The sequence below is a fragment of the Apteryx mantelli genome, chromosome 10 (genome assembly GCF_036417845.1).
Source record: "Apteryx mantelli isolate bAptMan1 chromosome 10, bAptMan1.hap1, whole genome shotgun sequence".
NCBI lineage: Eukaryota > Metazoa > Chordata > Aves > Apterygiformes > Apterygidae > Apteryx > Apteryx mantelli.
In genome coordinates, this window is record NC_089987.1 from 15,320,978 (window position 1) to 15,895,921 (window position 574,944).

Below are 574,944 nucleotides of genomic sequence, written 5' to 3' on the forward strand. Positions count from 1 at the left end.
TTCTATGAAACCATCTGTAGTCCTATTTTTTTAGTACGATTTCTACATGGTTCAGGAGAAGAGAAATGAAGGGTTACTGTTAGTGTTCGTATAATCTTATTCCCGTCACCAAGCATACAAATGCAGTAAAACAAAGCTCTATCTTTATAAAGCACATTGACAATAAAAGCTTTGCCGCCCTGCTATAAAATCTGAAAGAATCAGATTTTTTTTTTCAAGCAAAATGCCTTTACATAATTAATTCTTTCAAGTCTATAAACATGCTTGATGACAAACAATCAAAATAGCTATCATTTTTACTGAATCAAGAGTACTAGATGGATGTTTTTCTTTTAGGGACATAAAGAAAAAGGTAGAGACTCGTTATATTTAAAGTCAGGCAGCTTGCAACAAATATTTCAATAAGGAAGTCTAGCCAGAAAAAGTCACTTGCATTGCATACCTGCACAGCCACCAGCATAGCCACCACCAGTGTGCTATTACGGGCAAGGCATGCAGTGCCGTGAAACAATGCAAATACAACGAAGATGCACGACTGGCTTCCACATTTCTTTCTGGGCAAATGGGAGTCTTGAAATCTTGAGCCTTATCAATAGCTATTTAACAATTCAAGCAAAAAGCATTAGTTTCCTTAATTACTATTATTTGTATAATCCTGATTTTCTGATCTTCCTCATGGTCAGCAGACTCTAATGGTAAATGCTGTGTGAAACAGAGAGGGAATTTTATAAAACAAAAAGGAAACCCGCAGGTTTATATTAGTTATACATGGAGACTTGCCAGACAAACTCGAGGGGCACAAAGCATCTCTCCCCCCTGCAGGCTCAGCCACACGGAAGAGGCTTTGCCCTCTAATACCTGCTCACACAGCACAGTGAGAGATGATCCATTATGGAGCATTCTTGCTACTTGCAGCAAATATTCCTTGTTAGTGTTGTCTGAGGTACAAACAGGCAAGATAAATCCAAAGGCGCCTCCTACTCAGATGCAGCTGTTCAGCTTATAACATTACTTGAATCCCACTGTGCACCCATAGGCACCTGCAAAATTATCAGTAGAATGAAGGACAGAGGGGAAGGAGACTTTAGTTGACCCATAATGAGAAGTTTTAAACGTCTGTCACAAAGTTAAGGTCAGCTTTTCTTTAAACCTCCTCCTCCTCTTCCTCCCCTTTTTGAACTGCTGGTAAAAGCACAAAAATAAAAAATGACCCAACGGATCTGACTGATTGTTTTGTCTTCAGGATGATAATACGTTCAAATACTGGCAAAAATCTTTTATTCCTTTTGCTTTGAATTACAATAGAAGGTAATTTTTATTCAGAACATTGATTTAGTGCCTAATGTTTGCATCTTGCTTCAGGAGCCAGAGGAGAGTATTCAGTTCCATTGAGAGTCTGACCCTTTTTTTTTTTCTTTTTCTTTTTTTTTTTTAAATAAAACTAAATTGCCTTGCTTCATATTGCAAATCACAGTACACCCATACTTAGACACCATAAGAAAGCGCAGTTATTATAAAAAATGGAATTGCCTATTAAATTCACTTTTTCTTTGTGAGGGACTATTGCTTATAATGACATTTTGCACTTACATACTGCTACACATGCTGCTTCATCTCCAGTACCCTTCAAATTACATCTGAAAAACCTGAAGTGTTACATGAGTAATGAAAACCAGCAAGTCCTGCAGGACTTCCATGCATTGCAGAGCTCTGTTCAGTCAGCCTGCACTGTCACTGGCAAAATAAACAGGTCAGCCACAAGACTCCATCACAGCCTGAATGTAACACGAATAAGCTTTCTGGTGGTAACTGGTCTGCCATTAGTATGTACTTGTTTCTTGTGAGTAATAACAAATAAGCATTGTGGTATGGAGTGTGTAAGCAACTGCTTCCGCTTCATTAAGAGCTGAAACGAAACAAAAATCCAGGATGGCTTTAAGATATTTTCAAGCTATCAAGTATCTCAGAGGTAGCATAGAAAAGGGATGTGAATGCTGGAGAACCAGAACTGCAAGTGACCTTGAGCTGGTGATGCCAAAGAGGCTTCTGTTCTCAAGGGGGAAAATGAGTGTTTATTCCATTTTGGCTTCAACCCCACACACACTCTCCCAGTTGTGAGAGAGCTGTCAGAAGACAAGAGAAAAATTCACATTCAGCACAAAGAATGGTTTAAGAATCTATGATGTGACAGTCGAGTTATGATTCCTCCTCATTAGCTCTGACCAAAGGAAGGAAAAAAGATGTGTCATAGGAACAAAGATGGGGTGATGGGAAAAATCAAGATCTACAGCATGTACTAAAATGACAGCCGAGGCTTATATCCTAAACAAGAAATGTCACAGAGGTTAAGACCAGCTGCTCACACAGATCATCTCATTAGATTAGTGCATCGCTTCCAACAACACAGAAGAACTGGAGAGGGCTTAAAATATGTAGGTAAATAAAAATTAACCTTTTAAAAGGTCTAAGCAAAGCCAAATCTTTCCAGAGAGTTTGGGGGCTTTGGGAGAAGTTTGCAATGGCTGCGCTGTAACAGAGTTCTAAGGAAAGAAAGAATTAAATGGGGCAAACATTAGGAGCTTACAAAAAGCAAAAGCCAGCAGATAAGCTCAAAACAACCTGGCCACGTCTGCTATATACATCTCAGGCGTAGAATTTATTAATAAATATCATTTACATATTTCCAAACCAGCTGGCAGATTTTTCAAATTATGTTGATAATTTACTTAATTCACATCTAGTTACTGCAGCTCATTAGCACACATATCTTAATTTTTCCCAACAAATGAAGTAACAGGTACCTAAACTTTTGAAAAATGAAGCCTTACCAATGAGTAATCTCTCACCACCAGCATGTCTCCTAGAAACATGAAAGATAATAAATCATCCTCACAGAGTAATGGTGCAGCAAGAGACACCAATTCTCATGACAAATGGCAAGTATTCAAATAGGCATCAGCTTTAATTTGGAGCAATAACCTCCAAGGACAGAATATGCCTTAGAGTAAATCTATCCACTCCAATAGCTGGATTTCATACTTAGAGGAGACAAAATTTTCATCTGTCATATTTGGTGGTGTACTAGGAACTGGTCCATACCTGCTTCAGAAGGCCAAGAACCCAACATTTAACTCATTACTCATGTCAGCTGTTGGTCGAAATCCACCTGTGCAGTAAAAGGGTCTATAAGGCACTATCGGTTTCCCCAAGCAACCCTGGCATGATATATTTAAATATTGCCTAGTGCACAACAGTCTGACTTTACCGTAACATCGTATCAACTAAATCTTAACAAGCGATATATACACATTTTTCTTTTTATGTTTAATGATGGAAAACTGTCGATACAGTAAGTTACAAAACACTCTCTTGCTAGCCCTCACTCCCCCCCACAGACACCTTTTTATTCCTTTTCAAACAACTGAATCTAAGTACAATGCTCCTAGGCACTGGCCCAGCTAAGGAGAGGTTAATGAATCAGGGATCATGTGTAATATTTTTAATGCATCTCTGTCAAGCAGCTGACAGCAGATAGATGAACAGATCAATTATAACATTTCATTTACATCAAAGTGATAAGATTTCTAGATAATACTGTTTACCGTTTGCCCACACAGCTTAACAAGAACCCTTAAATCCTTCCTCCAGGTTACTCTGCCTCTCAGGAGGCCAAAAAAGCACCTGTTGCCTGTTCACATTTACTTGCTTGACTCTAGAGCTTGCACTCACCACTAAGTCTGCTGTCCACAGAAGCTACCTTAAGAAGCTGGCTCAAATCTTTAATTTTCATCTTTTCCAACTATTTGTTCACTTCCCTAAACAGCTACTGAAATATTTTACCAAGAGAAAACTCAAAACAGAAGGCAGCTAATCAGTAATGTTTTCCCGGTGCAGTGGTAACACTTCACACCCCCACTCCACCGCATCTTCCCCCAAAGAGCTCTCCTCTGGAAACTGAACGCAAGTCATATCGCTGGTTCTACTTTCTTTGAAATCAGTGACATTAGATCAAATGCTGTCAGTCCCCAGTAAAGCCTGCCTGATTCAAACGGGCAGCCGCAAAAGCTGTCTTTGGATTCAAGAAGCAAACTGTTTGGCCTCTCATTTGCAAGGTGCTTTTGATTTTCACTACTATTAGGAGCTCAGCAGAGAATTCTGCAGCAGTTTTTACACCTGCCAAGAGCAGCTGTGCCTAGGTCAGTTTGCTCAGGTACAAGTAATTGCAAGTCAGTAGGCATCACACTGTAATGCAGAAGAGTAGCCTTGACTGTGCACTAAGGCCAATAAGAATAAAACCACTAAAAGCAAGTTCTTGTCAGTGAAGCGATGAGACAGGCCTCTGAATGTATATAGGAAACAGATCTGCTACATAAGAAAGGGTTATTTCTAGTCAGTCAACTTTTCAGACATAATCCAGAGTTCACTCCAAAGCACACTGAAACCAGCACAATCATTCTTGCTGACTTCAAAACTCGCTGGCTTTGAATCAGAGCCCTCATAGTAGTCTGCTTTGCCAGCAACACGTTATTGTTTCAGAAGATGGAAAGTCACCAAACTGCACTGTGCTTTGTGTTATCTTTTGTTCCCTTCCTACTTTGGAAGATCTTCTTTTCAGATCAAGTTTGAAAAATTACCATAAAAATGCACACAGAGCTGTACCAACTCGCTAATTTGTAAAAGCCATTTCCAACTTCAGCTTTCTTAATACCAGAACTGACATTTGCTTTCTAATTATACCTATCTGATTTTTTTCTTTGCTCCTCCACTCACTTTTCTGAGGTTGATAGGTGATAATACTGTGCCACTGGCTGGTCTTCTGCCCTTCATAGCTACTGACTGAGGAGTATGATCACCTGGAATGCAGTTTTGCATTGCACTAAGTGTCCATGTGTATCTCAAATTGAAAAGCAAAACACAGTTTCCTCAAATCACCATGAAGCCTTGTTTCAGAGAGACAGACTGCACTGGAATTAAGTGACTGAAGCATTCAGGTACAGCCACACGAGGGGTGAGTTCACCCACAACAGCCTCCAGCAACTCAAATATTTCCACTGGACTCCAGAGTGCCTTGGCTGCTGGCACACACCTTTGGAAACTTTTCCCAAGGACTCACAAGAACAGTTAATGCAATTGTTTCACGCCTTGTGCAATCCGGAGACTCAGTTATTGATTTCTTCTCCCCCTCATATTTCCCTCTAACAGTTGCAGCTGTGGTACAGCAAACACCAGGTTCTATGCTCAGTGCTCCTTGCTAATCATGTTTAGCACAGGAATCCAACAATGCAGGCGGTGGTGTTACAGTTCCCCACCTCCTTTTTTTTTTCTATTAAAAAGAACATTTCTTGACATTGCTATTCCCCATTAATAACCAGAGAAACATGTTAGGGAAATTACAGATCAAGCAGATTATCATCTCTCCTATAATGAAGTTTACTTTATTGCCATATTCATCTGCTGATTTAGACCTCTATGACATTTTGATTTGACGTCATTCATGAACACAGGAATACTTCATTTCAGGCTTAGTCTCAACAATGCAAGCCCTGCTTTGGAAAGGATTCAAAGAGTCTGGGTACAAAAGCTGGGTGATTTTACAAGTTCTTGCCATAATCAAGTATCCACACAGAAGCAACTCTTTCCCTTTAGGTGAAGGTTTGAAGGTCTGGTGGAAAAAAAAAAACAAAAACAAAAAAAACCACTGCATCCATTTCAGATGTGCAAAAGATCTTCAGCTAGTTTTATAATGGTTTTCAATGACTTGGAAAAAGATAAAGGAAAAATGAAAGAATGTCATCTATGGATTTTCTTAAAGAAAGAAAAAACCATACTGCATGCCAGCAGAATTGCAGAAACTAGCTAACAAGAGGCTCCCAAGCTTTCCACAGAAAGGAATGAGGGGGCACTCTAAAGTTTGTTTATTCTCTAAAGCAGTGCCTTTAAAAACATGTGGGTGTGAACCAAAAGCCTTGAGTTAGGGGGCCCCAGTGATATGCTTAAGCACAGTGATCCATTTCTCCATCTGAAGTTGATATCCCAGTATGAATATCTACTAAAATAGAAATCCAAAGCACCATTAATACTAAATGGATCTGCAGCCATTTTCACTCCCAGAATAGCAAATACTCCTTAGAGCTTTTTCAGGAGGCTTCTATCAGAGCTCAGGAAGTTTTGTTTCCCCAACTACCTTGCTACCATAAATCAACAGTCAACATACTCCAGAATATTAATTTTAAGCAGCTACATACAGAGTTCTCTACACATCTAAAGATTTACTGCATTAAATCAACTAAACCATCATTTCTGCAATTCTGCTATTACATCAGTGACAAATACATTTTAGCTGGATTGCAGAGCCAGTGGTAGTGCAATCCCAGATACTCTGAAAAGCAACAACAGACTAGAAAAACAGCACCAAGTCCTGGCACTGTAAATCAAAATCACTCAGAGACCAGCAAGCAAGTAAAGCTTGCTGGCTATATATTTTTTAGATTTCATATCAGTCGATATCAGGAGCAGTAGTCACTAAAAGGCAGTAGGGCAGTGCCAGCCATACATCTAGCAACAGTACATCAAGATCTTCTCAGTGTGAGAAATTAGGAGATTATTTGAAATGCTAGGCAGGATGCTAGAGAAGACTGCAGTAATATACTGCAAAGAGGTGAGCACCTTGAGAGCAAGTTACACCTGGCAAGAGTTTACCCATATAGCCCATGAGAACAGGGAAATACAGAGCTCCAGTAGCTCTTGTTGAGCCACAAAAGGAAGGAAAGAAACACTTTGCAAAGGTTTCTGAAACTAGTGAAGAGTGGATTTTATGAAACACTGCATTGACCATAATCCATTGAAGAGTACAACAAAACTAGCTCAGTGCCCATAGCAATGACTAGCAACCTACTACCTGGCTTAGCATCACTCTGTGATGGCCATGGTAAGAATTGCCCTGTGGAGCTGGATGACCCAGTCAGTCATTTGATAACTCGTGCCAACATTTTCTGGCCCTAAAACATATAAATCTCCTTAAGCCAAACCTATAAACAAGGAGGTGAGTCAATCAGTCATCAAAAACATAGCAAATTATATTTTTGCTATAGCAAAAGAGGTCAAGGAAGATGCAATTCAGGCTGTGGCAATTCCTAAACAGATGCTGAGATTAGCTATGACCCAGAAGCTGAAGTTCCCTACACTGGGTTCTGGGGAACTTCAGCTGAAACTGGAACAGGAACCCACCAAGAAAATGTCCAGAACAGAGCAATTTATAGAAACAGATATTTCTTCCTGCTTCTGCCTAGGCCCGTAAAATCCCAGTGAGCATACAATGACAGCACTGAGAGGGATCAGATCTCCAAAACAAGCACTCAGGAAAATACATGCTTGAAGTCAGACATATGCCTAAATAAGTTGGATGAACCAGAAGACACATGTAGTGCTCCAGCCTGAAAACCAAACTGCGGGGGCAAACAAGAAAGGGAAAGGTGAGCCACAAATATAGGAAACAGCAGAAGAACCTGCTACCTCCTGCTACCTCAATTCAGCCATCAGAGAAGGTGAAAACAAACCTGCTTTGTAATGTCAGGGACTATATATAGTTCGCTGCTCTTGTTTCTGAGATATGAAGTGTCTGAAAGCATACCCAATAGAGTATATTTAGACTGAAGGACACTATACACTGGTACAAAATTCAAATTTGAGCATATGAAACCTTTATCTGAATTCCCACAAAGCCTGGAAAAACAGTGTCAAGAGCTGAGACAGAAGGTTTTTAACCATATATTTTTCTAAAATCCCTAATCCTCAAAAACAGCATACTACTTTCACAGATTTTTTCAGTCTGCTTGCCCTTCTGCTAGCTCTCCTGAGCAGTCCACAGGTAGTCTGCCAAAAGTCTAGACCCAAGGCTTGCAGTTTCAGGGCCTCCACAGTATGCAGATTGCCCCAGAGGGATCCCAGATCTGGTCAGCTGAATAGAGGAGCAACTCCCCCGCTAAACAGGAGCCTGAACTGCAGGTGTCAAGGCCTGGTATCCACCAGGCCTATGCCAGCAGCTCTGTGCTCCAAGCATTAAATAGCTGCACAAAACAGGGGAGACAATTGTCCAGAAAGACATGAAAACAAAAGTAATTGTTGTGCAATGGAAGACAATCAGCACTGGATACACAAAGTTCAAGATGTGAACCAGGAGTACCTGAAGAGCTTCAGATAACTCTACACAGGACTCCTAGAAGAAATAAAGTATGAGTGACAAAACTGGCAAGATGCTACCCAAGAAAGTGAGGTGAAAGCATATCCCCTACCACAAATGAGAAGTGGAACATTATCATCAGGATTAGCATATGTGAAGGATTAGATAGCCTCAGATGTCTCATGAAGTGGCCATGTTCTAAAAGAAGGATCAGCTCCAGAAAGCAGGCAGAAGAGACACAGCAACCCCACCAAGGTGAAAAGGAATGATGTAGCTGAACATCAAAGCTGTTCAGCTCATGGGAAGGAAAAACTTGAAGTAAGTATAGGCAACTTGGTCTTCAAGCTTGTGTTAGAACATTTTTTTCACCACTTCTGCTAACAGAGTCCAATTAATTTTAGAAACACAGAACCTCCTCTTATTTATCAAGCATGAACAACAGGAAACACCTTCCATCATACATCTGAGCAATAACACAAATTTCTAGGCAATCTGTAAACACAGTCAGATCACTGTGTTGCCTAGTGCTAGAAGTCCTTCCATAACACAAGGATCAGCTGAGCCAGCCACTTACTTGAGTACAAGCGGCAGATCATCAAGTACTAAGCCAGAAAGAGACTACAGTCAACAAGCTGGCAAACAATAGGTTCTATGCTGCAACCACTGAAATTGGTAGTATAGGGTCATCAGCTCCTGGGACAGGCTCAAATCCAACTTTAATAAGAACTGCATACATGGTCCAAGGCACAATTTAGCCTTATATGTTTCTCTGCTGCTCATATTTTCCAAAAGCATCTTCCCCTTTATGCTGTTTCATAAATTTGAGTGAACAAAACAAAGAATAATTTTCCAAGAGATAAATACCATGAATTTGGTAAACTGGCCTGAATGATAAGATCCAATACAAGACATCCAAAACCAAGTTATTTTTTGATTCTTAGTTCACTGAGGACTCAAGAAAGCCAATAATAATTCAGACTAATTCTAGGATAGCTTTTCCCTCAAAGCATTTTCAGAAGAGATAGGTACCATTATCATCAATTTTACAGAAAAGGAAATTGAAGCACAGAATATGAGAGAATTACTCACAGTCACCCAAAAGGCCAATTACAGAGATATCAAATATTCTGAACCTCAGTACAGCATTCATGTCACAGGGAAACACTAACTCTGCGTTGCACAGAGCCAAGGAACAGAAGGCCATGTAGACAGATAACTGACAGTTTTTCTTCCCCAGACACAACAAGTCTAAAAAAAAACACTGGATCAGTTGCTTTGATGGTTTTAAAGCCACATTCTGTCAGGCCTTCCTGAAATATCTTTCATTTGCATTCCTCTTACAATGAGCAAAAAAATTCCTCAAAAATTTGTCTTAATTTTATGAACTGTCAAAAACAAAAGCAATTAAAAGAAATTCACAAGCCTGTATTTCAGGCTGTTTAATATCTTTCTTTAATAAAAAGTTGAAAAACATTAACAATTTAAACACACCATTATTTGTTCAGTGTGAAGAACAGTTGAGTAGTATATTCAATTAAGTTAGCAGACAATTTTTTTCTGCTATGTTGGCATAAATGGAAAATAAATGATGTGGCCCCAGGTGTATGACATATCTAGGCTTCTGGACAATTACAGTTTTTACATAATAAATAATATTAAAAAAACATATTGTAGTGTTGGCTGCATTAAATACTATACATTACATTAGATGAATTTAAGGCTTTAGAACAAAATACTAACCACTGAAATCAGTGGAAATTGTCATTTTATTCAACTGGGCCGAAATTTCATCTTTCATAATAACTACTATTGATTTAGTGTATTTATTCCATTAGTTATTTATGGAACTAACAAGACTGCAAATATAAACTTTTTAAGGAAGCCCATTAGAGCTATTAGTGAGCTATTTTTATACATGCTCCTTGAACATTATCACATATACTTTGCATTAAGTTTGCTCGCATTTGTTTTATGCTTCAGTCTTGATGGTAATGGTGATTTCAGCAACTCAAAGCAGCGATAAATGTGCAAAAAAATTTAAGAAAACAGAAATATTGTTTCCCCAGACTTCTTTCCACTATAGTAACTGAAACATAACCCAACAAATAGCATTGAAAAACAGTGTGGTTTGATGGGTAGCTTACGATAGTGGAAAACCAGATCCCTATTCTCTGTTCCACCAGTGATGTCTCTATGTCTCTCTCCTCCCCAGCAGTTTGTGGTCTGTTGATAGGTGGTAAGCTTTCGGAGACAGATTTGCTTTCACATCCTTCCCTTGCACAACAGGGTTCTGATCTCAGAGCTTTTAAGTACTACCATATAGCATATATTTGAGATATTCAGCACAGAGTGTTCAAGTTGACTGCACTGCTTTTACCGCAGGCCAAATTGGCAGATATATATCTTGGCTCCTCATGAAATTGCCTCTGTGTGAGCCTGATGGTGATCTTATTGAAGACACTAGAGGAGAATCACTTTGGTTGAGGTAGACACAAACTGGTTAATTCGCACAAACAGGACTATCACTATTTAAGATTTATTAGCAAAGCACTTGGGAGAAAACACTAGCAACAGTCAGTCTTAACTGATGAAGTTACCTTTTGCTTTATACTGTGGCTGTTTTTTTTGTTTGTTTTTGTTTTTCCCCTCAGAAATCTTTAGGACTTCAGAGCAGTTTCATTTACCTTAAAACTCCTAGACATATATGACATCTAATCAGTCAGTAATAACTGACCTCCACATAATTTGAATGGCAGTCTGACATCCCATTCAACAAATATTAGTTTGAACTTTGACACATTAAAACCTACATTCCAACAATAATAAATTCATCTACAAAGGAGAAGTCTGAGCTCATCATTTTAGAAGCACCTCCTTGACATCAGGTGTCTTGCAAACAGACTGCACAACTTGGCCAAAAACATCAAAAATACATAGCACTTTACAATAGGCACAGAAACCAATACTGCTCCATCCTGAAAAATTTTTACTTTCAAAATAGGCTTACAATAAAACATTCACTAAAAATGATTCCCTTACCGTAAATCTCTTTATGTAATCAGAAACACAAAATCCTCCCATGCTCAAACGAAGGGATCTGTGCAGGGAAGATTCTTGATATAAAGTTCCCATCCTTTTTGTCTTGTATGTTGGTCAGGCAGGTAGCCTGAAGCCTTTTACTGAATAAAGCTGCACAGCCTCACTGAATCTTGCTAGAATTCTGCTTGTGTGATAAACTAGGCATTTCATCTTATCTGACACTACACCAGGCATTTCAATCATTTCACTTCCTTATCAGTAGTACGAGGTTCTATCTGTATCCCAGCAGCTCACTTCCTGAATTACTGATAACAGCTACTGCAAGGCACGGAAACAACCTAATGGAAGATGACAGACAGATCTCTTAGAGTCACTAAATAGTCCCTTCTTTGCAGTTCTCTGTTATTTAGTTTATTTTGCCCAATTTAACTTTGCTTTAGTTATACTTAAGGAGTGCATGTTTGTTTCAGCCAAACACTTTAAACAGGACTGTTGAATTCTTTTTCATTTTGCCTTGTGTATAGCTGTGAATAGCTGGATGATCCAAGACAGGAAATAATTTCTGGAGAAGTAGCAGCAAATCTATTTTCAATTGTCTTCCATGCTGTACCTTCATTTCCCACTCTTTCAGTAAGCCGCGGTAGAATTAGCTTGTTTTGATTACTCCTGTGAGGAGCGTGCTACAGGTAAGCTCCCACTAACCTGAATCACAACAGGCATAGGTACATAAAGTGACAGCCACTCACTGTGGACAAATGGCTTTTGTGCAGATAGACAAGTGTCTCAGACAGCAAAATTAGGGCTTAGTATGGGTCATGTCTTCACCGATTAAACCAAAAATCTAAGTGTGTTTTACCATGGTATGAGTGTACATCAACTCTCCCCTAAAACAAACAAGCAAGCAGTGGTGATAAGATACTGTACCTTTATCATCACGATCTAAGAGATGTCAGGCCCAGCAGTGAGGGTATAGATCTGGATACCCTTCTCACAGCAAAAGAAAGTGCTTCGTTTCCACTTGGGTTTGTGCAGCAAGATAACCAATATACTGGTTTAAAAAAAAAAAAAAAAAAAGTGAGTACAGACAAAAATCAACGAATTAGAGTAAGTGAGGAACTCGCATATGGCAAAGGCCAGGGATGAGATGGTGATGCTTGTTGTGCTGGAAACATTTCTTACTGCCTGGCAAGGCATGTTTTTCAGGCCATTCAACGAAAAAAAAAAAAAGAAAAGACCAGAGGTTGGTGTACAGGATGATTTGACTGCAATTCATGGGGTGAGGTAGTTCTACCAAAAGGTTGGTAGTCTAACATCCTGGTATGAGACATAAGCAGCCTGAGGCTGGCTGAGACACTGGCCTTGAACTTCAGTAAATTTGAGCTCTGTCTCTACTGACGGACTCCTGTGCAAATTTTAACTTGATCTCCCTGCCTCGGCTTCTCTACTTGTAAAACTGAGTTGAACTCTTCCCAATTCACAGGATATTTGCAGAGCTTTAGAATCTATTATTACTATTCCCCTTTTTAAAGCCAGAACTAAACCATAAGTTCTAGGTCAAAACCACCTTAGAAGTTTAAGGCACATTACCTAGGCTGCATATAGTGGTGCAGGAAAAAGGTAGCCTTCTTAGCAGTAAGCAGCGAGACTGTTGCTGAGCCATTTTGCCTGGATGTGCAAGACAGTTGCAGGCTTTACAGCAGTAGTTTGAGGATTATTCTTTGCATACACATGGAATACTATCCTACCACTCCCAATGGGAGATGAGACTATCTACATGGGCATCAAGCACTCAAATGTGGCCTCAAGCTAACTGCCTTGTATTAAGATGCAGCTGTCTGCATTACCCAGGCCCCCATTCCAGACCCCAAGGAAACAATGAATACTGTAGCTATTCAAAAAGGAGTAAAGCTTAATATATGAGTCAGGAGATCCCTACACTTATGAAAATAGCATTTTTAATACATTTGTGACTTATTCCAATAGGTACGAATAATTGCATTGTTACTCTGGATTCCACAAAGAGATGATATTACTTAATGTGGCAGCAGAGGCGTGTAAGCACCATGCCAAGGGGGAGAGCTTGCATGACAAAGAATCCTTTAGGAAATCTGGCAAACAGTCTGGAACAAGCAATGCTCAGCCTGCAACCTTCTATTAGCAAATCTAAATACAGAACTGTAGTATAAAACAACACCTTCCTGCAGTATTTTTGTTAATTACTCCCAAGAATATAATTATTATCATGATGAGCTTCACTGGCTTTCCTTACGGGGAGAAAAAAAAAAAAGAGCAAGTTTGGAGCTTTTTTCTCCCTCATCCTCCTTTCAGATCTTATAGTGCTGTTTCTGGACTGTGCTTTCAGAAGGGTACTAAAAGCAACAAAGCAGCAGCAACAGCAGCTCTACAACATTCAGTCCGCAAACAGCCCACTTACAAAATGAAATGTATTGCTGAAGATAAACAGGCAATGGACACAACCACATTTTCTTCAGTACTACTGAAAGAACTAGTGGATTTTACGTATAAGGAAAGGCAAAATTTGGTCCTTCGCCCTAAAATACTAAGGGCTAGAGACAAAGAAAGTGGTCAGGTTCAGTACAGGCATTCTAGTATAGACTTTGTAAATGCCACCAGACAACATTTACTTATAGAATAAATGCAAAGTTGTTTCCAAAATAACGCAGATAATGCCCAACAAATGAAATCAAGATCAAGGTTAGTACTTTTACTTTTAAAAATCACTCTTTGAATCTGCTGTGCTTGGACTCCAAAACTCCTCTTTGAAAAAAAGAGCAGAGATGTTTGACAGCTCGCTCAGCACACGCAGAGTGAAGACCAACAAAAGGCAAGAAGGTAACGTTAAGAGGCTATTAAGCATTACTAACTTCTCCAGCCAGCTACTGACAGATATTTTGTAACTTCAATTCTTGCATTAAAGACAATGTAAAATGAAGGGGCTCAGCATTTTGGAAGGGGCCTCTCTCATCTCCCAGGATCAGGCTCTGAATTGGGAAGATGCTCACTGCTCTACACACACATTTTAAGGGAATTTATAACCTAAACAGCATTCCTTAGCTGAAACTTTCTGTTAGCATGGTAGTTAAGTAGAGTATCTTCTTTCCTGAAAAGAAATAAGTGGAAGTTTTAGTCCCTTGGCACACTTCTCTTACACGCTTAAGAGATACTGAGCTATCTGTATTTTAGAGCCTTTTTGTCATTAATAAGCAAGGGCAGGCAATTAACTATGCTGATGTTGCCCAACTTAAAACAGCATGCTATGCCCAAAACCTCTAACTGAAGGTTCACAGTTCCCTTCTAAAAGGGATTTCCAAATTCTGCCACCAACTTACCCTTTCATTACACTTCCATCCATGCAACAAGCTAGAACAGAATGGCAGCATATAGGAGTGTTCCCAGGGAAATGCAAACAGAAACAGCAGGCAGAGCACTGATACCAGAAATGTTTTTGTTCAAGTCCCCTTCGGTATCTGGTCAGAACTAGTATTCAGGAATTTGTGAAGACTTTGACTGATGAGGCATCTTCTACGAGCGAGCAATTCCTGGTTGTCTGTGTGCCAGCATCAGCACATTTCTAGAGCTGCTCCACTCACAATGGATTAGTATTAAAGGCCAGGTCTGAAAGCCTCCCCCACCTCATTAATATTCATTTTATACTTTAAATCCCACAAGGACTCACCCCCACAGCCAGGAGCCTTGTAAATTATATTCCATTTTTAAACTTGCAGTATTCACTCTCATTGTTTCAGAAGGAAAACACCAGCCGTGACAGTTTTAGGCAGACTGCTTTTGTTCAAAAGGATAATATCTCTTGGGCTAGATTCAGCTCTGCTTTAACTTCATTAGTCCACAAAGATTTGCACAACAATGAATTCTGCCTGTAAAGCACTAACACAAGTACAACTGTCAGCAGTTTTTTCATTCTTTCGTTATTCTGCTTTTGTTCGAACTGCCAAAGCCGATGAACACAATGTCTGCAGCTGAATAAACTCAGGAAAGCCAACTCACCTAGTGAACACTTCAAAAATAGCTAGAAGTTTGCAAGCTATTAAAACAGATTAAAAGAGACAAAGTGACTTAGTATCTACCTTGTCTCCTGGCAAACATGGGCAGATAATTTTGCATTCAAAGCACACCAGATTATATAGCAAACCCTGCTTTAATTGTCATAAGGCCCAAAGGAGAACAGATTCAAGTATTCTCTGTAAGGATGAGGGACAAGGTTTGGGAAGTGAAGCAGGAATCCTGTACTTTTGTATAGCACAGAGCCTTAGTCCATGGGGCAACCCTGCAGGCAGCAAACAAACAACTTCAGGATGCTGGGGCAGACAGCCCCTGCACCCTTCTAGTCTCCACAAGTACAAGAACATATAGCAAAAAGGAGAATAAACTGTTCCAATTTTACTTTACTCTCCTTTCCAAAGGACGTGTTCTAACACAATTTACTGCTCAGCAGCTTGCTAGTTTTTAAATGGAAAACACTGCAAAACATTGAGAAGTCACCTTCTGTGAAAATCTGAAACCCAAAGAACTTGATATCTTCTTCCAATTTCCCTAGTGCATGATAGATGATAGATTTTATCAAGCTCCCATAGGATGTGAAGTATTCTGTACTTTATCAGGAGTCATTTAATTGACACAATCCCCTTCTACTCTTGCCAGCTCTGAAGTAACCACACAGTACAGTTGGTAATTACTTCCTCTAATTTGAATGATCCATTGACTAGAAAACACATCATTTCTGTGAATAACTCATAAAGTACATGCCCAGTACCAAGACTAGTGGGACATACCTATCAAGTCAGATTTACTGGATCCTTTACTTTTGAGTTTGAAATTCAGAGGTGCTTATTTCAGACATTTTAACTTTGGCTATCTGGATTGCTGGACAGTCATATGAGAAGGGGAGAAAAAAAAGCGTCACTAACTGGCTTCATTCTAGTCCTTGGAAAGCTTCCTTGCAAGATGCTTTCTTGTTTTGAGTGATCTGTGAAAAACAAGAATGAACACTCCCAATCCCACTCCTGGTGGTGGAGGATCTTGTTCGTCTTCCACATCATGCCTGAAACAGTTTCCTAGCAGTCTGTAACCACAAGAAAAGCCCAGTGAACTCACAACCTAGGATACGGATGGGGAAGCCCCAGCAATACAGGAAAAAGAGCCTTTGGATTCCTTGCTCAAACCACCTAATTTTTAGGTAATGAGGAGCTGCCCAATTCAGAGAGTATATTCCCTCAAATTCACCCTTACCCTCCCCTTTCCTGCAAATACAGCACCTCTCCAGTTACCTCCCCTCTGTTCTCCAGACTCCTCTCTGCCTCTCCACATCTTCCTCCCAGAGATCTAACACATATGCACCGCTTTCTCCCCATGACATCCTAATCAAGATCTTCATGTGTCTCTCCTTGCTATTCTGCCCTTTTCCATTCTCCAGCTCAGTCTAGCTTAACCTCTCCTCTCCCATAATTTCAAGTCTGATCCTCTCCATTATCCATACAAAAATTTCTCTTCACGGCCCTCCCTGTTTTTAACTTGGTGGTTTTTTCCCCATCCCATTCCATGCCCCAGTCCTTTCCACACACAGCTTTCCTGCCCAATCACTCTGGTTCCTGGCCTCCTCCTCATCCCAGCAGAATGAGCCCCAATTACCCTCCTTCATTTGCTATATATGGAAACTCCACTGCAGTTATAATGCTGGCTAATAAATGAGAACTATATGCCTTGAAGCCCCAGAAATTGTTTTAAGACACTCATTAATGTCTCAGTAATAATCACACAGTAACAGCCTCCCAGTGGCCTTTTCGGTTATTCTGCTTTTGAAAATTACTGCAGTCTTAAAAAGTACAAGCTGTCAAAAATCCCTAAAAATATTACAGCCTGATCATCAAAAAAAGAAAGTGGAAGTAAACTGACAAGCACTGTCAAATGACAACTTCATCTCAGAAACAATTAATCTTATACCTCAACCCAACTGTTAGTCTCACAAAGTACCTATATATCATATTTGTGACCTTCCTGGATTCCCCATGTTTAAATAATTTGATCCTCTTGTTTTCCAGGAATGTATTTAAAATCTAGACATTCAAAATAGAATGTGTCCCCCGTTCTTTTCCACTTGCTGTCTTTTACTTTTGATATCTTTATAATTGGTAGGTGCAGGGTTCTGCTTGTTTTGTTCTCAAGCTCTTGTAACACATTTTAACAATCCAATAAAGTGTTTTAAAAAAAAATTTTACTAGGTATGTTTTCCTGTGTACGGTTGCCAGTCTTGAAATCAGAACTGAACAGTACAAAGAGTTAAAATGTTTCCTGTTCCAAACTCTGAACTCCTTTACCCTTTTTTTTCCAGATCTACATTTAGCTGCACACGCATGAGCTGTGCGTAAACGTGAGCTTCACTGTTGCTAAGTAACTGTGTGCCAGCAGATAGCACTGTGAGTGTTGTAAGCAACATCATACAAGTCGCCAAGTTCATAATTTGGTCAGTGCCAAGAAATGTAAGCTAAATATTTTGGAAGGGACTTGCTTAGATCTTTGTAAAACAAGCGTGAGCAACAGTGAAAGACAAATACACCGAGAAGTGACTAGACTTCTGAGCAACCCTGCACCCTGTGGGACCACTTCTTCCACATCAGGATAGCTATTGACCATTCTTCATAATGCAGCTATTCGTATTCAGCTGAATTAGGCTTCTCAATTTTCATTCAGCCCACTCTTCATTGCTTTGCAATACTATTTTCAAAACACTCCTAAGAGTTGTAAAGACTTCACAACATTTTAAACGTTCAGTTAAACAAAAGGATTGTTTTACAAGTATCTTCCTGGAAACTTTCATTGGATGTCAAGACCTGTCACTATAAAAAAAGTCCTAAGAATAAGTTTCAATGTTCAACTTCAAACCTGAAAACAGATTTGTCTGTTCACTTTGGTAAGGGCATCCACTCGCATAATTTAAGGGGGGGGGGGGTTGTTTGTTTTTTTTTCTTCTTTTTCAACATTAGAGAATATAACTACAGGATCAGGCTCCAAATAAAGAGCTAGCATTTGAATGCTTCTTCCAAATCAAAGAGAAAGCAGAGATACAAAACTAAACAGAAAGTTTACTGAACATTTTGCAAGGTTAGTATCAGTTTGGATAAGATGCAGTTAAGCTGTTTGAAAACACAAGTAGTAATTAATTGCAGTGCCATCTCTCCAAAGTTTAATCGAAGGCACCAACCTGCCCTAGATTTGACAAATACCAATTAATAACATTAAGTTACGAGATACTCTAGGTTATGTCTGAACAATGTCTTGTGTTCAAGACAAAACCTGCATTGCCTTTACGATACTCAGTGTACTTACACAACAGATTAAATACCTAGTGCACCTCTTGTGCATGTCACAGCAACACTAGATCTAAAGATTCATGAACTATGCTGTGAATAAACTGCATCTCTTTAGGAGGCATCATTACTTAATCTTTTAATACATCAGAATGATTTTTTTTTCCTTGCACTGCATGGTGGTCTGTAATGTATTTGAAAACTATGTTTATTGATGGAGTTTACTTTTCTGACAAACTAATTAAAAAAAAATCAATGTTGGGACACAATATCATTAATACCTTTTACTGAAAACTGGAACTGCTAGTTCACCTCTTGCTCTAGCCAATTCCCTGACCTGAGATCAAACACTCCTCTCCTGATATTTAGGTTCAAGAGCTGGGACCCAGACCACCTACACAGCAGACCCAACCATGCAGCTAATCACTACACATCCTCACAGGTGTGCACACGCACGTGCGCACGCACACACACACGCTCTGCTCAACAGCTTCTTGAAATAAAGCAACCCAGATCTTGGTCTGAAGATTTTTATTAGCAAAATATTTTAAAATATTCCAAAGCTGTTCATTCCAACACAGAACAAAAACAACTGGAACTTGGAAAGTTGCCACACTAATAATGTTTGAACTCCTACTAGCTGGAACGCTCCTTGTTCTTAACAGAGTTTTAGGGTCTTCAATACTGTTCAGGAGTAAAAATAGTATTTCTTATCCTTTGATTTCATCCTTAGGAATAAGCTATGACGGAGAAAAATAACTGCACAGGAGGAGACTAAAGGCAGTAAAGTAGTTTTTACAAGAAAGATGGAGTTCAGGTTTTATGTACAAAGCTAAGAACTACCAGGAAAAGTACCTTGTTGGGGGTGGGCAGGGGAAACAACCCAACTTTTTCCTGGGGGATATGTTGCATGATGACTCCCAAATAATCCATGAGAACCATGTTTTGAGCTTGAAATGGAACAGTTTAAGCGAAACCAGGTTTAGGTTTCTTCTGGAAGAAGAAATACATGGACTTATCAGTGTCCATTGCCTTCTGCCTAATCAATTTCTTACTTTTTACTTAGATTCCACATCTAGTTCAATAGCCAGCAGCTATAAACAAACCTTTTTAAAGTAACACCATGAAAAAACTGACACTCTTCAGCGCATTACTTTACAGACTGTTTCAGTTAATTATGAATTCAAACCAAAATAGCTACTGAAAATATGCAGTATTACTGCAGTGTCTGATCAATGAAAAACTAGGTTCCAACTAAACACAGGGGGGAAAAAAAAAAGTGTACAAAGAATGTAAAAGCATCATAAGGCAGCAAAAAATCAATCTCCTCCTATTCCACAGAAAGGAGGCTTAATCAGACATGACTGGAGGCAGCCAGCCTGTTAGAACCCTGTAACTATTAGTGAGTGGAAGTGACAGCCCAAAGAGGAGACAAAAACATGATTTGACTTACTATTAGAGCTGCCCTACCACCACTGCTACCAGAGTAGCAACCTCCAGAAAGGATATGTGACAGACATTTGGGGCAGACAGCTTGGTGTGGGGGAAGTAACATCTTAAAATGCTACATTTAGATTTGCTAGAAGATACCTGCCATTATTCATGGTGAAATAAAATACTAGGATGCCTACTAGAAGAACATCGATAGCATCATTAATACTACTCAGAAGGATAAATTGCTTTTAGACTCATCTGAAAGTGTTGGTTAAATCCGTTCACATTTGTTGTGCTGTATTTTCAGTAAGAAGACATAGGTGCAATAGGAGATCTGTAGAGTAAAACAGCTGGTGCTGAGAGCCTAACATCCACCATAGGTTAAGGCAGCAGTACACAACACTTACTCAGCCTGGTTCTGTAAATTAAGCAAACACTAGCAGTTGCAGCACATCTTCTAGATTAGTTTCTCCTGAAAGGAATCTAGTTCATGCTCCCCAAGGCCATTTCATGATGCAAACAAAAGCATGAGATGTAGAGACTATCAGAAGATTTGTTTCAAAAATACATTCCTGATTCAAACAAAATTCACATATATATACACACACAGAGATAAAGAACAGGACACCAGGAAAACCTGCATGGGTTCACACATACAGAAGAATCCTATTCTGAAAAGCAGCAATTCAGAAAGACTTAAACTAAACAGTACTTTGGTTTAAGACAGCTTTCTGGTTACACTTTTTATCACAGGTTATAAATACCTTAAAGGAAAAAAAGCAAGCACTGTGTCCCATTATGGCATAAGAAACTAAGCATCCTTGACAAGAGGAAAGGGCACAGGGCTGCTAGCTGCCTACATGAATCACAATTTCACATAAAAAAATAAAAATAAAAAAAAATCCTAAATAAAACCACTCCAAAAACCTTAGTTGGGACCTGGGCCTCATTTGAAGCAAATCTCTCAGAACTCTACTCTCCCTCACTGTAAATCCTGCCACTAGCCACAGGGTGATGCTAACCCACAAGGTATTCCCCTTCCCCTGTCCCATTTTCAACTTCTTTAATCAGTCATAACAGTATTAGAGTGAAAATAACAAGAAAATCAGCAAGATGTTTGTAAAATTTAAGAAAATTCTTACATACATATATGACTTTTGGGGGTGATGAAGAAAAGTTTTCTTAAATCACTTTTGATTACATTGTCACCTGAAAGTTAGGAGTTCTTTGGTCTTGACAGATCACTCATGGTTGCCAGTTTCCAGAGTTCAAGCGATAGGGTCCCAGAACAACTGATGAAGCCATCTGTTTTCAGTACAGAAAGCTTGTAACACCCATTAGCAGGTTTTTAAGCTCCAAAGTTAAACTTTAAGATAAGCAAGTGACATTCTAAAGAAAAACTGCAGTGAAAGTACACTGAAAGATAAAACTACTGTGCTCTTCCTAGTCTCAATAGTAAGAATACCTGAATACATATTAACTTCCCTTAGAATAAGGCTGCCATCTAGTAGTAGAATGGAGTAAATACAGCAAAACCTCAAGCCAGCATTTGAGCTGTGAACCTGCTTGGTGTTCTGACCTGCTATTACACAGCAAAATAAACACAGGAAGCACTGTTCTCCAGAAAGAGGGAACAGCAGTGGCAGAAAGAGCTTGCTAAACTGTGCTTTCTAAACAGGCAGTTTCTCCAGTACAATCCTGAACTATTCAGTTCACAACATCAATTTTATCTAGACAGATAGGTCAACATGCAGAGTTCTTAGAGTGGTATTTTTGTAATTGTAATGTACTTAAATCTTTCAAATTAATGGAAAAATTCCAGCCTAATTCACTTTTTCTGGAAGAAGCTGAATTTTCTGTGTGAAGCCTCATGCTATAAAATGCAATGGAACAGATTAAGTTACCAAACTGAACTACACAGACATTCAAAGGCATGTAGGCCCTAAAATCTTACATTGGAACTAGAGGGGAGCACAAAAAATTACATAAACAACTTCCTAAAGTATTACATATTTATTCTTGCTTCTTGGAAAATATGCAAATTCCAGGTAAGTCACAGTTACTTTAAGGACAGGCACAGCTATACTCTACAACACAGAGAATTTTACTCTCACGTAATTTAGCTGTCACTGGCTTTGTTTTACAGTTTTGTAGACCGAGATCTAATACATTTCACAACTACAATCTAACACGATTTACCAGTTTATCTGTTAATCATCTCTAACATACAATGAGTTCATGAGACACCATCTTGTTGTTGCGTATTTCATACAGTGCAAGACACATTCAAGTTCAGCCATTAAGCATGTCCCAAAAGGTTTATGTCTTAAGATACTATAGGCACAGAGCTTTTGGAGAATGCCAGTGTCCTGTATATACAGGAAAGAACAGTTTGTTTCTGACCAGTGGGAAGTCAGGCCTCTTGCTTTGCAAGATTCAGCCTGGTCCACTGGCAAAGAACCACCCTCATGCTTTCAAGACCACTTGCTTCCAGTACAGTTTTCTTTGAGAAACTTGAAGCCAGCAGGGGAAGAAAAATAGCATGACCAGAACTGGGAAAGAGCTGACAGCAGAGACCTGGGGAAGACAAGGGGAAGTAACACAGAAAGAAAACTCAAGCACAATTTCAAGATTCACTCCCAGTGAGGGGCAGGGGGGAAGGACCTTGCACTTTAGAGAGGTACGAATGTATTTTTCAGTGCTTAACAGTGAAGGGGCCACTTAAAAACATTAAGTTGAATTTTGTCACATCTAACACCACCTAACTTCAGTCCTGTGAAGATAACCTATTTTAAAGAATTTTCATTCTTTATACAGGAGCAGAAAGAAAGGGGCATCTGTAGGAATTCAACTCGGAGCACTGAGCAGACAGGATTAGTATTTCCCTTTTATCTCTTTTTTACACAATAGATCTCATTCAGGAAATGAGATCAACATAAACCTGATCACATCTTAAGTTTTCAAAATGAGAACTAGAACCATCCCTTTTGTCATTCTGACTTTAATAACTTACCATGCAAACAGCCGTTATGATGCATACTCTCTATCGTTACGAGTTACTCATTTGTCCTTACTACTGGTATCTGGCTACAGTACAGGCTACAGTTCTGGAAAGCAGAAGTTTACACGACGTAGGCAAATAGGTCTTGTGTTTGCAATTCCTCATTTACTGGAATAAAAACAAACAGATTAGCAGTTTAAGTGCATTTCCACACTCATCCCTCTCATCCAATGTCACAGAGGACCCCAAATACTCCTTAGGAGTTAAAAATTTAAAATCACTTTCAGTTTTTTCTCTTCTGCTTGCAACATTTGCATGTAATCTGTCCCTTGTGAAAACTTGTGTCCCTTAACTGAAAACTAACATAGCTCCTTCCTTTAAACTGTAAGTAATAACAGTCAGTGTTTAATAAACTGGCTTTATTAATAAAAACCTCTGCTCCCATCTAGAGATTAGTTCTGTAGCAGAACCCTATTAGGTAATTCTTACTATTAATGTAAATTCATACTGAAAAGCATTTGAGTAATATTGAAGAAAAAACAAGATATTTAGTCGCATTCCACTTCTTAGAAAAGAGTGAGCAAAAGGAGATAAAAAAATAATGTCAGATTTCATGAATGTAGTTGTCTCCCACACTTCTTCCCTCAGGATTTTACAGAATCTGAGGCTTAGAATTTTTTCTTGTTGTTCTTGCTTTTTAAAGCAAATATTAATATACAAGAGTTTTGGCTCAAGTTGCACTATATCACTTTAACAAAGACTACTTTGTTGAATGCTTTCCCCAGGTCCATTTCTACCTAAGCTGCTCATTTTTCACACTCAGGTAGACTTCTGCAAGAACAAGACCAGTGTTTACAACATTCCAACAAAGGCATTACTCCCAAGAATTAGACATTTAAAAGACAGACTACAAAAACTGAATGCGAGCAGAAACTACTACTATTGTACCCTGATCATTTGGGAATATCAAGTGAGGATATGCTAGCTGTACATGCATATCACAGATAGCAACTTTTTCTCCTTCTCCAGTAAAGGATCGACCATGGGGGAATGGGGAAGAAGTGCTTACCAGTTGGACAAGACAGACACCCAGCAACGAGTAGTTACAAAACAACTATTTGGCTCTCAAACCTCAGGAGTCTGAGCCCCAAAAGTATATATGATTTAAAAACAAAACCTCACAACCCTCTATGTACAAGGGAATCCCTTTCCAGAGAGAATTCTTAAAGTTATCAAGCAGAATAATCCCCAAAAGTGGAACTGTTTGAATTTTCTTCCAATCACAGTTACATCATATCTATTAAAACAACCATCTACACTCATCCCTAGGATGAATACCAGATTTCTAAGGAGGATTAAAACCAACACACTTTAAATATGATAAAGGTACTTAATTCCCAGTTCAATAAAATATTGGAATATCAATTTATTAAAAAGTTAGGTGAACTGTACATATGTAAACTGTAATATAGCTGAAAAATCTGAAATATACATTTTTAAAGGAAAAATCATTTATTTCTGAACGTATTTAAAATATTGCATTTCTGGCAGCAAATCTAAAAGAAGTGCTCTGGAATGGGTGCAGTCTCTCTGTGCATTCATCTAGCATTCATCTTCAAGGTGTAAAACATATCTGCTTTCTGATTTTCAGACACAATCTTGAGAACACTTTCTGACTTGTAGAGACAGAATCCGAATTCCAAGAAGAGCAGCAGAATTTTAACAGGAAATACTACGGTCCTTGTTGGTGCAGACAACTTACTTCCTGAGAGTCCATGACACCTTGGAAATATGCTAGCCATTCTGCATATAAACGCAACAGATTGTGCTTACAAGTTACAGAATAAGTCTTTGATTGATAATTTTTCTGTTTATTTCCGCCAAGGCCACTGAAAACACGAAGGCCTTTTCATCTGAAAGGTTAGCATACATGTCAACTTCTTTTTCTTGTTTCTCTGTAGAAGAAGAAAAAAGTCACTATTAAAAGCTGTTTCCATTATCCATAGCGAATGCAAGTTACACAGTAGTTAATTTATAATAGTGTGGAACGGTGCATTGGAATTGAAAAGAGAAGTTAGACAGCCAACCCTTATGTAGGAGGGAAGGAGGGAGGAAGGCACACAAATGTGCTAGAAGAGTCACTGAATTAGTCATTTGAAAGCATGACTGAATTTCTACTTTTTTTAATGACAAAGAATTAATGAGTCACTAACATTATATTGATTCCTGACACAAAACAGTATTCAGTGTTCCTCCAGGTTTTTCACAATACCTCCATGAAGTCGGACAGTTGTACTCCTACTCTATATCTAGGTAACAAAAACCCAAGAGGTTAAATATAGTGTCCACAACCAGACAGCAGATACATTGGCAGAAGTCAGGATCCCAATTCATGATCACGAATACTTTTTGCATTTTCTATACTGCAGACTTTCAGTCTTGTCCAGATATAGAGAAACGCCCACACTTCAGTGAGCAAGGGAAAGCCCCCAACTTCTCTCTGATGATGTTGGCTTATTTCAAAGCTACAGGCATGTAAAGAGCAAGCCATCAAGAAGTTCCCATACTGCAGCGCTTAAGTATACAAGATATGCTCTAGTATATAACAAAACCCAGAAAATAGTGCTTCTAAAAATATGATTTACTTTAGATCATGTCTATCTAAAATCATAGTTTAGCTAGCCACTGGTAGATGACAATTCATTAGGGGGAGGAGAAAAGAAAAAAAAACAGTTTCTTCAGCAGCTTAATTGTGGCTGTTAGCTGACGACTAGGCTTGTAGGCACTGAGAAAGCAAGAGGAACATATACATCGCTTTAAGGCTGGTGCCTAGCTGGCTACACAGCTCCATCCCTAAATCCAAGTAACATACCGCCCTGGACCAATTTACAATCTCAACATGATGCTCCCTTGACAGGCCACTCCATCTCATTAATACACACACACACACACTTTCTGACCACAGCACACTCTGGCTGACTGCTTCACCAGGACATCTAAATCAATGATGGGTAGGTAAACAACAGTCAGCACTGGTAAGTAATTGTGGTTTAATCGGCCAGCTACAAGTCATTCATCTCTGACCCAGTAAAACCTGTAGCATAATATCCAGGAATGCAGAGAAAAGCAGTGACAAAGCACAGGAAGTTCCTCTGAGACATCCTGCAAAGATATTTGCAAGGATGGACCAAGCCTCTACAGAAATGGGAAGACTGAGAACAACTCATTACATAAAAACACATGGGAAAAAAAGAACTCAGCACCTGCCTTCTCCACCTAATCACATCGCTATTCCCCCAAAGAGGCCCACACTCATAACATTTTTAGGTTAGGCTTCACATCTCATTGCCTATCTGCTCTACAGCTAAAAACACCATTTCAACAGCCTTTGTTGAAGCCCTGCATAGTCAGTGCTTATGCTAAACAACTCGGCAAAGAGAAACTGAAAAATCCTTTACCACTGTCTTTTGGTTTAATACTGATCTAGAATTTAATTCTCTTGACCCAGAAACAGAACCCTCTGTTTAAGAATTCCTTCACAACACCAATCACTTACAAACTGAGTTTCACCACAAGTCCTGCCTTGTAGTTTAAGGCAAATCAGTATCTGTATGTCCACTCACAGGTTGCTCTGCCCCTTCCCCCCCAACACCACCATTTACAAATTAGCAGCCCAGGGAGTGATTTTGAGTACAGACACTGTGCACACTAGTTATTCTGCATAAGCCTTTGCAGTTTTCATATCTGAAATCTTCCTCTTTTTTCAAACTTCCCGATTCAAACAAACCCAGCTGCCACCCGAATACGTCAGCACCTTCAGAAAAAGCATTGCTAAGCCTCTTTTCAACAACTTTTGGCTCAATAAGGGATTTTTTTTGTGATATTAGAATTTCACTATGGACATTCTCCCTAGAGGTCAAATTACACATATTTATTTCCCTCTCCCCCTCCCAGTTTCTGTTAACAGATCACAGACTTATTAGCCAAAGAAATTATACCAAGTTTCCCTTCCCTCCTCCCAAATTAACGGCTACTTCTGAGAGACATCAGCTTTGAAGAATCAATTGAAAATATTATATAATCTTTATATCAAACAGTATCAGGGATTAACACAGGTTTGCAAGTTTTATGCATTCTTAAGACAATTCCAGCCCTCAGCAATAACTAGTGAAGAGCATGCATACTGTTGACATTTTATCATACACTATTCATAGGATATCATGGTTTCTGTGGAGGCTATTAAAACCTTCCGCTTCACAGTCCTGTCTGAAAGTAGTTTTGACTCACTTCTCTATTATTAGCAAAAGACTTCCTTACAAAGGCACAGTACCATTTTTGTAAGACATAAAAAATACAAAGTCTTTTGCTAGGCAAACAAGAGGCTATTTAGATGGAAAATATTCAGTCTTTCTGGAACATGTCCCACAGCTCCCCAGATCTCCTTCCATTTGGCCCAGAGCCCTCACACTTGTCATCTATACGTAAACCCAACACGGACTCCCCTCTGCTCATCAATTTTGTATGGATTCAAAGTGTTTGGATTTGCTATCCAGCATAGTAAATTACTTGAAATGCGCACAAAGCATTAGCAAATGCATGGGTGATACTGTTGCAAGTTGTTGGGAAGGAAAGAGTTGGGTCAAGGAATTTAATTACTTCAGCTTAAGTTTGATCAGGATACTAAAACTTTTATGTCTTTATAAAGATTCACTTCTTGAAGTAGCAGGTACACTTTAACAAAATTCCAGGCCACTCTGATTATTGGGTCTCACAAGGGCAACCTCTTAGAAGAGTAAAATAACCAGTATCACTTCCTGCAGCACACAAGGTTAGGGGTGTGTTGTTTTTTGTTTGTTTTTTTTTTTGGGGGGGGGGGTGGTAATACAGTCAAGGTTGCTACCTAGATAACAAGGCAGCCTGGGAACCTGTCTTAGCTACATATCATAGTCCCACAGAGCAAAATGAAAACACGTCACAACAAGATTACAACCAAGTGTTCCTATTTTCCTCAAAATACGTTGTAGAATTTATGATTAAAAAAAAGATTAAGTGACAATTTCTGATCAGCCAAACCTGCAGGGAGAAGTCCTTATTTTCCAGGGTCATCACATCACCATGAAACACGATATAGGGAGCACTCTTTTTTGGGTCCCAGCATTCTGCCATACCCTCTTGATCTACATCAGCTTCCTCCTTCCTCCTCCCAGACATCTCCCTCTACTAAATCTGCAGTAAAAAGTTTATTTTGAAAAGCCCTTTTTCTTCCCCCATTCTTCTTAACTGTTGTTGAATCTTGCAGCTTTTCACTCTAAGGTGAGCCAGTCATGAGAGATACAAAAGAACTACTCAAAGGCACAGACATAACTGGGAACAGGCTATGCCATGCATGCAAAAGAGCATGGCACAAGCAGTGAAGCAAAGCTACAGATGTCATGGGTGTCTTTGGGAAGGAAATTTTCACTGCTGGGTAGTCTACAAACGGATGCGTTATCTGCGCTTGTGTGCTTGTGTGTAATTCAAGTATTCTCTGTCCACCTGTCATTCATCTACAAATGGATCATGCATTGCAGAAGTCTAAGAGGCACCAGGAACCAAACGTTTGACAGGTTTGCAAGCACTGTCCTCTTTTTAAATCCTCTCAGGTATAGGAGAGGAACACAAACTCTAGTGGCAAGGAAGGGGCATCCAATATACCGCAGAAAAATAAAATAGGCAAGAAAATAATATACTCAAAGTACAGCATTAAACAAATGCTTTGCACTCTGGAGCCAATTCTCAGTATTATGCAGACTGATACAAGGACTAGCAATATGAGTCACAAGAACTACATTAATCGGAGTAGAAGTATTAAAGTTGCTTAGCATGTTTTTACATAACACTATCTAGCCACAGGTTTGCCAAAAGAAGAATATTTCTAAAAGTCAGCACAAACTACTTCACACATAGTAGTTAAGCCAATTTTATAAGCCACATAAAAAAGAGAAATCAATGTTAATTTGTTTTACAGTAATTGCTTACAAAATGAGGGGTTCTCCGCTGAATTCATTTTTATAGCCAAGACAGCCATACATATATATATATATACACACACACACAAATTGTTTTTCTAAGTCTACCCAAGAACCAGAACAGTTGTCTGCACACACACAGCCTGACATAACCTGAAATAAGTCAAAGAAAGAAACATATCCTAAGCCAACTTATTCCTAACCAATAAGGTGGACTATACTGGTTAGGAGCAAATATATTACAAATGGGCATGAACCCAAGTTCTGCACCAGCTTCACAGAGAAAGTTGAGGAAAAAACAGCAATAGTCCTACGACCAGTAGGACAGACAAGAAGATGAAGGCAACCTTCTGAGATAAAAAACAAAAAACAACCAACAACCAACAAAAAAAACACTCACAAAAATACCCCACCAAGACTCCCCCAAAAAAACACCAAACCAAACCAACTGAACCAACCACCACACACTTATCCAAGGACCACATTATACCTGTACTTCCAGTTTTCTACCTCAGAGCACTGGCACAGAGTCATGTGTTGGACAAGAGGTCAAAAACAGTCAGCCTATTTTTGGGTAGGAAAACAATGTTTTCTAAATATCACTCATGCTTTCAAATTCTTGCTTTTCAAAGACTAAAAACCACGCACTACAACAGGGGGATCTTTTCTTTTGATTGCCTGGGAGGTTGCCTTCCTCTTTTTCAGAGGAAAGGAAAGAAAGTTTACTTTTATAGGGCAGCCCAAAAAGCTTGCGGGAATTTTCAGGCCGAAGCTAGACCGACACTAAAAAGTCTAAAAATGATCCAATAGGTGCATGTGGATGAAGACAATAATAATAGGAAAGCTCTGTATTCTGTGAAGTTAAATACATCCATATGCAACAATGAGGACATCAGACATCATATGTATATTCCTACCATAGTAAAACACTTGCCACCCAAAAAACATATGGAAATCAAATTTAACTCCTCTTTCTAGAGAAAAAACACACTAATTAAAAATTGGATTTTTTTTAAAATGTTTCTAATAGTAGATAAGCTTTAAGAAAGAACAGATTTATATTACAGCAGGGATACAAAAATTTGCATTTGAAACATTATGAATTAAAGAAACCCACCTTTCAACATGGATAAGAATCCATTTTTCTTCCCAAATAAATAAGGTGGCAGGGGGGAATGCATTTCTGAGTTATAGCAGCACAGGATACACTAAGGTTTCAGTAGTTTTAAGAAAAGATCTTATGAATATTTATATGAAACCTATTCCCCCACCCCCATCTGCCTTTCAGCTCTTTTAAGTCTATGCCAAGTTTTGGATTAATTATTTAGGGCTAAAATTAATACCTCCAAAACCAGAGATAGCATATGCAATGCCAATAGGCTCCTAATAAATAGGGATCATAAAGTCTTAACCACATGCTTGAAGGGCTTCAAAATCACTCTAGTGTATGTAGTAAGCCTCTTTATCTTAAGATTCAAAACAGTAACTGATCCAACACAGGATACATTACATTAAGGTGACTTGAGTGCACAGGTCACAAGGAACCTTAATCAGCAAGGAGGCGTTCTTTCCCCAAAAGTATTATTTTGTAGAAATAAGAGATAATAATTCAGGTCACAGTAGTGGCCCAAGATGTCTGCCCCCCCCCCCCCCGCTTTTTTTTTTTAAAGCTTTGGTCTCACTTAGGTTTCAAGGAGCTCAGAACAACGAACTGGATTGCCTAAAAAGGACACTAACAGACAACTTATCTTTTTTGTCTTTCTGAGACAGAGCAGTGGTACCTCAAGCAAACAAAGCAAAAACAAAACAAAAACATGCCATTAAGCACTACAATCAAATAGCTTTCATGTTACAGGTTGAAACTTGATCTGGTATCTAAAAATACTGATTCAGTTCTTTGTAATTAGCTCTCTTCAGACACTACAAACACCATAAAACCATTACACTGGCTCTTGCAGCAATCCCCAATGAAACACCATCTTCTGATATGCCATAATGAAACAAAATTGGGAGAATACAGAGATCTCATGGGAAGAGGCTTAACATACAACCCTATACTATGAAAGAAGTCACAGACCTGATACAGGCTGGTATCCTACCTTTGGGAGTGACCCACATGTGTCACTTCAGAGAAATAAAACAGCTTACACAGTTAACCAAAAGTTCATCACAAGATGGAAAAAAAACCCAAGAATACACTCCAAATTCCTACAGACAATCAGTTTATGCACAGTAGCATACAAATGGCCATTGGGTTTTTAATAAAGAGATGTCTACTACAGCTTTTTGTTCTAAGGATACGAGTTGACTATCCATGATACCCAAATACCTGTCTGAGTCTGCACAGGAAAACCAGAGGTCTCTACAGATACGAGAGTCACTCCCCCATATTAAGATATCAGGTAGCAACTGAACTAGTCTAGTTACTTAAATTACTTGAATAGTATAAAGGTTTATTGACAACATAAAGGCAAAAAAAAGAAAGAAAAAAAGAAATTTTCATACAAAAAGAAAACCCAACAAACATTTTTCTCCAATTCTCATACCTCTTTCTTCCTCATGCTTTTTGGCTGAGGCGCTCTTAGGTCTTCCTCTTCCTCTTCTGCTATGATCTGAATGGCTGTTAGACCTTGATCTCTTTCGGTTTTCTAAATCTTTATTTACTGCAGAATTTATCTTCTCTCGCTTAACTCTCTCTGTCCGTCTCCTTTTGGCCTCACTCTTGTTTTCTGCACAAATGAACAGAGATTGTATGATCTAGGATTGTTGTCATCTTTGTTGTTAACTTATTCTTAGTGCTTGCCCCACCCAACAACTTTTTCTTTAAATATCTTATCAAAAGTGGTTAGATGCCTATACCTTGAGAAAGTGACCACATCTGCACAATATCCACGCAGAAATTAAGGTGTCAGATGCAGAATGACACTCCACTTCTTGATTAGAGGTTAAATCTTTAATTACTTCAATGCACAAAACATTTTGCAACAGGAAACATTTGCTAGTATACAAGAAATGCTTAGTTTCCCATAACAAGATGTAAAAAACTATAGATAACAGCTGTCAGCACAGCCCATTGCATCCATTCCCGCTAGCCTGAAAAAAAAAAAAATCCGTTTACCATATAGGTGAACAGTAAAAATTTTCATCTAAATGTCCGTCTTCTGACATGGACATTGAAACCACTCCCACGGTCACAGAAACAAAGATGCTTATTCACTGATGCTGCCAGGAGATGCTACATTACACAGCAGACACCCTCCTCCAACACTAGCCTCAGACAAGGCCTTACTTTGCTTGATGCTGAAGAGGTATATTGTCTTCCTACACATCATAGTCGAAGAAAGAGTATTTACATTAGTCGCACTTGCAAGTTAACTATGGATTAATGAACTCGGGTATTGAAAAATAATATAGCCACCATAGCACACTACTTAATACAGGCTAGTTGCATATTCACAAGTTCATAATATCATTCTGCAATAGTTATATTGTCATAAACACTGGAACAACCTTATTTAGAACAAGCTGCAGTTACACTTGTGAACACATAGACATACATGGTCTTCATACATATCTTCCTCTGGAGGAGTTTTCCTTCTGTTTCTGCTGTGATTTATCTTGCATAGGACACAGGCTATGAACTAGACAGCAAGGTAACATGTGACTAGTGTCAATACAAAAGTGGTAGTCCCCATGTGTAAGGCTGAATTATACAAGAGCTTTGCTCTACCAGAGTGTGGCCTTTAATTTGGTAACTACTTCATCAGCTTTCAAATAAAAGAACTAGGGAGGGGGGAACAAAATTGGCCAACTCTTCAAGACAGTTCCACAGATATTGCTTGACTTCCTCCTGCTTGAAAATTCAGATATTTAACATAACTTCATATAATTCCTACCAGCACATAAGCTACAAGTACCCTCGAAACAGTGATACAGAATATCAAAGTTTCTTAGCCTCCATTTTGTAGACTTCACAGATTAAAAAAAAAAAAAAGATTTTTTTTTTTTTAAAAACATCTTCCCCGATAGACATTTGTTCCAACTAATTCCTGCTGGCACTGGAAGAACTGATAAAAAAGGAACATAAGGGAGAGTGTTAATCATGCCAGAATGCATATTCTACCAATTCCTTGGCAAACAAATCAACAACAAAAACCATGCAAGGTGGACACACAAAATGCACTATTTTTAATTTAACCATGCAGAGAAAAGCAAGATCTACCCAGTTTCAAACTAAACATACTACCAGTTTTATACACAAAGTACCATTCTGGTGTTCGTGAATAAGTACCATTCAGTATAATCTCAAAAAAAGTTTTTTGTTTTTTGTTTTTTTACTACTCTCAGAAAACCCAGTTTCAATCAGCGTGTACTCTCAAATCTGATCCCTTTGGCATCTCTAGATATTTATCTTCAAAACAGGATTTACAGAGAGCTTTCACTATAGAATTATTTTGCACAATGACCAATGTGAGCAGCTAGAGCACACACAGAATAAATGCCAACAAGTGCAAAGGAAGTACGACTGAAGACCAGCATTTTCTTCAGAATTCAAGAAAGATTAATATCTTAAAGTCTGCTATGCACACATTCAAAAGAAAATGAACTGACAAAAGTCAAAATTTACACAAAGAAGTAAAGAAGTAAAATACTGTATCTTTTGCTTCCAAGAAACAAAGGGAAAGAGCAGTCGTCTTCTTCATCTTCATAAATATTACCTGAGATGGGTGGCGATCTCTCAGCACGTTTAGCATGCAAGAGTTTTCGACTAATAAATATGTAGCCACAGGGACACGATTTACATGCAACAGGAACCTGGGAAAACAAAAAATACAAATATATTTCAAATCATTTCAAGATATCACAGAGTTCCTGTCCAATGAAGGGGAAAGAAAAAAAAGAAAAAGAACAACACACCACACCCTAGTAACTTGCCTTTGCATTCTCAGAGATACCTCTTTAAATTCTGTTTGTACTGCAAAACTATGGCCTACACTATTATACAGTTGCATTCAAATGTGGTAGAAACAGGTTCAGCTATGAATCACCCACCAAGGCTCTCCTTAATACAGTTGCTCGCAGTTAAGCTTGACGTATATAGCTGTTCTGACCACTCTGTATTAGTTATCACAGTACAAGCCCTTTTCTCCAGGCTGTCAGGAAGGGGAGGGTAGAAGTGGAAAGCAAGAATGCAAGGGTGAGTTAGAATAGTAATAGAATTTCTCTTCCAAAAAATATCCCTGGTCAAAGCAGTAAGACATTCCCACTTTTGCTTCCCCTAACTACAACAGAAAAAACAAACAACCCATGAGTTAAAACTGTCAGTACATATTGAATACATTCACCTTTAGAAATATTTGAAACGGACTCCTTTAGAGAGTAGGAGCAGCCTTAAACAGCAGGCAAAATACGGCCTGATGCAAAACAGATGTATTTGTACCAGATTCTACAACTCTGTTGCAGACAGGGCCACTGAGGTAGAAAAGGATGTAGTTAATCCAAAATGCAAATAATCCATCCACAGCTAGTCAAAAGCTGACTGCAGATTGAAGAGTCTGAGACACAACAGTGCTTCTCCTAATCAGCTGAGCAGTAAGGAACAGTAAATTACCCCAGCATAAGAAAGTTTAAAACCGTATGCGAAAATCTGGAAATGACACACTTAATGAAAAAATTACAAAATCCTTACTCAGAGCAATTAAAAAGAATAATGCTGATAAATTACAAGCCTCATTACCTTCTGAAAGATCTTGGCTGTAAGTGAATCTTTTAAAGTAGTAAGAAACACCCCATATTGCTTTGATTAGGTTTAAGACTGAAAATACAAATCAAAGCAAGCATAAACAGAGATCTGGAAGAGATTAACATAACACACATTAAAGCAAAGTCATGTTGAAGCAGGACAGCAGGAAGAGAGAAGAGGGGGAAGAAGAAGGTACATTCTCAAATGTAAGTCTTTAAGACAGGTCTCTACAGGTTTACCAATGCTCACTGAAACAAACAGGAGTAAAGAATGATGACTGTCTGCTGAATAACAGCATTTTACCAGACATACAGAAGAATAAAGTCCCAATGTTCTACTGGCTAGAAAAACAAATGCCAAACTAGTACATGAATTTGTGAAGAGGAACTCAGAAAAAACAAACTATTTTGTTTTCTGTAGCACACCTGTAACTCCTGTATTTCACTTTATGAACAGCTTACAGATAGACTTTCGATGCAATTTTTAACTAACTAGAGAATGTTTTAATTCCCTTTATAGAGACACTGACTTAATAAAAACACTCCTAATCAAGGTTTACTTAACCTTAAAACTCAGAATTTAGCAGGACTTGTGTGCATGCTTATCTCCTTATTCATATGTCAGCATAAGAGTAGCAAAGAACACTGTCTAGCAGAGAGTTCACCTGCAGTGTTCAGGTGATATAGGAGCTCCATTCTAATCCTATTTTCAACGCTAGGGTCTCTTCATTAATTATCTTTCCAGCTCAGCCTAGAAAGAAATAGGAGGTAGGAGCAGACCCAATATCATTCAGTGCGTTTACAGTGTTTAACAGAACAAGTTCTGTTCTAGTGTAACACCATTTGGCATGCGAACATGTGTGTCATTTTGGGGGATTAGGTGGGAAGGGGCTTACTTATTGAAGGATGTCCATTATCCTTTGAAGAAGACCTAGGCTATCAGGCAAACCGCAATTATACCCTGTAACGAAATTATTAAGTAAGGGCACATAGTCTTGCAAACACTATTTTACCCTGTTCAACTTTTTTTTTTTTTTTTTTTTGGGGGGGGGGGGGGGGGAGTTTCTCATAGAAGAGAGATTACCTGAAGCTAAATTAAGGAGTGGTAACTATTTCTTCTGATTGAATGCCAGTACTTCAGGCTCCCTGGTTTCCTGATGCTGTTCTTTGTTTTTGAAAACATCATCTAAATTACACTTTTTATAAGTTTAAATGACTTTTACATTTCATCTAAATGACAGCAGAAAGAGTTTAAAAGCATAAGAAGTGTTACTCAATATTACACAGCCACAAATATTGGAGTATAACTATTTCCAGGCATACCACTGGCAGCCCAAAAATCAGAAACAAACGCAAAGCCCTTGTTTACGGAAGAATTTAAGAAATGCCAGTATAGGACGCAATCACTTAAGAGTCACACAAATACTTTGGCATATTCTGCAGAGGGCTGACTACTAGCATGAGATACATGTTCTGGGGCAAATAACCTCCTCACTTTCATAGGAAGCTTTGAGGTCTAACTGTAGTAGGGCAAGGTTTTAGTTTCTTGCCCTCTCTGAAAACACTTGGCACTTGAAAACAAGGCCCTGTGAACAACCTTTGTGCCAAGGCAGGACACACACACACAGTTCCCCATTTGCCAGGGAATAGTTGCTAACATAGAAATTCTGTGCTGACATACGCATATCACCTATTTTAGCTTTAAAGTGCAGAACAAAGTGAAAGTTTTTGGCATCAGCTTAAAAAGTCTATAATATTTACTTACTTGCCCTTCCTATTGTTGGTGGTTTAACATCCACTTTAGATAAAAAAATTAATAAAAACAAAAACTTCCACATTCAACTTCTCTTCACTCATTTTAATTTCATCTTTCATCAACCAAAATACCAGAACTTGGCACATAACTTTCTTTTCCCAGAAACAGAACTTCAGTGATGAGTTTAACATGGGAGCATTTGCAGTGGTTCATCTATTGCTTAAAACATGAAAGGATACCCACACACAGCTTAATATTTCAAACTACTCCAGGATGAGTAGAAATGCTGAAAAAATAAATGCAAGTCAGAACAAATAAGCTGACTTTTTAAAACCTTAGTAAGTAAAGAAAGAGTTAAGAGGGGGGTTTTTTATACAGTTTTTAAAAAAGTGTATACCAGTAAAGTTTCAGGAATTAGTAACAGAAATTTGTTTCACATGATTAAATTTAAAAACCTCCCCACACTCTGAGCCCCACAACAGCCTTTTGCAGTGCTGTGCCACTGTCCCAGTAAGGGCGCGCTGCTGTAGCAGACTGGCCTATTTTTATTAGTAACATCGTTAGAAGTAAAAAGCCTAAATGAAGACAAGCACATAACATGGTAACAATCCAAAGCAACTGTTGTTAATGTTTAAGTGTAAATAACTCCACACTTTGTACACATAAAAAAACTGCAGCAAGGCATAAACAACCACTAGAACAACAGCTCACAAAACTATCTACAGATGTTGATCATATGGTAGAAATTGCAGTGAAGGTCTCAATTTTGCTGCTTTTAAAATACTCCATGAAAAAAAACAACGTGACTGAACAGTCTTCCGACTAGCCTTAAGCACATTAGTCATCCAAAAGACAAATTGCATCGTATAAATTACTAAGTTTATATTTTTAGTAAATTATATAGTTACTAAACAACACTAGGGTATAGAACAAACAATTCTGCATGCCACACACAAATCCTTTGCCATAACACATTTATTACACTACCCAGCAAAAGGAACACAATATTTAATCCACATCCCAAGGACAGACTGCAAAGGCAACAATTACGTACTGCATATAAACACCGGTACACAACAGAGCACAGACGATTTAATACTGTTTTTCTTCAAAACTAAACAGCTCAGCTAGCAGCTTCTCGTATTAACGTTACGAGAACATAATCTGGCGTGCCGGGAATCGAGACGCAACCGCGACTATCAGAAACCGAAAAAGAGAAGAGAGAAGGAACAACAGGAAGAGAGGCCGCAACGCGGCGGCAGCCGCTCCGGGGAGCGGGCACCGCACGAGGCGGCGGCTCCCGGGCGGCGGCGGCGGCGAAAGGTCGCTGCGCCGCACAAGGCAGAGGCGAGGCGGCCTCGGCAGCGGCCTTCGCCGGCGAGCGGTCGGCAGCGACGCGCGGGGCTCGACCCGCCCCGCGGCTGTAGCGCGGGGCTCGCCTCACGCTCCCGCCCGCTAGCGCGCTAACGGCCAGAGCCCCGCCGAGCGGCGCCGCCCGGGGGGGGGGGGGGGGGAGCCCCGCGGCCCCTGCCCCGCCCGCGCCTCCCCTCCCTCCCAGCAGCCAGACCCCGCCGGCCGACAGGGAGAGGCGCCCGCGGCGGGCACCGGCGCCTCCGCTGCGCGGGCTGCGCCCTGCCGTAACCGGCCCCCTGCCCCGCCGCGGGCTCGGCGCCGCCAGGCAGCTCCCCCGCGGGCGCCTCACCTGCTGGTCGCACTCCGGGCAGGACTTGGTGGCCATCTTCACTTTCTTGGCCCTGTTCGAGGACATGCTCGCTGCCGCCGCCGGAGCCGGAGCGCCGGCCGCGCCGCGCCGCCCCCGCCCAGCGCCGGCCGGGGAGGGAGGAAAGGAAGGAGGAGAGGGCACGGGAACGGCGCGGGGCGCGCGCCCGGCGGCCTCGCGCGGCCACCAGCAGCAAGCGCAGCCGCGCGACCTCACGCCCAGCACCCGACCCGACCCGACCCGACCCCGAGCCGCCCTCGGCGCGCGACGCCTACAAAGGAGCCGTTGCTCCGCGTCAGCGCCGCCGGGGAAGCGCCGCCCACGCCGGGAACGGCGGCGCCGGGCGCGGCGCGCGCGTGAAGAGCCGGCCCCGCCGCGGGATTGGCTGCGCGCCGCCGGGGCTGCGCGGCCGTTAGAGCCGTTCATTAACCATTCCCGCCCCCGGCGGGCGGTGGGTGTTGGTCGGTGCGTTCAGCTCTTCTCCCCTCCTCAACCATCGTGGGCTGGCAGCGGTTTCGGGTGCCCCCCCCCCCCCCAGCAGCAGCCTCTTTCACAGCGAGGGGGCGGCGGCCGGGGTCCCGGTGGCCCTTCGTCCCCCTCTCCGGGACCGCGGCACCGTTCCCCATCCGCCCTGGGGAAGGGGAAGCTTGCCCGGGCTCCCCGCAGGTGATCCCAGCATCAGTGACCTGCCGAGTCCTGCCCTGAGGTGCCTGGGCGCGGGGCTGTGAGGAAATCGGGGGGACGATGTCTTCGGAGCGGTTCAAAACTGGAAAAGGTTCCAGAAAAGCTACTTGCTTCTTAACCTCCAGGATATTTTCAGGGCCCGATGTTCCTCTAATTCGGGCTAATAATGAGTGACAGGGCAGCTACTTTAGCTCTATTCCCCTCCCAGCTAAATGTGCCCTACAAGCAGTGCTCGCAGGATGAAGTTACAATAAAACATGTACTATCCTATTTCTAACAGTCAAACAATGTGTTAAATATTATTTTCTGAATGCAATGCAGAAAAAGTGTAAGGTTGGGGATAGGGTTACTGCACTCTGAGAGACCAGTGTTTCAATTTCTAGAGTATTAAATCATGTGTCTAAAAGTTCTTATTATGTTTGCACAATGGGTATTTTTACATTAGTATATTAATTTTCCTGTCACTCCCACCTAAAAATATTATAATTTAAACTAACTGCAGTCCATGCTTCTTGTAAAATATATTTTTTAAGAAATATGGCAGTTAGAAATAGTCATTTCAACTCCGAATTTACTTCAAGAAATAGATTGCAACTTTGCGTCAACATGTGAAAGCTCTGTATTCCTCGAAAATGTTTATATGTGCGTCATTCACCTCTGGAGTAAGAAATAGAAGAAAGTGATAATGATAGTACTGACATCAACAAAAGTTTGGATGACTTTTGCCTGTACTACAAAATGTCTACTGGAGAAAAGTGTGGCAAAGTCTCAAACGTAAATTATTTTTAAGATTACTGTTTAAAACAGCCTACGGTACAGCTGCCATCAAATATTAAAGAACTGTATTGGGACTGTAATGCTTTCATATGCGTAGCAATGCATGCATCTGTAAGGCTGGCTCTGGGCCCAATATAACAGAATTTTTATTTTATGTTTGTAATTTAGACTTGAAGCCAATTTGCTGTGCCTAAGTATTGAGAAAAATCATTGGAGGAGAGACAATTTTAATGAGACCTTTGTCTATACTTCTCTTTCAGGGAAATTAATCAAAAAGCAGCTTGGAGGAAACTTTTAGAAAAGTTACTTTTACAGCTATTTAAATTTTAACACTATCTACTAGCTCATTACTGAGTTACTTTGATGCATTTGGTCAGTTCTTGGTGGAATCTAGAGAGAGTATTTATTCATCTACCAGGACAACCCAAATCATTTTTCCCCACTAGGCAAATTAGAAAGACATTTCTTCCTTCAGGCAGAAAAAGAGACTAGCACTTCTAATAGTTTCTAACAGAATAAAAACCTCCCTACTGTTTGCAGGCCTATTGATTCTAATTTTTTCTGCCCTTCCTCCTCCTTGAGACTCCGTCTCAAAGTGCTTTGTGCCCTCTCCCCCCTTCCCCTCATTCCCAGACAGAAATACCACTCCTTAGAGCTCAGCAGTCCTGTTCGCTGCCCCAGGCCCAGGTCCCCAGCAGACCAGAACACGCTCCTCTGTACTTGGGAGCATCTAGGGCTCCCCCATGTGTGTGTCGTGGCTTCTGCGTGAGTACAGAACTAGTGAATCGGCTAATTTGTCTTTTTCCTTTCCTTCCTTGTATTTATGTCTTGGAGGGTGGGGTTTGTTTCTTTTCCCTCTGTATATTGCTTTCAGTCTGTAGCATACCATTACCTGTAGAGGTCTTCCTCCAGACACGCATAAACACAAGACGTTTATTTTTTATATAAACTGGGACTGTTGCCAAAAGCACAAATGTATCCTATGCAGAATGTAGATTTCATTCGCGAATCAAGACTAAATCCACACAACCAGGACTTTGAAGGTACTTTTGGATTTTTTTTTTCTTCTGAACTGAGAAGGTCCATGATGACGGCAGAAAGACTATTTCATTTTAGTATTTCAGAGGGTCTTTGTAACAGCAGGGGGCTGTGCTGCATGTGTAACAGTATCAAGTAAAGAAGTAAATGACTATACAAGAGAACTAACAGAGATCTATTACAATATCACTCCTGCCTTTTTAGAGCAGACAAAGTAGTGACAGCTGTTCAACTATTCTAATACAACAAAAATAGTTTACTTATTGAATGCAAACAAGATAGCATTCATTGCTTAGACAATCGATTATTAAGAGTTACCAAAAAGGCATGTATTTTTCTTATTTTTCTAATTTATTTCATTAACACATTAACTCTGGAGTCTGAAAGTCCAAGACTGTTTTCCTGTGTCATTTCAGAAGTTGAATCCAGCACTGATAAAAAGCAAGAAATAAAAAATACCTTTTTAAGGATACAGGTACCTCCTCTCTTACAATCAGGGTTAACAGTAAGAGATATTTCATAAAACAGAGCCTCGTTTAAAAAGTGCTTTACACTATTTAAAATAGAAAACAAGGAAGGTATGCCATTTCTGTATATATACAGAAAGCTACGTATGAGGTTTTTCAGTGCCTGTTCTTGGCTTCTTTTCTTTCCTATTGTTACAATACAGTTCGGCTGATTGGAATGGTCTGAGATCTTAGGTTCTCCCTTCCTTCACGGGAATGGAGCATCGATGTCTACCACACTGGCTTCTTGCATACCACTGTATTTTGATGGGCAACTATAATTTTACAAATAATTAAACAAAGAAGTTATTACAATTCACATATCTAATCCACATTAGATTTGGAGAAAAGCACTTCAAAAGTTTCACTGGCCGCTACAGTAAATTCAGAAGCATTCTGCTCTCCTGCAGTAAGGAGTTCCCTGTGAGCTCTCCTGCGAGGGGCTGAAAACCCTCATACTTGCTTAGAAACTGAGGATATGCAGCATACTGAGAAATTAAGCTCCTAGTATACAGTGTGGCTTTGTGTCAGAAGGAGGTTATAAAACATATGCTGATTAAATAAATCTCTTAATCTGTATCTAATAATCTCTATCATCTATATTTAGTGGGTTTTTTATTCTTTCTACAGATACGATGGCTAGAGAAGTATTTTTATTAAGTTATAGCTAAAATACATGTGCATTCACACCAAGAACAAAATGTATTAGAGGAAAATTATAAATAATAAGACAGATTATTACTTTTGCAATGTTACCATAAATGAATTCAAGCTGCAATGTTACAATTTACAACAGGTAAGAAAAAAGAATTAAATTCAAAAATCATCACAAATTTATTACACAGACAAGCTTTAAGGCTATTTCTCTACGAGTCTGGTCTTACGGTTTTGGTAGCCACAACAGCTTGCAATACTTAATTCTTTTATTATGCTTCTCATCAGGAGATTTCAGCATACGATGTAGATATAGTTTCTTTGAGCACTCTCTGACTCCTCTCATAAGAAATTGAAGCTGTGCCTAGTAAGTACTTTGAGATCCTGTTACTCTAAACTTGGGCAAGAACAACATATAAGTGATAAAAACTTTGGCTTGTTTCTCAAAGCACAGCTAAATCTTGAGCGTTTACCAATTACAAAGCATTTTTGTTCTTCAAAAGGCTGTTGTGCATTGATGTCACTCAGTTGCAGGAAATCCACATTCCGTTCGATTTCCTGTCTCTGATTTAAGTTTTGTGCGTTAGAGCTTGCACAAAAGAAAAGGCCATGCCACCAATGTAAGTACGCCGACTGCTACCAGTGCAAAGGATCTGCTAGCCACTTCAGACGAGTAGGACATCGCAGTGACGAGCCAGCTCAGGGGGTTACCAGGGCCCCAAGCTTCCCAGGTAATCAAGGCCCACCCTTGCTTTATCGTCTCACTTCTGCTGCTGACAATGCCAGAATCACTCTTACACCCACAATCAGTGGCTACAGACAGTCTAATCAGTGTGATAGGCCCTACAAATGAAGCCCACCTCAGTAAACAACATTTTACGTATCAAGAAGTTGTGTATTTTCTATAACATTGCTGTGTTTCCCTTTGTAATGAGAAAGGAAACATTTTAATTTCTAGCTCCTGGTATTTTAATATTTTGCTATATTAGTAGTATACATTAGCAAGGGAAAAAGATTATTGGACTTTTCCACTCCACCGCTTGATTTTACTTGATTCTTAAAGCAAATGTGTCCATATACCTTGTCCGTATATTTTATAGCACTGAGTTTTATGTCTCTGAAAAGCCCCAGGGCTGATGGGAAGATCCCTCCCTAATCAAACTGGACCACAAGATACAAAATGAGTCCTATGGCCCATGACAACATGGCAATAGTGTTTCTTAATAAAGATTTATTTGCTTTGTGAAGCAAGCCAGCTCCAGATGATTTTTTAAAAGAAGCTTTTATTAAAATATTAATACTAAGATTGATTTAACGCCAGTAGCAGCTATCATTCCATATAAAAGGTTTCCAATTTTTTTTCTCACCCACCAGGCCTTTCCCAGGCCATGGAAATTTACAGGCTTTTCGGAACAGTTCACTTTCAACAAAATCATTATTTTTCACTGAAAATCTTCTAAGCAGATTTATTTTAAATGCAGTGTGTATGAAATATACTTTGCAAATGAAGTTATATTATTTTCATAGAGCACCTTTTCAATTCATTCTTATGAAGAAAATTTGATAAACTATTTTCTGTGTTTCATTTTGGCTTTGGTTTTGGGTTGTTTTTTTTTTTTGCTTATCATGAAAGAATGAGAGTTGGTAAACATTAAGATATGAAGTCACTGAACTGGCACTTTTTCCGCTGACTGCATTGAGCTTTGAGCCACATCTTAAAGGTTTATGTTTTTTTCAGTTTGAAGAATAGTAGGGATGGTAATTTCTCCAGAAATGCTCATTATATTCTGAACTATCATCAGCAGTACTCCACAGGAAACAATCATCCTCCATGACTATTCAACATAGAATACAGAAACAGTTTGCTCTTTTTGCCCAAAAAGAACATACTTTCTGTAATGTGGGTTCCATGGGTTCCATGGATTCCATATACTTAATGCCTCAGCAAAGTCCAATTCCATTTAAATGGGATTTTATTATTTAAATATATTTAACTGTGCTTTATCGTTTGCAAGATATTAAGAGTAATTTTCTAGCCAGTGCATTTATTTAAATGGAACAGCATAAAAAAATTAATGTTTAGTTACCACTCACCATTATTATGTGGTCTGAACCATGCAGCTATTCGTGATAAACAGTTTGCTGAAGGAAAATGTCATAATGGAAACATGTGACAGCAGCCACTAGTCTGTTTATCATGGCTTTTTTCTACAGCCCTCTATCTAGCTTTCTATGCATTTATGCATTTGCTGTTCTGTATCTCCAAATCCTCCCTGTCAACACGAAATTCATTGTTTTATTTTCTTATGAGTGCAAGAAAACCAACCTCTCTTTACAAATAAAAATGGAATGGAACATGGGGATCAAAGGAAAACAACACTTGGGAAGCAGTACTTGCCACCTTCTTTGGCCGCTGACACTTGTGTTTCTACGAACACGAGCATAGGACACAACTGTCTGTTGATCATACCGGTTGACCACCACAGGCAACTTGCAAAAGCCAAAGTCATTTGTGAAGGGCATGTCATGAGCTTGTAATTACGCATGCTGTCTGCAGTTCAGCTCCGGGGGCAGGGGAGAGAGAGAAAGGAAGATTTCTACAAGTAAATGCAAAAAGATACTTTATACTTAATGTCATTGCACAACATTTTACAAACATGCATTATCTAACTTCACAGCACTTTTGCTCATGAGGTAGGTTTTCTTTTCCTCATGTTGTAGGTAGATATGCTAAGCCACCGTAAGTCTGAGCAGCACGCACAAAACCACAGTGCCACTGCAATCCTGACCCTACAGAAGTCAGTGGGAGTCTTCCTGGGAACTTGGAAAGACAAGAAGAGAGGCACAATTTCATTTCAACATTGCAAGTTCATTATACACTGTTGCCTTTCCTGGAAGTATCTGTATTAAAATAACATTTCAAGATACGTTTATCATAATGAAATCAACCCATACTTTTTCTCTAACATAAACAACACTTCACATTACATTGAACATGAAAAGGCCCTTTTTCCTTATTTATTTACTATGTGTAAATAAAAGTTTCTAAACTTGGGAAATTAAGCAGACTATTGAATTTCAAGTCTGCATACATTCATGCAAATGTTTTACGATAAACATATGCTTTGGCTTGTGTGACATGCATTTCCAGACTTAGTCCAGTGCTGCAGCGCTATGTGATGCACTAACAAGCAGCACTGGGGAAGCTGCAGACGAGGCCCGAGGTCCCGCTTGGCCGGTCGGCCAGAGGCCGAAGCGGAGCCTGCACCCTCCCTTCCGCAGGGGTCACCCAGAGAGATACGGTGGCAGCGCTGACCGGAAACTTTCTGCTACACCAGCTGTTTCTGGGGGGCGGACTGGAGGCAGAAATGGTAATGTGTGCACCAAGAGCAAAGGTTAAATTTTGTTCTTCCCCTAGCAAAATTAGTGGTTCCAAATCCCTTGGACTTTGATTTTTAATGGATTAGGTAGCAATTCAACACTGATCTCTAATGAACCCTGAAACACGCACAGTCAAATCTAAATGTCTTACAAGTCTAGTTATATATACAGAATCTAAGCATCATTTTTTCAAGGATTACTATTAGAAATAAAAGTAAGTTTAACATTTCAGGTGACCTGATTAAAGATTATTGCAAAATCAGTTTTGCTTTTCTGTGGTAAATTTGACCTTGACAAGTCTTAGCACAGTTTCAAATCTTCTCTTCTGAAGTACATTTTATCAAATCTGAGGGGGAAAAAAAGCACCATGACACATGTGAATTATCAGTCAAAAAGCAAGATTCAAGACAACATTCAGCTTTCCAGATACACAACCGCTAATTTTAAAATAATGCTGTCAAAATGTACAGGCTCCAAAACTGAACATTTCAGAAGTTAAAAAGGTTTAAAGTACTTAAACATCAAAAAAAATCTCATCTGAAGGAGATGCAGACTGCACTGTCCTGAAACATGAGTTACTGAAGCTGCAAATAAAAATGTCCTTCTTGGAACTTGCATTTGCAGGATATAGTGCTCCACTGTGTCGTTTTGGGGGACACGTTTCTGAGGCGGGTAAGCAGGGCCAGACGCACTCTGCTCATTAGCCTTGACAAGCTGAGAAGCAAGCAAGAAAAAGCTTTCTATCAGTAAAATTACTAAATCTTAGAAACTGAAATTCCTGACTAAAATTAGTTTTCTCCACCATCTTAAGACAGCCCTTCAGCATAAAAAGCATCACATTTCTGTTACTTCATTAACTACATCTAGAAATGACTCCAATTCTAGAATAGCAATTATTTTTCAATTAGCACAGAACTAGAGCTAAAATACTGCACTTGAAATAGCATGAGGACTGGAACTAATTAATTATGGTACCAAAATAACACTATAGCAAGCAGAAGCTGGGTAGAAGAAATAGTAAAGACAGAAAAGGAGCCAAGATAGAATCATATGGGAGAAAACAGAAAGAAACTCAGCAAAAGGCATCTCGCTTTCTCTTCAGCAGCCAACGAAAGATACCAAAACACACAAAACAGATCCCAAGTCTTGAACCATGTAATTTAGGTGCCTAAAATAGGAACCTGATTTCCTAAATTTCCTCTCTAGCGAGTGGAGAAAGTAAAGAGGGTTCTACAATAATAATGCAGGAGCGAGCCCGGTTACAGGGCAGGCTCCTACCCCGGGAGGTAACATCAGGTCACAGGAATATTCCTGAGTGAACGACTCCTTATTCCGCACCCCGAGCAGGAACAAGGAGCCTCTTCTTCTGTGCACCCAGGGCAGAGGCAACAGGCCTTCTCCTTCCCCGCGGCCGCAGCAAGGCGGGAGCCCGCACCTCACGGCCCCTGAAGCCTGCTGCTATTGTGTTTGATGGCAGATCTCCAGTCATTCGCTAGGAAAGCAGAACTGAAACCCGAGAGATAGAAAAGACATTTTCATCATCTAGAAACAATGAGGAAACTGGGGGGGGAACCTATCTGTGTGTGGGAGGAAAGGCTCGGGAGGCCGTGCTCGCCTGGCAGGTGGCAGCACGGGAGAGGAGGCTGCTGGCCTTCAGCCTGGCCCCAGACCCACACCTGCTGCAGACCCTCCTCCCTGTCCCAGACCCTCATCCTTGCCCCAGACCCCCATCCCTGCCCCGGGCCCCCATCCCTGTCCCAGACCCTCATCCCTGCCCCAAACCCTCATCCCTGCCCCGGGCCCCCATCCCTGCCCCGGACCCTCATCCCTGCCCCAGACCCTCATCCTTGCCCCAGACCCCCATCCCTGCCCCGGGCCCCCATCCCTGTCCCAGACCCTCATCCCTGCCCCAAACCCTCATCCCTGCCCCAGACCCCCATCCCTGCCCCAAACCCTCATCCCTGCCCCGGGCCCCCATCCCTGTCCCAAACCCTCATCCCTGCCCCAGACCCCCATCCCTGCCCCAGACCCTCATCCCTGCCCCAGACCCTCATCCCTGCCCCGGACCCTCATCCCTGCCCCAGACCCTCATCCTTGCCCCAGACCCCCATCCCTGCCCCAGACCCTCATCCCTGCCCCAGACCCTCATCCTTGCCCCAGACCCCCATCCCTGCCCCGGGCCCCCATCCCTGTCCCAGACCCTCATCCCTGCCCCGGACCCTCATACCTGCCCCAGACCCCCATCCCTGCCCCAGACCCTCATCCCTGCCCCAGACCCTCATCCTTGCCCCAGACCCTCATCCCTGCCCCAGACCCTCATCCCTGCCCCAGACCCTCATCCTTGCCCCAGACCCCCATCCCTGCCCCGGGCCCCCATCCCTGTCCCAGACCCTCATCCCTGCCCCAAACCCTCATCCCTGCCCCAGACCCCCATCCCTGCCCCAGACCCCCATCCCTGCCCCAGACCCTCATCCCTGCCCCAGACTCACATCCCTGCCCCAGACCCACATCTGTGCTGCAGACCCTCCTCCCTGCCCCAGACCCTCATCCCTGCCCCAGACTCACATCCCTGCCCCAGACCCACATCTGTGCTGCAGACCCTCATCCCTGCCCCAGACCCTCCTCCCTGCCCCAGACCCTCCTCCCTGCCCCAGACACTCATCCTTGCCCCAGACCCTCATCCCTGCCCCAGACCCTCATCCCTGCCCCAGACCCCCATCCCTGCCCCAGACCCCCATCCCTGCCCCAGATCCTCATCCCTGCCCCAGACCCCCATCCCTGCCCCAGACCCTCATCCCTGCCCCAGACCCTCATCCCTGCCCCAGATCCTCCTCCCTGCCCCAGACCCTCATCCCTGCCCCAGACTCACATCCCTGCCCCAGACCCACATCTGTGCTGCAGACCCTCATCCCTGCCCCAGACCCTCCTCCCTGCCCCAGACCCTCCTCCCTGCCCCAGACACTCATCCTTGCCCCAGACCCTCATCCCTGCCCCAGACCCTCATCCTTGCCCCAGACCCACATCTGTGCTGCAGACCCTCCTCCCTGCCCCAGACCCTCCTCCCTGCCCCAGACCCTCATCCCTGCCCCAGACCCACATCTGTGCTGCAGACCCTCATCCCTGCCCCAGACCCTCCTCCCTGCCCCAGACCCTCATCCCTGCCCCGGACCCTCATCCTTGCCCCGGACCCACATCTGTGCTGCAGACCCTCATCCCTGCCCCAGACCCTCATCCCTGCCCCAGACCCTCATCCTTGCCCCAGACTCACATCTGTGCTGCAGACCCTCCTCCCTGCCCCAGACCCTCATCCCTGCCCCAGACTCACATCCCTGCCCCAGACCCTCCTCCCTGCCCCAGACCCCCATCCCTGCCCCAGACCCCCATCCCTGCCCCAGACCCTCCTCCCTGCCCCAGACCCCCATCCCTGCCCCAGACCCCCATCCCTGCCCCAGACCCTCCTCCCTGCCCCAGACCCCCATCCCTGCCCCAGACCCCCATCCCTGCCCCAGACCCCCATCCCTGCCCCAGACCCTCATCCCTGCCCCAGACCCCCATCCCTGCCCCAGACCCTCATCCCTGCCCCAGACCCCCATCCCTGCCCCAGACCCCCATCCCTGCCCCAGACCCTCATCCTTGCCCCAGACCCCCATCCCTGCCCCGGGCCCCCATCCCTGCCCCGCCGCAGGCAGCAGCAGGTGCCCCTCCGTGCGGCGCGGCGCGGCAGCCCGAGGCTGTTGTGCCAGCCGGGCAGGGGGAGGCAGCGGGGCAGCAGGGCGCTTCTCAAGCAGCAGAGCAGGGAAACAGCTCCACACAAAGGAGCTTTCTCGGCGGGCGGCGGGCGGCTGCAGGGCGAAGCGCGCCGGCCCCCTCCGCCCCCGCGGCTGCAGGCGGCGGCTCCGCGCGGCCCCGCTCCGGGGCTCGCAGCCGCGCGGCCCCCGAGCAGCCGGCTCTGCCTCTCCCCGAGGAAGCTGCACCTGGCTTCCCCCCGCCCCGCGGCAGCGGCAGCGGCAGCGGCAGCGGCAGCGGCAGCGGCAGCGGCAGCGGCAGCGGCAGCGGCGCGGGGAGGGCTGTGGGCGCCGTAGTTCCCTGCCCATCACCTGATGCTGTGGGCAGGCGCGGCCCGGGGCTGCAGGAACTACAAAACCCGCCAGGCAGCGCGACCGCGACGCCCGCGCCCGCTGGTGCAACCCGCACCTCCGCCTGCCTCGGGGCTGGGGTAGCGCCTGGCAGGGGCCGGCCGCCGGCTCCGGCTCCGGCTTCGGAGGATGGTTTCACCCGGGACTCTTCCGGAGCACCAGCACAGGCGCTTCTGCCGAGGACAGGGGTCTGCAGCGCTCGTCTGACGCAATGGTGGGATTTGTTGCTCATCTGGTGGCACCGCAGCACTGCAACATCAGTTGTATCCGTTGCAATTAAGTTTGCAGGGTCTGGACATGGGAGGATCGAGCATGTCCGTGTAACTGTGCGTGCTCTTCAGCATTTCTTTTGACCGCATCTCCTCCTCGCTCGTGTACGTTTTGCTAGCTCCCGCTTTTGATTAGCAAGTACACAAGCCCTCGGCATTCGCATCATTCATCTTTGGGAGCTAACTGGACAGACCATGCATCGATTTGTGCTGGTTGCCAAGCAAACTGCGGCGAGCCTGGGCTGCAAAGGGCCGGGGGGCTGCCGGAGCGCAAGGAGGGAGGGCACGGCGCGCTGGAGCAGCGCTGCCAAGGCCTCTGCGGTGAAGATCAGCGAGAAGGCGAGCAGGGAGAAGATCCTGACGCTGGAGTCCATGAACCCGCAAGTGAAGGCGGTGGAATATGCAGTGCGGGGCCCCATCGTCCTCAAGGCCGGGGAGATCGAGAAGGAGCTGCGGAAGGTGAGGCAGGGGCGGGGGGCCGCGCAGGGCTCCGGGCCCCGCGCAGGGCTCCGGGCCCCGCGCAGGGCTCTGGGCCAGGCTGCGGGCTCCGGGCTGGGCTCCGGGCAGGGCTCCGGGCTCCCGGCAGGGCTCCGGGCTCCTGGCAGGGCTCAGGGCTCCTTGCAGGGCTGCGGGCCGGGCTCCTGGCAGGGCTCCGGGCTCCGGGCTCCTGGCAGGGCTCCGGGCGGGGCTCCGGGCTCCGGGCTCCTGGCTGCGCTGCGGGCAGGGCTGCGGGCTGCGCCGCCGCCGCCGCCGCCGCCGCCGCGGCGCGCTGGCCCTGCCCCCGGGCACTCCTCCGCCGCCGCCGCCGCTCCTGATTGGGGCGCCGGGGGGGCTCGGCGGGGCGCCGGCCGTCGCGGGCCGCGGGCCGACGGGGCGGGCGGCGGCGCCGACGGGCGCCGGGGTTGGAGGGGGGGCGCCCGTCCCGTCCTCCCGCTGCCCCGCTCGGGGCGAGGCGCGACCGCGGGAGACCGGGGGGCGCCGCCGAAATGCCCGGGGACAAGTCGAAAACTTGGCTGCTGCGGGGAGCCGCCGGCCCCTCCGCGCCGCGGGCACCGCGGCCCTCGCGCCCCTTCGAGGGGGAGGCGGGAGAGGCGCGAAACAAAGAGAAGCGCCCGCGGGCCGCAGGTCGCCTCTTGGGCCACTGCTCGCGAGGGCGAGCAGTGCACGGCCCCCGCCGAGCGGCACCGCGCCGCCGCCGCCGCTGGACCCTTCGCTGCGGCCCGCGGGCGCTGTGCGTACGGGGGGGCGAGCGAGCAGCCGCCGCCCTCCGACGGGGCGCTCCACGCGCTGGCGGTGGCGGCCGCGACGCTGCCTCGGCGGGCGGCGGGCGGCGGGGGGCCCCTGCAAAACCGCTGCGCCGCCGGCTGCCCGCCGCGGCCCTGCGGGCTCCTCGGCCGCCTTGCCGCCTCGCCCTTCTCGAAAGCCGGCTGCGCTGACGCTTCTAGCGAGGCCGCTGGCACTGAGCTGCTCCTCATGCCTTTGCCTGCTCGAGTCCAGGTGCTCGAGGAGGAGCTCTGGGAACAGGAGCACCGACCCTCGGTAACGCCGACCCCAGGTTTCGGGGGCTAGCATGCGGGGATCAGGCTGTAAGGCCGGATCCAACAGACTCCTCAGGGGTCTGGGCCAAAATATAATAGATACAGCACAAAAAACAGTCAGTGCTTACATTTTTGTCGTTCATATTTTCCCCTTATTCCTTATATGTAAAACTTAATATTGAAAAAGAAAAAACTTGGCAATTCTGGCATGTTTCCTTGCCGGTACTGTTTTTACATCCCAGCTTCCCTGGTAAGCATGAGGACTGGCTTATTTATTTAGTTTTCTTTTTAATAAAGCATCTGGCATAATTATTTATGATTTCAAATATTGTTCCCTGCCTCCACTGCTTCTGAAAGTCTCGCTAATATGTAATCATAGATATCACAAGGCAAATTTGATTAGGCGATATGTGCAAAGTGCTTTGAATAAAAAAAAGTGCCATAGTAATGCTAAAGAGGTTTTTTTTTCACTCTTTGTGCTACCTGGTTCCCCTATTTTCAAAGGTGAAGTATGTTTTCAGCTCACTGTGTATTATGCCTCAATTACTTACATCTGACTCCATAATTATTAAAAAGTGCTTCTTTACAGAACTACACTTAAAACTTTCAGAGTGGTGATGGAGGTCTCATTTCAAACCATTTGCTTTGAATTTTGCCTTGGAACCTGTTTATAAAGGTGTCATCACCTTATCAGGCAACTAGATTCTCTAATAGGTGAATTTACCAGGAACAGAATATAAAATCTTGCAGCGTCCTCACGGAGTATGTTTGTTTTCACGTCAACATCAATGGTAGGAGATACCGCTTGGCAAAACAAACAGAACATGATCTTTCCTGACTCCTCCCAACTCCCAGGCTTCCTTCACTTACACGCTGAGTCACTGGCAGCAACAATAATCTTCTGTGCACTTCTTAAAAAATACAGGAGAAAGTCACTGCCAGTTGCTTTGTTGAAATATTGTTACAGCAATTTTGTGTCTGCTTATGTGGCACTTCCCATTTAAAAAGCTTCTTTCTTGAAACAGCCTCATGGAGTATGATCAATGGCTACCAGCACTCAGACACATGACTATCCCAGCTCGGGCTAGGATGACTGAAGCAAACAAAAATAAGTATCTGTTGGCAGGGAAGGAGGAGGTTGTTACTGAGAAAGTTGAGTACATGGATCTGCAGAGAACGCTATAAGCAACTTAAGGAAGCAGCTGAAACACTTTATTTTCTTGCTGCACCACTGAAGTTGTTCATTCCTCTATGCTGCTCTGTGAAAAATAAAATTATTCCTTCTATTTTTTAACTAGACTGCCCAGTAAAGGATACAGCTCTGAGTAGTATTTAGGATCTGAGACCCATACCTTGTAACTTAAAAGTTATGTTATCTAAATGTCTACTTTTTGGTCTAAATATGACTTCTATACAGTAGGTCAATGACACTTTTTTGCTTACTTTTAACCAAAACTGGACAGCAACTTTTTTCATCCCTCTAAACCTTAGCTCAGAGAGCGAGAGCTGAATTACCACTGCCGGCAGAATTAACACTGACAGATAAGGAGAAAAGGCTGAAGCGGTTGTCAAAGAGGGGTGATGACCCATGACACCTCGAGATCCATGATTACTCTTTGCTGACAGGAAAGGGGCTGCCCAGCAACAGCTCGGCTCTGGGGGATGGGGAAGGACCCTTGCCCAAGCCCTCAGCGCTGGGGGATGGGGAAGGACCCTTGCCCAAGCCCTCAGCGCTGGGGGATGGGGAAGGACCCTTGCCCAAGCCCTCAGCGCTGGGGGATGGGGAAGGACCCTTGCCCAAGCCCTCAGCGCTGGGGGATGGGGAAGGACCCTTGCCCAAGCCCTCAGCTCTGGGGGATGGGGAAGGACCCTTGCCCAAGCCCTCAGCGCTGGGGGATGGGGAAGGACCCTTGCCCAAGCCCTCAGCTCTGGGGGATGGGGAAGGACCCTTGCCCAAGCCCTCAGCGCTGGGGGATGGGGAAGGACCCTGCCAAGCCCTCAGCACTGGGGGATGGGGAAGGACCCTTGCCCAAGCCCTCAGCGCTGGGGGATGGGGAAGGACCCTTGCCCAAGCCCTCAGCTCTGGGGGATGGGGAAGGACCCTTGCCCAAGCCCTCAGCGCTGGGGGATGGGGAAGGACCCTGCCAAGCCCTCAGCACTGGGGGATGGGGAAGGACCCTTGCCCAAGCCCTCAGCGCTGGGGGATGGGGAAGGACCCTGCCAAGCCCTCAGCTCTGGGGGATGGGGAAGGACCCTTGCCCAAGCCCTCAGCGCTGGGGGATGGGGAAGGACCCTTGCCCAAGCCCTCAGCGCTGGGGGATGGGGAAGGACCCTTGCCCAAGCCCTCAGCGCTGGGGGATGGGGAAGGACCCTGCCAAGCCCTCAGCACTGGGGGATGGGGAAGGACCCTTGCCCAAGCCCTCAGCGCTGGGGGATGGGGAAGGACCCTGCCAAGCCCTCAGCTCTGGGGGATGGGGAAGGACCCTTGCCCAAGCCCTCAGCGCTGGGGGATGGGGAAGGACCCTTGCCCAAGCCCTCAGCGCTGGGGGATGGGGAAGGACCCTTGCCCAAGCCCTCAGCTCTGGGGGATGGGGAAGGACCCTGCCAAGCCCTCAGCTCTGGGGGATGGGGAAGGACCCTTGCCCAAGCCCTCAGCTCTGGGGGATGGGGAAGGACCCTGCCAAGCCCTCAGCACTGGGGGATGGGGAAGGACCCTTGCCCAAGCCCTAACCTTGGCCCCTGGGGCAGGACAGGGAAGCCTTGCGCTGGCTGGTGGTAGCAGGAGGTGACAGAGGCGAGGCAATTCTCCCTCTGCAAAGATGCCCCTGGGTCATTTGTTTCTATGCAAACTAACAGCAAATAAGCGCAGACATTGTCTCATCAGAGGCAGTAGAGGCCCTCCCTGTTTAAACTTGGTTCAATTTAGTTACACTTCATACTTGTGTAACTGCATATAGCTTGGTATGCAGGCTATAAAATAGCCACCTGAAGCAGTCTGCACAGTTTAAGCTTTTGCCATGTGTCTGAGTTTTGTTCTGCTGTCTCACTTTCTGAATAGCAGTTCCTCTGCCATTTTTTCTGGCATTTACTTCTTTTGCATGTTAACTGTAAATGATTCCAATAGGAGCTGTAACTCCACAATGCACATAGAAATAAGGACTAAAATGTTACTTCAGAAGTCTCTGACTGAGTAATTTAGAGGATAGTTCTTTAAAAAGTAAATAAAAACAAGGCATTAATTTCAATCTGTTATTCAATATGCCCAGGATTAGGCCGATGTAAGTGACAACTTAGAATTCTCTATTAAAGCGGAAAAAGGTGGGTTGCTCAGGGGTGCAGATGGGGCATGCTGTACTCGGCCTTCCTAAGTTTTGCTGGCCCATGGCTTGTATTCATCTAGTTGAAAAATCAAGGTTTTGATCTACATTAAGTGTTGCCAGCTGAAAATTTTTATGCAAAATTACTTATTTGAGTAAAAGCTAACAGAGTTTCTGCCTGGGGACAGAGAAGAACTGACAACTCAAGGCTTTTAACTGGAAAACAAGAAACTGAGCTGGAAATAACAGTATGATGCCTCAGAAACAATACAGTTACGACACCATTGACTCACCTCCCGTATGCAGGCCGTACTTCCAGCTACGCGCTGCAGGAGATACAGTCCACTTGGGCACTGTGGCCTACAGAAGAAAGATGGGTGTCAGAACTGTCTTCTGTGAGGATCCATACTGTTATTTCTCACTATGAGAGTCAAACAATATTGCATATGGTTCTTGTGCTAGTTTTGAATTTTAGGAGGGCTGGAAGCGCTGTACTTTGAAAGAGGGACAAGCCATGTCTACATCTCACTTCTCTAGATGGTTTCTTGATAATTGTGAAATAGCATCATGCTTCAAAAGTAATAAACTGATTTCTGTTGCACTTTCCTAATGGTAATAATCTGCAGATTCTGGCTTACTAATGTGACACAGGGAGAAAGAATCAACTCTTTCTTTCAGCCATTTCCTTGATGTTTCTGGAAACCTTTGAAGCAAGCTAGAGCACAAGCATATTTTAATAAAAATTACATAAAAATTATTGAACAAATACTTGTATAATTGACTGTTCATGCTCAGTCCTTCATAGTCTTCCTAAAATGAAAAGAATTTTTAAAAAACAATATTTAATACTTTTACTGTTTACTGTAGTAAATACAAGAAAAGTATAAGGAAAACATAAGTTCTTCTTACAATCTAATGCTTATAAGCTCAATAGAACTCAAGCAAATAAAGTCTTTTTTTCTATCACTTGTTTTTGAGACTTGCTAACAGATGGCCAACCTATTAAGTATTGACTTTAATTAAATTTCAGACTAGAAATTTCAGCCTGAAAATGAATTCTATGGAAGACTAATGTCATCTCTGGATAGAGCCCTTCTCTTTACTTACTCAGTAATAACAATCTATGTTTATCTTTACCTAGGTAGCACACATACCAAATTTGTTACTTTGCCATCATGCTAATTCTAACCTGACCTTGTTGTGGAAAGTCCCTTCCTACCTCTCACTCTGAAATCTTCTCCACTTACACTCTCCTGTTTTCCCTCTTGCCTACTTAGGTTTTACACAAGTCATTCTATGTTAAGTCAGGTTGGCTTCTAAATGCTTGCAAAGCGTCTGCATATTAAACAGCATTTAGTATCCACAAGTCAACTGATGTAACATTGGAAAGTGTAATTGGCTTAGTGTAAGTCACTGCAACATTAATTTTCTGTTCAAAACATTCAAGTTACTGAAACAGAACTGTAGGGCAGAAGGAGGCAAATGGCTGGTATGCAGAGATGCATTGGTAATATGCAGAAAGTTCCTTCAGATCAGGATAGGTGGATATTGTCTTCTACCAGTGGGTCTGGAACTATTTGCTTTTAAGGGCTATATCCAGTTTCTGGACATTGCAGTCCTTTTTATCTGAGCAGCCACTGCAGTCTGACTCCCTTTTACAATAAAGTGGTTGTCTACTCATCTCCTGTGCCTGTTTTTCATTTGCATAACTAATGGGGTCCCTGTTCCATGTAATTTGGGGTTAACTCAACTGACTTCCAGACAATCAAAAGGGCTTTCACTTCTCTACTTTTTTTTATTATTATTTCATCAGAATAACTGCTATTTATCTGTCTATACCTTAATGTCTTAATCAAATTCCTGAAATGCTGAGGTCTCTTTAGAACAAAGGATTGACATTTTTACACTAAACATGCTGCTATTCAGTTGTGTGACACCAGTGATATTTTGATTGTTTTCAATGCAAACTTTTTAGCCACAATTTTTTAAAATTCAGCATGTATTTCTTTTTTGTTTTTTCTTATTTTTCCTTCTTCCTCTCCCCAAGTTAATTTTTTTTTTGCTCACTAACTATGAAACAAACTCCAAGTCTACCTATTGTTAAAATGCCAGTAAGCTGAAAAAGAATCATTGATTTATTTAAATAAGGGAATATATTCAACTTGTAACTACTCTTTGTCCCTTTCTTCAGTCCCAGAACTGCCACTTGGCAAAATCAGCAATAAAACTTCAGGAATGGGCCTGACTGATGCAGAGATAAGTGATGCATTACAATAATTTACCACTGAGGTGGTGAACTGTATTTTGTAGTGACTAGAAGCTGTTAACCTTCAATGTCTGTTCACTGGTTCAGTGGAAATATTTATGTTCTAGTAAGTGCATGCCCACATCATGCACAGCTACTACTGTTGATAAACAAGTAGTATTCTCTGCCGGTGGGCAAAGAATTAAACTGATCTCTGAACCGTAAAACCTCAGAAAGGTGGTATGTGTAGTATGTAGAAATTTATGTTTGGGTTGAGGCCTCTGTCCCACTATAAGAATAGTGAAGTGAGAACTCCAAAATCACATAACGTACACAAATGAATTTCTTAATTCGTGTTACATTGACGCAACTGACTCTAAATCCAGTTTATTCTTCATGTCACTGGTTCACTCCCTACATTTCTCTGTTTAGATAATAAAACTACCAAAATCCCTTTTATTTAAATATCAATAATTTCAGGCTTCCTCTGCCAGAGTATTTGGGTTAAAAGATAGTATAGGTTGTTTACTAATTCTTCAGGCTTTTAAATTGAATAGTAAGATTTCTGACTTAGAATCCAAACTTAATTGTAAATGTGAGTTGACTGTGTCCCTCCAAGTTGTGGAAAGATATAACACAATTTAGACAATGACATGCAGAAATATAACTTGATATGCCAAAAAAAAAAGACACATGATTGACTGGTACACCCAGTAATGAAAGATGTTAAGCCTAATTTGCCATCCTATAATTTTCTGCTTTGAATACGTGACCGAGTGCATAGTTAGAAAGTATCTTCCAGGCAAGACCTTTTGACCTCATTAAGACAGAATGGTTGTTCCTCAATTGCCTGCACATGTTGCATAATCTCTAGTAAAAACCATGTTTTCTAACTGGGTGAAAACTACTGCAGATGAAGATGAAAAAAAATCAGTCTTAAGAATATGATTACCAAAATCATATGTTCAGAAGCACACAATCCGCAAGATCCAATTATTTGATCTTTTCTTTTTGAACATAGCAGCGAAATCTACTCCAAAACAGCCATTTTCCAATAGGTCTTCAAACTGAGAGGGTCCTAACATGTAATCTCCTCATTACTTTAATTGTCATTTACAGTCATATTAAAATGTAGGTTTTTATTCATATAGGCATATTTCTGAAGGGAAATGTACTTTGAACAGTGTATAAGAAGGCAGAAGTAACTTGAGGACAGCTCCTGTTTTGTAATCCCTGAATGAGATCTACCAATTAACGATCAGCCCCACGGATTTTCTCATCCAGTACTAGGGAGCATGAGAGGCATCACTGCCATTTCAAGTCAAAATTCAGAATTTGTCCTCTCCTTCCTCTCAGCAACAGTTCTTGTCGGCTTGAATTACACGTGCATAACACAAACTCAAAGCCTTATTCTGTGGTAGGCAGGTCAGGTTGATTTTTCTGCTGTGAGCTAGTTTAATAAAAAGATTGGAATGCTAATTCGGGCCTTCATGTCCCTATTAGTTAAGGGCCTCCGGGAAGTGTTTTCTTGGGCTTTTAGCGTGGTGGGGGGGGGGGAAGCAAGCAATCAACCTGGCTACTACAGCATGTATCTCAACTATGCTGAAATGTTTGTTTTTGCCAGCTGTCTTATTATATAGCTTGTTTGTGCAAGTCGTGGCAAAAACAGGCCTGGCTTATGCTACGGAAAGTGTTTCAGAGTGTGATGTTAAAGCCTGATAAGCCTGGAGAGGAGGCACAAGGAAATGGCAATGAAAAGGAAACAATGGGAGACAGCCACGAGTGGGCAAATGCTGAAATTCAGAAACAGCTGAAATACTGTGTTGCTCTTCTGGGTTTAAAAGCACCTTGCATTTTCATGGCCTCCTCAAGGGAACCCCTTTCAATTCTCTACCTATCACCATTCCCAAATCCAAATAACACAAGCCTGTCTACAAACTGAGGATTTTTCTTTGAAATTTGCTGAAGACTTTAGCAAATACAGCTCTATTTCAGCTTGTGCACTTCTTTGTCCTTTCTGGCCACAGTGTTACCTTGCAACTTCTCATCTTTATTAGATGCCACCATTATCAAGGGAAACCTGCAGGCCATCTAAAACTCCTAAGAGCTGAATCAGCTGCTGGCAGTACATTGCCTTCATGTTACTTCTCTGTTTGGGATATTGTACATTCTGGCATCATATCGCTTCCTTGATCAAACAATTCTCCCAACACTTCTTGCGCGGTGACCCACTCCCTGAGAGACGGCTCATCATTTCACACTGCTCTCAGCTCCTCACCTGCTGGATTTCTTGAGGCAATGGGGAATGTCTAGGGGATGAGGAAGCTTCTCCAAACCTGATTAACTACACAGAGATTTGTATTAACTGCACACCAAAGAATTCTGGTTCACATATGAAAATCCTGTAACTTCCTCCCAACTTTGTATGATGCCTAGAACACTGATACAGTTGTTAGAATATTCTTGCCTGACTTGCTTCAGGTTTCTGAGGCCTTTCATTTGGTCTCTTAAAAGACTGTAATTCCTCTGAGAAAAAGAGAATGGCAGAAGTAACTGCAAACGGAACAAATTTCCAAAGAGATGATTCCAAAACTAGGAGGAATCCTTTATGCTATTAAAATCCTTTTGGTCTCAAGAAGATGATAGCAACTGAAAAATATTTAATGAAATTTTGTATTTTCTGCTTTACATCCTAATTGGAAAGTGCAAGATGGCTGTCACATCTTCAGCTTAAAAAAACATGACTACCACAGTTAGTCCCTTTGCTAACAATTTCAAAAGAATGGCAGAAGATTGGTTTTGTTCCCAAGACCAAGATGAATCATGTTGTTAAAGACAGTGTATGGCGCCATCGAAGGCAGAAGGCTATGGGAGTGAGTGGTTGTTTTGTAGGGGTGGGGGTTGTTTTTTCTCCTTGATGTGGTTCATACGCTCTTCAGTAGACATGACTATCAATCTGGCACTTACTGCTCCAGAGCTTGTTATTAGGGTTCCTGTCCTGCAAGCTTTACCTTCCCAGATCTCTGCCTGCTTAAGAGCGCCACAGGCACAGGCCAGTTACAATCCAGTCAGTCTGCCTCCAGAACACACCTCGAAAGCCTACCCCCACATAAATTACAAATTAACTCTTTATTTATACATCTAGATACACACACACATATGTACAAGTATATATATAGAATGGGAACATCTCTATCATTAGGAGAAAGCAAAAATCCCAGTGGCCTAGCTCCTCCTGTATATTTCCTTGCTTGCCAGGGACTTAAATGGTCTCAGAGCACAGACATGTTGCTGACTTGGTCAAAGACTCCTTACTCTTCTGCAGTGAAATAAATCTTGCCTTAATGTACTTTATGGAGCACTTTTCCTGCTGTCCTAAAACCTGATGTTGAGGTTATCGATGTGACTCCCTCACGCTTCCTCATTTCATACGGATCTTTTCACAGACCTTCCGTAAAGTCTTGACATTAATCTCCCCCTGGATAGCCATGCACACCACTGCCATCACCATGGGAGAAACCCACTAATGCCAGTCCTTGTCTCAAGGACTCGGGCAGAATTCTACCTTGAACTCCTTTGCAGACTCATAGGCACTGTCTAGACTTCTCTTGATGTCAGCTTCTGATATCCTTGCTTTGAAACTTTGACTCATTATATTATTATTAACTTGTTCTTGCCTGTTATTGTTTCCTGTTCCTTCTTTCTAAAATGGTAAGATGGACCTTTTTATTCTGGAGGAATCAAAATTAAATCTGAACAACTTTTGATGTTTCTTCTTTCCACAGAAAGCCTGGAAATCAAGAAATAGAAAAAGATGAGGAGAAAACTCAGTAGCCTTAACTTTTTTTTCTCTGGATTTCACTAGGAGGGGATATAGTGAATGTTGTGAGGAGAGTTCCAAATAATTGCTGATATTAACTCATTGGCAGGGAAACCAAAAGTCCAAGTTATGTGAATCATCTCTCTTTTGAAAGACAAAATAGGGCAACAGCTGTTGCAGCTGAGATCAAGAAATACAAATTACTCAAAAAGAGTATGGACCTTTGAGCAAGCATGTGGAAACAGTGTGCACAATACAGAAAACCCAATTATCCCATCTCTACCAGAATTTTACAGTAAGATAACTGTTTGGTATGCTTTGGTGTTTTCTCTAGGGCAATTATTTTGGTAGCAAAGATAGTATAGGGTTTATGGGGCAGATGATGATTACACACTTGCACTTGAAGACCAAAGGCAGTGATGGCATAAGCACCGAGTTTGGCACTAGCAGAGATCTGGATGGTACTAATGGTATAAGCTACAACATTACTTACAGTAAACCTGACACAGACACCAAAAAGGTCTGTTACCGTTGTTCAAGGCTGTGCCACTATAAAAACTCCAAAGGTACATTAGGAAATGCAGGGTACCTTTCCGCATTTCACCAGTCAAAGAAGCAACTACTTTTGAGGTGTCCAATTTGTTTAATACAGTATATTTATATGTTTGTTTGTTTGTTTGTTTGTTTTGTTTTTAATCTGTTAAAACAGGGTATTTCTGTTCCAGCTTATTGCTGAGAAATACTATGTCTTTTTAGACTGTATCTTAACCTGGGGCAAACAAAGTACCATTCCCTATCCCTTACAAATTTATATTCTTATTGTACAAAGCTAGTGAGCCAGATTCAGTCTGCTATGAGCAGCACAAAGTACAACCAAACTCTGTGGGAATTTTTTCTTCTTTCACCCAAACTGAATTTCTTCTCATTCTATATGTCTCTTTCTTTTCCTGTGTGTTTGTAAATCAGAGTGAAAAAATTTTGTGCTATCTGTGGACCTGAGATAGTTTGAAGAGAACCTATTTCTAGGTGTTTGCTTTAGTCATAAATTGCTATACTTCAGCCTCAGGTATGTGTAATTATATCTGATATTCATATTCCTAATTCTTTATTTAAGGTTGAAATAAAACTCTTATTTAGGCACTCATTTTCATCATCAAACATGAAAGCAAATCACTTGATGGAGTCAGTGTGTCACTTTCAGTGAACCTACTTTTTTCAATTTCTGCTAAATTTAAATACATGTAAAATACTTTGGGCCTGTGGAGTCAGAGTCAGATAGTCCAATTGTCTTGACTTAATACTTACTTAATTTCAAAGGAAAAAAACAAATGCTCTCAGGTATCTGATACTCTGGACTGGATCTGTAGTGAGAATTTGAATCATATTATCTAGAATAATCTGTCAGCCACATTACACAGCTGTAAACCTCCTACCAATCCCAGCATACCTTGGAGTTTGTACCCTGGTGACTACTAATATTTTGATCATTGTAATCTTGGCCCATCTGGGTTCTGACCTGTCATTTAAGTCCAACACATAACCCATGATGGAAGACCAAAAATAAGGCAAGGCTTGCCAGCCACATATTGCATATTCAAATCAAATAATTTTCTCTAAATACATGGGCCAGGAAGGGGCTTTGTGAGTTCAGTGCACAGCCAGAACAGGTTGTTATATGTAATTCTGTACAGAAAACTAATTTGTATCATTTTCAGGTGATAGTACACATGAAAATCCTATCACTGTTAGAAGGCTCTACTGCAATCTCTCACACTTAAATATAACTTAGAAAAGCTATAAATTTGCTCTTGCCTAGCTCATCTATTCTTCTTGTAATGTTGGCCTTTACTTTCAGGTAATCTTTCTTAATTAAATCAATCATTCTTTTTCTACCTGTCAGTTCCTTAACTTTTGCCCCTATTTTGTTTTCCTTTTTAAAGAGCTGTGATTGCTAATCAACATTCTTCAACTGTTTCCCCTCTGTTCTCATGATGTATTCAGTTCCTCACAGAAAAAACAGCTGTCTCTTTAGACTTCAGAGATTAAGAAACTTTTAAGTATTCATGGGTGGTTATTTAGCACTTCTGCTGTTTACCATGCAGAACCTCAGCATGACAGGCTCTGTAAAAGATCTGTACATGTAAAAGTGGGGTCATAACATAATGAGCATTTAGTCAGAAAATAAGCAAGCAGTGAATAAACAAACTAAAAAGGATTGAAAATCTTGAGGTTTCTTTTGTTGTTGGATTTCTCAAATGTCCTCAAATCTTTTTGCCTTCTTGGCCCATCCCTCCCTCTCTCAGGTGTATCAGACAACTTGCTCTAATACTGACAATTCAAAATGACTTTCTTTCACCTTATCTACCTCACATGTGTAGTTTCCAGGCAAGTCAATCTCTCACTTGTAGCTAGCAGAAAAAAGAAAAAAAAAAACACTGTAATTTAAAAATGTGTCATAGTCTGCAGGACTTCTGGAAAGCATTTAAGATCTACTGGCAGTATTGTGTAAAAAATGCATTAAGCTTTACTAGAACATTCTAGCTGTGCTGAGGTTATGCACTGTTTGGTAATAGCTATTTAATAGATACCAAAAAAGAAGAATTCTTTTTCATCTAGTTCAGCATGAACAGTACATTGTGAATGATCTCTTTTTAGGGAATCAAAAAACCTTTTACTGAAGTAATTAAAGCCAACATTGGAGATGCACATGCAATGGGACAGAGGCCCATCACCTTCCTTCGTCAGGTAAGAATATTATAAAATATTATTTCTAGTTCTATGACATCTATAAGACACTGTGTTCAGAGACACTGACTTGCTGCAGTAGTTTGTGACTAATTTGTATTCCCCCAGCTTAGCTTTAATTAAAAGCCCTTGCTTTTTTTGATTAGATTACCAAGAAAACCTTATAATCTCAGTTTGATTTGTATATTAATATGAATGGTTCCTTAGATGAACTTAGACTTAAAATAATTCTTTCATAAAGAATGATGAGTTTTGATTTCTGAGCTGAACTCCTATGACTTGCTTGCTGCATCTCCTCTCTAGCTGTAGTAATTCTCCTTCAGAGAATTACTCCTTGCTCTTCAGATCATTCCCCATCCATCCTTCCTCCTGGCACTTCTCCTATATTATCAGCCAGCACATTCATTGTCAATAATGCAGACTTCAAAAAAGAAAGCAGTTGTGTTTAAGGAAAAAAGCAAATCCCTTTCTTAGTTTGACAGCATCCTTTAAGGTCTGCATGCAGGTGGGTGCAGCTAGTTGTACTGCTACTAGCTTCATGCATTTCACATCTGGGAAAGCTAATTTGTAGATTAACTTCTAAGAAGGAAGACAGCAACAGAATCCACCTTTTGATGTGTTATTCCTAAGCAACAAGCAAGGTTTAAAACTAATATTGCATTAGTTACTGAGCATTCCTTACACACACATGTAAAATCCTGAATATAAGAGAGTTTCAAGCCAACCTGAAGCCATATCAAACTGGGGGTTATACAAATTCAGATGATGAGATTAGAAAATTGAGCCATACAGCAAGCTTTGTTAGCAAACTGGAAAGACCAGAGCTTCTTACAAATTAATTCAGACCCAATGTTCAGATCCAATGTGCACACAGATTAATTCTTTAGTCACCTTCCCACAAGATGACAACTGCCTATCTACATTGCACTATGCAAACATAAAAATGAGACAGAGGTTAGAGCAAATTAAAGCTGATTTCAAGCAAGATTGCTAGATTCTTTTCTTTGTGTCTCATATTGCTTCATAAACTTATTTCTGCTAGGTTATGTTTCTCCTTTTGCTATGTTCTGTATCACCACTTTTTTTTTAATTAAATATTTCCCACCACATAAAATTGGTAAGAACAAGCAGTTATTTTGGGGAAGGATTATTAGAACATGCAACTAGGGCTTCAAAATATGATCGTATTTCTCAGTTCTGCTCCATACTTTAATTCTTGATCTCTTGTCAAGAAAGTGGGCTAACAATACAGAAAGAATGGAGGGCAGAGCTGTTTAGACAGTTCCTCTTCTGAATAATTAACTGTGTTTTACTGTGTTTGCACTATGCATAGCTCACTTGGACTCCAGTCTTTACCATCTGTAGTACAAATAGTTAATAGTTCTATAACTGCTTTTATCAGCAGAACTTGGAACCTGGTAAGATTTCTTCACTTCTGTAAGCACTACCCTTAAAAAAAGAAAAGAAAAAAGAAAAGAAAACCAACCCCCCTGCAAACTGTTCATCAATAATCTTTGTTTTGAATTAGCTTTTGAATCATGATCTTCATTTCCAAGGAAAGTTAACATTAATAATACCAGCTTAAAACAACCATTGAGCAGTGGCCAATTTACATAGTTTTCTTGGCAATCTAGGTAGTGGCACTGTGTACATACCCAAACCTGCTGGACAGCCCAAGTTTTCCAGAAGATGCCAAAAAGCGAGCGAGACGGATCTTGCAGGGCTGTGGAGGAAACAGCTTAGGTAAGCATCTGTTTCAGTTAATCCTATTTGTAATAGAATCAACTAAAATAGCTTTAGTATGTGCAGCGGTGAAATTTCCTAATGGTGTTTTACATGGTTACAAGTTAAATGGGAGCTGGCCTATGGCAAAATGATAGGGGGAGATTCACAGTGTGGCCTACTGATAAGAGGTGACTAATAGTACAAATTTTTGATGAGCCTTGGAATGTAAGAGGACAAGATGAAGATCGTACAGTTATGGAGCCCTCACCACAACAGTATCTAGGCATAACCATAAACAGAACGCTGAGCTTTTTTGTATTAGATAAGTGGCACAGAGTACTACATTTCCATAAATAAGCCTATTCTTTGTTATTGTTCTTATGACATCTGTTAATCCAGGACTCCGACAGATATGTCTCCTGCTAAATCAGGTGGGACTGTTCGCTATTTTATCATCTCTAGATGTTCCCTCCCTCTTTGCCAAGGAGTCTACTGTCTCTATAACCATGGTAACAACCAACAATGTATGTCCATCTCAGCTGATCCAGTTCATAGTCCTCCATCATAATTTTAAATCATCAATCAAAATATGTTTACCAGGCTATGAACTGGGGTATCTGAAACTCAGTTAGACATGTTGTTTTGTTGCCCCAGGTATGAAGGTGATAATGCCCTGCGAAGAGAAAAGCAAACAGCTGAAAGGTGGTACCTTTTTACTTTAGTCCAGATATAGTTTTAACTGAAGATGTCAAAGCCCTGTTTCTCCAAGGCAAAATAACCCTTGGAAGAACTCGGTTCTTCAACCACTGTTTCTCCAGCAGTGTATGCACACACATGCACATAAATAAATACAGGCTTTGCATACTCAATAGAGAGGAAATATAAAAGTTGTCTCCTCTCTTCTTTATCCTTGATCATCCAGCAACTGGACTGCTCACTTGTATCTGAAAAATGCTGTTAGAATTTCTACTTTAAAGAGAGTGTTGCAGCCACAGGGTATGGCAAAGAATCTGGCACACTTAATTACCCTCTTTCAGGTACAAAAAGAGGCTAACAGTGACATTTCAGAGGACATATTAGAATAACTGACATATCTCTTAATCTTTGTGATTGCAGTGCCTATTTGCATTGGCATATTTTGAGAGTAGGTGCTGTGAAACTTAATTAAAAAAAAAACCCTAAATAGTAGTTACATTAGCAGTCTTTCAGCCTTGGAATATTCCTAGCAACACAGGCTAATACAGAATATGTATTGTCTTTGCCTTTTTTTGCATTGATTTTGTTTCTACAGGTAGAACATAAAAATACAGTTACCAAAACAGAGAAGTTGCTCTAGCTCTTTGAAATCCTTTTCTAGTTTACTTTGCAGGATATCTGTAGGATTTTAAGAAAGATCTGTCTGCCAGACAAAAGGTTGCTAGAGAATGGGATGTTAAACTCCTCTTGGAGGGCCATTTGGCAGCAACTGTCCTCATTTATAGATGCTAAAAGCTATTAAAAGATAAATACCTGAAGATCTCTAAAGGTGCATTTATAACATATATGCGATGCTGTGAAAAATATTGCAGACTGTGGACAAATCTGATTTGTCTGTACAGCACATATATATGAAAAAAAGGCTGGGAAATCTGTAGTTTGGTTTTGCAATCTACAGGACATTTCAGTCCCTGTTATATACTTCTGGAACAATTAATCAACACAGAACTTGTTGGCATGTAAGAGTTACTGGGGATACACTTGTATTTTGCCTCAATCTTTCTTTGTAGTGCTTTTCCAATTCATATTACTTGCAGGGACACGATGAGCATTCTCAAAATGCTGATCTTGGTCCCATGCTTCTGGAATGAAATGAAAGGAATTCAGCCTTGGACGATATTTCAGAAAAATGTTGATCCTGTACAAAATCCCCTTTTCAGTAGAAGACCACACATTTCAAGTAATTTGCATTAGCTCAGTAGGCATGGAGAAAGCAGGCCTGAAGCAGTCTTAATATTCAAGCAAGATTATCATTCTGAATACATCCTTTTAATTTCAGTGGATAAATAGAAGTTCTGTAAGTCAGTGACTGGAGTCTAAATGATTTTTTTCCTGATATAATATGTACCAAAGAGCAACTGCCCCTCTAAATTCCCGAGAACTACAAACACTGAAGACCTTTTTCATCTGTTCCACTGGTTTACGCCTTCTCTCCACCCCTCATGTCTTCAGTATCACTAATCAGCCACTGCTCTTGGCCTCAGCTGCAGATCAGCCTCTGTATAGCACTCCATCAGATACATTTGAGGTGGGGGGATGTACAGCTGAATGGAAGTTATTTCTATCACCTTATTGATATTTTGACAACTAATTTATTGCTGTTCTCTGCATGGTCAAGAAGGGGAAATTGGCTTTCTTGGGAAAGCAGAGGTCAAAAAATGATCCCTCCATGTAGCCTTAAGTGCTGTGCCGTGTTCTAATAAAACCTTGTTTCCCCCAAATTTGGCAATCCAGCATAGAAGTGGCTTAATTACATATGTTCAACCTATTTGAAATGTTGCATCCACATCTATACTGGCCTGTGTAAGTATATTCATTGTGTTGTAAATATGAATGACTTGACCACTGGGTATAAACTAGGATAACCTTGCTTCCCAATAAACATTCTTTTGGCAAAGCCCTACTTGTAGTATCTTGCTATTCACTTGCCACATACGAATGCTCAGACATGTCCTCAGCTTCTGCTGTGTTCAAATACTCTGGGGTTCTTTTGCCATCACTTGTTTTGCCTGTGGGGTAGCTGTCATATCTTTCCAGGCAGCTGAGAAATTTGTAGCTCTTATATATAAAAACAATCTGTGCACATGCAGCCTTTTTGGATTAGGTTTAAATTTGTATTCATTTGCATTCTACACTGCAAACTGATGGGTTCTACTGAAAATTATCAAATGAGTACAAATAAGTGTAAAAGACCTGAAAATTGAATTCAGATCTTCCCTATATCCCCACTGAGTCATAAATCCTTTTAAATGTGGGTCAGGGTTTTTTTGAGGTGGTGGGAGAGATTAGTGATAAACCTGAATAAGAGCCCAGGCAAACTGTGTGATTACAACACTTCTTTTTCCCTTTCCCGCCCTCACCACTGCAACTGGAAGAAAATGTTTAGGGTTGCCAGGAACTGAACAGTAGTATCTGTGACTTCACTCTCTTGATCCTGTGCTTTACAGCAGACACAGATAATGCGGTTTCTGAAAGTCCTGCTGACACACTGTCTACACTAGAAGTTTTACCTTTCATAGCATCTTTGCTTACTGTATTTCTGAGGAAGAAGCTTGCTGCTTGGTGGGGAAGTCAAGAAAGGGTAAAAATCTCTCTATCGGCAAAGAGGAAGATACTTCCATACTAAAGTCATTACAAGACCTATGGTTTGAAACTTTGTATTTAGACTAGGTCTATCAGAATTTTTCTAGTCCTCAAAGGAGCACAATACAAAATGACAGCTTAATTTTGTTCTCCTAGTCTAACAGTAGCTTCTTAGCACTAGTCCAAGATCCATGTATAGACCCAATATACCTTTTACTCCTGTGGAGGTAAATTTTTAGGACATCAGGAAACTTTGTGCATGCAACTGTGCATTACTTACAAAGGTTCTTTGTCTTTATAAATTATGCTGCTGCAGAAATAGAGCGGATCTGTTATCAGGCTGACCACTAGCATATAACTGAGTCCTGAGAGTTAAGTCAGGTACAGTTATTCCACTCCACCCAGCAAGCAAAGAAGATCCTGCAGCTTTGCAACAGTGTTCTAAACTCAATGTACACTTGTCACTTCATTGTCCATCAGTCTTGGGCTTTGTAGCCTGAATTCATTCCTCACCTTGTCTCAGGCTTATTTTTACTCTTTATTTTTTGCACATGCTCAGCAATGGTGCACACAGGCATCTAACATCTTACTTTATTTAAGATTGCTAGTTGTGCTCTGTAAACTTCACATGAGACTTGTATATTGGGGTTACACTAGATGTTTCTGCTACAAGTAACTGAAAAGCGGTTGTGGCAAATGCTGTGGGGGAGAAGGAAGCAGTTTAAGTTTTTTTGTTTCTCAGACTGTGGGAGGAAATGGTGTTATATGCTTTTTATACTGCAGATAGAAATCTTATTTTTGTCATGGATTTTTAAAAAGTTATTTTCCTTCCTATTACACATGCTACCTCTGTTCTTTGTTCCCATTACTTAAACAGTTTACTTTTAAAGTAGGTTGCCCTTCTCAGGTAGACTCCAATGTAAACAGAGTGACTGGAAGATAGTCAAAATGGGATTGCTGTCCCATTTTGCAAAGCAGCCTTTAAATCCTTTTTACCAATCCAGTAACTTACTTTTGTATTTCAGTGATACTTACTATATTTGCCTAATCGCAAATGAATTATTTTTGCAGTTCTGTGAACAAACCACTTCCTTTTCCTACACCTTGAAAAAACCCCACCAACCCTGGGGATCCAAAGCTCTCATATATACAAACTTCATACACTACTAGCTCAGGGATTTTGCTAGCAAACAGCAAATCTTATGTGCATTGTACTCAATTATCTCATGTTCTGTATTTCACAGGATCTTACAGTGCCAGTCAAGGCATAAATTGCATCCGTGAAGATGTTGCTTCATATATTGAAAGAAGAGATGGAGGAGTTCCTGCAGATCCAGATAACATATATCTTACCACTGGGGCAAGTGATGGTATTGCTGTAAGTGTTGAAATTAAACCTGTCTCTCCTTGGTATAAACCGTAATACATTAGTTACCTAGAAAATACAGATCTCTTTTGTATCTCTGGCCTCATGAACTCCTGTGAGCTTGATCTAACAGATACTGAAGTCACATAAAGTGGATGTCCAATTATGTGGATGTCCAATTATGTGGATGTAAGACACCAGCTCAGAAATAGGCCTGTAGACACAAAGTATCTTTACATACACTAACTAGTATCTTTTGTATAGGTTGTGCAAACTACATAGGTACCTAAATATAAATTTAGGAGACTCAGACCATTCAGACTATGTCCTCAGCAGTTAAGATGCATAAGCACTGAAGCCTTGAGGGTATGAATCACTGGGAGATAGGAGAAGAGGGAACGACTTCGGAGGTGAGAAGTTACAGGAATTCTTCTAGTGAGCTGCCTGCTAATGCAGATTAATGCTGGTGAAAATCCCAAAGACTGATTTCAGTAGCCAGCTCATTTGGGAAAAACATAAATGTTTTGGCTTAAACCAAGGTTCAAAGATGGCCCTCAGTTAAGAGAGGAACAACTGTCTCTTAGATTTCTCCTTTGCACAGATGTATTTCCTGACATTGCAACAACTAGTAAGTTCTTTGCTTTTATTAAGGCAGCCTTTTATAGCTTGTTTGTAAAACATTTTAAAAATGACATCTAGTGGCAGGGTTCAGAATGACAATGTTCTGACATGAACAGCTCCGATCTCTTTAGTGAATTGGATTTCCAGAGTTTGTAATGCCAAGGGTTACACTGGCAGCTTGTCAGGAATGGCAGCATAGCATATCAAATCTGTCCCATGCTTACTTGATTTTGCCAGTGATGAAAAGCCAGCAATATATTGAATCTCATTATTTGGCATTTCCAAGGACAGAACAACTATTTATTCAAAACTTGGGGAGGGACGGTGTTAAAGACTTTTTAAATTTGCATTTAACCCTGATTACACTTTTTGGATGCTAGGTATTTTTAAACTCACGGTGGATATAAAACGATGATGCTTATAGATCATTTGCTTAGCAGCTCAGTTAGTATGTGATGAGAGGTCCACAAAGGCAAATTCTGTTCTAGAACCTGTGAGAAACTTAAAGCATATTGCTGTTACATCTGAAGTGCTATTTTTCTTTTTACACTATCAATTGGATGTTGATAAGGATGCCTGCTTAATCGCATCTGCCCTTCAGAATTCTCCCTTGATCATAAAGGCAAAAAATCTCTCCACTTACTGCACCAAATCCACTCTTTTATCTAATTCACATTAAAAAACCCTACACATGGACACAAACACACACAGAAACACCCTTTGGGCAGAGGTAAATCCTCTGGGCTGACCTCACCATAAGAATTACATTTCTGTCTGTATCTTCTGGGCAGAAGCTATATATGATACATTAGATATCCATTCTAAGATATACAGACTTGTGGTCTCTTGTCTTACTCGAAGATGAAACCATAATGCCAGTCTCTAGCTTTGTTCCCACCTGGCCACTTCTGCTCCTAATCTGAAACAGGTCTCTGTTCCAGCGGAGAACCTCCATGTGCCCCAGCTCTTATTTCTGGTTTCGTTATTGGCCTCTTGTGCTTAGCGGGATAAAAGGAGCGGAAGGTAATGAGCAACAGCCAGCTGAGGTTTCTTTGCTTACAAAGTAGAAAATCATGATCTTAATATTCCTGTTTCCAACCTTCCTTCTAGTCTTGTGCTCATAATTTCTTCCTAAATGCAGCAGTTGATCAGATGTGATCTTTAGAAGCTGTGACATGCAAAGGAATTCCACTAAACTGAGTTAGACAATTCTCAATAAGCTAGTAGCTTCACTTGAAATAAATAGATATCCTTTGATATAGGAAAATGACTGTATGCTTCCAGAATAGAAATCTACTTTAACTTGATTTTTTTTTAGGAGTGAAGATCAATAACTTTTTCTTGAGTACACTCTTAATTCTGGTGTGTGATTTTTTTTTTTAATTTTAATTCCTACTTTTTCCCCAGACAATTTTAAAGATCCTGGTCTCAGGAGGTGGGAAATCCCGAACAGGAGTGATGATCCCTATACCACAATATCCCTTATACTCAGCAGCCATATCTGAACTAGATGCTATCCAGGTGAACTACTACTTGGATGAAGAAAATTGCTGGGCACTAGATGTGAATGAACTTCGCCGTTCCTTGAATGAAGCTAAGGCATACTGCAATCCAAAAGTCCTCTGCATAATCAACCCAGGAAATCCCACAGGTCTGCAGCAGTTTTGTTAAACAGATATTTTTAAGCTACCCCTCCCCCCCCGCCTTCTTCATTCATTTGACATTGCTGGCAAATCCTAAATATATGTCAAATATGTAAAGCTGAATTCTAGAGATCAGTGCTTTAAGTGGTGCAGTATGCCATACCATTAAAAACTTATCTTCAGCATCATGAAACTACAGGGATCTGGGGAGAGAGGAGGGAGCAGGTTTACTTTGTTTGTGGGACCACAACTGGAGCCACTGCTTCCATTGAGCTTTTGCAGACTTGTGGAGTGTGGTGACCTTCGGTCTTTATCAGAGATCGTGTCTCTGACATGACCTGCAGCCTCTTGCCTCTGGGAAGCAATGACTACAGATACGCTCTGAACTCGCCGGCAACTACTCTCTCTCTTAGATGATGTTTCTTTCTGAGCAGTGGAGGTTGCTTAGTGACAAGCTAGCTCCTGCTGTCCCAAATTAGTTCAAGCACTAGGGTCACTGCTACTCTTGCACAAACTGGACTCTGCGAGGCAATATTTTGTCTTCCCACACTCAGTGGGAAGATTCCTGCCTAGCACAGAAGCAATATTCCTGCAGAAGCCCTAGGGCTCCCACAGGATTAAGTAGAACCTTAAGTTTTAAATGGTGATTTCAATGGTGTGACAAATATGGAAGGATCAGGACTCCTTTCAGTCCCCTTTAACATGCTAACAGGAAACACTTGCAGATGAGATCCACTGCTTCGACCTACTTGAGACTATGAGAACAAGTCAATTGTCAGTATATCGTTGCACTCGTCACTATAGTATTTATTAGCATTATTTTACATTGATATTAATGGCTTGGGGACAGAAGAGAAGTTAACAAAAAAACTTTAAATGAAAGTGAGGCTAAACAGCCGTAAGTGATCTCTTTGCTGCTTGTCAACTGAACTGTAGTGAACACCTATATGTATATATTCATAGCTCATTGCACTTGTGAAGAAAGGTGGCTTAGCCAATACGTCTTACTTAGCAACTGCAATGAGTTAGGAAGGCACAATGTCAGTTAGTGCAGCTTGGCTCAAACAGGAACACAGTAACTCAACTCCTTGCAAGTATTCATCCATCTTCTGAGTAAACTACATTGTGAAATAACTTGCTTTTGTTTGTTTAATCATCATGCGTGTAAGGATTTCAAATGATCAGTTAAATACACAGACTACTCTTAATGAGCTAATGAATAATTAAGGTATCTCACACCCACTTTGCTTGAGTTACTAAGTTACCTTGATCCGTAATTCCTGCAAGAATGCTCCTTACTTTCACACTGTAGTGAACTGAATTCTAAAATTCAGTGGCTCTTTTCTGAGAAAGAGGGGTATCTTATTGAACAGCTAATAGTCTAACTCAGTCTGGGCTAAGAAGATTTGTATATATTCTCTACTAACTTTGTTCCTCTTGCTTTAAAAAACAAACTATAGGACAGGTGCAAAGCAGAAAGTGCATTGAAGATGTGATACATTTTGCTTGGGAAGAGAAACTTTTTCTTCTGGCTGATGAGGTAATGGAATAGTCTCTTCTCTCAAAAGCACAGCTAAGAGTAAGTGTACGAGGTGTAATCTTTTTCCATGTGTGGCAGTGGTATTTTTTAAGTACAGGGAACAGATTCTCTGTTATCATATTAAGACACAAACAAAAATGCAAGGAGGATTAGTATGAGAGGAGGTTTGATCTGGATTTGAACTGGAGAGAAAGTATTGTTTCTTCAGCGGGGGCACAAAAAGGAAACTTGGCTGGAACTGACCTAAAAGCTTACATGATATTCAGACTACTTAAAATGAAAGAAACTGAAGGAAAATCAATTAAAAAATATAAGTAAAGGTTGAATTATATAAAGAAGTTCACTGTTCTTCCAAAGGCCAAACTATTAAGTAAACCACATGAGATAAAACGTGTCATTATAATAACTATTACTTAAAAAAGAACCTTCTGTCTTCTAAATGCTTTAAGTGTTAATACTGTTTCTTCAGTGATCTGACTCTCTAAAAGGCCATCTTTTATCCCCAGCTGGGGGAACAGAGTACATTAATGCCTTCTGACTGTTCAGGTTTACCAGGACAATGTGTACTCTGAAGGATGCCAGTTTCATTCTTTCAAAAAGATTCTGTATGAGATGGGGCCCGAGTACTACAGCAATGTTGAGCTAGCCTCTTTTCACTCCACCTCCAAGGGATACATGGGAGAGTAAGTCTGTTGTTTTCTTTTTTAATTTCACCTTCCTCATTAATCCGGTTGGATAGCCTTCTCATGTTACTGACCTGAAGGTAATCCAGGGTCCTCTATTAATTTGAACTAAAAACTATTGAGAAAAAGAAAAAAAAAAAAATTTAAAGCACAGAGTAGTTTTCAGTTGTTTTCAAATCACTGAATAGTGCAACGTTACAAGTCTATTTCAAACACCTAATGCCTCAGTCCCATGAAGCTGCAATCTTACAGGTCTAAACTAGACCTGTGATAAGGCCTCCTTTAGTCAAGTGAACAGTCCAAGAATCACTGAGAAATTTAATGTTACGAATGTTTGGGCTTGATTGTTTTTTAGGGGGGAAGAAATGGAAGGAAAAGAGTTTTCTGATTAAATGAACTCTGCTACAGCCAGATGCTCTTGTTCTGAAGAGCAAACAATCCAAGTTAATGATTAACTTAGACGTCTAACAGGGAGGCTGCATGTGCACTATTTTCTTCATATGGGATATTAGGATTTAATGGCACAGTATTTAGTTCTATCTGAAAACAACCTATATGTTAAATATTGCAAGATATCATTAATTGTCTTTCCACTTTTGCAGTTGTTTTCATTGCTTTTCCAATATTTTTATACTCCAGGTTAACTGATGTTTTCTGCTCACTCTAATCATAGATGCGGCTACAGAGGAGGTTATATGGAGGTCATTAACTTGCATCCAGAAATTAAAGGACAGCTTGTTAAGCTTCTTTCTGTTCGTCTTTGTCCTCCAGTCTCAGGACAAGCAGCAATGGATATTGTAGTGAATCCTCCAGTACCTGGAGAAGAATCTTATTCACAGTTCATAAAGGTCGGCTATAGCACGCTTGTTCTTTCGAGCATTTCCTAAACCTATGCTAAATATTGTGAACTCAAAATGTGCAGAGGCCTGACTTTTTTCTTTTCTTCTTGGAGAATCCTGTAGTAACACTAGTTTGCAGAACTATGAAGTGTATTTTAAATTAACTCAATATGACTACCTTTAAAAATATTTCTTATTCCTTTTATGGTTTGTTTAGGAGCCAAAAAAGCTAAGAGAGCATTATCAAATCAGCTTTCTTGCTGCTAAGTTTAGCTTTTTTTTAGTGTTTAACATGAAAATAGATAAGATTTGCTTTGACTAAAATCTAAGTAGGAATGTAAGTTCAAATGCAGTTAAAAAGTCAGCTTTGTTCCTAGGTATCTAATGCCTTTATATACTGAACAACATGGTATTTTGGATTAAAGTATACATATAGTTTCTCACTTGTAAAAATGGAACTGAATCTGCTTAGGAAATTACAGTACTGAGTTGGACCAAAGGTTCCATTAGCCTGCTCTCTAAAAAGATCCAAGATTGGATGCTCCAAAGAAGGAAGAATGTAAGAACAGGGCATGCAGATAGAGAGACCTCTCCAGGTTACTGTCCGTCTGTAGCACTTGTAGTTTCAGATTTCCTAAATACCCTGCCATTGTAGGCAAAAATACAGGAAACAGGGCATGATTCTTCCCAGTTTCTAGCTAATAGGACTTTTGAGGCAAAGGTTGTGCTAGTAACCTTAAAAATGCCTCATCTACTACCTTTTTATAGGTAGCTTTCATAGAAAAAACCAAAGACTGAATGTATATAGAACCCATGAAATGTTGTCTGATGTCTCCCTCCCTCCTCCCAGCTGCAAATCAAGCAGACAGGGCAACTCATTTGCTAGTAAACTGTGCTTACCTTACCTCTCAAAAGTTAGTATTTAAGATGTAGGACACCTCACTTGGAGAGTGTGTATCTGCTGTAGTATGAATTATGTTAACTTGTACTGTAAGAGGTCCCTTTTTGCATTGCTGTCTGTAAGAGTAAGACTGGATTAGGTAAAACATCATTTGTTCTAAAAGCTCAGCAGAGCTCTAAACGTGCTTAGTTCCAGGTAGGCTTCTTGAGGCATCATAGTTTTCTCTGGCAATTTTATTGCCACTTCAAATATGTCAATCTCAGCATCTTCCTTTTTAACAGGAAAAGGAGTCTGTTCTGAACAATCTTGCCAAAAAGGCCAAACTAACAGAAGACATGTTTAACAAGGTACCAGGAGTTCACTGCAATCCCCTTCAGGGAGCTATGTATGCTTTCCCACGAATCTTTATCCCTTCCAAAGCCATTGAGGAAGCAAAGGTCAGTCGGTCATTTTTTTCCCCATTTCATTTTAATCTTCACACACTTGCACCTGCCACTTTTAATGATGAATTTTTATTACAGAGAGAGTAAGCTCATGTAGTTACAAAAGCAGTACTTCATTCACTATGTATGAGCTTAAATATTACACGACCTTTACTTAAAAGGAGGGAAGCAAAAAATAACATTTCAACACATCAGTGAGGCTTCTAGGTTGAGAACATTAATCAAGGAGGTTAGTGGTCGTAAGTTTGAGTCATAGGATGGACAGGTAGCTGGACCTGTGCAAATTCCAATTTGTTGCCCCTGCCCAGGTTCGGTAAGGCAAGATGTATGATTGGGATTCGAAATGGCTGCGCATGACCGCCCCTGCAAGAGAAGCACATTCAGCAAGCAAGTGAGAGATGGAGGGAGGTTTCCTTACAGATTTTAGTTCTGTACAATACCTTTTTCATATCTGGGTCAATAAAGTATATCACGAAATGACAAGTCTTTCAGGTCCTAACTGGAGCTCTATTACCTAATGCATAACATGCATTTTTTTTAAAGGGAACTGTATCTGCATAGCAGAGGATTAAAATAAGGCTTTCTTTTTTTCCAGCTGATGATGTGATTAGGCATGTAACCTGCATGTATTGAAGAACTTCCATAGTTATTAATCAGGGGACTTTCTAGTCAGCAAGATGCTTCAGGGGAAAAATAATAACAGCCAACAGAACTGGAACACATCTCTCTTGAATTAATTTCAAATTGTCAAATGTCAGTGGCTTAGATTGTTGAATGTAAAATTCTGAGACTTTTGGCTACAAGTCAGTCAAGGAGAAAAATGAAAATATCTAAAAGCTTTGTTTTGAAGTGAATGTTTTGTGTAGGTTCTTCATCCCCATGAACTAGTGCTATTTAATTTGTAGCATGAAGTCTACCATTAGGAATTATTCTTCATTTATTTAGTGAAAAAATAAGAAACTAGAAATGCAAGAGGAGAGTTCAAGAAGAAAAGCAACCATGAAATTGTATATATTTGGAGTATTTCAACTTCATTAATTCCAAAGTTGACATCCATTCCTTAGGCTCATAAAATGGCACCTGACATGTTCTATTGCATGAAACTTCTAGAAGAGACTGGAATATGTGTTGTACCTGGAAGTGGATTTGGCCAAAGGGAAGGAAGCTACCATTTCAGGTACAGTTTCTATTTGCTAAAATCAATTGAACTGTAATAAGCTAAGTATCATCCTAGTACTTTCTCGTCTGATTAAATATAAGATTTTTTACTTAAATTTACATTGTCTCACTTTCTACTGGACATTTTCTGTGGGTCTGAAAACTAGGTAGATGATTTGTTCTGCTCGATGAGCTATTCAGGTTCTTATGTCTTCCCAGCTTGCCAACATAGTTTTCTTCTAGTTTTATACACCGACGTTTGAAATGCCTTCTCCACAAATACAAACAATAGCTTATATTCTAATCTTTAAAGTTGACTGAGGCCTCAAAAAATTTGCCCTGCTTTCTCCAGAGGGGTGAGGGGGTAGGGACGAAACCTTCTAATACCCAAACTGTGAACATAAACTCAATTGCTCTAGCTTCCAATAAGCAGCACTATATTCCAGCTGAGCCACCGATAGCTGGAATTTATCATGGAATTCAGTCTTATTGGTCTGAACCAACAGACTGGAAGTTAGCTTTAGTTACGCTAGTTCTGCAACACAGATAGCTAGGTTAGGTGGCTGGGTGCATGCTGCTCCAGGAAAAAAATGTGCATCCATCTTCTCCTACTGAATGGGTGCAAGTCCAGAAATAAGATAATACTGTACCACTGTGAGAAAATGTTTTGTTTGCATCCTATCTTTAGCTCTTGCAAACAGTCTGATAACTCAACTTGATTTTCAGATTATACTGAAGAAGGAAAAAAGAGACTAAAAAATTGCAGTTTTGGATGTTGCATTGCTTTAATGCTTCTGAATCTAGTTTTCAATTCAATATGACATTTACATTTACTCATAACTGACAGCCCTTGAAGATCACAAAACTGAGTATCAATTGGCATGACTGCCCCAAAAATGGGAACAGACTTGCTGAGATTTCTTAATGATAATCTTTTTATCACTCAACAAAAATGAATTTTTGAATTCCTGTATATTAACCAATTGAAACCAAATGCTACAGTTTAGTAATATAGTTCAATTAGATCATAAATGCAGAAAAATAAGAGAATCACATCAAAACAGATATTAAACTTAACACATTACTAGCTGACCCCAACGTAAATCAACATCTGTGGAAAGATCTCACTTTAATTTGTTCGGAAGATAATGTGTTTTTTCTTTCTTCTTCTAAAAATTATTTTTCAGAATGACCATTCTTCCTCCAGTAGAAAAGCTGAAGATCTTATTGGAGAAAGTGAAAGACTTCCACATAAAGTTTCTTGAAAAATACGCATGAAAGCGCTGTGGCTTTTTCCTCCCATCCCCTTCCCTTGAAGGCGAATGCAGAAAATGAACAAAGATGCGCTGAAAATGTGCTGTTCATCTAATTTAACTAAATTCAAAATAGATAGAACCTATCTCAGATACTGCTACAACTTATTGGACAATTAAGTTTAATGTCTGATATAGAAGACGTTACACCTTTTTTCTTTTTAAGGGGAAGGGGAGAATGTGAAGAAAGCGGTGGAAGAGTCAGTAAATGATTTTGTGCCTTGATTGGAAGTTACATTCTTGAACTTCTGGCTCAATAGGTTGGGGAAGGAAGCTGCTTATGAAAATTACTACTGTTGTGCTCTTTTACAAAACAGAAATGCTTAGAGCAATTGTTTAGCTAGGAACATGTTTGCCAACTTAAGATTCTGCTAAACAAAAATTCAAAGGCCTACGTTCTAGGTATTGTTTGGTTTCCTTTTTTTTTTTTTTTGTTAGGTAGGTAGTGTTTTCCAAATCTGATAACACATGGAGGTACAGCATGCTTATTTAAAAAAAAAAATCTTTGGTAGATGTGTTTGGATATCTTTGAACTTCTATTAAAAAAAAAAGTCCTGCCATTGCAGCATAATCTGAGTGCAATACAGAGTTTTGATCAGAGAAGGAGTGAACGTAACGTCTTCTCAAACCCTATTTTTATGTAATTGAAAAATAATGAGGAACACTAGCTCTTCTTACTCCTATGCTATTCAACGCAGATTCTGCCAGCATAAGATGAGAGCAGTGAACACTTCTTCTCCTAACAACTCCATTTGGCAAATAATAAAGCCAGTGAGTCTCCTGTTTATTCACATCTTTTACATACATGGAACCTAATAAGCTACTAACCTCAAAGCAGATATGAGTATTGTCGATCCTTTCAAATAGGGTCATATAAAATACTATTTCAAAATCACCTTATCAATGGAGAGCATTTATTCAGAACCACATGATTAGAAGACTTGGCTGGCTTAAATCCAACTTGAATTGTTAAGGACTAACAAACATTATCAGAAGAAATGCTGGAGGTGGTGTCTAATGAAAAAAAAGATGTATTTAAAAGGAAAATGTCTTGCACCTAGCATAAAGATGACAATAATACACCTCACTTAAATTTTCCACAGTCATATTGCTGGCTGAATGGTCTGAGAACTCAACTAAACCAGTTTCCTATCTAAGAGCAGAGCTGTGTTACTCTGCTACCTGTGTTAGTTTCCCTGCATAGAGAAAGAAAGTTTCAGTCTCCCTAGAGCTCGAAGTTGGATACCTTCTGCTAGGACAGATAAAGGACTGAAGGAACATAGCTTCCAGTATTCAGCCATGAAAGCATTAATATTTGTCAGGCTTAGGTTCAGCATTTTACCAAGTTTCTTCATTAAGAGTATGTCATTTAATCTATTCGCTAATTTTAAATTATTATTTAGAAGTAAACTCATTAATGTCTACTAGCACTTTGTTAGGCTTCCTCTGTAGCTGGTTCAGCATGCTATGCTGATCCATGTTACTAAAGCCAAGGGCTAGAGAATCACCATATGAATAAAAGATATGCCAATTTATTAAGATAAGAGATGTTGCCAATAATTATCCTTACAACCGCAGCTACTAGCCTATGAAGTAGCATTGGCAGTAGCTGCGCTTCTCATAGTTCCTTACTGAAGTCTGTAAGGAAGAATTTAGCAGTACTCAATCATCTGCCAGTGGACAGAGGTTCATAAATGAAAATGGCTTGCTGGTAGACAAAGTTACTGTGGAGGCTTGGAGAAAAAAAATCTACCATTATCTTTGGAGGACAACAGACTGGGAACCCTTATGTTGCTACTAACCATCGATAAATACAACCTTTTATCTGCTAGCACTTTCCACTTGGCATCCTTAATATGCACTAATAAAACAAATCCAAAAGCAAAAATGTAGTAAGAAGTCAGAATATTGATGTAAAAATAAAACTAACAGCACTTTCCTATTCTAGGAACGTGTCCAAATCAGATCTGGCTTTGGACTTGTAATGCAATGTAGATTGAAGCTAAGATCTAACAATGGGAATTAGAATATTTTTTTATATTTTTGTAACTACAGCTTTTTCATGGGGTAGTATTTGTAATCTAATATGTCAATAGATTTTATATTTGCCTTGCATTTGCACCTGATACTCCTGGCAAAAATGTAAAGGTTTACAAATTTCTAATGATACTTCACAAGTGTCAAAGGCTTTTTGTTTTAAGTCAGGACAGCAATTCTTATACTTTTAAATCAAAATTTAATGGCATAAACTGAGTTTTTTCTAAACATTCTATTATGGTGCCTTTTATGTTTCTGACATCGTAAGGGATAACACTTTGTTTTTGATGCATCACATATGGAAGGGTGGTGATTTCTATTGTCCATCCACAATATTTGTATGTTCTGTGATAAGGTAAATGTGCATTTTTGTGGAACAATCCTATAAAGCTAAGAAAAGAGGCTTATTTTCAATGTCTGAAATATTTCATTAATAACAGACAATCCTTACTTTCTAATGCATGCTTCTAGGTTTGGTTTTCCTACAGGTGCTCCTTACTATGGTACTTTAGATGTATGAGACTTCCAAATAATAAAGCACATGTTAAAAAAAGTAATAGTTCTCCATTTCCTATGTCACTGAAACAACATTTCCTGGATTGCGCTATGAGACATTTAACTTCATGTTCAAACTAGTATTTACTTTAATCCATGTATCTGACTAACTCATACTTTCCAAATCATCTAATTTATGTATTGCTCCAATTTATGGACTCGAAATTTGTCACACCTGTTATCATAAAAGTATTTCTTACCAATGCAGTATCTACAGAGATTGCCACAGGTATGTTTTATGTTCATAATTAATCACATCTATTTCTGTAAGGAGTTGTAACCAGGAGTTAACCAAGCCACATTTATTTCTTCATAGAAAGGATCAATCAGTTGGTTAAGGCAGACCAACTGAAGGGTTTGGTGAGAGGTTTGTTTGGTACTGTTGGTTGTTTCTTTTTATAAAGACTTTTTACAAGGTTTTTATGAAATTAAACTTACTGAGCAACACAATCTGTCTTCTTGCAGTGGCACCTCAGAATTCCTTCAGCGGTGTGTGTTTGATAACTCCAAAGAAAACGAAGTTTAGGGAAAGGGAAGATACTCCTGCTTCCTTAAGCGTATATGCATATGCCAGCAGCACCAAAAAAAAACAAAGTTACCTTCTTGTATCAGGTATTTGAATATTTTCTGGACAAGAAACTTACACTGCTTGTCTTTTTTTTTTTTTTAAACAAACAAGAACATGCTCTGATATAAAAGAGCTATGTTACAAACTGTCAGTCAGGTTTTCTACAGCTTTGAGTGATGTAGCGTGCCCCATCTGGTTCAGTAGATACCAACATTGTATTAAACGCACAAGAAGCTACAGAAGAAAGCTTTTCACTTTGGAGGGCTTGCCACACGAGCTGCTTACACTGCACAAAAATCCCTAGTGTCCTAAAACTTATCCCGCTTCCTCTCTATGCTGGTCCTCACTCAACAAATACAGGTTAGATCACTGATACAAAACTTAACATACTGAAGCCTCTAGTGTAGATTTTTATTTGGATGCATATAAAATAAGTCTCTACAAGGAAATCCATTTTAAGGAGATGGCTGTGAATGTTTGTGTGTGTTAAATAGTATGTATATGTAGTCTTAATAATCTAGCGCTCTGCATTATTACGTTTTTATTAAATACCGTCTTTACCTGGCTATAATTTAGACCAATTGTACCAATTTGAGTCCGGCTGACCAGGTTATTTACTTTCGCTAGCTTTAAAGCGCTGAATATTCTGTTCACTGGAGACCTGTACAGTAGCTGGACGCCGCAGCAAGCCCTTAGGCGGGCTCTTCCCAGCGGAGCAGCACGTTTCCCGACACCCCGTTACTACTCACCCGCGCCACGGCAGCGGTCGCCACCGGCCTTATCGCAGGGCCTCGAGGTCAGCGGCAGCTGCTTCGAAGCCGTTAACACAAAAACAGGAGATTTTTTTTCTTTTTTCCTGTCAGGGAGAAGCGTGTTCTGCCAGGAAAGCGCAGGTGCAGCTGCTGCTGCTGCTGCGCCGCCGCCACCCCCCCCCCCCCGGGCGCCCCAGCCGCGGCCCCGTGCCCGCCTCTGGGCCTCCCCCCCGCCGCCGAGGCCCGGACCCCCGGGCAGCTCCCTCCCCTCGGCCCCCGCGGTGACCCCGCCCCGGGCGCGAGGGGGAGGGCGAAGCCCCCGCTCTTTACAAAGGCGCCCCGGGGGCAGCGCGGCGCGGCCGCAGCCATGGCCCTGAGGCGGCCGCCGGGCGGCGGCAAGCGGCGCAGCACCGACTCGGGCGTGGAGCCCGACCGCGGGGCCCTGTCGCGGGAGAAGAGGGAGCAGCGCATCGCGCTCTTCCTCAGCGACTTCGACCAGCAGGGTAGGGCCGCGCCGGGGCCTGCGGGGGGCCGCGCCGGGATCCGCCCTCGCGGCCGCCGGTAGCTGCCGGGCGCGGAGCTGCGCCGAGGCGCCGGCGAGGGCTCGGCGGAGGCGGGGGGGGGCGCCGCCGCGCCGGGAGGGGGCGCCCTGGTCGCGGGCCGGGCCTCAGGGCACCGCCCCCCCCGGGGGGCAAAATAACGGTTATTTTGCGCCCCCCCCCATCGGTAACAAAATAACGATTCGCGTCGTTCCCCCCCCCCCCCCCCGCCAATTCAGAGCTACACGTGAGATTTGTAACTAGAGGCCCGCGTCTGCACGAAGTGGGTGATGTTGTCGTTTAAACCCCCAGGCTCCTGTGTCAGTCCGGCTCCGAAATACGTGGAGCTGGGTTAACTGGGAGCTCGCTTCGAGTCGCTCTGACTTAATCTGCCCTATGCAAGACACTATTTTAACTTTCTCTGCGATCCAGAAGTGCTTACGCTTGGAAAGACGTAGCACATGTGGCAATAAAAGCTTATTTTGCTTTTTAAAGCCAAGGAAAACATCCAGGAAATGAAGAAAGAACTTGATTCGCTTTTGCAAACAGCCGAGAAGGCATTTACAGTGGAGTTGCTGAAGATGCCAATTGCCATCAGAAAAATGAAAAGAAAAGACTTGCTTAGTAAGTGCTTGTGATCGGATGATGTCTGTGAGCAATGTAGACAGCACTGCATTTTGATGTACTCTCGACTAAAACAAGGAAACCTGTACATTCGGGGACTTTTTAAGAAAAAGATTGCTACGTCTGCTAAATGTTTTAGGCTGATGAATAGTGGTATTAAGTTGCAGATGAGCAGTAGGTGCTCTTGATCAGCTTCACTTGACCTGCGTAATGCAGGCTATAGCATTAGTAGGTAATGCTGTATGAAGTCTGTGCTTTCTTTTATTATGTATGCTCATAAGTCATCTTATTTAAAGCCTGAAGAGACAAAGACTAACTAATTTTCCTTAGTAAGCTGTTCCTGTGCTTAAAAAATCAAGCACTTCTTTCCATCGGAATCTGTTCATCCTTGCCACTGAGATTATTTTGTATTTTTCTTAATTTGAAGTCCTTTACTACTGAGCCCTAATCATGTAGTTGTTTACATATGATGATGAACAAACAGCTTTAATATTAAACCTCGTATTTATGCTGCATTTTAAGCTGTGGTGGACAGTCAGCATCAGATGTATATTCTGGTGAGAACTAATGTTTCTGGAATCCACCTTGCAGCTGAAACTTGCAGGGGCCAGACAAAGATCAAACCTAAGACTCTTGAAGAACTTGAGTTTCCGTAAGCCTTTGCTGAGTATGTATGTATTTTGATGTCTTTCTTGAAAACTTCTAGGTGTTAGCCTTGATCCATACAATATATGGCTTTTCCTTCTTTAAATTCAGGTTACATACTGTGTGACTAAGCTTCATATCCTTTTAAAGATTAAACACATGGAAATGAGCTCTTTTTTTTTAATTTATTCTTGTTATTGTCTTGTTTTGTTTGTTTGTTTTGTGGAATTCCAAAACTGACTGTCCTATACTACTTGAATCTTGTTCAAATGCTACATATACCCCAGCTAAATAGTTAAACTGTATTCCTGAATTACTTGTTCAGTTTCCTATTCCATAAGATAGGAACATATAGTTCATAATTAAGCAAGTAATAGAATATAAACAAGTTATATATTCTTGTGTTACAGATTTGCAAGGAGGGGAGGAAGTGGCTCTTGCTGCAGCAGTGGTAAGTGTGTGTTTTCAAATTTTATCACAGCTTACAGCATTAGAAATCTTCTGTCTCTACTGTAAGGATTTAAGAGAAATGTTCTTGCTTGGCTGTCTAAATACAAGATGACATGAAAAGGCTAGACAGACAGCCATGGTGCAGTTATGAACATTACCTAAAGCTTTAGGGTCATCTGCAGGCACAAATTCAGAGTTTTACTGTCTGTTCCTTTCTAGCTCTGTGTATGCTTATGAAAAATAAACTGGTATTTAGCCAATCCCACTTCTGTCACTTTGTTTTATGTCCTTTTTGGTTCACTGTCTTTCTTAGGATAACATGCATTTACTGTGCAGAATCTATTGACTTTTCCTCTTGTCTGCTAAATATTCTGTAGACTGACTGCTCTCTAGAAGACATACCAAATCCAAAACTGATGAGGACCAACAGCAAAAAAGGCAAGTCAATCTATTAATATGTAGCTTGGCTCTTAAATATTTGTCTTGTTCAGTGGTGTGGGCTGAGCATTGGCTAAGTGAATGTTAAGCCACAGAGGAATAAGAGAGGGAAAAGCATGTAACTCAAGTATAGCATACAGGTCCCCCCAGCTTTTTGTATGGAGGATCAAGAGCTATGCATTTAGGTACTTTAAAATATGTGATAAGTGTACCTGCCCTTTGGATTTATCACTGAAAAAATGGTGAGAAGAGACAGATGTAAGTGACTTGTCAGTGCCTCACAGAATAGCAGAAGAGCTAGGAATGTCATCCATATTTTCCAGTAAGTTCTGCTTTGACTTCCTGCCCATTGAGGTTTTTAAGAATACTGTTTCTCTTCATACTCCGAAATATGCAGTGAGAAGGACACTGTGACTGAGATGTAATTTAATTTTGACTGAGGGTTAAAGGGTTATCCAGTGTCTTTTAACTGTCCAGTGTGTCACAGGGGCTGTGACAAACACATACAGTTTGCTTTGAACTCAGTGCCAGGCAACTGACCATCAAATATCAAAACTGATACGTGGCTGTCAGTGGGCAAATAGCCTTCACACAAATGAGTTTGAGGGGGTGTTTATGCTCTTCGTAAGATTTTTATTTTCTTTGTCTGCCTTCTAGTTAAGGTAACAACAATTGTTGAATACGAAGATGCCAAGCATATTTCTGCAAAGAAAATATCTAAAAAAGTAAGTGTATTTCAGACAAACAACACAAGGGTTTAATCAGTTCTGACCTGCTATGAACCCTACTAGAACCATGATCAGGCAGGCCAATGGCCTGTTGTTCGTTTGAAAAATCAATTGTTTCAAATTCAACTTACTTTAAGTTAAGCAAGGCTAAACTGCATTGTAAATTAATTTCATAATAAGTTATGGTATCTGGATTTCTCTAACATGTTCACACAGACATGTAAATACCAGTATAGTCCTTTTCTCTTGAGTTGCCAATGGGTGTCTTTTCTGGATGGCTTGAGGAACCTTTTTTTTAAATACACAACTTTTTTTAATACATGCTTCTCTATATTTGGATGACTTGTGCATTCCTGTCCACATTGATCTCTAAGCCGTATATCACAGCTGTATTAATTTTATCACCTCAGTCCTTCTTTGGACTGTAGTAGCTCAGCTGGACACTGAAGTATGTGCCAAGATGACAAACCAACTGAGACACAAAGATTGTATGCGCAGTTACGGGCCTTAATTATAAGGGGGCTTATGACTTAGAAGGTTATATATTAGAAAGATTGTTGCATTCATACTGAACTTCAGTGTTAACAAACAAATCATGAATCTATATTATAAAACCCTGGTCTTGGAATGCATATTTGTAATTTTAACTACATGTAAAACTACATAAAAGGCAGCACTGTGGGACTTAACTGTTCTTTTTCAGCAGGGAATTCTTAAAATATTTTTCCCTAGAAGTATCTATGTTGTTGCCTTAAAATGTCATTTCTTTTAATTGCAAACTTGCGTATACATTTTTCAGGTATCCAAAACAAAGTCGTTGGTTTCATTGGCCTCTGGTTTAAATAGCAAACTGAACCCTCTTCCTAGGTAAGGCTGACCTTTGATAGCTTATGTAACTTACTGAACTTGCAAACACTTAGTAAAATTCTTTTTCAAATAAAGCAGCTGAGATTTGAGCCTGAAAAGAATAAATCTGATAAGATGCATTCCATAACCTGAATCAGGTGCATTGTAGTGCTGTGAACCTTGTATAAAAGCGCCATTAAGGAGCTAACATCAGTTGATAAAGATGTAGTTGTATCTCACTCACTGAGCAGTGAACAGTTCTGAGTCTAGCTTCTATGTAATTAGTTTAGTTTTCCAAACAATACTTAATGGAAGAGAGTGCATAAGGGCAATGTCTTTTGTTATTTCTTGTTAGGACTTACAAACTGTTGTGTAACTTTTCTGGCCCCTTGTATTCCCCTGATAATGACAACTCCCTCTCAGCTATACATGTTCACCAAAATACCTTAGAGTTACTTATAGTCAGGGTGGACCAAATTGAAGCCTTGCTACAAGGGGTAATGAATTCAAGACTGGTGGACATCTGCATGAGAAAGTTCTTTGGGAAGCTCCCCATCCACCTCCTGTGCCAGTGTACATGCTTGCACCCACTTGCACTTACTTTGTTACATTCAAGTTGTATTCAGAGAAATGCAAAATGCAATTGAAATTTGTATCAATATTTAATGTGCCTAAAAAACTAGAAATCTTAACCAGGTTTAATTATTTTCTTCATTTGGTTCAACAAAATCAAACTAGAGAAGGCTGCCTCGCCTGGGGAATTCTAGCTTGTCAGTCTTTGAAGGCTGCATTCTTTCAATTACACGAACCCCGGGCCAAGAGCATGCCCTTACAATATCTCCAAAACATGCGGGGAAAGTGGAGGCAAGAGGAAAGAGGGAGTTAAATTTCTGTCATCAAAAAGTTCTGTGAATTTAGTTGAAATCCAAACCTGGAAAAGGCTTGTTGTCTGGATTCAGGTTAACCTTGCAGAACAAATGTCCTTTAGAAATGATCTGGTAAAATTAATTCCTGCTGAAAAAGAAGCTTCCCAAGAGACTGCATACCCTAAGAAATTTGCAGATTTTCCTTTAGTTGTCTGCAATTCAGGTATTGCTGCCCTCTCTATTTCCTAACATAAATCATCTTTTCATCCCCTTCTTTCTGATGTTAGGTTGCAGTATATTGTGGTCTATGTCAGACAACTTCATCACCATATATACACTAGATATCTGTTGTGGAGCACTTAACATTTTCTAATTTGCCAGCTGTCTTCAACCTAGATAAAAATCTTACAGCAGAAGTAGAGGAGGAGGAAACTTAAAAAAACCCAAACAAACAAAAACAACAACAAAACCCCCCCCCAAATTTTCTCTTTTGTTAGGTCTGCTCACTCTTCTCTAAGTGTAAGTGAGGCTGTTAAGGCTCTTGCCTCTGACTGCAGTGCCACAAATTACAAAGCCATGCCAAAGGTATCTAAAAGGTAAGGTTTTTTTGGTTTGTTCTTAAGTTATTTTGTTAAATACTAAGACTGTATATATCTATATTAATACCAAGACAAGATGAATATCTTTAGTGTCTGCCACTAAATGTGGTAGCAGGGATGCCAGCCAATTACCCTTCTTTCTTTGAGTATGGGTGTATCCAAATCTTGCATTCTGAAGGGGAATGAGAACAACAGTTGTATCACAAAAGAAACTTAGGAATTCTGTATGGCATAAGGCATGTTCCATACCTCTGACAGCAGCTTCAGTATTTCTTAGTATCTTCTGCTGTAATAGAGAGATATGCTGCAAGTCTTATCTTAAGCCCTGAGGCATGAAGTTTCTTCTTTCCAAAACTATAAGTATTTACTGCTGATATTGGAGAGTGGATATTCCTGTTGCTGAGAGGTCCAAATGTCAGCTTGTTCACTGGCCTGTAACGCAGGCTTAGAAGGTTACTGCAGTGTTTCAGGGTCATAAAATATTACTAGTGGTGCTAGTAAATGCCACTGCTGCCTCCAATAATGTTAAGATGTTTGACTTCCTGTGGTCTTCTGTAAGAACTGGAAAAATTCAAACATGATTACCTTTCTATCAGGTACATTTCCTACTACCTGCATTTGCTTCATGCTTGAGAATCTCCTGCAGGGTATAGGAAGTTAACCTCAGAGAAACACTGTTCTTGTATTCTAGTGCTAGACTACAACCTGGTGTCCCAAGAACTGTACCTACCAGTAGAAGAGTTCAAGGCATGTTACTAAGAAGTAAATCAGTACCCCAAGATAAAACTCTTCCATTTGTAAACATTCCCCTGGCTGATGGACAGGTATCGATCTTTTTTACTTCTTGCACTTACAGTAGTTGTTAAACAAAAGGTGAATAGTCTGATAGTAATAGTTCTCACTATCCCTAAATGAGCTGCTGCTAAATAAAAGGGAGAGTTAAAGTTTTGCAGTATAGCATGGAGGTATATGACCTTCAGGAAAGGTGGCCATCCATGTAAAAACATTCAGAATAGTTCTTATCTTGAAACTAAGTTTCTCTTCATGTTTAGACGCTCTGTACGGCTGCTGGAGACCTCCATAACATTGATGTACAACTACTAAATCAAGATACAGTACAGCATATTCATAACTTAGTGGTAAGCTTAAAACTAGTAATTTACATAAGTATTCACAAAAGGCTTTACAGAGATTGACATCTAGTCCTAGATTTTCATGTGAGGCATTGACACAAGTTCTAAATGTGTAATTGTTCTGAGAGTAAGCCTAAATTTGTTGGCATAAGCTGGAGGAATAGGGAGTGGGAGGAACAGGGAGGGGAGAACTGCTGCACATTGATAATGCAAGAGCAAATGTGCTTACATAAGCATATAGAGTCTGGTAGTTGCCTGGGGGAGGACAGAAGCACGAACTCATCTTTCTCAATCTTTCCAATGTCTGTCCTACCATGTGAGCTAAGTGCCATTCTCTATCTCCTATTCACAAAGCCTTACAAAGATACAGCTAAGTTTCAGCTCTTGTTACAATCCCTCTATCGTTCTCTCTCCCTTGCTGAGTAAGAACTCTTGTTAATTCTCTGCTGCACTTGAAGAGTAACAGTCTTATCTTTGGTTCAGGGAAGTAAACTGTTTTGAAGCAAAATACAGTCAAACAATCTTCTAGCACATAGTGACTGTCCTAGAGACAAGCATAGCTGGGGCTGTATATGCAGCACTAGAAATCCAGTATATACCTAGACACAAATAAGTATAAATCAGTTTACAATCTTGTAGGTATTTAGACTTGAATGCAGCTGTGCAAGTTAAAGATGTGGATGCTAGCTTGTATTTTGTAACATGCACCTGCCTCTAGGTAGAGATTAAGGGTATGTTTGCTCATTGCTTGTTTTAGCAACAGCTATTCTTCTATTTCCTCTTACATGCATGTATCTGGCAGCTTGAACTAAAACACTTTCTTTCCCCTTAGAGTGAGCTGACTGTACTATGTGGAAAGGCAACAGTTAAACCAAGTTAATGGAACTTGCATAAAGGTCTGTCTCCTGACTACAGAATATTCATGACAGCTCTTGCTTGCCTCTTCTGAAGTGTTTAGAGAATTTCTGTAATGTCTTAATAAAGCTGTGTACTGCCCAATAAAAGTTTTTATATAAAGCTTACAATGTGATCTGTGTATTATTAAAAATACCTGTTATCTCTATGAAGGATACAAAAGCAATCCCACTTCTCAGACTTTATAAAATGGTTAGTTAATGTCCAAGTTCATTTCACAGTACAATGAGCAGTAATACCATGTATGTAAGGAATTAAAGTTTTTTTAAAGTTCACATCTGATAGTCTAAGCAGGGCTCTCTTACATAATTATTCATAACTACAGAACTATTTAATATCATTCTTCCATACATGTCACCTACATGACCAGAAGGGAGAGCATTGGTCTCATGCATGTTTGGTTTTCCCTGTGGCCAGCTCCTGCTGAAGTCCACATTTATAAATTCTTGAATAGCATTTTAAGCCATAAAGCTTTAGTCCTGTAGTAGCAGGTATGAATGACAAGACTGAACAAGCAGTATTATCTCCACTGTTGTCCTGTAGTGTAACATGAGAAACTGCAATATGGATAAGCATTAACTCAGAGTTCCTCTGTTAAGGAAGCTATTTGTGATAGTGTCTCTAACCCAGTTTTCCTAACGCTTGTATTCATTATCGTGTATTTTCTGAGTAACTGGTAGGAAAAGCTCTTGCCATCTTTCCAGGTACAGATGACAATCCAGCAGAGAGATACTGCTTGTGCAGCAGTAGTTCCAGAACTTGAGGATTTTTATTCCTTGGATTCTGTGCTGTGAGTAGTAGTGATTTTTGACTGACTTCACTATGCTAAATGATAGCAGGAAAAGCTGTTTCAGGGCATTTAGAAACTTAATTTAAGAATGAAATACAGATTAGTTTCTAAGCATTTTTTTATTCTGTCATGCTTACCCATGAACTTCAAATTTGATGAGACAGGTCACAAGCTTCCAATAAAGGAAAAAATTTTTCATGGCATGGAAGATAAGGCAAAACTGGTAAAGAACATGAAGCCAATACAAACTATTAAACCTACTTTATTAAAACAGGGCTTCGTCACTCAGTAATCAGAAAATGCAGGAATAAACATCTCATGGAGAAATCTATGGCCTAAAGTTAAATGTTCTATAATTATTCATGAACACTTGGTTCTGTGAATAATTTAATAGTATAGCTTGAATTAATATAGATGTTTCTCCTTAAATTGATATGACAGCATAATAAACATGCTCTCAGCTCCTACTGATTAGTGCAGGCAAATTTTTGGAAAGGGTAGAGTGGTGGGTAGAATGCTTTGGAAGATAAATGAACACCTTTATGGGTCTTGCTGCAGTTTAGGTAAGGTGGCAGTCAAACAACAGGAGGTATTTTTTGTAATATTTCTGTAATATAATTGAGGCTGCTGTAGTTAGAGTATTTGAGTTTTAACTAAATAGTCTTTTAGTCACAGAAGTAATCTCTAAAAGCTGAGAAAGTGTTTCTAGTATCCGACATGAAGGGCAAGTTCACAAGATACATTATCTAATTGTAATGAAGGCCAAGGACTCCTCAAACAACTGAAGTTATTCTTATGAATTACTATTAAGCTAGGAAGCCTACAGTATTTCTTTTAAATTTGACGATAGAGGCATATAATTCAAATGCCCCACTCCTTCACTGTCTTTGTCTTAACTTTGTACTTATATCAGCCTAAGGGTGGACTAGAAGTTTGTGGGTTAGTGAATAAAATACAGAGCCTTCTAAAGAGGATGCAAGGAGTAGTTGAACAACAGGAAAACTAAGAAATTGCTGAATATCAATTGATATTTAATATCCTTGACATGCTTAATTCTTTCTAACAGCAATCTCATTTTCTTCCACTAATTTAACTTTCCTACAGACCCATTTCCAAAAGAACATGGCCTCATTTTGTATGTTTAAAAAAAAGAACCACAACACTATCAGCACCATATGGAAAAAAAAATTCATTGTAAACATCTTGATTAGAGTACACATTTTCTTACAGGCTTTCTGTAAGTCAGCTTTAGGTCAACTCTAGTCACTGTATATGCACAAATAGATACATCTTGAAATAAGCTAGTCTCAATCCCCTGCATTTTGCTTTTCCCTTCAGCTGTTTAAAGGCAATATAAAACTTTTTTTTAAAAAGGCATTTTAACTTAAAAATGGTTCTAATTTAGTTTTGGTGAAAGCTTTTTTGTCTCCAAACATACAGAAGAACACACCCATCCTTAATACCTCCTCTGACTTAAGTGCTTAAGTTGCAGCAGTTTATTGTTTGATTTCTCCTAGCAGAATTGTATTGGCCTGGTCAAAATATTAGTAGATATAGTAAAGCTTTAAGCTTTATCAGTAAACTACTAAAGCATTAGTAGCTATGGTTTCAATATTTAACTAGCAAGAAATATACTACTAAGACTATAATTTATGGATTTACATGAATTTTTCTACACTGCAACTTTTTCAAGGGGTACCTCTTAGTAGAGCAGAATATAAGAAAAACAACTTTGAACAACTTGCTCACAAAGATGCTGCCTTCAGGAGCCTAAATTAACAGTCTGAGGACCAAAACAAAACTAGGGTAATTCACATTACACGCAGTGATCAACTTCCCCCTTCACGTCAGCATGCTATCCAAAGAATTACCGTGAACCCCCACCCCATCCCTACACCAAGAAAAATGCAATTTCAAAGTCACGAGGTAAGAGTTTGCACTGCACACCTCCCCCCCCCCCAGTGGTCAATCCTACAACCACTACCTAAAATTTTCCTGAAGCAGAAGGCAAGGATGTTGATGTTTAAGCATTACAAGACAACTGACTTTCTGGTAAAAATGAACCATCAGAAGGATCAGTATATAAGTGAGGCTTCATGAAAAGCAACAAGGATTTACTAAACAAAAGTAAAGACCTACTAGATGAAAATGCCACACAGTATAAAAAGTCAGTATTGAAATATAGGTCAAACAAGATTTATTCTTGCTTTAGCTTTGGATTCCAAAGCGAGAATGCTCAGTGATAATCTCAAATGCTGATGCTATCTGAGTACGCAGAGACCCTTGGAGCTTGTCCCTCCGGCCAGTAAACAGTGTCAACAACTATCTGAGCTACTATTAAGCAAATTACACACTTGAGGTTTGTAAAGAAAAGTAGAGGCTTCTTCTAATTTCCTCTCCTCTATGGTAAGAGGAACACCACTATGAAGAAGCAGCTGACTGACTATAAAGTTCATGCAGTTTCTCATCACTGTAACAAAAGAACTAACAAAACTTAGATAAGTAACCGTACTCCATCATTATGTAAAGCTTAGATTTTGCTTAGCTGTGATATCTTACCATTAAAAGCATGTAAAAAAGGAAACAGGACTATGGTAGAAAACTTGAGATCTTATTAAACATGAAAACATGCAAACTGCCGAAGACAGATACTAACAAAAACAGCTACACTGAGTATGTTTCCAAGCAAAAAACCTTTATCAAGGAGAATTCTAATCTCTTTACAAAGTAATGCAACCACAAGTTGCCAAGCATCATGTTCATTTTTGCAGACATAATTTAAAAATGAAAGTGTTCTTCTAGGAAGTCAGGTTAAACCAGGCTTTGATTTTCATCAAAGATTAAAAGACACCATTGTTTTGGGAGGAGAAGATTTTGATATCTTCTGACTGCACTCAGATATCCTAGTATTTTCTTCATATACAAGGAACATGGCTGCAGTCTTCCTCATGCCTGTATCTCATTTCAAGAAAAGACTACTTTGCATGCAGCACACCAAATTCTTTATCTACCCATGACCTGCTCTCAAAAAGCAGCTTCAGACTCCCTATGTTTATATAATGTCTACCCCTACATACAATCACTTGGTGCACAGGAGTAGTTAAAAACACTGGAAGAGTAAAAGTTACAAGGCAAAAGAAATATATTATACACCAACTGCTTTTATTTAATTTCAGAAACCGTTCACAAGATGGTAGAAAAAACTTACAACCACTTCTAATTTAGTCTTTCATTGTTCCCAGTCAGCTCTAAACCCATTATGTGCAAAGCCCATTTACCATGCATCTAGATGATAGATACAGGCTATGAAATTCTTTATTCTACTTGTAGCAGCTTATGCAGGTGCAGCCAAATACCAAGCCTCAGGACAAATTGTACACAAACTTTACAATGTAGAATTTGAATTTAAAATATGAAACTTAAAATCTACACAAAACTGGTAAAAATCAAGCACAGATACGAGGACAAACTTAAAACCCATGTGAAAAGGAGTCTCGTCTTCCTTTCAAGTGCTTTATTCTGCTACACAGTCAAAATGAAGATGTAAGCTTTGTGGTTAGTTTAAATTACACTCTGTAGATACTATAGACCAATTTAAAAGTTACACATACAGCAATAGATGTCCATTGGTTCATCTGGATTACTTATACAATCCAGTTGGATTGTTGAAAACAAGTCAGGCAAAAATTGAAAGAAAATCCTTGTGCAACTTTTTAGACAAATGTTTACTGATGGGCACACTGTACCCCAGGTCCATGATGGCTGCTTTCTTCATCAGAACTATCGTTATAAGCTTCACGTCTCTGGCCACCACCTGAACCACGAGTGGTATCAAATTCCTGAAGATCTACCTCTTCCGTATCACCAATTACATTGGGAAATTCTGGTCTAGCTGGCAGAAGATCTTCAAGTTCCTGCCCCAAAAAAGAAGTACATTCAGTACTGCACCTGCAACTGCTAAATACAGTGACTAGTTTCCTGCAACTTCAAGCCTTCTTCTCACAGCAGGTTCAGTTTATAACTCTTTAAGCTGATGTAAACCATAAAGTGCACACTCATTTAGAAGTATCCCAAGTATTTGTATCGACTGGAAAACGTTACTTAAAGAAAGCTAACAGCTCCACATATCAGTGCCCAAAGTACAATCAGTAAATACACAGCCACACTCTGAAAACTTATCACATGGTAGCAGTTATTGCAAGAAGATTATTCCTCCTGCCCTTAAACATCTGCACTGCTCTTAAAGGCACATTCCAGAAATTTACATTCCAACAGGTACTTTCAAGTTACATGTTCCCTATAAACAATATTAAAAGAATAATGTAATTGTACTTGCATCCAAATTTAAATACTGGAAAGCAAGCATATGGGTACAACACAAGCACTTTGTACACTGTCAAATAAGAATGCTGCATTTATGTTTGAAAGAGTACTTACTGAAAGCTTTTCTGGGCTAATCCAGTTATTTTCAGGAAACTGAACATCAAATTTAATGTAAAGATCCCCCTTCTCAAAAGGATTGCGGTACTGTGGCATTCCTTCACCTCTGACTACACGAACACAACCTGTAATTCAAAGAGAAGCAAGCTGGAAAGAGCTACTTCAGAACAAATCTTACCCTATGCAAGTCTCTCAATTTCTCCAGCCTGGGTTCAGGTAACAGAATAAGAATGGGATTAAGTGTTCAAGAACCACAAAAGCATAGTCAGAGGAGTTCTTATCAGGTCAAACTTACCTGGTTCAATTACTTTTCCAGGAGGATATTTAACCACAATTTGACGTCCATCAAGGTGCTTAAATGTGAACTGAAATCCACACAGTGCTTCAACAAGCCCTATCTTGTGCGTCATATGCAAGTCATTCCCATCCCGCTGGAACACCTACAAATAGAAATAGATGTCTTTTCTAGTACTACAATCATATTTTTGCAAAACTCACTATTTAGTGAATTCTTCTAGCAATTCATTATTACTTATTCTTAAAACTTCTCCATGTCAAAGCTAGCCAACAGCCTTTGTACAAAGTTAATCTGCTTCTGTTAACCCACATAACATGCTTGGGAAGTTTGCCCTGCATAGAAATTCTATCTAAGGCAAACCACAGTATACACTATGATGCAAGGTTCAAATTAGAAAAAAAGCTCTGTATAGCAGCAGTGCTCTCCTACCCTCAAGATCTTCCACGCAAGAAACCTATAAACAAAACTTAAGGCAGTTTGACACTAATTCCCCCGTCCCAGAGTACAAACACACCTCTTGCTTCTCAACACTTTAAATAGTAGTTGTAGGTATCTGCTTCAGCTTGCTTTATCCATAGAGCAGGGTTTAAATCAACTAGTCTACACCTGTCTTAAGGGATCCTTAAGCCATCCCAGTTAGGATTCTCAAGTAGAGTAAATCTAAGTTTTGTCCACTGGCATAACTCCAAAACATTACTTCTCCCCTGCCTTCTTTCCCACCTTGAGGAAAATTTTAAGCATACTAAAAGCTACACTGAAAGTCAGTCTAGTTTTACTCACTAGGACACAGCTACAGTATTTTTCAGAATGGCTAATACTGTAAAAACAGATGTAGTTCATTAGAAGACAGAGATGGTATCTGCCACCTGGAATTTCAGCTGTCATGCCATCTCAGACTGGTTATATGTTTGTAGACTGTTTCTCCCTTGTCATAGTCAAGATCAACTGTGATTCTGTATCAACCATATTACATATGAAGGAATAGAGGAATGTGTAAGGAGGTATATAAACACTGATTTTGCCAAACAACAATCCTCAACACCAAATTGAAGAACTTGTAGAAGTTCCTAACTTCCAGACAACAAACATTATAGCCTTACTTGGCAACCAGAATTTAAATTCATACCTAATGCTATTCTTTGAGTCACAACAGATTTCCCCACCACCACCACCACTGTTCCATTCAACATTTTTTCAATGCCTAACACCCAAACTATTTCTTTCTTCATCATAGTGATATCTGGGCTTTGTAAACAGAAGCAATCACCTCAATTCTGTCCTAAGGGAGGCTTCAGCACATCCAGTAGTTTAACATAAAGATAAAACCTTCTAATATTTAGTTCAAAAATGCATCTTATATACTCCAGAACACAATAAGCATAAGATTTAACAAGCCAGTATAAAATAATCCAGTTTTTAACATTTTGTTAAATAAATTAGTAACATCAGCATTCTGTCAGGCATGATATCCGTGTTGTAATTCCAAAACCACAGTAGCAGAGATAGAAAGCACCATCTGGGGATTCTAATAGGGGTTCCCTGCCATCTCACAAGACATTAAAAAGCAACACGCAATGTTTTATGTTAATGTCACAAGTGAAGCAGATACAAGTTAACACTGTGAACAGCTCTTAACTGTCTACATCTAGAAAAGTCACCCTGAGCTTACCTGAGAAATCTATCTTTTATTATCATGAGGAAGCAGCAGAATCTACTGTGCTTGGGCAGCAGACTTGCAAAGGTTTTTTTTGGCTCACATTTAAAAGCAATGTTACTTGCTATATATCTATTAAAAGCTATTTCATTGCCTCTCCTAGAGCTGCAACTGTATCAATTATTTTAAAATGAACAGCCATCTATATCACTTTAATATTAAAAGACTAGGATAAAAGGTATTTAAAATATAAACTCAAAAGTATTACCTCATTTTCCTTTTCTTGGAGTAAGAGAACAATATCTCCTGGTTCCACACCTGGAGCCTGATCTGCTTCTCCACTGAATGTAATTCTCTGCCCATGTTTCATGCCTTTGTCTACATGAACTTCAAGTATTTTTACTTCTTTGATCACCTTCTTCCCTTCACATTTTTTACAGCGGTCTTTTTCATTAATTACTTCACCTAAAGAAACAATTTTCAGTTCAGAGATTTTCAGATAATTGTACTCAATTCTGAAGAAAAAATGATTTTGAAGTAGACTGAAGAATACATGCAAGCAAACCAGTTATTTAGATGTTCCTTTATGCATTCCTTGCAAGAGGAAAGCCAGACTTAGTCTACTGTAGCTGGAAGAAGGGAAAGAAAAAACAGAATCCAAAAGATGCACACAAGCTTCTAAGCTGTCCTAACAAGGATTTTGAGAAGCCAGAGCGCATTAGAGCAAAACAAAAGTTTATCCCTGGCTTCTATTGTTCTTTAAGACTGAATTTGACTCCAATACTCTTACCACTCAACCCAAAAAGAAGTAAGACTCCTCCAAAAAAGCCTGCTTTTCCATTCTTTGTTATGCTGAAGGGTAACAGCTATTAGTCAAAGGGGTGAAGCTATAAACCAAACTAAAGTGTCTCCCTTCCCTTAAAAATTAGAATACGAATTTCAGACTACTGAATTTAGGAAGCTTAGTTCCACTTCTGCTAACAACAGTGAAAAAAGGACTGTTTATTGAGAGCCACATTCTGCAGTACACCAGCACAATAACAGAAGAATAAAGTACCACATATACATGCTGCCAGTAGAACAAGTCTTGCATACAAAATGGGATAAGATAGCAGGTGAAATCACAGCTTCATGCAATAGCAGTATGAATATTCTCCTATAGAAACAACCCAACATTTCCTGGCACATAAAGGATTTCACTCAAACTGAATAGTTTTTCCCATTGCCTTTAGCAAGGCACCTTTCTTTAGCAAGGTGCCTTTAGAAAAACAGTTACCCTTTCCAGCAAACTGCAAGATTATTATCCAAAATGACTTAAATTGTCTGTTCTATTTGATCTTTACTTTTCAAGTAATCTATTGCCTTTGTCCAGAACAACCAAAATATACTAGGCTAAATGCACTGTACAATTCCAGCATTTATTTCCACTCCTGCCTTAAGTGCGGCCAGCAGAAGCACTTGGTTTAAGACATTAAACTTGTCGGCTTACACAATTTTTCCGTGAAACAAAGCATAATGTCATGATGTAGCTGAAACTGCATATTTAAACTGTGAAAACGAGATATTCAAAGACAACGTTATTTGTGAAATGTTTGACTGGTCAAAAAATACAACTTTTTATAACTTCCAGGTACTGTCAAGAGTAGAATCATCCACAAAGTGACATGTTACTATGCTGCAAATTGCAAAAAAGTCCAGCAAGGAAACATCTGAAGAGCAAGGGCTGAACTTTTCCCTAAATATAATCAGTTCAGCAAAAGACACCTTCTTGGTATATGGAAGTTAAAATTCAACTTTAGTTTAGGTTATAGCTAGAAATCTATAGACCTGCTCTTAGATATTAGAAGGCTGCAAAAATACAAAGAGCTCTCAGAAAACAAAATCCTGGCTTTTACTTTAACGGACAAGTAATAGCAACGAGTAATATTCATGTCTAAATGTTTCCAAAGAACAATCCCTACTGTTTAAGCTTCCAGGCTTTCTTTCAATACATTAAACATCGTAAATTTTGCCACTGTTCTGAGCAACGTGATTTCTCCATGTTCAGACCAGATTAAGACCCAACTGACTAGCTGGAATCAGAACTCTCCCTGGATAAGATGCAATTCACTATATGACAGAACCTATGTAGCAGTTCCTCCTTGAGATTAAAGATAAATATTTAGGTCCAACCGAATGCATGTAGGAGTACAGCATAACTAGCCTACCTTCTCCATTGCAGTCAGAGCATACAGATTGCATCTGCTGAACCATTCCAGGAGCCAGCTGTCTGATCATGATACGTACACCTCTACCCCGGCAAGCACTACATTTCTGAACAGCTCCAGACTTTCCACCCTGCCTAGAATAGAAAGCACCAGTTGCACAAAAACCAAGTTTTTCAGAAACATGTGACAAAAAGACATCAACAGTAGTAGGACATGCCTAATTGCACGACCATTTTATTATTTAGGCTTCTCCTCCTTCCCTCTCCCCCCTCCCCCCGCCTTAACACTACTAACAAAGCAGTTAAGTAGTTCCAGTTCCATTAATGGTATCGTTCAAGTTGAAAGATTTTCTAGTCTGAGAACAGGCTCCAGTGAGTCAAACACTAACAAAAATCTGACATGTGAGATGCTTCATTTCACTATACATCGACAAAGCATCCAGAGAACTCAAAAAATATAAGCAAACTTACCCATTACATGCACTACAAAGGACATTCTTGCTAAGTTGTAGTTTAGTTGTCTTTCCATTATACAAATCTTCTAAAGAGACTCTACAAAATAAAGCATTTTCTCCTGGGTTATCATTTAACAACTTACTTTCCCCATGTAATTAAGATACTTCCCAAGGACAAACTATATAAAAAAAGCAAAAAACAGTGATCTTCATAAAAAACTAAAATAATCTGCTATTAGAAGACAACTTTAAAGCAGCCTTTTAGGTTTCACAAAGAGTCACTAAAAATATTCCCTCTATATGAACGCGTAGATATAACCCTCAACATAATTTCATGTAAAAGCTTTAGATTTAATCAGCAAAAAACAGATAGGACTGGCTGTGTTTCTTAATAGGAAACGAGCTGATCTAGCATTTTAGGTTTTATTACACAGTGCATCTGATTTTTCAGTTCTGTCAGACAGGTGAGAAACAAACCTCTTTCTAGACTATCCCAACAATATTGATAGCATACATACGTAAGAATACATACTGAACATTTAAATTTAACAGTCTTGGGCTTTCCACTGAAAAAAACCCAAGATAGTATTTTTTTTGCCATGTCCCCAAGGCCACTCACTTTATTCTCTACATTTGTTTATGTTTCAATTTTTTAGAAGCCTTTGAATACACTACTGAACTCCAGTAACTTTCATATATTAATAGAAGTTTCTAAACCCATTTTGTGTATAAAAGGCTTTATAAGTTAGTGGATAGAAATTTTAACATAGTGTATTTTGAGCTAGAAAATGTTGCCTGGCATCAGTGTTTACAAATAATTACAAAGACACAAAGCTAATTAATAATACAGTATGCAGTACTAGCTACTAAACTAAGTGAGCATGAAAACAAACAGATTTTGCTAAGCAAAGTTAGGCTACACCTTTCCTGTGGTTGGCAAACTTGTAAAGAACTTAGAAAGGAGATGCTCAGCAGACAAAAAACCAGCCATAATTGCAAGTGGAGACTTACAAAACATTAGATCTAATGTTCAAGCAGTTTGTTTGAAGGAAAAAAAAAAAAAAAAAGAAAGAACGAACACCACTTTTCTACTAATTATGCAGTTTGCACTTACTTCCAGCTGATACTAAGCTACAAATACAAATCAACTAAAGAAGTTTTTCCAGAGCTTTAATACCTCTGCTTTCTTAATCCATCTAATGAGTAAATACTTAGTTTTTGGATGCATTTCACATTAAAACTTTCAAACATAACTAAGCAGTAAAATTAAGGAAAACGATGTTGACAAACCAAGTTTTTTAGGCTATTAACCACGTAAGCAAAGTATTAGGTAAATCTGTAATTGTGAAAAGTAACTCAAGCTAAGTGCTGTCTGGGCTATTTGTGACACATAGATCTGAAGAGTAGGTGCAAACTGCAGAATTTCTCAACTGAGGAGTGTACCAAGAATATATAGTAAGTCAGTCAAGTACTACTGATCAGCAAAGCTAGAAAGTGAACATAAATTGCAGTATTAAGATACTCACTTGAGTGGATGCATCATATCTTCTCCTCTTCTTCTACCATTGCGACTTCTACTCTGACCACCCATGAAATTGAACAATCCACCACCAAAGATGTGGGAGAAAATATCGTCCATTCCACTGCTTCCACCACTACCTTCTCGAAGGCCCTGTTCTCCATATCTATCATACAACTCACGTTTCTCTGGATTTGACAATACTTCATAGGCAAAGCTTATTTCTTTGAACTAGAAGAGGGATAGAGTCAAAAAAGCCCATGATAATTTAGAACTTCAAGGGAACATTATGTTACTGTTTCTTGCCCAACATCAACACTTGATTAAGAAGGTATACAACAGTTTTCCACCCCCATTCATAAATACGCAAGACTTAAAAGCAGACTTGGCCTTAGTTGTGTTACCTCATTAAAAAAAACAAAAAAAACCAAAAAAACCCACATTATTGCACATATCCCACTGACTTGCTCTTCACTGTGCCTAGCACAAGGCTGTTTTCCTTCCCTCCAAGGCCCCATTTGAAGAAAATTAAGTACACAATACTGCAGTAGCCAACAGGTAAAAAGAAATGTTGCACACTAATGGCAAAGACTGCAAGACTTGTTAGCACTTAAAGCAGCTAAACAACTGGGCATCTTACGAAAAAGCACATTAACATGTTTGTCTACAAAACAAATTGGTATCATTTCATAGCCATGTTAATCCACTTCTCATCAACCATTAGAATTTCAGTTCTGTTAAGGAGACTCAGCTGAACTGAAAGGCCCAACAACCAGCAATTTTTGTTGCTATTAACACAATATATCTATTTCAGCCTTCCCACATGAGCAATTTGTTTTATGTTGTAGCAGTTTCAGTGTCTGCTTCACCCTCAAGAACCTCTGTACCTACATACTTTACATGCTAGCATACTTCTTAGAAAGATCTGGAAAACTAATTCTTTGTGTTTTTCAAACACCTATGTAAATGTCAGTTGACATCACCTTGGCAGATGAAGAGAGGCAATCTTCCCCTCAGCATTACTTTCTCAACCTGTCTGTCTCAGCACACTGCTTCATTTTGTCATGAGGTAAGTTGGGAGGTTTTGAGATTGGGAAGAGGTAGACAAGGCAGAGTTCCATCTCACACTTCTTACTATTTCTGAACAACCTGAAACAGCACGGACCCAACACCTGTATGCGGTCCCTTACATGTTATTGTAATAGCAAATTTTAAAAGTTTTTTTAAAAAAAAGATGGCTTACTTTGTCCCCTGCATTTGGATTCTTATCAGGATGGTATTCCTTGGCCAGCTTTCTGTATGCCTAGTTGAAAGAAGTACAGAATTAGTTTCAATTTTGATTAATCTGTCCTTTTTTGGGAAACTCAGTGTAGTGTCTTCTTTCTAGTAAGAAAATCCTAATAAAGCAAAGTGAGAAAATGGGCGTTTTGAAATCACTCATACATCCAAGTTATACATAAAAATATCTGATTCTACTGTATGCACAATTTACATACTCTTGGATTTAAACACAACTATACCACACAATAGCTAGAACTAATCTTTCTGCTTACCTCCATTAACTTAGGTAAAAAATTACATTGGAATATACACTATTTCATTAAAATTACTTACTCTATGTAAACCACTCAAAACCTATAATATAACGATCTAAGTTTCAACCCATTTGTGCCTCACCTCAATTTCAGCAATATATTAACAACAAAATGGCTGCCATAGCTTCTCATTCAACCCTGTCAGTCAACCCCCACAAATAATCAGTTTATTCTTCCTTATCTATCAATAAAGGAAAAATTAATTTTACTCTAAACTAAGTACATGTGTTACACATGCAGAAATACACAGACCGGTGCATCTGATGCAATTCCATTGTTCTAAAGTAGCAGAAGGAATAAATACAGCCAAGTCTCCAAAGAGAATTTTCAGGATTTTTTTTTAACTAGTACTTTGTGACTCATAGTACCATTCCCCCCCCCCAGCAGTACTTCACCTGTTCTGCTTCTAATTTGGAGGATCAAAGCAAACATAGCTGAAGAAATTTTTTATGTTAGTTATGATGGACAGTCAAAAGCTTTTTCCTACAGAGAGTTTTTGAGGGTCAAATGCTAAACTCTTCCCCCACACTTCACTCCATCCCAGCATCCCCCAACAACCACCAGGGGACAGATATTAATAAGTTAATCACATAACATAAATAGTCTTGATTTTTGTACTGTACACACCAAAAAAATGTTAGCTACAACAAACTACAAATGTGACTGCAAACAACTGAAACATTCCAGTTCTTACAGTGGATTTTTAAATAGCTCTTTTCCTGCACAATTGAGCATTTAAACTAGCTCTTTAAAACCACAGCTTTAAGAGAACTTTACAAAAAGGGCTTTATAGAGATCACAACTTTCTATTGTGTGCTGGAACAGGTAAAATTACTTTCTTGTATTTTGGTTGTTTACTCCTCTATACTGATGTATCTTGAAATACCCAGCACTTGTGCACGGAGTCAAGGGAAAAAAAAGTCAATGATAAAGAGCAACTAACGAAACAAAAATAGAACATTGATATTATAAGTCCAATATTCTAAAATACCCCCAAAAGAGTGAAGAACAAAATCAGGTCTTACTATCAGTAACAACACATAACTTTACATAAGCATATGTACTCTGTAATAAAAAATGATTTTCCTTGCATATTTTAAGGCACCTAACCAAGAGGGGGAAAAAAAAAAAGAAAACCTATTCTTATATCATTACCTAATCAGGTACAAGGAAGTTTGCATAGTGATCTTTAAAAAGAGAGACAGCTCATGTCTTTGTTTAGCAGCACAACAGTTTAGAGCAATCCTTAACACTGCCCATGGCCTAACAGCAAGTTACCATTATTAGTTAGATCCAGAATCAAGATCTATATTGGCACTGTACTGTTACTACTATTATCTTCTACTTATTTTGTTTTCTCTTTTCTATACTTTTGTATAGATTAAAGTACCAGATTAAGACATTAAGCCATCATCCAAATGATTTCTCAGTGACAATATGATACAGATGAACTTCTCTCACTGCTGCAGGTAGTTGGAAACTTTGCTATTGCAATACCTTAAACTTAACCTTGGTATGTAAGTAATACTGAGCATCACAGGTTATTTCAGCGGAAGACAACAACTGCTGCCATTTCTTCATTCTTGCAGGAGATATTTTTAACAGACTTCAGTTAAAAAAAAAAAACTACTTGATTGTGTTCAATACACAGAACTATCTTCTTATTGCATGCTTACCACCTCTAACACTATTTCAACACTGCGATTGCCTATCCCCGCACAAATTAGGCTACCACATGCATGATGGGTAAAACACAGTTGTTGGTAGCAGCACCACCCATCAGCAGAAGCAGGTCACTGCTAGTAAACTACCTAGTTAACCACCATTTACAAGTAAAAAAGGATAACAAGGTCCTTTTAGAAAACATGGTTCATACGTTAGAGAATTAAATGAAACGGAGATAATAAATTGTTACACTGACGACGAGGCTCCAAGTTTTTACCTCGTTTCTTTGTCTTACCTCGATGCTTTCAGCCTAAAAGGAATCAAATAAATGAGCAAAGTAAAACCTTAACAAGGCTTACAAGTGGCTCAGACAATGGTCCCAGTCAAAATCCACTAGTTCCTCACCAGGATTTTCCGCCCGAAAAGCCTTTCGTCACCTGCAAATATGGCTCGGGGGCGGCGAAGGGACAGGGAGCTGCGGGGGCGAGAGGCACGGAGCGCCCCGGCGGGGCCCGCGCGCAACGCGGGGCCCTGCCGGCGCCGGGCCGGGCAGCGCGGCCGGGCCCCAGCGCCGCCCCCCCCCGCCTGGGGGCCTGCCCGCGGCCCACCCCGCTCCGCTGGCGCCGGCCCGCGAGCCAGGCCCCAGCGGCCCCGCGACGCGGCCCAGCCCGGCGGGCTCAGGCGGCACCGGGCGCCTTCCCCCGCCACCGCCGGCTCCCCCCCCCACGCCGCAGGCCTCGGCCGCGCGGCCGGGCAGAGCTCCGCGCCCGCGGGCTCCCGCCGCCCCGGGCCGCCACCGCCCCCCCCCCCCGCCCCGGCGGCCCCGCGCCCGCCCCTCCCCCACGCCGCCGGTCTCCGCGGGCGCTGCCCGCCGCCCCTCCCCCGCACCTTCTTGAGCTCGTTGTCGGAGGCCCCGGGCGGCACCCCCAGGATGTCGTACAGCTTGGTGTCGGCCACGTTCGCCATGGCGGTGGCAGCGGGCGGGCGGGCGGCGCGGGCCGGAGCAGGCCGAGGGACGGCGAGGGCGAGACCGGGAGCAGGACGAAAGCCGCCGCGACGTCACGCGCAGACGCCCGCGTCACCACGCCGCGACGCGCGCAGCACGCCCGCCCCTCCTTCGGCGGCGGCGCCCCGCCCCCTCGGCCCGCTTCGGGGCCTGACCCAGTTCCGGCGCGGCGCGGCAGGGGGCGCCCGCGCGGCGGGGGGAGGGGGGCTCGCGCCGTAACCGCCGGCCGTAACCGCCGCTCGGCCGCTGAGGCGGGGGGCGCGCGACAAAGGAGACGCGGCGCCTCCCGCCCGCAGAGCGGGGGCCGCCCCCGTCTTTGCGTTTGACCCGGCGCCGCCGAGAGAGAAACGAGTGTTTTAAACCAGAGCGATATTCCCAGCTTTGCCCCGTGTCACGTTGAAGGCTGAGACTGCAGTGCTCATGTGCCTCCTTCCCTGGAGTCGCCCGCCTGGTGTCGTTCCCTGCTGTTGGAATACGTCCCTGAAGTTTATGGGGCAAGGGGTGCTGGTGGGCCAACCCGACCCCTAACCTCAGGAGCTGGTACATTTTTTTTCAGGAACACATTGCTAAGGCTTTAGTAGTTATAAATAGTGTTGTTACCCATCTGCTGCTTTATTTGTTTTGCTCTGCTTCTGCAATCTTAAAGCACCAGGCCTATCCTAACTCATTGGAGCAAAGCATACGTGAATTGCACAGAGGAGCTGAGGCCCTAACTAGGCGCAGCTTTCAGCCCGCTAATAAAAACTTGGTTGTGTTTAATTAGAGGTTTGCCTCTCGCAGCCCTGTGAGGAGAGCAGCTCCTCAGGTGCAGCCTCTCTGCGTCTGCCCCAGGTAGCCTGCGGAAGGCTCTAGAACCCATGGCAGGTGGAGCCTCTGCAATGGTGAGGGCCAAAAGTGCCTTGCTGGCTCCAGAGTTTGCTGGGAGAGGGTGCTGCCAAGGAGGAGGTGGAGGTGAGCGAGGCATGGGGAGAGTGTGGTGGGTGTGGGTTAGTGACCCAGCCTGGGAGAGGGAGCAGAAAAGGTACTTGGAAGTGGTTCATGGACCTGAGGTGTAGAAATCTGAAGAGGCTCCTTGCTCTAGGGGAGCTGATCTGAATGCTTCTTTCCTCATGGTCTGAAGGAAGGCTAGTAGGAGTGGCTCTAGTCCCTCGCCACAGCTTGTATTGGGAAATGCAGTCTGCTGGTGGCTTCTCAGTTCCTTCCCCAGCTGGAGTTTAGAGAGCCCTAAATTCCATTACTGTTTTATTCAGTCTGGTAATATCTGCCTCTGGTATTGCAGGTGTGTCAACAGTCAGGAACTTCAAAGGGAAACAAAGACTATCTTTGGAGGGAGAAAAAAGTGGCAGTAAGAGAAAAGCTATTGAGAAGACAGTCTCACAGACTGTATTTATTACTTGGGGTCATAGGCACGCAGAAAGAAAGGAAAAAACTTGAGAAGTGTGTCTCTAATGTTTTTTGGAGGCTGTACTGCCTTCAGTAACTGTGTGGTTTAACATTTGTGGTACTGTTTCATTTACCTGTGTCTTGCACTATTTGAATCTATCTTTTATTTTGGTGAGGCTGAATTCAGACTTGCTAGCTGCTCTAAGAGCTGTCTGGCATGCCTACCTGGCTTGTTTGCATTGTGTTGCCTTATAGATTGATGTACTGCTAGAGAAGACTTTCTGTCACACAGGATTTTCTTATTAGTGGGGCAATCAAGGTGGTTTGTCTGGTGTGAAGGTGTGGGGAAGGACTTCCTTGCCCTATAAATCAGACTTACAATCTTAGAAGTTAAACAGAATCAGCAGGAATGGTATCAGCAGCATTTGAAATACCATAGGATGCTATTCATCTGTGTTTTTTTGCATTTTAAAAATATCTAGAGATTGGAGAAGGTGAGCTAGCTCAAACCAATGGGGTGCCAGTCATATCTATGCCTGCAGGGATAAAGTTACCCAAGTATATGATTTGGCCCAGACTTACTTGTCCTGTGAGCTGAGTGACTCGCTTGCAACTTGAGCTGGAACATAAGCCAACAGATAGATGGATAGTGGGAATGGTAGGCGAATTTAGTGTATCAGCTTGAGCCCAAGCTAATGTGGCAGTTTAGAAACAGTCTTTGTATATCTCTTCTCCTTTGCTCAAACGTCCTTGTTACTTGGTCCCATTTTATGTGTAACATTACTTATTCTATGTAGTTGCATTTGGACTACATAGCATGTTTATATTTGGTAATGAGAAAACCCCTCAGGGATGAACCTTTAGATTTTATTTTGAAGTGGAACTAAAGAATCAGGAGCTTGGATGATTACCTTTTTGTTAAATATAAGTACAGATGAATAGTCAGGTAGAGAATTTCCTTCTCCCACATACCCCTTTAGCATCTGTTCCTGAGTTATATTGACATGACATGTTAAGCACACAAGTGATGTGTTGTGCTCACTCTTTTTTTTTTTTTTTTTTTGATTAACACTTGCATACGTTATTATCTTTGTTTTGGTTTGTGTGTCTTTTTCCATTCCTGTATTAGTTTCCTCCTTCCTGTAAAAACTTCTTCGTTTAATTTCTAACGGTATTTATATTCACACAATACAATCAAAAGCTAGTATGTTAAAACTGCAGGAGTTGCTATATGAAGGTTTTTTTTTTTTTTTTTTTGATAGACTGCACAACTGTCAGGTCTTCAAGGTATTGTTTTGGCCTTACATAAGCTGCAGCTAGCTAGTCCCTTGCTGTCCAGGGGAAGCATCCTGCCTGCCATTCTCCTGACCACAGAAACAGGCTCAAGCCTTGTGATATGGTGAGAACAACAGTCTTGGTTTGTTGTCCTGCTCCAGCTGCAGTGATCAAACCTAGGGCTGCTTGACAAGTACTCCCAGGTAGCACTGATCATATACCTGGTATACCTTATTATTCCTTTTCCCCTTTCCTGGCCCTCCTTTTTGCTGTCCTTGTACTTCCATTTCTCCAGCCCAGTCTCCTCCCAAATAAACATCCCACCCCTAATTACTTTTTTCCCATTGGTCCCAGTTTTGCTATATCCAGACCTAAATTTGGTATTTCAGATATCATTAACTAGACAATCTCAGCCTTATGTGGCATTACTGATACGGTTTCCTTGGTGCTGTTGGCCTTGTGTGACCTTATTCCCTAAAAGGTCCCTTGTAGTCCCCTTCAATTATCTGTGACATTTGTCCATTTCTACTGTAACTCCCCCTTAACCATCTGTGAGATCCAGCCATCCTCACAGCACTGTTCGTAACTTCTATCAGCATCTTACACTGTTGTTTGTCATTTCCAGAGATTTCTCGTGTCATATACAGTAGTTTTCCGCATCTTGTTCAGTTAGCTGAATGTCAGGCCAATGCCCAGTTTGTGATCCTGTCATTTGCCTGCAATCGTAACAGGGCATAGCTAAATAACTGATAGAAAATTTATCAAAATAATATATACTTTTAACTGAGCTTTTCTTTTTTGTTTTTATAAATATTTAAGTGCTATAAATTTTTTTCATTACAGAGTGGAAGTGCACATCAGCAAATAGGGGAACATCAGCAGTTAATATTGTAGCAAGCTCATAAGGCTGGTTACTGTATCAAATCTGTTGTTGGGGAGAGATTGTTAGAGGGATTTTCCTTCCAAGTTAGCAGGAAGAAGGGCTTATGGTGTTCCACATTTTTAAAAGCAAAGTTGTTCAGGCAGTTGGGTTCCACTGTGTTTTTCTATCTGAAGGGTACATGACAAATCTTTCTTGCCAATAGAGTGTCATGGGTACTATTTGGATTTTCAGACGATCTTGGTTTTTTGTAACTCAAGGAGTCTTTCCTACTGTAAATCTTTTTGCCTGCATGCAGACACTGCTGTCAAACATCACAGAGCTCCCAACAGAAGTTGTGTTAGCAACATGGGAAAAGGGCTGCTTTGAATTTCCTGCTAATTGTTCCTCACACAGAAATCTCTTTCAACAGAGTTTTCAGGGCTATGTATAGGTTGTCTTTCTGAGGATTGGGGGAGAGGGGAAGTCAGAAAATCTTCAAAGAAAATTCAGCAACTTTAACTCTTTTTTTCTTCCCAATAAGCTCTCAGTCGGCCAGCTGCCTCTGTGCTCCAGAGAAAGGTTACTTGAAAGTTTCAAAGCTACAGTTTGTCATACAGTTTCTGAGCTAAAGTTATGAAGTGCTGAGTTGGATTACCAAGCTCAGTTTGTTACAGTCCTTTAGGAAGATGAAAAGCCTTTTTTCTAAGCTCTGGAGAAAGCTCAGATGGATTGTTATTGTATTCTGTAGTAAGAGCTGGTTGAATACAGCAGAATATATATGTGCGTGCACATGCACAGACACAAGTTTCCTTCTCTCCTCTCCATTTGAGTAGCTGTTATTTGCAACCCAGATCATTAAATGCTTATCTAGTGTTAAGAAATAGGTAAAAATAAACAGCACATTTGCATTTGTATGAAGAACTTGCTTAGTACAATGGTTACAAATATATTAATGTGCTAAAATTCCAGCTTATTATTCTAAGCATAATTTTTATTATTTGACGGTTTCATTATCTTTTCTATATATATGTATTTTTTTGCCTGATGTTTCTCATCATGTGCTAAACCTGTATGCTTTGGGGGGGGGGGGATTTTTATGGTATGCAGAGCTTATTGCAATAGGGACCTGATACAAATAGGGTATATAAGTGTCAGTAGTAAGCAAAGGTGTTGTGAAGATTAGTTTGGATAAGGAGTCAAAGCATTTACTTTGAAACAAAGAAATACTTGTTTTGAAACCTTTTTTATTACCTTGTAAATAGATTCATTAAACACTTTTGAATGTTTGTGGGTAGTTTTCAGTTGGAAAATAAATTATTTTTAAGGCTTAGGTTATCCAATGAGAGAAATACCACATAGTTAACCGGCAAAGGGAGCAAAGTGTGAATACTTACAGAAATTGATTCCCAACTGAAGCATGCACTTATCAAATTTTTTGTTTAAAAAAAAAAAAATCAGTTTCAAATTTGTCATTTGTAAAACGTGTGACTTGCTCAAAGGCAGTCATGGAGGAAAAGTGAAAGCCACCCCTGTTGCAATCTCTCTTTATTATTCTTTGAATTCCTGAACAAGGCTCTGCTTCCTTCTTGTTCTAATGTAAAGATCTCTCAGTGTTACTGGGAACTGGACTAGGCAAAAAGTTTTTAATGAGATTGCCTTTGGAAAATAATGTTTCAGTTTATTAAGGTGTATAGTGTGTGTAACGACTGAGGTGCTAGAAAGATCCTTGACATGGTGAAAAATGGTCTTGACAGATATTGTTTTTAATTATCATTTTTTGTGATACAAGTGAGTTACACTTGTGTTCAGTTCTTTATATAAGGATTTTGTCTTTTTTTTTTCTAGCCTGCAGCAAATCCTGAAGTATTCCATACAAAATGAGCATTTGAGCTGTAAGTATCTGATCTTCTAATTTTACTAACTATTTCAATTTACTTGCGGTTTGAGAACTCTGTGTGTGTTACTCAAGAGGCCTGCTGGTCATGTAGATTTTTGCATTTTAATTCTGTGTAGAGTGGGAACTAAAGGCAATCTTAAGAAGAGGGTTACATTTTGTAAAGTGCATGCAAAACCACAGTTGCAGTATATCAAGGCAGATTTGCACAGGTGTCATTTTAATACAGGCATACCTCAGAGATATTGTGGGTTTGGTTCCAGACCACAGTAAAGCAAATATTGCAATAGAGAGTCACATGAATTTTTTGGTTTCCCAGTGCATATGAAAGTTATGTTTATACTATACTGTAGTCTATTAAGTGTGCAATAGCATTATGTCTAAAAAAATGTACATACCTTAATTAAAAAATACTTTATTGCTAAAAACTGCTAACCATCATCTGAGCTTCAGCGAGTTGTAATCTTTTTGCTGATGTCTTGCCTCAATGCTGATGGCTGCTGACTGATCAGGGTGGTGGTTGCTGAAGGTTGGGGTGGCTGCAGCAATTTCTTAAAATAAGACAGCAATGAAGTTTGCTGCAATTGACTCTTCCTTTCACGAAGGATTTCTCTGTAGCATGCGATGATGTTTGATAGCATTTTACCCACAATAGAACATCTTTCAAAATTGAAGTCAATCCTCTCAAACCCTGCTGCTGCTTTATCAACTAAGTTTATGTAATATTCCAAATCTTTTGTTGTCATTTCAACAATGTTCACATCATCTTCACCAGGAGTAGATTCCATCTCAAGAAACCACTTTTTCTTCATCCATAAGAAGCAACTCCTCATCTGCTAAAGTTTTATCATGAGATTGCAGCAATTCAGTCACAACTTCAGGCTCCGCTTCTAATTCTAGTTCTCTTGCTATTTCCACCACATCTGCAGTTACTTCCTCCACTGAAGTCTTGAACCCCTCAAAGTCATCCATGATGGTTGGAATCAACTTCCTCCAATCTCCTGTTAATGTTGATATTTTGACCTCCTCCCATGAATCATGAATGTTCTTAATGGCATCTAGAATGGTGAATCCTTTCCAGGAGGTTTTCAATTTACTTTGCCCGGATCCATCAGAGGAATCGCTATCTATGGCAGTTATAGCCTTACAAAATGTATTTCTTAAATAATAAGACTTGAAATTAGAAATTACATTCTGCAGCCCATGGATCAAGGAGTATGTTGTGTTAGCAGCCATGAAAACAACATTAATCTTGTTGTACATCTCCATCAGAGCTCTTGGGTGACCAGGTGCATTGTCAATGAGCAATAATATTTTGAAAGGAATCTTTTCTTCTGAGCATTAGGTCTCAACAGTGGTCTTAAAATATTCAGTAACCATGTTGTAAACAGATGTGCTGTCATCTGGGCTTTGTTGTTCCATTTATAGACCACAGACAGAGTAGATTTAGGATAATTCTTAAGGGCGCTAGGATTGTCAGAATGGTAAATGAGCATTGGCTTCAACTTAGTCACTGGCTGCATTAACCCCTGACAAGAGAGTCAGCCTGTCCTTCAAAGCTTTGAAGCCAGACATTGACTTCTCTCTAGCTGTGAAAGTCCTAGATGGCATCTTCTTCCAATATAAGGCAGTTCTGTCTACATTGAAAATCTGTTATTTAGTATAGCCATCTTCATCAATTGTCTTAGCTAGATCTGCTGGATAACTTGCTGCAGCTTCTACAACAGCGCTTGCTGCTTCACCTTGCACTTTTATGTTATGGTGATGGCTTCTCTCCTTAAACCTCCTGAACCAGCCTCTGCTAGCTTCCAACTTTTCTTCTGCAGCATCCGCACCTCTCTCAGCCTTCATAGAATTGAAGAGAGTTAGGGCCTTGCTTTGGCTTAAAGGAATGTTGTGGCTGGTTTGATCTTCAATCCAGACAACTAAAACTTTCTCCGTGTCAGCAATAAGGCTGTTTTGCTTTCTTGTCATTGGTGTGTTCACTGGAGTAGCACTTTGAATTTCCTTCAAGAACTTTTCCTTTGCATTCACAACTTGGCTGTTTGGCGCAAGAGGCCTCGTTTTTGACATGCCTTCCTCGCTAAGCTGAATCATTTCTAGCTTTTGATTTAAAGTGAGAGAGGTGCGACTCTTCCTTTCACTTGAACACTTAGAGGCCATTGTAGGGTTATTAACTGGCCTAATTTCAATAGTTTTGTGTCTCAGGGAATAGGGAGGCCCGAGGAGAGGGAAAGAGATGAGGGAATGGCCGGTCAGTGGAGCAGTCAGAACACACACAACACGTGGATTAAGTTCATTGCCTTATATGGGTGCAGTTCGTGGTGCCCCAAAACAATTACAATAGTAACATTAAAGATCACTGATCACAGATCACCATAACAGATATATTAATAATGAAAAAGTTTGAAATATTGTGAGAGTTACCAAATGTGACACAAAGACACAAAGTGAGCACATGCTGTTGGAAAAATGGCGCTGATAGACTTGCTTGACACAGGGTTGCCGCAAACCTTCAATTTGCGTGTTGTTTTTTTTTTTGGCAATATCTGTGAAGCACAATAAAACGAACTGCCTGTACTCAAAATGTGGATGCAACTAAGAACCTCGGTTATTCTTGAACTGTATACTTTTAACAATCTGTCCTATTAGGTCCTGTTTTCTGTAATATGTGCAAGCATTCTCCCTGAAGAAAAATATGCTCTTATTTATTACTTTGGTGGTTTGTTGTATCTATTCTTTAATCTAATTGAAGGCATGCTGTGAACAAACAGCTTCATTTCAAAGCAGCCTAACAAGGATATTCTCCTGTCAGATAAATATGAAGCTATTGTTACAGTATCCCTGTATCTACTTAAATTTTTCCTAAAGTATGTTGCAACTATTTTAAGATGCACTAGGCCCTCTAAATATAGAATTTATGAGAAGGTAATGACTGTGGAGTGAAACATGGTAGCTAGGTAGTGCTAAGCAGACTGTACAAAGTTTAGACAAGGATGAGAGAAAATGTTGGAGAAGGTAACAGGGGGACAAACAGCAGTTGTTTAATGTTTATTCAGCAAAGAAGACAGACTTCTGAGAGTCGTACTTCTGAAAGACCCCTGAGCAGTCTTATGGGATTTAGTTCTGTTCAGATGTAGCTAAACTACAGATGAGTAAGGCCTAGCTTTTCAGCCACAGAATTTGGCTAGTGCGCAGTGACTTTCTTTATAATGCCAGATCTATGTTACACTAGTATGGGGTGTTTGAGGGAAAGTGAGTGGGTGCGTGCGTGTGTGGGTACACTGAAGAGGAAATAAGGTAGGTGGGTGTAGGAGGCCAAGGAGAAAGGGAATTGGGGGAAGAAGAAATATACAGTCATGAGAATTCTATAGTAAAAACAATAAGGCTTCTTCAGGTAATAAACTGCTTCCGAACATGTACAAGAGTGTATACTCCTTTAGAAGAAATGATGCAATAGAATTGTAGATAACTAGCTCTTTATAATATTTTGAGGTTAGGACGTATATATAATGCAATGAAAGAAACTGCTTTCTTGATCCTTTTCTCCTTCCATAGAAGAAGACATAGCTGTTCATCAATCTAACAATAATCTATTGGTTGTGGCTGTTTTAAGAAGCCAGTCCTGCTTTTGACAGAATCTTGTCCTTGGACAAGGTACACACATTTCCAAAAACTGTTACAGAATTCCAGTTTGAGGATGGCTTGTGACCGACCATTTCCTCTATGCTTTGGGCTTATGTTTGTAATTAATCTTACTACAATGAAGAGTCAAAGTATTGCTAGAATTATAGTCAGTGCTTAGGACATGCTTAGAGAATTTATTTAGAAGCTGATGTCCAACAGCTTCTTTATATATATTTTCCATTGCATGTGCACTCTTCAGTTACGTCTTGGATAAAATAGTTAACAAGAAATAATTCATTTCAGTTATTTCCATCAGTGCAAGACTGCAAAACAAATAAGAGATGAATGCTTCAGCTTAAACTATGAGAGCATCTGTTTCCTTTTTTCCTTTGTATAGACAACATGTTGATGTCTAGAGTTGCATGTTATTTTGGAGTGATGTCATTCGATAAGTCTTATGTATGCTCTATTTTTTTTTTGTTTAGATAAATGCAGAGAATAGTCATATTTGAAGTTTTCTAGGATGAAACAGTTTTATAAGCTGGGGCAGTACTTCTTGGCCAAAGAGTGTGATTTCCAATCAGTGTACTGAAGAGCAAGTCTAAGCTCCTGTATAGATTTATTTTTTTGCATTTGCTTAACCATCCACCTCTATCTGTGATATTATTTGTTTTAATCCTAAAGGTTACTTTATAACTTTAGCTTCAGTCTTGTTCCAGTTGAAGTTAATCTCAGTTTTATTGTAGATTTCAACAGGAGTAGGAGGCTGGACTTTAACAAATGTCTGTCTAAACTTTGCCAAATTGAAACATATTTGAATAACAAACTAAAGTGAGAATAGATATTTTTTTTAGCTACCACTCTAATAATGTGAGCAGAGTAATCTGTTTTGGAATAATCTGGAAACATTAGATGTCTACCTTTCAGCTACTAACAAACTCTACAGCCTTTGGGAACAATATGTATCTTTGTGAGGAGAAATATTAGACTTTTTTTGCAGATCCTCTCTAGTATTAAAAGTTGCTTGTTCATGCATCTATTATCTTTGTTTTCTGGAAAAATGTGTTAACTTTGCATAGCCTTTCACTTGAATAATGACTCATTTTTGACCTCTTAGAAGAGGTTTGGGGAGGAGAAAGGTGAGCAAATAATCTCTTCCTGTGTTATTTAATGACCTTTTTTATAGTTCTAAAGGGGAAGAAAGGCCTGAATAGAAAATAAATGATTTGTGTTTGCAGGAAACAATAACAATATATAGGTTTCCAGACTTAGAGTCTTCAGAGATGGCTCTGATGGTTTGGTCAGATAGTTCTTGCAGAAGACTGAGAAATTTAAGATCATCAAATAGAACTTTCCACGAAGTGAAGGCTGGTTTCCCTTGTTCTCACCTAAGACTGTTTGCAGTTTTAAGCTGTAGCTCTTGGAAACTTGTCCTGATCATGTGTTTTGGTTAGTGCTGTAACAGTTAAAGCATAATAGTGATCCCTTTCATGAGATACTGTGATGTCTCCAGCTGCAGTGTAAATTGCAAATGCCACAGGAAAAGTGGTTGAAAAGGAGACAAAAGGGGAAGGCCAAGTTTTGGCTTTTATGTGTGTGCACAAACTTTTTTTCTATCTTTTAAACATCATTTTAAGTCATCTATATTATACTGGACCTGCAGCCTGGCACATAGCAAGGTACTGGAGGTTATTTACACCTCACCTCCATAAGCAGTAAGGCTGTTCTGCATCTGATCCTTGAAAAGAGAGCAACAGGAGAAAATACAGAAATGCTTAGGGCCACTTTGCTTATCTCTTCAAGCTGATAGCCATCAGTTAACTCCTGCAAATTTCCACAAACATCCTGGCTCAGTTTGCTTTAAAATAGCTGTCCCTATTTAGGCTAACACCTAAGGATATAATCCTTTTTGTTTTTTGTTTGAGCCCTGTTAAACTGGAGATATTGCAAAGTACCCCTTGTCTCCTAAAAGTCCAGGGTTCAAGAAGAGTGGACTTTTCTCAAAGCCAGAGTTCTTCCCAGGTTGCTTTCTAACCGTCTTTGATTAAACCTAAGGACAGTCTTTAATATCATGTGCCAAAAAAGACTTTGCCATCATCAGGTGATATGCTTTGTGTTACATTACATGTTTATGGCACACTGTTATGGTAAGTCTGTGTCAAAGCAGTTTAGCTCCTGTCCCTTCGTATTGCAGCAGGAAAACTTTTTTTTCTGGACCCTAGAAGTTTGGCATGTGGAGGTTGAGCAGAGGCAGACTGGCTCTGTGTGAGAGAACGTACATATTCTTAGCTCTGTGTCAGGAGATCGGGTAACGTGCTGCTGAAAATAGCGTAAGGTGACCGTTCTGTCTTTAGTTCTTAGCGCTTTCAAATAGTGGGCAGTATTACTTCCTTTCTGAATCTCGGTCAAAGTATGTAGCTCAAGGAACATTCTCATTGCCTCTTCCGATTCTCCTTAGCAAATTTCCCCAAAATGGGGAGAAAAGCCTGGTCTCTAAAGTATGTCACTCTTCTAAAACTAAGTCTAATTTTGCTGTTGTTGTTAATGTTTTAAATGCTGTATGTGTTGTGGCAGTTTGGGATGCTGCTGACCCTCTCAGAGTTATTGAATCAGTTGCCTCAGGGTCGTGGACTTCCTTATCTTCTGGATATTACTTTGTTCTTCTTTTCATATCTCTTTTGAATAAAGGAATATGTATTTTTTCCCCTTTGTCTGGATTCTTGTAACTGGTTGCAGAGAGAATGTCTGTGGGTTGAAGAGGCAGAATAAGACCATATGTGCTGTGAAATCTCCTGATTTCCCTTTAAGCGGTTGTTATTGGCCCTCCGCTAGATTTTGCCGCTAGAGGGAGCTTTTGCTTGTTGAATTGTCTTATTCCAACCTGTATGAACCCGTGCCATGCCCCTACTTAAATGTTAAAAAAAAAAAGAAAGAAAAAATATTCACTTTGTAAAATGAAAGTTTTGTTAAAATTACTCATCTGAAGTTGTCTGTCAGTTATGACAGAAATACCAACATGTTAAACTGTTTCCATAATAACTTGAAAATAGATGCTTAGGAACACAATCTGCATTTCAAAACTAAATTAAATCAGGAATAATTGCAGTAATTTTACTAAGTTTAATGGAACTTCTCTGGATTTAATCAAGTGTAAATTTGAGCAGAATATGCAGCATACTACCTGGTCAGACAGCTCTGGCAGTTGTTTATGTTATACTATGCAGGATGCATGTTTGAATATAATTCATTGCTTCCAATCTGGAGCTGGTAACAAAAATAACAGCAAGAAAAATAAGGTCATGCTCTCAAAGAAAGGAAAGAACACAACTAGAAACCAATAGGTAATATCTGAAAAGGAAAAAGAGCTTTGTGAATGGCAGACTTAAATTGAGATCAGAGGCTGACTGATTTTTTTTTTTTGGGGTATACATTTTGCTGTAAAAGTTTAGGTAACTGTTGTGTCATGAAGATTGAGTGCCAGAACTACTTTCTGTTTTATTTAATGCAAAATGTAACCATATCTCATGATTATAGCCTAAGTATAGCTAGGTCTGTGCCCTCTCTTGCTAGTGACAGCTTTGTGTGTTAAAGGCTTGTCTTCACTTTCTGATCCATCACCAAGGAAACGGGAGGAAAAGCTCACTCCTTTAAAAAGTGCAGAGGTTATCTCCTAGGGCACAAGAAATAACTTTGTGAAGAGTTCTTGAGGACTATGTCTCTTAGTTCTCTTCTACAGTTATTTTGGTGTGGAATAGTTAATTGGAAAACAATTATGAATTTGAAAACTCAAACTTTGTCTTCCTACTGGTTCACTAATCAACTGGTGAGAGAAATTTCTGTTAAGAAATATTTTGAGGAGCCTTCAATTTAACTGAGAAAATGAGCGATAACTAAGGCACTAAATGGAATACAGAGGAAGATTTCTCATGAAAAATATCAAGCCTGGTATCTAAGATACACAAGCTTGGGAATAATCCCGGGAATTCTGATTACTAGCCCAGAGGAAAAACTAATTATTTAAGATATGGAAGAGAATGCAACAAGCTCTTCCTGTAGCATTCTTGATTGTAGGAATGTAGTCTTTCATTATATAGCAATATAGCACTCTACTTATAAAGTCGAACCATTGGAGTGGGGGGAAAAACAGAAAATTCTAGAGTAAAAATCTGAGGATAAAAGAGTATGATGCAGTTTTTAAAATGCTTTTGTGTATGTGCATTAAAAAAAAAACCAGACAAATTAGCATTTTTAAAATACTTTATTGAAACCATATTTCTTATTTCCGTCCACTAAGGTTACCAGATGCTTAGGGTGGTATCTGGTGGTACCAGAAGCTTAGGGCAGTTTTGCTGTGAAAAACTTTGATTTCATGGAGTAGTTGAGGTTGGAAGGGACCTCTGGAGATCATCTGATCCAATCCCCCTGCTTGGGCAGGGTCAGCTAGACCAGGTTGCCCAGGACCATGTCTGGTCAAGTTTTGAATATCTCGTGGAGATATTGATGGAGACCCCAGAGCTTCTCTGGGCAATCTGTTCCAGCGTTCAACCACCTTCATAGGAAAGAACTGTTTTCTTATGTTCATTTTCCTTTGTTTCAGTTTGTGCCCATTGCTTCTTGTCCTGTCACTGGGCATCACTAAGAAGAGTCTGGCTCTGTTGTCTTTACACCCTCCTTGTGAGTTATTTATAAATATTGATAAGATTCCCCTCAGCCTTCTCTTCTCCAGGCTGAACAGTCCCAGCTCTCTCAGCCTCCCCTTGTTTGAGAATTGTTCCAATCCCTTAGTCATCTTTGTAGTTTTGCAGATTAGTAGGTTAGCATTACTTCAGCTGGTATAATTTCAAGGGAGCTCAGGTATTCTGGACAGACCTTTTAAAATGGAAAGTATCTCTGTCCTTAGCTCTTTTAAGAGAGTCTTCAAACTTTACTCTTTCGTCTTTCATAACCTATATGAAAAGCATAGAACTAGTGTAGTACATGAGTTGCAGATCGGCTCCTTAACTACATTCTCAGAACAGTGAAAAAGAGTTTGTTTAGCCTGTGTGCGGGAACAGGGTAGGTGCATTGCTACGTTTGTTACCTTATTAAACTTTAAAACAGTTTGGCTTTTTATACAGGGGGAAAAAATCAACTGAAAGCTATGGGCCTTTAATTCATTCAGTTCTATTAGTTAAGACCAGAAATGATTACAATTAATCAAGCTGACTTTGCTCAGTCAATGGAATTGCAGTATGTGGACTTGAAACACTGTCAATTAACTGAGCATCTGGCCTACATTGAGTGTATTGATAATCTCAGAAATAAGATTCCCTGGCAGAGATAAGGTCTTATAACAATAAATATGCTGCTTCCAGATGGTGAAATGAGTAATGAGCCCAGATGCCCTCCAGCATTGCTCCAGCTCACAAACATTTTACCTTCAGCATTGCCTTTTCCTGTCAAGTGTAGGAACCTCTGGGCAATAGTAGCTGAGTGCTCCCGACAGGAAGCATCTCGGCTAATGATGTATGACAAAGGGGGTATAGACTAACACTGCCATAGCACGTAGGAGAAGGAGAGTTCATTGCCAGCTCTGAGCTGACAGAGAAGGGCAAAGAGCCTAGCTATGGCACAGCATCAAAATGAACTAAATCAAATAAGTTTCCTCCTCCTACTGGCAAAAGCTATGTCAAAAGAAGGATGATACGACTAGAAGAGATCTATGGAGGATGGAGTTATTCTTTACAAAATGATTTAGTAATTCTTTGGAAAGAAAATGTGCTATGTTAGGCCTGAGAGACAAGGCATAAAATAAGTGATTACATAAATATCAGAGGATTTTTTTTTCTTTTTTTCTTTTTGCAAGACTTCATGCAAATATTTACAAAGTTGGATGGAGAGAAGCTGTTCTGAGCATGCCTGTATGTGCATCATACTTTTTTCATACTTTTTTTTTTTTTCCTGCTGGCTGGTCAACAATGCCCTTTTTTGTTAGTTCTAAGTCTCTGCTGAACAGAGATGAACTATTCAGCTGAACTGAGTATTGAGCATGAAGGCTGGCTTTCGCTTATGAGTTAGACTATACCAGAACCTCATTAGCTCCAGAGATAGTACTAATATATTAGCCAACTTTTCCAAGTTGAAGATGGTAATGTGGATTGCAGACTACTTTACAAGTAAGAAGATTTAGGGATTTCTAAATTCTGAGTAAGCACCTATTGCATGGGATTGGGGTGTCCTAAAGAGATTAAAAAAAAAAAAAAACATAGCAAACTTTTTTTCTGAATTAGGATCTTAAATCTAATGTCTGCTCTCCTGAATGGGTCCAGTGAGCTCCTCAGACATGTGTAGTAAGTTCCCCATCACTTCTACTCAAGTAGCATATAACTTTTTATTTTTCAGAGCAGTAGTAAAGTGGCTCAAAATAGTTAGTGAGGTAGCTTAGGGTCTGTTGTGCATCTAGCTCCACTCCATTCTCCACTCCAGCCCAATATGGCCATGGACAGTAATAGCAAGAATAATATCACATATATTTTTGTATTCTCTTACTATATTCCAGTTTTGCTTCCAGTAAAGATAAGTTTAATACTTTGAATGTTCCAACCTATACATTACTGATAAGTTTATACTGACACTATTCAAATTAAAAATGTGCTGGAAGTAACAATGGGGAAGGGAGGATTGGGCTGTTTTACATTGCCTCTGTGAGTATGAGAAAGATTCAGCAGCTAAATGATGCTTCCACTCCTGATTTCAAAGACCAACAGTCTAGTTTTGCTATCAGTTACTAAAGCAAAACTCAAGTTTAAGGTTAAGAGGTGTTGTATGTACCTACTTGAAAGCAAAAATTGGCACTTACATGTTTTACTGATTCTCATCCGGGAAGACTTAAACTTTGTAATGGACTAGGCAGCAAGTTATTTTTCCTGTTTTATGCATGTATAGGGTGAGGCAAAGAAGCAGTCTCAAGACTCTGAAGATCATACAGAAAGTCTTTATAAGAAATGCAAACCTGGTGAATACTTCCTGTTTCCAGTCCTGCTACTTTGAACACTTGCCCATATTATCTCTGTCTGAGGCAGTGAAAATAAATACATACATAAAAGCCTGCCCTCTTAGGTACTTAAGGGAAAATGAATAAATTTTGATCTATGTCATCTTTAGACACCCCTCCACCCCCCCCCCCAAAAAAAAAAAAGGCCAAAAGTAGACCTGTTGCTTCCAACAGTTTCTGGATGAACCAATCTTAAAATAACAACTAGAACTTTTTTTGCCAGTGATTTCACAGTTTTATGGTCATGATGGGCACAAATGGGTTTGTAAACCCCGAAAGAACTCTTTTTTTTTTTTTTTTATACTATAATTTTGGCGCAAGTAGGTTATACATAACTGCAAACTTAAGAGTTGGTAGTGGGGATCAAAAGCCAAAAAAGGCAGCTGCCTTTTTTGATAGGGGGAAGGTGGCTGCGGGAGGATGGGTGGAATGATGCTTCTGTACCCCCAGGAAATGGTAGCAAACAACAGGGCCGGGTGAATGGCAGTGTGAGAGACAGCCCTGGCCACTAACCCTTCTTCCTTTTCCTCTTCATCCCTTATTGCTATTCTTGCAGTATTGATTCTGGTTCTGTCACAAACTGAATTTGCCTGCAGTGGTGAAAAACCTTGAGGCAATTTGGTGTATACTTAGATTAGTAGTCAAAAGTCAATGCATGTATTTCTCAGACGCCATATAGAAATTGTTGGGCAAACGAGACATCCATCAAAATAACTAAATTATGGCAGAAGTTTCTAAAATGTGCCAGATATTTTGTGGTATATATTCTTACTTTGAACAAATGTATGTGTTAGTACACAACATCTTGCTTAAAATGCATTTAAATAACTAAAAAAACACCAAACCCTTTCAATTGCAGGAAATAATGGGAATAGCATATGCATGAATTCAAGTGTGCTGAAAATCTTAAGTAAAAATTAAAAGCTGTAGAACTACTGCAGCTGCATATTAAAACCCCACGTTAAATGGTTAAGCAAGCCATTTATGATGTGCTTATGTCCCAGAAATTAGTATTAGATAATACTAAGTTGTTAACTATTATCTGTAGATGTTAGTAATGATGAAAAGGACCTGCTTTAAAAAAAATTAATAGTGCTAGACTGAAATTCTGTGCAATTAGTCTTTTATTTCAATGCAAAAATATAAGTTGATCTTGGTAGCTTTTCAAATACCAAAAAAAAACCCAAACCAACCAAACAAAAGCCCTCAAGACCTGTAATGAGAGGGAGTGACATTATACATATCATGAACCACATACATTGTGGTGCAGGAAACTGCCTTGGTAATTATCAGAGCAACATTGCAGAAGTGCACAAATAAAATAGATTCTAAATAATTTCTACTTCTCCTTCACATAAATCTAAACCATAATTTTATATCGTCTTTTACACATGTAATACAAAAACTAGCTAATGTCAAAACAATAAGTATTAAGAAATTAATTAGATAAGATTTCATGTAATTTGAAGTAGGTTATTAGCATGTTGATTCTTCTCCACCTTCATTTCATATTAGACTAACAATGGATACGCATCAGAGAAGTCTTATGGGTGTTTCTGGCATCCAAAACCCTACTGCTGTTGTTGTTGTTTTTGGTAATTAATAGCTTTTAGAGGCCCAAATCAAATGCTGAATCCTTTCTTTTTTTTCTTTTCCCAAGGAAAATTTGGAAAAAAGCAAATAAGATGGTTCTAGAACTTTTTTTTTTCTCGCAACAAAGAAAGAAATACAAGATGTTGGGTGGTGGTCTTGACGGAAATCAGTTCTCCTAGGTCAGAATGATTCTACTGATAATTTGTTGGGATATTTACTTATTGTGAAGTATTTATTATTTTTTGCATGTGAGTGCTGAAAAATGCTTCAAAAATAAGCGTTTTGAGCCCTCTCTCTATATATACATATATATATATTTTTTAGAAATCTTGTATTTCATATAAATATCCAGGTGCAATTGTGTACCTGCTTTGTATGTATCATGCAGACTCCTCTTGAGTGAACTCATAGCCATCATATTCATTTTTAGTTTACAAGTATCTGAAGAAATTAAAACTACAGAAACTATGATGATATTTACTTTTCCTTGAATGTCATATTTTCTTTTAAATGCTATGCAATAACCTTTCTTTCACTGTAGTTTGCTTTGTATGTTAAGGCAAACTTGATCCCTGAGCAGAAAGTTGACACAAGAGTTACATGCCTCTTAAATTCTATGTAAACTGTGGCTGGTTCATGGGATTTATACTGATATTTTGCAAAAAGTTGAACTTCACCTTTAAGACCTGATGGTGGCATTCTTAATTTGAAATCAGTAGGTTGCTTGTGAGGCGAGACACTGCTTAATTAGAGTTGAATCAAGCTTCAAATTATTTCATATGAAGTCTGTTGAGATTTTTTGAATAATAATTGCAAACAATAATATCATTTTTCTCATTGTCATAAGACTTTGCTCTCAATATCCATTATCTCATATCATACATATCTCATATCTTCCCTTCAGCTAGGTAGGTATCATCTTTATGTCCAAGGCTGTTACCATACTGGATCAGACTAGCATTTTATCTAGCCCCATGTCCTGTTTTGACAGGGGATCAGCACTGGATGCCTATAAAAGAAGTGCAAGCAACGCCTCAACAAAAATGTGTGTCCTTAAAGGCCAAGTTTAAATATATAAAATTTGGGGGATTTAATTAAATTTTGAAATGCAAGGTTTTATATACTTCCATAGACAAGAGAAAATGTTGATGGGCCTTCCTACAGTCCTGTTCTACAGTTCTGATACAGATTGTGCTAGGATTGACCTAGTAGTTTCCAATAGCTACTTTTGTTTTTGGTCACTGGTTGTATCTCTGCCTCTGTTTCAGTAATGCACATCAGTATTTATAGATAGCCTGAAACTGTTTGTGTTTTTTTCTGATTCTTGGATCCTTTATACGATCAATGTTTCTGTCGTCAGTGTTGTCTCATGAGTCTGACTGAAAAACTAAGCATCCATTCGAATGGAACTTCTCTCTTCCTGGAACAAAGGGAAGGGGAAAATTGGAGGAAGGGGGAAATTGGAAAATTTCAATTATTCTTGAAATATATTTAAACAAAGGGTTGTCTGTCATCTGTTGATATTCTCTGTCATGATGATAAGATCATATTCCACTGCAATCTGCTTCAGAGCCTGACTTGCTGAAAACACTGTGTTCTGTTAATTCCTGTCAACGTAGTTCAGCTTTGATCTTGGTAAAAGCAAGTTATCGCTGCCAGTGCATTCTTATGGTTGAAGTCAAGGAAAATGTCTCTTGTATTCAAAGTTGCAATGCCCCAAATCCTGTGTAATTACTTTGCCCACCCTGTTTAGGCTCCTAAAAATTATTAGGCATCTTTAGGAGACCCATAAAGGGTAAGTAATTATTCAGCTGATGTACTATAACTGTAATAGACTACTTTGCATAGGAGTGGAGCTACAGCACTTTGTCCAGTTGAATTTCAGCAAGTTGAAGAGGCTTGGAATAGGCACAGTAGAGTGGGCAACAGATCAGAGAAAGTGATAGCGTATGTTGCAACCTTGTGCATATACAAAAATAAATTATCTGACTTTATCCAATCTTGACTTGCTTTTAAGTAGCTGTTTTTGGTAGAAAAGTTCTGATTTTTACTTGCTGTGTGAGGGTTTCTAATCTTTATATATCAAGACACAAGTGTATTACGGGTCAGAGTTAAAGGATTTGGCACTCTGTTCTTATGAATATAGACCACTTCTGGAAATGCTTAAGGAGCTCCTCAATTCCCATCTGTGCTTGTACAGTGATAAAACAGAACATTTTATTTCTGCTGTCGTACTTGTTTTTTTTTGGGGGGGGAGGGGAGGAGGTTGTTTTCATTTTTGTTTTAGTTCTTGGACCCAGTGCCAGAATTTAGCCCCAAACTGTATCTGTATTAATTCTAGCTAGAAAGAATCCATAACAATGTTTTAGTTCATTTAAAGACTCCAAGTAGCAGAATAATATCTGTCATTTTATTGGACTTGTATTATTCAGTGCAGAAAATAAATGCTGTCTTCTCCCTTAAAAAGCTAGGACAATGAATCATGTTACTGAGGAGAAAGCATAGTTAGCGTGCTACCTCTTGGATCCTCAAGGAATGTACAGGAACTTCTCGGCAATTTCTCTTTCCTCAACCAAGCACTAATATAAACATTGGAAGAAAGGAGCATGGTTCTCTTATGCTCCAATTATCCTCCCTGGAAGCCTCAGGAAACACCAAAGGAAAGAACCTGTAGCTCTACTGAAATGTCGAGCACTGAGAACTGAGGAAGAGTATGAAAGTAGAGTACCTATAGTAGTTTTGCAAGCAAGAAATTTAATTAGGACCAGATTTTTCAAAAGTTTAGACCTGTGCCTGTATATATAATATAGGTACACTTACATGTCTTATGTGTTTCATTATATGCAAAAGTGTGTTTAATTGGTTTCATAAAAACTAACCAGTGATGGTTACTACATTGGTAAATTTGGACAAACATGGGACTACTGTTTATGAGTATTTTCAAAAAGAATTATTTGAAAAAATAACTGAATCTATGCTTCTGAGGATGCTATTGAAATAGTATTTATGTTAAGGCTGTGCAATAGTACTGATCTAACATGGTTTAAAATACAAACAATCTTGCAATATTCCTCACTCAATATTATTTCAGAGCAACCTCATTAGTTCCTTTCTAACCTTTACCTATAACTTGGATCTGAGATGATGTCCCAGAAGGCTTGGTGGCTAATATATCTCTAATTTAAAAAGATTCCTTTGGTGGTTCAGGCCTTTTTATGTTCTTGCTTTGAGCGATCCTAGTGTCATATGGACCCAACACAGCACACTTTCAGTTGAAAGCTAGCTTTAAAAATGTTAAGTCTGCATCCTTTATTTACCTGAGGAATTTCCTCTAGGAAATGAAAGACAGTAGCACTTCCCTTCATCTATCCATTAACAGATTTCTCATGATGATCATTAATGTGCCTGTACCCTGGTGATTTACTATTTGGAAAGGACAGAAGTCTCTTAAGTCACCAAGATATCCTAACCATTCTTCTCACTTCTGCCTGTTTACTGTGGAGAAAAATGTTTGACTGATTCACATTGCTTAGTTATAAGGCTCAATTTGTAAAACTGGCAGCCTCAGCCTCCAAGAGTTCCAGGTCAGGTATAATATAGGTTATGCAGATCAAGATTGAAATACATGAGCAGAATTTGCTGATGAAGCTTATACAGCCCCCATCGGCATTTTGCCTGCTATGAAAATGTTACTAGTTTAGTGCTAAACTTCTCCCACAGATTTTATAGCTGAGTAACTAAAAATTACAATAAAGGAAAAATCATCCTCTAACTTTCGATTTAAAAAATTAACAAAGAAACTGCATCAGTGACTTGCATCTGTAGCCTTTTGAGGCTGTATGACAGTGCAGTACAAGAACTAGTTTTCTAAGAAATTCTGCTGAAATCCAGTGTTGGTGAGCACAGGAATAATTTCAGACTAGAAATAAAATATATTCAGATGCTTATTCATAGTTTATAAATCTATATTGTCTTGACAGCCTTCTCTAAATGCTTCAAATTCAGCTTTCTGGAAGCAACTGCATCATGGGAACAGCAAGATCCAGGTCTTTTGTTTCACTAGATCTTTAAAAAAAAAAAAAAAAAAAAGTGATACTAAACTGAAAACTACTTGCAAAGGGTCACATCATTTAGGTCTAAGATATCTTTAGATAAATATTACAATTACCTTTCAGTATATTTGTTTTCTGTCTCTTCCAAATCTGAATACACATCCTGTAGGAGGAAAACAGCTTGACCCAGAATCTGCAATGCGTTATATTTTTATAGTGCTCTCAATCACTGTACTGGGCTGCTAGGTCAACTCAGAAAGATGAGCCAGAACGGGCTGTTGTGAGCTTACTTCACAGTGCTGGCTTTTCTCACTGTATACTTCTGAGCAGCTTGCACTAGCAGCGTTGCTGTATACGGACCTTGATAACTGTCACATCCTTCCTGAGTCTGTCTGTTCCAAATCTTTAAAGAGTATTTTTCCAGCAAGCCTATAAATTCTAGATCCCCCTTTCTCTTCTGTCGGGGGTGGAGGGGAAAGAAGGGAAAGGAGACAAACAAACAAACAAAAAAAACCCACTTGCTGATAAGCTGTTTACTGTCACATGCTTTGTTAGTTCAGTTTCTTTTTCTTATCTCAGTATAGTCTGTAGCTTATCTATAAATGTCCAATCAAAAAAAAAAAAAGGAAAGAAAAATGAGACAAATAGCAATAGGACTGTTTTGTTTGTTTTTCCTTTAAGGCATCTTATGTACTTTGGGGTTGCTAGTGCTTAGGATATGTTGTTGTTTCACAGTGCAAAACTTGAACAGATGTGTGCTTTGCCAAACAAAGAAGGAAATATTCAGCTTCATCTCTAAAGCCTATGTTTGCTGGTTTGCTGAGAAGAGTAGCATGAGGCAGTTCTGTTTTGTCTGGGCTGTCTGGTAGTGTAATTTTCAAAATAGTAGGTGTGCAGAATGTTTTATTGTAACTATACTACAACAGTTTTGGTAAAATTTACTGGAAATAACTCCTAGTAGTCCATATCTTGTTTTCATTTAATCCAGTATAGCTTAGAGGAATTCAATTATTTTTATGTAAAAAGTAGACTCTGATTTAGGATCCAGCTTTATGGGAGGAAAATTTGCAAGGTGGAGGGGAGGCAGATGGTGCCTGATATTCATTTCGCTGAACTATTTATATAGTTTCTGTAACTTGTGTACTGAATTAAAATAGCAGGAGACCCAGCAATGTTTACAATTGGAGCTTTTAGTTTTTGTGCCATTTAGCAGTAGCAGTTAATGTTACATTGATCATGCATGGGGGCCACTTTAATTGACGAATTATAAATCCCAGGGGGAAATAGCAAATTGATATGACAAAACCAGTCATATGAGTAAACCATCACTATGATGCTATTCAGAATGATAGCAGTAATGTGACTGTTTGCTTGGAGACAAAGAGAAAAGTGAAACAAGGTGATATGGGCCCCCAAAGCCTGCTGACAAGGGAAAGAGCCTAGTTCCATGTCATTCTTCCTTCTGTTCTCTACAGAAGCTCTCTCTTACTAGGTTTTCCAGAAGTTGGCAGGTATGGGTGAAGGGTTTTTTGTTGTTTATTTAGTACCTTTTTATCTTTTAATTCTTTTAGCTTCTGCCTAAAGGAACTGCATGATTCCATGATCCTGGGGAAAGAAATGATCAGGTTCTTAGAGGAGACATCTTTTCTTTATGGAGATGGAGGCGGTCTCTAGAATTACTCTGTAGAATCTCTCACTTTCAGGGATAAGATGTTGGGATAGTGGAAAAACCTTTAAGCTATGAAGCTCACCTGTCGGGATCTCTCCATACAGTTTACCACTAATAGGTAAAGCAGAGGGCAGTGTCATAGCAGGTTTGCTGTTCCCAACAGTCTCTGCATTAAGCAGCTACCTACTTCGCCTATGCCTAGAGCTAGCTCTGCCCTTTGGTTAAACATACATTGATTTTTATGAACATCTGAAAATAAGTGTTTCATTTATTATAAAAAACATACTTACTTTTAATATGTAGTTGTTGCTCTTGTGAATAGCTTCATCAAAGGCAATAGACTGCTTACACAAGTAACTCCTTAGCTATACAAGTCATAATATATCCCTTATCTCTTGTCGGGCAGTTGGTATCCTCAATTGAAAAGTGCTATAGAAACTTAATTATGGTACTTACTACTTAATAGAAGCATTATTATACTGTGTTGTACTTGACTCTTCTGTCACTAGCAATAAGTGTAGAAGAATGGCTTGAGAATGATTAAAGGATTTTTTAGATTCAATATGCTTTCTAGATTTCTCTTTTAAAAAAAAATCCTCAAATCTTTGCAATAGTAAAACATTTAAAAATCTATTATATACTAGTTTGTTCATCTGTCCTCTTGATATTTGCTTTGAAATTCTATTGTCAAGCTCTGTTTTGATAGGATAGGGGACCATCTATAGAGTTTAGAATTTCTATTCTAATCTTTTTCCTGTAAGAGCAAAAATGTACGTGTAACCTTCTGAGCTTCCCATCCTGCCATGGTTCAGGATGAACAACAGTGGAATTTGCAGCCTTTCATCATCTCTTCTTCTTACTTTTTTTATCTGCTTTCATAGCCACAAGGTATAAATGAAATCTGTTTCCATTTTCTCTAATTTTCTGCTTAGTGTCCATCAAAGCAAGCTTTTCTCGGAGGCTTTAAATAATCCATTACTGTGATTTTCTTTTTCTTTCTTTTTTTCCCCCTCAGAATGTTATGGGTTTTGTTTCATCAGGGAATGGACTATGTGTTTTTGTTCAGTACTCTAACTCCATACCTGCAAATTGCCTTCTTGCTGGAATTGCTGCTTTTCTTCCTACCTGGAGGATGACTGGTCACTAGATATATAGACGATCTTTTCCTGGCTCATAACGTAACAGTTCCAAATCAGTGGGACATTCAGGCTTGTTCCAGTCAGCCTGCCCTTTGCCATGTGGACAATCGTATAGCGCATGGGTCGGTAACGACGTGCACAGTCCTGGGCTGAGTGCTACCTGAAGGGGAATCTATTATATGGAAGCAATGACACATGGCTGTCACATAATAGTTTGTATGAAGTAGTTATAATGAAGTATTTCACTCCAGAGTAAACATCTTTGCAGAGAGTACGCTCCTGTGTGGTCAGTATTAGGTACAGGATGGGAGGGGAAGGAACAAGATGGTGTGCTGTGGAAAGATCCCAATTAGTATTTGGGAACTAGGGTTTCACGTGTAGTAAATGTTAGGTATACTTAGTAGCCACCTAATTTTGCCAAGTGTTCTCAGGCCTTAGTTACTTTGACCTGAGACAAGCTGAATCTAAACATAAGTGGAAAAACAAGCTAAATAGACCCAAGTCAGCAAAGTATACCTGACATTTATGCAGGTATTTTAATAGTCAACACTTGCTGGCATTCTCTATGACCATTCCAAATTTTCTGGAATTGTGTTGATTTAAATTGAATTAAAATTCACAGTTAATGCAAAGCCTGGATCTTTGATGATGCTTTAGAGAAGGTGAGGTTGTTATTCTTTTAGGATATATTTTTTTTCTTCTTCAAAACTTCCTGCCCTTCCTTAGCCCTTCTCTGTTTTCTTGCTTTTCTGAAAGACAAAGGAAACACAAGTCACCTTTTATTGGGCTTTTCTGCTCCAGAAAAAGTGATCTTATTACTGTTATCCTCCTTTTTGTGCTAGAACAGTTTAATCTGTCTTGTTACTACATTTTCCTTGGTATTTCTGTGATCTTCCTCATTAAAAGTGCGGGGGACTGTGCCTGAAAACAGATTACACCGGTGTACTCTTGGCCTGGAAAGGGTAGTATAAACAGTAGTTTGTTTAGAAATGTTTACTACAGAAGAACATCACCTGAATAAACTCCTTGTTCATATATGGCCAAAAAGCTACCATCAGCATAATACCTATAGCAATAATAATTCCAGTCTTATGGTTGTAGGCAACTTGAAAAGGTCTTGCGCTGTGTACTACATGTATTTATAACTGTGTGTAGATAATTACTTCTTATTTTTTAATCCAAATATGATTCACTTATTTAAAAAAACAAATAACTAATTTTTCATATTTCAGGACCTGGGTAAAACAGAAGGCAGAGATAACTTAGAAAAGATATAATAACTGTGTGGTCAGGATCCTGCTAATGTTAAAAATACCTTAAAACTATTGTAAAGAAATTCTGTTTACCTCCTGACTGTTTTGGTTGTTCATCTTGGACAGTTTAAAATATAGTTTTAAAGAGGTGTGTTAATTTCCTTCCCCGTTGACCTTTTGTTTCTCTAAGCTGTAAATTTGCTGTCTGGGCTACTTAAGTGTCTGGGTTACTTAAGTGTCACGCCTTATATCATGAAAGGGACATCAAAGTGAGATTTCTGATTTTCTGCTCTCTTTGTGGCATATAATTGTTTTACAGCAAAACTACTGAGAGTAGTGGCCAGTGATAGCATGGAGTAGTCACATATATCAGTTGGAAGATGGTTAATTTAGGTAACTTGCTGGGTTTTGTATGTTGATCTATTCCGTTTTTGTCTTTTCTTCCCTTTACTTTAGGTAAAGCAGTTATTTGTATGTATTTTTGTTACTTGCTTTGTTGTTGTTATTATTGTGTTGTTTTCCTATGCTGAAGAAGTAATGCTGGCAAGTCACCACAATCATATTTCAGAGGAGAATAAAATGAGGAAAAATGCAGTTTCTTTCCAGCGATGTGCATGCTGTTTCAGAAGCACAATATAGTCTGAAGTTGAAGAGTTTACTATCGGTAAAGTTCAGAGCTGTCAGTTAACATTTTAACACTACATTCATAAAGGGATAATTATATTTTTTCTTATGAAACTAACCCTCTGCTTCAATGTTTGGTAAATCTAGCACCTGATGTTTGGCTTCAAGTTAAGAATGGAGCGTAAAACACCACTTGGCATGATTTTTGTGACTAGAGTACTAGAAGACTACAATTAGTTTCTCAGAGATCAAGAATGAGACTCTGCAAATTACTAGATTTGGGATTGAGATCACTTGATCTCAAATGACTATACCAAGATAACACAGTGAAGAGTGGTAGAGTTGAGAAGAAAATCCATGACTCCTGACAGAAAAGTTAGTACTCTGTTTCTTTTGAGCCTTGATTGTATCAGTATTCCTTTTCAGGCAGAATTATTTTGTGATTTGATAGTATTACGGTTGTGTGCATAGAACTGCAGTCTAGTCACAGACAAAAATCAATTTGCACTTTCTGAAATGGTTGAATTTGAAAGGCATATACATAAATGTGTTTTTTGGTGTTTATAATTTACTCATCGTCTTTATTAATTATTTTCTGGAGTCCACTAATATAATGGGTATAGGAATGGGTACTTGGCTGATGAGATTCTTCTTCCACCTTGATGCTATGAATTAGTATCAATTATTTCTAGAACATCACACTACTGCAAATAACCTTTTCGTGTCTGTTCTTTATTTATTTGGCCCTCAATGTGCTTTGATTCGCATTAGTGGAGGAACATATACCTTTCATTTGTATGCTTACTAGGATGCAAAGAGAGTTCTGCTGTTACTTAGACTGCTGTAAGCTGTGACCTTCGTTGAGTTTAATGAAATAAATGAACTGTACAACTTCTGTAAATGAAATAAGTTTTTATTTTTCCTCTGTTTGCACTCAATCTTGTTAGTAGAATGAAAAATTTAGATACAGTAAATAACTATTTTCCCGTCTCTGGACGTGGAACCAATCATTAATGTAATTGTAAAGGGTACATTGCATGCTCTTTTTCTTGATTCATTTCTGCCTTGGCCCTCTGACTTAGTCTGAAGCATACATTGATTTAGGAATTTGGTGAACTACTGTCTAATGAAAGAATTTTCTAAATGCCTGTGTTTTTGGAGGAATGTGATTGAAGCGTGATCCCTTCTTCCAACGTCAGAACTTAGAGGAATATTTTATGTCCTCTTTCCCTCTATATGTTGTGTATCCAGCTTAAAATATTACTCTTCCCAAAAATTCATTTAAAAGTCACTTTTTTGTGTTTTTTTTTTTTTAAGTAATTTCTATGATGTTTCAAAGTCTTTCACGTAAATGGATTAAAAAAATGAATCCATGTTAAGAAAAAGTTGTGACGGTAATGTACCCTAATTTATTTCCTGTGAAGATTGATTTTATGGGTACTCAGGCTGACCTTTCTAATCAACTGTTTGAACTTCTTTCATATCTGGATATACATACCTTATCATTCTTTAATGCTGATAATAAGCTGCCAATAAAACAGGAACTTACCTCCTTTGTTAGTTTTTCCTAGTGTCCTCCTTTCTCTCCTATATACACATTTTATTTATTTATTTTTAGATTGCTCAAGATACAAACACAGATAGAATTTCAAGTTGTTTGTGTAGATTCTTCAAGGGTTGCTGGATATCTGTTTAGCAGATTGACTCCCTTATTTGCTATAGATTTTCATAGTTTAGTATATCAAATAATTGGTGCAGGAACCTAATATCCCCATCCTTTCTGATGGTCATTTGAGTGCAAGGCTGGATTGTTAATTGCATGAAGATATAGAAAAGCAGTCTCCGAGCTTTTGAGGGACAAGATAGCAAGTAGTTTTACGGTCAACAGGTTTAATGGATGTTATACTGTAGAAGAATTCAGAGAACTGTCAAACTTTGGCAGCATATTGAGTCTGAGGTTTGTTTTGTTATAACTTGAGTTACCAGTGAAATGAAACTCTATGAACATGTTACATTTGTTTAGATGTGCTATGTGTAGACATTACTGGAAGCAGGGTCCCATTTGATGGGGAAATAGGTTTAACTTTTTTAAAATGTTTGCTGTTGTAACAGGCTAAAGGGAACAATACTCTTAAAGAAGAATCAGACTTGTCTGTACTTATGAGGATTTTTTCCACTAGAAACAAAGATCTTGGGCTTTGATCTCTTTTATGTACCATCAGGATCTGAAGTGATGTGATATCCCTGCAGTATACTGTTACAGAGTGAAAACTTTCAGTAGCGTCAGTACAGGAAAATTAGTTCATTAGTTGGGTGCTAAACTTCACTGGTGATAAATGAAACAAATGTTGCTATAGAACAGTGTATTGTTTCAATAATGCTGTTGCTTTTTGAGCTCTAGCAAAAGAAGCCTATTGTTTCCAATTTTCAGCTTTATATTGGTGTTAGAGAGACATATGAGTAATGTCTTGGGTTATATATACAACTGAATTTTTTACTCCTTTCTAGACTGTCATTGTGTGGTATCTGTTCAGATACTTTTGTAACTTAACCTTTTTTTTCTTTTTCTGTCCTCCTAGCTTTTCTCCTGTTGAAATGGTTCTTGACAAAGATTTTCTTTCAAAGTCCTTTAAAAAATAGCAAAAATAAGCACAAGATCAGATGTGGCATTCTGCTTATATAGTTTGGCTGCTGGGGACAGAGAGAAGCTGGTATAATTTAATTTGCTAAATGGTCTTTCAGTTCTAGGATTCTAGACATTAGCCATTAATATTCATACAAAGTCTTCCTTAAAAAAATCAATAAGCACATCTGACCTTAATAACAGGGTTTTGTTGGTAATCAATACAATCATTAGCATAACATATTACTCTTCAGAATCGCACTCTGGATATTTGAAGCTGTCTGGAAATCTTTGAACTTGAGGTAGATCAGTGCTGAAAAACATTTCAGTATGTTCAATGTTGCTAATGCCTAGCTATTGTTCATAGAAGATCCACGTCTGGTTCCTTAGGAGATCGTATATTTTTTTTTGATGGTCCAGTGTATACAAAAATTATCATACAGTACCTAAATATTATTGCTATAACATTATGTATGATAATTAACAACTTATATCTGCTGCTATAAATAATTATGTTTCAGAGACAAATGAGAGTCGGAGCTAGCATGGAAGATGCAGGATTGATTCATCCTCATAGTTAAGAAAATGTCCAGTCTTTCATATATTTATTTTCCCTAGTATCTGCTTTCAATACTTTTAACTGGTTTTAAACACAGATCAATTCAGTAACAATTAGTTAGGAGCAACACTGGTACCACAGAATGGTGGAGGTTGGAAGGGACCTCTGGAGATGATCTAGTCCAACCCCTCTGCTCAAGCAGGGTCACCTAGAGCACACTGCCCAGGACCCTGTCTACATGACTTTTGAATATCTCCAGGGGTGGAGACTGCACAACCTCTCTGGGCAACCTGTTCCAGTGTTCAACCAGCCTCACAGTAAAAAAAAGTGGCTGCTTGTGTTGAAGTGGAATTTCCTGTGTTTCAGTTTGTGCCTGTTGCCTCTTGTCCTGTCACAGGGCATCACTGAGGAAAGTCTGGCCCCATTCTCTTGACACCCTCCCTTCAGGTATTTATACACATTGATAAGCTCTTCCCCTTCAGATTTCTCTTCAGGCTGAACAGGCCCAGCTCTCACAGCCTTTTCTCGTATGAGAGATGCTCCAGTCCCCTAATCATCTTAGAAGCCCTTTGCTGGACTCTCTTCAGTAGCTCTGTCTCGTATTGGGGAGCCCAGAACTGGACACAATACTCCAGATGCAGCCTCCCCAGGGCTGAGTAGAGGGAGAGGATCGCCTCCCTCCACCTGCTGGCAATGCTCTTCCTAATGTAACCCAGGATACCATTGGCCTTCTTGGCCACAAGGGCATGTTGCTGACTCATTGTCAACTTGTCCACCAGGACCCCCAGGTCCTTCTCTGCAGAGCTGCTTTCCAGCAGGTCAGCGCCCAGCCTGTACTGGTGCACGGGGTTGTTTCTCCCTAGGTGCAGGACTCTGCCCTTCCCTTTACTGAACTTCATGAGGTTCCTCTCTGCCCATCTCTCCAGCCTATCAAGGTCCCTTTGAAGGGCAACAGAGCCCTCTGGGGTATCAGCCATTCCTCCCAGTTTTGTATTATCAGCAAACTTGTTGAGGTGCACTCTGTCCCTTCATCCAGGTCATTGAAGAATACGTTGAATAATACTGGACCCAGTCTTGACCCCTAAAGGACACTGCTAGCTACAGGCCTCCAACTAGACTTTGTGCCACTGATCACAACCCTCTGAGTTCTACCATACAGCCAGTTCTCAGTCCACCACACTGTCTGCTCCTCTAACCCATACTTTATCAGCTTGCCTATGAGGATGTTATGGGAAACAGTGTCAAAACCCTTTCTGAAGTCAAGGTAGACAACATCCACTGCTCTCCCCTCATCTACTCAGCCAGTCTCTCCATCACAGAAGTCTATCAGCTTGGTTAATCATGGTATGGATGTGGTCAAAATCAAACTCATTACCTTAACCTGAAAGGCAAAGATCTTAGCAAACTGATAAAGATAGGTCCACTACAGCTATTAATCTTTTTGGAAAATCTTTTTGGTGTCTTAATAGTTACTTGTTTTTCCTCCTTTGCTACAAATGTGCTAATATTGATTATATGAGTAGTTTGTTGTCTATTTCCTCATGCTTGTCTGATGGGGCCTTCGTGTTTTTTGACTCGGCAGTACTTCTGCCTGAGGCTACTGCCATACTGCAGGCTCACAAAAAGTAATGCTAAAACAGTGCACAAAACAGATGGACACTATTCTCCTGGAGATGCCATGACATGATTTAGACAGGATAGTGATAATTTTTAAAATCACTTTTGCACAATAGTGGAAAGACCTTTCTTGGAAAATGGCATTTCTTAAATCATCAAAGGCAGTTAGCTTTGTTTTCTGTGCTGTAATTTACCTGCATGGTAGCATTATCTCAGTATGCCGCACAGTCTGCTGCGTCCGTATAGTTTAAGAAACGGCAATTGATATGATACAGAATCTGTTTTTGAAAAACTGGTTTGTCTTTTCTGGTTATCACTGTCTTAAGTATGAAAAAGAGTGAATGCACTTCAGGAAGCCATAGACACAAAACTAAGTAAGACACAGTACACAAAAGTTGTTATGTGACTCTGTTTTAATGGTCTTTGGAAGGAAATCCAAATGGGCCATTTTATTCTGTTTATCTCCAGTGTCTTTTTTTTAATTTAACTTGCATATGTATATAAATATTAAAATATATACATATATATGTAGTCTTAGCAAAACATACTTTCAGTTCCTTCTGTCTAACCTGTGATAACCGTATGATTCAAGATGGAAGCTTTTAATTACTTTTGTGGCCCCTGGAAATATGGATCACACCAGTTATAAAAGGTGCTTAAAGAGGTAGTGAAAGTCAATGAGAATGTTTCAGCTGGAGTAATTAAGTGACTCTGAGTTATAAGAGAAATTTGTGGTAGAAGGATAAATAATACTCAATATTTCTTTAAGGGCTAGTCTTTCACCTTCTTTACACAATGCTTGTCCTGAATAAATACATTGATTTTATAGTTCTGTCCATGGGGGCATTCTTTCCCCCTTCTTCCATTTGTGTGGCAGTGTTTAATTTTGTCCATCTTCCTTCTAGCCACAGTATTTCAACTATAGTATTTCTATACCTAAAAATAGTAACTTCTCTAAATACGGACTTGTGTGCCAGAGTTTCCCAAAGGTGGGCTGCTGTTTTAATGTGATGATAGAATCATTTTCTGTAACTGTTCTCCTTTTCCCTCATGACTGTTTTCGTACAGTATTTTCTTTAAGTAGCAAGATCTAGATGTTAGATGGCTCATGGTGAGCCAGCTTGTTCAAACGCTGAGTCAGATACAGTGGCCTGCTGTTTGTCTTCACTGTACGGCAAGTCAGAGTTTGTGTGTTTCACTTCTGAAAGCACAGGCCTTTTGCATCAGTCAGACAATTTGTAACAGACGTAATGCATGGATAAGAATTAATAACGAACTTGTTTTATTCTATGTAGCACTCCATTTATACTTTGACCATCTGTTCTTGCAAGAGTGTAAACAACATATGGTTTTCAAACACAACAATTCTGATGCAAGTCAGAGGGAGTTTCAAAAATCAACTTTATTTCTGTTACACTTTTTAGGTAACAAATGCATTGTATTCTATCAGTGACATAGAACTGTATGTTTTGATAGAGGAACTAACTATGCAAATATTCATTTTTAGTGAAAAATATCAGGCTTTCATTTTTCTCTTGTTCCTTTAGAGTTACATTTCTGGCAATAACAAATTTTGGCCATCTTGTTTTATCAAATAGATTAAAGCTTTCTTGTAGATTGTTTTAAATTTTTCTTTCATGTAAACTTGATCCTCAGATGAAGGGTACAATGTACTTGCAGACTCTTAATATTGTTAGCAGTACGATATTGCCATTTTTGTAATAAAGTAACATTAATATCAAACTTGGAAGGTGAAGGAATAAGAATCTCACAGATATTAACTACTGACTTTTCATTACATCTTCAGCACATTCCATGCTCTTTCTTTTATAATTATTTATCTCAATTAAGTTTTTTTCCTTAACTTGAAGAGGTATTACTGATCTTGAATATAAAATATATGAGTATTTTAAATATTTAGAAGTAAGCTAATAACACTTTCTGGAAGTTGCTTAATTTGTGATGGGGCAAGGGAATGTTTTTGAAAACTGTACAGATTGTTCTTTTCAGGCAGCTCTAAGAACAAGGAGACATCCCAAAGGGAAGACTAGGAGGCAGCATGCTTCAGATGATGAAAACATGCCATGGAGATTCCTGGCTGTATCTTCTACCACACTGTGACTTGCCCTTTTAAGAAGGGCAGAATACTCTGTGTGGCTGGTTTGGTTGAATAAAGGGTGAAAGACAGATAGGAAATGAAATCCTACCTTCACTCACGTGTTGCTGTCTGTTTGGCAAGTTGTTGTTTTGAAGAAGCAACTTAGTAGCAATCTTTAAACAACTCTGTGCTCAAGTATTCCTATTTTACATATCCCTTGTCTTTGCTGCACAACAGAAGCATAACTTCCCCCCACCCCATAACTCGCAGCATCTCCCTCCTTTCTCCCTCTCCTGCCAAAATAGTCTGAATTTAAAATTCAGAGATGAAAATAATTGGTTTCTTTCTGCTTTCAGCTGTGCCAAACTAGATCGTAAGGAATTACACTTATGGCAGCATATCTGAAAATGCAAGTTAATTCAAAGTTTTTTTTACAAATGCTTTAATAGCAAAACAACTTAGTTTATGCAATGTTCACCATCTCCTCCGGAGAAGATACCATTTTAATGGTGAAAGCAGTGCTGTATGAGATTTTCTGTTTTGCAGGCTTAAAAAATGAACAGCTTCATTCTCCGTAACTTTTTTTTTCTCTTAACTGTAGACAAGAGATTACGGTGTTTTGAACTGGTACTAGGAGGTTTCAGAGTAGCTATAATGATTATTCAAAAGTTTCACAATTAGCTGCAGATATTTGAATCTACATTTTGCTTCTGAACTGACCCGTGGATGACCTTGGCATTCATCTAACACACATATCTCTCTTTGCAAATGTAAATTGTTAATGTTTGAATGGTTCTCACCACTCCTGTATAACTCTGATATTATTACTCTTACTTTGCAGGTAAAATATAAAATCTGAGATGTAAAATAATTTCCCCCTCACTGGAGAAAGCTTTATTGGAAGATGCAGGATTTAGACCTAGAAGCAGTTGACTGACTTGTTTTCAGTCCTGCTTTCCTTGTTAGTAAGGCATGAATTACAGATTATGGAAAGAAGAGTGTGGAGATAAAAGGAGTGGGGAAGAGGTGATAGATGATTACTCAGGAATTAAAATTGCTCAACAGGACTAGAAGCTGTTAGTAGCAAGACAGAGGGAGATCAGACAGTTTGCTTTTTATAACTGAATAGGGGAGACATTCCCTCGGAAATACTTGGTGAATAATGATGCAACAACTGTTGAGGAGTCTATGGAATTTGCTTGAGGCTAAAGATGCTAATATTTGATCAATTCGAGCAGTGAAAAAATTAGAAAGGTATGTTTCTTATTACGATGGATTTTTTTTTTAATCAATTTGAAATTAAGTAGATAGAAGGACCTTTTCTTCCCTGTGTTTTGGTCTGTTCGTATCGCCCTGCATATATTGATTTGCTGTCCTAACTCTTTTGTTTTTTGATCTCTTCAGGAGGATTGTTAAATAAAAAATTGGAAAATTCTTAGTCATTTGTTTTCATTCTGAATCTTTTTGCAGGTAGAGTGCTTTTATGGAGACAGTTTAATTCTCTGACCATCAGCTTGCCTATTAGTAAAGTACATAAAATATTAGTTACTTTATTGAAGCACTTTGAGAGGTAGTTGCTGAATAGTACTCTACAAATGCAAGATTATTACCAAGAACAAACTCTCAGTAGTGCAGTAGGTAGATATCTCACATAACAGAGGAAATGATAAGGATGACTCTGAGGTTTCAAGTGGTCTTTGTGAATATCTGGGCAACAATTTTTTTTTTTTTTTTTTTTTTTTACAACACTCCCAAATTTGTCGGTCTAATATTACTGAGTTACAGTTTTCAGTAACAAAAGCAACAAAAAGGATTTTTATATGACAATATCTGCCAGAGACTATTTTATGTGGTATCATATGGTCATTTTAATGGGATTTTGAACAGTTTCCTTTATCTTGGGATAAAATAGCTAAATAGCTATCCTGATGGCTCTAAAATAAATTGCTTATGACTGTTTGCTAAATTTAATTTTTATTAAGTATAGATATTGAAAAAGAATCATTAGCTGTGTGAATGTAGTGTCATTCCTGTGGACAAGCTGAGAATATAAGAGTATGTAATGGCAATTTTTTTTTTTAAAGGCTGTGGCATACTGTACTTCTGAAATAAAATGTATTTTATTACTCAAATCATACCACATTCTGTATTGCTTTACTGCTCTTTGTGAAATTTTCCTACACAGATAAGTAGAAGCATTTGGCTAACTGATTGCCTGTGTTTTTTGGCCCGAGAATTGCATTTGTTGTTCAGTAAGCTAGGAAGATGCTTTGAATGTTTTTTGTGGTTGTAGTAGACTGTGTGGGGGAGTTATCAGTCACGGTCCAGGACCCTCTGTATTATGCACTGCATGCAACGGAATGAAATGTTTGTCTTTTAATATTATTTACCTTTTGAGAGAGAGGAGGATTGAGATGGTGCTCATGGAATCAGCGTCCTCCTGAAGTAGCCGGAGCATGTGGCCGGTTTGCCTGCCCGTGTGATCAGCAGCTCTCGTTACTGAGCCTTATGCCGCTGGCGTAGGACTCTGTGTGGCACAGTAGGTGGTGGATCCAGGGAATGAGGAGGAGGAGGGAGAGGCGCCATTTAGCTGCACCGAATTTGGAGCAATTCAGATCCATCCTTTGATTAGATTTACTTTGGCACACTTCATTGGGTGCTAGAGGACATAGGCCCAATTTCCGAAGAAAGTCAGTTATAGTTACTGATTTGCTTAAAATGAATTGAGGTCAGTTGGGACAGCTTTTAATTTTAACTGTGTCCGTAGCCTGTATGTTCAGTTATAGGAACTGTGAAGCTTTTGGGTAGCAAGTTGCTCTAACAGGGCCAGTAAATGCTTAAACAATAAGTGTGTGTACTCATGTCAGATTAATCTGTAGAGGGTTGCAAAAGATTATTTCTGTGTCTGATGTATATGCACACATGTATATGCACACATGTATATGCATCATCGATTCATGTGTGGCATTCCATTCAGCTTTTAAAAAAAGAAAAGATGTAAAAACACATCATGGTTTGGAATGGTTGCTAAATTGATGCAGCTTTTAGTATAGCTGTGTCTTTTTCACTGTGTGGTGGTTTCCAAGCTGAACGTTACTTTGAACACTGCAGAGAAACATCTGTCCCTCTTATGAACAGAGAGAAAGAATAAAGTATAGATTAACAAAGACAGAAAAAGTTATTTATTTGGGAGTATCTTTAACTGATTGGTAGGTGATCAAGCAGTACAGCATTAGTGAGGTGAAACTTGTTTACTTGTATCTTGGAATAAATGGGCTCAATAGAATAAATAATTGCAGATATATTAAGTTTCTTGTTGTTTATGATAAGGTCTATATTAGATATCGTTGATGAGGAAAAACTATTAGGAGTAGGATTTCAAAGGATACTCCTGGAAACAGTGAGCAGTCTTCTGTCTCAGCTAAAAAACCAAAAGCAAAAAATTAGCACTAAATCATGTTAATATTTAAAGAAAATATCTATACCAGAATTTAAGAATATAATGTTTCTCAGGTCAAATCTGTTTTCAGTTACAACTCCATGTCTAAAAAGAGTATGTTACACATAACACATTTTTTCCCAAGCTAACCCTCCTCCTTTCTTCTGTCTGTCTCTACAAGAGATAGCTATTTATTTTATGACACAGGAGGTTTGCCCATTGGAAGCTAAAGGTGCATTTTGTCATAAAGAAGCTTCTGCAGGCTTATCCATTGTTTTTTTTTACATGCCTTAAATGTATTTAATGTAAAGTATGATCATGTTCTAAAGAACTCTCATGCTTCTTAAAAAAAAAAAAAAAAAAAAAAAAAAAGCTCTTCTGTGTTCTAGCAAATGCAGTCAGCAGCAGCTACTCAGCCTTAAAAATTATAAGGGAATCCAAATATTTGTAATTCAGTAGTAATAATAATTAGAAATTAGACCAATTAATTTATCTGAAAAAAACATTCTCTTTACCTGCCAGGTTTGTGGGTGCTTGGCATCTTGCCTAGCATCAGAAGGTTTCTGTATTAAGCTTCTCTGTGATAAAAATTGAATTGAAGTAAGATATCGCAGTTTATAATCAGATGTCATAAGGTGTAGTGCTATATTGGACAATATAGCTAACATTCCATCGTGGGGAAAATGGAGAAAAATAACTATATTTTACTGTTTTATTTTACTATCTTGGAAGGATTGGCTAGCCAGAGAGCTAGATGTAGACAGGATTGACTCGTAACTGTGTGAACCCCAGAAGATTTGCAGAAAATTCTGCTTCAAAAACCACGGATGTTGTGGCAGCTCTATTGCTTTTTGTGCTCTCCCTTTCTCTGATATTGTAGCTTACTGTGCAGGCTCTTGACTTAGGGTTGCTGATCCACTGTGGGTGTAGTGGACTTTATACGACATCCTAAAACTTTGACTCTTGGCTGAGAGGGAGTAAAGCCATATTTTTCTTTCCTGGATATGTGATGCTGTGTACGTCTCCTAAGGCTGGCCCAGGGCCCACAGGCAAGATTGCCATTCACTTAAAATATTTTACTGTCACTACTCTTAAGTGCTTCCATGATTAAAGAAAATAAGGTAGCTTCATGCTTAGGCAACCAGAAGACTAGTTATTACTTTTCAAATATCAGCAGACCATTTCTTTTGCTTTGAGATAGGCTTGACTTACTGCCAATTCCTTCAACCATTCTAAATTGTTCTTTGTAACTCAGGCAGGCAACTAAACAATCTGCATTGTCTTGAAAATTTACATAAATAATTTTCCATGGTGCTGTAAGTCTCGCGTGACTGTTCCATACATCAGTATTTTTGGGGTAATATCAGCTTTGTGTAGTCATTCCATAAGGATAAGCCATGACCCCCAGTTCTGATTCAAGTAAAACTGATTTCAGTGATGTATTTTTCCCTGGGTGGTTCTTGTTTGATCACACTGGATATTTTTTGGTTTGTTTGTTTGTTTTTTAAATGATGGGTAACCTTTTCAGGAATAGAAAATTAATCTAGAAATACCTGCTGTACTCTTTCTACTTCTCATTAATTTTCCACTAAATCTTGAGGGCTGCTTGTTGGCTTGAACTCCCTGACCACTGCTGTTGCTATAGAGCAGTTAGTTGCCTTTATTTGTGTTCCTAAGGGGACAAAAGAATACCAAAAAAGAAGTGGTTTCAGGCTTCAGTTTCTCTGTTTGAGCATTAGTATTCACCAACTGTACTGCGGTAGTGTTATAGCGGCTGCTGAAATGTCATTAAATCCTGATGTTACATATCTGGCAGCTTGTCTTAATGTAAGCTAGTCAGTGAACATACATTATGCAGCTATTGATAGTTTTCTACATTTATATTAAAAATAGGTATTTCCTAAGTTTAAGCACAATAATACAAAATTTAATCTACCTAGTATTTATTATAGTTCTTTGACCAAAATATGCACCTGCTTGCTTTAGAAAGTGTTTTATTTTCTGATGCTAATACTGCAAGGAAAGTTGGAATTACAACATATAAAATAACTTCTCATTCTAACAATTGGTAAGAAACATGTCATGTTTGGATTCTACTAGTTCAAGTGAAGGATGTGTTGCTCATATGCTAATGTCTGTCCTCATTCCTACTCTGATCTGCAAACTGCAGTACAGTAAGGCCGTCCAAGCTTGCAGCCTTAATTATTAGTTCTGGGTCTTAACAGAAAAAAAATAGTTTTCTGTTATTTCTGCCTTCTCTCGAACAGATTAAATGCTTATTTTTTGTATTCAAATTTATCAAAACAGACTTAAATGCAGAAATGTCTAGGAGATTATTTAACCTTAGGAGACAGAGAGAGCTTTAAAAATTACCCATATATGAGATTACCTTAAGTATCCAGTACCTTTTGATTTATTTTTCTCTACACTTGAGTTTTACATAGATGTTTTGTGCGGTTCTTGTATATTCCAGAATTCCCTTCGCAGTCAAGACTAAATGTTAATGATGACAAAAGATAAAATGGCCTATGCAGATTCATATCCCTCTGGTAAGTGCAAAGCAAACAGAACATCTTCATTCTACTAGGTGTCTTTGTTTTTCATTACAACAGAAAAATTAAAATGACTTGGCTTCACCTCAAGCCTTCAATTGCGCTGTCGGGTTATTAAATATACAGTGGAAGAGCCAGTAATGAGTAGTATTGCTTATATACCTTGTCTGTTTGTTCTCTATAAACAGAAGATTCATTACCATGTTTTAAGAGACTTGGGTTTTATTGACTTTTCTTTCTAAGAACCTTTTTTATTCTCATAATAGCTTTCAAGAGTATTTTCCTGCTTTTTTCACCCCCATTAATCACTGAATCATCTTTTTATATAATAATCAGCAGCAATTGAGACTGCCATCCAGTCAGCTCAGTGCTAACAGCTGTCATCTTCCAAATTATTTAGGGGTATTGAAGGTGTTTACTGAAGTGAGGGAACCTAACATATTGCTTAAATAGAATTGCATAGTTTATCACCTTGAGATTAATTTGATTTAATTCAATAGGGAGTTGAGCATTGCATTAGAAAGTACAATGTCCAGTGGGTAGGATTTTATTGTCTCCCATTTTGTATTTAAAACACAGAATAATTTTATTTTCAACTTCTCTCCTGTTTCTGCAAATACTATTTGAACTTCTGTACAATTTGGTGTGCTTTCCCAGTGGAACTGAAAGGAAGCTCAAGCTCTGGATTGTTGTATTATTCACAGGCTAATGTGGTATATATTGAAGACAAGCGTTATGAGCAAACTAAGTGTGATAACTAGGGGCAAACTAAACCCATTTTCTGTAATAAAAACCATATGGCCTTTTAATTCTGATATTATTTCCCCATAAAATACTAGAGAATTGAAGTACTCTGTTCCAGTTCAGCCATATTCATTTGGGGTTAAGGAGGTATGTTATCACTTATTACTTTTATTTAAGAGAACAAAGCATCTTGTGGGGTACTAATCCTGGGAGCTTTGGGGTTTCCTTGTACTCTCTTATTTTTCAAGTGAAAAATAAGTTGCAGTATAAACCCTGAAATGAACACAATGCTTGAATTCTGAAAAGCTGTTGTTCAATGATAAATATTCCAGATATTTTTTTTCTCCCTAAATATATCTGGAAGGAAAAAAGAAGCAACTTTTGTGTGGGTGATAGTGTGCTTTGAGGCTAATTATAAGATGCAAGTAAGAAGATTATATTTCTGTATATAAATTAATAATACAATAAAATAAGATTTAAAACTTCACAGATCCTATTAAATCTATGTTTGGGAGGAGAGGAAGTAGAAGTGCAGAAAAACTGTGCCTCCATTAAGCACACTGGCAGCACTGACAGCTCTTGCTGCTCAGAAGGTATGATTCAGATTTCAAAATAGCAAATCACTTTTGAATTTTGAGGTGTATAGGTATTAAGCATCTATTATTTGGTTTATTGTAACACTTTATTTTTTTCTGGACAGAATTTTACATATAAACTGTGTGGGTTTCTTCGTTATAAAAGGTATTACCATAAATTACATGATGGTAATGGCAAGACATACAAAGACATCAAGTCCTTACTTTGTTTCTCCCTAGGCTTGGCTCTGTACGAACAGACAGGCTTATGAAAATTAAGCTGTTTTATCTGGTATATGGTGGATTATCTTCAATAGCTAGATAAGAGGGAACAAGTTGAGAATTCCCAAATGACTGTTGTTGGTAATGATCTATGAAGCAGATAGAAAACAGATTTTTGTTAAGCTGATTCTGCAAAATGGAGTGTAGCAAAGGAACTTGAATGTGAAAATACCCTGGCAGGTCCATGGTGACACAGAATCACATATTGGAGCATAGCGACATGTGTTTTATTTGTGTATTCATAGGAGGGATTTATCCTATACAGAAATGGTTACCACTGGAAATTACAAGAACAGAATTTGTGGAGGTATCAGCTGTTATTGCTAAATTGAGTTAGGTGCTATAAATTACTAATTTCCAAAACATAAGTCAACTCAACTATGAAAGGCTTTTAATTTTAAAATCCTTTCTTGCTTTAGAATTAATGTACATTTGTAACAGTATGATCTCAAATAATACAAAATCAGCTTATCTTGACATAGATTTGGAATCTTGTTGTGACAAGCATTCTGCAGAACTTTTGAACAACCATAACAAACTTTGAAACAAGGGCATGTCAAAATGGGTTTGACTGAATTTTACTTTGAACAGTGACTGACAGTACAGGAAGATCAAAGTTTAGATACGTGTTTCCATATGGCCATATGAATTGAAATTGTTCCATTTGAAGTAGTAATTTATTCTTGGCATCTCAGATATAGTTGTCAAGTATTATGTGCACATATTTGTTATGACTTGTGCTGTTGATAGCCTTTTAGATAAAGGATTATACTTAAACAGTTTAGGAGCAATTTAAGTGTTATCACTATTGAATGGTAAGCTATATAATCTTTTTTATTTAAGGACTAAATTGATTTGGAAAGTAAGGAAAGGTTTTTTAAGCCAGCAGGAAATCTGCTAGTACACAGCATTCTCTGTATTGTTAAAAAAAAAAAAAAAAAAAAAAAAAAAAATTGCTAAAAATTCTATGAAGTGTATACATGCCAAGCACCTTTTCTTGTAAGTCAATGATAGCTCTTTCCATAACCATTCTTTGTCTTTATTTAGTATAGAAAGTAATGTTTATGTGTCATTATAATTTGTATTCAATATGAAGGTTATGTCTTCCATACCAGACAAGAGCATTTTGTGCTCTTTAAGTACAAGTTAATATTTCTGTGATCACTGAAACATTTCAGAGGCAGTAACAGAGTTAAGTCTGAGTTTCCAATATCACCATTAATCATTTTGGTTAAATGCTGATATCACCTTGCAAATTTTAAATAAAATACTGGATTCTTTTGCTGAAAATGGCAGCTTTCTGCACTCTGAGTGATACCAAGCAGTCCACCCAGTTACTTTTTTTTCTTTAGTGAAGGGGATTTCGTTCTTCTGGAAGAGGAAGTATGGCTCTAATAGTTAACCATTCTTTTCTTAAAGCACAGTTAAATAACTGAACCTAACATGAGGATGAGCTGTGTAGACATTTCATATTATTGACATGCATATTATTCATGTTATTTATCATGTAAACTAAACAAGTTTTCCTTTCAGATTTTTTGGGTTCAGTGTTAATTTTATTCTACTTGTAATAAACTAGCACAGATATTCAGTTTTCCTGCCCTTAATATATAAATAAATAAATAAATATATATATATATATATGGCTGTAGAAATCATAATTTCCTTTGGTTTCCCCCTCTCGGATCTGGTCAAGTGTGTATTATTGCCACAGTACAGTTTGGGTATGCTATTACTGAAACACTAGGGAAAAACACCCTCCAGGAGTGTTCGCTCTGTATTGGAAAGTGGGAGCAGGTATTATAGTACAGATACTCCTGTCTAGTTGTCTATGCTATAAACAATAACAAAAAATAACTAGAAAGAACATGAGGAAGGGGAGAAAATGCATCTGGTAGAGAGCTTGATTTGGTGATATTGGAAAAAGCTATGTACAAAAGATGTCTCTGGTTATGAGAGCTGACCTAGCTGCCTTGGGGTACCTAAAAAGTAGGTGTGTTCTGACCATGCCATACAAAGCAACTGAGACTGAAATATTATTCAGGCTGCTTGCAGAATTTCATCATTAGTGCTGTTCCCCTTTTCTCCAGACTTGCACTTTGCAGGCTTGCTGTTTGTGTTATTGTTATTGGTTCAAAGCCAATATAATTTAGGGACAAATAGGGACCAAAATACTTTTAGCACGTGGACAAATAGAAAGAAAACTTATTTATGGAATCATAGTACTTATGAGTTAATTGTATGGACAAGAACTACCTATGTAAAACCACAGATTTCTTGGTGAAAGAATCTGGAACTGTTAATAGTTTGTCGCAAATAACATTCTGTGCCATATAGTTCATAATGAGGAATTTATTACTGACATCAATGAGAAGTGGAATCTGTCAAGAAATGTTTTCATTATTTAAAATTTTTCAAGTCAGAATTAATTTAAAGTTTTGAAGATTCATCTTTTGCATGAAGTGTATGTAAAAAAACATGCCTACTTCACTCTTTCAAAATGAAATACATTCTGTGACCAGCACAAAAACTGACACCAGGATACACTCTTAAGGGCCTGATCAATGGGGTTCTGATTAAGTTCTTTCTAGACATCAGACAGGCTTAATAATTTTGAAGTTAGGAAGCACTGAGAATTTTCAGTGCTGACCAATTGTTTGTCCCCCCTGCCCCTCTTTCGCGTGTGCGCTCTCTTTTGTGCGCACTCTTTTGCTTTTTTTTTTAACTTAATTATATTCTAAGCCTGGTGTAAGATTTTTTTTTTAATCATTCTAATGAAAATCAGCAATTATAGCTGTTGTTCATATTTTCCTGTAAAGAAAAGATGTTTCAGTTGCTAGGATCATATATTAAGATACACTTTTTGTACTATAATCATCACAACAAAAATATTTCACAGTAACTATGATTTTACGTACCTTTGTAAGTAAAGGATGTGAACAGTGATTGCAAGCTGGTAGGTCATGTTTAGTGAAAATATTTCCTGTAAATGAAATTTCAAAATAAACCCAAACAAAGCAGGGAGTAAAAGGTAGGCTAATGTAGAAGTCATCTTAAAAGTATTCTTGGCAAATTGCAATGTGCATAGCAGTCACTGCATGTTATTCAGAGCTGCTAATATGGACACTGAAACAAGCCTGCTGTACAGGTGCTAGATTTTGATTTAATAAATAGTCTGTACAGTATCAAACTATATAAAAAGTCTAAAAATCACAATGAGAATTATTATATTTAAAAATTGTTCTATATTGTAAAAATGTTAAAATTAGGTTAAAACCACCATTAAAAAAGGTATGAAATGTACAATTTTGCAAGTGGAAACAAGGGGCTCAAGAAGGCTGCCATAAAGGCAAATACAAGTTGCTTTGTGATTTCTCCTTGTGTCCAGTATCTTCATATACTTTGGTGATCCCACAGACCTCTGAGCCGTTCTCTTCATGCAAGTAGGACATGAGCTCAAAGTATCTATCACTGATTTCAGTAGAGAAGAGTGGCTCCTTAAGGAGTACAAGGCTATTTTAAGAGACAAATACACAGTACAGTCGTCTTATGTAAATACTTGGAAAAAAACAGGAACAATATTGTTTTCTAACTAAAGAGCTGTGAAATCAGTGGAGTCACAAGGGTATATAATATATGGTAGAATCTTTTAACATCATAAGCCTCCTGGAAACAAAACATTTGTTTCTGTAAAAGTTTGTATCTAGAATACCATTTGAGAACTTAGTTGAGTTTTAACCGCAAGCTGCAAAGATTATATATTCCCAAAGGTACTAAAATCAATATAACTCAGATAAAATATTGCTAAAAGGCAGTAATCCTTTACACTTATTTCTCACAAAACATTGAGTGAGGAACCAGTAATTAAAGGCAATATAAATGGCAGACAAGGTGAAACAGATCGCTGGAACATAATTCTTGAGTGTTAACTGGCACTTAACACAATAACTCTACCTTCAATTTGACAAATACAATAAGACACCTATGTTGACATACACGTGGTGCACTTAACCTCTTTTATTTATGTAAGTAACTGAGGTGTTAAAATTGTCTTGAAAAGCAGACATCAAAGGAAGAAAAAAAGCTAGGAAGAGGCAGGTAGTAGTCATTGCTTTTAGTGACCAATGATTGGTGGTTATTTTTTTCCGATATCCGTAACTAATAATTTCCATGCAAAGCCTCTGTTTTGTTGCTCAACTGGATAGGTAGCTTGGGAAGATTGGAGGGAGTCCACTGTTTTTCAACAATAATTAGTTATGAAGACTTTTCTAAATGAAATACAGTAAGCTAAAAGTGTGTGTATCTCACACGCTGCATATGGTACACTTTTAATATATACACTGTCATTATATACACAAGCATCCTGTATGTACACTGTTATCACCCTCATTAGGAAGTTAAAAGTCAATAGACAATGAACCTTGTGCAGTATCTTCTCTTCCTCTAACATAGATTTCACAGGGAATCTCTTCCATAACCCTGTCTTCTATGACTTGCTCAGGGCAGTCATGCGCTTGTTTGAAAGTGTAACTACTTTTCTTGAATGTGCTATTAAATGTTTTCATTGGCTGAGGTTGCGCAAAATCATTGCGGAAGGGAAGTTCCATGGAGCTGAGGTTTGTCCTGCTTTGTTTTATATTAGAGGCCTGAGAGCCACAGTGGTGGTCATGAATGCATCTAGAAGCTGTTGAAGAGCGTCTCATTTTCTGATAGTTTTCAAGTTCTTCTGATAAATCTGCCAAATCTGCAGAAATTTCTTTGTCCCTTAGTGAAAATAGTTCATAATGTGGAGGATCAAATACTTCTTGGAAACCAGTTTTATTGAAAGCATTCTTGCAAGCCATAACCTTTTTGCGAGGTTGCTTTACTTGCACTAGAATTGAAATGATAAGAAGAACTAAAACTATCCCTGATGTGATGCCAATGATTGTTCCATGAGTTCTGGTGATTTGTTCAAACAATCCAGTCTTTTTCTTTTCTGCAAAGAAAATGGGGATTAATATAAAGTTTTTATTATTATTCACTTTTTTGGATAATGTATTAAAGCAAATCAAACTATATTCTGATCACCATGTGGGTGCTATATTATTAGTGAATAATGACTTCATGGCACTGGAGACTACAATTGTATGTCACTGAGATTTGTCATGTTGGATCTGTGCTTTTGTTCAGCAGGTCTAATTCCCTGTCTTTATTAATAGCTACTATATGATAATTCAGGTGACAGCAGAACTCTGTGGCTAGCACATGCTGACTCCATTAGGATGCAGCTCCATTTCTGAACCTATACAAATTCAGTTCACGTTCTAAGATCCTTGGTTTAAAGAGGATTTTGTACAGCTGCAGATGCTGCTTCCTTGTCACAATTTGGTGCTATTGGTAATATCCACATTGACAGTGGATGGAAACCTAGAGTTAAAATTATCTTTTTCTTTTTTTAAAAGTAAGATACAATAACAGCAATGATGTAAAACTGACTATGCTATTTGTTTTCACTCTGGAAAATTAATGACAGTGTCTGTTGCATAACTCCGTTACGCCTATTTCAGGGCAGGGAAGTTCCGATCCATTCCGACTGTAACAGTCCAGTAATCAAGTCAGTTGGGAAAAACCAAACCCAACCAACCCAAATCCTGTGGCACTGCTGGGTAGCACTTCTTATGAAAACACACAAGATGGCAGCATCAGATTAAGATGGTTTCACATACTTAAAACACCTATTTGAAGACAAATTTTTCCAGTTTTCTGTTTTGTAAAAGTACTTGTTCTAGGTGACTAAAAGAATTCTACACTAACAGAATCTAAAATAATCACTAGGAAAAAAAGCATTTAAGAGTAAAAATGTAGTTGCCTAAATGTTACATGCTGTTTTCAGATATTTGGCTTCTAACATCTGGAACTGTGTGTCAGGCACCTAAGTACACGACACAGTGCATGACGAGAGTTAGATACCATGGTATGCTATCCAAACCAAGGCCGTACACCATGGTACGCTATCCAAACCAAGCCGTATACTAAACAGTTCCAAGGAATTGGCCAATAAGAAATAAGGGTGGTGAAGTCTGAAATACTGCTCCACTTCAGAGTTTAGACTCTTTACTCTGACTTACGTTTATAGCTTTAATGTGAAAGATGACTGCACCCCTTGGCTTTTCTAGCTTAGAACTTAATGTTAGCATACTTTTGTGGGAAATACAGGTTTCAGTCCTATGTCAGTTCTCTCATCTGCTCCTAGATTTCTTAGTTCTTGGAAGATGTTCTCATCAAAAGCTGTTATGCAAAAGGTGAAGTCTTTATTTTCTTAAAAGAAATTGGACGCTACTGCTATGTTTTTTTTTCTTTTTTTCTTTTTAAGCCTCACTGGGCTTAGGCATAAGGTAGGTGTCAACATGCTCAGATTGTAGGCAGTTGCGGATATGGACAAAATGACAACTTTAGGTGCCTGAAGTATTAGGGCACAACTGAGAAGCTTACACAAATGCAGAAGCTGAGAAAATTGTTGATTTAGTTGCATCAGTCTCCCTTCAGTCTACCTTGGATAGCAAGATGGATCCAGTTTTCAGCAGTCTTTTAATTGTCTGCTGTATAAGTATTAAAGCAGAATTTAGACTTCATCTAACATAAAACATGGTAGATCATTCAGCACTAGGCACATCAATTTACAAATATTGAGAAGGACACTTTTTTCACACTGTTATATAGTCTTTATGGAATTCATTTTTGAAATGCTGCAGCAGGTTAGTGAATTGCAGATTCTAGGCAAGATTTCAAAAACACTCGTAGAGATAGGAAATGGAAGTTACACCAAAGAGGGAACATATTGAATATTATCAAAACTGAGAATTGCTTAGAGGAAACTTTCTGTTGTATTGAAGACTCGGGGGTCACTGATCAGTTTTGTTAACTGGAAAGTTTGCATAATATACCTTGCATTAGGGTATCTATTAGAAATGTGTGAAAATTTTTTTTTCTTGATAATGTTTTCCCAAAATACAATTTTAAATACGGCTTATGAACAGAGAAATGAAACAAATCTTTTAGTAAATAAATGTAAACTCTCTGGTTTTGACCCCTTCTTCAGTTAAGAAGAATTTCTCTTTGAAATTGAGCTAATATTTTAATTAAACTTTCCAGAGTTGTTTTGTTTTCAGATCTATTTATGCTGTTGTATTTGTCACAAAACAAATTCAAAATTGTGGGTTTTTTTTTTGTTTTCCAACTCTGAAAATTCAGTTATTGTTGCAACACAGGTAAATACATTTTTATTCTATGTGGTCTAGTAAAATGACAATTTCTTCAAATCATGAGAATTTTCCCTACTAAAGCTGAGATTGCAACAGTCCTACTGTAGTTGTGATGGTTTCAACAAGACTACTCCCCTGCCGCATTCTAGAAGCAGTGATTTACATGTGTGTCTGTTTTCCGTAAGTGATAATGACTTCCTACTTTGCTAACAATCCCTCCTTCCTCCCAGTTCCTCTACTACCATATGCAGCAGTTGCATTAACTCTCAGATGGTCTAAATGATTAACAAGTTAAAAGCAAAATAAATGCTTTAAAACTGTATTTAGTTTTGAAGATTGCTGCTTATATTTCAGACCTGAAAAAAGGCCTTTTGTGCATGAAGGCTTGTCTCTCTCTTTCCAGCTGTATCACTTTATCTAATAAAAGATATTACCTGTCCCTACAAACCTTGCTTCATTTAAATTTTAGGAATGGGTAGGATGCAACCTGGCAAATACTAAATTCTATTTCTTATTAAGGTAATGTCCTTTTAAAATGGAAAGAATATTTTGAAGAGGAAGAAAGGTTTTAACTATAAAGCAGTAGGATCAATCTTCACTATGCTCATATACCTCCTGAGTTTAAATTAAAAATTTGAAACACCTTCCTGAGATTAATAGTACAGCTGTCTTCAGGATATTTTGGGCAAAGACCTTTCATGATTTTTTTGAAAGGCAAACTGACCATCCTGGATCATAAAGGTTACACTTTGCTTTGTATTCACCTCTGCAGTGATTTTCATCCCAAGGGTATGCACAGTTTTGAATGCCATTGCAGACTAAAGAATTATTGATGCACATGTTGCTATGGCAGAAGTAAGTGCTGCCTGAGCAGGGAGCTGCAGAAAAGAAGAGGAAGACAATATTAGGAATTTCCAAAACTCACACATTGCCCCCAAATAGTAAATTCCTATTATATTCTTTAACATCCATATTCATTCTTTATCTCTTTACAGTTTAAACACAATGACTTTTCCCGCATATCACTTATTATTGGGTAGTTTACTCTATGTTCATTTGGTTGCTTTCAGATGTATTATCAATGCTGCAAACAAAATCTTCATGCTCAAACTGGGTAGCAGAAAGAGACAGTCACCCACCACAGATAATGGAGGAAGGCTTTAATACTTGCCTTTAAAAACAAAATACTTAAAAATCACAAGCTCCCCATCAATTATATATTTATTCAATCTGCTGTGCATCTGCTGTGTAGATGGCATAGCTGGTTCTGAAGCAGTTCCTAGAGCCCAGTAATATATTAAGGCAAATCAGATTTCAGCTTGCACAGAACTGTGTTTCAGTAATTGCAAGAGATTTTGGTAACTGGAGGCATACAAGTCATTCCTGCTTGTGAATCAAAGCTCTTAGATCCTCCTATTAGAGCTAATGCAGGAACTGAGAGAGAGCACAGTTTAGCTTTTTATCTAGCTAGCTATAGTTAGAAATTTGAAGAAATAAATTAACTAGAAAGTTCCTCTAAAGAAGATTTTATGCATCCATGAATGTTCTTCACATTAAAAAATATAAAAATATCTCTTCAGGATGTTGTATAATATACACAGTGAATTCTTTATGGCTTCAGAACATCGGACAAGAAGTTGGTGTTCCCTTTCTCTGGTTCAGTAATGTGATATTTTTATCACAGAAATGTCTGTTATTAGTGGAGTCAGTTATACATTAAATAGCATAGATGTATGATAGACACTCTACTATTTGGTTCCAAACCTTTGGCCTCTTGGCATGCACTGGGAAAAAATATCTAGGTAGTTCTTCCCTCAATTTGGAAAGAATGTGCAAGCTTTGCTTTATAAATAATGGTCCAATTTATCTTTTATATAGAATAGCTTAAAAAGGATATGTATGTAACAGGCTACAATGTCTATTGAAAATACTTTTTACTGTGAGATAAAGTAAGATGTATGAAAGTGGTGTCCAGAATGGCTGATAAGGATCCATGTGTATTTGCTAATGTTTCAGTATGGACCCATATCGAGTTGCACGGCTTTTGGAATAGCGGATGAAGAATTATGATGCAAGATGCATTCTCTTCCTTATTTCCCTGTATAGGGGAACCTTTTCATGCTTGTATCTTTTTGAATGATGCATTCTGCTGCTGCTTCTCCATCCACCATCACGGTTTATGTTCCTGTGTAGTCTCTTTAATGGCTTATGTTCACATGTTCATAAAGATGGGACACATGGACTTCATTTTCTGTTATTTGTTATTTGGAGAGTAGAGTCTCTCTAACAGTCCCAGTGTTTGACTGGGTGCAGTCCCCAAGTCTTCAAGGACAGAACCAGACTTTTCTTGTAACTTCCTAAGACTGGTACAATGTTCAGTGTTGTTAATATCTAGCATTATTCATGTATTGAATCAAGCCAAAAATCAAATACATTGATTTTTAACACTGCTGTTAGCTGAATTACTTTGTCAAATCTGCAAGCAGCACCAGGTATGTGTGAAGTGACTGTCATGCACAGTTAGTTCATTTATGTAAATCTTTTCAGAAATATTGATTGTTTTCATGGTTGGCTTCATATAATTATGAATAGCTTAATGATCTGAAAGGAAGATAAGCATGGATTCACTCTTTTCAGTTAGAATATTTGCTTAGCACTAGATTGTTTAAAAATACATTAAACTTATTTTTCAGACCCATACTTTTGAATTACCCTATGAGAAAAGGAAAAGATAGTATGTCAAGTTAGAAGATAAGTAAGAACAACCACATACCTCTACAGACTTTCTTTTGGCAATGACTTTTGAGTTGCTTTAAAATCTTAAATTTGAAAAGTTATCTAACCTTAGGAGTAGTCATCGTTTCAGCCTCTTATATGCGAAAAAAATAAAAAATCAATATTTATAAAATAAATCAATAATTCCTCTGGCAAAATTCATAGCATTTTCTGACTGAAAGCTTAAATAACTTGCACTATTGCAAATGCTCATAATTATATTGAAAAATAAAAAGTACTGGAAAAGCAATTAGAAGTTTGACAAGCAAGCAGTGCTTAAAAGTGGTAGTTACTGAAAATCACAGTATGAAAAATTTACTAAACCCTATTTTAGTTTACTGAACCCTATTTTTATTGTTTAACCTATTTTAGGTTAATCTGTTTAACCTATTTTATGTTAAACTATAGATCAGTTTTGGAAGGATGTAATTGTTTCTTACTATCATGTACATAAAATAAGCAACACAATATTTTTCTTAAAAATCGCTGCCACTTTCGAAAGATTATTTTACAGAAGGTAATTTTTATCCTGTGTTAAACTTTACTGTTTTACAGAACAGAATATAAAATCTACCTTGTACCTGTAACTTGAACTTTTCTGCAAGGTGGTGACCAGGATCTTTTTCAGGACTGGCTACAGACATGTTAGTACTGTCAAAAGAGTTATTTCTTTAAAGCCAAACCTGTACTATTTATTCTACAAGCAAAAGTTACTGAAAACTTAACCTTTAGCACAACTGTAGTTTTGATTTCCTGAAGTTAGATGGCAGATAGGTTTTATTCAGCTCTACCAATGTATTGCAGATCTGCTCTGCAGTTCCAAACTTTGTCTACCTCTGTGCTGACGATGCCACTTCTCGGTTTTGTGGTTCTGCAATGTGGATGCTGTAGCCCTTTTTAAATACGGGAGGCAGCAAAATTCAATTAAGTTCTGAGAGAAAGTTCTCAGGAGAAAATCTCACAAAAAGCATGCTTTCAAGAAGCGTCACAATTTACAATGAGATGAATGACCATCTAGCCCTGCTCTTAGTATAGCCTGCTTAGTAAACTTGAGCTTAACTGCCTCAACCATGGCTGTCCAACATAGCTGGGCTTCGTTGAGGGAGTGCATGTGAGAATACTATTTTTAGAGCAACAACGCATTGGAGGAGGAGGTAGCAGCAGTGGGTGCTGTTCCAGATCTGAAGCTTGAGGGTAGGGCTGTGGACAGGAAGAAGATCCAAAGTCTACAGGGTTACATTTTCTAGCCTTCTGAACCTTGAGTGTGGGCTGAGAAGAGCCTGGGGTGGTGTCTGGCAGGGAAGTGGAAGCTGGGTGCTAGTGGGAGAAGGCATTGAGTCCTGTTGCTCTCTTTCAAGTAAATCTGTGCTTGTTTGTAGAACTCTTTGTGAGAAGAACTTTGCCTAAGACTGTATTATTATTGAATTCAGGTGAAAAATAATCCTTTTTAACAGAGAAGGAAAACCTTTCTTCAGAAACAGTGCTTATAACTATACCAAAGCAAGTATTTGATTTACCTACCTGTATGTGAAGGAAACAGAAACAACACTTTTTTGGTGTGTTCCTGCTGCATAATATACAGCTGCTGCTTTTCCTTAAATGCCTGAAGTACCCTGATACCAGGAGAAATAGGTACTTTAAAATCTACTTACGATCCACGAATGAAGTGAACAGCATTCTGAATCTGCTTAGTCTACTGCCTTCATCTGCCCACATGCGTACCACGCCTGTCCCCGTCTGCAGCACCACATCGTTTGCTACAGTGCTGCAAAACTTGGCCTTCAGGTTTTCAATAGAGCTACTTCCATCATATACAGCAACAAAGTTTCTTTTGCATTCATTCGAATGCTCCATTTGATAGTCCAAAAATCGCAAATAAATCTGTTAGAAAAGAGAAAGGAACATCTCCAGGAAAAGTAATACACAGAAGGAAATTTTCTTTCTTAGCTTATTGGCAAATCTTGAATAAGATGTTCCGTCCCCTTATACCTATTGTGAACTGGGAGTTGCACATGTTTTTAAAATTACATTAAAATGCATTAAAAATGTAATGTCAGTATTGGATATCACTTGGAATTTGTCTTAAGTGTCTCTGTGTATTTCACTTCTCCCCACTCCCCCAAACAATTTTTAGTTAACAATGTGCTCTGATGTATTCCCTTTCCCTCCGCAAGAAAATTGAAAAGCAACACACTGTTGCTGAATAAAGCTCTAAGCAACTCTGCTAAATGTAGTCTATTATTCTAGAAGGAATACAAGAAACCCATAAATATGCTGACAGAATTCGTACTAGTATTTTGAACTGTTCTCTTACCTTTCTTTTTAATTCATAAAAACAGTGTGAAAAATACTAGAAGGAATCTAGTCAGAAAAGCTCTGACGTAAAATAAGGAAATTAAAATTTGTAGTTTCAGGCTGGAGGCTAATTACTGAACTGTAGCAGTGTTATGGAAGACATAAAACATGAAAACACGAATAATATGGATAAAAATGGAAGCAGGAGAATGAGTAAACTGGCTATTTAGAAAGAGTTAATAAGTTATTTAAGCCAATCTTAGATCTTCCAAAAGTAGATTATAACCCAGGCGAAGGCATGTATGTATATGGAAGATCATTATATGTAGCAAGAAAATTAGAAGCCTAAGGTGGCACTTGAAGAGTTAGCAAAAAATTTATCTGGCTGGATCAGTCATGAAAGAAACTGTAATTCAGTTAGAACTTATACATTGGAAGATTGTAGGGCTTTTAAATTCCTTATATGTTTGTATCGGAATTCTCAAAATTCCGGTGCAAGCTGATGAGGTTTGTAACTGAGCCACCAAAGTATGCTGAAAAGTCCATCCTTAAACTTTAAAAATTCCTTTTGAAGATATCCATTTTGCATCAGGAAGACTCTGTCCATGTGGAGGCTGAGGTCTCCTAATCCGTGGGAGAGGAGGTCCTAATCCATGAGGTCTCCAGCACATTCTTCAGATGTGCCTGAGTCTTGACTGTACGGGTTTTAAGTACAGTTTATAATTACCTCTGTGGCTGATACGATGAATGCTAACGAGCTTTTCCACAGTGCAGTTTTTCATGCGTTTTGCCTAATGGCAATAATTGCAAATTCCTGTTGAGTTTGTGAAGAAGGGAAGACAGGGTGCACAAACACCATGCTTATTACTGCTATATTACCTATTCTTCTGCCCTTTTGCTGTATCTCATTTTTAATCTCAGCTAGTGCCAAAGCCTTTTAAAACTGAATTTTAAAGATTTCACTAAAACAAAAACAACACCTTTGTGTGGAAAAAACCAATCCCTCCCCACCATACACCTAACAGGCGCTATTAAAAATACAGTAAAAGACTGGTAACACCCGTACACTCTGGCTCTTCCTTTTCTCCCAGTGTTTTCCAGAGGCTAGCACTTTCTTCCCTTGCGCATGCTGTGAGAAGGTGCAGCCTGTGCCATATTATCTCATGCTTCATCTCACTCTGTTTTGTGAAAATAGTACTTTGTTATATGTAAGTATTTTCCCTTGTGACTTTGCGTGTGTGTTCAGCATCACAATCTGCAAAGTGTTATTCAGTAAATACGTTTCTTCTGCCACTGTCTTTGTCAGATTTACTGGCAGAAATTCTCGGCTGTGCTGAGAACCTGTCTGCCATTGACATCATGTCTCACGGATGGGGGGGTGAGCTGCGGGTGCTAGTATTTGGTCTGAAACGTGTTATTTTTCATTTAAGAATTGCCTTTATATATCTGCTGTGGAATTACAATGGAAGCTAAAAATAAATTAGCACACTTTTAATAGATCTATTCTGTGTATGAAAATAAAAGAAAAATTCCATTAAAAGGGCTCAGCTCAGCAAAAGCTCCTTGTGGTTAGCGTGCCAGGCAAGTAGATCTTGTCAAGGCTTCAGATGCCCAGAGAGGATAAGATATAAAAGGGCTTCACTCTTGGATTATATTGATTAAACTATTCTAATAATTTTATGAAGCCTGGAGGTAATTTATTAAATTTCTATTATGCAGACTTTTAAAAGTCCTTTCATTGCTGCAGTTGTGTCAGTTCTACAATTTTATTGTTATTATAAAATAAAATTGAAGAAATTAAGAATTTTCTATGTTGATTTTTCTCATGAGACTGCACCGTATTTTATTATCATAATTCTGCCAGAATTGAAGTTTGAGAAACCACTGTCTGAATACCAAGAGTTATTTTTCTGTAATGTTTCAACTCAATAATTTAGGATGATGATCTAATCTCAAGACTGACCCAACTACAACTCTGCCTTCTGGCAACATTCAATAATTTATTAAAATACTTAAGAGTAAGACCCAGTGCACTCAAGTGCAAATGTAGAGAGAAAATTGTTTTATTATTGTTTTTGGAAGAACTGCTGCTATTACTTAGTCTAGTATAGTGCTCTTGGGAGTTGAGTCGCTTCCTCAAAGGCTCAGATACATTAATACAGTTTTAGTTTCTCTCTTGTCCTGTCGTCTTATTAATATCATTTAGGTTGCTGTTTTAGTACTAATTTGGAAGTTGGAAAATAAGACTGGTTAGTTAACCCTTAGGACTATGCAAGAAACCATAGAATATGTTTGTGATCTTGGCAGACAATGCTACTTAAAATATTTTTTGATTTTATGTACATGTGGTACATTCAAACAGTGGTATTCACTTTAACACACACACTTAGAAGCAAAATTACAAATGAGTGTGCTACTGGGAAAAAAAATTATGTATTCTTCACTGCAACTGATAAGTAATTAACAAGTATGTGATTCTGCAACATCACATAGGTCCTCTTTCTGAAAGCAGGCTAAAGCTATTATATTTTGGAATTACGAATAGGACTTTATCCTTCTTTCTGCCCAACAATAATGCTCAAGCTGTTTATAATGAGCATAAGATAGTGTTGTTTTCTTAAGCAGACTATAGTTCTGCAAGGCCAGTCATAAATGTTAGGTAGTTAAGTATCTAATACTGATTTTTAGCTCTAACATCTAATATGCCCCTTTAGGGCTTGGGCAGAAAAGTTCTAGCAAATTTTATTATGGCACTTTAAGATTACATGATACTACAGCAAAGTCGGAAGGCAAGGAGTGCCAGTGCCTCAGCCATTTCCAGGTAAAGCCCTTCATTTTATCTCAGATTGCTGATGAAAATAGGTTTTAGCTAAGGTGCCAGATTGTGAATAAGACTGGGTGAGGAGCAGCTATGTCTTCTGTTGACTTTGAACAGAACCAAATTCCCAGTAGAACCACTGGCAGCAAAATTTTAAACCATGGCAGCAAGATTTGCTGGAGTTTATCAGTCTTCAGCCAGCATTTTTGCCTGCACTTTTCCCATAAAATAGGCCAAGTCAAAGGCCCTTGAAAAATGTTGCCTAAGCAGTTTTCAGATTTATTTTATATTTTAAATTTCAAATATTAGGAAGAAAACAGTTGTGGACTTGCTGTATAAGTTTAATTTCAGAAACTATCATCTATCTGGATTTCCTAAGCCACTGATACATAGTTCATTTCAGTGAAAGTGAGACATTATGCAAATCACAGTTAATGACTTATTACCTGTTACTAATGACTTGGAAGCCCATTATACACTGAATTATATGAATGAAACCCACCTTAGCATTTGGAGTGGCCTTAATTGTCCATATGCAGTCAACTGCTTGTCCTGGCTTTGTTTTTTCTTCTTGTTCTACTTGACTGGAACGTACTATTCCGTCAGCTCCTGAGAGCTCAAATTGGCAGTCTAGAGAGAACATATACCTTGCTGTCAAATGCAATATGATATTAATTCAAAATTTCTTATATAAAAAAATTGGTACTGTAATACTAGACCTGGAATGGGATTTAAAATACCTCCCAGGTAAGTGAAGTCAGGATCTGTAATAGAAAGAAGTCATGAATCACAAGGGCTATTAATGCTTGAGAATAACTTCAAGGTTTTGTATAATCTGAAGATGATTTTTTTATTATGTCACAGTAGAAATTGCCAGAAAGTTTACTGAATCAATTGGAGGGTACAGAGACATAATTTTTTTAGCTGATGCATCATTCCACAATAATTGACCATATCTGAATAAGGTAGTTCAATAGTGACAGCTGAGATGTCCAGCATAGCACCAGAAAGTATTATTCAGTATTTTGTTGCTGTATCATTCTACGTTCTGATATGTAACTGTGCCAGTTTCCACTGAAGTCACTGGAGCTCCACAGGAGTACAGCGGGTCTTTCTGTGCGCAACATTTTGATCTGATTGCTGTCTGTCTAGCTGTGTACAATTTGAACTGGAGTAGTTTAGTGGTGCAGTAGAATATATTAACATTTTGGAATTGCTAATTGCTATTAATAATGAATATAAAGAAAGGCAGTTCAGTACCAAAGACTGTATTTTTCTCTCAGGTACCCATGCCTCTTTCATTAGCACAATTCTAGACGTTTTTTATGAAAGCAGAATTTAGCCTTGGTTGTTCATCTAATCTTGTCTTCATGCAACATCTATATATACAATACATATCTGCATATACTACTAGTGAGTTAAAAATATACGTTTTCACAATGTTTAAATGATGGTGCTTGACTTCACTGAGACTAGGTTTTGGCTAAAAGTGGGTCTGTAATGGGCTTGGATGTCCAAGGTTACTGTTTCAATGATCAAGTTAGTGTTTCCTTACAAACCACCATGCAAACTCAAAAGATACGGGCACACACAGGTGTGGCACAGAAAATCACCACGTTTTGGGACATTATAGTATCTATATATGTGTGAAATGTTAGTCTGTTCAAAGAAGGAACTAGTTCATACGAAAGTGTATGCCCATTTTGGACAAAATCTTTTTCCAAATGGAATATCCAGAATTTGGCTCTTTCTGTAATCCTCTAAATGTTTTTCTGTATAGGGAGTTTATCACTTCCACTAAAATGCAAAAATCCTGAGCTTAAGACTCTAGAGTTAAGAAAATGCCTTCTTTACCCTCCTCTGTTTTAGCTACCTGTAGTGACATCTATGATTACTGTCTGCAAAATTCTGCAAGAGATTTTCAACCTTCTTTGTGAACTGAATGCCAAGTGTTTAAAAGTGGGGGGTGTGTGCATGTCTCCCTCCATTTTCACAATCCCAAAATATTTTACTGTACTTTGTGCAAATGTGGAGGAAGGAAAGAAAAAATATCCATCCTTCAGTTCCTACAATCTATTGTGAAAATAACATACATTTTAAATGTATATTTAAAGCCTCAGCCTGGGACTAGGCTAAGTCAGCTTTGAAAGTGATGCTAATGAAATGCCTTTAGAAATGGACTTAGCAAAATGCAGAAGTACTGTCCCTTTGGAAACATTTTAGCACAGTATTCCCCGTGGACTGGTCACAATGTTAATCTGAACAGTTTCCAAGTTTCAATCCCTAGCAGGGTATACAGTTCTATAAGCAGTAGTATATAATTACATATAGTGTTTTCATGTGCTCTAGGAGTAAAGACAGTTGGGTAAAGAGGAAATAAAAATGTTATGCCAGTGTATACATTTATAGTAGTAGTAATAGCTGACAATTCTATATTGTCTTTTGTCCCAAAGGACAATAAAATGTTCATAACTACACAAGTACAGTACCTATGAAGTATAGCAATCAAGCATTGCACAAGGAGATCAAATCAAATTGTCTTGTAAAAAGAATGCCCTGCTAGTTTTAAGTGGCCCCACAGAGCAGATGTAGTTTTTGTCTGTCTAAAGTCATTGTCAGCATTTTATACTCTCCTTCATGTCCTGTAAACTACACAGTACTTTGTCTGAACAAAGAACAAATCTGTGGTCTGAGGGAATCTAGTTATATTAATAGCTGAGGCTTAGACTATATAGATATTTCCTCTGGCTTTTCAGACTGGAGATTTAAATTTTTTTTATCCGGCTGAAAGTGCTAGTGTAGATTGGCTTCAGGTGTTTTTGTCATCATGTCTTATTCCTAGAAGACAGGCTGTTGAAAATGCCAGCTACTAGTCTACATAAATGCTCCTTCTGTTTCCACCAGTGATGGAACAGGTATGAACAAGATCAACTGACTTCTTCACTAGAAAAGTATAGGCCTATAATTCCCTTTGCTCAATCTTCCAAAGTTGTTTTAGTTGAGTATATCGTAGGATTAGCAGGACTGAGACACCTCTAACTATCACATTGTCACTTTGACTTCAGAAGCACTTATGACAGCTCTAGACTGCCAGCGTAAACAAAGTTCAATGGGAGCAGATGGTCATTAATTCAATCAGAATTTTAGACATACTTACCTGGTATAAATGAGTACTTTGCTTGAAATCCCTTTCCTTCCAGCTCCTCATCAGAAGTAAACTTGATCCACATAAATCTCCCTGTTGATCTAATTAGTGAAGGACTTTTCAGACCACAGTAACGATCAATGAGAGGGGAGAAACCAAAAGGTCCGTCTCGAACCTCCAGATGATCAAACCGGCATTCAAATGAGGGTTCTATATAATAAGGTTCATCAAAGGTCAACTCAATTCTTTGTCGTGGAGCAGCTAGACATAAAAAAAATGAGCAAAATATTAAATGGAGATATATAAAACACATATGAAGATATGACATAATGGAGAGAACCTCAGAAATAGATAAAAAAAGAGATACTGGACACTTCTTAAAATAAATCCGTCAGTCTGCCATAAAAACTCAGATATACTGAAATAAAAATTCAAAAACTATGATTGTGTAGAAGATACTGTTCCATAAAACTTTATGAAGTTTTTTTGTTTGATCTTTCTTGAAAAGTTAAGCATTTAGAAACTGCATAAACTTAAAGCAGCAAAAGTATTCAAAACAAGTATTCAAAAGTATTCAAACAAGTTTTAATATTAAAGTACAACAAAATCAGTGTTCTGTGGAAGCAAAGTACAAAAAGAGAGAACAAAACATTAAGAGATGCAGAAAAGAATGGAAAAGAAAAAGATACCAAGAACAACTCACTGATATATTTCCTAAAATTAAGCCAAATATGGAGATCCATTGGCCCATGTAGAAGGAGACATATTTTATTAGACTGTTCAGAAAAGTGTAATGCTTCATATATATTATCAATATGCAGGTGATTTTAAATGTTGATAGGTCTGAACCAGTAACAGCCTAACATCAGAATTTGGATTAGCCCCCTAAATCCTGATGAAGTGCAGCTATGGCTACTTTTTGACCTGACTTTTGCATCTGTAGATTTGTAGACTGCATCCCAGTTTGGAACTGGGACTTTATATTGTATGCATAAGTTCAGTGGTTTTTGTTCTTGTCATCCATTATGCTGTATCAGCTTTCAGATATTAATTGGTACAGTTAAAGAATCAAATGTTGTCAGGTTCTTCTGGATGCAAAAAGGATTTATTTATACATCTCTAGACTGTTTAGATGTGATGCCATACTCGTATATAAGTTAGAGAAACAAATTTGTGCCTGCTAATTTGCACATACTGGCAGTGGTCTGCAGGAAGGACCACATCTTAGCTAGGCACTGTGGAGTGCACTTGTCTCAGTGAGGTCCTCTCAATGCTTCTGTATACCGACTGTGAAGATAAAGGCATGGAAACTGATTCTGTGCCCTATGGAAACTGCCTTGCACAAAGGAGGTCCAGCAATGGATCTGGTATGTCCCAACGCTGAAGTTGGATGGGATATCTGCTCTACTGTGCATTCAGTTACAGGGAAGATGCAAAACTCTAGAAATGCATGCATACAAACAAAAATGATGGCCTCTATTAACCGGTACTAGACTGCACAAGTAAAACCTCACTGACATGTTGCTTGCAATATTTTAATTAATTGATATGAATCTGATGAAAAAGCTGACTTTTTTAGCTGTGTTTTTAGCTTTTTGTGCTTTTAGTGTTTTTAGCTGACTTCAGTGGTTTTCTGGATGCATCTTAATAAGAGAAAGAAATAATTAGTGTCCTAAGCCTTGCAGTCTTTATCCAGGATACTCCCATTAGAATGTGTTTTTTCTTGTTAATGAATTTTTTTGTTCCTGTCACATAACTTTAGTAGTGACCTCAGTAGTGCTAACAAACCTGTGTATTTTTAGTAAAGTGCTATGGTGCCAGTCAGATGTGTCTTTTTTTATTAATAAAAGACAGCATAAAGGTTTTCTGCCTGTGAGATGGCCCTAGAACAATACAATATGTTCTGGTAAATGCTGAAGATGGTCTTCAGCCATCTTTTGCAGTTTATTATCAGCAACATTGAAAGTGGTAGTAAGATAACAATTAAGCTACAATTTGTATCTCATTAGTTCTGTGCCTTCATAGATTAGAGTGGATCTGATGCTGCTCTTACTAGATATGAGACATGTCTTATTCCATACTGTTAATTCCTGAATGCTTGCATTTTCTATTCATTTGTTGTCATTACTTTGGAGAGCAAGTTCAACTTCTTTCTCAACAAAATGACTGCAGAACTGATTATGTTACCAATATGGCTATAGGTTACTTGACAATACAGTAAAATGACACAGTCTTAACAGTTCAGCGTTATCCATTTGACAGTAAGATTACAGCACAGCAAAATAGAAATGGAGCCTGTACCTTCTAAGATATAGATACACTCTTGATTTGGTGGGTACATGTTAGGGTAATTTGGCGAAGCAAAGTGTCCTCCATTACTTGTCCGTACCCAATTATCACACTGGGTAGGAGGAATGCGGTTCACTCCAATATTTTGCCCACCTTAAGGGAAAAAAAATCATGATTAAATGTCTCCTGCAAGCATGCGAATTTGATTTTGCAAAGAAAAACACTTATTTAGAGCAATAGTCTATAAAAGGAGAAAGGTATTTGTTTTGGTTGAAAAACCTCTTACTGCATATGCCAATTTTTAATATTTAGCTAGCAAAATCTTCTTTTGTTTAATTTAGCAATGTGTTATATCCTGAAGAAATCACAGTTTTGGAGTATGAGATCTGTACAGTAATCCTTAGGAAGGGAGGAGAGGAAGTAATTTTTACCCAAATGAGTTTAATTCTTGATTCTCTTGTTTCTAAGTCAAATAGTCACAGTGGCTGGCAATATAGCAGCACTGTTTTATGGCCTGCTTCTTTTCCATCCCTATGCAAATATAATGCAAAATATTTGTAAGCATTTACTAGTTCTGGCCCTGATACCACAGTATACTGAAGTACATGACCCTTAGGCTGGGTATTTATTTACAGTAATTTGTTAGAATACTGAATGCTTATAATACATAACAGAATGCTTATAATATGTAAATACATGAAATACAGCAATGGCAATTAATGAAGTAAAATTACTAGCTGTAGATAGATTGCACTGGTAGCTAAGGGTCTCGTTTAAGATCAAAGCTCTCTTCCAGATGTACAAAGAAAATATGATCCTTGGCTGAGACTATGTAGCTTAATAAGCTAGTGTGCCTCACTGGACCATTCGTAGGAGCTTTGTTAGTCCAGGTTTCCTTATCTATGGAGAAAGAGCTTGGGAACAGTGTGATCTCTCTGACATTCTTGTAAAGTATCTTTGCATTTTCTCTTTGATATCTGCAGAACTGGAGAGAATGAGACACAAGCTATTTCATTTCCGCTAGATTTTCCTAAATCTCACAGAGGGTGCTCTCATAATGTTATTTATACTTATGCAATTTTTCCCTGGAGACCTTTGAGAAGGGAGACCATGCTGAAATGGGTCTTAGCTGCCTCTGGTAGGTTCCATCGCCTTTCACTGGAATCTTGGCAGCCTTTGGTTTATGGGAGTGAAACCTTAGTCTCTCCTCCAGAAACTGATAAAGAAAATTCTGTAGGTGTGAGTTTCTCTCCTATGCATGGATTGTTCCCACCTATGAGAAAATAAGGTTTGCAAAACTGTTGCCTTCCTCTTTCGGGAGGCGTTGGCTTCAAAAACGTTTGTGGGTGGACTGTTTGAAAAGCTCGTTGTCAGATACAGAAAAGTGGTGTTTCTTCCCATCTTTAAGGTCTAAAACCTTAGAATTTTAACTGGGTGAGTGAACTTCCATGTTCTTTGTGACTTGAAGGCCTGGTCAATTGGAAAAAATGCAGTAAATAAGGGGGAAAATGGAAAATACTGAGATTCATTTTTTTAATTGAAGAGCTATTAGTACCTGAATGCAAATACCTTCTTTGACTTATTTTGCTTAATTCAAAATTATAAAACTCTTACATTTTTTGAAAGAAAATCATCAACCCGAATCTGTACCTTGTGTCTTCTGTGCAACGGCAATCCCTTCCACTACAAGAATTGTTACCAGCAACACTGATGAGAAAAGTTGGACAGGAAAAACATCAGTAATCAAACAAAAATTAGAGACCATCTTCTGAAGCCCTGATTCATGCAAATCCCAGTATCACTAAAAAAAAAAAAAAAAAATCAGAATATACAAAAATAATTAATGTATTACTTTTAAAGTTCAGCTTTAGGACACCAGTGCAGTTCAAGTGCAATGTAGGTACTTTTTCCACATTCCTTAAGAAAGTGTTTATGAGAATAGCAATTTATTGTTTGAAGGGACTTCAAGAATCTTTTCTAGAATATCTATCAACTGATAAGCATTTTATAACATTAAATGGAATCTACCTTCTGTATAATTTTTATATCCTGAAACAAGATGTTTGACTGCTGTAGTGAACCATATTTATAATAAAACTCCACATGCATAACGTGCATACAGAAGACTTCTGTAGCTCATAAGAAGTAATCAGGACCACAGGAGGCACTGCACGGTCTTATCCCTAAAGGGATTTCAGAATCATTGTAGAATTGTCCTTGCAAGACTGATTACAGTGATGCTGTCACAATACCAGTGATTTATGCAAATGTTGCGGTAGTAGAAAACACACAGATTAGAAGAGATTCTAATGCTGGAGAGCCGTACTCTGGGCAGTGACAACAGTTAGGATGTTGACAGCCTTTGCACACTGTTGCAAGCACTCTGCTTTGCTGGTGTGCTGTTAGTCTCACATGTTGGTACATGCTGTCACTTTTTAGATTTGAATTGTAAAATTATTCTACCTGCTGAAGATTCTCTTTTATACTCTTTCCCCCAACCCTCTTTCTTCTTCTCTCCCTGCCTTCTCTCCCTCCATTCTCTGTTAGTCTAACACCTTTACCAGAAAAAGATAAAGAACAGAATAAGAGTGTACACAGATAAATATAGTATATGGGAGAAGAATCATTATAGCTTTGTAAATGGAAATCATGTTCTGAAGACCTACCAGAATTCTCTGAAAGAGTCAGCAAGTATGAGGCTAAGAAAAATGTGGTTGATATAGTTTATTTGGATTTCCAAAAGGCTTTTGACAAGAACAATCACCAAAAGCTCTTAAAAAAATAACCACCTATGAGATAAGAGGGGAGATCTTGGTATGGATGAAATGGATTAAGAAATAAGAAAGAGAGGCCAAGAGTAAATGGTCAGGTCTCCAGACAGTGGGAAGTCACCAGGGGAGTTACACAGGAATGTGTGTTGTTCAGTGTATTCATAAATGGACTGGAAAAGGGGGTGAATACTGAGGTGAGAGAATTAATTGATGGTACTGTGTTATTTAAGATAGTAAAAACAAGGGCTGACCATGAAGAATGACTGAGTGTAATGGTCATTAAAATGGTAGGTGAAGTTCAGCATAGGTAAATATAAAGTGAGGCACTGGGGAAAACTTTAACTTCACACATAAGATGGGCTCTGAGCTGACCATTATGACTCAGGATTGGGTTTTTAGGATTCTGATATGTAGTTCATGAAAGCATCAGCTCAAAAAAGCAGTCCAAAAACCAAATCATTTGTTAGGGATTGCCAGGAAGGGAATAGAGAATGAAACAGAGTATATAACTATGCCACTGTTCAAATCTATGGTTTGCTTCCATCTTGAATATATCTACAATTCTGTACCCATATCTTAGAGAAGATATAGCAGAACTGAAAAAGGTCCAGTTAAAGGCAATACAGCTTCCATGTGAGGGATGATTAAGTAGGCTAGGACTCTTCAGTCTGGACAGAAGCTGACTGAGGGAAGATATGAGACAAGTTATAAAATCACAAGTGTCATGGAGATGGTGAATAGAGAGCAACTAGTTGTTGCCTCTTCCAAGAGGGCGAAAACCAGGGGCTATCAGATAAGCTAGCAGGTGGCATGTTCAAAGTAAACTAAGATTTTTTTTTATGCACATACTTCATAATACATACTTAAGCTGGAGAATTCTGTTTAAAAAACCTACTGAACAATAAGTTGTTGGAAGTCTAGGATGGTATTTAGGGAAAATATCATGATACATTTGCTCATTTTTTATACCCTTCCTGAGATATCTACTTTTACATATCTGTGAAAGACAAGATACTGGGCTAAATGGACCTGTGATTTGACCTGGTATGGCCTCTCCTACTAAGTCAAACAGGCATGGCCTTACTACTGTTGAATAAGGATTTCAGCAGGAACTTTATTGTCATATTCAAGAGGTTCATGTTATTTTCCTATTTTTTTCCCTCTCATTGATCAGGCATTTTAGTAGCTCAGGCTGAAATGGTATTTTCTCTGTCTGTGATTTTCCCTGCATTGCTGTTAGACTTTCAGCCCTTTAGAGAGTGCAGGAGTGTGCATGCACTGACTGTGAACTATGGTGATCTTGAATTCATAGAGATGCTACTGTAATGTTGGCATAGATATATTATCTTGTGGAAGGAGGGAAAGAACAAAAATCTGTCCCTGAATAGGTCAGTCTAGCACTTCTGTTCTATTAGGTATGTTTCTGCTGCCCTTTCTTCTCTCTACCCATATTAAAACAGACTGCATATGGTTATGAGACCTTCCTCACCAACTACTTTTTCCCTTGTGAGACAAGTACACAACTGTGGGTGTTCCAAAATACTATATGAATCTGGTAAGAGTTACATTCCTAGAAGCATATTTGATTTTTATGAATGGATTATCTGATAGTAGGTCAGATTTAGCTAGTTCTGCAATTTCCATCTAGGCAATATATATGTATATTCTTTAGCATTAATCTACAGAAGAAATACTTCCTAACTGTCATTATCCAAATGCAAAGGATCAGTGGTTAATCACTGCTGACTCACGCTAGATTGAAAATTGATTACTCAGAGGAAACTGTCTAGTACTCATTACTCGTCTTCAAGTTATGGATGGTCTCTAGTTATTTAAGCAAAATAAGCTAAAATTCCATCTTTATCAACATATGCTTGACATTAACTTGCAGAGATTGAATCTTTAGTATTTTGTATTATAAATGCTACAATTTCAAAAGAATTTTCAGTTTATTTTTTCAGACCCTTTGTTTAAACTGCAAAATTCAAGGACCTAAATTTAAGTGCATTAAATTATAATGCATTTATATTCTTGAGATTGCTTGTTCCTAACAAGGAATCTGATAGTGGCTATAAAGTTGTCTTTGAATTTCCTCTGTTCTTTCCTATGCTAGTTTTGAAGCAACGCTTTAAAGTTGGCTTTTATCACTGAAGTAAATGCAGTTCCACAATCCCATGTAATCCCATGTGTCAGTATGTTCTTCTATTAATTAATCTTACCTAAAGATGTGTTATACCCAGCCTCTATTTTGCAAGGACATAACAATCTCAAACCAATTTACACCACTTTATAATTTGTTGTACTGTTTTCCACAATGAGAAATGAGCATTGTCTTTTTTTCTTAAACAAAGCAAAGAAGCACAGAAACCCTGTATAAGGAAAATAAATATTTTCATGACTAACAACATTGACACAGCTAGTCACCATCAAATACCAGTGAAAAATTTGTATTTTAGTACAGCTATCTACTATGGCTAGCTGTTAGGTATACCTTTTTTTTTTCATCTTAAAAATATCAGTAGGCATCTATGTTTATTTCAATGATTTTGTTCTCTTCTACAGATAGACAGCATCAGAATAGATATTCAGTTACACTATCCAGTGACTTCCCTTTTTGAAATGATGCAGATACAGAAACAAGCCTCCTAAAAGGACTTTAAAAAATCTGATTGGTTTTCACTAAAGCCTATGCCGTTTCTATAAATAGTCCAGAGCTGTGTATAGCTGTGCAAGTGCAAAAGAACAGCATGGATATGCAAGCAATTACAGCAGATAAATGGGCTGAATATTTGTCTTACTGTCTTGCTTTTGTCATGTTATATGGATGAGTGGGTATAAGTATGGACCACCTTCTCTTTGTCCCCCTGCCCTTTCTGTCCTCTTCATTTTTAACCTCTTCCATCTCTTGTCTTTCTAGCAATGCCTGTCCTTCCCATGCTCTCAAAGATCCTTAAGATGTATTCAAAGCAACCCAGGTACTAAATGTTTAAGAGCTTTCCTTAACCATTGCTTTTATCCCTGGTAATAGTAAAATGAAGAAAAGAGGTGTCTCGATGATTAATATTCTGTATGTGGGCTGTCCTTATCTCTGTGGCATTGCTACCGAAAAGGTGGAGAGAGAACTTACATCTGTTCTTTGTGAGAGTGCTGAGCTAGCATTGCCTTAAACTGGGTGCATTTACATAACACAGTACAATATGGGATAGCAAATAGGAGCTTTTTGGTTGAAAATGAAGCCTGTCAATATTCAGGATGAAAGGAAAAGAAAGAAAGAAGAATTAGCTAAGATATTTTTAACCCTTCTGGACTGCTTCCATCAGCCTATCTTTTGTGTACGTTTTAAAAACAGCATAGAATCATTTGTGTCCTAAATCCATACCACTCCCTGGAAAAAAAAAATTCAAATCTCAAAGACTAATTTGGACCATATAAAGTCAGTACAAGGAAGGAAGATGTCTAAAGACACACATGCTGCAGGATGGTGCAGTGGACAGCTAGTGCTGAACTAGTGTCCTGGTATAGCATGTGGGGACACAGACACGGCAACTAGAACAGATACGAGGAGATACTGAGCTCCTTGAGTGGAAGTTTTGTAGCACTTTTAGATGGACCAGTAATGCTGATCCTGTTATTTCTGTTAAACTGAATTTCATATTGTTATAATGCACTTGAACTTGCAATGGGACACAGTAATCTTCTGCTGCTTTTTTTTTTCTTTTTTTCTTTTTGTTTAAGCCTGTTTGATATTACTGTGATGACATGATTGCTCTTCAGTGTGTATGAAAAAAATCTAGATTAGGTTCATATTCTACTGTGATACAGGACACAGAAGGAGCAAGTGTCTAAAAATGCCATTTGAATGTGGCTTGCTAATGTAAGCAGAAAAGAGCACAATGCAGGATTGCCTGACTAAGTTGAATATTAAAGAGATAGAAGGGTGGTTTTGTTTTGTTTTTAATGGAGGAGTGTGGTGAGAATTCTAGTGGAGGATACTGAAATATGGGAGACTGACCTCATAAACTTGCAGACATTTAGTTGTACAGATAATAGAGGTTAGTGCTTCTCCAAGTTACCTTAGCATCTACTTCATGATATCTAAACTGTAGAAGAGTGATCATTAAGCAAACAGCAGCATAGCCACTGAGGCAGACAAACTAAGAGGGGCTTTTTCATTCATTAATCTGGTATTTGCTACAGACTTTTATTCCATGAAGTATGGTGCATAATTTTTTACTACCATTTAGAGATCTGATAGTTTTTATCTGTGTGAAGATTAATTAGAAATTAAAAAAGCTGCAAGCTTCTGTCTCTGTTTTTTAAAGAACATTTTTCCTTTTCTCCATTCTTTGCATGAAATATTTTAGATCACATAGCCTGCAGACACCTGTATAAATTTTTAAGGGTGAAGACACTAACTATATTGCAAGTCATTATTACTACTCAGTTGTTGCAATAGGCTTATGGAATAATATAAAAGAATCACCTGAACCAGTGTAATAAAACATGCATTGTTTGTGGGATTCAAGATTTTATTTGCTGGCATTTCTTAAAATTCTCTAAAATGAATGTAAGACAAAAAATATTTTTCAATTTGTTTATTGAAGTATAAAGAGAGAGATTCACAAATGACTGGCTCCTATTTCTCTTTAAAAATGAGAGTAATGTAGATAGTTTGTCTTTTATAGTAAAAGGGTGCTCAGCCAACATTAAGAAATCAGTGTTTTGCTTAGAAAAAACAGGTGCTTTAGGCTGCAAATTTGACATATGCTTGTACTTTCTGGCAAGATGCATTCTTCAGATTTCATGGGCTACAGTTCTGCTCTCAGCTCTGTATGGTATGTCTTTCCTCTGCTTTTTCTGCATGCTCTAGGGATCTTCACATACAGAGAAAACAGACTCAATTTGCTGAGTGGCTCTGAGAGCGGTGTCTGACTTCAGTGATGACAAGGCGGAATCTATGCAAGCAGGGAAGCAAGTTGGAAGCAGTCACGCAGAACTGAGGAAAAAGTGAAAAAATGCCACCAGTTCTTAGAATAAAAATAATTTAGAGTATTACACATTCTTAGGACACTGGTAGTCAGACTCCTAGGGATAAAGATGACAGGCGTTGCTCAAAGCAGGGTTCACTGTTAAATCGCTGTGCTGTACTCCCTGGATCAGGCAGCACCTTGTATACATACAGTCCAAATAGACAGTAATTGGCAACGCACAGATCATGCGTGTTATAAAATCTAGCCACAATGCTTCCTGCTTTCTGGTAGATGCAGCCTAGAATAATGCTTGATCTTAATTATATACCATTTTTTGCCTTATGGGAATGAATCCTTTTCTATATACTGTTCTTAAACCTAGCTCCTAATTTGCCCCATGTGCTAAAATTAATGTTAGTTTCAGTAACAGCTAATAGCAGTATCACAGCATATACATCCAATGATTTTTCACGTCTAAACTTCAATTTTAGCTATTAAGGTGGTGAAGACATTTGTGATACTATATCCCTTCATATTCTCTGGCCGAAAGTATTTGTGTTTTACTTGCTTTTAAGGACTCTGATCAAGTCTAGGGTCCCATGATGTTAGATGCTGCACAGATTCAAAATAATTGACAGATCTTGTTGTGAAAAACTTTTGTAATTTAGATAGACAAGGTAGAGTGCAGGAAGGAAAACAGAAGTCACTGGATTTTATATAATTCTAAGTGGATGGTCACCTCCTTTGCTTTCAGAAAGCTAATTAAGTGCATTTCTGATTCAAACCATTTTTAGCTCAAACAGATGAACTGTAAAGTCCAGGAAAATGAGATTTTTCTCTCTTCCCAGCATTTGGTGACATTTACAAGTTGATAAAAGGAATATTGGATTGCGTCTGTTACTGCTTTTTTTGGGGCAAACAATTTTATTGCTGAGGATGAAAACACAGCAGTTTTTGAATCCCACATGTTCTTATAGGCTGTGTATGTTCCCTAATTTCTTGTGGCCTCAAAAGGACATTTGCAAATTGTGAAAATGAGTATCACAGAACAGTTAAGTTGGCTGCCTAGAACTTAAGCTATTAACAGCTCCAGTGATTTCCATATTTTGTTTTTTTAAAGATACTGGAATATGCTGCAGGATTGCAACAGAGAGAGATGAAGGTGTGCATCAGGGAAGACATGTTTTAGCTGTTCGTAAGGAAGTATTACCCAGAGCATGCTAATGGAGCTGCCAACCCATTTTTAATCCTCCTCTCAAAAGCTTGATAGCAGAAGTGGGCTTCATCAGCTATTAACAGAGACTCTAGCACCTCTCTGAGATCCAAATCTTGTTAGGCATTTAGCATGCCAGCAGGATGTCTGAATGCACTCAGGTCTATGCTCAGATATAACAGTTTCATCTCACCCCAGCTGTTTCCAGTAGGGATTTCTCTCTTTAAGATTGCCAAAGAAACAAACTGGGAGTCTGTATTTCTTAAGAGAAATCAGGTCAACTGATTCAAGAAGTAAATGCAGTTCTCCCACTTTCCTTTGATCAAAATCATCTGCAGAGCAATTCATGCTTGGACAGATCTGTGACAGTCCCCTCCAGGTTTTCTCAAAACATTTAACATTACTGGTCCCTTCCTCCATTAGAAATATATAAGCAGTTATGGGTTGCTTTATTTTTCCATTTTTTCCACATCCTGTTACTTATAATCCATTTCTGGGTATGTCTGCCAGCAAAACTTCTGCCAGAAGAATAACATCGTTCAGTTTTAAAATAGCAGCTTTCCTTTGTATATGGAAGTGGTGGTTTTTATTTTTGTTTTTTTCCCATCTCCAAGCCATGTGCAGCAAGAGACTGCTAAGAAGGCTGCATGGGCAAACCATGTTGATGAGGGGGTCAAAAAATGAGTCAAAATATATATACTGAGCTAAAGGTCAGATGATTTCCCTGTAATGGACAGGACTGATCCTGCTGTACATGACTGTTCTGTGAGTACCTCTTTCCCAGGGATTACTTATTCCTACAACACTTCTGGATAGTGATACTTTTGACTTAGAAGTAGATCAGATTGTAGCAAACTTCATCATCTCTTAATTTCTTTATTATCAATAGAGTCTATTTTTCAGGGGAAAGCTTTTCGGGGAAGTCTGTCATGGAATAAATCTTAGGAGTACTGCTGTCATCTTCTGTCATGTCTGAGAGCAATTTGCCTAAAGAGTATAAATGATTTTTTTTTTCTAGTTCCTCACTCTGTCCCTTGAAAAGAGACTGTTCATGGCTTTTATTGTATGCTAAAAAAGGATGTTTTGTGATAGGCACTGTTAATGTATTGGCAGCCTCTTCCTATTGCATAGCGGATCTGCTTTGTAATACCAGAAAACGGAGTGAAGCACAGAGAGGATTATATAAATGAGGAAATTTTTTATGAAAAGTTAGTTGCTAATTATTGTTGAAAAACTTACACTCCCTGTAGCCTAATCACCTGCAGTAGCAGTTGTCAGTCACATATCAAGACAGGTAGCAAGCTGTGTAATTTGTCCAAGACTGTAAGTGCTTAATTAATTAAAAAACAAATTGGAGTATACGAGGCAGAAAAGCAGCAAGCTTTTTTGCAGTGCTAGAACCTCAGCTGTGTCCAAGACACTGTAAGTAAGCATTTGCTTCAGTCCAGATGAGCATGTCCACCACCACATGTGGAACTTGGTATGTGAGTAAATAACCCATACAAGAACTGTTTGCTACAGCTGCAGATGTTTAATAGCTCTCTGCCACCATCCCTGCAACAAATCGTATTGTAAATTTCCGACAGGTTCATAAATGATGAATAGCCTATAAAGTTTGATTTTTGGGGGGTAATTTTTCCGTTTAATCTCTCTTCATGAAATAAACCTTAGGGAAGACACAGAAAATCTTCTTCATTAGATAGGGATAAATAATTCAATAGCTCCTTTAGTTTCAATCCAATGTTATTCTGTACTCTGACTACAATTATATACCTGATTTATACACTGACCTTTTCTATTAATATCAATATATTTAGAACCAACTTGTTCTGTAAAAATTTTAGCAGTATGGTTAAGTGTGTCTTAGGAAAAATACAGAGTTAATGTTTCTGAAGTTAAGCTACTCTGGGAGTGGTACATTTTGGATATTAAGTTTGTATATTCATTAATAGCAAGTGCATAATGCACAGCAACCAAATACTTTCCTTGTTTATAACAGCAGCTTTTTTGGAAGCTATTCTACAGTTACTTGAGTTACTTCTGCTTAATTCAGTGCAAGCTGTTTGGTGCTTAGCATTTTTGAGTGCTGCAGAAAAGGTCGTAAGTAGTGCCTAGTTTTAAGTAAAAATAAAGAAATTCTGGCTTACACTTGATACTGCCTTCACTAGGGCCACTGTAGCTTCTATAGACAGTACCTTGCTTTTGGTTTCAGTGGAAAAATCATGAAATCATGAACACATTTTTAAATTATATATTTCTCTGCTTATTTTCAGCTTCTTGGGCCATTTTTACACCTTTTCATTTTGGAAACATGAGGCTGTAATTTCTAGCTTTTATGTGGAAGGAAGCATTACTTCCTAACACTACTTGTTTGTGAGAAATTAGCTGTTAAAATCATGCCAAAATGCAAATAAGGGGGCTGAGCAGACTGGCAGGAAGTTAATCATAGTAGTTCACATTCTTGCAACCTGCCAGATTTGGAAATAATTCTGTACCTCATTGGAAGGCTGTGGATGGCAATTTTCCGGGGTAGCAGTATTTTGTTTTAGTATTGGCTGTCTGTTGAAGTATCTGGACAGAAACCACAGAATTCTCTTTTTGGCTTTTTATGTTAATCCAAGATAATAACTGAAATAGTCCGAAACTAATGTACAGTCAGGATTTGATTTTAGGATTTGAATTCTTTTTTTCTTTTCTTTTTTTTAACCAAGTAATTGCACATGGGAAGGAAAGAGGGAGCAGAGTTAAAGAACGGGAACAAGGTTTTAGCCAACGCATTTGGCGGAATAAGAGATATGGTGAAATACAGACGTAGTTAGTTCCAAAGCATAACAAAAACATGGCTTTATTAAGAAAGGGTCTGTTTTTCCTTCTGATGAAGTACAAGGTTATAGTGTCTTACTGTTGTAGAGCTGCTTGCATTTTGCAAGCTGTGCTAGGATTACAGAAAAATGATTCTAGTGGTGTTTAAAATCTCATTGAGAACTGAAGTTGGGAAGCAAAGGCTTTGCCTTTAAAAGGCAAAACCACAGTAGTTTGTATATACTACTAAGAAAGCAGGTCAGCATTGGCTGGGCTCCACTTCAACAAAACCTGCAGTAGTATTGCAACCTCAGCGCTGTCGTGGTCCACCATCGCTTCCACTCAGCACTGCTGTCCGCTGGATCTGGATGGGAGCAGGTAATCAATGTAAGATGGGCATCAGTACATAATGTGAGACTTTTAAAAGTTTTTGCTTACCACTACGGACAGAGGCAATAATAATCATATTAAGATGTTTATTTAAATAAGCCCTTATTACTGATAGCTGAGGAAGAACAAGATAAGAAATGTGAATTATCACAAACCGAATATGATGGGCCTGCTTCTGCCCTGGGGTATACAGTCCAAAAATATAATCTCTGTGGATGCTAGAAATGTATATATACATGTCATGTTAAGAACAGGAGATTAAATTGTTTCTAAATATTATTAAAAGGAGCATTATTTTTCACAATATATTGAGGTTGATGGTTCTTTATATATGGGCAAATAGAACTCTCCAATAATTTCAATCCAAAGCTATTCGTAAGGAGAAAAAAAAAATACCACCACTATAGGTAAAGTTTCCATAAAGAATTTAAGAAGCTTGCAGTATGCAACTTGTAAAATACGGAAGCTTACTTTGACTGTTCCTCTGAATCATTTTCTTTTAGGGTTAAATCTATGTGCCTATTTATAGGAATCCTTTTTCTTCTTTGTGATTAGATGTAATAATCTGACTATATAAAGACTTGTAGTGAAGAGGAGATAAAAGGGAGTGAATGATGCTAAATAACGACAGGTTGTTTCTGTAGTCATGGCAAGTGATGCATTTAGCATACTAACAGCTATTGACTAATGGTTCTGTGTGATTTATATGTTATAAATCATAAAAAACTTCCTTTAGGAGGACTTTTCTTTTTAACTGGACCATCTGTAGTGTGTTTATAAAAGACTGGGGTGAGGTCTGTTCAGGAGAGCCTCTATAATCAAATTTTTAGGAATCACATACTTCGGAAGTGCAGTTAAATATGCACATGTAGAAAGTAATGAAGCAGAAATGTCAGTTGTGTTTTATGGTGGTTTAGGATATTTAACTGTGTTACTTGAAGAGAAGTGAGAAAAATCTAAATGCTGCCCCAAGTAAACCTTATCTTCCTACATTGTCTAGAAAGAGTAGAAGGTTAATACCTACATGTAGACATTTATTGACAGTCAGTATCTTCTTTTAATTATTATTTAATTTATTTAAACCCTCAAGACATCTGTCCTTCAGGATGAGAACATGGGATTGATTATATGGGCTGTGGAAACACTCTGGATTTAAAACAGACTTCTTCACAACTTTCGTACTGGGGGAGGACATAGCAGAAACAGTTCTCCACTCTGCAGTATGCCTTTACGGCTTAAATAATGCGAGCAGACATTCAAAAATTTCCTGATGGAGTAGTTTAATAAAAATGCCTGATGGTTCAAGTCTGCTATTGCTAGAGAAGCTAGAGAATGCTAGAAACCATCTCTGAGGCACAAGGTTACCTGCCACATCTGGCTTTATTTTATAAAAGAAAACCTGCTCGCGTTGCGGAGCCGCGTAACTACTAGCGCGGACAAAGGGAGCCTGGGCTGCGGAGCCCCCCCCGCCCGCTCCCCTCGCACCCCGGAGAAGTTGGAAGCAAGATGTAAAAGCCCCAGAGGAAGCAGCAGAGGTGAAGGACCAGGCGAGCAGGAGCTCGGGGGCAGCAGGGCAGGCACGGCACTTATTCCGTAAAAACCTTGCTGAAACCAGAGCGCGCTCCCGGTCCCGGCAGCGCCCGCCTCGGCCCGCCGCAGCGCTGCGCGGGGGCGGCCGCCGCGCCGCCCTCTGCCCCGAGCCCGCCCGCGCCGGGAGCGCAGCGGCGAGCGCGGCGCCCGCTCCTGCCGCCCGGCCGCGACGCGCGGCGGCAGGTGCCCCGGGAGCGGCGGGGCGGCCGCCCCCGCGCGGCCTCCTGCCCCGCGCCCCCGCACAAAGTTTCCGCTGGCGGCGGGGGCGGCGCGCGGCAGCCGAAGGGCCGGGGGCGCCCCGGGGGGTACCGCGGTCCCTCCCCGGCGGGGCCCCGCGGAGGGCGCCGCGCCGCCCGGCGGCTCCTACCTTCCAGCACCGAGCAGAGTCTGTGCAGGGCCATTGTCTCCCGGCGGCGCCCCCGCGGCGGCGGCGAGTCAGCGGCGCTCCATGGCCGCGTCCCGGCGCGGCGGCGGCGGCGGCCCCCCGCGAGGGCGCTGTGGCCCGCGGCTACGGCTCGGCCGGCCCCCGCCCGCCCGCGGCCATGCCCGGCGCCCCCGCGCGGGGCGCGCTCAGCCGGAGCCGCCCGAGCCCGGAGCCTCCGCCGCCGCGCTCAGTCCCATGGAGCGCGGGGCGCGGCGGGCTCCGTCGGGGCGAGCCTGCCCGCGGGGCGGGCGCTGCCCCCGAGGCGGTCTGAGCGCCGCCCGGCAGCTCCCAGCCCGACTGGAGCGGCTGCCGCTAAATGAAGCTCATTTAAGATGAGAGGGGTGTTTGCATGGATGAGCCGCTTCTACGCATGTGCCCGCCCCCCACGGAGCCCCGCGAGCCGCCGCAGCCGGCGGGGCCGCTCCGCTCCGCTCCGCTCCTCTCCTCCCCTCCCCTCTCCTCCCGCGCGGCCGGGCACCGAGCGGGGGCGGCGGCGGCGGGGCAGCGGCCGTGCTCGCCCCGTGCCTGCGGGGCGCCCGCAGCGGCCTGGGCGCCGCGCCTCTGCCCCCCTCCGCGCCCGGGCGCCCTGCCCGCCCTTCGCTGGGATTTCCGCGTCTGCGGAGCGGGGCCCGGCGGTGCTGCCGCCGGCAGCGCGTCGCCCGCGCGCAGCGCCCAGGCAGGAGCGGGCGAGCCCTCTGCCGGCCCGCGGCCCCGGCATCCCGGCTGCCCGCCTTTGTGCGGGAGGCAGGCGCTGGCGGCGCGGGCTGAGGGCGGCAGAGCCCTGCTTCCTCTTCCCGTCCCCCCGTGCCCTGCTCGCGGCACCGGGCCCGCGCGGCTCCCGCCCTGCCCGGCCGCCGGCCTCGCTCCACGGTGCCGCCTGCGGCGCCGGCGCCGCGGAGAGCCCATCACGCGCTATTGTGCGGCTGCTGGCTGACAAGAGTGACAGCTACAATGGAGCTATTACTTTACAAGAAGTTAATAAAAAGGCGCACTTAGCCTGCTGCCTGCCCTGGCTCCTCTGCCTCTGGTTAGCCATCACATCGGGTTAGCTTGAGAGGGGAGACGGCACCTAGGGAAAGGGCCGGAGGCGGAGGCAAGCGGGGGTCGCGGGGAAGGGGCGGCTGTAACGCCGGGCGGGGGGAGCCCCGGCCAGCGGAGCCGCCCGCGCCCCCCGCCCGCCCGGCCAGCTGCGGGCTGCGGAGCTGTACACGGGTGTGCAACGGCGAGAGCCGCTGCGGCCCCGCCGCGGAAGCGGCTGTGCCGAGAGGCTGCGCGTGAAATTACCGCGAGGCGTGTAAATCCGGATAAGATTTTTTCAAATCTCGCCTAAGCAGCAGGGGCTGAAGCGTCTCGGCGTGTTTCACGCGCGGTGCCTTTTCCCTAGGCTCGCCGGTGGGCGAGGCGGGGAGCTTTCGCTCGGGACCCCGAAGTGGGGCAGCGAGGGGCTGCTTCGGGGCTGGTGCGGGGCGGGTGGCAAGGCGCCCGCCCGCCGCAGCGCCCGCCACCGCGGCTTCCCGCCTGCCTTCCGCGGCCGCGCAGCGCGGTGGCAGCCTCAGCCTCCGGCACCTCCCTGCGCTCAATCCTGCCCCGCTCCCGGAGTTCAGGCACTTTATGGAAGCCGCTCGATAGAGCCGATAAATCTAGCGAACTGCCCGTGAAGAAGGAGGTGGATAAGCGCACGGCCGGAGCAGCGGGGCCGCTCGGCTCGCCGCAGGCTGGTTTCCTTGCGGTATTGCGCCGGTGGTTTGAATTAGTCAGTCTTCCTGCGGTGCTCAAAGGTCGGCATATCCTGGTAGAAAAGGTCATTCTCTTGCCTCAGATTATCGTTAAATGTTTCAGTCTCTTCGGGTCGGCGTGACCGGCAGCTCGGGCGAGTTCCGCGCGGAGCGGGCGGCGGCGGCGGCGCGGCCGCTGCGGGAGCTGGGGGAGAGGGCCGCCGCTTGCCCGGGCCTTGCAGGGCCGGTTCCGTGCCGTGAGGAGTGTGAAGCTCCGTGCTCTGGCAGAATCCCCAATTACATAATTATATTATTCCGCTTACTCGAGCTGTCCTTTCAATTTCAAACAGGGATGATGCAGTCCAAGGGGGTCCGCGAGTTTTTCAATGAATTGTTTAGTAGCTGCTGCATTCCAGCAGTGGCTAAAGCGATTTCTCTATGTTCACCCCTCAAACGTATGCTTTTTAAAGTGGTATGCTAAATGTTACACTATACAGTGAAAATTCCTGTATTAAAAAGTCTTCCTTCAGTGGATCTGCTTTGTATTTTTTTCTGACTTTACTAACAAAAATGTGTTTACTATAGTAATTCTAGAAAATATCTAACAGACTAATAATTTATACTGTATTTGTGCATCATCCACAGGTTTTTTTATTCTCTCTGCAGTACCTAAGTACAAAATCAAAATCCAATTATGCTCTTGTACAGATTGTTAGGAGACAGGGTTTTTTTTTTTTTTGGAATGCACAGTGTAGCCAAAGGCAGAATTTGGCTCAGATACTTTATCGCTTATGATGAAGACATAAGAAATGAGGAAACTAGCCTGATTCTTAGATCTCAAATTCAGTTTGCATTCAAGAAAATGATTTGTTGTCAATTGTCTCACAACAAAGAAAGATGAGAAAAAAATAGTACTCTCTCTTGTGTTTGATGCAAGTTGGTAGTAATTGCAGACAACCAAAGCTGCTACAGTTAATTACATCGAAACATTGAACTTCCAGTTTGGTATTGGAAGGATGGACAGAGCGGTTCCACCCTTGGGAATGTGCAGTACGTTTTCCACCCTGTCCATTTGCCAGGGTCATGTCAAACTGTCAGTGTGCGAGATGTGGGTGGTAGCATCAACTTACGGATTTGGGCCATATTCTGCTATCACTTACTGCTGCTTCCGGAGAGGTTTCTTATGTGGCCATTCCTGTTGCTTTGTCTTGAGAGTTCTTGTGACAGGTGATGCTTTAAAATATTTTTTCATAACCTAGTGATAGGTCTGAAGAAACTTTCACTTCCCATGTTCTGAGCCTGGAGAATGCTACTTTCTGCGGAAGAAACGCTATGCCGTTAGCTCAAGCTGGTATTGCACTTGAGTTAATTAAACTTGAGCGTGGGAGTTAACAAAGGTTGAAGACAAGTTTTGGACAGCTAGTTGTGTATGGTTCTGCTGCTCCACTGGGCTGTCATGCTTATTTCTGAATGTGAGTAGGTCACTGAAATCAATAGGACCGCTCATTTTGGTACTGTTAAATACCTGCATTAATGCTTAATGAATGAGTCAGTTGAACAGCTGGAACAGTTGCTCTGCTGCACTAGAAGGCTTGCTTGCCTTTGTAAGAACTGATTTTGCCTCTTTCCAACAGTTCTTCCTTAAAACTTTTTTCAGTTTTGCTGTTCTCCTGGAAGTTTTAATTTTATTACTGAAAGCATTTGCTAATCCTGAGAAGCAGATTGTACATCACAGCAGCCTTAGACCAGCAGTCAGTTTTTGACTACATGTGAGATTATTTGCTTATTATTTTCAAAAATCTAGGTGCCAGTAATGAGTAATTATGAAAAGAGGTTAGGACTAATGTGTAAATGTTCTGTTACCTGGGTTTGTCAACAGGATTAGGAGCATTGGATAAATCTTAATGATATACAGTTTCTAATTATAAAATGATGGAAAATGCAAGTGCCTCTCCGTGTGGTAATATAATGTGGAAGCCTACAGAAATACGTATAATTGACTTTGTTATTTACTACTGAGTTAAGAAGAACACTGCCAGCTTTTTAATAGTCATGAAGAATACTGATAGTCTTCAGAAAGCTTACTGTGGACTTCAGTATTTGCTAGGCAATATGATTAGACCTGTGGATTAGACAGAGAATGTATCTAGAAACTTATTTGGCTTAGGTCATGAAATTCAGGAATTTCAAAACAAGGTTAGTATGTATTTTACAAGTTTAATGGAGCGTATCATAGACAGGATCACACTGTTCACTGAAGACAAGGAATTCACTATAAAATAGTGCTGCGTGGTTGATATTTTCAAAGGGACACCTGAGGCTGATATTACTACAGCCTCACCAAAAACAGCCTGTTGCCATGATGAAAAGGATAGAGAATAATGGATAATATAGGGCTTCTGGACCAGTACAGCAATATTTCAGATTTAAGATGTCTACAGCTGTTGATTTCTTGACATCTTTTTAAGTCTTTGATCAGAAAATTTACTCATCCCTATTGAATGTTTGAGTGACAGATATTTTGGTGAAATGAATAGTGCTAGTACAATTTATTTGCAGTGTTTAAGATTATTTTAAGCGTAATCTTATTTTCTGGATTTTTAAAATAATTCTTTTGCTATTAAAACCTTTAAAGCTGGCATGGTTAATCCTTTTACATTGTTTTAACAAAGTTGAGCTCTGATGAGTACAGACAAATGTAGTAGAAATGTATGGATGGACTTCTCCTGGTCTATTTAAGTGCCATTCATTTAAATGTAGAATAAAAGTCCTGAACTGACTTGGTGCATTTATAGTGATTAGTCTGCAATTAATTGTAGTAAATCTTTGTAGCTGCCTGTGAAGAAAAATGGCCTCACCATAGCAGGGATATCATACTACATAGAGTGTGTCTACTGATCCAGAGCAAGAAAGTTCTTCTGTTGGGGGTAGGATTATAGTGCATTAATGATAAATCTGTGAGGATGATTCAGTCTTAAATTTTCACATGGAAAATGAGAACAAAGCAAGCTGATATTTCAACAGCCATCTGTCTGCTGGCATGTCAACAGTATCTTTATATAGGTGAGATTTCACACGAAAGCAGCCTTCCAATAGCATTTCTCACCAGGGCTGCATTATGGTGATGTGTTTTGAAAATTTATGTAGCTAGAATTATTTCTCACTTCACAGTTACTGTGTAGAGCACCTGGAACTACACTTTCTAATTGATGTTGCTTTCTTAAACTCACTGGTAGAAGGGTGACAATCTTAACGAAACATATTTTTGATGCCTATGCTATAGTCTGACATTAAACCTTTGACAAGAGGTTTAACAATATTCAATGCCTTAAACTATTCAAAAATAGTGTGCATATATTGCTGTAAGCCAAGTTATACGAGTAGTTAGATCCTGTGGTAAACTTTATTGTAAGCAAGCTATTGCAGCTCTAATAACATATTGTGTACAAAGTGATTCAATGATGCATTACCAAACACACCAAACACCTTAAAACAAAACATACTGAATTGTTTTGTTAACTTGACGACAGCTTAAATGTCAGCATGAGCATATTTCATTGCTAATTGTTTTTCCAAAAAACATAAGGAGGCTAATCTATGTTCATTTTACTGTGATAGAGGAGTGCTACAGATGATTTTGCAGCCATAGTGGCATTATGCAGTTAGCCTTATTCTCCAACCATCTGAAAAAAACAGAAGACACATTACATTGTGCTTCCTCTTAACTATGAAGGCCCTTATTACTTTTGCTGCCTGGAGAGAATTCTATTAATGGGCTTAAAAAGTACAATAGCATTTAGGGTTTATCTAAAAATCAACCTTTTCATGCCAGGAAGGCAAAGGAAAGGGAAATAATAAAGGTGTGTGTTAAGGAAATACGATATCCTGAATAGTAGCAGTAAATGTAATACGAAAGTCTCCCTTCTTGGAATATGATCAGTTCATATTTGAAATATCTAGTATAAACTTCATAACTTAGTAGTCTGTTTAACAGGATTTTTCTGATTCTTGTCTTGGTGCTGCTATATGAATGGGTCACTGTTAAGCATTGCTATGGTAACAAATTATTTGAACTGTGATTCAGAGTGGACATAGTCATTTCAGCTTTCTATCTGCTCCCCTTTCCTGTTGCTGTATTGACACGCAAATGCTGTGTTAGAAGCTAATGGGCAATTCAGCAGGTTACAGGACAAATTCCAGCCCCGAGGAGATAGCGGCAATCTATGCAGTGGGTAAGACCAACAGGTTGTAGTCTGGTGAGAAAGCATGCTCTAGTTTAGTAAACAGTATTTATTAGGAATGCAAGTTGACAGATTTAAAAGCACAATAAATCATGTAAACTCATATCACTAAGGATATAGGAAAAGCTATTAAATAAAAGCATGATCATTTATAGAGAGTGTTCCAGGATCCAAATTACGTTGTAGCAATTGCAACATTATCACCCTCTTAAATACAGAGGGTTAAACTTCTCTTTGTATGTAATTATCACAGTCGTCTGGTGAAATTCAGGTATAGTAGCCTACAGAGATTATGTATGCTGCTTATTCTGAAAGTCCTATTATGTTCTGCATTTAATCTTTGTATATCTCATCCGTTAGTAATGAATTTTAGGGAGTCTATCCTAATTCTCCTACTCCAAATTTTTTTCTTTTAAATTCTGAAAAAAAGAAAACAACCCCCCACACCTTTCTTAGAAGTAAATAGAAAAAAATTATACTTTCATTGATAATGACTTTAGGCCTTTCTAAAATAAATGCGGTTACAGTTTAATTATAAAAGCAGTTTGTATAATGCTGATCCATTTTTATGAATTTAATTTTTTAATGAATCTTCTCTCTAGACTAATACACATTAATACTACATTTATCCCATGATGAGTTATTGAGCTAGCATTAATGCTGCAGGTTTGTTTTAGTTCTCAGGTTCCTAAATTCTTTAACTACTGCACATATAGATTTAAATAAAGAAAAACAGAGAGTACGTTAGAGCACCATTTAGTACAACCAGAATAATTACTGGATAAAGTCTCCTCTGAGAAATTGCTCAAGCTTAATATTCAGAATGCAGTTTACGTTGCAAGAACGTATAAATGACAAGACCAATTCAAATGGTACAAAGTGTTCTGCTCGCTGAAATGCTAAACTTTATTTACACAGCTTCCTTTCCATCAAATAGTACTGAAGAATGGGTGGTATGTAAACAGTGGAGGACATGCAATATGATCCCTTTACTACGAAAAATAAATTTACAGTTTCTGTTAAATAAAGACCTAATGCTAATATATACAGTTTGTTTACTGAAAGGCCTTGTGAGACATTCAGGTCTGATTTTAATACTTTCCAAATAAATACGAAGTAATGCAACATTTACAAATAGCATACCAGCACTATTCTCATAGTAATCATTCTACAGATCAGAATTCAGTATTTCAATTAAGCAAATGAGCAGCAGCTTCTTCATAAATATTAAGGCATGTCACATAGCATCAAAATGGAACCGATGAGCTTCCTGTCGCTTCTCTCTGTCATCTGCTTTCTGAAAAATAAAAAACAAACACTTTATGGGATCTAAAGCACTACTGTTACAGAAATGAGCTGTCAAATGTCAGAGAATGGCTGATTTTTTCCAAGTCACTCATTTGAAAAAAGGTAAAAATTGTAGTAAAAGCCTCAATAATTACCTTTTAAATGATGGCAGTTTGTAATAGCAATAAAGTACTCAAAATTGGCTTCTGCTGCTAATGCTCAGCTCTTTTAGTATTAATGATCCATTATTTTCTATTATTCTAATAATGCTTTTTTAAAGCAATATTGCAGAAACAAAGAATGTTTCCTAGTGTGCAATTATTTAGTCTGCATTACAAATATGAGATGAAATGACTCTGGATTAACCATAAATGTTCTTATCTATATTACAATTAAAATATTTTCTTTTTTTAAATTTCCGTTAAATCCAAATTTAGACAAAGATAAAATTGTTCAACCAACAATTAGCAGCACCAAGTAAGGCTAAAAATGGAGTGTTCCATGTTTTTGTTTGTATTAAAGAAATGTGAGGCAGTATATAATTTCCCTGTTTATTTATTCAGAACACACACTGATCTGCTCAAAGAGTAGTTTGGCTGGTACTTGGAAAAAAGAAGCATATTTAAATTGTACCTATGTTTCATGTAGTGTGTAAAATGTCATCCTCTCCCATGTGCCTCTTATACTTTAAAGCAGTAACAGAGTATGGAAGCACTTATTTTCAAACACATCATGAACTTTTCTAGGACCCAGCGTTTGCCTTATGACAGATAATCCAAGTACAAACCCTAGCATGAGAGAACTTAGCAAAAAAGATTTAAATGCTATTTCAGCTTGCTTACACCGAACAATTTTTTTGATGAATGAGTAAAATGAAGAAAAGCCTTTACAGTATGCTGTTGTATCTGAGTTGATAAATACGAATGACAGTTTTGGTAGAAATCAGTGCATGTGTTCTGCCATGGAAGTTTGTCATCTGCTCTGGCTCAATACCAAAGATTTCCTCATCATACGACATTTTCGTATGACAGATATTCCATTGGGTTCATTGTATGGATTTTACTGCATTTTGTGGCAGCAGCAGAGCTGTCAGTGCAGTTCAAGATGTATCAGCCTGACTTTTTGGCAGGGACTTTATCAACATCAGTAGTATTTTTAATGCCAAAAATGGGGCAGGAAGAAGGGAGCGGCATACTCTTTCCTCCACTGAACTGCTTGTCATGTTCCACAAAATTTTGTAGAATCACCTAGCGGCGGTTTTTATTGTTTCTTATATGCTTCCTGAAAAAAATTACAACTTCGAATTTGACAGCAACTGATCCCTCAAAACTTCCATAGAAGTATTATTGTCAAAGCATAGCGTTCATATGACACAAAGCAGAGCAAAAAGAATCAGAATTCAGGAACGCTAAGGGCCTGGTTAATGTAGCGGACTCCGTTTTTGAGAAATGAATAATGGTGTGAATTCTTCCTCAATTCGTCTTTCATTGGTCATACCAAAACTAAAAACCAGTAACTGAGATTGGAGAGCCAGTCTTTTTTTTTTAATGGATTCAAAATCTCCAAGGAATATGACAGAGCAACATACTACCCTTAAATACTACAGTTATTATTTAAACAATAAAGTAGTTGGCTGGCAGATGACTGCGTAAGAACAACTGTAGACAAAGGGCTTCTCCTACTACTTATCATCTGACGAGGACAAAGTACATGATTTATTTTAACTGGTGAATAAAACACTGCAGCTTACAGACAGATAAATCCTCTGGGGGAAAAGCAGAGATTGTAACTGCCAGTACATTTCCCCTTTCTTTTGCTATCGGTACTCTAGAGATCTGTAAAGGAAAACAGGATTTAGGCAGAGCAATATTTTGATGAGAGGGCTACTGAAACGGGCAATAAACCAAGCATAAGCTTAGAAACAAGGAACTCCTGAGTTTAACTCCAGTCATGCCAGTGATGTGCAATACAGCCTTGGTCAAGATTGTTTTTTGTTCTGTTCCTCAACCATCTCTTCTGTAAACTGGGAAGGTAAAAACCAACAGGAAGGCACTGAAAAATTATAAGAATTAACAAATGTTTATACAGTACTTTGAAAATATATGTAATTTGTCCAAACATTTATGCCAAATTTGAACAGGATGCAGCTGTCAGAAGTCAGTTTACAACATAACCAATACCACTTCATTCATACGTACTTAATGGGTCTTCAAATGGCTCAGAAAGCACTCACTCTGGGCTGAGTGCTTCTTTACATTAAAATATATGAATTATTGTATGAGGAATTGTTTTAAATATTGACATTAATCTCCATTTCTCCAGCTGGAACTGTCTGGAGTTAATCCTTCTCCAACTCAAAGTCCAAATATTTTTTCTGATACTCTTGTTGCATAAGATGGGTTGGAGGCGGCAGTAAACCCAGCCAGTGCATCCTGCTAGCTACCACGTAACAACGCTTTCCTGGGCCAGCAGGACCTCTAAAGGGCAGTCACCATACACTTTGCATTTCCTTCTTTTGCCTGTTTAATTCCCAACTTTACTGTTATTTGGAAAAATTATTTAACATTTTGAAAAGTGGGGAATGACAGACAAGTAATATTTTAATATGAAGCATGTGCAAAACCTATCTGAATGTTTAACAAGGTCATTTTATTTCCACACATACAAAATAACAAACAGTTCTACCATGTCAAAATGTGCAGTAATTTTATTTGACAGCTAAGATTATGGTTTGGGTATGTAGTTGCATTTATTGGCATTCTTGCCACTTGGAAATGATTGCGAACTGAGCATAGTTAGGAAAAATAGCAACGCATTTCTTTTGTGACATGAAAGGCCCCTTTCAAAATGCTTCTTCAAATCAATGAATATCTTTACACTGCATGTATAATTCAGACACACAGAGCAAAGCAGCCAATATGTGCACAACTGACTCCCTATACGGTCATGAATGCTAATGTCACTGCAATCAGCAAAGACAGAGGCAGAAAAAGAGATGTTTTTCCTTATTTTTAGACTATCAGGAGAACTCAAGATAAATAAGTTGAGTTTATGTTGCACTTTCCGAATATAGTACTCCTTAAAACTCTACAAAATAGAAAGCTTAGATATGAACCAAAAATTCACATTTAATTGGGAATAACGGCTTAGTGGCAAACACTTGTCCCATTAATAGCTGTTATTAGCCATTGATCCTTAGCTGTTGATTCCCCCCCGCACCCTTTTTTTTGTTAGGTATCTTAGTGTTTAAATAAAAACATGCTAATTTTTAAGCTTGCAATAAATATTGAATTAATAATAATCATCTTCTGGGAATTAATGCAGTCTGATGTGTCAGAAATTATACAGGAGAAAACTACTCAAAATAACAATATACAAGACTATGTAAAATATTAGGAAATGTTAAATAGTATAGAAAACCAGAAAAAATCCAGTTAATTAAACTTACCTTTTCTTGCCAGTGTAATATGCCAATTATTGCCAGGATAAAAACGCAGACACCAATTAAGGCTATTGCTGTTAGCAGCACAATGTTACTTGGGGTCAGATACAGTTTGGCACTCCAGCTATACAGAAGAGCAAAATCCAAGGAAACATTAATACTCTTCATTAGGAAGCAGTAAATAGTTTTAATTTATAAAAACAAAAAGAACCTGCTAACACAAGATGGGCTATGACAGTCCACAGAAACTAGTGACTGTAATTGGAGACTGGAGCTTAATGGTGTTTACTTAGAAATACATGGCTTAATATAATTATTTTCAGGTAAGGCCATGTCTAAATTTAGTTTCCGTTGAACTACCCGGGAGAGCTATGGCTGTCCTCAGGGACTGACTTTTTCTCATTAGATTTATCCTTTTTTCCCCTGGTGGAACAAAATAAAATGCATAAGAGAAACTTCTACAAAACTGCCTGGGGCTTGGGGAGATGGAGAAGCAGGGTGAAATAACGCAGTACGATGGGTTATTTATTTCCTCCACAGAAGGAGCTCACCTTGGACAGGCTCACGGGGAGCAGCTGGTTTCTGCCAGGCTGAAGTTCACCCAGGCACAACTGAAGTTGTAGGCAATGGAACTAGTTGCCTATGGCAGGAGAAAGCTGGAGGACAGCAAAGTCACAGGGCTGCTTCTGGCAGCCTTCCTGGAGCACGACGCTCAGCATCTCCCTTGCTGGACTCCAGACTGCCTCCAGGGAAGGCTGGCGGCAGGAGGCTCCGTGCTGAGGCAGCAGCGAGGCCTCGCAGAGGACTGCTCAGCCCTGCCTTGCTGCCCAACCAAGTCGCATCTCTGAGCACCCCTGGACAAGGAGCCCTCAAAGCTCCCTGGGCGCTGAGCACCTAGCAGGCAAGACGTCTGTCCTCCAAGCACTCCATTTTATAATTTAACCAGGCGGCATGTGATGTGTCTGCATCGTACTACACTCCACACCGCCAGAGTTTGTAACTAGCCAAGGAAATCTGTGCAACCTCGTACATCAAGTAGCCAACAAGAGAGGGCTGGGAGGGAATCAGCTGTTCTGTACTGCATCTCCCTGTCCATCGCGGAGAACAGACTCTGCACCCAGCAGGCAAAGGGTGAAGGACACAGGACCCAAGAAAGCAGGGGTGCTTATGTGCAGTGTGTAATCTGCAGCTGGGCTCCGGCCAGCACCATAGTTACGGCAGATACGTTTCTGAAGGGAGAGGCACTCTTTCTCATCACCGTCTCCTACAAGAATTATTTAATTGAGGGAGGGGGGAGACAGGAGGAAAAAAAAAATCTCCATTTCCTACTCACAGCCCACAGCATTTTGCCAGCTCTTTCAAACATGGTATTCCACTAGCAAATTTTTTCTTTATCTACAAATTTTAATTTCTCTTAGACTGTAAAGAGGCTTGGTGTTGAAGCTAAACTAGCTGTTTGTACATAAATGCTGTATTGAACACACTATAGTTTCAGTAATGATTTCTTATTAAGTGTTAGCCTCCATTCTTTTTCTTCCTTTTTGGGTCAAAAGACTTGATCCTTGTAATCAATGGGATGATACAGGTTTCTACTGAAAACAACAGAACTTACAGTACTCAATCTTCTGGAAAGAGGCTGAACATTTCACAGAAGTAAAGTGTAGAATTTGATCTGTTTTAATAGTATATCTATCTCAGGAAACAACACCTCTATGTTAAAAGAAATTATAAGGAATTTGAGAAATGTTTATTGTGAAATCTGATTTCTTTTGGGGGAATCTATCCTCCACTATTCTACAGTGTCCATAAACTTCCTCAGTGGAAAAGCAAAAATAGTTTAAGGATAAAAAGATCAAGAAAAATTTCTGTATAACACATACCTCTAAATACCTCAAGACTGTGACTTTAAATTTTCTTCATCTGGCAGATCTCATTCCTGTGGTTGTTAATTAGCAACTTAAGTGGCACATCACTTCTCAGTTCTTATTTGTTCTAGAGTAAAATTAACTGCCGAAACTGATGCTGAAATCATTTCTGCATGATAAATGCAACTGACCTCACTAGTAGATCAAGCGGCAAAAAGCAGCTGGAATATGTGACTAATGTTTTCTCTAATAGCAAAAAAAGAAACATGCTGACTTTCAGGGATGGACGTTTTAATTACAAAATGAATTCAGTGTTGAAGCTCTTGCGTGGGTAACCCTTTCACCTTTACTTAAAGAAAAACATTCATACCTGTGGCAACAGATACTATGCTTGGAAGGGCTGAATTGAAGCTTTTTTTTTTTTAAATGAAACTAGACACAAATTGCATGTTTGGTGTAACAAAAATGCCTACTTCAACCATTACTGTGCTTGCCATTTATCAGAAAGAAGACTGGTAAATCTAGCAAATATATTTTTATTTACAGGATTGGAGCTGCTAATAGATTTTGAATGGTTATGGGAACTATATAAGAGCCTATATAAATACTTCAAAAGTATCCTGCCTATTCACTGAAGCAACTCCATCTACAGAATTGACCCTCCTCTTGGTTGTTTTTAAATTTACTTTCCCTACACATGTATTTTTTTAAACCTATACATGATGCCTAAACTCTGCATTAATAATGTAATTTTGTGACATGCACTTCAAAATGATGAAATTACCTTCGAGGAACATTATGAGGATATGGAATGACTATAAGCTGAGAGTTCGGTATGATAGCTGTCCATTCCTGTTTTCTTATGGACTGAAAGGAAAAGAAAGGCTGTGTCAATTCCTTACAAGTCAACATACTTTAAAGCAAAGTATCTGAAATCCTCTGTTGAAACATAGAACAGGAGAAACAAAAAAGCTAAAATTACCCTCTCCTCTTTTTTTTTTTTTAAATAAGTGATTATTCCCTTACATTTATAGGTATCTCTTATCCTGAAAGCTCCAAAGCACTTTTAAAAACAAATAAAAGTAAAAATCAAAACAAGTATTGCTGACATGAAATATAGCATCTACTTAAAAAGTACAAAGCAGCAACATTACAGGGAAGGAAGAAAAGAACTGATTCTACAAAGGAATTTTATGCAGGCAAAGCAATTATCCAAATCAAAATTTGACTACAACACTAATGTGAATACCCCTCTTTTTAAAGTAGTACCATGAAACCTTTAAAGATTGCAAATGGTCAGGACCCTACTTCTGCGTTTTGCCTGACGCTTGGATAATCATGGTGATCTCCCCTGCCCACCATATTGATCATGGTTTTATCACTGTGTGAATTTACAGGCCAGCCAGACCAACTCCAGGGAAATCTTACAGCTGACACCATAATAACTGGACTGTCAAATCTCATACACGTTTACCCTATAAACAAGCACTATATACCTGTGCTAACATTTATAGATAACTTCAGTGATCTTTTGGTCTTGTTGTTCACTTCAGAGCTTGCATTCCACCCAAAAGTGGGCACACCGGGTTTTTTTGTGTTTGGTTGTATTTTTTGTTTGTTTTGTTTTGGCAAACTTTTCTGTACTCAAACTTACTACTTTGAGATTCTTCTGAAAAGAAGTGTCCTTAACAGTATGTCTATCCCAACTTTATTAGGAAAGGTAACAACATAAGTAATAGCTTAACAATGTTAAATCTCAACAAACCTTTTCTCCCGAAGGACGAGGAATGCCAACATACAAATGGTCGAGGAAATTAGCGCTGCGTCCCAAGCCTAGCACGTTGTACGGCAACTGGAGAGCAAAATGTGCTGACTGGCTAAGCTGCCCAGCTGAAATTAAATTAGAAAAGAAGCTTCAGCAAGTAATTTGAAAAAGGCTTTCTATACAAACAGACATTTCAGGGTCAAAAATAAAAATGTTCAGGAAATTTTAACTACACCATATGATTATTTAATTCTTAATGGTAAATCCCACATTGCCAAACTACTTGTGCGCACTCAACTTGGAGAATAGCTTAAATGCTTTAGATTTCTGGATAAGATAATTCTTCTGAGCGCTATTTCTATGTTAAACTGAAACTCTGCTGTTTGTTACAAGTTGAGAAGAAATGAGCTATCCACACTAATTTTGATTTGGCCAGCGCTGAGTCTCTTGTTCCATTGATTTACAAACTCAGATTCAATGTGAAGGCTCACTTTTATTCTTATCTGTAGTAATCAGTAACTACTGGCTATTCATGTGTCAAAAAATTAGGTAAATAAATGCTCATGAGCAAATTCTGAAATAATAAATTGATTTAATGGCAACAGGATTACAGCAGTTGCAAGTTAGGTCCTAGTGAGAGCATATAATTATAAAGAACTGAAGGAGAGACTGTAGGGGCAAAAATAACATTTTCTTTTGTTACTTAAAAGGGCAGTAAGGAAACAAGATAAAAGCGTTCTTAGCTATCTACAGATTCACTAACATCCTAGGTCTGATGTGGCTGATTATTCCATTTAAGTAAAAATCTTGTAATCTTTTCATTTCCTGCAAACTGATTCAGATCCTATGGGGATTCTTTGTTCATTTCCTAAAAAGCCTCTTAGTGATCTGGCTCCAGAGAAGGAACGATAGCATCACCTCATAAGCACCTCAGTGAATTCAGCCCTTCACCAGACTAACAGAAATAAGTTCAAGGGATCCTTGACAACAAAATTGGGTTTACATGATCAATCGAAACAGTTTTTCACAAAGATATGAGGTCAGGATTTTTTGAGTGCAAGATTTTTGCACAGCTTTGACAGCTGATGCACAATTTCAGGCATAACCTAAGTTAAGCAACAAAACATAACAGAATGTGAATTGTAGAACAGGAATTCAAATGTTGTAATGCTACTGTAGAAAGCCATAGACAGAATTATGTGCATGAGAAGTCTGCCCAAAGAGATGGGAGTGATTTAATACAGTACCTTAAATCGGACACATACAGAAGAGAGGCACAGGGAGAGAGCGGGAGTGTTTTGAATCCTGATTCTAAACAAAGATACCACCTTTAGCTCAGAGAGACACCGAGGTACACATCACTGGAAGCCGAGGGAGTGTATGCCAGCAACTATCACTCTATACTATCTTTGTTCTCTTGCAGGCATTTGCCAGACTCAGATCAGTCTAAATGGACTTCAGATGGCACCTTACATGCCTTTTCCTCTACTCTTATTTAGAACTGAACATTCATCATATTAGATAGAGATCAGCTGAAGTCACAACCAAAAGATGTGTACTTACAAGCTCTCATTTGGACATCTCAGGAGAAAACACATTTTCAATTGTCATATAGGCAAAATAATTGCTTGTTGCAACTCCAGTGGTTTCAATAGGTATTTATATGGGAGTATTATATTATAATGTAATGCATAAACTATCAAGGAGATCAGTCTTTTTAGCTGATCAATTTATAGCGTGGTGTGCTAGACACTGGTACTCCAAGAGGATGCTTCCCTACAGTTTAGCAGAGGAAGATCCATTTCTGTGCTGTTAAAAACCAAACTAAACCAACCAAAGAATAACATCAAGTTTATCACGTTACTTTTGGGAAACATTAAAGAGATTTAAATAAGCTAAGACATTTTGCATTTCCTGAGATTATATTTACAGCCAACTCCTTTCTGCCTTTCCATACTTGAGTTTCTTCCAAGGCTGGAATTCTGAAACGCAGAACTGGATGATGATAATTTTGTACTGCTATACAGTGATGATTACTTCATGGTTCTGCTTCCCTGAATTATGCCCCTGTGCACCTCCCGCTCCCGCCCCAGCCCTGGTTATTAGGAAGAAGCTTCCCATATGCTGTCAGGCTCCTCTGTTATCACAATAAGAGACCGTCCTGCTGGATGTGCAGCAGCAGCTGCCTATATGAATACTGGTTTCAAGACTTACAATAGGGTCGAAGGAGGGGATGAAAAAAGAGCACCCTGTTGTTGGTCTCCAGCTCTCTACCTCACATTGTCGGGTACACTGAGGGCGGCCTAAGGAGAAGCATCCCGTCATCAGGGTGCTCCAGGAGAACCTGCTGTCACGAAGTTACGTGCACCGTTGCTGCTGGGGAACAAGCACCGATTATTACTAGCCTACTAGGACTTAATGCAAACTTAACACTAACGATTCTAAGAATTTTAAGAATGCTAACCAGTATAACAGGTAACATTCTCCAGTGGAATCTAATTTTCAAGTTGATAATAGAAAATATGGCATCATTACAGGCAACGTACAATATGTACAAAAGGGCAGTAAGTAGCTACTCTGATGCATTTACAAGGTTTTCTATGGTGGTCATATACATACATTTTATTTGTGGTTGTTCCCTTTTTCCATTTTAAGGGAGAAGAGGGATTTCTTTCAGTTCATCTGCAAACTCCGCTGCAGTTTACCGTACTTCCTATTTGAGAACTATATTGTTGTAGCAACTAAACATGATATCTGCATTCAGTGATACAACTTCACACAAGGCAAACTGCAGATAACATGCATCACAGAAAATTATATGGAACATCACAGAAAATTATAAAGGAACCTGAGAATGAAAAGTGTCTTTGCATTTCAATATGCCATTAGCCTAGATGGCTGTGTTGCCTAAAATTTAAGTTTTAACAGGTTAGATGAAAAGTTCAGGCATAAAGTGCTGTTTTCAAACAGGCCTCAACCTCATGGGGTAAATATTCTGTGTTACAGTAGTTTTACAGCTGTGATTATGCTGTTTAAAAAGGAAGATAAATCTGAATTAATTTCACTTAGATGAGATGTGAAACATCAATCTGATTAGAGTTAACTTTTTAATCAAGCTAAAATACTATTTATAAAAAACCCCCCAATAACTGTCACTAAAAATTAGGCATACTGTAGATTTAGTTTTACCCCCTGCAAAACCATGTAATGAGCAAGATGACATGGAAACATTTAAATAGGACTTGCACTTCCAGTCCTCTGCTGTGACACTAAGAACACTGCATACATTGTTCGGGGAATTCCTAGATTATGGAATCCATGTCAGAAAGCATTAACTGAGAAGCTTTTCTCTTTGAGAATAGGGATTTTTCCAATAAGCTAAGGTGATGGTATAGCACTTTTGAATCTGTCCTTGCTTTGTCACAGACTTCCTGCATGATCTTGGCTAAATTCCTTAATCTCTGTGTCACAATTTTCAATTCTAAAATGGGAATAGCTATCTCATAGGCATCTGATTAGAGTAAGCACATAATATTTTAAGGCACTGACAAGACAAGACAAGACTTTACCAGGGCAAAGGAAGTAATAAGGAACAAAGATAAGTTTACTAAACTTGACTCAGAAACAAAAACAAAAAAACAAGGTATGTATTAATTGATCATGCTATAACATAATAGAGGATTTAGTTTAAAAACTGTTTCACTAAAGCTGAATTCTGAAAGACTGAGTGCTGGTGTAATGCATTTCCCACTGAAAAGCATTTAGAATGACTTTTGAGTGAGATATTTAGGATTATGAGGAGACTGTAATTGAGATCTTCCTTTTTTCTTTCCTCATACAAATGAAATGATACACCATTTCAACAACTAAATTAAAGGAAATAAAAGAAAATGTCATACACTGTGTGCAGTCAGCCTTAAAGAGATTAGAGAGTCAGATACTGTAGCCAGAATTCTTAAAAGCACTGAATAATTTCATGGCTACTAACACTAGCTCTTATGCCTACTAAGATAAGGATAATGAAATCTTATGCTTCAGAATGTAAATGGATCATTTGCAAAGGTTAAAAAGGAACGTTTTCTTCTACATAGCAGGCAGAAAATGCATAAATACATTTTGATTTTTTATTTGCCTTTAAAATTGAGAGAGATTAGCTAAACAGGAATGGGGATGACTGCATGGAGAAGGTTCTAGTTTACCTTAAAGCTGACTGACTACAAATATGAGAGGTCTTTGAGACTGTATTTTATACTTTGTTCCACTTACATATACCATATAAATTCTGCAAGAGTTTGATGGTTACTTACATGTTCTACTTAGAATTGCAAACAATTAATTTAAAACGACAAGTGTGCATCTGAGAAAGAGATGTAGAAACTTTCAACAAAGATTAAAAACAAAAAAACTACTGTTAAAAGTTTATTCTGTTATATTTGAAGTTCTGCCACTGATAATTCATTTACTTATGAAAATATTTCAAATTTAATTTAAATAGCACCCTAGAAATTTGCTTAGTTGTAAAACTATTGTAAATACGTTTCCACTTTTTCCAAGAATATAAGAAAATATCATTCAATCTTCAAGCAGGAAGGCAGGACTTGATACTTATACTAAGATTGTTCATTAAACTTTTGGAAGTCTGAGTAAGCAACACTGAGAAAATGCCTTTTGCTTCACATGTATTTCAGTATCTTTACCATATTGCCATGATTTTGTTTTAGCTTCAGCACTATTATTTTTAACAAGTAAAAGACAAAGTATTAAAAAAACAAACAAACCAAACCTCTCCTGTTCATGCTGTATCTTATTATTTTTAGACTACTTAAAAGATTATTCAACACTGAAATCTAAATTTTCATATTGCGAATGCAATATGCCTTTCTCCTGTGTGTGTCCTTATTAAAAAAATATTATTTGTAAGCACCCAAATATCATGAGCCATGAACTTACCGTAAAGCGTTAGTATTTATATTTTTGTTTTAAACCATGTCAATTAAGTTACTGCTTCAAAAAGCTTGGACAGAGTAAAAAAAACCCAACACTAAGACATGGTTTCAATGGTTTCAGCCTGCCAGAGACCAAATTTTAAAGAAAAAGCTAATGATGTTGAGCAGCTCAACCTTAGAAAATTTTGCATGGTCTGATATTCAGAAATCATTCTGAACATAATTTTATCTATCTATCTATCTCCTTATTTTTGAAGTCTGCATACAAAATTTGAAGCAATCCATATCATTAACCTTTTGAAAGTCTTGTCTGAAAAACAGAATGATGTGTCCTCTGTGACACATGCAGTACTTGCTCTTTTAGTATATCTAAATTAAGACATTTCCCTTCTGTTTCCATTATACTGATGTATACTTACTAAAAGCCTAAGAGTAACCAACTATGCCCTGGGTTAAATTGCAATATCCTAAAACAGATTATTTCAGGGTGAGTACACCTAAGCAGCATAAGAAGTGCTTAAATGAAACCGATTTAACTTCATGAAAGAAAGGTGACTGCATTTACATTTAGTAGCAATGTTTTTTATTGTTTCTTTAAACAGAACTGATACTGTGTGATATTGGATTTCTGAACCAGTCTAGTTGAACCTACATAAATATATTCACAATACTGATATTGTTCAGCTGTAGTTTAAATAAACTTATTTTATGGAATAACAGAGCAAAATGCGTGAAAACACTATACGTATTTGAAGGACTATAAGAAACTCTGATTTCAAACCTGTCGTCTCCTTAAGCATCACTCTTCTAATTTTTTATTAAGTTTTTCTCAACAAAATATCGTTTTCTTTTAAGTAGTCTGTTAAAGCCATTGAGATTAACTTAAAATACAGTAATAACATCTAGACTTTCGAAATTCCCCAAATATTCATACATCAGAGGACTGAATAAGACCCAAATGTATTTTCATAAATGAAAGTGTCATAACCATCTAAGATTATTTCTTCTGGATGCTATATTTTCCCATAATTGCAAAATGATGCATTTATCATAAGCTGTGATATAGTTAACCAAAATAGTAACTGAAGATATTTGTGAACTATGACTCAACCTGTCAAAAAAAAAAAAAAATCTAACAAAGAGTTAGAAAATAGAACAAAGAGTTGCTTTGTTTTAGACATATATTCTTTTTACCTGTTGACAATGTAGATGACTTTTCTGGTAAAAATACAAGTCATGACATAAAACAGAGTCTCTGAGTTGTAGCCTGTAGTCCCAGACCTGCACCTAAACTTTCTTGTACTATTATCTACCTTTATATTTAGGTCAACACAAGAATGCCTGCTTTCTTGGGAGATTGCACCTTGAAAAACTGAAGGTTTTTCCAAAAACCAACATGCAGTAGTTGCACAAACTGCTCCATAGCTGTGAACAACAAGCATGTGGCTGGAAGAAGACAAAGCCAGTTCAAGAGCTGTGCAAAATTTCACAGTGAACATACCTCACTTAAGCTGCATAGGTTGAAATACTACAATGATATTTACTGCTCTAAAGCCACTGCTGCATTGCACAGCGAAGCGTTTCTCCATCTTTTGAAGCTGGCAGCTCCTTAGTTTAATTGAAAATATGCCAGAATGACTTACTACAGAAGAAAGGGAAATATTAGCGATAATAATGAGATACCCACCAAATTTGCATGAAAAATTTACAAAGCAGCTTTCAGAAAAAAAATCCAAACTTGAAAGCTTATAGACAGTTGGGGAATTTGATTTTCTTGGCTTTAGTTGAAAGCTTTACTTCAGTTCCCTTATCGCTGCCTTTGGAGCTGTAGCCCACTGGTGGGTGAAAAAAATACCGGAGAAAGAGCTCTCTTTGTAGTTAAAATTATGCAGCGGCAACTTCAGCTTTATAAGGACGTGTTGCTTCTCCCTCTTCTGACTTAGCTGTTTGCCTTTTTTCATTAGTCCACACAGTAGGAGATTCTGGATGGATGCAGTACACAACTTCACCTCACAACTTCATCTGCAATTCCTTTTTCTGGAGTTCCAGAAATAATTGGAAAAAGTGGGTTGAATATACATATTTGCAACACAGATGATAGCTAATATTTGCAGTACTGCTAACACTCTTGTGATACTTTTCTTCTAAAAGCTGAAACTCCCAAACTGATATAGTTAGATGAGAATATATGTTTTTATTAAGAATAACTTTACACTCACAATTGCAGAAGTAAAACTAGAAAGTCCAACCACTTAAACAATAAAAAGATCATATTGCTAATATTCCAACCACTTGCATAGAGGAAAAATGTCTAATTTATAATCCCTGAATATTTAAAGATTGGGAATATTGCCTGCAACATTAGAAGTTCAAGTGAAGTTTTCTAAGCAAAGAAGGAGTTATATAGAAAAACATACTAGCAGAGTGTGCCCACTTGTAGCAACCAAAAAATCCCTCCTAGCAGAATTCAGCTATTCAATTATTAAATGATTCCAGCTTCTTCTATGAACACGATCTTCCTTCTGCCTGGCGCAAGTCTGCATATTGAATCCTGCAGTGTCAAGTGACCACCAAAATGAAGCTTTACTTTGCTGCTGTCTGGTACACACCACAATGTTTCTGTTTCAAGTCATTACTAAAATAGCTGCTAGACATTTGTGTTCGCCTCACAAACCAATTTTATTAAACAGCATGAGAACTCAATGCAAAAACAAAGAAGAGTAAGCAAATTTCTGTGATCTAGAAGAGCACAGCTTAACAGCATGTGAAGGCTCATTCTGCCATGGAAGGTTTAAAACAAAGCAAAGCAAAACCAGCAAAACAAGAGCTCTGAAATGAGGACTGCAAAACTATCTTACAAATAATCCTGAGCTGGGACTGAAGGCAGCATTTTTTAAAAAGAGAAACGACCTATTGGTAAGGACTTGAAGTGGCTTTTCATATCCTTTGCTATTTGTCAAATTGGATCTGGGCTTCAATAAGGCAGCGATCGCTGCTAATGAGTCCCATGTACATGAATCAATGAAGTGCTTCCTGTGCAAAATAGGACTTAAAGTTTATCTCTGCAATAATCCATGAAGTCAGATTAATGGGAAGTCTCTCCTAGAATTCAGGATGGCTATTTCCAAGAGGGTGTATCAGAGGCGGCACAGTACATGGGCAAAGAGGTCCTTGGAAATAAAGTTTTGGTGTGTATATCTGGTATTATTCTCTATTTTGTAATGGTGGATAGTGAACGGACCAATGAATATGCCCTTGAGGAACAACACATTTAGAAGTTGGTAACTTTAAAATAATAAATCATAGAATCAGGGCATATAAAAAAGAAAAGCTAGTAGGTTTGGATACAGTTTGTCAACTCTACAGGATGTACTGCGTAACAAACTAAATCTATGTTTGGACTTCAGTCATACAGCTGACTAAACACATCATAGCTTGATCCATATGAACTGAACCCATTCATATGATAATACTACACCTAGGTATGGAAATTGATCTTTCGCTAAAGCAGAATTATTTATTGGCCTGTTGTCCCTGGCCCACAGAATTAATATTTTTGGTAGACACGTGCTTCAATTATGACCCTATTTATTTCAAACTCTAATTGTAAAGCCAAACACAAGCCCATCAGCAGATTTTAACTTTGAGAGAGAAAACTAAAATGTCTGTAACAGAGGCTGAAATACAGAAGATGTTCTCCCATTTTAAGAAGAAGTGAAAACATTAAACAATATAATCTGAAGCTCTAGCTGGGAGGATTTTTGCCTCGACTGCCCGGCTAGTCGACACACTTGTGTCGGCCAGTACTGCTGAGGTTACGGCAGCTCATAGCTGCCACTCTCATCCTGCAGGGTAAAGGTGCACACAGACAGACTTCAGGGCTAGGAACCCTACAAAGAGAAAGCGGAAGAGGGAGAAAGCAAGCAGGAAAACAGAAAGTAAAGAGGGTAAAAAGATCGAGATGGCTAAAGGTAGCCTGATGTTCATGATATGAAATCTCCAGAGCAGCATCCAGCCCTTGACTTGTTCAACCCTTGACTAGACAATGTTCCAATAAGAAATTTAACATTCCTCTCTTGTGCTGGTGCTGTAATATGAAACAGTTCTTGGGCAGTTTCTGAAAATATTCTAAAAATTAACAGCTGCTCCGTATTAAATTTCAAGTAACTGATCTTATTTGCGTTCCTCTGGAACCACAAGGATGTTAATTATGAGAAAATCAGTTTGTGTTACTGGTAATAAAATAAATGAAGCCAAACATATCAAGTAGGTAATCATCTTTTCAAGAAAGCACAAAGACAATCATTATTGGGATTTCCACTACAGCTTGCAAAAATGACATGCCTACATTTTACTCAAGCTCTGAACTATTACATAGAGCAGTATAGATGTAATCTACAGTAATTCGAGCCTTACCTAACTTGTGTAAGTCATTAAGCAAAATTATATTTAATAACAAAGATTAGGGATATTTCATTACCACAGATGATTTTTTAGGATGCAGACATTCATTAAAAAAACCTTGCATTTGGTTAGCTTTACTAAATTCATCTCATCTATTCCTCTGCCCCCCCAAACAAATTCAATTTACTCTATGCTCAACTTCAGTATTGTGTTGTAATTTATGCTGTCGCATTGTTGCTTACAGTTCCAGCATTCAGCTCAAAAACACCATGTTAGAATAATATATCAGAAATTACTTAGTAGCTAATAAAAACATGGAAGTGCAGATGTAGAGCTGAAAATCTAGGATAACACTCATACTTTAATGTGGAGTCTCCTTAAAAGTAACAAGTTCAAAAGAAGAAATGGGGAATGGAGAAGGCAGAAAGTGGGGAACAGATCAGAAAGCCCGAATGAAATTTGAATTTGCCTACTTTTCCCAGATTTACCCCAGAACCTGATCTGATCTCAAGCATAAAATGTCTTCAATATAGAAAGAACTGTTGCAACTGAATTCCTCTCAGAGAGAGGAGGTCTGCAGAGATATAACCACAGATGTAAGACCGACCCACGTTTTTCAATTCTAATGCTCATTTTGGCAATTGCTATTCCTTGTGGCTAATTTAACAATATTTCTTGTTGTAAGATTACAAGTGAATTGAGCAACGTAAGAATAAAAGCACCATATATGTCCTAATTGTTATTCTGCTATCTTTTAACAACATAGTGAAATGTTAACAGTAGAAAGAATAATTCCAGCAATGTTTAAAAAACCCTTTCAATTATGTAAATTCCCCGTAGTTAAGACTCGGCAGCTCAAAGAACCTTACAACGAAGTAGCTAAGGACAGACGCGTGGGCACTATTATTTTACTCTTTGCCCGAGTACTGCATACACGAAAGATACCATAGTCACAGAACTGAAACCCTCCGGAACAAGGAGCAGCGGGAATAGCGTGGTGGATGGTTCTTTAAGTACCATGTGATTCACTTTAGCCCAGGGATGGAAGGATACCTTCAGTTAACTGCATGATTTGGTTTCTGTGGTCCAGTTAATAATTTTTCCAATGCTAAGATCAGTGGTAAAGATGACAAATAGCATCAGTTAACTTGAAAGTGTGATGAGAATTGTTTTCATTAGGGGAAGAAAAAAACCAAACCAGTGCTGTTCCTCATGTTATTCTTTGGGAGATTATATAAAAAAAAAGTAATTAGAAACTATCAATCAATCAGATTTTTTTAATATATATTTTTATATATATTTATGTATATAGATATCTCTTTGGATATAACTGTTCCTTGATATTAAATAAGGAATGCAAATAAGTTATTGAAAATCAGTTTGAAAAGGTATATTGAGGCCATGCTTTTAAAAGCTTGATGTAGTAAAGGTATTTTGTAGGTTTATATGTGGCCCAAAAATGCAAGAGCATGGATTTTAAAAAAAGCATGATTTTACCAACTCATATCAATCATTTAATTTTGGTGCTAAAGACCACAAGCCCTATAAAGGCAGGGCTGGTGAACGTCAGGCTTGCCTGCAGCTAGCAGAACGGCGTGTGCGGTGAGCCGTACGATCGAAACAGAGCTCAGCTTAGGGAAATTCTAAACAAGCCCCGCTGCTAGGACTACGTTTCTGAAGAGATACGGACACAGCTGTTGCGGGCAGAAATACAACGTGTTGTGCTTGGAGTTTTGTTTCTACAGTCAGCTTGTTTCAAAGCTTGACTTGATAAGTAACATGTAGGTTAACTTCTCTTGTTTTTCCATTTTTTTTCCCTTTTTTTTAAAAATTAAGAATTAATCTAAAACATTTTAGCATTTTCAAAACACTTAATGGAAGATCTAATTACTAGACAAATAGTTAATTAAAAAAAATCTTGAATACTACAAAAGCCCTAAACGTCACTTAAAATAATTTAAAAACATTCTGTGTTCCAGTTTGGTACCGTCAGCCAGGATATATATATAAACATGTTGCTTGAGGTGTTTCTTGATTGTTACATCAGAATCATATTCCTTTTGACCATGTCTTTCAAGATAATAACCTGTAGGTCAGTAATTCTAGTTAGGAAAGCATTTACTGAATTTTACAAGTAGGACTTGTACAAGAAGAAAATGTAGTTATAAACTTAATATAATAGCTTGAGAAAATATGACTTTGAAAAGTTCTTGGCTGAATTATACAGACTCAAAAAAATCTATTAACATATTGTATTTGAGAAACTGATCAAAGAGCGTATTAGAAAATTCCCTGTAGCAATACTGCTAGGGTCACAAATGCACTTGGAATTCATTACTGTTATTTCATAATGCCAAAGCTGAGAAGGAAATTCATCATGACTGGGCTCCGTTAGGTTTTTGTTATTGTAAGTACGGCAGCAGTGAGGATGAATGTTACTACAACAGTATTAAATCATGCTAGATAACTGTTTCTCAGAGTAAAAACTGCAATCCTAAAAGTACCTTCCTCCCCCCTCCCCAAAAGACTCCTCCCCAAAAGATAAATGTTTTAAAGAAAAATATACTTGTTCTTGTTCCTGGAAGAGGGAAATGAAAGACAACAATATTAAGAAGATGATACATAAAATTAATAGGTACAAATATTAAGCTTGTTTTATTCCCCACACATACAGGGAATTTGTGAGCAATGTGTATTCTTCCATGACAGAGGAGTCAGTAGAGGCAAGAACATCTTTATTTTACCAGCTTAGGAGTAAAAGCCAAAGGGTCAAGTATACACAAAACAAACTCATCTAAGTTTGCAATCCCCTAGTCCCACAAGATAGGGTTTAGAATCAGTTTATAGTGCTGTGAATTAACCTTTTAATAGATGTTCTGAGCCTGAGGCCTTCCAAATCCAATAGAAACATATAATTATTCTGCCATCTTCTCATTAAAACCATGTCAATTTATAAAATCAAGTTTATTTACAGAAGTGACATATAATAAATCATCCAGGTAGGTCAAGTTTCAGTCCGCTACAGTTATAGTTTATGGTATGCTAAATATAAAATGTTTTTATAATTAATTATATAGGTTCTAGCAGCTGTTAGACATGATTTTATAAATGTTTAGGATGAGCTCACTTAAAATATCAGATTTCTAAGTTTGAGATTGTTAACTACAAATAAGTAGTAGTGAAAAACTGCCCTGACTAGATAAACAACATATCCAAATGAGTATAATTAGATCTAAGGAACTGTTATGTTGTAGTATATTTGATTTATAGCAGTTTTATAGCACTCTCCTAAAGGAGCATGGTCAGTTTGATGGTTTTACTAATGTTTTTCTTTACTCAGGAAATAAACTTTTTTGTTACTTAGGCAGTTAGAGTTATTTACCAGTACTCCTCATTCTCTGATAATAAAGTTGTGTGTAGGTATCTATTCCCAGTCACATGGCTAAAGGAATTATGAATCTGTGCTTTCACGAGGTTAACTCTATTTGCATTGGTGTGCCAAATTTTAGGCAGGCCTGCATTAATTCCCCGTGAGCCTGAAGAAGTAAATAGATTACACTGTTTTAAACGTGTTGATTTCCTCATTTAGCTGTATGCTCACCGAACAAGTACACTGGACTAGCTTTTAGTGGCAGGCTGGAAAGAAATTTTGTAATCCAGAGATGATACTATTTTCAAGGAACTTGGATAGTAGCTCTGGAGAAGATGGCTTATCAAGAGGTCCACACCCCGAGCAGACAGCCCTGAGGAGCACAGCCGGTGCAGTCATCAAGATGTAGCTTAGTTAACAGCAGGAGGGAGAGAGAAGTAAACTACAGTCTGTCTTTTTTATTGCAGAAATTTGTAAAAGAAAAGAGTTTTTATACTCTTTACTGAGATACTAAGTGCTTTCCAAATTGTTTACACTTTTGTCGTTGTGAATAACAACATTCATATGTCTTTTTAAAAAGGAATGAGTACAATAAAACTGCTTGTATTTAACGGTATATGTCTTAACAGTATCTGTCAGAAACTCAACTCTAAAGCCAATACACAACATGGAAGCTAAACCAGGATTAAAACTAAGACACCCAGACATCAAGAAGAACAGAAGAGAAAAGATAAGTCACTCCAGTGTGGAATAAAGACAGATGGACAACACGATATGAATCTGTAGAAACCTGAGGCAAAATGCCTTAAGAAACAAGATGTAAGCTGTGAAACTAAAGAAGTCCGGGTTCTCATGGATAGGAATCCTGCACCTCTCTGCAAGCAGCCCAGCTTCCTTTACGGCACCTGCAACACCCTTCACCTCATCTTCCAGCCGCCCTCAGCCCCTCCGCAGCACCCCAGGCTTTCCTCCCGGCCCCTCACTGCCGCGGGGGAAGGACGCGGCAGGTACGGCTCGCGCCGCGCTGCCCGCGGGCTGGCCCTATGGGCAGCCGGAGGACAAAACACCCCAAATAACTGTTCCTCTCCAAGTAAAGTCTTTTTCTCAGGGAATTCTGTCTGGAGTCATGGACCATCTGTCTCTGGAGTGAGTTCTGCCTTTTACCCAACTGCTGGTATTTACAGAATTGGTAGAGTCTTATTGGAGACATTTTAGGCTTCAGTTAAAATTGGCTTAAGTAGACCACTGAATTCAGTTGTAACTAGGGACTACAAATACCCCAAAAAGCAGCACACTGAAGGAAGTTTCATGTCCATAAGAAACCAGGCTTTCTGTGGGCACGGAGAGAGATCCTCTATAAGCTTTTACCAGTATTTTCTGCTATGGTGAACAAGATAAGCTATACTGCGACTTGGCTCCGACAAACTCACAAGCCTTCATCGTGATAACCGACAATAATGAGAGAGGCAAGTTGCCAGCCAGGCAGTGCTGGCCCCGCAAGCGCAGGGCTCTGCTACGCTGCACGGCCAGACTAACACAAAACTAGAATTTCTGAACTCATCATGCGGCCCTAAATGTTTCTGACCGAGTACGCACGCTCATCTTAAATTCAGCTCAGGAAGAAAACCCTTGAGAGCAATGAAGTTGAGGGCAAAACTGGCAGGACCGCTAATTTTTTAAAATGAATTCCTACAACAAATTGAAAAAATACTCCACATTTTCATATTAGCATGAATTATTAGTTTGGTTAAAAATGTAAGCTAAAACTTTCAAGCTTATTTGCCTAAAGTTAGGCACCTAAACCCATATTTAAACATGTATGAATACAGAAGTACATATCAGGATATGTTTTTTGAAGTTATCTGGTACATATTTCTGGACATCTTTATTTTTCCTTTATCTTTTCTGAGGTTGGATAAACAGTTCTGAGCACAACATTCAAGATGAGAGCATATCACTGATTTAGAACTTAACACATCAGCATGTTTTCCCCTAACTTAATACTATTGTTTTAAATAAATGCTATAATTAGCATTATATACGGTATATAATTAGCATTAAATTGCTCTAATACAGCTATTAAGTCTGTAAAAAGGTATACAGTTTTCCCAGTGAACTATGCCAGGGCTTTTTTTTTTTTCTTTTTATAGTGAGTTTAATTTGGACCTAGAAGTAAGACTTACATGATAGATGCAGAAAACTGCCATATTGTGAAGGAGGAGGAAAGGGGGCAACTTAACAATGTGCATACTCTGAATGTATTTCGGCTTGGGAGTTTGGGAATTTTGGCTAAGTGACAGGGGGTCCATTATGAGAGCATGGTAATAAGACTAATAGTCATAACAAGTTACACCAATAGACCATTTAGTTCAGTAATCTGTGTCTTCTAGGAGCCAACAGTAGATACAGAGGAAGGGAGCATCAAAATCAGAGTCTTATTCCAGCACTAGGCACTGTCTGGACTGTGGCCTAATGGATTATTCTTTTTTGAATCCACCTACTTAGTTTTTGGACTCATGTAAACTACGGCATCCACAATATTTTGTGCAATTAAATTTCTTGTTAAGCTACAGGCTGCAAGAAGAACTGCTTCCTTCCAGTGGTTTTGACCCTGTCACCCCTGATTTTATTTGATACCTTGTAGTTGTTGTATTATGAGAAAGGACATACATCCACTCCCTCTATCTTCTTCATGCTACTTATGATTTTACAGACTTCAGTATTACTGAAGTTCAGTAAGCTTGCTAGATGAAATGAATAACTCCAGAAAAAGACATCCTTGCATGCATGATAAGTGAGCTATCATAATTAACACGTTTAGTGACTGCTATTTTGATCCTTTTTCATGTAGCTACAAGATTCCAGTTAGATATTTCAAGCCTACTATTGTTTCTTCATACATAATTGCTACGGAACTTGTAGAAAAAGTCCACTGCTAGAAGCTCATGTGGTTTCATGAGCTGATGACACTGTACCCAATGATTTTTTAGACTGGGTGAGATATAGCAACTGTTTAAAAACACTTTGCATGGGACAGAAGAAAGGAAGAAAGAATACAGTTGCAATATTTATAATAAATATGCAATCTGGAAAATAAGAATGGGAAGTTGCTTTTTTTTCCCCCCCTTGTAATCTGGAAACACTGTTCAAAGCAACCAGTCCCATTTTACTCTGTAGATTTCTTTCCATCTCTCTCTAAGCTGCCGAGAAGTATTTAAAGACCATGCCATGTGTATTCTTACTATGAAGTTATCTTACCTGACCCATTTTTCAGGTATCCATTTGCATCTACAGTTGTGTACATGATATAAGGACCAGGCTGATTAACACCAAAAGGCTACAAGGAAAAAAAAAGAAAAAAATTGGCAAAATTTTATATTTATTTCTTCGATTTTACAAACAGACAGAGCTATACTAATAAAACAGTAAACCAAAGAGAAACTTTCATAGATTAATAATTTCCTAAGTATATGGATAATTCTGAAATCGAAATTATTTTGGTTGTAGCATTACGCAAAAATTAATTTTCATAATAAGGCTAATCTGTTGGCTAAGTTATGTTACTTAGTTCTTTTCTGAATACTCTTTAATACACCAATAAAAAGCTCTCTAAAACAGAGCTGCTTTCAGGACAGGAAATAATAAAAAAAAGAATACAACCCCCCCCCCCCCCCAAACCAAAAACCCATGCTCCTAACACCTAAATACTTTAAAATGTCAGCATTAGCTTGAGGAAAAAACATAGGCAAAATACACACAGTGTATTTTCCCAACACTTAATGTTATTTTTGGAAGGAGAAAACAAAGACTATGAAGAGCCCCAAGGCTCACTTGCTCTCTCTCTCTCTATCTCCCAAAAAAAAAAAAACAAAAAAACCAACAAAAAAAACCAACACACAACAGACAGATGTTCAACTCTTAAAAAAGGTGTATTTAAGATATTAGGGGAACCGATCTAAACCAATCTAAAGTGTCTTTAAAAGTGATTTCAAGTTTATTTCAAGGCCATACCACAACAGCGGGTTTGCAATTCAGAGTCGAACCAAACTTTCTGGCCCTGTCCTTCATGCGTCCAGAGCTCTCATGCCTTTAGCATCCTGCTCTCCTGCAGCGCTCTGGCAGAGCCCGTCGCGCCTGGGTAGCGGATCCGCTGATTCAGTTTTGACGGATAAAGGGAAATTTACTTTCTTTTTGTCAGGCATGAAATTAATTGTTACTCAGGAAGAAAGTGACACTTTTCAGTCCCACTGCAAAGGTTTAAGGTTTCCTAAGGAGTTATAAGAAAAAACTAAAAATTCAAAGAAGCTGTAACTGCCTGTTTTAAAAAAGTAGAAATCATTCAATATTTGCTGAGACTGTACTGTTTTTATGGCCTTTTTGAATCTGAAAATACATACAAAAATTCAAACCTGTGTTACCATTATTTAGCACTGTTTTATTTAATGAAAGTGATTGAATAAAGAACTTCTTGTCAAATGGCAATATCTATTCTAAATAATTTCTTTTGAGGGAGAAAACATGTTTAACCAAAGTACGATTATGGGAGGGGGGGGGAATCAAAGGGAGTTGTGGATTACTGAGCAATGAACCATAACAAATTTACGTAAGGAAGATTGAGGGAAGGAAACAACAACAAACCCCCCACAAGTATCTCGTATGGTGGGAGGGGAAGGGAAGCAGTTAGAAGAAAAGATTTTCAAGAAAGTTTTATTTTTCCATGTTGATATGAGGGCATCCAATCCAGAAAAAGATCTTTCACATCAGTTGCAGAAATGACACTAAAAAGAAGAGATGATGACACATTTCACACTATACTTCAGAAAAATGGTAATTTGTAAACCATAGAAGTGATGATGAGATGCAAGATCAAAGCCGGGAACATAATAATGGCCAGAATGGAAGGTAAGGAGACAGCAAAGACGATGTTAATGCAGATCCATGAAAGATGAATAAATGAGGTGAAATTTTGGATTTTTTTTTTTTTTGCCAACTGGCTGTATTCTGACAAACATACATCCTGACACTTTCTGACAGTCTCACTTACAGAGAAGGCAGTAATATTTCAATGATTTTGATAATGAAGTGCTCACCAGCATCTGTTGTGAAAGTTTACTTTTTTTCCTTTGAAACCTTCTCTTTAGTTTTCCAGTTAAGCTAATAATATCATCAAACCTGCTTATAATATCAAAAATGAAACCTTATGTCTTAAAATAGGCTTGAAGAAAAAGTTGGTCCCATTTGAAACAGTTTTTGCATTTCCAAATCAAAATGAAATTTCATACGGTAGCAGAGCTGAAGTGCAATTACTAGTTTTGATTTCTCTAAATTCTTCTTTTAGGCCAACTTTTACTGTGAACAGAGTAAGTTGTTAACTGATGGCTTGGTGGGTGGGCCGAGGGATCTGGAGATAATTCCAATAACCACATTTATATGTGGTTAATCTGCAGAATCATCAGAATTAAGTCTCTCTCCCTTTCCCTTCCTGCACCCACCTCCTGTGCATTGCTGTGTGCTCTGGGCCGCCCAGAAGCGGTGACCCGGCAGCCTGTGGCTGAATCCGCCACACTGGTTTGGCCTGGCCTTTGCGACGGCCCAGAGCAGACGTGGCCGGCTGGGCAGTGGGCGCTCTGGTGGGTTTACACAGGTCCTTCTAGTAGCTGGTGCATCGCGGCCCCTGTGATGCTAGGTACAAGATGTTGCTGCGGGATCAGTCCATTGGTTTCATCTCTGAGCAGGCAGCTAGAAGACGATTGGGGCTTCAGACTGCGCCGAACGGGGCCGTGCCTGGTTTGGGCGACACGTTCCTCCAGGAGGAGCTGTCTCAGTTACATGGACAGCTCTCAGTATAACTGGGCCCCAGCCTGCTTTGAAGCTAAATAGCAATGTGAAGTTATAGTTATACTTACTGTTATTTTCCGAGGGCAGTCATTAGAACAGAGGCCACTGAGAACTGTGGAAAAACAAAAATTTAGTTTACAGTGTTTACATTAACAAGCCATTTTTCAAGTACTACCTCTGAAATCTATTCAAGTTTATTAAGTGTCACGTAGCCATTAAAATACATACAAAAATTACTACTATATGACTTATGTTAATGTATAAAAGAATTCCTAATGTCTTTGAAGTATACTGTTTTGTTGAAAACAATCAGCTACTCGCTGTTTTATCACACCTATTTGGTTAACCAGCTTCAAAAGGGGAGATTTGCCAGTTAAAAAAATCCAAATGAAAACATATGTTAGAAATAGTGCACCACACTTTATTCATTATCCTTCATTTCTATCAATGAATAAATACTTGGTAGAGATTCAACTTCACTGTTTTAATTGGTAAAAAGGTTAGTAATGGCTTTTTCTTATATATAAGTTATAGTTCTAAAAGTTGATTTAAAGCAATTTTTAAAAGTTGTAATAAACTGTGAAAAAATCCCATTATCTATTTATTCTACAAATTCTAAAGTATTATAAGCAGATGTGTATAATGGTGCTTAACACATACTGCCTATAACAGTTGTTTAATTACATGTTTTAAAACTTAGTTTGAAAAACCAGTTACATTACAGAAATCTGTTAAATGCTTATTTGTAATCAGCTAAATGAGGGACAATGAAAACCATCTATTCCATAACCCAGAACACCCTGTCACATTAAATGTTAAAATTAAAACATCAGTACTAAAATGCCTAAAAAAGGGGGGGGGGGCAAAAAATACTAACGTGTCATTCTGATGCAATGTCTTACAACACTCAGACATCGAATGCCAACAGTCGGGTTGAGCAGCAGCCCCAGCGAAAGCCACAAGAAGGGAAAAAACCCCAACCTGGGAAAGCAGGCTTTATAGAGCAACAGTGACGAATGGACATCACCGCGGCACGAGGTGCCAGCGCTGCGGCCGAGGGCTGAGTGCCGGGCCAGGCCGCGGCAGCTCACCCGGCAGCTGCTAAAGCCACTGCTGCAAAGGCTCTTGTAAGAGTCCACGGAGGTTCAGGTACCCAGCGGTGCACGGAGGATGTTGGCAGGGCAATATTCTCAGCAGAGGTCGCTCCCTACTCGAGTCACAGGTAGCACTCTTCCAGTGAAGGAACGTTGCTAACGTTTTCTGTGCAAATCTTAATAATCGCCATGATTCCCTGTTCTCATTTTTGTTTACAATTTAAAAATGTTGAGACTTCCAAATACAGAAAAATCTACTATTTTTATAAAGTCCAAAAAAGGATCAAAAATATCTGGACAGGTAAGATAAAGGGGTGACAAAGCACAATTTGAAGACTATGTTGGTATCTACAGATAGAATTTTTGAGCTACAAACTATATTTTATACATTAGACAGGTGTACATGCCACTGGACATAGACTCTTCCCATTTTAATGCAGAACCGTACACTGCAATTTACTGCTCCATTTCAGTACTGGAACAAATATTCTGATCAAGTACATTTGACATTAGTTGTAATGAGCAAAACTGCTCTCATTGTCCATATGCCAAATAAATGGCAATGCATTTAATGACACACCAACTGGCAGAAAGCATTTTTTGTTAGAAATGCTCTCCCCCTTATTACAGTAAAAAATGTTTTTAGACCACTCATTAATTCCCATTTTCTGGGGCTTCTATATATGTAAAAATACTCAAACCCTGAAAGGGTGCCAAAAAAAAGTTTGCTCTGATTTTTAAGTTATATGTATACTGAGTGAATGAAAAAACATGTTGCAAATTGCTCCTTTCCCTATCAATATATCACACAATTATCACTCTAATACAGCTTTGTAAAGTATAGGTTTTTTTCTAGAAGGTTTTCAGCATGCTCATGTGAATTACACTACCCAAATACAATAACAGAATTATTTAAAAGGAGGCTTCCATCAGCATGACACACTATTACAGTCTATTAAGGTAAGAATAAAGCCCTGACTAAGGAGAAAGTAATAAATGCACCAGCCCCCAGTAGCAGCTGCAGTTCTGTTACAACGTGCACAGTATCAGTGTAAGAAGGATTACGTGCATATAACTAACATGAAAGCAAATACAATTTTTCCAAGGTGAACATCCAGTTGTTCTTGTTTATTTTTTTCCTCATGAGCTCACTTAGAGTTATTACCTCTCAAACTCAAGGAAGACAGACAGGCAAAGAGCTCTCAAGTTCAATACCTTTGCAGTCTGTCAGAACACGGTAGGGCAAGTTCAAGGCCTAATTACTCTCAATCACAAATATCGAAATCTAACTCTAGCCTTGTAAACCAAGGCTCTAATTGATTCCCACACCCGTGCCATATTAATTGCCATTACAAGCTTTTATGGTAAGATGTGTTTTGTGCCATGCGGTGTTTTAGGGCTGCAAACAACAAACTGACTCACACATGGAAACAAACTGGCTCTGGGAACAGATCATGGAGAATAAGCAAAATACGCAGCACGCAAAAGGGCACTGAAATGAAACCAGCCTGTTTTGCACTAGATGACATTTCCAGATGATTAGGACAAGAATCACAGTAAGTGGGCTTGAGATGACAGACGTATTGGGAACTGACAGAAGTCTCTGCCAGAAAGAAAATACTGCAACCACTCACGGTGCAGATGAAAGCAAGTGCACTTGGCTGTTGTTTCTTGCCTCTCTTTCTGAAAATAGGCAAGAGAAAAAGGCAGCCATTGTGGACAAACAAAACATTTTCATTCAAGTCCATATTGCTGAAATTTCTTCTGGTTTCTTTTGGTATAATCATAGCGTGTGTGTAAGCATGATTATATTTTTCTCTGATTAGGGATTAATGAGCTAATCTTCCTCCAAACCCAAATATTATCAAACATGAAAAATCAAAAATGTAAAAGTTGAAAGACAGGTACACATAGATATAATAGCATTTTTATATTGACAACATTATCTGCATTTATCTCCTCACATAATATGTTGTACAGAAGATTCACAGAATCATATCAGGGTTTGAAGGGACCTCAAGAGATCATCTAGTTCAACCCTTTCTCTCAAAAATAATTACAAATACTACATCATTTCTTAACCTATTTGTAAGAATTTCTAACATTGGTAACTCTGCAGCTTCCCCAGAAAATTTACGTTAGTACTTCATAATCCATCATTTAAGATATTATTCTTACTATTTACCCTGTGTAATTTAACTTTGTTACTTTCTTTCCTATCCTGCACGGACATGCAAAACACGTCCTCCATCTTTGCAGAAACTCATCGTGTCCTGAGGACTTGGATCTTCCTTACATTTCTCTTTTAGGCTGAATAACTCAGTTCCATTGCTCTTTCCTTGTAGCTCACATTTTTAGACACTTGATAATTCTCATTTTTCCTTCAGAAGCCAGCTGAGAGATGAGTTTTTGAGACCTAACATCTGTCTTTGGAGTTTTGCTAGGATGCTGACGGGGGGAAGGAAAGCTCCAGCATGAAAGGAAAGATTTAAATTGCCTCTAGTTGACAGTGAAAGACTCCACGCCTTCTTGTAAAGTCAAAAACACCCAGAGACAATGAACACTTATTTAAAAAGACCTGGTGGTCAAAACTGACATTAAAAACAGCTAGAATATTGAAAATAGTTGGCAGAATTACTTTGAATTTAAGTAAGTACACTAAAATAAAACTCCAGAAAAAGCTTTGAAAACAAAAATGACTTTGAAAACAGACATGTTGCATAATGTTGCAGACTTCTGCAATCCCTAATGTTTTCCTTGCTATGTTTTTTCTTTTCTAGCATTATCATACACAGAATATTATGGTGTTATCATGCATAGAAAGTCAAATATTCACATTCCTCTCAAAGTCCTATTTTGACTTGATTTTATGGTGATCACTTACCAATAACTTTAACAAAATAGGCATCTGCTTCAAAGTTATTTTTTAATGTATGTATAGTGAAGTCTTTATTGAAGCCTTTGCTTAATACAATGATATCCAAGATGCCCTGAGGGAGAGAAAGAGGAAAAAAAATTAGAATGCAGGTTTACTCTAAATAACATCTAAATCCAGCAAACAAATTCTCCTAGATTAAAGAAAATAGCGTGTGTGGCAAAGCTCGCACCTCTACTACTAATCCGACTACCTTTCAAGGGATAGTAATCTATGGCCATTTCCGACAGAGCGCTCCACCCGCGGCTAAACGGGACAACGCACCAGGTCCAATTCCTTGCTGAAGAGGGCAGCTCAGGAGGGGCGAACGAAGGTGGCCACGCTTTGCTTCCCACGCGGGACGTGCTGCTGCCGGCTGCCACCTCCCAGGAAGCCTCTCGTGCACGACCAGGAATCCCCCAGGTGCCGGCACCACCTGCCCCGCGCGCTGCGGCCGGCGCTGCTGCAAGGTGGCCGCGCACCGCTGCTCCTGCACTGGCAGCAGCCCCTGGCCACAGCAAGAGAGAGGCTGCTTACTGCAGGAAAGAGCTGAACTTACATCTTCGTATATGTCAAAGAAGGTTGCTACCACCGCGTCCTTGATTTGATTTAGATCCGAGAGCTCCCAATAAACTTTAAACATACGACGTACACTCTTGCAGCTCACGTTATTGCATGGGACATTTTCTAGTAAAAATGCTTGCTGATTGCTGTAAAACATACATGTAAAACAACAGATAACATTATTCCCTTTAAGAGGTCTAAGTAATAGGCATTACAAAAATATTGTAATAAATAATTTGAGCCTACTGAAGTTAAGTATCATATAAACAAAGCTAGCAGCCACCAGATACTTTAAATCCATGAGCACTTACATTAACTTTGCAGGCAGAATTACAGCCAGTATGTAACGCTTGATTTAAACCAATGAATACGCTAAATAAATGGGTCCAAATCAGCAGGAATCATTTCATTAACCATCTACTCAAAAGACACAACATATTCTTACTTTATTCTGGGACAAGTGCATTTATCTGCCATTTTCTTAATCCCTCCATGGTGCCTCAGCTTAAATACTACCTAAAAAGTGACAGTGCATTTTCATTATTTTATGACAATCTCTCCCCACATAATCTCCATTAATAAATTCTCTTACACATGATTTTTTTCTTGCACAAATTTAAGGTTAAACCAAATCTCGATCAGTATGTTTTTCCACTGTTTCAAAGCAAAAAAATATCTACCACCGCAGCAAAAATAAGACACGACAAACCAAATTACATGTTTGCTGACGTATAACAAACAGACAGGGAGAAAGGCTCTGCTACTGAAACAAGAAACCAACCGAGCACCAGCTCTAACGTAGCAAAAATCCCCCTTCTAAAGAAGGTAATTAATAGGCGCCTGCGGGTCAGTGGGAGACCCAGACGAGTGGCGCAGGATGCAGCTGCACAGCTTGAGGGCTCCTCGCATCACACATCGTCCCTGAAACCGTACAATCTCCCCTCTCACCAGAACCCTGAAAACCTTCCGGACTTCACCGATGGGGAGTCGGACGCCTTGGCAGGTCTCCGCTGCTGAGCTGGGAGCGCGCTCGGACTCACGGCTGCCGCGGCGAGGACGGCCCGCGTCCGCCCTCGCTTCCCGGGCCGGCCGGGGAGCCCGCGCGCGCAGCCCCGCTCCTGGTGCTGCCGAAGCGCGTCGGGACCAGCGGCAACCATCAGCGCCCTTCTGCATCACGACCTTGAACACACCGGCCTTGCGCAGGGTAACAACAAGCTGTTTTTCCGTATCTTTACGGCCTCTGAGGCTTCCAGGATGGAGTCCCCCCGCCGCCACCACCACACACGCACTGAAGTGACTCCAGCATTTCTCTTGAGGAAAGCTTCTGGGTTTAGGTCTATGTTTCTGTGGTATATCTCAGATAATTTGCTGCTAATAAGAACTGTATCCCACGCTATTCATACTTCTGCTGCATCCATCTGAGAAAGAGTTGGAGAAGGGCACAACACTACCCGAGAAAACCCCCCTTTCTGACGCTCCAGTAAATCAGTTTGCCTTTCCACTGCCGAGGCGACAGTGGAGAAATAAGGTAGGAGTTTGCTCTGTGTAAAACGCGTCAAAAGTAAAAAGGGATGTTTTGACACTTCCTTCAAAACCTTATAATCACACTTCTTGAGCTTCTGTGCAAAATATACAAATGAGGCCTTTATTTTCCTCCTATGTTCTATATTTGATTGAAAGTTTTATAACGACCCACTTTTACTGTTTCACTGTTAGAAGCAGCAATATATTGAATTAATGTCCAGCCAAAAGCAAATTAAGCAATCTACAATATTTAAGACATTTTATTATCAAAATCTGAGAACATATAACCATAACTCAAAATTATTAAATGTTCCCATTCAATTTATGTATTTTATGTATTATACTAGTATCATTAAACAACTACGAGGTAAGGTGACAATTTGAGCTAAGCACATTGTTTCAATTTCTCTTCTTCATCATGTCATACACCACTTGCATTTTTTTTTAAACTTGGAGGAAATTTTAGACAGATGCTTTCTTTAATTTCATTTTTTTTAATAGCTAGAAAAGACTACATGCTAATTATTTACAAAACACTTGATTTTCAAGTTCACATTATACTGTACATAAAAATTACAATTCAAGTCTAAACTATAAGCCTTATGGATGGTTAGACACAAGAAGATTATTTACTACAGTAATTTTTTAATTTCCTTTCCTTGGTAGCGTGCATTTATTGACTTTCAAAACATCACAGAATGGACAAACAATAGCATAACATCAACTGCATCATGAGAAAAGAGGGAGATACTAATAAAAGTGGTAAACACCACTTTTCTTCACCCTTCTGCATCAACAAAAGAAACACAAGACAGGCAACAAGAAAAAAAAACACAAAACAAACCCAACACTAAGCCCTAAATAGATGCTGAAGACTGAGAAGCGTACAATAGGAGAGCTATCTGGTAGAGGGAAGGGGGGAAAAATAAAATAAAATAAAATAAAATAAAATAAAATAAAATAAAATAAAATAAATTGACGGAGGTAGCGTCTGCTGTGACAGAGCAGCAGAGTTCTGCAGAACCCCTAACGAGAACAGGGCTGGAAGTCTGCTAGCGTGCACCATCTGCTTGGAAAAGTCATTTCACCGGGAAACTTCATTTCATACTAATACTGATTGGTATCCAGAGAGTCCTTTCTGAAACAGCAATACAAACTTGCCTGTAAAATTAACAGCTCAAAAGTTGTGCTATAAATGTTAACCATACCTACAAACACATACACATAGGTTTAACTTCACCACCGTGAAAAGTCATATAAAGTTTAAAAGCTGCTTAAGAGTCAGTGTTATTCCTTACAATAACAAAATCAAGAATTTGCAGGGTAGCAAACATAAAAATAATGAATTCCTAAAGTGAAAGAAAACTATTACTATTGGTGAGAAATATGAGCTGAAACAAGGTTTAAGCTTGAACTGCAATATTAAGCTCTTTTTAGAGAAGAGTTTCGAAGTGGAACTTACACAAATGCAGCACCGGGCGGGAAGCACGTAGCTTTGTTCTTCCAGCTCACATGCTGGCTGCATTAGCTTTATAATTTAAAGCGGAGCCTTTTCTCCTCCCAGTTCCAGAAGTAATTCCCTGGCATGTATTTTATTGATGGCTTTGAATTATTTTAAATTCTGTACAGCACTCAATTCCTTTCATTTCCTCTAAAAGCATCTTTGGAAAGCACAATTAGGAGCATCAGGATCTTATTAGGCATGTGGCTTCGAAACAAGTGCTGTAGCCTGAGAGGATAACGCAGGTGTGTCCCCCACCATCGTCCTGTTCCCCCTTTTAAAAATGAACAGTATTTATAGTAAGAAACTAACTTACAACCTTGTCTTCAACTCTCTAGTTATTCATATGCAATTCTTCATTTTCTCACATTCCTGGCCTAATCTTGCTAGCTTATTCAAAATTTTGAAAGATATATCCTGATGTTAGCATGTGAATTGGTTAATTTGCTAATTTGTTAGCATTAGTCAGCTAACGCTGTTGAAATATCAGTTGTTTCTGCTGAAAACATGTTTCTACTACTACATTTACTCATGTGCAAAGATTTCCTCCTTCTCTTTGACTCAAAATGAGTAAACATGACTTTTTTCCTCATGTATTCAGACCATTATTTGTTGATATACAAGATAATTTATACATATTCATAACCATGTCCTTATCTGCAACACTCGGAAATAATTTCTGAATAATTAAATAGCTTAAAAAAAAAAAAAAAGGCACTCACACCGCAACTTCTAAATAGAGGGAAAAAGTGCTAATTTGGGGGGTGGGGATCGGTCTTCAGGTTTACCCCCAAAATACATGCACATAAAATACAAGGTACTTGTAGCCTTCCAGACATACCTGTATATAAGCAGCTTTAGTGTTTTAAAATGCCACCTTGTTTTTAAGGTGAGCTACGTTCAAGTTGCACTGAAAACTGCAGCTATCCTGACTGGCTGTCTGGGCGCAAAAACTTAGTCTTTCCATGTGCACAGTCAAGCGATTCCCACTTGACTTGATACAAAATAAAAACCAAACCAAACACTGGAATAAAATATTAGTAAAAGATTTCAGACTTTGCTTACACGAACAAGGAAAACTAATGGAAAACAGACACCGAAGACATCTGGAGGTGCAGAGCAAGCCTTGGCAGCTTTGGGGCATTGCACGCCTCTGGCCACCGCTGCGGGGGCTCCGCGAGAGGCGTCCCCCCGGCGGGCACCCCTCGGCAGGGGGGCAGCGCCTCGCTCCAGGGCAGGCTGCGGCGCCGCGGCCCGGAGCCTCGCTGCTGCAGAAGGAGAAGCTATCCGCCCTTGGCCTCGTTGGCCCTTCGCTTCCTTCAGGGAAAACACTCCAGAGGTTTGGATTTGGCCTACAAGCTGCCAGTTGAGTCCTTACATTATTTATGGCTTTAACTCACATGTGTCACCAGAATCAGAATATCCACCTCCATGTTTTATTTCTGCTTCATCCTACAATTACCAACAGCAAGTCTGTGACCTTCCTATGATTTTGAACGACGTTGTGAAGGTTCACACCATCCAAACAAATCTACCTGTAACAATGAAAATCTACACAGATAGCCTTAAAAACGGCAAAACCGTGTCCCTGGAAGGTTCTCGGAAAACGCATGAAGACAGGCTACATTACAATGATAACAGATTAAATCAATGTTCACGTGTTACACAAATGTGTGGCAGTCGATATAAAACAATTTAGCTGAAATAGCGAGAAGAGGCTGAGCGATGCAAGTCCACGAGGCAAAAGAACTCGGGACGCAGAGCAGCACGTCACCCGCAACGTGCCACGCGTGGCACTATCAGTATTGCAGTACTCGCACCGATCCGCACACAGTGGCACTCATCTGCGTGCCATCTGCACGACTTTATCCCAAGGAACTTCTTAGTAACGCTCAAGAAAGCGTAGAGTTATTTCCTGGCCTGGAACCTTCTGACCGTAGGCTGTATGTGCAGCAAAGCTAAACTTATAAGGCTGCATTGCTACAAGCAAAGCTTAAAGCCAAAGAAACAGTGAAGATATATTTACCTGAGTTTTATTTTAACATACTGCTTTGTGATTAGAATTAAATATTTACTGCTTAATTTCATACATCTTATATTCTGTCAGTTTTCTGTCATTTAATTTACAGTGACTGCTGGAACAGCTAAATGACTAGTATCTCGCTGCAGACATTCAGGATCATTGAATTGGCCTCTGTCTTTTAGATTTGCTCAATCAGAGGTTGCTTCTCAGTCCTAAAATTTTAAAGAAGCCCTTTATCCAACCTGCCTTATGACAAATCACGAGTAACAATGACTTAGGAAGAAATAATTCTGCCAAATAAAAATAATTTCAAGTGGAGCTGTGCAAAGGATTAAAACATATATATTATTTTAAAACTAAGTGTGAATACCATGAAAACTGGTATTTTCTCAAAGTATATTATACTCCAAGTTTTTCATTCTGTTGCTCATATTCAGTTCTTGTTGAGCTCCAACTTTCAGTCTTTACTGTCGCTTGTCACCAGTGTCAGAAAGGTACTATATTTCAAAGTATACTGTTACTTTATTTGACTAGTCTAAGCATTCGTTCTGAACAAAAACCTCACTGAAAACATACTTCCTTAGATTACGTTTGCAATACCAGATGGCAATTACTGGCATCTAATCTGGAAAAGAAGTGGTTAAGCAAAACTTATTTCATCCGAACAGGTGGCAAAAAGATAGGCAAAAAGTGTATAGACTCATATGCAGTACTTACACTTTTCAATGTTACCACCGTCTACTTAAAACCAAAGTGCGAAAAATGAATACATTTAGATAAGATAGTAAGCAGAGATGAACCAAAAACTAACTACTGATAAAATTCCTTTAGCTATTATTATTCTACATACTTACAAAATTTCTAATTCAGTCATAACTAGAGGGAAGAAAAATTCATATACTTATGTAGCCAGAAGAAAAATCTGTGGACTGGCATTCTAATATGCAGGTTTTGACTTAAGTCAGAAGTTAAAAGAATTCATAATAGGTAGATACACATGTAGGAATACACTGAGAATTTAGTGTCTTCACTTATTAGTATTTATAGTCTGGATTCAAACCCACCACACTTGCAAGTACAAGTGAGATTCCTTTTGTGGTTGTTGTTGTTAATAAGGAATTCATCCATGCTCTCAGTATATTTCAAGCTTTTAATCAAAATTAACAGGACATGGCAGGAGATTAAACAGTCTGGTATTAATGCAGTTATAAGAATATATTATATAAGAATATAATTCATCATTTCTCTAACTTATTCACCTGAAAGGACAGTAGACCAAAGTCATTCTTAAAATAATCTACTTCAGTGTCTTGTAGGGAGTTTTAAAAACTTGATCTGAGAACATTTCCAACATTATGTTAAAAGCATATAATTGATTTTAATTGTATTCTTCCATTATCATAGATCAGTATATTTTCAGATGAATAAAATGCTTTCTGCCTCCTTTAAGTTAGAGATAGCAATTAGAAGCTAGACTTCCTAGCCTTTAGCACAGATTGAGGCCAAGAGTGCACAAAAATGCTTTTGTCATCTAATCACAGTAATCAATCACTGAAATTAGATCTGTAGATGTAGTATGAAAAGCTTCAGAGAAGGAAATAAATAGCTTGATCCAGAAGTGCTTAAAATCAGTTAAATAAGGTTTTCATTTTTATTTGCTCTAATCTAAGAAGGGCTTTTAATTTAATTTCCACACTGTTTTAATTCTCTGGACTCTATGACCCAGTTACAGATTTTAAAGAGAAGTATTTGCTTAAGTCTCTCAGAAACAATGATTTAATATTACTGTGAAAGTGACATTTGAAAGTAGGTGCTAAAAATGTGATTTTCATTCCCATCCAAAAGTACTAGGAGTCTGTTTACATTACTTTTCTACAAATAATACTAGAAAAATACAGCGTTAACATGCAATGTATTTCTTAACTCTTAGTTTAGATCCTCTTTTCCCCCCTGCCCCCCTAGGCTTCTTCAGCTCTCTGAATTCCCCTTTTACAGCCTGTCAAATCATATGGCAGCACTTTCAGGCCTTATGACTGGCTACGTATAACTTTGAAATCAAGCTTCCAAATAAGTTTAAAACACATCCAATTGAACAAACAATTTCAGAAGTAAGGAGAATTAAAACACATGTATCACAGTAATTCATTGCAACAAGAGGTAGGTAACTTTCTAGGCTTTTTTAGGAGTAAGTATTTATAAACCATATAAAGCCTTTAGATATTATTACATTGTCATAATTATATACCAACCAGAGGAGAGAGGCCCCTAATAATTTTGAAGGATAAAATAACTTAAAAAAAAAAAATCTGAAGTCCATACACCTATGTGTATGGACTTCATAAATAAAGTCCTAAAGTGTCCTAGCCATCAGGATACAGACATAGAAGACAGCCTACAGTAGAGCTGAAAACACAGGATTTGTGGGCTTAAGTACAAACAAAGAGAACAATTTTGTAATTTAGATGTTATAGTATTTCAGTGGAAAAGGAAAGACCTTGGTTCTAGTCTGCTCTCCAGACTATTTACAGTCTTTATTCAAGGCCTGCTGAACAGAAGATGCAAACAAACTTCCAGCAGAGAAAAGAGGCTACCAAGTACAAAAGCCTGACATTTAAGGCCTGAGTGCTCCAGCTTCACCTATGCAAGTTCTGGGCAGCAGCAGCATCTCCTCCTTCTCCTCCGCTGTATTTGAATAAAAGCGGCTGCTGGGCTAGTTCTGCGAAAGCTCAGAGGTGCAGTGGCAGAGCTCAGCTGCTCACCGCCTTGCCTCTGAATCACAACATCGCGTAGGCAGAATGCAAACATGTAGCTCTCCAAACTGGGTCATTTTTTGGGGTATGTATCAGTATCTAAAGAATTCCTTAACCCCAGAATGTCCATGAGTGACTCAGGTGTTGGCAACCACTAGAGGATCTGGATTGATTTCTTGGATGTAAGCATCTAAATTCTGTCTATATACTGTTTTAAGCACCAAAGTGAGCTCTTCAGTTCTTATCCTCACTGAGTATTAATTCCAACCATGAACTTGCACCCAAGTTCATTTGAAATACCACAGAGATGGCAGATAGCAGACACTAAATCAACCGGTATAAAAGACTTGACTTATTTTGCCCTGTAGGACACTGTGCAATTGTTCATTATTGATCCCAGTAAGAAAGGCACTCAGACTCCATAAGGTATTGATTAAAATACCTTTTATTGGAGATAACATAAGAAGGAAAAAGGGAATAGCACAGATAATCTCATGTCCCTTCAGATGTTGGGAACCCCGAGTTGCACAGCATCAGACTGACCTCTAGTCCAGCCTCGGAATGGTGTGCAGATCCTACCCGTTCTGCAGGTCACCAGCATTATGGTCTTTAGAGCTCTTAAAGGATTTTCTTAGAAGTAAACCAATTCTATTCATCATTTTTACTGCCAAGCAAAAGTTCACATGAGAACATGCAGCTTCAGTTCAAGAAAAAGACAAGGTGGCGTAATAACCAGGGCAACGTAGGAGCTGCCTTACGGGCTTCTCCTTTATGATTAGCAGGCTAAGTTCATCCTGTGGCCAAGCAGTATGTGCAGAACAGCACAGCACAGGCCTGCGCCTAATCCAGTCACCTGTTACGTGATGTATAATACACCTTGATGTATAATAGTATACATGCCCTCCCCTGCCTAACACCAGGCTGGGGCAAGACAAAGTGCAGGGAAGACAAACCATGAAGAAAAGGAGGAGAAAAATTACACTATGAAATGTTTATTTCCCTTCTAAGTTGTTGAACACTATGGCATCTATTCCAGTGACAGCATGCGTAATTCCTGGCTGCGACCTAGATAACAGATTTTGAGTAGGTCAGTGATTGTAGAGATGCAGTGAGATTAAGACAGCAAATTTAATAAGCTAAAGTTGGAAGAACTGTCTTCAGACATAGTCACCATAGGCTTTACTGCAGGTGCTCCCTAAAAGAGAATCTCCTCCCCTGTATCTTGCAAAAATACAAACTCTTTGCCATTGACACAAACATCCCTTTTTAATATATGCTAGAAGTCACAAAGACAAAAAGGCCAAATTGATTTCCAGAAACATCCATGAGCACAACCTAATTTTACTGTCTCAGCTACAGTAAATCATGAACGATTATGAACCACTTAATACCAGGTGAATCTCAGCTACTGGATGTGAACTGGACATCCATTCCTGTGAAAGTCACAGAACAAACTGGCTGAGTTATGTTTTGAGCACTTAAGCATACGTGACATCAGATAACCATTTCTAAAACTCAAGATTTCATCTTTGAATGGCCGATTGCTTCACCTTCCATAGAAGGAAGTAACTGGCAAGACTGCTCAAAAACTTTCAGAAATTCCAGCTCATCAAGACCAAAATGTAGCAGCACTGACAGGTGCTGCCATTTTCTTCTGATGACAAGAAAGCAGATGAAATATCTAGATGAATGAATAAAAAGGAGAAAACAAAGAAAGGTAATGAAAAGTCCACAAAGTATCTTCACTAGACACCTTGAAACCAAGATGAAATCAGGAAAAGAACAAACATATGGGGTATTCACACAGCAAGGAACCCAAGAAATGTACAGTCACCAGAAAAAGAAATGGATTTCATCAAGGTACAGTTCAATAGTGCAGTATAAATAGAACTGAGTTGGAGGCACTCAAAAGAAAGAAAAAAAACCCTATTTCATAGGCAAGAAAAAAGTTGGATAAAAACAGAAAACTGAACAATTGCAAATAAAAAAAAAAGAAGGAAAAGTATTGAAAACAAAAAAGGAAAATAAAGCTGAAAAGAGAAGAAACCAATAGTTGTGACATGGACAATATACAGAATAAAACATTTTAAACTTCTACACCTAAAGTGAAGTAATGGCAAGGAGAGCCTTTGAACACAGTATATGCATACCTGTGGTAAACTTTACATGCACCAAAAAAAAATGAATTCACTACTCAGTGCTAACTAAAAAAAACTGAGTAGCTGGTAAAGCATGTGTCACAGCATCTCATGAGTAGGAGAAAATACCATATTATAGAAATGCAAGGTAAGGAAAAAATCGTAGGTATTCACAAATAACCTGTGTGCATTCCTGAAGTTTTTCTTATATTGTCCCATGCAGAACTGTTATCCCAGTTTAAAGCTAATATTTTTTCAGGAGAAAAGTTTATTCAATTACAGTTGGACAATATAAAATCACTGGTTGGTTGGGAAAGGGAGAATCAGCTCCTGTGGTCAAGAAGAGAAGCCCAAAATGGTACTTCATACTCCTCTAGGCAATTCTCCACCAGGAATCACAGTCTGAGCCTATATAATTATGCATTCTGAATATACCATTTAAATGCATAGCTTTTTAAAAGAAAAACATTTAGCAGGGATCAAAGACCTTGTTCACTTGACAAAGATGAGCAAGATACTCTAAAATTAGTAATTTGTATGACTGATGCTTGAATATCCATTTGATAGTCTTTATTTATAGATTTATATATACTCTACCTTCCAGATGTGTTCTTTAGTATAGCAAGAGCATCTGGGTAGCCATCCATATTGTAATCTCCAATGTGAAGTGTAATCGGAAATGAATCTGCTGTTGAAGATCTGTCATTTTCATATGGTACAAAGCCCCAGAGTGTGTCTTTATTTCTGAAGTCTTGCAAGACTGGAATCCACTGTAAAAGAAAACAAAAAGAACAGCTAGGTAAGGAAATTAATTTATCAAAAGTATCCAACTCTATTTAAAACAGCTGACTATTCTATGCTGCATCAGGATTCCTAATCATTTACAAACTTCCGAAGAGGACGTAACTTTAAAAAATAAGGATTATTTCCTAATTATGTCATCAAATGAAAAATCTCATTTGCAGTCTTTCCTATGCAGTAAGTTTTTCCAGAACAGAACGAATAGATAGGGTTATAAGAATAAAGCACTTGTGTTCTGGAGTATGTTCAGTGTATGGTTATTCCAGAACAGCTTCACTGAAATTCACATTGCCTGGAGTCTGTATTAATTTTTAAGTGTAGGCAAACCCGAACTATCAGGCCTTGAGCTCCTGAGTCCCTTTGCTTTTCTTGGAATTGCAAGCAACAGGAGGCATTAAAGGCCTGGAGGAGAAGTTGTGATGCACCCTCATTAAACCTGTGGACAACACCAGAGTGGGGGGTGCAATCAGTATGCTTGGGGACAGGACCGCCATTCAGACGGGACCTAGAAAGGCAAAAATAGGCAAACAGAAACCTCATAAAATTCAGCAATGACAAATGCAAAGTCTCGCGCTTGGGAGTAAACCTCTGCAATGGTACAGCCTGGAGACTGACCAGCTGGGGAGCAGCTCTACTAAGAAGGATCTGGGGGGTCCTGCCGGCCAGTAGGCTAAACCTGAGTCAGTGTGCGCCCTGGCAGCAATGAAAGCTAGCAGCGCACTGCACTGTATCTGCTGGCAATGCTCCTGCTCATTGAGGCAAGTGATTATTCCTCTTTATTCTGCTCGTTAGTCTGCATCTGGATACCTTGTCCAGTTTTGGGTCCCACAATACAAGAAAGATGTCAATAAGCCCAAGTGAGTCCAGCGGAGGGTCCCTGAGATGGTCAGGCTGTTGCTTATGAACTACAAGGAGAGGCTGAGGGATACAGAAGAGGAGAGAACAGAAGGCTTGGGTGGGACCTAATAGCAGCCTTCTACTACCCTAAGGAAGTAACCGAGAAGACAGAGCCAGGGTCTCTACTCAGACAGGTATAATGCACGGCAGAAGAACAAGGGACCATGGTCACAGATTGGAACAAGGAATGTTCCAACTGTATAAAGGGAAAAAAAATCGCTATGAGGGTAATTAAGCACTGGGAGAGGGGCCCAGAGAGATTGCAGAATACCTATCCTTGAAGGTTTTCAAAATCCTTAACAACAAAACCCCAAACAACATGGTCTGAATTCAGTGTTGACTTTGCTTAAAGCGGGAAATTGGACCTCCTGAGATCCTTTTCAACTTGAATGATTCTATGATTTATGGATATTTAGAAGTTCAAGAGCTTCAGCCTCTACCCTCCAAATCCCCACCCAGCAGCACAAGATACTGAACTGCTAGATAAGAAGTGAATATTCCAGTATTAATTTGAAAGTATAAAGGAAGTGCAGAGTGTAATTTCTCCAGGACAAGAAATAAAATGTATCTGCACTTACTTTCCACAGAGTGCTGCAGAGGTGCTAAATAGGAATTTATCTTAATTAAAATCAAACTAATTTCACAAGTTGGTATGAAGCTGAAGTATCAGGGTTAACATTTCAATGCTACAGACAAATTCAGTGGCATTTTTAAAGCCAGAGGTAATTTTATCTATCAACTAGCAGACAATGCCTTCAAAAGGACTGACGGGTGCCGTCCTAAAGGATTGCTATCACCAACCTCAACAGCACTTAACACCGTCTTAAATGTCTCTCATCCAAGCCTTAATTTAGCTATTTCAGGAATGAGAATAAGATCCTTGCACAAAGCAGGTAACACAGCTCCTGATTATAAATTACACTGCATTTCATTTGCAGCCCAGTAAAACCTCTTCCCTAGAATACAGGGTTACTCTTTACATCTCTCCAGAAGTTCAAAAGGACTATGAAGCTGACTATCAAAGAGAGAGTTTTTTGTTGTGGGAGTGCTTGACAGCATCATTTCTTGATGTGGAGAGACCCTCACTTAACACAATCCAGTAATCAACAACATTCCTGCCAGGGGGCAATTGTGTGTGACACTTTGACTGGTCCCTTGAGATTGCATACAACCACGTACCTGTTACAGCAGCCTGCAGAATTATTGAAAATGCGCACTAAGGTCAACCCTGTCTGGATATCACAGACAGCTTAGAAGTCTGGAGCAGCTCTGCCAGGCACTGCATGGCCTGCATGCCTGCTTGTATAAATTACAACAGTTGAGCCGCTAAGATGATCTACAACACTAATGATGATTATCTAATGCCTGAAAATCCAAAGCTGAAATTAAACATACTTCATCATTTTATTTTTCAACATCTTAATGCCTACTGTTAGCTGCCAAAGGCTTGAAAAAAATCTAAGGAAAAAAATGGGAAGTAAGAAATAGGTTCTTGATCTGACAGAAATTTTTCAAAGGGATAGATTTCCTAGCAATTATTTGTCAGTCAGAAGACAAACACTCTTATTGCAAAATACTGTAATTCTGAAAAACACTGGATTCAGAACCATGAAGTTTTTACTTTACATAGTATCATTCACACAAAGAGTCATTGCAATAATATCCAATTATATCCATCATATATTTTCTAAATGTTCCCATATATGGTAACATAGTTTTAAAGAAACTAAATTTAAAATGAATTTTTAGGAGTAAATCCAAATTTTCATGCCGTTTTTACTCTACGCAAAGAATGATTCATAAAACCAATCTTGCAACTGAGAGGTCTGCAGTGAAATGCAGACATACAAACAATAGGGAGCAAAATGGAACCATTGCCTGTTGCTCCTAAGCATCATCCCGGTGCACTCTACAAAGCAAAATTTATGTCGTACTGAACCAGTTGTGGGACTTCATATAAAGACAGTTACAGAACATTTCAAAACAGCACTCTTCTCTTATCTGTGACCAGAACACACTCTGGTATCATCTATAATTTACTCTGACAGTTTAAGTTCACAAAGTAATCCATGTTTTCAGGGAAACTTACTCTGTTTATTTCTATTATAAATAGTGGTATTATGCAATGTAGAGCATGCAAGATTAATTGTTCATGTGCCTCAGGACATATATTTCAGTACAGAAGGCAAAAAATGAAAATATCTTTGTCAATATTACAAATCTGCTATTTCTTTTGTATTTGATAACCCAGACAATTACTTTAAGCTTCATGTTTGCTGCTACTATTTTAATAGGAAAAGGACAAAAATGTTTTTTGTTTTCTTTTACTGTAAGATACAAATAGGTGGATATAATGAGGACACACAAAACTATTTGGGGTCTTCTGATCATATGATTTCTGTTACCTAGTTCAGATGAAAAAGACTGTAAAATGGAACGAGTATACCTAAAAGAAGTTTGAATGAACACACACAATTCAGAGAAATCTCCCAAAATTACTTCTTCACTTCCTCTGTTAATTTCCATTACATAGCATCAGTAATATCATTAAATATTTATTCCTACAAATATTTTTACTTATTTTTTACTTTAAAGATTTTGTAGGCTAAAATAACAAGAATATTTTTCTTGGAGAGTTTGCAGTTTCATTCTCAACACTTCAAGCATCTTCCCCAGCAGGCAGCAGAGCGGGTGCCCTTGCACCTTGTGACAGCGCAGCATCTTTTTAATTTTGCCAAAGATTTCAGGTACTCGAAAAAATTTTAAAACCAGTTGCACTAGCCCCACTTACCTCAACCGAGGCTCATTTCTCTCAGGGTCCACACCCTTACCCCCTCAGGAAAGGCGGCTCCCCTGCTCTACGGCCTGTTAGCAGGTCTTTGAATCAAAACTCAGGGACTAACACACCTCCGGAGCTTTGAACTATGGCCCGAAACCCAGGAAGCGCGACGACCGCGCCAGGCAGCTGCCCGCTCTCCGGCGCCTAACGGAGGCGGGGAGCAGGCTGGGAGCCAGACGGCATTTGGAAGCGGGTGGCCTGCTCTTGCCCAACACCCTTTCTGGCAATGCCGGGGTGTCCAGTCCTTCCTAACACAAGCACTAGCACATCCTAAAGACAGACGACCGTCAAGAGTGGCCTGAAAACTGGCCACAGCCACAGGAGGCCTTAGCCCTGCGCGACCTCTCTCTACTGCACACGCACGTCACAGCTGAGCTGCACGTGAAGAATAAATGCAGTCGTTTCAGGATGTGTTAAGTTGTCAGGGCATACGAAGGTCACCTGAATTCCATATATAGTTGAGTAGCTACCATCTCATAAAAATAAGCCTAGTAGATTACATTACACCATATGATGGATGCTCAAAGCCCAAAAGAAGAGGGCTCCCAATATTGCTTTAACAACAAAGAAAAGAGTAACCAAAGGAAGAAAAATCATATTTTTTTGATGCTGGAATATGGCTAACAGTCACATATCTGTTCTGAGAAAGACTAACAACCCAGAGATGATGAGAGGATCTTGCAGAATATGGGACTTATGAAAATTACAGCAACAGCAATTTCCCCCCCGCTCCCTTTTTAAGATGTTATAGAGGCATTAGGAAAACCTGCTTGCAGTGACCAACTACAGCAGCTCATCAGTGCTGCCAGATGCATCGCTAGCCTAGCGAACGATGCCCCAGAGACCCGCGGTTTGCTGTAGGACGCGCTGCCCGGTTCTGCGCATCTAGACTTCCTAGACCTGCAAGAGGAATGCAGCGGAACTGCAGCCTTCCTGCTGTCAAGGCAGGCTGTAAGGACTGTCAAGCACACGCAGAAACTCTCAGATGAAGAGACCAAAGTGATGCTGTTTACCTCAGGAAGCAAATGGAAGAAAAACCATACTTAATATTAGAAAGAATTAAAAGAAGATTAGCCATCTCTAAGAATATCACAATATCCAGAGTTGCTACAGTAAACGTTACCAGGGACTTTAAAACAAGACTTGGGGAGAACTCAAGATCAGAATCTAGATGAAATCTAAACCAGCTGGCAGATTAGTTCATAGCTATTGCAGGACACCTCAAATTTCCTTAAATTCACCTAACACTAGCCACAACCAGAAACAGCATATGGGATTCTATTTCAGGTCTGATGGCAGTTCTTCTGTTGCTATGGAAACATTCACTTTTTTTTAAAGTTTTAGTAGGACTGTATCTCCTTAAATCACTCACATGTTCTTCTTTGGCCTTTACTTTGGCCTCATCATCCAAAGAAAGAAAACAGCTGAGACTAATTTCTAATACCTATAAAAATTAAATCATTAAATAAATCAAAACCTATGCTGAAAGAAGTTAATCCTTGAAATAATTCTCTTAGATCTGCTTGGCTTTCAAGTAACCAGCCAACTGTGCCAAAGATATCATAAAAAGTAAATATACTGCAGACTGACAGACATCAAACAAAACGAGATCCCATCAGAACAACAAATCCAAAGCTTGCCAACATATATCCATAACTGACATCCCCCCAAAGCCTCTCCTCCGAGCAATTGTTCAGAACTACAAATTCTATACATGCACATGCCCAGTCGTTAGGCATTTCATGCCCATGCACCATACACCATCATGCAACTGCGTTAACTGTTGTTCATTTGGTTTCACCCGCCAAAAAAAATACCTCTGCACCAAAAACTGAACAGAGATAATGGATATATAACATCAACAACTTTTTCTGTATTGGACTTCCAATCTCTCAATTTCCTGCACATTTTGTCTAAATATCTAGCTGTTCCACAAGGGATACCATCGCCTGGCTGAAACACACTGCGCCCACAATTGCTCATTATTTCTTCCTTCAAATTGTTAAACTGATTAAATGAACACAGAAACTGGTTGCAGCCTGTTTTCACATGAAGTTTATCATCTCTCATGAAGATTAACTTGTTTAATCAAAACTCAGAAGTTAGGTAATTTGATTTCACAGACGATCAAATTAAATGAAATAAAAACACAGCACTTTCAAATGAATATGGGCAGTGAGGACTCTGAGTCTCCTGAAGGAAGGTTCTTTCTCTCTGAAGGAAATGTACAACATGCAGAAGAAACTGCAGAGACACGAATGAAGAAATTGCTATTTTCCACTATCTCAGAATGGAAAAGATAAATGCTTTACAAGAAACAACTCCATCTCTTTTAGACCAGTCTAAGAGTAGAAGAGAAGAATGTGCTAGATATAATCCTTGAAAAAGGTAAGGCCAGAATAAGTGAATGCAATTTGATATTGTCATTTTTAATTTGCTTTGAAAATGACTTTTAAAAAGTCATTCTAAAAATATGCAGGGAAAATTGTTTTAAAGTTTCTAGGTGACTCAATACTTTTAAATATGTTCTTCTAGCAGAATGAGAATCTTTTAGATTGTGCACTTTTAAAAATAAGATGCTAACATTGGCCAGCTGATTTTTAATTCATTAAATGTCATTATCTTGGAAATTATTATAAAATTAAAATTACACACTGAAGTTGCTAAGCAGATGAACTAAATATAGTAATGAGAATATCAAAAGTGGTATGTTAAAAATCTAATGAGCTAGTAATTCAATAGTTAACCTCTATCAACACATGACATAATGAAGGAACAGAAAAACTGTCTACATACAATGTCACTTCAAAACAGGTTAAAATAAAAGACTTGTCTTTGGCAACACAGTGATATCTGCCAATTGACCCACACCATCCTCTACTGTTACCACATTGCTTCTTCTAGAAGCATGTCATGAACAACAGACAGTGTAGCTTGTCTTTAGCCCAATGCCAATCACCCACTACTCTTAAATAACAGCTTTGTATCTTACAGTGGTCCATGAGGTTCGTGCGTGGTTGATTTTCATAATGAATTTACTTTCACTGAGAACTGATTTGAGTAGAAAAACGCAGATGTCTTTCACTTCATATATTATCAACAGTAAGGAATTAAATTTAGAGCTTTAATAAATGGACAATTGTCTTAAGACGTAAGAGCACTCATGCTAAGTTCTTCCCCATTTACTCAAAAGAGAGATGTAAGCAGCAAATTACAGTGAGATAATGAACAAGAGACACTCAACAAAAGTCATTGTTCCCCCCTTTGACCAGAAAGTAACGTAAATATCATAAATTAAGCATCTATTTACTTTACATAAAGTCCATGACATATAAACCAAACCCTATCATAACACTGTGTATCCAGCAATACTATAATACATTCCTTGTGAACAAGGAATAGAGGCAATCAATGTGAAAATCAACATGCCCAGGAAAATACGTATTTATAAAAATAGAGGCTGAAAGAGACATATCACCAGATCTAGTGTTACTTACTCTTTCTTCCACTGATGGCATATTCCACCCTACTCATATTGCCCTAACTTCCTGGTAACTGTGTGCTTTGCTTTCCACTACAGAGTGATTTTTCTTGCTACTAGAGAAGTATGCTATACCCTGTGCTCTAGAAATCTGACTCTCTAAAACAAAAGATCTTCACCATAAATGTGGTCTGCAGACCCTTATAACAAGCACCTTACCAAAGTATGTACTGTTCCTTGGACATATAATAATTTTACCCATAAATTCTGAAATATAGATCAGATAGAATTCTATTTATGCTGAAATCTCTACTTTTAATTTGTCACTAAAGGAATAACCAATAATGCACAAGAAGATTAGAAAAATGTATGGTATACATTACAGATTTTTGTAAGTATACTACAGTGGGTGCAACTGTCTGTTATACGCAATGGCTTTTTAGATCACCTTTAGCTTTAGGTTTGAATTGCTGAATATGAATTTATTAAAACATTTATTAAAACACCAAACAGCTCTTAGGTTAACTTGTTTTAAAGTGCAACTTCATAATAATGCAGGGCACTATAAATACTTAAATAGATCAGCATATGCTTAAAATACATGAGTATCTACTAGTCTATTTCATAAATTACCACTGTGTCTCTCAAAACAAGTAGAAGTTTCTTCAACAAAAGATGGTAAAGTAGTTTAATTGAAGTCCAATTCTGAAGATACATACTATAAGTTAGTCTTTGTATACCTGGTTGGAAATACAGCCCTATAGTTAAAAACATTTTTTAAACATGAAATGCTTAAAAATGGTATTTGAGCCCAGAAACTTGGTACTTGGAAAACGTATTTAACTAATAACTATCAAAGGTATAGCAAAAACGGGGGGTGAGATGTGTGGGCTAGTCAACCTTGAATTTTTTTTTTTTTTTAATTTTTTACTATAAGACAGCTCCCTAATTTAAACTAAGTCAAAAGAAGCTTATTTGTATTCACTAAATCTGTTTCCAGCTCTTCATCACAAACTTATTTTTGATCTAGTGCTAGGACAGCTATGCTGCTTAAAATGCAACATTTTGCATTGCAAGAAAAAGACTTATTGGAAGTGTCCATAGTTTTCTCAAGTATAATTATTGACTGTACAGAATCCTATATATTTAACTTTTTCCACCAAAAACAATTTAGATAGATCTAAAGAAAAACTCTCTTACAGTCTATCATTACAGGTGAGAAAGTTTATTTTTCACCGCCATCCTGAAAAATCATTTTCCTTTCTCATATTGTTTCTGATCCTATGTAAACATGGTATTTTCCTTTACCTTTACAATTCCAAACTCAAAATACCTGATCCATTCCTAGCTTAGATAAGTAGATGGCACTTTTCTGACATTTAGGATCTTCACAGACCGGTAATAAATGTTCACTTTGTCCATCCCCATCTGTCAAAGAGAAAAACAACTGTCAGCTTGATATCTGCAAAATCAGAAATCCTGTTTGCTAAAGACAAATTGTTTTTAAAATGAGAAAAATTAGACCAAGAAAACTAGACCTTTTAAAACTCTTTCACCTTTGTAATCTCTCCTCTAACTTGGGTCATTTGTTTGAAGATCATCTTTGTTAAAGTATTTTCATTTTGACCCATAATATAGACAAAGTTTTAAATTTTATATTTGATAATAAAGTAATATATTTACAAGAACAAGTACTTAGTAATTTGTTCATTCACCATGCTTTCCTGGAAAGCGAATTACTTTTTACATAAATCTACTTCCACAAATCTACCACACAAACTAATTTAATTTTTTTAACTAGTTTTAAACTCCTGTGCTGTCAGCAGGGCATTAAGGACAGTCATGAGTTCACATGTAATACGTTAATCTATATTAAAGGTAACACTGGAAAGTTCAAGAATGAAACAGCTATTCAATCCCAGGCCTATAGAATTAGGCAAATCCGAGTAATTTACAGGTTTTCAAAAATGTTCTTCTAGCACCTTTAATCCATGTATTTCCAAAACCTTTAGTACTGGCATTCATTTTACATGTTTAAACAAGCAACCTCTCCTTGCATCCACAATTCCGTCACACAAGGAACACAGAAGGGAACAGCCATCCATCCATCCATCCATCCACCCACCCACCGCTCATGGTCTGTTCTGGGAGAAATGCCCAGGTTCACATTTTGACCCTGCAGCACCGCCGAGCATATCCGAAAGTCAGCTGCTGCTGGAGTCAGCTCCAGCTTCTGCTGGAGATAAGCTACCCCCAGTTCCCTTGCATGGGCTGCAGAGGAAGACCAGGCAAGCACCTGCATGCGGACAGCCAAAGAGAAGCTAGAGCTGCTGCAGCGCTGCAGCCACTAACGCAAGGCCTGGTTACCATGGCAGATACCTCAGACTGCACTTGCTGGAGAGATGCTATGCCCTAGCCCAGGAGAATTTCAGGGAATCTGCTTTTCCAGGTTATGAAACCAAGGCTCAGACTGTAAGACAAAATTCACCCTTTCAAATTGCCCCTCAGTTTACACAGTTCTGAGCAGCTTCATATTAATATTCTGAGCGGATTTTGTAAACTTGCTTGACAGTCTCCTCAGTTAAAATGCAAAAACTACATCTTCCACCACAGTCACTGAATCCCTTATTCATTCCCCAAAATACTACTGACCACAGCCTCAACGTTTTACCATACTTCACCTACACGATAAGAAATGTTTTCTCGGTCTGCCAAACTGTATTTCTACGAAGCTGAACTTCTTTCTAGGCACAGGGCACACATGTCTGTGTCTAATGAAGCTGCCTAGGTCCCAGTTAGCTTCCGCAACTGACGGGAGATCAGTTGTGAGGCTTTCTCACCCCCAGCACACAAGTAACAGTCAGTACTGAGGGGGGGAAGTGTCGGTGAGGAAGCTGGGAAACAGAAAGCAGGGTTAGAAGGAGGGAGGGAGCAACAAATACATCAGACATCCCCAAATGTCTCCAGACTGTCACCTTTACTGACTCCCTACATGCCATCTGCCGCACGAAGCATCTCACCTCACAGGTGAGCCCTTCCCAAATTATCCGAGCAGCTCTGTTATCAAGTATAACCAAGTTCGGATGCTGAGTAGCCTGGGCGGCAGGAACCAGTAAGGAGAGGGGCCGGGAAGTTTCCGCCGGCCACAGAAATGAACTAAGCAGCGGGGCAAACCGGCGGCTCAGAATTTAGCACCAACTTTTGAAGCTGTTTGTTTCCTTTCTGCATCATTTGGGCAGAACAATTAAAACAGGTTACTCAGTTTCATTTTTTGCTTACAAGCACTAGAATAAAAGTATTTAGACTGCAGGCTGTTTCTAAACTTAAAATGCGGGAACTGTTTAATTTGCAAATTATAAACTATGGAAATATTGAAGGCATTGCTAGAACAGAATTAGAGTTGCAGAAATGTAGGCGTTCTGTGAAATATAAAATTTAAATTAAGGCATAATCTTCTAATCACATTTCTTCAGAAATTTCAGCCTAAAGTCATTTTAGAAGGTTTTCAATAAATGATGAGGACAAAGAACCTTCAAATATTAACTCTTCTCTTGCTCTTGGTTAGTTATAAAGGGATAACAACAAGGTTGTTCTCATTTTAAATTAAGCTGTAGAGCAGAGGAGAATATAAAATGTTTGATTCTACTTAAATTGCCAACATTCATCTTGGTAAGGAGATAACTCAATTTGTTAGTCTTGGTAATTAATGCTCAGTAACGCTGCATGTATTGACAAGACCAACCTAAGTAGCTTTGAAGAATAATGAAGCCATAGGGCAGGAAAAAGGATGGAACCTTCACATAATTAGACAAGGAGCCACCACGTAAGAACGATTTTACTGTTCTGGTTAAATGGCATACACTGTAAAAGTAAGATTTGATTAAAACATTTATTTCAGTACAATCAAAGAATGAGCAGAAGGTAATATACATTAACATAAATATTTTTGCCCCTGCAACTAAAAATGATATGATACATACTTCATATTAGAAGTGCACAGTTTCCCTGCTTCCTTTGACAAGAATCTACAGGTCAGTTTTAGGTAATTTTTGTCACAGGCTCATGTTTTTAGGTGCATTTTCTCTTCAATTCTGTGCAACATATATTTAAGAATCCAATTGTTAAAAAATAAATTAGTAAGATATAACTGTAACTGTTATGTTATAGCATACTTGTAAGAAAAAAAGTTTATTTGTAAAAATAATATCCCTAAAAGGCCCCCAAGAATCCTGAAGACATAAGGAGTCTGAGGGGCTTTCCTCAAGCTCACCTAGATCTCAACTGGTTCCTGCATTCACCCTCCAAATTTTTTTTTAATAGAGTTGTAGATATCCACTTACGAATATTGGAAATTTTTTACATACTGTTCAGCAGAATTTAAAAAGACTACAGAGAAACAAGGTACAGCCCTACTACTGCAATAAGTTAATATAATCTTATTTGTCTTAAGCATAGAAGGCTGACAAAATTTTAAGCTGTTTATACATTACTGTAAATTCCAATTCCTTAAAACAGTTAATACTTCAATTAATATTTTAATAAAATCTATGTTATATGGCTCTACAACAACATGGCTTTACAGTACAACATTTGTATTTTAAAGTGATAAAGGCTATGGGGGCTCCACTAATGGTGACCACATGGTAGCTGATTGAGGATGCTGAGCTGCCCCAAATCACTTGCCTCTGCTCTCTTTCTAAGCGCAAGGCCGACCAGCTGAGGCAGCTCTAGAATGGGCCACTGCAGAACCTGTTCCGTATCAGGGTGGGCATGCGGGAAAAAGTGGAAACACAGGAGCAGGGAAGGGCATGGATAGGGCTGGACCACTGAAATGTTGATTTAGAAGCATTTAACACGTGGAACTGCCGTCCCAATTGAGAGACAGGGAAAACTACCAACTTCAAAGGTGAGTATCAGAAAGCAGAATCTAACTAAAAGCACTTCCTTTAAAACTTCTTTTAGCGGCTCCTAACTAACTGTATAGTTTTCAATGCATTTTATGTTCACTTAAAAAAAAATTGAAGTTAATGCTGCTTTTGATGCTGTACCTGTTCTATACATAAATTACTCTCTGACATTATTACTTACTTGTCATGTTGGATGATTAAAGTACAGCTGTGTGTATTTTATCTATTATGTGCTTAACACATAAAAAGATTATTTTTGAGAATTATGCATTTATTTGCATATCACTCAGAGCTTATATACTGTAAATGAGAATTTGGGCAATTACTGTTGAATCCCACAGTGATGAAGAACAACACAGTAAAAGAAAGCTGGAGCAACTGGAAGCATCTAACGTTCCAACATCTAATATTTACGATATACGTGATAATAAGCACTTCATAAATCTACCCCACTGAAGAACTTCATAATTGCTACATTTGTCATCTAAAAGAAAAGACTGGGTACATTTCTTGTACTGTAGAATAGGCAAAGAAAATGCTAAATGTAAAAGGCAGGAAGTGAAGCACCAACAACGAAAATGCAGTTGCAAATAGGATATCGGTGAAACGAGAATGTGTTTTGAGGTGTAGTACAGTAGTTCAGGACCAACACACAAGTAGTTAAATACTGTATCACAGAAGAGCAGCAATCAAAAGAAGGAAAACCCCAAATTCTTCATCTTTATCATACTATTATCTCTTATTTCTTTTCTGGTTTCTATGCTTTATATCTAATACATGTCTTAAGATGTACAGATCCTTCTTTTACTGTTGAGGTTTTTACTTGATCAGAAGAAAATTTCTGAAGCAAATTAAAGATCATCAAAAATGACAACATATTTTACTAATCAACTATAGCAGTTATCATTTTGACAAAAATAAAAAGGAATAAGGATAAAACTCACTAAGAATATGTGGAATATTTAAATGCCAATCTTACATGTACAAACCTCATAAAAACCCCCAAACAAATAACTCCTCAAAAAATAGCCCTAAGCACAAGGCTAGAGCAGAATCCATTTCATTATTCAGTTTTGATATCATCATTTACACTATCCTGATTTGTAATAACTAGAAACCCAATGTTTCCTGCATTTCTGAAGCCTTTTCAAAGGTACTATGTGAAGCCAACAGACTGACACAGCAGCTTTTCCACATTCGGGGGGAAAAAAAAATTATTGTTAATCTCCTATCTTGAAGTGCCAGTTGCAATACAAACTTTTGGTGCAACCCTTTGTACAGATCTTGAAGGCCGCACAACAAAACCCAGCACTGCTCACGAAAAGGCTCATTCTCACTAACAACTAACTTACTGTGGACCTACAATGCTAACTCTGACTTTCTAGTTTTCCTCTCATCTTCATGCTTGGTTTAGTTTTCAATTTAAATAAATATCCTTTAACTTTTAACTCTAACTTTAAATTTAAATTCCTGCACAAAGAAAGAGGAAGCCAGAAATGAAAAAGGAGTATCACTAGTACATTTACTCCAGCTCAATTTGGCTTCCATAGGTGACAAAACATGGACGTGAAGCTCTGCTGGGCTTACTAATGAATACTACGTCGGTGACAACCATGGGATGAACTCATCAGACCAGCCGAAATAAGCTGTACTAGTTTCAAATTATTTAAAAAATATACTTTGCATAACATTGCTTTAATAATGCACTTCAACCTAGGTCTAGCTAAACTTGACATCCATGCGAAAAACTGTTGTACATAAATAGAAATTTCCCTATTTACACAAGAGACTTACTAAGATTTAAACACAAGTACATATTTTCTGGATGATTTTGCAAAACCGTATTAACTGTTTGTTAAAAGTGCAGGTAGTTTGTACGCATTTTTGAATGGTTCTGTGGCTCATACAATTTTACTCTCCGTCTGAATGTCCTCAGGTGAAATGTCTTCATTTTGTCAAACAAACAGCACTGAACTACCATACAAGCATAAATTTGTTATACAGTTTCATCCTAACACAACTAGTGACTAAGGGAATCAGATTTTGGAACCAGTCATGACATCTATTTCTGAAGACCATCTGTTATCCTGACTCAGCTCCTAGGGTCTACTAGTCTATCTTTCTATTATAGTACAGATTTTAAACAATCTCTGTTCAAATTGGTGGAGATCTCAGTTAGCCTTACTTCTAATTTCAATAACATTTTGTAGTACTAGATGTGGTTAAACACACTCCGGACTCAAAATGTTCTTTTTTAATACTTCTCAATTTAGAGCAAGCTCAATGTACAAATAAAAGCTCAACTGTTATGTATCATGTTCCCAACACATGATTCTGGCTTGAATGTGACACTAAAAAATTATATTATTAATTAAAGTTCAAGTTTTATAGGCAGTAGAAAAGGAGGGGAAAAAGAACAGTTTTACATACTCATCAGTTGCAAATTTGTACTTATGTCAAAATGTGTAGAGATAAAATTAGCAATCTTAGGTAATCTAGAAATCATATGAGAATGATTACCACTGCCTATTCACTGTATTTCAAAGAAAACTCATAGACACAAAGCCTTTCCAACATTTAACCCATGCCTATATACTGCTACAAATCCAATCCCAAACCAGAGTAAGCCAGAAGATCCCTGGGAGCAAAACTCACATGGAGGGTCTGTATGAGAAAAGATTACTTGCAGCTGAAGTTTTAAATTTCATTATGAATATTCACACTTGCAAAAAAGAAGTTCAGACCTTTTCAATCTATTCTAAAAGTAATTTTGAGAGGAGAAAAAAAAGTAAAAAGCTTTTAAATTAGATTAACAACAACATACTTTTATTAAAATGTGTTATACACTCAAAATGCAGTATTAGTGTGCAGTAACGTAAGTCTATACTTTAAAACAAAAGCACAAATAGTAGTTGGTTACTCCAAGAGATTTATTGATCCCTAAGTCCTAGCAGCTCACTAAATTGCACATCTACATGGAGGTGTGTTGCTGTCTCCTAATTCACAGCGGTGACACTGGGGTTTGTGTAGTTTCAGTTCTGACAGCTAACAAATTACTGCAGCAGGTCCGTTAGCTTTTCCCCTTTCTCTTTGAATCAACCGTATGATCCTCCCAGACTGGCACAGACCCTTTGTGATGGGGGGGGGGGGAAGGAACTCTGTCAATTCTATCACCTACATCTCTCCATAATTTAAGAAAATTTATATATACAGGTTGAATAGACAAATAAGCAGCAGGTCCTAAAATGGAGAAGAGACAAGATACAATCCTCCACTACCAACTGATTTTTTCTTCTTAAGAAAAAAAGAGCGCTAATGAACTATGAAGTTATTTCTCACTTTAAGGGGGAGGGAGAGAACATTCAAGAACTTACATAAGATACTATCTCATTTTTAAGTAGAGCTTGGCTGTTAACATATCTGACAACTTTGCAGCATCTTTCTCATCTCTCATCTTTAAAATGGGTATTCCTACATAACAAATATTACTTAACCTTTGAACTGCAGAAATACTTGCTACCATGCTACACTGGTATAAATTCGGAGGAGACACTTCGCTCTCAAGAACTTTATAAAGGAACAGTTGAAGAAAGAATTCAGCCCCAAATGACAGAGAGCCTTACAGAACCATGTACAGTACTATATTAATTGCACATACCTGTGCAATGGACTTTTCAACCTGGGCTTTGAAAGGAAGTAGAAACCTGTGGAAATCATCTGATCACTCAACTCAAACTGCTTTGTAATACAGTAAGACAGACTTGCAGTTAGGAAGGGCAAAACAGCTTCTGGTATGTATACGTTGAAATTTTTCTACTTCAAACAGCTATTTAACTAAAGCTATTACTGCAATAATCTTACTTCCGCTCCTTTAAAGACAAAATTGAATAACCCCCCCTTTTTTTTGGGGGGGGGGAATAATAGACTGATTATTACCACTTATTCCAGTTGTGTTAAATAAAAAGCATTTTTTCTGGCAGATACAAATAAGCTAACTATGCAGGCTAAGACAGTGAGAAGAGTCTAGCTTGCATAATTCAGAACTTGATGCTACCTAAAAGCAACACATTTTTGACCCCCTGAGGTCCGTCTGCCCTGAGCGCCTGCTGTCCTCTCTTGAGCGTACAGATGCTAGCCTAGCCCTGCTCCCTCTCGTTACAGACCCTTCATCAGAGCAATCAGCGCAGGTCCTCGCAAAAAGGTGTGTGTGGCGGGGAAATCTTCAAAAGATTTTGATAGATAGAAAAGACAGTACAAAGCCAAGATGTTTTTCTCTGCTGTTGATGATTTAAAGTCCAAGTAAGCATAAAGCATCTCTGCTTAACACGACACATCCTCACGCAGCTTTATATGCTTTTTGTTACACCGTGCATGCAGTTTGCTCACATCCCTCACTCACTACTTTGCACAGTTCTCATCTTCCTTCATCATGAGCCTTTCATTTAAAGTTCTAAAGAACAGTAGTAAATTAAGGAGGCAAAAGCCCTGCCAGAGTAGTGTTCAAAACAGTACCTTCTGGGGCAGGCAAAAAGACAACCAGTACAACTGAGCTTGATATTCAAACAAAATAAGGGCTCATTTGAAAGCTGATTATCTTAAATTTGTCTTCTGAAGTAGTAAAATGATTAGAATTCTTTTGTTACACTCTGCCTTTAGGTGTTCAAGGAGATGGTCATGACAGTGATAATTATCATAAATTACTAAGATAATTATGCATTATAAAAAGAATCAATGTCAGCTGCTTTTAGAAAATGTGAATCACAACTTCAAAAAAACAGATGTAAAGAGCTTTTACGTATGACTCAAAGTTCTATGGACATTTTAAGAAACCCTCACAACACTCTCCTTCACAGCAGATCAATCCTGCTTTTAAGTCTGTCTATACCCTTCCAAAGAATCCATATTAACACCTCCACTGCAAGAAAATCGCTTCAGCATAGCTTGCCAGCAAACTGCACAAGCAGGCTTGCAGGCCGCATCTGGGCTTCTATCTTAAACGGAAAGAAGACTTTAGCAAAGAGTATTTACTGGAATCCAAGCAGGAAAAAGAGATGAGATTCAATACAAAACGAGAAGCCCCCCTGCACACCAAACAAGTGGTGCTGAAATTGCTGTTGTAGTTAAAGCTGAAAAGTTCCAACTATCTCGTATTGTTAAAACAGCAGCCACGAAGCCTGACTGAACAGCTTGGAATTATTATCTAATGTTATACATTTAGAGATCTTATATGGCATCAAACCTTGCTAATCAAACCTTGCTAATAAACAGGGGGTGCTCTTCTTTTTTCTTCTTTTTCTTGAAAAAAGAAAGCCACTTACACTACTAAATTTTTGGTTAGGGAACTTTTATTACATTAACCATAAACATTATCGACGAAAAATTCAATGCTGAGGAGATTAAACTGTTCAAAAAGTAAAGAATAAGCAAGTGGCATGCATACCACCATCCTGAATTTACTATTGGAAAGAAAGCAGAGGAATCCTTAATGCACAAGCTCCTTTGACAGAAGCCCCTATTAAGTGAGATCAACTCTTTCCAGGAGACATGAACAGTTGTCAGAAACATAAAAAATGTAGCTTGGCAAAATTTGGGAAACTCTCCCCTCCTGCCCCAGAAATGGACACTGTTTTGGAACTACATTTAAAACTAAGTGGACAAAAATATTATATTGTATCCAGGTCATAACAGAGACTGGGAGAGAAAAATTGACAGCATCATTGCTTGTGTTAGAAGCACAGAAAATTACTGAAGAACACTGAGTAAGTCATGTCACCTAAGGCTGTAACTCCAGCCCGTCTCATATCACACAGCAATCTCACGGGTGTCAGGACACGCATGTACAGGGACAACCAAGCTGCTCCAACATATTTTACTCTTGAAAAATCAGACAAATTAACCCCAACTATGCATTTATTATATTATTTATTATTTGCCTTGTGTAGATTCACAGAAAACAACTCTGTGTTCTAGCAAAAAATAACTCTCAGGTTTTCAGTACCACCATCGGTACAATTGTACCCAGGAACAATTTGGTGGGAAGGGGATGGTGGGAGAAGCATGTGGGTGGGAAGAAGCATGTGATTTCCGTGGATGTCATAGCAGGAAGGATGGCTTAAGGATCACGAAATGAGGTATTTTAAATAGCAAAAGAAGCAATATGAAATGATGGTATAAAAGACATCTTACTATATGGCTATATGATAGAAAAGGACAGTCAGGATGGGATGTACAGAAAAAGAATCTGCTGAAAGTGTCAAAGGTGAATTTGAAAGAATTTGAGGCAGCTTTACTCAAAAGTTTCCCAGAAGGACTTTACACAATTGCTTCCACTTACATCTGTCCTATTCTCGGACCTGTACCATAACTGCCAAAATGAATGATTAAGCTATTAGGGGCAGTCGCATGGGGTGGAGTCTGTAGAGCGATCAATAAGCAATAATCTTTTTCTACAAAAGAACTGACAAAAGTGATAGAAATTTAAAAAATATGACTAATATAAAAATGACAGGTATCACTGAACTGTATCCCTGGCTAGCAATTAACCAATAGGACAGATATATCCTTTAAGCACACTTTCTGCAGTGCATCATGGACTCAAATCACAAGTGGCAATTAACTTGGAACGTCTCTATACACTACTGTTTCAGATTAACCGAAGCGTATCTGTCACTAAAACAGCTTTTTCCTTCTCTAAGGTCGCGGAGTTCTTTAATAACATCAAGCTTTTATATTGTTTTATCCAAGCTGATCACAGTGAGAGGAGTTCTCCTCACACGCAGAGGGCTTCAAACACAGAAGTATTGTCTTCCTGCACCTTAAGGTTCTTGAAGAGTCCCTCTGCTGACTATAGGGGCACTCGCGTATTTTCACAATGCAGTGCTCAAAGGACAATTGCTTTGTAAAGAGATTATTTACGGAGATGCATTATTAAAAGCTTGCCTTTCACACATACCTACTACATTTGAGGATATGAGATTCTGAAGAGAAGGAAAAAATTAATGAAAATTCGGATGATAAAAGAAGTTCAGATACAAAACTAAAAGCTACAAAATTGAAACACAACTCTGCAGGCAGAAAAACAGTGGATTTAAGATATTGTCAGCTGCAGAATAATCAAAATTACTTTAAACAAGAATCTTTCACCAAAATGCATTTTGCACAGTACAGTGAATGGCTTTAAAGACAAAGGTTAGGCACTCTCAGGTATCCTGTTCAAACATAACCAACTAGCAATAAGGATCTACCTTTTCTTTCTATGAGAAAAATGACAATTTCTACCATTTGCCATATAAGCAGTTAACATACATGAAAGTAATTCCTTGGTAGGAGGAAGAACAAGGGAGATTATCTTAGAATTATTAGTTGGATAACTGGATTTTAAACATGAGAAAATTTTGAATTCAGGTCTCTAAAAGACTTGAGCAGAATTTAAATAATCCCAGTCCAGGCCGTGTCAAAAAGTAAATAACTTTGCATTGTACGAGCAAACACAGACTTAACAATTAGAGTTGATCACACAGATGGAGACCCAGTAGCAGCTAAGAAAACAAACAACGAGTAAAAATTAAAGAACCAAGGCGGAGTTGGCTAAATGCTACCCTGAGAAAGTGAGAGTCCTGTCATATTTACTTACAAGGACACTATCAACAGTATAAGCTGGTTTAATTTGGACAAACTATTTATCTTTGGTTCTCTTTACATACAAGCTGCAACAAATTTCATAGCCTAAACTAAGCAAAACTAGTGACTGATGAATCAAATATTTCAATTTTTAGATCAGATATGACAGGGGATAATTTATAAATCTCTGCTAAATCAACTGCATAGTTCAGAATCAGTTGTAACACTAATTTTCAGTAAAAATGAATTCTTGCTATGTGGACAGCACAATATTCTATGCTAATTGCTTCTAGGACACTCCCCTAAAGATGTATTTTGTTAATCTTCAATGCAGTAAGAAACATTTTTCTGGTCTGGGTGTCCAAAACACAGTTCACATGCACCTTGCTATTCAAAAATAATTGGTCATATTCAAGCGTGCTCCACTGAAATCCTTAGCTTTCTTTAACGAATACAAAATTTTAAACTATTTCAAATGACAAATTATTAAAACTATCCCTAAATGTAATTAATTATCAGAACTCCATCCAATATCTACGATTTCCTCTAAAGTCAGTACAAGTAGATCTTACAAAAAGCCTCTGCTAGTATACAGACAACAACAACGGAGGATTAATCATTTTTGCTATAGCAACCACAGCTCTGCAATTACCATAGTGACATGAGAAGAATAGAAAAAAGTAATAATGAAAAGCTCCTACCAGTTTGGAGCAATGTGTCAGCCAAATAAGTGCAGAATTCTCTAGTGCATAACTCTGTTCACCTTAATCAATTGAATTGTCATTTATAATAAATATGTCACAAAGCATTTCTGACTTATTTTAAAAAGGGCAATACAACTTTGCCAATTGTTTTCTGTCCTTTGGCCAGGTATAAACCATTGCCATCATTTAACAGATGAGAGGGCTACTTATTTTAGAGGGTATGATTTTGACAAAGCTTAAGGTCAACTACATTTCCATAAATATATCAATATATTTTTTCCATGGAAAATTATGCAAATATATATGTTTATGTATTTATGTGTGTATATATATGTGTATATGGAAATCTTGTAGCACTTAGAGATATATATAGGTATACACACACACACACACACACACACTTGCATATCTTTTTCATGAAAAAAGTACATCTTTATTATTTGAATAGTTTAGGAACACTTGGTGCTAAGGTTACACTAACAACTGTGATAATTTCTTGTAAATCACCTAACTGTTGTTTTCAGCTCCACTCACCTAAATAATTTCTACCCAATAGCTTTTGTTCAGCCTGCTTGGTTTAAGAAAGGGAAGCTTGCCCCAAATGAGTTACCTCTAGATGTTCTCAGTTCAGGTCTTATTCAAAGCTTCCTCCCTCTTTTCTAATGACAACTAACCATTTACTGCTGGAAAGGGTCCTTCAAACAAAATATTTGAAAGCAGAAAATAACGTCGGGCAAAGTCACCTTTTGAAACAAAACATGTTTTGCTAATGTGTTTGTGTCATCAGTAAATCAGGATCTTGGACTGCAAAAGTGCAACCGTGCACAAACTGAGATGAGTCCGCAGGTGAGGAACGAGGCATTGCAAGCGATACCCCCCCAGCGCACACCTCGGCCCGACGGAGCGGCAGTCGGGCGTGCACAAGGTTAAGTGGCAAGGGGGGGAAGCCCAGAGCAGAGGGAGAGAGGAAATCCTGTCAGATCTTTAGGGGACAGCAAAAGCCATCAGGCACGAGGTACAGAAAACACCAAGAGAGAAAGGGGAGGAAAAGAGAGGCAGGTTTGGTTGCGACTCTGTACCAGGCGTGTTCTGCTCACAGCAGCCGTACCTCTGCGCCAGCAGCGAAGGTGCTTGCTGCGCACAGAGCACTGAGAGCTAGGGCATTTTCTGCCTAGTGCACAATATCCGCTTGGCAAGAGCTACTTAGGTAAAGGGCAGTGCAACTTTTTAACGTATCTCTTTTTACGTTCTCATTGCGCCATTTGATTCTTTTTGCAGTGAAACTTCTTTCAAGCCACGTTTTGGAAAGCACTATTACTTTTTAAAATTACAACCTATCTTACCTTAAGATTTCCTTTGACTTATGACAATTATTACTTCATAACTTCTGAAACAAGGAAAACTGAAAAAATAGATGTTCAAGTCTGACAAGCAGAACCTATACAATAAATGTCTATCTTTTGAAGTATCTAAATACATACAGACATAGCACAGTCGGTAAAAGTAATTATTCTGATACTGTGCTAGGAATGTGAGATTTTGCCTCTTTATTGTTAGATTGGTGTAGAATAAAAATCACTAAATGAAAACTAAGAGAACTCAGCTAAGATCCTCCTTTGCATTAAAACTTTTTTCCTCCCATTGATTATTGTATGGGCATTCTTACAGAGAGCTATTTAGGAGGCGGTAGGGCTTCTTTGGGCCAGGGCAGCTAGTATTTGACTTCCTTCAAAAACTGCACTTTACAAAGAACATGCATTTTAAAATTATATCCCTTGATTTCTTGTACATATTATTTTAGCACTTTATTCACTTCAATATTCTCAAAAACTTTGTTGAATGAGAAAATAACCATTGATTCTCTTGATTATTGTAAAACTAGTGCTGGGAAGATGAAGAAAAAACTGATGCACTACTCAATTTCTTACCCACTGTTATAGCAAAAGAAAGACGAATTAGATATTAAAAATCATACAGTACTCAAGTAGTAGGTTTCAAATCAAAGTTACAAACTTTCTTCTGTAATTGTCAGAGTAAACTTTGTTCCTCTACGGAAAATTTATATTTATAGCATTCTTTTTACATGTTTAGGAAAATTAAAATATGGATCAGGAACTTAAGATGGGAAGATGAAGGCAATCGTAAAGCCTGATTCAAAACAAGGCTCAAATTAAAAAAAAAAAAAAAAGCCCCCAAAGTGCCTCCACTCCACGTTTTCTTTATTAAAGCCAGAAATTTCTTTACATCTATCTTCCTTCATCAAAACGATTCCAGCATGGATGCAGCAGTTCACAACCAATACAAAGCTTCTGTCACATTTGTTCCTTCAGACCTAATTATAGATGCTAATTCTTTCCCTTATCTTCCACATACAGAGATTCAAACCTCTCTACCAATTATCTTCTCTTGCCAAGACGGCAGTCTATAAGCCATCATATCCAATCCTTACTTGAAAGTTCAGGAAGAACAATTTAAAATCTTCTTCCCTCATTTTTCCTGCAATTAAAGACTCTGCTGTAGGAAAGCAAATCTACTCCCAATATGCATGGTTTCAATTAAAGAACTCTACTTCCAGAAACAGAGATATAAGGTAACTGCTCCACTCTTCCCATACAAACCTCCAGTTCTGCAGCTAAACAGATGACAAGCCATATGAGAGAATCGTTTTCCAACATAAAGGACAAGAAACACTGATTCTTAAATATTTATATCTAATATTTGAAATGTGTCTTCTGTGTTTCAAAGCCATCTTTTAAGCACTTTGTAAATTTGAGTCCGTGCATCAAATTTCTTTACCCTTAATTTCTGCATGCTAATTAGAACTGACTAAAGGACATTACTGCATTTAGCCATAAAAAGATCTTAAAAAATAAATTATCCTTGTAAAATTTACCTATGTCCCAAGAAGGCATGATTTCATACCCCCCAAAAGGCTTGCATCTGTTTGTCTTCCCTAATGATTTTGGAAACATCAGCTCACATCAGCCTAGTTTGAAAGAGGCAGAGCTGTTTCAAGAACAGTATTTCTACAGGTTTCATGAAAATCTACATAGTGAGAGATATCTCTAACTATGTGTCCCCTTGAGGGGAAGGTGGGCAGGTAGACCATAACCCACTTTCCAGCCTTCACTGTGGAGCAACTTGACTGATCTGGATTCATCTGTGAAAGATAAAGATGACCGTGAGAAGGTAATTGTTCAGGAAGAGGGAGCAAGACCCTCATGCTGTAAGATTTATGTTGGGTATTCACTCTCACAGATGGAGTGGCTGAGGTCTTTCAGGATATCCCATTTCCAAAAAGCCAGCTGCTGAAAAGCCAGCATTGCCTCCCATTGATGATACCGATGATTCTCGGCCTGTCTATCCTCTTTGCCATACACACTGTCCCCCTGCATTTATTTGTCCCTGCACGCATTCCCTCCCATTATAGTAACTCCTATTAGAAAGACTGCTCCGCTCTCGCCTCGCTCTGAGGCTCCATCTACGCGGCCACTGTTAGCTAGCGGAGCAGGGTACGGAGCGGCCGCCGAAGGAACTCGGAAACGAGGGCTAGCGAAGCGGCAGGGGCTGCTGTCGTAGCCTGGGCTGCACCAAAGCGCGGGTACCGCACCGCTGCATCGCTGCGCTGTCGCACGCACCACTGGAAGCTTCCGACTCTCCTCAGAACACCTGAACGCATTTTTTGTTTTGACTTCACACACACACACACACACACACACACACACACACAAAAGGAACTGCTTCAAATTTTTATCTTCCTCCTCCATAATTTGAATAATTTGCAGTTGTGCATTACTTAGCCATTACTATGTAAGCTCTGAGTTTTCCATCAGTGAGATGAACGTATTTCTTTAAAACGTGCTCATAAAAATATTCCTTTAGGAATGCCATTCAATTTATTCACATTTTTCAAAATTTTAACTTTTATTTAGTGTTTGAACAGTTCCAATTTTTCTTTGCAAAGCTATTCCAGGGTTTATTAAAATTCCATTAATTATGATAAATGTTTAGAAATATGTATCATTTGGGCTCATTAGCTACCTAACACAGAGATGAAAAAATCCTACATAAAGATTGCTTGTCACATTGCCATCTTTAAAATAAAATCTGATATATACTTAGTATACCTATTAACACACATTATTCAGAACATCAGCTTGGAAAATGGTTACTAAATCCCCAATACATTAAAAAATGTTTTAAATTGCAAAAAAAAGGAAGTGTTCTTTATATTTGTAGCTAGTTTAAACAGTAATTAACCTCCCAACTTTGAAGGATTTTACAAAACATGTTAAATATTTCATGGAAGAATCTAACCATCTTTCAACTTCTACCTTACTTCATTTACTCTAGATCTCTGAACCCATCCATAGCTGCTATAAAGGAGACTAATGCAAGTCACCTGTTCAGCAGAGGTGTTCTTTAGCTAAAGGTCAGCCAACAGCTTTGCTCCAAGTGCTAAGAATATGCTTAAGCGGCAGCATAGAACAACAGAACCAGATACTAATACGGAGTCTGACTCTAATAAATGTCACAGTTCTTAAAATCCAACTGATGTAACAAGGCTACCATTTGACAGTGTTTGAAGGAAGACTCAGTCTGACAATTAACAAGTGTGATGTATAAATATCATAAATTAGTCATTTAAGAAGTCATCTACTTTCAACGGGATCAGCAGAATCAGCCTTGTAGCACTTTTACTCGGGTGGCAAAATTCTTATTTTAGTACACAGGAAAAAACGGATTTTTTGGACTAGAAAACCACTGTTTCCTTTTGTCCATGAAATGACACACACATTGATCAGCCATAACTGACTGAAAAAGTACATTATAATAGACAAATCTAGGCTGTCACTAACACTCGCTAAAAAAAAAAAAAAAAGATTTACATATAAATTAAGTTTTTCTTCTGTCCCAAAGCTTTCCAGAATTTTCAATTAAAACCATTAACATTTTACCATGTTGCACGAATCTTTATACAAGTCATTTTAATTCATTTACACTTTGGCCTTATTAATTGGGGCAAATGAAGAATTTATGAACATTGACTCAATATTTTCTGAAAAAATTGTTTTAGGAAAACCATTGTACACTAAATGCAGGTTTGTTTGTTTAGGGAAAAAAGGATCATGAAAAAAGAAAGTACTTATATGTCTGACAAAAATAGGTTTGACATTGTACTATGCCTCAAAGCAACTGTAAATGTCCTCAAATGTGGCACTCAAAAACTAGACATATGTGATACAGGATTCACTGGAATAGACAAAATTGAATTAAGTTGAACTTATTAATAAATTATTCCCAGATATTTCAAGATCTACACTCAAGTAGATCTAATAATAATAAAAAAAAAGGAAGGGAGGGAGAGAGGGGGAGAGAGTGAGAGAGACAGAATAGCTTTATAACTAAATATTTTTTTTCTTTGTTCTTTGATTTAGAATAGCTAACCAAATTAATAAAGAGAAACACTCAGGCTGCAAGTAGTTTAGGAAAATAAAACTCACCAAAATCTGCAAACACGGACTGTCCAACAACCTGCATACCTTCAGGTTTTTCCTTACTTTTTCCAGTTCTAGAGAAGTTCCCATCCTATCAACAGGAAAAAAATGATAGAAAAACTGAACTGTAGACAAAGTGATAAAGTTTGACTTTTGAACTACAGATAATAAGTATCAATAAAAAGGGCTTAAGTAGATAATAAAGAGACATTCCAACTATGGAAAAAATGCACTATTTGAAAATTGGGACTGAACTGTTGGACTCTAATCTTTCATGGAATCCTATGGAAGTCTACTAGTAATCATATTCAGATACAAATATCCACATATTTTGCTCTGTTATTAGGAAGAGATTGGGTTATTTCAGCAGCATAACTTAAATCATAATTAATGATTATGAATACTAACATTTTATATATAATGACATGTAATTTTATATAGGTATCACTACATACATATGTATGTATATATAAATACATACATATACGCACACGTTAAAAACAGATTCTGATTTTACTTTTCCATTTGGAAATAACTTGATTTTACATTAGGTCTGCTTTAGGTCTCGTTCTAATTAAAAGCTAGGCCTGCAAAAGACATAATATTCCAGTATTTCATCAGAAAGATGAACAGGAGTGCAGGATCCTTGTTTATCATAGAAAGGGACCGCAACTGTGAAACAAATCCATTTAAGTTACGTTTCTTAACCAAATAAGATGACTCAAGGCCCACTTTTCTCGTCACTGCAATCAGCTCATATAAAATCCTAAGCACACAAGAATACATTAAAGCCATTATAAGTTATGAAATGAAGAAACAGTCAGCAATCTATTAACTGACTTTTAGCCTGTGTGCTTTGTAAGTCACAAGTAACAACAGAGCGTTCTTGTTTACGTGCCAACTACTGACTTTTTTCATTCTTGCATTTGAATCCTCATACATATGCATGTTGAAGGAAAGTGGGTCATCGGCTACCACTGGTGAGGCAGATCCACAGGTGGCTATAGATGGACATGTCACAGGATGCCAGCAGTCATTAGAGGTATGTTCAGCCTGTTATCCACCAACTTTATCTGTGCTGAACTTGGCAGGAGCCACAGTGGCTCATTTCACAATCTTACCTTTCCCTAACGTTTGAGAGCAGTTCTTCCTCACTCTATATGCTTTTAGTGATTCTACCTAAAAGCACTCAGGTTTTTTTAACCCCCTATCTCTTCTTCTACATTTAGCTTCTAAGGCTAATGCAGTCATCCAAGAACTTGGCTCCCCTTTCCTTGCAGGGCATCTTTGCAATATATTCCTACCAACATCTGCAACATACTCCTGTACTCCTGCCATTCCCCCATCGCAGCATTCTGCTGACGAGAACACATGCTCCCAATTGAGTACAATGATAATCCTGAGATTTTGAATATTTGTTAATGGCAAAGGGACATAAAAATCAGTAGTTTTGAGTTCATTCTTACCTTCTCATATAGAATTCAGCTTTCCCTTTAACTGAAATTCTATGAATAGCCTCCCCAAAGAGCGTGTTTCTCAGGAACAATCAGACTTCAGTCAGACATATGACACTATTTTCTGGATTATCTATAATTACCCATATTGCTTGCTCATGTCATATTCAGTTTGTAGACTTCAGTGCTGTTGAAGATGTGTCTTTGGAAACAGATTTTCCCTGAATGTTTGACTACGTATTTTTTCCTTGGCATATAAATTATAACGGACTTAGTTGGGAGGAGGAAAAAAAAAAAAAAAAAAAAAAAGGAGAGAGCCTCAACTGTAGTGTCTCGGGCAATATTTACAGACAAGTTTCAAAGAGGCATATAAATGGAAAACACAAAGCTTCAACAGTACACCTCTTGATGCAACACCTCTTTTTCATGCTCAATATGTCTGTTCTAAAATAGCTAATTTTTTAAATGAATTAATAAGCCATATTGCTGCAGAAACATATTTACCACTTTAGAAGAAAATGGTGTATTTGGTTATAAGTTCCAAAAGAATTATCTGACTGCAGGCTTGAGCTCGTAATCTTTATTCGTGCAAATCATCTCCATGCAGTAAAGAAGACTAGGCCCTGTGCTCAATTGACCAGAAGAAAAGGATATCATAAAGGTAAATATTTTAGAAGCATTTTATAGTACATCAGTGAAGGCAATTACTTTGCCTAGCTTTGTAGAGAGATTTAATAGCTTTTAATAGACCAATGGAGGTCTTTTAAGATTGATATGTGTATACCAGAGAATTCTAAAATATATTTAAGAGACGTATTTTTCTGGGCTGAATGATTCCAAAGCATAGGATTCATTCTTTCTAAAGAAAGAATTAATCTATGTATACTAACTGTATTAGGTAGGAATATATTCAGAATGTACAAATTTGGAAAATCCAAAATTTGTAGGAAAATTTAAAAAAAACTACAGGAGAGAGGATAAATGCCTTGTGTAGTTGCTACCACTGAATTGCTCAATAATGAAATTCCTCAAAGTAAAAAATTGTTCATTTTTAAGTCTGTATAAATCCTAAAAATACAGAATTTATGACCAACTGCTTTATTTATTTATTTACTTTATTTATTCTTTTAAATCTCTAGCACAGCTCTCATTACTGTTGGATAAAAAGTTCTATTTGAAGACCACCTGGCAGCTGGGAAACAAAAAAGCTGTTTTTTGTTTTGTTTTTGTTTTGTTTTTTACATTTCCAGCTCAGCAGCTGGCTGATGAATGCCATGCTGACACAGGCAGGACTATATTCCCAGTTCTACACTGATTCATTGTGACATGATGGATAAACTTCCAGGTAAATATAGCCTCAAAAATCCATTTCTCAGCTAATAAGAAACACAACATTAATCATAATCTATTAAAACAAAAAGGCAAACTTTAACATATGCACATGCTAAGATTCTTAACTATAGTCCTTTTGGATAGCAAACTTAGTATAAAGGATGCACTTAGTTTTAAATTAACTTACATTACTATCTGGTATTATCTGGCATAAACAATGAGATTCTTCACTGATCCTGGACATTTCTAAAGGTTAATTAATACAACAGCACAACTGAAAAAAACCCAAAAAACTAAAAATCAAAAAACAACAAAACCCCCCTCATTATTTCTGGTTCCAGATACCATCCAGCCATCTTTGAAGGTGTAGCTGATTGCTACACTCTGGCATGAAACTTTCGAGCAGTTTTCGAGCAGAAACTTTCAGTAAGAAGATGGCTACCTCAATTTTTTTGTTTAGTGTTTTAATAATTTCTTGAGTTGTATTTGGGTAATGTAGAACTCCCAGGAGGTTCCCAACCATAACTACAATAAATAGTCTGAAGGCCAGAAGTGAGATTTTTAAACCTCTGTCCCACAAAATCTTACTCAAGACCTGAAGTCACAGTTCTGAAAAAACTTACTCAAAGAAATCAAGTCTTTGACACACAACAAGAATAAAAATCTGGTCAGTCTTTTCTTCATAAACCATCATGCTAACTAAGTGTCAGTAATCTCTTAAAACATCTGATGACATATCATGAGTTCTGTTAATGTGTTATGAAGGTTGGCTGATTGGTGTGCTTGGTAGTCATGCTAAAAAACCTGCAGAGGAATATACACTGAGTAAATAATCTCCTCCAGTGATATTCTGCAGACTGAATGCAATAGTGCAGTTAGTGTCTCAACATCATTTCCACTCATTCCTAAACCCAGGCATGCCAGATAGCCTCTTATGTTTTTTAAGATATGATGTGTTAACAGAACGGTTACTTCATTTTTCCCCTTACCTTATTTACCCATGTCTCAAACTGAATGTTTTGGGAATCTGATAATGTAGTAAGGAACAAATCTGCAAAGACAAACATAAGAGAAATAAAATATTTAACATTAGATTACATCAAATATTTAACTCACTCTATAACGATACTATATTATATAATTCTTATATAAAATATACATATTGCATATTTCATAACTTAAATTTATATTCCAGTTATGTTTTGGATGCATAAGTATTAAACAAGTAAGATTTTAAAAAATCTATTTTCATCCCTTGTACTCTTCTGTATAAATGCACATACCTTCTGCATTTGTATTGGTTATATATGTCAGCCTCACATGCACTAATACGTGTTGGAATGTTATATAGGCACACTGAAGACATTTCTTAATGGTAAAGATAGAAACAGATCTCGAGCCTAAAAAGTATATGCCATTACATTTTTAGCAAGTTAAAATTAAAAACAGGTAACAAAAACAACAAAACGAAAAACCCCGCCAGGCATCCTTTTTCTAGGTTTTGGATATACAGATTTAAGCAACAGATATACTGTTGACAGGAGGAGAAAAGAAGATGGAGGAATATTTCAAGCTTCCTTTACCACAGAATTCTCTTAACAGCCAAACGGTCCAAAGGAGTGCCTCAGAGGCTTTACCAGACAATGCTGTTTAAAGAGGAGCTTATACTTTTCATTATCCTTTAGGAAAACACCCAAATAAGGAAAAGGGGAGGAAAAGGGTTTATAAAAGGAGTAAAAAAATCCCTGAAGAATAAAGTTTAGTGCGCAGAAAATCTGTAAGAAAATTATCCTTTTAGATTTAAGCACTCATCTGCTTTTTCATTGTCTTCTTCCCCCCAGTTTAAAACATCATTATTTGAGTTAGAACACAATCCTTATTCTGTGGGCAAAAAAAAAAGATTTTTTTAAAACTGAATATTAATGCCTTACCCCGAGGTGGTATGCTGAATAAGCAGGTGGAGTGCCGTACAGGGAATTTCGAGTGACACACGAAGGGGTATTTCTGCTTACAGATTCCTACCCCCACCCCCAAACCTGAAAACTGTACTAATTAGTTTTATTCCCCCAAATACCTGAAATGTATACTAAGAAAGCATACAGCATACAATCTTCAATATCTGCATAACGGACACTATTTTTATTCTTATTATTTACATGCACAACTACAATTTAAGATTTTTTTTTAGAAAGCAATAAAGATGTTTTTTAAAACAAATATACCAAGGATTCACAGCCAGGGGCCATATGGCTACAATGGTAATTTGAACTACAGCACACATGTGAAAAGCCTTAGCATGATAATGTGCTTCATTGGAATTTTTATTAATCCTTCGGCATTTTTTGAGGAAGGAGTCAGAACTCAGGTATATCTCATGTATTCTAAGTATAACATAGATGTACCCTAGAAAACATTTATAAACTTCCAATTTTTAACTTGGCATGCAGAAGGAAGTTTGTGTGGTATTGCTGATAACCACTAGATATAAACCAGAAAATATTAAAAATCTAATACAAGAAAAAGAAAGAAACATGGTAACAATGGAAGCTTTAACTCACTTTGTTGAAAACTGAAATGCCACTAAATCTTTGAAAAGAGTTTTTCAGGTTCAAATAAGAATTTCAAGTAGGCTCTAGTACATCCATGTTGTAGTTAGTACTGGAATTTGCAATTTGTTACGGGCTAAGGCGTATACAGGTCATGTCACAACAGGCGCTTTAAGCATTATATGCAACTACGCAGCAAATGACTAGTATTTGATTGGTAAATCTTGTAAGCCGCCTGACCTTTCCTAAGCTTTAGCAGACATTTTGGTTGGCACTGGACCTGTTTCCCCCCGCTTCCCTGGCTCAGTTTCGCGCAGTGCAGCCGTGACCTCCCGCCTTTAACTGCTAAACCCACCTCCCTGCCCGGCCCCCGGTGCAAGGCGCCATCTCGGGGAGCACTGACCTGCCATTCCCACCCGTAATACTATGCTTATACATGTCTGATGACCCTATCCCAGAATTAGACGAAATGGAATAGCTGCCAACACAAGACACAACCCACCTAGGGCTCTGATGCTGGAAATCCAGCTCTAGCCAGTTGGTTGTTACTAGGGCAAAGAAATGCATCAAGTTTTACACACCACAGTTATGCTTCTAGGGCAGAAAAATCCAAATACAAAAGAAAGTTGCGAGTGAGTTATGTTGAGGATGTTATGAAGTCCATAGCTCTACAAGTCACTTACTTAAGTTTAAAACTATGTTCTTTAAAAATAAAAATACCAGAAACATAGCAGCATCATCCCCAACAGTGATTTAGCATGTAGTGGAATTCCATTTAATGATCATTCTTAATTTTAAAACCTTTTCTAATGGAGCATGCTGTAACTTCGCAGTTAAAAAAAAAACAAAAAACAAAAAACAACACACAACCCCTCCCCCCCTTTTCTTCAATAGGAGAATGTGGCACTGTGTATAATATCCTTACAGAAGATCATTTAAAATGGAGAGAAATAAACATCCTTAACTTATTGGAAGCCATATAAACACTACTAAAAATTAAAGTATCCATAAGTAGCAATATAGTTTGGTTTTTGTTTTTTGGGTTTTTTTTGAGCTTTACAGAGTAAATGCCTGGGATTATAGCTCCTCAGAGAACATAATGGTTATCTTCTGACTGTACTTGCAAAATACTCCAGACTGTAGCTCTACCTAAGCCAACCAACAGGCCACAGGCAGTCAGCTGCTGACTGTGACCAGGGAACGACAACAGCTAAGTAAACTGCAAAGCATACTAACCCTAACCTTGAGACACAGCTGCTTCCAGCTCACCCTAATGTCAGTAAAAGACTTTCAGCAGAGCACTAACAAGTATGCCGTGTTACACATATACATGGGATTTGTGAAAGCATGTAACAAAAGGAAAGAAGTTTGCAATGAGTTTTTCTTACACATTAAAAAAATTCATTTTTTCCTTTCTCAGTCTGATGCAGATTACACCAATTGTTCCCCCCCCCCAATTTAAACTGACGCCATAATAAGCATGTAGAAATATTCAGAAATATGACTGCGCTGGCAACTGCAATAACAGGAAGGCAAGGAACAGTAGGCATATAAAATCTCAGATATTAGGACCAGAATCAAAAGTAGCTTTAAAATAAACATTAAACACTGGGCGGGGGAAATGGGAGAAGAGAGCCACAGTGGCTGGGACGTCACTCAGCTTAGTAACAAAAACAATGAATACATTTAGCTATCTGCTGCGTGGGAGGAATAAATCAAGACACTAAATGCAAGTCAAACTACAAAGAGCTAATACAAAGGCAATAATTTAAGACATCTAAAATGTTTACTATGTTAAAAAAAAAAAAAAGGAGGTGCTTACAGATTTAAAGTCTTTGTTCAACCACTGTACAAATCAGGCATTGCAATGTGAACATGCTTGTTTCATATTTTGAAACTAGGAAGACAGAGCTACGTTTTCAGAGGAGGCAACCTAAAGTATGTTTCTTGGGCTTGCAGGAGATCTGTGCTGAATAATGCCCTCTACGGCAACTTAAAGCTGACTGAATTCAGCAACATACTCGTATCTCACCAAACACTCTCCCACCCCCCCTTAAAAAAAGACCCCAAAACAGTTCTCGACAGTTAATGACTTTCTCTCCCTTCAATATCCTTCTCTGTCTCTCCTTTTTCCTAACTTGAGGCATATACATTACGTTCAATCAAGAGCACAGACGTGCCGAAAACAGCTCCAAGCCTAGCACTGCATGTCACCAGTGCAGTGCGATGCTACGGCAGGCAAAGATAGCAACTTTCACTGAAGAAACAGTACAGACGAACTAGTGCCATGCTGTTCCTAAGGTACTGCAATGAGCCATGATTTCCCATAGGACAAATTGATACAGGAACAGCAACACATCCTGTAGTTCCACAATCAGTTGAACCAATTCAAATGATATTTTAATGATAGTTGTCCTCCTCTTTTTTTTATCCTTAAGCCTTGTTATATACAACATGTCTCAAATTCTGATGCATGTTTTCATTAGTGAATCCTCTCCCCTTGTACTGAATCAAGAAATCAAATGCTTAATATTTAAAAGTAATTTTCCTTTTTGAAAAAGAGTGAGAGAATTCAAAGCAAACAAAAGAACATTTATTTACAGCAAAAGCAGTGTAAAAATACCTCATACAATGTAATTTGTAAAGTTATTTGTCTAAGGATATGCTGCCATGTTGCCTCTGGCAGGCAGTTCTGGTAGCAATTTCAGCTGTAGAAAACAAAAACCGTTTGCACACAGATCTGTAAGTTTAAAAAGCAGAGATAAGGTACTGAGTGCTGGATAATATGCTCTGTTCAAATGCTGATGGACCTGATGACAGCACAACCCGAGATATTTACAACCTGAGTTTATACACTTAAACAACCCTGAGCTCAAGGAACTTCAGCCCTTACAAAATACACTAGTGATATTATGGAGACTTTTAGTGGACAACAGGTACATAAATGGATACGAAAAGTAATAGTAAGGGATGTACCTTCTAATGACCCAATTACAACAACTGTAGATTCCGGAGAAATCCCATGGAAATGGACCAGAGCAGGAAAAATCAGCCTGGCCACTTTCTAAATAGCCTGCTTCTACTGCCGCTGCCAGGGGAAGGGTGTTGCTGGATGGACCACTAGACTAAGCCTGTAGGGCATTTTTTATGCTCTCAGTTTGTGACAACATGGAAAAAGATGAGTAAAATCCGTGACAGCTGGGTTGGGGCAAGGATCTCATGTCAGATTCCAGCAGACTTCCCCAAACGTGCCCCTATAGCCTAACTGAGTGGCTAGAATTAAGAAACACATTACTGTCTGAGAGGGAACATTTTGCCTAAACAGATGCAAAATCAAGTGTGTTCAAGTTTAAATATACTTTGCTATTTTTGATTTAACAAGCAGTGATTAACATGAAAACAATATAAATGATAGGAAAGTTCATATACAAAATTCAACAGCCTGTGAATGAGATAAAGAATCAAGGCGTTTCCCCAGTATTTTAGATCCACAGAACTGAAAAACAACCTAAATATAAACCAAACACCTATTACAGAAGACAACTGACATGCTGTGACACAAAAAAAGCACTGTATTAGCATTTTAGTCACAGCCTTACTTTCCCTAAAAAACGAGTTGGTGAGAAAATTTGGCTATTCTTTAATTTAATTGGCGCAGTGATAAAATACTGCTGGCCAATCTCTACTACTTCTCATCAACAAATATATATCCTGAAGAACACCACATTCATTCTTATGAAAACAGAAATGGAGATTATTAGAAATTTACGTTTCAGCTTGAAAAAGGGTATAATATTCCAGTACTGTGCTACAAGCTTCCAGTAACCTCAAAACATGTTACAGAGGAACCATCATAGTTCCATCCATCTTTCTTTGATGGGATCAGCTAATTTTGATATGCTAGCAGCATACGGCCCTGTGAAGACTGAAAAACTTGCCCAGAAAGCTACCTAAAACTTGAGCAGCTAGCCTACGCTGGGTTTAGTGACATTATGGCTACATTACATCAACACCAAAGCCAGCCCAGATACATCCACCTACACTGAAATAATATTCTGAGTACAGCGCAGCTATGTCCAAATCAGCTAGTTCCATTTCTGACCATTTCTGTGTAATACATCTAATGGAAAGCTATGCAACTACCAAGCTAGTTTTTGGTGACCCATCTCAGGCACCAGAAGCACGCCATTCTTCCATGGGGCCTCAGAAACCAGACACGCAGAGCGAGGACGCACCACTGCTAATTACCTACCGAGAGTCGGACACATGCAGCTGTGACAGGTAGCAGGCATGACAAAGGAACGCTACAGCAAAGACTGATTAAAATGCAGCACACCATTCAAATGCCTCCAGAATGAAAGCATTTCTACTCTTCCTGCAATCCCTAGCTTCTTACACCATGCATCTCACAATTTTTGGTGCAGATGCAGGAAGAATCATATAGACAGTTTTTCGCTAAACAGCCCTACTCCCAATAGCAGGTCCAGCCCCCACCCTTATCCCACAATATTCTTCACACAGACAATCCCAGGCTTATGCAGCTACGCTTCTCTTATCCCACACACTCCTAGATCCTCCTCTGGTGACTTCTAATCCATCTGTTAACATCTTCTTCTTGCAGCAATTCACCCAGTGTTTCTCGCCCTCTCCTTCTAAATTCCCTACCTTCAGCCCAGATTTTTTCCCACCTACTGATGTCTATTCCTCCTCCTTTGTATGTGCCACCTCTACCTTTGCTCCCTGTGCTCAGTTAAGTGGCCAAACACCAGCAATAGTCTAGAGCTGCAAAGGAAGGGAAGGCTATGTGAATCCCTGGCTGTGGTATGCTCAATATACATAGATATTTTAGAAAGGCAGTACTAGCAATTAAGGAAAAAAAACAGTTGATACTTCTAAAACATATTTCAAACTGGCTAAATTTGGAGGGGCTTAATATTAGAACAGCAAAAGCCTGTTCAGAAAGATCTTCCTGTCTTTCAGAGAGGATGTTTCAAATCCTTGCTCCAAAGAAAACAAGCACTAGGTTATTAAGGAAAAAAAAAAAAGTTAAAGTACTAAACCAGCTCCACTTCCACTTCAGTTTGTGAAAATTGCTAAGCAAGTATAACTGAAGGTTAGAAAAAGTTCAACCTGGAGGAAGAAGGATAGCCTAGAAGACTTCAGCCCAACTGCAGAGCTTCAGATGATCTTACTAGGGTAGATAGTATTACCAACGCCACTTCCAGCATTCCTTTCTCTTATTAGTACCGCTAGGAAATAAAGAGAAAGCATAACTATACAGATTCTGCTCTATGTTCGCTTCTGAATATCCTCGCATTTTCCTTCACTTTTGAATGTTGCAAAAAACAGTACTATTTATAGATTGAGTGTTCATTTCACTAATGACTGATTTGACCTTTCTGTTTAATGTCAGAGGGCTTTACTTCAGAATCAAAACCTTCAGCATCTCTGGTCATCTTCAGAACCACCAGGTCACAAGCAATACTCTTTTAAGTTACAGCTTGACTTCACGTTTACTTCAGAACTTTAAGATAATAAAAATAAAAAAAGAAATAAAAATGCCTTTTTTAAAAAACACTATCAAAATGCAAGAATAGGAATGTGAGCTTCCATCTTATAAAAGATATTAACCAAATAGAATATACATTTGTAAACTTCAAATGTATAAAAAATTCCTCATTTTTGTGGGAGAGCAGGTATATTAGTACATATATTTAATGAACGTTCAGTTAGAAGTTACTTGCAGGTATGGATGTGTCTACTTGTATGTATCAGCATATGGAAATAACATGCTGAACTAAAAATCCGCTTCTCCATAGATTTAAGAGTCTGACTGAATGGGTAAACTGTCAGCTCTATTAAAATCATTCAATGCCATACAGCATAAAGACTAACAAGCAAGATTATTTCCTCTATTTCCATTACAGATGGACTCATTTTTAGGGGAATCCCACCCTGAGGGTATTTAAAAATATAAAAAAGAAGAAAAAGAATTACTTACTTTTCAGTCACTCCAAGTAATTTTGGTATGCACAAGCTTAATTTTATACAACAGCATTATAACTGCAGTCAGTTTTATTTCCTTACTACATCATTTTTTCCATTTTTGCTTCTATTAATAAATTTTGTGCTTCTGTTCATAAAGTTTTCACTCAGGTATAGCAGCCTTCCATTATTTGTTATTCAGATTTGTTTGGTGATTAGTTTGAGTGGGGGGTTTTTTGGCCAGCAATTAATTTGTTGCAAAATAGTTGTCATTCAGACTGTACAAATAACATGCCTGGCTAAAATAATTCAGCTTTTACAATATAGATATGAGGACAAGCACCAACACTAATGAATTTGCAATTAACTTCTCATGAATTTTTAGTACTATTCACATAACAAGTTTGGGAACCATTCCATCCAGTAACCTCATCTTCTGAAATATTTAAGCAAAATGAAAGGACTTCATACATTCCAAACAAGCTAATTCGTTTTTGCGAATTTTTAAGAAATGTGTTTATAATATAAGAGGTTGTGAATGACTTTTCCATGAGCGCCAGTACTAAAGCTTTTCAAATGGATCTTTCAAAATTTAATAATATTTATCAGAACTATGTAGTAAAGCAGATTATAAACAACTATAAACAACATAATTAGGACATTTAAAACTCTGTTCATTATTAAGAGTGACTATAGAAAAAAAATCTGTATGTATTAATTCACAAGGATCATTTAAATGGGAAAGCTTTAAATTAGTTTTATGGAGAACATTTATGTTTCTGATTATGCAAATCAGGTGGGACTATTCTGGGTTTTAGCATTTAAAACGTGACATATTTCACAGAGGAAATTCTGTTTATTTTCAGAATAAAGCCAACAATATATTTTTCAAGCAACAGAAGATAACCACTCAGCGTTAAGAGTATTTTCAGAACCCTTTTTCACATTCAGTGCTTCCTAGGCAAAATGCTATTTGGGGCAGAACCAATTTTCCTCCTGCCTATAAAAATTATTGATTCCCATAAAAATGTATTAACAACCCATATCTCCTTAATGGTAATTAGGATATAGACCATGCCTCTTTGTAAAGCATACTGGCATCCTCAAACATAACAAAGTCTGAGCATAACCCAAATTGTGTTTTGAACCACAACATAACTGTACTGGTACTAACCAGTTCAGAGTGGGGCTCACTTCCTAAATATACTTCTAAATTCCTAAGTTTCTGATTTAAAACCATTATACAACTCTTGCATTAGACAACAGCAGACCTCTCACCACAGTTACCTTACCCTGCCCTCACTATTTTGTTACTGAATGAATATACTAGTTTCCAAGTTAGGCTTCTCAAACTAAACTCATTTTCCATTTCCGATTTCATACTCAGCTCTCAGGAATCACAGGTGCATCATTTGCAGGTAAGAATGGAAAAGTCACTAAGACAGGTCACTTGTCTCAAAGATGTTAAAGCAACCTGGTTTCATCTACAGTTGATCCATTCTCCCCCACCTCCCCAATTCTCAAATGTAAACATTTCACTTAGCAAAAAGGTCAGAAATTCAACAAAACCCAAAATGATTTAGCAAGTACATTGGTTCTTTTATCACTCTGGAAAATCTGCCAGCTTTAGTGTCATCCATAAAGCTTATTATCATGTACTGTACACATTCTTTCTGTTGTAATGACCAAAAATACATTTGGTAAATAAAAAAACCAACATTCAGACCAAGAATTTAGTATGGAACAGCAATCTGCTCTGATATTACTGTATTTTCTTTCAGCTACCTTTTTGACAAGCTGCACACGTTTCCGAGTAATATTCCTAAAAGGTAAGTATGCAAATGGCCTGCACCGTTAGGCATGCCACACTAGGGTAGGGACTTCTCAGCCCTGAAGAGGTAAAATGGAAGCTGCACGCTTGCACTTGCACAGGTAGTGTGTTGATACAGAAGTCATACTGCCTTTAAGCTAATTTACTGTATGTCCGAAGAAACCGGTTACGACCCAAAAATGCCTTGCTATATTAGCATTTCTAAATCTATTTCACTGACTGGTTGGATCCTCTTGAAGTCTTACTGGATTCCTTCAAGACCTTCTATACTGAATCTGCCTGTTCCTAGGTAATTCTTTTTATCAGTGAATCACCACAGTATTTTTCCAGGATTTTTCCCCCCATGCATAGGTTTGGCCTTCCAGGACGAAGAGGTGCTATCTAGTACCCAATCTTATTCCTGAGGTGAGCTTAATTAACAAAGTTCAACAGACGCATGAATGTTTACTGCAACTACATAAATAGACAAAGTTTTGCTTCCCTGAGTCTATCATCTAAATTGATGCAAGAAAGTACTCCTCTTTGCCAGAATGCTGACAAAGCCATGACGAGATGGATTTGCTTCAGAAGGAGACAGCATTTGTAAATCAGGACCCAAGTCTGAGGGGGATAAGACTGAGGTAAGAGACATACCTCTGCTGCGATAGCCACTTTTTCTGCAAGGCAAAAATGAAGGCATCTTCACCCTCTTCACTCAGAAAAGACAATTTTGGGCCTAGATACTTCCTGCAGTATCTTGGAAAATAGAGACCCTCCTGTAGACCATTCGTTTTCGGAGGGGGGGGGGAAGGGGAGCTCTACTTTTCTTCAGTTGCTTTGCAAACCTGTGTTGCAGAACGGAACAGCAGAAGCGAGGCAGAGACAATGAACACATCAGGCATTTGACTTCTTCCAGCCCAGGAAAGAAATGGTACCCCATAAGAAACCGAACTTCCATCTAAATTTTCTGTTTTGGATAGGGGAAAAAAGAAATTCCTCAGTGGGCATAGCAGCATCCCTAATTAATGCCACCTTGTGTAACCGGTGTTCAGAGAGAGGAGGACAACAGTCGCCTGCTGTCAGCCCCACAGCTGGCCGCAGCCCTGCTCCCACTGCGCTGCGCGCTGGCCTAACGCCTCAGCCCAGGTCCTGTCATCTCTGCCTTTTCCCACAGTTAACTTGTACTGGCTTTACAGTCTCAGTTAGAAAGTGGCCAGTCTTTATTCTTTAGAGGGATAATCACACACTGAAATGTCATTAAAAGATATGGAATTCAAAAAGTGCATATTTTGGGGGTTAGATAAAAAAGGGTTAAAAGTAAATTCCACCAGTAAGCACGCCAGTGGCTTGGCTGTAATGATATATTCCTATAAAATTATAAAGTAGAAATTGATTAGATTGATATGCAGAAGATAGCGTTAAAAGACAGCATGCACTGACTTTCAATTTCTTAAATACTGCATCAGTCCTTTGAAAAACCAGAAATATAAAGTTACCTGATAACAGTTTTAGTCAGCACTGAATTCCATTATTGCACATAAATGACAGCAGAGCAATTACAACCACCCTGACATCTTCTGAAGATTTTTTTTGCCTTTTTTTAAACTTCAGGACACATTGCTTTTTTCCCCCACTCTGTATGTGGTATCAAAATTGATGGGTTCACCACAAAACCTGCAGTACTCAGAAATAATGCTTATAAAAAGTAAATCCCTTTGGTACACCTAAACAGTAGGAAAACCTGCAACCTTGAAAAAAAATTTTTTTTTTGATAATAAAATTATGGCAGTGAGGTAAGAGTCAAAACTGTTTTTTAAATAAATATGATTCCCAGTGCCAAAGCCTTATCCTCATACACAGAAGTCACTGCCATGAAACATTTTATTTTTCTTTTTTTTGCAGCTGTTCTATTAGCCAATTTCAATCATTCCAATTAGACTTTACTGTGAAGTTACTTAGAAACAGTCCTACTTATGCAAATAGTCCAGCATGCATGTTCCCTTATCTTTTGGAAAACATTTGTCAGGCCTCGGCTGCACTCATGTCTGTTTGGAATACAAGTATGGGAATATGGCAAGTCAGGTTAAGAGCAACACTGAACTTTCAAAAGGCTTGAGCCATGCTGCTCTACCACTGGACATCTAGTAAGCATGTTGCTGAAAAAGTAGCAGAAATGGTAAAACAGAACATGTTAGATCAGAAATACTATGTGTACTAGAATTACAGAATACGACAGATTACTGTCGTCTTTTCTGAAATCTTTAAGGAAAAAATTATGTTTATTTAGATATGCTAGTGTTGTTCAATAAGTCATCCTTAGAAAACATTTTTACCGTCTTTCCTATGCGACCTCCCTCCTTCTATTTCAAGAAAAGCTGATGTGAAAGGTAGAGCTTCCATTCCCCCCCCCCCCCCCCCCCCGCCCCAAAGGCATAGCACAATGCAAGCAGAAGACGTGCTTGCACCATACTTCACAGGAGAACTGCTTTGGAGGCAGTAAAGTACCATGCATGTAGGAATGCATTTTCATACATTTGAGCACTACAACAGCCACTTGCTAACAGCTGATTTTGTATCAATGAATGGGGAGGATGTGAACAGTTACCTATCATAATCTGGTCAATTAATTTAAGTGAACTTTACTTTTAAATGCATTTGTTTTTTTAGCTAGAAATGAAAGGAGTTAAATTGTTTATCGTTTAAAGAAAAATCCAAAGTGAAACACTAAAAAGAAATGCTTTATATCGTTCCTCAAAGCCTTAATCACAGATGAATAAATTCAACTATACAGTAACATATCTACTATTCCCAGTGCTGAAGTTCAAAGTTATTAAAAGCACTAAGAAACAAGCTTGTTAGTGACTGCAGCTTCTTATAGAGACTGATCAAAGAGAGTAATTTAAAAACTAACAGGGCTTGGGTTAATTCTTGCACCAGATGTCCAGTCTACAGAGCTTAGTGAGATTTGTTTAGAGTTACTTAATACGAAATAATATCATTCATCTCTTTAAAGGAAATTTAGTCTTGGTACTAGTCTTCAATCCTCTATCTAAGCCTAACTCAGAAGCTGAAAAAGTCATTGGCTTCTTTGTTCAGTAAAGGTGCTACACCAATCTCTAGCATATCATTAAAAGTTTCAAAAGCAAAAGACTTTGAGACACTTCATTTTGGCAATTTTAAAATTACATTTGGTAAGCAGATAGCATAGGTGATGTGATCTTTTAGAAAGGTTAGGCAAACCTTGAGATAAAACAGGTGTTTCTTTTCTCTAGAGAGCCCTATTCATTCTTTATCTCTCTTCATGAGAAAAGTTATGAGTGAGAAAGTGGTAATGGCAAAAAGCAGAGCAATCTCAGCAGCCTGAGGCGGAGATGCAGTTAATTTAACCAGGTAGTACTTGGAAAGAGCAGGGACTTCTTGTGTTCCTGTGCAGTGTTCAAAATCAAGTGGACGAATGTAGATAAAAAAAGGAGATCACTTTACACAACATTTGTAGTGAGAGAGAACAGATTTGTAAATAGCAAAAAACCAACCAACCAAACCAAACACCCCTCTCCCCTCCCCCCAAAACAGATACAGGTTGAGCTTCTCCAAAATATATTCCGTGTAACTTGTAGAATGCATTTTTGTCTCCGTTATTCGCTGTAAACTCTCAGGTAAGCTCTCTTATCCGAGCTTAAAACAGGTAAGAAATTAGAAGCTGTACTATTCAAGGAATGAAATAGTGAGATGGCATTACTGAATGTTTGTCTTGGGGGAGAAGAGGGAGGCCAAAAGAATGACAGCAATTTGACTCTAGAATGAAGAAAGTATATAAATATTTTTGAAGTGCCACCCAGGATAAATAAGTTATAAAAGGCCAGATAATTTGTTTGCAAACATAACAAATCTGGTTGTTTTAATACAGAATTTTGGTTATATTTTGATGAATACAGCATCTGGTTATTTTAACACAGAATCTATTATGTAAAATAAGCTTTGATGTTAATATATTTGTAGAGAGAGGTTACCAGTTTCCATCAAGAGCCAACACCAAAAATATAATCTAATTAGGTAAAAGCCTGACATTAAGCATAACGGTGTCTTCAGAATCAAGGTTTAACTGATTACAACTCAAAAATCACCTGGGAACTGAATGATTAGCTATCAAGAAGAAAACAATCTACATTTATGGGTGTAAACTAAGATGTAGGACTCAAAAAGAAAACACATTGTAAATGTTCTGGGACATTAGGTTTCTAGATTCCCAAAGCAAAACAACATAAGAGAATTTAACCATCAGAAAACAGTAAAGAGATTAGCAATTAGTTTATAGCAAGCTGTTACTGACTAATGATTTTTCCAAAAACAAATTTATGAATTTTCTTTCACTGTATGTGAACAGCTCTAGAAATATTTGCAATTACACACACAGCGTGCCAGTGTTTTAACTGCCAGACAGGTTACAAAAGCAGTACTTCCAAACTTTGGAATCGCATAACTGAATAAGGCATGGAATATTTTAATATATTAAATATTTTTCATAGCATTCAAGGATACATCTGCCACTAAGAAAGAAGTTACGGTATGATTCACAGTCCAAGGCAGTTTGTCTCATGCATATGAATGCATTTAAATATTTGCAGGGCATGGCCTGATTTTTTTTTTTTTGGTAGAATAAAAACTTGAAGTGTATACAAATTTATTGCTTATTAATAATTCTTTTGTTACAGTAATTAGGGATTTGAATTCTGGCTTAGGAAGTCAGCCTTAGCCCTAACTGAACATTTTACACTTTAAGATGTTTTAATTAGAAATATTCAAATTACAGAACTAGAAAAAAAAAAATGTAGCGAGATAATTGCTATTCTAAATGCTTCAATTTTAGATGAAGCACTCTAAAACATGATAAATTTAAACTTCATTTTGGTCCAAAGTATTTCTCTGAAAATGCTGACTGTGGCAGCAAATATCAACAATGGCATAGATAAAATATGGTAGTCTATCGTCTAGCTTGGAACAGATGATCTGTATTGATACGCAAATCTACATCCTTTCTGTGTGGTCTTCACCAAGTTCTTTTATCTTTCTCTGCCTCAGTTTCCAGCTATAACATCCTTTTTCCACCTTTCCTCTCAGTATTTCAACTGCAAAATCTTCAGTGTAACAATGGTGTTCGGAACAGTGTTTACTTAATAGAACAGTATCGTCGCCAGCTCCTGACTAACATGCTTGATATGCATTTCTGACAAACGTTAAGTTCCTATTTACTTTGAATTGAGTGGATTGACGCAGTGAAGTTACTTTTTACCTCCTTTACTATCAGCTGAAAGAGTCGAATCTTGTTGAAGCACTACTTTTAAGTTGCGTGATGTAAATTTTTTGGATTGAGCATATGACTTTTTGAGACTGGTTTCTCCCTTGAGGAATGTGCTTTGGAGATGCTCACCTAGGCGGTCATGCTCTATAACGTACATCTAACGTTAGGGGCATTCAGACAGGCTATTATTAGCTTCAAGATTGTTTCCTTAAGCTAGCTGTTAATCACATTTATCATTAGTTTCTATTATGTATTACTAAACACATCTCACATCCATGAAAGATGATGCATACCCTCATCTTTCAGTCTACCTCAGTGCAGGTAGACACAGTGACATCGGTGTAGGACAGAATTCTGATCTCAGATGACTAGGTATCAAGTTTAGACCCTCTGCAAATAAGTAGTGGATACCTGAATAACACTGTACTATTCAGGTGTGAAGGACAACATATGACTATATCTAATATTTTTAAATATAGCCACTATCTCATACATTTAGATATATAAAAAGCAGCAATTACACATACATATCATTTCTTGCTTGAAATGATTGCTGAAGTCAGTAAGATTTGGCATATCAAATTGATCCAGAGGAATAACAACAAAACCTCATTTTTAGATGTTATACCTTTCAGTGTTGAGAAGCCATTAAGGTTCATATTTAAAAATACAGTTAATTTCACTTTTTTAAATCCAAAGTAATATTCTATTTTTTGTGAAAGTAAAAGAAACAGGAAAAATCTTTAACGAACTGCTGAAGAAGAATTTAACTACAACATTTAAATGCACGTCCAAATATACCCAACAAAAGACAGCAGAACTGAATATTTCTATCTGAGGTTCAGTGATGCCTTCACTGTTTTTCATTTCTAATAGGTAGAACATTTCTCAATAAGCATAAAACCCTTGCATGTCAATTTAACAGAGCACGCCACATTACCAAAGTGCATGACTTATTGAAGTCCAGGCATTTGAAATATGACTATGAGATAAATTAATGCTACAATAACTTCTTCTACTGCTTAGGGAATATGGGTTATGTAACATTAAAAATTCATGTTGCTTTTTGAGAATGTGTAAATCTATGTGCTTTCAGCTGTAAGCATCATCTACCAAATACATTAAAATTAAATTGTATACTATACATACTATTTAACAAAAAGGGCGTTCTTTAACATTAACAAAATGCTAAAAATTTTTAAAAAGCTGTTAATGAAGACTTACAGTGGAAATGAGTGGCTATATAGCAAAACAAAGCAAGCAAGCAAGCTACAGTTACATAAAACTTTTAGGAAGTTTCTCCCAGAAAGAAATATTAGAAGTTAATCATTTCGGATGACCTGAGAATTGGAGGAAGACTCAAACTAAACATGATAACCAGAAATGTTAGTTCTTGTAACTCTGCCAGTCTCGTGATACTTAGCATTTCTCTTAGCATGCCCACTCTTAAACTGCTTAGGAATCTCAACAAGCATAAAAAGAATACACTTTTATGGTTGTTGTGAGCAGACAGGAAATATAAATCATGAAGAGCCCATAATCAAAGAACACACCCAATTCATTATTTTAAAAAGTACTCAAGATCTCAGGAGCCTGACCAGTTTTCTGAATAGCTGAATATATTCAGAATAGAGCCCTGATTATATACTTTTAACCTTTGCCCTTATAAACGTGGTTGTACAGAAACAAATACAGTTATAAGCCTAAAACTGGGTTAAGCAAAATGCAACCATTTTTTATTATTAATTATTGGACCATTCAAACAACTGATAATTTACAGACAGATATTTTCCTGTTGGAAAAGGAATAAGTAAAATCAGTTTGGGATTATCACTCCTATTTGTGATGGTACTATGTGCAACAGCAAAAAGTACTATTGAAAACATCTTGTCCCTTGCTATAGATAGCTTAGCTCAGAGATCTAAGACTGGTAAGTACTTTTACTAATGTTATTGTTCAGTCCTGAACAAAAATATACATAGTACAGCAGTCCGTAGCTATGGAACACAATGGTATAAAACTCAGCTGTTTTCCTGTAACTGGCAGATGTATTAGCATTAAAATAAATCGCTTTGCCTACACTGCGTACAAGAAAGCCAACAATAGCCACCTTTGCAAAGACTATTAAAAAAGGTGAAAGTTTTCTGGGGAAAAAAAAGAAGGTTCATTATTTGTACTGCCCCACCTTCTACAGGCAAATACTATTTTCCTAGTTTCTAGTGATGCTTTGGAGCAAGACATGCTGTATGATAGCATTTAAGATAAGACCAGTATAATATCAAATGGAACAAGGCACCAAAAGAAGCGGAAAATTCTTCATCCACTGATACATTTTAATCAATACTGACCGCTTTCTGGGAAGCTTTACTTTAGCCTAGAGGTAAATGGTTTAAATTCAAGAACGTTTATACGAAAGAGCAAAATGATTGGAGCATCTATCATACAAGGAGAGGCTAAGAGTGCTGGGGTTGTTTAACCTCGAGAAGGGCTTGAAGAGAGGCTTATCAATGTGTATAAACACCTGATGGGAAGGAATAAAGAAGACGGATTTAAACTCTTCTCAGTGGTGCCCCGTGACAGGATGAGAAGCAATGGGCACAAACTGATATACAGAAATTTCCACCTAAACTTAAGAAAAAACTTTATCACTCTGAGGGTGGTCAAACATTGGAACAGGTTGCCCAGAGAGGTTGTGGAATATCTGTGCTTGGGACAATACACGCTTAATGCATGTACACTAGACGCTTAAAAATGTTGTATTTACTTTATCCTCATCCACAAAGCACACATACACCCTTCAATAACAATTGCATACTCTTGCAAATTTTTATATGAATTATGTAGAGTTCCTGCCTAACTCAAAATTGCTTACTGAATTAAAAATTATAAGCAGCTGAGATTTCTACATGGTGACGTTTATTTAAAAACAGCAGCAGCATTACTAACTGAAACAATGTAGTTTAAATCTCTCCGAGAAAGATTAGTATCATCTTTGTTCTGGTTAGTGGATTTTTGGATTTATAACGTCCTTACACAGTTAGCCTTTCATGAAGCATTGTTAGATTAAAAACATCTTTATGAACATGCTCTCATATAATGCAATCATAACAATTCAACTTCATTTCACCCAGAGCAGGAGAAGCGTGCCAATTAAAAGCACTGCTTTGAGGGCTTAATTTCTTGGCAGGTTGAAAACAGGTTAGGCTATAGCCTAGCAAAAAGATTCTGAGCCCAGAGAGGATTTTTTTTCTTATGTCAAGCATACTTTAAATCTCCTAAGCTGTTTATAATGATACAGTTGCCAAAAATAGTCTAGCTAAAAATCACTGAATTGGCTGCATCTGTTACAGAATAGAGAGCCTTAAAACACTGTGGAATACTAGAAAATGGTCTTAAAAAGAAAGAAAAAGATGGGGTATTTTAAAGGTTTGTTTTTTTAATCTGTTAATCTGTTGGGAAAAAAACCCAAGTGTATCCATTTTAGGTGCAACTATATCTTAATATTCATGAATAGTGGCATTGACCATGAGTAAATACTGAATTTTTCACAGTATCAAAAAAAATACCATAGTATCACCAAACATCATGATATTAAGTCTTTTGGACAACAGGATTTCAATATGCAGAGTGTTCTCCTGCTTCCTCATCAATGCCTCCTTCCTAAATGATATGATTTACATGTGGACCAGGACCTGTCCTTAATGAGGTTCTGCTCCCCCTTCAAGAACTGTAGTGCAGGTTAATACCAAGTCACAAGGCTCCTCTCATCTTCATCAGCTTTACCTGAACTATCCAGTAAATTATAGACATCCACTTACTGCGTAAAGAAATAACACAATGTGGACCACACTCCTCCCTTAGCTGGGGCAACGCTGCCTTACAACACCAGCAATGCTAAGGAGGAATACAGATAACAGGAAAAACATCTAGCTATCTTTTTCAAAGTCTATCCAGACTGCACAGAGCGAGACATAGGGCTGGTGGTGTGCATACGACAGCAATATCAGCACCTTATTTTGGTACTGTTTGGCAAAATCACAATATTACCATTATTATATAGATAATTACTTTTTTTTTTAATGGCAGCTGACTACTTCTATGAGTCACTTGCTAAACTCTGTACAGACTAACACAAATTACATGAGACTGTGAGAAAATTAAACAGACATTTGTTGGAAGAAGAACAATGAAACTCAAAGTGCAATTTCATGCTTGGTTAAAGGCAGGCTAAAACTGCTGCTGCTGAAAGAGGAGTCTACCTTTCCTCTGTGCTTACAATGGCCTGGCAATCTTGAAGCTGCATGGTGAGTTGGATCAGCTTAATAAGCCAAGTGAAAATGAGTTCACTTCCGCAACACGTCCCCCCACAACTATGCACTTGTTGAGCAACTGCTATAGCTGACGTGAGGGAACTGACATAAGTGTGCAGACAGGGCCAGAGGCTTGGTGGCTTTTTGTTTTGGCAGCTGGGCAGTCTTGTATTAACATCTATCAGTCATGAAATATCAGATATCACTGATATGTACATGTAAGGTAGTATTTTTCAGCAACATATGCCTTGCTCACAGTTGGTCCAGATTTCACGACAGCAAAAGTCAACTTCCAATTCCCATCTTGAAAGCAGTAAGTTATTTTGAAGAAAACAATTCTATAGTAATATTTTTTCAGTTTCCTTCTCAGGATGGATTATTTTCCTTGAAATTTTCCTTAGGATGTCAGTCTAATGTAAACAACAGATTTCAGCCTGAGGAATTACATTTTTGCTGTTACAAGCAAATAAAAATCATGACCTTTGTATAGGGAGTGGTGGGAGCTTTTATATTGTGTGGATCTACTTTAATAGAGGAATTTCCATACAATACCAGTGCTAACCGTAACTCTTTGGACATTCTATAGATTAACTATCTCTCATAAAGAGATTTAAGCACCCTCCCCAAAATTGTTCCTATTATTTGATCAATTTCTGATTATCTACATACACAGCTTAGAGTACCTACCTTTATCTGTGAGTTTAAATTTCAATATATTAATCTTAAAAAGTTACCTTGAATGCACATCTACTCTGCCCATTCCCCTAAAACAAAATTCCAAAGGATTATACAGCTAAGTGTTTTAGAATTGGTTATTACATGACACTGATTATGGTGAGCAATCATGTATTTAATTTTCCAGTTTGAATCTCCATTTGACAGCTTCATGCAGCAACTTGCTGAAACTGAAAATTAAGGTTTGATTATGCACTAGAACAATCAACTTAATCTCTAACATTTAAAAGCAAATGAATTAAATAAACCTACAGACTCTTCCTTCTCTCAATTCCATGCTACTATATGAGAAAGAAATAAACTTTCCAAAATTACCATATAGGAATTAACGTATATAATGTATCTAGCAGAAGACACAGAATTCATTTACTGCGTGAAAAAACAAAGTTTAGCATAATATTTAAATATACTTTGAGGTATAAACTGTGTATATAAGTGATAAACATATTCATTATGGTAACCAAGGCTAAATTGCATTGCATGTTACATCAAAAAAAGAATACAGTTTATCCATCATAAGAAAAGTTGTTTCCCATATTTGTGTCTGTTAAACACTGACTTATAAATTGGTTATAGGATTGCTCATTTAGTAATGAAAGGATAAGAACAGAAGTCTCACATGTAATTTACTCAATCATTGGTAAAATAAACTACAACAAAATGGAATGAATAAAGTCATATTGAAGTCTTTATGAAACAAATCATGAGTGAAGTCCACTGTTGTAAAAACCCTTTTGAATGAAACATCAACTTTCAGAATCATGATGAAGAAAATGCACTATCTGCATCTGCTTCAGCTGCAAAATCTGAATACTACAGTATAGCATCACTAAAAAATAGGAAATGCAGCTTTGATGGTGAACACAAAATTATTCAGAACAAACATTAGTTTCGATTAAATTATCATCAAGTAGGAGACGTTATTAGCTTATTCAATCTGGCAGTCATTTTCAAAAAAACTGAGAACAATTCAAATTGTAGATACTGATTAAAGTTCAAAGTAGTTAAGTCATTTAATTAATGAACACAATGTTGTAGAACCAATTTTTGAAAAAAACTATCATATTGAAATTGGCTAAAATATTAGAATGACTTACCAGCAGTAAAGTCATTATTCAGATCTATAAATGCGTGAGAGTGCGGTATATACATTTTACTTCGAGTGTCCAGTGCAGGATGCCATGAAAAGTTCCTACAAGACAGAAAGATAAAGCAATGCATCTCATCAGTGCTTAGGGAACACTTAGGTTAACCATGATAATACATGCTTATTAAAAAAAAAAGGGGGGTGGTGGTGGTGGTATTTCAATTTATTTGAAATAAAATTGAGCACAAATCATGTTCTTCTAAAGCAAAGTTAAAATTAGTGTGTAGTTCACAATATACTGAGTCACTAAACTAACTGTTTGAAAGGTTTTGCAAAGGATGATCTGCATGAAAGAGACTTCAGCTGGTTTCTGTTAACTGTCTGAAGCAACTTTTTTGTACACAAAAATGTATAACCACCCACAGGAGACCAAAGTTTAGTGCCTGGACTTAGTGCCCCTTTACCCAAGCAGGTTTATTGCTACTACTTTTTTGAAATCTATTTTAAGATTAATAAAGATGAATAAAAATGGATGTAATCACATGCTGTGTAAAGTAGCTGACGGACTTTAAGTCACAAAGAAACGAACAACCCCCCCCACCGCCTCGGACTATATAGACTCTGTGATTCGCCAGACGGGTGATAGAAGTTTTACATATGCTCCTGCATCCAGCTAGAAGTTCTGCCTAAGAATCCATAAAAATTAGCAAGCCTTCACCATATTTTCCTGAAAATTTGAAAACTGTTTAAAGTTACATATATTATCAAAGGAATTATTACTATCACAAAGTGTTATGAATGTAGTATTGACTATAATATTTCAGAGACCATCATAACATTCTACAAACCTCAACAGTGAGAACAGAGAACATGTAAACCTTTTGTCAATTCAAGATACGCTATATGCCTTTCAGTAACTTCACTCAAGTCACAACCTCTGATGTTCTTCAGATTCAGTTTTTATTAAAAAAAAGTAGTAGTTACATATTTACCAGTTGTATGGAAAGTCTTAATAAGTCATTATCAAATTTTGACAATTTAATTAAAAATATAGTGAAATGCTATTGTGCCTCTAACCAAAAGTCGTATATGGCGTTTTTATTTCAATCTCAGAAATGGGTATGGGACACAAAAAAGGATTGTTTCCATAAACCAAAAATGTCTTATTATCATAGAGCAATAGTTCAAAATATCATGCAACTCTAACTGCTGGTCATAATTAGCACAACAGTAACACATTAATCACACCTGACATTTAGTTGCTTGTAATCATGGGTTTAGTCATAAGTAAACACAAATATATACTTCCCATGTTTGTCAGCTGAATATGTAGTTTAAAGACATCTAGAAATTTTATCATAGATCCCTTTCTAATGCAGTAGTTTCCAGACATGATTTGGTTTAAACACAACTATGCTTCAGCAATTTCTTTGGAAAATAGCTATATTTATTTACCAATATATGGACATTCAGAATGATGATATTAATGCTGAAAAATGCTTAAAAACTGAATATAAAGTGTGCTTTTCCTCTCAGTTATCAGAGACATGGCATGCTGAGCCTTGTGACAGACAGCCCTTCTTACTCTAACCGTTTTGAGAAAGCTCAGTAAGATGCTGAAGCACACTAGTTGGACTACTTTTCTAACAGTGCCCAACACTGCTCTCAATTAAAGGAATAAGTGCTAATAAAGCAACTGATACAAGCCGCAAGTCCATTTCCTAGTTCAGAGTACTTTAAAACAACGAACCAACCAACAAACTTTTATTATTTTATTTATTTATTTACAAGATATATATAAAAAAATCTGGATATCATTCTCTCAGACCAATAGTACATTTTAGCTCACTGATTTACTCCGACAGCTAGGGACAGCATTCCCTATGCTCATTTCCATCGTAATATTCACTCACAGGCCTGTAACATTTGTCCTTGCTATCCCCTTTTGAATGCTGTTTATGAAAATCTCATTTTCCAAGACATCTACATGAAAAAAGGGACAACTGTCAACCTTACAAAATGCTATATTGCAAGTTACGTGAAAGAAGTTGAAACCATCCTAGTTACATACATAATTTGTGGAAAAGATTGCAAAACACTGAAGCAACGTTACATACATGGAACTTGTCCAGAAAAGTTCTACAATGAGAACCTGCCACAAAAGCTCAGTTTTAAATTCTAATTACATAGTTCAGATCTATATAAAAGCCACCAATGCATTACCCCATCCAAAGAGCACAACAGCGAGCCAGAGCAAGCAACAAAGTTTCCAGAGGTAAGTTAAACAGCATCATTTCTAATTAATGAGGCAGCTCAAAAGAGGAAGATCTGTATTTATCATAAGCAGCTTTTGAATTCAAAGAAATAAATACTTCCTTAAAAAAAAGAAAGAAAAGAAAAGAAAAAAAAGTAGCAGTGCTTCCATCCTCTAGCTGCAGCCAGGAAGGGGAGCTTTCCAAGATAAGGATATTAGGTTGCGACAATCTCTCCAGAATAAGCATGCCAAATCGTCTGTTAGTGCTGGAGCACAATGGAGGATTCAAACTGAGAAACTTGTGGTTTCCTAGTTGCCTAATTTGAGGGAAAGATTACCTGTTTGCTTGTGTTGTTAAAGTACATAACTTCTTCATTCACTTTTTTTTTTTTTAATTTCTTTTTCACTTGTGCAAATTTGGAACTGATCACTTTCTTCAGTCTCTAGCTGGGTTACTCAAAAGAAATTTCATTCTCAAGTGATGAACACTATTTGTCAATAGTGAATAAAAAACAATCCAGTGCATAGCAACACGTCATGTAAGAGAGAATATGGAAAGATCCAAATAAATAGCTGACTCCTAAGTTATCCATTTTGAAAACTTCTTCCATAAAGCACTTGCAAGACAATGTGAAGTTACTCAACAGAGCTGGATTAACAGTAATGGAAAATCGGAGATAAAGAGAAGAAAGTGCTTGTCAAATAACGCAGACTCTTTCTAGCCTGGAACGGCAAAGAGCTGCGTCTGGTGTATGATGTTTCAAACTGCGAAATTTGCCACTTCTGAAGCAAACTGGGAATCAATTTGAGGGCACTGAAGTTTACTGAGATACAGTAAGATAGGATGCAGAACACAGTGCAGAACAAACCGATTCAAGACTAAATGGAGAAGATCCTTCTTGGTATCCAGGAAAAGAGATAATGTATAAGCAATTAGACTAGAGATCACCTTGCATCCAGATGCAGGTAGTCTCTCAAGTGTTAACATATAAAGGCTGGATCCAAACCAGAGAGAGATCCTGTTCTAGACTTGGATCAACTGTACACCACCTGGTGTGTTGTTGCAGAAAGATGCATATTAATTTAGGGAGGTGAAGACAGAGTATGTTTTCAGAATCAGAAAGCAGAGAAAAGTTCTCCCAGTTGTCAGAAATCCTTTTATTTTCATTTATTAACTTGTTGTTTGTGACAGAAACAAATCTGCATATAGGCAGCCATTAAGGAAAACTAAAGTGCAAAAATCATTTCTGTACACTGCTGTTTGCTGATAATGTAGTTTATTTTCAACTACTATTAAAACATCTACATTCATTCACGTGTTTCTGTTCTAAAGGGACTGAACATCTAGAAAATCTCTTCTAGCAGCACATTTGAATATGAGAAATTCACTTCAAAAATTGTAGTGGTTGAATCACCAGGTATGTTATTTTCAGAAATCTTAGACAATACATTCAGAAAACCTCAATATACACTAGACAGACCTAAGTAGGACAATGATATTATTGTGATATTACATTCCCACCCTTGGGAATGACTTATTTTATTCCAGTATTATATACATATTACACATACATTATAAAAACCTATGTATTACATATGAGTTACGGATAATAAGTACTTCGTATTTTATGGTCTGCAGAAACAAGCATCAATTACCTCCAAGAAATCATAACTAAGCCTTAAAACTTGAACAGAAGTCACATTATCTTAAAGAAAAAATGAAGCATTCCCTATAGAATTCTATGGGTGCATTTCTGAAGAAAACCAAGAAAATTAAAGCTACTAGTATAAATTAAAATATTTTAACTTAAAAATGGAAAAATGTTCTTCTAATCAGATGAAATAAAGTTATTTTCCACACACAATACATTGCTTATCTTGTTGCCTATAATACTCAGCCTTATTTTGAGCTATAATCAATAAGTTTATTTGTATCGACATGCTACTAAAAAGATTTCTTCAATAAAAATGAAACAAAGCCCCCCAAAACTTTTGTCTTTATCTTAAAAAGTTGATAAAAATCTTCAATATATGATCACTGCAAGGTTACTGTTATTTTCAGGAACACCCAAGAGGAATCTGCAGGCTCTGTTCCATAAGCTATAGATTTAAATAAAAGCAATCATGATAAAATTAAAGTACAGAATAATGACAAAAGACATATTGCCAAGAAAGGTATAAGAGCTTCCAATTATATATTTAAATGATTTAAAAATAATTGTAACATTATTTTCCCTACTCACTTCCAAATGATCTCTGGGGAAAGGAAAATACACTTGTTGTGAAGGAACAATTATAAAGGAAAATATCCAATTAGGAACAAAAGGTAAAGATTTTTTAAACTTACTGTATCAAACTGGTACTGAATGATAGAAAAAGACACTCCCCCCCCCCCCCAAAAGCCTTAAATAAGCATTTTTTAAGGGCCATGGAGATGCAAGCTAGGAAGCCAATGCACTGTTGTCATAGAAACACAGTAATCATCTGATTGACTTCTCCCGTACTAACGGACCTCTTTTGACACGATTGCTAAAAAAAAGCTACGTGGAAATGCAAAGACTTCATAACACACTCTCTCTTTTAAAATAAATGTAAGTATTGATTACATAAACCCTAAGCAGCTGTCACATCAACATCTGGGTTGCTCCTGAAACATGGCATCGCAAGTTTCCACATTAACGTTAACAAATAACATTCAAGACAATGCTTTCAATTTCCATTTAAAAGCTTCAAAATACTAAGTTAGAAGACTCAAACTTCTCTAGAATCATTTCACACAGAAAATTACTACACAGGAAACAGCTAATTTAAAGGTACAATCCTGCAAAATAACATGTCTTCAGTTCCTAATTTTCCCAATTATTTATTTTATGATCAGCCAAAAGAAAATGTTTCAAGAAGTCAAAAGAGCAGATATCATATTATCAGAAAACTAAGAACGTGATATTAATTTTTTTACAGTTATTACCCAACTTGCAATTGTGTTCCAACTCCCGAATCTTTTGGATACTTCCTTCTTTCTGTGCACTCTTACTAGAATTCTCTTTCTTTTTTAATTTGCACTACAGGAATAAAAACCACAGAGAAAACACAGCTTGATTGTTCAATAGCTAGCTAAAAACATCTAACATAAAAAATTATTTCCTTCAGCCCTGGGGAGAAACCACGTTAAAAATCTTTTTAATAGTTTAGTTACAAATGCAAAAAAAGCCGTTGGCTGAAATCAGCCAATCTTTGAACATTACACTATAATATCTATCTCATAACTGTGATATGAGTTGCACTAAATCTCTTTAGAAAACTAAACATAATATGTAATACAAGTTTCAGCATTTTGTGAGATTAAATTATAAAAGTTACTTTCATTGGTCATGTAGACACTTTTTAATATTGACATGTTGCTGTATTTTCCTTGTTATATGTTCTCCATTAGCAAAGAAATCACTATTTTTCCCCAAGTTGATGCCTTTTCTATTTCTTTAATCTGTTAGAATTTTCATACAACATGCTCCCAGCAGAATTTCTTCTGAAATCAAAAGGTAGAGGAAAAAAAAAACAATTGCAAGACCCTAAAATAACACTGATAAATCCAGGAAAATAAGCATTTAAAAGCTTCAGTAAAGCAAAAAAAAAAAAAAAAGACGCAATGACCATACTAAGCTCGTTGAAATTCTAACGATAAAAGTAAACTGGCTAGTCTAATGCTTTACCACTTTCATTTTATGGAAAACATAATTTTAAAGCACACTGCTTGTTGAGATTAATTATTTGGCCATCAAGAGAAATTAGGTAATAAAGTACAAAGGAGAATTTCTTGACACACTTTTATGATGCACAAGAAATCTGTATTTTTAAGATATGTGAAAAACAAAAGGTGAATCCTTTGACACATTGATAACTGATTCCCTCTGTGCTCGTCTGTATCTTCCTTCTTGCAACCCCAGATCACTGGAAACATAGATGCTTACCCTACTCTTATTCCTCCTTTTCAATACTTATTTATCAAGCTTAATGTTTTGTTTCTGCTCATATCTTAAAACATTACTCAGAAGTGTTGGTAGGGCCTATAAGATTTTTGAAACTTTAGTTTCTTAAGTACATCTCCACTAAACTTCTGTCCTCTATGCTGCCTGTTACTTCCAGTATCCATTACTGGATCATGTTAATAATGTAGTTTCCTTTTCATTCTTTAGTTTGCACCTTAAAAAGAGAACAGAAATTTCTTTCTAGTTCTGAGCACATTCTTTGCTAATTGAGAGACAGAACCTTTAAATAGGGAATAATTTCGAATTCAAGTATCCGTCTTTTGAGACTTCTTTCCTTTTTCAATGATGCCCAAAACCTCAGCATTATCAATCAGGTTCTTCCTTACAAAAATTGGAAAGTTAGTGTATTCCAAGTTCAGTTTGGCAAGACAGGAAAAGAGTACAGAGACGTATTTTTAGTTGTGTAAACAAAGCGTCATCCTATTCAAGAAAAAAATGTTCACTAATTCAGAATCATACCAAAATACATCCTTGATGACACAGTCGTAAGAGCTGTCACAAGCTAAAGCTTTCTTTTTGTCAGATTACAAGTCTGCAAAACAGTATCAGGAAAACTGAATAGCATGTGAACTGTCCTTCTTTAGGATCACTTCATGTTTGAAGTATCCATTAGTGTTTTTGACAAATAGCTGTCTATTTTCAAAAGACAGATTTGAAGTTCTTTGTATCTTGCCCAGTCTTTGAGATATTTCACTGCATTTTTGGTTTGATTTTAGAGATTAGTCCCTCCAAGTGGATAGAGATCCATTCTTCTGTTGTGCTTTGATTTCAGCATCCATACTCAAAGCAGTTAAACACAAATAATCCTTTGTATAGTTCTTACTAACCATTATAACCACTATCCCATTAAAAAAAAAAAAAGGTTAATATTTTTTATCCCAGCATTTACTAGCCAGTCCCATACTAGAAACCCCAAGGCTAGCAAGAATTTTAATCATAAAATCTAGCCCACTGTTACTGCAAGCAATCAGGTCACATAAAACTCCAGTCAATTTTTATCTGCTGAAGAGCCACTCCTTAATACAAAATACGTGATGCAGAGAATACCATTTGCATGCAAACTTAAAATTGTACCTGATTTTATTTTATTTTTTACACAAAACTCTTTACAACTCTCCCCCTACATTAGCATACCAAAGATTCTCCTTAATATACATGTTAATACCCTTACATTTTATACATTCCATGCTTTTGCTTTTCCATGTCATCCAACCTTCCTATTACAACTCATTTCCTGGATAAATGAAAAATGAAATTATTTGTAAGTTTACCCAAAACTCTCTTTAAACTGAGTATTTCCCTTTTGCCATCCCTTATATTGGAAGACCTGTTCCAGTACTTCTCTCTTCCAATCATCAGCCTTATACTTCCTGTTTGACTGAATGTAGCTGAAATTCTACAGACTTTACTTAAAAACTTTGGTTTACTTTTTTGCACAACACTTAGTATAACAGAACTCCAAATACAGATTGTAATAATAAATACCATGGTGTACTAACAAAGGAGATGATAACTGCTCCCAGAAACAGATTTCTCATATCAAATAACAGTTTTTTGTTTTCTCAGCTGTCATGGAATTTTTACTTCCCTATAAAAGAATGCTGCAGAAGTTAGATGCAGAGTGTCACATAATGTTTAAAGATACATATGAAAAAAGAGGAAAAACATCATGTTTTTGCACAGTTTCAATTAAACACGACAGTCTTATGCCTCTTTAATAACAATAGAAGTGGATGTACAAAGAATCAGTAAGTTATTGAAATTCATGCTAATAAATAAACCCTTGGCTTACCCGCCTATCAGTATCTGTGGCTTATCTGAATCGCTTGTGACACCAAAGACATCAGGAATCAAATCACCATTGAAGCTGAAAATGGAAAACAAATTCAATATAACCTCATCTGTTACAGGAGTCAAAACTGAACGTTCTTAAGTCACCCTATATATTTGGTTAGCATTTTCCCTCCAAGCACCAAAGAATTTTCAGCTGTGCATTCTTTTCTGAGCTTTGGCTCTTGTCTGGGTGGTTAGTAGCATGCTTCTTTGAATATCTTAAATTATGCTATGTATTTGATTTCTCAGCTGTGTTCACCAGTTTATGTTACCTAACAAGAAAAATACTTGATGTTATTTTGCTTCAAGATTCTTTCAGATTTAAGAATGAAAAGCTGATCAAAAAACTTCTCTTAGTCAAATCTCTTGCCTCCTCTACCCTTCCAACACAGAGAAGCTCATTTCCAGGCTTTCTCCAATTGCCAGAATCTCAAATAGTTCTTGTTTACATACACCCTAAGTGACAAGAGTTTGATGAATAAGGTTGGAAATTCATCATCAGTGGAACTTGAGGAAGGCTTAGCAGTGTAACCAACAAAGCAGAATTGCAGCCTACCTGACACTGCATGTAAGGTGTAAGTAAAAATTGAAATCACAATACAAACTGCTTACAGGGAATAATTTTTGTTTTGCACAAAATCAGAAAAATTAAATGGTTCTTTCTCTGCCTAAAACACTGAGCACTGAAATTAAAAAAATTAAAAGCTCATTCTGTTACTGTTGCCAGGATGGTATAATATACCGTATTTGTAAAGATGACTGAAACACTTTCTCACGTTCTGTTAGACCAATTGATGTTACCTCTACTCACAAACCACTCCCTTCTTAAAAGATGATAAAAGACAATATGGAGTGTTTCAGATTTTAGTGTTAAAATATATTTATCTAAGATGCTCTTAGTCACTGTTACAAATGTTTTTTCTAAAGAGGTAGAATATACTTACTCCATTATTAGAGGCTCATCATAAAAAGTCTTATTTAACACATTTTTATGGTTAAAATCTGAAAACAAAAAACATTCGATTAAACTACCAATATTTTATGACATTTACATACTAAGCTTAAACATAAATCTTCTTCTATTAATTTACCACTATTAATTTGAAGATCAAAAATCAGCAACCATTGAGCATAAATAAATAAATGACTTCCTGAGGTTCTGTGTAAATTTAAGCTTTTAATTTTGGATAGGAAAGGTGAGTCACAGTTCAAAGTCTGAAGCTTCTCTCTCCACTACCTAAGACTACAACAAAATTTTCCAAATAGATCTTAATGAAAACTATTTCTATGTATGACTGCAGTCATAGACATAATACAAGTCTGAACTAGCTGCGATGAAGACACTCTCAGAATATTTTTGTAATATTGTACATGAAACCTCTGTTTACCATTTTGTCACCGTAAAAGACATTTCTAACCATACATACCGTGTGCTTGAAATAAGAATTAGAAGTAGACTACCTAAATGGGAAATGAGAATTTTAAATTGTAATCAGATAATCTTCTCTTGGACCTCACTTTTACTTGTGGCCCAAACTCCTTGCCACATCATCCCAGTTCCCTTCATCTCTTACATACTAAGTTTGACTTCTTTCCAGCCTCCACATTTGTATGTCAGTGCCTTCCTCTTGATTTGTCATACTTTCATTATCCAACTGAGCATCACATACCTTCACATTAACCTTACTACATACTAACCATTTTCTGAATTTTAAGCTCTGACTCCTTTCTAAGTCCTCTGAAAATATTCCATATATTCATTTGTGCCTCTCAACATTCCTTTATTCAGAAGCAAGAGAGCATAAATTCACTTAAATCCTCCATATTCTTTCCAATACTACAGCTACTATTCTTTTAATGTTTGATCCAATGCATTTTCCCAGGTTGCTTGCTTCCCATCTGAATAAAACCAGAAGTAATGGTATCTGAGGCCATCACTTGCCTCATCTATAACTATTTTATACCATTGTTGTTTATAATAGTGACTAAAACAGTGACTAAAACAGTGACTAAAGTTTTTATGAACTTAAGAGGATCCTCTTTCACTGTCCTTCTTCAAACTCTAAACCCTGTCTGAAACCCTTTCCTAGCAAAGTCAACAGAAAACAGAAGAGACTTCAAGAAGTCACACAGTCCACAACTCCACCCTCGGATAGAATCAGCTATACCTTGAACACTGCTGAGAGGTATTTTTCTAAAGTTCTTGAAAATTTTCAAGGATGGAGACTGCAACCTACCCCAAAAACTTATTTCAGTGCATCACTGCCTCTAATGTTTTTGGTTTAACAGCTATAAGAGTATTAGATTGATGTTGATAAGTTTAGGTATGACATTTTGAAAATTTATAAATTAAACTTTACACCAGGTTCTCAGCACACACTAAATTAAGATGAGATGGTATTTTCTGATGATCTTTGTGAAGCTGACATGAAAATAATGAGGAAGCCACAAGAAGTAGCTCTTCTGTCAGTAGGCTATTCCTACTCTGTAATATCATTTGGTTATGTCTATTGCATGATATAAAAGCAAGTTTTAGCTCTGTTTTCTTACATTAACTATACTGAATATAGTTTTACAGCAAAATGAGTATGAAGCTGCATAGCTGCTAACCATTACTTCAGTTATAGAAATAATCACCACAGTCAAATGAGTTATAACTTTTTGAAAATACTTTGTATTAAAAGTCTAATAATCTTATTAATAAGCAGTCTCAACAACTTACCTAACGTTTGGTTGTGCCCCCAGAAAATAAACACTGAAAGTTCATCTTTGCCATGATTTTGAGTCCGGGTAGTCAGGAGGACATCCATTTGTGAATCACCATCATAATCTCCAGGAACTACACTGGTTATTACGCTTGGAGGTCTAAAATTAAAACATTGCAAATAACTGTACAAATGTGTGAGTGAAAATTGAAAGAGTTTGTGTTTTCAAAGGTTTGTCTTCTCTTCCCAATCATTATTAGTTGGCACAATACGGTATTTTCCTTCATCAACTTGCTTTTTTTAGTCATCTATTGTAAAAATGCAGTAAGTTTAAATTGCACTCAAGTATTCTGTGGAATTCTGTCTTTCTCCAAGGAAGGATGACATTTTTAACCCTACACTTCAGCTAACAGACATTCTTCAGCCATATCTCATTTTTAATGCCTTGTAGACTTTATTAAACCCCTACATATGTCTCAGAACCAGCCCTCAAAAACCATGTTTCAGAAAATAGGGTCTTTCAGTTGGATTCCAAGAGCTTAGACTTCATGTTTTATGGTCTTGCAGCAGAAGTCAGATAGATAGGTGAACCCTTCTGAAGACACAGTCATCTCCTCCCATCTTCTGCCACACCTTACCACTTCTCCCTAAATTTTTTTTTTTCCTCGTATTTTTTGCTTGGTTAATCTTATACAGAAGATATCCTACTTAGATTTTCTGCCTTATGTGCAAAAACATGGATCTTTCCATTGAGTATTTCTAATTTAAGGATTAATTAATTCCATTTCTTAATTCCAATTCTTAATTCCATTCAGAGTTTTCTAATTCAGTGCATTTCTAATGCACTAAACAAAATAAATTAGCTACTTCCAAGGTAGGTCTGCATAAGAAAAAAGATAAATTCACAGAAGATGAAACTGAGATATAACAGCAATTTAACTTTTAAGGGACATCACACTACCAGTAAGCATTATTAATATGCAACAGCATACCCTGTAATGGTTAAACTATACATACCACACGCATGCACACACACACAGATTTTTTATATTTATTTAAAATTTATGCTTTTTTTTAACTGCATTTAAACTTTAAAAAGGTACACATCTCTACTCCAGAAACACTAGAACATCATTTTCCGTACCTATTTCTAAAGCAGTTTTTGGTTGTACTCCAACAGTAACTACAGAAACTACAAGAATTTTCCTGAAAACGTATCTTGGAATGGAGGCTAATGCTACCTTTCAAGAAGATTTATCCTATGATATAGGCATTAGTTGGCTTTACTAGGAAATAAAGTCAGCTGCAAGAAGTTTCCAAGATATGGGTATTCTTAGCATTAATTAGAGGACTTAAACAAAGTGGGGTAGAAGAGGGTATGAAGTCATGCCTACTAGTTAACTATATGAATGACAAAACTCCTCTCCACAAATTCTGTCATATAATCCAGAAGTCTAAACAAAGCAAAACAAAATGTATCAGGCAACAAATCAGGAAACTTCCTGGTCAAAGAATTTGAGCTCTAAGAGCAAGCTGAACCACAGAGCCAAACAGGTAAAAACAACAGAAACAATTCTAGTCACGTTCCCATTGACTGCAAAGATGCACTTTCAGCAAAAATTACCACTTACATTGTTTTATCAGTGAATACTTACTTTATTGATAAACTAACTCTGGGCTTGAAGTATGGTTCCTTTTGGTCTGCCAAAAAGATAAGCAATTTATTTCCTGTAAAAGCAAATAAGACTTAATGAATAATCCTTAAAGATGAAGATCATAAATGGGTTATCTATAAAAACAATATTGAGAAAGCTATGCTGTTAACAGTCACTTCTCACAATAGCAGAAACCTTCAAAGACTTCCCCACACAACCGCTTCTTCCTCCTTCAAAAGGAAGCAGAAGGAGTGCTTCTTCAGAACAACATTATAAATCTAAATGAATCTTAAAGACTTGCTAAAGTCAAGAAGCTTCTCTGGGCCTTAGTGTTAGACTTTTCTCCTTCCTATTGTTACCACATCTGTTAAAACAAAATTTTCTATAACGAATTAGAAAATACTATATGTGGAAAAGTAGCAGGTATCAGTTCTATACAAATAACTAAAGTTTAAAAGCTCCAAGTTTTACAATATTGACTCAGACATAGGAGGATCTAATAACTGCTTTCCCAAGTCTGCTGACAGAAGCACCTTAAGTGAAACTCACAAAAGCAACCCACCTCCCTGAAGCATTTCCTCATGTAGAGGCAATGGTATATGCTCATTTCATGTAATTATTTCAGGAAGATCTGAATAAAAGCCCACATATTCTGTTACACAATGAGTTGAAATCTCAGGAACAAAAAAATCGGTAAACTGAACTTTACAATGTATTTTCATTCAGTAAAGCACAATTCATACGCACTTACTTCTGAAGCAAAACCATAGCTCACAGCTTAAAAAAAAATGAAAAAAAATTTTTTTTCTTTTATGTATCCTTGATTATTTTTGTTTTTTGCACTCTCCAAACAACTCAGCTGAAGCTTCCTGAACTGTAAGAACTAGGTTACCTCATTGAAAATAATTCTATAATCTGAGCTACCACAGTGTATTTGAGGAGCATCATTCTGCGGCAAATTCCATAGCTGTGGAACAGAAAAATACAAACTTTCTTGCTATGAAAAGAAGGTAACTGCCATGAGCTTATTTGCAAAGGAGAATATGCCAGCAATGAGTATATGAAAACAAACCCTTTCACAATAGTAAGGCAACTAGTGCAGCCCCATCTGACAAGCTAATAAAGCCAGAGCTACGCTACGCATTCATAGATGATTGAAAAAGTTGGCACACAGTAAGGTGAAGAAACCTGCTGGCTGGCTAAGTTTCTCACAACAAAGATGTAGGTCACCTACTGACATTGACCTGTCTTTTTATCATCTACCCTGTAAAGCAATGATCACGAGGAAGGAGCAAATCTATCACAATTTGCACAGATCTTACACAGATCAAGTTCCAGAAAGTCAATTATACCACTCAGAAATGAGATCTTCTGGTCACTGTAGACAGATCAATGAAAATTTCAGCTCAGTGCTCATCAGTAGTCCAAATAAACAGAATAATGGGAATTAATCGAAGAACAGAAAACAAAACTACTATGCCACTACATAAATCCATTCAAATATATCTTAAACTGCTGTTTGCAGTTCTGGTCCTCTCACCTCAAAACAAAAAAGTGCTAAGGAGGATGATAAAGATGGAACAGCTTGCATATAAACAACAATTAAACAGATAAGAAATCTGCAGTCTGAAAATCTGAGTGAGGACAGAGAAGTTTCTAACATTGCCCAGTGAAATGGAGAAGGTGAATAGTGGAACAATCGCTCACTGCCCTGCACTGTCGGAAGACGCAACACAACTAGAAGGTGATAGGTTAAAGAGGCAAACAGCATGAGTTTCCCCAGTTGTCATACACAAAACAGGTAAACTTATACACCATTTCATTTATCCTCATATTACTGCAGTGTAGTTTCAAAAATGATTAAACCCAGAGCCCATTGGTAATTCTGAACTGTTTTTGCATCAAGATACTTACGGATCAAGGTTACCTCTAAAGTTTTGCTAGTTTACCCTCTTTTATAAAGCTGTAAGTGCAAATTGAAAGACAAGGCCTTTAGCTTATTTCACAACCACAAAGTTAACCTTAAAGAAAACATTTCTTGTCCTATGTAAAACCATACTTTAGTGCAAACTGAAAATATTTCTTTCCATACAGAAATTCTCTCAGGAATAAAACAAATGACAATTTTGATCTTTAAAATATTTTTATTCAGTATTCTCACCGTCAGTAATGCTGCAAACTGGGGCTCAAATACAAACGTTAAACGTTATACTTTAAAACATAAAACAAAAGACAAGAGACTAATAATTCCCAGCCAAAAAAAAGTCTTTCCCTACCCAAGAAATGAGAAACAAATATCTAACAAGAATCTGTGGCTTTTCAAGAATATATTGTAATCAGGAGAGGCAGAAACACAAACGCACATCAGATGAAAGCTCAGTCGCTGATATACTACATTGACGTTTATAGCCGTAAGCCTACATTGCCCGCTCCGTAAGCCTACGACACGCAGCCAGGAAAAACACTTCGCCCACAGGTGCTCGGGGCCCCGGGAAGGCGAACGGCCGCCGCACTCGGGCGGCCCCGGCCCCCTGCCCCGGCGCCGCCTCAGGGCGCGCCGCACTCACCGCCGCGCAGCACGAACAGGTCCGTCTGCTTGTCCGAATTGAAGTCGCCGAAGGCCGCCAGCGTCCCGTAGGCCTCGGTCCCAAACAGCTGAGCGGTGACATTCTGCAGGGCCCCGCCGGCCCTCACCAGGGCCAGGAGGAAGCACAGCCCGAGCGCGCAGCGGCGGCGGCTCCCCATCCTCCAGCGGCGGCGGCCCACCTCCCCGCCGCGGCCACCCCCACCGGCATCACTTACGGCAGCGCACGGGCGGGCCCGTCACACTATCCATCTCGCTTCCGGGACTGACCCGGCGGCTTTACGACAACAGCGTGACGGGCTGAGCGAACGTGTTTACGGCTGGCTCGAGTAACAGGTGGAACGCGCGGCCGGGCTCGCTCCGCGCAGCGCCGGTGAGGCGGTGGCCGCTGCCCTGCTCCGAGCGCAGCGGCGGGAGCCGCAGGTCCTCCTGGGGATGGCGGCGGCTGCGGCGGCGGCCCATATGGCCGATGTGAGCTGGAGGATGCTGGAGCTGCGGGCCCGCTCTAAGCGTTCAGGTCTGACCTCTCGGCTTGCCTGAGGAGGGGCGCGGGGGCTCCCTCTCCTTCCGTCCTGCGCCTCTCCCCGCTAACTGCCCCCGCGCCCGCTTTCCCTCCTCTCCCGCTGCGCGTCCTCCCCCCCCCCCCCCGACTCTTGCCCGGGTTCCTCCCTGTGGCTGTTTTCGCTCCCTCCCCGCAGCTTCGCATGTCAGTCACCGCCGGCCCCGGCGGGGCCCTGCCGGCCGCTCGCGCCCCGCCTCGCACCTGTTGCCGGCGCGCGCGGGGCCGTTGGGCGCTCCCCAACCGTCCTGGGGGCGCGCTGGGCAGCGGCGCGCGGCCAGGGCGGGCCGGGGCCGGGCGCCCGGGGACCGCGGCGGCCTGGCTCCTCCCGCGGCCGCGGGGCAGGCTGCCGCTGTCGTCTTTCTGCAGCGGCTTCAAGAGAAAGTCTGATCTCCTGCCGGTACTGGGCTATAGTGCAGCGCTTTAAAATGAGCGGCTTTAGCGAATGAGTGTCCTTCATGAGACAAAGTTTCAAATTCTTTAGCGGCGTTATGTGGCAGCGCTGTGTGAAGGTGGCTGTTATAGGTAGCATTGCTGTAGTTTTTATAAAGCTCTTGAACAGATTAAGTATTTTGAAATTGCAGGCATTTTTACACAAAAGTACCAGCTCTTGCCTGTTTTTCATTGGATAATCCTCTTTCTATTTTTTACTTTATTTTCTTAAGCCTGAAGATTTCTTATTCTGATTTTTAGACTCCTTGGCAGCTAGATTCTGGCCTCAGAGGAAAGGGTGGTGTTTACTCAGTTGACTTGAATTTCCAAAGTTAAAAAACCTTGTGATTTTTATTCTATTTTCTTTTTACAAAATCTAATATTAGTAGGGCTTTTGTTGTTAACATTCTAATGGGGACAGTTTTCCAAATGATCCTTGTAGTGTTTTATTGTCCTTGACCATAATTTCCTTATTTGCATATTTCATTGGTCCTATTGCAGTGATGACTAGTCAGAGAGCCTGAAAAGTGGAAGTAAAAAGAAAATACTGTAGACTACTAAGGGGAAGGCTTTCATAGTGAAAATTGGTTGATAGATGACTGCTCTAATGTGTACGATTTGAAAAGTTGCACTTGTGTATAATACTACTTTGTGAAATGCCATTATGAGGACTATCCAATAAATGGATTGTTATGTTGTGGCCCATTTTGATTATACGGTACTGTTATCTGAAAACTAATTGATCACTGTCCACAGAGCTTTGCAAAATAAGGTCTGGATCCTGCATGTTAGGAGTATGTGAATTCTGAGTCACAAGACAGTAGGCTAACTTTGGGATTTCCTTGCAGAATCAGGCCCTTGACTGTAGGAAGGCATTCAGATGATTTTAAAACATTTGACTTTTTCTTAGCTGCTGCTGCCTTGTACCTTTTTGTTAAATGCAGAAGAAGTTACCTCTATGATAAAAGTAGATTATCATAGTTCACTTTCTTCTTTTCCTATCCATACAATTTATTATCATTTAAATAGTAACTGAAGAAATTTACTTACAGAAAACATTTATTTACTGAAGGAATAAAAATGATTTTGGTTGAAATGCTGTTCCAATAAATAAGCTTGTTTAAAAAATAAATTTTGCATATGACTTTGCAGGTAATGCTCTTATCTAAAAATGAAAATTGTATTTTTGTTTCTCAAGTTTACTCTTGCATCTTTATAAGTATGTCAAAATTTGTATAGTTTCAGAGCTTTTTTTATTTCCTTACTGGTGTACTGTTAAAAGCAGCCCTGGTTGGCAGTGTTATTGAAAGTGACTGAAACTCCAACATACTGTTCAAACTGGCTGAGTTCTCTGCTCAAGAGTCCCAGTTTACCTGAAGACTGTGATACTGTCTAGTAAGCATGGAGTATATACTCATACTCATGTATGAAATGCATGAGTGATTCATGTTTTACAATAGATGGTAAAGTATTACTTCAGACCCTATCCTGTAAGTGGTAATGCGTATCATGATGTTTATATATATTAAAATATGAATTACCTCTTTGCTAATAAAAAGTTTTATTGATTTTTTTTCACCCTTTCCTTGAACAACAAAATGTTTCATTCATTATAACTGTGATAATTATCACTTGGGAGCGTATTATAAAAAAAAAAAAGGTTCAGTAGTTGGCCGATTTGCAGGCCTTGAAATTTCAGCTATTTTGAAGGGCTTTAAAGATTTGGAACGGGTTGTCGTTATAGTTATGAACAATATTTTCTGATTTTACTTTCCAAACTGGAAGATGTTCTACCTCCAATAAATGAGGTACTCGGTACCATAATCAATGCATATTAGTGCAAAAAAATCTTAATGTAAATTATCTATGAGGTAAAAGGAATACTATGCTTAAAGAGAATTTTAGCTCCCCATTTCTACTATTTCTTAGCACTTTATATGTATTAATTAGATAATATTTTTATTTAATCCTGAGGTAGAATATATCAAATAGACTTCATCCTGCACCTGCTGACTTCAGTAGCAAATTTCCAGTTACACTCTGATATAATGTCCAAAAGGTGGACTTTGTATAGATTATGCCATTTTACTTGGGTAAGATTTAGTAATGTAATGAAACTTTACTATTCTCTATGTTGTGCACTGCCTTATGTTAATAACTCCACTAACATTGCTTTCACTTAATTTAATGCTGATTGCCTTTAACATTTACTAAACAGTTTTGAAAATTGCTGTAGTTTAGCCTGAGCCGTTTGTGATTAGCTGCACCAATTTGAAATGGCCAATTTGGATGATGACAGAACCTTCTCTGCGCATGCCTTTTTGAGATATGGTAAGTGTGTAGTTTTGTGTTTTGTTTTTGTTTGTGGCTATTTTACTCTTTAAAAAATAATTGTTGTTTTGTGTTTCATGTGGTGTTTTAGTTTTGTGCTAACCATTTTTTAGAACTGCACAGCAGAATTTAAATAAAAATGTGAACTCTTACAGTGAAAATTTTCCAAAATTGAAATCTACCTAAGTTGAAATCCACCTTTCAAATTTTCCTGTTTTGCTTATGTTTTCTTATTTTTTTACAAGTATCTCTCAGTATAACAAACTCATTACTTAATAATCTCTGAATTGAAAATTCTTCTTTAAGATGATGATCATGTGAAAGGTGCTCTAAGAATAATGTTTAAATTTAATCCCTAAAATAAAACCCAACATGACTTCATTAAAGAAAAAAAGTAACACTCCCAACAAGTCAGTCATTGTCCTAAAGCTTGTCTTTTGGAAATTAAATGGAAACAAAATAAAGGCCTCCCCCCCTGCTGCTGGCACAACTTCTATTTGATATAACGGAAGCTAGACTGTATGAAGTTATCAAGACCATTACTGTTGTGATTTAGCTCAATGTACTTTGAAGAGAGTTTGACTGCAACAAACTGTCCATGTGATGCTGATCCGGGAAAAGTCTGTGTAGTGCTTGCTTAGTTTGTGACGAAACACATAAGCAGTAGAAGTTTTAGTGAGAGTTACCAAATAAGAGGATTTCAGCTGTCCCTTGCAACAGTAAGGTCACTTGGACTATTTGCTATGCCTGTGACGTTTCTGTTCTGCCTCTCTAATGTCAAAGGACCTTCAATGTGTTGACATTATATTGAAAAATACTGTACTTTTCTCATTATTATATTGATACTTGATGTTTGTCTTCTTGGTAATGATGCAAAATAAACATTTTTAGTAGTTTAAGAGCTATTGTTTTGAATTTTCAGGTTGGCAAATGACAACATAAAACACTGATTGCCTTGAATATCTTGAATGGTTTCCTGCCTTGCTTGTAGTGTTTACCAGGCTAACGTGGTAGAATTTGGCATTTTGGTGTATTTTGCTTGTGCGAAGCCCCCATGTGCTGGTGTAACAATCAATATTTTATTTACAGTGTTCAGTAACTTTTGTGTGTTTATAAATTATTAGTTGCTGTGAACTCTGAAATCAGTAATTTGTATTAAGTACAATGGGCTAAAAAGAGAAATCAGATGATTAGGAAATAGACAAACTACAAAATAAATCAGTATTTTTTTTCATTGTCATGAAATTCTAAATGGGTTATATGCATACTCAAAACCACAGTTTTTCATAATAAATGATTGTTAAAAAGTTTTGTCACTTTAAAACTATAAACTATTTAAATAAAATCATTACAAGACTTTACTTGTTTATACCTGTGCTGTTATCGTTCCTCAGCCTAGGTAAAACTTCATCTCTTCTGTTTATTCCTGTCATTTCGGATAAAGAGAAATAGCTTCCCCCCCCCCCCCCCCCCCAAGAAACTTTGTCATAGAATTATAGAACAGTTCAGATTGGAAGGGACCTTAGGAGGTCATCTACTCCAGCCTCTTGCTCAAAGCAGGGTCTTGTGTGTAGTGATTAAAAAAAAAAAAAAAAAAAAAAAAAAAAAAAAACCAGCAGCACAGTTGCTGTATCTTAAGTTCATGGAATCCTAGAACTCAGGTAGTTACATACATTAGAAATGAATTTTCCTTCAAATGGAAGATAAACTAATTTCCTGCTTTGTCCTTGGCACGGACTTGAAATGAGTTCTCATAAGTGCAAGTACATAACTTGTGTCATCCTAGTTTCCAGTAGTATGGTCTGGATATCTGCAAAGTCAGCACACGAGCGTATGGGATTCCAATAGTTTCTTCAAACATAGTTTCAGACTGGAACTGTAAGGTTGTTTACCAGTTACTAACAGTATTAGAAAATACACCTGTTAACTGGTTAGTGCAGTAATTGATATATCTGGCAGCTTTTATTGTGTGGGGGGGAAAAATCCAGATAATTTTTTTTCTGAAAATTGCTGCAAAAACTGGCTTGATGTTTTTCTTAAACTTTTGAAAATTATTTTCTGGTATCTCCTTGCTCAACTACATGGATTGGGTAGTTAACAGATTCAATTCAGACTTGAAAACAGGTATATTTCATGTCAGACAACTATTAGAATAAACTGTACTGTATCTAACAACTTTGCTCTTCAGTACTTCATTAAATCTCACCTTAAGAGAGTTTGCAAGAGGAGTCTGGAGGAAAAGGAGAAGTGATGTTGGGAGGATATGATCCAACTGTCTTAATTTCATTTCTTAAAGTGTGTAGTGTAAAGAAATAAAGTCCTCTTTGGTCCCAGTGATTTCTGCAATGCAAAAGTGATGTTTTAGCTGTTCCTTTTGTAAATTGTTTTTGCTTGCCCATACTTGTTTTGGGCAATGAAAATTACTGTGGTCTGAGATCCAGAATTTTTTCGTGTCTCAAGTCTTGGATTACATCCAGAAACTACTGCTGCATTAAAGGACTGTGATAAGTTTGGATGTCTTATGCTGTACATCAAATCTAGAAAGAAATCTGCTATTCTCAGCTTTCTTTGTTTGGTGTGTGCTTATTTCAGTTACGCAAGTGGACATTTACATTTATTCTTCTGGCATGTGAAATGTTGGAAATAAAATTCTTGTCTTTTTGCTTCTCTTTGCTTGTGATTAAATTTTATATTGATCTTTAATTCTGAATTTTATGAAATTAGAATAATCAATGGATGGTGAAATGTGCAAATCTGTATCCATAGACTACATCCAGAATTCCATTCTGATGCCTATTTTTCTATATCATCTGCAATTTCTGCCATCTTCAAGGGATGTGTTGGTGTTCAAAACTTCTGAAAATCTGAATTTGGGAGCAGGGTTTCAAAATGTTGGCCATAGCTTTTAAATATAAATATCTAGGTAGTTTATAGTTTTTCCCCAGAGAGAAATTAAAGCTAACCTTGAATACAACTGGAATAAAAAGTGGGTGGGAAAGTTCTTTGTCAGGAGGACATCAGTATTCTCAATCTCCAAAAGTGGTATATGCAGAAGTATTTACATTGCTAATAGCTTATCTCTGAGAACTTCCCATAGTTTCCTTCACTATTACGCTCTGCTTAGAGGACATCATTAAATTGTTATTTTTTTCTGAAATTGTTGTAAAATTGGGTTTCATCTGCTGGTTAATAGTTTCTTATTATTGTCTGCTAAGTCTTAAATATCTTGTCTGAATTTTACTCTAGTTTTACATTAGTAATTGATATCTCTGTTATCAATTACTGTGCTGTTCTAGATCTCTTCCTTTTCGCTGAATCTTGCAAAGGAAGTGACCACCCTTTTTAGCAATTCTTCAACTTGAGGAATGGTGAAATCATATTATTCGGGAACTTGTAAGCCATTTCTGAAATGGAAGGGGATTTATTTTTTCACTTTTTCATTCAAAATGTGGATGTAGTGTGTTGTTTAGTCAATGCAATATCTGAAGAAAAACAGAAATTTAATTGGAGTTGGGGTGAGGATTTTGAGTGTTTTCTTACGAGATGTAAAAGTCTTGATGCAGGAAGCAGCACTTTGATTTCCTATCTATTAGTATTTTTAACAGTTTTGAAGTAGTTATTGACCTGCAGGAGTCTGCCTCTGACGTAAGAAAGTAACGGGAATATTTCACTCTTTGTGGAAGAAAGTTTGAACTATCATGTACCCTATTCAAATTTTGTATACAGTTGTATGTAGATGTGCAACTGAAAGAATATTAAATTGACAATTTTTTTATCCTAATCCTCACATATTTACTTTTTTGGCTTAAAACCCCCCCACCTAATATGGTTACAATAAAATAAGGTTTTTATGACAAATAGTAGTTGAAATACATGTCCTTGTTCTGTTGATTCTAAATGCTAACATAAAAGCTGAGGACTCAAGTATACTATTAGCAGTGTGACATTCTTTTACCTTTAAGTGTTGCAGAGACTGGTTGTCATCTTGGATTTAAAAAAAAAGAAGAAGAAGAAAAAGATGTTTATTTACAATACTGAAGTATTGCATTATATTTATATAGATCAGCAAGAATCTTTTTGGACTGTCCCAAAAATACGTATTTCACCATTGCATGTGCTCACGTATTTAACTCTTGACAACAGTATTGCTTTGAATGGGAATGACATGATATATTTTTGTATGATACTGTCACCATCTACAAAAAATATACATATTTTTTCAATCAAATCAATAAAAATATATTGATTTGTTTAAAAAAATTAGGTTTAAAACCATATTTTCTAACTTTGCCAAGTATATTTCATTGCTTTCTCCTTCTTAATATCTGAAAGCAAGTCTCTATCAATTTCAAAGATCTCCCATAAATTTATGTTAAGTGTAGATTGTCATAGATTATAATAGCAGTGTTGTGAAATGGACTGTACTGTTCAGTCCATGGTGGCAGCTCCAGACATCTTATCTAAGTGGTCAGTAGTAATGATGTGCATAAAGTTGAGAAATGTACCTTCTAAAATATTGGGGTTGATGGCAGTGCTTTGTATTTACATTTTCCACTAATTTTAAGTACTTTATGCCAGTAATAAGTCCCATAATTAATCTGCTTAGTTTGTGGCAAAACTAGTCATTCAAATATTTTTTCCTCTTCAAACTTAAAAAATAATAATAAAAAAGGCCTAAAAATTTTTCCATTGTGTCTTGTTCTCTACCTACCAGGTTAGAAATGTATAGGATTCTATTCTATCTTGTTTTTAGTGGTGTTTTTTTTTGTTTTGTTTTGTTTTTTTGTTTTTTAGTTTTAAAATCTGTTTGTAAATATGTATTTGAGAATAGCTTTGCATCGTGTGTTATTGTGGCAGAGAAATAAACTGTTAAATAGGTTTCTTTGGAAAAGAGAACAGTTGCTTTCAGATATGTGTGTCCTCCCAGATTAGGCTTTTTCAGCCATCCTGAAAATATTTATATATGGCTTCCATAGGGTTATGGTCTCACTACAAAATGACACAGAAGCAGCAGCAAGCTTTGTTTGTCCTGTCTATTTGTTGCCTTTGATTAGATTGTGATACTAATTAAACATAATTTACTGCAGGACTTGTCCAGCGGAATGCTGTAGACATCCAAGCAAAACATATAGTGTAGTTACCAATGAGGAGTTCATGAAGAGTATGTGGAAAACTCTTAATTTTTAGTATTCCTTTAAACAAGTTCTCCTACATGTACTTTTTAAGGAATAAAACTCTTCACTTTTTGTCAGTTTTCTTGAACTTTGAGTTCACTTCATCTTTCTGTTTCATCAACAGTTTAGTGTGGCTGTTTCAGATTATTTCAGCGGGTAGTTTCAAACAGCTAAACAAATACAACTTGTAGATGGTGGTGCTCTGACACTTTCATGGTTTTTTTATTCTGTTGAGTCTTCTTTCTGCCTGAGGTTGAAATCTTCATTGCTTTGAAATAGAAGCCAAATATATGTTTTTTGTTCATGATAACTTTATTTTGTTTCTCTGTTGGCCAGAGAGGGTCACAGATTTTCTGGTAAGTATGTTAAAACTGAATTTTATTTTGGAAACTTCTGACGTGTGTGTGTGTGTGTGTGCGCGCGCGCGAATACTCAGTGCTCTTATTGGTGCAGTTGCTAGGGTTAACAGTTTGCAAGAAACAGACATTCCAAACATGCACAGTGCAATGTGCTGTATATACTTTATATAATTAACAAATCAAAGAGTTAGAATCTTTATTCTGCTTTTGAAAATCTAATAAGTAAATATAATATATAAATTTACTATGTTTTATGCAAATAAGTCGCTGACCGAAGATTTTTTCCTGTGCGTGTTTTGTTCCACTTTAACTCAATCACCTGTAGACAATTAGAACTGCTGCAGGTGAGTGTTTTGTGCTTTTGAAAGACAACTGAATTAGTAGTCTAACAATATAAATTGTGGATCTTCTAAAGGACAGAAATTCTTAGGCAAAAAGAAGCAGTAAAAACAATACTGCTTCGAAAAAGTAATTTAAATTGGTTTCAGAATGTTGGTTTTTAAAAAGAAGGTATGAGATACGGTATATATAACATCAAAAAATTCTTTTTCCATTACAGAACAACTTTGTTCCTTTTAGCTTGGTTTCTTAGGAAACTAAGTTAGTGGACTGTCCATACTTCCCTCTCAGGCCCTTTACCCACCCTTCATGCTTCTTGTACCTTGCTATTGTAGTAGTAGACTTTATAGTACAAGACTGTAGTGGAAGCTACCTGCGAAGTGTGTTGTTAAACATTACCAGAAAATCTGCACAGGACAGAGCCACAAGAGTCTGCTCAAGTAGGGGTGGGTTTTTTTGGGGTTTCTTTTGGTGGGAAGAAAGGGTTTTTTTTGTTTGTTTTTGGTTTTTTTTTTTAACTGCTACTATTGCAAAGCAAAAGTAATACTAGTTTGGGTGTATGGTCTGTTTGTTTTATTTATTTGAGCCCTTAGAGGGGCAAAGAAGCATTTTCCAGTCTCTCCACCAGAGGATTTGATTAATAAAGCCTCTGACACCACTCCACGCACGTTCATTTTCTTTGAGTGAGAGTCCTGTGTGTAGACAATCTCCTGTCTAATGATTGGATAGGCACTGGGAATACAGAAGAAGGAACTTGAATTGGAGCACTCTGCTGCATCCTGCCAGAACGGCTTGGCTGTCTGGAACTTCCTTGGCAGTTCATTTCCCTGAGCTTTTCAGAAGGGACAGCATGTAGTCTGGAATGGAAAGAGGAAATTTTCATTCTTCCTGTAATCTTATCTAATGACTCTGTGGGAGATCTTGCCATCCAGAACACTGAATAAAGTCAAACTGATTTACAGAAGGAGAACATCATGTAACTCTTAAATTAAAAATCGGAAATTAACATTTACATCAGTAATTTTAAAGAAATTATGTGTTTCTAACAGGCAGCTCATTTCAGCTACTGGGAAAACAGACTTTTCAGGTGCAAATAGCAAAGTAATCAGTATGTGGGACACTGAGAAAGAAGGATGTGGTTTTGATAGCATTGTATTTGTCTGGAGTATTGGTAATTTGGGGCTGTATCAGTTGGGTGGGTTAATTAATCAAGCTTTGGTAGTATTAGAGAACAAGCTAACTTTTTTTGTGTGTTTAAAGACATGAATTCGGCTTTTGGTGGTAGTGCATGAAATTGTCTGTCTTCAAACAATTAACCTGTATGCTTATGTAGCATTTGATGTAGCTAAATACCTGCAGGCATTGGAGATCCAGATGGAGGTCTCGTTTGCATGGACAGATAAGATGGAAAGACTATGTATAGAAATGTTATATTCTTTGAGATTATAGAAAGATTATAAGATTTTTTTGTTTGAATTGGAATTAGATAAAATGTGCTTTTGTATAGCATAAACATGAAGAAATCATATTACAGTAATCTTTAGCAGTAACAGAAATTGTGAAACTAATTCTGATCTTTTTTTTTTCTTTTGTTTCTTTTTTTAGGTTCAATTTATGAGCCACTTAAAAGTATTGACCTTCTAAGACCAGAGGGGGAAAGTCTATGGGATAAATTAGATCATTATTATAGAATTGGTAGGTAAACTTTAAGAATTGTTCCTACCGTGGAAGGTGTTCAGTGTAAATTAGTAAAATATTTATGTGTATGGATATGACAGAATTAGCTTTGTTTCAGCAAAGTATTTGTAGTCTTTAATAAGGATTTTTATTTTCTTTTCTAAAAAGTGCAGGGATCCATCATTACAATTCCTCATAAGTTTCCTGTGATAATATAATGCATGTGTATGGATAGTTCATACATTGCTTGAAAAATCTTGATCTGTAAATAGTGTTCAAAATTATCAGCTGCTAAGTGCTTTCTCAAATGGTAAGAATGGATTCTGAGATGCACCTGAAGGTCTTGGATGGGGAGGGTTAAGGTGATCTGCTGACAGTTTTTAATGCTTTAACTAACCCAAATATGAATTGTAATTGATATTTACATGTTAAATGTAATTCATCCGTTATTCCTTGTCCACCCTTTGCAGTAGTAAACTTTGACTTTTCCTGCTTGAGGATAGTTTCCTAAATTCCTGCTGGGAGTTTGAAAGGCACAAGAAACAATGGATCGAATTACATCTTTTGCTGGATATTAGAAGTGTGTATTGGAAGTCCAATCTAGCTGTTAGACTGAATTTAGAATTCTTTTGGATTAAACAGTGATAAAATTATAGCCTATTATTATGCTGTTATCATATAAAACAGAGAGAAATTTTAAATGGAAAAAAACGTTCTTGCAGTGTGTGTAACCGTTCGACAGGTAATGAGTGAGAATTCCAGGTTATTCACTGAAACATGCGAGGCAGCTTTAGGCTTATTTACATGTTTGGAAATTTGTTTCAATTTATTTGTACTTGCAATGTCCTTAGGCACTTTCATTTTTACCTTACTGCAGACTAAGCAAACTGCATAGAGCATAGCTTTCTCCTCTCTAGAGTTCCATGTCTTTTTTTTTTTTTTTTTTTTTTTTTTTTTTAGACAAGCTTACTCTTATACCTTCCTAATGTATGTACTGTCTTGTTTAGGACCTTTTTAAATTTTGAGCTGCATCTGTTCATTTTGGATGGGGGTAGGAGAAGAGGAGAAAAAAAGATTTCTATCATTTAGATGAGCAGGGCCACTCGCAGGTTAATCCTCATACTACTTTTTGATTCTCCTAGGAGACCCCTCCAACTGAAATATTAGATATGGGATAGAACATATCCCATCTATATTGTAGCAATGAACTGTTAGTTATGAGGTTATCCATATAGTTGTTTCTGAATTGTTGAATAGAAGAGCTCAAAGTATCTAGGATAGATAATTAAATATACCTGTTCCAATATTGTCATGTTGTTTTGTTGTGTTATTTTTAAGGTCTCTTAAAATCTGTCCAGCCTGGTCTTGTAGCTATTGCAAAGACCTGAAGTTAGTAGAAATTATGTATGTATATGAAGGCTTAAGGCTACAGTTATGAAAACATTAGCCTTGTTTAAAAAATAGAAAAAGTACTGTTCCCAATTTAATTTGGGCTGTGATTGCTAGAAGTATACATATTATACTTTTGCACAGTAGAATATGAATTTCTTTCACTGCTCAGTGATGGTAACTATTCATCTGTGTTGTCTGTATTATTCTGTGTTGAGCAGAAGCAACACTGCCAATATTAACTACTTAAGTAAATGAAGATCTTATTCTATACATTACTGTAAATATCGTGGAAAATTTTTGCAGCTTTAGTTTCTTGTTGAGTTATAATGTAGATTTATTCCTTTCAGATGCATTGCATCTGCGTATTGAAGGTATGTTATTAAAGTTTCTGAGTTTCATAGGAAATAACAGAAAATTTTAGGTCCTGATCACATTCTGAAGCTCATATTTGTTAATTGCACAAGTATATTTAAAAAAAAAATGGTTTATATCAACAAACCTGAAATGTGAACCAAACTTCTAAGCTGTCCAAATAATTGTTTAGCTACTAGCTGTTTCCTAATTTTGAATTGGCACCAGGTCTGTTTACAAAGGTTAAAAAAAAAAAATCTACTGTAAGTAATTTTGAGAATTTCTTTTGGCATAAAACCACTGCTATAAAAGTCACATTCTTTTTGAAATTGTCATTACTTTTGGTGTGTCTCCAGATCACTGGAGGATAAATGCCATGGCATGAGAATCTCTACCATCTGATATCTGGAATCCAGCCAAGACTACAGGAAGTTATTGACTTGAAAATTGAAAAGCTGAAGTTATTGAAAAATGTTTATGTATCTTTAAGTATAAGTTACTGAACTACATTGAAGAGATTCTGTACTGAGTGGATTGTACTATAGTAATAGAGCCATAGAAATTGTTTTGAATATTTACTTTTGGGGAGAAAAAAGTTTCAATGTGACTGACAAAATAAGCCAACATGGAAAAAAAATACTTTTTGTATCTTCTGGCTTCAGTTTTACCTTTTGCATTCTCTAACAGGTTATTCACATTTCGATTTCTCTCTGAAAAGCTACGTAGAAACCAAAAGAAACATAAATGTTATTAATACTACCTTTTTTCACTTTTGCAGTTAAGTCAACGTTGCTACTCTACCAAAGCCCAACCACAGGTCTATTTCCTACAAAGACGTATGGGGATAACCGAAAGGCAAAAGTGCAAGACAGTCTTTACTGTGCTGCATGTGCCTGGGCATTAGCCCTTGCTTACAGGTGAATAATGTCTAAATTCACATCTCTGCCACATTACTTTCTGTTATGCAATATCCTGGGAATGTTTTAAGAGACAAAGCTTTATCAAAAATAGCTTTGTAAACCTGTAGAGATGGTACACATTTCTGAATCTCATTAAAAATATTTGCATAGTTGCTAAACTAAAAATGTCACTCCACTTCCCATAAGTAAACAGATGTTTTCATATAATTTCATTGGAACCAATATTCTGAAACAGTGGAATTAACCCAAGCTTTAAAAAATAAAGGTTATTGCAGCAAACTGTACTCGAGGAATACTCCTGCTCTTTGTAAATGTAGAAGGAGGGTTGAGAGCAGAAACTGATGTTACAGGTGGTAACAATCGGAGTACTCACAGGAGATAGAATCCTTGAACACTAAGAAATAAAGATTTGGGAAATAACAGGACTATGCTTGGTAGGAACTAAGAGCTTGAGACTGCCCAAACAAAAAGATATTTGTTTGGGTTTTGTCGTATGTTGACTTACTAAGGTTTTTTCCTTTTTCCTGTTGCCTCCCTTCCACTCCATTTGTCCATAATTCCACTCTAATTATGTGTGTGTTCATTTCTTAGCCCTAGTGTATTAACTGTTAAGTGGTACAGACTCATCAAGATCTACGGGTTTAGTTATACTTGCATTAGTATTCTAATTATCAGTCTATATTCTTTTCTAATTTTTTAGGTTCACTTTCTGTAAGAATTCCTGTAGCTTGTTGTTAATGTGTGATGCTAGTTTGTTTTCTATGGCTACATTTACAATAACAAGTAATTTGGCTCAGTAGGAATGCATCAGTGACTTTAATCAGTTGGTCCTGAGGCCCCTATTCCTACACCATGTGCATTTTGAAGGTTTTACTTCAGACTGGGTATAGTCTAGCTTCCGAGACCAAACATTCCCCCCTCCCACCCGCCATTCCCTGCCCCGCCATTCCCTGCCCCGCCATTCCCTGCCCCGCCATTCCCTGCCCCGCCATTCCCTGCCCCGCCATTCCCTGCCCCGCCATTCCCTGCCCCGCCATTCCCTGCCCCGCCATTCCCTGCCCCGCCATTCCCTGCCCCGCCATTCCCTGCCCCGCCATTCCCTGCCCCGCCATTCCCTGCCCCATGCATATAATTCAGAGCTGTTCAAAGGACTAATCATTAATTTCGACCTTTTGTTAGAAGACTGCAGGAGTTAGAGAGATTAGAGCACATTCCTTGTAGTTTAGTTTATTCCAAGAGGAATCTATTTTGTGGGCACTGAAGCTGCTTTGTGTATCAAACCAACAGGTGATAAGTGGGGATGATTAGGGGATTCCCTTCAAAGTTGCAGTGCTGGTTCAGACTAAAATGCTAACTAATACAGGCACAGCCTACCTTGAAATTCGGATCCGAATCAGAGTTTTCAGTATGCTCTGTCAGTGTCTATAACTTTTCTTTGCTTACAGTTCTTTCTTCACTGCTTACTATTATTACAGATTTGATTCAGTTAAAATATTTAGTGTTTTAAAGTTGTTGCTTTTTCCTGATGACAGAATCATGGAATCAGTGAAAATAAGTGGATTTCTATTTTATTTTACATATTTAATGTCCTCTGCATTTGCTTTCTTAAATGAGTTTTACATTTAATAACTTAATGACATTCCATTTCTTAAGTTTCCATGTTTTGATGGTAGAACAAAAATCTGCAAAAACATAACGATTCAAAATGTTACCAAAAATATGTAAGTTATAGGTATAAGTTGTTAAACTTTCTGTGGAACTAGGGAATTTGGTTGGATGAAGTTTAGGGCTTGTAAAATACAACGAGGTTCACAACTCACGTTGCAATGACTTACTGTTCTTTTCCAGAACTCTTTAGTATGACTGACTTGATGGGAAAAGTATAGTACCAGTTCTACTTAGACTTTAAAAAATTGTGTTTGTTAGCCATTTTTTAAGCAATGGTAGTCTTTTCAAAATGTATCCTGTGGTTTTAATCCTGATAATGGTAAATATTTTTTACATTACTCTGAAATTGATCACCTGTGAAGGATTTTACGAAGTTTCCATTCCTAAATGGTTTGCTTGCATTGTAATCTTAGTAAGATTATTATTTACACAGTAGCAGCAATCTTAACACCCAGACTAAACTACCAGATATTTTGGAATATTGTTATTTCTGACAATACAAAAGAAGTGGGAAGAAAAAAAAATTTGTATTTGTTCCTAAGCAAAAGTTTTTTTCACAGCTTTATAGGAGGTCTTAGTTTTCATCATTTTGGTTTCCTTTCATCTGCTTGATAGTTAAGTTGATGGCCCCTTGATTTCTGTGATGTTATCTTCTCAAGGTGTTAAGCAGTAGCTTTTGATAAGAAAATGGATAGGCTTGACAAACAATGCTCCAATAGATTTAATTTAAATTTTTTACTGTATCAACTGTTAGTTCTTTTTGTTCTTTTTCATTGCTGTCTCATTGGAGAAGTAGGTTAGGAATTTGTGCAGTTTAGTAAGACTTTAAGAATCTTTGGAGAGTTACTTCCCATAGTATTTTATTCATAAGTCCTTCTGCTTTAGGCATAATTAGTATGTAAATTGCTTTTCAGGGTTTAGAATTCCTTCTCTTTTTTCCTTGCTTTTTCCCACTTCCACTCTCACCCAAAAAAATACAGTAAAGGTGGCGATAATTCAAATCCAGTGTTTTTAAGAAAGAAGACCGACATGCAAATATTGGGTAATTTACTCTCATGTAGTGAGTTAGTAATCACTTTCTTTGACAAAATTCTAGTATATTTTGCAGAAGGAGAGCCAGAAATAGTAGGTGGGGCTACCGCTGAAGATGATCTGTTTAGTGGGCAAAAAGTTTAGCGTTTCTTTTCTGTCTCTACTTACTGCTTTAGATTCTATACCTTTGAAACTAATGTGAAAAAACCCCAGTTATTAAAAATTGTTGGACTTCTAAGACATTTTGTTTCAAAATGAGGCTTTTTGAAAGAGAAGACATGCTTAGAGGGATCTTTTTTGTAATTACTGGTCTGCACTTACTTCCAAAGATAATAAACAAAACCCAAACTTTTAGCCATTTAACACCAATTTAGGGTTTGGCATTAATTAATTTAGGATTTGACAGTATCTTGAAGGTACTGTGTGTGATATTTTAGTGAATTTCAAAATTTTGAGAAATTAAGATTCAGAATATGTGAATGTTACTTTCATTTCATTGTATTGAAATCTTTACATCTTTTAATTCTTTCTGTGCATTGGAATAAAAGCATTTAAACAGAAAAATTTTAGGAGGAAGAATAAAAAGTGAAGAGGTGATTTTTCTGAAGCCTCGTGGAAAAGAGCGTGGGACAGCTTTGCCTGAGTTACATAGTCTTTAATTCCCATTATTTAGAATCATACCAGATGGTAAGAAATCTTGCATTTGAAGGAAGGGAAAAGTGGCATGATAAATAGTTTGTGTGTTACTTCTGCTTATGCTCAAAACAGGGTCCCACACTAGTTGCTGCACAACCAATTTGCTTTGATAGGCAAAGGTCAAAGATTTAAATATATGGCTAAAATCAGAAGTGAGCCAAGGCACAGGACTCACTGTGGAAGTCTGCATTATCTTCTGTATGCAGATTACTATGCCTGACTTAAACCAGTGCTGGTGTTCACTTTTATAAAGGCTGCATTCCTTGAGAGCACATTAAGAAAATAAATGCTGCTTTTGAAAGTAGAAGAGAGAAAAACCTAGGTTTTTGCACATGAGAAAGCTCTGAAGTTTCAGCATTTCTTACTGCTCTTTGAAGTTATAATAATGTTGAGAATAAATCCTACCAGTCCAAAACAAAAACAAAAAACAAAAAACAAACCCCAAAACAAAAAAGACTCATTTTGTATTATCTGGTTTCATTCATTTTTTTGCTTGTTTGAACCTTATAATTGAAGGTAAGTGCATTTCATGTATCTAAGATTACCATTTAAATAGTATGATTTTTTGGATGTGCTATGATTTTTAAAGTTATTGCTGACTCTTTGATTTACAATTTAGGTAGCAGAACCTCAGTATAAACTCCTAACATGTTTGGGGGGTAGTTTGCATGAAAGCAATGATCAGGTTTGTTTACTATATATTTCTATATTGTTAAAATAATTTTGGTTTAGGCATTGCTTTTAATATATATTTAGTAATGTAATAGCTGTGAATATTGTTTGATTTTTATGGTATGAAAATATTGAGGTACCTGGAAATGTGTTTCTGAATACGCACGGTAGCTATCATTCAGACTCTTGTATGCACAGCTGTAGCCTATCAACATCAGGAAAGTATGCTTGGTTATGAATGGCAGATATTTTGTAGAATAAAAGAGAAATTATCTTCATGTTTTGGATTTCTTGAGGAAAACAAAATGGCTTGTTATAATAGCTTCAAGGTTTTTTTTTCCATTTTTAATTTCGAAATAGAAATGTTTGTGCAAGTTGCAACATAAACTGAAAAACTTTTTTTAATCAAAGAAGTTTGGGTAGGGCTATAAATACATTGGTATGAATGCGGGTACCACTATATAACATTGTTAGTTAAATACTTAATATTCCAAAGCACTAATGTGACCTTTAATTTTTTCCTAATGCATTTCCTAATGCATTTCCAATTTGTTTTATGAGTTATCTCTCTTACCCAGGCGTATTGATGATGACAAGGGAAGGACACATGAACTGGAGCATTCTGCTATAAAATGTATGAGAGGAATTCTCTACTGCTACATGCGACAGGCTGATAAGGTAAAACACTGTAGTGTGGACACAAGCACTCAGTTCTAAAGGATTAATTAAAACTGTAAAAACTAACTTCTTCTAAATATAGATAAAATACAATAGCGGAATGCACTATTACAGTGTGGCTTAGCTAAGAACTGCTGCTTCATTTTATCAGGCTTCAGCGTTGTTTTAAGGTATAAAAGACATAAAGCCTTTTACAAAATGAATAAGCTGCAGGGCAGACTTCAAACTTAATTGCAGAAGTAACTCAAAGAAAGTATTTATCACATTTAAACATCAGTCCATTAATGATATACTTTTGATGTCTTTTTGTTGTTGTTGTTAATGTTTAAATGGAAAGATATTTGTTTTAACTAAGGATGAAGTGTTTTCTTTATGCTGTTGACTTGGTTATTGCGTCTGAGGTCATTCTCCCTACTGGGTGATCATTCCGATGATTTTGCTTGGTTTCTTTAGTAGCAGCTTTCCACTCTCCTTTGACTTAATGATGTAAATTCAGAAAGGCAGCAATACCAAATTGAATGAGGAAAGAGGGTAAACTCTTGTGAGTATACACTGAATATTCTTTAAACTTAAGTGATTTTTTTATCTATGAGTAGTGTTTTTAAATTGTTGAATCATGTTCCACTTAGTCTATTTTTTGTATATGCAATCTCATCAGATAAAAGAAACTAAGGAGTGTAGGAGAGTTAAAGGTGTGTTCTGTCATTTTAAAATTTGCATATCTGAAATGTCTAGCTTGAACCATAACAGCATATTGGAATGTAAAATTAAAAGTAATGGGGGGGCAAAAGGCAAAAGCTTTTCCCTATTTACCCTGGATATTTGGCAAAATTTTGTACACTGTCAGCTTTGTTTTGTTTGATGTCTAGCTGTGTTTCATGTTGTGTAAACTAGAACGTAACTCTGTCAACCTCAGACAAGTTCTTTGGGTCGATCTTGCATTCTCTTGTGAGGGCTTTGTGGAAGGTGTGCATGCATAACAAGAGCAGAGGTGTTCCTTTTCCCTCTCCTCCCCCCACCCCTCCTTTTGGTTCCAAGATGGTGTTCTTAACCCTGTTAAGAACTGGAGCTGGAAGGAGTAGCAGTGCAATTTTGTGTGGTCCTTTTGCCCTCTACATTTCTAAACATACAAATCTCAGGGAGTAATAGAAGTAGGGTATCAAGGAACTGCTTTCATTTCATATACCTCTGCGCAGAACTGAGTAATAGATAAAGCCTGGGGGCAAAACCCCCTTATTTTTCTCTGCATTGATAAGTCGTCTTCTAGATTCAGGTAAAAGTCAGGGTTTAGTGAAAGCCTGGAGATGTGGAACACAACAGAAATGCTTCCTTTTTTGATGTAGCTTTTTGGACCCGGGGATGAGCAAAGCTCCAAGAGACTTAACTGCTATTGTTGTTTCTTTCTCAATATAAAGTGCTAGGTGAAAGTATAAAATAAAGTGAAAGAAGAATAGAAAATATTCTTGTGGAGGTGTCCACTATCATTTGCTTGAAGAATCCAGAGCACATTCCTTGACTAATAGAACTTAAATAGTTAAAAATGTGTGAAAATGTGATATATATATATATATATATATTTTTTTTAATAATACTCCATCTAAAAACTTGCAAGGTTTTGTGTTGTTTGGTGTATTTTTTTTTATTTTTTCCCTGCCCAGCTAGTCAGTTTCTGAGAAACAAATTTGAAGATGTGCTTTTAATCAAGTATACAAAGTTACTGAACAAGATGAAGTGAAACTGTTAAAAATTATCAAGATTATGAGCAGTTATCCTGAAGAAGCAAAGATTTGTTTCATAAATGTAGTCATTTGCTTACCCTTAAGTGTTTTTCTTGTTTGTTTGTTTTTTGTTTTATGTTGTGCTCGTTTCTAAAAGGCAACTCTTGTCTTGGTATCAGGGGATAGAAGTGTAAAGGGAGACTGTGTTCTTTTATAATCGCTTTTATGTTTAAGATCTGCAACTAGCTTTGTGATTTTGTAGATTTTTTTAACACTGCTTGTATTTTTATCAAATAGTTATATATCTTCTAAAAGATAAGACATAAAAAGGAGAAAGCGAGGCTATTTCATTAATAGTTTATCCTTTTTAACTTCCTTTAGACACTGGAATGACTGAATTATATTCTTTCTTCATTAACAAGTGTAGTATATTATGAAAGTGCAACATCAGAAAAAAAAAACCTGTATTAAATGTTAGATGTTATGGAAAAGTAGGTTTTATTAGTACGTTGATGGGAGGATCTATATCAGACCTATATTTTTGCCTTCCCAGGCCTAGTGCTCCTGGTTGTTATCAACAAAGATCTGTTCAAATGTTAATCATCAGTAAAAGTGCATATGTCTTGGAATTTTTTCATAGTGAAAAGATATACTATCAGTGTTGGTAGTTATCATAACCTAAAACATCTTCAGATTACAACATTGGATAGGTTTTTGAAGACTAATCTAACATGTAATATGTAGTCAAAGTAGCTTCTTTAATTATTTTTATTTGGCTTTTCCTTATCAAAATTCAGATTTGGTGCATTAATTTTGTACAGTGGTTAGCAGTAATTCTGCAGATAGTTAGATATCTATACTGTATTCCATGTGATTATTTTAAAAGTTTCATGTCACAGACTTATTTCTATTTTTAAAAATCATTTTCCTGTTACCACATAGTTCACATCATTCTAGGCACACGAACTCAAAAGTTATGTTTGTAGGCATATGGTATCAATAATAAGCAAATTGGGTGTATTGCCAGAGCTGTTTTTGCCAAAATTTTTCTAAACTTTTTTAGTCTGTTTCTTCATTGTCTCATATCTGGACCTAAATTGGTCTTGTTACAGTGGAGCTGTTGTTTTTCCCTTTGACATGCAGCGGTTTGTTTTGGGGATGTTCAGCGCAGATGTGAATAATAAACATTAAATTAATACAGATGTCATACTGTTGATATATTGGTTGTCATTTTTCACCTTGATTACTGTAAATGCTTGTCTCTTCCTGCAGTGCAGTAATACGCAGTCTGAGGTACCTAACAGATGTGATTCAAATTGGACTTTATTCTTAGAGACTGTGTATGGGCTGACCAATGTAGAAGGAAGATATATAATTCATTTTATTGGGGAAAAAAATGCTAAAATACTGAGATGTGACTTGAATAGATGATTCTGTGACAAAAATTGCAATTGTTACCTTCTACTGCTATTGAACATATGAGTTGTAACCTAAAATGTGTTGAGTATGTTCACTGACTAGTCACGGTAACTCCACAGAATAGTATTGACTTACTGTCTTGCACCTGAATCATACCTATGTATGATTCATTGGTGGAGAAGAATGTCTTATGAAGATAGCAGCGCTGAAAACGTCACGAAACTCGGACGATGTGTTGGTAATGACTGCTAAACAAATGTAACCATTGCCTGAAGGAGCTGACAATTGTTAACGTTGCTGTAGTTTTGATCAAGTAATACTGCCAGAAGATGAGGGTGACTAAATATCTATAGCTATCTGTTAGGGATTTTTTTTTTCCTACCAAGAAAAAAGAGTTTAAATAGATCGGCTGAATATTCTTTAAGTACCTGTAAAATACACATTTTGATAAATATCAAATTTTTTAAGTTTCATGTAGCTTGGTGCTCATATCAGGAAACTTTCAAATATCTGAGTTATATAGTGAATTTGTGATTGCCAAATATATTCAAATTATTGACTTTGGTTTTGTGTTTTGCCTTTAATTCACCTTTAGGTTCAGCGGTTTAAGCAAGACCCCAAGCCATCTGAATGTCTTCATTCTGTTTTCAGTGCACAGACTGGAGATGAGGTCTTCTCCTGTGAGGAATATGGTCATCTTCAGGTAAAGTAAGCGTGTGTGTGTGTGTCAGTGTAAATGAGAGTTCAGATGGTTTTCAGATAATGTTGTATCTGTTTTTTCATGATGCAGTCTTCTCAAAAGTTGTTAGATTTGTGAAAAGTTGATAAATTGAGATTCCTTCTGTATCTTTTGGTGAAAAGGACAGACTGCTTTAAAATTGACTGTGTGGTACATCTTGGTCAGAAGATACTGAAATAGCTGTGGGGAGGTGTGTGTTTATTTTAAAGTTGCTTCTTCTTGAGCCTAACAAGTGGCTGTCATTAAATAATCCTGGCAGAAAAAGTTGAAGCAGTCAGTAAAGTGAAAGATTCAGTGTAATCTTATACTGGAAACTGTATTTCTTATTTATGTACCCAGCTTAGTTTTCTGGAAGTCTGAGCAATTTTATTTCATAGGAAAAATTTAAGGTACACTGCCAGCATCTTTGTCTAGCTGTTAATTTGCTGTTCACTATTAGATGCAGTGTTTCCTAATAAAATTCATGATATGACTCTTCTGTTTATTGGTTGTTTTTTTCTTTCGTTTGCCAAAGCATTGATTTGCCCTTGTGATAAAAGAAAGATTCTAGCCTTTTATTCATTTTCAAAAAATTGTGTAGATCGCTATTTTCAGAAGATTGGATTTATTTTATTTTATTTTATTTTTTAAACCTTCAGCCCCTTCTTTGCACTCATTTGCCCCTTCTTTGCATTCTGTCTTTTTGCATTCCATAACCTGACATACTCCTTTAGTTTTGGAATTGCTTGTGAGATAATCAGAAGTGACAGTAGGTTGATAATTATTTAATTTCATGGTGCCAATGGCACCAGAATAGTTCTGCTGTATAGGATAAATGTGTTGGATTTAGAAAATGTATGTTGTGAGGAAAAATGACTTGTGGAATTATCCTAAGTTTTCACTTTTGGATTTCTGAGTGAAACTTCCTGAACATGCACACCGTATTATATCCACAGGGAAGCAAAAATTTGGGGATCTGAGGAGCATGGTTTGATAGTTCTAAGTCTCTATCTCATGGCAACTCGGTCCCTCCTGGAAATGTGAATGCAAATTCCCTTCTGTCACCACACATCTCCAGAAATAGAGGGTTTTTAGCCATGTGAAGATAACAGACAGCAGCATAACTGAAGCAGCTGAGTTGGGAAGAAAGGAATATATTGGCTAGTCGGCCAGCCATTATTGCTGTACTTAGCTCTTTTCAGTCTGTATTAAGAAATTGGAGTCAGTGGTTTTTTAAAATGCTAGGGTGTTTGGAATCTGGACATTATTCTTTAACTGCTATATTTCAAATAAAAATCCATTTTCGTTCTAGATGATTTCTCTGAATTTCACATATTGAGATTGTGGTTTTGTAGCTCATTGAAGCGAGTTATTATAAACTTTCTTTATTGAGGTCATACAAATTCTCAATTGCATAAAAATGTTGTGCAACAGAAACACTTTTTCTTTGATTCGTTAATAGTCTGACAAGATACTCATCTGTGCAACTGTTGAAGTAATAACTGTTAATAAATACCATGTACAAAAGAAAATTTTTTTTTATAACTATAATCATAGTCTGAATGTTATAATTATTCTTCTACCAGGTGATTTATCTCAATAGTCCAGTTAGGGATCAAGGGGTCTGTTTTTTAGATAAGCCTTTAATACGCTACTTCTCTTTTGGTGCTCTACTTGCTAATAAATTGTTATATATATGAATTTGAGATAGCTTGTGACTAGAGTGATTTCATATGGGTCAATGCGGTATTCTTAAACAAAATCTTTTTAATACCATTGTTTCAAATACTTTAAAGAATGATGCTGTAGAAGAAGTTGTAGAAGAGAATGCTTGCTTGTAGCACTTCTGTCTATCAGTTGTTTCCACATCACTGCCTCTAGGTTATTATTATAGTAGGATAATATTTCTGAAGAACCAAAACTAATTCTGTGTTATCATGGGACCATCTTTATTACTGAGTAACTTTACATTTAACTTGTCTGTTTATTTGACTCCAATAAGCTTAAATTTAATTATAGTTTATTTTCTGTCTTTAATTACATCAGATAAATGCTGTGTCATTATTTCTCCTCTATTTGGTTGAGATGATCTCTTCGGGGCTGCAGATTATCTACAACACGGATGAGGTACTAATTGTTTTCTGATGTTAAAACACATGCTTTATTAAGGGTTTTTTTTTTCCAATGGTTTTATTTAATTACTAACTCTAAAATGATTTTTTTTCTAGAAATACACTGGAAATGTTTTCCACTTTTAATAGCAGTCAGTAAAGATAAATGGAATGGATGGATAGTGAAATAAATGAATAGGTAATAAAGTGTTAGATATGTGAAGAGCAAATTTAACAGGACATTGAAAACTTTTACAGTTCCCTGCTATGTTTGAAAGGTACAAGGTCAAGATTTTAAAGGTCTGTTGGGACAGTTAACTTCTAGTTCTGTTATTCTGAGTTTTCACCTTATTTCAAATCCATCAGTCAATGCATACTGTCCTGTGGAATTTCATCAGTATGAATAAATAGAGTATTTTCTGGAAAGCTTGAAGGACTTTCTTCAAATACATGTGAACCTTTCGGTATTAGGAAATTCTGTCATATCTTGTTTTGGCAATATAGCTATATATATATATATATATATATATATATATATACACACAAACCTTTCTTCATGATATTAACATCTACCTTTCTAATCTAAGTGTGGGTTACATGTGCCTGAATAACTCTTCTGGAAGTGTTAGAGAGTACATAAATATATTGCCTTCTAGTTATCTTAAATGCTCTGTATGGAATCATCTCTTAGTTGGTTATTGCTTTGCCAGAATTCCTGGTTATCTTCATTATTTAGTATGAATGTACCCAGAAAGTAGGTTTGCTTGTCACAAAGATTAGACTGAGTGTATTTTTTAAAAATGTATTTTTGTTATTGGCCTGATGATTAAACTTTCAATAAAGTGCAATTTTTTATTTAGAATATTAATGGTAAATATTGATTATTATTTTTATATACTTCATTTTATTAGTGCTTAATCATACTTCATTTATTTAGTGAGGGTCTAGACTTACTTTTTGGATGGTAAACACTGCCAGGAATTTAAGATATACAACGTGAGTTAGTTAGTAAGTAAAATGTTGGCATGTTGCTTGAGAGTGGTGTAGTTTCTTTTATGTCCTGACAATGTCACATAGAATGTTTTAATGGACTAGAAAACAATCAATCCTGTTTGATAAATATATAAATATATATGTGACTTAATGTCTAGACAGGCATAATTAGAATAGCTTAGCTATTGTAGTACCGCTAATCATTTTATGAGTATAAAAATACTATAGAATTAATCTGTAGGTCATTTTTGCAACACAGTTCACCTTCAAAATAGTAATGTGTGTTTTATTAATAAAGTGAAAGATGAGTCACAAACTCGCATTTCTTTATTTTAGGATGACAGTGAAATCAAATACTGAAAGAAGACCTGTACAATCCTCCCCCCACACCTTTCTTTTTTTTAATTATCTGATCTATGGACTGTGGAGATTTCTTGAAAAGAAGCTAGAAAAGTAGAATCCAGGACTTATAATTCATGAATGTATAAAATTCTAGCTACCAAAACCCACAGAAAACACTGCTTTCAACATAAAAAATATCCTGTATGATGTTGCCTATAGCAATAACAATTGTGATGCAGTGTCAGTCCAGCCTTATGCTGGCCAACTCTGAATAGATCTTGGGGTTTTTTTTTTACGTTTGGAAGGGAAATCTCTTCTTTTTACACTTCTTTTCCCCCAAATGAAATAAGTTTATTCACCTGTGTTGAATAAAACTGATTAGCCATTACATATGACAGGAGATTCACTGGGGGAAGGGAGTGTAATTCAATTGGAAATATGTTTCTTGCCTATGAAACAGCAAATTAATGTTATCAAGTGTGGCATTTTGAAGTATTATTTGAGGAAGAATTAGATAAAAAGAAGAAAATGGCTGCTTAAGCGTGAAGACTTGGTTTTTGTGTAAGGCTTAGTATTTGATGCTGTAAACAAAAAAGAATTTTGAGAATTTGGAATATTAAAACCTAAAACTATCAGTTTTAGAGCAAGAGATTTCTTTTGGTAGTCATGTGAAATAGTAAACAGCTAAGCTACAGGTTGCTGAAAGAAAGACAGGGAAAAATTGCTTTTTGGATTGTGGGAATGTAGGCACGGATGAATTTGAACATTCTGAGGCCTGGCCATGTTAGTATAAAACCAAAGCAGCCAGGAGTAGCATCAGTACCATGTACTGTACTGGCAAAATCTTTGCAATGTTAGAATAACCAGAGTACCTGAAAAGGCGAGCACCGTTATTTCCCTTCCCCTTTCCCTTCCCTTGGCTAAGCATCCCTCTGCAAGAATGCTACATGCAGCAGTTAACTTGCTCATTTTTGATGGGGAAAGGCTCCGTGCAACCTGCCATGAATCAAACTATAAATTCTCACCCACTTTCTTTTCTCCCAAGTCTCTTTTTTTTCCTTTGTGAAAGTAATAGCTTTCTGCTGCTGGATCTAGAGTGTTCAAATTCTAATGACATAATGATGAGTCATGACAAGGAGATGGTTACATAACTTTTTTACCTTTTTCTCCAAAATAAAGTAATATGTTATTTAGAGGAAGTAACTTTAATTTCCTGAGTCCTTTTATACTTTAAGTTTATTCCACTTTAATGTTGATTTCTAATGCTCCTTTAATTTGGCCTTGTTCTTATGCAGTATTATACAGCGCCATTTCTTAATGGTATGTTGTGTTTGCATCATTGTGATTTAGATTAATTATATTATGAAACTAAGCATATATTATTTTCAATGTAGGCTATATGCTTTAACAAAATGATTTTGTTAGAATGACAGCTGCTGCCTAATTAATACACAGAAAGACTGTAATCTGTTATTTAGTGTAGAAGACCTTAATGTTTGGTACAGTTGTTGAGACAATTTCCTATAGATCTGTGGCTATTTTGCTGCATCCATGCCAGTGGCAAGGACAAAGAAATAGTTTCTTAAGCTGAAGATTTCTTTCATAACACTTAATTTTAATAGTTTTGACTGACATATGCTGATAAATGCTATATTGCTGAGATACTTAAAACTGAAATTTGTCATTTATTTATTTTTTAAATCCACATCCATGATCTTATTGCTGTTATTTGCCCATATCTTGGGCAAATTGGACTTTTTTTTCCTTAATGGCAGCCTGGATTCTAAGTAGAAAATGCAGTTCTTCTGAATGGCAAATTATGTTTTTCATTGTGAAAAAACTATCAATAGTGGGACTATATCTCCTATTGAAGCTCTTGAGGATGATTTCCTTGTCCTACTTTTTCTTCTGTGCTCAAATCTTGAATGTGATAAACAGTGGTGGCCAGCAGGATCTTTTAGTATTTGCTTCAGTTGGGAAATATTCTTGTTAGACATTAGGTGTGTAGTTATGCCATTATTAGCAAGCATATAGTCTGTATTTTGTACATATAATTCACTGGTGCGAATGTTCATGATAGATCCTACTAAGGAAGGCACTCAGACTCTGTAAGTTATTGATTAAAATACAATTTATTGGAGGTAACACAAGAAGGAAGATGGGAATAGCATAGATAATCCCTTCAAATGCTGGTAATCCCATTGTAAAGCATTGGACTGACTTCTAGTCCAGGCATGGCATGCTGCACATACCCCTTCTGTGCAGAAGTTCACCAGCATTATGGTCTGTAGAGCTCTTACAGGATTTTCTTAGAAGTAAACAATTCTATTCATTTCTATTGCCAAGCAAAAGGATGTTCGCATGAGAAAGTCCTGCTTCACTTTAAGATAAAGACAAGGACACGCAGGTGGCATAATCACCGTTGCCAAGTAGGAGCTGCCTACTGGCTCATCCATTATAATTAACCAGGTGATACGTATAGCACAGCACAGGCATGTGCCTACTCAGGTCAACTGTTATTTGGATCACTAACTCCTTGGTGTACAATAATCTTCTGGTTACGACTACTACGATATGTAAATAATTTCTCTATGTATTTAATATATCTGCACTTAGTTGTTTGCACAATTAATAAAAATTTCTCATTTAAAGATACAGAAAATTGCATTTTTATCTAATTATGAAGTGTTAACAAGTTTCTTTATCATGACAAGAAAATAAACGTACTAAAATCTCCTGATTTCTTTAAAAATCAAGCTATTTAAAACATCTAATAGCATTTTTTCCATTACAACAAATGTTAGAAAGCAGAACAGATCTAATTTTCTTTAAGCACACTTGTCCTGTGACCATTTTGGAGTGCTTCATTTATTTTGCATTTAGAAAGTTCGTTTGTAGAGGATAAACTGTATATTGAGTGCTGTAAAGCAGCTCATTCCTACTCTGTCCCCTTCTGAAATAAAGTTGCTTCGATTAGTGGTCAGAGGGCTGAACAACTTTAGGTGAAAGTATGATTTCTGTTTCCCTAGAGACATTAACAAGCCTAGTCAAAAATTAATTCAAAAGTTTTATGGCCATTTTCAAATTATTTCAATTTTGATGCCAAATAGGTGGTAGAACATGTAAGAGCTTGAAGTTTTTTATGTTAACATATCTAAGTAAGGTGTTGAAAAATCTGGTTCTATACATTATAATCTTTCTGATAAGATTATGAGTGCCTAAGTAGGCACTCCAATGCTCCAAGACTCTTTAGCAAGAGAAAAAGCTAATTTTTACGAGGTAGCAAATTTTCTTACACCCTCAAATTCAACTGCTTTTGAAAGAAATAGAAATTTCAGGTGAAGACAGAGGATATTAAGATTTACCTTTTTTTGTTGTTGTTTCTGATCTTATCAGTTACATTTGTACTGTAGAAGTGATCCATCTGTCTGATTCAAACTCTGCCAACTATGGAGATACAGTGCTGCAAAAAAATGTAATTTCCTCTCCTTTTCCACTTCTTTGTTTATGCTAATGTGGAAGAAAAAAAGGGAGAAAGAGAATGACCAAAACTTCATCTTCCATTTTGTGGGATTCCATTGCATTCTCCTGTCAGTTGTATTTTTACCTTGTCTTTCTATTGTCATATGAATTTCTGACCTATAATTAAATAAGACCAGTCAATACCTTTATTTTTTATCTCTACTTGAGGAATTAATATTCTAGCATAAGTAAATAATATTCTAGCATAAGTAAACATTACTTTTTGGTCTTTTTTAAATCAAACTGATTAACTATCAGTTATGTTGGGTACTGGCAGATGTCCCTCTGAATATGATGGTCATATTGACCAATTCTTCTGTATCCTCAAATCAATTCAGATATTCTCCAGGAGAGATTTACAATCTCACCTTGGACTTGCAGGATTTTAACATGTCAAATCTATATAAAAAACAGAGATGCCTTTTTATCCTGATGTGTTATTGTATATGGAGATGGTTGCAGTGTATGATTTTTAGGAAATAAACCTTGAATCTGATAGATTGTCCCAGATGAAAATGTGGAAGTGATTTGTCCATCTGTTTTTTTTTGTCCATCTTAAGAATATTATTTTAGATAGCAAAAGAGAAAGGAAACATCCTCTGTTATTTTGATGCTTTTTTTTTTCTCTGCCATGTTCATTGAACAACAGACTGCTTAGCAGAAATAGAAATGATGACTTAGAGATGGCCTAATGCTTTCTAAGTTTAAGTGGGATGGAAAAAAAATATATTTCACTGGAAAGAAATGTTCAACTTTATGTTTGGGTAGCAGATGCCACATCCACTATGCTACCAATGCCACCTTGCTGTGTATTACCTAAACACACAGGAAAAGTGGATGACTTTTCACTTCTCAGAGAAACAGTAACATTATGGAAACAGTATGTTTTTGATTCATAAAATACATGCATTAACAGGTGTGACAAAAGTGGCAGACTTGATGATCGGAGTTGTAATAGACAACAGTAAATGACTGCTGAAAATGTTTGTGGTGAAGGAAAGGTTTGTGTATCAGGAGCAATCAAATACTATCGAAACACTAAAGGTTTTGCTCAAAAGCAGGGAGCAACTGTTATAATGCATGTGATTCTTTGCATTTGTCAAATCAGGACTTGCCAGTAGATGGGATAAGATCAAGAATATTTTCTGTTGCTTGAATTAGTACTAGCGGCTTTTAAATCTACCGCATTTCCTCAGCAGGCACTTACAAGACACTGCCTGTCACTCCAGATTTATTGGTCCAAAAAAGAGAGTGAATGGATCATCTCAGCCCAAGGTCTCTTTACCTTACATTGGAGATAGCTGACTTTTAATGGATCTAGAGCTTGCTGCTGTTTGCTCACATACTCTGTTAGCAGAAATACACAGAGCTGTTTAAAGAAGAAATGGAAGTCATTATGTCTAGCTGAGGTTCTTTGCTAGGACTGAGTACTTTCATGTTTCCTACTTGAGTTACCCTGTTTTTCAGCATATTAAAAATAGATCTAAGGGCACAGCATGAAAGAACTGAAAAAGCCATAAAGCACGTTCCCCCTTTCTTAATTGTTTGACCCTAAAATTTTCAGAAATGATGAAGAGAATAGCAATGGCCTGAGAGAGTACTGCAATGGGCACTGTCAATTAAAGTCCTTCCACATCAGTTGTTCCTAACTAGTAGTTCCAGGCAGTAGTAGTCAGTGATGCACTTCACACACTTCTCTATTTAAAAAAAAAACAAAAAACAAAAAAACCACAACATTTTCATGTCAATGCTCCATCAATTCCATTCATATTTAAAATAACACATAAGACTTCATTGATTGCCATAGTATATTTTTGTAGATTAAACACAAATGCATATGTTTTTTGAAACCTGTGCTGAAATGCCTTCAGTTCTCTCTTGCTCCTGTTATGAATTGCATGACTTATTTAGTGGCTTTCCTTTCCTAGAGAGTGAATTTTAAACTAGTGCTAGTACAGTAGAAGATGCTGACAGATGGCTGATGTTTGGCAGGCTGTCCACATGAATGTGTCTGTACACAGAACTCAGGGCTCAGGAGGGAGGAAATCATTGTATACAAGGTTGCTTATTGTCAGTCGTGGCAACTGTCAATGAGTTATCCTCTAGTTCCATCTGTTTGCAGTTGAAAAATTAATTTAATCCCATCTTTGCATCCATAGCAAAGAGAGCAGCATATGATTATGCAAATGAATGAGCTTGATTGCAGTATCTACATATAAAATAGAATAACATTAGTATTTTCTTTCATCCATGCTGCATGCATATTCTTTATTACACTTTGCTCTATACATGCTTGATACCTGGATAAATAAGCTTAACACAGACAATCCATAATTTCTGTAAGAATGTTTTGGTACCAGCTTGTTTGTTGCGTTTACATATCCGTGATGTGAATGATTGTTTTGTGAAGATTTCATTTGGCAACATTTTTTTTCCTCTTTTCCTCCCCTCCCCTTGCTAAATGCTTCCTTTTTCTGTAAATCTGCTTTTTGGAAATCCTTAGTTAGTCTTGTAAAATAACTGTAATTGACATCCCTTGCCCCCATATGTTCTGAACACCATCACTGGTAGAAGTATATAACCGTGCTGATGACTTTTTTATGTGGTACTCTTTGCTGCTTCACCTAGCTAATGCTTCTAAATTTCAGTTAAGGAGAGAGGTAGGAAAATTCACACTCTCAATCATTGGGTATTCAAGGCTCATTCAAACAAAGGTCATTTTAATACAACCAAACACTAAATTATAGGGAAGAATAGTACTGGGCATATCTACAGAGTGGGACAGTCTGTTTCCTTGAAACTGGTAGCTCTGAAAAGATTTGGTGTACAAATAACATGAGCACCCTATTGTGAAACTGTGGCAAAAACATCTGATATGAAATAGAATGGCAATAGAATATCTGAACTTGGGAGCATTATACTCTGAAAACAATTTCAGATGGAAGTCATAGTTCTGATGGCTGAAAAAACATCTTTGTCTTTCTGAAAACATGAGTAGAAGAAATTATGCTTTAATTTTCCTTCAGTCAATTTTCTTTCTTTCTCATAGGTGTCCTTCATTCAAAATCTTGTGTTTTGTGTGGAAAGATCCTATCGTGTACCCGACTTTGGTGTCTGGGAAAGAGGAAATAAATACAACAATGGCAGTCCAGAGCTGCATTCAAGGTAAGTGAGAGAACCTAATGCTTTCAGTCAAAGCAATTAAATGATATGAGTAAGAATTCATGTAGTGAGTTTAAAAAAAAAAAAAACAAACCACTGTTTGAACTTTTACTGAAAAAATATCTGGTGTGAAAGTAAGGGCTCATTAAAGTGACTAAATTAAAGTTCTCTAAAGACTACAAGGTGTATTTTTGGAAAATTTGAAGCATAATTTCATCATCAAGTGCATGCTGAAGTAACCACATAGATGCCTAGCTATTTGAGTATTCAAATTCCAATAATTATGTGCAGCTGCATGTGTATGATTCTGAAATTTGTGTGCATAACAGTTCAGACAGTGAAGGTATGTGCAGTAGATTGGTTTCACAAAAATGTTTAGGAATTTCCTGATACAAGTAGACATTGAATCATGAGCCTAGGTTTTCTCATCTCCACTGTGCTGGGAGGAAGATTCTGGACACTGGAGGATAACCTAGTGCACAAGATCTTTTTCAAGTTCTTCAGGCTCTCCAAGTAACTGGGAGTTTTGATCCCTGTCCTATAAGGCAGGAATGTTTTTAACATTTTAGTATTAGAGTTCACTTCAATGAAATTGCTTATGTGCTGGCTATCTTGACAGTTCAAATCTGTAATCTAACCACTTGCTTTTTCTAAAATTACTATTGTCTTCCTGACTTTGACTTCTGAGGTTTAATCATAGAATTGGCTGTAGCTTCAATATCTTAAGATTTTTAAGATATCATTGATCATCATAATTGTCATGGGCTTGCAAATAATATATCTATGCTGCTTACAGTCTTTGGAGATGTTGCCAAATGAATCTGTGTTCCCATTTTAGTATGAAATAATTTTATTTAGTTCATATACAGGCATTTATTTTAAGCTGTATGTATAGTGACTTGTCATTGCAGCAAAACAATTAATTTAGGTATTTTTTTAAAGGCTTTTGTAGAGTTTTTTTTACAACCAGGAGAATTCAAAACTTCAAGAGATTGTTCTCTTTTATTAGCTTGTTCTTTTTTCCCCTCCCACATCTGTTAAACTGTCAATTGCCAGACTACGTGAGCATTCACCTAGAGAATCATATACCCCCTTCCACCTTTTGCCTTGTACAAATTACCAAAAGGAACAGTGAAACTCCTTGTCTCCTATTGTTTGCAGCATTCCTTTTATTCAATATGTGAGATTCCTCCAAGGAGAACTGAACATCTTTTAAACAGATGGAAATGTGCTGCTTGTTTTTCCTTAATATAGACTGACAATTACAGGGTTTTTTTTTTCTAAGGGTGAAGTTTTATGAGATGGACTGAGCCAATCTAACAGAACACTGAGCTGGCGCAGAAGGAAGTACAGAGCTCTACCCTAATTTAAGTAGTAGACTTCTTTGGTCATCAGAAATGGTCATTGCCCCTATTTATCTTTCCTTGTGTGCGTGTTGATACTCTGTTTCACAAAAGGAAGCCAGTAAACACTTTAATTCATTAAAATCAAGAGGAAATGGAAGAAAAATATGTATTGAAAGATGCATTTAGATACTGTGCAGGAAAGCCCTGGGTATACTGAAATACTTTCTATCCTTTGTTATGTTACTACTCTAGTATATCTGCCTAAGAGAGCTATAAAAATAATTCAATAAGTGATTATAATGCTAATTAAGGTTAGTCACAAATGATATGTGTGTTTCTCCAGTGATTATGAGCTGAGAAGCAGTCACGTGTGTTTCAGTATCACTAGCACTGGACTCCCAGCACTAAACTCACGCTGTAGGTCTACATTTAGTGTGTGCTGGCTTTCAGAGTTAAAAGTTAATTCTTACCTTCTTTATTTGAAATAAGGTGAGGGTTTTTTTTACTGTATAATATGAAGTACCTACCATAACTGCAAACTCTGGCCTGTTAGATGCAGGTGTTTTAAGTATTTACACAATCTTGGTATTCTCTCTTAGTGTAGTTCAAAACACTTCTAATAAATGATAGTGAAACACTCTGTGGACCAGGTCTTCATTGATGTATGTAAATTGTTGTTTTTTCCTGGTTCAAAGGCAAGATTTGTAACAGCTTTTATTCTAGTGTGATCCCCTTCCCAAATGGCTGAACTTCTGAAAAATTAAGTTGTCCAGTAACCATTAGATCAAGCTGCTCTCCAGGCATCTCTGAGTACCTCTGCAAAATGTCTTTGACATCTCCCATATGTACTGTGGGAGTAATGTTGTTTCTGAAGTGCAGCATCTTCATATTCCAAATCTAGGAGACTTCAGAGCCTTGATCTTGCTCTATTTTGTAGTGTAGATAGTATGCTGCTGTAGTGTTGTCCTTATTCTGGCTATTTTGTAAAACTTGCTTTGTTTTATCTAGTTGTTCTCTTTATTTTTATTTTATTTGCATACTTTGTCATGACTCAAATTCCAGTTCAACTGTACAACTTATGGATGGAGGCAGGAAACTGAATGGGAGGAGGATGTAAGGATGTATAAAGATCCTTAAGGATTTTGCTTTAAGATGGTTTTTTTTATTAGCAATTGGTAAGAATATACAAATTTTAGTATTTGCCCACAGGTATTTTACCAAGAGGGTAATTTAAAGCTATAGGTAATTATGAATGACATTTTAGTGGATTTACTAATGCTTTTAGTAATCCAGAAGTACAACTTCTTTAGGTTAAACATAACTCTAAGCTCCCTCTGTCCCAAATGTGGATCTAGACAGATGTGGACCTGGCAACTAGAAAGAAGCTAATGTTACACTTAGAAAGACAAGAAGGAGAACTCGTGGAACTCTAAGTCAGTTTGTCTTACTTCAGTCCCTGAAAAGATGATGAAACACTTCTTGAAATCCATTTCCAAACCTGTTAAGAGCTAGAAGGTAATCAGTAATAGTTAATGTGGACTTAATAACAACAGGTCATGCTTAGCCAACCTAGTTCCTTTCTATGGTGAAATGGCTGCGTCTGTGGACACAGGGGGTGTAGTTGGTGTAGTAAGCCTTTAGTAAGGCTGTTAATGCCAACTGTATTATCATTTTCATTTGAAAGCTGTCAAAATATGTGGTGGATGAATAGACTGTTTAAAGAGTTGAGAATTGGCTGGACTGGCCCAAACAGTAATAATCAATGGTTTGATAGCCAGTTAATGGCTGCTAATAACCAGAGTATTCAGGGGGCTCTTCTGAGGCCAATATTGTTCAGTATCATTATCAAAGGCCGGTATGATGAGAGAGGAAGTACTATGTGGACAAGACTAAACAGGGGGGGAGGCTGACATGCCAGACTTGAGGGACCTGGAGAAATGAGGGTTCAGCTAGAAGTAGTTCAACAGGAAGTGCAAAGTTCTGCATGTGCAATGATACATGAGGGTAAGGTAAGGTAAGATTGCACCTGGAGAGGTTCAGAGTGGACACTAGGAAAAACCTTTTCATTTGGGGGGCAGTGGAACACCAGAGAAGGTTCTCAGAAAAATTATGAAACTTGCATTTTTGGAAGTTTTTGAGACTTGTTTAGATGAGGCCATGGTGTACTTGAATCAGTCTTGGCTATAGCCTCGCTTCAAGTGAGAGCTGAAGTTGAGCTAGATGAGTTCCCAAGGTCCCCTTCAACCAACGTTTCTATCCTCTTTTAGAGGAGTATTTAAAGAGTGTTTGGGTTAGTCATGGTTTTGGGGCCATCTCCAAATAAGCATTTTTTCTGGAAATACAGTCAAGTCAGTCAGGTTCATACAGCGTATTCATTGTGGGTTGCTGATTGGAGGAAGGATTGTTTTCATTAAAATACATTTTGCCTTTAATTCATGTTTTTTAAATACTCTGTTTCTTACATTAATAAATTGTAAGGTAGAATGTAGCATGAGAGGAGTATAATGTTTAATATAAAAGCTCCTTCATATTGTCTGTCTCTGAACTTGTCCAACAGGAAGACATTAATCAGTCGGAATCAAACAAGTGTCTGAAGTGTGATTATGGTTTTGAAGTGTCTTATATTGTGTAATTGTTTAATTTTTTGAAGGCAAATTACAGCTGTTCTCAGACATTTGTAACAGAGCTTCCTCCTATCAGTTACAAATGAAACATTTAATAATCTAAGTAGTATTCGTGTGTCTGGTGAAGGGAACACTTGATATGCCATTGTAATTTGAAGAAATATTACATGATAAGGGAAAAGACAGCAGTATTTTAATGCTGAGATGTTTATATTTTTATTTGCAAGCAGTATTTGTGAGAGTCCTGAAGTTTTTAGGGGCTTTAAATACACAGACATAGAAAAATAATGATTGATCACAGTAAGTATTATTCTTATCCCAGAATAATGTCTGAGCATGTAAAATAGAAATGATTCCAAGGATATTCCATCCATATTTCCCTTCTTCATGTTTTGCAGCGACATCATATTTTCTAGATAAGGTAGTTTTATTTTATCTGAATATCAGTGATGACTGCTGTTGTGCAGCTATTACTTCTCTATCAGTTCTCAGTAATTTTTCATTTTCACTCTGAAAATACCTGACTGTGGGTATAAGAAGTGTTATAGATTACAGAAGAATTAAGGTTAGTACATAGCCCCTATTTGCAGCTTTCTGACAATTTGGTGGTTATAAATGTTTAGTTCTGGGTGTTGCAACTATTTTTCAATACCATGATACTTCATCATACATGGAAGTTGGGTATTATTAGTGCTTATTTTCTGAATATTTTTTTCTAACCCCTCAAAGTGTTGCTTCATTAATTATTTTTAAAAATAAAATAGGGCTTTCAGATTCAGAAAGTATATGTTCCTAACCATTCTTAATTTTAGTTTTTCCCCTAATGGTCTGGGGGCCACATATTCTTAAGGATGCTTTAATTTCTTAGCATCATGAATATCTCTGTGACAAGGTTGTTCTATTATCTGGGCATATAAGTCCTCTGATAACTATTTTCTTTCATTCCTTATTTGGCAATATTATGTAGTATTTATCCCAAACCAAATGACAGAAAAAGGGAAAGTTTCTTTTTTAGAGGAAAGCAAGTAGAAACTTCTAACTAGTTTAACAATATTATAGGGAAATACTGTACTAATAAAGAAACCAGAACCAGAAATCAGTTACATCAGTTGGTATCTTCTGTTTTCCCCTAGACTTTCCCATTCTTATACTTTCGGCTTTTTGAGTGTCTATATATAGCAGTGTAGCTGTTAATGAGAGTTTGTTCTTTTTTTGGTTTGCTTTTTTTCATGTTTCTGTATTGTGCCCAGTTGCACAGTGGTTGCATCTAAATGGTTCTGTTATGTGAGGGCAGTGGCATCAACTTTCTCTCTGTTATTTGGAAAGGCTTTATAGGAAGATAAAACTTTCAATTCTTCTTTCCACTGATTTTTATCCTGGTAAGGTTGAAGACTTTCTTCCTGCAGTGCTGATATATATCCTTATACTTTTGTTCTGTCACTTCAATTTACCCTTATGGTCTTTTTAACTCTGTCTCAATCTTTTGTCATGACAGCCTGTTTCATTCTACTTTGATTTCTTTTCCGATCTTTTACCATATTTCCACAGCTCTGATAACTTTTTAAAAATCGACAAGGTAGTCATCTATATTTCACTACTTTCCTGTTGTTCTGCTGTCTTCCTCTTCTGTTGTCTCTTTTATCATCCTTTTCTGACTAAAAATATCCTAATTGAATTGTAAGCTGCTTGGGAAGATGAGCTGCTATGTAATGGAATGGAGAGTTAAGTACAAAGATGAAATTTGATTTTAAAGGGGAAGCTTGGAAGCTGGGGCAGACACTTAGGAGTTACACATAGGGCGGCAACAAAGTCAATAAATTGCTGTTGTAGCCTATATAGAAATGAAGCTGAGAGAGAGCAGTGCATTGGCCGTAGGCAGTGTGGTTAAAAGGAGACAAAGGCATAACGTAAGGTTTTAGTTTTATGAATAAAGTTGGAAGAATTATATTCAGCTTCATTTTGATTGATGTTAGAAATCTGTATTACCAGTCCATCTAAGAGAATGTAAAAGGTTTTCATTTTATTACCTGGACTTCTATAGTTTGTCTAGTTCCTATACTTTTATGTGACCACTTAGTAAGCAGTCTGTCTGAAGTGCTTTCTGTAGTTTGAATGTCTGTATTCCATAGTAAACTGTCAGAAAACTGGTAGCATTAAATATTACTTCTTAAAACACTAGCACTGTTGGATATTAGCTAGTTTAATATTTTACTTTTTGATGCCCTGTGAGCTTAACGTCTGGAATTTTGGAGTGGATGTACAAAAATTTAACACTTTATGTTAATGCTTTAGCTCATTATTATTCCAGTTGAGTGGACACATTTGAAGTTGGTCTATCTGTAATTGTATGTTATTTAAAAGTGTAATTCAAAATTTCATGCTCTGTCATACTTCAAATTTTATATAAACCTGTCAAATGCATGTAGGTTTCTATTAGCTTATTTTAGGATTTTCTTTAAAAAAAAAAAAAAAAAGTGTGTGTGAGTGTTGAGAGAGAATGCTGATTCTCCCTTTTCTTAAAAATGGTTGCACTGAAAGTCTAAGAGTATATTTTTTTAATGAAACAGCCTTTTAAGTCTTCTAGCATATATTTTTGTGTGTACTGTATAATTTTAGTATTCAGTAACTATAGTATATAATTTAACAGCTAAATTTTTAATATATACTGGTTAGTGATTTTAGTATCTATGGGTAGTGCTTTTACATTTTAAAACATGAGCTTGCTAATTTAAAAGCTTGTCAGCAGTATTTCTTTGTGGTAGATACTAGTCATGTAGTAAGTGAAGTAAAAGACCTATATGGCTGACATCAGAAATTTCTCCATTTTTGAATCCAAATTAATGTGTTCTTTTATTATATTGAAAACTAGTCAGAAATTAGTCTCTTAAGTTTAATGCTCAAGAGCTGACTACAGAAATTGTGCTGAAGTAAATCCTCTGTTAATACACTATTAGCAAGACCTTGAAATACATAATGCCAGATGTCCAGTAGCAAGGTGAGAGCAGAAGTGCTTTTTCCAGATGGTCTCTGACATTTGAAGACAAAGAAAAATGCTCGAAAGGATTAAAAAAACCACAACCTTGCTGCATCATCATTTTATTAATATAGAGGTTAAGCATAAAATATTAATCAAGAAAAGATCATAGCTCTGAAAGAGTTGTCAAATATATGTTAAATTTTAGTCTGTGCTTGAATTATGATAATTCTTTTTTCTTCTTCCTCCTCCTCAGCTCCGTGGGGCTGGCAAAAGCAGCTTTGGAAGCAATTAATGGCTTCAATCTCTTTGGCAAGCAGGTAATAAAAATGTTTTCTTTCTCTCGTTCCATACCAGTAATGGTTTACACTCTAGGTCAGCGGTTATTTTAGAAATACGTTTCACAGTGTGTTCAATTCCAGCTTAAAAAATTAGATTGCAAACTGATTGCTCCTGTTTCAGGAACAGAAATTAAGTCTGATAAAAATCGTTACTGTCCTTACTATCAAGTATTACTCTTCTTCCTTTTAAATTAAAAAAATAATAATAATTACAGCTTTTTCAGAAAAGGGGCTTGTGTGCCAGAAAAGATTGTCTTTTACAATTCTACCAGCTGACATAATATAATATGCCTCTCCATACAAACTTTGCCTCACTTCTATCTTCATGTGGCTTTTGATCAAGACTTTAAACAAGTTACATGTTCATCACCCCACTGCTATTTTATCAGCTTTAAATTTCAAGTATGTTGCATACTGGTGAAATCTTCTTTTGCTGTCTTTTCACATGGCTTGGATTTTTCTTTTCTGATACAGTAAAATCAGTCAAAAAGGAAACCCTTTTCTTAGTGACTTGTGTTCCCCTTCTAAAGTCTCAAACTTTACATGGATTTTTTTTTCAGGTGTTTTACCCATGGTAGTCTATAGCTAAAATAAAAGAATACTATTCTGAATTAATGGTCTAGAGAATGTACAAATGGAAGAGATATGTCACTCTCTAGCTATCAGTGTTATTAATGAATGGGAAAAAAGGTAGGAGTGCAGCTGAACAGAAAGTTCAATAGTGTCAAGTGTGTGCAGAAATAGTCATAAACCTGCTGGTGAGGATTGCCTGTAAATTGTCTGGAAGGAAGGATAAGTTGGTCAAGCCACAGAGTGGTGAGCTGAGTACACTAAGTGAAGCCTTCCATATTACACAGTCTCCTTGGAAGCTTTCATTCTTCTTGCCTTGTACTTGGTGTACCCTGGTCACATACCCAACTGCCTGCATTTCATAAAAAATAAATGTTAATTGATAAAACATGCTAGGTTTGCAATACCTCTTCTAGGGTTGAGTAACATCCAAAACTTGATTTAAAGAAATGCGACACTTCTACATCAGTAGCTTATTTTTGTTCTTTGGTATTTTTTTCTGCAGCGAAGCAGTTGTTCAGTAGCAGTATGTGATCCTTGTAGGTTTTAATAATTTTATATTGTGACCTTGATCTGAAGTATTGCTTATATATTTTTTGAGTAAAACTTCCATATATTCTTGATGGCTTCAAGGTTAGGGTTTTTCTTTTTTCTTTTTCTGTAATATCTGTGCTCTCCTTTTGTCTTGGAACTCAGATGGAGCTGAACTTGAGATTGTGATACTTGTATATTTCAAATATTCATCTTTAACAAACTTAGCAAAATTAATTGTTTTGTCATAAAGAAAATAGGGCACAGGAGAGAAGCTGGTAAAAGGGAAAACAGCAAACAGAAGAATGCTGGTGTTCTGTGTGTGAGCTAGTGATATATAGTGATAATATACTAAATTAATTGAAATCTTTCTGTTCAGCATATTAAATTAAAGGATCTGAGAGCTATTTAGTGTTGTTCAGCTCCTACTTGCATGTTAGTGTTGCCACGCCTTAGAGAATTTCTTGTACAGTCAAACTGGTGCTTGTGCAGCAGAACTGTGGTTAGAGAAATCTACAGTAAATTGGGCTGTGTTTCCATTTCCTTGGGCTGATTAATATCAAAATCTGCATGTAACTGGACAGATCCCTAGGTCTATGGTAAAGGTGTGACTGGGAGACAAAAAGTCAAAATTATATTCTAAGTTTGCTTCTGTACTGTTTGATTATTAAAGCATGCTTAGTTATTTGTGTTTCCATTTTCTGATCTGTAAACTAGAATGTATGGATCAGAGCAGTCATATAAAGTAACAATTAGTATTTCCATAGGATTAATTCAGATCTCTTTAACTGAAAAATAAAATGTAAGCCTTATATATTGTTTGCTCTTTTGCAGAAATTTTGCAGTTGTGCAAAGTGCGTGGACATATAGCTGTGCTCTGTTTACTGGTGAAATATGTAGTGCAGAAATGTGTATTGCTGTACAGACATGTGACTTGTAAATAATACTGTGTTTCATCGTAAGCATCTTTCTAGAAACTACAATTAAATTCAAAAGTCTGGTCCATGTTTTAGTCTAGATTAATAAGACATACTATGTTAATGCTTGCTGCTAAAGAAAAGGTAGAAGTGTTTTGTAAGCTAATTTGTGTGTTCAGTCTTGTACTGTTAAAAACAATAGGAAGTTTGTTCTTGACTTCCATAGTGTAAGTATGCCTTGGAAACTCAAAATAAAAATTAATCTTACACAACCCCTTATGAACATAACCTTAATGATATGAATCTTCTGGTTTTTGGTGGGGGGAGGGAAGACATTGCTGCATAAGACACTTTTGGATTTTTTTTTTTGGTAATATCTGTAAGCTTGTAACTAGAATCTTAAAATTTTAGTGTTCTGTGCAACCTCATCTCTATGAGATGGCTTTCTTTGCATCTTGTGTCACTTTAGCACGCTGAGAAGACTCATATCAATGTGCCACTAGGATGGTTGCTTTCCAGATGCAATTCCACACTTTTTTTCATTCCTCATGGACAAACCAGTCACTTTATTTATATGACCTTTTTAAGCCTGGAATCATATTCACCAGCTATCACTTCCCTATTTAAATGCTTTTGTTCAACCAGAATCTTTTTATTTGTGAGTGCACTTTACTGGAGTCACCATTGCTGCACTTCAACTAGTGATATTACTTTAGTGTTCTCTGCATCTCTTGGAACCACCTGAAAGCTCCTGGACCTGGAGAAATTCAGGAAGCCTTTGAGAAGAACCATCATAATGTAGGTGTGTATGAAGTCATGGTTTGAAGGATAGCTGAGGCTGTTAGCCTGAAAAGCAAGCATGGGTATTTGTTTGCAGACTGAAAACCCTTTGAAGATAGAATTTTTCTTTCTTTAAAGGAAGTATACAGTTTGAAGTTTTTCTTCTTTTTTGCTGGTTTCAGACATATATGTGACTTCTCTTTGGAAAGAAAGCTGTCATGTGTAAAGGAAGTAATGCTACTCAGCTCTTTGTTACTGCTACGTTTTGTTCTAACTGATAAGTGGTTACTGATCATGTTAGATCTATTATTTTTATTCCATTTCAAAGTAAAAATAAATTTGTTTAAACTACTACTGGAAAAAGTCATGTGCTTGATACCAGACCAGTTGATCTTTCACATTCAAGCTCTTGTTTCAGAACAGAGTTGTGTGAAAATCTGAAAATAGTTTTAAGAACTTGTTTTTAATGAGCAAAACTACTTATAGTTTATTCTTATAAAAACTAAGCTGTTTTAACTCAAACTTTTCAAAGCTATTCAGCTGCCTAGGATAAAAAATGTAGGTTACAACTTGTTTTAGAGCATGAGCAACTGACATAAAAGTATGATTTATTAAACAACCTTATCTACTGACAAAAGGCTGTAACGCTTGCTATTATTAGACCCTTTGTCTTTTCTGATGGCATAAAAAGGGAGATCTTCCTCAGTGAGGTTTTTTAACTCTTAAGATTTTGGCATCCGTTATGATTTTTGTGGATATCTGTTTGTGTGTGTGCAGATACACACACATACACACACAGATATACACACGAACAGATATGCACAAAAAACATAATGGATGCCAAAATCTTAAGAGTACGTGTGTGTGTACACACACACACACACACACACACACAAATTTTTTTCATATCTGTATACCTATCTGTTTACCAGTGCTGTGGGACAATAGAATGGTTCCTTTTTGCTTAAAAGCCTCTGAAACTTTAGAATACATTCTCAAGGAAATATTGATGATTGCTTTGCTTATATGTGCAGAGAAGTATGAAAGTGCCCTATATAGATACACAAATGTACCGTTTGGAAAGACTTAGACCTTTGGTCTATTTTTGGATTAGTGTACTTTTATTTTAGAAGCACGGATGTTATGGGTTAAGAACTAGAAGCTAGCAACGATCTTAAATAATGATCAACTATTAAATAAATATTGTCAGTATTTCAGAAGAAAACCTGTTCATTAATGATCTTTACCTTCCAAAAAAATCTCAAGCACCGGTAACTTAGGCTGCTGTTTCTTTTTAAATCATATTTTACTAAGTTCTGAAATGGCTAAATAAATTGCTGAAGCAAAACCAGTTTAAATGCTTTTAGAGTTTATTTCCAAGAGATTTTGCATAAACAGAAACCATTTTGACCTTAAGTCATGCTGCAGCAGAGTCAGTCTTTGTGCTCATCTCCAGCTGTGCTCCAATTTCTTTCAAGAAATCCTGCTGAGCACCTCAAGAGGACTTTGTCTGCACCTGCAACTGCACTAGTGCAACCCACAAAATCATCACTGGGAACAAAAGAAAATGCTAAGCCTTTCTAGTCAGATTTTTCCACTCACACTGTGGATGCTGGAAGAGACTAATAAATACAAATATGTAGGACTGCACCTGTGCCCTCATGCATGCATGTATGTTATACGTCTTTGAGTAGATCATGTTAGGGAGGTTTTCCTGGGCATTTGTGCATGCACCCACAGAGGACACAAAATGAAGTTTACAAATTGGTCATTGATAATCACATTAAACTGATGCTTTTTCTTCCCTCCAAATACAAGAATTCTAAAAGCATTAAAAAAGAACATATAAGAAGTCATGCTACTTTTTGTGCTATAACAGAACCCTTCTTAATTTGTGTTCAAATATTTCTAAAGTGTCCTTTGCTATGCTTTCTAGCTGCCAGATACAATGAGGAACAATTACGAATGTTCTCTTGAAAAATTATTAGCTTTTAATTTCTTCTGGATTTTACCTGCTTTAATGTAAAGAGGAGTGTGCACATGCACATAAATGCATGTTTCTTTTTAATGCTGTTTGTTTTCATCTTCATTATACCAGAAGTATTTCATAAAAAGTGGGGGTTAAAAGCATAAAAATGTAGTCAGGGTATAACCCTAATGCTCCCTCAGTAAAAGAAGGTTTATTTACACATTAAGAGAATTTTTAATAGATAAATTGCCTTAGTGTTCCACCTGTACTTGATCTTCCCTAACTTGCATTTAACTCAGATGTGCTAAATATACTGAATGTGTGCAGATGCTGCAAAGAAAGTAATAATTGATTATCCCAAAGTTCCAGTAATTTCCTGTGACTGCTGCTTCTAGCTGCTGGTGTCCAAACTGCTGCTAAATGCAGGAGCTGATAGATGTGCTCATTACGAGCTCCATATTTAGATGGTTGGCCCTCGTGCAACAGAAGTATTACACAGTCCAACTCAGAGCTTCAGGGAAGGAGTTTCAGATGTGCGGGAGGGAGGAGGGGGTGTAGACAGAGCTGCGCTGGAATGTGCTGAAAGCAGCTGGGCAGAGAGGCTGGTGTTGAGGTGGCAAGCCTGAGGAGTGGTGATCAAGGGTTACTTAACATAGGCAGCCTTCATCCTCGCATTTTCTACGTCTCGACTGTTGACTTGGCAATGATAACGACCATTTAACATTTATTTTTCAATGAGAAATAGGTCAAGAATTCTCATTCCCTTTTTTGTTTTTGTGTTTTCACATAATCTTTGTGATATTTGCGTTACTATTGCTATTATGTCTGATGTTAATGCACCAATTAAATATTTAAAAATTAAGATCAACCTTAATAGCAACTCCAGATGCAACAGATTATATAACCTTAAAAAGAAGTTAAAAATAATTACTAGAGTGACTAACAGATAAGAATTTTCTTCAGTTAGGACAGCACTTGGCTCTTAATTTAGTTTCTCCTTATTTTGCTTTAATATCCTATGCTAGACTTAATTTTTTTTTCCCAAATGTATTGTGTATCTCTGAAACAAGAGTTTTAAATCTTTATGAAGTGGTTAATACATATGACTTCAGTAGAAGCATTCTATTATAATCCTTAGTTGTGAGTTGATCATAGATCAATCCTGAATTCCTTGTATCATTATAACTTCTGCTGGTGTTGGTGGGATTTGGATATGGAAGAGTTATAAAAGGGGGCCATCTGTGTTTCAGTTTAGTTTTACTAAGTAGTTTGGAATCATTACTACTAAAAATACTAAAACTTGTTATTTTATTTTTTTTGTGGGCTTAAAATGGTTAACCCAAACTTCTGGTTTTAGTTTGTAGTAATACCTCATTAAATGAATCATCATCCAGATGTAGCTTGGAGTAAATTTGAATGCTAATTAGCTGAGAATTCCTAACTACTGTAAGAATTCTGTTTTATCCACAATGCCTTTAAAAAAACCTGCGTATCAGCAAAAACTATATAACAGAACTTTATGCCAATGTTTGGATAATGCACTTGGTAAAAATGGAAAGTCCAGGAAGATGCATATGTGCACTGAAAAAGGCACTGTTAGTGACAAAACGACCACTGTTTCAAGTTTGACCTAGTCATAGTAATTAAAATTATTTGTATATGAGCTATATTTTCTATATTAGTTTGTGAAAATAATTATTTCTAAAAAAAATCAATGTCTCTGTAATGGTGTCCGTACTACAGAACTTTACAATCTTTAGAGAAGTGAAAAATCATTAATTTATGAATTAGGATGCATGTGGCTTTGCGAAATGCAAATTATGATTTGAAAAAGAAATGAAAAAATGTATTTGAAAGCCCAAAGAATTCTTGACTGCAGCACAAATTTTGAAACTGCTCCTTCACGCATGTAGAGAGATTGTGTTCACTGTGTATAAAAGCATTTAGAGATTTGTGAGCAGTCTGAATCTGGATTAAGAAGAAAGTAGAATAGTCAATCATGAAAAGAAAAGTGATTGTTTACATATGTTATTATTCAGTATATATGCTAGAATGATTAGGAGAACGGAGAGATTATTTTTGCATGGGGAAGAGGAGGAGAATGTGTTTTGTTTAGCCTAGCAAAGCAAAAGCTGAGTTTTTGTGTTATGACTATGTATATAATAAGAGTGGAGGTAAACGCTAAGGCAGAAAAAAGCTATTTTGTTTGGAAACCCAAATGAATAGATGCTAGTGCTGCCATAAAAAGAAGGGTGGTTAGCTATTTTTTTGGAAATGTAGGTGGAAATTCAAGTTCCTAATCATTAGACCAGATGTGTTCTGGAACAGTATTCTTAAGAGAATAGTATACTGAAGAAAATGATGGCTTTTTAGGAGAAAGGTGGTAAATTAATGAAAATTATTTATATGGTATGGTAACTATGATATTAAAGGAACAAGCTCAGTGTTGGATGTATTTTTCAGTGTGATTGTGATATAATTCAGTATCATTTACAAAGTATATGAAGGTATCCATTCTTTAGTGAATGGGATTGTTTTGCTGGCAATCATGGGTTTCCAAGAAATTGCCTACTGCTAACACTTTTTAAATGTGGATTCTTTTTAAAGCTTAAACAGTGTCTCAGCTATGGGAATTTTTTCTGAGTGTTTCAGGAAGTGTCAAAAAGCCAACTGAGCCATATAGTGTAAAATTAAAGAATGTTACTAGGAAATGAGGTTTGCCAAGGAGTAGGTGTTGATAACATTGATCTTTCTAGAGCAATGACTTTCAAAGTTTTAAACTGTATCAGTGTTCTAAAATTTTCTGTAGATGGTATGTCTGCTTGCCTAAAAATTGGGGTTTTAACTTACTTCCCGAGATTCCCCCCCCTCAGAACGCTTAGATGGTAGTCCATAGATTCCCAGAAGTGAATGCACTGAGAGCTGAAAGTCATAGTTGTAATGAATGCCTGTGGGACAGGTTTTCAATAAAATGTTTTCTGGCTGGATCATCAGTTTCCTCTTTAAAGACTGGATTTTGGTCATCACTATAGCAAGTTGCTGAGATATCACACCCTCCCTCTCCCCCTCCCTTGCTGGTAGTGTGTGTGCACTGGAAAGGGCACCACTAGTGCCAAAATGACCATTGCTTCAAGTTTGACCTAGTTATAGTAATTTCAATTATTTGTGTGTGAGCTGTATTTTCTATATTAGTGTCTATATTAGTTTTCTATATTAGTTTCTCTATTAGCGACAAGTGGGTAGTACTTAGAGCAGTAGCTTAGCTTTTAGAAAGGCTTAGAGACTGGAGCTGGAGGGGTCTTTTTATTCAGTCTGTGATGAGTATAAAAACAAAATCATTTTACATATTTGTTTTTATATAAAATATGCTTGCAAATCATATACTGGATTTTTGAGGTTAAACTTCATATAAAGCTGTAGTAAAGCAGTGAAAATAGACTGCCTAAATGCATGCCAGCTATTTAAAACTGGAGTTCAGTTGCTTACCGGAGATGGATCAGAAACAAAGACTTTTAGTCTTTCAAGACTTTCTTCTGCTTGAACTCCTATAAGAGAATCTGGAAAATGGTAAATGATACCATCCAATTTTATGTAAAGACCAACATTGTTACCCTTCACATACTTTTTGCAAATTTTTAATTTTTCTGAGAAGCGAGTTAGGTATGCGTGTTATGAGGTGTAATATAGTGGCTGAAAAGCAAGACATTTTTGCTTGCTATGGATGTCCTTTTCCAAAGTGATACCTTAGGTGAATATCCAATTATTTGTATTCTGACTTGTAATGAAATATTCAACATTACCATTTGGAACTGTTCCGACAGACAGAGGGAGAGACAACTACTGTTTTGTTCTTAATGCAGTCAGCAGTCCCTGCTGTTCAAGAAATAATGGAAGAGTTTATAGCTTGAATGAGTGATATGATTCATAATTGACAAAAAGACCTGAAGTTTTTATTATCTGAAATTCTTCTCTCACTTTTTAAAATCTTTTGGCTTTACTTTAAATTTAAATGTTTTCAACTTAGTATTGTGGTTCTTTTTCTGGTTAAAATTGTCAGCTACCAGGCTTCTACAACTTAACCTAAATAAAACAAAGATCAGTTAGTTTCACCAGGATCTACTGATCTTTCTTCCCTTCCCCTTAAGTTAATTTTATGTTCTGTTTACAGGGCTGCTCTTGGTCTGTCATATTTGTGGATTTTGATGCCCATAACCGTAACAGACAGACTCTGTGTTCGTTGCTACCCAGGGAGTCAAGGTCTCATGTAAGTACTTAAATGGAATTCACCTCAACAGAGTGTGAAGAAAATAAATTGATATGAACATAATTCTTAGCTTTATGATAGCCATTATATTCTGTTTATTAAAGATAGGAATTTGTTGGGAAGGTGTTAGATTTTTTGCTTCTTAAGCATCACTGTGGTGTAGATGCTTCTCTGAAATGGAATTACTATGGAATAAAATACTTAGGTCAGAATGGCAACCTATTGGTAGCTTTCTAAATCATTTAAAAATAAAACTAAAATAATAATATTCTGCAATAAATTAAGTAGAGTTTGCAGTCTTCTTGGTGACTGTCTTGTCTTCAGCCTAATGGCTGAGTTTCCATTATAAACTCAGTGTCTGTGTTTTTGAAACATTATATTTCTTCAAACTTTAATTTGTTCTTTTATGTAGGAAAAAGGCTTTAAGATTGGCTCTTTATAAATTGCCAAATATGGAGGATTTCTTCATATTATAATACTATTATTACAAATAAGTGTTTATCAGTGAGTAAATTTTAGTGACATAAATACAGATTTATCAAAAAGATTTTCTATTTAGTATTAGCCTCAAAAGGTAATTTTGATTTTTGAAAGTCAGTAAATTAAAACGAGTGATAATAGAGTGCTACTGTGTTTTTGTTCATTCTGGGATCTGATAGCATTTTGCACATGAAACAGACTATTAATCTTCAACATTAATAGTGTACTCATTTTACAGAAGAATTATAGCAGAGTTATAATACTGGATAATTAAAATAAAAGGCACTGTCAGCTACTTCTTTATAGTCTAATGTTCTTTTAGATGTCTTTTGCTATTTATTATTTGTTAGAGATTTGAAATATTCCAGCAGAAGCTGGATTGATAAATTACTTTATAATGCTCTAGAAGCAATCTTGGAATCCTTTTTCTTTTCTTTTTATGGGCTAGTATCATTGATTTTGGCAAGAATGCGTAATTGAAATGGTTGTGTTTCTTTGCTGTCTCAGCAGAAAGAAAAAATGCCATGTGATGTCAGAATGAGAACTTAAGACTCATTTTTTGTGTTTCTGTAAGCATACCTGTAGCGGTGATGCACTAGTTAAGTTTTTCTTGTGCTTTTAGTTCGTGATAATTTCATGTGATCACCTTAATGTAAATTGGATAGGATTGTTTCTTACAGTACCTGAAGAAAATTTTTGAAAAAAGTTCTAGAAATGGTGCTTTAATCATGTTACTTCTCAATACTGCACCTTTATAAAATAAGTGTAATGATTCTTCCCAAGCACAGGATACCTGTATGTTAGTGTTTTATAGGAATAACCTGCAGGATATTTTCAACTTCTAAAAACACAAAGTTCTGGAGTATATTCATTTACCAATGTAGATTATCAACTATAAAGTAGGTTAGATTTTGAGTCAAATGAGTTTGTTCTCTTTTAAATAATATTTCTGAATTTTTGGTTTGTTCTTTATTCTTACACATTTTTATAATTATTTTTAGAAGTTTTATTTTGCACACTATTTTAATATATCAGTACTGCAATTTTGATAAAGATAAAATCATATTCCAACTGTATATATTGTTGAATGAGTTACACAGTCTTTGTATCAAATAATTTCAGAGATTTATTTAAATGTGTTATTTTCCCCTCTTCTTCTTTAGAATACTGATGCAGCTCTTCTGCCTTGTCTTAGTTATCCTGCATTTGCTTTGGATGATGAGGCTTTGCTCGGTCAGACACTAGATAAAATTGTTAGAAAATTAAAAGGAAAATATGGGTTTAAAAGATTTCTGAGGGATGGATACAGAACAGCTCTGGAGGACAAAACACGGCGCTATTATAAACCAGCAGAAATTAAGGTAAAGGAATACCTGGCCTATATAAAGACAGAGTTTGTTTTTTTTTAAATGTTTAGGCAGTATTTACACTTGAAAAAATAAAATAAAATAGTATAAATTAAAAAAAATAGAATAAGAACAAGCAAAACCACTTTTTGGAATATTGAATTGCGCAGTGATTCTTAATCCCTTCTAATGAAGGAGATGCATTTTGTAATTTGGCATGTGCAGTTTTGAGAGATTGCTAAGTCAGCAAGTTGGTTGTTGATTTGTTTTGTAATGAATGTGCTTCCATTTACATTTAGGGTACAGTTGATTTCACATAACAAATAGGGAAGTTATTTATCATTTTATTTAATTTCACAGCTGACTACAATCTGAGTGTATAGAAAATAATTTTGCTTTTGACCACAGTGTTTCTCAGTAAAGGTTAGATAAATGAAAAAAAATTCCCCTCCCCCCCCCCAAATAGTTTCTCTGGGGAAAATAAAATGTGGATGATAGAACTATTCTGTTTGAGAACAGGCTGTAGCTGTGTAAAGGCACAGTGAAACTGCCTTTAGCAAGGCAGAAGCTGTAAACTAAAGGAAAAGCTACTGTACTAAAATATTTTTTAACATTCATGTTTTTTGTTGCTCTGAAATGGTTCAGTAGGATTTGCAAATGCATTTCTTTAAACCTAAATATTGAAATGTCTGATTATTTTTCTTCTTCTTAGCTTTTTGATGGCATTGAGTGTGAATTCCCTCTGTTTTTTATTTTCATGATAATTGATGGTAAGTATGGCTTTACATTCCTGCTCTATAAAGGCATTTCAGAGATGGGCCCTTAAAGGAAAAATATAAAACAGTTTTGCTGTCCTGCAAGAATAAACCGTAATTCAGTGATACTAAATATGTGACTCGGAGTTCTGCCTCATGAGGAAAAAAAAAAAAGAGAGAGAGAAAAAAACCACGTATTTCAGCATTTTTAGTGTGAACTCTGTTTTAAAAATATGATTCAATATGTATTTTTCTAATGTTTAAATCAGTGACACAAGCTCCTGCATTGACTTTTAAGACTTAAAACCTTGCAAAGGATATCGGAACTTCACAGCACGTGAGAGAAGTGGAATTAGAGTCACTGAGAGAGAGCGTATTGACCGACTGGATGTTGCAGCTGACCTTTTCAAGTTGGATGTTCTGTGGCAAATGAAACAGTTTAGAAGAGAAGAAATCCAGGCATAAAGACGCTATGACCAAGTTCCTCTTTGAAATGCCAGTGTTTCCAGGCTAAATTTTTCCATGTAGCCAGTTTGTCTACCTACAAACTTTGTCTTGACAATAGGAGACACCAAAAAAGTTCATGGGGAGATTTCAGGATGGAAGCTAAATTCACATAGAAAGAAAGTCTGAATAAGAAAATGAGCAGGGGTTACAGTCATCAGAAAGATTTGTCTTCGGCTTTGTAAATGGATGAAATTCTGGCTGGAGTTTATAACATTTGTTTTCTCTCTTCAATGTGTGAAATAGATTTCGATGCACCAACTTCACTTGAAAAATATCTGCATAGACTCTCATGTGCCCATCCATAACAAATTAAAATATCTCATTTGAACATGTAATGAGGAGTGATACCCAAAATCCAGGAGAGAGGCACAGATATTTTAGGCTGCCCACTTGCAGTTTTGGAAAGAGCAAAAAAGATGATAATCTTTTACTGTTAGCAGAAGAATAAAGAAGACATTTTCTCTTGTTTTTTTTGTATTATAAAGAAAAAGTACAAATTACACATCTCACAAATATTGTCCTATTTTTTTGTCTACCATAATCTCATGAAATAGAAAATTCCTTTAGTAGATTTTGTGCATGTGTATGTGTTTAGATTAGACAGTAAGCTGTGCTTTTTCCTTTTATAAGGTGTACTGTCATGAATAAGTTGAAACATTCTGTGTTTCTGAGGGCAGTAAGGCTGTGTATGCTCTTTGCTATAATACAGGAAAAAATAATATTCGGTTTATATATGCAAAAATTATTCTGAGTTGTTTGTGAATCTGTGGTATTAAACTCATGCAGTGTTAAAATTATATAAGCTTAATAGGCACATTAAAATTGTCCATAAGAAACAAAGTAGAGCAACATTTACATATTATGCAAAATTTTTGCAGTACTTTGTAGTTGTAAAATAAAGAAAACTGGTGATTGTAACATGAACTAAAAGACATGAAGTAAACGAGCATGTTCAGTTTTTTTGTTTAAAAACTTGTAAGTAAAAATCCTTTTTAATCTTGAAAAGGCAGTATGCTAATCCAAATGGAAATATATATATATTGCAGTGTGTGTGTATAGGCTTATTTTAAAATATATATATACACACACATACACACACACACACATATACTGCAAAAATATATATATTTTTTTGTATATGTGTATATATATATATTTTTAAATAAGCTTTGGAGAAATTTCAATCTCCAAATCCACAAACTTCGTTAATACATAATGTTCAGTACATGCAGAGGTACAGAGAGACTTACAAAACCACAAAAAGACAATGAAATAGGAGGAGTAAATTACATTTGAATGTCATTAAAATAAAAACACTGGAAAAAACTCAAGCTCCTACATTGTAAATAGTGGTTCTGCTGAAAGCCTCTTTGCCCATCCTACACACATGCAGAGTAGGGAGGAAAGGATTTTCAGCAAATGTATACTAAAGTACTGAATATCTAAGCAACTCCTGGTAACTGGATTTTATTTCTCTATAACAGTGGGACAGGGCTCCATTAAATAAGGACGGAGAGAGTCCGGTAAATCATAGTCTGTAACAACCCAGTTTTGCTCACGTGAGCAAAATTTCTTTCTTTGTTTCCTTTTTGAAAGAATAGCAGAACATACTCCAGTAGCTTTATATGTGCAGTTACTCTTTTAGAGTACAAAATAATAATCTCATCAATTTTTCTGTTCTGTCAGTGACAGCTTTCTAATATTTTTAGATATGAAGAATAAAAACAATTCTGGCAACTATATACTACAGAATTAGTTATGTATTTTCTATTAGTACTGACAAGAACTCTCTGTTATTCCATATGGGTCATGATCATTATTACCCAACACATCTTTGCTAGATGATTCTTAATATAAAACAATTGTATTTTCACATAAATGCATTTCTTTACCCTCTACAATATCTGACAACAAGAATAATTAAAAAATAAAGGCAGTCAGAATATCGCTGTTATGTCACGACTGTGCTCATGTGTTGACATAGTTCCAATGGGTCACTTAAACATATCTATTATTATTATAAAATATGACTATTTTTTGGATTATATATATTTGGATAATATTTTTGATAGTTTTTTTTTTAACTTCTCTTTATGAATCTGGAGAAATATGGTAATTTTTAAGGATAAGGTAATAAAAGGAATATTACAGCTCATTTGAATAATATGGGAGTATGTGGTAATTGAAAAGGAAAACCAGGTAAAGAAATGAGATGCACAAGAGTGAAAGGTGTGTGATGAAAAGTTTTCATCTAACTTGTTTCCCTTTAAATATTTAAAAGTGTTTCTCTTAAAAAAACTCAGTGTAATATGTCAAGTTGTGGGTTTTTTCCTCAATGAACAAAAATGCTTTTGCTTTTTGATATATTCTTTCATAGACAAGCTTGTATGAATTGGACCCTGGTCATGTTATAATATTCATCAGATAAATTTTGGGGACTACTAAATTGTACCAGAAAAATATTAAGATACTGGTACATCCCAAACTTAACAATTTCTTCCCCAAAGCAGCATCATACAGAGATGACTGTTCCATTTAACATCTTGTGATGTGTTAGCTGTTCTGAACCACTGTAATGATTAAGATATAATATCTATGTAACTTATCAATGTAGAGATTCCATCTACAAATCTCTGAAGGGGAATTTTTGGTTTTACTCCTTCAAATTCCTTTCATATTTATTGGGAGTTCTAGGCAACTCATTTTTAGATCACTTTGAAACTCTGTCATAAGATTTCGAACCAGCCTAACAAAGACTGCGTGTCTTCACACTGACACGTAAGCTTCTTCATTCTGTGATAGTTAAAGGAGTTATTTAGAGGTAGTAAGCTGGTCCACTCCTGAGCCTCTGTAAGTTCAAAGCTTTCCTATGCAGTGTAACTTGCCATTGATTTCAGTTTAAGCTGATAAAACAGTGGCTGATTCTTGATCCATGTGAGGTTTAGCCATAGGAGTAACTAAAGAGTTACAGTTTCATCTTCTACTTTTCATGGACTATTTAGTGTGTAGGCCCTGCCCCATGCACTCTGCCCCATGCAGAGATTTTTTTTTTCCCCTCTTTTACAAACATTGAGTTCATAGAACAATTTCCTCTTCCATTAAATGAATTACTTTTCTGGTTATTTTTAGGAGTTTTTAGAGGAAATCCTGCTCAAGTAAAGGAATATCAGGATCTTCTGGATCCTTTGCTTCAACATACATCTGAAGGTATTATCTGATAATCACTCTTTTAAAACAGTGTGGTTTTTTTGTTTTAGCTAAAATGTTTGAAATGCTGACACTTTTATTAATGTATATTGCAGTTAAAGCAAAAGAGAAATAATAGCATTATCAGTATGTGGCTTGAGGGCAAAATACTAATATGAAACTAATTTGTTCTGTGTAGATACATTGCACCATAAAAGTGTGATAATAACAGTAATTTTATTATTTGGAAAAATGATGCTGATATAAATGTAAAATTTACACTGTACCCTGTTGTTCCTCCTCACTCCCCCTGTGTTTCATTATTTACAAAGTTCACTTTGACTTTGCAGGAGAGAATTAACTACCAACAGTCAGATATTTTCAGGATTCCACTTGGATATGGTTGCGAATTAGTTGCATCATTCATTGACTCTTGACTTCACAACATCTGCAAAATAATTTATTATAACTCATATGAAAGTTACCTGTTTAGAGCAGTGGAAGTGGCAGCTTTTGAGAATTAATATAAACATTCTCTTACATAGATTTTTGTATGCTGCAATTTTGGTGGAACTGCAGGTAATAGCCTACAAGTGCATCCATCCAGAATTCAGTTTAAGAAAAAGACCACAAGTTTGAGGGGAGGGAGGGATACAAAAATGGTCTGTGAACACAACAGCTTTCAATACCCTGGCAATCCAACTTCAAAACATCCTTGAGTATTGTGTTTTGTTAGTAATAATCGCCTGTTCTTGGCATCTTTTTGTGGGTTTTGTGGTATCATCTTTGCTTTACATAAACAGATGCAAAATATTTTAGTCTTAGCTGTTTTTGAAACTTAGAATACTTGTTGAAGTGAGCCGGTCTGTGAGAAATATAAACATTTCCTTATCAAATTTTCACTGCATAGCAAATTTTCTGACCTTGCTGATCATTTCTCTGTTCTGATTTTTAATGAATACGTGAAGTACCATGGACGCTAAATTAGTCTTGTGGTTCCCCTTGTTGAACTGTCATCATGAATGCTTCATCTTAAAACTTCTGGGTGTGTTCTGATACCTCACCTACTTGTATATTTTATCTTTATTACCTACTTGTATATTTTATCTTTATTATCTCTCACTTTTTTTTTTCTCAGCTTCTTGCTAGTAATTTATTTAGTTTTCTTGATCTAAGCAAATAGCCACTTCAACTTTATCTTGTTTATCACCTGTTTTTTACATAAATAAATTAAAAATTAAAGTAATATTAAGACATAATTTATTTTTATAGAAAGCATATCAATTTGTTTTTCTATTACATATAATTAGATTGTTTCAAAATTGCAATGCAGTGTTTAACTGTATTGCATACTTGCAAAAAATTGTAATTTTCATTTAATTAAATGTTAGGCTACTTTTTTTTTTTTTTTTTAATTTCAAAACATTGTCTAATACTGGCCATTAAAATGTGGGGGACCCCCCACCAAGTGTTCACTTTAATGCAACTTTGATTTCTCTTGGTTATGGTTTCCTATCTGTACTACATTTTGCTGTCAGTAAAAAAATTTTTTTTTTTTTTTTTTTTTTTTTTTTTTTTTTTTGCATGATAAGGCACTATGCTGATAGTGTGTGAGATTTAGGAAAAGATTTTGTGGAAATGTTTGGTGAAAAATAAAGTACTATTTGGCATAGCCCTTGGTTTACTACACTGATGGTGGTTTTGAGAGATAACAATGAATGACAATTCAGGACGTAGTTTTTCCTGTTTTCAATCCATTTCAGTTTTGTAAGGGAAATACAATCATATAATGAAGGAAGTGGAATATGATTTATTTACTTAATGTATTTATTTTAAAACTTCATAGGGTGTCCTGTTGTTCCCAAGTATTATTATGTGCCAGCTGATTTTGTTGAACTGGAAAAGAAAAACCCTGGCAGCCAGAAACGATTTCCTAGTAACAGTGGACGCGACGGAAAGCTTTTCTTGTGGGGACAGGCACTTTACATCATTGCAAAGCTCCTGGGTAAGAAGCTGAATTCAAACTATCAGGTTTTGACTTGTCAGATGTGAAGGATATCTGTCTTGCTAATGTTTTTCTTGAATATGAACGAAAATGTTGGCTTAAGTTTTGATGGACTGTGGGTAGCATATATGTCCTCTGCCTTTGTTCATGTGTGATAGGCAAAAAATGCTTTTTATTCTTCTTCTTTGATGTTAGATTTTCATGCTGCGTGCAGCACACTCTGAAATATTCACTAGAATATTTTGTGGAATCTTCAAAATGCTCTCAATATGATAGGCTTCTCATTTGCTGTTTCTTTTCATGGCTTTCCCTCTTATTTCCTTGTCTCCTTGAGAAAATATATTAACATGATGCTTACTCTGGATTAACTGTCTCTGTATCACCTGTACCTGTACAGTGATTTTTACAAATGGTCTCTAGCATTTAGTTTAGATTTTTTATAGCTTTAAGCAAGATAAGTTGCAATTCTGAACAACTGCAATCTCAGATAAAAGCGATAGTGTTTTCTTTAGTCTGTGATGTTTTTACCCTTCCTTTAAAATAGAAGAGGCTGGATGAGCATTTGGAGATGCATTCTGAAGGTTGGCCGTTACAGTTTATGGTGAACTTCAATCACAAACTTTTATTCTTACTTGAGAGGATTCAAAGATTAGTGCAAAACAGTTGTTAAAATCTTCTAATGATCCACAGGGTTTTCATAATATTTCTTGTGGGAGAAAGATCAGTCCTTTATTCTAAATACTCAGTGATCAGTAGATTGCGTTCTAAATATGTTTTTCTCTGAACACAGCATAAGGGAAGCAGGCTGTTGGCAGTAAAAATGAAAAAGATTGAAGGGGAGTTTAAAAATTCAAGACTTGGACGGAACTCTGGTTGTATCTTTAGGTATGGAAGGGCGGAGTCAGTCCAGTGTTCTGTGCAGTTGGCTTCACTGTGTTCCTTCCATAGTACATTCAATTTTTTGCCAGTACTGTAATTAAATGCACCAGCCAATCTCATCTTTAATCAAAAATATTTTGATCTAACCCTTTATAATTAGCCAAATAACCCTCAAAAGTGTTCTCTTACAGTACAGACTACTGTAGTACAGTATTCCCACTGTACTAATTCAGCTAGTATTCGTCCTATATTAGTATTTGCGTACTTCCATACCTGAGGAATGTTGGCTAAATAAATCATATTTATTGTTTGCCAAATACTGTTAGACTAACCTAAGTTGTTTTGTTTCCATTCTTTGCTAAACACTTTTTTTGTTAATCATGCTAAATTGCTTTTTGAAATGTTGTCATTAGTATCTGTTTCCACTTGCTTTATCATTTTTTAGCTTTCTGGTGTATTCTCTACTTTTTCTTCCTTCCCTTACTGCTCTCCAGTATTTTTTCCTTCTTCTCTCATACTTGCTGCCAATAGAGGTTGGAAATTTTATCACAAAGCTAATTCTGTTCACCAGTGATGATTATAAAATATCAGGAACTCCATCTATTCATACCAATTTACAGTTGATACATTTAATTGTGCTCCTTTCTAGGAGCTATTTGCAAACCTGCCTGAATAATGGTGGTCTTGTTGGAACTCTGTGCGTGTGTGTGTGTTATTTTGCTTGGTGGTAGTGGCTAATTAACTGGAAGCTTGACTCCCAACACTTTCATTTCTGGAAAGGAAAGGTGCTAGCTCTCCTTTTCATCATCCATTCCAGAAATTGTTGGGCTTGCCTCAGGAGTAGCAATCAATTTATCTTTTCTCAGCCTCGGCAGGTACACAACATAACCTCTTTAGATCCTTCTCCTGTCTGTGGGACTAGTGTCTGCCTGTTGCTGTTCAAATTTCTCTAAAAGCAGGCAGCAACATGAGGCTGAGTCAATTCTTACACATCTCATCGCCTCCCACAGAGATACAAAAAGTAGTATTAAAGTTGAAATTTAAACTCTGAACCACAGAGGCAGTGAAAGTGTCTGCCTACAGCAGTGGGAACTCGCCACATGCGTAAACTATGATTGTGTGTAGAAGGTTGCCTATGCAATTTAAATAGATGCTACTTTTTGCTTGTTTTATAACAAAAAGCATGCATTTTGAAGACAGTGGTGCAATTTCTCAAAGGCAATTTATATGTCTGGTTGAGAAGGTTTGTCAAGCCCTCATGATAGACACCTTTTCAGAACATGGGAAAGTAGTATCGGGGCAGTAGGTATTCATCTGCTTAACACAGCTGGAAAGTTGCTGTTACTTTAATCTTTCATTTAGTGGCTCCCTTTTATCTGTCTGGTGCTTTTCCTCATAATTCTTATATCCTGTTTTGTGGATTCAGTGCTGCCTAGAACTAGGTTACAGGTTTGTAGCAATACTTTTTTAGAGCATAGATACAAATGGATTAAATTTTGTCAGCTTTTGCTGATACAAATAATGAGTTAACAAAGAAAACTCTGCTTTTTTTTGGATTCCAATAAACTTGTGTTTGTGATAATGGGGATGAGAATTTACTGAAATTCTTCCTTTAAATACAGTTGTAAATATTGAAAATTACCTGAAATGTCATATTACTCTACTTGTATAATTACTTTCATGAAGAAATGATTTTGGCTGCATATTTTAATTACTGAGCAGTGTAAGTCAATGTAAAAAACAGTGGAAAAACAGCAACAATTCTGGACACAGCTCTTACTTTTAAGATCTATGAGACAAAAAGGCCATTGATTTTGCAATAATTTGGTTAATTTCTTTTATAGCATCAACATTACTGTAAATAATTTAAGTAACCTAAGTGCCTTTAGACAACATCAGAAGTCTGCTTCTGTGCACTGGAGCTCAGGTCAATGTCTTCTTTAAAATATGTTTTTGTAACTCATGCGCCAATATGCTAATAAATTGTATGTGGTAATTTTTCAATATCCAGATTTTTTTCCCCCCTTTTTTTAAAATAACCACCTGAACATACACTGACTCTGCAGAACGTTTCCTGGGAGGAAGCGTGGTGCTGGAGGGAACGGCATGAGCAGCGGGCTGAGGCTGGGAGCAGAGCGCGGCGCGGCGCGGCGGGGCCTGCTCCTGCCGGGAGGCAGGCTGCTTCCCCTCGGCAGAAGGCCCCGGCCGGGAGGGCGCCGCAGGCGCTAGCGGCTGCGGCTCGCTGGCGCGGCTCCCGGGAACAGTCGGCTCCCTCTTGTCTTTATTCGGTGAACTGCCCAGCCAGCATGTCCTTTGTCATCTGCCCCTGCGTTTTCTTGCCATTGCACTGTCTCTTCTACTCTCTGTGCTTTTAAAACACTGCCAAGCCTTAGCCGGATCGTGTTTGACTTTATAAACTGCGTAAACCCAGTCTTAAGCTACTGCACAGTGTAGTGTTCAGGAGCATTTTCCTTATCAAAGCAGTAGATGGTTTGGTGTTCTGTTGCAGCTGAATTTAGCTAATGCCATCATCAGTTATTTGTCTTTTGGACTAACAGCTCATTTCCCATTGTAATTGTTGACTTATTTATAGGAGACATGAAAATGCGCTGTGGCCTCCTTTATAGCAAAAATCAAAGAAAGATTGGGCTGTTTCATGCAAAATGAGATTTTGATGGGAAAATGCTTATTTAAAGGGTGTAATAGCTCACAGTGGATTATGAACCTTTATTCAAGGCATTTGTTGAAACTTTTTAATAGTCTACTTTTACTGGAGTACTTGACTTCCTTTCAGGAGAGTAAAAGTTTTTCCACTTAACATTTTCTACACGGAGTCTTTTTAAGTTTCAAGAATATCTAATTATTCTTCAAAATTTCTTCTTGAGCTATCGTCATTGATACTTAGCTACAATTTTGTCCCTTTTAGGATTATAGACATATGATGACCTTGAGACAAAGGTTGTATGTGCTTCAGAGCTAAACAAATATTTGATTGTTGAATTTCTAGTCAAAGCTTTAGAATAATTCCATAATTGTGGGCTGAGGGCTTTTTTCGTGTCTTGTGTGTGTTGTGGAGTATATTGTCTGTATATGTTCTTTTGCACATTTCTCTAGAAAAAATAAAGCATTTTTTAAAATATACTACATTGTTATAATTGGCTGTAGCAAGAATGATACTTAAGAGATATTAGTTTTAAAATTTATGTAATTTTGCAGGTTGTTCTTTTAGTCTGTAAATTATATTGATCTGAAACAAAGATTATAGCAGAACTGACTACATAAAATACATTTGCATGCATCCTTCTTAGAAACTGTGGAAAGTACTCAAGTCATTCTGTATTTTTGTTATGATTTACTTTCAGCTGACAAGTTAGTAAGTCCTAAAGATATTGACCCTATAGGACGTTACGTACCTCCACAGGATCAGCGGAATGTTAGCATGAGATTCTCAAATCAGGTAAGTATAAGCTTAGTTTAAGTCAATTTAAAACCTAATAAAATGTACTTACTGAAAAATTATCATCAATGTGTTTTTGTATATTAGAATTAAAGTGCTAAGAAAATATTAAATTCCTGTACACTTTCTTAATTGATGGAGGATTCTATAAGGAAGATTATAGTAAGGTACAATAAAAATGATAAATTAAACATAAGTTTAAATAGGTGCTAATAGATAAGTATATTTCTTTGAGTTGTAAGACATTTTAGGAAGGCAAGAAAGAACCTGTTGTTTTTAATCCTTCAAATTAGTTACCACTTAAATGTGGAATTTTCCAAATTTTATAAATATTTTTCTATGATGAGCTCCTAAGATCTACAAGGGTGAGTTGCTTTTTGGTATGTATGGTACATACATATGTGTTCCTCTGTTTGGCTTACATGCACAGCAGGAATGAATGCTCAAGGATGGGGAGTGTTTGGAATCTTTTAATTCAAATTTCCAGTAGGTAGAATAACAACACAGAATCATGGTCCATAGGTAGGTAACCTCTTTTATTGCAGAGGTAGGAACCCTATGGATGAAAATCTGTAACTAAAAGATGTTTTTTCAGCCGTTTAATTTCTCGGTATAAGAAATATATATTGGAAAAGTTCCTCTTTTAGCACGGTGCATTTATTAGTGAAGCATAAAATATGGTGTATTTATCTTAAAATCTTCCAAGATCAGAAGTGAACAAATGTCTTTTGAGACATTTGGGTTTTTGTTCTTGTTCTATCCAAATGCTGCTTAAAACCTCTATGTTTTCTACCGTTTGCTGTTACCACGGTAATCCAAATGCCTGGGTACTGTCTGATTACCTATGAATGAGACTTGCCATTGTTCACACAGCAGCACTTCTGCTCTGCTAACATGAGATAATGAAAGCTCAGAGACTTCATTTCCCAGTTCCTGTTGTTTGTTCGTACATCATGGGATTATGAATGCTACAGAAATTGTACAGCATATGTACTTTTAAGAATGCCATTAGAAAAAGTTATCCTGTACTGAGTGAGAGTGTTGCAGCCCATCCAAATTTTGGTCAGATAATTAGCAGAAATCATCTCTTGACAGAATTTGAAGCTTGTAAAATCATTCAAGGTCTTCATTTCCCCACATAGCCTGTTCTTTTTTTTTTTTTTTTTTTGATTCTTGAAACCATTAGCATCTAAGATTCCCCAGATAAACACTCTAAAGAAGCTAATGAAGGTTTGTTCCAAAGATGCTGCATGACTCATCAGGAAATCTGTTAGTAGAAGGGCATTACTACTTTCTGAGGGTATCCTCTATAGGATAGGGAATTTTCAGACCTTCAGAGAGAAGTAGCCTCTACCTTGACAACTTCCCAAAATACGTAGTAAATAGTAACATATTTTCTCATATCTTATTCCTTTTTGGTTTGTTTATGGGTCAGTAAAGAATTTATTAAGTGATAAGTAGTCATCCTGCAAAATTCAGCAATATAGTAGGGATTCTAAAGGCTAAACAATATTGAAAGAATTGAAAATGATAACTTAAACAGATTCATTTTGATGTTTTGCTTCATCTCCAACAAATCTAGCTCTGGCCACTTTAAAAAATAAAAATAAAAGGGAGATCAGCATGGATGGTTTTATTCTCATGTGCTCATACAGTCCTTCTGTTCTTTCAGTGCTCAACAGTTGTCTGAGCTAGATATTTGAATGTATAATTGTGCTTCTCACAGGCAGTCTGGTAGAACTGATGCTTGTTAGTCTTTCCTTTTAAAAGCCTTTAGTTGCTTCAGTTTGCTAAAATTTTGGCTGAAATTTTCCATAGTTGGGATCAGTAATAAGAATGTTTCTGTTGTTGTCAGCATTCGAAAGACAGAGGACCTTTCAAGAGTGGTTCTTGAGTGTATTACTGATGGGCAAGACTTGTTGGCTTGTCTCTGGGTTTCTCGCTTTCAAATAAAGATTTAAGGGGTTTCTTCCATAAAAATCGGTATGGAGATCTCACTTAGATCAAGGATGCTCAGCAATTCCTGTTATTATGGATATCCTTCTGTGCACAAGAGGATCTGAGATGGATTGTCAGTTGTTCAGTATCCGAAGTGTGAAACAGTAAACAAATGAAGGGTCAAGAAGGGGGTGTGAGGTTGCCAAGGCCAGCCTTCCTAGCCATGGTACTCCTTTGCTGTAAGAGACTGATGCATACTTTTCTTTGGTATATAAAAGATGAAACTCTCCAAAAGATACTGCGTGTACTTCCCAAGGTGGGTTAGAAAGAAGAGAGGCACTTCGGAATTAGGGGGAGTTTGATAACTGTGTCATAAGGTCTTTGCCATTGTAACCTGTGAGCAGTGCTGTACAGAAACTGTAGCTGGAACGGTTTGTGTCCCTGGGATACTAACCAGGAGGCTGGGCGATTCCTGTGGGAATGTTTGTACTGAAACAGTTAGTATGTTGTACTATTAGATTAGTATCAGGGCAGAATGTTTGCTGTTACTGGTTTTAATTCAAGTTTGTCATAATTCAGAGGAGATTTTTTCAGCAAGGTTCAAAAGTGAAAGGCAGATGCGTATATGTATCAATGTGAGGTGTGTTTTATCAGCAAATCTGTCTCTTGCAGTTGAAGTCAGTAAACTTCAACAAGTTTCAGCTGACTGTCTTGACCTTGCCTTTTTTTATCCACATTTTACATTTGCTTAAACAGTTCATCTGAATATTTGATTATGCCATTTTATCTAATTGAGTTAATTTATGCAAAATCCATGTTAAGCATTTGCTTTGAAGTGCTAGGAAATGGACTAAAAATAAAATATGAAATGAGAACACCACGCATATTAGTTAATTATGTCTTCAGACATCAAAACCAGTTTCTTCCCTTTTAATGCTGTCTTCTCTTTCCCATATAGCTAAAGAGTTATTCAATTAAATAGAAAGGAAAAGCATTTCTGCTTTTATAAATTTCATTCCTGTAAGCAGTAAGCCTGGAAATGTAAAAATTTCAGATGCTTGTATATATAAATTTTGTTGATGTACAGTGTTTTGGAAGGCAGTGTACCAAAAAGAAGGCTCTTTATTTGTATTTAAAGCTGTATGCAATGACCTAGGTCCAGAAAACTGCTGAAGAAATTTTTCTCAGATAAATGCATTTTCCGTATAGGTAAATTCTGATATTTTGGTGGCACTGAATGTAATCTCTATAAATACTTGCCATTGAAAAACATGATTAATGGATTTATATGGCTTCACCACTTCAAAAATGTTTGATGCCCATATCATCATGTAGATTTAAGCAAGCAGTGAAAACTATTTAAAATATCCAAACACTAGTTTTCTTATTGTTTTGAAGTACCAGTGAAGAATACTCTAGAATGAAGTGACTATAGACCTACAAAGGCAAAAATGCTATGAAACCTACAATTACTGGCAAGTAAGTTTTCCTTCTCTAAAAATTACCTCTGCAGAAACGTCACTTCAGGCAGATTCACAAATAATATGAAAGAGATGGATTCTTAGGTAATTTGCTTCAAATCAGTTCTTTCATCTTAAAGTTTTATTTGGACCATAATCTTAAGGTAGTCCTGAGTGCAAATGAAACTCTTTGAAGGAATTTAAAGATTTCAGACATATTCTTTCTTAAGCATGAGACACTTTCTGCAACTATTGACTTCTAAATCATCACCGACACTTCTAGATGTAAATAAGGAGAAAAAAATCTTACACCCATCACTATTGTTTTTGTCTACCTATCCTTCTCCCATGGACCTCTTCATGATATCTACTTTTTTCAATTTATTTTATTACTTCGAATCTTGTCTCCTGTTGCTCTTTTCTCAGAATTTAGTAGTGTTGACCGAGCAGCTTTGTGCAGAAATATGTCATTAGCTACAAAGAAATTCTTTACTGTATCCTTTTATAGCTGTAAAGCCTGTTGTTTTGCTGTACTCTACTGCCCATTCAAGCTGCAGAGTATAAAGCATGGGATGAATACATACACACATGTGCTTGTAGCTTCACCTGGAGAAAGTCTGTTGGGAAAGTGTAACTACACTGATCATCAAAGTCCACTCTCTTAGTTCAGTTTTCTTAATATTACCTCTTTAAACTTATTCGTTCATCAGTTAGTCTCATTTCACCTTAGTCAAAAAAGAAATTTTAGGTGCTACCTTCTAGTCTCCTATTTTTCAGTAAATCCCTTTGAAAATTGGCAGCATTGATGTTCTTGCAGCTTTTTAAGACTTTGGAGTTTTTACAATCACTACTGAGGCATATTATCATACAAGAACGTAAGGGTGTTTATGTAGCTACATGCTGCAGCTACTAGCTCTGCACAAAGAAAACTAAAAGTAAATAGTGACATTACAGACTTGTAGAGATTACTAGAAAACTGACATTCACTCAGAATTTGTTCTGAAATGGATTTTATTTTCATTTGTATGTTAAAAAACATTGCGATAATGCATTCAATAAGTCAGTAAATAGAACCAAATTTTTTTTGTTGACCAGCTGTTAATCTTTTGGAAACATATTTTATCTTTACAAAAAATAGGGTTTGTTTACATTTTTAGGACACTTATACTTAATACATAGATTTATGTACTTGAGCCACACTAAAATGTTGCTGAATCAATAATGAATACCGAGGAGGCACTTTTGCTGGTTTCGGTTGCATAGTAAGTGCTCTACACTGCCTTTTATCTTGTGCCAAAATACAGAGCTGCGTTTCTCATTTGTTTTTCTGAACATGATTTTAATTTTAGAAGGCACTAAGCTGAGAATGCTGTTTCTAATGTTCTAATACTCTTTGCAGAATTGCTAATACAGTGAAAAGTATGGGATGCTGCTTAGGTAGCATGACCGATCTGTGAAACCTAATGAACACAAATTACTGATCTGGTGATCTGAAAGCAAAATTCTGTTAAATCCTTGAGAGCAAGGTGTTTCGCTGTCCTGAAGAGGCTGTATTTTACCATTTGCTGCATGCAGACTTTTGTCTCTGAAGGTCCGTTGTTCCTCTGTGTCAGGCACACAGAAATGTCTGAATGAATGACTTCAAGGGTTGTTTGGAAAGGAGTTTTATCAAGATTTAATGAATTAACTCTCAGTAGAATGAAAGCTATATTATGCATTCTAAAACTTGCAAAATCTGGTAATAGAGAACAGTTTCATTTCCTATAGAAAACTGTGCGATCAAATGAGCAGTATAGACAAGATGTTAATGGCTGCTAATACTAAAATATTCATTTAGTCAGTCAGTCTCTTTATACATACGTGTGTGTGTGTGTGTATATATATATATACACACAAACATATTTTTATATATAAAAAATCCTAATATATATATATTCTCTCCATATATATGTGTGTGTGTGTGAATTATAATATATAGGAATATATTATATATTATATCTAAATAAAGAAACGTTTTCTCTGCTAAATTAATGCCCCCAAATATTTTATATTTCAGCTTTCAGGAAGAGGTCTGTGTATATTCTATGTTCCATCTTGAGGAAAAAGTCAGTGTGGCGCAGGACCAGGATTCTCTTTGCTAGTTTTAGACTGTGTTCCAAACCACAAAGAAGTCTAATGGCAATCAAAGAGGTTCTCCTTTGCACTAGTAATTTGCTTTGTAATGCTAATGGTCAGTAGCATTTCTTGTTGAATCCCATTCATGAGTTAAAGAAAATGGAGTCATCCATGCTCCAATTACTTTACTAAAAGATGATAATGCAGGGCATTCTCTTTCACAGGGGATAACTCTTTAGAAATAGATTCTGCACAAGGGCTTATTTTATTATCCCTTTGTAATATCTCTGTAACCACAAGAGATGATACTGTAACACAATTTCAGGTGAAATTCTCTATTCTGGAGAATTTAGTATATAAGCAGGCCTGTATAATAACAGTAACATTTGAAAAATGTAGGTCTTTTTTCTTTTGGGGTTTTTTTGTTTTGCTTTTCACTGGAATATCTGAAAGCTAATTTATTGCTGTCTTGTATTTAATTTTATTTTCAACAAAAAATTATAACCTTACTAAATTGGCAGAGTAATTTATCTTCTGAGTTAACCTGAAATGCATGCATAGATTTACAGTTAATTAATGAAATTCTCTGACTGCATGCAATGACTATATTCTTTTTAATGTTTCTGCTTTGAAGACTGAGTAGTCATTCATGAGGACTTCACTTAACTCACTGGAAATGGAGGTTAATGCCCGCTAATGATTTTGGAAAGAGAACAGGCAAAATGATAGACTGTTTTTTCTTTTATTTCAGGAAAGTGGATAACTTATGTAAAGAAGCAGGTCAAATTACTAAATGTAATTCTTAAGATTTTCAACTACCTAACTTACTTTAGGATTAGATTGTGTCTAATTTTGACAATTTAAACAGATGTATGATGTTGGATGATTTGTTTTGTACTATTAATATGAGGCATATTCTTGCTTTCATTTGTCTTAATACAGTTGTCCACCACAGTTAACACAGTTTTAAAATTGTTAAATCTTATTTTAGAGTTTGAGGCACACTGGTGTCATTTCTGTTGCATTAAAACAGTCTGGTGTGCTAGCAGCCTTGACCATAAACCATTTATCAGTATTTACATGCTTCCAGAGGTGTTTTTCAACAATTAGGTTGTAGGTCATAGCAGCAGGGCTGATTATATGGGTTCTGAATTTCTCATCTTGCTCCATATGCCTGGAAGGCCCAGTAGGTACCATTTTAGTCGGTGCTCTGATGTTGTGCCCACTTTCTCACATGTTCAGAATGAATGGATTTTTTTCGGAGTTCTGAGGTTTCCTGGGAATATATGCAGAAAGGCATACGGCGATAGCATCTGTCCACTGAGACTGCAGCAAAAGGCCAGTACCGAGCTGCTTTGTCTTCTAGTGCCAGGACTGGAGTCAGGGTTTTTCCCCCTTCTGCCTGCCTCTGACAGTTTATAACCTTGTTATAAAATAGGGTTTTTGGAGAGGAAGAATAAAAGGTCTGTCTTGTAATTTTGTCTCCTGAGAACGCTGGGATGTATTTATCATTTGCGCAGCATGGAGAACATAGTTTAAGCAGATCCTTTTCCCTGCTACCCAATGTGAAAAAGTAAGGCAGAAGGGGGAGCCTGGCGTGGGGGCGCAGTCTGTTGCAATGTCTTGGGGAGATGGTGATTGATGTTGTGTAAAGAGCTGCTTAGTTTGGGGTGTTGGATAAACATGAATCTGAACACATTTAAAGGGAACTTTTAACAACAACATCCAGATTTGTTTAGTGGAGTGTTTAGGAATTTAATGTTTTCTCTCTATCGCTCTCTGTGTCTCTCTCTGTCTCTCTCCCTCTCTTTTATATACATATGTATATATGCATGTGTGTGTGTATATATATATATATATAGCTAATGTTGTGTGTCACTGTCATTTTTAAAAAAGGGTGATGTACCTTTTTCATAAATCTTGTATCTATTTTTTTTGATTTGTGTTTTTTCTAGATCACTAACTATTTACCATCTTACCATTTTCCACAATAATTTTTTCAAACTCTATTTTTCACACAACCAGGTCTTCTAGAATAAAAATGATGAAGCAGCAAGTCATGTAGAAAAAGATTGCAGTAGCTATTGATAAATTATTTCAAGTGCATCATTCCATGAAATCCAGTGTATAGTAAATAGATTTAAATGAGAAATGAAGGAATTGGCAATTTATTAAACTATTTTTGGCCTGGGTATTATTCTGTAGTTGTGAATATTCAAATTTATAGCTAAAAATTGTTTTACCCGTAGTTTAGAGCACAAGAATCCAGTTATGCAAATGATGTGGAGAGTAAGTCATATGGAAACAGGGAATTTTTTCTAGAACCTAATGTTTTTTCCCTAATCATCATGGACTTATCACTGTCATGAATAACCCTTGAGGATTTTTGTCTAGACTTTCATTTCAAGAAGCCTTTTTATGAATCTCAGCTTCTGAAATGGTAAAAATAGAACTGTGAGGAAACTCCATAAAACCAGTTGAAGAATTCTAATTTTGAGGTGAAATTCATGGTTTCTGCTCTCTTAAATACTTTTGTTTAGTCAGTAGAAAATTTTTTGCTTTTCTTTGGGGCTAATCTCTTAAAATCAGACTTTGTGTTGTGTCAATTGTGCTGCAGATGCATTTGCTTAAGTAGTGTAGAAGCTCCTGTAGAACCACCACTTACTGGCTCCCGTAAATGAGTCATGTCATTGAATGTGTGTGCGAGAGGCACTAGTATTTGTTTTGAGACAAGGACTTGCCTCCGTGGAGGTCCAGAACACACAGTTTTATGTTCCGAATGCAACACAGTCCCACTCAGTTTGTCTTTGTGACACAGTGATAATTAAGTTGGGCCTTAAATTGAAGATCAGTCCCAAGTTGGATCATGGACTGTCTATAAATGGCTACAGTGTCGGAGAATGCTCTCGCATTTTCTGCAGTCATTGCTTTTTGTTTTAAAAATGTAATATCTGTTAATGTCACTTAGCTTCTGCCTTCTTATCTAGTCTCCCTTTGTACACATTGTAATACTTCTGTCAAAAACTTAATTCATATGGCAAAAAACCTGAGGATCTTTAGTTGAAGTGTAGTACTAATGTATTTGGGGGGGGAAATGTCATCAAGAATTTCTTCTGCAAATCCATAAGATTTAATTTGATATCAAGGGTCACAACTGCCTGAACAACTAGATGTTCGCTGTGAATGTTTTTGTTCTAAATCAATCTATCCATATATCTATACAGAATATGTATTTTTATGTAATCAATTGATGGAAGATTTATTTAATTTTTGTTATTCACATTTTGGTAGTTTCTAGTTGTAATTATTTAAGGGGGTTGGTTTGGTTTTGAGGTGAATCAATAACATTACAAAAAACATTTTAGGAATGAAGATGCGTTCTCTTCTTAGTTTTTTAGTTAATGAACAACACAGAAGAAATGAATAGAGAATAAATCAGACATCTCATTTTTAGCTGCTGGTGAAAGGAAATGTTAACTACCATTTCAAGACCCAAGGAGTTCAGTCACTAATTTCACTCAACATATTGGAATAATTCTTATTTGTGTAACTTTCCTATACAAAATGCTGTTATTTATTTCAAACATGAAGTACCGAAATGATACAATGAAATGCTGTTATCTCTTGTAAAATGTAATATAACTTTTGTAAAACTGTAAATAGTAGCTGTCTGATCAACATATTTCTGATTAAAGGGTTGAAATCATCAGTTACCCAACAGCTGAGTTATTTCGCTCTTTACAAAAAAGTATATCAAAAAGCTATGTCATATCAGGTCTAAAGGGAATATAATGATTGTATAACTTCTAAAATTTTGCAGGCATGTGAAGCAAAATATTTTTCTAACATTACCATTTATTCAAATTAAAAATAAATTAAACAGTGAAGATGATTACCAGAAGTCTATTTATCATTAATTCTCCACAATGCATTTTTCAAAGTATTATTGACAGTACAGTCTTTCAATGATTTTGAGTTACCAGTTTTAGTTCCGTGGTGTTCTTTCAGTTTGCTTACGCAGTGAAGCTGATGGGTGGGCAGAGAGAAAAAACAATGCAGCCGGTGATGTTTGTCATATTCATGAAAGGTTTAAGTATTCATAATATTGTGTCTAACAATAAATATTTGGTTAATAATGCTAATCAATATTTGTTGTTTATTTTCTAGGGTCCTTTAGAAAATGATTTGGTGGTACATGTGGCTCTGATAGCAGAAAGTCAGCGGTAGGTATTTACTTTTATTGAGAACATTTACTTTAAGGAAATGTTGAGTAATAGACATCTTAAATTTGATAAAGATATCCAAGGAAGCATGGAAGAAAATATGGATGCTCGTGTATCTGCTACCAGGATAACTGTTAAAACTAAGATTATTCTGTGATAAAATTTGTCATTGTTTTGTTTGTAGCCTACAAGTTTTTCTGAACACATATGGAATCCAAACTCAGACACCCCAGCAAGTGGAACCAATTCAGATATGGGCTCAAAAAGAACTTGTCAAAGTAAGGAATTCTGCATTAAAAATTATTTATATATCTATCCATATGTTTCTTTGTAACTAAGGGAATTTATCTCAAGCTATTACAGTTGCATCTCTTTAGGTTTATCTACCTATTTGTGTTATTCTAATTTATTTATTTATTTATTTATTTCAAGAGATACTAAAACTGGTCAGTTACACATACCTAAGCTAGAGCCTTCAACAAAACACGGAAGCCTAGAAGTTGTGTGTTACCTGATTAGGCTTATTACCTGAGTAATTTGCAAAGAATAATGAATGAATAATGAATGAATAATAAAATTTTAAGAATATTAATAGACTAAGCTTGATTGAGAAACACAAGCAAATGAGCAACAGTCGAAGAAATGTACTTAAGACAGCAGGCATAACCCATCATATACTTTCATAGTTAAACACCTATAAAATCTCTTTTGTATTTGTTTTTTTTCCAGAAGTCCAATGTGATAGTTGAATATATCCAGCAAGTTTGGAATTAAACCCTTCTTTGTTTACCCTTTTGACTCAGCTCATTTCAAAATCTGGAATCAAAAATTACTGGGATGAAGGAGAATTTCAGACTCCCCTTCATCCCCTGTGAAGACTTCAGATTTTCTTTTTTCCATGCAGGCAAGCAGCAGTCTAATGGAGTACCAGATCCTTTCACTTCAAAGGCTGGTTCCTTTAGCCTTTGCCGGCACTGAGCTTCACTGACGATGCCAGCTCAGATGTGTTTTGTGAAGCACCTGTCATCCCCACGTGAAGCCAGTAGTCAAAGATGAATGAAACCTACAGGATACACTAGTTCATCTCAGCATTCCCTTAGCACTGCCATGGCCTCTTTTGGTTCAGCCATTTTGTCTAATTTAGTTATAGCACTTTGGCACTCTTACCTTGAGCTAGCCATTGCTGTTTGTTCTGGAAATGCATTTAAAGCAAAAAGGCTTTGACAAATACTGCTTTGAATGATAAATGTGTCCACCCAATGATTACTGGGTGCCTGTTTACTTCTTTATCTCTATTATGCCTGGTCCATACCTCTCAGTAAACCCTTAACGAGAATCCCATGAGCCTGTAAACAAGTCTTAACAAGCTGCAGGAAACTCTTGGGCAAGTAAGGTGACCCAGTATCATGGCTGCACGCTTGAGTACTTACACACAGAAGAAGGGAATATCCTTGTTTATATTCAGCCTTGTTCACTCCTTAGCCTGTTTTGCATGCCAGTTTTCTTGATAATATATTCCAAAATGTATTCTCTCTGACTGTATTGGTCCTGAAATTCTGTACCTGAAAATTTTGATTTAACAGATAGATTTACTGTAGAAGTATATGTTGTCTCTCTCAGTCATCCCTCATTTCTCTGGTGTCCCTGACAAAAAGGTGAGACCTTCCTTAAATTGTATTTATTATTACTTATTATGCTCAATTACATTCCCAGCTATGACAATTGCTGCCTTAGGATTTCTTTTTCAAAAGCTGGTGAAACATCTGGCAATTCTGTCATTTTCTTTATGGTCATGACAGGTAGGTACACTTGCCAGGCAAAAGTTACTTTTAGAAAATCTTGAAGCTATTAAGCTGCCTGGTGCACATCCTTTTCCTGCTGGACTTCCAGAAAAGACTATGTGATAGCTGTAAAGTTGAAATAATTAATGTGTTTTAGGAATGAGAATGAGAAATGACGTTTGATCTCTGTCTCTGTCTCCCCCCCCCCCCCCTTTTTAATAATGGGAAAAAAAAGCTGGTAGTACCTGTCAGCCTTGGTGGGGAGGTAAAGCTAATACTTCAGATCTGTGATAGCAGCTGGTGTGTTTCGGGGGCACACTGAACTTCAGAGTGACTTCTGTAGTTTTGGGAAGAGGGGGGTTGATCTTTATGCAGAGAAGGGTTCTCAATCTTTGCTATTCCAGTGCTGCCACTTAACTAGTTAGAAACTTGTGAACTAGTCTAGTGGTATATGGTAATAATTTAAAGCTCCAAATTTCAAAGCAGTTGTGTCTAAAGAATAGTATTCTATTTTTCTTAAGAAAATATTATATATTTTATGGTCTAGCAGAATAAAGGCCCTGTTAGTGTTAAATTATAATGTCTGATACCATTCATGTGATCTCCATTATTTATTACAAAAAGGGGTTTAACATGGTTTTGATTTTTATTATGTATAGGTGGATTATTTAAAATTGTTAATGGTTTGATGTCTCCATTCTTTTCCATTTGACTATGGTTACTCAGAGTGGGTGAACTAGTGATGTAGGAAAGGTTTATTTATTTATTTATTTTTCTTAAATAATTCATAGCATTAATGTGGAGACATAGGCAATACCAGGAAGGCCCCAAGCTGATAAGAGTAAAATGATAGAGTATCATATTTGTTCAAATGTTCAGTTTCATTTGCTTTTGAATTATCTTCCTGTAATATAAAGAAAGAAAGAATGAGGTGAGGAAAATGTTTTGAATTTTAGTTTAGAAAATTATGGTAAGAGTTAAGTTTTAGTAATAGTGGGTTTCTCACCTAAAACAGCCCAAATAAGGAAAAAAAAAATGCAGCTTTCAGTCTGGTTTAACTGATACATTTATACTCTCTTGCCTGCAGCTTAGTTGTCAGTTTCCATATTATGGTTTTATTCTGATACACTGTAATCAATGAAGACTGTTTCTTAGTATGCAAGTCTTACACCATCAGTTGAAGTAACACTAGACATGCATAATACAACTCAGATAAGTAAGAATTAAGCAATGAATAATGACATACTCCCTTTTGCTTGTGGTGTTAGTGCATTAATTTTGCATGCCTTTATTAAAATTAGAATAAAAATCTTTAAATATATCCTATATTACTATTTTGCCTTTATATCCCCATAGGAAAAGTGTTACAGAAGGCAAAATCGACCAGACAGCATATGCAAATAATAGTTTTTAAAAGTTTTTAAAAATTCAGTGAAGAATTTGAAGGTTTTAAAATATTATATAGAATAGCAAAATAATAGTTGTAAGAAGCTAAAAGTAATGCCTAAGATAGGAAACAGCAACTTTTAATATTTAACTTCATTATAGAGTAACCAGTATAGTTACGTTTAAGACATACCTAGAAATTTCTAGATACTAATTTGGTCTGAATTGGCTCTTCTGTAATAATAGGTTTTCTCACTACAGAGTGAAGTTCAGTTTTGAAACTTCCTGCAGATAAGGAGGACTTTATGTGGTGCTTTGCACAAGCCAGAAGTTGCACCCATGTAAACTAAGTATAACATCAGGATCTGACCCAGCGCTGCTGGTTACCGTTCAGTGAAGACAACACTCTTTTAGTGTAAACCAGCGTTAACTGTACTTTCCCTGTCATGAGCAACAAGTTTTCCCAAAGTTGTTATTAAAAGGAAGGAGGGGGAGCTGTAAACACCATACTTCTGCAGCAGCTTATTGGGCTGCTGGAAGTGATGTGAATTGCATGGGATTGAATGGCTGTCGGGGAACAGTCTGTTTGTATCTTTTCTTGCATCTTGTGTTTCTTGCTTCAATTAAGTAGCTGTTTTCTCTTTGCTGTAAGTATACCCATTTTTATCCAAGTAATTAAATGTAGTCCTTGAACTATAAATGCACTAAGTATAGTGTTCTTTCACTATATTGACTTGTTATGTGGATGTATGTTTAAAAAAAAGCTACAGAAAGATCCTATTTTATGAATCTCATTTTCTGGTTAAAGCAGAATGCACACAAATTCCTATTTGAGACACAGTAGGCATGTAAGAAGATCTTATGTCTAGGTTTTCCTTAGTTTTCGTGACTCTTTTTCACAGGCTTACTTCCATTTGGGCGTCAATGACAAATTGGGATTATCTGGAAGACCAGACAGGCCTATAGGATGCCTTGGAACATCAAAGGTTGTTGCAAGAAATTATTATCTTACCTTTATTAATATACATGTCAGATAGACATGGGTTTAGCCTCTGAACTTGAAAAACTATTTTAAATAGAATTTAAATGTAATTTTATTTTATGCACAAATCTTAATTTAAAGTCCTTATAATGTATTTTGTAAACCTGTTAAGAATACACATGCTCTATCTTACTATTATACTAGGACATATCTGTCCTAGACATCCAATTACAGTAACACTTGGCCAAAACAGCCTATAGGATGATGAAGTGTACTGCTTTAACTAAATTAGAAGGTAGGTCAGTATACCTTATAAATACCAGAGTACCTAAAATCAGAGATGTAGGTTTTATTTTTAGTGGTCTTTTTTTATTAAACTGTTCGACATTTATTGTTTCTTTGATAGTTCCAAAAGACTTTTTTCCCTGGCTACTTTAATGCTTCAAATATTTTAAAGAAAAGATTAATGGAAGCTTTATCTCCCAACAGATTTATCGAATACTAGGAAAGACTGTAGTTTGCTACTCGATCATTTTTGATCTAAGTGATTTCTACATGTCTCAGGATGTTATGATGTTGATTGATGACATTAAGGTATTTATCTAACTTTTCATTTGAAAAAGTAACAAAAATAGTCTATAGAAGAATAAACTGTACAGTTTGATTAAAATATAAGACTAAAAGGGAATGCTGTATAGTGTGTATTTTTTTAATATGTAAATTCATGAATTTATGCTGGAGAGAATATTAAGATGAATATCCTGCTAGCCCAGTATGATTGAATATCTGTATCTGACAAAGAATTTACTCAGAAGTGATTGGGAATGCTGGAGTACAGCAAACATCCTTGTTTCTTTGGGAAAACAGATGTTCTTGGTGGGAAAAGGTATGACACTGGTCTTTTTAAGGGATCTATTAAAGCCTTAGATGGAGGAAATATAATTCAGCTTTGCACAAATATTAAAAATTGCCTTCCTTCCCCAACTCTAGGGAAGGCAGCAGTGCAAAGCTCACTTGCTAAATCCCCTGTGCTTGAGCAGCTATTTCCAGTGCATAGAAAGTTGCACTGGTTATTTCATGCTAGTGGTCATGATTCAAGATCCAGATTCCCATGCATATTTAATAGGTCGTTACATGTAGTTCAGTACATCTTACTGTCTGTGATCGGTGTATACAGTAGGAGTATTCTCAGAAAATTTGTCAATAAGCAAGCTTGAAAGCAACTTACATTCTTCAGAAAAAATCTGTTAATGGTTTGATTATTAGTTAAGGTTTTTGTAACCTTCTGGGTTTTTAAGCAGTGCTGTTATTTTAAGACAAAAATTGTTTTAATAAGTTGTACTGTGTATTCTGATATGTTGCACCTGTGTATTTTTTTTATTGTCTAACATATATTTCTTACCTAGAATGCACTGCAGTTCATTAAGCAGTATTGGAAAATGCATGGTCGCCCACTGTTCGTTGTACTTATCCGTGAAGACAATATAAGGTAAAGAGAGAGAGAGGAAAGCATCATTTGTAGTGTGACTTTTACCTAATTACAAGATTAATGGAGTTCTGTTTAAAATTTTAGAGGGAGCAGATTCAGTCCAATATTAGATATGTTGGCAGCCTTTAGAAAGGGAATTGTTGGAGGAGTGAAAGTTCATGTTGACAGAGTACAGGTATGTGGGTTTTTTTTGTTTTTCCCTGAATGTTGTGTTCATATCTCCTATTATTAGTACATATATTCTCATTAGTATTGTTTTAAATATTTTATTTAGTATCATAAAATTCAAATCAATAACCAAGATATTTAGCAGTTTTCATTTTATCTCAAAAGAAACATGAGCTTATTAGTCTTCTAAAATTGCTAATCTTCATAGAGGATTTTCAGAAGGGAGGAAGCTTTTTCTTTCTTCAGCATTCATCCATCCTGTGAATTTACCACCAAAAGATAAATCCACGATGTCAAGCATTGAGGGATTTCTTTTGATTAGAATATCACTGAGGAAAAAAGGTGTTTCAAATATATTAAAATTCTTTCTTGAAAGAAGTGGGATCTAGTTTTAACGTATTTGCTGTCTGAATTAATCTTAAAGCAGGAACGTTATCCCATTAAAATGCAAAAATTACTGTTTGAGTCAGGTGCTGTGTTTAAATTAGATATTTATATGTGCTAATCCATTTTAACTCACACCTGTTGAAGAACCCCTCTTTGTAAGAGAGACCAAAGACAGTTATGATTCCTTGTATCCTAGAAAATCATGAATCTGTAAAAGAGCTGGCTCATTTGTAAATTAAATACTCATAGCTATAATGATTAAATATATCCCTGTAACGTTTTAAGTATTTATATATTTATATTAGTCGCATGTTGGCCATGCAGTCTCCTGTTAGCATTTACTTTTCCTATAGCAATGCCGTTGCCATCCACCAACACCTTGCATTTAAAAACAAAACAAAAAACTGTAGACAATTTGACTGCAATAACTTTATTACCTTGCATTTGATCAAACTGATGTATTATCAGGCAAGAAATTTCCCAATCTACATAATGTGTCCTTATTTTAAAAGCTACATTGTTACAGTCCTGAGGAAATAAACTTCCTCTTGCATACTCAGTGACTTTCTGCAAAAGTCAAGTAATTTTTCAAGAAATTAGTTAGTAGTTTTAAAGTATTTAAGATATTGACAGTCATTGGTCTTTGCTGCATTTCTTATCCATTAAGAATGGTAAGTAGAAAAACTCCAAACACTTACTAGACTTTAAGGTACCTTTAAAAAAAAAAAAAAAAGCTCTAGTTGTGATGCTTTAAATTTGTACTGTGAGGTTTCATCTGTTGCCTATAGTCATGACTTCTTGTTGAAAAATGTTAGGCAGAGACGTAGTTAAGTGATCTAATGCCTTGCTGCTCTTAGTAAGAGATGGTCATATTCCCTGTTCTGTATGGGTCTGGCAAGCACCAGAGCCAGCGGAGGAACCATGTCTGCAGGAGTGAAAGGGAGGGAAGGGAGGATGGCTGCTGGCCTGGCTCAGACCGTCTTCAGGGGCCAGACCATAAGGTCACAGTTATTTGATTTACTCCATTGATGACAGGTCCAGCATAGGAGATTTCTGCCTTTCCAGGTTTGTCTTCTCTGGTCATGGCTGCTGCTTCAGTTCTACTGATGAAATTGTGTCTAACCATGCTAGGGACCAGAACTACAAAATGATGTTTGAAAGCAAAGCAAAACTAGATTTGGATTAATGTTCCTGGACAGCAGTTAATATGAAGAGCTGGTACCTTTTATTTATTTATTTATTAACCATGGTTAAACCATGGGCAGAAATCACTTCCGGTGGATCTGCCCTTGCAAGAATCATTAGTGTAACTGGGCCCTAGTAAGACTTTATTAAGTGCAGTTACATACTTGGTCAAACACCCTGAAGATTTCTTACGTAATTTATAAAAAAAAACCACTGTGCTTTTTCCAGAAATAAATTCTTACTGCAGCCATAAAAACAATGTGCTAACTTCCCCATATGTCAGTACAACATGTATAATTAAGTGTATTGCAGCATATTAATTATTAATATCAAGATTTAGTTCCTATTTTGGCATTAAACTAAGAATATGAAAATGGTTTGGCTTAGATAGAAAATGTCTTCAGTCTCTTATTTTTTCTCAACTTCCCTTTTTCTTTTGCAGCTTTCCAAAGCCATGCCCTCTTTCTTTTATCCTTTTTATATGTAAATGGTAGATGTTAGTGATCAACATATTTATTGGTGAAATATAGTAGGTTTTTTCCATCAGTTTAGAAATAATCTCTCAATTTCACTGCACAGTTGTCGCATTTTGGAAATGGTCCCTTTCATTATGGGGGAAAGCGTTGGGGCAAGAACAAAGGATATGTCTAACTTCTGTGGTGTTTTCTTAAATAATTCATCTATTGTAACAGAATATATATTGAATCTTTGTGAAATATGTTCACCTGCTTCATTTAGATGCCTATCTGTAAATGTGCGTAGAGAGAGAACACTTACGTATCAAATTGGGTGAATCTCTCTTTTCTTGTAAAATGTACACAAAATGTAATTTCATTTAAAAATGTGCATGTTGTGTAAGCTGTATAAGGCATCTAGTTTTTTTCAGTTTTCACCTTTACTGTTTCCATCATCATCATGAGTTCAAGTGGATATGCGAGTCAAAGGATAAATGACATGAGCAATAAAAGCAAAGCAGTTTTTATTTTCAGTCAGCTCATAGTTAATATTTTACTGCGAACTTTTGTACAGTGAAAATGGAATTCAAAAGTTCCCAGTGCATGCATCAAATTTTGTTTAGCTAATGAGAACTATCAAAAACATTCTTTAAAAAAATGCTTTAGTACAACATACCTTTTCTTCTAGAAGCATATACATAGGAGATTCATAAAAATTCGGAGTGAATGATAGGTATGTAATATTTTGGGGTCTGAGGTATTTGTAAGCTGCACTTGATGCGTAAACTTTAGCAAGCATGTTCAGATTAAGGAATTACTACAGACTAGGAAATGCTTTTACGCTGTGTTTTTTTGTGAAACGTCACTGAGATTTATAGGTGAACTAGCCTCTCAGAGATACCTGAATAAATGAGAATTATGGTCCAAAACACAGGTATCGTGCAAGATTTTGAGGAATGTGAATCTTGTGGTCTCAGATGTTTTCCCCAGACCTGTGGTTTTTTTGGTATTTTTTTTTTTTTTTTTTTTAATTGGGGTGAGGGATAGATATTGGGTGATAAAGCTGTATATAGCAAGCAGAACAGTAGCAGAACCCCAGAAAAAAGACAGTAGCCCTGAGAGATTTCTGCTGTCTTAAGTGAGACCTTAAGAAAGAGCTGAAAGAGGAAAAAAAATTGTGAAAGTGTAAAGATATGTGGAACTGTAGATAAAGAAACTACTTCCCTAATGGAAACCACCAGCAACATAGTGAGAATTTGGCTCTCAGATCAAATGACAACTATATACTTATATAAATCTATGGATTTTTTTTCAATTTTAATTGTTAATTTTTAATTTCAGACATTAATATCTGGAGCAGTTGTTGAACAACTTGACTTCCTAAGAATCACTGAAACAGAAGAGTAAGGCTATGTGTAAATAACAATGATGAACTATTTGATAATTATAATGTTTTCTGAACTGTGAAGAAATTAAATACTTATTTTTCAGGACTCCTGTATTTAAGAGCTTGGAGGAGTTGGATCTTCCAAAACATTCAAAAGTCAAGAGACAGTCTAGTACTCCAAATGTTTCTGAACTTGAGCAGCAACCAGATGTAAATATTAATGACTGGAAAAACAAGTCAACATATGAGATTCTGCAGAAACTGAGTGTAAGAAAACTTGATAAAAAATACACTATAATTTAACACTCATGAGATGATAAATGATGTGCTGGTATTCTTCACAGCAGCCTACTGATATCAACATGATTACTGTCATGGCTTAATGTCAGTGATCTTTGTGTGTCTAGAGTCCTTTCAAATATAACTAATAATATATAATGTCTGATATTCTTCATCCCCAGGGAATCCTCCTCTTGATAGTCCTTAACTCAACATCATAGAACCGATCCTTCATGCTCTAACTATTGGCTTCCGTTTTTCCCAGCTATCCAAATCTTCCTCTGGTAATACATGACTGTCTAAAAGGGCAGCAATTTGTCATGTGTCATATGAATAAATATTTTATTTCTAGACTAAATTCGAAAAAAACCCTTCAGCAGTAGGTATTCATTATGATAGACTGACTTTTTAATAATACTGAGGAAGTGGTATTTTTCCTGTATCTAGAAGATGACTACCAGTGACTGTTTCTAGTTCAAGTATACTAGTTCAGTAGGAACACACAAACTATTCTATGTGGTTCTCTATGCCAGCATAAGCATCTGTGCTGTAAATGACAGAAGCCAAGAGCAGAAAACCAGGAAATATTTTTGAGGCCAAATTATTGCAACTTAGTATGAACCTAGAGCAGTCTCTGCAATAAGCAGTGAAAAGGATAGGGGATACATAGGGTATTAAATAGTTGTGATGAAGAAACCTTTCCCCTTAAAAATGAAATTTATAGAATTAGCTTAAAAAAAAAAAGCCATCTGGTTTAATTTGAAATTTGTAATAGCTCTGCTGTCTTTGCTTCATTAAAAATCTGAAGGTTGGGGTTTTGGGTTTTGTTTTCTTAGGATTGCAATTGCCTAGCAAGTCAAGCATTACTCTTGAATATATTGCTCAAAAGGGAAGGACCGTATTTTATCACCAAGGAAGGTAAGAGCTACTTTCATTTGACTATTCTGAATATTTCAGGAAGCAGCTGTCTGTGTAGTTCTAATGAACATGAATAATAGCCATGCATGCAAGCAGTTATATAGCTATTTTCTTCACCATTAAAGCAATTTCTACTTTAAATGGGATATGCACATTCATAGAGTGGAGAGGAATGAGCTGCTAAATGTATGTACTCTTTTAGATTGTTTGTATGCAGCTTCTGTGCCTGGTTGTAATTCTGAAAACGTACATATTTAAAAAAAAAAAAAAAGTGCATATGAACTTGTATATTAAACTGAAACTCAAGACCAGTTTATGTCTGTGACAGACTGAAATGTATGAAGCTTTATACTGATTATTTCTTAATTTTATGTAATCTGATTTTATATCAATGTATCTGTAAAGTTTGTTCTGCTTTAATTCCATATTATAGATCTAGTAGAGTGTAGGTTTTAAATTCATGTAAGATTATCCAGAATATCCTGCTAGGCTTGTTGCTTATGTGCTGCAAGTTTTTTGTTTGTTTGTTTTTTTCCCAGACTGTTGTTTGTTTAGATGCCTTTGCTTCCTCTCAGAAAGAGAAGAATGTTAAGATCAAATAATATTTCTTCTTTTGGTTATTTCTCAAGCAGTGCAATGTACCACTTCATGTTATGGATCCCTGCTTCATAATTTTGACAGGGGACAGCTGGTACTTGTGATGAAGAGTTGTCATGTTGACATAAATAGACATTATATTAGTATTGCTATATTAAAAAGGTCTTGGAAAACAATGTAAAGTGGAGCAAACATCACTATTTCAACAATGCATTGTATATTGGCCAATCTGAATCCAAAGTCTTGGTCAGCATCTGAACATTAGGCATGTTTAGCCTTTTAGGCAGGCTTTGCACCTCTGTTATCTGTACTGTTGTTGGACTTGAGCCATAGCATCTTTCTTCAGTCATCTGCAGATTGCATCCTTCCTTGCTCTGGAAACAACTTGAAGCAAACTTCCTACGCTGCATAAGCAACCAACATACAGCCACTTTTGACCATTAGATTGTGATGATGAAGAAAAAACCCACTTGACAGTGTTTAGGCTGAATACTGTTGTGCCTCTGACTGTTTAGAGTTAACACATACAAGGTCTTTTTGTGCTATCCAAGATGAAACAGTAGGTGGTGATAACCTTTTTAATATGCACCTTGCATTAAACAGTCTGAGTCACTGACTAAAGTTCCTGTCCTTCTGCGACTGGAGATTACTGAAACTGACATTAAATAATCACACTGTCAATAAAAAATAAACCTAAAAATAAAAGCTGAAGGACCTTGGTTATTCCAGCTGACAGGCACAAGGCTTCATATCCTTAGGCTATGATTTTTGTGAGTTCAACTTTCACTATTGATATTGTAGATGAAGTTCACCAGTGAGTGACTAGTATGAAAAACACTGCCTTTCCACCTGGGAATTTAAATCTAGATGCTAACTCAAACCTAAGTAATGGAATGTTTATCACCATTTTTGCTTTCAACATAATAGTCCCCACTTGAACCCTGCACAGTTGAATAGATACCACTGTAGCAGGTTGAGCCGCTCCTCTTCAAGCCCATCCCTTTTGCTGTCTTTTAAAATAACCATCAGTCTATGACTTGAAACACGGGTTCATTCCTTGGCTTTCTACCACGTCTGAATGCAAGCTCTGCCTATTACTCCTGTATGGAAATAGGACCATGTGTCATAACTTCCAAAGCTTTGTCAGGATTTGTTTTCCACTATTTTTCCCTTCCTTTTGAAAATTCAAACCAATGTCTAGAAGCTTAAGTACAAATACAGAACTTCGTCCTGAATGTGGAGACTTACTTCATAAGGACCCAAAACCTTTCAATGAATTACTGTTCACCTTAGCTAACAACCTCTCATATCCCCTGCCAAGACATAGCAGTAAAAGCAGATCAACAACATACCCCCCTGCCTTGGAGTCCTACTTGTCCCTGAGCATCTTGTCCTGAGCATTTTGTCTCAGTACAACATCTTTGAGTAACAAAGATCCTTCTGTACCTCAAGGCTTCTTCTCTGAAACTCAGACTGTTTGCTGTGATGTAGAAGCAGTGCTCTTCTCATTTCCTATGCTCTCTTTTTTAGGTCATGTCCGTATAGCACCAGGCTAGTTTAATACATAACACTTTACAAAATGTTCACTTCACTTTTGGCACACAGAAAATCAGGTTGGGGTGGGGGGGAGTGGTAAATCAATAATGCTTATTATCTGTCAAATATTCCCTGTACTTTGCAGCAGTGATAATGAACCTAGCTGGAGTAGTGCACTAATGCACCCGAGTATCAAAGTTAGCTCACAGAGTAACTTGGGTATCTTTTGTGAGCACCCTGTTGTGGTTATTCAGAGCAGAACTGCAAGGCAGTGAAAGATCCCCTCTTTTGTGCTCTCCCAGCTTCCTGTAAATTGAATGCCTCATATCTCATGCAATTAATCAGGTCATCTACTATTCATATATAAAGTTGAAAAGCAGAGAAGTTTTGGATGTCAGCTATTAAAAATTTTGCCCAAACACAGCATCACTTGAATGAACTACACTGTCAAGCACAAAACTCTCCTGTTGCTTCCTGTGGATTTTAGCTCAACAGAGGCAAGACAGCAGAACTATCTACATCCCATATCCAAAAAATAATGTGCAGTTTGATGAAGGTAATGAGATGCACCTTATAGGTCAAATCTGTGCATAGATTAATTTTCCCAGTTTATCACAATAATAGTTGATATGTTAAGTCTCTTTACAGCGTAAGCAGCAAATTTAGGTGTAATCTGGGTTGGCTTGTGGTATAACAACACACAATTGGATGACAGGGGACTGAATTGCATCTAAATTTTAGATGTTAAACACTATGTAAGTGCTTTGCTAAAGCTGATTCAGAATTAACTGATCAAATTTACCTTATTACTATTAAATAAAAATCTGTGCATCTTTTTGTGCTTTTTTTTTTAATATGCATTTAGGTACTGTTGCTGAGCATATTGAAAGAATCTACAGGCGAGCTGGCAGCAAAAAACTGTGGTCTGTATACAGTTATCATCATGTTCCTTGTTTTACACCAAGTATTTTTTTTTTTCCCCTATATGTCAACCAGATCCTTACATATTAAAAAGGGAAAAAAAGGACAACTTTACTTACAAAATTGTCTTGTTTTAGTGCAGCTGAATATCTCATCCTTGCTTTGAAAAAAAGTATTTTCTTAGTATTATCTTTTTGAACGTAAAACAGCAATAAGCTAGTTTTGTACTGAGTGTTATTGCAGAAGTACAGTTCTAGTTAAATTCAAATAAAGAAAAAAATGTGAAATTTTTTTTTATTTCTTGCAGGTCATGGTAAAATAGTATCAATAGCTTTATATAGTAAGGCTGGTGATCAAATATAAACTACGTTGATAAACTTATGCAATTATTTGCTTATTACCCTGAAATAATTTGGTTTGACCCTGACTTTGTCAAAATAACTTCAAAAGACTTCAGCAAGTGGGCTGGTATTTACGTATTGTTTATTAATCTCTTTGCCCTGACGCTCAGTAGAAATTTCATTTATTATCAAAGAAATGATGTGAGCCTGTCCTGAAATCTGTTCTCTTGCTCTTTAAGCACTACTAACAGATGAGTCCGTAAATTTACAAACTGTTTTTCATTTTAGTCTGTTCATACAGTTAAGTGGACCTTTGTCAATGCAGTAGATGCTTTCCTTGCTGCCAGTTTTAATAAATAAAAACCAAGAGCATTTTTAGAAACAAAATATGTAAACTGTTTTTCATTTCTCTTCCCCAATTGCCATGTGACACACGTAGGTTGGTGTTGCGCTACAGTGCTGCATTTGTACAGAAATTTTCTTCTTCTATAACCTCACATATTACTACTATACTGGTACATGGGAAACAGGTAAAGTGCCCAGAGGTCTGAAATGGAGCTCCATGAGATTTTTTCTGGCTTACTTGCATTATGATGGTATCAGCTAATGCATTTTTGAAATGCTTTGCTCTTGATCTTAAAAAGTGCACAGCAGCTTTCACAGGAATCAACATCAATTGGTTGATGTATTTACTAACATTATAAAATATTACAACTTGTTCATTAGCTCTGTTGATACATGATTTTTTGCAGCTACAAAGCCCATGCTAGAAAAGCCTCAATACAGGTCTACTGAGTTTCTATTTTGTCAGGAAAATATTATTAAAAATAATTTTTTTAAACATTACCATTTCTTCATCTATCCAGCTGTTTCTGAAAGTTACAGCTAGTTTTAAAACTAGCAGTTTACATGATTCTCTTCTTTTCATCCTATACATGTGAATTATTGCCTTGATGTGGAAAAAACAAAACAAAGCCTTAGTGTTACTTTTTTTTTTTAATCTTTCTAGCTCTTTTTTTTTTTAATTGTCTTAAAAAGTACCAAGGGTATCTGGCAAAATGATGAAATGTCACAAAACAACAGCTGACATCTTTGACTTGTCTGTTCTCAAGACGATGCCAGAGAAGAGAACAAGAAGCTTTTTTATGAAGTTTGTAGTTTAATGACTTCTAACTAAATTTATTTTTAATCTATTAATCTATATTTGGACTAGAGACTAATGAAAATCCAGAGAATACTATATAAAATCGGATCTGAAGTCCACATTATAAATAATGTATGCATTTATCAAGTTAATTTGGGGATCTCTCAGTGTGGTTCAAAATTATATATGAATTCATTAAACTAACTTTTGATATGTAGTGGGACTGCTCTGTTTTCTGCCCTCAGGTCTGTTGTGCGCTTCGCAGCAAGTCTTTTAGGTAAACTAGTGGACAGCCTTGCACCATCTATTACTAATGTTTTAGTTCAGGGCAAGCAGGTAAGTATTTACTTTTCAGAAATGTATTAAGGAATGATAATAGAGAAAATAAATTAATGGGCTTTTTCATTTTGAAGACCTTTATGATGCTTTTTTTTAGAAGTACGGAATAACTTAAAAATCCTTACTGAGGAAGAAAAATCCAGAGGAAATAAAGATACTATAAGTAGTACTTACATATGCTGAGGGTTAATTAATTTACTTTAATGACATAGAGCAATATTAAGCAGACAGTTCGGTGAACAATCTGGGTGAGAAGGGGAAAAAGCACATTTTACATAACTCCTTAGACTTTTATTCCCCTTTCTTTCAAGAAGGGAGATGGATTCAAGTAGTAAAGTTTATCTTTTAAGGATCAGTTAATGAAGATACAGCCACTCTTTCTGTAATTGAGCATAATAAGACAGATGGGTGCCAGGTGATTTTTCACAAGGAATAACCAGTTAAACAAAAAGTCCTTCAAAATTCTAGTTTTCTGCCCCAAAGTTTAATTATCAGTGTTTCTTTCTTTCCTAAGCAGGACTTTTTTTATTAATTTTTTTATTTTAATTTCATAAAGAGCTGTTTCCAAGCAACAGTAGTTGAATATTATGTGTTTTTATAGTAAAGCATGTATATGTGTCTGTTTATCTATATGCAATGCTATTATGACAGATCTGTTCTTACCTTACTCCAGACTGAGCTCTGGGTGCATGCTTCTGGTGCTGCATAGCTATAGAGGAAGCTGCATGTGCATGCAGCATAACTGTTGGTGCTTATTTTCAAGTTTTTAATCTAACTTGCTTTCATCAATTCCTTTTTATCTCTATAAGATATTATTAGATGGGAAGAATTCATGTTGCTGTTTCACTGACAGTAGATTAAAAACAGATTAGAATCTTTTTTTTTTGTACTTAACCAACCCAGTATCAGAAATCCATTCCATGTTTTTAAAATGAGGGTTATAACTTCTGGGATGCTATTAGAAATAAGAAAACAAAAATATGAACTTAATTCTGAATTTTAAATGAGCTGCATAGCTGAAATGTCAGAAATGAGAGAATATCTAAAACTGGTGTACACTCATGATGATACAGCCTGTTTTAAAATCCAAGCAGTAATCTTGTACAGTTATTCTTATTTGGAATATATTTTTCCAAAATTACTGTTATCTTTAGTGAACTTTGTTTTAATAGCATCCAACTAACAGTATTAACAATCATCAGTCACTGAAAGCAGATTAATTTTGCATTGTGAAATTTTAGCAAGAGCAGAGTTCATTAAGTATAATTTCTGCATTATTTCCAGTGTGCTTTTGTTCCTGTCCAAATCTTCTGAATTGTTTCCAAAATACTGCAGGTGACGCTTGGAGCTTTTGGCCAAGAGGAAGAAGTTATTTCCAATCCCTTATCCCCAGGAGTGATTAAGAACATCATCTATGAAAAGTGTAATTTACAAGATGAAAGAGAAGCTGTAGTTCAGCAGGAACTTGTGATACACATTGGCTGGATCATCTCAAATTCACCTGAACTCTTCAGTGGCATGCTGAAGATACGGGTCGGGTCAGTAAAGGATCTATTGTTGTTCTTATTACTTGTACTGCAACAGAACTTACATGCATCAACTGAGATTGCTGCTCCATTGCAGTAATGGTTTATATAAGATGATTCAACAAAATTTGTCTACTTCAATTTTGTATTTTTAGTAAGCAGGCTTAAAATTATTGTGCCAAAACTGGGTACACAACTAACCTCAATCAACAGTGTAAAGTGCAGGAATGGCAGTCTAACAATACCCGAAGCTTCCTTACAGCAAACACTGTAAACTGTAGTACTTTTTTCAAAGTTCACTCCCTATCACGTTAGTGCCTCAAAACCAGAAACACTGTAGTGGGGTCTCACAGATACATTTTGTACAGCACATGGGCTAGTGCAAGCGTGCAGCCCCCCCGATCGCCTTGTCCTGCCAGCAGCCACGAGGCAGAATGTTCTGCCTGGCTCACCTAGCGGCCAAGGAGGCAGCAACCAGCCAGCTCATCGGAGAACTTGTAGCTCCACAAAAGCCACAATGAGTAAGTCTCTATCAGTGATGTAATGAGTTGGAGGAGTTCTATTTTAGATGAAAGTTGGCCTCAGACCCATACCTGCAGCAATGAAGTGTGCACTCATGCACGCACGTTGCTCCTGGTGCTGAGAGGTTCCCTTCCAGCAGTAGATATGCTGTATGTTGGGGTGCCACCTACAGTTTCCCATTTGCACAGTGGATGCAGTTTGCTCTCTGTGTATGTGCAGCAAGGCAGTCTCTACAAAAATCTACTTTTCATCACTTACTAAGTACAGATGTGCAGTGCGTGCCTAGGGCTGGTAACCAGCAGGAATTTCATTACTGGTAAATGTGGTGTGGACATACAGTCCTAGAACCATAATGGATCACACCAACTCAAACACTGGTTCTTTCTTCTTTATGCTGCCCCATAGGTAGTGTAGATGTGGGCAGGGTGTGCTGCAGCCTGCCCACCTAGCAGGCAGGTTAGAGGGACATGGCTGGAGGCTGGGGATGTACTGTACAGGCATGCAGGGATGAAACAAGAGGTAGAGAACAGCCAGAGCTCTTACTGTTAGAGACTCTCAGGACTTGGGGAAGAAGGAGGGAAAAATGCAGCCTGGGATTAAGGCTCTTGGGTTGAACCTTTAAAAACTCTTTGCTCCTTTGAGCAGACATCTATGTAATGTAGTTTTTGGGCAAATAGGTAAACAAGAGAGACTGCATAAATGTGATAATCTAGGAAAGAGGCAGCATGAATTTGATTTCCTTTTGAAATCACACAATCCTCCTCCAAGTCAAGATACACTACTAGTTCTGTTCTCTAGTTTCTAACAACGGTAAGCTCATGATGTTGCATTGTCTAATTCAATTTTAAAAGTCCATCAACTACAAGCAACAAATCTCTTGAAAGCAGGGTTTCAAGGTACTTAAACTATTTGTTTTCAGTGTTTCAGTACAATAGCCTGCCTTGCCATTAGCTTGTTCTTTTGCAGTGTTGTCTGTAATGGGCATTTTGGCTAACAAAAGCTTTCTGCAGTTCAAATCTATGTGCCATTACAATTTTCCGAAAAATACTTTGAGGCACCAAGGTATACTTCTGATATTTAATGAATCTGAATAGCTGGTATCTGGCGAGAACATTATTCAAGAGCAGTTCTCTACACAAAAATACTTATATGCCATGGTAAATAAGACCTGATGTGTCCTGTAAGTTGATCTTACTAAAAATGTCTTTTTGCTCTTAAAACAAACAAAACTGAATAGTTTCCCTACACAATATTATGGACATACACAACACCTGCAACCTGCAAATAATCTGTGTTTGAATGTTATCATAGTCCATGATATCTGCATCTATGCTGCTATCTACAGTAATCATTCTGTCACATTTAGAAAGAGACGTGTTTGAATAAACACCTCTTTGAAGAGGTGAGTTGCTACTGAGTGAACTTTATAGAATTGCAGCCAGCATGCTTTATAATTATTTCTTAACCTTTGATTACAGATTTTCAGATACAGGTCTTCATACCCAGAATGGAAAATGCTCTAGACCCAAACTGAACTTTAAAGTGTTCCATCTTGAACGTTTTTTGATAGGGAAAATGCAGCATTTCAGCACTGGAGATAGATATCAACAGTCTTTTCCCTAGCACATAATATTGATGCTTGCACTTTAGCAATATGTTTGAATCATTCTAAAAATGGTAACAAAACCATCTTGCATCACCTCTATGTACTACATACAAACTGCAGCTATATCTATCCTTTACCATTTAAATATTCTTTCTGTGTCCTCTACAGATCCACATTACTCCTTCCCCCTCCCCTTCCTGATTCTCTTTAAATATATTTTTTTGCCAGTTTTTCTTTTATTCTTCCAAGGTTAATTGTAGACACTGTTTACTTTATTTCAGTGTTATCACCCATTCCAGTGAGCAAAATTAACCTCACAGAAACAGAATTCCAATTTGATGATGATTTGATTTAGTGTCTTGTTACTGATTTGTTTTCAGGCTTTCATGTTGAAATAGATCAAGTTCCTGACAGACCTATTACTGTAAAAGCCTCCAATCAAGTGGCTTCTGCCTACCTCTCTCATCTGTCAGAGTTCAGTAGGAGGTCCACTTTTCATTTTGCTAGACTATCTCATAAGCCACTGCAAACAGAAAATACTAGTGAATAACTTGCACACAGATGCAGTTGAGTCATCAAAGAAAAATGAACTTATTCCTAAACCAGTATTTTGTTTGTTAATCTTGGTAAAACGATAAGGCCCTTGTTCACACAGTAAAATGAATAAAAGGTAATATACTTTACATAATGTAGTATTCCCGTGTTGCCTAATAGTCTCCTATATCTTGCATCGTTTGTTGAATGGTCCTAGAAGTCTCAAGTGTACAGCAATATTGGACCAGTCTGCCTGACATCTCAGAAGTCTGTGAAGTTACAAGAATCCTTCAGAAATAAAAACTATGATTTGACTTACACAAACAAAAAAATCTTTACCTTGTAGGCTAAATAATCAAATACCTGTGGAATCTGGCTATACTAGTGATGAGGTGAATCTCTTAGGAATACTGTATAAATGTTTTTCCATGACTTGCATCTTCTCTCTCATAAATGGAATAAGGCTTTTTGACATATGCCAAATGATGTGATCAAGTGTAGTATAATGGACAGTTTAAAGATGCAAGTTAGTTTTTTTCCCTTTTGACAGTAATACCTACTTGGACTGAGGCAATAGAGATGGTAAAGGAATGAGCTACATGTTCAGTTATCATGCTTCTTTAGATGTATTATTTCATCTTTGATATTATATTAGAGGCTGCAGCCCTCACTGTTTCTATATTATGTACAGAAGTTTCCCTTCAATAATTTGCAACGTTCTGCCTCTCTAATACCTAAGGCTGAATACTGTAGAGAACTTCACTGTTTCCATAATTTTTTAATCAAATCCTTTCAAAATGGAATAGCAAATGAAAGAAAAATGTGATAAACTGCAGAATGGAATTTCAAAGGCTAAAACTATAAATAAACCCTAAAGTCTTTTAAAATGTAAAATCATCTAATTTTTGTAGTTTTTAAACTCATCAGCAAAATGCATATACTATCAGCATAATTTTGAGTAGGAATTTTAACATCAAAAGGCAGGTGAATGTTTGTCGTAATGTATGTGCGAGATGTAGGGGAATATGTGCTCAAATATATCTTCCCTTTGAACAGCATGCTTTGCAACCCCTTTCTTAAAAACTACACAGTATTAATTTCAGTTTATATTATAATGCAAACAAATGCTAAATCTGAGTATATTCCATAACACAGTAAGAACAATAGAGTATTTGTTTGATACTTCATGCATCTCCTGACAGCCAGATAATACACAAGCAGGATCATCTGGAATTCTCAAGAGGTATTTTACTAGGCCGTTTTTTTCATCTTAGGAGACTGTTTTTAGCTAATGAGTGTTTTCCTCCTTTTACTTCAGATGGATTATCCATGCTATGAAGTATGAATTAAAAATCCGTGCTGGGGATATGCCAGCCAAGGATTTATACCAGATGTCCCCCAGTGAAGTCAAGCAGCTTCTGCTGGATATTCTTCAACCACAGCAGCAGGGGAGGTAATGAGACGAGTGGGTTTGTGGTACCTGTTGTCATTCATAATAGACTGTTCATGTAATTTGCATTTCTAAAATACTTTGTATACATCTTAAATCACTAGGTATCTGTGATGAGTAGTATCACTAATAATATCTATCTATATCAATAATATCAGTAATATCAATAATAATTCTCTTATTTAAGGAGAGGTAGTAGAGAGGTACTAGTACTTTCAGCTGTGTCCAGATTTTACAATTGTTTTTTTACATTGCAGCTTACTTTTTCACCTTTATCTTACCTACACTACCTTTATAGTAGTAATCTGTATACTTTGACAGTAATGTGAAGCATCATGTTCCTTGATGTGGGAAAATGAGCCAAAAATTACTCAACACTATCCACTTAAGTAATTTGTACCAGTAAGAACAGTTTGTCTGCTGTTCAGTGCCCTCTTTCTTCTAGCTTATTATATGATTTAAATACAGACTTTTTCCAGGGTACTCGAGACATAGCTAAGCTAGCTGAAACTTGTAATCTTTTCTCCAAGCTGTAACAGTGTCAAAAAGCTGCCAAAAAGAGCATTCATTGTGGTGTATAAATGTGAAAGACAAAAGTTAAAGTTACAGTATCTCCACTTACCATACTAGCTGTATTAATGAAATTAAACTCAAAAGTTCTCCTATAAATTTTACTTCTAGTTAGATTAAGCTTTGGTACCGGTACTGCTGATAATTTCTGTGGTGCTTCTTGAGTGAATAGATGATGGCATCTAAAACCTTGTTCCTCAACAGAGAGGAGACATACCACATTTCATACTGCTTATGTACCTTCAATTAAAACCACTTGTTTTAATTTTTTTTCATTCTGTAATGACAGAGAAACAAGCTGTTTAACTTGGTGTCTGCTGCTTCTTACCCAGTTGGTATGATGTAGAATCTCTAGATCCAATTCACTATATACTCTATGAGCATTTTCCCCAGGCTTTTCAAAGTGTCTTCACTGTGGTTAGTGATGCTCACTGTTTAGTTACTGTTTCTACTCGTGTTGATGTTGATATTCTTCCTTTAAAATCTTTAGCAGAACAACTTTGACTTCTCTTTGCAGCATTTTTCATTAAATATTATGCTATTTAGGAAACATTATGGTCAATCACAGTATACAATTCAAGTACTACCCTTCATTAGGGATCTTACCTCTGTTGTCACAATCCATTCTGCTTCTGATTCCTTTGATGTATATGTTAGCTGGGTCAGCACGGAGTGCTCTGGTTGACTTGCTGAGGATGAATATTCTTTTGGGGGGTATGAGTATGAAAGCTAGACAGCATATCCTTCAAAATTGCTTATGCTTTAACTTCCTCTTATTGTACAGTATTGCTAGCTCATTTTTCCTTACCCACTCATGACTTATTTTTGGAAGTTCTCTTTGTGATAGGAATACGGAACACTGTTTTCCTCCATTATCCTTCTGTAACAGTTTACTTCTGTTGGGATTTCTAGAAAATTCTCAACTACTGTGATCCCATATATCACTGCTAACTAATTTGTTATGCATGAAGGGCCAGTGGTATATGCACCTTCCTTCTAGTCTCCCCAGAAATAACCCTCCCTCCAAATCTTCATCCAGAGTAAGATTTTTGCACTTTTCCTACCTCTTACACAGAGCTCCAGGATATGCTACTGTATATATCCTGTGGAGTGCAGACTTCCACAGACAGTCTTTTTGACTTATCTGTATAGGTCACAAGTTTGCAAGCAGCCTTCTTGAAACGGAGCATTGTTCTTTTAATGCTCTGAACACTTATAATACTCAGTTTTTCTCAAACAGTGTACAGGACTGTCTACCTTACCATAGTAATTTAGATAGGTCAGACTATATCTGACATTTTCAAGCACTTCTTTTATGTATTAAGAAAACAAATTTTTATTTCTATCATGATTTCTTGTTTTTCTATTTTTATGAATGTTTCCTTGCCCTAGGATCTGTCTAAGGACAGACCTGTGTAGAGATTAGTGGGCAGTTAATTGTTTCACTGTGAAGTTATTTATGAGATACTCTTCCTTAATTTGTCATGTTAATCCAAAAGTTACACAGAAAATCACCGCAAAGATCAAGCCACTATGCAGCATTTTAAAGTAATTAGAGGTCAGTAATAAGTCAGTGACAACTATTGTATCAAAAGCGCTTTAAAATTTTCACTTAAAGCTTTTTTTTTTTTTTGGTTCTCATAAGGCATATCCAATTATCTAGAGCTCAAACCTGTTCAGAGGATGCACCACTTACTGATACTCTCAGGTTTTTTTAAAACAGTCTTTGCTTGATCTTCTAGTGTAGTTGGGAAAGCATATGATAAAACTCAACTTCCAGCAACTAAATGCACATTGTTTTGAGGAATGGTCTGAGTTGGATTTCTCCTTTCTGGTCCCCTGTGCCTCAGATCTCAGCGGGTGTTTATTCACCGTTTCTCCACCCTTTAAGAGAAAGGGTATTCATTGTCAGGTCCTTTTGTTATTCCATCTGGCCTACTGGCATCTGCATAAATCAACAAACAAGTAATTTTATTTTGAAAACGTCAAGATCATGGAGCAGTACATACAAACAGATGATAAATAAACAACAAAAATACTAGTGCTAAATTTCATTTGAGCAAGGTTGGCAAAAGTTCTGCAGAAAAGGAAGGTAATATTGAGAATAAAGCGCACACGCACACACACACTCTCTTTCCATCAGTTTTTTCAAAGCTTCAGTTTAGAAAAAACACTTTATATAGAATTTCCTAAATTTACAGGTCATTTTTATTCCTGCACCCCTCAAAAAAAAAGACTACTTAATGTCAATCCTGTTAAAATGCTTTTTTCTAACCTGGTATTTAAATTGAACAGTAGGTGTTTCTAATCCACTACAAATTTTGTATTTTGTAGACGCAGAATTTCACTGAGTTATATTTATATAATCATTTTGAATACTGTAGTATGATAAAATAAATCTTAATATTATAGTGAATACTAATTGTTTTTTTGCAGTGTGTACAAATTTTGCTGTCATAGGTACCAAACTGTGTTACTAAATATGCAGGCGACTTCCGTTTTATACATGCATTAGTTTATGGTGACTTCATCAACTAGACATGAATTCAACCTGTTACTGCTATTGTACCGCACTGAATAGATTTCATAGTTAATTCTTTTACTGCAGTTACATAAGGCACAAACGCATACAGGAATAACATTCTAACCTCTACAGCCCGAGCATCTTGATTTTGTTCTCTTTGGAGCCTAACTTATTAGGAAGCAAAACATATACTGCAGATGCATCATCGATAGGTACTTGCTGTCACTGCTTACCCTGCTGGCTTGCACCACAGAACACTGCTTGGTTCTGTATCTGGAACAGCCTGTTTTTTCTTCAAGCTCACAATTTTCTTTGTCCGCAGAAACTGGCTTAACAGGCGTCAGATAGATGGTTCTCTCAATCGAACTCCTGCTGGATTCTACGACAGGGTGTGGCAGATCTTGGAAAGGACCCCGAATGGTTTAATAGTTGCAGGAAAATTTTTACCACAGGTAAAACATGCAGAGATACACAGTTATTTCTGCTCTGCCTTATTTATGGTAAATTATTTTTCCGTTAATATCCATTATATGCCCTAATACATTACTTCAGCTTAATTGGTTCCTTTTCTGATACTTAAAAAAAATTATTTTCAAGTTTTCTGTTCAGTTCTGTGTTAAATACAGTTATAATAGAATGGAGGTCACTTACTCCTATCAAAACACAGTTGTAAGAGTATAAGACCAGAAGGCCCTCTCCAAGTCATGGAGTTCAGAGCTGTGCTATCGTGGACTCTGAAATCTGCTTCCTTTTTGATCCTACAGCGGTCGTATTTCTTAGTTGTATATTATTTATTCAGCAAGTAAATAGGCTCTGTCTGAGTGTGCTTCTGATGTAACGCAAATTGTTTTTCAGTAAGATTATTATTTGTTTTCCAGCAACCGACCTTATCGGATATGACGATGTATGAAATGAATTTTTCCCTTCTAGTTGAAGATATGCTGCAAAGCATTGACCAGCCGGAATACAGACAAATTATTGTGGAGGTCTGTGGCCTACAATGAGGGAAATTTTATAAGTATGACTTTTGTTACAGCTTAAAAAAAAAGCAACTGAGGCTCAAATACTTCAAGAAATAGTATTTAAAATATAAACACTTGCTTCAGTGCTTTCTCCATAGATTTTGTTTGATTAAGCAGGTTCCTGTTAACCTGCTCAGAACACACACTTAGGTGTTTCAAGTTCCTGCCCTTTAGCTGGTAGGTCAAATATTAATGACAGTGCAAATACAATTAGATCACAGGAGGTGAAAACAAGTAAAAAGAGTAATTCCAAAAAAGCTTTCCATAAAGGCCCTAGCCCATGCCTCTTCCTAACACTTTTCTATGTGTAAGGAGAAAACTGCTCTAAAACATCAGTTTGCCCTGTGACAGATTCTTCTTTCCCATTTTGCTGAGGCTGTCTAGAAAGTCCCTTTATGTTACTGAAACAAGTAACTGCCAGTCCCCTTATGTTCGGGGAATTCAAAACCATCTCAATTCTGGCTAATGACTAATGGCTGTGCTGCTTGCTGGAACAGCCCCAATTTTTGCTAAAAGGTAAGAGTTATCAAAGATGAAGATGACCAATATAGACGACTCTACTACATGTTTCTAGTCACTATGAAAAGTCAATTATATTGTTCATCTTCCTATTTTAAGCCCCCTTTAAGATATAAGGAATCTAAATTCTCTTAAAGTGGGACTTTTTGTGTCTACTTATTTTATTTTCTGTAAACTGAGATAGTACAGAGGTTCAGTGTTTGCTCCTTTTCACCCCTTCCTTTGGCTGAGCAACTAGCATTTGTACAGCCATAGAGAGAACTAAATAAACTGGAAAATAACTTCCTGACTCCCAACAAAGTTAGATGCTGATGTCATCAACCACTTGCTCACTGTCCTTAAATAGGCAGTCCCCAGAAATTGTAACCTTTCATAAAAGCCTGCTTTTTCAGTGATTCTTTTATCAAAGTCAGAATTCTATTATCTGTACACTATTACCAGGGCCATTATTAAATTGCTTCCTGCTTAAATCAAGCATATGCAGTTATTCACAGTGCTTTTTATGTAGCCTAAATTTTAACAAATCAAATTTAAGGTCTTACAGTCTTTTTCTCCCCCGTTCTAGTTGTTGATGGTTATATCTGTTATTTTGGAGAGAAACCCTGAGCTAGGGTTCCATGATAAAGTGGACTTGGATGAAGTGGTAAAAGAAGCATTTCATGACTTTCAGAGAGATCAGAACAGGCCAAAGGGAGCTGAAATACAAGTGAGTAAAATACTGCTGTCTTACAGAATTTACCATTCTTCTTGAAGTGGGTTATAATTGTTAATTCTGTGAAGTTCAGAATAAAAAGCTAACTGATAGGAGTTCAGAACACAAATAATAAATGAATATACATAAGAGCTGCATAACAAGAAGCCTGTGCAGAGCCTATAAGCAGAGGTAGAACATGCATTTATTGTATTTGCTGAGTTGTGAATTCAAACCAGTGTGGTAAGGAGACCACTCACAATACTACCTGGCTCTAAAATGAGTGTCTGGGTAAAGCTGAGGTAGCTTGAATATTCATTAAAAACAGAAAGAGTTGATTGCAGGGGGGAACTAGAGCAGAGAAGAATTGAGAACAATGAAAATTTGTAAGAAAGAAAAAACTTAAGTTCAGCAAGTTAAGTGTGAAATTAGGACCTTAAGCACAAAGATATTCAGAAAAACTTAGTAACCAAAAAACTCCTCTGGCCAGTACTTTCTGTAAGAACTTTAAATGCAAACCTGAAAGTATTCTTAGGGGGGTTTTTTTTGTGTGTGTGTGTGTGTGTGTGTGTGCTAGAGTTCTGTTTGTGACCTAGAAAGCTTTTAATCTCTGAGGTTTAAAAACAAAATGAATGAAACAATGATTAAGTAGCTTTTAAGATTTACTTCACTATATATGATTTTAGGTTTTAGTCTTCAAGGACCTCTAAGTATTCTCAGCTTTGGTGCCTTGAAGCTCTGGAAATCTGTAATAAAGCCAGGTTTTTGGGGCGGTTGAAGTAGGAAATGCGAGTAAAGCAGTAGGATGAGTCCTTCTGCTACTGAGGAGGATCTTACTGGCACAGTCTGGCAGTGCACTGCACATGATATATTCAGAGACAGCAACACTAGCTCTGAATAATGCATCAATTCATAGACACTATAATCATAGAATAGACATTATTAGATTAGTGATAGTGGCGTACCATACTAATATGCAACAACACTTCCTGTAGTTGTATTTAGCTCATTTGTAAGATGAGGAAGGATGTGCTCCTCAAGTATTCTTTCTTAAGTTTTAAGGTTCACTTTCTTGCCACTACGTTTTTGTAATGAGATTTGAAAGAAATCCAGATATCCAGCCCTAACAACACATCACTGTGTGGGAGATTCTTGTTTTCAAAAGGATACAATTTTCTTTAAGTTATGACCCTTTTGGCCTGCCCATTTCAGAGGATAATGATTCTGTGATTGAGCCATAGCAGAACTAGATGTGTGTCATCCACACAAGTGGCTATTAAGCGCCAGTATGCACAGTATATGCTACCGATTTCAGAGACAAGGTGGCCTTGTAGCTATAAACTGAAAGAAAAATCCCACACAAAGACCTATTTTTACTGGTGCTGTCCTAGCCTCCATGTAAGTGATGGATTTTTATTTTTCCTAAGCCCAGCTCTTACAAAGGGAAAAGCTTTCCTTGATGACACTATCTAGGCAACAATGTTTTCTTAAGTCTTCCTGTGGTGATTTTGTTTTGCTGTTTGGTGAGAGCAGCAAATACTACATGTGAATGAACAGAAGCAGTTCTACAAAAAAACAGTACAGAAATCCTACCTTAAATCCTAGTTAGAATGATACTTTTTGTCTTTTAAAAAGAGGAATCCCAATTCAGAGTTGTAAATAGTACATTTAAGATAGGAGCTTGAATTTCAAACAACAACATGCATTTAAAGTTTTAGCAGGCCATGATTTTGGAATCTGGTTCTCCTTTATTCCTAGGTATCTGCCCCCGGCAGTTAATTGTAGCCTGTTTAGCATTGTCCTGATGTTCTTCTGTCTCAACTTTTCCTAACAAACTCTGCAAAAACAAAAACACCACCTTTCTGAACTACATTTTTCCATTAAACTGACTTGTAAATATTTTGAACTTTGTTATTTCCTTATTAACATGTTGTAATAAATGTCAAAAATGTTTGCTCCAGTAATTTCAAACACTCCCTAAAACAGCAAAGTTTAATATTTACATCATACAGTCTCTGCCCTTGATTTAATAAAGTAATTGGGAAGTAACCAATTATCTGAATTAAATATTTGAACCTTTATGATAATAGCCAATATATAATTTGAGAACAAGCAGATGTCATAGCATCACTAACTGAGCAAAACAGTTGTTTGGTGAAGGAAGCTTGCTTTGTTATCTTATCTGATTAATGAAATAAGTTGATTTGCTACCTGTGATTTGGTTTCTTGGGTTTGGTGGGTTTGTTTTGTTTGGAAATAGATCTTTAGTCAATATGTCTACATGTGGTACCGAAGGACCTGCCCATACAATCATATTACGGTAGCACAGTAAGTTACCACATGGCAATCATCCATCTGCACGTTCTAGGAGAGCACTTGTTCTCTCTCACCCAATGCATTTTACAAATATTAAGACGACACCTGTGCAGCACTGGAAAACTCGGGTAAAGGAATATATGCAATGTTTTCTAATCTGATTTTCACATACGTTCGGGTAAGTACATTCTGAAGTTTTCTGAAAATCAAGCAGAACTATACCACACCTTTAGAGTCTGAAAAACACATTTGTATTTCTAACTTGTCTGTAATTTACCTCCTCTTAACCTTTGTCTGCCTTATATAATCAACACTAATGGAAACATTTTTTTTCCTCTCCTGTAGGATGACATGACTGCATTTTACAACACTCACCCAGTAGGAAAGAAGGGAACGTGCAGTTACTTGAGTAAGGCTGTGATCACTTTATTGCTGGAAGGGGAAATGAAACCAAGCCATGATGATCCATGTACCATTAGCTAAAGCTTGAAACACAGCACAGGAATTGTTGCTTTATTTAGTGTTTTATGTATTTTGCATGCAATATTAAAATCCCGTTTTGAAGAGCAACCCTGGCTAGTAATACAATTGCATACCATCCTTCGCTGAAAGGAGTGCCATTAAAGACACTAAGTGCCTCCTAATTTTTCTTTCTCAACTATGATACTCAGAGCACATGTAGCTAGTCTTGTGTTATTTGATTAAATTGAATGGGATTGTATTTATGATCTTAAATTATACATTTAACATCTTTGGTAGCTTAGAGATAAATGCAGTACAAGATGTCTTTATACCTCTACGTATTTGTAATTACAAAAAAGTTACTGTTAATTCTAAATGAAATTCAGAAATTATCTTGAAGGTCTATAATTAACTAATGTTTAATACACCTAGAAGTGTGGAAGTCTGAAACCTAGACTGTTGTTTGGTATGGACTCTAGAGAGAAAACAGAGGTGAACGTTCAGTTACTCCTCCAATATTTTCTGTAACAGTTCCATTGATAGCATACATAAGCTGTTTTGGGTTTAGTTTGTCAGTGTATAACTTGCTATGTGGGTCTCACCCTCATAGAATGACTTTATCTCTAGCAATAAATATCACTGCAGTTTCACAGTTGTTTAAACATTTATAAGTTAACAAGGGAAATATACAGTAACAAGATAAAAATGTATGTAAAAAAGGGGGGGGCAAGCAAGCTGTATTTAAAATTAACATCAAGGCAATGAAGAAAAAATTTGTATTAAATAAGCTATCAAGGCATGAAAGAATTCAAGATACATTCATTTATCTCCGAAATGTGTGAAAGCAGTGTATGCTAAATGCTTTATTTTGGTAAAGGTAATAAAAAGCAAATGCTTGTAAAAACTGTCAATAAAAATGTTTTTAGAGTTACACACCAAGGCTCTCATTGACTTTACAGACAATCTTTAATGTGTTACTGGATGAACCCAATGGAACAGATCATTAAAATGCCTGTTTTATTTTATCAGAGCAAAATATATTCAAGCTTTAGAATTGACCCTTAACCATTCTGATAATAAAAGCAATAGTGACCGACTACAACTCAACCTTCGATAACTTGTTTCCATAATGATATTAAATGCATGTTGTTTAACTTAGTCATAGATAGAGGGCAAAATTAATGTCAAAAGTGATGGAATGAAGCTGGGCAACAGGGGTAGTTGAAAAAGCTTAGACAGTTGTCATAGTCAGTGCTTCCCTGGTATGCAGAACTTGCCCAGAAATCAGAATCAATCCTTCTCAAACCAACGTGGTAAAAGCATTGTTTCTGAAGGAGAATTTTAAGCCACTATAGAATCTCTTGCCAAATGGTGCAGAGAATGAATAAGGTTGGAAAACCTAACTTCTGGCTAATAGTTAAAACAGTAGTCCTAAGGGTCTTCCTTGCTGTAATATATTTATCATTCAAAGGGTTGCAGAGATACAGGAGTAAAACAGAAAAAAAAAAATCAGAAGAAACACCAATAGTTACTCACTGTTGGGTGCATACTGTAGTGTAAGTAGGGTGTTGTCCGAGAGACTGCAGCATTGCTCCAGCTCCAACTCCAGCAAGAGGCTACAATTAAATAGCAGACTCAGTTGGCAGCGGTTCTAAATACTGAACAGGCCACTAGTTTTAAAAGCAATCCAACAATTCTTTCTTTTTTAGTTCAGTATTGCATTAAGAGTTATCAAGTGCAACAAATTCTGCTTGCTCTTATTTTTTTATGTTGCTTGCAGATCTCTGGATGATTATGGATCAGTTATTAAATAATTAACAAGCATGTCTGGTTCCAGTGTTTTTAAAATACTCTTTAAAACTGCATTTTTGCCACATTAACACAGAACAGTAACTCTGGTCCACAAACTGTAAATCCTACTGAAAAGAAACAATTCTTTTAATACAAAATCTACAAATGACTTCAGGCGCACTGGCATCTCACTAGAACAGTGGCACTGCTTACTTTTGCAGTGGTTATGGTTTAAGAGGTAAACTGCACATTAGTTCTTCAAATAGCAGGAGGATAGCTGCTTTGCATTTTTACATCACTCACTTAACCCTAATTCTCAATGTTTTTCTTATGGTCTTACTCTTTTAGTACCTTTAGTTACTAGTTTGTCTCAACCTTGCCAATTTTAATCTGAACTGTACAACTGTACAAACTTGGAATGAAAATCTATACAAAAGGTTTCTGTTTTCCATTATAGCCTTCAACACTTGGTTTATGAGAAATTACCATGATCACAATTTCAACTCCTACAAAATAAGGATAGGTTCCTCGACTAGAAGAGGGGAAAAAATAGCAAAATCCAGCAGAATCTGTATTCTTTTGAAAGGGGTCTTATGTTTGGAAGGACAGCATTTATCTTTCCAGTGTCTCTGAAGCAGGAAAAAGAAAAGAGCTTCATAAAAATGGCTCCAACATAGCATGCTAGTTAAATTACGGTTTTAAAAGACAACACAAGACAGTTGCAAAAAACTAAAATTTCTGCAGTTTTTACTACTTTATAAAAAGAGCTATGTTGAAAAGCTGTTTTTGTAAGCACAGTAGTATAACTACATCTTAGACCTAAAACTGCCTTTTTGTATGAGAGATTAAGTTGTCATCATTCCTCCTCTCCGCAAGAGTATCATCTGGCATGTGGAAACTACAAAGCATGAATTGTATTTCTTGTTCTGCTCAGAGAACAATTATTGTCTAGTAACCAGTTGACAAGGGTAGTCTGGAAAGATTTACAATATTAGCAGAGTTTGAACAAAACTTCAAGTATCCAGATAAATCTCTTCATATTAAAAAAAAAAAAGCCTTGAAGAATCACACAATTTTCTCCTTACGTAAGTTTTCCAATTCATATTTTGGTTAAATTGGAAAGGCCACAAAATTATTTCTAGTAAGGCATCAAAGAGGGAGAAGGCTTCTCTCCAGTCCCATCCAACTATATGTTTTGGGGAAGAAAAAATTCTCAATTAACCTAAACAAAAAGTACAATAATATAAGTAGAATGTGTCCATTAGCCTTCAGTCTGACATATCTCACATTATGCAAGACTCGGACTGTTCCCAGGAAGGAATGCAGCAATGGGAATAACCATTATTCTGAGGCCCAGATATTACTGACTACCTTAGTCCATCACTTCTTCCCCTGATTATCAGGATTAGCCTGAGAAGAATGTTTAAAGTCAAAGTGGCTTACCTTTTAGCTACTATAATCCTATTATCCTGTTCTGTCAGTTGGGAAGAGAGATTTCTCATTTTTCTCATGTATAAGTACATACAACAGAACTACTACCTTAAATATATCCTTGTATAAATGGAACAGAGTGAGGCAAGCAACTCTCTCTTGCTCTCTTTCCCCTTACAAATTTTAAGTATTTTACTGAACAGCATCATGCTTGATTGTTTTCCACCCAGTTCAATTCACAGCATTTAAGACAGAAGGAAGCTACTGGATCCACTATTCTGGCTGCTGAGTACGCCTGGCCATTAAATTTCACTCAGTTACTCCTGAACAGAGTGAGCTCAGAAGCAGATCTAATGGAAAGCCAGAGTAACCGGAGTCTGTGCTCACCCTCTTCATCTCTCCTCATTCTTTCCAAGCAGGCTCAAGTAGCCTCTGCGCATCCTAGCAGCTTGTTTCACTCATTACAGCCAGGCCCGTGTCTCTCCTCTGTCACGAAGACCTGGGTTGCTACATCAGCTCAGGAAGCACTGAAGAAGGGGCAAAAAATGCTAGCACTGTACTTGCCGAGTGTGCATGCAAGAATGAATGGGGTAGGGGGGGTGCACACAGGGTACATTTTTCACATATGCTTGCATCTCATCTTAAATACATTTGACTGGAAAAACAAAAAGCTTCTGTGAATTGGTCCTGGATGGAGTCAGCTCTAAGGCTGAAAGAGGCAGAGAGTGGAAGGTGAGACAGTGGAAGAAATGAGATCTTTCTAGGCTCAAGTCATCTGCATTTTGCTGCTCTCATCTCATGAAAACAAGTCTTAGCATGTCAATCAGTCGCAACAGTCACATGTTGACAAATTAAGCAGAGCTTACGCTCTGTTAAGATCTGGTATACTGCAAGCTAAAACGGGGATTTATAAGAAAGTTCTAAATTTGGTACCACTTGACTACCCGAGAATAGCAGAAAACAGCTGATACGAGTTAATTTGGCATGTAGTTCAGCTTGCAGTACTTTCTAAGACTATGTATTTGTAACTATCATGCTTTAATAACTAAAAACTGCCCAAACCAGCCAACTGTCCAAAATGCTAATTTGCTGTTATGTTTCTACATGATGTTACACAGCGATCAAAAAGAGTGGCTAAGCTGATTTTTGGGAAATTTGTTCGTAAGCAATCTCTCCACATGCTATCCATCTCCTCAACTGTTAAATAAGTATAACAGTATTTAATAGTATTTTTCTCTGTGAAAGTTCAACGCCGTAATTATTAAGGCAGTTGTTTCTTGAAAGGAGCTGTCAGGTTTTGTAACAATATGATTCACATAAGTCCACCCAGTCTTTAGTACCTCTGTCAGCCACTGGCAGGCAACACAGATTGTGCCAAAGATACATACAAACTTAGAGGAAACTTTCTCTTTTTCCAGCACATTTTTATTGCTAATACAGCAGAGTTTGCTTTCACAGGTGCAGATATGCACCTTTCCCTAAACTTAAAAAGCAAATTACATTATTATAGCTCATTAAAACCTTAATCTTTGTAAATCAATAACTCATCTTTAACTCACAGTACTTTATTTTCTACTTCTGGTCTTGCACTTTCTTTGCCAACATTATATCAGCTCACAATGTTAGATAAACAAGCTTTTTCCCCCTCCATTTTTCAAATTCTATCTGTTTTTAGACGGATTTGTTTGTCATATAGGAATGCAGTCATCTGATCACCTCTACCTGGTGAGTCCAAATTACAGTAAAATTTATTTTTATCAGTTACTAAAAGCATGATTTGTCATAGTAAGTTCTCTTACTTACTTTTTTCTAGTCCATAAGAATCCTGCACCTCTGTAGTATTAACACTGACAACTCCTTAGGTGGTGATCCACATCTTCTATCTATTATGAGTACTTCCCAACTGTGTCATACACAAATTTAGTAAGCATGCATCTTCCTTAGCAATGCAAATAGTAAATGGGATTGATCCCAAGATGAGTCCTGAGAAACAGCTCTGGCTGTCTTGTCTCTTTGCTTGACACCTTCCCTTTTTAACTAACCTCTTACAGTCTCACCTTATCGAGGCTCCTTATTCTCATCATGAAACAACAACAGTAAATCTTCTGAGCTTTCTCAACTATGCTAGCAAATTGCTTTCCCTTCTTTCTTGAAGGGAAAACTCATCCAGAAACTACATTTCCACCTTTCATTTTTAAGCACCTTCCCATTAAAAAGACTACAATTACTGCAATCACTACTGTTTGCCACTTCCTCCCATGCTTACCATTACTAAAATAGAGCTGCCCTTTAAGACAAAATGCAGTGCTTAAATGATAAGCCAACTCATTTCAGAGATGAAATGAGAAACTGAGTTGATATATTTGAATTTATCATCTGTTCCAAAGATGGTTTCTTCCCTTTACATCTGTATCACAGCAAAAAACAAGGGAAGTGGCAGTCTGAGCACACTTTCCTCCCCAAAAGGTCAGCATGCTATGGAAGATTTCTTCTGAACAGTGTGTCTGCAAATTTACTCCAAACCAAACACATATCTCTTTTCTACTCTTATTTCACATCTCCCTCCAACTTAATTATTTACCCTAAAGCTTCACTGTCTTCTTTCCCAAAAGCATAATCTGGCATAGCTGAAATCTGGCATATTCTAGAAAGAAATTCAGCCAGTTTAAATACAAGGTATACACTCAAGATTATATTGACATGGATATGACAATTCAGTTATACAAATTATAGGTCTGCAATTGTTATAAATCTGATGGTATCAAAAATGAGACTCTGTAACATGCAATCTTTCATTTATTCTAATTAAAATGTGGTAAGACAATGCCTCCATGCCACTACAACTGATTACAAGCCTGAAGATAGCGGGGATCAGGTCCCAAGTTTATAAAAGTTGTGAAAGCTGGGAAGTCAATGCATCTAAACACATACAAAGTATGGGAACTTAGTGTTCTGTGTACGTATGGATATTATGAACACATCACCTCCTACTGACACCATAATCAAAGTTTTTACTCCAGGAATACCAGTAATGTTCTGCCAGTCTATAACTGGCATAAGAAAATAGGCCAGGCTGTGTATTTTTAAAATCTTCCTTCTGTGGGACCTACTGAGAATAACCTATTTCAGAGTATTCTCAGCCAAAATATCTCCTCACAGAGTTTCCTGGTTAAACCCACCAGGGTTCTTTGCCCGTACTGGATCATTTTAAACCTTAGTTTCATCAGTCTGTGCTGAATGGAAATGTCTATTTTATAACTGAATTGTCTACAGTTTTTCCCCTGAGAAGCTGATGGTCAGTGACCTGGCTGCATGACAGCATTAAGTTAACCAAAGTGCTCCTCAGTCAAAGTAAAGGCTAGGAATATTTTCCTTAGCAAGTATGTTAAAATAACATTGTTTTGGGGTGATGTGTTTCAAGTTTGTACCTTCTGTTTCTTTCTCCACATCTGACTATTTTCACTTCTCAGTTGTGCCAACTCAACCTATTTAGTTTTAAAATATTCTCATGGATGTTGAAATGTCAAAGCAAATTAAATCTTCTAAAAGCAGACTGCTTCACTCTGCTGTCAGGTGTTTGTCAGTTATCAAACAGCACGTACAGTGACAGCCTCCGGAGCCTGTGGAATCCATACAGACTTTGTCTGGGCTACAGTCATCTCAGGTGGAAATGAATCACAGCTCCAGAGATGAAAATTCATTTCAGTTTTTCTTTAGAAGGCCTTAATGATTAACAGGCATTTATTAATAAAGCATACATCAAAAATAATGGAGAATGATTCATCCTACATAACAAGGAGGGTTTCCTGTGCAAGCTCTCAGTATTCCTCCTACCACTAGTTTACAGACCCCTAGACTGAAGGTCTTATTGTTTCAAAAGCTTTTCCTTCACCAATGAGTACAAACAAGTTACTAAACTACTTTTATTTCCTACTCTTTGCTCCCTTCCCACTATAAAGCATCTCTCACCTGCAGGTATATATGTTTTATTTGTTTTTCCTTTCATATTGTCAGTTTTTATGAGTGGGAAAATATTCTGTATGGATGAAAGAACATAAAAAGTGGATTTGTACAAGCTCCCAGAAGCCTGCTGTTTAACCAGCTCTATAGTTTCTAGTTTGTAAATATTCCTCCAGACAGGAGAGGAGGCAATTCTCAGAAAATGACGGGCAGACCTAGAGGCAGATACACCTTGAAGTACCTTCTCACAATCATATTTCTCCTATTTTTCTACCTGTTCTAACCCCCCACTTAATCCATCAGTTTTTTCATTCTTTCTTCTTTAACACAGTCAGCATGGAATTCATCAACTTCCCCCTTCCTCACTTTCCACATCAGCTTTTCTCCTCACCCTCCCTATACTCCCACACTTTCGGTGCAGGTGTGCACGTGGAAAGAAGAGAGAAAGGGAGCCCTGCCCCATTTCCTTGCACCACCAGCCTACCAGTACGAACCAAAGAGCAGCGGACAATCCAGTGATGACAGCACCTTCCATCAGAGGCATACCTGAGCAGATAACACCACAAAAAACATGCAGAGTGCCCTTAGCCTAATCGTCTATTTTACTTTATGAGCAATAATTGAGCTATTCTGACCTATCTGCTTGCATTTTGGAGATCTTGGCCACTCAGCATTTGACACCACTGAGAGAAGAGAAACCTCAGTGAGAATCAAGAGGGCAGCAGAAAATAAATGGTAAACCAGGTAGTTTTTAAACAGCCATAGTTCAAGTAATGGCTGGTAAATATTTCACAAACTTGGTCCTGATTTCTTGCAAAACATTCTGACTCAGGGAGACAAGGGAAGAGGTGAATTCAGGGGCTGGGGATTAATGGCTGGAGATGGAATGATCAATGCAGCCTCCTGTGTACTCACAGGAGCTACTGTCAGTAGAGCTGCTGCAGCCATTAAGGAAAGAAGAAGTTCCAAAGTGTTCAATATTGGTTCACACCATTCAATTCTCTTATTACAAACTTTCACAGCTTTCCAAAACTTGAAAAAACATTCTGCTTCCCAGAGGTAGTATGAACCATTCAAACAATGGAAAAACTGGGATAGACACAGTTCAAAATAAAGCTACTCAGTAAAAGCAGGTTGTTTTAAAACTCCATTTTTTCCAGTCAAATTTCTCTACCAACCACCCTTCAGAGTGAGAACAAAAAAATCCAGCTAAGTAAACCACAGAAAGCTTTCCATTTTCCTCTGCTGTTAGAAAGAGGGGGAATATTAGCCTTTCAGTTAGAACACCTGATGTAATTGCACATAACACCCATAACCCCCCCCCCCCAACAATCACCTTCGATTTTGCCAAAACCATTGACTTCACACTGTGGATTACTGTGACAGTTAACAGGTGTCACGTTCACAGTACATCAGATATTTCAAACTGCTCTATTCCTTGAGAGAATTCAAAAGTCAAGAAGCTGATGTAATTCAAAGCTTTCATGACATTTTTGCTGTTAACTTTGTTGCTTTCCTTTGTGCAAATTTCAGTCTTATTTCACCCACACCACTTTGTGAAGCTGCTAAAGAACCTATCCTTTATATTTAAAAGAAACAGACAACCAGATTAATAATAAAGAAAATCTCTGAGAAATTCTCCTCAATACTTGCTAATCGCCCACAGCAGAAAATGTAGTAAGAGATCCTGGTTTAAAAGGGCTTTCATTGGAATAATCCCAAAATATATAACGTGCTGCTATGAAAATGCAGAGGGCTGGGGGATTTTTGTTAATGACATTTCCTAAGCGAGTTCTGTCAGCATGCAGCATATTTGGTAACAGCAAGCTTAGGATCAGTATGATAATACCATTGGAGAGCTGCCATTCTGCTTTTGTTATTTGGGTCTCCCGTCACACTTTTATTTTCGCTGCAAAGTAAGTACTTTCATACTCATTATACATTGAGTTCCTGCCCTGGACATTACTGAAGCAATGCTACACAGTGTGCAGGTTCTGTCTCATTTAATATCTATATGTCTGTTACAGTTTTCAGGAAAGTCTACCTGCTTGACCAATGGCAGCATTAAAACTTTTCCACTTCTGTAATACCGCTTCTCTGCTACATACAGTATTAACCCAGAAGTAAGTCTTAATCTTTATTTGGAAAAGAGAATTAATTACAAATACCAATAAGTCAACCTTTGTTCTAGATCATGGTTCATGTTTTTTTTTCTGCCATCCTTACTTTTTCTTCCCTGATAGCAATGACTCACATTTCAAGTCCTGATTCAAAACCCTTTTAAACCTATATAAAATCGGCAACAATTACAATTGGGCCTTACTCAATAAAACTAAGTTAATGTATCTGAACAGGGCAAGTCCCACGGGATGAAGTTAAAACATGGTCTAAATGCTTAAGATAAATAAAAATCACAGCATCCTGACTTTCCATCTTCAATAGAGCAAGTAATCTTAAGATTACTTACTTGAACCAAGACAGCCTATATCTTACAGACAAAATCTTCATTTTGATAACTGTATCATGAATTGGATTGTGCAGACAATCAGTAACCATGTTCTCAGCCGTATTCTCAACATCTGCTGCGACTAACTCAACCTCGTAGCTTCACTGAATTTTCTTCCAAATAACTCATATAAGACATTTTTGTCTCATTTCCTACTACCCACAGTAACTATTATGAGATCTTCAAGAGAAGAGTGAAATGCACTTTTAATTAAAACCATAACCTCGTGCTCACTGCAATAAATGGAAGCTTCCCATTCATGTCACTGGGTATTGGGCTTACTCCTTATGTAGCTGTAAACTCTTTAGATCAGAGACTAATTTCTTACCACTACTCTTGACCTAGCACACATGGATCATGACTCTGCTATAAAAAGAGCTATTTTCTCTTTTTCCTTCAAAGAGTTGAGAAACACTCATAGGCAACATTTATCTCTACAATTATTTTAAAAGAACAAAATTTAATTTAACCACCAGAGTCTAGGAGTATAATTTTCTATTATAAATGAAAATGATAAGGCAAGCCTAATATAAGAGTAATAGAGTTAAATAACCTACCATTAGTAAATGCAATGAAAAATGACAATACCTATTTATCATTAGACCACAACAGAAGTGCAAATAAGGTATTACAATATTAATAATATATCACTGGAAGATACATATTTAACAAAAAGTATATCAATACAGTCAGAGCATTTACCTAGAAGAGTCTTTATATGGTAGTTCATAAGAGGAAAAAATAAATCTACTAAAAGAAGTGGGAGTGGCGGGGCAGTCAGATGCCTAAAATTTAAATTAAGAAATTATAGAGGTGCAATTAACTCCACTGAAGCCTGTGCATCTCATCCAAAAATCAATCAAGAAAACTGCTTGACTGGATTTTTATATAATTATGATCCACAAAATCCCTGCCAAACATATTCTCTTTTCTAGAAGTATGACAGTCTTTTAAACTTCCCCTAATGAACAAAGACTTGTAGCACGGGAAGACAAAATTAAGCAGAAAAGACCATCTATGCTCTGAAATAAGCACAGAACAACATTGTGAAACACTGCTGAGAGCTCAAAGGAAACATGCTGGCTTGTATAAACTGTTCTTCCCCGCTTCTGCTCCTTTCGCACAGAAATAGGAGAGGAGTTGTGGGTTGTGCGAGTGTGGGGAGACGGCAGGAGGGACGCATGGCTGTGCTTTAGAGAGAACATAGAGCATTTCCTTGGGGGTTTGTGTTTGGTGAGCTTTTTCATGGAGGGAGGGGGGAGTTGTGCCCCATCTCCCTCATAAACAGCGGGCTAAAGCACATGGGAATGCGATAAGGAAGTTGTATTTTCTTCATTTACTTATGTAACACTGATGTTGGTAACTACAAAAGATGGAAAGGTATTTTTTTCTACCTGAAGAAGTTTTTCGCTTGGGGCATTAGCTACAGTTGAAGGAAAAAAATGTAGAAACTCAAGGTGTAAAGAACAGAAAAATCTATTAGTGGTGGGTGAAATTTTCTCCTGAACCAGGAGGAGACTCCTAAAAATGTTTGTAAGAATTCTTTACAGAAGCATTCTTTAAAAGAGCACATTTCACCATGGGGTGGTGGTGGGGGTGTTTAAAAAACCACTTCCCTGTCTTCACCTACATACACACAGGATAATTTTTGACTTGATCTGAAATAAAAAATACTTGTAGACAGCACTTAGTCTCTTATTTCATAAACACTGACACTCTAAGGCTAAAGAGATGCTATTTGGAATAGATGTTTCCTGCTAGTGCCAGACAGCCAGGACTAACCTCAGCTAAGCCTGACTTCTATGGGTGAATGACATGAAGCTTGGCACTTTCAAAATGAAATAGCTAGTATTTTAGTGATGAAGTCAATCAGAGGGAAAAATGGTGACACCCCATATAGGAAGAAAGAACAATAAAATATTTTAGAACCATTTCTTATTCAACTTACCCACTAGTGAAACAATAAAGATACCTGAGGCTCTATGCCTAAGCACACCAAGAAACCTACACAGAAGGTACAAGTAGGTGTAGGCAGAGAGGAGGTCAGATTGTTTTACATCTGCACAAAACAACAGGCCTAAAACTTGTGTATTACTCCAACCTGGTAGGAATTTATAACTTGCTAAAAAGCAACTTCCATGAAAATTATTGATAAAAAAATCTCTCATTTTCTACCACATCACTGAGAAGTGATGAAACTCAGACAGTGCATGCACATCCCCTCTGGGTTATGTTCCAGAAGCTAAAACATAGTGTCTGATTGAATGGGAAAGGGAAGAAATGTGAACCATGTCTTTTTAACTTGGTTGTCTAAGTTGGAAAGAAGCATCTCAAGCTCCTGGTCTGCTTATGGAAGGAAGTATAGCAGTAAGTGATCTTGACAACAGGGTTGTCAATTAGCCATACCAACAGAACCTGAAATTACTGGGATTGCTTGTGTACAAGTCACCTAGCTGCACTTCAGTCTCTCATAGGAGGTGACTAAGCTGACTTGTATGAAAGCAAAACCCACAATTTTCTGTGTCCCTGTGATAGACAGCACGTATTTAGTTAGATATGCTACATAGCTGAATTGAGCATTTCCTGAAGACAAATTGTGCTGCAATATTTGTAAAGTAAACATTAATGACTTGCTCAGAGATTTTAGCACAATCTTTTTAGCTACAGTTTTTACATACTTCTATTCTGTAACATATGATATAATATAAAAATAAAACAGAAGGAAAATGTTAACAGAGAATCTCATATACTTTGAAATGTATCTAACACTGTTGCTAGGACATAAAAGTATACAAGTAAGAAGCAGCAAACCCATCCCTCAACAGTGCAGAAACGAGGCATTTAGGGTCCATAAGGTCTTCATGCAATGCCTCCAGATTGCCGGGTACCTAGCTAACTAGATCCAAATTTTTTTTCTCTGTTAAGTTAACATGTCTTTCCCCATTAAAAAAAAAGCAGTTTCAGTATTATTTTCAGTATGAGGAGCTTCTGGGGTTTAAATAAGAGTCAAATGCATGAATACTTGAAATGGTTTAGTCTTACTTTTGGTTATTTTACCCTGCATTTTATTTTCACTGAACAACACAGCATCAAAAATGGGCAGTTCAACAAGCTCTTAGCTGTGAAATTCCATCTGCCTGTATTCATCAGAAGTATTTATTTTATTCTTTTCACCTGGGAATTTTGATGGAAAAGCATCATTAACAAACTTCTAACTCTTTATTATTATTATTATTATTAGTGTCACCATGCATCTACAGAAGCCTTAAAAAAGGGTGCATTCTCCGTGTCTAGCACTATACAAACTGCTTTCCCTTCCTTCCCCCTTCTTAAGGAGCTAGCAAGATCTAAGCATAAAACAAGAGACAACAGACAGATAGAGACAGTCAGGCAAAGTTACACAAGAAAACCACGATGTCATGTGGGTGAGAGTAAATGCTGTAATCCCTGCAAGCAGCAGGCACAGAAAATCCATTTAAAAAGCTGCCTCCTGGCCTCCTTACTATCTCAGAGCACATCTACAAGATATGATGGTAAAGATATCGGTGAACACTCTCACCTCATCATCACTTCTGCTCCCACTGCTATTATCAGCGGCTGAACTGCACTAGAGGTCTTTGGCTGACAAAGTCCTAAATGGGTAGAAGCAACACCTCAAACATAACATAAAAACCCTCTAATGTTGGAGCTTGGAAGATAGTACAGGCCTGTCTTTTATCTTAATACCATTATAACAAATGACTAGTGTGCTTCTGGGAACAAAGGGCCTTTTATCTCCACAGTCCTTTGTCTTTTTTATTTTTTTTAATACTCAAGCTTTTTATTTTATAAAAAGACTTCAGTCCTATCCCTGTTACTTTTGCTATCAATACCATGGTTCCTGTTTAAATTAATGATAGCAGGACACAAGTTCTGTGGGATTTACTCAGATTCCCAGAGCAACATTCAAGAACAACGTGAAACCTCTTGACCAATGTGATCAGAGCTATGCAAAAGGTCGGCAATGAAGATTTACACTGGGCAGACAAAATGTCGGTTTGCTGGCAAGAAATCAGTGAATCACTAAAGGAATGATTGACCCTATTTGTATTCCAGAGACAGATAAAAAGAAGATTTATTAAAACTAGTGATTTTCATCTCAAAGGTCTCATCACAAACCTAATGAAACTACAGCTGTTATAAAATCATTCTAAAAATCAACCAGTTTCAAGGGGATGAGACAAACCTACAAATTTTACCTGCTAACTTTTGTTTAAAAACAAAAGTTCACTTGAATTTGGGTTCAGAAGTCATTAATTACAGTTTCACAATGGTCATCGAAGAAGCTGAATTAAGAATTATTTGCTGATGATGTATTCAAAACATGTAACAAATATTTGTGAAAGCTTCTCTTAGCTCAACTCTCCTTATAAAACCTGAAACACCTGGTGAAAGATTAGAGATTATAGTTGGCATAAATGTAGAAGACATGTGAAAGTGCTAAGGCCCTCAGACTTTCCACAAGCTAAGCGCTCATTTTTTCTGCGACTTAATTGCTTCCATAACGCTTTTTTACCTGTAGGTCACAGAGTATATTATACAAGTAGAGACACGTTTTTACATTTGACTGTATAGGTAGTCTAAAACATGTACATTCAGGGCTCGAATTTTATTTTTACAACTTTTTTTTTTTTTAATTTGATGATGCTCACTAGTCTCTCTAATGTTCTGCTCTAGATTTACTTTGGATTATGGCACTTCAGTAGTGACACTGGCAATGTCAATACTAGTGATACTTATCCTTGTACTCCAAAACTCCTTTAGAGTACATACACTAGACCTTTCTATATCAATGATAAATGAAGCATATGCCTAGGAAATGTGCTAAAAATATATTAATTTTAACTTTTACTTTTTTGATGACTCTTATGGAAGGGAAGAAAAGAATTTTCTACTTAGCACTAGACTTACAATTATTAAAACACATCTCAAATTCCAAGGGCATCCTGCACATGAAAAAATCAGTATATTTCCAGGAATACTTTCAATGTCCATTTCCAGGAGAACTATACACTTTTTACATGAGCCCAATGCCATTTGCGTCAATCATTTACATTTTACGGCTTTCATTTGAGGCACTGAAGTCATAGTGACAAAAATACTCTCAATTCCTCTAAGAAGCCAACTTTGATATTTCTTCATGTTCCCTAGTATCTAAGTTTGCTTTGCAGCAAAACTTCAGCCAAGCAGTTTCAGAGTTTACAGGTATTTTACATTAATGAATTCATTTTTCATTCCACCAGGCAGACAGCGGCAGAGCCATCACAATTATGGACAAGATTGACTATTAGAAGAAAGCCCCCTAGAGCAAGTGAATAGCACACTACACTTTAAATCAAATGAGCAGCTATTAACATCAGTTGTATACAATTTATAATGTGGTGTTCTGCTGCCTTGCCAAATTCCCCAGGAGTAAGATAAGAATTTCAACTTATTTTGTTAACTAATTCTAAAAAGGGAAGTGTTCTTAAGATATGAAGCCTTGAATCAAAATGCAGAGAAGAAAAAAAAAAAAAAAAGAACAAAATGCAAGTGGCATTTTTTTCATGCAAAACAAATGTCAATACTTAAAACCAAAAATGATCAAAATATTTTCAAACTATACTCAGGTAGCATTTTGGCTATGAAAAACAGCAATAACGTGGAAATGCCAAATATTGACGTTTTAGTCAGATTTAATGCAGTCATTCCTAGCTATGTTTTTGCTTGCACAGAAATCTTCTGACTTCATTTAGCATTTAAGTGAGGAATGAACAAACACAAAGAAAGAGGATTTTGGCACAACCTCTTTTTCATGAGTAAGTATGAACACTATACACTAACATATACACTAACATATACACTAACCAATCACTACTAATGCTGTTACCTGGAAAGGTAACATGCATTACAAGGTAGAAAAAACCCCATGTATTTAGAGGGGTGCAATCTCCATCAACCCTTGGGTGGCTACACTGAATTTCTGGAGTCCCTCAAACTGTTAGATCCCATCTAGCATCCAGCACACAATGAGGCTTTTGTTTGTTTGTTTGTTTTTTAGAAGCAGGGGGTTAGTAGTGGCAAATTCTAGTGCTTAACACCATCTGATATCCATCTGAAACTAGTGAATCAGACTGCATACTTGGTAGGTAGAGAAAGCAACAGCAAACCACATGCTCAACTGGATAGAAATTTAATGCCTATAGAGTAGATTCGTTCAGCAATAAGAAGAAACTCTATACTAAAATCCTCATCTCTACTTTTCCTCCCTTCTGACCTCAGTCTACCCAATTTCACCTGTTTCAGGGGTGAAATAAGAATCTTTCTTCTCATGTTCTCTGTTGCTTTCCTCTTGTGATTCCACAATCATTAATACCAGGTTTGTATACTGCTGGATTAATCACCAACAAGTTTAATACAGGTCAAGCATAAGTACACAACATTTCTATTTTATGGGCCACAGTACGTACTACAGAGTTTATGTTTACCCTACACTGACTGTGTGACAAGAGTTAACACGTCATCTGGCATAAAGTGGCATAGATAGTACTTGATATAGCATAAAGGCAACAGGCACAAAGTGAACCTATTAATACATGCACAAATCACACAAAATTTAAACTAGCAGGACAGGTTTTACAGATTCTTTTTCAATTATGATAAGACATTTCTGTCACAGCATAAGATGCACTCAGATCACTAAATGTGGCATTATTTCCAACGCATCAAGCACAAACTTCTTACTTTAAATACTATCTATAGTTACATAATTGAAAAAGTTTTTCCTTTGCTCTGGTGATGATACCAGTCTTGATCACCAGATTCTCCTCTGCTCTGTCAAGTTTTATTATACTGCTCTTGAAAAGTGCGGAAGCTCCTACTCAAAGCAGAAAGCCACTTGGAAAAAAGTGAGATTCCCTATAACAAAAAGACTACCTTGCAACAAACTGCATTTGGTGCCTAAGAACCACACTCACCTTAGGATTCCCTCCCCCACTCCCCTTTCTATTTTCCACAGCTATCCTATTCCTGCTGTTCTCTTTGAGAGATCATGAGATACTGTGTCATTATCTACATATCTGTAAATCATTTATTTTTATGCTATATATGGTATTCAGCTTTGCCCCTGAACACTAATGCAAGACAAAAGCATTAACAGTTATGAAATGGAGAAACAGGGATATTATGTAGGACTTTTATGTAATTTTACTCTCACTGACGTTAATCTTCAGTCCCATTATTTTACATATTCTCAGAGCCCAAACACTCTTTTACAGCACTTCTAATAAACAGTGAGACTATGATATTCTCAGTGCAATTTTGAGAATTTTTCTTTCTCCAACATGCCTAAAGACAAAAAAAAAAGAAATGTATGGAGTAGTTCTAAAAAAACCTAAAAGATCTCTGAAGACTGCTAAAGAAGCCAAGCACATATCCTGTCCCACTTAAAGCTACGGCACAAGCTTTTCAAAAGTTACCACCTCTCCAGGTCCGTTCAGAAGGAAATACACCCCGCTGTGACAGCTGCTATCCACAGAACGTGGATTCCACTCAGCAGACAGCCCCAGGGCTTTGGCAGCAAACCGTTTCTAGGCCTCACTCCTGATGGCAGGAGATTATTACCTCAAACTCTTTTGGGGCGTTTGTTCAGATGAACAACATCATATAAAATACTGAAGAGGTAGTCCATTCATTCCCTACTAAGCAACTTATCTGTAACTAAAACTGAACTAGAAAGAGAGACCTGGTTTATGTCAGATATTAAACAACCCAGCATATCCCATACTTTGGAAAAAGCTTGTTTTTTTTCCATACGATTAGCACTCAAGCTTAAAACAAAAAATACTCCAAATGACTAAACCATTATCAGATAAATAATGCTGATAACTTCTCAAAATAGAAAAAACTCATCCATGTGTGAGAGACTAGAGTAACCATAGCTAATCTTATTCTCATATGTTCTACATAACCTTCTTAAAACACTTACTGCCATTATTTGCTACTAAATCAATAGTTAATCTCTGAATTGAATGTATATATAAGAAATGCTAAATCAGTTTGTGTAGAGAGAAATTGATTTTTGTTTTCACTTTTTAGATGCAACCGTCCCTCCTTCACTGGGTTTTTATTTCTTCAAGGGCAACTGTTACTAGAGAAACTTCTAACAGCTGTAACTCATATTATAGCAACTAGGCCTAACACTTACTGTGTGTCTAAATCCTAAGATTAACCAAATCGTGGTGCTGATAATTACAGGAACCTGCAACTGCACAGATAGTGAACTGCACTCATCTACTTAGGGTCTGTGCCCATGCTTTTATCTCTGCCTCCAGAGGAATTTAACATCAGTGATGTGTCCCATTGATGCTTCCTGTCGGTTTGTAGGCCAGAAGACTTACCTGTGTTGACAGAATCAGAGGATACTTTTTAAGCTTTTATTGTATAAGCAGTCTGTAGGGTAGCTATCACTGAATATTATTGCTATGGCCTTGTTTCCATGCCTGATTTTATTCCACCCAAGGCAGGAACATAAAAAACAGCCTCAAAAGACTATACATGAACCACTGGTACAATGCTGAAAAGGATTAGTTACTGTATTCACATGAATCCATCAAGACTATAGTAAATTAGCCAGTCTCATTTTGACAGTCAGTGGTTTTCTGATCTCTGTTTGGGAGAACCTGAAGTATGGCTAGGATTTTTTCTTCTCCCACAAGAAGGAACTGACAAGTTAACTACACACTTAGCACCTAAAAAAAAAGTTGCATTTCTAGTTGTAATAAATAATCTCTCACTTTAAAGCACAGATGCTTTACAGCAAATATGCAAGAGTCCTTTGCTCAACAACCCCCAGAAGTGTCTTGAGTAGGTTACTGTGGCTCTTGTTAATGGGCAGAAAGACATCTGCTTAACTAGCATGTTACAGAGGCCGAAATCCCTCCCAGCGTATACTTTGTATCTTAATTTTCCATTCCACGCATGAACACAAGTAATTGGAGTAACTAAATCTTCGGTACTATAGATTGGCACAGCTTCTTGAGAGTTATTTTCTTTTAGATATTCAAATACATAATTGTGAGACCTTAGCCTCAAAAGTTACTTTTTCAGCAAACCGCAATTACATCAAAAAAATTGATAGCAAGAGATATAAGAACATGAAAACAAGCAAAATTTTGATTTGATTTCTCTTTGAACCAATTTCTGAAACCCTCCTATTATGCAGATTTTGTCATGTTGATCTTTCTGTCTTTCAGTGGTGTTGGTCAAAGCCAAGAGAGAAAGCCCACTAACTCTCATAAAATTAATCAAGTTCTCTTCACAATGTAAGCTTTTAGACCCACTCCTGCCAGCTTCCATATCAATTACAGGACTTCAGATGAGCTTTGGTTCAAGCCTCAAGTGACAGAATGAAGTGACTGCTATGGATAAATTTTTTCTTAGCACCACTTGGGCTCCAGTACTGCTGAAGTATTCATTATTTTAGATCAGATTAATAATGTGCTTGTAAGAACTGATTTTGATCAAAGTAAAAATTAAATGGAGTATGCATCACTTCCCGACAGAAGGGGAAAATTTTGCTTGATCTGTAGAACGACTCATACAAACAGAAGCTAGACTAACACCAACTACTGCTGGCAATTCAATGCAATCATCTTTTTGACCACTCCCAATACAGAATACACCAAAAATCCTATGTAATTGCCCATCACTAAGACTAAGGAAGCACTCACATCATTTAAAGATGGACTCTTATGCAAAGCCAACACATTTGTTTTGAGGCTAAAGGGACTAGAGACTGGCTACTAGTGCTGGCCAACTTGCTGCTCATTCCCTTGCACATGATGGCCACACATCCCTGAAGGGGCTGGGACTCTGTAGACATGGGTGTACCATGTATTTATGAAAAGTTTTATAATGCACAGATGTATCTTGAACCCTTTATGTTAAACATCCCATTGCAGGCAAAAGAATTATTTACATGACTACAGTATCAAGGCAGAGCAGACTCTCTAATTTGCTTTAAATGCTTTTATTTTGGAATGTTTTGTCAGGAAAAAATTCCTTGTACATTACTGGATATGAGTAAGAGAGGTTAAGAGATGGCTGGAAAGCAAGTGCTGTAGGGTAAATTGGCACATCCCCTTTCATATAAAGGACAATGTCACTTCCCATAACTACAGTGCAACTTGCATGTGGAAACAGATAAACCCTAAAAAAACCCAGCAGCTGTTTAATAATTTTAATACAACCTACCTAAAAATGGATAAAGGATAGGTAATAATTAGGCTTGGGATGTCAGCTGTCTCCTTTAGTCTATTAGATTAATTAGTATTTATTTTGTATCCAAATGACCTGCCAGACTGGAATCCAGCTCTGCTATGCACTTTACCAAACTTCAATAATAGACAACTGTAGCTTCAAAAAAATCACAGTTCTGTTTGCTCAAGGATGCAACATGTTAATATGTCACATAAGACATAGATAAAATGGAAGGCAAAGATAAATAAATAATTAGTTACATAACTTCACTATCATGCAGTGGTTCCTCTTCCTTTCAAATCATTTTAATGTTTTCTGTTGTTGTTTTGAAATAAAATCAGCTATACCTTAACTGACAATTATACAATCACTAAGGTGATTTACAGCAATGTCAAGAGATTGAAAACATGTATTTGCACTGGCCTCAAACTGGATTTACCTTTAATTTGCTTCCCTCTCCCCCCCAAAGAAACTGCATTTTTGCATACCCTTAAGCTGATAACTGTAAATATTTCAGTTTTATAAAAAATGAGTTCTTGAGCTCCCAAATCATACCATTTTATATGCAATACTTAAGTTAGATATCAAAACATTTGGCTTCCTACAGTGACAGGCACAAACCCAACCTAAATGCCTATGTCTCAGATTAGTGGCAACCCTGTCATACAACCCAAGCAGTTCTCGCCCCTGCTGGGATGAGCCATCATTTAGCACACTCTTAAAGCTGTATCTATATTAAACTATATTGTTCCAGCGAATCTTCACAATGTGGTATTACTTACATAAAAAATCTCATGCCATCAGCATTGGACTGGCTCACTGATCCCATTTCACACTTATTGACCACTGCACCTTCATATTAGGCATTTGCATTGCAGTACAGTATCTCAGCATAGGCTAGAGATGGAAGACACAGATGATCTGAACAATGAATCATTGTCACGACATGCCAGGCAGCTGCACCGTGTATGACTGGTCTAGGATTAACACACTGATCTCATGTACTGGATCAAAAAAAGTCTAAAGCTGGCAAAAGATAATGCAGTGGTTAGTTCTTTCTGAGCATCAACTACTAGGCCAAGTCAAGTTGCTCCTTCATCTTTTGAAGGCTTCTCCACCAGACCTCATGTTAAAGAGAGTCCTACTGTTTTTGTGTTACATACTCCCATGGAACATGCTATTTGAGATCTCAGCAGAGTCTGTGCAAATGCAGACAAATGCTATGCAAAGCTTACTGCAAAATCAGGCTGTGCCTGGAGAGATGTAATATAAAGCATATAGTATGAACCTAATAGTTTCAGAAGGTGTCTCAATATAAAGCCTTTAAATTCAGCTGAGCAGCAAAAAAGGAAAAACTCACAAAGCAGGAAATACACCTCTCCACTTGTCTATTTCAGAAAACAAATAGGAATGCAAAAAGCCACACCACAATCATGGCTATACTAAGTGTCACAATAAAATTATCATCAGAGCAGTTGGAGAGATTTTAGAGCACCTCCTCTAGTGCCAAAGTGTGTTAATTTTTATTTCAAAGCTCACACATACCATGTGAACGATAATTTAACCTTTTAATATTCATTATTCATTCAGAAGATATTTTTAGCCCATGTGGAGAATATGTTCACTGCATCTCTATTTTTATTTCTCTGCTAATGCTTTTATAATAATTGATAATGCTCTGACAGAAGATGAAATGCCATCTCTGGAAAGAAAAAATACCACTTCAGTATAATACAAGAAATCTTTCACTTTTCCTTGTACTCATGAGCAAGTTGTGCTGTATGTAAATCACAGGTGAGACACAGAAGGTATATACTGCAAATGCCACTGTAGGCTTCTAACAAAAGCCAGAACCCCATCCCTAGCCTTCTGCTGGAAAGAGCTTTTTCAGAGGATCTTTGCACCACTGGGAAGGGCTTCACTAAAGACAATTAGGGTCAGTGTGAGACAGGGATGCAAAGACCCATGAAGACATCATTGAAGGACTTGGGTCTTCTTTCAATTTTTGCTCAAGACTGGTATATTTATCGTGTAGGAAATTATTCACATCCCATACATATATGACTGGTAAAATTCCTGAATCAGCACTTCAAATTCTACAGCAGTTTTAGAAAAACAATTCCTATATTCATTTCACTGACAAGATGTGGTACGTTTCATTTGCATCTCAGGCAGGAATCTAATAAGGTAAGAAAACTGCTTTATTCAGAGCTTCTTACCAGAAGATTTTTAATCAATTGTAGATTGCAGAAAAATAACCTTGTAGATAAAGGCAACTCCTTGTACTGCCTCAGTGACAAATCACTTTCAGTGCAAAATTTCAAGATACAATACACTTAGATATTCAAAATGTCCACAGAAGTCAAACGGCCAATCAAAGAGTCAAACAACCCCGATACAATTCCTACAAAGTTTGGACCTCAGAGCCTACATACTGCAGGTACTTGCAGAATCCAGACCTTCCTACAAGTTTAGGTAGAAGACCTGCCCTTTAATGCGCAAGTCCACTACAGACTATACATGATAAATACATAATGCATTTTAAAATACTATGTCACAAAACTGGCATGAAGTTACAATCAATACATTAGCTTTACTACATTACTACTAAACCTAGTTCTACTACAAAACATGCACATAATCAACTGCCACCTTGTCAGCAAGTGAGGGTGCTTTGTCCAGGATTTGCAAATATATTGAATACTAGCTTGATGCTCTTCTCTATTATATTAACACTAAAGTTTCCATCAGCTTCCGTGTGAGGAAGGATGAAACAACTCCGTAGACATCACTCAAATTCTTTTTCTGGGGCTGCCACTGACTTCTGTGACCACGGGCAAGTCACTTCTCTGTATCTTGTTCTATCCAGTTGTAAATGGGGTTTTAGAATTATCTATTTGAGGCTGTGGCTCAAACATATAGTTTGTTAAATAACTGCTTTCAGAGAGATGGAAAACACAACTACTTTAGATTTACCATTTCTTTTACATAATCTTACAGCAAATCTCAAATACTCAAGCCTCTAGATACTACATTTGAAAAACAGCCTGTGAAGCTCTGTACTGACAGACCTAGATAACGTTTTTGAAGAGAACATTCTAACAACTCCGCAGCTGGCTGGCATCCCCCCTTCGGTTTCCATGGATACAACCATTAGGTCACTACAAAGCAACCAGCTGAAATTCTGAAATGAGTATTATTTCAAATCACCCTCTCTCATGAACATCCTGGATGGCCACAGACATGTTAGAAATCTTGACATTCTTGGATTGAAAGCCCACCTACAGCTGCAACACTGCTAAAGCAAAGGTTACATCAGAGAAGAAAATAAAACCTTTTCCTTTTTTGTTTTAGGTAACATTTACAGGAAAAAAAGTTCTTCCTGTTACATAGTTACATAGCCTTTTTCATGAAAACAAAATCAGAGAAGGGGTATTTGCTTTTAGAACAATTATAAAAGGCGCTTTCCAAATATACCATCTTTGCTTGTTTTTGGAGATCCCAAAATGTGATACTCCCTCACCTAAATTCTGAATCAAGCTAAAACATTTTATTAAACAAAGAATATTGGCCAGAACGCCCCTTCTCCCCTCCCCTCCCCAAAAAAAAGACATTAGCATCACCTTTATCAGAAGCTTAAGGAGCAAACTTTACAATACACATACCTATATGACTCACTGGGAAATACTCAATCCACTGAAGCCAGTACTAAGAATAAGCAAGAATGGCTGCAAGTGGGTAACTTTTAAAGATGGAAGGCAGAACACAAATCTCAAAGAAGAGAAGGGTAAGGGAGAAAAACTTCAGTACAAGCTTTGTCAGCTGTCATCTCTTTTGATATGTACTAGGAAATCTCACTTAAACATCTCATTATGCTTTCTGTACCATTGTATAAGCAAACCTAATGCCTTCTATATTTGACAAGGAAACAAGCCATATAATTCAACCTTCCCAAAGATGTAGGAAAATATGACTAAATGCAAGGAAGGAAGGTTTGGATTCCCTTCTCATCAGACACTATTTTCACAGAGATTAATAAATGCTGCAAGGCTTGCCAGGAGAGATTTCTGTGCTAATTTCTTCTATAATTTATTTGAAACTACAAACAACTTCCTCTCAGGAATTTGATATTAATTATTAATTTCTCTGAGAAGAGCTGATGTGCTCACAAGATCCTTCATGACAGGAGTGTTATTAATTCTTTCATGGTTTAAGAGAGTTTGTAATTCAGAACTTCAAAGCCTATACTCAGTATCCAGCCAAAACCAAGGTTCTAATGAACTCTTAAAATGAAAGCTGTAATAAGTTGTGAATCTTAAAATCTTAAGTAAATTTCCTTCTTAATATATGAAATGGATAATTTAGTATAATAGTACTTCTGATTTCCCAGACTTTTCCCAATTGAATGGTTAGTAACACATAGACTAATCACTCCTCCTGCATGATGCTGTGAGAATTCTACAAAACACTGGTTTTGGTCCCTGTTTTCTCCCCCTGCATCTTACTTTGGGGTAAACTCCCCTGCAGATACAAATTCAACTACCACCTCTATGCTGAAAATTGGGTAAACTACCTTTCAGTTCCAGACCTGTCTCCTTCTCTCCAAGCTTAATTATCAGCCCATATCCTTAACTTTTTTTTCTTGATCGCTATAAGCAACTCCCCATTCTTTCCTATCACTCAGGCTCACAAATTGGGCATCATCTTTGTCTTGGACTTTTTATGAAGACAGTACGCATGGATCTTTGCAAAATGTAGATATGGCTTAGATACAAGAGCCTAGCAAAAACACTTGTCCAGCTCTTTAGCATTTACTATGACTTTCTGACTTTCACATGTATAAAGCTGCACACTCAGAATATTTCTGCAGAGCTAATTTTCTTAATCTGCCTCTTAGATTATATCTGTCTTTCACAGGCTGACAACAGTTAGCCTGGTAACAAGCTGATCAATATCATCTCATTGTTCCTTTAAATTCCCTGGTCTCTCCCTTTTTTGTTCCTCATCTTGTACTTCAATTCCAAGCTCTTAGGGTAAGGATCACCTTTATGTTTTTCCTGGCATAATAATTCATAACTAGGGCTCTGAACACCACACTAATAAAATACTGCATATTTCTTTATTTAGGAAGTAGTAGAAGTTAAAGTTCTTGATGGTTTGATGGGCTAACAGGCAACATATGCTGCACTAAAGAGCATACAGAAGTAACAACTTCCATGAAATGAACAAAAGCAATCCCCTCTCCCTTCACCCAGATTTTAAAGGAAGCTACAAAAGAGGAGTTAAAGGAGCTGACACATTCTATATAATAATTAAGAAGGAAGTAGAGAAATGGGAAATCCTAGTTCTGCAGTGACAAAAAGGTTCAAACATAATTTGCATTTAGAGAATAAAGACTGTTTCCCTCCAAAATGGCTTTCCCTATATTCATAGTTAAAGGAAGTTAGCAAGTATCAGCAAAAGGAAAAAATATATAGAGGACTATGGGATACAAGAAAAAAAACAAATGGAAAAGGACACAGCTTCATCAGGACAACTACATTTTCTTGTCCTGTCCGTGTAGTTTAACCAGGAGAATATATATCTCTCCTTTTCTTTTTATAAAGGAGGAGAGACCAAGGCCACAGAAAGAGAAGAAATCTAAACAAGGGGCTATAAATATTAGTCTAACAGACAACTACTAATTTTTCAAGGCTTTCCTTAAAGTTTGCTGCTACGTTTCTAGCGTCAATACTACATAAGTGGAGGGAGAGGTAGAGGGAGCCACTCTTTATACATATTCATTGGAAGTCTGCATGGCAAGGTTTAAAAAAAACAAGACAGACATTAATGTGGAGAGTGTCAATAATTCAAGAAGAGAAGGGTTGAAGTTAAATGATTTAAAGACTGAACTAGCATCACACTATTCCAGGGAAGCAGCATTTATTTCTGTAAAACCATATACCTTTCCCTGCATAATCCTGCCACACTATATGTTACTAGCCTGTTGTCACTGTAGAGCTTACAATTATAGATTGCTGGGGATACCTAGAAGCACATAAGGATAATTTATCTATCTTGGCATGCTAGATTAGAAAATATCCAGGCTACATCAGTTCGATATATGGGAGATTCAAAGCTTAAGTCATGAAAAATTTGCTTGTTTACTACTTCTTCCAGAGAGGATTTTTCATATTGCATAATACAGAAAGTTAAAGGAGGAAAGGAAAAGCTAGTCAGCAACAGCACTTCCTCATAGAGCACACTGCACGTGGACACAGAGATGGTGCTTCTCCAGTGCTAACTATGTGACCCAGCAGCGAAATGGGCTTCCACCGCTATAAAGAACAGCTTGAGAGTGTGCATTGCATTTGTTCCTTTTTCGATACATGAACGTGCAAGAATTGTCTTAATACCTGATGTGATTTGGACCTTTTTCCCCAAGCACAGCTGGCCTCTCCAGGAAGTAATTAATTTCCTAAACAGAGGCAATCACAGCTTGGAAAACTATACTCCAAAGAAAATAAACCCATCCTCAGCCCCGGATTTGATGCATCCTATATGGCAGAATACTCTGGTTACCCTTCCAGGTTCCCATTTTCTCTGATACAGAACAATTCACTCATGAGTTTGGCCATTTCCTGATAATGGGAAAAATTTTAGGGGAATTAGCCAGGGATTAAAATTATTTTTTTATTTCATAGCTTTTTTCAGTATCAGAGGCAAAACCATATACCAATGCTGTTCTATGATTTTGGAGACTAATATTTTACACAGATCACATCTAAGTACTAGCAGGCACAAGAGCACAAGAGGTGCAATTATCCTGGAAAGATTCTCCTGATCCAAGATACTTAAGGAATTCCAGTCTATTTAGTACTGAAGCCTACATCTGACATCAAAATGTTTCTCTTAGATAAATGTTACAGTGGAATCATTTTCAAAGACACATACTACTTCTGAAAGCTTTATCTTAGCGTGTTCCCAAAGCACAAAGCGACAACGATGCTCACAAAGTTTCAAGATTTCGGAAGAGAAGATAAAAAGTTGATGGCAAAATCATACAATGAGCTTATGCTCTTCTGTCTTTAAAAAACACCTGCAAACCCCCCACAACACTATACTCTGGAACACAAAAAATCATTAAAATTGAAATGAACTTCGGGGGCCAAAACAATTGAACATAAAGCTCCATGAAAGTACACTAATTAGTTTCCATTATCTTACAATACTTTTTCTTGAATTGGAATGCTAAGGCCATTAAGGCATTAGTACTGGTTCTTTGAACAAGTTCTACATGTATTTAAACATTTGTTTTTATAGAGCTTAGGGAGATAACATTTACATTTTTGTTTCATTTTCTGTTTTCCTCTTCTCAGGTTTGCTTTGTGAAATTTCTGCAATACAGTTATTTTAATGCACAGACAACTAGAAGTTATTTTTACACATATTCTCAATGAAATCCACTGAGAATCGAAAGTGCTCTGGTGTCACAATTTCTATGAAAATATCTTTAGTTACATAGTCTTCAGTGGAAGCACAGTCAGGTACCCAATAAAAGCATTTAGAAAAATCTACCAGGAATATCTAGACTAGCACATTTCATAAGTAAATTGAAAGGCATTTTGGGAGGAGAAAAAAGGCTCTTTTAAAAGTGTTTGTGTATGGGAGATAGCATATTTGGTGACAAGCAGGAGAAAGAAAGATGAAAATGAGAATACTATAAACTAGCTAGGACTGACTATCCCATGACAAGTTTACTCTTTGCTGTTACAAAAATTACATGTTGGAATGACATTTAGGTTGGGAAGAATGAACAAAGAAAGCTATGATATTCTTAGCACTATGCAATCATGTTAGAGGACAGGATCTCATGCTACTATTCCCCCATCCACCCCCCACTTCCCATGGCTGAGCTCCAACGGCACTCCAAAAAGCAGTAATTCTGAAGAAGGGATAAACACCCACTGGCAAGTTGCAGCAGCCCTCCCTTTCGTTTGCTGCCTTCTGCAAATTCCATTCTTAAGCAGCTGACTGACTCCAGCAAGGTTTGGAGATCCCAAGTGTTGAATTTACATCAGCACACTCCACAAGATGGCACAGTGCCTGTGAATTAGGTAGATTTAGGCCAGTTTGCAAGATGCTGGCACATGTTTCCAAAACTGGATACACACCAAGATCACTTGCACATCTAAGGATTGTTTACATCTGCATGCACAATCAGCTTGTGCTGTAGCAGAGCCAGATTTATTATGGCACAATGAAACAGGTCATGGACAAGAGAACAAGGCACACAAATTTATTTAGAAAATTATTCAGCAATAGAACCCAACATTCCACAAACAATTAGCTCCAGGACAATGTCCCCAAGGATTCTCCTGTGCTGTTAAGTTACTAGCTGGTCATACCTTCAAAATGTCAAATTATTGGTTTTACTCCCTGCTTTATTCCAGCTGCAGAAGGCCCCTGATTCTGGAAGTGTGTAAACAAACTTTATTTATGGATGCTTCACAAATATTCCTGTTAAAGCAAAAAACACTACTACAATAAAGATCCTTGATGGGCACCCATTTCTTGGAGTCTCTCTAACTGTGGTCTTTTAAAATTAAGTGAAGTTAAAGCTGATTCATGAAAGATATATAATCAATGACCCCACCAATAATAATTTTATATTTCTCTTTACATGTGCTATTCCTGAGAAGCAAGATGGACATCAAGGCAAAAATAGCTGCTGACTCTGCAGATGCCCATGTGATTTAAAACTGCTCTGTACAATCCACACATCACTGTTACAGGGAGAAAGGCAAGTGGTTTCCAACACGCAAGTGGGTTTCAGTTCATTCTTGCTACGGTTTAGCTATCTTCAGCATGAGTGGCATGGATTTTGGCTCATTCCATCATTAAGATTAACAAGTGAGATCTACACCACCACCAGATAAAAGGTATAAATAAAATCAAATTTCTCTGTTTTCACAATTGACAAAGACTTCATACAGTGCCTAAAGAGGTTAGCTGTTTCGCCAAAGCCAGTTAACAATATATATATTTAAGTAGCTTGAATAAGCACTTTGTTTACTTACTGGTTTATCATTCTTCTGTGTGGGCAATGAGTTAATGGAAGTTAAGAGATCTCAAATCTACAGATTGGAAATACGTGAAGTTTTGCATCATTACAGAGAAGATAGTGATGGAGAATGAAATCGGTATTATCACAAAGTATGGAGGCACAGAAGTATTTTTCACTAGTAAATGGGCATAACAATAAATGAGTAAAAAAGCATATATTTTGAGGATGGAATAAACTAAGCGAGGAAAAAACCTGCCACACTGAACCAAACAAAATAAAAGACAAACCCCCATACACAAAAACTAGCATTCACTCAGTGAAGTTATTTTTAGGTTTCAGAAGAAAAACAGCACCAGAAATCTCTTTCCATTATTAAACTTTTATTCTCTCCTTGTTATTTGCTATATATAGTTGATAAAAGCAAGTGAAGATTGGTGGCCAGAGTAACAGGTTAGTTTTCTGAAAAGGAAAAAAAAGGCAGGGTGGAGATACCATGCAACTGTAAAGAGAGAACAATAATCTGGAAGAAAAAAGCCACAAGACAAGTGATGCACTACATGCACACAGCATACTCTCTATCTTTATTACATAGTCAACATTATCTTCTCATTTAAACAGGCATCTTTAATATCTTCGTAGAGTAAGAGAAACTTCCTGAAGACTGACAAAGACGGTATCTGTGTTAAAAACAACTAAAACAAACAAGACAGTAATAATTCAAATCTGTAAACACGTGAGCTTGATCTCTCATAGACAGAATACTTAATTTCAAAAAACTTCTTATGGATGTAGTGAAAGAACAGCTGAAAAGTGTAGCTTGATTATGAATAGTAACATGGATTAAAGCAAAAGACAAAACAATTAACATGCTGCAGCACTGAACCATGTCTCAACCTCCAAATCTGCTCATGTTTGATTGCAGAGATTAAAAATGGCCCAAACTGTAGCAACTGTTATGCTGCATATTAAGCCACAACTGTCAAATTATGATTTTTAAAACACAGAAAGCACACATTTTAAGAAACAACCCATTTTTGTGATCTGTAACTTGCAGCATCCACTACTACCAACTCAATTTACTACAGACTGTAAACAGACTTACTTGCTTTACACTGAAATAATGTCATTAAAAAAAGGCTTTTTTATTATTGATTGTGACATAATATGCAATAAAGACAACTCCCAACTGGCCAAAGTGTTTAACCCTTGAGCAAAGGAAAAAGGTAGAGGAAAGTGGGCTGCCACAACTGTACGAGATATGCACATACTAGTTTTTGGAGGATTAGCAGGAATGTGTGTACTTGCCATATTTGCAGTATGCACAACGTCTTCCAACTAATTTGGAGATTTGAGCACAGTGTAGAGTGGGAACACTTTTCTTTACAGTTGCACTTCTGCCTGCCTTCTGGGACTAACTGCAACATCCCAGTAGCTGCTTCATGCCCCAAGCTGGTCTGTCTTTCTCTCTCACCAAGTACAGAATCGACCTTGAAAGGAGAGTAGCCTAGTACCTCCAGGAAAGAATTCCACATAAAGGACAGTCAGAGGGAGCCATTAAATTTCCACAGAAGAGATGGAGGGAGAAAAATCCTACTTCATCTCATTTAATAGGATCATTATTGGATCCATCTGATGCCTCCTTTTCCCCCACCTTTCATTTTTAGCCTCAGGTCTCACCTGTTCTTAGGCAGATCTGTCTCTCTACAAACACATCCATAAATCATATGTGGATAGAAACTTCAGAGTGGTGCATCAAGAAAAAGCAGGTGCCTTGGAATTACAAGCTCATACTCTCCCTCCCAAGGGAAATTCATGAAAATGCCACCCAGAAGCAGATGAAACTTGCACAATGCTCTTTGCAGAATATACCAAAACAGGTAAGCCATATGAAAGAATGAGATACTGATTAGAAAACCAGCTGCATCAAATGAGAATTTCTCAGGCTGACAAGGAATTGTTTTAGTACATCATAAACAAGCTTCAGGTCAAATTCAGTTCATAAATACAATGACCTTCAAGATAGCATTTTTCTACAGTGGTTCTGGAAAAAAAATTAAATCTCATTTAATAGATGTAGAATTGAGAGCACAATAAAGAAAAACACAGTAAAGATTTAAAAGGTTTGGGTTACACTAAAACATTTATGTTTCAAAAATAGCTATTGAACAAAAACTAGGAAATGTGGTATTTGACATGCAGTAGACTCTAGAAGACTAATGGTATGTATGCATGAAACAAAACACAGCCAGGATATTAAAGGACATTAGAAAAAAGTAAAATAAACAACTAAGTTGTTTCTATGGCTGCATTTGTTGACAATATTTTGCATAGAAGATGAAATTGTAGCATAAGATTTTAAAAGCAGCACTAGGTCAGAAGAAACATCTAAGCCCTAAGTAAAGTTTTCTGGATTCATTGTTTTTTAATTCTAAACTAACATGACTTAAAAGGTCAAATAATAGTAAAAAGGGAAAAGATAATTACGTGACCAAATTTTTAGAAGTGACTTGCTGGTGGACACGCTATCTCAAACATCACTCTCAAGAATATCATCCAAAAAAGCTGTTCCACTTGGAGGGTACATTATTGGAGGGTACATTATATAACTTACAGAGCCCCAGTTCTAGAAGTGCAACTTACAGAAGTAGCAGTTTACTACAGTGTTTCAAAGTTATGACTAACCAAGAAACAATTGCTAAACATTGATAAACTAGAATTAAACAAAAACTTAGGGCAAGCTAGTCCATTCAAAAGGCAATAAATGGAATAAACTTAGGAAATAAGTTTATAAGGGAGATGATTTACAAGTACAGAAGATAAAAAGATTTCCTCTTCAGAAGTGAAAAACAGTAACCTAGATTTAAGCAAAATGCCCCCCAAATGTGCTAGCATGTCAGACACTACCTTCTCTAATGCTTTTATGACTGTTAGATAAAAGTGGCAGTATCTTAGAGGGAAGCTAGCTGAAGAGGTGTCTTGTAGACTTACAGCCCTTCTACACCGAAAACTTCTGCTGCTCTAACTGCATGAGTACAGTTAGAACAAAAAAACAAACAGTTGTCTTAATCTCTCTCTATCCTCTGAAATGGGTGCAGTAACACTGGTGTAAAAAGTCCCATACCAGCATAGCTTGTGTACAATAGTATCTGGTCTTAGCAGAATAAATTTGGTTACGCTGTTCTCTGTGACCAAGTTACCATTCTGAATGAGTTATTCCAACCATGCCAAACACAATGGTTTAATTTAGCCCGTCTGAATTGGTAAGTAGAATGTATTATGAGCATGTCTGTGGTCAGTTATTGTGAAATAATTAATTGGCAGTACCTTGTTAGGCCGATATTTCTCGATCACTGTGGATTATGCGACCATGCTCTCTACATGATAAATGAGGTGTCCCTCAAATCAACAGAAATGTAGCAGTTTGTTTTTTTCTTTTAAAATCCACTCCCAACCAAAATATGTATATTGGTAAGACTGCCTTAGAGATGTAAGTAGGAGGCAAATAGAAACTCTCTAACACCACTGGAACAGAATACTGTATCTTTACTTGCATTGAGTAGTACTTGATGTTAAGAGCAGAAAAATAGTTCTGCTGACTTCCGCAGAGCTATTTCCATATTAAGAGCCTCCTCTGCATCAAGGAGAATATCAAAATGCTTTGTGAGATTTTACATTCATTCTTTTCCAGGTTTGAGGCAGCTTTAGATTTTTTTTCCCAGTTGATGTATAATGTCAATTTGCATCACTCATGTGCCGTTATGTAACAGAATGGGACTGACATGATCCAAACTGACTTGACAGGACCTGACCTGTAATCTGTGAAATCTGAAAAAGTACTTTTTGTATGTTACAGTATGTTACAGTTACATAAAACACTTTTTAAAGCAGCTTCGCTTTCAATACTTAAAGAAGAACTATTCAATATAATATTTCATTGACCCCTCAGTTCTCTAAGCAGTCCAATTCCTTCACCTTCATGGTCATTCCCATACACTGGGGTGTGCACATTTCGTACCAGTTTTGCTGACGTTTTTGTTCTACATGTTACTTCATGCTTTCTCCAAGGCAGAGTATCTATCAATACACATCAACAGCACCAATCGAAGAAGTGGAATTTAGTTAAGAACTCATTTATATCTCTCTTACTCTATTGTGACCAACTATTTAGACATCAGTGTCATAATGAACAGAATAGAAAAGCGTATTAGTTTTGAAAGCAAAACAAGCCAATAGTTTTTCCCAAGTCATGTGTGCCTGCATTTACAGTTAATGTGATTATAGTCATGAAATTCACACAAAAGCAACTAAACACTTACCCCAGATGCAAAACATGCACGCAACGTTTTGACTAGCATTTTCGTCTCTACACATTACCAGAGAGCCATTAATCTGTCATGAACTTCCACTGGTGATGGTGAAGCTGACCATTTCAGCAGTCAGTAAACTATGACACAAACCAGCTCTGGCATTGAAGATAAAGTACCAGGTAATTTCATGATAAAAATACAAAGATTCAACAGGATTATTTCTCTGTAGATTCATTACACTTTAAGATTCTGGTGGGTCAATTTCATCTGATTTAGTGAGCTGATCTAGCTCCTCAGGCTTAATGCCAAAACCAACACAAAGTAGGAGGCGGCATTATTCTTCCTGTCAGCAAGTCACCCAATCAGTTTAGACGATCTGTGACACTTCATTCAAAGCATGAGGTTGCCTAAAATTCAGTAAGCAACTTAACAGCTTGTCCCCACTGAAATGGGCAAGTACTATTTTGCTCTACTGCCCTGTTAAGCATTTTTATTTTGCGCAAGTTCACAGCACTCTCAGCTCTCCACACACCAACTTAATGTGATAACCCAGCAAAAATCCCTAATCACGGACTCATGGAAGGGTCCAACAAACACCTCCACCAGGCCTGGTGTAAGACCGAGTATGTGACTGCATAGCCACAAGCAGTAGAGGAGGGAGATGAAGAGAAGCATCCCCTTTTCTTGTAGCAACAAGTCATTTGATTGGGTCAGCCATCTATGAAATTGCCACCTTAGCTGTGGCTTTGATCTGTTGCTGGATTTAATTCATTACCTTGCTAAACAGGCACTTATTCCAGCACAACAGATGAAATATGGAGCCAAGGGAAGGGAAAAGAGACCTCTCTGGATGGCAACACTGACTTACACTGTGCGTTAAGCTACTGCCTTATGAGCAGACAGGTATGAAACTCAATCACTCAAGATAATCTTCATAAAGAGTAAGAATAATTAAGAGGAAAGTATCAAAGACAAGAAAACATGGTTAAATGGGAAATGAGTAGTAGAAAAGAAATGATGTATTAACAACTAGATACCAAAGAAAAATTAAAAGGGGAAACTTGAGCAAAAATTACATTTAAAAAATGAACAATTATTGGCAGACACACTATCTAAAAAATTCCAAATGACCATGTTTCTCTGCAACTCTCAGATATAGTCCCAAATCCACACTATTTAAAAATACATTAGTGTGACATACTGAATGTGTCAAAGCAGTGCATTTCGTAGGACTCACAGTGAAAAATCATTTTTAAAAGTGAGTAACAATACTTCTTTCAACTTCATACACATGATAAATTTAATGGCTCTGCCATCCATCTATTCTTGTGCAATATGGCTCATTGATATGTCTCAGTATGTTCCATTTACAATTGTAGTCAGTCCACAGAGATCAGCTTTTCATGTTTAGTTCCTGTCATGTTTTTCTTATTCTTGACATGAATCATAAAACCCCATCTAACTTCTAGCCTCATTGCATCAAAAAGTAATCTTTGATCTTACTCCAGTGGGCTTCTCTTGCTATTGAAATATTTGATGCTAACACACTTTTTGCATGGCAATGTTCTCCAAAATCCTCTTGAACACCTAATAAGGTGCAACTGAATTGATTGTTGTGGTAGAACATAGGTAGTATGATATTTGAGCAAACTGTTCAGTAAACACAGATCTGTTGAACATGGGTGTTACAATACTCAATTCACAAAGATGTTTTGATATCAATCCGCAAAATCCAGTAATCTAGGAATCTACACCCAGAGCACTGCTTACATGACACAGGAAACTGCTTCTGGCATCTTCTCCCTGTGGTTTAGCTGCTCTTGGCATACTGCTTCCACATGTGGTCAGAACCCTTTTGCTATCTATGATATGAAAGCGCAAATCTTTGAGTTTTACGTTGCTTTAATATTTCTTCACTTTTCATGACAAAGTTTCAGTAAATTGTATAGACTACAGCAACCACAGAGCTATTTGGTAAAACATGACAATGGAGGGGAAATCCCACAAGCCTTTTTGCTCAATCCCAAAACCCAAATTGGCCTTCAGTTTAAAACCAGAAAAGAACAGCTGGAAAGACCGAACACTGTTTTCAGACCTTTTCAAGTTATTTAGGCACAGATCCTCAAGGAAAAAACAACAGGAATTAGGTGTAGAAGCACCATTTTCAAAGTGATGTAGACTTCTATTATTCACATCTTTGTAGATATTCAGTCTCCCAAATTAAGTGATTTTGAAAATGTGATGCATCAACATAGTCTACTTAATTTCTGTACTTCATAGATGCATGATACAACTAAAATAGACTGTCTTCTCTTCTGAGTGTGTCTTTCCTACATATCAGTGAAAGCTCTAAAAAATGATTCCCTTGTATTCACCTTAGATTTTTGGCAGCATCCCAAATGACTTTGTAAGAAAAGCATTCAGCACCAGAGTGACCAGTAAGTGGGTAACAGCTGGTCCAGAAATACTCTGCTTCCTCTGAAACTACACTATTGATGGAGGGTGGAAATACATTGCAAGAAACTACTATTTAGTGAAGGCTAACATTATTACATCTCCAGCCTATGCAACAGAGACTTTTTCCTAAAGTTCTTGTTCTCCCTAGGTGTAATTCTATACCATATGGCAGTCATGGTTCATAAGAACAGGAAGTTTTATACAGTCCGTCTAAGCTCTTATAAATGTTCCCTTATCCAAGAAGTATATTATGAACAGAATGGACAACAATATACTCAGCTGGTAAAACACTCATCTACAGTCTTGTTATCAAATTTTATTCAACCCAACAGATATCTTACCCCACCACATCATTATAATATTGGCGGAGAAGGTACAAGCTTAGCAACATTCTAAAAAGGCTGCCACATTCAGGATCCTTTCCTGTCACCAATGCACTAATTCTCAGTACAATGAGCACAAATGAGAGTTATCCTTCTCTTAGGTGGAACTTTTAAGTCCTGCTTTACTGATGCACTATGTTATAGAATACTGGATACAAATTAAGCATCTGTGAATCAATTCAGGTGCAAAAGAAAAGACTTCCAATACTGCTCTAGATCCCCAAGTCATGTCTTCAAGATTAAAATAGATTTTTGTTTAGTATTTAGTTTCATACCCCTCCGCACTTCTGGTGTTTATGAAATTCCTGTACTTCCAGATCAAAATAAAGGGGAGATGTCAAACAGCTCAGAAAAGAGGTATATTTTCCCTTAACAACCAGCCAGTTTGGCAGATTCAAGAGCACCAACTCTGAAACAGAATTTTTAAATAACTTCTGAAACTGTTCTCATTGCAGCAATTTTATGTGATGGATACATTTTTATACCAACTAATTTCCCTACTTCTCTCAGGCACTGGGGAAAGGTCTTAAAAAAAGGAGAGGCTTTAAAATCCGAGGATTATAGCTTCGGTTTCATTCTGAGAAACTGCAGAACAGAACCTCTGAATATGATGTTTTCAGGAGGAACACTCAAAACAACCATCACTCCCGAACACAGTACATACCCTCTCCCTTCATCTTCTTATTGCCTCAGATTAACACAGTCCTCATTTAACAAAAAATACTTCTGAAGGTGCTAAGGGACTGCATACCATCAAGATACTATTACAGATAGAATTTAAGTGCACGGTGCAGATCAGAAAAACTGAAAATAAACGTCACAAAAGCAATGCGGATCACAGTGCACAAATGATTAAATAAGATTAGCTCCTAAAACACGAGCATTTTCTCAAATCCTTGTTTCACGATTTTATTTTTGTATTCTTACCACTATTACTTCAAAGTAAGAAAATCAAACAGTTGGCTTGTGTGGCTGAGAAGCAAATTTGAAATTACATTACTGAATTTTATTATACAGTTAAAAATTACGCTATGCACATGAGCATAACTTACTGATATCTTGATACAGCATTTCAGCTCTATTAGTAGTATTAGCATGAAATCTGACTAACGCTTTATACATAATAGGTCTGAAGTTAATGGAAGGATTTCTCTCGACTAAAATGGGCTTTGAGTCACATCCATTCTTCCTTGGGAGGTGCTGTAGAGGTGTTACATCTGAGTATAGGGAACTTGAAGGGGCTTCCTAGAAATAAGGTGGTTCTCTTCTAAACATGTTGCAATAAAAGAACTGTTTAAAGATCCCTTTAAAAGCTGCTGCTGCATTTCTTCCCTCATTTTTGCAACTTAGAAAGCTAAAATGAGTAGTCAAATAACCTCTTAGATAAATAGAAACACCAAAGTTGAAAACCAAAACATATCAATAACAGTGTTTAGCCTGAAAAAAATCATTTTTCAAAGATTAATTTGACCTTCATTTTACTGCACCACACTTATCCTTCACTTTGCAAAGTTCTTAAATCAGGGTATTTATTACCAAGTAATATCCTTCTTTTAAGACATCTTTTCTCCTCTGAGCCTAAAGCAATACTATGTACATGCATGCAGAAAGGAAAATGGACATTTTCTCTCCACAATAGAGAAGCTATGGATTTTATTTTTAATCTTCCAAAGAGGACCCACTGCAGAGAGGCCCCCAGAGCTAGCATGCAAATCTTCTTAAAATGCATCTGAAGGTAAAGATACCATTATTAATGTTAATATGCTTGCAGAGAGCTAAACAGATTTTTTAAAATAAAGGTTTGTTCCCTCATGAAAAGCTTAAGTTGTTCAAATAAAACATGATGAAAGTAAATTTGTATATACTTCCATTTTTTAAAAGACAATAATATTGTAAATTGATTAAAAGCTTATTGATCATCAGTAGCGTACATATTAACATTTTTATTACATCAATTTAGCGAAATATTATTATTTCATGGATTCTGCACATATAGTTTAAAGACACATCTAGACAGATTTTGAAAGCTTCAGTTGGAATACGAAGGGGTCAAATGCCTTCGGCAAAATGACCGGGAAACGGGTCCACTTAGACTTGCACATAGTTTGCATTAAAAGACAATTTGTTATTCGTCATCGTTCCTTAAGTCATCATAATTCTGGACTGGTATTACACAGCCAGAGGACACTCAAGCTTAGAAATCACTTCTTATGCAGTACTCTGGCAAGCAATTGTTCCAAATGTGACAGGACAGAAGAATTATTTTTATTTCTGGAGTAGATAAATGACAAAATATAGGTTACAGCAATACCAGATGGGCAAATCTAGCCTGGAGGCATTATAACTAAAGGTAAGAGGCTATAGAGTTTGAACAAACTTGTATCACTTGAATTATTTGTATCTCAACGTGGAGCACAAACAAAGCAGTGAGTGACAGCAAGCAAGAGAAGCAGGGCTTATAAAGGCAGAACTGAACTAAGATCACTAAATTAATTTCAGACAACTGCATTTTGCCACATATTTAGACCTGGTAAACTGAAAGAGAAAAGGAAATTATCCTGTTAATAATTCCTTCAACTATTTCACCTCCCAACAGCAAAAATGCAGTAAAAGTGTGTACTGACATTGATAGCTCACACAAAGTTAATTAAAGCATCAGGAAATAAAACTCCAAAATTAGTCCTGAAAAAGCTGCAGGTGCCAAACTACTATTCACAGACTAAGGGGATGGAATATTTTAGAATTCAAGATTAACATACATCATCTACAAAAAGATAAGAGGAGAAACATGCAGCTAACTCAAAAAATACTCAGCAAAATGATAACTGTAACATACATCTTCATAGCTTTGTTAACCTTTTCATGGCACTCCAGCAGAGGTAACACGACACTAGTAGAAGCCACCAAACCTACAGAGCTAGAAGCTTTCCTAAAGTTACAAGGTGTTCTCTCCTGTTTTATTGCTTGACTCTTTCTACAGTATTATTCCTAGCTATCACTTAAAAATTTGTGCAGTATTTTAGAAAAATGTCTCCACCTTTCCAGGTCACAGGAACAGAAGAACAGTCAGCCAAATAAACACCTGCAGCACATTGGGTTCTTTTGTTTCTTTTCCCTATCTGCATTCATCTGGAAAGCTATAGATTGCACTCTAATCAGTACCTTTCATGAAAACTTGCTCTTCTGCAGCTGTTTTTTAGGAAGTGGCAGCCATGTACATTATACACATTGTAAGATACAATCTTACATATGCATAACATTTTCTTAAAATTTAGATGCTTGGGGGTTTTTTAAACTAGGATCACAAGCTAATGCAAGAAAGACACAGCCAGCAACAGACAAGTTTGCACACTCAGAGATGGAAGGCATAGATCTGCCCTGCCCAAGAATATTTACTACGGATAAATATTGCCATAGGTATGTGGCTGTATGAAGCAGTTTAACCGCTGGCCAATAACTAGTCAATCTGGCATTGGAAAGTTGATGCAAACAGAGATAAAACAATAATTCAGAGGTTTGATTCCCCAAAATGAGAATTCCCACTGATTAGGATATCATAGCAGGCCTTTCCAACCCTCCTGGAACCATCAGCATCATACATGTCCTTGTTTTTTGCTGTAGAAGAGGGATAAACATCTCCACAACACATGTAGGTACAATTCCTGCAAATTAAAGATGCTTTAGTAACTGCTTTTGGGGATTTAAGACCACAACATCAAGGCACTTAAAAGTCAGGCCTGCTGAACTACAGAGAACTTAGGACAACACCTCTGTCAACTGTGTCTTGAAAGAGTTTACTCCATTGCGTATCTTGTATTGCTCTGTTCCTGAAGGTATGCTTAAGTGTGGCAGTACCTTTATGAAACAATCCAATGACAGCCTGAGCAAATGCAGTATGACTAATATACATCTGAATGATTGAAAATAAAATGGAGTTACTTACAGAATCATTTAATTATAGCACACACTGTTACATGTACATGTACAACTTCTGTGAGAACAAGATGGGTGTGTACAGGTTATGAAGAAGTAAAGGCAGCAGAATCAAACCAATAAAACAGCAGGTATGACTAACTTCATCTATGACTAACTTCAGCAGGGCATACTAGAGTCACCTCTGGGTCCTCTTTTCTCCTTCTCAAAGACTTCTCTCCAGCCATGGGGAAATTCTGAACAAAAAACCCAAGAGTAAACATAACAGCGTGAAAGCTCAGAAAAGGGTTCATTTTGCCTCCTTCAGAAGAGTAGGTATTTCGTATCATTCCCATCATGAAACCTAAAGGAAAAAGGAATCAACCCCCACAGGTGGTTACAAATGCTCTGTCCCATTTACAACATACGTTTGACAGAACAGTCACCCATACCAGAGATGAGGGAAATTTGGGATGCTCAGCAGAAGAAACATAAAGACAATCTACTTTATGAGAAGCTTAGCAATGCAGAGTTCCTGCCAAGGGCATCAAAATCATCACTGCCCACACATAAGAAAAATTATAAGTGGCCTCCACGTGCCAAATGTTATATAACACTTCCTCTGTTTAAATTAATCCCCCACCTTATATGACCATACTGTTTTGCACTCTCCATCCTCTACACAAGTAAGAAGAGAGTCCTTACCCAGTTAGGAGGCTAATTCTTCTGCTCCATTTCCTCCCTTAACTCCCATGCTGTAACAGAAGAAGCTCTGACCAGCTGCATCTCAGCTCTCCATGAGTATCCACTTTATTTCATTGGAAACTGCTGCTCAGAAGAGGGTATTTGAGAAAGTTCAAAATCATCAGCTGTCAGTTACCTCAGAAAGTTCACAAGCAATGCAAAGCTTTGTACTCTTCAGAGCCAGAATTCTAGTACTTTACCAAGCAGTAAATAATACCCCAGGGATTTGATTTGGATTGGTTTGATCAATCCTTTAAGAAGTAGTTGGCTAGGTATCTTATTAAATCTCTACTGTTTTTGGATCTTTGATGAAAAAGCTTAAGTCCTGCCTGCATCACCCAGAAACTAAATAAGCTATATGGCATTAGCTTAAGGCCAGGAGGCCACAATGCAGGCAGGAAAACCAGACAGAAACTTAAAAAACTCAAACATATACAAATACTAGAACAGACATGAAACAGTCACATGTGAGCACACATCACATGCTCAAGTGCAATATTTAGAGTGGAAAATTTTATAGCAGAAACAGGTAAAGGAACTTAGACATGATATATACTCCACAACAGGAATTTTTGGAATGACCTCAGGAGATGCAAAATAACCCAGAAATTCTCAACTAAAATCCTCAAATCATTGCTAATTCAAGCTTTGCCAGAGCTCTAATTTAACATACCATCTGACAAGCAAACTAATAACTTGCAAGTATAAATATGAGTTATTCTTAAAGGGAACATTCAGGTATAGCTTGCCCTAAATGAGCCATTAGGATGCACAGTCCAACCTACCACTTAAAATTACTGAGAAAAGAAAGTAATATCCTTCCACTATCACTTAATATTTTCTCCGCCTCAGAGAAAAATAAAAAACTGTATTACTAGATAATTCAGAGAACACCAGATTTTTTTCCCCATTTATGCATCCTTACCATGCCTTTATGATTAGCTTTATTGACAAGGAAAGGTATAATTTTCACCATTATTATTTCCAATTACAATCTCACTGATGAAGGAACTGATCAGTGAAGTGTGATCTTCCTCCTCCTCATGTGAAAACAAAGGTTTGGTGAAAGCGAACAATTCTGAACACAGTCTTTCACTTCAGAAACACAGACAGCTCCATGCTTTCAAAAATGTAAATCTAAAGCTGGTTCTCTACCAAGTTACAGATTCTTTCACTCTCCCTGTTGCAATCACATAGTCGCCACCTTTTGGTCTCTTTGTAGTCTCAAGTTAAAGAGCAAGCTGATGTCTTTTCAAGTTGTTACTCACCAGATGGTAAGTGGTTACACAGAAGTCTGCAGCTCTTATCAGTAAACTACTTATAACACAGTACAAGCTACTCCACTGGCATGGTGATACCAGCCTCCTTTGACTTTGTTGAGAGTAAGGGTCAGAAGTCCTTAGTTGTTACTAGCAGATGAACTACTAAGCACACTGGCTGTATAAAGACTGACTACTCTGATTAATCATTAAGAAAGAACATATTCTGGAGGTCAGGAACACTTCATTTTTGTTTGTTTTCACATTACAAAGTAAAGTTTTCATCCTTAGTTTCACTCAATTCTATTTGCTTTAATGGAACTGCATACTCAGACCCAGTGATGGTGACAACTACATTCATCCCTATCATTAGTGGTAGTCTCTATAAAAATGAAAAGAAATGCAAAAGATTGAATTGTATCTTTTTTAGATTAAAACTGACACCTATAAACTGATGCAGTAATTTTTATAAATCCTTGGGACAAAAAAGTGAAACAGCTGCTCTAGATTTCCTGAACTGATCATTTATATATGCAAGCAACAAAAGTTAGAAAGCTTGTTTCTGTGGCATCCCTGTTATAGGAGAAAGGTAGCATTCTTAAACAAAATTTAATGGTGCACTTCCAGATGTGTAACAACTTTGTCCACCCCACTATCCTCCTCAGAAGAACCTCAATCCCCCTAAGTGATGTAATATTTCTGTTAATACTGTAATATTTATTATGCAGTACTTCTACTAATTTGTTCCCTGAAATATGACAATCATCTGTATTATTTATATTCTGAAAGCCTCAACTACCTAGAGTCCAGGATTCAAAACCTGCTATGCAAAGTACAAAAAGGAATTCCACTGCTGAAACAAAAATCATTTCTGGCAGTCTTGTCTTCAGAGATTCCAATTAAAAATTCAAAAGGAATACCTTGTGATAACTATCAGTACCATTTTCCTTCCAACACTTACTGAAATGAAAAAGTCACATACTCAGGATCTATGGACACAGCATGGCAGTAGCATCGTTTTAGAAATAAGAACATATTGTCTGTCATGGAGAAACAGGCAGTTTTGGAGGTTCACTAAATCCAAACTATCTAGCTTCATACTGAAGTCAAATCAATAGTACTTTATCCTTGGAAGAGGCAGGCAGGTGAACAATTAACCATGTTGTTCTCCCTCCCTTTTGATGAGGCATCACCAGTTTCTCACTGGTCTGTAAAAAACATTTACTCTCCCAACATACGTGGCAGCAATGATGTTTCAAACAAGGTATACCCATTTGTGGACTTCCAATTCTGTATCAGAAAAACTGATTCAAGTTATCTCATTATTATCATATTGCAGAAATAGTTCAATTAAATTAAAACAAGTATCCTTGCCTCAGCCCAATCTGAATCATCAGATATGAAAAATGAGATTTTAAAATTCATCTGACTGAGGAGGACTTTTTTTTTTTTTTTTAAACCCTCTACACAAACTCTGTGACTGAATATAAGATGCCACTGCTTTCTTCAAATAAGAATGGCCAGGGCTTCTGTGAATGGCCATTGGCATGACTTCAGTGTGCTTCTACCATGCTTACTGATCATGTATATTAGATTTAGGTGGAAAAGCAGCTAGTTTAAGTATACTTATCAATATTAGGAGTGACACAAGCACCAAAAGATCCTCCATGCTGAAAGCAGCTCTAGACACTCACAGAAGCAGTGCTTTGAGTTGCATATCAAACTTCATTGTATGCACTCTTAAACTTAGGTGCTTACATTCTGTCTAAAGCTCATTTTCCACCTGCATCTCTTGTGTCTTTAAGTCAAAGCACTTACAGGTATGGTTGTAAAAACCAATGCTGGCTGTAAACACTAATAGAAACACAGAAAAGAACAATGGAATTAGAAAAAATGAAATAATCATTCTGCCTCACAGAAAAAACAAAATATTCCAGGAAAAATGGAACAAGTGCTGTGATGCAACTTTTAACCTTTTATTAGCTTGCTATGTTCTAAATAGAGGTACAGACATTATAGCATTTTTTGGAAGTCCATGTTCTTATTTTGTATCTGTGTTACATATTATTTGCACTATTTATACAATCTGTATTGTCAACAGTTCTGTTTAATAAACATAAAAAAAATCCTGGCTATCAAGAATGCAAGGAGGGGTGGACTCAGGGGGTGTAATCTAATACCAATATTAAATTCTTTGGGGTGTTAGCAATTGCTGTCACTCTTATTTGTTTAGGACAAAATCCACATGCTGGAGACAAAGTGTCATTATTTTTTTTTCAGGTCGCACTTAATTTCCATGGCTAATTCCTAAAGCCAAATCAGCTACTCTATTAAGGTAGCTCAAGTGGAAAAATAAATTGTTTACAAGTAAGCAAAAGAAAATCATAGTTCAGTTAGCTCACAGAAGGGTTTCTGGAGTGTTGCTTCACACATTCAAACTGTTCATTATAACACTTACCTCATTCCCTCTTTTTATTTTCTAGAGAATGCTAACATTTTTCCTTAAAGATCCAGTTACAACAACCGCTACATTTACTTGTTTGTATATCATCTGACTACCAAACATAAAATCTCTTCTTTATTTAAAAAAGCCAAATATCATAATCTCTTCAACACACCATTTCAAAATTTTATACAGATGAGAAGAAATTCCTCCTAGTCTATTTAATGAGCACTTTCAAATAATACTAACCTATTTCTGCCTTCACAAATACTTGATGTGAGAATTTTATGGACTCCATAGTCTGAAATAACTTTCTCAACTTTGAATTACTAATTATTTAAATGCAATTTGTCTGGAACAGGTTGGTTTCATTATCTTAAGCTGAGACATGCATCACAGGCTGCAAGTGGTAGGTCTTGAATTTAAAACCTTTTTCCCAATTGAAAGGTTCCTTCACCGTAATCTAAAGCACAGCAGGCATACTTTATATCCAAATAACTTGAATCACCCTGGGAAAAATGTAATGAGGGCTTCCTCACATGAATTAGAGATCTGAAGTCTAGCAAATTCAGAACAAGCATTTTGGCATTTTCTATCCTAGACTGCCGGTAGCACTTTCCAGTACTACAGCTGCTCACCTAAGCAAAAAACAAATTCACAATCCACTCTTTGGAACTCATTTAGTTCCCTTCTGTGTAAAACCATTCATCCAAGAATTGTCAGAAAAAGCTTTATGTCTGTTAAAATCCAAAATTTCACAAAAAGAACAGTACAGAAGATAAAGAATGAGTACAGAACTAGGTAAGAATAAAACAAATTGCAAGTGGAAGGTAAAACCTTCAAATGGAAAAAGAGAAAGATACTCTTCCCCCCCCCCACTGAAATTATGCTGGCCAAAGAAATAATTACTAATACTGAAGACAGAAAAGCTATTTACTTTGCAGGATGCTCTTCCAATATTTGCATCATATCAACAATTATTCAAAACATCTGTTTAAAACAGATGTTTTTATTTTACATAGTTTGACTTTAAAAACCTTGCTTGCACCATAATCCACATTTATTTCTCCTAAATTGAAGAGATTAGCTGTGAAGCAAGGTATTACTCATAAGCGAGGGAATTAGAATCTCTGTCTTTATTTGTTGAAGAGGCAACAGATTCAATAGTTCCAAATACTTTTAATAGGGCAGGTTCTTCTCCCACCCTGACTGATTTGAAACAAAAAAAATACGGATATTGCACTAGCTGATTACCTGAAGCATTTAAAAACGGCTACCATTGATCTTTCCATGATTGTAACTTCTTTGCATCTCATAACTATTAGTCACACCATTTTTGAGTAAAGTTTCAGCCCTCTTGCAAAACTATTTTTCCCCTCAAAAGTTATTCTTTCTTCCCCTCCTCCAGACTCTCTGTGACTTTTCCCTTCTGCTCTCCCAAGACAGCTGTACTTCTCATCTTTCCCTTTTGGTGGGCAGTGTATTACTGCATAAGGCTTTTCAGATTTGCAGGCAAGATTTGACCAGAATTCATAAATGAACACACACAAAATGATAGTTGGATTCGCAAAGTTATATAGCTCTTGCAGTAACTAGCTCTTACATGCAATCAGCTCAGAATGGCCAGATTCGCTATGTACAACATGGAAGGAGTCAGGAGTCCAAGAGCAGTACTTTCCGAAGCCATCAAGTTGAGCAGGTGTTTCTTAGACTAGCCAGTACTGCTAGTGTAGTCAATGCAGTTGTTTGCATAATTGGAGACAATCACGCCATGATGAGATATGTTCCATGCTCCTTAAGAGTTGCTTGTGCATCAGTATGCCAGCAACACCGAGCACACACAGCACTGATCTCCCATAATGACTTTTTCCTACAAGTCCCTTGGAAGGAATAATTTGAGAAATAAAACAAAATAATGTTCAAAGTCAAGTCAGTTTGCTATAGCCTGGAGGGGACCCTATTTAGTGATTCTATAGGACTGTGAAGTGTATCTGAATACATTGCTTCAAAGTCTTTTTCTGATTGAGAGTACATTCACAAAATAAACAGTAAATTTAAAGATTTGTAGTATGCTATGTTTTGCCTACATTTTTGATTTTGTCAGCACAGAACTTGTGCTTAACTTATAAAAAGGGGGAAAAAAACAAGATTTTTAACTATTCAAGAGATTATGTTGTTGCTGGAATCACACATTGAGCTAAGTGAGACTATAACTATTGATATGCAAAAAAAAAAAAAAAAAATCAAGTAGCCCCTTCCCCTTCTACTAGCAGGAATAATTTTCATTTTATTGCAACTAAAATATTGCTCCCAATTCCTACAGCTTTCTATACAATACCTTGTACAAACAATCTAGTGAAATTTAAATATTTATACATCAAAAAAAAATCAGCTTATCATCAGGACAAGTAAAATAGCCCGTCTGTATGCAGCAATAACAATATCAGCTAGGCATATACTGTAGCTAGGCAATCTCAGCAGCTCAGGCAGAAGCTGGGCTCCCACTGGGCTTAGAGAAAGGAAGGCGCTTGGAGGTTCGGATATTACCACAGGCAAAACTGATGAGCCTGGCTGTGCGTAGGACTGTTTGCATGGGCAGGTAACTGGAGGTTGAAAGGGCTGGGGCAAGCACAGATAGAGCCTGAATGTCTGAGAAACTGGAAAGCAACTCCTTACAGAGCGTTTTCTGCCCCGTGCTCAGAACCAGGCTATGACACAGCTGGCTACAGGTTAAGTGGCATTTGGCAGCCCTGCTAAAACTTGCTCGGATTGATTCAAGAGCTTCAAACCCATGTTTCTGCTACATCAGTTTTCATCTGACTTTTCCATCCCTCACTGTTTCAACATGCAATCAAATACTCCACTTGCACATATACCTTAGTCAATTAAAATGCAAAGAGCCCCTTAAATACATAATTGGTCACTTCTGCATTCAACTATCTGACTGCCATCAGGCACACAATAGGACATTGCTCTTAAACATGCACATCCTATAAAATATTTCAGTAATATTTCCATAAAGTATTTCTAAATTCATTACAGTTGCTTCAAGTAGGGTAAGTGGAAACCTCCTGTTTCCACTCCAACCACACCGCAGAGCAGCGACCTCCAAAAGCACCATAATTCCTGTTCCTCTTCTCGAGCAAGAGCCGAGCACAACCAGGGCACGAGAACGGCCCCACAAGGCCTATCGCTTTGCTTGTTTTTAAAGAAGGCCATGGTAAGAGAGGCTTCTTTGAAGGAAGGGCAGAGCTAGCGGGGTACCAGGAGCCCTGCCCGAGCTGGGCGGGAAGGCGTGAGGTGCAGCTGGGAAACCGCCGGTCGCCCTCCATTTTGCAAGGGGCAGCTCCGGGCTGCGGCGAGCCCGAGGGCCGTACCTTGGGGGGGACGGAGGGAGGGAGCCCTCCTGCCGGCGCAGAGGAGATTCCTCCTGCAGCACTTGTCGCTCCAGCCCTCTTCGCCAGGAAGCCGCTTTGCTGGCCGCACGCTCCCGGCCGCCGTGAGAGGGAGAGGCTCCCGGCCGGCGGGAGAGGCTCCCCGCCGGCTGCTCCCGCCTGAGGGGAGAGGGAGGGGCCGCCGCACCTGCCGCTCCCGCCTCAGCGGAGGGAGGGGCCGCCGCACCTGCCTGAGGGGAGAGGGAGGGGCCGCCGCACCTGCCGCTCCCGCCTCAGCGGAGGGAGGGGCCGCCGCACCTGCCTGAGGGGAGAGGGAGGGGCCGCCGCACCTGCCGCTCCCGCCTGAGGGGAGAGGGAGGGGCCGAGGCTGCCGCACCTGCTGCTGCGGCCTCAAGGAGGGCGAGGGGCCGCCGCTCCTGGCTCGCCCCTCTGGGGGCACGAGGGAGGTGCCCAGGCTGCGCTGAGGGAGCGGTACGAGAAGCCCCCGCGTTCTTGCGCGCGCCCATGTGCTTTGGCTGCTGTTCATTCTGTCCTTTTCCAGGCAGTGGCGCGTTTTGAGGGGCTGCTTCGGGGGAAGGTCTAGGGGTGAGAAAACAGGAGCAGCCCTGTTCGAGGCGGCTTTGTTTCAGTCCCTTGGTTTGTGGGGTTTTTTTAGGAGCTCGGGTCTAGAAGAGAACAAGGAACCTATGGAGGTCTCCTGCGGCTGCCCTGTGGAGAGGAGGAAAAGGAGTTCCTGCCTCTGCCCTGAGGAAGAGTGCGGTGACGAGAGGGAAGGAGAAGATGGAGGTGGGTGCTGAGCTGGCAGAGAGGAGGGGCGGTTAGAGGCAGAGGCAGTGTGCAGGCTGAGGGCATGGCCTTTAGTCGGGGGTCAGGCAAGAGAAAACGGGCTCGCGGGGCCCCGAATCGCCTTCCCCTGGAGCTGCGGGGCCCGGGGCCTGTGATACGCACGTGTACCCTGGGGGAAGTAGCAGCTTTAAAAGACAGGGGAAAAAAATATATATATATATATCTACATAAAAAGAAAATATAAGAACACTAATGCTGTACAACAGATGCTGTCTCCAGGATGTTCTGATTCCACAAAAAGGAGTTAAATGTTTGCATTTGCTGCTTTGTAGACTTCAGGAAAGGGCTTAACATGTTTCATCTAAAGGATATAAGCATCCTGCTGAAAGGGGCTTTGCGTTCTTTAAATTAAACATGAATTTCAGTGACTTGCTCCGTCAAAGTAACATTTTTCAAAATTAATTATTATACCTTTTGGCCAGCTTGTTCCTAGGCACTGCTTGCCAGAACTCTTCGTGAATGCCAACAGTAAATTTTTCTTAGCCAAAAGTGTCTATATGGTTCTTTACTGTCAGCTGTTATGTATATAACATTATTTACTTCACAATTAGAATAATACAGAGATTACAAAGCTGCAAAGCAGCAGAAGAGAGCAAACTGGAAACAAGTATGTCACATTATTCAGGATCGAATTCAAACCATAGTATGGGTGATTCTAATATATTGTAATTTTGGACCAAGAATGGGCTAGCTCTAACACTTTAATAATTCTAAATGGTCTATAAAAGCCTGTAATTTAAACTATTTAAACTTGCTTGTGCGTGTTATCATTCAAAACCAAGGAAATTATGCTAATAAGATTATTGTTATATTAAAAATGGTGCTAATTTGGAACTTCTAAGAATATAAACGTACAGCTCATAAATGTTGTGTTCTCATTAGTCACGCAGTAGAACATGACACAAAGTATTTCGTCTTTGTTAGAAACAAAACAGCTTGAGTGAACAATAGATTGCACATCTTTTCATTGGGGGAGGGGATGTACTTGTCAGCAAAATAAAGTGTATCATGTGAAAATATTAGTGACTAAAAGTAAAAAGTGAAAGCTGTTGCCCATGGAAGGAAAAGGAAAAGAAATGTGACTCTCAGCTATATTTGTTGGAAACAAATTTAATGTTCCCTGCTATATAGAAAAGCCTGGTTTTAATATGAATTAAATTCACTAGTGTGGAAATGATGCAAGCACATGCTTTGTCATCTCAAAGAGGAATTAATTGATTTCCAGTGCTAAAAAATTACATGACTATGTTATTTGAAGGAATAAAAAATGAACTATAGCTACTAGGTCATAGTGAAAAAGGTGCTGAATAGCTGCTGCAGAAACCATAACTTGAAAGGACATGCCCATGTTTGCTGCCAATACCTGAAAACTAGCTTATTCTTCAAGGGGTCATTGTTTTTAAATTTTGTTTTGTAGGGGATGTTTCAGTATCAAGAAATGACCCACAAAATAATGTTCATTTTATTTTTATGATCAGTATTGTAGCAAAACCTTTCATAAATATGTTTTGATTTATGGGAAAAAAGGAACAGTTTGGGGGAAGTGTGTTTAGTTTTTAAAATTATTTTTATAAACAAAATTCATTTTTCATTTTCTTTCATTTTCTAGACATGCTTTCTGTGCTCATATTGCTCATATGCTCGTATTACTCTACAAGCTGTTTAGAATCTTATTTCAGTATTTACTATTTTTACCTTGTAAGAAGACTAATTGGAAAGAGTTTTATATATCTCTATAGCTCTTTTATTTCTTCCTAAATGTTTTTGTGGAAAAAGAAGGGCTGCTCAAGAACTCTTTTGAAGTCCATACATTAAGAGAAGGACGTGCCAAATAAGACAGGATAGACTTTCTTTATTTTTCCTTAATAGGTGGCATACCCCTCTTAATTGCAGTCATTGCAAAATAAGAGACAATTCTAAGAGGGGAAACATATTGTTAGACAAAAGTCGTTATCCAAATGACGTCCCTCAGTGATTGAATGCCTTCTGGAGACTTGATATGAGGCTGTGCAAGGCTTCTGCTGTGGTTGAGAAAAAGGATGTTTGATCAGATCCCAAAACCAAAAGGTAGTTTTCGGTTAAACTCAAAGAAAATAGTTTGGATATTTTTCTATAATGCTGTATGTCTGTTAACAAATATATGCTAAATATTTTCATAACATTGTAAGCAAGATAAGCAGAATTTGCTTTTGTTTCGTCCCAGGCCACTTGTAATAAGTGTTTATCCTCACAGAACACACCAAAATTAGCATTGTCTTTCAAGAAAGAGTTGCCAAGTGTACTTGTACAACCACTACATCCTCACCTGCCCTGTCACTAGGCGGGTATCGATATCCAGGTATTAGGGTATCCATAGGTTGACTTGGAGTGTCAGCTTTTCACATCTTTAAGTGTTACTTCTAATACAGGAGTTCTGTGCTGAGACTTTAGGTGGTTTATCTTTGAGAAAAGCGAAGTAAAGGAAGAGAAGGTACAAATGTCCTTTATTTATGGATGAGTCGTTAATTTAATTTTCATTAATATTTGGTAGGGAAGAGTCTCTGAAATGTTCTTCCTCTTGTTAAAATCTCATATGAACAAATACAATTTGGAATATTTGATAATTTGAAAAAGGATACTGTAATTAATGTTTCTTACTCTGATTTAGCTATGCTTAACTTTGTAATGGTTCTACAATAAGACACCTTGAAAAAATGTGTTATATAATTAAAGGGTGCAAAACTGCTTTTGAACTTTTGAAAAAGAATGGGAATGTGCTTTATTTTGTATTTAAAACTGATTTCCCATATGGGCACAGCGAAAGCTCACATAAACATAGCATTTGGTATTCTGAAAGCACATCAGTGATGGCATACACTTTGAAAACATTTGATGCATCTGCTGTGCCAAATGATGGATTTTTACTGTGTGGATACAGCTGTTTTAACTTGTGTTTCTTGATACCCTTTGTTTTGGTAGAATGCTGCTTGCCATTAATTCTTGAGCTGTGATTTTTGGTTTCTGTTGCTTTTTCTTCAGGCATTCATTCCTATCAGATGTTACCCATTCTCACCTCACAATGACATCAAGTGGGAGAAATCAAGCACTCTGTAGGAACTGAGTTTGTAATACATGTAATCCTGGTTAACAAATTAAAGGTCATTCTCAACAAAAGGTTCAATGTGAGTGTTAAACTTTCTTTCTGCCTTCGGTAAAAGAATTTTCCCAATATGGGAGATCATATACTGCTAGATTATATGCACTTTATGCAGATTATTCATTCGGGGACTAATAAAATTAGAAGGAAAACTTTCAAAGACTTGAGGACATTATATGCACTACATGAAATTAAAATATAACATGGCAGTTGCTTATTTTATTCAGTGGCATACCAACAGTATTGTGAAGTTCCATTTGGCCTCTACTAAAGAAAAAAGTTTTCTGCTCTGTCATCCCAAATTAGGAGTTTAGATGTGACCCTTTTGGCTCCAGGAGAGCTTGGGTTACAGTGTGTTTGTCCAAAGAGTGATTTATTACACAAAATACGCATCAGATCTGGGCATCCGATTTGGGCATAAGATCTGGAATAATCAAATGATTACCTCATTGATCAGCAGCTTACTGTGTCTGGTGGCTGAGCTGCCTTCGGGTAATTGGGGACCATGGGATTCTATTCTTTCAGGCTCCTTGCTGCAGTTCGGGGAAATCCAAGGATGCTGGCTTGTCTGTTTTTTTGCATAAAACTTCCATTACGTAGTGAGTGAATGTCCTGACTCCCTTTAGCTATCTATTTAATGAAGTAGTAATCTTGTTAAATACAGGATTATAGAAGCTATATAATAAGCTATAGCAAATTTGAAAAACAATCTAACCATTAAACTCATGCAATACTTTCCATTCAAATGAGAAGAGCTCATTATTGAAAAAGGTTTTTTTCCCATGTTTTGACAGATGAAAATTTATATTGCTTTCCTATTTATATAGGCTTCCCTCCCAGCTTTTCCAGCTTCAGGTAGTCAATTGCCAAAGCAGATGTTTGGGACAGTAAAACTGAGGTCTGGGCCTATAGTTTCTAGCCTCATCTGTTTTGCTTGCCTTACTCACTTGTTTTGATTTAAACAGAGTCCTGTCAATAATTCAGTCCTGATCTGTGTTTTATTTTATAACTCATCTTAATATGATTGAACAGTGCAAACAAACCAGGGAAGCCATGATGATGATTTCAGTACTTTTTTTTTAATGTCAGATTGCTTTTTCTGCCTAAACATTTAATGAGTATTACATAGAAATGAGGATCTTGTGATTTTTCACATTTTTCAGTTGTTCCCAAAATAATCTTATTATTTCTAAATAGTCTTACTTGTATTTCATAAATAGAGAAATACTATGAAATAACACATCTTAGCCAAAACTTACTGATCACTTCAGTCTTCAGTAATTTCAAATATATTTGGAGAAATTTGGGTGTGATCAAGCTGTGTTTAAAATGTTAGTTCTTCATGGGACAAAGAAAGATGATTGTAATTAGATTCCCTAAAAAGACTTTAACTCAAACTAACAGTATTTGCCTTGCAGAATTCTTAGAACACTGCTCAGTGCTCAAATAATGTGAGTGGGGTACGCTGTACTGCCTATACCAGATAAGGAGGTGGAATCAGTGCATGTGATGCACAATGGACTTTAACTATGGAGTCACAAGTAACATCTGCATGAAATCAGAATTCAAAGCTGTTATTTGTGCAGAAGACTATTTTGGATACTGTGAATGGGAAAACAGTTCAATGAAAAGGAAGTCTTACTGTCATGTGTAACTACTATTGATATCATTTCAATTACAGTGCAGAGAATAAGGAATCCAATCTGAGATTGTTCTATGTCTCTGTTTAATCCTGTGGTACAGTTTGAATCTTCAGAGCTCTGTAGAAGGTAGTATCTAGGGATGATGAAATGAATAGGAAGCGTCAGCCTTAATTATGAATTTTCATGCCTTTGTGAATGTAATTTTTTTGTAGTTTGTGATTGCTGCTACTCTTATATCTGTAATGAAAACTATATACATTAGACAGACATAAGTACTGAGGAAAAGGGCACTTAACACAGTTTATAATTGTCTCATTCAAGTTCTTTGTTTGAAGGCGTTTTGTCAAAACAGCTAGAAAGCTGAAGAAGGAATGCATCTGAGCTGAAGTGATGTACTATGCATGTTGATTACAGTTAACAAAGTTTGTGGCGAGCATACATTAAATGGACCTGCTGCTGAAAATGATATTATATGAACCATTTTTGTCAGTAACTGTATACTTGAATTCTATTGAGCTGTTTCTTTGATGTATGAAGAATGGCATTCTTAGTGTTTTACTGTATGAAGCACGTTATCCTGAGAAGATAAAGTGCTCTTAGGGTTGAGGGTTTTTTTGTTGCTTTGTTTTGTTTTTGTGGAAGTAGACCTAATCACTTTGTTGCAACTACTGCTGTTTCATTTATAGCCTTTATGTTGTGAGTTTACACAGGGAGCTAATGGAATAATGTATTTAGTGCCTGGCAGTAAAGCTGAAGTCTAAATTGTCAAAGATAAAGCTTTTAATATCAGGGTGACAGCCAAAATAGATTTACTGAAAAGCTGGCTGGTCTGCCCAGGTGTCCAAAACAAGCTTCTACAAATATGACTATGGCAGCTGAGGTATAATTTGTGACTGGCCTAGTTGTGCTAATGAAAGCTGCTTGCTATACATTCATACTACCAAAAATGTAGTTGTGATGATGTGGTAAATACAGCTCTCTTGTATCTGTGTTAAATGATTGATACAGAGATGAAGATGTGATGTTATAATGTGAGCAAGGCCCAAGAATTTGAATACAGGAAGCTATATTATTAACTAGTCTATGTTAATATTTTTGAAATATATTCTGATTTTTTTTTTTCTCTACTGAGATATATGTGCTTTAGGCATTACTGCAATCCTATTTGCAACAGAATTGCAAAGAGAAAAAATATCTTGTTTCTGTGAATGGGACCAGATTTCCTCCTCTTTGGTCTGATATTCATCATTGACATTGAGGCAAGTTCTGTGTAACTCCAGCAGTGCTCTTTAAGCCAGGTTAAGATGAAAATATGGTTATCATTTTGCCTTGAGCTTTCATTAATGAATTATTAAATAAATTAAAAATATATATATTTTAAATCCATTATTAGAGAGAATTTATGAATCCAAGCAAATGTTACCATTCTAACCAAACAAATAGTCAAGCTAGAATTTTAACTATACAAATTGCAGGTGTATTTGTACTCCGGCTCCTTATACCAGAAGTACTGGAGAAGATAAGATTCTGGTCTATGCTTTAACTGTGTAGATGGACCTGCTTTGGGATTTTCACATTGTGGAAAAGATGGGTATAATTTTAAGACTGTTCATCTACATCCTCCTGCCTCCATGACAGTGGTATATTAAGGTAATTGGATCATTCTCTTTTTTTTTTTTGGTAACAGAATTCTTGCCTCCTAGAGTGACTCTTTGGTGCTAAGATCAGCAAGCACACTTACAATAGTATGGCAATACTCTGCCACCTGTCTTTGGCATGTTTTCAGTCAGGAGCAAGGAATCTTGCAGACAGGCATTCTTGGGTGCGCTAGGAGAGCACACACAGACTTGGTGCAAAATACCTGGTGTGTTGTCTAGGCATGTTGTCTAGTTCACAGCACTAACTGTTCCATGTTAGAAACATCCTTACTGAATAACAAGGGCATTATCAATACAAAATCCTGACTTATCTTACTGAGTTAGCATCATTATAGTTCAAAATTTCCTTCATTATAATGTTATATATTACAGAAGAATACACTGTTCCCTAAAAAACAAACAAGCACATAGGCCTTTTTGTGGTTTTAATAATCCTAATCTTTTTGTTTTCCATTCCATTAGTTATTCTAATGTGGCTAGAAATGCAGTTGGAAAGAATTGCCCCGAATGGTATTGAAAATGTGTCTGGAAATTAGAATCTGTATTTTCAAACACAAACTGCATACAAAACAGGATAATTCAAGAAACCAAGCTCTACTTATAACACATGCTCAATTAAAAAATATCTGAACATATGCAGTCTTTTAAGAATTTCTAAAAAAAATAATAATAATTTGCTTGCATCCAGTATATATAATTATTAGAAAATAGTACAGAAGCCTTAAATCTTTGAGAAATAATTTTCCAAGCCTAATTCCAGGAAAAATCTTAATATGAAGATGATACCTAATAGAATTCTGTCAATTCCAGTGATAAGTGATAATTTAAGACACAGCTCCTTGTGCATTTAGTATGCAGAAAAACATTTACTCTGTTTTGTTAAAAGATCAGCATCTAAACAAGCAGTGTCTGTAATAGTTATCAGTTTCCTTTAAGCAAATTTCTCTGTACATATAAATTCTCCAGAACTTGTGTACAGCTGCAGTGCTGAAGAAAGGTTTTTTCAGGAGAAAAACGTGTTTGTGTTTTCAAGTTGCTTCTTCTACCATATTAAATTAAGCTTGATTATGATTGCAGAATGCATTAGATTAACACATGCATTTATTTTATCTTCATTACAGTGTAAAACCAATAGAGCTTAATCCAGTGCCTGAGCATGCTATAGGAGTTTGAGTTAGTTTCCAAGTTCAGTCTTGCCATTGCTCTCTTTATTCTGGTTGCATTATTCCAGGTGTGATTTTTTTTTGGCCCATTAGATATTCTAACTTCATTTTCTTACATAAAACATACCTTTGACCTACGCCTTCTCATAATTCCAGCATTGCTAATCTTGTAAAGAAGATAAAAAGGCCAGTAGTGTCATATTTTTAAAGAACACACTTAAAAGCTGCCTTTCAAACCTAAACACCAGAACACAGTACTCCTTTCCAGATTATGCTGTGTGGCTGTTCAGATTATGTGAGAAACTTAGGTTAACCCACATCTTTTTAAGAATGAATTGCAATACTCTTGGATATTATAGTTCTGTAATAGTGCATAGTGTTTTGCCAATGTGGACATATATCCTTTGTCCATCTGAGTTTTCTTTGGTACATGTAGATGGGAAAGATGAATGAAAAGGTGGCACTAAGCTAACAGGAGAGCCTTTCACTCTGCTGTTCTTAAGGCTTTTCAGATTTTTACTGAATTTCGGGATTGTCTAGATTAGCCTAAACTTTGGTGGGGGAAATGTCCATGTATGACATAACATGGCTATCTTTTTACCTCATCTTAAATGTTTCCTATATTAAGTACAGTCAGAACAGGTAGTGTGAAACTGCTTTATGCTACAGTTTTTGCACATCAGGATGATGACTTGTTAGGGCGGTTTTGTGCTGTGTGGGTGGCATAATATCTTTATTTCACAATTTCTGGCTACTGCTTGCCACATGCCTGCGACATGAACTCATTATTTCAGAAATCCTATCAACATCGGATAGAAATTTGATAACTTTTTCCCATACATAAATACAAACCAAGAGACAAAAGTGTAAAGGTTGGATAGCTGAGCAAGTACACCTGTGGCCTACATAGTTTCTCTATACACTGTGTAAAATATCATTTAAAAAAGCTTACTGAAAAGCTATAATGTTGACTTGTAGATATCTATGGGACCTGCTCCTGAGCAAGAAGGTTAAAAAGGGCAAAAAAATGAAGGTGCTTCCTTGAAAATTTAGTAATAAGCAGTAAAGATTGGTGTCATTAACAAGAATATGGCATTCTGGTACTGACTGAGAGGTTAACAGAGAATGGAAATGGGCTGTGAAAAATCTTGAAAGTGATGATATAAGACATCTTTCAGGTCTAGCAGTTCCTTATTTTATCCTACTGTACCTATTTATCATTTAAATGTATTTGCATATGAATAAAGTTATAATTTAGAAGTCGGTATTGAAACCTAATTTTTCTAGTTTATTAAATATTCACGAAACCATTTTTTCTAGTGGATCTTTATAAAAACACTGCAAGATATAAATACTGATATCGTATAACTGTCCCTGTCAGTTAGTGTTGATACCATGTCAGAACTGCCAATCAGCACATACTCAAACTCCTCTATTTTTCAGAGTCTGCTAGCATATTTGAAACTCGGCTTTCAAGACCAAGGTATTGTGACACAGAAATCTCTTGACATTGTGGGTTGTTTTTTTAAAAAAAAAATATTTTAATGTGCTTTTAAACAACCCTTCCTTCCTCAATGTCTTCAGGTGATTTAAATCTTGCCTCATTCTAAAATCTGATTTAAAACTACTTACCATCTGAGACAAAAGTCTTGATAGTACTTGTCCTGCATTTCCAAAACTGCTAGAACTTGCACAAGGACTAGTAGGCAGTCAGGAACAGGAGAGTGAAGAATCAGCATTTTTGTAGACCAGATGATCTTTGACGTAAGTTGATGGTAGAACTGCATCTCAAGTCATGAACAATTTTTACTGTTTGTTTAGAGTTTTTAATTCTAATAAAATAACTTTGTTCCATCACTAATTTGTGAATATGGTTATGTTTACAATGAAGAGAGAGGGAAAGTAAATGTGATGTCCAACATATTTTTAGAAAGTAAACTAAGAGCCATGAGGCTCAAGAATAAAAACATTTAATGGGTGCCAAGTTCCTCTGATCCTTAAGAGATGATGTATTTCATTAACATTGTGTGTCGATCTTTTCTGTATCTGATTCCTGTCTGAGTTTCTGTTGTATTTGAATGCATCATTTGTTAGCTTTAAGTTGACCTTTTCATTGTGAAATTAACCCTACATAGTCAGGCATCTTATATTTCTAGGGATAAACTGGAAAAGTGGGAACAAGTCAGCACTCTGTATTCTCTATTGTTTGAGAGCTGGACTCCAAGCTTAGATGTGAAGAGGCAAACTAGAGAGGGAGCGGGAGTGGGAGGCAAATGCAGAAAGAAAATGGAGGAGGAGCGTAAGGTAAGGGGTGGAGCAGGTCCAAGTCGTCAGGACTGGTTGAGTGAAACATTTTTTTTGAACAGCAGTGAAAAAGTCAAATGCCTCTCTTTCTAGGAATTTATAAAACTAACATTTCTCTGATGTCTGGCTACCACAATGACTATTGTATTTACATATTTTCAATTTGCACTTGTAGATAGATATTCTGAACTTTACTGGTATGTGAATGAACAGTATGCTGTCCAAACAGAGAAGCTGCTAGTGATGCAGGGAACAGGTTCTGTGATGGATGCTAAAGAGCAAAATGGAAATGGTGCTTGTCTGGGTTTTCTTGTGCAATTATGACTACTTCTGCTCAGTAAAGTGGTATGAAGAATTGATGAATTTGACAGTTTAATATTGTTATTACAACTCCTAGCTGCAAAATAATTGAATTTCAGGGTATTTTAATGTTTGAAAATGGTAATCCATGAAAAGATGAACATATCTTAAAGCCGAAATTTCATCTGTGATGCTAAAAGCCCTTCTATCTATGAAGCAAAGCTTAATGCATGCTGAATTTCAAGGAGTTTCCTCATTTCTTGTGGAATAAGGAGAAGTACTAATGGCTTCTGGTTGTCTCTGACCTTTCTATCTGATATGGAGATGTATTGTACTGATATTGCTGCTCTTAGACTGAACTGTAGCAATAGGTTAATATCTGAACTCTACGTGAAGGCAAAGTTTTGGGTTATCTGAGAAATCTTCCTTTTTGCCATTAGCTTCCAGGGAGTGAACATAAACTTTGAATTTATGAGAACAAATACTGACAAGGTAGAGAGCATAAAAACTGGAAGTGTGTAAGAAAGTTCAGCTCAATCTTAAATGCTAAGTAGGGTCTATAGTAACTGTCTTTCTCTTACTATGTTACAGATCATGAGTAACCCGATGAAGTAAATAGCTATTGTGTAAATGTGAGCATTGGGAACTAGATATTGCACACTGATGTGTCTGAATCTCTGTAGTTCCCCCGAACTTTAGCTCATTTTGAAGCCGGAGCCATCTTTTGTGTTCTGTCTTTTCTCAGCCTGTTCTTTTACATCATGTATCTTTAACCCCCAGTTTCCCCATCTACAGTCTTTCTAGGTATGGTTATTATTTCAGAGTTTTAATTCAAAAATATACGTGTATGAAAACATCAGTCATACACTGTAAAGGTCCTGAGAGAATATGAACAAAATATATTGGACGCTGAAGGCTGTCTGTGTTCAGAAGAGCCTCTGATTCGTAAAGCTGATGCCTCAGGGGACTGCTGTAAATTTTTGATTTAGTCTAACTGTAGTGTTTTATGCAATTCATATTTAACACGAAAGGGGCATTTCCTTCACAGGGATGTAAATGATAATCTTTCATTTATTCCCCCAACCCCCATCGTTCTGTGAAAAAACTTTAAAAATTCAAACTTTACAGTTTAATTTCAGCATGCTTTCAAGGAAAGAAAGGAAGTTACATATATTAACTTTGTTTTCTGTTTTGTTCCCCCCACCACCCCCACAAGAAATTGAATTAATTCCAAGAAAACTGAAAGTCTGTGTGGTGTGTGGGTTTTTCTTATTTATTTATTTTTATAGCAAAGAGTCTCAAACACACAATCTTATTATTGAAAATAGGATAGCTGGGCAAGTATTTAAGACTGAGTAGCTATATAAGCTAGTCTGCTGAGCTGCTGGGGAACTTTGATCTTTAGGAAATATCAGCATCAGAATTTTAAAGCAGTGTTTGGTGTATCTTGTTTTTTGTTCTCGTAAGGAAAAGGGCTTATGGAGAAAGAAAAAAGGGAAACTTTATTAAATAAAACCTGAATCTTTTTCCTGTTACAGAGGTTAAAGCATTCTAAACACAATTAGATCACTTGTGAATATGTACTATGGTAATCTTTAATTGATGATCACACAACTGGCTCTCCTTTGCCCTCTCTTTGCCATGCTCAAAGAGTGGATTGCTGCCTTATCACCTCACTTTGAGACTGTTCTACAAAGCACAATGTAGCTAGAAGTTGTCAGATAGCTGTAAGAAATGAATTAATGTGGACACTTCTGCAAAATGTCTGAACCATTTCTTAGTGCCATTTTCCCCAAAATTTCAGCCGATGAGATGTTCAGAGTTTTAGCTGAAGTGGTGAATGTCTGAAAATAGGACTTTCTTATTGCTCTTTGGCAGCCTTCACTGAAGATGTCACTATGAGTATTGCTTATTAGACTAGATCTGTGTTGTGTTTTAGCCATGCAAATAGACCAAAAAGTAGTCTGCTCCCAACAGCTGAGGATTGTTCAGTTTTCACAAATGGAATGCATTTTTTTCCTACCCTTCTACATGTATAAGAATAGCATGACAAATTACTTCGGTCTTGCCTTTCACAGAGAGAATCCACATGCCTTTGTGAGTTAGTAAAGGTTATGGCATCACCCAATGCTTCCACTCTAAACTAGAACCACCATAAAGCATTTCCTGGCATAACCACACCAGTGTTGCAGTGGATAAAATTCTGGGAAATGGAGATTCTAAGCTGGTGCCCTGATTTTCTGTCATTGCCTTTTTCCTATGACCTGATTATTTGTAAAAAATGTGATAGTTACTAAGAGAATCACAAGGGCAAAAAAATCTATTATAAAAACAGTAATAAAAAGAAGCAACCATTTCATTAGCTTTTGTCTTTTTAATATTTCCTATAAAAGTCCACTGAACTTCATGAATGTTTTCTATACATCTTTGTCCTGCTTTCCAGAATGCTGCTTTTCCAACCTGGATGAAAACAATGTAGTTCCCTTCAGTATGCTATTCACAACTTAGGAAAGAAATAAAAAGAAATGTAGTCTGAGAACTTATTTTTCTTTATGATTTGGGCATCTTCCTCCACAGCAAGTCAGAAAAATGAAGCTGAAAAGACGGATCATATTAAATTATTAAAAGGACTCTAAACTGTTGTTATGGTAGCAGAACACTTATGTTTTCTTAAATGATTACACAGACTAAAATCCTAAGGGAGGGGAAAAATGAGGGAGAAGGCAGAAAAGTCCCAGAGAAGCTTATAGAATTTTTTTTAAATGTCTTCCAAAGATTTAAAAAAAAAAAAAGGATTATCCCTCTCTGAAGAGGGGTCAGATTGCAAAATCTATTTGACCATGTTTCCTATCTTTTGTTTATGGGATAGAATATAAGAAAACAACTTAAGTGTTATTGTGAGCTTCTGTGGAAAAGATTGTTCTTTTTTCCACTTCAAATACTAATGTAAGGATTTAATATTTTTGAAGAGGTCTCTTAAATGTTTTTATATTTATATTTATTAATAAGGGAAAAAATATACAGCTTAATGACCCATTGGATACTGCTGCTTTGTCTAGTTAAAGCTGCTAGTTCACACAAATCTCTTTCAGTTTCATTTCTATGAGACTAAGATTTTTCACTTAATTTCTATTATGTACTTGTTAGGTTTAAGTTCTAGGTGTATATTGAGGAAACTTTTCTATGTGAGATCTTCAACAATCCTTGTCATGTATATGGCATATCTTCTATTATTTTGTATTAGTATTGATGTTGTTTTTAGTATTGCTACATTTTTCTAGAATAGAATAGCCCTTATATTGACATCATTTTATCTGAAAGAATTCCAGATTTTTTGTGAATTCTGAAAACGTATCCTTCCACTGAAATGCAAAGGTAGAATATGGGAGCTTATTAGCAATACACAGCTGCATTTCATGAGTTTAGGATATAAAGAACTCTGAGTTGCTTGAAATTGTTGAGAACATAATTAGGTGGGCAAAAAAACTTTCCCTAATGAAGTATAGCAGCCCTGTTCAGGGCAGAATGTGTGTATAAATCCTATTGAAATGGCCATGAAAACTGTATTAATGGGGGATGAATTGTAAGTACTGTACAATCTAGAACTTCCCATTAAATACAGTCTCAGTAAATAGACAACTATAATCTTAAACCTTGAAAAATAAAATTGGAATGACCTAAAACTTTGAATTTATGGGTGGTCTCATCTGAACAAAGAAAATCATAGTTAAATATCATCAGTTTTGCTTTGCAAAACGATTGCTTTTCCTTTGACTGAAGGCAGAGCAAAAGATTTTCAGAGGCACAAATAAAAGTTAATTCCCTTGCACTAGGAGCTGACCACTTGCAATTGATGCTTATGTCTTTTGAAATTTTTCTTCTATAGTCACAGGAATTCGTTATTTCTTCATTTATTGTAACTCATTAAAATACTTAATCTGAAATTATGTGGCTTTAATTTGATGGCATTGCATTTGGGTGGTCAGATACAGCATAGGATTAGAGAGCTAAAGATCTGTTTCTTTTTTGAAATAAATTGAATTGTTAGAAAATGCTGAACCACCAGACTCTGCATCGCTGTCCTTCTGCATGATCTATTGCACTGCAACATCTGTTTACAATACGCTACCAAGACTAACTCCTGTCTGTAGGAGCCGGATCTTGTTTCTGCTGAGGTTGACAGGTGAATCTACCACTGATGTTAGGAGAGATTTACTCTTTGTAAAGTACTGTTTACAAGTAAATTAAAAAGATGAGGATGGGAGAATGAGATGAGCATATTGAAGCAGTGAAAACACACAGTAGACTAAGCATACCTTTAGAATTAAAATACAACTTTTTGAGAAAAAAATATAGTCAAAATTAGATGTGGGTCATTCCAGGCTGTTGGACTGCAATAAAGTCACAGGTTGTCTCAGTTTTCAGGTTGCTCATGCAGCTGGATTGATGTGTCCCATTGATCGTGCATGCAACATCAAAAATCTTAAGGAAAAGGTCTTGATTTTGAGGATATGAAAGACTGGCAGCAGTGAGGAGATAAGATTTGTATAGGGTAACTAGAATATAGTTCGACATGTAACTCAAGAAATTGAATAATGGCTGGAAAGCAATTTTCCATGATAAGACAGACATTTTGACAGAAAATTGTAAAAAGCACACCTGTTAAACATTAATAAATGAACTCTGTACTTCTGAAACTGCTTTACTGAAGGTGAGTAAGCCTAGAGATTAAATTCTGTTAACTTGCTATGTTGCTTTACTGATGAGTTTTGAATTTTAGCACAAGTTAAACAATACTTTTCTCTGTACCATCAGGATTTTACTGAGCTGAGTCATCTTGGAAGTCTCAGTACATTTCTGTGATCACTTTTTAAAGCAGCTGCGCTGCAGCATATTGTAAAGGAAACGAATTTAGTGATGGTTCTTTTTTCTTTAAGATTTATTTCATTTTTGAGGTTATTTCCTGAAAGATTAAAAATAATTTCAACCATAGATGGTATTACTGGATGTTTGTATAATAGTTTTGTTTTACAGACCACGAGCAAAATATCAGAGTGAGGTAGCATGGAAATATGATTTTGATTTTTAGCCTTCACAAAACACAGGGAGCCTTTTTCTTCTCTCCCTCTTACACTCCCCCCACCCCTCAATTTAAGTGACCTGGCCCCAGGGGAATCCCCAAAACACATAAAGCCAGTTCTGTGTCTCATCCATCCAGCCACAGACACTTGCTGATAAGTAGGCCTGTGTCATTCAGCACATAAAGCGTCCTTAAACGTTAGCAGAGCTTGTGCAAGAACTAATCTGCAGATTGCTCTGGCAATACAAGGAAGGATCAGGGAAGGAATATTGAAGCCTAAATAAACCTTGCATACAAAGGATGTGTCATAAATTTGGTAGTTGTTCTTGTTTTGAGAAAGGTAAGGGGTTTCATTCCTGTTGTTGGGTAAATGTCTTTCCCATGTCTATATAAGACTGAGCTGAGCATCTAGTTGCATGCTAGCTAAAGGCATAAAGGCATTAATCCTTTTCCTTTTTTTAAGCAACATGAGATTTAAAGTTTGAAATCATAATTATTTGAAATAATACACCTTATAAACATTTTTAGATGTGTAAATTTTGGGTTGGTTGCTTTTTTTTTTCCACAGAGTATTTGCTACTTGATTTTTACTGTGTGCATGGCTGTTACATTTTTATTTATTCCCGGTATGGATTGTCTGACTTGCCTGAATGTGAGCAGTACTAGAGAAATTGTTTAAGGAGAGTACCTCAAAGTGAAAGAGGCTGAAGATAAACCTAGGAAATTCTATGATCCTTAAAATGCTTTCCTGGTATCCAGTAAGGCTTGTCATGTAAGTGGGAAACTTTCCTTGAAGTACTTGTCTTCCTTTCCTAGTTGTCTAGCTAACATAGTGGCAGTTGCACAAAAGAAAATTGAATGCAGAGCCTTGTTTCAAGTATGTAGGTAAGCAGGGATGGCTGAGTGGACTGTCCCTTGTACAACTGACTTCACTCAACAAAGTGAGAGTTCAGTCGTTCTTTCATGTGTACTCCGCTTTAGGCATAAAAAGCCCATGGGTATATCAATGTTCCCAAATAGTGTCTTTAATGGGATATTGGATATTCATTATTGAAGAATCTAATTCTCAATTCAGCCTGTCAGAAAGGGGCTTAGCTTCACTGACAACAAAATCTTATATGGATCTTACCACTTGTTTGCTCTCCTCAAGTCCTCAGTACCAAATACTGTCACATATGGGCAAAAATGTGACACCTGAAATGGTTCTTCTGTGTGGGTACCTCCAAATTGCTTCTGGTTTGTAGCACTGAACAAAAATTAACTTTGCCTGATGAGAAGAGCTCCTTGAAATGGAAACTAGTAGGGAGAAATGAAAAAGTGAGATTCATAGAGCGGAAGGGAGTGGCAAAAAGATGAGCATTGAGTGCATATGAGAAAATATGGAAGAGAGAGTGGTAGGAAGAGGTGACAAAATAACAAAGGTGGGCGGGAAGTCCTTCAGAGCTATTTAATGAAAAAATGGGGAAAAAAGACTGACAGAAAAGTTAGTTGTATCAGTAGCTGTGTTTGGAAAGTATAATAGCACTGCTTAGCTGGGGAAGGAGGGAAGGAATTGAACTGAATTCATTGTCTTAATGATAAACTTAGCAGATGTGCAAAAATGAATGTGTAATAAATTGTGCTTCATTTCTTCCAAAGACAGCAGTTTCATGAAATGTAAGTGTTCTGCATTTTCTCCATCTGTTTCTTCTACCAAAATAAATGTATTTCCTCTCTCTTCCTCGCTCCTCCTCCAAAATATTATTTAATTTGAATATAATCTAAACTTGAAGGAAATTGTCCTTTCTGTAAGATCTCAGTCAAAGCTTTTTCATTGCAGGGAAGCCATACCAGTATAGAAATGTAACCAAAAAGTTTAGACAGATACAGTTGCACCATGATGGATTGTCAAAGCATAGTATATAATTTGGTAACACAAAACTTGATTTTTGGCCAGTTTGAGTTGCTTTTAAGAGAGTAAGCTTTGGTTTCGTACGTGATCGCTCTCAAAAACAGCATATTTTCTAAAGCACAGGCAGGATTTGTAGCTTTGCTCACACAACTAACTGTTTGATGATATCACTAGTTAGTAGTTTATAGAAGCACACTGAGCATCTGATAACTGTAGAAATAAAGTTTTTTCTTTGTGCTATATTTGTGTTTTGAAGTATAACAATGAATTGCATCTTCAAGTTTAAAAAAAAAGCTATATTATTATAATTTACCCTTGAGATTATGCTTGGTTTCCTTTCACATCTGTCTGTTTATAGAACTCTGTATTTAGCCCGTCCCTCTGCACTAATTTGGTGTCAGAAAAAACTGTTTCAGACCCTACATTTTTAGATACTAGTGTAATTACAAGTGTAATTAGTATTTTGGTTGTTCATTTTTTCATTATAGCCATACCTGGAGGCACATATGGAATCAGATCTATTCTTTGATTGCTCCAAGTACGTGTATTTTGTGCTAAGAATCATTGAAAATGTCCAGAAAATTTCCTTGAGCAGTTCATACAAGGACAGGCTGGATGAGATTTATGCAAAGAGTTTAAGAAATTCAAGTAGCAAAAGTAGATGTGGTTCTTAGTAATGATCAGTACTAAGATTCATTGAATCCTTAAAATGGGCTCTATGTTCTCTGTGCATCTCCTCTGTAGAGGATACACAGACTTTTACATTCTCTGAAAGATGCAGCCATCCTAAGATCCCATGCAGAGATGTATCTGTGTTTTTTTTAAGTTTCCTCTTAATGACAAAAAAAACCACCCTGACTAGTTCATTTTCACAGCCTTCTTGCATGAAGGAAAGCAATAGCATTGAATGACTGTGCATTTTCATTAAGTAACTACATTGCCCATGACAGCATTCTTTAGAAGTGTGATCAAATCTGAATTTTTACATGTTATAGGCTGACTGTAACATTTCCAGAGCTGTCTGTTTTTTTCATATACATGTTCTCATGGTTTTCTAGAGATCTCAAGGTGGGGGAAAAAAAACATGGGTAAAGTGTGCAGTCTAGCATGCTTATTGAGAGTGACAATGACCTATGAAAAGAGCAAGAATCTAGGTCTGAATTTAAGAGGACTTGAATTAGTTCTGTGGAGGAGACTATGTAAACTTTTAGGAATTTTCTGTATGCTAGTTGGAGTCAATTCCACCCCTAACTTTTGTGTATTTTGGTTAGGTGTCCAAGGATGAGCTTTTCACCTTAGGCTCACTTTAGAGTCAGAAGGTTCCCTGCATAAGGTAATTCATCCTGTGCTAAGATGGATGTCTAAAATAGCTTCTGAAGATAACTCGTCTGAGCTGCTTATTTCTCTCCTCTGACTGTAAGAGAAGCCTCAGGTTAATAGTTGTAAAGTGTATGCCTAGCTTACAGACACTTAAAATATAGATGAAGTTAATTTCCTGATATCACAAGTTTTTCTTAACACTGGTGTTAGAGAATATCGGACTGAAGCTGTCTAGAATTAATTGCTTAGCATAACTTGCTTAGCATTATTAGGCTAAATTTGCTGAAGCCTTAGGTCTCAGGCTGTGAACTTTTACTTAGATAAGTAAAAGGGGGCCCCAGAGCCGGTTCAAGCTGGAGAGAGAAAGAAGTTAGACAGAAAGCAGGAGTAGCCAACCTTGAAGATAAGAAGCAGCCTGCCTAGAGACAATGAAGGGGCCCAAGGAAGAAGGGGAAGAACCCAGACCTAACTATCACTATTGGTCCAAACTATCGCTTAAGGGGTGGGGAAGTTAGATTGTAAGGGTATAATTGCCCAGGGATTTCTTTGTTTGGGGTCCCTCTTCAGAGGCACCCAGCTCGAGCTGTAATTACTGCATGTGTATCATTAAATTTTATTTCTCTTCAATCTGACTTTGAACTTCTGCCTCAGCAGGAACCTAGGGTTGGACTCTGTTATGGAGGCTGGCGAGCCTGATTTTCCATAACACTGGAAAAAGTTTTGCCATCATTTGTTTTTATTCGCAACACATGACTTGAAATATTGATGCTCCTCCTGTGTCAGAGAAATCTTGTTTAAAAGCCATTGAATAGTAATGATTGTTCTGAAGCTTACATGATAATTGTAATTCTTGATGTTTAATGATGAATGATTTTTGAATAAATCTTTTTTTAGATAGACTCTCATTTGGTTTTTAATTCTATTTCATGAAAAAGTCATCAACCTGAGATGTTTGACTATGTTTTATTTATATTGCATTTGGTTATGAAACTGATGGTTTGTATCAGCTTCAGTGGGGACTATGTTCAAAACTTATAACTCCTTTCTTCCTACAGATATATGTTCTGCCTTTCAGTGATGTTGTTTTCAACCATCTACTGTTCAGAAAGCATTGTGGTACGCAGAGTTCATTTAGAAAGCCTGTTGTATCATTCATCTCAAACACTCCTATAGCTCTCTAAAGCAACTAAATTAAGCCCCATTTTCAGGGGGAAAAAAATGCAAATTCTTTACTGAGTAGTCTGCTTTCTTTGGGTCTTTCCTAGGCTCTTTTATTAGAGTTAGCTACCAAAAGATTTAATTCTTTCACAACAATCCTTCATTTTCCAAAGGGGAACTGTTTGTTTAAAAACCTCTTTGCATTCTCTTCATCACAGCCTACAGCTCTTATGCACGCCCCTAGCTGTTGTGTTTTGTGCTGGAGTAACACTCTGACAGACTACATCTGCATCAATGAAGGTGCAAAGAACTTCAGAGGTGAGCTTGCCATTTTGTTTTTTAATACGTTCCTCAGTGCATCTTAACCAGCTTAGTAGCAGTGGAGCACAGTAAGAGAAGAATAGTACTAGTCACTTAATTGAAGGAAAAGTTAAGCTAATATAAACTTTCAAAAACTTTAGAAACTTAAGCTCATGGTGCAGGTAGAAATACAGTAACAGAGGACCTTGCCAAATTTATTGCACAGAGATAATGTGTGATTGCCTACACAAGGAGCAGGTACATCTGTCTGTATGCAGTGCGGAAATGCTTTACAAAAGTCCTGCCTCCACTGTTGGTAGCCCCTGTGCTTCAAGGGAAGAAGTTCCAGGGAAGGAGGGTGTTTTGCTGGGAAAGAATTTTCATCTCTTAGGTGAGACCTACCCTGCAGCATATATCATGACATCATTTTCCTCCAGGTATACCACTGCAGCGAAGGGGATCTTTAGGGATAGGAAGAAGCAAGTGGTGGTAATGGGAGATTCTTTTATTAGATGCACAAATAGCTGGATTTTTGATAGATCAGAGGGCCACACAGAAACTTGCCTGCCCATTGCAAAGGTGGCAAACCTCATGAGATGCTTACATACGAGTGCAGAGGAGGAGGCAGTTGTGGTCCATTTTGGTACGAGTTACAAAGGAAAGTGCAGAAAGGCTTTGCGAGGCTGCGTTCAGGCTGCCAGGTAGGAGGTTGGAGTCGGGACCTCTGTGGTAGTATCAGCTGAAATAGCAGCAGCCCCGCATGCAAGACCTGGGATCCCTGGAGGCATTACACTTAAGATAGGATCATGACTTGTGCCAAGGCTTTGCACTAAAGCTACTTTCAATGACATTTATTTAATGTGAGAATGTTTGTCTCAGCTACATGCATGCACATGTATTCATCATGAAATCCTGATGCACCTGCCACTGCTGTCATGATCTCGTGGGTGAGCTAGGTCCTTCTAAAGAAGGAGAGAGGTAGGAGACCTATTTAATACAACATATGGACAGAATATAAATGTTAAAGGACCCTCCTTTGAGTCATGGTAAAACAAGCAGACACATTCTTTTCCTTGCAATACTGTATAATCAGTATCCTTAATTCATATTTTTTTAAAAAGGAAAATCTGCTTTTCTTATGTTTTTCCAGTCCGAAGAATCACACAATCACCAAAGTGGTGAAAGAACCATGCAGGGGAGGGCAGTGGGAGAGAGGAAAATTATGATCTCTTAAAATGATTACATTCAAATTGGATCATTTGTAAGAAATTCCGTATGGCTTCACGAAGCATTGTGGGCTGATGGATAGCTAAAAGAGGCAATAAAAGAAAAATGGTCTAAACAGGGTAATTTGTACATTTTTTTTCCTGGCTGCTAAAGCCAATTTACTATCCCATGTTTCAAAAAATTGCAGCAACCTGAAGCTGACAACTTATTATATATAAACAGAAAAGTGACATTGTGAACTTGTCAAAGGCAAGTGATTGTATCTTAATCTTTCTAAATAAAATTTTCCTGATGATCAATAGATTAGATGACACCTGAAAAGTCTGCTAGCCTATGTTTTACATAGAAATCTTTAAATTTTAATGGAGAAAAATGGGAAAATAAAAGTAGAAAGGAATTTTTGTCCCTTATGTTTATACTACATGACATATTGATCAACTTGATAGGCAGAAGTAAATATATGCATTGTTTTAATAGCTTCATCTAACCCATCTCTGTAATGTTTCTTGCTTGAATTAGTCCTCCTACACTATATGGGGTTACTAGGTCTATCCTCTTTCCTCTCCAGTTTAATTTAAGGTACAGCAGTATGAGTACGTAGGGCTAATATATCTGAATATCAGTCAGGAATCCAGATGAACACTCTCACTTCCTGAAATCAATACTATGGGGGACTGGTAAATATAAATATTGGGAAGGATCTCTGAACAATAACTGGTGTCTGGAAAAATGAGCATAAAGGACATTTTCAAAAATAACTTCACTTAGATATAAAAGAAGGTATCTTGTATGTAGTTATGTAAGGAGAGGTTTCATGACTATAAACAACTCTGACCTTTTAAAAAAAAAATAGTAAGTAAAATATACTGCTTTTTATAGGTAGGACATATAGATGCTGCTCTTAGTTTCTTGTTGTAGTTTATAAATCTAGGACCACTGAGCTGTGTGCTTTTTTTTTTTTTATTTCATTTTGAACAAGAAGAATGTAACCCAGTAATCTAGCAAGACATCCTATGCTTTTTTAGTTTTAGGAACTATACTGTGCTTTTTAAAAGCTATTCTGATTAGGTTTTATGCTTAGTTGCATCTGTTTTTTAATAGAGTTCATAATACCTTATATTCAGCCTGTAAATTTGAGAGTCTCAAGGAAATGTATACAAAAGAACAAAGACAAATTGTATTCAGTGGAGTATTACGCTTTGTTGCTAGGCTAATGAAAAGCAAGTCTTACTTGAAATTTCAGTCTGTTTTGTCTTTTTCCTTTTAGAATGGCAATTCAACTTCAAGTCAAATATTTCTATACCTACATAACATTTATCTTCCTAGAAGACCTTGCAAACTTCTTACAATCATATGCATTAGACTATAAAATGTTTAATAAAGAACAGTGCATTATAGCATCTGACAGTGTGGCTATTCAAGTGAGCTTGTGTCCTTACCTAGATGTGGCACTCCTGTGGCCTCCAGTTATTGTGTATGGGTCTTTACTGTGTTTAGATGCATAATACCTGTATACGGAAGAAAATACCGTCGTCTCTATTCTACAGAGAGCAAAGCAGATAAATAATTTGCCCAAGGTCATTCAAAGATTTTATGGATCAGAAAAAACAGGATTCCCAAGTTTTAGGATTGTGCTCTTACTGCTGGGTTAGTTTTCTTATTACTAAAGCATGCTGAAGCGAGATTCCTTGAGTTACCAGAAATACTTTGAACCTGAAATTCAGTAGCATCTGCTGGTTGAGAAAAATGTCATAATTTATGTCAAAATCAATACCGCAGTTGTAAGCTTATTTAACACTTGGATCCTGTTTCTACAAATGTGTTTGTAAAGTGAGGCCTCTCAATACACTGAACAATACCAGTGATTTCAGTGGGACTTCTACACTGCTAACTAGATTTCTGAGCTGGCTCTCCCAGGCTGCCTAACACAGTCTAGGAAAGCTTCTAGGACCTCCACGCTTGGCATAGGCTATATAGCAGGACTCCTGCAGACAAATGAATGAGCTTCTCTTCAGTTTCGCTAGAAGCTGCCCATTGATGTTCAGATGCGTGCCAAAACACTTGATTAGGTAAAACTGTACAGAGAAATAAATGGAAGACCGTGAGAGCAGCCAGAAGCACAGTAGTAACAGAATTTGTGCTGTAAGGTCAGCAAGTTAGAAACAGAAAAATTGTATGTTATGGAGGTAGGTTTCATACCACAACTCTTGGGAAGGGAGTTATTAAAAGGATGTGTGTTCAGTGACCAGAAATGACTAAGAATTGCCCAGTTCTTCTCATTGCTCATAAGAGATTCTGTCATTGCTTTTCTGTTCCTCCAAAAGCAGTGCAAAGCACACTAAAAAGTCTGGTGTCCATATTCACACATTCCTTACGTGTTTCCTGCAAGTGTGTAGCTGTTTCCCTTCTTCCTCAGATTTCTTTACTACTTATTGTGTAGTACTTGCTGTACTTACTGCTGTTGTGAGTACTGCTGATTGCAAAAGACAGATTTAACTGCCAGAATCGTATTGCAGCATATATAACTTGTCACTTCAGTGACAGCTTCAGCGCTCTTTTTACTGGAAGTTTAATTTATATGGATTTAATTTATAGGAATCTAGTTGAAAAAATTGCCTTTTAGAGAGAAAAAGCCTGAAAGTCACTGAAAAAAAAGAAATTGTTCAAAGCATTGGAGATCAAAAGTTTTTAACTTTAGAAAGAAATGGAGATGTATTAAGAGTATATTTATAACAGAAGTGTGTATATATTGTTCTTGAATTAAATGAACTGGACGAAGACAATAGACAAAATTTCTTCCACTGAATTCACTACATTGAAATTGTAATGAGGTCAGAGGTTTAGCTGGTGCTTTATTAAGCAAGGTACGTGGCCCTAGCTCATGGAATTCAAAAATTATAGAAATTTCGTGTGATAATCTATTAAATGTTTTAGTTCCATTTTAATAACGTGGCTGTAAGGAACCCAGAACTAAAATCAGGCCTCACGTTTTGATTTGTGGCAAATGAAAGGAGGAAGTGAAAAATATGACCTTCACTGTGTCCTTCTCCTACAAGAGAGAGGAATGGTGATTCCCTTTCTGCCAAAAGTGACAGAAGAGCACCTGTGCCAAGAGGAGTGTTTCTGTTGCTTCTAAGAGGTAATTGTGCCTTCTTGTAGAAGTCTGCTTTGGGTTAGAACTTTTTTATGCTGGGTGAGGCAGTTTGTTCCAGGTCAGGCAGTTCCTGGACTCAGCTATAGAACATGAGGAACTCCTCTGACTGTGGAACAAGTTTGGTACCTTTCCCCAAGTACCCAAAAATGTTCCTTGTGGCTTCATTTCTCAAGTGCTGAGAAGGAAGAGGGAAAAGGACAAGGAGAGGGGGAGAACAGGACTGTAAACAGTCACAGATTTCTTAGTAAAATCATTCTTAAGCTGCTGTGGAGCCACAATATATTTTGTTCCAAAATGATCTAGTATGATGGATATTTTAAGGGGTGCTTTGTCTCACAGTGCAAGACAGCCTAGGTAATTTTTTATAAGAATTTATAAACAGTATTGAGGATAACTTTGACTTTAACCCATTTTCACTCTTTTGCCCTTCACTACTACCTTTTTTTTTTCCTGAAGCAATTTAAAAATCTGTCTTACGGCAACTGTCAAACAATCCGTCTTCTGGACATAATGTCTGTTCTTGCAAAACAAACAAAAAGAAAAAAAACCCAACCACCTCCTATCAATGCATGACTTACCAACTCACGTGCTAAGGGACATTGCTGATGTCACCACAGAGGACAACAATACCTATTCAAATTGTTTGTCTTTTAAGCTTTTCACTGTAGATCCATCAGCAATATCTTTCTGTGCATTCATTTAAAAACTCAATTTTCCACTGGCTTTGCAGTATATGTTTAGAATGATCTTTGATAGTTCCATTTCTGCTGCAATGCTGATTGTCCTTTACCTTTGTACTTGGATTTGTCTTACCTTTTTTTTCTTTAGAATACTAACTTGTAACTTTGTTTTTAGAGGAGGCCAGATGTTTGCATTTGCATAGGTTTCTTTTAGTGAGTCAGCTGCATCAGTGAAAACCTTTCTGTTTAAAGGCAAAAAAGAGTAAGATGCTCCATAGCAGAACAGTAATATAGTTCTCTTTAAGTTAGTAGAACTTAGTATCAGCTCATATTTAGTGAGAAGAGGAATCTTAGATTTTATGGCATACTTCAAAGATTTAAGTTCAAAAAATTCTGTATGCTTAAGGAGAACAAATCTGGTAATATTGGGAGAGTCGTGCCAGTCCTCTATAAGGGAAGTAACTCAGCAATCAAAAATGAAAAAGCAAACCTCAGGTTTTATTTAGTCTAAACAGAAAGCCCTGTTATCTAAACATAGGCACAGAATGTAGAAATAATTAATGTAAAAGTCAAATGAGATCTTCATTTGTGTAAATCAGCATGGATCAAGTTAATAGAACTATCTTGATCCATTCCAGCTGGGTAGATTTTCTTATTCCCGGAAGTGGCGGACACCTTCTTATTAAAAATGTGCATAAGGATCAACTCTTAAGTACTTGTCATTTCTATAGAGTCTAATAAGAATGAAATAAACCTTTTGTATCAGAAAAAGATATTTGATTTTATTAAAAAGGAAACATATTAGAATGTTATATGTGTGTTGAATGCAGCAAAAAATACTATAGCATATTGGTGGGGGGGGGGGGAGATAGCCAGTAGAGTACTTCTTCATACATGCGTAGAAAGAAACATAATCGAGTATCCCAGAGTTCAAAAAAGGCGTTATTGACATTTTCTGTTCAGATCTGGCTATAGGTATTTGTGGGGGTTTTGTTTGTTTTTTGTTTTTGCTTTTTTTATAGATTAGATTTGTGTATTTGTATATAGCTAAATTAATTTAAGAAATTTCAAAAGAAATGCTTTATCATCTGCACTTATTCTGTAAAATGAAATAGCTTTTTTGATTTTACTGCTTTTCATCAGTCGAAAAGGGCAATATTTTAACAAAATATGCACAGAATGAGCCTTATCATGCATGAAATATCTCATTTACCAACTTTAGAAGACTTTTTTTTTCCTTGTAGAAAATGAGTGTTTTCATTGCAGTGCACTTTACTGTCAGAAATTATGATACTGTTCACTGGGTACTTGTTTTTTGTAACCTTTCTTTTCAAGTGGCCTGTATAGTTTATTATTTCAATGAAAAATTCAAGATGTCAAGGCATAAAGACAAATGTCACTTGTTTAGCTAATGTCAGATGTTAGAGAGGTAACTGAAACAAATTCATTGAAACTGTATTGTAAGTGGCTTCTCTCTTGGTTTCCAAAGAGCAAAGTGTACTGTAAGAGTCAGGTTTTGTAGCTTCAGTTTCTCTTGATAAAGATTCTAATTAGTGTTATGATAATTAGATACAGATGGTTTGCAGGTGGGCGAATGCCAGTCTTTATCTTTTCCAAATTGCTCAGTGTGTTACCTGCTTCTCAAAATAAAGAAACTGTATAGGGCCATGACCAAAAGCCTGTTGATAGAACTGAAAGACTCCACTTGACTTCACTGGCATTTAGAATAGAGCGTGAATTCCAGTGTTCTTTTGGTAGCACTGTCTACCTTGCAGAGTGAGTTATGTTATAGTGCATCTTCAGAACTGTAGGAAAACACTATCTTGAGGAAAATGCTCTCTGAGATGAGTAATGCTTATAATCTTGCCCTAATTAAGGACCATACCTATGGTTCCCTTTATTTATGTAAGGAATGTTATTACCTTGTCCTAAACTTCTGTTGGTTTCAGAATACTGGAAATCCCAGATGTCAGATACAACTCTAGTACTAAATACAGAATAATGCTAAGTATGTAGTGTGAAATGGTGATAATTAAATGTGTTAAAAGGTATTTACAGGGCATCGGATCACTTTATGCTTACTTTCAAATGAAGATTCTAGGAATAAGAAGGAGAGTAACAGCATGAACCATTCTTACAATTGCACTCAAAATGTCATCCTTTTAGGCAGAAAATGATATTTAAGTGTTGTAGTTAGAATACATAAAGAAAGTGAGTTCAAATCATGAGCCAGATTATATCTCTGTTAATTCAGTAGAAAGCTCACTTTAAAAATTAGAATTAAATGAGTGAACAAACAGTGAATGAATGAACAATGAATTAAATTCACATTGATAGAAAATTTCTGTAAATAACTTTTTTCCAAGTTTAGTATATATATTTTTAATAAGCATAGAAATATAAAATGTTACAAAATAGCTACAGGAAGCAGTTGAACTAGTTCCAAAGTGAACTTCTAAAGCAAGTGAAATCAATCTGTAGGAAGGGGGCACTTTACAGAATGACAGAAAACTTAAAGGGAATGAGTATTTCTGAATAAAAACTGTGTGGTTGACTGTATAAATCACAGGTGAGATATAAACATTATATTAATTTCCTTTTTGCTTTGGAAGACTGATCTCATTTGAAGAAGCGTTGCGGTTAGAAGAACTTTCTCTTAACCTTGCAATTTTTACTATATGTACTCAGTAGGAAACTGGTATTTGAATTCATTATTATTATTATTTATTTCCATAATTAGCTAGAATGTGCATTTGTGCAAACTAAAACTAAAAGCTTCTTAAAAACATTATGCCTAAAATTTGGTGTAATATTGAGAATAATATACCTGACATATAGCAATTAATTATATAACAGGAATTCAGAAGAACTGATCCTGCAAACCCAAGGTAGAGTAGGTAGAAAGCAGGCTGCCAACTCTCCCTCAAAAAACTTTCAGAAAACACCTTTTTAATCCTAGTATACTAGATAAAACATTGATTGCCTAAATAACCACCTCAGCCTATGGGTCAGCTCTACTCTTTGACTTTAACGTAGCAGAGAGATAATTGATTGGAAAAGCATGCTCACTCCTTTGATTTTTATGCAAGTGTAACTGCAGACTAGAACTTGTTCAAAGTACATGCATGTATTTGAGAACCGTTGTTCTTTTTACTGTTTTTGATATCTTCCCTTTTTCCTCTGCTACTCAATTTTGCAGAAAAACTTTCTCCCCTACCTATTCTCTTCTTTTCACAAGCTAGTAACTTAGTCTAAAGTGCATGAGGGATTACAGAGAAAATTACCCTCTTTAGCATGGTTTCCCATACAAATGGGAGTTGTTTATACAGTGCATCTTTTAGATACTAAAATCTATGACTTTCTTTTACTAATTTGGCTTTTTCATGTGAAGGTGGTGGCAGAACTGTGATGAGATGATTTGCACTGTCTGTGGACAAGAGAAAAAGAGAAATCTATTATTGTAAGTCCTTGTCTAATTTCCCAAGACAAAATATTTTGTAATTTAGTTGTGTTCTGTACAAAGAAAGTGTATTTTAATATCTTGTTTATCAGAAATCACTTTATGAACAAGTTGCTTTGAGAAAGAATTGCTGCATTTCTGGTATTCTGGCTAACAGGGCCTCATTGCTCTGGAAAATTTGAACCCTGCCCACATGTACATCCAAGCTTCTATTCAGGGCATCTCTCAGATGTGCCAGAAAAGAAGTTTCCAGTTATAAAATAGCATTTTAAAAGCTTATTTCATTTAAAAAAAAAAAAAAAAAAAAGTTAATCAGCTTAAGCTTTACAATATTGATTTATGTGGCTTGTCTTGTATCTTTTGGTAGCTGAGACTATTACTACCTGGGAGGCAGCATTAGGCAGAATTCATTAGTGTAAGGGCCAATTTAGCATTGCCTTTTAACTTCAGTGGTTGTGTCATTTCTTGTGTGTGATGGCAGGACTCATTTCTTTGGCAGTGAAATGACTCCATGGTACCAGCAATGAGCATAAACCAAACTTCTCACTTTAAATGATTGTTAAATACCTGTGAAATGATTAAGTGCTTCCAATATCCTATAAAGACATAGGATGTTGAAGATTTGTCTCCTTGTTCTTGCCCTTAAGAACTGCAGTATAGAACAACCCGTAAACATCCTCACCAGAACATAAATGCTAAGAATGCAGCTCAAGAAATATATTTTACTACATCTGCTGAGGTTATAGAGATATTTATTAGCACACCATGATCTGTTGATGCTTACAGATGAGCATTTGAGAAACACTTTGCAGTTATAATTGGTTTATATGCAGTTATAATTTTGAGTTCTGTTTCCCTCTGCTAAGCTGTTGTTACTTTCTTTGTCTTCCCAAATTGTATTTGAAAGAGTGAACCCCCACAGGCAGGTACTATTTCTTTTCTTGTTCTTCTAAGGCCACTTGTTATTGTCTGTTGTTTAATATGTGAGCATGCTGAGCATGGAGTTTGTCTAAACTGAAATTGCCTTGCTTCTGATGCTTTATATTTTTCATATTTTAAAGTCTTTTTATCCTTGTTTATGGTTTTAAGTGGGTACATGAGAGACCATACTCTTATTTTGTCTTTATTACACGTTTGAAATGGCAAAACTCTCTTGTCACAGGATAGACTTATCCAAGGAGAGTCTTGCCCCGAGATAATACTCTTGCCACAGGATAACATCTTAACAGATGGACTTCTCATTAGATATTCATATCACATCCACCAGGACTGTCACCTTTGGATCAAGAATGAGATTCAATCCTGGCTGCAGATAATTACTTCCTCACTAGTCAGAACCTGGAGATCAAAGATCAGCAGTCAAAACTTGTCAGATGCTTTTCCTTTTATATTCTTCCTTCCCCCCTCTTCCTGTTGCAGGTACCTAGAAAATACTTAAATGCAGTTCCATTTATACAATTTCATATAAAATCAAACATATTAAAATTTCAGAAGCTTAGATAATGTCATATATTATTACAATCTAAATAATAGGGAATGGTGTCAATGTTAGGAGACTTTCATCTAGTTCCTCACTTTACCATGAACTTTCACTTGTATGAAACTTCTTTTCCTTTGTTCATCCTGTCAAAAGAAATTCTTTGTGCTTGAATTAGATGCATACCTATCATGCAGCATTGCTGTGACCACAATTTAATAGAGCTCTGCCCAGGCTAGCTAGCTTGGGGTGTATCTGTCTGTCTCACTGTAAGTACTACAGCCAGAAACTCGGTGTGAGCTAATTGAATATTTATTCAGCTTCTTGACAGAATTTGCAGCTTGCATCACATTGACTGATGCTGCAGTTAGGTTGCTACTGGTGTCTAAGCAGCCCAGTTTAAAGCTAGCTCAAGTAGACTGGTCCTGCAAAGTAATTGCAGAAAACAGAGTTGCCCTCACCCACTTAAACATTCCACTTGCAAAGCTTTTGACTTATCACTGTTTTAAGTCTAGACCTTGCTTATTATGGTGCACTTAATAAATAGGAGTGATATCTCAAGCCTTTAATAAAGATTCAGTATTCCCTTGTGTAGAGCAAATGTCAAGTTACATTGTGGGTTTGTCTGCAACAGCTTTGAAAGGACAACTCCTTCAATCCTTGGTACAGACAAAATTAATACAAGCCCCTAATAGGAGATGTGATTATTACTTGCAATACAATGTAATATTGGTTGTTCTTCTGTGTATATTATTGCTAGTTTTTCTGAAGTTTATTTTTGTTCCTCCAAGCCAATTCTTATTTTCTATTGTCATACGTTATTTTCAATCTGCTTTCCCCCTGCAACACAGAGGATATTTAGTTCGTCAAATACTTATGATATAGATGTTACTCAGGGTAAAAGAGTTAGTCTAAAGTAACTGCCTTTAAAGCATTCTACGTAATGTTATAAGACAATCCAAGGAGACACCATTATCCCTGGAGAACGTGGAAGCTTAAAAATAAGCATTAATTTGGCAGGAGTTATAACCTAATTTATTTTATCCTGTACTAAATTTAATTGTGCAGCTGGCTGATCAGCTGTGGCCTGATTACGCCTGAGAGGCACAGTACTGTGTGATGGACCGCATTTCCATCTTTTCCTTGACTCCCTGCCTCTCTTTCAGGATGCTTTGCTCCCGAGGGACACCGGGAGAGAGGCATTCTTTTCTGTTGGAGTCCATGTGCCTTCTGTTGGGCTCCCACACAGGAACTAGACATTATTAGGGGATCTAACACAGTAATGTTAAGAAACCTTTAAGCCTACTAATTAGACATGCCCCGAGTGTGAAACAGTCAAACTTGGGGTTCTGGCCACCTCCGGGGAGCAGGCAGATACAGAAACTGGAGTTTTGTCACTTCATTATCACCCAGTGCACTGAATAGGAAAACTCTGTTGATGTCACTAAGTTGCTATAGCAACACAGTTCTTGCTTATCTCTGTTTCTCTGGTAACAATCCCTACTTTCTGCTGTATTCACCCTCTCCTTGCTATAAAATTCCTTCGTTGGGGTTTATATATTCACAGCTCACATCAGGTCATTCCTTAGATTCAGACTCAGTGTCTCCCTTGTACAGAAGACTATGGGACTTCTGCCATTTCACATTAATTTTGATAGTCTTTGAAACTGGAGTAGGAAAACAAGCCATTCTGGAGGTTATAGGGAGGTGTGGCAAATAGCTCTTAGAAGTGAGATTTCATTCTATAGGGTCTAGGATTCATTTAGGAAATACCTGGCTTGAAGTCAGAGACCTGGAGGTCTTTGGGAGAGTTTAATGCCTGGATTCCAATTGTAAGCTCTCCTTCAGAAATATTGGATAAACTTATAGCCTGAAGTCGTAAGAGTACTTAAGGAGAGCAGCCAGAAGTGGTGCCGTATGGGCTGGGATTCTGTGATGAGTTCCAGTATGCCTAATGCATTTAGAATCAATGACAAGATAATGAAGTTTATTTAGAAATTAGAATCACAGTATATTTTAGGTTGGAAAGGACCTCTGGAGATCATCTAATCAAACCCTCTGCTCAAAGGAGGTCTTAATTAGATCAGGTTGCTCAGAAAGCCATCCTGTCAAGTCTTGAACGCCTCCAAAGATGAAGATTCTACCACTCCGGGCAACCTGTTCCTGTATTTGACCTCATGGTGGTTTTTTTTTGCTTGTTTGTTTGTTTTTAAAGTTCCTCACCATATACTTAGAAGGAATAGACTGTGTTTTTCCAAGTTTCATTACAGAATTAGAAACTTCAGAGAAACTAGTTAAGTGCAGGCTGAATATTTCTTATTGATAAAAATTTGTTGTTTTATGTTTTTTAGATATTCCCGCAGTTCTTATCTCTTTCTGTCTATTACTGGCTTGTCACCACTAATATTGGATGAGATGAGTATGATATGTTTTCATCCAGCTGCAAAAGCTATTTCATTTTATGTTCCAACCAGTCTAAGCTCATCTGAAGGCAGCTTCTTGTATCTCATTCTAAATATTGCTCTGTTCAGGAAAGGTGCTTGGCACTGTTCTATAGGGCAGTTGCTGAGGAAGCATTAAAACTATGGTCCTAGGGTTGTTTTGTTTTGTTTTTTTCCTACAGCCCTTTTCCCAAACTTACCCCCTGCCCAGAGGGCTTAGCAGATGAAGCAGGGCAGCTGAGTCTGTCAGGTTGAGTATCCTAAGTTTAGTGCATACCAAAGAAAATAGACTCCATGACTGTCACATATGTAAGAACAAAGATCTGAACAGAAACGGAGGAGGTACTGCACAGTATGAAATGTTAACTGAAGATTTGACTTCAAAGAAAGCATAAGATTAGATCAGGGAGAGTGGCCTCTGGTTTCCAGGGTTTCTGTTTTCTTTTAAAAAGTTCTAACTCTTGCTTATTGCATTTTATGACCCTTGTGTGTTAACTATTGTTCTTAAGAGGAGATGAGATGGGAAGGGATATAGTAGCTGAAAAGCAATCAGAATTTACAGCTCTGGGTAGCAGTCTTGACTGTTTCTCCATAAAAAATATTTCAACAAATTGCCAACACTTTTCCTGATCAGAGATCACTATTCATAATGCAACAGATAAGTGACTTCAGGCTTGGCAGCCTAGTGATCAGCAGCTAGTACATAATGATATTTGCGGTTTGATGTGTATCTGCTCTGTCACATCAGCAATCAGTAGTCACTCCATGTCTGTTTGGTTCCTTGCCTTGCAGCAACAGTTCTGAATGTGAAAAACTCTTACAAGAGAACCAAATGAATAGATCACAACTCTACCTCTTTCATTTGTGCCATGTGGGATTAAAAGTTGTAGCTGAGAATTTAAACTATAACTTAAAATCTACATTTAAAATTGTGCATTCTAATGAATTATATTTGTTGTCAGAAACTTCTGAATTATTTATTCAAACAATGAATTTTGTGTTTTGCTGCTCCAATTAGCTAAAGAAGAGTATGCTCTGGCTACTTGTCCTTCCTCATTTGGTTTCCCCCGCTGTTCCTCTCATGTATGATAACAGATTTCCTAACAATGTAGTACTATCTCAGCAAGATTTTACTTTGTGGTATGTTGTTTTCAGAGGCCAATTAAAATGGCAATATTGTATTCTCATGCTCAAGGAGCATTTCACAGAGACTATGGAATCAGGACTAACTACTGCTTTTGGTAGGTGAATTCATTATAACAAGAGATCCTATTCCATCAATTAGTATGGTTGGAGTTGTATTTCTGTAGCTATAATTAGATAATAAAGTGTTACTTAATTGTTGCAGTGTTATGTTGCTTTTAATTTCTGCATGCCTTCCAGTCTATCAGGGCATCAAATACAAAGTGTTCATAATGTTTTGAGATTTGTAATACTAAAGCAAATTCGTTGTCATGTGAGTAATATGATAGTTCTTTTGCTCTTCAGTATTCACACCATATTTTGCATGGCCTCTGAATATCTTTGTGCACCATTTGTGCCTCTCTATATTCCAATGTCATAAATTGCGTTGGTATTTGTTTTTTGTGAAGAAAATTGTAGATGGACATTTTGGAAAGCATTTCTGCCATCTAACTGGTGACTGTTAAGTTAGCTGAGTAGTTTTCACAGACTTGCTTTATAGCTACTGTAGAAGATGGAGAAGGTCCTCTGGTGATTAAGAACAGTAAAGCTAGGCCTTGGTTCAGGTTTCCTCTTTAGAAGATCCTCAGTCTCCATGAATACAGGAGTTTAGGGAGATTAGCCAGTCAAATTAATTGCCTAAAGTAGTGTGGTGGGAGTATTTTCCTTTCATATTGCGTGTAAGGCCTAAAAAAAGCTTATTTTAGCAGTGAAAACGGCCTCAGGGCTGCAGATGAGATCTTTGGTGAGAGAAAATAGAGGTGTGGAATATGAGGACTGTCTGGGAATAGAGCGAGTGGCGAGTGATTTATGTGAGTCTTGCTTATTGTCCATGGACACAATTTGTGAGTGTTCTTCTGAATGCATATTCTGGCTATCTGGATTTGAAGACTCTGTTCCTCAAGGCTGAGGAATTGCGTTCCATGATTCTTTTTTCATTCTTTTCTTGTTTTGTCCAGCTGTTGGCTAGAGACAGATAAATTTTTAGTTACTATTTGTATAAATACAGCCAAATTACAATGTCTGCTAATGCTGTGGTGAGTCAGCAGGATGGCACTTTACAGCTACTGTGTATTTTAGACCGTATCATGCTACTTCTGTTACTTCAGTCTGTGGCTAATATAAGCAAAATCAGAACATAGTATTGAAAGAAAATGTGTCGTGCAATGCCACTTTTATTTTGCAACACTGGAAGTTGAGACACTTACGTTGTGGCCTCTCCCTTATGGAGTTTGTATATCTGGTATTTAAATGCTTGGATGAGACGGGATATAGGAATTATTTGTTTGCACATCAAACCTTGTAAAAGAGAAAATTAAAAAAGCAAAAGAAGGAAAGTTACCATTTATAAATAGCAAGAGATTGTCAAGAAATGGTTCAAATAAGTAAGAGCAGCTGATGAAAATATGCATTTCTTCAGATGGTCAGAATAGCTAGAATGTAAAAGCAAGTTGTAAATGCTTTCCAAAGTCACGGGATAAAATCCTGAATGCTTTGAAGTCGATGGTCAAAGATGTTCTTTAAGGTTTGTCTGTAAACACAAACTTTTTTTTCATCAGCACGATTATTCTAAAAGAGAGTATTTCCAATAAATAGGAAGACCTTAGAATAACATGATTCTAATCCTTATTACACCTTCCTACTCTGTTCCATTAGTATGAATGCAAATAATATGGAATGGTCTATTTAGATGATTTTGAATGACTCTTCAAGAATAATTTCCTGTGTTTGTGCTTCTAGTCAGCTCTTCATTGATTAGGTTAATTTGAGAGATCAATAAAGGCATTAATCAAGAGCACCCTACCTAAAATTGCTTTGGATTAGCTGTATAAGTAGTCCTAATTTATGACCGCTCTCATATCTCCATACAGTGGTGCAAAGCCAGAATGGTGCAATGTAAATTGGCTCAAACATCTTTTCTTATGGAATTTCTGGATACCTTTTGAGTATTCTCCTATATACAATGGCATATCTACCAAAATGGGCCAGATTTAACTGATTATTAATCTGTTATTGACTTGACATTGTTTCTGTAATCTCAGTTTTGGAAAGTCCGTTGTTAAAAATGTTTCGTTGTCCTCATCCTGCAGCATATTTCAAGTTAACAGATACCAAGTTTGGTTTGAAATCTTGTTGGGCTTTTTAAACTTGTTTTAATTATTTTCACATAGTCTCAAAAACTTGCTCTGCAGTCTTGTTTTTTACAGGCACATGTCCAAATTTGTCAAGAAAAATAGCTTTTATTTATTGGAAATAGATGTTCTGCATTTTCTGTGGGGTTAGTCTAAATGTATGTGTGCACACAAATGCACAGTGAGCTCGAATATATTAGAAGTGGTGCTCATACTGTCAATGCACTAGCTATTGTGCAGCATGTGTGGCTTGGCACGTCAGTAGTGTGTAACACGTGCATAAGTACAGCACATTTAATTCTGTGTGTGCTGCAATACAAGAACCTTAGGTATGCACTCTTGTGTCATAACTGTATTCATTTGGATTGGGACTCCATCTGCTGTTTGAGGGAGAGAGCTGATGCACAGCCGCATTTATTTCCATAGAAATCTGCACAGGGAGCAAGAAGACATATTTGTGAATCTATAAGACTGGGACCAAGGCTTGGACGATCTAAATAAGAGGATGAACAGCGCTGAAGAGAGTGTGTGTGATGTTCAAAATATGTTAACAGTTCAAGTTGAGTCTTTGTTTTAATTAACTCTTAACCAAAAGAGTTAACCAAAAGATGGAGGTTTTCAGGAGCACTCCGTTCATCCTTTTTTGGTTTCTGTTGAAATGAAGCACAGTTTATCACTGATTTCATTTGTAGCAGTTGGACTCTGTTCTTTGGAAAATAACAAAAGAATGGTTAGGTATGTGAAGAAAAGTAGGAAACCCAAATATACTGTGTAAATATCCCCATATCAGTTGCTAACAAATACTCTAGTAAAGGATCTTACAGGAAATTATTTGGGGGCCAAGCTAAAGCTAGTTCTATCATTTTTTGCTTTTCTGAGCCTGTTTATGTAGTGCTGACCCACAATGCCCATTTTGTATTACTGCAGTGTTTTTTCAGCTTCTACATAGAATGTTTTAACAGCATTGATTTATAAATATGTCAATAATGTATTCTTTATAGCATAACAAATGTTACAGTGACTCTACTTTGCCTTCTTTGATAGGCTCTTCACCTTTCTAAAGTATTATTATGCCCTCCTTCTTTAGATAATACATTTTTATAAGTAGCTTGGCAAACTTTGTAGTAATCTCTAGTGGTTCAGTGTAACAGCAGCCATATGGAACTATAATTTCAAAGTCCCACAGTTCTCATTTAGTTTTATGCTATGTTGGATTACATGTCAAAGTTGTCTTCATGCCATCTGTAAGATTTCTTGCATTCTGAATAGTTTTATTATAGTTTTATTGTAGTTCTTTGTATTTAGAGATTCATTCTTTCTATCAGTTATGAACAGCTGATTTCTTAAAGATCCTGTACAGCTTAATTTTTCCCATATCTCTGGTCATGCAGACTGGGTTCTGGGATTTCCTGAAAAATCAGTGAATCTAAAGATGAGTTAACATACACGTAACTGCGTGCAGTAAAAAGCAGTAATTTAGTCAGTTTAGCTTCGGCACGGAGTGCTGTTTTGCTTATTTACAGTGCTGTTTTGCTTATTTACCATTGTGTCTTGCTGTAGCACAGTAGTACAAGAGAAAATCCCTTCCCTTTCAGGTGTAATTGCTTGGCCTTTCTCATTGCAAAAGTCTCCTGAGGGCACTATTTAATAGACTGTCACAATGACCATGCTTGAAAGAGGAGAAACGTGAGGAGAAAAGGTGAATAATCCTTAAGTAAATAAAAGGAGTTAACTGCCTTAAATATTGTTGTTGGGTGCCAAAAGAGAAAGCTTTTCAGAGCTGAACAGGTGGCATCTGTTGCTTCTGTAACTCTCAGTTTTGTCTTACACAGTTTTTTTTGTTTTGCACAAGTGCCCATGGTCACCGACTGAAGTGGCTCACTGCCTTTGGTCCCACCATTGTGTGTGCAAATTTATTATTGTGGGCAGTGAGATCAGGTAAAAGTTTTCAGACTGAATCTTGCCTATAGAACTGCTACAGAATGTGTAATCATTTAGAAATGGAAAAGTAAAAAAAAACAAAACAAAATTGCAAGTGGCTGTTTATCAGATCTCTTAGTGGGAAGTGTTGTGTCTTAAAACAGTTTGTGAGAAGTTCTGAATTGTGAGCAGGTGCATCACAGTGAGAGATAGCACAGTTACTGTGACTGTCCCATTCAATGAACCTGTAACTCTTCAAAGTGAGAACATAGTTGAACATCTGTTTCTATGCAGTTTAAGTCATTGGCCTTTCTTGTGTTTCTGTCAGAAAGCACAGTTTTGAAGGTAGGTTTTGTCACATAGACCAGTTCCTGCTGCACTTGCTCAGCACAAGTGGACACTGAACATCTGCTAGCTAGAGTGATTTGGGTCACTTTCAACTCTAACGTGATGTGGTACACTGAGTGGCCTCTTATTTGTTTTCTTTCTAATAAGCTCATTATTTACCTGTGATAAAAGGAGAAACAAGTCTTAGTTGTACAAAGCCTTTTTTATATGCACAGCTTTGTTTGTTTTTTCCCTTGCATGAAATGCATCTTGTGTTGCTTAGTATCATCACAAGTTCTGTACTGGGCCATGAAATCATGGAAAGATCTGGTCTTTGTCCTATGGGCTTCTGTTATTCTCAGATCACGCAGGAAGTTTGGGAAAAGCAGGGGCTTGAGTTCAGAGCTGCTTTAAGCATTAGGGTGGGCTTGCCAGCTCCAGGAAGGAAGAAGCTTGTGAGAGGATGGGAAGAACACTGACAACACTTGCACTGAGACCTTTAAGCATGAGGGCTTCATCGGTGCCCGGTAGTTTTTCTCATGGTTATCCTCTCCTCTGCTGATTTCTTCCTGTCTCCTATCCTTTTCCTTGTAGTTTCTTCCCTCGCTCCATCTGTCCATCCTACTTTGAATTCAGAGTGGAACAGGTGCAGAAAAGAGATATGATGATGATCACAGGAATGGAGAGCTTTACTTTCTGAGAGGAGATTAAAAGCATAGGTTTTGTTTAGCTTCACAAAATGAAGGCAGAGAGGGAATAAATTAGTTTTCATTATAAGCCACAGCAAGGAGCAATAAACAGCAGGAAGGGAGAAGACCTATTTAAGCCAAAGGATTGTGCTTGCACAAGAACAAATGAGGCTGAATATATTTGGTCTGGAAATCAGAAAGTTTCTAGCCCTCTGAGAGCTGCCTTCTGATAGCAGGAATGAGTGCAAACAACCTATCAAATTTTATGATATAGCCATAGAAGGGACTATTTTGAGGGGACTGCATTGTGTAAGGCCCCTTTTGATTCTTGATGCATACTCAAAACTCTTTTGCCCTCTCCTTTTTCATTTGCCCTTCCTTCAAATGTATGCCTTTATCTTCTATTTTCTTTCTTTTTCACGAGCCTTCCCTCATCAAAGCACAGGTCGAATATATGCAAGACTTTTTACTGTAAAGTAGAATTTTATAACATATACATGTTTGCATGCATATTGCCTCACTGGGGAATCTTGCTGGGTAAGCTTTTAAAAATTCTTTTCTTATTTGCCGACAGATCAACCTTCCATCTTTAGTCTGTTGGACCTTGATGATACTGTTGATTTTTGTCATGTCCAGTGTTGTTGTTCTGAGCGTTGTTTTTTGGGTGGTTTTTTTTGTTTGTTTAAATCTACAGGTCTTTTGCTTGCTTGTCTGCTATAAGTTAAAGGCACTACTTTAAATCATATTTGTAAGATGAATATCAATTGGTTATGCTGGGTGGCTGTTTATCTATTGCAGCATTATTCAATATTGGATGTTCCACAGGGATTCAGTCAGGATCTCTTGCTGCTTAACATCTACTTCATGCTACCTTCAGGGAAGTGTATTTATAGACATATGCGGAGGCAATGTTAGGCCCTGATATGGATAATAAATACCGCCATTGGTTTGTAAATTGGCAAAACAGAATAGTGTGTGATTGCCACAAGGAGAGGCTGCTTGCCTACTACCAAAATTAGATAAGACTACCAACATAGTTTATAAAGCTAGTGAAATTACATGCATTAGAGTTTTGATACCTGGAGGCACCTAAGTCTGCGTATATTCCCTAATTCTAAGATCAATAATCTTTATCTTGGGTACTCTTCCTGAACTGAAACTTTGTTCTAGAAATGGATGAAAGATGCCTTGTAATGAAAAGTTAGGCATGTGCACTAGATGTCCATAGTGCTTCCACCACTTAAATGGATTTTCTTTGTGGTTAATGTTTTTTTATATATATGCACACGAATATGCGCACGAATAGTCAGGTGAATCAGGTGAATGAACTTAAGCTGTAATGTACTCTGGTGGATTTTTCTGTGCCTCACTATATTGCAGTCTGGCTTCAGCTGCATCTTTACCATAGCTTTTTTTTGTGTTTTTTTTCATTTGTAAAAACTTACTGTGTTTTGGAGAAGTTGTGTCTGAGAAGTTGTAACAGAGCAAGCAAGGCATTCTATTAATGTTGGATGACTAACCAAGTGAAACTAGGAGTTTGCTGCCATAAGATTACTGATGGTTTTCAGTGACATTTTGCTCAAAGTTAGAACGTGAATTTATCTTAGAAGCCTGCAGCACAAAAGCCTGGGTAGAAAAGATATCAAACGCTTTTTTAAAACAAGAAGGATATCCTAGCAAGAGAGGGCATTCTACCTTCAGAACAAGGCAGTGGTCAGCAAAACCCAAAGTTGTCTGGCCTATGTAAATCGGACAGAGTAATGAGACAGACAGTGAGAAGGCAGGACAAACAGAATAATGAGGTCACTTACAGAGCTTGTACCAAAAGTTTTTTTTACAGACCCCACTAGACGAAGTCCTATGCAACCTAGTCTGAATTAAATGTTTTTCCTGTTTTGAGCAGAATGTTGAACTTAGGTGACATACTAATGTCCCCTCCAACCTGAATGATTCCAGAAGTGTATGATTTGGGGTGATGATGAAAGGATTCTTGTCCAGAAAGGTCATGCAAATATAGTAACTGTAGAACAATAAAGCAGGGAAAGGATGCAAGGTATATAGTCATAAGTCTTTGGGATGCAGGGAATCTTTTCAGGGAAAATAACCCTTTTCCCACTGCTGAAAAGATGTGGCTGCCTTTCAACTGTTAGTTTAATCTCAGACCTCTCTGAGAAGCTTACTCGTGACTTTTTCACCTTTTGTTGGGATTACCGCAGCACTTTGCCTCCTCCTATAACAAGTTGCTTGATTATTAAGATTTTAGTTGTGCAGAATTCTGTGTCAAGGTAGTGGGTCATGCATGACTGCTCAGGCATGTTTCTCTAATATCTGTCTCAGTTAGCTATGAAACAATTGATTTTAAAACTATTTTATTGACTTGAAATTCTCACCACAGTCTAACTCTTAGTATGCTGTGGATTTAATTACATGATAGATTCTAAATCCTTGTTGTTGGTGGGTACCAGATTATTTCAAATTACAGCTACTTGAGGATGTTCTTTAGATGATAGAGTTTTCTACCATCTACCCCACAGGCCTGATAGCTCTGTATCTCCTCATGAAATATAATTTGAAGATACTTCTTTACTGTTGACTGTGTCTGTTCTTTAGGTTGTTCAGCTCAACCCATAATCACAAAATATATTCACTAGTTATGGCAAAATGCACCGTCATTGCCTGGAAAAAAACAGCTGACCTAAGAAAATCAACTCAGGTTTTTAGAGAAGTAGCCATACTGAATACTCTAGTTACCAAAATTTGGGGTAACTGGCAGTGATTACCTTGCTGATTTGTTAAGTTGTTGGTAAAAGAAGGGAACCTGTATAGCTTGGTCCAGTGTACTCCAGCACAGAAAGGCTAACCCCTTCTCAGTACGGAGATAGGGATCTCAGGGTGGATCAATATTAAAAAAGTTTCTCTGAAAAAGTGCTGATTTGAAAACTGGGATTTTGGAAATGAGCAAATCCCTAATGAAAGCTAGTAACAGCAGGATAAAAAAAATTGCAGAACCTACTTGGAGACCATTGGAAAAGAAGCTAATGAACCAAGGAGAATATAAGTTGAATCTGTCTGGCTTCCATAAACACTTTCTTCCTGGAAAAAAGAAGTCTTTAATTAAGTTAAAGAAGTTAAGTTAAAGTTAGTTAAATTAAAGAGTTAAGAAGCGAGGAACAGGCAGAACTTGTAGAATTGGATTAGAAGTGAAATAGGTCTAAAGCACTGATAAAATAATGACATCCCTCTCTTTTTTAAGTCCCACTTTGCTCTCTGTTCTCTCACTATTCATTCACTGCTCTGTGGCAGTTGGGTGGTTCTGATCTGCTGGGTCTGGCGACGTTAATCCTGACCCTAGGAAGGCACCTCAGTTCTTAAAGGCAAGTATGCTAGCAGTGAGAGAACTGAAGAGCCACCTGGGGAGAAGGACAGGTGTATGTGTTTTTTCATGTGTATTCTGCTTCTATTCTGATCTCACCATAATAAGTATATTTTGGCTGTATGTCTGTTGATGGGTTACAATGGGCAAGTTCCCTAAAACAAAGCTAACTTGGGATTTTTCACTATAACGTATCTGTATACGGGAAGAGGAGAGATTTTTATAGATATGAAATGTCTATGGAAAAGTGTTGGATTTTTTTTCTGCCTCTTGATATCATCAACATGCTTTATTTTGTAACTTCTCTCTCCCAAGAACTAAAAAAATTGAAGCAAAACACTGGCAGAATTATTAAAGCATGTTATTACCTCAGAATTTTGGTTTAGCCATCTATCAGTTTGAGAATCCCCCCCCACCCCTTACTGGCTCAGCTAGGCAGAGGAAGATCTTTTGCTCTCAGATTTCTGTAGTTTAGAAAAGCCATATACATTCAGAGGTACCTAAATGCAGATTAGGTACAAAACCAAACTGAAGCTCTAAAAGAGCTTTTTCTTTTTTCTTTCCTTTTTTTTTTTGTTTTTGCTTTAAAAAAACAGGGCTGGCAGAGAAAATCCACCAGCAATCTTCTGTTAAGAGAATAATGAAGTCTGCAGTCTTGATGATTTTAATGCTACTCTGTACTGTAAGACATACTACCGTGTTGACCAAAACATTAGGTTTTGGTTCTGACCCTCAGAATTGTAAGAACCTTTTTAATGTTTCCTTTTCTCTGGCCTTGGATTGGTTAACTGTCTGTCAGACCTCCAAACTATTGGTAAAAATACCTGCAATTCACATGCCTGCATGAACCTGCTGGCTAAATGCATTATAAATTCATAGCTGTCATTACTGTTCACTGTTATTTTCTTCTGTGATACAGACCAGTTCCTGTGGCTGCGTTATAATGTGTGACCTCAGGGGTTCCCTACCTTTTTACATTTTATAAGATTTCATTTCTTTTTTATGCTTTCCTCTGCTCTAGAAATTATATTCACAGTACCTTTGAATCTTGTTTTGCTTCCTTTTTAGGCTATTATCATCAATGTTGCTGTCTAAAATCTCACCTGCAGCAGTATTTTTATATCTGTTTACTAAGCTCATGTAATTCTTCATATTTTTTCCTCTGAACAAACGCTTCGTACTCATTGCAAAACCAAGGAACTAACTTACACCTTGATCAACTCAAAAAAGAAATGCCCGAGGCAGTGCAAAAAAAGATATCTTTCATGAGGTTGAAAGTCAGCTTCACAAAGGAATTTGATGTTAGTTTACTGTGTAATCTTTATATGTCTGCACCATGACACAGTGCAAAACACATTAAGGATATAAAATAAATATATCAAAGTGAATCTGTAATAGATTTAAATCTTATTAGGAAACAGGAAATTCTCCTGTTGTGCATATGGATATTAGAACAGAGAAACATACACATAGCTTTTTTTTTAAATTAAATGCTCACTTAAAGATTTACATTCATCTTGTCACCTACATAAATGTTGATTATTCCTCTACTACCTTGTGTGGAAAACCTAATGAAATTAATGAAGATTCATTGTTTTGAGAAGGTGGCAACATCAGGGTTTTTTTAATAATAATCCGAGGAAAGCGAATGATCATTAAGCTGTTGTATGTTACCCTTTTAAAGTAAAGCATCGGAGTAATAAGGCGTGAATATTTATGCATTATGTATCTTCTAACTCCCTTGAGACTTGCTAAATGTCTTCCAGATCCTTACTACTACTTCCAATGCTTTGGTTTTTTTCTCATTCCTGTCCTGTCATGCATTCTATAAACACTTGCCCATGCCTGTGGAAATGGCTAAATTGTTGGAAAAGCAAAGAAAAGCTTGGAGAGTTGTACTGCAGGTACTTTTACCTCTTCTGGTTATTTTACCCAAAATTCCTTTTATTCACTTTTTCCTGCAGAATTCTGAGTGCTTCTAAAAATATAGAAAGCCTGCATGTTTCTGCAACAAATTATTTTAGAAGAATTAAACCTGAAAGGCTTTAATGTGGATAGGTAAATATTAATGCACTGATAGTGACTCTTTGCTTTCTTCATATGTACATTGCAGAAGTGCAGAAAGTAGAGGGCCTCCCATATTTCACACTATGTTCCAAAACCATACCTCCTTTTACAAAGTAAGTATGAGAGTTTCCTAGTGCTTTTAAACCAAAAATATGTGCTTTGATCAAATGCTGCAGTGAAGGAGATTAAAACAGCACATTGTTCATGAAGACAGGCTTGCAGCAAGGCTTTGGAAAGGCATACAGCACTGCCTTTGAGCTATCAAGCACTGCTATGTGTCAGTTCTTTGAGCTGCTCTTTTAAGAGTGCTTAAGTGACTGAGGTAAGGCAAATCCATGGAAGGCATCATCTTGGCTGGTTGAAGTCATAGCTGTTGGGGTTCCGTTGACTGCAGCCCCTTATCAATAACTATTTCTGATAGTCCAGAGGTTATTACAGTGGCTGTACCGGATGAATTCTAGGGGAATCCCCTCTGTAAAGCTTGTTTTGCATGTGATGTTACTGCTGGATATTTGATAGTAAGTGATTATATACATTAGATTTCATAAAAAAGAAAGCAATTGCATGTTAATGATGTAACCATTCTAACAACTTTGCTAACAGCTGTCATGTCTTCTCTGGAGATATTTAAAACCCACCTGGACGCAATCCTGTGCAACGTGCTCTAGGTGACCCTGCTTGAGCAGGGGAGTTGGACTAGATGATCTCCAGAGGTCCCTGCTAACCTCAACCATTCTGTGCGATTTTGTGATATGGTACAGAGTTTATATGAGCACTCCTTATTACAACAGTTTTAGCTCTCTCCTCAGCATTTTCTTTTCACCTTGAAAAGCCTAAGCTCAGTAGCTTTCTGTGGGAGGAGGGACTCATTCAACTCTCGGAAAGCCCTGACTGAACAGTTCTTTTTGATCAAAAAGCAGTAGTCAAAACTTTCCACATTGTCACAAGAAGTTTATAACCAAGTTGTGTTGTATTTTTTAGTTTTATTAATGAGGTGAGAGGAATTGACATCAAGGGCTGGCATTAGCTCAGATCACCAGTAGCTGGAATGAGTGCGAAGCCACTCTCGGTCTACATAATAGAACTGTAAGCATTTTGCTTTTTGCTGTTTGCTATTTCAAGTCATGTTACTGATTTTATTTAGCTTATCAGTAAAATGTAGCAGAAACTGAATATTACTTCTTATGGTATAGAATACATTGCTCCCAACGGACAAGTAAAGTTTTGTGAAAAGCTTGATGTGAATTCAAAAGCTTGAATTCAGTTCTGAAATGAATCAGTACATGAAACTTTTATCAACAAATTATTGATAAAAATGTCTTAAATGCAGAAATGGTGGAGTGAGAACAGATGTTATTGGCTTCTCTGAAGATATCTCTCACATACATACATTTATGTATGTATATAAAAGTTATAAATACATATTGTGTGTGTGTGTGTGTGTGTATATATATATAGTCTCCATTTGGAGATGTGACTGTCCCAGTGAGCATGAAGCACAAAAAAGATTTAAATAAACTTTCAGATAAGCAGTGCAGCAAAAGGTGGAGTATGCTTTTTCCTTATAGATTGGTTAGGATGTTTCTAGGTTACCAAATGTTCATTGGTATTTCTAGGACATGAGAATTGTAGAGCAGCACTCGTTGTATCATGTGATACACAGAAAGTGTCTGACTAAAATATTTATTCAGAAAAGACAGAGATGTAATTGGATATGATTTTAAATAAAGGAATTGCCACACAATTACCCTAATTACCTGATAAGCTGACAAAAAAAATCTTAGTGCCTGTTCTGCAGAGAGGTTTCCATTGACATTTTATTTAGTGATTCTGCTTGTGTACCGGAAAAGATCTGAAAGCCTGAAAAGCATGCCGTTTGATTAATTACGTTATTATTATTTCTAACTCAGCAGCTCTAGCAATCTTAGAGCTGGTTGGTGAATGTGACATCATCCTAGTTTCACTAAGAGAATGTCAATGACATGTCAGTAGTCATAGTATCTTGGGTGTACTTGCTAATGGGTTGCACCAGATTTCAGAAGCTCCATGTCTGGGGCAGACCCTATGCATGTCTTCTCACAGGGAGTGAGTGGATCATGTGTCTTTCCAAATGGTCCAATTCCAGGCAAAACTGGCTCTGTCATAAATCTGTCATGGATCTGTTAAAAATTAACTGAATTTGAGTTACTTCGAGTGAACCTACTGGCATCAGTGAAGCAAAATTTCTCATCAGAGCTGCTTTGCTGACACACTTCATACCGGGGTTCCCATCTGCGTGTGTTCTGTTATTGTGGATGTGACACTTTTGCAGTGCAAGGACCCTTCAGATACGTGATTATGTTTTGTGGAGGCGTCAGTTCTGCACAACAGCATTACAACGAGAGCAAGGAAGAATGATATGAAATAGAGATAGGAAAATAGTATACGTGCCATTACAAATGTGCCTCAAAATACCGATGTTTCAAATTTAAACATTTGCCATGCCACTCAGCTATTGTTTTGTGGGTCTCTGCAGGTATTGCTACCTCTGAGGGATTTGTTGAGGCACTCGAAGTAACTCAGGGTAATTCTTGAGGGTTTGTCTTCTGCACTGCTGGCATTTAAGTAAGTGATTACCATCTTGTGCAGTATGTTCCTACTGGTCAGAAACATATATTGGGTGACTGTGACTTCATGGAAATTCCTAATCTGGCTGAATGCCACGTCATCTTCTAAATTTTAGTGGAGGCTCCGCTGTAAGGAACAAGAGGGGCTTGGGTTGCTGTTTGCCTGCAGTGTGAAAGCCCCACCATCACCCCACCAAACTATTGTGCTTTGTCGTATAAAAACCATTGTTCCTGCTGTGTCTTTCTATGCCAAATGTTCCCTCTGGTTGGGCACGCAGGCTGTAACTACCTTGTCAGAATTGTATCAAAGCAAATGAGCTGTGACACTGCTTGCCTATTTTTAAATAAGCTTAATGTCATCCACCTAATGAAATGCTAAAGCATACTGTGCCTGTGGGAAATGGCAGGGTTTCCATGGAAGAGTAGTTAGGAAGGTGGGGTTTTTTTGTTGTTGTTTTTTGTTTTTAAACAAAGTGTTTCCAAATGTTGTAGTTAGCAGCTGCTTTTTAACTTAAGCCAAGCCAGAGTTGCTATTTTAGTTAGGTTGGGTGGCAATGAGAACCTTGGAAAGTTAGGTATCGACTATGCTAAATGTGTTAACCACAATTAGGGATCGCTTCTGAAAATGTAAGCATGGAACTGGTTGTCGTACATCAAAATACTGGTTCCGGCCTTTGTAATGAGAGTGTATGTCTGTGCTGTGGATAGTAGGTTAATGACTATATGAAGATTTGAAGATCATCACTATTTCTATGTAACTCTTGTTTTCTAGATTTCAATGGCATTCCATTGAAAAGAATATTGATATTTAATTGAGAGAAACTCTGATTTCTCTACAGTTTAATGCTGGCCCCACTGTCCTGATATTTCTGACTTCTGTACTGAAGTCTCATTTTTTGGCTGCTCCAGATGATCTCTTTATTCCTCTACACGTTTGGCAAGTGCTTATTCTGTTTTTACCTTTTTTCATTAATCTTTTTACTTTATTTGAATGTCTACTGATAATCTGTCATAGAGCATCTCCTCAGTTTTCTGCTGAATACAGAAATAATGAAGGCTTGGTATCTCACTGGGTTTGAAGGACTACTTTTTGGCTGTAGTTGATGCAGCTGACTCTGACATGCAGGTGATCAGTATGTAATGCCATCATAGAGAGGATTTTCTGAGCACTTTCCGGAAGGTGAGACGATCATCATAATTATGTGCAGATTGTATTTATGCTGGATGCATATCTTGTTTTGTGATTGTCTTGTCCTGAGTCATAATGCCTCAATTGGCAGTGATTTATCTCTGTAGAGGAAAAAGGTGCAAAATGTTGATGTTGCATCAGTAATTGCCCTCAAATTTCTTTACTTCACAAAAAAAAAAAAAAACCAACACATTGCAGTTAAAAAAATAGGTAGTTTGATAATATTTTGATTTCTGAATATTTTGACCTAATAGGTGCCCCTTTTAAAGATTCATGGTAGAAGTTACAAGAGCGATAACAAATTCTCCAATGTGCACAAATATTTAAACTTCTAATAGTCATATATGAAATATATTATAAGTGAATAAATCAAAGTGTATAAAAAGGATACGACTTTGCAGGTCTCCCAGAGTGTCAGGTCAGAGCTTGGAATAGAACCTGTTTCTTCCATATCCCCATTTTGAGGATAAGACCATAAAACATAGTTTTGCAGAGTTACAGAAAAACAGGAAAAATGAGTGATATGGGAAAGGAAGCATAGAGAACCCAGCCTTTTTTGTGGGCTAGCATAAGCTAAATTACTTAATGATAAGGAATTATCCTTAAGTAAGAGACTGCAATCTCACTAAATTCAACATTGCAGGGCCATTAAGTGACCAGTGTTAGAGCTCTGGGATAAAGAGTTTGAAGTGTTTGTAATCAGCTAAAATAATCTGGTTATGAGTGGGTTGAAGGTTGAATGTAGTGCAGGAGGAGCTGCATGCCAGAGTCTGTCATGGAAATTGGCCATGACAAGAATGCCATGAGCAGAAATAGAAACAATCCCTTGGAATGATCAAGTCAACAGTAACAGCCTGTTCTCATTGATTGCTTATGACTGGAGAAATTTTCCAAACAGCATTAGGCCTTCAGATAGGTATTTTCATATTGCCTTTCTTGGATGATATGCAGTAATGAAAGCTGTGTTGTGATAATTATCAAGTCTAAGATCAGGGGTCTTTTATATGTTGTGCATATAAGAGCCGATTTTTAAAAATTGCTGTGTGAAAAAGCATTGAGAATTGCACATGTGACTTGCATTCCTGCCAGCCGCACTTGTATGCACTATTTAGGCAGCTGCATGAAATAGTTAATGCGGAGTCTTTGGTCCATGGAAATTAGACATGCATTTTAAAAATCAGGACCTTGATGTGCTGTTTGTCTCAGTCTAAATACGCTATTGCTCTCTTGCTGGTCCTACAGCTAGATGGAAAGCTTCATTGCAGCTACATTGCTGCAGCTTTGTGTAATGAGCTATGAAGCAGATGCCAGGATGAACAGTGAAAATGCAACAGGTCAAGGCATGAGCTGATAATCACACTTCTCAGCTCATTGGCACCTTTCATCCAAGAGGCCCAAAGCATTTCAAATGTTAGTTTATCTTGATAATGTTTGTGTGAGCTGCCAGTGCTGTAGTATTTCTGTATTTTATAGGGAAACAAACAAAGGAAAGAGAGGCTACCGAAGTCACCTAGCAAGCTGTTGACCAAGTTGGAAATAACTCAAGAGGTTTTTTTGCTCCTACTTTTCTTTAAGAACTAGCCCAGTAGTTTCCAGCATGTGTGCAGAGACTGTGGAAGAAAGGAGTATTTGTGCCATACTTCAGAATAGACTGTAACTGGTAAACAAGAAAACCTCTATATTCCTCTTAGGCTTTAATTCACTTGATAGGACACTGTTTTTCTGTCAGAACATATGTAGATGTCTACAAGTTGAGAAGGGTTGAAAAACTGCACACAGCTATCTCCAAAGATAGTCTGGCAGAGCTAGTCTTGATGGAAGACAGTAGAGATTTTGGAACAAATAGTGCAACTAGCAGAAGCAGGGTATGAGGTATATAGCAAATCCGAGAAGATATATGAATAATGAGAACTGTCATAAGGAGAGCAGTGGAGCACTGGAAGAGCTGTTTTCTCTGTTTTAGCAAGAGGTGTGAATTCATAATTAGAACATCTGTGGAAGCTGTTGCCTTTACCTATTAACATCTGGAAGTGCTTTTCTCTTGAGTCCTCCCTGCCTAACCTCCAACTTCTGGTAACTCTTGGATTCAGGAAGCTTAAACTTCACAATAGAGAAAAGCAAGTAAATGAAAAGAATTAAATGGGAGAAAAGGACTGATTTGGCAGGCTCAGACATGCTCAGATATGTTTTTTTTTTTTTTTTTCTTTTCCCCAGCTTTGGAAATAAAGCAACTTCTTTGGTTGTAGGAATCAAACAGGAGAAGAGGCAAGCACAGGTATCTGTTGTTTTGTTTGCATAAAGACCTAATTTAAAGTGTTCTCTGTGTGTTTTAAGATGAAAATGTGAAACTTGAATAGATCAAGTATGTTGATAGATGATAAAAGTGTTTGAGATGTCTGGGCAAAATATCAATTGGTTTTTGCATTAAATGTTTTTTAATGGAATTATTGGTAGAGGTGAATTTAGTAGTTGGAGGAGATCTTGTTATCATTTACTGTTAATTAAGAAATAATAAGATATCTTATTCACTGTGACAGTCTATTTCAATGCTATATTTATTCTTTCTCATTACATCTTATCTTTGAAGATAGTACTGATAGTTGAAGGCAAGCAAAATAGGCCAGTGGCATAAAGAATGGAGTGTTAACAAAAGCTTAATTTAAACTCTGGGGAGAACTAAATTCAGACAGTCCTGAGTTTTGGAAGGAATAGAAGAACTTGTATTTAAGAGAAAATGAGAATATAAAGAAACAGTTGCCCTTTATCTTCTTTGAACCAGTTCTCATTACTGCATATTTCTAGCATGTATGTTCAGAATGAGCAACTATGACAATGTAAGTTATTGCCTTTAGACTCTTCAACCCATTGCTTCATTTGTATACCTGATTTATAGATAAATTCTTAACTGTTAAATAACCACTAAATTTACTGCAGTTAAATTAGCAGTGAAAATGGTCTTTTACATGTTCCTTTTTTTGGTTGTTTAGTGGCCAGCTGGCTTTTTAAAGTAATTACAGGAGGTTACATGTTATGCTTTGTGTTTACTTCCAAAGAAAGCATCTAAAGAAGCATAAACTTGCATACACTGATTTAATGGAAAATTCTTCAGAACAGTACTAATATTCACTTTTTTATAACCTTATTCAATCATAACCAGTTTTTGATCTTCAGGAACCACATACTCATATGTTTGCCAGGCTTGAGGTTTCAGGAGTTTTCTGTAGCAGCTTTCTCCAAAGGACAGTACTTTTTCTGTCTATCTTCTTTCTCCCATATCTTTTGCATTAAATATGGAGCTTTGATCCCCATTTTTGAAAATATCAAAAAACATGGAACATTGTGAAATGTAGAGAGCTTTGTCATATAAATGAATTATTTGGGAACTTTTAAGTGTGAGGAAAGACAAAGATTTGTAACACAGAGTTTCTGCATCTCTAAATTTAGCAGATGCTTCTGGCATCCATCCTAATAATACTTTCGATGTAGAGAGAAGCAGGTATGTTCCTCAGCCACTTATATATTGAATGGCCTATTCAGTTGGCAAGACTGTTAATCTTGTATTTATTTTCTCTGTATGCTATATTTGGCAAGACGTTGAACATCACAGCTGTGGTGGAGGTAGGCTTTCAACATTTTTCACCTAGCCAGTGATTATCCCACCGTACTGGTATACTGGTAACCTGAGTACTTCAGTGTTCCTATGGCAGGAGCATTCTGTTGGTGTAGAAATATTAACTGCTGTCTTTGCAAAGCACTCATAGGGTAGCAAAAACTATACTTTGTATCACTGTAGTATAAGCAACCACATGAACAAAACACACTGCCAGAATGTACACTCAGTCTTCACAGTTCTTAGTAACATAGCTAGACTGACGGAAATCTGCAGTGTAAAATTGGCCTCTCATCCAAAAAGAAAGGTGTGGATAAATAAAGCAGCAGAATGTCATGAGATCTATTAAAAACTATGTAAACATGCTTTTGAGATATAGAAGCTTGAAATATCGCACCTAAATTAGGAGATAGTACTTTAGCAGCATATCACAGGTAATTACACTTCACGCTTTATTTCACACTTTACTAATATTTATTGCATGTGTTTATAACATACCTATCACTGTAATATCTGTCACAGTTCACCTCAGAATGCTTCAGAAACATCTATTAATTAAGCCTCATAAATCCCAATGAGATAGGTAAGTACTTGGAGTGGTTTTGTAGATGCTACCACAGGCAGTGTGCTAGTCAAATCCTATGAAAGTGCAGTTAAATAACTTTGTGTTGATTGTATGGGACCTTTACATTGAGTCCTCTTTTTGTACAAAGTTTACCTTCCTCCGTAGATTTGCTGTATATGGGGGAATGTATGGCAGTAGGAGAAACTAGTGATTAAAAAGGGTAGGCAATCAATGGATACAGCTGCTGATCCAGCAGTTGAGGAGGTTTCTAAACTGAAGGCTACAGAAGCTGCTACACAATCTCCTGCCTCTGCGTTGTGTTCCGTGACCCAGTAAATAACGTTGGTCTCACTTGTCGGTTTCTTGACCAGAAGTATTTTTGTTCATTTAGATACTACTTTGGTAAAAGAATTATGATGTGATTACAAATTGTGTTTTACTAGAGTTGGAGTTTCAATCCTAAAGCGGCTTTTTGCCCCTTATCCTATGCTAGAGATAAAGTCATTATTTCAGGGAGGCAAAAGACGCATTCACTATGAAGACAAAAAAAATTGTGATGCCCTTTTTGTATGGATTCAAAGATCACCTACTGACTGAGGTGCAATTAAATTCTTTTGTACCCACTGTCAAGGCAATTTTTCAGAAGTAGAAACAGTCCTTAGTAATGTACCTTGCAAGATATTCTGTAGTTGGATTGGAAATATGAGTACACCAAGATTATGAAATTGTTTTTATTCTAAGCATCCATAATTTTTCCTTGCCAGTGTCGATCAAATCTTCAGATAGGATTTATTTTACTCAGAAAACAGGTAAGAAAGGGGTAAAGAGATGACAGAAGAGTATTGGAAAAAAACAGACAGTTCCTCTAAAAGAAAGAAAACCTGCAAAACTTCATAATGGAATGGTGGCAGTTTCTTCCTGCAGGGAAGGAGGTCAGTAGACTTGCTCTTTACATAGTTACTGGTTTCCTTGAAGAGTACCTGTATGTTTTTATTATTGGTTTATTTTGATACCACTGACAGTGCAACTTCTCTTTCTGTATTGTGGCAATTACTTGGGGAAGGTCTCATCGAAAAGCTGGAATATACAGCAGCAGCTTGGGGAGAAGAGCAGAACCATGGAACATAGCTGTATGTGAGGGTGGATGGTGAAGTTGAAGACAACATCTTTGCTGGCATCATGCCTTGTTCACAAGTCAAGTGTTCTCTGTCCTATGCTTAAAAAAAAGCTGCATGAAGCTGTATATAATTTTAAGAACTCTAGTAATTCCTCAGGATTTTAAGCAAAACCTACATTTGGGGATTTTTTTGGTCTGAGCTGAAATCCTTTCATTCTGTAAATGCATATCTGTATTTAAACATAGTGTCTTCTCAAGTACAAACAAGCATTATTTCATTAAATTGTAATAAAAAACCTTCATGCTGAAGTATTTGATTTCAAGCCTGTTGAAATCAATGGAAAGGACTCCAACTTTAATTTACTTTAGTAAATTTGTTTAATGGAGATGAAATTATGAAGTGAACCTGTTCAACAATTCTATTTTTCCAAAAGGGAGAAGTTCTGCTCCTTCTTCGCAAACAGAGACTACACTCATTACCTGCCTCAGGTTCTTTCATCCCTGCTTTGTGCTGCCTCTGGCACTGTTTGGAAATCCTTCCGTGAGCTCGTTTAGCTCGCTAATCTGCTGAAGACTAACACTGCAAAGAAAAAGGGGACAGTAATCAATTGGATTGGTGGGTTAGGTTTTTGTTCAGCAAAGCTGTTGCATGCTGGATCTGGCTCCAGAAGGAGCCAGCCAAACAGTTCAGCCACCATTGGGTGAGGAAGGAGTGAGGCTTTCCTATTTTGGTGTTAATGAGCCCTTGGGCAGATTCTGCTTCTCATGTAGTTTTTACTTAGGAAAAAGAGGGCTTTGAAGTTTAAGCAGGGCCTGGAATCTAACCCGTTCTGTTTCTCATCATTAAGTGGTCTAACCACTAGATCATATTCAGGCTCACTCATCCTTCTCTTTCTTTCTCTGTGGCTCAGGAAATCTTTAACACTACTCCTCTTTGGTTTCTGATGATTTCTTAGAAGGTGAGGGAATTGATTTAAATTTCCGAAGATGTCCTTAGAATATTTTTGCATAAATTTATATGCACAATAGCATGTGTTTGGGTTATGACTGCACTATTAAAGATACTACTTACTCTCCTCTTATATACACACCAATAAATATCTTAATCAGTAAACTCTGACAAAATGTATATTTGATCCCATGGTTTTAACTGGTATAAATTGGTTAACTTATCTGAATTCTTGATAACTACCTGCTAGCCAGTTTGGAAATGTACCTATCTGAAGGTGAAAATGCAGCTATATATTTGGCAAAGTGAAAAAGAATAGAATAGGAAGGTACCTCTTTTCCCTTCTGTAAGCAGTTTCTCTTCTCCTTTGTAACCAAAGGCTAACACAAGCCTGCAGTTCTTTTCTAGATACAGAATTATTTCTAATGGATTTTTCCTGCTAAACTTGAGATGTGATTTCTTATGCCAGAATCAAGAATGTGTATTCTTTTTTAGCTAACCTGTTAGAATACCTTCCCCCCCCCCCCCGCTTACTCTTTTAAGGGATATCAAATATAAACCCAGCTTTTCAGTCCCCTGACAATTAATCAGGATTGTTCTAATCCACCCTAAAGCAAACCATTAAGAAATAGGCGGGGGGTGGGGGAAGGAGTGTTAATTGAAATAACATACGCTTTGTAAATAACCTTATTTTGAACCTAATTCTTGTATCTAATTTAGTCCACTTCTGCAGAAGCTCTTTTCCTATGAAGACAATCCCTAAAATACAAAACATTCAATATTAACATAACTTTGTATTATTAAAGAGCGTAGGGGCGTTTTGTTCCAAAATCAGGTTGGAGTACAATTAAGGCTAGACTGAGCACTTTAGAGAACATCAACCTGTTATAGTTTAATTGCAAACCTTCCCATGAAGCATTATGTCAGTCAAGGTATGTGTGTAGAAGGTATCTGAAAGCAGATGCTGGTTGCTCTGCCTGTCCTCCAAAGTACACAGGTGCAATCTGGAATTGTGCAACAATGTTTAACATAGTGCTGGTTCTGAGTTTTGTAGGAAGCCTTGCTGAGCTGGAGCTTAGGACTTGGCTAAAACAGCAAGACAATTTCTGCCTGGCACAGAGCCTGGGCAGAACTGCTGATTTCCTTTCTCTTTGCTCAACTCACTGTTGTGTAGGGTTGAAGACTGATAGAACAGGGTCCTCTTACTGTCTTCTGATTCATTAGCTAGTTTCTTATGAATTATAAACAAAGTTTTGTTTTCAGAACATACATGTTGGACCTTTTGACAGTCATTTGGGTTTCATGTTTCTCCTGTTTGTGCCATGTATCTGAAACACTTTGCCATTACAAAGGAAGAAATGTCAGGACATTTTTTTTTAAGTGAGATATAAAACTTTCTTACTTGCTTTCACCTTTGTTTTGTTTAGTATGTGATTAGCTCGAATTGACTCTTATTGAGTTCTCTGAGCATCAACAGAAACAATTGCTTTTTTTTTTAATTGCAACCTGTTCATTGCATTTAAAAATTAGTGACTCATAAACTGATGGAAATTTGTCCTGTGGTCCTGCTGTTTTATTCAAATTGGTGCTACTGATGGTCTGCTTTTAAAATGGTACAATGTATTGTGCAAAATGTTAGCCCTGAAATTTCCCAGTAAGCTAGTCTGAAGGGTGTTATTCTCTAGCCTATAAGATAAAATGCAAATAGAGTTGGTGTTGCATAAATTTCCATTATTGTCTGTATGCAAAATATTGCAGGTAGCTGATAAAGTATTCACTAGAGTTTTCCATCTTTTTTGGCCTGTGACATATACAGTTTCCTCTCAGAGTGGTGTGTTTTATGGCAAAAGAATTTGAGCACTTCAAAGTTTTTATTTAATCTTAGCTACTCATTGTGGGAAAATATAGCTTTTGAGACTTCCACATTTTATATGTTCATTGGTTATACAGTAGTGTTCTGTACAGCTTGAACACAGCTTCAGAAGCCGTAAAAGGATTTCACCCTCTAGTATCTCACTGGGTATTGTTATCTTATGTACTGTCTCACTTATCTTTCTTAACGTCTTGCTTATCTTGGTATCTTGCTTAGTATCTGTTGTATCACACCTAACACTAGATGTGTTCTGCTACTCAAATTCATATTAAATCAAGAATTCTTGTTTGGTTCACTTAAAATCGTGTTCAGTGCCCTTATGAAGGAAACACAAATATCAAAGCTTTTAGTAAAACACATTGTTAGGAAGATAAAAAATGTACATATGAAGCACACTGTTTTTTTGTAAAAGCTTCTGAATTTGTAATTATCTTCTACTGAGATGCATTCTCCATCACTTCCATAAAAGCTAATGAGAGCTTAGCTTTTAAAAGGAGAAATCTCAAGAGATTGGAGAAGATCTTTAAAAGGTAGAGATTTAATTCACAGAATTCCTGTTTTGAACACATTTAATAGTCAAACCCCAGAAGTTTTACAGTAAAAAACTCTTCTCCATAAGATGCATGAACACATTTTGTCCTTTTGGAGTTTGGAGTTGCTGAGGTCTGAAAGAGACAAAATTATTCTTAAAAGATTACTTAGAACATAAAAAATATTCTCTTTTCTATTGTAAAAGAACCACATGGATTTTTATTTTTACTGTCTATATTGAAACATATGCACAATATTTCTTTCATTATCCACTACAAGGTGGGTGTATTTTATACACCTTTGGGCCAAAATATAATTAATCTTGTGGGTGCCAGCAGCAGTAACACACTGGACTAACACCTATTGTGGATATTGTGAGAGAAGGTAGACAAACTGAAAACCCATAAAGGAAATAAGGAGAAGAATATTAAACAGAGATGAGGAATGGATGAAATGTAAAGAAGTAATAAATGATAGATGCTGAAAAATGCCAGGAGATTCAAAGAAAGAAAAAAAAAAAACAGGAAGAAAGAGCTGTAAAGGCAAAAATACAAGTAATAAAGCAAATTTTGAGTTTGGGTTCTTTATATAATCATTGAGTTGATATTTGATGTCAGATATTTCAACAAAAAGAAAAGGAACATTTCTTCACTGTTTGTTAAATTAAAAGCTTTAGGAAAAAGAACTCTTTAACAGTAGTTGTAAATTTTAGATCACACTTGTTCTCTAGGACGATAACATGTATTTTCAAATTCTGACCTTGCTACCTTAATTCCTAAAAGAAAATCAGAAATGTCAGTTTTACAGAATAGCTGTAAAATTGCTGAATTGTTCTTACTGATACAATCAGTAATGGTTATGTCATGTATTTTGTTTGCTTCAGTGACAATTTCAATTGAGTCAATACTTTTTTGTTAATTTAGGAAGAGCAACTAATTTCACTGAACAGAGCAAGAGCTGCATTAAGTATTTCAGACCTTCCCTGAAAAGAAAGCTTGCTTGCTTGCTTTCAGTGAATATTTGGTTGCTGAAATCTGAACTAGCTGATAAAACTGTACTGGTAAAATCTGAAGTTAAATTACTGCATTGGTTAAGAAAATAATTTAGCTACAAATTTGACAATAATGCCATAATGTTATACATCCTTTGGACAGATTTGATTTATTATTGTAATAATAAATGAATATGATCTAGTAGTTTTCTGTCTAATTTCACTGCTGTTTTGGGATAAGGGGAAAATAAGCATCTTCCCAGAAAACATACATTGCAGTATTCCAGGAAATAAACCATTTATTTATAATGGTAACGATTCAGAGCATTTAAAAAGGCTTCAAAACATTACTTAGTAAAAAGGCATTTTGTAGATGTACATGGTTCAAAAGCATATTTACATGGGTAATGACTATGATTGGGCTAGGATTTTGATGCATGTGGTGAATCTGCGCTGCATTTATGGGTGGATAATGTGTGTATGCAGTTGCTTTTTATTCTGGAGTTCGAACTGGTAACCCTCTTGATTAACTAAATCTGTATGACCTTAGATTTTCTATCATAAAGCTGTTTTGTTGTTTTTGTATCACAGCAATAGTTAGAAATATTTCAGATATTGGTCTTCCTCCCTTTTTTAAAGAAGCCCAGTAACTTTCACCAGTGTTTGCAGTGCTCAGAAATGCAATTACAAAATTGTATCAGGAAAGGTTTTAGAAGTCAGTTTTTGCTTTGATATTGTGGGACTGAGTTTGTCAAGAGAAAGATTCTATTCCCCCAAATTCTTATTTACTTTTCATAACCTGTGTTCTTAAAAACAAAAACAAAATAAAACAAAATAAAAACTGAGTGGCATGTGTAGCATCAGTTAGGAAAGGTACCCTCCCAACTAACACACTGGTGTTTCCCAAGCCTGTTCTATTTAAAGTTCAGCCTTTGTGTGTGTTCAGTGAAGGGCTTTGTCCTGAATTAATTTGCACATGTTTTTCGCACCAAAAGTCACTGTGAGTTGAGGATGGGGTGTGAAAGGAGCGCAAGATCAGTTTGCCCCTCCACTTCTGATGAGCGTTAAATATAAACTAGAGGATGTTGCCATTGCCAATTAAGAGCTAGATGGAGAGCTCCAATCCTATTCACCTATGGAAGACTGTTGAAAACTCAATTTAATTGCCAGTCAGTCTCCAGTAACAGAGGCAATTTTGAAATAGAGGAGCTGGGAATGATGCTAAAGAAGTTGTTATTTTTTAAAAGTCTTTGGTAAACAGATTTCATTGAAAAAATGAAAGAATGCAGCTAAAGAACAAATCTTCATTTGTATACCTCTTGTCAACTGTCAGGTTAGTGAGCTGCTTTGGTAACAGCTCTGAGAATTCTTTCTCTTCCTGTTGCTTTGAAAGGGCTTTACTGTGTTAAGCTAACTTCTTAAATTCATCTTACGCTTTTTAAAAATATGGTTGTGTTGTCTTCCATGTCAACTTTTAGTTTAAATTGTCTTTGCGGTGGGTATATAAAAGTAACTGCTAACAGTTTCATTGCTTTTGTTCCTCTTTTTCAAGAACACAAGAATAACTGCTCCTGGACCTGCAGTTGTCACTGTTGGACCCTGTTTCTTGACTGTGATTCATTCTATCCCTTCCCCCTGTTCTTCCTATGGGAAATAAGTCTTACTTTCAGTGTATATCCATCATTCTTCTTTTAGAACAAAGAACTGAAGAAATAATTGTACTTCAGGCAGTGTGTTGAGACAGCAAAAATTCATTGCAGATGAACAGGAATTTCAGTCATACATTTGCTTGCAAACAAACTTGGATTCCATTTTACCCTTTTCAACTTTCAGATTCATGCAAGTAGTATTTTGTCTTTCCCTCCACTAAACAGAATTATATTTAAAAGTGAAGACTGTAGTGGGAAAAGGCCATGTTTTCCTTTGTAAGTTGCATATATGTCCAGAATCCTTTCTCCATCAAATTGCTGTCCTTATCGTTTATCTGACTGCCTCTTCTCAGTTCTGAAGTTGTTGGGCTTTTTCTATGGCTTGATTAGGTTGTAAGTTCTTCAGAGCATGGACAGTTTAACTTCCTGCACCTCGTACATTTGTGTTGCTACATAAGGGCTATACTATGACTAGCTTCCTTGCTGGAGGACAAGAAGGGAATACAGTTAGAAGATGCAAGAAGTCTCTGGCACAGGAACTAGCAGGTAAGATGATGGTGATGAAAGGACCACAGTTTATCCATGCAGTCTGTATTCAGAGTCACAGAGGGCCCTTCAGTGTATTACAATCCATTTAATTGCAAAGAAGATCAGTCTCAGATTTTTCCCTAGACTCTCTAGAATGTCTGTGCATATGCATGAAGGCTAGTTGAAATACCTTTCAATTTACTCTGTCCTGTGTAGTGACTGTGGATGAAAAAGGACACTTCACTGGTTGTAGTGATCAGTGTTCCTTGGTTGGTAGCTTTATGATTCTGCAATTACTCGAGACCATGCTTCAATATTATAAAACTGAATATGAATTCTTAGTTATTATTTCTCTTACTGGTACTATTTTTAGTGCAGTGATTGAGTTACTGACAAACAACCTTTGGATCTCAATAGACAGCAGACTTTCTTTAAGGTTTGCTGTTTGTAATAGAAGACATGCAATGTTCAAAAAATGCCTAAATGTTATACAGAAACATTGAAGAGACTGTTAAGTTCTCAAGAAGCAAACTGGGTGATCATTGCCTGATCTCTTTCCCTTACGCCTAGCTTGGTTCTGCCTGTGTGCATCTAGTACTTAATGGATGTATGGGAATTACATGAATACACTTGCAGGCAAAATTTGGACCCTCTATATTTCTCATTTCTCTTCTTCAGTATGTTTCATGAATGTTACCAATGATAATGGCTATGTTCTGAGAGTTGCTTGTATTTTTGTCTCTTGGCTTTGTATTCCTGAAAGGCTGGAGAAAGTTGAAGTAGTGTATATAGTATTGAAATGACAACCTAATGAAAATTATAGCCAATAAATATTTATGGTATGTTCTAGGAGAATGTATCTCCAAGATAATTGCTTTTTTGATAAGACTAATTTGAGACTCGTATTGGAGAGGGAGCTAAAAGTTACATGGAAAGGTAATTCTTAGCCATTTTTTTGCTCTTCTGATCCTGGAACAACTTCATACCAATCAGACACCAAAGGATGAAGAGACTTTCACTGATTGTTAGTAACTCCATTTGGCTGTTGCAAATGTTCAAAATTTCTATAGCTCAAGATTAGTACAGCTACACTTGTATGCCAGCTGAAAGGGGAGTATTAGAGGTACCTTTGTACCAATTGTGGATCTCCTTGTGCTAGGCTGAGACAACCTGTGTAAATGGCCCTGGAAAAACATGTTTTTTTCTTTTATTGTTGCTGTTGCCTGTTGTGATTGTAAATCAAGAAAGAAGCCACCTAAGTAGAATACATTACAATATTTTGATTATTTTTCAGTGATACAATATTTTAAAGCTATAAAATAACATCAGGAAAACTAGAACTACAAATATCTTTCTCTTTAATTGTGTGAAGAGATGCTTCACTGCCTCAAAGAGAAACAGAAAAACCCATTCGGCAACGTTTATGCAGTCTTCCACTGTGCGTCCATATTTGGTGGTCATAAGCTTAATGTGTCTGTGAAAAAGTAATCAGCGTGGAGGATTCCGTGGTGTGTGTTTTTTTTTTTTTTTTTTTTTTTTTACTGGTTTTTGTTTTAAAGTGCACTTTATAGGCAAAGCTCTATGACCCTGGCAAAATTTTCCATAGAGTAGAAAAGTGAGTTTGACAGTGTGTGTTCTAACTGAAGCATACAGCATTTCAAAAATCAATCATTTCTGCTTTAGAAGGACTCTGTTTCTTCATTCTTTCTACACAATAAAATCTAACTGATCTATTCTGATTTGTAATGCTACTTACATGTGTATATTTGCTTTCTCTTACAATTTTCCTAGGCAGATTTACAAACAGGAGTTCTGTTTGCTGCTATACCATCTCAGCCTCTGAAAAAGCATGGAAACTTGAACATGCGTGCAAGCAACTCTTGTACTTAGCAGCATAGGCTGCAAATTTTAGTGCAGTCAGGATTCTTTGCTTCATCATGCTTTAAATAAAATCTTGAGGAACAAGATGTCTCCTACTTCTTGTAGGTTAATACCATCCTAAAAATATAAAGTTGGAGGAGATCTTATGCTGTTATTTGCTTTTAGACAGCATGCATATACCCATACTTTCTCTGACAGATGCTTAAGCAAGCTGTTTTTTTAACAATCCAACAGTGAAGAAGGATGAGGAAGCTTTGGACGAATCATTTAATTGACCAGAGTCTTAACTTCCCCATTTGCAGTCAGCTAGCTATCTTTGGTGTAGTTAATAATTTAGTAGAGTGAATACAGTAATAATTGAAAGAGGGGTTGTCATACCCACATTGGTCTCACATTCTACTTTCTTCCATAAAGACCTTCGTAATAATCAGGTTATATCCAAATCATCTAAATCCAGGTCGTTCCAAACCTCAGGGAACCATAGTAAATTTTGGTGTTTCTAACCAAGATGCATCTTTGGAACCTTTTGTTCATTCTGTCATCTTTCACTCTTCATCTGTAACTCCAGAATCATTTTTTTGCTCAGCTGTCCTCTTATTTTTCTGTGTATAAATCTACCTATCTCTGCCTCTGTGTATTTTTCATGCTAAGTAATATCTTGAAAGTGGTCTTCTACTAAAAATGAATGGTTGTGTTTTTTCTCCTCCAGCCTTGGCTGTTTTAAAATTATCATTTATGGCTTCTTCCAACTCATCATCTGCACCCTAGCCTAACTATCTCCAGCATTGCTATTGTTTCCCCATTCGTTTTTGGATACAGTTCAAAAATTATACTCCTTATGATTGCCTTATTCCAGTCTAACCTACACATTCCCTCCCTGTCTCTTCATTTCTTTCTGTATTTCTCTCTGAGCTTTCTCTTCTAGTCTCTCACATCATCCTCTTTATCTGTGCCTATCATTTACCAGCAGTGTTGCAAAAGGGAAGATAAGTCTTTATGCACCTCTCTATTACTGTATTTTTTCATCTTTGAATGTCTAATCTGAAAATTAATGCTATAGGATCATGGCTTCATGCTAGGAAGACCTTAGAATTCAGTCTTATTTATTTTGGATCATGATCCTGTCTGATCCTTTGGACACATCATATAGCAGCTCTGCTCTGCTTCTTTGTAAAATATTTACTGTTAACTTAGCTCCAAAGCATATAATGTGGACTGTGGTGTTTCATTACTTTGGGTTGGCTGCTTTGAAAATGATGCTTATAACTAATTATCACAAACTAGATTCTGCTATACATGTTCACAGTGAGTAGAGCTTTACTTTACATATAATCACATAAGCAGACTTCTAATATAATATGGCATGGTGTACAGACTAAGGGCAACACTGTCAGGAATAAATTGTAAAGCTCAAGAGATCTGGTTTGACTACTCCTAATGGCAAAGTGTCTGATTTTTAAATACAGTTTTCTGAGAGTATTTTCATATTATATTTTCAATGTTATGTTGGATTTCAATGATGGATTGTTAAATTTCATGCAAAAATATAATGAGCTATGTGTTAAGTAAATGATTTTTCTGTGGTTAGGGTTGATCAGTGAGGAAAGTCTGGAGGGAGGGGGATGAATTTACTTGGTGTGATTAAAAACAGTAACCAGGCGATTCTTTTGGCAACAGTGATGTGGGACACATCATTTGAAACTAACCTCGGGCTGTTACTTATTGCAGCTTTTCAACAGAAAAAGGAAGATTAGGGGAAACAGCTCCTGTAAATTGCATGCCTTTTTACAGAGTTTTTACCTTCTCCAAACGATCCTCTTGCTACTGCCTCCAGCTAGGCAGCTTCTGAGATGTGCACTGACTTAATGGAGGTCAAAATAATTTTAAAAGGAAAAAACAATTTTAACAAGAGATCTGCCTCATAGTATGTTATTTAACTTGAGCTAAAATCAACATTTCTGAGTGCCGAAGAGCTGGCCTTTCCTATCAGAAATGAACAGCATCAGGGCTTGGCAGGAGCATTTTATTTGAGTTGTCCCATCACATCATTAATTCATTTGGAATTCACTGTGCTTCACTAAGATAACAGTGATCATAATAATTTCACCCAGTAATAATGTAGAGGGCTTATAGATTTTCAAATCCTCCCAAAACATGGACTAAGTACTTGTAGAGATGGTAGCTCCTTAACCAAAGTTCAACTGCTGACAATAAGAATTTTATATGTATTCTTCTGCCTAAGGGTAATAAGCATGAGTTCATCTGTCTTTGTGTGTTCTTGGCAAGATAAAAGTGTAAAACACCTTTGTCTCTCTTTGCCTGACCTTTTCTTTTGCCAGTGGAGCACAAGAAAACCATCTTTTATATGCTTTCTGGAATGTTACGGATACAATGCCACTGAAGAACTGGAATCACATTTAATGGATATAAAATGCCTGCAGCCCTAAGTGTTTCCTATTTCATACAGTTTGCACAATTTTGATTTTTGATCATTTGGTCAAAAGAGCAGAGAGTGAAGGATTTACAAAATTGTAGGATTTCTGAATTTTAGGTGTTCAAATATTAATTTGTTAGAGTATTAAATGACAAGGCTTTGTATTAGTATATAATTTTAAATCTGAAAATCTCAGCCATCTAGAGCTGGATGAAATTACTTGCCTTATATCTGTTAATGGTGTCAGTGTAAAAAACCACAGATGTCTCCTGTATCTCTACTACATGCTCTCTTCCATGCTTTTATTGTGTATTCATCATACACTTAAAGACAAATTCTGGAAAATATGGGTAAGCAAGGTGAATATCTTAAGTTACAGTCGGCAGCTGCAGATGACTTTCAGTGAGAATTCTAAGCTGTTTTCCTTATTTGTTACATGAGCTTTTGAAGGGTCCCCAATAAATTATCCAATAAGCTCATTGCTATTCCATTTTCTTCATCATGGTCTTGCACTCAGAATGCAGCACCCCTCTACCTCCTCCTACCCGCCCCCCAAAAAAGGAGAAAGCTCGTAAACCTCAGGTCACAGTACATGGTGAAGGGGAAATACAGACAGTTTCAATTGTGGGCACCAGTGAAGTTGCTAAAATGGATGAGGTTGGTCATGACAAAATCCCTCTGTTTTATAGATGTGATTTTGATTTGCGTAAGGGGAACCTGAGACCAGACAAATTGTTCTGTCAAAGATTCAGAGTAGAATACTTGAAAGGGGAGGCTTGCGCGTTGTGTCATCAAACTGCTGGGTGGGAGGCAGTGTGGAAAATATGCAAGGAGGTCATCCTTCTAGAGCTTTTGTATAAAAAAGCTCCAAAGCTCTTTCCAGGAGTTTTCCTCCCCAAATGGGGTGGAGCTACCCCTTCAATATCATGAAGAGGGGGGAATAAAATAATAGATCTGTCTGCATCCACAGCCATATGGTTCCTATTTCCATAGGCTCAGCAACTTCAGTCGAATGTTAGCAAGACATGTTATATCTCCGTTGCATATCAGATAGCTGTTCAGGTGTTACCACTTGTAAGTTCGTTTTAGAAGCTTAAAATGAGACAAAAATGTGGTAACAATGTGTCTGAAAACTATTTGCTTCAGTTTTAGATGAAGTCCTGGATTAAATGCATGTGGGAGGGTTTGTGCACAGCTCATTCTCTTGCTGCAGAAGCCAGTGGGGATGCTTGTGGGGTAATTTAAGGACAAATATGGATAAACAAATTAATTGAGAAGCAATAGCAGTGACCTAGCTTTTGCCTTCAGTAAGATATTGTCATGCACCTCTGATAGACAAAGCTACCCTAGCAGTGATTTAGCTGGCTGTTGAATCACTTTCCTTCTGGAAGGTTGTACAGAGACAGTATAGGTGTATTATGCTACTGCTGCTCCCAGGAGATGATGCAGGAAAGTGTCCCAGATCTCTGTATGTGGATAATTATTAGCTGAAATAATAGTTCTTTGCAGTCCCGAGGAAGCTGGTGTGAGAGTGTCTTTTGGACTTTCCTAATTTGCTCAGAGATTATGGTGGGCTAGAAACCAGCTGAAGGCCTGAAACAGTTGCCTGACGATTTTGAAGTTTTTTGAGTTCTTGCCTGATAAGAATTTGTAGCTATGTATCTTCTTGAGAGAGCGTGGATGAAGAAACACAAATCAGTTACACAGGTGGACTTAAGCTCCTTGAAGCTCTATTCAGAAAACACTCTAGGACTGGCTTCCAGAAACAAACACTCCAGACAGTTAATATCAACCATGCTTCCACCTTTACAGGATTTGATTATGACTTTTTATTTTTTTAATCTAAAGTTGTGTCTGTGCTATGGGGTTACTGGTGTATTAGAGCCCGCAGAACCTCTAATGGATTCGTCATCTCAGCAAAGTTGCAATTTATACTGCTATAGTGAAACAGATCAGTGGAAGCTCACTTTCACTAATACGTAAATGTATGAGCGTTAGGGGCTTGTGCTAGCACAGCTACTCCGTGGAGGAAAGCATCTAGTTGACACAATGTAGATTTGTGATGGCTTAGTTCAGATTTGGAGAGGGAAGGGAAGGTTTCTTGTTTTTGCTGTTGCTTTTGAGGCTCTAGCCAGGTGCCTTGGATACTAACCCCAAAGCATTTGGTTGACATCTTAAAGCTTCCTATATAGATGTACAATTACTATAACTATACAGTTTTGGTAGAATATACTTCCCTCACATAGCATTACTATTTGCATGCCTAGCTTTATAAAATGAAATGTTAGTCTTCATTTTTGAAGCTGTTGTGCATTTCAAGTGAATAAATTGAGTTTGGTTGTGTTCTGCACTGTGCTCCGCTCATTTCTGTAAAGTAGCAAGGATGTGAGTTTCCATAAAAAGGAGTTACACTGTGTCCTATTTAATATTCCTGCTGTTAGTGCTACTTTTGCTTTCTCCTGATGCTAGGCTGGTTGCAATCACTTCGACAGTTTCTTTTCCTCATCCCAAAATGTAGTCCTAAAATAAACTGGTGACGTGCACAAGCTCTTCTGGAGCCAACAAACTGTAATGTGACTTTAGATTGAGTAACAGTGGACAGACTACTTATATTTGCAACTCTGGAGCACCGCAGTGGGATTACATTTAGAAGATATACAAAGCATTTGAATTTTAACTCCCATGAAAATGCAAGGTGAGGCAAGAGCCACTGCAAAAATACTGAAAAAGTTTTGGGGTAAAAAAAGCTTGGTTGCTAAATTGCAAGGTGATTTTGGGCCAACTGCTTCTCTCTGTGTTTTGTTTTGCTTCCTACCCTTTCTCTCTCTCTGTTTTAGCCTGTAGCTCTGTGAACAAGAGCAGTCCCTTTATAATGCCCAGCCTGCCATGGTGCCACCTCAGCCAAGGTCTAGGTTGCTCCATTTTGTACAAATTAAAGCAGATTTGGGGGAGCTGGCGCAGGCTAGAGATGATTTGGGGTTGTGAAATTCGGATCTGGATTTAGAGCTCTACTAACCAAATATTAAAAAGGCTTTTCTCATTTTATGGTATGTTTTCTTTTGTTTTGTTTCCATGCACTGTGTACACAGTAAGGTGTAATTTGAGTTCCAGAGAGCATACACTGTAAATGCAGAGCCTGTGAAATTCTCGTTTACATCTTACTTCAAATACCTGATATTCTGTGCATCCCAGTTTGGGGCTCAGATTTAGGTTATGGCCAGTAATTTAAAACCATAATGGTGAAACTTAGAGCTTTATATTTGAACAGGAGAAGAGTCTCCCAGTGAACACAGAGATTTTATGGGTGAGGGTAAACAAAAAGAAAGTAGTGTCTCATGGTTTCATGGTAATTCCAAATTAATTGTGTCTGTTCTCTTTTATGAAAAATACTTTTTTTGTTTATGGAGAGGTAGGTGCTTTCTCTGATGTGATTATTGGGAGAGATGATTTTGCTCTCAGTGCCAAATCTGGAGCTCGATTTTCAGATGCTGATGATTGCATGTGGAAAAATCACTTATCTAGCATTTTACTATATAATTTGTCTGGGACAAGTGTGTGAAGATACTTCTTCAGAAAAGAATTAATTCTTATTTATTCATGTCAGGAAGACGATAAGAGACATTTGATTCTTTTTTTTTTTTTTTTTTTTTTACCCCAGAGCAAAATGTCACATTACCAACTCTCTCTGTCAGTTCTTTATTCTTTTTCATGTAGATTTGTCAAACCTTCTGGTTAAGCAAGGAAATTTTTTTTTTTTTAATATACATTGGATTCTAATGGGAGATTTTGTGATGAAAGAATGAAAAAACTGGAATCACATTGTAGGACTTCAGTGGAATTTATATAAAGATTGGGATTGGCAAGAGATAAACTAGACTACTTACTGCTTTTAATAATGTATTATCTCTGAAAATGTTGATCAAATAATTTTTTTAGTAAAAAAAATAATAACCTCAGTGCACATAAGATTGCTAATTCCTTTAAAATCTTGAAATTGAATTTAAAAGTAAAGCTTTTCAGCATATTTTTAGATGATGTAAAATAAATAGTGTTGGAGCAAAGTCAGGTTTCATGTTATCATTCATAGCTTCTCATGAAACATCTGTCACATCTCAGACTAAAAGAGAGACCAGTGGAAACAGCTTCATGCTAAACCTGGGATAAAAGGTAAAAGGAGGCTGTCTTGCTAAGGAAATGGAGTAGAAAATAAATACTGAAACTACGTATTTATGTCATGAAATGATCACTGTTTTTTCATAGTTCTGAATGTTCCATTTCCTCTAACCAGAGCAGCACCTAGTGGCTGAAAAAACAGAAAACTTTCTCTGGAAATAGAGTGATCTACTGGTGGTTAGCTGGGGGGTCAGGATCAGGGCGGGGGAGAGGTACTTTCTGATCACGTGTGGAATAATTCTGTAGCAAGGACTGTAGGGTTGCTATGGCTCGGTTGAGTGCTACAGTAATTTGCATAACATTTTCTGCTGAGAGATCTCAAATGTTTTAGATTACCAACGCCCACATAAGCCATACAGAATCTTCAGCTCTAAGAATCTCAGAACATACTGGGACAAACTCAATGCACCCGATAAGCACTTTGATTTCATGGATATAAAAATAAAGTTGCAGATGCTTTGACATGTTTTAGGATTTATATCTATTCTGTGTAAAAAGATTAGGTTGAAAAGAGGTGTTTAAATATTAAATAATATTTAAGGTTTGTATGCTGTCTTTGACCTTGGCAAAATATAAGCAGCAGCTGTGTTTATAGTTTGAAACCAGTATTCACTTCAATCCTGGAATACCTTCCTTTTCCCATTCAGTTGAGGTGACATTAATTTGTCTGTTTATCTAGATGCTATGTTTGTTCATATTAAAGAGAAACATTTTGCAAACTCTTAGATTTCAGTTCTGCACTGGGGTATAGTCACTATGCATCTCCCACAAGCTCAGGATTTAGGCAGATGCAGTGGGGAGAGTTGGAAAATGTCATGCATATCCTATTCCTGTATTTGCTGCTTTTATCTCATATGATATAGCCTTATGTGCTTGAGGTTGTAGACAGCCCCACAGATTTTAGTGAAACAACTTACAAGAGTGAAGTGCCTGCAAGACCATTTCAATCTGTTTTTACCTTGGAAGCGTCTAGCACTTTAGCAAGAGGAGGGCTAAGAACAGATTTTTCAAAAGAGCTCAGAAAAATAATGAACTCTGTTTAGAAACCTGGCATTGAGCATCACAATGGGAGCTGCTGGGTGCCGAGTTAGTTGTGAAAGTTTAACTTCTTCAAATGTTAAAAAGGGAACTGAGGATTTTTTTTTCCCTCTTTTAATTGATTCCAGTTGTGTATATGCAAACATGAATGTCAGTGGTTTTGAAAATCTGGCCATATGCGGAAAAGCTAGAGTCAAGACAGTCTTTTGGGGGTGCTTTACGTTCCTGTTTGAAATTAATTTGCTAATGAAATGTAGTCTAATAGATTGGCTATAAGGAAAAATTGAGTGTACCCATATGAATTTCTTTCTTCAGCCAACTGTGGTTTGTTAAGGGTCTGTGACACTGGCTCTTTGATTTTGAAGGTTTACCCAATTATCTTGCTGCGTAGCATAAAGCAGTAACCTGTTATTTAGACTTCTTTTTGAGGATTTTTGAGTAGTGGAACTATAACTCCTGATCTGCACTTAATTGACACTGAAGATGTTCACATTTATTCAAATAGAACTAAACACTAAGATGTGTAATTTTGATGCCAATTAGTCTAGTCAAGTAAAATTAGCTAATAAAAGACTGTATTTAACTGGTGGAAGAAATGAATATTTATGAAACAAAACAAAAAATTTCTCACTATTCCAGCCCCGTAGAACATACAATGCTATTGCAAATGTAAAAAGGTGCTAAACAGCAGTGAAGTTTTACATACGTGGACTCTTAGAGAAAACATGAGTAAGGCAACAAGCCTGCACTGTAAAATGACGGGAGCAGGTTGTCTTAAGGACCAGTGGCTAGCTGTCGGTTCTAGCTGAAGAGAGGTATGGTGATCTCTGTAAAAGCCCAGGAAGGTGGAGCAGGTATGGTTGTCAATTTTGGTTATAAGCAGAAGGAAACTGAAGAACAGCATCTCCTTGCTAGAACTCTAGGAGAGACTAGAAAGTGCGGAGTGGCTGTGTTAGCTGTTTTGTCGTGAGAAGTTGCCTAAAAAGTAGCTTTGGGGGGTCTCAGCCTGCAGGAATTGCATAAGGAGGCTGAAGTGTGGAGAGTGATGATCCACAGGAAAGCAGAGGACTAAGGATTTTTTCCCTGAAGTGTTGTAATCAGTTAAGCAGCGAAGTGGGAATTCATCTGATATGTTGTAGAATTAGCAACAGCCCAAAGCCACGATGGGGGTACTACTGGATATGTGAAAATACATACTGAATTTACTGGGAACACTAAACCAGAAGAGAAGCAACAAGCCTGTAGACAACTGTCTCCAACGCTCTTTGGTCTGTGATTGTTCTCCAGTTCTTGTGGACCAACTAGTGCTGAAGGCAGTCCCTTGGAGCACCCTCCCTTCTTGTCACTGCAGCCCTCTTCCTTCAAAGACCTCTTGGCCAGTAGTGTTCTCTATTCCTGCTAAGAGGAGTGTTAGCTGCAACTCTGGATCTTTTTTTTTCATCAGCTTTCAAAGTTGTGAAAAAGTAAAGCAAGGTGTTCCTTTTCCTGACAGCAGGTTTTCATCTTCATATTCTTCTTGGATAGCAATCAAGCAGACAAGGGGACTCGTACAAAGTTCTCTCTGGAGCTTTCAATATTCTGAATATTTGGGGCTTGCAGTTAAGTCAGTCTGGTCTGTGCTGTTCGTCAAGTTCTAGACATGCGGAAACTAAGGCAGGGACCTGACTTGATCGTTGTTACATAACTTGATAGAGAAATCCATCTGTTCATGTAAGTAGGGCTCAAATCTATAAATGGCAAATGCTGTCAATCAGTAATATTTTTATATAGTATCTGCATGTGATCTGGTCACACCACTTGGCATACGTACAAGAGGTTTCTAGCATTTATGTTCACCTTTTGGGGAGCTGATTTGTATTTGAGGAATGATCTTGTTTTTGAGGTTGGACTTTCCCTATCATAGCTGTTAATGGATTGATAAAATTAATGCATAAATTACATGTACCATATCTTTCAGATTATTAGTATGATAATTGCACCAAAAATAAAACTACAGTGTTAAAGTGAAGGTATTTAAACAATATTGCTGACTTTTGAAATCTCATAGAACTATGTACATCTAAAAAGACTGCCTCCATAGCCTTGTAATAATCCAGAGACAAATTTGAAAAAGATGCAGCTTAATTAAAAAAAGCATGGTTCTTTGTGCAATCTCTATCCCGTGCATACCACCTCCTGTTCAGCTTCCAGCAACAGTGATTTGCTTGTACAGTATCTGTATCAACTACAAATGGTGCAGCCTTAATGAATCTATGAGTCCTTTGCCGTTTGCTGGAGATGGCTGTACTATGCACACTGCCCCCAGCCATGCCCCCAGGGAAAAGCCAGGCTCTGTTTCGGACTGCAGCACTATATGTCAGGAGAAGATTTGAGATTTTGAGTGGAGAGGGCCCCCGATTTGAAGCAGGCTGTTCCAGCTACATCTGCTTAGGCTCAGAACTTGAAAAGAGGCTGAATAGCCCTGAGGGAGGATAAGCAAAAGGCAGAAGAGGAGAAGCGATAATGGTTCTTTTTATGTGGAGTTTACAGGCTGCACAGCTGCATGAAGGGAATAGAATTGAAGGCTTTGCTGGTCTGTGTGTGTCAGTTTGGTTGAACAAATGTCCTGTAAATAAATCAGAAATTCCAGAGAGCCTTTATTAAACCTGGGCCTCCTGTGAGCTCGCTTGTAGCTGTTCAGACCCTGATTATTATCTTCTGATGGAGACTTGGCTGGCAGTTCATGTATCCCTACCAGAAAGGAAACAGGACAAATATTGGCACTTGGAAGCATTAAGTGGATTTGAAGCCATCTGTAGTGAATTCTGATTTGATTAAACGATTGCTGTATTTAGGCAGCTTGTGATATATAATTTTGATCCTGTATAATTCATGCAGTTTAAGGAAAATACTATATATCAGTTTATGACCAGTGGTACAGTAACATCTTTCAGTGTGATTAAACTGTGAAATTATGTGCAATGTTAGTTTGGAGTTTGGTTTGAAGCTTCAGATATCTGGGACGATCAGATTTCTTACTCAGCTAAATTCATATTTTTATCCAAAGAGAACAAGAGAAAAAGTATGCATGGGATGGCATGGGTGAAGCAGACTGTTGCTGTCACTTTTCTGCTACAGATGGTCTATATGGTGGTTATAGAACAGAGCTTGCTCAAAATGTGTATGAGGTCTGCAGAATATGAAATGCAAAATGCAGTTGTAAGGGGGAAAAGTTCTTGGTCCCCTCTGGACTTTAATCAAATAAACTGTAGTGATCCTGCTTATTGGCATAATTCAAAATGTGTTGGGTATCAGAACTCTGGAAGGGACAGAGGAGAGAAAGATGGGTGCTTCCTGACAGCGATGAACATGCAGTATGATGAACAGGGTTCTGCTTAAGGTTGTTATTGCTTCCGATGCACCGCAGATCTTTTGTAGGAAAGGTTAAGTTGCCTCTACATGAGACTATTGATGACAGTTATGAACTTTCATATGGCGGCCATTAAATAAAATTGTCTTTACTGGAACTGGGTTAGAAGATGGAGACTAAGGCTGTATTTTGAAGGACCAGGAAGCAGGCCAGCCTAAGCTGCATGTGCACTTCAGCAGGTTGAAACCGTGTAAGGCCTGATAGCAACTGAGAGGTGAGCTTAGGGAACATGTAAAGGAGAAGTGATAATGAAAAACTGGTTTGCTTATTGGCTGTTTGGATTGATATAAGGAAAAATGACTCACTGATTATTGGCAAAGTTACTCTAGGGAACACTTACCTTTTTATTAAGATATTAGCATAACTTTTCAAGTGAAAAAGTGTGACAAGCATTAATTATGTTTTTGAGGTCATTTGTCATAAGAAGCTATTGATAATTTGAACTCAGCTATTAGCTTTTTATGGACAACATCTCATAGCTAGTCATGCAAATGACATCACTGCAGCGACATACATTACACTCGTGCTGAACTGAATACCTTGCAGATGCTTTTGGACCCCAAAACTGAGTTAATTGGAGGAAATGGCTGGCCTACACAGAGATCTGAGTTTGTGCTTTCACTGTTTGGATTAATATTTTTCTGTGTATTAATTATTATGGAATAATTATCTTAAATTTCTCTGTTCATAAGTGTACTAATCTTCTATGACATGTCAAAATCTGAAACTTCTACATGATTTAAATTTAGTTTGGGGGAATAATCCCTTTTGTGATTTCTAGCTTCTCCCCTAATAAAAATCTACAATGGGTTTCTTCTTTTCACCCAGGTGCCTATACTTTAAGATTTCCTGGAAAGCTGAAACATTTAAGTGTGTGGCTGAGTTGGAACTCATGAATTAGTAATGATGTTTAGGTCTATTTCACTGTGTATAAAGAGAATTCTGCTTTGCATTAATCACATTCTTAAATGGAGAAGGCACTTTCTGGTCTAATCAATAACTTTTCCTGTTATAAAATACAGAGATAAGTGACTTGTTCAAAATTAGTGTGTCATTAAGAACAGGATCTATAACTCTGGCTCCCAAATTTATCTGCTGGACCATGCTTTCCTTTTCATTGCTCACATATGCTGTCTTTTACAGTATGGCTTGATTTTCATGTTAGTGTTTTAGTATACTGGAAACAGTTGAATCATGTTTAATATAGGTCTGATCAGTCTTTCCTTGCTCCTCAACTGTGGTGAAAAACATCTTAAAAACCACATTGGTAGAAAACCGTAAATTTAGGGTAATCGTTAACTTCATGAGAGATTTTAGAAATTACTTTTGTTGATCAGCTGATTGACAGTAACGAGGGCTTTTATACTTTAATTTAAAGCTTTCCACTTTGCATTTGCTAGTATTCTTGCTTTTTATCTGGAATTTTTGTCAAAAAGTAGTTTTTAAAAATCACAGGAAAGATAAAGGTATGTAAAAGGCTTGTCTGACATGATATGTTTAAAATGTGGAGCATACAGAAATACTGCATGGACTTTGTCAGTGAATTAGATGCGCTAATATATTTGCTGACAATTTCTGCCTCAGTGAGCAGAAACCAAAAGACTGCCCATGTTATCATAATGCCAGATAGTATTTTCTATGACTAATGTAAAACGCTTTATATGTCAATACATGGCTCATTAAAAAATCTTTTAAATTGTGTATTGTATTTTCTGCACTGTGAACAGTTGAATGATGAAACACTGTTCTTTAGAAAACATCTGTGTTTTTCTTTTAATTATGCCTAAGCTTTTATAGCAGCACATAATTGGAGACATAATTTTGCAGGCTGTGTTATTTTGGGGTTAATTTATAACATCCGAGTGCTTGGCCACCTTACAGCTTCTGCAGATTGGGTAGTTGGACAATTAAGTGCTGTAAAGTATGCCTGCAGTTATCTGTAGCCAGAAAATAAGGTGCAAAGTTGATGCCAGTGTTCAGGTCCTTTTCAAATTCAGAGATAGAATATTAGCATGAGATTTTTACACGTATAGATTGAAGCAATTGATGTGGAGTATCAGTTATGTAGGCTTTGGAAATAGCTTGCTCTACCAGCAGCAGTACAGGTATGGGGAGCAAGAAAATCTTCTCTGAGGTTGTGATCCTGCAGCAACATAAACTGATCCAACTTGGTTAGCTTGGTCCCATCCTGTCCTCTGGCTGTGGCATTTGTGCGGCCAGCACGTGAGGGGGTTTAAGGATCTGAACTAGCAAAAAATTCACCCTACAAAAAATTTAGTTTTCTACCAACTCAGCAAACTGATGCAGCTCTCCAGGAGATCAAATGACTGCTAGAGCTGGCATGGGTGGAAGGAGAGTGCTGCAGTACACCTGTGGTTAGGGGAAGCACCAGGGCATATCAGCCCTAGCTTTATTCAAACAAATCTGAATATCTTTTAGAAATCAGAAACCGTACTTTTCTTTACTTGCGTACAATTATTTGCAATATGCATTGTGTTGTGAACTAATAAAATGTTTAACTTGCTACTTTTTGTCATTAGAGATCCCAAATAATCTTGCATACTTCAAAGAGATGTTTTCATCCATTATTGGACTACTATTATATATGGAATGAAATTGAAGAATATTTAGTAGTAATTGAAGAATATTTAGCAGTATGCAATAACAAGGGAGATGTACTGTCACTGTTATCAGCGCAGTCATCTTAAAAAGTATGTAAGTTTTAATTGTATCAACCATATTGTAGTTGCATTCCACTTCAGCAATTAATACAAATCAGAATTCAATTTTGGCCATAAAAACTACCCAAAAGTTGTTTTTCAGATAACAGCCCATTAGTTTTGAGAATATTTTTGAAAGCTCAGTGTTAATTTATGCTGTTTTTTTTCTCAGACTTTAATGTATCTTCAAAGTATGTAACTGAAAAAATAATACTGCAGCTCTGAAAAATGTCTTAAATATGAAAAAATATAAGTGATAAGAGTTGGAAGATGTTTTTCTTATTTCTAGAGAGAGGAAAATATAGTAATAAATTTTCAGGTCCAAATGTCTGTGCACAGGCATGTAAAATTATTAGATATTCTCCTGATACAGAATCAGAGACTAAAATGTCCTTGCAGGAGAATGAGTGCTGATATTTGAGGCCCTGAAAGAAATATCAGAGGAATGCATACAATGCAGAAAGACAAATTTGGTGAAGCTATGTAGGAAGATGCTTTTTTAAACATACTTCATCCATAAACAGCAAGTGAGAATAAATTGAAAAGCGTACTCTAGAGTGGATAAACATCTTATTTTTTCCAGTTAGTAATGATTAATAAATCACGTGTGATAAATAGTTTGGTTATCTTTACAAAGCATGACATTAAACCGTATTTAATTTTTTGGATCAATAAGCTACTGCATTTTGAAAAGAACTTGAAAGTTTAAATCTTCACATGCTAAAGAAATACCAAAAGCTTCCAACATTTTCCCTTACAGTTTTATTTGAAACCCTTTGAAATTGTCCTGAACGCTGTAGTCTTTTGATCTTGTGTTTCTTTTCAGAGGCAGGTACAATGCTGAACTCTTTTGGATGGTGGAACATCCTGGTGTCAAAGAATGTCCCTTTTCTGTGGGCTACTGTAAGCCACATGCTAATGTGCAACTCCACATGTCACAACTTGGATGACATAAGGCATTCAGCTAGCATTAATAATAGCTAATTCTTGGTCTTTTTAGCTGATGTGACTGACAAACTTATTCTGTTACATGACTGTCAGCTATATCACAATGTTAAAGGATCGTCTTTCTGGGACTTGAGGAGATCTGAAGTGTCATTTATATTCAGTATCACTCGTGCATTTCCCCTGATCATACAGCCAAATGCCAAAGGCTTCTATGAGGCTAGTTTGTTTGCTGCTGCCAAGAGTGATGCAAAAGCAGAATTAGGGTTTTTTACAAGATCTTTTGGCTTGCCAAACTCAGCTACCTGCAAGTTAGAAGAAAATGATTAAGCATAAGTATCAGTGTTTCTCTGTTCTGCTCCCTATAATGCTAATTTGGGTGAGGGTATAGGACACAAAATACAACACAGAAATCTAAGTAGGAATTTCCTGTAGGTTTCTGATTCTAAACCAGATTGAGAGAAAAATTCTTGATACTCTGAATGTAAATTATCATTCTTGTGGTGATTCATAACTAGATAGAATTCTGCTGGTTAACAGATATAGCTGAAAATAAAACTCAATATCCATGTTTCTATTTTTAGAAGGCATTTTGTAAACTAGCACAACTCAGGAGGGAAGTTATATGGTCAGAGGACTTCAGAATTCTGGTTGATTAGCAGCTGATACACTGCTCCCATGACCATTATTAGTGGGCATAATCCTGAGAGGACATCTCAGGAAAAAACCTTTCATTGTATAGAAGTACATAGATGCCTTTAGAGGCTAGTTTGAGCAATAGTGGAAGCAACATAGAATTCATCTGAAGACTTAGACAAATTAGCCCTTTCTGAGCTCCATCTCCTCCTTCCAAAGTAGCTGTGCTGACCACTGTGCTATGGAGTCATTGTAGGTGACTTCCTCTGGTAAATAAATGAACTATTTCATGTAAAGGGAAAGAACATCAGTAATGAGTCTGAAAGTGTGCTTCCCATGCAATACCACTGTTCTCTAAAGATGAGAGGGGACCATACTGAAGTTTCTCAAATGTTTAATGGGGAGAAATATGCAGGATGTAAAAGCAATTTGAGGTGAGTTTAAATTATGGGAAGAAATAGTGAAAGTGTACATAAGGAGAAGTTTCCACATCAGATATGTGGAAAAGTTCACTAGCTATAGCAATGGTCCTTCTTCAGAGATTTTATATTTGACTGCGCACAGTCCTGGTAAACGTACCATAAGGAGTAAGTGGACAGTGGCAGTGCATGGGATTTGATGACTTAACAGGCTTATTTCCTTTGTAATTGGTTTAATTCCATACCTTTCCGTTGCTCATCACCAGAATGTTGTCACATTCCATAACTGTGTCTACGCGATGTGCGATGGTTAAGACTGTACAGTCCTTAAAGGCTTCTCTGATTGTGCACTGAATTAGCACATCTGTTTTGGAATCGATAGAAGCTGTGGCTTCATCAAGAAGTATGATCTGGTGAAAGAAAAACCCTTCAAGCATTCAATGTGGTAGCAATTTAGTGCCAAATATGAAGTCACATGATGTTTTCATACAAGAACAGAGAGAAATGTATATTGAAAACTAGGTAACTATCTTCAATTGCTTGTTATTTATAGTTCATCTAGAACAAGAGAATACATAATTAATTCACATGACCTGGGCTTAAGATTTTCTCAAGTTTCAAAGAATTTATCAGCTGTAATATTAGTAGTCCCAGACATTTAGCATGCATATAACAATTTTCAGGATTGGGCCCAAACAGAAATCTTTTCATCCTTTAAACACCAAAGGTACTTAACATGAGTATTGAACATTTGAATTAAAAAAAAAAAAAAAGGGGGAACAAAAAATAAGTTTCAGTCAAATTGATCTTGCATATAAACCAGTCATGTAAATGACAGACGAATAATAGGTTATTTTTAGGTTCCTTTTTCCCTTTTCTTTTTTAGGAATTTTTAGGCAAAACATACTGGGTGTAGTACATGAGTATTCTTCTTTATATATATCTAATATAACAATCACTTCAGTTACTTACTTTTGAATTTCGAAGCAGTGCTCTTGCCATGCAAAGGAGCTGCCGTTCCCCCACAGAGAAATTCCCTCCGTTTTCAACAACGACTGCTTGCAAGTTTCCTGGGAGTTTTAATATCTAGAGCACATTAAAAAAATGACAAGACTTCATACATTCTTTATGCTGGTTGTGCTCCATTGCACATTTGTCTGATTTTATAATTAGTTGTGTGTCATGAATTTCTGGCAATGTTGTACAGTATAAAATTGAAAGGAGGAAACAATGAAGTAAGCACATTTTAGTTATAGTATACTCACACAAGTGAAATACACATTCATTATTATTGTTACAGCCTTCATGAAGAATTATATGCAGTAATAGTCAATAAAAATGAATTTCGATTCATTTTAGTATTTTTATCAGAAAATAAACTATAACTGAAAACCCAAAATACATACAGTATCTTTCATAAATGTTCTTTCAAGTGCTTGCCAGATCTGATCATCTGTACAGTTACTGAAAGGATCTAAATTATATCTGAAAGAGGAAGAAACAGTCTTTAAAAGAGGCAAAACACAAGATAATAGAGCCAAATAACTATCAAGCAATTATTTTTAAATATTTGAGTGGTCAAATAACTTATCTGTATGCATTTTATTTTAATTTTTATTATAGAGTATTTTCATTGTTTTTTTGTCTACTTCAAATTTTTCTGCACTTGGGTACTTAGGGAGCCCAAGAGAAAGAAAAGCCCTGTTTTCCCAGTGTCTAGATAATAGCATTTGGGGACTCACTACTGTTCTAAAGAGAGAGCTATATTTTTATAAAGTATATTAGCTTCCTTCAAGCAATCATTGATGCTGCACATCTTATGTAATTGCTCCTTACCTCACTTCTGACTCTGGTCACATTAAAGCTTTTGTTATATTTACCTTTCTGTTAAATTATTTTTGTGAAAAGGATGGTATATCAGGGTAGCTTGGTGAACAAGTTGAGTAAAGTATTCCAAGACTACATAACGTGAAAGATGGCACTGACAGTCTTGCGAAAGAAAATGAAGTGGGCCCTAAGATTGGGTGGAGAGGAGTTAAAAGGAACGGGAATGGAGACTGGGCAAAAGCTGTCAGCGTTCATTATGTGCCGAAGATGCTGTTACTCTGCGTTTTGAAGATAAGTAAAAGAGAAGGTGTGCACAGTCCGAAACCACTGTAGTAACTTAAAAGTGGAGATGCTAGGGCTGAAATGAAAGGCCAGAGATGATGTTTGTGAGTAACATTTCAGATGGACTGGTAGGGTGGAAGGAGAGTGGGATCATCTATTGCAATGGGGAAAGAAGGAGCTAGAAAAGGTTTAAGAAGAACTCAGCTTGAAGTAACAGCTCTTCAACCCGGTATGTTGTACAAGGTGGCGACACATGTCCTACTGAAAAGGGAGAATTTTAAAAAATGGTTTCACTTACCCCTAGTTAAAAAGTTACTTTACTATAAAAAATGGGTTATTTCAAATACTTTGAAATAGTTTGTACTTTATATAGTTCTATTCTCAAAAATCTAGTTCACTGAGGATGTCTGGGTAAATGAATGTGAAATTTGGGTTTAGTTTCCAGCTTTGTTTCAGACTGTATAAATTTGAGGCATAATCTTGACCAAGATCTGTCTCCATTTCCTATTTCTATTGAGTATTAGTACTTTCTTTCTTCTACTTAGTGTTTGTTTGGATTGTTTGCAGTGTACAGTCTTCATCTTAGAAACCTAAAATGGAATTTGGATCTCACTGTTAGTGGAATTAGTAGTAGTAACAAAACAGTGCTGAGATCTCAGGGCTTTAAGCCCCTATAATAGCAGTGTGAGTTTTAAAATACACTAAAATACTGTATTATCATTTTTTGTTTTACTATGGAAAAATTGTGAATGTATAATTGTAACAACAGCTACCTTACTGTACCTATGAACAGAACGGGATCTTGAGGAATAACTGAAAGTTTTGTTCTTAGGTCGTGCAAACTAATTGTACAAATGTCCACGTTGTCTATTAGGATAGTGCCAGCAGTGGGTTCTACTAGTCGAAACAGTGCCACTCCTAGGGAAGATTTGCCTGTAGGAAATAAAACATGGAATGATTTTTTTTTTTTTTTTAAACGATTATCTAAAGTGGATACTGCCCAGATCTGGAAGGTTTTTCACTGACTGAGCTCTGATGGAATATCTTTCCCCATCCCACAAATAAAATACAGTATAATGGGCATGACTGGAAAATGTTAAAAGTTGTGTGTCTGTGCCATCCTATCATTATGCCACATCCATCATTTGGAGTGTGTGAGAGGAGTATGTGATTTTAAGGTGCGCAAAATTTGTTCATTTTCCTTACTTGTTCATTCTGGGCTCTCTGAACATGTTAAAAAGTGTACCAGTAATATTAAAATTGCTTTTTAATAAGGGCATTCTTTGAAATTTTGCTGAAAGCCACTTAAGGTTTTTAATCTTCAGAAAGGATCATTAGTATATTAGATGAACAATGTAAAAATTGAACCTACACAGTTAATTCTCCTGATATAAGACAACTTACAAAATTAATGTACAGCAGGCCATATGAGCAATAGGCAATTTGACATGCGCAATAAAGAATTTAGAAATGTCCATGAAAATTCACAAGTTGATAAACTTTTTATTAACTAAAGATGATAAAATCTGATTTAACCTATGATGTTTATTGAACTGTGAATGGATAAACCAATATCCGTGAGTTGGGAAAATAGTTTTCATTATTTGCTGAACTGACAACTTTCTTTGCAGTTTGTGCGTAATTAAAGGGGAGGCTTCAAGACTGCCCTCCCTCTCTGCAGGATCTATTTACATGGCACAATGAGATGTTGCATAATGATACCAAAGTTAGATCCCAGTGTGTGAGAGATTAGAAGTCGTACTGCCATGTTCCCATGCTGTTTCACATGCACTAAGAATCCATGTTTCTCAGTGTCGTTTGTTAACATGTATGGAGTACACTACACTGGCGTTGCTGTTTTATTCGGGGTAACTTCTTTACAATTGTCTTGGAATGTCATTGTACAGCCCTGCAGTATGTAGTGCAGAAATTTTCAATGTATGGATTATTAAAGAGTGTGACTTAGTGGTAGAGGTGGATCTTCATAGTATAAAAGCAGTTTTTAGATAAATCTATTTAGAAACAATAGTCTTTGAGAAATATGACATTAGGTGGCACAAGAAAACACAAATCTGACAAAAAGAAAAATAAAAATCTGCATCTTACCAGAGCCTGTTCTTCCAACAATACCAATTGTTTCTTGACCGTTAAATTTAATATTTAGGCCTGTGAGAACCAAAGGACTGTTTTCTCTGTATTTCATTTGATAATTTTTAAATATAATTTCTCCATGACTCGGCCAACCTTTGGGAGATTTCAGTGATTCCGAATGTTTTGGAGCCTCAGGAACACGCGTCTCAGGAATGGGGAGGGGAAAAAAGGTAGAATACTTAATATATCCACTTTAATAGTACTGTTATTTTTTAACAGAGTTCATAATATTTATATAAGTTGTGGTCTTTCTACCACATTTATAGGTAGCTCTTACCAGGACATACTGCATTATCTGTTCAACTGAAGTAAATTTAGCATCTGTCTCTGTTCCTGTCCTTACACATACTTGGAGAAGTCCGCTCAGCTATAATTTAAACAGAAAAAATTTTTGGTATAACTGTTGGAAAATCACCTCTTGTTCATTTTTATCTATAATAGCTCTGTTGAGGAGAGAAAATTGAACAATCAAAGTAAAAGGATGCTTAAGAGAGTGAAGCAGTACAAAAGCTTATCAACAACAGAGTTCAGTAATAGACCCTGAGGCAAATTCCAAGCTATTACAACTGCCTGTGGAGACTGCCAAGCTGCAGGAGCTAGAAAAATATCTTTCACAGTTTGATGAGAAATCCTGTGTTTTTCCTAGCCTCAGTTCTTACTGTTAGGAGATGTTCCAGAATCAATAAAATGCATTAGATAGTATATTTACTGTGAAATTTTAACTAAATATGTATTTTTAACAACATTAATAATCCAGCAGCAATGTTCTTATAGTGTATTTATTCCTCTTCCATTAATTTTAAGTAAATATTTGAGTTTTAAATATAAATAAAAGTAATGGACTGAGGTGAAAAAAGGCTAAGGTGAAGAAAAAAAGCTTTTTGCATCTCAGGGTTTTATTATGATTGGAAATACTTAAGTAGCTGCACTGCAAGCGGCAAAATAGTTTAAAAAAAAAAGGTGTAGCTTAAGACTGTAAAGTGGGGATGCTTTTAAGACAAAAATAACTTTTGCTTTTATTTCTTTATGAAGAAAGCAATTCTAATTCCTTTTTGTGCCCATGAAGCAAACTGTGATTCATTTTCTCCTATGCATTCTAAACAAAACTAAGTTATATTTCCATATGCTAAACACCTATGCGAAGAACAATTACTTATTTTTGTGTTTAATAGTACACAAAGACCGTAATGACAACTGGGACATACTTTGCTAAATTTGAAGAAAGTACAGTCTTGGCTTTGCCCATAATGAAATAGTTTCAATTTCATTTAAAAAAGATATTACAATTGAGTTTAGCAAGCTATAATGGTGAATTTGTGTGAAATGAAATACATATTCAGTAACAATGAAATATACATTAGCTACATGTACAACTTGTTGTACAAAAGCTCTTTCTAAAGTATTGACTTTTATCTCTCGCCTCCTTTTTCATTGCTTTAGCTTGACATGCTTGCAGAATACTGTCTGATTATAAATAGGATAGAATATGGCCCAAGAGAATATAATTCTTGAACTGTATTGTATAAACATTGGCTAACATAAGAAAATTACATGTAGTATTGTAATTTAACAAGATTAACCTACAAATAATTTGTTTCACCTGGATGATATAGGATAATGTCAAGCCTTTTGATGCAGCACTTATGGAAGGAGGGCTCAGAACAACAAATAGAGCCACGATCAAAGTCACAAAACTCATGAGGATATCCATTCTAACTGCAAACCAGCGTAATGCACAATTGAATAACAGAAAATGTTTGGCATTTTCATTATTTAACTTTTTAAACCTGTAATGAAGGCAAAAATGAACATTCAGTTTTACATAGATAGGTTTTAACATAAATGAAAGTTTCATGCCAAGAGATGAAGTAGTTTTTTTTTTTTTTTTTTTAACTATAAGCTTCATGAATGCTTTTACTCGTAATATTATGCAAGCACAGCTGCCTAAAGTAGGCATGCCCACGATTATTACAGATTTATGAAGAGTCAGTTTACACTGCAACATTTTCCAAGGCAAGTACTATAATTCTGAGGAGAATCCTGCAGGTCAGGCATTCTCTCCGCTCTGCTACCATATGATGAAGATGCTTGGATCAGTGCTTGTCACTTTGGGAATATACTTCATAACAGGTGCTCTGTTTCCAGCTCCCAAACCTTCCCATATTAGTTTAATAGAGGATCATTCTTCTTGGGTGTACTCAATCTTCTGTCTCTTTACAAAACAAAACCAGTTTAAACAAATCCCCTGTGATCCATTCTCTAATCTATGCTGGGCCAGTGGGCTCTGGACCTGCCTTCCTCCTCTCTTTGAGACAGTTGGCTTCCCTGAGGAGACATGCAGCGGTAAAACCCCTTTGTGCCCAAATGTAGGGACGGCACCTGTAAGACAAGTAAGATGAAGGGGAAGGGCTGGACCTCCATTCTTGCTACCTGTGTCACGTCACACTAACACTGGGCCATGTGAGGAGGCATGTCTCAAACTGGACACAGTTTGAGAAGGACAGCTCCTGCCCCAGGGCTAGGGAGTACAGGAATCATTCTGCATTCCTGTTGGCTGTGCAGCAAGGAGCATCATAGCGTCTCCCTGGCTTTGGAGGAGGGAGAGAGAAATGGCAATGGTGGGGAGCAGCTGTGAATGTGTGAGTTGCCAGAGGAGACAAAAATGGGAAGGATGGGGGCTACTGCTGTTAGATATGGATCTGTAGTAACCAGTAGCCCTGAGAAATTTAAAAAAGTGTTTCCCCTAAGAAGCCCTGGTGGAACTAAAGAAAGCAAGGAGTTGTGGTGGGCTAGATCACTGATCACCCACTACATGTCTAAAGTAAGAGTAATTTACAAGTGATATTCCTTTTTGCGACTCTGTGGACCATAAAATAAGAATGGCTAAGAGAACTTCCAGGATTTTGTCACCTCTAGACAATGGAGCTATTGTCCAGTTTGTGACAGTGAAAATCAAGCCTGCAGGTTTTGTTCTTTTTCTGTGTAAGTCTCTATTGCTTTATGAACCCATTAGTGAGAGTCATTGAACCTTATCTCTTTAAAAGGGTCTTAGAGATTGCTTAAAACTCAAAAGTAAAAGCATATGCTGTTTTTGAAAATTGTCACAGTGAGATTGGATGTTTAATGTTTTTTGTACGGTTCTGTTGAGATTCTGTAGTGGAAACCGGTAGTATCCCTGTGGCTGCCCATTTTCTAAATATAAAAATCTACAGGATCTTTGCAGCTTGTGTAGCATGATACCTTTGGTAAGACCCTTCTTTTATCACCTTGTCATGGTTTCATCAAGGTCACAGGGGATACCAGCCTACAGTATCCACGGTCAATTGAATCTGAAGGCAGTGTTACCTATTTAAATCAGAGCCAAAGTAAAACAAAGAATATTTAGTTGTATTCTATTTATCTTACTGGTTGATATAGCTGTCTTTTTTGTCATAAGCATGAATTACACTGAGACCTTGCACAGAAGAAGTTGTATGAGACGACAGGGGTGATCTGCTGATATTTTCCATTCTTTTTAGTTGTTGGATAGTTCTCTGAAAAATTCTGTAACACAACAGAAACACAGTGTACATGTTTTATATGCCAGCAAAACCTGTGGGTGTAAATCATAGCTAATAATTTGATAATGACACTGCTGCATGCAAGTGATTTGAACTGAAACTTTTCAATGCCTGTACAATGACAGCTCTTGGATTTGTGCTCTATAATTGTCTGTATCTCCCAAGAATGCTTAACTATGCTACAGTCTCTGCTTTGCTTTTTCTTATCAACTGACTTCTACTTTCAATTTAGAGAAAATTGAGACTATAACCTTATCTCTTACTTCTAGGTTTTAAAAAATTTTGCACCCTCAGAAGCCAATAAGAAAATAGTCCCTGTATTTCCTGTGTAGAGGACAGCCTACTGGCTTGCACTTTCAACAAAGAAATAGTTTAGGTATCTATCTATCTATAGATATTTATATTAGCTTAAAACACCTGTAAAAGCTAGAGGTATTTGAATGGTAGCTACCATTATTTGAATCAGTACCCTTCAAGTTATCTCAAGTCACTAGTTTGTTGAAAACTCTGACCGCACTTGCCATTTCATACCTTGTTTCTCCTCAGGTCTTCCATGAAGTTTGTAGTATGGAAGAATGCTGCTAATGCACTTTCAGTCCTCAGAATCCCCTGTCATATTTCAGTCCTCATAATGCATTAGTAATGAAGGAATACAAGATACTTGCCCAGAAAGTATTTTGTTTCATTTCGCTACAGATGTATTATGAATAATGAAATCTGACAACACATTTTAAAAATTGAGAGACTATAATGTCTTGCATATTTCTGTGTGCATACAAGAAAATCAATGAAAAATACTGTAATAGTATATTGTCGAAAGGGGAGAGAAGCTTGAGGAAAAGCAACACACCTAATCAAACATCTGTCTTTCACAAGAATTGGAAACTCTGGGGCAGTGGTTGAATGTGAGAAAGTGTCTTTGAATTATGATAATTCCTGCATTGCTGGATGCTGCCTATCATGTGCTACAGCATTGAATTCCAGCTGCTTCATTATGCCACTCCTGCTAACCTGGCCTATTTCTGGGTCTTTGATAGCTATAGGGCACTGGGTGAAGAGACAGTAGTGGATGACGTCTCACTCTGTAATCTCCCTCTGGACAGATAAAGAGACTTTTGTCTATTAGCAGAAGATAGTTTAACCAAAGACTGAATGTAGTCATTTATATAAAAAGCAGAAAATAATTGACAGCTTGCCATTTTCTGCCTGATGTGCTTGCTCTTTAAGATACTTGGTTCTATAGTTCTCAGCTTCTGATAAGCCTTTACAAAAGAATCTGAAGCTTAATAATAAAATACAAAAGCACACACTAAATTTCTACAGGTCAAAAAATAATTCAAATCACTTAAAATACTTTGAAAGAATAGTACATCAACTTACTTAAAAAGAAGAACAAAAATAATAGCTATGATAGCAACTGCAATTAGAAGAAAAGGAAAAACAAGGGCTATTATGACTAGAATAAAGAAGACCATAAAAAACTGCTGCAAAAAATTCTCAGCGTGAAATGGAAGGCTCACATCCAATTCATCCATATTATTAGAAAAAAGGTTCATTAGCCTGCCAGTGGGAGTTGTATCAAAGAAACTCATTGGACTCTGCAAGATCTGTGGATAAAGGGAAAGAGCAGAATCAGATGGTAGTCTCTTTTACTGTATTTAGAATTTACATAGTGAGCTTTAATCTTGGCTAAGATTAAAATTATAGGAGTAGCAAACAGAATTTTATTATAGCTTTTATAACATCAGTGTTTATAAAGCAGCCTTTGAAAGTAAAGTAAAGCTTTTGAAAGTAAAATAAACACGACTTAAAGCCTTTTTCTTTTTGCTTTTGTAAGTAAAAACAAAATAAATGCATGAGAGTCAGGATATCAAGGACTTAATGATTTCAGAGCATAATCATACTACCTCCACTCAGCTGTTCTGCGACTTGTACCGGAAAAATAGTGCCTTTATGTTTTAGCAAATTAGAAGTGCTATGTTCCCTGTATAGATCCAGGTTGACAGAATACTAGTTTCTATTTACAGAGAGTTTTTCACTGTAGAGGGTTTAGACATTTTGTGAATATTCATTATTAAGACGTTTTTATAGGTAGTATTTTTATAATAACAGAAAACCTGATCTGAAGGCTTGGATTCATCTAATGTGTCTCAGATAGCTATAATGCAGATTTCTGCATCTGAGCCAGTTACCTAAACTCTCTTTATGGTCACTGGTGAAAAATACACACTTTTAGAGATTTGTTCATCTGAAATGTTTCAGGTATTTTATCTCAGAACAGCATGAATCTCATTTTAGAAGTTTCTCTTTCTCTCCATTGACTGTGAAAGAAGTCTAGATAAAATAAATTAATATTAAATAAGTATTCTTTACTAAATATAAATGGAAAAGTAGTTGCTTTACCTTACAAAATAAACTATCATGTAGTGTAGAAGAAGCCTTTAATGTTGTCTTTGTAAAAACAAACCCTTTAACGATGCTTAGTATGATCATGGTCACCATGCTAATTCCATAGATTAAGCGAAAAAAGTGCATTGTAGGGTTATCTGAGGTGCTTGCCAGCACAGAAGTGCCTTTTGCTTCATTATCCAAAAATTGGTAGTTTTCCTTTAAAACAAAAAGAAACAAAACGATGGTTTAAACCTTAGATCTTTGCTGATACAATGATAAACAGCTATCTAGCTCATAGGAGTGGAGGAAGACAAGGCACCTAAAATAGAAAGTACCTCCTCTTCTCTGCTTTCTCCTGAAAATTCTTTTGTGTCTGAAGGAAAAATATGGGATTTTCATGCACAGTAAATTTCTTGATACAGCTCTCTTATCAGACAGATGTCATTTTTTATTGTAGAGTGTTTTTAAGATTTTGTCAATTTTAAAGTTCATTAAGTTTTTGTAATAATTTTGCAGATGTATTAGCTCAGTACTCTATAAAGCTTTACAGTGTTCAGTTCCACCATTTAAGAACTGTGTTTTGACCTATATTTAAGTTATCTTCTTTTAATTGACTTTCCATTTGATTTGGCTGTTGATTTTTCCATTTTCATCCATATTAAATGCTTAAAGACTTTTCTTTAGGGTTCTGAATAGCCTGGTTATTTGTGCTATTTCCTCCACTAAACAGAGATGTTTCACAGACAGTATAAAGTTAACAGTTATAGGGGATAATCTTTTTGAGCCTTTTAAGATATATCTGAGCTCCTTGTTGTTGTAACAAGTTTCAGATGGCTGTAATGTATTTCGGATTGCTAGATATCTCTTCTTCCAGGAATAATATTTTTACAGCTTCATGCACTCCCATTGTATCTGTCAAATTATATGAATACCTTGAATTCAGAATTTTGCATAGGGTAAGCTGCAGGTGTTTTCTAAAACCCACCCTTGTTCAGTTCAAAACAGGGACAGTTGTCAGAGTTCTTACTGTGATTCTTGGGGAAAAAAGGGTCAAATGGCTGCAAAGAAGTGAATGGAATATTTTTAGGAGCATTTTAATTCCTCCTTTCTGGATATAGTAACAATCAAGGTAGGAAGAAGAAAAAGATAAAGTAAGGAGAAACACTGAATCTATCCAAAGAGCCTGACAAAGGCATCCATCTATAACAACATTTTTAGTCTGTTATTAAATAAAACAAGTATGTTATTAAAAATATCTTTTACTTTTTTCTGCTTATGGTTAATTTGCATTTCTGTTTCATCCTTTTAGGAGGAAAACAGATGAAGCTGAGAATTTTGTTTTATAGTTCTAATAACAGTAGACTGACATTAATATTGTTAGGGGTTACAAACACAGGATATTGAAATTTTATTCCTAAGTTGTTTTCATGTATATTAATATAAAGTTGGTGAAAGTTTTGTAGGAAACCTACATTTGGGGATGAAGTGAGCTGACAACATTTATTTTGTAAGCTTTTAATCAGTAACAGGGAGAATGTTTGTAGCACTAGGTAAGGTTATGTTTTGTGCTTGCCTTACTTGCTTTCTGCTGCTCCTCTCAGTAGCTAAGTAACTTCTTAAAGCATTTTTCAGTAGTATTTAGAAAAGGGGAAGGGGAAGTCAGTGGACTATCCCGGTCTAAGAGCTGGCTATATGATGCCTTTCAGAAATATAGTCAACTGATTTGCCCAAGCATTTCTTTAATAATCTCTTACGTGGTGGTGGTGAGGGGGGTGCATTTTAGTACGAAGTCACTCTTAATTCATGATAGCCATCTGAAATCTGATTGCGTTCTGTTCAAATCAGTACACTGATTACAGATCAGTGCATGAGTCCTGTCTACAGTCTAGTGTGGGAAAGTGCAGAGACATAAATAATTTACACAGCTTTGAACTCCTGAAAAGCATGTCCCTATATGCTAGTCAGTCAACTTTATTCTGTACTGCAGAAATTAAAGAAAAAAAATGTCAGTGACATTTTAGTTATATGAATCAGTGGGCAGGAGAGAGATGAGAAATGAAATCCTATGCTTTGGGGAATACAAAAGGAGGATTCCAAAGGAACCTGTAACTGTGGGAAATGTATGAGTGTCCAAGGCGGTTATTGTATAAATACAGTTCTGAAAGGATGATACAGATTGAGTCTGTGGAGACCACAGGAAAACAGGAATGGCACATTGGAAGGGAGGGAGAAATACTGAAGAAAGCAGGGATATAATACATTTACTTGGAGAGAGCAAAGTAGTTGTAGTAATATAAGCTAAGTTCATGTATAATAATAACGTAATGATAATAAATAATGGATAATAACATAAACACTGATTAAATGTAAACAGTGAGCACTGTGTAAACAGTATTAACAGCCCAGGACACTTTAAGAACAACTTCAGAAAGATCCCAGGAGAAGAGGGTGGCTCTGAAAGGGAGGCACAAGAGGTTGACAAAGACCATAAAAGAGGGATGTGCAATTACTGAGATGGAGAGAAATTAAGATTAATAAAAGATTAATCTGCAGTTGTAGCTGAAAAAAAGGAACAGTGCAAATGCCCTAATTCTGTAATACTAAGTATGTTACAAATATAAATAAAATAAAATAGATTTGATCTTTATTGCTCATATTGCTCAAATATGTTTATAACCATCCCTCTAAGAATCAGAAATTAACCATAAAATTATTACACTTGTGCACATACCTCTGAGTCTTGCTCTACCCAGAAACTCAGCCACCAGTTACTGAAGGCTGAAGAGCCGATCATCAGCATGAAAAGGAGCACTATGAAGGAAGATAATGTGAAACCTAGAAATGGAACATAGCACCAAATTGATGGAGTAGAAGAAATTTAACACATGATATTTGTATAATCTGCTGGATAGCTTTTCAGCAGAGATGTTATTACTTAACTCTTACCTGTTTTTCCTTCCTTATACGTGTAGAACTTCCATTTACAAAAATGGGAATGGGGAGAATAATTGTATAATTCTTTTTTGCTTAGTGACATTAATTTAAATTCTGCCCAAATAAAATCTTAATAAAAACATCAAAACTTAGTTTGTATACAGGGGAATATCTAACTTGGCATTTATCAGAAGCATGCCAAAGGAGCAGACTCTTTGGTCGTTGCTCATGTTAAACAAAATTTTTCATGTGAATATACATCTCATGCATGATATACTCTTTCTGAGTGACTTTTCATTAAAGTAATGACTGAGAGAAAATATTTTTGTGAGCATATTATGAGAAATGACAGGACGTTGCACAAAAGTCCTGAATCTTTCTAAAAGAGCCAGTGTTCAGTCAGCAATACACACTGGGCCCAAATCCAACAGAGATTCTCAAAATTGATAATGCACCTGTAAAAATTTGTTAGATGGGTCTCAGTCCTCTTTTTAGAGTGCTCAAGATCAACAGAATAATATCATATGGATAAAGAGCACATATGCCATTAAATAACAAAATATTTGTAAATGATTCTAGTTTGCAATTGCCTTTAAACATGATCTCATATCTGAATACCCTGGAAATATATCTATCATATCTGAGTTTCACTGCTGACTTCTTACTATAATGCACTTGATCAATACCAAGATGTTCCAGGTTTTGATAAGATCTTAGTGAGAACCAAATGTAGCTGCTTAATTTTCACTCTGGCTGTGCAGTGTCTGATTTTTCTATATTTTTTTCGATGATTTTTTTTGTTAAAAGATTTTTCTTTAAAGAGGAGAAGGAGGAAGCAGTCTGTCTTTCTAGTTTATACATCTTTCAAAAGTTTGTAATTTTTTTTTTGAAAAATATATTCTTTAATGTAGTATGGTTGTCACATTCTAATAAAAATTAAAGCAGGTATCTTTAGCTGAAACAAAGAACAACTCAATTTGATACTGTGCACGTAAAAGGTTTGGATGAAAGGAGTAGAACAGAGACCTAGTGAACCCTATTTTTAAAAATGCAATTGTACATTGAAAAGTGAAAATTTAATAGAACACTATTTGCCTAAGGTACCTCCAGAAGCTTTAATGTAAGCATGATAGGTTTTCCATGTCACCGAATCTTCCTGTTTTTCCTCTTCTTGAACAAGTTGGTTTATAGGAGCTGCAATACAAAGAGAAAGTTCTTCTTTGTAGGACTCGATGTGGTCATTTTTGAACCAATGTCAGCCAACATTAAGCATGTTTTTAGCACAATAACCAGAAAAAAGAATCTTTGTGTTAGTTGTTTCATAAGAACATCTGTCAAATATACCCATTCATTCATAGAATCTGTGCTTTTGCTAAATGCTGCTATATGGTAAATAGCCTTTCTGGTTTTGTAATGGTTATTAAATGACTAAAGATTGTGATAAATTACGTGTATTTACTAAGAATGGTGAGTAGCTTTTAAGTCTGCATACAAAACTCTGTTGATATTCCATTTCTCCTCCTCATCCCTGACAAAATAAAATATCAATAGAAAGGAATGCAAAACCCAAGTTTTGTTCCAAGTAAGAGCAGTTATAAACCTATTTTCCCCCTTAGTGTTTCTGAATTGAAGTAGGAGGGCAGAATTTTTATAGCTAAGAAGTGATTTGTCTTCTGTGAAATGACCCTTCAAGCTAGAAAAAAATAACTGTGGGATGGCGTGATAGATATCTTCAAAAGCATGAGCGAAATGAGGAGAGTGGGTAGGAATTCAGTGTTCAGTACTTTCCAGTACAATAACTGGGGTGCCTGAGATGAAGCAAACCAAGCAAAAGGAGATGGTTCTTCAGGCCATATGCAGTAAATCTGTAGAAATTGTTGTGGATGTTTTACATGGGTTCATATATAGGCTGGACAAGTTCACAAGGAAGAAATCCATTCAAGATTACTAAATATTCAGAAACTACAATTGGTTCAGGAAGGCTCTGATTTGAAAATAGTTGAAAGTTGGGATATATCAAGAGAAGTACAATGTATGCTTGCCGTATTGTCATTCTTTGCTAGGCATCCGCTTCTGGCGGATGTTGGAGACAAGGTACCAGGCTAGAAGGACTTTTGATCTAACCCAAAATAGCCAATTTTGCATATTGGTACTAATTGTACTTTCAAAGTGTCCTCTGTTTATTTCTACTGCAAAATTTCCCGCTCCATGTTTCTAATCATGGATGTATTTGATTAAGGGAACCATACTCTCCCCTCTCCGTTCATGTTTTGTGTTGAACAGGACCTGTTAACATTCTCCAAGGGTGTTTACCAGTTCAAGCCCTGCAATTTATATAAGCAGAGACAAAGTTCATTTGTCAATCTTGATGGAGATTATGATCTCCAAGTTGCTCAGATGACTGAGAAACTTAAATTGTGTAACTTCAGTGCCCCCCCCCCCCCAAAAAAAAAAAATAGTAGGAGTTTGAAGGATTTTAATTTTGGAATTAGGTAACTTATGTGGCTTTTATGTTTTTAAACACTACTTAAGCTAACCCATAAACCAAGACAGGGAAAAAGTAGTAAGACAGTATCTGTTCTGAGAAGTTTATAATTAACGTGGGCTGAGTAGACTAAGGAGGAGATACAAGCTGTGCTGGGTGAAGGGCATGTTTTGAAGGGCTCAGTTCCTTTAATTTCTAACATTTGCATACTTTCAGCTTCAAACTGAGTTTGTTTAAAAACAGTGATCTGGAAAAAACCTGGAGTAAAGTGTTTCTGTGCAGCATACCTGCATTGCTTCTCTCTTGGGGTTCTTTCCTTGGTGCCTTATTTCCCTCCTCAGACATATCAAAAACTACAGATATGAAACAATAATTGATTAAATAGCCTTTTTGTACAGCATATCAACAATTCAAATTTTAGTGTATTTTACCGTAATTTTCAGCTCCTTCATGAGAACTTCCTGAGATGTCATTTTTGTCTTGCGTTTCTATAAGTGACTCAATAAAAATGTGTTTTGGCTTCTGAAAGATAGGATGAATGTGCGTATGAAACTTGAAATACCATATTCTGAAGCATGGGAATAGTGGTGTATATTTAATATGAAAGGGTAACTGTTACCTTTGCTTGCTCCATATGAAGATTTTCAATCAGCTGAGCATAGTGTCCGTTTTTCTGTATTAAATTTTTGTGAGTTCCACTTTCACATATTTTTCCATCTTCTAATAAAATTACTTCATCACAGAATTCTAAATACTGTGTTTTTATAAATGTAAAGTTAATTCTGTAAGTATTGCAATTGCATGGAAATAAATGCAAATATCTAGTACTTGTAAATGGAATGATGAAAATTAGCAGTTTTCATTTCAAAGCTCAGAAAATTTCTGCAGTTTGGTGATCTTTGCTACCGTCATGTAAATGTCTATGCTCTTATCTGTGCTTCACAACTATATGCATTAAAAAACTGTTTTTAACCAGCTTTCTGATATAACCAGTTTCATTGTAAAGATTCAGCCTAAATGTTGAAAACAGAGTAGACCAAAACACGTCTGTCCTTCTAACCAACATGTTCTTGCTCTTCCATTAGATTGTGCTTAATAAACCATGAAGGCAGTTGAGAGAAAGAATTACAGAGAAGCTATTCTCACTCTGCTTTCCTAGTGCTTATTCTGTACAGAACTTGGTTTAGTACAGCCAAGTGATACCAGCTATAGCTGCAAGGTCTCGACATTTCTCTTAGACTGCCAAAACGGAAGCACGGTTTCATGCCACTCTTCCATGTGTTTTGCCCTCCACCAATCTGCTCTGTCAGATTCTGGAAGGGGTAACGAAGCAAGCTGGCTGCTGTTTGTCCTGCAGGGCCAAAGCTGTCCTTAGGCAGATAGGAGAAATTCCAGGTGTAATTGTGAACTTAAATATCTGTGCTTCAACGAGATACTGAGAAAGTTGAGATTCTGGTGTGGTGCTGGCGTGAGGGGTTCAGCTGTAAGTGGCTCAGCACTGGGGGCCTGTCTGAACACAAGTCTTGTTCTGCCTGTCCACTCAGGTTGCAAGTTTGAGTCCAGGATCGTGTTGGGAACAAAAGGAGAATCGGATCAAGCTAGTGTATAAGTGAAAAGGAAAACAGCTGTCAGCAAAGGCAATGAGTTTTAAACCTTTGCTTAAATTGCTTTGGAATGATCAGTGGAAGGAACCCACGTAGGAAATGGTACTAGTAAATACGTGCTCTCATTTTGAGATGTGGTTTTGCCTTGCTGATACAACTGAATTATTTGGTTTTCAAAAAATGTAGTTGCTTTCCATTTAATGATTTACCTTTCAAAGCATTTGTATTCTCTAAAAAGCACTTAAAGACATTTACACATCTGCTAACTGTCTTTCATGGCCATCTGTTTTATTTCACCATTTCCTGAAAGGCACTTGCTCTTAAAAAAAAAAAAAAAAAAAAAAAAAAAAATTTCCAGTTCTTATGGCTGAAAAGAAAACTTTGAAAACAAATGAAACAAATGTAAAGCACTTACTTGCGTATATTGTTTTAAGAACTATTACTATTTTATGAAAATACTTATACACTTTTTATACCACAATATTCATAAGTGAAAGAAAGTTGAACTCATTTCTTTGTTTACCTGTAGCTGATGAGTTACCAACAGTATTGTTTTTCCTTTAAGGGCCTCTTTTATGCATCGTTCAAAAATATGCTTTCCAACGTGTGCATCAACTGCTGATAGGGGATCATCCAACAAATAAATATCTCTGTTGGCATAAACAGCACGTGCTAAGCTGATCCTTTGCTTCTGGCCACCAGAAAGGTTGAGACCTCTTTCTCCTATCTTTAAATAGGAAGAGACAACTACATAAATTAGAGGACAGACACTCATGCAAAACACAGTATTATAGACGATAGCTCTGCATTTATAATTGCAATTGGTCCAGGATCTCCATTCACTGTAAGGCTGTGTTTTCAATCAGGTGAGGATTTACTTATCTAGAATAGTTTTAGCTTTCCATTGAGCAGATGCATCACATCTCTCTCAAACTTTGTGAGGCTTGATTCTGTGACTCGTGTGTGTGTGTTACTGTGTTGCAGTTGTTGGCTTTCACACGTTCATAAGAGCTCTGTCACCTGTCTCTCGATCTTTGATAATTTCAGTAATATTGTGGTTATAAGAAAGGATTCCTTCACAGAGAGATAGGCATAACCTGATTGACATGTCCCTGAACCTTATGGGAATCTGTAGCAAATTTAGACCTTAATTTCATGTCTTTCTAGTTACTTCAGTTATTGCATCTTTTGAGTCCAGGAGTCACTAAAATGAAGAATTGTAGCAGAATGTCTCTTCAGTGTAGTGAGATCTTGAAAAAAAGAGTGAACCTGTCTAAAGCTACTAATGGACTATCTTAACAGTGAAAAAGGTGGTATGGGATCTTTTGTGTATAGTAGTACCTTCCATTTAAAATTATTTCAACACATTCTACAAACTGGTTATTACTCGGGCAAACTGCTGCATGTTTACTAATACTTTGCACGTAGTTCTTAATCTGTTTTAGCTGGAGCATGTGAGTTTTCTTGTAGTTTTCAAAATGTTTCAGAGGATCAGTACTTCTCACAGAGATGGTCACCAAAGAAGTGGTAAAAGGAAAATGGACAGAAAGAAATTGGGTAGAAGGATTCTTCATATCGGTCCCCCCAAATCTAGCAGTTTTCTGGATTCAGTACAGCATTTGATCCAAATCTTTCTGAAGCATTTCAACTTGTGTCTTGCCCAAAATGGAAATAAGAATTCAGCATGCAATCAACAGTTTCCCACAAGGGACACCTAAAGAAATTAGACTCCCTCAAAGGGGAGTCAAAAGGGGTGGAAAATGATGTAACTTGTTTAGATATCTTTCCTGCTGACAGCTACTTCTCTAGCCAGTGGAAAGAAAAGACCTTTCACAGAGCAGGTCAGATCAGTAACTGACCTATTATAAGCTGACAGATAATGTCTCCAGTGCTGAAACTCATTTTCATTCCACCACAGTTTCTGAAAGAAAAAGATGAAATCTCAAGGGGAACAAAGTGATTACGTAACAGGGTGCTACTATCTTGTTACCTAATTTTGGGACTGATCATGTTAGTATTTGCTGTGATTATGAGAAGCAATGATATCATTTGAAATTCATGTGGGTTGAGTAGTTAAATTAGCTTAATCAGTCATAGTATAATTTTCTACTGTAAAATTTTTCATCTGTGCTTTGAATCCTTAAATGTAGACCAAGGATTAGTCACTTAAAATTGCAGCTAACTTCAAAACATTTGAGATTCTTACATACATGAACAGAAAAACAAAAGGGCAAAATTCATTAGTTAATTCACCATTTGGAAAGAACAATCCCAACATTCAGTAACAGACTCTTAGCAGGTGTAATGTGGTATAGCTTCATGCACTTCAGTTTATGCCCGCTGAGACACTGGCCCTTGTTAGCTGACCGTAAATGCCTGACACACAGTAACCAAGCAAATCCATGGAAATGCTGGAACAGCAGAAGGGAAACGATCATCCTCCTGAGTCTGCTAACAAGAGCTTCTTGTTATAAAGACACCAGTGAACTTCTCTCTATTATCATTACTCAGTTTTACCATTTTTGTTTCTTTGTGAGGATGTGATGTAACTTTATTCACAAAGGTGTAAGAAAAATCTTAAAAGCTATCCTTGTTTCACTTTTATTCCTTCTTCCTCTTTCTTAAATGGCAGTATAATTGCTTATATTTTAGTATGTATAGTAGTACTTACTTCAGTCATATCTCCATGAGGAAGAATTTCCATATCTGACCCTAGGCTGCATACATTGACTGCATAATTGTATCTGAAAGTAAAAGTTCAGCATTTTTTATTTCTCATCATCTGAATAAAACCTTGGGCATTTTTATTAATTATTGCATCTGTGTTCCAAAAGTGTTCTGAACTGTACAGGTATATGGCTGAGTCCTTCATCTAGCTCTCTTGTTTCCACTGTGTAAAGTTGCAGCTGTACCATGCTGTCAGACCTGTGCTATTGTGTCTTTAATTCTTACTATGATGTTCTTTATGAGAAGATATACATTGCTGCACTTTCTAGCTTACGTTTTAGGCAAGGATCACTGCATCTGAAATTCTGACCTCGCTTACAAGCCAGCAACTTACTGACTTGACATGAGATTTCATTTAGGATTTCTCGGACTTGACTGATAACGTATTATCAGTATGCTTATTATTTTGTTAAGCTAAGCCCTGGATCTGATTCTAATTAACACTAAGAACTTCTAACTCTGCTCTGGAATTGTAAAAATCCATAAAATATGAGCTGTGGGAGGTAGAAATTTAAGGAAATGAGTCTCTGTCACTGCACAATGGAGTATCCTAGATAGCTTTAAAGACGGATGTAGTTGAGCTGCGTGACCTATAACCCCCACAATTTCACTTTGTTTCAGAACCCAAGCTAATAAGTGCGCGATGCCACCTGACTGGTGGGTGTCCTAGCCAACTCAACGCTGTGTTGAGGGGGGTTTCACTGTGCCCCTCTGGGTCCTCTTTCTCCTTTGGATTTACATCCATGAGCACTCCTGGAGTGGACATTTAAGCAAATTACATCCTTTCTTAGGGAAAAAAACACCCTCATCCTGGTGTTTGGAACAATGAAGAGTAGATTTCTTAATGGCCAAGACTTTTTTGGAATATGATAGCATCAGGGATAAGTATTAGGAAAGCAAATGGAAACTTGCAGGTTTTAAGACATCTGTGCAAAAGTATCCTACATGTAAAATACCATGATTGTACAGTATTAGTTAATAATTTGAGAACTCATTTTGAATTTTTTAGGATGTTTGTTGTTTAGCTGATGGCAAATTTAACGCAGTTGTCTTCTCTCTGACTTGTATGCTGTTGCATTTGAAGTTTGAACACTGCTACATAGCAGTAGGAATAAGGTGTGATACTTAATTTTTGTGAATGCAAGACCAGAAGACTGAAAATATCCAGTATTCTATTAATTGATTGCTTTAGATGTATAAAAACAATTTAAATTAACTGATAAACATTATCACTTGGTTTGCAAAGTTCAAGTTCCATGTATGGAAATGTTTGGAAACCTACATCCTTTATCATGTTGAGACTGAGAGTATCAAAGATAAAATGCTGCCTTTGAGAGTGTGACATACATCTCTTTCTAGTGGTGACTTGAGAGTTAGCATCGTGGGAAATTGTATTAGGTGTTAATGGCTACAGCATGAATCCAAAGGTTCAGCACATGGAAAAACTAAAATGCATTTAGCTTCTCCTGGTGTATTAAAAATATGACCATAATATGCCTGTTCTTCCAGCAGTGAAGATGGAACAAATGCGTGAACCACAATAAAGGATATTGTGGAAGTCGATTATCAGCTTCAGCTTTCCTCAGCCTGTGGGGCTGACTAACGTATGTTCAGATATTTGTTCTGATTATGTATTTTAAAACATGCAAAAAATATAGCCACAGAGTCATGCATACGTAATGGCTTTTTAAGCCTAATTGTCAGAAATTGTCAGTTGTAGAGATATTGGTAGTCTGGCATTTACCTTTGCTCATTGTATTCTTCTCCAAATAATATATTTTCTCTTACATTTCCATGAAATATAAAGGCTTGCTGTGATACATAAGCTAATGTTCCATCAACAGCTACTGTCCCATCACAGAGGTTCATCTGAAACATCAGTTTTGTACTTAAGAAAATGTTTTCTATTGTTTTATGATTAATCCTATAACCTGACTTGAAATATTGGAGAATTAGTAGATAAAGCTATTTTACACTGATCTTGCTTGAATTTAAGTACCTTGCAGTATAAACAACAGAAATTTTAAAAGACACTAAAGAAGACCCTGAACTTATATAGGGAATTTAGTGAAAAATGTTTGCAACCATTCCTCTTAGGCTGTAGTTTGCAGCTTTTGCTAGCCTAGGGCAAGTAACAGTCTGCAGGCCGTATCGTTTGGCTCTCCTTTCTCTCTATTTGCTCTTTGGTCTTCTATGGCCTTTTTTTTTTTTTTTTTTTGGTAATAGCCTGAGAAGTGCAGGAACATGAGTGCTGTAGAAGATTTTAAGCATCAGTAACTGTAATAATTATTAATATTATGTACTAATACTGCTAATAAGTAGTGTTAATTATTGCTTTGCGAATTCTTTCCTGTGTCTCCTCTTTGAATATTTTTTCCTGTACAGAATATATGAGGATCAATTAGGATCTCTACTCCAAAATTTCATATGAAAAATCCTCAGTAGTTAAAATCAAAGTATCCTCTGGTAGCTTCAGGTTTATTTTACAGATTTATAACAGAATTCTGGTTTTGTACCTTTCCCAGTGGAATTCTCAGGTGACCAGACTTTCAGGCTCCTAAATGAGCCAATAAACCCAGGTAACACAGAATATTTTGGAAATATTTCAATATTTTAATAATATATTTAATATTTTAATATGCAACATTTTAACAGTTTCCTGAAATAAAAAGTTGTTAGGTTTTTCATTCTATCCTAATTTGAGAATTCTTTTTTAATTACAAAAACTCAGATGGAAATTATTGATGCTTTCCCCAGCCTGATCTTGCAGTAAGAGCTCAGATCTTGTGAAGGGCAGGTTATTTAGACTCTGTAGACTTGGGTATTTAATTTTAGATTAGGTTTTAATGATAAAATCCACTTAATATGTTTTTTAAACTTTACTGAGAATTTCACATCATTCTTACTATTTTGAGTTTGGTTACTTTTTGTGCTCACATACAGCTGTTTCAATTCTGTATGTGTCTTTCGCATAAGGAAAATGAAAGGAAAACATTATAGTGACGTACATACCTGTCCTAAAATAGCAGATATTATTGCGCTCTTTCCACTTCCAACGTTTCCACAAATACCCACAATCTTTCCCTAAAAAGAGGCATATTCTGAAAATGGCTAAGCTGCATTTATAAAATAATTCCCATCCTATCTTTATACCCCCAAAGACAAAGTTTAAAATGTTTTAAGTAGTTCAACAAAAACTTTAAAAAAATAAACTGAATATATTGAGACACTTGAATTAATGCAATGACGTGAGTCTTTTTGAAGTCTGCTTTTGTGTGGAGTACATAGCATAAGAACATGATATTTCATTGAGATAACTGTTTAAAATTTCTTTTTATGTCCACAGTTGTAATTTGTAAAAAGCAAACCTGCTACTTAACTTGACCAGTCATATTCTGTCCATGCACAGCATCTGGAAAAATAGGACCTTGATCCAGACAGAGTCTCCAAGTTTCTATTATTAGCAAATAATAATACTTACATATTGTTATTCCTATTAAGTACATCAGAGAGAAATCCTTAGGGAAAAGAGCTGAAAGAAATGCAGGGATGGGAAAGGCCAGTCAAATTTTATGACCTGTTATTTTTTAGAGCAATGAAAGGCAGTGGTTCTGGGTGGTGAGCCAGAAGACTAAATCCGTGTGGGTTATTGTGTTAGTATAATTTCTTTAAGATGTACCTACTTTCTTCACAGTAAAGCTTAAGTGCTGCAAAATGGTAGTTGTGCCGTTCTCTCTTCCCATCTCTCTAGGTAATATCTGAGATGGTGGCTCCAAGTCTTGTTTTGCTTGATTTTTATGGACACTCTTTGTGTTCATAATGTCATCTCTATAATATTTAATATTTAATATGTCAACATCATCAGTACAGAAAGTTGTTTTCCCTGCAGTGGGAAGAATATGTTACATGTACTGCAGCAGAATAGTGTGTCAAGATGATCCTTAAGAGATTTTCATTCTCAGCTTCAATAATTTATATAATTTCAATATATATTTTAGCTTTTTGATGCCATAGTTCACTTAGTTTAGCTTAATTAATCTGATAAGAAAACTTCATCTTACATATTAATCGCAGCGTCCATTGATAAAGCCTTCCTGTTTGTGGAGCACCATCATATAAGTATTTAGAGAATGTAAAAATATTAGAAGGGCCAAATCTGTGTTGTTCAGGAGCTTAGACATTGAAATAATTTCTATATAACAGAAATAAGTTTGTCTGTAATTTTTAGAAATCTCTCTTCTAGTCAGTGTCTCCAGTCAATTGATAGGCCTGATTGTGCTCTGTCAGATAAGGCATTTTTCTAATAGTTATATTAGGGGAAATAAAGTAGAAGAAATTCAGTCAATTGTCTTACAAAAAGTTAGAGGAAATCCAGAATTTTCAGTTGTGTGTAATAAACTTTACCTGTAATGTAGTATAGTATATGAATTATATAGGAATATGTGTGTGCATGAGTATAGAGGTGTATTTTTAAAATTGATGGTATTCAGTAAAAACAATTACTAATTGATCAATGTGTTTGTGCATTTGTAGATACATATGTAATTTGCATGAATATGTCAGAAACACATTTCCAAAAATGTGTGAATAGTATGCACTACATATTTTCCTTTTGAGTGTATACCCACTGTGTTATCATAAAAATAAAAGTCATAATGTAATGATAAATTGTAGCCGTCACACTGTAGAGATATATGTACACATAGATTTCTATATGCATGTGTGTAAATAGAGTCACATGCTGCTTTGACAGTTGCTTAACACTTGATTTAATGGTTGTTTTTAGCTTAACTCACCACTTTAAGATACATTTTTAAAGCTTGCTAGTTACCCATGTATTTTTAAATGAAAGCTGATTGTTTTAGTTTTTCCTAAGGCTTCACGTCATTAAAATTTTGTTCCTACAGCACCTCACCCAGTGACACCTTGGCCCTACTCTTAGTCCATGCCCTGTACTGAGATGCTACAGCAATACTAATGATAATAATTAATCATAAGTAATCTATCGAGAAGATGATGAGAGCTTCCTGTTTGGTAAATATTTTTAAATTTAATTTCATTTTCAGTTGTTCATTCTTTGGAATGAGATGCAAAAAAAAAAGTGCAGTTTTCCTTTAGCTTTTTAATATCAAAGCATCATTATGGTGCTTATTACAAAAAAACACCTAATTTGGGAAGTAGGTCTCCAAAACTCTTGACCTGAAGTAACCTATAATGTAAAAAAACTGTCAAATATATTAAAACCAGGATGTACCTTCAGTCTTTCTAGAGAAACCTTAGCTTCTGCTGCTGCTTTCACTGAGAATGGTAAGATTGCAATTGAGAACTTCATTACATTAAGCATAGCAATCACACTAAAAACCTGTAAAGGAAAAAGAGAAAATAGCTTGCTATTTCCAATAAACATTGAAAAGAAAGTTGTATTTGCGTTTTACAATATAGTGAGGAAGGATAAGTATATACTGTTCATTTGTGCCTTCTATTTAAATAAATGCATCCTGAGTGGTTAAATCTAGCCCAACCATTTATCTTTCCAAGGCCCTTATGAATATCTGAATAGCATTAGTCCCTTCATGGAGATTTTTGGAATGTTACTATATGATGATTCATATTCCCTGAGGCAAATTCTTCCTTGGTTTAACATCCCTGAATTTGGTTAGGTTAGATGAGGCAAGTAGTTGGTCCATTAACAATAACTCTTTCTGCCAGCCAATTCTTTGCCCATTTTATTATATTTGCAGTGAAGCTATGTTTTTTTTACCTTGCCCACAAGCTGCCTGTGTGATGTCTTATCAAAGATTTCACCGAAATACAAGTAAATCATGCACAATGCCCTGCTTTCCTTAGTATTCTCTGTCATTCCTTTAAATAAATCAATCGGGTTTATTCCTGGTGTTGGCAAGCATTTAGCTGCTACTGACATCGAAGTGAGACCTCATTTCTTCCCTATTAAATGAATTTAGGGTTTTTCTAGGACTGGAATCAGATTTACTGATTTGTTATTGATGGCCTCTCCTCAAAGAACTTTCTTCCAGTTTTCATACATTCTCGTCTGTGTAATTCATATGATTAAAAAAATGTATTATCATTTTTGCATGGTTCTGAGTTATTTCCCTAAGTAATCTTGGATGGATGTAATCTTTTAAGAGCAGATGGCTGATACATTTTGTTTTCCAGGGATAGATCAATATGGGAAAAATATAAGGCCAACATTTTCAGCAATATTTATGAGGTGCCAAATTGGAAATATTTTCAAGAAATTGATTTTTGAAAGGTTTTGTGTTCCATACCTTTTGAAAATCAATCCCTTCTAATGATATCCCAGATTGGGCAGCCCCAGAGCACTAGTTACATTTGAAAGTGGATCTGTCAAAATTACTGTTAGAAAAAATTGATCTGGATTATGAATAAGTGTAGTTCAGGCGTGACAGAACTTCAGGAAGCAGTCAGAATTGCAGTCCTACACAAATATTAAATCTCTTCCATGGGTTTAACTGAAATTCACGTTGTGTCATTTTTCCCATGACATATCAGATATTATATGCTCTCTTCTGAATTAAATAAAATCTTTCTGGTTCTTCTTTGTTTCTGTAACTTTTTTTTCATATAAATCCTCACTCATATATTGGAGTTACTATTTTTTTCAGTTAAACTCCCTATACATTGTTGGTTTTTTTTCTATTAGAATGTCCTTCATTGCTTCAATGTTCTGTCTGGTTTCTGATTTCTAAAGGGAATGAATATTTGCTGTTTGCAGAATAGAATATTGCACTGATCAGAGCTGAAGCCTGTGAAGAACCAGTGGATGATGAATGATCCCAAATGTACAGGTCTTTTTTTGTTTTTAAAAAAATATTTTAAATTCTTCAAAAAAACCATTTATCTTCATTTAGAATGTGCTGCAATTAGTAATCACCTTCATTTATCAACTACACATTTATCTTGCAGTATTTAACAGTAGTCACTCATGCTTAGTGGCTGCATGCAAGCTGCACAGGAAAGTAATTAAGCCACATTTATTTTAGAGCTATCCTTTAGTAAAAATCCCAAGGATAAGTGCATGAATTGAAAAGGCTGTAGTAAAAACAAAGCAAAAGAACACTCTAAGGTAAAAAAGCTAAAAAGCAAATGTCTGTTAAAAAAAGAAACAAGAAATCGTACAACTGATGCAGTTAGTTCTTGCTTTAAGATGGTATGTAAAGTAAATGTCAGGACAGTAGCCAGTGCTGATACAATAGGCGTCAGAGCAGAATTTACACTCTGTACATATGCTGCTTTTTCCAGTAGCTTCTTTTCCATATTTCTTGTACCTGTGAAATACAAAATTTTTTAAATATTGTAATATGAACAGCATCATACAAGACAAACGCTAATATTCTTAAGAGCAGGTCATTCTCTGTGACAAAGTTCCTTTACTGATCCTACTTTTTGAAGTAGTGATTATTGGCAAGAGTTGTGTGTGTTGATCAACATTAACTCTGGCTATAAATTATATATATATTTTTATAACAAACAAGGCAAAATGAATATTCAATGTGCATCTTCCATTTTAAAACAAAGAAAACACTAACAAAATCTTTTGAGTGAGTAAAATTCAGACTGCTGAAAATACGTATTTTGGCTTTTTAAAGTGTTAAGTGATGCATAATGGAGTAATAGAATTCTCAAAATAAGTTCTCAAGTTCTGTTAAATGTATATGGATTTTAGACTCCTCTGTTTTCATCAGTATTTTAACCAGTTTAATGTTATAAATAGTCTGTACAGAGCTAAATAAAGGCTTTTTGAAAACTGTTTTTCAGCTATCTTAGAGTATGCATTTTGCTTTGAGGTTTCATTTGTATGAAATTCCTAGCTCAGAATTACAGGAAATACATTACACAGGATTTTCTCCTGTAATCGACCAGTTTGCCCTAACAGTCAGGCTAAAAATATAGCAGACTGATAATTTGCTTATTTGGTCACATTTTCGTAGCAGTTGTTACCTTTGCTAACTCTATTAAACTAAGAGGGGTATGCTAGCTTATTCCCCTTTTTTGTTATGCATGACATACTCTGTTTTTTTTCTAAGGTGAATCTCTTTCCGGTATTTTCTGTCATATTTTTAACTTTCTAAGTACATAAATATGATTTTTCTGTTCTTTCAGTATATATAACATTTAACAATGTCTGAATTATTTAAACATGCATATACCATCTACTAATGTCTTAATTATTTAAGAATCAGCAAAGAGTTTGACAGTATTCTATTTACTCCTAATTCTGCGTTATGAATGAGTAATTCATAAATGAGAGAAGTGTTAATACCATCCTTTCCAGCATGTATTCCCATAATGTAGCATATTCTTTATCCTTCCACTTAGTATTTGTCACTCCATCCCATTTTCAATGTAAGGCTTCACATTCACAAGTGAATACAAATTAATACAGACTAATCTTGTGACCAGTATGTTATGAGGCATCATATTTACTCTTTCAGTAAGATCCATACATTTAATACTTGCTACCTTCCTATGATTTACAAGAAGTCAGTCCCAACAAGATTGTTCCTATCTATCAACTTTGTAAGATGGATGCTTATTGTAGAGAAATTGGAGCGAGTTTAGAAAACAGCATAAAAAAATATTTGGAGAGTAAAGGAATAATTTATGAGAAAAGATTAAGTGAGTTAACTATGTGTGGTTTAGTTAAGGAACACCTATGTGGTTCATAAAGGTCTACAGACTTTTAACAGATATAAACAACAAGGAGAGTGTGAGTGGAATTATTAAAGGACTGCCAGTCATCTGACTAAAGAAATGAAGCAATTTTTTTTTAAATGTCATCTAAAAGTCAGAGGAAAACTGCTGATTTCAAAAATGAAAAGTTTGGGTCAGCACATGTAGCCTTTAGCATGCTCTGGGATCAGGGTCAGGAAAATCAGTTGCTGAAGAATCACAGCAATTTATGAGACCATTATTACATTTCACTATCTTACCTCAGTTTAAAAAAAAAAAAAAAGAGCTTTGATGCTTTGATTTACAAATGATTGGAATTACTAGTATAATTAAAGTGCTTGAAACATTTGAATCGGATGTGAATCAAATACTAGACAAGATAGATTAGGAATAAGCATGTATTGGCAAAGCTTTGTTTTTTTGTTTGTTTGTTTGTTTTTGTTTTGTTTTTGCCCTAGGAGTAAAACTATAAAAAATCTCTAGTGATTTAGAAAATTAAATCCAGAAGAGAGGAGCAGTGAAGAGGAGTCTGTAGTTCTAGGATCGCCACGTCTATCACTCACTATTGGCTTTTCATGTAGTAGGAGATTCTTCCCTATCAGTGCAGAGGACTCAAATAATTTATAAGGAGCTTAATACTGTTTTGAGTTACATTAACTCAACTAAAATTCCGCGGAGTATAGTCCTTTCGTATGGTCGGGCTATTGCCTCTTCCCTAATAGGGCTCTTTTCCCTTTCGCTAGTTAATGCCTCTCTTTACTATCAAGGCCATGAGGATGCCCAGAGAGAACAGCTCTGGCGGAGGACGTGGGTGAAGGAGCAGGCAAAGGAATCTGCGTTGCTGCTTTCCCCCTTCAGACTACTCAGTTGAGATAATTTCTGATACTTTGTTCTCTTTGTATCCTCTTTGTAGTGAGAGCTCCGAAGAGGTATGTATAAAGATCCTTTCATATACAATGTTTTAGAAACTGCGATAATGTATACTGTCTTTGTGAACTCCTGATATTGGAGAGAAAACCACAATTATGGTTGTGTATGCTACTTTAAAATCAAAATTTTCTATACCTTTGATTGTTGTCGCAAAAGATTTTTCCCAAGCATACATTTTAATCAATTTAATGCATGTTAAAATCTCGTTCATTATTTGCACACGCTTATCTGTTACTGAAATTGCTGCTTGTCGGAATACAGTTGTGAATTTAGCCATCTTTATCTGCAAACAAGTTGTAAAAATCTTGTTAAAACATTCCCTTAATACTGAAATATCTGACAAAAAATGAACATAAGCAGAGTTGCTTGAACACATGAATGTAATAAAATAGAAATATGTTACAAAGCACAGGCCACGCTTCTTAAAGTGGCAAGTTATCTCTGTTGAAGTTTATATTTTCAAGCATATGTGCTTCTAAATTCCCTGTAGAATATTTATTCTTGTGACTTCTATTACATTTTGCTACTTATTACAGTATTCTGTTGGTCTCTAAGAACATCAGTCAAGATTACCTTTTTATACCCATCGCTAGCAAGTGCATATGAAAAAAGTAAAAAAGATTGGCTTTTATTAAAAAAAAAAAAAAAGCAAAACCATGTTAGTAACTACCTGATTAAATATAAAACATCAATTTGCTTTAAGAACATACGAAAAATGGAGAACTTCTGAAATATGAAGAACAACTTTGCACATGAAGTTCTTCTATAACTTCCAGAAATTTCTTAGGAATTTACCCTGCACCTTCTTGTTGGCTGAACGGACGGATAGGTCTGAAGGGTTGGTTGATAACTGATGTAAGGGGCCGCGGTGCCTTTGATGGCCCAGGTGCCCTAGGTGTCTGCAACCTCGTTGACATCTCGGTCATGGGAATGGCTGACATGGGATTAATTGGTTTGACACAAATGTAGGCAATTAATAACTAGCCTGGCAAATATTTGTATTCAAATCATACAATACCGGCTGTCTTACGAATCTCTTTTTACTACTGTGAAAAGCTTGATTCATAGACTGTGACTCGCTGGCTTTAGCTGGCATAGTCATTGTGGATTCAAGCGGAAACTTTAGAAATGCTGCAAAGTGCATGTAAATGCTCAGGCAAGCTAAAGAACATTTGATTAAATAATCATTTTAATGCTGCCTTTATTAGTAAAAATAAGGGAGATATATATTCACATTAAGTAATAGAGAAGTTCTATTTCTACTGCTCAATGAGGAGCTTTTTGAACTGTTTTTTATATATGTTATATTCTTTAAATAAATCTTAGTAATATCTAAAGCTTTTTTATTTTTTTTTGCTCTTGCAAAAATTTTTGGTTGTACAGTGATGCAAAGCTGAAGAAGTATTCTCCTCTGACCATTGTACCTGAAATTTGGTGCTCATCTTTTCTTCCAGTCATATTCCTTCTGGGTTTCCATAAAACTGCTTATGTGGCAGCGTGAATATAAAAGCCGATACTACTGTCATAGATGTATACTTCTATTACAATGAAATTGGAAGTCTTTATTGCAAAAGTCACAGAAAATGGAATTCTGCTTTCACAATAATGGAGTTACTATGGCTTCACTGAGAGCAAAACTTGAGCTGTCATTGATTTTTTTAGGTTCAAAATTTAGAGGTGATTTAAGGCTAGGATTTTTTGAAGATCCTCAGAGACAGGCACACACTCCACATAAAATATGAGCTTATATTATCTTCCTCTGAAAACCCCAGTGTTGGTGTTACTATCAGTCAATGTGGATATAAAGCAATTAGAAGATGTTTCACTTTACCTGTAGAGGTATAAATATGATATAAACAAATGTGCCTATGAGAGCTGTGGGACCAAGAATAAGACAAGCATATACTGTGCAAGTGATAATTAGTATAGGCACATTCACTGGCAGGGGACAAAATATGGCTGCTTCAAACATATGATAACCATCATGAGAAAGTACATTGATGACCTGCAAAAAATACAGAGATATATGAAGAGCAATAATTATATGCATAATTCTTCATTTAAGGAAAAAAATTTTGAAAGAATTAAATTGATGGTAGTTTTGTAGCCCCATGATTTGCAGGATCAACTGCCTGTTTACTGTTTATTAGGACAAGGTTTAAGTGAATATGGCATATCTTTTCAGCATTTCACAAAACCAGTTTAAAATAACCTAAAGGTGAACTATAGCATTTGTTTATGAGGACTTACCTCACCGACAGAAGCGTGTGTCAAAGACTTAAATTCCAGCAGATGTTCAAATGCTACTGTAGAAATAGCATTTTTTAATCGTATGGCTGTACGGTAGTTTATGGCCCATGCCAATGCCCAAAATATTATTTTAAAAAATTCAGCAAAAAATAGTGCCATGCAGAGTCCGACTCCCTTAACAAAGTTTTTTGAGGTGCTTGCACTGTGCTGTAGAATTTTATGAATGATCACGGTCTGCAAAGTAATTTCAGAATATTTTACATTGCATTCATGATTAGTTTCCTATTTTTCAATCCTTGGAAAATTTATCACTATGAAATCAGGAGCTGTACTGCTTTATCATGATACCAAACATGCTATTGAAATTAGAGGGGAAGTGTGTCAAAAGCATTTATAGCGTATAGTTCTACTGGAAAGTCAATCATTCAGCAGTTCAGAAATGCTGTAATTAAGGTTTCACTGACCAAACTCTTCTTTTCTCTATGTAAGCTGATAGAAGTTATTCTTACTGACTTCGGTGGACTTTGGTTCTAACCTCACTAGATGGCTCCATCTTTTTTTTTTTTAGGGGGAAAAATTCCCCAAATAGATTATTGCTAGTATGTGTTCTGTCTTAATATACCTATAGAAGTTCACTTGCAGAACAGCCATGAGTACAATTTCTGTGAGTCCTTAGACACTGGTTTGACTTGGTGCCATTCTAAGGACTCTGCAGCGCACAGTTAATGCCTCTCGCATCGCAGTGATAGGGAGGTATAGTAACGGCTAGCAGCTGATGACCAGTCGAACTGATTGAAGTTGGATACGTAGTGAAAAAAGGCATTCACACTTCCCAGACAAGTTATCTTTGGAATGTTCCCTGTGGATATATTCTTTTTATTCTCGGTTTGGGGAAGAACTTTCCATTTCACAGTGAAAGTATGTATGGATAGATACATCATATATACATGAACTGTTATTATGAGTAATGTAAGGACTTGAATCAGTCTTCTACTATTCTTTAGAATTTGATAATCTATGATGTTAAATGTAACTGAAAAATGTGCATATTTCCCAGACTCCTTTGTATAATATAGGGTGATAGTAAGACTGGTATGTTAAGGCTAGATTATTACAAATTTTGCTCTATGTAGGCTTCTACCTGATATTGCATCTGAGCACTAACTGCATCCAAATAGTGGAAGTGGCAATCTGTTGGTTTGCTCCTTACAGAATTCCTCCTAGCTGCAGTAACCAAGAATTGAGCATCGTTCACTTTGGCATGAAAAGGACATTTATTTCTTGCAAAGGCATTTTTATTTAGATTCTTCCAGACATTGTAGGGAGGAGTAGATCCATGAAATGACTGGGAAGAATAGCAATTATTGAACTCTGGGAAATGCAGCCACTGAAATTACTTTGTTCCTGGTGTCGCAGGGGAGACGTGCCATGGCTTTGTCTTTTCTTGCTCACTAACCAAAGGCACTGGCTGATGGTATCGGGCAGCTAAGCTGTGCTTCCTGCGTGTGTTCTGTTTCCAAGGCAGAACACACTCACTCGTCCCTATGAAGGATGCATATATTTCATTTTGTCTGGTTAATAGCTGGTTGTAAGCTGGTGCTAAGCACAGTCATTCTCCTACATAAGTGAAAGCTACCAGTGAAAGGTAACTGCAGAGTAAAACCTGCTAAAAGATTTTGAAACTGGAGAAGATAAATCAGCGTGCATTGAAAATGGCTTTACTAGAAGTCTTCAGCCCTGATCCCAACTCCAGGAGTAATGAGTATGAAATTCACTGAAACACATACTTTTTCCCATGAGTTTTACTTCTGCTTTTCAAGTGTGGTGAATTATAAAGACATTGTGAATCATATCTTCTGGAGAGAGGTTGGGAGGGACAAGGACCTGGCAGTCGCTTAGGGAGGCGAAAGAAGAGAAGAAAAAGAGATTGAAGACTTCAAGTTTACCTCTGACATTTATTTGTGTTTTACTAGGTTACTATCTCTTTGCACAAACAAAAGCAGCAGTAACCTCCTTTTGTTTGTTACTTGTCACTGTGAAGGTAAATTGTGAAATTCGGTACCTGTATTATTCGCTAAGTGAAAATATTTATCTGTAAAATTCTACGAACCTATGATATCTAGTCATTAGTGACATATTTTCTATTCTTTAGTGAAATGGATGTAGACAAAAACATTGATTTTTCAAGAATAACTATTGGAGCAAAGTTTAGCAAAGCATTCCTATGGCAATAGGAATAAGCAAATAGTTGAATTGAGTTATTCCTGATTTAATTATTATTACTGTGCAGACAATATTTAAGAGTAACTTGAGTAAAAGCACTATATAGCTTTAATAAAAGAATCATACCAGAACTTATATAATTACAGTAAATATTAGCTAAATCTTTTTATTTTAATGAATTCTTATAAGTTATTAGAAGTTATGTGTAGTAGAATGATTGTGCTAATCTGTTGTTTTCTAACTTTTTGGAGTTAAATTTCCTTGATCTCAAGCACTTCTCGAACCTGTATTAACTCACCGAAGAAATGGTAAAGTAAACCCTATGCTTAGTCACCTACTGCCACTGATTTCTATAGCTGATAAGTGCTTGAGTGCCTTTGAAGAGCTGGACATCAGATACATAGCAATAGAGAAAGGACTCAGACCCTTTCCAGACTAAGGAAAAACTGCTGCTGGAGTCTTTGTGAAAAATTCTGTACTTTAACATTAAAAATGGCTTTTGAGTTGTACTGTTCAGTGATGTATAGAATATGGAAATTCTGGATGAATGAAGCTCTCACTGGTCTTGAATCTGACTATTAGAAACTCATGTTCTGTGTTAGAAATCTTCTTAGGTTTTCTGTAAAACACCAGCTTTCACTCATGGCTTCCATATCACAAGATAAAAATAATGATCTCAGTAATGTGGCATGAGACACTGCTTCATGAAAAATGCAAAGAAATAGATTCATTTTGCTCAGGGCAATTGCTGGCTCCTCTCATTACATGCAATAAAGGTGAGCAGAATAGTCTTTTTAATTTTTTGAAAATTTCTTTAATGGAACAAAAATCACCTGTATTTTTTATTTTTGATTCAAAAGATATAGTTAACTTGACTGTAATATGATTATTACATTGTAGCAACAAGACCTGCTCTTTTTTTTTGATCATGGCAACTTTCAATGGAATGAGTAATGGGCAAAAAAGAGAGAGTGCAGGGACAGTGCAGGAGTAGCAGCCCTGCTTTTGTACACATTTTGAAGTTCTAATCTTTAAACTAGAAAACATGCTAATGGTAAGATGCAAATGGGGACTGACACTTTTTCAAAAGAAAGATGAGGAAAAAAGAATTGCTTGTTGTCATTCTTTGCTGTTTTCTCTCAGTTCCAGAAGTGTGCAAAAATGACTGAGGTGCTGCAGAGGCAAAGATACTGACTGGTTCTGCAGGTGCCTCCACCATCGGTTGCAGAGTTAAGGAAACACTGATGTGAGCTGGAGATTGAACATAAGGGGCTTTGTATCAATTTAACTACATAGGTTTTTAGTATGATTTTAGCTAAGGTGGCATGATGTGGTGGAAAGCAGTGGAGCACATATTTTGTATTCATATACTTGAGGAAATTAGAATACACAGTCTTTTCTACTGTAGTCTCTGTTGTCTCTGTTCACATGCAAGAGGAGATGAGAGGCATATGGATAAGAGAAATTAGAGCAAATGGTTTTGTCTTTTTTAGTGCTTGAAATGATGTTAATTGATCAGATTCTAAAAACATGAAAATATAGAAAATTGACTTCATTTTCATCTAAGGTTCACTGTTTCCTATAACAATTCTGCAAATATATCTGTGGAAAAATGAAGGCAAACCTTTAAAGAAAAATTAACAGACACTGGAGGACATTTTGGGACAACATTTGCTGATTTTGCTGTTATTTGTTCATCACAAGTTTGTCTCCTGTGTTTGTTGTTTAACTGTTGCATAAGCAAACCTTGAATTGTAGCTCAGGATAATATTTTTCTACACAAAAAAGAATGCATAGTACATTTCATCTTAATATTAATTTCTAGATTATATAATTTACCTTTATAAAAACAGACATTTTAACTATTTCAAATATGTTAATTTTAAATATTTAAAAAATATATTTAACTGGCATTAAAATGTAAGAAACCTATTTGTAATATTGTTCATAAATATGAAATACAACTTACAGGTCCTAAAGCAGCAAATATAATGCTAATTAAATTTACTATGATATCCACCAAAAATCTTGTTCTTTGAAATTTCCATACTACTTTGCCCAAGGAAGCTTTTTCAGGCCCAACACTTGCAAGCTCTGCTTCCCAAAGGCGTCGAAATCTGTAAATAAATAAATAAATAAATATGTATATTTGCCAATTTAAAACTGAAAAGTTTGATGCTATTTCTTCCATTCCTGAAAATGCGTAAGACACTTGTGTAGGAAACTGTATAAGTAACAGAATTCATCATCTTACTCTGTCAATCCGTTCATTTAAAGACATCTTCAGAAGTAATATACAGAGAACATTTCCAGAGAGCAACATCTCATGAAAAGAATTCATTATGCAAAATGAGTCCTCTAGGAAATTATTAAAATGAAAGATTAATTGAGAATTTGTTTCATGAGGACAGACAGTCTTAATTATTCAGCTAAGTGTAGACCACAGTGGAACAAGATGAAATCGTTGTCTTTTTTAACCCCTGGGGTGAATTCACAGAATGCTAATCTTCAGCTGAAATGAATGTCGGCTTCCAGCACTAGAAACTGAAGTTTCATGGGGTTGTTAACATCACATGTAAAACTCACTAGTCCTTTTAGAAAGCTTTGCAGTACTTTGGGCTCAATGTTGTAAAACTCTGAGCAGTCTGACCCCATCCCATGGTCTATGAATGTTTAGGTATGATTATATGTGTAATATGATTAAATGTAATATGATGGTTATTAAAATATGTAACTGTATTCTTCAGGTTTTATACCAGTCAGGGTGTTGGAGCCTGATTCAACTTACACAGAAGCTTTTTGCAGCTTCTGTGGGTTTTTGGTTGGGCCCACACAGTAATTTGACTGAAGAGACAAACAAATTGCTGAATTTTGAGAGTGATTCTTTGCAGCCTTTCTTTTCCAGTTTATGGGTAGGGACTACAGCCTCTTGCATAATGTTTAGAGAGGGATGCAGCAAAGCTTTCCCCCCCCCCCACTTTTAGGTTTGTTCCCCTGTTTTTCTGCATCGTATACACAATTCCTACCCATTGTTTTCTTTTAATTTCTGCTGCTCATACCTTTTTATGGTATTATTTTTCTGAGTATCATGTACTAAGTCAAACAGTGGAAACAGCACAAATCATTTTGCAGTAAGAGCAGCTAATATATATTATATTTCTTGTGCTTTGCATGTATTTCTGATCATGATTAACCCTGGAAGGTCACATAAATAGAAATCTTACAGTAATAATTCAGCAGAATTGACATAGTGCTACCTTTTTGCGTTTGGGTCTGCACTGTCATAATATGATAATGGTGGTAAGCTATCCACAGTGATGCTGTGTCTGTATCCTTTCATCATTAAAGGTGAAAGCCAAGAATACGTAACTGATGAGAACAGCCCTGCATCATCCATTGGATTAACAGCTGACCTAGGGGAAAATACAAGGTATTATTGTGGTATTCACCAAGTTTATTTTATGGCTGTCAGATTGACCTTACAAATGTTAACTGTAGCAAATTGTGTGTTCTGAAGCATTTAAAGATCTTTTGACACTTACAGGCAGAGATTACCCTGCATTTTTTAGGAGAATGATAGATCTAAATAACACCACTTACTAACTAATGATCTGGTAAGGTCTCAGTCCTGAGCTAAGACCTCAGCCGTTTCTTTCCGGTGCATGCTGCATGCTTTGCCTCTGAGCCAAGAGAGGTTTCCTTTCTTGAAGGCAACTGGCATTTGCTACACATAAGCAGTATCCTCCTCGCCTACTGCTCCAGGGCATGCACAGAGTATCAGGGCATATGTTCAAGTTACCTTTCAACAATGCTGAAATGTCATATTCTGTCAGTTAAACTCAGCTCAGACTGGGGCTAAAAACTATCCTGACAACATATCGACCCAGTTAACAAACAAAATAAAGTAAGCAAGACACAATATTTCATAATAACATAGTAATGAAATTTCGACTATTTGTATATTTTCCTTCTGCATTTTATTTTTCAGTTACAAACAGATGTGACTTACTTTGCTTTGATGTGGATAGGAATCATTGTTTTTAAACTGGGTTCATATTTCTGAAGAGTGGAGCTTCTATTTTACTTGCCCGTCTGCCTCATATGGTGCCGAAGTAGTCATTGTGCCAATGCTCAGTTTCCAGAGTTTCTTATTCAGATTTTTCTTTGGAGCAAAAATTTAAAAATGACATAATTAGTTTTAACAATTTTTTAAGGGACTATTTAAACCTGGTGGCAAACTCCCCAAGAGTTTTCCAGTCATAACAAAATGTAAGATGGAAAATGTTCCAACTGAATAGATGCATGTGTATCTATAAACCTATGTATCTATGTATTTATGTATGTGTCAGGGAATTAGGAATTGCTATGATGGGAGTGTTCAGAGGACTGATAAAATCAGGCCAGTTTCAAACTTCAAAACATTGCTTTACTGGATTGATGTTCGTTAACAGTGAACATTGCCAATGGTTAGTTCTTAATCCCTGTCAATCATTATCAATACATAGTCAAAGAATTAGTCCCTAACAATCTTGTAAACTAGCTGTGAGTGTGCAACATGGAGCTGATACCATATAGTTAGCACTGATGGCGTGGTCCTTGGTGGTCGTAGTCACAGAAATCAAGGTGACCAGGCTTGAGAGCTCTTTAGCAAGGAAAGCTGGAACTGAAGCGGGCATCTTTCCTCTGTCCTTAGTGTTTTATGCTCCTTACCCCGTCCTCAAAAGAAAAGGGGGTAAGCTCATCTGTTCCTGCTATAGTTCATCTTTTTTTGGGGACCTGAACTTCTGGGTTTTGCCAGACATCCTTCTTTCTTATTTGCAGGATTGCAGGATTAATTTGGTTCTACCGGACATGTTTCCTCTTTTTTTTTTTTTTTTTTTTTCTTCTGCAGGATAATTCTGGTTTCACTAGACATCTTTCCTGCATGCTCTACATCCTTCGTCCTTCAAGCAAATTCTTCTGCTTGCAGATGATTTCTTCTACCTCACTTGTGCAGGTGTACCACAAGTCTGTTTACCCCTTTAAGTATATGTGCATGTGTGCATGTGTGTGTGTATATATGCTTAGCTGTGTTACAAAATACTTATTGCTTGGTTTTGCTATTCTTAATGTTACAGTGTTACAAAATGTTTATATACCCTTGCTGGTTAGGCTATTTTAGTGTCCTTATGTCTGTGTTTAAGACAAGCAAATATTAATTATATCTTAGTCTGCTACTTTATGGGTGCAACAGGCCTCTCCTTTGGCTACAAAAGTCTTTCCATCAGCATCTGTTTCATGTAATCTCCCTACTTAGAAAGTGCCATTACCACAGTAGCAAAGTGATCAAAATTATAAAAACTTGGAAAGGAATATAAAGGGTGTGCTTTCCCTTTGCCTTTTGATCTTCAGTACACTGATTTTGCTACTTAACTATAATGTAATACTCGTTTGTATCACAGCTGTGTTTTTTTGGTTTTTTTTTGGTTTTTTTGAAAGCTTGCCATTTCTGGTATCCAACTGAGGATACAGTTGCTTAAATTTAGGAACTTTAGGAACTTTAATTTGAGAGAATTTTGCCTTTTTGTGTGATAAATGTTTCTAATGATGCTGGTGACCTTTAGTCCAATGTCTCATTGGTCTGAGCAAAAACAAACAAACAAACAAAAAACACTTCTGAAAAGTGCCTTTTGTTTCTTCTGTGTTTTATTAATTTTTATACTTTGTTATTCTGCATTTTCCAGACTTAAAAAAATATTCTACCCTTCTTGGCTTACCATTCAGTTAGAATAGTCTTATTTCCTGTCTCTATGATCTATCCATGTGTTGCTATATCCAGATGATGCCCAAAAGCATAATCTCAGGGTCTGGATTTTGTAAACTTTAATTGGAGTCAGTGTTATGGTTTGTTTGTTTGTTTGTTTTTCCTACTGGGGTTTTAGTATTAACCCCCAAATCTTTTTCTTAGTGTTACATTATCTCATTTATTTTTCCAGATTTCTTTGCAAGATTTTCTACTCAAGAGTCTTCAAACTGTAGACTGACTCAGCTTGTCTCAAAGCTGTATTTTAACAGCTAAAGTGTGTGCGCATGTATGTATGTGGGTGTGCACATATGAATTATGTGTATGCATTTTTATATGTACATACATATATTTGCAAATACCCCAGAAATGCTACTGTTTTCTACTTGGTTCCCTAGTGTTTCTTTGCCATTGTAATTCCTTTGTATCGAGTGCTATATCTTTTCCCTCTTACGGAGTTTTATGTCGCTTACATATTTGATTAAGACACAATACAGCTCTTCCAGTCTTCATAAATATTAATTGTGTTAATTAAATATTAATTCAAATATTAAATTATACTTAAAATTAAAAGATTAAATATTAATTAAAAGAGATCTAGCGTTGGTGGCTGTGAGGCCAGATACTGAGAAATTGTCTCCTATTTAATGTTGTACCATTTATAATTGTTATGCTAATGGTCCAGCAGCCAGTTATGTGTTTCAGACTGCTGTGTTCATGTTCAAATCACATTATTCTTACTCCTTGAAATAGATTTGTAGGACTATATTGAAACCACTGGTAAAATTCTAGGAGTAGATTTTGAGTTTGGAGAAGGTGATTATAGTACAAGACCAGAAAAGTGTGCTAATCAAAGTTAACATATTTATGCTGCCCAGTTCCAGGGCTGCTGGCCTTGTACTTGGTCTTTCAGTAATTTAGAACGTAATGAAGGGATGCTAAATTTTATGCTTAATCATCACTGAAGAAAAGCATCATGTCTCTTCTACACTTTTTTTCCTGCTTATGCTTTCTACTCTTGGAATTCTCGCCATGGAAAAGCCAATTTTGGCCGACCATTTGGCATTTAATCTGCCTGTTGGGTCTTAAGTTTTCAGTATGTCTGAGCTTACAAGTCAGCATTCAGTGTTGTATAAAGGAACTACTTGTCTTTCTCTGCTTTCTACCGAAACCTCCTGCAGGCCTGTCACCTAGTCTTGTATGCTCAATTAATTTGCCAGCATCTTGACAGTTCTGTTATCCTACTACATCTTCTCTAATGCTAAACTTGTAGCATGTCTTAACATGAATTTAAAATGCAACATCACAAGTAAAAATAAATGATCATGTGATATGCCACAACTAGCTTCCTTGTCTTTGCTGCATATTTTCTGTGAAAATATTTTCTGTGAAAGGGTGGATGCTGGAGGATTTTGAGTTAAAAACCAATTGGGGGCAGATGGAATTCATGTTTCCAAGCTCTTTCCAGATTCCAGCCTCCCAACCTGTCGTAACTCTCGATCTGTTTTTTCTGTGGGGATCTCTTGTTCACGATGTTGGTAAGGAAGAATAGCTGCTTATTGGGAGAAGGGGGAGCGTACAGTATGCCAGAGACTTTAATGCTCCTCACCTTGATTTCATACCATGGTGAGGTTGCATTAGGACCATGTTAGAAAGACTGGGCTGCATTAGAAAGAACATTGCCTGCAGGTTGAGGGAAATGGTTTTTCCCTGCGCTCAGCACTGGTGAGACTGCATCTGGAGTGTTGTGTCCAGTACTGGGCTCTCCAGTGCAAGAGAGACATGGACATACTGGAGCAAGTCCAGCAAAAGCCCACAAAGATGGTTAAGGGCTTGGAGCATCTGACATGTGAGGAGAGGCTGAGATAGCTGGAACTGTTCAGCCTTGAGAAGAGAAGGCTCGGGGGGGGTCTTGTCAATGTGGATAAGTACCTGATGGGAGGGTGTAAAGAAGATGGAGCCAGACTCTTCTCAGTGGTATCTATTAAAAGGACAAGAAGCAATAGGCACAAAAAGAAATACAGGAAATTCCATTTAAATGTAAATTTTTTACTGTGAGAGTGGTTAAACACTGGAACAGGTTGTGCAGAGGTTGTGGAGTCTCCATCTCTGGGCATATTCAAAACGCAACTGGACACAGCCCAGAGCAAGCTGCTTTAGTTGATCCTGCTTTGAGCAGGGGTTTTGAACTGGATGATCTCCAGAGGCCCCTTCTGATTTCAATTATTCTGTGACTCTGTGTTTCATGCCACATACTGTACTGGAGTTACTATTTTTGATGCAAAATTAACATTCATTCTTTGTAGAAAAAGTAAATGATGAGAGCATGGAAAAAGTCATGTTATTAATGGCCATAATGTTTATTTTGTCCTCTATTTATGTTGTTTAATTTGGTTTGTACTGTTTATAGTTTTCAAATATATGTCCAATTTTCAAATATTCAAGAAATCTATCTTAGATTATTTTCACTAAACAGCGTTCACAAGAAAAGTATGAAAAACTAGCATAGTTCCTGTAGACATTAGAAACATGATCTCTGATATTAAACTCTACCTGCTACCTTTTTATTTCCTCTTTAAAGTGATAAAGTGTACCTGAAACCTAGAAACCCAGCGTGTGTGAAACCACTTACATTTTTCATGAAACAGGTGAGATGCCATAAGCAAATCAGAACAAAGCACTTGACACAATAGGCTGAATATTGAATATGCAATAAATAAATGTGAGCTGTTTTCTGGTGAACCAGGACTGAGACTTTCAAAAGGATATCTGAATACAATGTTTTACCCTATGTTGAATATAGCGTATCTTAAAAGAAAGAGGGGAAACCTGATTTGTTTCTATATCAGTGTTCATCAGGGAATCTGGTTTTATTAGCTTTTATTTCTGGCCACATTTTTGTTCCCATTTGAAGATTCTATTATTTGATTTTTTATAATTAACTCGAAATTGTGGAGGCTGAGATAATAATCATGAGCCTACTACAGCTACTTATTTAAAATATTCAGCTGATTTAACAAAAAAAAAAGAGGCTGAAAAGAATCCAAATTCCTAAGTTTGCATTCATTTTTAAATGGTGCTTTTGTAATTCAGCTGCTGTTTTATGTCAGTTATGTTTTATGTTGGTTAATTTCCTATATCCTAATCATCCCTGAAAAGCGAGTTTGCTATTTCTTCTCTTCTTTTTCTTTTTTTATGGAGCCATTGTGAATTAAAAATAATTATTCTTTCAAAATATGTCAAGATACTTTTCAACAACAATTGATGATGATTTAAAAAAAAGATTTAAAAACTAGTATAGGATTAAATCAGAAAGAAAGATCATGAAATACTCATCTTGTAAATAATACATGCGCCACCTGGTGTTGGACATTTTGGTTGATAGTAAAACTAAATTGAACTACATTGTGTAGGCTCAACCTTTATTAATGTATTATAGGTATTGTGAGTAAATATGAAAGGTTAATTTTATTTGCATTATGCTTGTGTTAAAGAAGTAAAAAAATCTTTTTTTTTGAAGTGGGTAAATTATAAGAAAAGTTAAAAATAGCAGTAGAATCATTTTTATAGAGCTTGCCCTTATAAATAATGCATTTTTCTTGACTTTTGTGAGCTTTTGGAACATTAAGCTAAAGGCCCATAAGAGTTCTTTTGTGTATGCGTTTATGTAAGTCCTGACACCTTCCAGTATTCGCTGTGTGTTGACATATCACAAGTAAGCACTTTGTAAGTATTGCTAGTGAGGCAGATGAGGCCAGAGGGCGAATCCTGAGCATGCTGATGGATGGCTGTCCATCAGCCTCTATGTGACAGCTCTGAAATTTCAAACCTATTGATTGAAAAAATTCAAGGATAACTTTTGCACGCATTTTGTAAAAAACAAAACCAAAAAACCCAGCAATTGGGTAGTAAAAGGAGATGTAAATGAGTGTCTACATTAAAAGAAAGATAAGCAGAAGTCCATTATTATACATGTCCTTTAGCCGCAGACTCTTGGCCATCAGCGTACTAGCGGGCCAACTAGCTTGCATGTAGCTACGGAGCAAGCAAAGCACTCCGTGAGCCTGTTCTGCTTGCTGGGCTGCCTCTGTGAGCTACACTTGCAGATTACTACAAAATGTACAAGTGTATAGCAATTTAATATTCTCTAGATTTAATTAATGGATAAGGACAAAAATGTTGCTTTCATTGATGCTTGCCTGCCAGAATTGAAATTAATGGGCTTTCTCTAATGCAAAATTTGCATTCTCTGTTAATGCAAAACTTGATCTCCCCCTTCCTAAATAGCATATAAATGAACATTGAAAGAACCAGCTTCTTTCTTCTCCCATTCCATATTTCCATAATTTAGGAGAGAATAGCTTATGTTAAAAGGAACCTACATTACTGCTTTTTATTATATCAGCATTAATGTTTTCCAAAGATGGCTAGATACATTGATAGAGACGACTGCATTTGTATCTCTGGTAAATGAGGGCATAAAAGAAAAGAAATGTGGGGAGAACAAAGGAAGTGGATTAAAATTTCAAGCTTTATGCAAAAATGTATGAGAAATTAAGCTTGCTTTTGCTTCCATTAATTTGTAGCCCACTTTGCCACTGTTTCAGGATTGTATTTTTCTTGACATCCTGAAGAATTAATCCCCAAATAGGTGATTGAACTATAGACAGTTATAGTTGGGGTGACATGCAGTCTTAAAGACTGCAGTCTTGCAGTCTTGAATGCTATCAGAGAAGAAGCTAACTAAATGGAAGTCCCTCACACAGTTTTGTGTGTGGTTTTGGTCAGCTCAGTTTTGGTGAGCATGTTGTATCCTTCATGTTTCATCATGAAGCTCTATAGTGCAACTTAAATTAATGCATATCACAATGCCTAGGTCAATTACATGCATGTAAAGCACAAAAAAATCAGTTATTTAATGTATACATTATAATATATAATGATAGTTTTTTTCTTTTCTACATGTCCTTATCTAAAACAGTTTTTGGCATGACTCCCAGGAATTTTTGAACACTGAACATTTTTTATGTGTTATAATAGGTACTGAAGAAAAGTTTGTACATATTGAAATTAGCTTAATAAAGAGGCAATAGGTAAAAATAATGTAGCTACATCTGCCATGTTCTGTATATTCAGTATCATAATATTCTACCAAAAGGCCAACTGGATAAAAATGTAAAGCATAGATTCTGTTGTGCTTAACTAATACAATCATTTCTATGAAAAACAAGGTTTTAAAACTTAATTTATATACATTAGAGAAATCTGCATAAAATACTAACGTGGTTGCCAGGTACACAGGGTCTGTTTCTGCTATGGAGATTTCAGGGTTTCAGACAATGAGGTCAGTGGCTACCTCACCTGAATTTAGAAAACCATATTAGAGAGGAAGTAGGTTCTAGTATATAATTTCCTGAAACATCCTCAGGGAATACACATTTGTGATTACTCGGTGGCTTTAAATCAATGCAGCTGGAACAATATTTGTAATATTTTGCAGCATATTTTTTTAAACATGGAATTATGAATAACATTTTGGCTAATGATTCCGTTCATTACTGGTTTTGATTACGATACAAATTGAAGAGCTGCATGTTTATATGGCACACATTCTGCCAGTTGGCTGTGTGCAGATGATAACAACAAAGAATGACTAGTGTGAAAGAGATTATTTGGCTAATTCAGAAACAGGTAAACTGCTTCTATCCAACTTTATTTTGGAAGGTTTTTGCCTCTGGGCAAAATTGAATAATATAGATAAAAGTTGGCTGAATAACTAAAAGCAAGAGTAAGTCATGCTTCATGTAGGGAGTCATTATCCAGCAGGTTCGAAAGGAAACATTCTTGAGTTGATTGACCTGCAGAGTGCAGTTAGTATGCTATGCAACTGTGAAAACCATAGAAGAGTGACTAAATTCAGTCCAGGTAGGCTATTCAGAGTTCCCATGTGAACAGATAGTATAGAAATACCTTATACTGTAAAATCAGGAGAAGCAAATACAGAAAAAGAAAGAGCAAAAATACAACATGAGCCAAAGAGAAAGGGGAAATAAATGCCCAAGGCCAAATACCGGGAAGTGCTGAACATATCTTAATTACCTGCAAGGGTAGCTAAACAGCTTGGAAGTTGTAGGTGTTCAGCAGTACACCTGCAGTACGCTGCAACCAACTGATTCAGGGAAAAAGAAGTCTGAACAATAAATGTGGAGTGGAGTAGTATTATCTGAAAAAAAAATATGGCAAGTGATGCTTAGGGAGCAATAAGAACCACAGCTGAATGAGATTTTACACTGAAATAAGGTTTCAGATGAAGCAAATACTATACTAGTAGTCTATCACAGAGCGAATTTCTTTTAAATACCAGACTAACATTGAGTAAATATAGATGCAACACTTGTGATACTGTGCTGAATTAATTAACTTAATAAAATTGAATATATACAAAGAATAGCAACAAAAACATTGTTTTTGTTATATATAACCTGAATTTGAAAACATGGTTAGATCATGAACTAGAAGGCTTTAATCAAATAAGGACAGGCTAACAGAACATGTGGGGCCACCCCAGGGCCAGCTTACGCTGTGCTGCTGCCATGATGAGCCAAAGCAAGTTGTCTATCAATAGCAGTCTCTAGATTGTGCATTACTTCCAGCTTCCTATGAAAGAAAAGGAAATGTCCCCTAGCACATAGATAATCCCAACTTGTTAAAGCAGTACTTTGTGGTTATAATTAACTAGATAAGAATAATGTTGTAATCATTTTTGCCTCACGTTCTTTAAAAGAACATGATTTTGAGGCTAGGAGCCTACCTCGCAACCTGTGCAAATCCAGTCCTGGCCCTGCTTTGGATTTATCCCTGGATGAGACTAGAGAAATGAAGTATTAATGGTTTCTTCTTATTCTTGCTTCCAGCTTTAATCACAGTGTTTTTTCTCACTCTTTGGTATCATCAAAATTAGCAGTTGCACATATCTCTTTTGTATAAGAAACGTCAAATAAAAATGTTTTTAGATTAATGTTAAATCAGTTAAATGAGAAATTTTCAGAATATAATGTGCAAGCTTTTATACAGGCATATAAGAATATAACACCCAGGTTTCAGAATTGCTGAGTGCTCAGAAAGGTGCTCAGAAAATGGCAGCAGAGTTTGACAGTCTGTAAGAGATGCAAATCAAGGCATTTACCTGTTTCTTTCCTGTTCTTTCTCCTTTAATATTGTCACTGTGTCCTTGTCTTAATCTTTACTCGGTGTCTCCGCGTCCCAGCCTGTTTCTCCTCATGCTCGTTTCCCTGTCGCCTGCCTTCTTCCCGCCCGAGCGCTGCGGTTGTGCTGTTCTCTCGCTCTCCAACAGCCCGGGCAACTGCCACTTTCAACTTGCAAGGAACATTCTGGCACCGGTGTTCCCTTCCCTCCTGTTCAACAGAGACCATCCCAGCTGCTGGGAGCCAGAGGCAGAGAAAGCTCAATTTTTATGCTGAAAAGCCAATTAGCTATACTACACAGCCAAACACCCTCTTTGTGGTAGGACACATCCATTTGGGGAAGTACAGTTCCTCAAAATACAGAAAGACAATTTCATTAGTAGCATCCTATAGTAATAGCATGAGAGTGACTCCCTGTCAGCCAGAGAAGGGAGCAGACTCTGCCTCAGAGCATGTATTTAGCTGCCACAGAGAGATGTTCAGGTCTTCTTCCCTAGTAGACACAATATTAAGCAGTTACTAAGAAGTGAAGGCAGAACTCCCATGCATCCCAACCTTTAACTGGAATTTGTCTACATAGTACATTTGAAAACAGGCTTGAGGATCCCAGACTGTGGACTTTCTTTAAGGTCAAACTGCAGAACTACGCCAGACCTTTAGCATATCATTTTTTAGCTTGCAGCCAGGTAAAACTCATTTGAACTACAGAGAGGAAAATGCCCTGTCTGATGACAGGGACATAAAAAGGTGATTTTACAGCTCCTTCAAAGTGTTTCTGTGTTAGAACGTGGACAACAAATATGGCTGAGTTTAACTCAGAAAAGCATTTACTTCCATAGGTCAGGCCAGTAACTCCATTATTTTCCATGCACTTCTCTTCTTTGGCAGCTATGTTCTTGGTTTCAGGAGAAAATTCATTCCTCTTGGTTACAAGCCCAACTTCTTTTTCTTTTCTGAGATTAAAAATGAGAAAGCTTACAAAAACATACCAAAGATAAATGAACCTGAAACTCATCCCATTCAGCTCTTTCATTCAGTTAAATTATACTAAAGAAACATATTTCTCTCTGTCACTAGCAGTTCCCATAAAAAGGCTGATTTGGCAGCATGCAGATTAACAAAAAAAATTGTACTCTAAGTAATAGGACATTATGTGCAGCAAAACTAAGTTAAGTTTGAATGAGAAATTCTCTTTCAGTTCCCTACAACTGAATCCTCTTCTGAGTGTTAATAGTGCTGATCAGCTCTACTAATTCCATTTCTTTAATTTCCCATGGATATTGCTTGTCCTTCAGAAGTTCCTCTGAATCAGTGTAAATTTTGTGGTATGCCTCTGGTATGAAAACCATCTCTGAGTAGGCATGACAGGCAAGAACTCTCTCTGTACCACCCTCTTCTAGCTCCAGTTTCAAATTTGAACAATAAGTTTGAAATTGCTTTTTTTATATACCTATTTCCTTTTCCCCCGTTTTATGGAGCTCTCTTTCACTTCTGAATAGGAGATGGAATTTTTAAGTCCAGTCATTTTTGTGAGGTCTATTAGCAGTTATTCCTAAAATGCAGTTTACAATTACCACGGAAGAATCCCACACACAGCTTCAGAAATTTCTGAAAGGTCTCACGCTCATTTAGTCAGGAGTGTGCTGCCAGCAATTCTTGGCGTGTTCTGTGTGCTGAGCCTACATAACCAACTGGCAGCATTTTAATCGAGCTGGATGTGCAAAACCAGAGATTCTTTTGTATGAAGATATTTAATACAAAGTTTACATTAAAAAGCAACTTTTAAAATTTCCACTGCTACTTTACAGTAAGTAGAAATATGTGATATTAAAACAAATGAACTTTAAAATGCAGTTCAGTTGCATTATGATGTTCTTTGAATTGCTTTACATAAATGTCCCAGTCATGAGGAGTTGATGTTGCATGCCAGGATGGTAGGAATCACAGTTAGGGGGGAGAAAATATTATTGAGGGAAATAATCTAATGAGCATGCACTTTATGCAGTTCATCTTGTGCACAAGGGATGGACCATGCCTTCATACAATCTCTCACCTGGGAAGACTGCAAAATGTGCATTGTTTCATCACATGTATTCCAAAATAAGTCCTTCACAACACACCCATCTTGCATATTTCTTACAGAACAGCTCATATTAACTGATGTATAGAAACACAGCTTTGATCAGTTCAAAGCATCTATTTGCATCTTTAAAGTTAAGCACTTGTGCTTAAGTGTTTTATTGGATTGGGAGGGAGGCGATGTGTTTGTTAAGACAGGAGGGCTCTTCCTGATTTTCACACAGTAGAGACAGAATTTGAAAAGCTAATTGGCAAATTTCTTAATTTCTCTTTCATCCGTAGACATAGCAGTTGAGAGTGGAGAGGAATAGTTCCCCAAGAACACCATTGCATCAAACAACCTGTAAAAACACGATAGGGATGTAGCAAATAGAAAGGGTATGAAAAAAGGAAAGTGTGATGACAGATTGAGTGCTTTATCTCATAAAGTAGCTGCAGAAGGTTGAGCAAAGGTTTGAGAACTCTAGGGAGTGCCAGGAAGGGGGCAGAAGAAAGAAGAGAAGAAAGCACATGCACATCTTATTCAGGAGAAGTGAATTGAGAGAGGCAGGTGAAAGATAACAAGGCTAGATGTTTGTATGGCATGGAAACTTAACAGAGGATGGTTTTGGTTTAGAATAGTTTTTTTAATATTCAGAATATCCCACTCTGAAGGCACAATGAAGTTGTCTTATTTTACAACTCAGATTTGCAAACAGCTTCAGATCGGTGCTGGGATTAACCTCTACAGAATTTATTGTGGGTTTGCAGCTTCTACTGCAACCCCCAAGAAAGAAGTGTATCTTCAGAATATTCACATTGGCAGCTAGAAAAAATGACTTGAGCTTATTTTAATAACTTCAGAAAAGATAGTGTTATTTATGTCTGCCCTCAGATCACACACCTCTGGGATAGGCTAATTTCATATAAATAAAGTCTGTACTTTTTACATAGCCAAAATCAAAGCATTTATATTAGGAGAACTTCAAGGTGATAAAACTATGATCTTGAATTGAAAGACTGTTAAAAAAAGAATAGTACTAGTAATTGCCAACTAGTAGGTATAAAAATAAATCTATCAGAATGGGATTAGTGAGAGCTAGTTAAGGATTTACAACTCAAAAGCACCTAACACATCAAATACAAAATTGAGTTAAACCAGTCAAAATGCAAAACGGCTTAAAATTCCTATGCATTTATAAAAATAATATTTGTTATAATTGTCTTTTCTGTGTATTTATATTAAATTGCTTCCACTTTAAAGTAATGATGATATTACTTCCTCAAGGTAACAGTGGATGCAAAACAATAACAATGTACTTCAGATGAAAACAGGTAGATGTACTGCAAGCATATGATCTGTTTCAATGGAAAATTTTTATTGCTTTATAATGTAAATTTTCAGAAATGTGAAGTAGATAAGAACAAAGAAGCTATCATTTTTTTAAAGGAAAAAACTACTGTTAGCATGTATTCATGCTGTCTGTCAAATCTTCACACTCCTCATAGCCTAATAAATTTTGAAGCTCTTCCAGTAGATTTAAGAATGTTGAAGATTTCAGAGACATTACACTGATATGAATATAGGTACAAGCAGTGGGCAGATAGCAGAAAGAGATCCTATTAATGCTCCTGCTGGGAAAAAGTCGGGAGAACTCAGCCCCTATCAGTTCTGTTTGCCGTCAGCCAGCTGGCGAATTAGCCTGCTCAGAGCTCCAGCCTACCCGCAGCTCTCGGGGACTGTTTCTTGCTTGGCTGTCTGGTGTCAGCCGGGAGTATTGCCAAGAGGGCATAGGAGCTATGGGAATAAACTGGGATTATTGCACCATAGGGGAATACCAGGACATTAGAAGGAACAGGGATAGACAGGTAGAAGATGTGGAAAAATCTTACAGTTTGTGGTGTAAGGACACGTATCATCAGAAATTGTGCTGCATTAGTTTTTCAGATTATCTTTGGAATCTATACCTGCCTATTACAACTCAAAGAAGAAATGATCCTGGAGAAAAAAGGTGAATTTTGATACCACTGTTTCAATTCTGATTTTTCATTTTGGAATTTTTGTAGAGTATCATATTTATTTCAAAATATTCAAAATTTCAAAATAAAAATATTTTTATTTATAGTAAAAGTCATGAAACGACAATGTAAAACTTAGATTATCATGTGAGTTTCAAGTACTTATACTATTAAAAGTTTTTTTTTTCCATTGGACATAATTCTTGAGGCAAATGCTTTTATATACAGTAATACTACAGTAATTTCTTTGTGCAATTAGTTTAAAGGTTAGGTCAGCTTAGGTTAATTTAGACAATCATTTCGTCCAGTTCCCAGTTACAGCACTAATATAAGCAAAACGTCTTCATTTGTGTAAAAGTCAGTCTGGTGCTTGTGAAAGTTTACAGCAAGAAGTGCGAGAAGCTAAAATTTCTATTTATATGTATTACAGCTTGCTCTTCAGTACAAAAATCCCTCTAAGGTGTAGGTTCCAAAGCCCTATGATTTGGAACACTGTAAATAGAATGAGGTATGTGTATCATGCAAGGGAAATTTTTAGATATATTCAAAATAAGAAATTCAGGATTAAGGATCCTAAGTTCTTTCTATGCTTGTCCTGCTGATAACACTGTATGACTGGGGTTCGGTTCTTCAGCAACATGCATTAATCTCAAGTCTACACTGTTAGGTAACGTGATCTAGTTTTTTTGGAGATACTGAATTCTCCCATGTTCAAGTAAATAGAAGAAATAGGGCAGAGCCTGGGGAGAGGGGAATAATTATGAGAGTTTTATGGATATCAAATAAATACATCTCTGAATTGCTTTATTTCTTGGAGGAATGTGTCTTGCAGAAGATCATCATTGCAAAAGATTTTAGTATGATCTTGTTGACTAATTCAGGGAGAGCATTGCTATCCTTTCACTCTTTTAAGGATGTGAAATTAATGGGACTACTTCTGTGCTTAATGTTAAGTAGGCGGTTTTGTACCTTGCTGAGATGGGACCTAAAGCAATATCCATCTATTTTAGTCTACAAAAATTCTGTGAGGCCCAATTGTTGCGTCAGTTTGGCTTCAGAGAATGGAAGCAGGAGCTTCTGCAGAGCTAAGATAACTAGGCATTGATTTATTAGGTGGGAATCACAGGTGCATTATACCATCTGGTGTTGTATGCACTGTCTTGCTTGTGCCACATCACATTGATATGCACCTCCATCAGTCTGATTTGTGCTGCATCCATCCCAAAGTATCTGTACATAAACTGTGAGAAGTGGTGGTATACCCAAAACTACAAATTTAAGGCTTAATTTTGTAAGCAGGGAATATCAAATGAGGGACAGTATTACACCCCTTTATATGACATTTGCACTACTGGAATACTAGTTATAGGCTATCCACATTTTAAGGATGATGAAATGAGAATAAGACTCTTCAGAATGAGATAAGAAACCACCTCTAATAACTACAGGGAGAGTCACCTCCAATGGAGGGAAAAAATTGTAGCCTGGAGAATAAGCATGATGAAACTTTCTAATGAAAAAAAAAACCAAAACAACAGACTGAGAAAATTAATCAATAAGTATGACTAGCAAATGTTTAACCTTTCAGTTTGGCTTGTGTTCACATTCCAAACTAATATAATTAGAGAAGCTTAAACATTTGGAGTGTTGCACATATGTTTACAGAGTAATTACATTTAACTCCAGGAAGTTCACAAAATATTTCCCATATTCTTGTGTAATGTGCCCTTTTGCAATAATATTTTCTAAATGTCATGTTGAATAGTATAGTAAATTCCAGATTCTTCTTAAGGTACCTGAGGTGGCTGCTTTAGAAAGAAGATACTTTTCTCAACTGTGATAATTTCTTGTATTTAAGTATATTCTTAGTATTTCCATATATCCTGTTACCATGACATTTCAGAGTAGGCCAGAAGATTATTGAGGTATTAATAAACTGCATGATTAAGCAAGTTTTCACTGTAGCTGTGCTGTGCATAGCAGGTTGTCAGTTCTCATAAACATATTTGCTGCTTCTGTGATTTCACCTCTGTACGGGATCACCTTTGTTCAAAATGCAGCGCGCGCGTCAGCGATTAACAAGGGGTTGGCTAACGTGCAGTAGATGATGCAATTCTGATA

The 574,944-nt window shown here is 37.3% G+C and overlaps 8 protein-coding genes and 4 long non-coding RNA genes across 18 annotated transcripts; 4 read left to right on the forward strand and 8 right to left on the reverse strand.

Moving 5' to 3' along the window:
- Positions 1-24,407: 24,407 nt before the first annotated feature.
- On the reverse strand, positions 24,408-38,477 carry C10H16orf87 (chromosome 10 C16orf87 homolog). Its single transcript, XM_067302543.1, has 4 exons — positions 38,205-38,477; positions 33,723-33,819; positions 31,551-31,733; positions 24,408-24,951 (listed from the first exon to the last, which is right to left on the reverse strand). Exons 1-4 carry the CDS (start codon positions 38,268-38,270, stop codon positions 24,833-24,835), a joined length of 465 nt encoding a protein of 154 aa, XP_067158644.1. The 5' UTR covers positions 38,271-38,477; the 3' UTR covers positions 24,408-24,832.
- Positions 38,478-44,485: 6,008 nt separating this feature from the next.
- On the reverse strand, positions 44,486-49,541 carry LOC106483217 (uncharacterized). The gene is made up of 3 exons (XR_001292333.2): positions 49,457-49,541; positions 46,541-46,768; positions 44,486-45,976 (listed from the first exon to the last, which is right to left on the reverse strand). It is a non-coding gene; the product is annotated as an uncharacterized lncRNA (long non-coding RNA).
- Positions 49,542-49,860: 319 nt separating this feature from the next.
- GPT2 (glutamic--pyruvic transaminase 2) lies at positions 49,861-81,927 on the forward strand. The gene is made up of 11 exons (XM_013941090.2): positions 49,861-50,126; positions 63,243-63,332; positions 64,967-65,075; positions 69,641-69,774; positions 71,791-72,034; positions 73,487-73,566; positions 74,113-74,249; positions 74,923-75,097; positions 76,271-76,426; positions 77,497-77,609; positions 78,778-81,927. The coding sequence occupies exons 1-11, from the start codon at positions 49,863-49,865 to the stop codon at positions 78,866-78,868; spliced, it is 1,593 nt and encodes a 530-aa protein (XP_013796544.1). The 5' UTR covers positions 49,861-49,862; the 3' UTR covers positions 78,869-81,927.
- On the reverse strand, positions 76,452-82,997 carry LOC106483216 (uncharacterized). The gene is made up of 3 exons (XR_001292332.2): positions 82,813-82,997; positions 81,934-82,045; positions 76,452-76,795 (listed from the first exon to the last, which is right to left on the reverse strand). It is a non-coding gene; the product is annotated as an uncharacterized lncRNA (long non-coding RNA).
- Positions 82,998-83,055: 58 nt separating this feature from the next.
- Positions 83,056-90,708, forward strand: LOC106483336 (borealin-2-like). Its single transcript, XM_067302544.1, has 10 exons — positions 83,056-83,318; positions 83,850-83,978; positions 85,034-85,074; positions 85,451-85,511; positions 86,169-86,236; positions 87,039-87,106; positions 88,449-88,547; positions 89,242-89,374; positions 89,603-89,689; positions 90,516-90,708. Exons 1-10 carry the CDS (start codon positions 83,183-83,185, stop codon positions 90,561-90,563), a joined length of 870 nt encoding a protein of 289 aa, XP_067158645.1. The 5' UTR covers positions 83,056-83,182; the 3' UTR covers positions 90,564-90,708.
- Positions 90,709-94,529: 3,821 nt separating this feature from the next.
- DNAJA2 (DnaJ heat shock protein family (Hsp40) member A2) lies at positions 94,530-106,283 on the reverse strand. Its single transcript, XM_067302545.1, has 9 exons — positions 106,109-106,283; positions 103,204-103,263; positions 101,968-102,191; positions 100,458-100,538; positions 99,988-100,121; positions 98,049-98,245; positions 96,124-96,268; positions 95,826-95,953; positions 94,530-95,302 (listed from the first exon to the last, which is right to left on the reverse strand). Exons 1-9 carry the CDS (start codon positions 106,184-106,186, stop codon positions 95,114-95,116), a joined length of 1,236 nt encoding a protein of 411 aa, XP_067158646.1. The 5' UTR covers positions 106,187-106,283; the 3' UTR covers positions 94,530-95,113.
- A 44,085-nt stretch (positions 106,284-150,368) lies between these two features.
- Positions 150,369-181,877, reverse strand: NETO2 (neuropilin and tolloid like 2). Its single transcript, XM_067302547.1, has 9 exons — positions 181,789-181,877; positions 169,336-169,392; positions 167,698-167,838; positions 165,409-165,657; positions 162,971-163,015; positions 162,754-162,881; positions 158,791-159,019; positions 155,128-155,241; positions 150,369-152,097 (listed from the first exon to the last, which is right to left on the reverse strand). Exons 1-9 carry the CDS (start codon positions 181,820-181,822, stop codon positions 151,517-151,519), a joined length of 1,578 nt encoding a protein of 525 aa, XP_067158648.1. The 5' UTR covers positions 181,823-181,877; the 3' UTR covers positions 150,369-151,516.
- A 6,804-nt stretch (positions 181,878-188,681) lies between these two features.
- On the reverse strand, positions 188,682-295,832 carry ITFG1 (integrin alpha FG-GAP repeat containing 1). 2 transcript variants are annotated; one of them, XR_010885292.1, is made up of 19 exons: positions 295,592-295,832; positions 293,025-293,097; positions 291,387-291,529; positions 289,609-289,666; positions 288,624-288,698; positions 280,542-280,636; positions 259,749-259,810; positions 255,980-256,064; positions 238,578-238,672; positions 229,824-229,996; positions 219,286-219,436; positions 218,697-218,802; positions 214,787-214,830; positions 212,139-212,217; positions 196,161-196,285; positions 195,180-195,262; positions 192,537-192,654; positions 190,839-191,111; positions 188,682-189,098 (listed from the first exon to the last, which is right to left on the reverse strand). XR_010885292.1 is itself a non-coding variant. In XM_067302546.1 (18 exons), the coding sequence occupies exons 1-18, from the start codon at positions 295,767-295,769 to the stop codon at positions 189,039-189,041; spliced, it is 1,803 nt and encodes a 600-aa protein (XP_067158647.1). In that variant the 5' UTR covers positions 295,770-295,832; the 3' UTR covers positions 188,682-189,038. The 2 variants fall into 2 exon arrangements, 1 of the variants encoding a protein (XP_067158647.1); XM_067302546.1 differs by lacking the exon at positions 190,839-191,111.
- An 80-nt stretch (positions 295,833-295,912) lies between these two features.
- Positions 295,913-396,510, forward strand: PHKB (phosphorylase kinase regulatory subunit beta). 6 transcript variants are annotated; one of them, XM_067302550.1, is made up of 32 exons: positions 296,100-296,125; positions 298,861-298,930; positions 306,408-306,497; positions 309,001-309,139; positions 313,789-313,888; positions 317,621-317,728; positions 319,790-319,870; positions 327,761-327,876; positions 335,074-335,137; positions 344,094-344,189; positions 345,833-346,030; positions 346,728-346,785; positions 350,407-350,484; positions 352,310-352,468; positions 356,710-356,804; positions 366,485-366,540; positions 366,725-366,818; positions 370,610-370,693; positions 371,179-371,283; positions 372,096-372,178; positions 372,263-372,353; positions 375,715-375,776; positions 375,865-376,027; positions 376,876-376,957; positions 379,956-380,013; positions 381,715-381,832; positions 383,171-383,373; positions 387,342-387,476; positions 390,890-391,019; positions 391,446-391,553; positions 392,674-392,814; positions 395,461-396,510. In XM_067302550.1, exons 2-32 carry the CDS (start codon positions 298,876-298,878, stop codon positions 395,596-395,598), a joined length of 3,288 nt encoding a protein of 1,095 aa, XP_067158651.1. In that variant the 5' UTR covers positions 296,100-296,125; positions 298,861-298,875; the 3' UTR covers positions 395,599-396,510. The 6 variants fall into 6 exon arrangements, with proteins under 6 accessions (XP_067158649.1, XP_067158650.1, XP_067158651.1 ...); XM_067302548.1 differs by lacking the exon at positions 298,861-298,930 and having other exon boundaries at positions 295,913-296,125; XM_067302549.1 differs by lacking the exon at positions 298,861-298,930 and having other exon boundaries at positions 295,913-296,125; positions 381,742-381,832.
- Positions 372,591-443,581, reverse strand: LOC136992851 (uncharacterized). Its single transcript, XR_010885293.1, has 3 exons — positions 443,472-443,581; positions 397,114-397,193; positions 372,591-372,675 (listed from the first exon to the last, which is right to left on the reverse strand). It is a non-coding gene; the product is annotated as an uncharacterized lncRNA (long non-coding RNA).
- A 297-nt stretch (positions 443,582-443,878) lies between these two features.
- LOC136992894 (uncharacterized) lies at positions 443,879-447,466 on the forward strand. Its single transcript, XR_010885334.1, has 3 exons — positions 443,879-443,960; positions 444,145-444,275; positions 447,354-447,466. It is a non-coding gene; the product is annotated as an uncharacterized lncRNA (long non-coding RNA).
- A 73,371-nt stretch (positions 447,467-520,837) lies between these two features.
- On the reverse strand, positions 520,838-570,095 carry LOC106483293 (ATP-binding cassette sub-family C member 12). Its single transcript, XM_067302833.1, has 30 exons — positions 569,953-570,095; positions 569,578-569,699; positions 568,789-568,982; positions 559,769-559,818; positions 559,017-559,172; positions 557,729-557,876; positions 553,537-553,770; positions 553,118-553,291; positions 551,422-551,569; positions 548,803-548,951; positions 546,896-547,003; positions 544,654-544,725; positions 543,386-543,510; positions 541,586-541,658; positions 539,438-539,641; positions 537,930-538,064; positions 537,742-537,832; positions 535,930-536,019; positions 534,611-534,726; positions 531,904-532,107; positions 530,881-531,107; positions 529,346-529,483; positions 527,541-527,727; positions 526,218-526,307; positions 525,896-526,085; positions 524,563-524,722; positions 523,087-523,165; positions 522,653-522,766; positions 521,926-522,090; positions 520,838-520,930 (listed from the first exon to the last, which is right to left on the reverse strand). Exons 1-30 carry the CDS (start codon positions 570,093-570,095, stop codon positions 520,838-520,840), a joined length of 4,179 nt encoding a protein of 1,392 aa, XP_067158934.1.
- Positions 570,096-574,944: the final 4,849 nt, after the last annotated feature.

Excerpts from the sequence above, each read along its gene's own strand:
- C10H16orf87 (XM_067302543.1), bottom strand. The coding sequence starts at position 38,270 with ATGTCCTCGAACAGGGCCAAGAAAGTGAAGATGGCCACCAAGTCCTGC. Across the intron at positions 33,820-38,204 it reads GCCCGGAGTGCGACCAGCAG|GTTCCTGTTGCATGTAAATC; the intron begins GTGAGGCGCCCG and ends TTGTTTTCCCAG. Across the intron at positions 31,734-33,722 it reads GAGATCGCCACCCATCTCAG|AAAACAAGAGTGAGGCCAAA; the intron begins GTAATATTTATG and ends TCATTTGTGCAG.
- GPT2 (XM_013941090.2), top strand. The coding sequence starts at position 49,863 with ATGCATCGATTTGTGCTGGTTGCCAAGCAAACTGCGGCGAGCCTGGGC. Across the intron at positions 63,333-64,966 it reads CCATCACCTTCCTTCGTCAG|GTAGTGGCACTGTGTACATA; the intron begins GTAAGAATATTA and ends TTGGCAATCTAG. Across the intron at positions 76,427-77,496 it reads AAGCCATTGAGGAAGCAAAG|GCTCATAAAATGGCACCTGA; the intron begins GTCAGTCGGTCA and ends TCCATTCCTTAG.
- LOC106483336 (XM_067302544.1), top strand. The coding sequence starts at position 83,183 with ATGGCCCTGAGGCGGCCGCCGGGCGGCGGCAAGCGGCGCAGCACCGAC. Across the intron at positions 83,319-83,849 it reads CAGCGACTTCGACCAGCAGG|CCAAGGAAAACATCCAGGAA; the intron begins GTAGGGCCGCGC and ends TGCTTTTTAAAG. Across the intron at positions 89,375-89,602 it reads TTCCCCTGGCTGATGGACAG|ACGCTCTGTACGGCTGCTGG; the intron begins GTATCGATCTTT and ends CTTCATGTTTAG.
- DNAJA2 (XM_067302545.1), bottom strand. The coding sequence starts at position 106,186 with ATGGCGAACGTGGCCGACACCAAGCTGTACGACATCCTGGGGGTGCCG. Across the intron at positions 96,269-98,048 it reads TCCAAGAAAAGGAAAATGAG|GTGTTCCAGCGGGATGGGAA; the intron begins GTAATACTTTTG and ends TTCTATTTGTAG. Across the intron at positions 95,954-96,123 it reads TGGAAAAGTAATTGAACCAG|GTTGTGTTCGTGTAGTCAGA; the intron begins GTAAGTTTGACC and ends TTTGAATTACAG.
- NETO2 (XM_067302547.1), bottom strand. The coding sequence starts at position 181,822 with ATGGCCCTGCACAGACTCTGCTCGGTGCTGGAAG. Across the intron at positions 165,658-167,697 it reads GTGTATCTATATCTTAGAAG|CTGCTCCACGACAAAGAATT; the intron begins GTACAGGCTCCA and ends TTTTATGTCTAG. Across the intron at positions 155,242-158,790 it reads GTTCACTTCATTCGTGGATC|CTCCCTGCTCAGGCAGCACT; the intron begins GTAAGTAGATTT and ends TCTTTTCTGCAG.
- ITFG1 (XM_067302546.1), bottom strand. The coding sequence starts at position 295,769 with ATGGGGAGCCGCCGCCGCTGCGCGCTCGGGCTGTGCTTCCTCCTGGCC. Across the intron at positions 218,803-219,285 it reads TCTTTGACATATACGAAGAT|GGCATCTTGGATATCATTGT; the intron begins GTAAGTTCAGCT and ends TCTCTCCCTCAG. Across the intron at positions 214,831-218,696 it reads CTATTTTGTTAAAGTTATTG|TTCTCAGTGGCCTCTGTTCT; the intron begins GTAAGTGATCAC and ends GTTTTTCCACAG.
- PHKB (XM_067302548.1), top strand. The coding sequence starts at position 296,044 with ATGGCGGCGGCTGCGGCGGCGGCCCATATGGCCGATGTGAGCTGGAGG. Across the intron at positions 352,469-356,709 it reads CATCATTGCAAAGCTCCTGG|CTGACAAGTTAGTAAGTCCT; the intron begins GTAAGAAGCTGA and ends ATTTACTTTCAG. Across the intron at positions 366,541-366,724 it reads CTGATAGCAGAAAGTCAGCG|CCTACAAGTTTTTCTGAACA; the intron begins GTAGGTATTTAC and ends TTTTGTTTGTAG.
- LOC106483293 (XM_067302833.1), bottom strand. The coding sequence starts at position 570,095 with ATGGTTTTCATACCAGAGGCATACCACAAAATTTACACTGATTCAGAG. Across the intron at positions 539,642-541,585 it reads CTCATGGAGATATGACTGAA|ATAGGAGAAAGAGGTCTCAA; the intron begins GTAAGTACTACT and ends TCCTATTTAAAG. Across the intron at positions 526,308-527,540 it reads CATTATCCTATATCATCCAG|CTGAGCGGACTTCTCCAAGT; the intron begins GTGAAACAAATT and ends TTTAAATTATAG.